This window comes from Nymphalis io, chromosome Z (genome assembly GCF_905147045.1).
Source record: "Nymphalis io chromosome Z, ilAglIoxx1.1, whole genome shotgun sequence".
Lineage (NCBI taxonomy): Eukaryota > Metazoa > Arthropoda > Insecta > Lepidoptera > Nymphalidae > Nymphalis > Nymphalis io.
Window position 1 is genome coordinate 1,254,642 of NC_065918.1, and position 568,929 is coordinate 1,823,570.

At 32.3% G+C, this 568,929-nt stretch overlaps 26 protein-coding genes and 1 long non-coding RNA gene across 61 annotated transcripts; 9 read left to right on the forward strand and 18 right to left on the reverse strand.

Moving 5' to 3' along the window:
- Window positions 1-9,327: 9,327 nt before the first annotated feature.
- LOC126780583 (LIM/homeobox protein Awh) lies at window positions 9,328-28,332 on the forward strand. The gene is made up of 6 exons (XM_050505180.1): window positions 9,328-9,363; window positions 12,535-12,716; window positions 27,195-27,412; window positions 27,559-27,801; window positions 27,997-28,092; window positions 28,196-28,332. The coding sequence occupies exons 1-6, from the start codon at window positions 9,328-9,330 to the stop codon at window positions 28,273-28,275; spliced, it is 855 nt and encodes a 284-aa protein (XP_050361137.1). The 3' UTR covers window positions 28,276-28,332.
- Window positions 28,333-30,648: 2,316 nt separating this feature from the next.
- LOC126780615 (protein henna) lies at window positions 30,649-37,130 on the reverse strand. Its single transcript, XM_050505231.1, has 6 exons — window positions 36,973-37,130; window positions 33,772-34,075; window positions 33,242-33,601; window positions 32,409-32,671; window positions 31,921-32,150; window positions 30,649-31,760 (listed from the first exon to the last, which is right to left on the reverse strand). Exons 1-6 carry the CDS (start codon window positions 37,024-37,026, stop codon window positions 31,604-31,606), a joined length of 1,368 nt encoding a protein of 455 aa, XP_050361188.1. The 5' UTR covers window positions 37,027-37,130; the 3' UTR covers window positions 30,649-31,603.
- Window positions 37,131-40,428: 3,298 nt separating this feature from the next.
- On the forward strand, window positions 40,429-46,702 carry LOC126780586 (ATP synthase subunit gamma, mitochondrial-like). Of its 3 annotated transcripts, none has more exons than XM_050505186.1 (5): window positions 40,429-40,529; window positions 41,826-42,037; window positions 45,014-45,177; window positions 45,716-45,880; window positions 46,402-46,702. In XM_050505186.1, the coding sequence occupies exons 1-5, from the start codon at window positions 40,438-40,440 to the stop codon at window positions 46,663-46,665; spliced, it is 897 nt and encodes a 298-aa protein (XP_050361143.1). In that variant the 5' UTR covers window positions 40,429-40,437; the 3' UTR covers window positions 46,666-46,702. The 3 variants fall into 3 exon arrangements, with proteins under 3 accessions (XP_050361143.1, XP_050361145.1, XP_050361144.1); XM_050505187.1 differs by lacking the exon at window positions 40,429-40,529 and adding an exon at window positions 41,463-41,524; XM_050505188.1 differs by lacking the exon at window positions 45,716-45,880.
- An 803-nt stretch (window positions 46,703-47,505) lies between these two features.
- LOC126780580 (glycine cleavage system H protein-like) lies at window positions 47,506-52,786 on the reverse strand. The gene is made up of 5 exons (XM_050505177.1): window positions 52,726-52,786; window positions 51,262-51,375; window positions 49,769-49,848; window positions 48,571-48,699; window positions 47,506-47,892 (listed from the first exon to the last, which is right to left on the reverse strand). Exons 2-5 carry the CDS (start codon window positions 51,356-51,358, stop codon window positions 47,731-47,733), a joined length of 468 nt encoding a protein of 155 aa, XP_050361134.1. The 5' UTR covers window positions 51,359-51,375; window positions 52,726-52,786; the 3' UTR covers window positions 47,506-47,730.
- A 3,241-nt stretch (window positions 52,787-56,027) lies between these two features.
- LOC126780356 (uncharacterized) lies at window positions 56,028-256,212 on the reverse strand. 9 transcript variants are annotated; one of them, XM_050504787.1, is made up of 9 exons: window positions 256,197-256,212; window positions 77,723-77,807; window positions 73,909-74,050; window positions 59,929-60,097; window positions 58,734-58,922; window positions 58,303-58,544; window positions 57,872-58,078; window positions 57,473-57,668; window positions 56,028-56,863 (listed from the first exon to the last, which is right to left on the reverse strand). In XM_050504787.1, exons 2-9 carry the CDS (start codon window positions 77,801-77,803, stop codon window positions 56,728-56,730), a joined length of 1,362 nt encoding a protein of 453 aa, XP_050360744.1. In that variant the 5' UTR covers window positions 77,804-77,807; window positions 256,197-256,212; the 3' UTR covers window positions 56,028-56,727. The 9 variants fall into 9 exon arrangements, with proteins under 9 accessions (XP_050360744.1, XP_050360736.1, XP_050360742.1 ...); XM_050504779.1 differs by lacking the exon at window positions 256,197-256,212 and adding an exon at window positions 78,058-78,169 and having other exon boundaries at window positions 56,033-56,863; window positions 77,723-77,809; XM_050504785.1 differs by lacking the exons at window positions 59,929-60,097; window positions 256,197-256,212 and adding exons at window positions 69,293-69,461; window positions 78,058-78,168 and having other exon boundaries at window positions 56,036-56,863; window positions 77,723-77,809.
- On the forward strand, window positions 83,350-215,390 carry LOC126780349 (protein furry). Of its 6 annotated transcripts, none has more exons than XM_050504753.1 (58): window positions 83,350-83,549; window positions 85,766-85,810; window positions 86,205-86,335; window positions 86,651-86,875; window positions 87,282-87,433; window positions 87,684-87,883; window positions 88,153-88,368; window positions 88,943-89,066; window positions 90,387-90,608; window positions 90,872-91,106; window positions 91,309-91,930; window positions 92,181-92,364; window positions 92,922-93,121; window positions 93,335-93,534; window positions 94,464-94,537; window positions 94,759-94,880; window positions 96,063-96,242; window positions 97,789-97,911; window positions 100,374-100,541; window positions 101,138-101,287; window positions 101,585-101,748; window positions 101,979-102,136; window positions 102,997-103,107; window positions 103,480-103,634; window positions 114,492-114,652; window positions 163,243-163,365; window positions 167,189-167,322; window positions 168,450-168,551; window positions 171,564-171,698; window positions 175,515-175,706; window positions 176,142-176,233; window positions 180,905-181,019; window positions 184,180-184,352; window positions 184,503-184,619; window positions 185,542-185,711; window positions 188,514-188,609; window positions 189,096-189,284; window positions 189,443-189,609; window positions 190,576-190,834; window positions 191,484-191,606; window positions 192,583-192,686; window positions 192,882-193,094; window positions 193,368-193,565; window positions 193,690-193,869; window positions 194,720-194,848; window positions 195,891-196,022; window positions 196,376-196,520; window positions 196,908-197,065; window positions 197,732-197,806; window positions 200,893-201,066; window positions 201,271-201,417; window positions 201,695-201,842; window positions 202,043-202,236; window positions 208,979-209,233; window positions 210,347-210,478; window positions 211,873-212,003; window positions 212,133-212,263; window positions 212,371-215,390. In XM_050504753.1, the coding sequence occupies exons 3-58, from the start codon at window positions 86,266-86,268 to the stop codon at window positions 212,478-212,480; spliced, it is 9,159 nt and encodes a 3,052-aa protein (XP_050360710.1). In that variant the 5' UTR covers window positions 83,350-83,549; window positions 85,766-85,810; window positions 86,205-86,265; the 3' UTR covers window positions 212,481-215,390. The 6 variants fall into 6 exon arrangements, with proteins under 6 accessions (XP_050360710.1, XP_050360711.1, XP_050360714.1 ...); XM_050504754.1 differs by having other exon boundaries at window positions 180,908-181,019; XM_050504757.1 differs by lacking the exon at window positions 191,484-191,606.
- On the reverse strand, window positions 134,577-161,922 carry LOC126780357 (neuromedin-U receptor 1-like). Of its 2 annotated transcripts, none has more exons than XM_050504789.1 (3): window positions 161,039-161,922; window positions 149,161-149,380; window positions 134,577-135,018 (listed from the first exon to the last, which is right to left on the reverse strand). In XM_050504789.1, exons 1-3 carry the CDS (start codon window positions 161,909-161,911, stop codon window positions 134,780-134,782), a joined length of 1,332 nt encoding a protein of 443 aa, XP_050360746.1. In that variant the 5' UTR covers window positions 161,912-161,922; the 3' UTR covers window positions 134,577-134,779. The 2 variants fall into 2 exon arrangements, with proteins under 2 accessions (XP_050360746.1, XP_050360745.1); XM_050504788.1 differs by having other exon boundaries at window positions 134,577-135,030.
- Window positions 218,107-248,475, reverse strand: LOC126780352 (H(+)/Cl(-) exchange transporter 5). Of its 4 annotated transcripts, XM_050504768.1 has the most exons (18): window positions 248,301-248,475; window positions 247,550-247,624; window positions 233,178-233,346; window positions 232,712-232,744; window positions 231,236-231,265; window positions 228,935-229,074; window positions 228,454-228,657; window positions 228,016-228,166; window positions 227,174-227,332; window positions 226,924-227,063; window positions 226,398-226,580; window positions 225,933-226,147; window positions 224,729-224,937; window positions 224,328-224,468; window positions 223,887-224,097; window positions 222,296-222,459; window positions 221,729-221,939; window positions 218,107-221,504 (listed from the first exon to the last, which is right to left on the reverse strand). In XM_050504768.1, exons 2-18 carry the CDS (start codon window positions 247,616-247,618, stop codon window positions 221,414-221,416), a joined length of 2,520 nt encoding a protein of 839 aa, XP_050360725.1. In that variant the 5' UTR covers window positions 247,619-247,624; window positions 248,301-248,475; the 3' UTR covers window positions 218,107-221,413. The 4 variants fall into 4 exon arrangements, with proteins under 4 accessions (XP_050360725.1, XP_050360726.1, XP_050360727.1 ...); XM_050504769.1 differs by lacking the exon at window positions 232,712-232,744; XM_050504770.1 differs by lacking the exons at window positions 247,550-247,624; window positions 248,301-248,475 and adding an exon at window positions 236,205-236,371.
- LOC126780351 (transcription initiation factor TFIID subunit 4) lies at window positions 251,350-269,266 on the forward strand. 4 transcript variants are annotated; one of them, XM_050504763.1, is made up of 11 exons: window positions 251,350-252,186; window positions 255,798-255,962; window positions 258,366-258,560; window positions 262,163-262,372; window positions 262,549-262,692; window positions 263,358-263,480; window positions 265,802-266,148; window positions 266,490-266,685; window positions 267,461-267,637; window positions 267,814-267,975; window positions 268,436-269,266. In XM_050504763.1, the coding sequence occupies exons 1-11, from the start codon at window positions 251,350-251,352 to the stop codon at window positions 268,562-268,564; spliced, it is 2,685 nt and encodes an 894-aa protein (XP_050360720.1). In that variant the 3' UTR covers window positions 268,565-269,266. The 4 variants fall into 4 exon arrangements, with proteins under 4 accessions (XP_050360720.1, XP_050360721.1, XP_050360723.1 ...); XM_050504764.1 differs by lacking the exon at window positions 263,358-263,480; XM_050504766.1 differs by lacking the exon at window positions 263,358-263,480 and having other exon boundaries at window positions 265,883-266,148.
- Window positions 269,267-274,144: 4,878 nt separating this feature from the next.
- Window positions 274,145-290,332, forward strand: LOC126780350 (coatomer subunit beta'). Of its 3 annotated transcripts, XM_050504762.1 has the most exons (18): window positions 274,145-274,265; window positions 274,477-274,635; window positions 274,891-275,083; window positions 275,609-275,757; window positions 275,878-276,052; window positions 276,206-276,392; window positions 276,546-276,679; window positions 276,888-277,187; window positions 277,512-277,602; window positions 278,933-279,098; window positions 283,347-283,516; window positions 284,469-284,637; window positions 284,899-285,172; window positions 285,521-285,677; window positions 286,225-286,354; window positions 287,127-287,296; window positions 287,893-288,025; window positions 288,884-290,332. In XM_050504762.1, exons 1-18 carry the CDS (start codon window positions 274,263-274,265, stop codon window positions 288,914-288,916), a joined length of 2,793 nt encoding a protein of 930 aa, XP_050360719.1. In that variant the 5' UTR covers window positions 274,145-274,262; the 3' UTR covers window positions 288,917-290,332. The 3 variants fall into 3 exon arrangements, with proteins under 3 accessions (XP_050360719.1, XP_050360717.1, XP_050360718.1); XM_050504760.1 differs by lacking the exon at window positions 274,145-274,265 and having other exon boundaries at window positions 274,465-274,635; XM_050504761.1 differs by lacking the exon at window positions 274,145-274,265 and having other exon boundaries at window positions 274,465-274,635; window positions 287,896-288,025.
- Window positions 290,333-300,758: 10,426 nt separating this feature from the next.
- On the forward strand, window positions 300,759-336,997 carry LOC126780353 (proton-coupled amino acid transporter-like protein CG1139). Of its 3 annotated transcripts, none has more exons than XM_050504773.1 (9): window positions 300,759-300,859; window positions 321,685-321,753; window positions 329,924-330,046; window positions 330,262-330,412; window positions 330,542-330,751; window positions 331,282-331,554; window positions 331,844-332,022; window positions 333,005-333,174; window positions 334,251-336,997. In XM_050504773.1, the coding sequence occupies exons 2-9, from the start codon at window positions 321,689-321,691 to the stop codon at window positions 334,487-334,489; spliced, it is 1,410 nt and encodes a 469-aa protein (XP_050360730.1). In that variant the 5' UTR covers window positions 300,759-300,859; window positions 321,685-321,688; the 3' UTR covers window positions 334,490-336,997. The 3 variants fall into 3 exon arrangements, with proteins under 3 accessions (XP_050360730.1, XP_050360731.1, XP_050360729.1); XM_050504772.1 differs by lacking the exon at window positions 300,759-300,859 and adding an exon at window positions 306,371-306,413; XM_050504774.1 differs by lacking the exon at window positions 321,685-321,753 and having other exon boundaries at window positions 300,836-300,859.
- Window positions 336,998-337,162: 165 nt separating this feature from the next.
- LOC126780354 (GATOR complex protein NPRL2-like) lies at window positions 337,163-351,128 on the reverse strand. 3 transcript variants are annotated; one of them, XM_050504775.1, is made up of 11 exons: window positions 351,058-351,128; window positions 349,399-349,593; window positions 348,900-348,991; window positions 347,578-347,734; window positions 347,239-347,350; window positions 346,442-346,680; window positions 346,001-346,111; window positions 345,046-345,180; window positions 343,919-344,079; window positions 342,441-342,629; window positions 337,163-339,665 (listed from the first exon to the last, which is right to left on the reverse strand). In XM_050504775.1, the coding sequence occupies exons 2-11, from the start codon at window positions 349,582-349,584 to the stop codon at window positions 339,641-339,643; spliced, it is 1,407 nt and encodes a 468-aa protein (XP_050360732.1). In that variant the 5' UTR covers window positions 349,585-349,593; window positions 351,058-351,128; the 3' UTR covers window positions 337,163-339,640. The 3 variants fall into 3 exon arrangements, with proteins under 3 accessions (XP_050360732.1, XP_050360733.1, XP_050360734.1); XM_050504776.1 differs by lacking the exon at window positions 351,058-351,128 and adding an exon at window positions 350,359-350,376; XM_050504777.1 differs by lacking the exons at window positions 337,163-339,665; window positions 351,058-351,128 and having other exon boundaries at window positions 341,178-342,629; window positions 349,399-349,703.
- A 1,473-nt stretch (window positions 351,129-352,601) lies between these two features.
- Window positions 352,602-363,127, reverse strand: LOC126780699 (protein diaphanous homolog 1-like). Of its 2 annotated transcripts, none has more exons than XM_050505330.1 (11): window positions 362,905-363,127; window positions 362,216-362,834; window positions 362,039-362,102; window positions 361,730-361,794; window positions 359,061-359,139; window positions 356,893-357,052; window positions 356,257-356,319; window positions 355,814-355,888; window positions 355,611-355,731; window positions 355,030-355,281; window positions 352,602-354,950 (listed from the first exon to the last, which is right to left on the reverse strand). In XM_050505330.1, the coding sequence occupies exons 2-11, from the start codon at window positions 362,829-362,831 to the stop codon at window positions 354,802-354,804; spliced, it is 1,644 nt and encodes a 547-aa protein (XP_050361287.1). In that variant the 5' UTR covers window positions 362,832-362,834; window positions 362,905-363,127; the 3' UTR covers window positions 352,602-354,801. The 2 variants fall into 2 exon arrangements, with proteins under 2 accessions (XP_050361287.1, XP_050361288.1); XM_050505331.1 differs by having other exon boundaries at window positions 362,899-363,127.
- Window positions 363,128-366,118: 2,991 nt separating this feature from the next.
- LOC126780764 (angiopoietin-related protein 2) lies at window positions 366,119-422,183 on the reverse strand. The gene is made up of 8 exons (XM_050505436.1): window positions 421,978-422,183; window positions 377,991-379,109; window positions 377,573-377,780; window positions 374,031-374,162; window positions 373,452-373,639; window positions 372,827-372,970; window positions 369,133-369,257; window positions 366,119-367,476 (listed from the first exon to the last, which is right to left on the reverse strand). The coding sequence occupies exons 1-8, from the start codon at window positions 422,139-422,141 to the stop codon at window positions 367,385-367,387; spliced, it is 2,172 nt and encodes a 723-aa protein (XP_050361393.1). The 5' UTR covers window positions 422,142-422,183; the 3' UTR covers window positions 366,119-367,384.
- Window positions 422,184-422,695: 512 nt separating this feature from the next.
- Window positions 422,696-429,234, reverse strand: LOC126780457 (peroxiredoxin-6). Its single transcript, XM_050504955.1, has 5 exons — window positions 428,953-429,234; window positions 428,485-428,660; window positions 428,010-428,211; window positions 427,542-427,614; window positions 422,696-422,963 (listed from the first exon to the last, which is right to left on the reverse strand). The coding sequence occupies exons 1-5, from the start codon at window positions 429,036-429,038 to the stop codon at window positions 422,826-422,828; spliced, it is 675 nt and encodes a 224-aa protein (XP_050360912.1). The 5' UTR covers window positions 429,039-429,234; the 3' UTR covers window positions 422,696-422,825.
- Window positions 429,235-430,482: 1,248 nt separating this feature from the next.
- On the forward strand, window positions 430,483-434,674 carry LOC126780638 (cdc42 homolog). Its single transcript, XM_050505260.1, has 5 exons — window positions 430,483-430,608; window positions 431,893-432,191; window positions 432,316-432,425; window positions 432,538-432,735; window positions 432,877-434,674. The coding sequence occupies exons 2-5, from the start codon at window positions 432,014-432,016 to the stop codon at window positions 432,964-432,966; spliced, it is 576 nt and encodes a 191-aa protein (XP_050361217.1). The 5' UTR covers window positions 430,483-430,608; window positions 431,893-432,013; the 3' UTR covers window positions 432,967-434,674.
- A 631-nt stretch (window positions 434,675-435,305) lies between these two features.
- LOC126780571 (uncharacterized) lies at window positions 435,306-450,914 on the forward strand. Of its 3 annotated transcripts, none has more exons than XM_050505167.1 (16): window positions 435,306-435,452; window positions 436,223-436,300; window positions 437,752-437,869; window positions 438,308-438,384; window positions 438,845-439,005; window positions 439,635-439,710; window positions 440,321-440,411; window positions 441,132-441,220; window positions 442,220-442,336; window positions 443,627-443,706; window positions 444,467-444,640; window positions 444,968-445,034; window positions 445,627-445,670; window positions 446,288-446,472; window positions 449,526-449,742; window positions 450,472-450,914. In XM_050505167.1, the coding sequence occupies exons 1-16, from the start codon at window positions 435,425-435,427 to the stop codon at window positions 450,580-450,582; spliced, it is 1,713 nt and encodes a 570-aa protein (XP_050361124.1). In that variant the 5' UTR covers window positions 435,306-435,424; the 3' UTR covers window positions 450,583-450,914. The 3 variants fall into 3 exon arrangements, with proteins under 3 accessions (XP_050361124.1, XP_050361125.1, XP_050361126.1); XM_050505168.1 differs by having other exon boundaries at window positions 449,529-449,742; XM_050505169.1 differs by lacking the exons at window positions 449,526-449,742; window positions 450,472-450,914 and adding an exon at window positions 447,572-447,720.
- A 1,488-nt stretch (window positions 450,915-452,402) lies between these two features.
- LOC126780606 (protein Teyrha-meyrha) lies at window positions 452,403-465,573 on the reverse strand. 3 transcript variants are annotated; one of them, XM_050505215.1, is made up of 8 exons: window positions 465,496-465,516; window positions 465,070-465,131; window positions 455,286-455,480; window positions 454,817-454,982; window positions 454,558-454,733; window positions 454,109-454,322; window positions 453,761-453,863; window positions 452,403-452,982 (listed from the first exon to the last, which is right to left on the reverse strand). In XM_050505215.1, the coding sequence occupies exons 2-8, from the start codon at window positions 465,070-465,072 to the stop codon at window positions 452,796-452,798; spliced, it is 1,044 nt and encodes a 347-aa protein (XP_050361172.1). In that variant the 5' UTR covers window positions 465,073-465,131; window positions 465,496-465,516; the 3' UTR covers window positions 452,403-452,795. The 3 variants fall into 3 exon arrangements, with proteins under 3 accessions (XP_050361172.1, XP_050361173.1, XP_050361174.1); XM_050505217.1 differs by having other exon boundaries at window positions 452,965-452,982; window positions 453,766-453,863; XM_050505216.1 differs by lacking the exon at window positions 465,070-465,131 and having other exon boundaries at window positions 465,496-465,573.
- An 8,107-nt stretch (window positions 465,574-473,680) lies between these two features.
- LOC126780588 (uncharacterized) lies at window positions 473,681-477,000 on the reverse strand. Its single transcript, XM_050505190.1, has 5 exons — window positions 476,916-477,000; window positions 476,493-476,657; window positions 475,901-476,107; window positions 474,326-474,502; window positions 473,681-473,898 (listed from the first exon to the last, which is right to left on the reverse strand). Exons 1-5 carry the CDS (start codon window positions 476,998-477,000, stop codon window positions 473,681-473,683), a joined length of 852 nt encoding a protein of 283 aa, XP_050361147.1.
- Window positions 477,001-503,418: 26,418 nt separating this feature from the next.
- LOC126780653 (sterol regulatory element-binding protein cleavage-activating protein) lies at window positions 503,419-536,238 on the forward strand. Of its 2 annotated transcripts, XM_050505277.1 has the most exons (22): window positions 503,419-503,785; window positions 503,928-504,037; window positions 504,524-504,631; window positions 505,410-505,518; window positions 507,268-507,454; window positions 508,826-508,971; window positions 510,145-511,326; window positions 514,382-514,590; window positions 514,687-514,843; window positions 518,162-518,255; window positions 519,609-519,769; window positions 519,873-519,952; window positions 520,431-520,471; window positions 521,052-521,179; window positions 523,014-523,380; window positions 524,474-524,660; window positions 528,938-529,048; window positions 529,172-529,281; window positions 533,225-533,372; window positions 533,574-533,719; window positions 534,734-534,854; window positions 535,649-536,238. In XM_050505277.1, exons 1-22 carry the CDS (start codon window positions 503,667-503,669, stop codon window positions 535,777-535,779), a joined length of 4,152 nt encoding a protein of 1,383 aa, XP_050361234.1. In that variant the 5' UTR covers window positions 503,419-503,666; the 3' UTR covers window positions 535,780-536,238. The 2 variants fall into 2 exon arrangements, with proteins under 2 accessions (XP_050361234.1, XP_050361235.1); XM_050505278.1 differs by lacking the exons at window positions 534,734-534,854; window positions 535,649-536,238 and having other exon boundaries at window positions 529,172-529,294; window positions 533,574-533,715.
- Window positions 536,239-540,214: 3,976 nt separating this feature from the next.
- On the reverse strand, window positions 540,215-542,820 carry LOC126780558 (uncharacterized). The gene is made up of 2 exons (XM_050505143.1): window positions 542,436-542,820; window positions 540,215-541,827 (listed from the first exon to the last, which is right to left on the reverse strand). Exon 2 carries the CDS (start codon window positions 541,819-541,821, stop codon window positions 540,592-540,594), a length of 1,230 nt encoding a protein of 409 aa, XP_050361100.1. The 5' UTR covers window positions 541,822-541,827; window positions 542,436-542,820; the 3' UTR covers window positions 540,215-540,591.
- A 213-nt stretch (window positions 542,821-543,033) lies between these two features.
- Window positions 543,034-545,405, reverse strand: LOC126780575 (uncharacterized). The gene is made up of 3 exons (XR_007670529.1): window positions 545,156-545,405; window positions 543,807-544,797; window positions 543,034-543,668 (listed from the first exon to the last, which is right to left on the reverse strand). It is a non-coding gene; the product is annotated as an uncharacterized LOC126780575 (long non-coding RNA).
- Window positions 545,406-546,067: 662 nt separating this feature from the next.
- LOC126780691 (uncharacterized) lies at window positions 546,068-547,916 on the reverse strand. The gene is made up of 2 exons (XM_050505322.1): window positions 547,855-547,916; window positions 546,068-547,285 (listed from the first exon to the last, which is right to left on the reverse strand). Exon 2 carries the CDS (start codon window positions 547,277-547,279, stop codon window positions 546,074-546,076), a length of 1,206 nt encoding a protein of 401 aa, XP_050361279.1. The 5' UTR covers window positions 547,280-547,285; window positions 547,855-547,916; the 3' UTR covers window positions 546,068-546,073.
- Window positions 547,917-550,389: 2,473 nt separating this feature from the next.
- Window positions 550,390-552,432, reverse strand: LOC126780589 (uncharacterized). Its single transcript, XM_050505191.1, has 2 exons — window positions 552,165-552,432; window positions 550,390-551,589 (listed from the first exon to the last, which is right to left on the reverse strand). Exon 2 carries the CDS (start codon window positions 551,581-551,583, stop codon window positions 550,390-550,392), a length of 1,194 nt encoding a protein of 397 aa, XP_050361148.1. The 5' UTR covers window positions 551,584-551,589; window positions 552,165-552,432.
- Window positions 552,433-555,646: 3,214 nt separating this feature from the next.
- On the reverse strand, window positions 555,647-557,889 carry LOC126780693 (uncharacterized). The gene is made up of 2 exons (XM_050505324.1): window positions 557,617-557,889; window positions 555,647-557,040 (listed from the first exon to the last, which is right to left on the reverse strand). The coding sequence occupies exon 2, from the start codon at window positions 557,032-557,034 to the stop codon at window positions 555,841-555,843; it is 1,194 nt and encodes a 397-aa protein (XP_050361281.1). The 5' UTR covers window positions 557,035-557,040; window positions 557,617-557,889; the 3' UTR covers window positions 555,647-555,840.
- A 3,354-nt stretch (window positions 557,890-561,243) lies between these two features.
- LOC126780692 (uncharacterized) lies at window positions 561,244-563,249 on the reverse strand. The gene is made up of 2 exons (XM_050505323.1): window positions 563,094-563,249; window positions 561,244-562,517 (listed from the first exon to the last, which is right to left on the reverse strand). The coding sequence occupies exon 2, from the start codon at window positions 562,509-562,511 to the stop codon at window positions 561,318-561,320; it is 1,194 nt and encodes a 397-aa protein (XP_050361280.1). The 5' UTR covers window positions 562,512-562,517; window positions 563,094-563,249; the 3' UTR covers window positions 561,244-561,317.
- A 2,754-nt stretch (window positions 563,250-566,003) lies between these two features.
- LOC126780573 (maternal protein tudor) lies at window positions 566,004-568,115 on the reverse strand. The gene is made up of 2 exons (XM_050505170.1): window positions 567,926-568,115; window positions 566,004-567,189 (listed from the first exon to the last, which is right to left on the reverse strand). Exon 2 carries the CDS (start codon window positions 567,180-567,182, stop codon window positions 566,004-566,006), a length of 1,179 nt encoding a protein of 392 aa, XP_050361127.1. The 5' UTR covers window positions 567,183-567,189; window positions 567,926-568,115.
- Window positions 568,116-568,929: the final 814 nt, after the last annotated feature.

Sequence of the window (568,929 nt, forward strand, 5' to 3'; positions counted from 1 at the left end):
TCTTCCTATTCTCTAAAAAAAAAAATCAGACAAATGGATCATTGGTTAGAGTACGTCAATCATTCTCACCCGGGCAAGCAATACTGCAATTTTCATATGCTTATTTGTTTTTATCTTGTAACTGATGATCGTGAGGAAACGTTCATATCTCGAATGAAAACCTGCCACAACCCGAATTCGAGTAGCGTGATGGAAAAAGCTTCAAATCTTCTCCTTAAAAAGGGATAGCAGTTAGACAGAAATATAATTTGGGAGTTTCATTTGTATATACTTGTATTAATAATAAATAAAAAAGATCATCTTTGGCATGTTCCACAAGTATTACAAAAAGTTTTCATTTATTAAATTTTAGTTTACAAATAAAGCTATGTGGATATAAGTATTATTACCATACCAAGATATACAGCTTTCTGTAAATATCTTTAACTAAGTAAAAAAACAGCTTTATTCCGCGATTAACTGACTCTGCTCTTATCTTAGGAAGTATTATTATATTATATCACCGACAATTGTTAAAGTTCTATTAAAGATTGGCGGCCTTACTTTTAAGCGTCATTAAGTAGCGAGTGATTGGTTAAAAATGCCGTTGTCTTATTTCGCATATCATATCAATAATAACAAAAGGAAAGAAATCTGTGTTTAACTAAACAGCCGCTAAGCATTATTGAATAAGTCGGATTTAAGTTGACACGCCTGATATTTCCATAAATATCTCGTAATGATATCCAAACATACTTCTCTGTGAAATGTTACCATATCGAAGTAGTGACGTAGACGCAGCAACAACATCGATAAAAATCTAAAATTTACACTTCATCTTATTCATCATAATCAACAATAACGTTACTGATAGCTTGATCTGTAAGATCATCAATTTTATAGCGTTGACCATCGACCACCGACCACCGGGCCGGGATTCCCTTGTTCTCAGAACCAGCAGGGTGTTGTATCGTCGATTGTGTGTGTTTGTGTAGACAATGGGAGGTATTTACGCACAAATAGCCGTCCCGAGGCGCGAGCAGGTGGGGCGGGCACGAGCGGCACCCTGGGGCCTGACACCACGAGAGACGCCAGCTGAATATCGATATGTCGATATATAGCAGATATGCCGTGTTTGTTTTGGATTACTGTTTTATTGGATGTATTTGGCTAAGATTAAACTAGGATTTGAGAATTCGAATGTATCTTTGTGCGCTGTTTTTGTTAAGAAATAATAAAATATGATAGTGCCGGAATTGATAATATATAATCTTAATGTTTAATAACCATATATTAAAAGAATTTTTTTTTTTTGATGAAATAATATTTATATATTTTATTAAATAATAGCCACGCCATTTTAAATACAAACTATTAAAGAGAATAAATTAAATAAAAACGCGCTTGTGGTATCGATAACGAGCAACCTCATCCCTAATTATCTTTTTGGTACAAGCAATTCACACCTGCCGTCAACTCATGCGCATCGTTTTTATAAAGTCAAACTCGAAATTAGCAATAATCTTAAATAAAGAGAATATCATATGATACAAACATGTTTATAAATAAGTTAATATTTTTATAATGGTAATAATTATTATCTTATAACATCTATACTGTTTGGGAAGTTTTGTTTAAACAAATGGCTCTATTTAAGCTTCTAAACGTTTTATTTGAATTTATACCTTAAAGCAAAGATAATAAGAATTAATTGTTTTTTTTAGAAATTAAACGTATTTAGTTGCATTTTATTAATTACTTTCGTACTTAAGAGTCGCACCGCTGTTGTTCGAATAAAATAATGCATAAAGTGACCACCAATATTTCGGATCTTGCTTTATTTTAGATCGGTACATTTTCTTTTACACACTTATAAAAATATTATTTAACTAATTTAGAAATACATTACATGTACTCGCAACATTTAAAAACGTATCACGTACAAATAGAAAAAGTGAACGGGAGAGTACCTAACAAAATAAATATGAATATAGTCTAGTAGATCCAATCTCCGCTATGACAGAACCATCTGTGGCATCGACAAATGCAAATAATCAGGACGGCGAGCCTCTGCCCGCAGACTTGAACAAGTTTTAATTAGTTTAGAATTTTGTTTGAAAACGCTATGAATATTAAAAGGCCAGCCGACCGTTTAATTTACTACACTCGAGAACGAGACCGGCCGAGGCAATTAAAGCCGAAAAACAGAACTAGCATCGCATTATTAATACTGGCGCCTTCGGCTGTTAAGAAAAAAGAAATTTGGAATTTATACGTCAATAAGATTTTGTCGGGCATTATCGTAAAAAGTGTATAGTATTTAATAGTTGGCACAAGGCCCGCCGCTCCTATTAGAATATAAGTTATATGACAGTTGGAACGATCGACCGCGCCCCGCGGACGCTCTGTTCTACTAGGCCTGCTGCACCTCTAGAAGGATCCTATTTATTTAAGAAACATATTGGCGGCACTTTAACATATGGCCCACATTAAGTAAATAACTAGAACTGTAAGGGTCAATTCGTTTGTCTATTTACCACAATTAGTGTTTAGTGGTAAGAACTGAGATCATATCTCAAAACCTTACTTTAGACTTTGGAGAGAAGTTAGACAAAGTATAAATATGATAATTTGTTATTTAAAATCTAAAATCATTTGGCTTGTTATAACGATTGCACTGAAGAATAACAATTTTCGTCTTTATATTTCACATCGTACTATTAGACTTCAACGATATCCAATCCAATGTCTATTTTATAGAAGTATTATGATTTATCGTTATATAGAGATGTGTTATGCAAACTTTTATGAATACAGTTTACAACATTTTTATTATCATGTAATTGTAAAAAAAGTTAAAACAATCAATTATTGCCGGTAAAATGTTTTAGATAGACCATACAACGTCAGTCACGTGAAATATTTTTGCATTTGATGACTATATAAAAAAATTCTGGAACCATTAAAAATTCGTCGCGTCTTTCTTTTTGTTTCCAATATGCAATAAATAGGATAATAACGACGCGGCGCGCCGGGGGGCGGCATCTAGCGTCTAATTGTCAGTAATTAGTCGACCTCTTCACCGGCCGCTGCGTGTTTATTGACTGTTTATTACTTAATACCTTTTCTCGATGTTTTCGAATCTATTCCGAAGAAATATAATGATCGAAGTCGAAGCCGACAGAGAAATTTGGACGATTTAATGCATGCTTGTCATTTTATGTCGATAGCTCGGTCTTGGCTTGGCGCCCTGACGAGCTTTATTTTAATATCATCGTAGTCATCTTGTAATCGTGTTATGGATGAAATGTAATTGGTTTTGTTTATTGGTAACGTATAAAAACACGGTTTTTATGTTCGGTTATGGTTTTAACGGAATTGACTCGATTCATTATTTGTGTTCTAGGCAGGTTTACTAGTTACACCGAAATATCTAAAAACATTTCGTGAGAAAAACTATTAGACCTTATTCCACCACGTTGCTGAGCTGCTGGTTGACAGTTAGTAGGTACAGGTGATGGAATAATATCCGACTTGAGCAATTTTTCTCACGATCTTTTCCTCCGACGCTGGGCACGACGTGTGCGCACAAAAAAGGCTTATGAAAACTAAGAATGATCGGCTTTAATCAGACAGTTCTCATATACCTAACTAATTTTGTCATAGTAAGGTGCTGCATATGCTTTTAATGGAATAAACTACAACTACTATAAATATTAATATTGCTTAAACGATAAAATAACATTTTGAAACCGAACCTACGTAGGTACTTAAAATTAAATTTTTGATAATATTTAGAGTCAAATGCTTGCATTGCGCAATTATTGCCATCAATTATTGTATATATTTCTTTGTCATTACTAAATACATCGTATTAAAGGTTATTTTTTATTGGCAACTTTGTGAATTATTCGATAATTTATAGAAAAATCATCTATGGGATTAGGTCACATACATTTTTGTTCAACCTAGCGAATATGAACATTTTTATTAAACGTTTAGTAAAAGTGAATCATTTTAGTTTAGCATCGCAACAATAATTAGAGATGTAGAGGGTGAATACTGCGAAAGGTTTTGAGTCTAAAAACTTAAACTATCGCCCTTACTAATAAACGTTGTTTAACGGATGATAAGTTCAACAGTGTCAAGTCTTATTTCTAATGTCAAACCAATAATGACAGAGAAGGCGAAATTTTTGTAGGTGGGCAGCTAGGCAACCTTTAAAAGTAACGGCGTGATTTTTTGGTATCTACATACATCATACATACTTACAATTTGTATCTACCCAATGTATATGAACACTTAATATTTATATATCCGTCAGAATCGTTTTACCCGGACGTTATATACAACGTTGCACTCAACGACATTGAAAGTTTTAATTCCATTATGCCCAACGATCAATTTCAATATTAGAAAGCATTTGATAATCCATTGTACACAGTCAGATTTTGTGATTTTACTCTTTTATTTACCTGAACAAATATTATAAAGCGTTTTATTTATTTAATTATTTTATAGTTGTTCAAGTGAGAATTTAAAATGTTTTCATAATCTGTATCGATAAACATTTTTACTGGTATGTTTTGGACGTAAGTAGGTAGAAATTTATAATTTCTTTTTGTGTTTTTTTGAAAATGTTTTACTTAGAAATGAGAATTTACATTAAATATATGTATATACGTATAAAAGGTAAACATTAATATCCGCTCTTGAACTGTGTATTCTTATTTTTATTTATCAAATATAAAAACAAATAGAACATTGTTTTCATAGTAAGGACCTATTACCTATTATATAAAAAAAAGGTTTAATTCAAAATGAAAAGAATAATGTTGCCGAACTAATATTAATAATTATTTTCTTCTAAAATAAAGTTATTTTTTTTCTATAGAAACATTGTTACAGATGGCTTATGTCGTAAGTTTCTCGAACTCCATACACACAGTTTGATCGCCCAACGCTCTTACATGACGTGTGCAAACACTGACGTCAGCACGACACGCCCAGCCCCGCCCGCTGTACGCTCCAATACATGACACGCAAAAATACACCTTATTGTAATAATATAAAGCTTCGTTTCTAACGCTAATCATATTTTTACTTAGATTTGCTATTCTTGCTTTGGCTTCAGAAACAAAAAATGCACTTTATTGAAATGGAGTAAGATTCGGTTTGTATGTTACTTTAGTTATTCGGATCTAGTCGACATGGCATACGATTATGCGCTCTTTTTCAATTGACTATAGTTTGTTATATTTATAGTGCAGTCGTCTATTTAGTTTGCGAACTTTTTGCGAAGTAACGTTTAAGTTAAACTACGAATGATGCTATATATTTAGAATAAAAATCATAATGATTTAGCAGTTTGAAAGCAAACGCAAATAATAATTTTTAATCCAATTAAAATATTCATCTCTTCTGAACCGCCGATCAAAGTCAGATTAAGTACTTTTAGTTGAATTCGAATCGTCATTGACCGATAGCAGCCAATGATGCAATAGTCGACCAATGATCATTCAGTGTTTAGTAAACCTGACTTTGATCATCGTTTCAGATATCGGACTACTGACTTTTTTTTAATAAAATATGTTCTCACTTTTATCCTGAATAAAATACAATTCGCTCGTCACAAACAATACAGGCATTAATTCATTGGTTATATGACTTAACTATCGTCTAGACATGTATTAATTTACATAACTCGTCATTCAAACGTCGAGAACAATTATTTACGCGGCGAGAAAAAAGATTTTTTTGTATAATTTGATAATAAAAACTTGAATTGATTATGTATATTTATTTATTTTATTTTATTGTGGTCTAAATCTAATAAACAAAATACAAAAACTTTACCTAAGCAGTGACTTTGACATGACATAAAATATTAAAATATCGCTTATTCTGTTTTATGTGGGGAATAAATAAAGATGGCGATTTTTTAAGTCCTGTTTCATTAGTATAGCTTAGAGATTTTATACAACAAAATTAGTACTCTCAATTTGAGATGATAATTTATTAGAAGTACCTGCGTTGTGTAGGTATCTCGTTAGACTGGTTTGTAAGTCTGTAACTCCGCTGTAAAACTTAAGGTTCAAATCTCGGGTTGGGTTAGTAAATTGGTATGTTTGGATGTTAATGCTTATATTCCTGTGCTTATTGGCCTATTTGCTTGTTGGCCCTATTATTATGAGTAAGAGTAAAGATAGTGTCCTTGTTTTTGTGCTCTATAATATCTTGGCGTATTTGGCTCTTCAAATTGACTCCACACATTATATCAATCACGAGGACATCATCAATTTTAATTACTAACTACGCTGTGTCTATTATTTATTTTTTAATATATAATTATTATTGCCTAAATTAATCGTCTGAAAACACTATCGTATGCTACTAGGCCCACCAGCATTGTATTTCTCTTTATTTGTATGTTATATTGTTAGAAAAAATAACATTTTACAAAAAGTCGAAATGGACGAAGTTTTCAAGTGCTTAATTTATTTTTATAACTCATTTCGCAGCAGAGACCATCGTGAGGAAATCTTCATGAGTTGCCTTAAAAAGAAGAGGAGGCGTTAGCCCATTAGTGGGACATTTACAGGCTGTTTCATTTTTACAAATGGTGTATTATTCATACAGACTTTAATAAAATGTTATAAATTATGGCGCACGGGTCCATGAATCTTTATGATTAAACCGCCGATATTGCCCAGTTGATAGAACACGTAAATTTTAATCGAAGATTGCGGGTTCAAGTCTGATTTAATACAAGTGAATTTTCATTTGGTTATTTTTTCCCCTAATTCAATTCAATAAAATAAGCTCCACACCCTCAACCTTTGCAAGAAGTCATAGTCCAGTCTTGTGGGATACTTATAGACTGGTATTTCTAAGATGTTTGGTTCCTGCAATCATACAACGACCAGCAGTATTATTCGAAGACAAGTAACGCGATTGAATATCACATCCGTTTCCAGTCGCCTTTCTTGGTATTATTTTTACATGACCATCTCTAGTCGCCTCAACCTTGTGATACACACTTTATATAAAGATTATTATATCGTACGACAATAAATCACCTTGTAATTGTATATTATATTATTGTTTTAATATATTCCACCAACCCGCATTGGAGCAGCGTGGTGGAATAAGCTCCAGTACCTTCTCCTCGAAAAGAGGAGAGGAGGCCTTTAGCCCAGCAGTGGGACATTCTAAGGCTGTTACGGTTACGGTATATAAATTTAAAAAAATTGGTTATCAATAATTATATACCTAATAACAATCTCATAAAAACATGATATTAAATATATATAGTTTAAAACATAACTTCCTATAAATGGACTATATATACATAGCCTATGTAATTCTGTGCCCTTAAACTATAAACATAACTTAAACGTCGTACGTTTAAAAACAATCGATGAACTTATTTTAGAGATTGAATGGTAGCCCCTCGAGGTTGGGCGTCAAAAAATAAATCAAAGTACATATATACAGTTTTATCATTTCATTGAATAAAAATATATCAAATAGTTTTTATAAATTGATTATATCTATAACAACTTGTAATGTATTAAAATATGTTTTATACGTCCCAATGGCAGAGAACGCGAGATGGTAGCCCTACGGTGACGGATGGTCGCTATGACCCCGTCACCGAGAAAAAACTCCAAAGCGATGCGTGAATGGTGTGAACCTCTCTCTATTATCCTGCGCGAACCCCGCTGCGCCACTTCGCAGCGCTTTGTGCCCGCCGTGCTCTCCTCGCTGACACACACATAATTCATTTCCGATCCTTTGTTGCCCACTTGGTTTTTACACTTTGATAAACGAAAAACACAAACCCAAATCGACTGCGAACGCGCGAAAACAAAGTTTCTTATTCGTAAATGTTTTTCAATCATCTGTCCCGATCCCGGGCGCCTCTCTGAATACAAAACGCTCTCGAGCACGAATTTCCGAGATTGACTACTGTTATGGAAATTCTTGGAGAAAACCGTTTCTCGTTTGGGTTGTATTGTTTGCGTAATATATTCCGTGGTACGTGCGTTGAGATAAAAAACCACCTTATAAAATATTTTTTCAATGTTCTTGAAATTAAAACTCACTTGAATCGTTTATGTTAATAGTAAATCAGAATTTAAAACAGAATTCCTTGAACGCATTGAATGCGACCGCGCACCCACTACGTTTAATCTTCGAAATACATTTATCATGTTGAACCGATAAAAATGCCATTGAGATCAGGCTCACACAATGAGATACAAGCTCTTCGTACCTGATATGAGACGGAAAGTCAATTATATTCAAATATAAATCGGATTTGCAAACGTAAGTCCGTGACAATAGCGTAGGGCTAGCGGCGCCGTGCCACCTTTGCGTCGATGCGTTGTAATGGCACGCTGACAATGCTCCTCGGCCACAACCTACCGTCACGCCCGACAACACCCGCGTTATGTGCCGATTTGCGGATTATAAAGTCACCTTTGTTGTCGACTATCATAATTTACTGACCGATACTTCCAATTTAAACTAAATCACATCAAACGAATTTATTGTGGCAGCTGACGAAATCAGAACTAGTTTCCTTGATAGTGTCAGCTTATGAATAGATTTAGAAACATAAATTTTAAATCTAGAATTAATTTGCATACTCTATATATTTTTTTTCGTTTCGGTCTCATTTAGTTGTCACATTCTTATACGGAGAGACAGATTGCTGAATAATACTGATTTAAATAATTCATAAATATAAAACACGAGTTGTAGAGATATACTGTTATCTATATATTAAAAACTATTTAATCAAAAATCATTTAACTCGACTATCTTAAATATCTATTTTAGAAGATCGATTGATATTTTGTACTTCGTAATAAAATTTGTTTTCCGTCAGTACTGGGATTAATTTTCTTCACGTGTGTGGATTTGTAATAGTTCATAATTGAGCTTCGGATCGAGTGTTCACGTCACGCCCGCCAAATCATCCAACAAAGGGTCTTTCGTGACGCTACTCGTCCCGAGCGCGACCGTTACCTTGCCCATTGTAAACCGTCATTAAATATCAATGACGGCACAGAAGTGACGCTGTGACTGAGCAATCATTTCATACACCATTGCAAACGGCAAACGATCCGTGTGAGTCACTTTAAAAAAAAATGAGATTAGCGAATTCTACAGATTTTTGTACCAATCATTATTTCTTCCATATAATATATTCACATATCAGATACTATTCTACTCAAATAGAATATGCATTCATCTTAAAGCTTCTCAAGTAAAAATACAGGAATTATTTAAACAAAGACGATAGGTTCACAATCCTACGACGAACACCTTTTTAGAGACATGAAATCGTTCGAATCTCACAGTTGTGGAAAAAAGGTAACATTTGCATAATTTAAAACCAGAAAACAGAACAAACAAACCCTTCTAAATGACGCGTTAAATACATTCAAACAACATCATTATAATATGCGAGTAGCTGGCTCGCTTCGGGTGCGCTAGAAAAACTGTCATAAAAAGCATATCAGTCAGCTGTAGAGGACAATACGGCCACCGGGGCGCCATTCCCAATGAATGGGCTCTTAAGAAATTTGTTACGAAGATTTTGATGGGTGACAAGTCGCTTTGTCCCATTCGCGTCACGATACATATGTGCGGTGTATATTGTGGTTCCACTGGCGTTTACTGCGATGAATTTGCTCTGGGGTGACGGGGGATACTAAGCGGTAGTACTGCGTTTATTGTTTGTCATTATTCGATAGGCCGGGTGCTCCGGTGTCGCTGTTATGCGTGTAACTCAGAATTGAGTGGAAATTTATTGAGTCGAGGGCTGTTGACTCTTATGAAGTGATACCCCTGTCTTCTATTTAAAGTTATGTGCGTATTTTGGCAGTCAACCACCAACAATAAACGCTTTGGTTACATATTATTATGTAAGTTATTGAAACAGATTTTAACGTTTTATTTTTTTTATAAATATCTTGCTGTACTATGACATGTGTACTTTTTAAACGATTAGAGTTCCAACTGTGACAATTTTCATTCTTATATATAAATTGGAGTGAACGACCTCACAAGCGGCGCTGCAGGAGTTCTGAAATACTCACGATAAGGCTGTAAACATTATTATCTCAGGTTATGTCAACGGTAAAGGATTTAATTGAATAATATTGTTTATTTATCTCTTTCGCCGCTGTTTACCGCGGAAGTAAACTTGGGTTTTATTTAAATTTATGATATTATTATTGCTCATTTTGAAATAAGATACAATATTAAAAGACATATTTTTATATTTATTATGTATCACGACTCGCTTGAACTTTGGCCTTAGATACAGTTTTTCAACTTCTCACTGGTTTTCTTTAAAGTTTATTCGAATAAAAACGTTATGTTATCATTCCGAACATTCATTTTGGTTTCCGTAGCATGCTTTGACTGCCCTTAAGCAATGATATTCTTTAAAGTGATAATGATATGATCGTCTGGCTAGAATCATCCCGGCTAATCGGTGATAGAGTCCATTCTCAAGGGACTAGCCATCTGCACAGACTTAATGCACAAGCGTGTGTCCAAATATAACTCCCCTCTCATAATACAATGGGTTCCGTCGGGAAAGGCTTTTCGAGGATTGTTTACCAGTTTCCAGCCTTCGGGTTGCTACTGAGAATATCAAAACAGAACACAAATATCATATACACACATAATATTTTTACAGTTTTTTATATATAATGAACTCGCTTATGGCCTCCATGGCAAATTAGGTAACGGTTTCATGTTAGTCAATAAAATGCTTAATGGAAGCTGGTCTGAGCAGATAACACCCACTCATCATGCGAAAGTGTTACTACACGTGTAATACTTTATATTAGTGCGTTTCGACTTGAAGCGCGACTGTACCAGTATACTTGGAACAAGAAATATATTCCTTTACTATAGTATATGCCTCAGGAATTACGTTAACATAGCTATATTTGCTTGTCTGCCTTCAAATCTCTCATACAAAGTTATAGTTTAGTACAAAACAATATAACAGAAAAACAATAACTGTTCAGGGCGTACATGCCCCGACACTACAAACAAAAATAATATGAAAGTTATTTATCAATAGAAATAGTAACTTTCTCGTGTATCCAGAAAAAACAAACAAAACATAATATACCTCCTTGTATCACTAAATCCGCCCCAGGGAAGTTACCCATTAAACTTGAAATTTCCATATTTCCTTCCCTAGCGCCAGCTTATGAAATAAGCCGATGTAACTAAAACCTTATAAAATGATCCGTATTTCAGCTTTCTAGACAGTACTTTTGGCTATGCGTCAGGACAAATGAACTTATAAGTACAGATATCATATTAGTAATAAGTATGAAAAATCTTTTTTATATTATTTGTCTTTAGTATTATTTGTATTTGTATTTACCTTATTTATTCCAAGTGTAAAATATAATATATAGAAACAAAATAATCCAAAGTCATTCAAGCAATAAATCACATTGTCCCTCGAATGTTTTATTTGAGTCACGTTGCAAATATTTGACTAAATCAATTTGACCAACGTTTGATTATCCCCAAGCGGAGTAGGGTATAGTATTTATGCAACGCTTCTATTAGATTACGATCGCAACACCCCCTATAATCGAATAAACACCGCGCGCCTTCGTACACATGTCGTATTTACAATATTATTGTACTCGTATTATAAATGTTTTGTATTGTTAGACTAACAACTCACTGTAGCTTCGATCATAGCTACCATTTATAAAAATTGCACTTTTATATAACACGTACACTAGAATTCCGATCTCGTCTCTTTGTAATAATTTGAAATAATAATGTTCTCCAGAGCGATATCGGCCACGGCGGCCAATGTCAAGAGAGATTAGTCAACTGCGCTAGATATTATAGTGCACAAGTGTGTGCGCAAACACAGGAGCACTCTCTATTCTAGTTAGGCTCTCATAATGCGGTGGGATGACAATCCGACACGACCGGAAAGAGTTCAGGCGCAGGACCATCGGCTTTACGTGCTTTTCGAGGCATGGGAGTGTACACACTTCCAACTTCCAGACCCGGGTCTGCTACTGAGAATTTTCTGACAGAAAACCCCATTAACTTTTTATTGGCCCGACCTGGGAATTGAACCCAGGACCTCCGGGTCAGCGGCCTTACACCTAGCCACTAGACCAACGAGCCAGTCAAATACAACTACCTAATAACTATCTTTTGAAATAGTATAACTAACTTTTTATGTAACCTTAAAAGGTTATACGATAAACTAAGGGACTGCTTAGATAGATTATTTAATGGGATATTGTCGCTTCATATTGTAGTTCTCTACTGTTAACTTTCATGACTGACTAGAAGTTCTATACTAAATACTTCTTCCGAAGTTAGATGCCGCTTAAGATTCCTGAACAAATAAAACAAAAGACGATTCGACGACTATTACATTCGGAAACACTTCAGCTAAAATGAATCTTATTAAAAACACGTAATTATAAATGAAGATCATAGTTCGTCGTTTGATATTCAGAGTCATATAATTTTCAGACGGAGCACCGCACTTGTTGCGCGTGCGGCGAGCCTATAGCGGACCGCTTCCTTCTAGAAGTGGGCGGCGGTGCGTGGCACACGGGCTGTCTGCGCTGCTGCGTGTGCGCAGTACAGCTCGACAGACATCCCTCCTGCTTCCTGCGGGACAGACAGGTCTACTGCAAACAGGACTATGCCAAGTGAGTATAATTATATAAAGAGGTTGCTGAGCTTATTCTATTCTACAAAATGTATCAATATGAGAGTTTAAAGTCATATAATTATTGAAATAAGTATAGATGAGAACATCAATATTACTTACTCAACATACGACAAACAAATTGGCTAAATATACGTTGTAGGCTAAACAAAGATTCGATTTACATTCAATTATTATTTAGAAATACTTCAAACGAATTTATTTAATCCGACATTCTACTAATTCCTCCTATTAAAATCTTATATAAAAATCTTATAGTACTTGAGAATTTTTAGTACTTTATTTTGTTAATTATCTTTTAACTGTATTTATTTTACGATTTTAAAATTGGCTATTTTAGATTTAGCAACAACTTGTTTATCTAAAAATATATAGTTACTCAAACGAATTAATACTATATCGTAATAAACCTGTCTCACATAAATATCAAATAGATAGATTTACCCAAGAAGCTATTAACAAAAATTGCAGTAAAGATAATGGTAAATAAAAATCGAATCGTCTTAATAACTCAATCGTGTTCGCGTGAAGGCCACCACGACACGCGAAACCGATATGCGTGAACTCTCATAGCCAGAAATAGTTTCACCACATCGATTCCTTCACAATACTCTGCCTGCGTCCAATTAACCTTCGCCGTATTAGAAGTATTCAGTCAGCAAATTCCCGAGTCATCCACGCTCACGGTGTCATGTCGAGATGGTCATTGTTGCGACGTGGTTTGTTTTGTGTTGGCCGGGTTGTTCATGGTATGTGGTGGACCGCGGGGTGGGATGACCCCTGACCCTCACTGTGTGGCCATGATGATGCACTATGAGCCTTCAGCGATCGTGTATTATCGGTATTTATCTGTACGATACGAATAAAAATATACCCATTCGTATACTATGGTAGTTGTGTCTATTACAAGCAACGATGTTATCTTATAATGATGATCATTGTGATTGGATTAAGAGTCAAAATATTTAAATAAAATCGATTGATTTTAATTTTAAAGTTTCAATTTAACGAAAACTTTATTTCCCGCATTTATGATAAAGATCCCTTAGGAACGCTTGACTCAAAAAAAATATATCAGAATATGGATTAGAGAAATATATGTAAAGCAACAGGTGCGTGAGAATTCACTATCATGTTAAAAAAAACAAGGCCGATGTCCTGAGAGTGGTTTTATTGAAAATCTCCGCTCGAGTGTGGCACAACAAAGCGACGACGGGGAATGTTGCCAGCGTAAAAAAATACCCTGAGTGCGTCGTGACTTGCAACACTGAAGTTTTCATTTGTCATTTATTTTGATTGTGATAAGTCGATGCGACGTCGGACGATATATTTTAATCGGAACGGGGTCGGATATGCGAGGTTCCAACATCGGTGCTTGGTAGGTGACTCGACCACCCCGCATGCAATGTTTTAGAAAGAATGTCTTTGCCTTATAGTAAAAAGCCCTATAGATTTCATATAAAGAAATGAATCGTTTATTTTTTAGATTGGTAAGTTGATAGGTTTGTATTTCTAGAAAATAAATAACTTAATAATGTAAGAAAGGATTGTCCCCGTCATCTCCATAAATATTTTCAAACAGTGGAATTGTTTATTAGATCAAACATTGTTTTTAACAATTATATTTTATGACTATTCATTCTATGCGCATATCAAATCTATTGAATTTCTCTCATAAACGATAGCATGACTCGTTGTAGGTATCACAATCACAATGATAGGTCACCGCATGTCAAACTGTACTTCTTCACAACCCGGTATTCCGAGTATCACCGTGCAACCTTGACATTAAGTACGATGATGCCACGCTTGAGTAACTATTTATATTTTATTTACCATACTGTAATTATGGTCTTTGTTGATTCGAAGGCTTACTCGACCAATTTAAATGTTTCACGTCATTTTTCTCGAACGTCTCAACTAGCTTGAAATATTATTAACTTTTTTCGCCTTCAAAATCATATTCTCGCCGTCAACGTACAAAGCGCTCCCTGTCAAACAACAAAGAGTTATTTATGACAAAGTTTATTAGCGGTATACACCTATTTTAACCGAATTAATAAAACGGCAGAAGCCGGTCGCTTGTATATAATGAATGTTTATTCATTAGTAACTAGAGAGTGTAAGGTTCTGTTAATTTTGACAAATGTGTTTCTCAATAATAATCATGGGAACATAAATATTTGAGCAAATAAGCATAATAAATAAGAGGTCCACTTTATTGATGGTAATACGGACCTGTTGAAAGTTTGTTTGATTGGGCCAATATTTTATATTTTACTCGAGTATAATTTGGTTCGTTATATCTCCTATAGGAACGGAAATTGTTTCTAATCATCGCCATAGATTTTAAATCTTAACTAATAGGATAATTCAAAAGGACTTATATTGATGGCTTTGTAAAAACTTCAAAATGACTACGACGAATAATACTAAAATTCTCTGTTAACAATATGATTTTGATGAGTTCATTTAGTCGAAACGATTGTAGGTAAAAACAACATCAAAATTACTTACATTTATATTTCGTGTATCTCAGAAACGGCTCTCGACGATTTGGTTCAAATTTTGTATTTAGATAAGGTTTTGCTTTTTAACTTTATTAACGCAAGAAAAAAAAACACAATTTTTCACAAAAATGTATAAGATTTTGGAAATAAGAGTCAAAACACAGGTTTGAAACATGAAAATTCATGTTTATTTATTTATTTATTTGACAGTACAAAAATGCAAATACCAATTAAATTGACTACAAAAACAAAATATAATACATATTTTGCTTTCATGACATTTCCTTAAATTTTCAATAATGATTATGGTTGAATTGTAAAAAAACATTTTTAAACGCTGCTTTTAAACGTTAACTTTGTTAACGCACTTATAGCGATATGGTAGATACAGTTCATATACGAGAGCCATGTAAGTCTGAGATGGAAACGCGCCTCATGTCTTAGCATTCGTTTTTTGCTCCCACATAGAACATGTCCGTGTTTACACACGGGCAATCTGCCTCAACTCCAACTGTAAGAAACATATTCAACCAAGAAATCCTATGATTTTAAAAATTTATCTTTCAATACGTGTCACCTAGAAGTTATCCTACTAACTTAAAATTGAATCTCATTTTTAAAATCGTTAAAATCACATCGACACAGCGATCGTTAGTCGCTCAGAGCCGACGTATAAATAACGCCGCGTCCAGAGCTCGCATAACGAGTGGTGTTGGCTGTAAATCCGACGTCGCCGGCGGCTACTGCTGTAATTGCTTTCTGATATATCATATGTTTATTGTTTATTTAGCGCGCCTTTTTGTCAGGTAGCGCTCGCGCCTTTGTCTCTACATCCTGTCCGCCCAAAATGTGTACAAGTGTGTAATTGTCTTTATAATGACGTCACTTCTCTATTTCAATAGTAAACATAGCTTTGTGTTTTACAATGTAGTTCAACTGTACCTTTATAATTTCCAACAATACAAAAACAAAACACGCCTAGAACAATTTTTATTTACATTCGTTTCTTAATTACAGTACATTTGCACGTTAGGATCGATATTGAGAAAAACAGAGTATTCCAATAAGGCTAAGGTTCTATTATAAAAGAGGCTATGAAAGCAAGAGGCTCACGCGATGTTGCGCCCACACCGCACTCGGACCAAATGCAAGCACCATGTCTTATGTAAATGGGCCATGTCGCCCCTGAGTTTAATTAATCTCTAGTCGCATAAATAAACCCGCGTAATCGACTCCCCCTGAATATTAAACAATGCGCGGCGCCGGCGCAGTCATATTGGAAGTACGCGAATGTCCTTCGGAAGATTGGATCTTGTTCGAATTGTGTTCTTAAATGTTTTTCTTTTATTGTGCTATAATAACTATTCATATTTTAATATGAATAGTTTTTATTAAATATAATTTGATTAATATTATTTTCATTACAAATAATTATAGTTTTAAAATTGTACCGCGCACCAATAGTACGTTACATAAGATAAAAATTTAATTTTCGTTTTGTACTAAATACATTTATTTACCCAATTGTTAGTTTTGTTTTTGTTATTTAAAAACAAAAACGAATCGGACAAGTATCTTGAACCCATCTGATACTGGGATATTTGTATGTAAATATTAAATATATTATATATATATATATATATATATATATATATATACGATATATATATCAATTGACCGAAAGTCTAAACTAATGTAAAAAAAGAATGATTGATCCTATGACCGTTTGACAGCCTCTTTTTGTAAATCAATGATCAATTTTAAAAATTATTTGCAAAGCATTATTACAGCTTGAGTTAAGTAACTACAAAGCCCGCCCTTAAGTTTATCATAATGCCACCAATATAGAAAGAAACAAATAATGTAAAAGCTATTGTTCTTTGTAGTCGTTAATTAAAATTCTTGGACTATTACGCCCGAACTCGCCAGAACCGTTGACAAAATCCGGGGCAGCGGAGCCTCGGGCACGTTGTAAATCCTCACTCGTTGATTGCTTAACCCTCCCCGCTCGTCAGCCATCCCCACCCTACGTTTAAAAAGCCAGTGCGACCTTTGCTGGACGACATGATTTAAGTTATTTGTTTTAGAAACACCAACAAAAGATTCATTGGAATATTATGCATGTTGTTTTAACAGTTCCGTAGGCACTTTATGTTGATCGTCCACTGGCTTAATGCGTACAGCGCGATAATATACCAATGCACTCATTCTTCGAGCTTAATTTATATTGTACGTGGAAGCGAGCAAGCCACGTTCGACTGTTAAATTGGTCAGTGATGTTTATTACGTATCTATTGACTTGCTTCAAGGCAATATATATCAAGAAATCAAGTGGACAGTTGGACTTACCATAGGCACTGTTATATGCCGCGGGCTACGAACAGACGCACAAAGCACGCTAACAACTCGCTATGTGACTGATAGCTTTATATACGTAGCTTAATTGCTTTTCTGTTATTGAGTTATTACAGGCGAGCTTGCGTTTTTATTAATTGTTTTCTTATCACATAACGTTATCTTTATTTATTTAAATGTCAGTTGATAAAGCGCTCAAAGAACGAATAGGTCCAGGGTCTTGTCGCCATCTTCAGCCAAATTTTAAATTATTTATTTCAGGTGCTACTAAAAAGTCTCTGTAATTTAAATATGCATGTTTCAAAAAATACACATTAACATATAAAATATGCCTATACTTATTTTTATTTTATCTGATTAAGAGTAAAAAACTAGAAGTCCTCTTTGATCTGTGTTCAGATTTTATGTATGTTTTCAACATAGATGTTTTTGAATTAGGAACGCGTATAAAAAATTTGAGGACAAAAAATAAGATCCTGTGTTCGGGATAGTAAAATAATTTCTATATACAATCATTGACATAATATAATGATTTCGCGAATACGCAGCTAATTTAAAGCTTTTAATTATACACGACTATTTTTAGGAACCTGCAGTCCAATAAGAAACGCTTGAATTACATTTATTTTCAAATTTTCAAGTATTTAATTCGAGTCGTTTTGTACCGTTGTTTATTAAAATATCAATACCATTATTTTTTGTCTCCTCTGTTAGAATAATCGATTTCTTCGAGTATCTGATAGTGAGTATTAGCACAAAAAGGCTTTTTACATATTCGTTTTTCTTGTAACATAAAATATCATTTATTTATTTTTGTTTATAATTACAAAATAAATAAAAAGGTCATACTTCGTCTTATTATTTAAAGAGATCGAAATTATAATGTATATGGCAGCTTAAATACAAAACTGCTTGAGCGACGGAACTTCTAATATTAGGCAAAAAATGTACATGTTTTTGCAAAAAATTGCATTTTTTCAGGAAAGACTAGAAAAGAAGCTAAAATAAAAAGCAAAATTTTGTCAAAGTACAAATGTTTAGCCATATCGTTGAGAGTCGGTTCCGAGATGAGAATTGTTCATTTAATATAAGTACTAAAGTATAAAATTTATATCAAAATGGATTTTATTCAATGGATTCCGTTGTTTTTATTGTTTCAATGGTATTTAATAAAATTAGGAGCTCTGCGCGGCTTCATTCGCTCTAATCGATACTTCCGAGATGGCCTAGTGGTAAGAACGCGTGAATCTTAACCGATGATCGTGGGTTCAAACCCGGGCAAGCACCACTGAATTTTCATGTGCTTAATTTGTGTTTATAATTCATCTCGTGCTTAACGGTGAAGGAAAACATCGTGAGGAAACCTGCATGTGTCTAATTTCATTGGCATTCTGCCACATGTGTATTCTACCAACCCGCATTGGAGCAGCGTGGTGGAATAAGCTCCAAACCTTCTCCTCAAAAGGGAGAGGAGGCCTTAGCCCAGCAGTGGGACATTAACAGGCTGTTACTGTGTACTGATACTTCTCCGTCCCAGTAGGTCGTGCTAATATGTTCTATAAATTCTAATTCTAAATAAATGATCTATCAAATGTAAAAAGGTTAGTGCATACAAACAAGCTCTTTTGCTGTATAATATTAGTACATATACCTACATGTGAGTATATATAAGCATTAATTTATTTAATACTATTAGATTATATGAAAGAATTATCTTTGCTTCGTCTCTTAGTGGTCGTGTAACTAAAGACGGACTTGATCGTTTGAGGTCATACCATAAATTTGTTTTGTTGATATGAATGGTCCTAGGTATGTCCGGATCCGATAGATGGCGACGTAGTCATTTTTATCAAATGACTAAAACAGCCAATACTTTGCCAATCAATCAATACGTTGGCTCAGTGATGAAGAACAAAAACATAAACCCAATAGACGCTCTGATCCAGTTATTATTATTATTATTTTATTAAAATATTACGAATTATATACTTTGGTTTAAGTTCTACGATTATTTTTAACATCATAAAATAATATACAGAAATCATTTTATTCATACAAGCTTTAAGATCTCTAAAATTTATAAATCTCATCACATTTTTTATCCGCAAGTTACGGAACAAGTTGCAAAAAACATTAGAATATAATTAGGTAAGGTATTCATGTCACAATGTTAAAAAATGTTAACTAATCTAATAAAATTCTGTACTTTTTTATTACATATATTCATGACAAGCTTCTTGCCTGGTATTCTAAGCTTAATTAAATAAGAACGCTAAACTTGAATTTATAATGATGTTATGTGTGATGTTAAATATAATCAACAATATAATTTGTTTAGATAGATTAGTATCAAATTTACAAAGCCTCTAGACCAGTACTTACGTCGCAATGAAGACGAACTAAATTCTACAGCACTCGCTCTCGAGCATTCCCTATCTATAGATTAAACAGCGCCTGGACCACCCTAGGCATGCATGCATAGTCAACGTCCACTGTTTATCGGCTCGCTACGAGACATCTTCATTACCGGCGAGTGTTAAAACTTGTTAATCTGTCACTTCGTTAATTACTATGCGAGGGCCGCCTTTAATTGATTCAGCCGGCGACAAAATGTTAATAAGATGTGATAACGGTAGCGAGGAAATGCTCTCTGTCCGCCAACAGCGTTTTGAAATGCAAATCGCCTTTGAAACATTGCAGCGGATAAGTGATACGTATGGGAGCAATTAATATGTTACACGCGATTTTGCACTCTATAGAAACGTTTGTGTCCCGTAATAAGATTGCACTGTTCGCACGTTGCGTTCTGTTGTGGTAATGGAGTGTGTTATCGTGGTGTCTTCTATTGTCCGTTTACCCATCTAGGACTAGAACGATATTTCACTATCACGTTCAGTTCAAATTTCGAGGTGGAGACCGAAATAATATAATGACTAAAGGGATACGGCGTCCTACGTTATACGTCATTCAATGTCAATTTACGTGATATTACTTTTTAAAGAAAAATAATGAAGTCGTAGACATATAATAATGCGTGTAAGATAATTTTATACAATAAATTTTAATCAAACAAAATCATTCGATCTTATCAAAACGTGTGATGTGACTTTTAAATAAACATCTCTCAGTTGCTCCACCATAAATCCTTCAATTGGAAAGCTGTAATAAAACTATAAAAAGATTGTTAAGGCTGCTCCGCGTCTTACATTCATTTAGAGATTGTGCAAAACGTTATTTATCAACATTAAGTGTTTATATAATAAACTTTTTTATTTATGTTTTTCTTACAATTATACTTCTCACATACACTACAAGTATTTTTTATATATATAATATAATATATATAATAAAATAGATACTGAATAGCACTAATATTAATATTAATGAAGTATTAATTTTGAACAATGTTTAATTGGTTCATTAAAATTTTTAACTTGAATATCTTTAGTATAAAATATACATCTTTTTCTCTCTGAATCTTTTAAACCATTAAATGGATTTGAATACGGCTTTTATTATAATGCAGAGAATTAACAAAAATAATAAACCACTGTTTCGAAATTTAGATCCAGTAGTTTCTATTTCCCCCTATTACTCATAACTATACATATTGTAATAATCATATTTTTATATGAATTTTAGCATGTTTTAATACATTTACAGTATAATAATATATACTATATATAATAGATACCAGTAGGAATGTTTTGTCACTTATTCTGTTTGTGCTGTCTAATAAACAATACACATTGTTCAAGGAGCAATTCATATGTTTTTAAACATTTTAAATATAAATGACGTCACTTTGAAGCTGGGTCAGATCGCTTGTGAGGCTCCTCTAATATAATGTCCTCGGGACCGATTTCAGTCGCGGCGGCCAGTCTCAAGAGAGATTAGCCAACTGCACAAGACATATGAGATGACCTAGTGGTTAGAACGCGTGAATCTTAATCAATGATCATTGGTTTAAACCCTGGTGAGGAAACCTGCATGTGTCTAATTTCATTGAAATTATGCCACATGTGTATTCTACCAACCCGCATTGGAGCAGCGTGGTGGAATAAGCTCCGAATCTTCTTCTCAAAAGAGAGTGGAGGCCTTAGCTCAGCTGTGAGACTCTCTATTCCCTAACTTTCATAATCCGATGGGACGGCAATCCGTCACGACCCGAAAGAGTTCAGGCGCAGGAGCAACGGCTTTACGTGCCTTCCAGTTTCCAGAGTGTACACACTTCCAACTTCCAGACTCGGGGCTGTTACTGAGAATTTTCGACAGACAAACAATTACTTTTTATTGGTCCGATATGGGATTTTAACTCAGGACCTCCGGGTCTACGGCCCCGCCACAGACCAACGAGGTATATATATTATCCATATTGTAAGTTTAATTTCGTATTTTCAGCATTTGATGACTAATTCAATTTTTACTAAGTATAAATGCGAATACGCTTTCACAGCTATACTACTAAGCCGACTTTCATAAAATTTGCTGAAGCAAACTTGAACCCCAAAGAAGGGCTAGGCTACGTTTTATACTTAACACCTGCCCCTACTGCGTAACACGCTCGATGTTAGTAATATACAAATAAAATGTTTCATAATTGTATATTCATCATTAGATGAAAATATACAAATAGAGGCAACCAACGTAATATAGTTCACACGTACATATTTAATATTAATTCTTAAGCTACCTACTCGATCTTTTCGATAAAACATTAAACAGTAGCCCAACCTTACTGTGTTTATAAAGTAAAAAAATACATTTACGACATCGTACACCAAAAATGCACATTAAAAAAGAAAAAAAAAAGTAGAACAAACTTTTTAATTCACTCCGCTTTTATTTATTAGAATCGGTAAAATTATCTTCGTTCCGAATACTAAGCATTGATCGAAGGCAGGCAGATAACATTGATTCATAACCAATGATCCCGCAAAGTGACTTCTGGATACAAGAACGGACCAAGTGAAAAAAGAGTGACAAAAAGTAAAAAAAACAAAAGTGTTTTAATGTTCCGAATCGAGTGATATGATAGCGTGTTAATGTGTTTCACGTATACTTAATTAATTAAATATTAAGGCTCTGCGAAATGGTAATCAGCTGCCGTCGATAAGCGGCCGAGGGACAATCACAGGGGCCGCAAGATATATGACGCACCGAGCGGCGTTTGAGAGCCACAACTTTATCGTCATTTCGCTTTTGAGTCGATTTCATAATTAAAAATCTTAATAAAAATACGAATTATTTATTGTTTAGTTATAATATTTTATCAGTTACGTCGAGAGAATAAGGGATCGGATTCGGAAACCTTCGAAACCGTTGTGGAATTTGCGAAGCTATTGTAAGAAAAGACTTATAAAAAAAACTAATTTAAGATTCGATTTCTATTTGCATAGCTGAAATTAAGAAAAAGGTAATTGAATAAAAAGGTTTGTTAAACACATGTTCATTGTACCAGGATTGAGAATTAAAGACAGTCGAAGTTATTACGACGGATATGTAGATCGAAATTGATTATACTTCAATTAAGTCACGCAATGAGACCCATGATAATAAAGATACACGCATTTAATTCAAATTTTGTAACATTTAAATAACTCTCCGATAATTTTTACGATTAGTAAGCCACTATTTTACTTTTATCAAAGAACGATTTACTGCGATACCTGGAAGTACGCATCTCATTTCGATATATCTATTAGAGATAGATCTGTTTAAATTGCTTTCACCCTGCATATTTATGGAGACCGACAGTAAAAAGTGTAACTAAAATATTAAGTAGTGTATACAACCGTTACGAGACAGAGAATTATATAAGTGGTTAGAAGGCGAGAATTAATCGATGGATGTGCCGAATTTGTGTTTATAATTCATCTCGTGCTCGACAGTGAGACTAAAAATCTGCACGTAGTGGATGGAAACTGCCATGGGTATCCACAGACCCACAATGGAACAGCATGGTGATGTAAGCTTCAAACTTGTCCTCAAAAAGAAGATGCCACCAACACGTGATGGGACCTTTCCATACTGTTACTCTATGCCGTTTACAAATTGATTTTTAAACTCTTACATTAAAGGATTGAATATGTAATGCCGTGCAGGTGTGTTAGTGCTACTTTTTACTTGTTGCTGGTTTACCAATTACAAAGCCTTATAAACCAGTAATTTTATATCCTACTCGGATAAATGTTTGAAATTGGAAAACAGTTGGGGATATGTTTTTTTTTCTGTAATATAGTAAAGTGGATGGGCAAATATGTCATCTAATGATAAGTATTCACCACTGTCCATAGACATTATCGATGTAAGAATATCAACCATCCTTACATCGCTAATTAGCCATCAACCTTTTGGTACTAAGATGTTAGGGCCCTTGTGACTATAGTTACTGTGGCTTACTCACCCTTCACACCAGATTATAACATGTTTAACGCTGGTTGGCGGTTGAATATCTAATGATTTGGTACTACCTACCCAGACGGGCCTGTACAAGGCCCTACCACAAACTAAAATATTTAGTTTAGGTGTCACTTAAACTAATAATTTATTGCCTTTAAGGGTATTTTTGCAATTTGATTGGGTTTCATGGTATATGTATTTATTTTAAAAAAATTATATTACCTATTTGTTTCATCACACGAGTCTGGTTTCCAAAGTAACCTTAATAATAAAATTATAATAAAACAAACCAACCGAAATAGTTTTCTTTCAAAAGTAGCAAATGCATTATGCATAAAAAGTCATTTAATTGGATTTTTAATGAGAAGTCTTTAATTAAATTAACTGATTACCTGAAGTCGGTATCATAAAAGAAGTGACAGATTAATAAAATTGAAATGTACAGCTTTTATATTTAAACATCGATATTTTTAACGTGTATATTACTCGTACAATCAAAGTGCAGTTTTATTGTAGATAGTGCACAGTTGATTGAAAACATTAACCGAATTTGCAATTTGTTATTTAGAACCAAGTAACTTTTAGAAATCAATCATAATAATCTTATACCCATTACCTACTTTACTAATTCCTTATCCCTTATATGTTTGTTAAAGAATATATAGTAAGATAGGCTAAAACAATCAAGCGGGGCTACAGTAATCATCGTGTTTTTTTTAATATATGATAACGTAACATGTGATGTACTCATGACCGAATTCGGCCACGGAAGCCAATCTCAAGACAGATTAGATAACTACACAGGACATATTATAGTGCGTCAGTGTGTGCGCAAGCACAGATGCGCTTTCTATTCCCTCTCTCATGGGCGGCAATCCTACACGATCAGAAAGAGTTCGGGCGCAGGACCTTCGGCTTTATCTGCTTTTTTTTTTATAGAATAGGAAGGTGGACGAGCATATGGGCCCTTCAAACCGGAACACAACAATATCAAGTATTGCTGTTTTGCGGTAGAATACCTGATGAGTGGGTGGTACCTACCCAGACGAGCTTGCACAAAGCCCTACCACCAGCTTTCCGAGACACGAGAGTAGACACTTCCAACTTCTAGACTCTGGGCTGCTACTAAAATTCTTCGAATGAAAAAATCAATTACTTTTTACTGGCCCGACGGGGTTTTGAACCATTAGACCAACGAGCCAGTGTACTGCCGTATTATGTATAAGCTAAACACTAATTGCAGCTGCATTACTATATAACTAAGAAACTATTTATTATTTTCTTTCATAGGAAACTTAATAAAAAATAATATAAATAACGCTTTTTAACTGCCACACTATATTAAGAGTTTTTTAATAAATACATTTCATTTTTAAATATTTTTATTATATCATCTATATCATATCAACATTTAAAGATTATAAACTATCTAATAAGACGGTAAGTCTTTGTCCATCTTAACAAAACTAATTTATGCGGACGTTTATTATCATCATATTAGTATTTTATCCGTTAGCAGTCTAGGAGGCTAGGGTACATGTATGCCAATCTTAATGTTGTTCAGCCTTTGTTAAATATACGCAGATTCACGTGATGGGTTTATAGGCAATAGTACTAACGGGAATATAATGCTCTGAATACGCTTAGTGTTCATTAAATTTTTGACAATGTGTTTGACTCTGTTTACCGAGAAGTTAGAGTGTGGGCTTGTAACACGATAGTGCTTCATAAATCTTTTACTTATTTAGTTATATCTAACGGATTAAAAAAAATTAAATGTTGCTAGCATTATTGCCACCGTTCACGCGGTCACGATTTGTATAGTAACTATTTTTAATATTTATTTGTATTTATTTAAGGCTTTAATGTAAATAATTATGTTCTTCACTACACGTATATATTTAAAATCTTAATGTAAATTTAGTAATCGAATGAATTATTATTTTTGATTATTATTTATTACTCCTCATACAACTTATCACTTATTTATAACTAAGAGCTTTTCCAGACATTTTATTTTTAATGACTCAAGTAAATGACTCTTGCATTATTATTGATCATGCCTCTCTTTCGGGCTGTCTACGTCGGGTAGTTTTATATTATACACTTTAGTATTTCATTATACCCTAGATTTAATACTATACCTCACAGATTTTATTATTCTTCTTATTTTATGAGTCGCAGGTTAATATTGTTTTCTATGTTATATTTTATTACTTATTATATTTTTATTAAATATTTAAATATAAATTGGTATAGTCACAAAAAAGAGCCGAATGCGACTCTTTTTTGTTACTATACCAATTTATATTAATATTAATTTAAGAAGAATAATGAATTCTTCTTAATAAATCAAAATTTTCGATTCAACGGGGAAATGCTTTTAGCATTCTTGCTACCACTCCACGCGGTCACGGTTTTTTCAATAGTTATATTTAAAAAATATTAGATATTCATATGCTTTAAAAATAATGCGTTAATAAGTAGAAATGACTCAAACTAAATCATAAGTTAAGTGTTCGTCAGTAGTTTCATGGGCGAGTTATTCAATTCTCTGTGTGCGTCGGCAGAGACCGTCACATTACACTCATTTTCTTCATTTGTGTATGATTTTTTATTTGTTAAATTTAATTTAATTTTTGTTCTTCAATTTAAATTGCTTTAGGCCTTAGATTCAGAAGCAAATTAATTCAATGTATCTCTTATAGTTTATTCAGCATAACCCATGTTAGGAGCACTTTCCAAGAACTTCATTACAAAACAACCAATTAAATAAATGTATCAAAATCCTAAAACAAAACTGGAAACAATGCCTAAATAATATAGAAACTATTACAAAATATATTGTGTAGTTTAGAATAAGTTACCAAACAAAGATACGACAACGACGAAAACACTTCGTTTTGTAATAGTTAATTAAATATAATTGCTGTTCATATTTATTTTCTTCTCATGTAGAATACTGCAAAATGTATTATTGCCCAGCGAAAGTTCTTAATGTATCGTTGCAATTGCCACTGCGAATGTAAAATTATCTTATCTCAAGAGAACATCTATATTGTTGCGTAAATATAAAATTTTTATTCAACGTCCATCTTGTATGCTGTAAATGTTATTTTGTGTTTCGTTTTACTCTTTTAATTACGTCTACTTTTTAATGTGTCCATCAAGCAAAAATTACAATTGTGCAGGAGTTTCGGCGCCAAGTGCTCCAAATGCTGCCGTGGAATATCCTCATCTGACTGGGTGCGCAAGGCCCGGGAGCAAGTGTACCATTTGGCTTGCTTCGCCTGTGATGCTTGTGGTCGGCAGCTCTCCACTGGAGAACAGTTTGCCCTTCATGAGGACCGAGTGCTGTGCAAACCGCATTATTTAGAGACACTCGACGGAGGATCTATATCGTCAGATGGTAAACAAATTTTAAAATTTATTATATTCTCAATATTTGTGAAAAGCTAATAAGTAATAAGCCATTTTAGTCGTAAATTTCATCATTACTCGTATATGGAGTATATAAAAGTTCATAACTTGATCAAGTTCTAATCTCAACTTCAGATGGTTGTGACTCAGAAGGTTATCACAAGAGTAAGGCGAAACGAGTCAGAACCACATTTACAGAAGAGCAGCTGCAAGTATTACAAGCAAACTTTCAGCTGGACTCCAACCCAGATGGCCAAGACCTGGAGAGGATAGCACAAGTCACTGGATTAAGTAAAAGAGTCACGCAAGTGTGGTTCCAGAACAGTCGTGCTCGTCAGAAGAAGCACCAACACACGGGAAAAGGCAAACAAACTCAAGGTAAGGAATTTTTCAAACTTTACATCGAAGAAACCCTTGGTTTACATTTTGTAATTAGGTATTTCTTGCAAGCAATGCGCAGTGCGAAGATTTTTTGCGAATTTTACATGATCATGTGTAATGTATATATAAGTATGTAATGTAATATATTTTAAAAGTGTATCACCTAACTTTATATGTCCCTGTTGTTCACAGCGATGTCAAGAGATACAGATCCGGTGGGGTTTGGCCGGCCTATCAATCTCCACCTTACTTATTCCTTTCAGAACAAACCACCTTTTGTTCCAATAGGTATGGAGTCACATTATTATCTTTATAACAAATAATAAGACGCGGTGTTTAATGTAACGATATGATAGAAAGATATTAAAGTGTTCCTCTTTATCGATTTCAGATGGAACTTCTTTCACGGACTCTTCAATGGATGAACTATCAGAAGATTCATCGATCCATTGCATGCAGAGTGAAGTCTAGGGTACATGTAATGCCCCTACATCTTCTTGCCTATAGCTCTATCTTGTATACCTCTTGTAGATATTATTTAAATTACTTTTAATTTAAGTGTAGATTTTGTTCATATTAAAGATTATTTTAACTATTTTTTTATCAGTTTATATAGATTACAATTTTAAATATTGCATTTATAACTTATAAAACATATGGTTTCTTTTTCCAAGCCTGCAATTAACTGAAATTGATAAGTGTTTTTTTTATAAAAGGTTAAATCATAAATATATATACGTTTATAGTCTACACGTAACATAAAATTGATGTCTATTCAAGCTTAAGGGGATAAAAAGTGCAATTAGTTTTGAATATAAATTTCAAGCATTTATTATACAAATATCAATTGCCCTTTTCATACTTTGTGATTAGAAGTAGCCAATATATTTTATCACGACTTCAAGACATATTTACGATAATACTTTTTAAACGATGTCGATTACGACATAATACCTACCTTATTTATATTCTTTTTATTTATTATATTTTAATTAACTTATTAAATGTACCATACTCACGTAACATTGCAGTCCAGTTTATTTTATTGTAATATAATATTCTCTAAAATATATTCCAATTTGTAAAATAAATTTGTAATCATAATTAACATGTTAAATTTATTTAAGGTATAAATTAATATGTAATATTGTAAAAAGTTATATTTATTTATTTATTTATTTTAAAACTGTGATACGTTCGTTCAAATAAATGATTTGTCTAAGGTCGAGCGGCATTGCCCCGAACTGGCAACACTGAACTCTGACGTCACTATAGAAATATATTATTGTAGTGCCAAAATATTATACTTCACTAAATAACATTTAATGTTTAATGTCAATACTTATAAATGTAAAATACATTTAAATTCGATATAATCAATATATTATGTAGAGATTTCCATATGATAATGATTTCGTTATTACTTTAAGAATGTTTTCATTTTAAGATAATATAAGTTTGTTTTTTTATCTTTTTATTTAATTATATCAAAATGAATAATAAGGAGTAAATTTAAAGCACTATTTTAACTAAATAGTTACATTAAAGATTTTCCAATAAAAATAACTTGCAATTTAACAAACATTGTAGTACATAAATAACACATAGTGCGAATGTACTCGGTCAACGTTAATGGAAAATTGTAATGCAGTCAGTAGATAATATATTGTCTTAAAATTATAATTGATGTTCGGCCGCCAAGAGCATTCGTTCCTGTTAGGTCCGTTATCAAATGGACGATATAACTTTAAATGGCGAAGAGTAAGATAAAAATATTAATATCGTATATTTGACCTACTAACGAAGAGGGGCAGCTAGTTATAATTTATTTTTGCTAAACTTTATTGATCAATAAAATTATATGGGTAGCTATATAAAAACGAAAAATATCATTAAAAACGACTTAACTAAGTCAACTAACTAAATATACTTTTTAAAACCGATACTGCGCTGTTACAAGTTTATTCAACTGATTTTTTTAACTTTTTTAACTTTTCACTTGTCACGACTAACTGACATCTGGTCAGGAACGCAATCTCCGGGCGGGTCTTTATAATTTTATTACGAAAAATCATACGAATTTAATAATATATTAATGTGTAAAATTTAGCTAGAAAAAAACGAATTGTGCGTTTGTATATTCGGTATTTTTAACGAGTCTTATATCATATTATTAACGCTATCCCACGGGTTTCAAAAATACATCGACTTAAATTTTTTCCAATGTAAATAGCAAATTAATTCTTCTATAGTACATTATATTGTTATATAATTTTCACTGAGAATTATATTTTAATTGCATTCAAGTATAATCCAGTCTTTATATCATTAATATTTGTATGTATTTCCTACTCACAGAGCTTGTCATTTGTATTGTATAATGTGTGCTTATTAATAAACTTGCCATCGTCGTATTATCAAGTATTAGAATTTTTTTGTCAATTAATTACATAACGCGTTAGTTCTGTAATCGTAGTAAAAAGAATTTTGACTCGATTTTTGTAAATAAATCTCATTTTAGTGTAAGGATACGTACACACTTGCGCGACCCAGCGAAGCGAGTATGATGTGAAGTCATCCATAAAGTATACAAGGCAACATACAAACACAGGTATGACTAAGCTTTAAAGGTTTCGCGATTCCTTTTAATTCGCTCGATCACGCAATTGTATTTTACGTATCGCTAATACTATTAATAATTGAAATTTAAAATCTCGTATGTGTATGGTCATACATACGACCGTTCTCTTCTCATCTTGTCATTTAATAGAAATAATTATGTTTAAGACAAGTACTAGGTACTTTATTATGTACAAACTATTATATTATGTTGGTTATATAGTTGTTTTATTTAAACAAAAATAATTACTTATTATTTAATATATAATTACAATTAACCTTTATTACATAATAATATTTTATACGCGCTTTCAATTTATATATCTTAAAATACATTTAAGTTATAAATAGTCTATATTATTATTTACATTAATAAAGCTATTAAAATTCACCATAATAATAGTTAAACAGTTCAACACAATATAAGTTTATATGAGTAGAAATTAATGTATAAAAAAACTTTTAAACTACTTTCTTAAGTCGTAAGAATTCACGATCTCAAGAAACATTATAAAAGTGGAACTAATATTCTGTCGACAATTAGAACCGAACGAATTCCTTATTATATTTCATATTTAAATAAGCGTTACTTAGGCATATAATCTGTTTAACTTAAAAAAATGTAAATATTTATATGGTACTCATTAAACTAAATAATTTTTTTTATTAAATAAGTAGGCGGACGAGCATATGGGTCACCTGATGGTAAGTGATCAGAAACGCCCATAGCCATTGACATTGTAAGAAATGTTAACCATCGCTTACATCGCCAATGCGCCACCCACCTTGGAAACTAAAATGTGTCAATTAATTACATCCCTTGTGCCTGTAATTACACTGGCAATCACTCATCCTTCAAATCGGAACACAACAATACCAAGTACTGCTGTTTTGTGGTAGAATATCTGATGAGTGGGTAGTACATACCCAGACAAGCTTGCACAAAGCCCTACCACCAGTGAAACAAGTGTAAATTAAAAATAACTATCATATAAAAGTTACGATATAAAAAAAACTTAAAAGAATTGATTAATAAAATAGGTAGATAATTATTTTCTTAAAATGATTCATTAATATGCGTCGTCAATATCGCATTGAATTTTTATAAATTTTAAATATATAGTCATATTAATTTCACAGTAGTTTTGTTTAGTCTTACACTATAATCTCTATAAATGTTCTAAAATTTATCCATTGTACCAACTAGCAGCTCCATTTCCTGGTGTATATGCTTGAAGAGGTCCCTCATTTGCCTGGGCGAGTCGAGTATGTCAATACTCTGAGTGTATGGATTGTATCTGACACCGAAGTCACGAGGAATAGTCTGAGCGAATTTTCTAATAAAATGAAAAAAATCAAATAAATAAATATATTCTGAAGTTACTCATACTTAAAATACTTTAGTGTTCACAATGGTTTTAACTAATAAACTATTAGTGTTCCGGACGTAATAAAAATAATTCTATTCTCCTATCAATCTAAAAAAATTGTACTTACATCATTTTCTCTTTAGCATTTTCGAAGCTGGTGGCCACAAAGTATACAGGTTGATATTCGGTAATTGGATACTTTTGCGTGCCGGTGATTTGAGGCTCAAATTCCCTTAGCTCGGGCTTATCAGAAAGGCAGTACTGTAGCTCACCAAATGAAGACAAAAGTCCGGCACCATAAGCTTTAAGTTGCCCTTCTTGACGACATAAGCCGAATTCCACAGTAAACCAAAAGCACTGCGAAAAAAGTTTTTTTTTTAACATTGGGAATCATAGTCTTACAAATCACTAGTTTGTCTTTCTATCATCTTTGATTTGTTATTCGGAAGAAGAAGACACAGCATTGTTAAATAATTACTGAACTGATACGGAAAATATTTAGGTAACAAAAATAAATAATAAAACAAACGAAATTAGAAACCCCTCTTTTTTAAAGTTGTTTTAAAACAAGAATTTAATTACGACGTATATGACTATGAAATAAATGCTTCTTACTGTAGCAAGTTTTTCAATGTAATCGTCTGGGGCTCCCAGAGAGGCGAGACCAATTTCCTGAGAAAACTGTGCAAATGCAGGATCGGCAAATAGTGGAGCATGGCCCAGCAACTCGTGGCATACGTCTGGCTCCGGAGTGTAGAGGGGACGTGAATGGTGCCTAATGTACTGAGTGCTATGGAACACTCGGAACGCCAGACCAGCAAGAAAATCTCTCGATGACAGTAGGCCTGCTACTGGACGTAGAGTAAATCCTGTGCAATCTGTAATTAATTCATTAAATTATTTTTAAGCGTAAGTAAGACCGCACACCAAAACAGTAAATACTACTCCATAAGATTCAACCCGAACTTATCACATAAATCTGTCAGCGAAATGTCAGAAAATGATATGTTACAATTACCATAGCATTTATAACATTTCAAGAATACAAAACGGTATATGATTATGAGTCGATTGTCAACATTTAACGGGTGAGTAATGAAGTGAGTTCTTACAGATTAGCACTTATCGTAAGCATAAAGTTAATAATGTGCACTTTGTTCTCGCCCGCATTTAATACTTAAACGATGTTGGCGTGAATACACTCATCTACATTACATTTATTAAAAAGTCGTTCTCTGAGAAAGATGACTTTTTTATTAATTTGTTATGTTACGATGATAAAAGTGAAAGTCGTATAAGAAAAAGCAAATAATGAACGTTTTACATATCATACTGCACTGAATATCTAATGTATAAATAAAAATATAATAAAATATAAAAAAATATAATAATAAAATACAATAAAAATATTCTACTTTATTTCCGGTAAAAAACCAAGAGACAAATACCTTTAAGGAAATTAGAAACATCTTCAAGTTGAGGGATATTGTCCTCTCTGTATCCACAATTTTCGATCAATAATGGAAAAACGTGATTATGCTCCTTGCAAGCGTGAGTTGGATACAATTCTGTAAGTTTTCTGAACACAACGCCCCAAGTTGCGGTTTCATCTTTAGTGTAATTCACATGTGGTAGGGGCTGACCGTGCTTATAGTTAAATGCAATATCAGCGAAGTATTTTCTTCTGGCCCTGTATTCGGGGTCAGTAAAGCCAGGATGATCTGAGTCGAGCTCAGCACCGTAGGAAAGGATCTGATTCGCAAATCTGTCTAAATCACGAATACGTCTCGGAAACCAGGGTACCGCAGCTGTAACACATTTGCATAGTTTTTATTAACAAAATAAGTTAAATTTAAAATTGATGATGGCTTAAATTTCAATTTTTTTACAAGTTATTTCTTACTATCATCTCATATTATAATTATTTTTGTGTCGTATGTATACATTCAACTGATCAAACATTTGTGATAGAACTCACTTTTATTGTCCTTGTAGTTTCTAGAAATTATATTCAAATATCCTGTATTTTCCTTCAACTCCGCCAGAACAGCGCCAAAGTCGCCAGAGCCATGTTCACATTCAACCATGAACTCATATCCGGGCCTTCTTGCTGACGAGCGGGACTCGATGTGGCTAAGGTTCACACCATGGGTAGAAAAAATGCTGAGAAACTTCGCCAAGGAACCAGCTGTGTCAGGTGTTTCAGGAGAGAATAGGAGCCAGGTCGACTTATTTGAATCACGTCCTTCAGCAATGTAATTGCCTCCATGCATTAGTTTTGGCTGCAATGAGAGAAGTAAGCTAGTCAGATATTTTTAAATAACACAAATGTATAAGCAAGTGCGAATTTTCAATTCGTATATTTTTTTCAATTTCTACTTGATATTCGATTGTTTTAAATTTAGAATCATATTTATTATTAAGTATTGTATTATTAGTATATCTTAAATTCACTTAACACATAAATTATAAAATTAATTCAATATTTAATTTTTACGCTCCTATTATTAATATGATACTACAATAATTACTATTAATATACACCATTCCAATTAAAATATATAATATTATAAATTAATTTTATTTAATTTAATTATAATTCCTTTGTGACCTTATTAATCTTTTCTTCTATCTTACCTACTCATATAATACCTACCGAGTATGCGCGATTTACGAATTAAGTAATATGGGTTCAATTTGAATGAATATATACGATAAAATAGTTTATTAACAATTTTAAGTGTCTATAATAGAGCATATACAGATTATAAAGTAAAATGATAACCTTAGACCGGTCATGTCGTTGGCCGATGAATAAATGAACGAAAACAATGACGAAACAGCGAGATGATAAATTCAATTATATTTTGAACTGGTTACGAATTAATATTAATTAAGTTAAAATCGAAATTATCAGGTCATTTCATTGATTTTTTTATCAAGCTGGATTTCTTACTGGTGGTAGAGCTTTGTGCTAGCTCGTCTGGGTGGATACCACCCACTCATCAGATATTCTACCGCAAAACAGCAGTACTTGGTTTTGTTATGTTCCGGTTTGAAGGGTGAGTGAACCAGTTTAATTACAGGCACAAAGGACATGACAACTTAATTCCTAATGTTGTTGGCGCATTGGTGATGTAAGCGATGGTTAACATTTCTTACAATGCCAATGTCTATGGGCGTTTCTGACCACCTACCATCAGGTGACCCATATGCTCGTCCGCCATCATATTCTATTTAAAAAAAAACCCGCGCTTAAGCTCGCTTTTGTTACGATTTAAACATAGATTTTCTATATTGAATAACATTTACGTTTACAGCTCGATTAACGGGTCGTGTGAGTTATATAGTCTATACTTTTTCGATAAAGAGACTAACAAACGCAAGGAGATTTTTCAAATCGGCCTTCGTTATTTTCGAGATTAGCGCTTCTGTGATAACAATAGCCTGAATCACTAAGTCTCACTAGGTCTGGAACCATTCAAAATTCTTATATAAAACATTAAAAGCTGAATGGTAACAAATTGTTTTGGCTATTGGTAATTTATCAGTTAATCTATTTTTAACAACAAATAAAAAAAAGCTAATCAGTTTTTTTAATTTAGCGTAGCAATGGCTGTCGCTTACACGCTCGGATAAGTCATCAACTCCTTACTATATATTATATATAAGTACATATATATATATATATATATATATATATAATACTTTATAAAAAACCATAAAAATACAAATGTTTATTCAATATATAAACAATACATTTGCGTATTCAGTAACAAAAATCTACCAACGGTTCTCTCTGACCGAAGATAAGGTCGATACTCAGGCGAATGATGGAAGATTTTTTTTATATTTTTCAATAAATGTTGTTGTTTACAATAAATATTTGTATATCTAAAGCATGCAAAACAAAAGCAATTGCAATGCAATGGGATTTAAGAGGAGACTCTTAAAGATACCTCTAGTCTCTCAATAGAGGTTGATGGGGAGTATGAGGTCACTAGATTAGACTTTGTCTAATAATATTATATAATTTAATTATCAAGCCGCAATAGATAAAATAACGTGTGATTGTACAGGACCGAAAGTCAAATGTGTTATGGCAACTATCAAAATAATAATAATTAAGATTCATGTTGCGTCATCGTGAAACGACGATAGATAAAATAAGCATGAAATCATAACATGAAGAAGCCTACAAAACATAAAATGAATTCGCAATTTTTAAATATGTTGAATTATCGACAACTTTATCAATATTTAGATTTTTTTTTTTATTTAATATAAATGTCGAAATAACTTCTATTAACTATATTTTTTTCGTAATAGTTATCTTGTCAATTATTTTTATTGATAACAGTAAAACTCGTCAATAGCTACCAAAATAAAAAAAAAGGTAATCTGTTGACAAAGAGATGAGGAAAAGTAACTGAACTGTTTTGTTTAAGCCTTTTTATATATAAATATAATATAATGGTCTAATGAAAACAAATATTGTATTAATGTTAAATGATTAAAAAATATATATACAGTTTAGAAAATAAAAACCACAAGTATCAGCTAGCGACATAAACCTGCTTTTATCCTATTTAAATGTTGCACGTTGTTATTTATTCACTATGGTAATGATAACGGAAATTATACTCTTATGACTGCAGTTTTTTTTCTTAACCTTTTTCTTAACTGCCCTAGGAATAGCACTGTCGTTAATTCTCGCAATTAAACAATTTATATGCCTAGCGATCATTCGATCCACATTCTTTTTATGAATGGTCTACGGACAAATATAAGTGTTTTTATACTATTTTATAAAAACAGTATGAATTAAACAGATGTAAAAAGTTTTATAAAAAATGAAATATTTTTATGTCAGATATAAAATATAAAATTTTACTTTTACTCTTATTAAGAACTAATATCATACATAAAACAAAATTAAATAGAACGATTTAATATATTTAAAATTAAGAAAAACAACTAATAATATTAAGATTTACTAATTTAATTATAAAAAGAAATTGTCACAGAAGCATAAACATAACTAAAAACATATCTACCACGCAAAATATGTAATATCTAACATAAACATCGCATAAGTTACTCCACAAAAGTTCCTAATATAAAATTAATATAATAATATACAAAACAATCGCAAGGGTCAACAAATACAAAAATATACCGTATCCGCCGGCGAAGTGGACAAGACCTCCTGGCTCTGAGACAGCACTTCCATAGTATATAATGTTTTCGTATATCAGGCTGTATATTCCAAAAGCAGTGAAATTCCTACAAATTAGTGACCACGTTAACAAGGAGCGGTGCGACTGATCGGAGGCGTACGGTGTATAGAAACAAAAGTCGGCAGTAGACAGTACTTTTATAATCGGAGTGTGACGCAGCTATGAACCGAGAGAGACCTCGCATCGGATGAGGTTTATACATATACGATTATTGTATTTTACATTATATGTATGTAGTATTTTGAAATTATTGAAAGGGATTTTTTCTTTTTTCATTATGAAAATTTCAAATTGAATACGGTCATTATAAATTGAAATAATTCTAGTAAATACGAACCGTTTCATTAATAAGCTTCTTGTTTTGACGACATACTCAAATAACCCAGAGTAATAACATCGTTAATAAAGTCAGATTCAGCCAGAAAGTCAGAGTTTCGTGTATATTATGTACTAGCTGTTCCGCGGTTTCACCCGCATATAACTTAAAGAAATCACTAACAGCAGACTTATAATATTTCAATATATACAACATTTTAGTTTTATTTTCGAGGGATATTAGTATTACAACAAACAATTGGTCATGAGAAAAACAGCATTCCCTTAAATCTATTCCGACATACTACACTATTCTGACTATTTATTGTATGTTGTATTAAAACTGAAAGATAAATCGATTTATTTAAAAACTAAGTACTTATTGTCAACTAACCGACTAAGTATAAATTTAACAAAACAATGGAAAAAAAATTTTGTGGCGTTATATACCTATTAACTTTAAATTCAAAGTTATTTACAAACCAACTACAAATGCTTTCAAATAACCTATCAACCCTTGTTGAGATATGTCAAACTAAAAATGTACTAAAAACTATCTATGATCTTATCTCGATATCTTTCATAAGAATTAATACCATGTTTATAAAAACGACTTCGCAAATAATGCATTATTTCGGAACAAATTCGATTACCATACAAAAGGTTACAGACATATGCTATCGCGAACTTTATCAGAGGAATAATTCCGTCATACATGATTGTTGCGTATCCTAAACCTTTTACGCAACGTACGTAACTGAAGCTGTCAGAAGGTATCAGTTTTCTCGATTTTGCAACTTTTTTCATTGATGCTCCGCTCTTATTGGGCTATCCAACACAAAAATATTTTTTCAACCCGACCCAGTAGTTCCTGAGACTAACGGGATCAAACAAACAAACTCTTCACCTTTATATATTAACATAGATATAGATAGATGTATAAAGACAATTGAAACATTATTATTAAGAACATGGAATTCGAGTTAGTCCCGTCAATAGTCTACTTAAATAATGATATTTTATACTAAAACCTTCTCCGAAACGCGCTGCATCTTCTGATATTAGTTTTATTTATATTGGCTTAGTAGTTTTTTCAGTTAGTTAGTTAGTTAAAAAAAATACATTTTCTCATTCATTAGTGTAGAAAAATTAATAATATTGTGTATTAGTAAAAAACAGATAGGCAATGTTTTTTGGCTGGGTGCGACAGACTCACTAATTATTCTACTACCAAACATGAATAATTTCTAATATCACATTCCAGTATGATGGGTGAGTGAGAATGAATATTTACAAGATTCCATCGATCCCGTGGACGTAGACGGTGTGAGAAGCGGTAAAAGATACATACCTACATATTTCAATACGAGTTTATTGGCAAATGTGACATCTTTGTTGCTTAAAATACCAAATTTTAAAATACCACATCCATCAGAGTTTGCTTAATGTTTTAGATAAAAGTTGTCGATGCAATACAAGTATAAAATTGCGTTTATATTTCTCGTATTTATTTCAAGGTTACGACAATATATGTACACAAACGGCAATTACAAAGCAGATATGTATCTAAGCATTCACAAAAAAAAACTAAATATTTTTATGTTACTTTAAAATAAAATAATATCTATTATATTTTATTGTTGTTACCAGATTACTTTTTATAATTTGTGTATAAATTCGTAAAAGACGTAAATACTTAGTTACGAGTGTAATAATTATGCATTGTTATTATTTACATTCGAATCAAATAGCAACATCAACTGAACATTCTACTATACTAGCGATGTAAATAAGCAAACTTTGATTTATTTATTAAAATAGCTTGGTTTTAAATTATTCAGTTAAGGGTACTATTTAAACTTTTTAAAAATGGCATGCATATTATATAGTCTAAATCCTGTGTAATATAAACTTAAATGTATATATATAATATTCTTTTAAAATATTAATTTCTTATTTTTCACACGTTGTTTATTATTGTTTATCTAGCCTAGTCTTGTTCATATATCATATAGCTGCATTTATGTCATCACCTTTTAACAGTGATTCCTATTATTTTCGAATAGACCGATCGGGGCACCTGTATCTCAGATTCACCGCTCTTCCTACTTGTAAAAAGAAATTTACACTATATTTATCAGAACAGAAGAAAAACAAAGAAACAAATATAAATATTCATTGTGTCCCCTTTTGATTTGTCTGTCCATCCATTCGGTTTCCAATTTAGTTCATTTATTTCTTCTGCGTGACCACCTACCAGCAGATAACCCATTTGTAAATTGTCTACCTATTTTACATAAAAAATCCTAATACAATTGAAAATATTTTTACAGGCTTCAAAACGTAATACTACTATTTAGAGGTTAAAACTTAAAAGTACATTCCACCGTATTGCTAAAACACGGCTTGGTGGGTAAACATACCTATCTCAGAATTTCGTCCAACGAATTCAGGATTTCTTTCACCGTCAAGCACGAAATGAATTATAATTAAGCACGTAAAGCACTCAGCTGTGCTTGCCTAGTTTCATAACCTATGCTCTTTGTTCAGAATTCAGAAGAATTTTCAGGTTCAAATTTTGTCTTTACCAAGAACCCGCAACTAAATTATTAAACGAGTAAGTATTTTTTTTTGTAACAATTGATAAAGCTGTTTAATATTATCTTATTAAACAGCTTTATATAGTATATTATCTTAGTCCACTTATGAGGTGATTATTGTTTTGTGAATATATATAAAAACAAACGTCACACAATATGTATGAGCTACCACAATATCTATGTTATTATTAGATTACGCAAATTTATTACGCAATTTTTAATCAAGATAATTTTTTTTAATTTGCGAGAGCAATTTACGAACATTAAATTCGGATGAGGAAGAAAAACATTGAACATTAAATTCGTGGAAATTTTACCAAAATGACTAGAAAGCTGGCTAAACCATTGTTTTTTTTGTTTACGTAACGTCAATGTCAATCAATTCAATTAAAAAAAAATTAAAATGTCAAACCAAGATTATGAATGCAACATCGACAAAATTGATACATAATATATTGCATAGAGCCAGAATACAAAAACGATTTTAATATGGTACAGTTAAAACAAGTGTCGCTTCGTCTGAAATCAGTGAAAAATATCCAAAAGATTACGAAGACTATGAAGATGGTTTCAGCTAGCAAGTAAAAAGCTTTTATTATCCTACTACAAATTATAAATATACATTTTCTGTATTCATATTGTTTGTCCTCAATGCGTTCCTACAACATTCATTCGATTGTAATGAAACTTTGGTTTGGTGTTCTAAGCTTTTCCTGGCCAAAAAAAGTATAATTTTGCTTTGTATGTTTTCCTTAAGTTTTACCTGTAGATTGTTCTACCTATACGGATATGACGTCATATACCTACATTTACACTATTACTGGACAGCTATTTATAAATATAAAAATGGAAATGTAAATGCAACAACAAATATTTTCAAATTCAACTTATTTATGATAACATCAATGGGTTGTTTTCTAAGTCACGTGTCTATTTAGCACCGATACGTCGTAAGATAATATAAATATTATTAATAGTTAAATTTTATTTATATTAGAATCTTTTATCAATTCTTACTTATAAAATAATTTACTTTTTTATTGCATTTTAAAATTAATCTAACATCAAATTATTATTTAGCTGCGGACAATCTACTATGAGTTGATTTAACTTAGGTTTATTAGGCTGCTCCCATAATCCAAAAAAAAAAAACAACTTCGTTGGTATATTTTCGAAATTAATTTTTTTGCTGCGATTTTAATTTTTATTTATTTAAGAACGTGTAAATAATAAATTAACAGCCAGTAAATATCATCATATTACAATATTTTCCTTCATCGCTGAGTACGAAATTAATTATAAGCACAAATTAAGCGCATGAAAATATGTACTATATTATTAAATATGAGATCGCTGTCTTAGCCATAAGGCTACTTGTTGTACATACACTTGTACATAGACAGTGTACATACACTTTCTTGTAAGTGTGAGTTTAAGTTAAGTTTCATAAGTGTGAGTGTTTACGCATATGCTTATTAAATAAGCTGCGATATCGTTTATCCCATAGGCGGCACGGTTATAAATATGCCGTTTGTGCCTTTTTGCAATCTTATATACAAACTCTAATGATCTTTGTGTGAGTTGCATTATTATATTCTTATTATAATTGGTAATGTTAAAGTTGCAGGTTTGACCCATTTACCCTATTATACCAATCACAAACTTTAAGTTTAAATAAAATCATACCAGAAATACTTGCAATAATAATTAATTGACTACGAAAACCTTAGTAGTAGTATAGTGTGGTATTGAACATAACTATGAAGAAGATTAAGAAAGAAGAACTATGAAGATTGATGACATGCAAATCACGCTCAACACATTCGCGTTTGATGGCTGCAATATAATTTATTCATTTCTTCTCAAACTCCAAAAAGGTTCACGAAAGCAGAACGAGAGCTTGTTTCAGCGCGACCATTTGGTTACGGTCCCCAGAAGTTTTACGAGTCAAGTCATTTAGTTGGGAAGGTTGCCAAGAAAGATGACAAGTCGAAAGCGGAGACTCCACCCGAAATACCCGCTGAAAACGTTGAAGCCAAGGATGATAAGAAAATCAACAGGATATACGTAGCTGTTACATCTGATAGAGGTTATTTTGCTATTATTTTTAAATCATAAATCACTTTTCAATTAAAATAACATTTTTCTCACTTATATCTTAAAAATTGAAATAAATATATATCATTATTTTTATTGTTATTTTAGTATAGGAAGTAAAAAATGAAATTATACATTTAACGAAAGTATAACGCTTTTAAATATTCTATTAAATCAATTATAATTTTATCTTAATTAAATAAATATTTAAACATAAACTTGTGCTCAGATATTCAGATATCAGTTGTGTTAAAGTAATAAAATATTGTCGAATCGATAACGCTGGTATCTTGGTTGTTATTGACCTCAGGGTTAGGCGTGCGTCTACAGGAGCATACGCAGTTGGCGTGCGATTATTACTAAGTCCGTATAAAATAACTACAGTCCTTACTCAAGGATAACGAGCTCATAATATTGATGACTCCATATAAATTAAATCTTAAACGATAATATACTCTGAATTTACCGTAACGAGTAAAACAAACTGGGGTACTGCTGATAATAAAAATATTAATTCTAGTTACAGAAACTCAATTACAAAACGCATATTAGAAATGAAAAAAAAATAAAAGACAAATTCAAGAACACTATTTAGTAGCCGAGACCTGTGACTTATCACACTGAACACGTAACACATTACCAAACATAATGTTCCGCCAGACCAGTGCGAAGCCACCATAATAACCCCTACGCACTACTCCTATACGCTGTTGTTTCTAATACCACAATAAGCCATTTCACTTATATTAAAAAATGATCTATCATCACAGCAATTCATTCAACCTATATCGTTTATTTAAAAAAATATTTGCACAAATCCATAAATAGCATATGCTCCGTAGTTGTCTCATCCATCAATGCTTTGTATATGTATCCTGGTTAAGCAGTTCATTTTAAATATACCTAACGATAAAGAAAAGCACAAGAGCAAAAGTATTAATTATTTTTTTATTAAAATATTGGTAGCTGTGCTAGTAATAGGACCATTTTAATTTATTGAATAAAAATACCCTAATATGTAACCAAGAATCTGAAGCAGATCATGGTCACATAAGAGCAAATATTCGCACAATAATCTTATTATCATTTAAACATTTATACTACTTATTTCCGTCGAAGGTTTAATTAAAATACACGAACTTCGTTGTTTTAAAAATGTGTGGTACCTGGATATCGACTCTGATTCTCGTTTTATAATAAAAATGTATTTAAATTAACCATTAATTAATTTCAACGAATAGTAATAATAACAGATTATGTCACAAGAATAATCAAGTACTATATAATATATATATATAAGTATTCATAATTATTTAAAACAAAGCCATTTTATTTTTGACGAGGGTATCATGGACGGATAATTCACAGACATTTGTGGACAGGCGATTAAAAAAGGGTTTTGGATGGGCAGGCATGCAGGTTGAAGACATACGATTCCTAGCGGCAGGTGGAGAGTATCTGGGGTTCTCTTTCGCTGCCCTGTTTATGGTAGTGATGATTCATCCTCTCTTCTATCGATGGATCAATCGCATTCTTATTTAGACCGACGCTGGTACTTGCTGGACTTGCCTATGCGCTATGCCCTGGCGGATGGACATGCCAATTTTTAGTAGTCTGACCCTCGGTTCAATTAAATTAATTGGAAACCGAGGTAACGGCTTGTTTCCTAGATCCCGGTGAAAAAAGTGACAATGCAACACTAAAACACCTAACATTTCATATTGTTTCAAAAATAGTAGGAGTATTAGATTTCTACTATTTTTATACAATTATAATGCATGTATAATTTATTAGATTTATTCAAACAATCACATTAACATTATCACATATTTTCCTTAAGGTTGGAATTTCCTTTATACATATAATGCAATTTTATTCTGAATTTACATCAGTATATATACAAATAACAGTTCAAGTAGGTGAAGGGGCCAATCCGACACGTAGTTGTATGACATATTAATGTGAATATAATAAAACTATAGCCATTTCCATCTTTACTCGTCCTCGTGCTATTGGATTAAAGTATAGACTAACATAGGTATTCGTCAATATAGGGACTCTTGAACGTAAAGCTTCCAGCTGAAATGTAAATTTAATTAATGTTTTAATTTAATTTTCAACTCGCATTTGTTCTAAGGCTTATTTCTGTAAACTATACATATTAACTTTTAGCAACCCCGAAAAATACTTTTTCCTATTAAGTTTACTTTTCTCCATAGTGTTGCCATATCAATAACTAATTTATAAATTTATAATATTTCCGTAGCGACGAAATAAAACCTTTGACGTAATCGAAAATATAGCAATATTTTTTATACCGGAAATATTAATATTAATTAAATACGAGCGAATCTTGTACGAAATATTCATTGTAATTTTTTTAACACGTTTTAAAAGTTTTAGTAATTGACAATATTGTTATAAGTCAGGGGAGAGTAAGAATGTACAAACAGTTTTTTACCATTCTTCCTTAAAAGGGAAAGAATGTTTAAGTGCCCGTAAATACACAAAAGCTATAATAATTAATAAATGCATGGAATGTGTAAATCTAAAGTTTGTTTATCATTACACCGACTTCGATTGAAATAGGTATACACATGTGATTTTTTGCAAAATAGTATAGATGGATGGTGGTCTTCTGCGTTGTATGTGATAATAAAATGATGATATGTACAATTTTTGTAATATGTAGAGGTGCCGTTTTATCCATATATGTACCATATTTTATATTTCTCTCTTATCGCATACATTATTACAAAATTTGTTCTATTTTTTAATCTTAAATGATTGAATAGTTCTTTGATTTATAATTATGATTAGCTTTATAATATATATTTAGTTTTATATTATTATGAACATCAACAATTCTTTAGGCTTATAGAAAGATACGAGTATTTTATTACAATATAAGTATTTTTGAGTGGTTTTTGTTGGTAATAATACTAAAAATGTCTTAATTTCATAACAGGTTTATGCGGCGGTGTACACACGGGCGTGTCGCGTAGAATTCGACGCAGTATGACGACACGCAGCGCAGATGCTGCGACGCACAAGCTCGTTTGTGTTGGAGATAAGTCACGAGCAATGCTCAGAAGACAATACAGCGAAAATATGCTCATTAATGTCAAAGACGTGATTATAATTTTTTTTATTATACTTAAAAAGAATGATGTGTGATGTTCCTTTCCTGGGCGTTTATTTAGATTCCTAATAAAACTGAAACAATATTATGCAGTAAAATAAGACCGTGTTCTTCGACTCCATTTTCGATCACCGGCTCTTGCCAGTGTTGCAAACTGTGACGCCATTTTGAACACCAGAGATTATAATTAACTCCCTGGTCATATTATACGATATTTATTAACTGATTAAGTTACGGAGGTATCGGGGCAGTTCCCAATATATTTTTTGTTTCATAAAACAGCGTCCTAAAACATTTTAATAACCGAACGCTTGAGGTTTGTACTACAACTAACTTTGTAACTAAAGGCTCACAGTACAAAGGATCTTAGCTACTAATCTACATCATCACTTACATCACTTACAATCAGGTGATCTATTAACCAGTCTGCCTATTTTAAATAAAAAAATATATATATAGTGTTTTAAGTGGTAAATTAAATAACAGTTTTAATTTTGTTTCCGTAACGTATATTTTTATTTTAAGCAGATAGGTCGCATAGCTCCCGTGTTCAAAGATGCTTCAACTATAGCAGCAGCCATTGTGCAGTCGGGATACATATACGATATTGGCGAGATATACTACAACAAGTACTTCAGTGCTGTCAAATACGAGTTGACGATTGTACCCTTCTTCACTAAGAGTAAAATAGAGGCAAATTTATTTAAATCGCTTATAAGTAACAAATTGCTCTGATAATAATAAGCTAGATGAGATGGACGGTCTATCTAGTAGAACTCAAACCTTACTTGTGATATGATTGATTGCTGATCTACCTTGTGATCTAATAGCAAGCCTGTGCGGTTGCAGATCATGTGCCCGATGTTATAGGGCGTGTCGGATTAGCATCTCATCTGTATGCAATGTAGAATTTCTCTTCTTCATTGGTGCAATCAAAAAATTAATCTCATAACAGGCGGTAAAGAAAAAAATCGTGGAAGAACCTGCGTTTGTCAGTTGAAATTTTTACTCTATATATATATATATATATATATCGAGTATATATATATATATATATATATAAGAATACACATATAAGTATAATCACATATCGGCAATGGAAAACCAGTATTGTGGAAAACGCTCCAAATTGTATATCAATTATCATAAGTTTTGCACAACAGTGAGATATTGCTTTGTTCTTGCTTTATTAAAGCTTTCCTTTATTGGTACAGACCGCTCCTAACATGACTGCATTTGACGACGTAGAAGACGACCAGCTCGAGTCCTACTCGGAGTGGACCTTTGCTGCCTTACTTTTCTACGCATTAAAAGAATCGGCGGCTTCTGAACAGTCTGCGCGAATGGCGGCTATGGACAATGCGACCAAAAATGCTGATGACATGATCAGGAAATTGACTCTACTATTTAATAGGACGCGCCAAGCTGTCATAACGAGAGAACTCATTGAGATTATATCTGGGGCTGCAGCTTTGTAGTTTGTTTTATTTAATAAATATATTATTAATTAGATAATGACATACCGTTTTCTTTAAACGTATAATATGCGATTTAATCACTTCCAAGTAAATTACTATATAAAAACTAATTACATTTTTTTTCTGTATATGCTATCGAATTAAAATCTGCATTTGATACCATTGAGTTGATCTGATGATGGTGCCAGGAGGTCGATCTAAGAACTGTTTGATGCCAATGAGCCCCTCGAGTTATGGCTAATTTAGTTTGTTTGAATGATGATGACTGGTGAAACCTACTGACAAACAGTTACAGATGAAACATTGTTGTAATATAATTTATTCTGACCCATTACGTCATTAACTGGTGGTAGAGCTTTGTGCAAGCTCGTCTGGGTAGGTACCACCCTTCTTATCAGATATTCTACCGCAAAACAGCACTACTTGGTATTGTTGTGTTCCGGTTTGAAGGGTGAGTGAGCCAGTGTAATTACAGGCACAAGGGACATAACTTCTTAGTTCCCAAGGTTGGTGGCGCATTGGTGATGTAAGCGATGGTTAACATTTCTTACAATGCCAATGTCTATGGGCGTTGATTACCACTTAGCATCAGGTGGCCCATATGCTCGTCCGCCTTCCTATTCTATAATAAAAAAAGTCTCATATTACAATTGTATTAAAAAAATTATCAAGTAAGACTTTTTTAAAAAATGAATAAGAATTAGTTTTTATATAAAACGGACGGCTTAAATGGCACTGGTTTAAAATTCAGTTGCAATATAAACCCACACTAACTTAAGCTGGTACAGGTTAAGTTAAAGAAAAGCTTGTAAAAATTAGTTTAATTTTATAATAGGTATAATTATTATTGCTTTTTCCAAATTATATTTTACAAAACTTATAATTCTTAACTATTCAATTGATGTTACACTTGACATAAATATTTTTACAGAATATATTTAAACAAATTTTATATCATTAGGATGTTTACAGTTTGCATTTAATTATTCAAAATATAATTTTACATGAGATTCAGTGATTGACGTCGTTACTATCTAACTTACAAGAAAATGTCAAAATGCAATGTCAGTGCGATTCTTCGAGGTATTTTTCATATTCCGTCTGATTCATTAGCTGCTGGAGCTCATCTGGCGTGGACAGCTTCACCCTGAACAGCCAGCCTTCCTCATAGCAAGACTTGTTGATAAGAGACGGCGTTGATTCGACTGCGTCGTTCTTCTCGGTTATCTAAAATTTATACTCTTAATTAGTTATAGTTTTGTGCTAATATTTCTTTCGTTTATTGCTTATTTATTCCTTATTGCTCTGCGTGGTTTTACCTATGTTAAACTCTTCCGACCGTTCGGGGTCAAAGCGGAACTCTCAAAAACCTTTCCTAATTATTATTTTTTCCAACTGGACGGGATTTAAATGTTCAAACAAACAAACACACTGTTCAAAATACGGCTAAGTATTGCTAGGTTTTTATGTTAATATTTTTATATCTAATCCATCTCGTGCTTGTGAATGAAAAAACATCGAGAGGAACCAGCAATTTTCTAATAAAATTCGATTACATGTATATCCACGAACCTGAATTGGAGTATAACGGCAGAATAAGCCCTAAATCTTCTTCTTGAAGACCATTCTACCTCAATGTATACCACGCCTTAGTATGGTTCCGATGCTAAATTTAAGGGGTACAATTATCATCATCGTTATTTCATCCGAATGATGACCTATGCTGGATAGAGACAGCCTACCCGCGTCCAGCGGCTTCACACAATCCTCACGGGATACGCGTGTGTAGACTGTAAGGGACTACCCACGCTGCGTTTTCTGGTTTATGTTTGCCACCCACTCGAGACTCTCCGCCCCAGAGGCCGTTAACTCTACGGTCGACATGGTATAAATAGATGTACTAACAGATCCGGAGACTGGCGTGTAAACCTCGCTGGCCGCTTTGACGCTCTCAAGGGCTCCACACTCATCGCCTGCCGCCACCGTCCGACCTACATCGGGTAACTGTACGAATACAACTTCTCCTAACGAGTCCTGGAAATATAATAACACAAATATTATTATGTATTGCAAATGATCATGTATTTTTACTTGACTACGGCGAAACTAAAAGGTCGACATTCCAGCTGCTTTGTATGTTGTATGTATGTATGTTCACGCATATCTTGTAAACTTCGAATTCTAATTTGAAAAATGAGGCATTGTTAGCAGTTTTGTTACGCAGAAATTGATAATGTGATTGATGATATGATTCCGTAAAATATTGTATTTTTGTAAAACATTTAATGTATTATATTATGCTGTATGTTTTCCCAAATAAATAAATAAATAAATTCAATAACTAATTAGAAGTTTTTAAATAATGGTGTCATGCGAAAAGATAAAAAATTACTAGAATATGTGAGATACATATAAAGTAGTAATAATGCTATTGACCTCAATAATCAGAAACTAAGACGCCGCGCGCCGGGTCGGTCTCAGACCCCGATGTTTGACTAGATAATTGCCCTTTATTTAGATAAAACATAACGCTATCACGATCATGAACCAATAAAAATAAATAGCGAACCAATCAAATTTAATTTATATAAATACTACGTTTTTCGTATATTTGGACACAAAATAATTTAGATATATATAACTTATATAAATATTAAAATTGTTTACTCATTTAACATTACTTAGTACCATAATTACGTTCTTTGCTGGCTACGCAAAATTATAAATTAAATTAATTGAAATTACCCAAAATAAAATTATTGTAGAATAGATGAAACAAGACATCTTCCTTAACAAACTTTCCATAGACTCGATAGTTTTTGACGTTATCTGTCACCTATATCGTCAAAAAATGAAAATAACTCCAAAACCTCTAAATTGTACAAAATTTGTTTTAAAATTCAATCTCACATATGAAACTGGGTCGAATATAGTTTCGAGAATTAGCCCACACATACTAAAGTTTAACAAAAATTAATGTAAGATTTAAAAAAGTACCGCGACACAATTAACAGTGCTCGATATTTCACAATCAATAAGCAAGCTTAATAATTATTTTATTAAATAGTCGTAGATACATGCCAGAAAAAAAATTAATACGCACCTGGGCATAGCTTGATACGCCAATGGTTCCTATCCCTGAATCTACTGACACCCACTCGTGCTTCTTTGTGTAGTAGCGTCCTGGAATAATAAATAAATAAATCATTTATAATGATAAACATAGAAGTGAACGGAAAACGCACTATGGCCTACAACGTGTGTGAATTGTTGGGAATATAAATACACATAAAAATTGTTATTCATGAAATAGATCATAAAACATGTAAGCTGTATGTTAAAAATTATATAAAATCCTCAATAAACGTTGTGAAGCTGTTGCTTCGTTATACAATACTTTTATCTTCTTTTTTCGAATGTCAAATAGTGATAGCAGAAGAGAGAAATCACTCGCTATAAATCATGTTATTTAATAAAGGAAAATATAATCTTCGCAGTGCCTTTCAGATTAGGTGTTTTTCAATATATTATAAATAAAAATCGCTTGCAAATTACTTCGCTTATAGTTCTAAATTAAAACTGCTTAAACGAAAATTTTAATAATACATTATAAGTATGTATATAGCTATCAAATAACTTTAAATATTATTTAATACATTTGTTTGAAAATTACTATCTAAGGCGCTAATTATTTATGAAGATAGACAGTTAATGCTCGTCTTTTTCGTATTATCTATAAAAATATATAAAATGAACATGATAACGTTATGTTTAAACATTAAAAATTAAATACCTAATGTGATAAAATATTACAGTATAATTACATACATTTCACACCATATAACTTACTAACTATTGGTGGCAACACCCACTTATAGAAATATTCTACGAGTGAGCTGTCATATTTTGTATTGATGTGTTTTGGTTGTAAAAGTGAGTTCTAGCCAGCGTTATCAATGACGTAACATTATAAACTTAGATTCATCAGAATCATATTTGCGTGCCTGCATGAGGTTAAAATGAAAATATAGAAGTAATTATGTCGCTGTTGCGTATGGCATGTTTGTTAAGCCCTCTCCGAAAACATGTAACATTCTTGAAAATATAAGCTATTATTATGTAATTTCTTATTGTTAAAATACTACATCACTAATAACATGAAAACATGTTTATGTATAATTATATTATATTATCTGTATCCAAGAAATTATACCCGTGGAGATTTAGCTTCTTCAAATAATTTAAGTATAGGATACGTCGGCAGCTTATTACCTGTATTTAATAACATTAATGGAGTAATTAATTCGGTTTGTGTGACCCTTCCTATCACCTAACTTTTTAATTATGCGACCAAAATAAATAGACGACCCATTAAAAGTAATGAAATTTTAAAGCTATCTTTGTAATTGGTCAGGTAATTTAAAAAATCACTGCAAAGCAAATAAACCGTAATAAACGCTAAAGTTAAGCATTCGTAAAAAACTAGTCGACTTAGTAAGTACAGAAGCAATCCTTGTTAACCGGATCGCGCCCATTTCATTTTTTACTTCTAATACTAATATTATAATTGAGCGTGAATTGTTATTGCTTTTTTACCTTTGTTGTCTGTGCTGTAAAAGGCTCTTCGGCAGCAATGTGTAACGCCGGAACGGCTGAACCTCGTCGCCGAACGCATTAAACTCCCTAGTACCATTTTAATATTGTTTTTTTCTGAAAAATTACACACAAAACACAGATAATTTATCTATTCTTCACATACTAAGTGGTAAGATTACTTGAACCGATTAAATATTTTTAGCTTATAATAAAAATTTATAGTTAATGTAGGTTGTCAAGAATTAAATAATATTTGAGGGTATTGCGTGCGACCGCATTTAGCGCACCTTTCGCTGTGCATATAAATGGCACGATGCATTTTAAATGATAATATGATTTCATTTTCTTCATTATATAATAAATATTATAAAAAAATAATGTACATATTTTAGATCTTTAGGTATTCATATATTTGAAGATGAGTTGTGTAGATAAACTATGTAATTTGGATGATCGATGTCCGGCTGGTAGATTTCAATGACGGCTTCGAATCCCGAGCCTAGCCTTCGCAAATGGAAGGAAATTTTATCGTGAACGGCAGATCACACTCTATTGTCTCACTCTCATATTTTAATGGGACACGACCGAAGACAACAGGAATATCAGCTTTACCTGTCTTTAAGCCCCGGAATGTTACATATTAGAATTATGATTCGAGCCCGATAAAGATCTGCATCATTATATACTGGCCACTAGATCGACGAGTCAATTGAGTGCCATGATAATTGAAAAGTTGATATTATTAAAATTAAATTATACACACAAATGAAAAAATCGCGAACAGTATGAGACTCATTTAAAATAAGATTTTATACGAAAATACTTACATTAAATCAAATAAATATAATGAGAAGCCATTCAGTAATTAGATATCTGTATTATAAGTAGCGTGAACATCTCAAATTGAGATTAACGACCTTGAACCCTTAAATATGTCAACACAATAAAGTGTGATAATAATTTATCTACATAAAATATAAGAGAATAGTCACTGATATCACTAGATTTTCAGTCGCGAAATTTTGTATACGTTTAAAAAGCAAAAGGTAAATCTTTTTATTTGCAACAACTAAAAGGGTTAATTTAGGTTTCAATGTCAGTATGATAAAAAGTCACAGGAGTGAATCTGCAGTTGAATCAGCATGTATTTTAATCATATTTAAATAAAAGTGAAAACTATGATCGAGTAACATAAGATATTCAGGTAAAGAATGGTAAATTAAAATTATTAAAATATACAATATTTAGGTAAAATAATAATACAAAATAAAAAACATCTACCCGTGAGCTTTTGTTACAAAATTTTCGAACTGTAAATAACATTTAAAACGTATCGCATTGAATATATAAATACGAATATTACGTTTGGTCATGTTATAAAAAGACAATGATTATTATTAAGGTGTAATTATTATTTGCGAGATAATTATAAAATAAAAATTTAAGGATAGAAACGTAACTTACTTATCTAAGAAAGCGTCCGGGCCGAGGCGGGTGCGAGCGAACAGTGACGGGTTGGAGCCGGAGTCTGTCTCTTATCGCTAGTGCACTATCCAATGTCACTATTGGAATTTCGAAACATCTTAGCTAAATATTCATGTTCACCACTATAATTATTTCATAAATTTTAGGACACCATTTAAAAAATATATAAACATATGTTGAGTTCATATTGAATTTCGACTAAGTCCACGCACTTTTAAATTTAACTGAAAATTCATAGTTTAGGATCCACCAAACTGCATTGGAGCAGCGTACTAGAATAACCCACAAACCTTCTCGTATGGAGATGAGGCCTTAGCTTTAGCCTTAGAGGCTGTTACTATACTTGGTTTACTTAATTCACGTTTCAGAAAAAATCAATAATCATCAAAAATAAATAATAATTATTTATATCTACGTATTTTAGAATATAATTATATTTTAAGTCTAAAGGAATTTAAAGTAATACGTTTTCTTCGTAATATTAATTAACAAATGACTGTTTAAACATCATTAAAGCGCTTTACCAATATGAGGCTTCAGTAAATTTATTTCGTATTTTTTACAATCAATTAATTTTTTTACAAGTCCAAATTAAAAAATAACTGTTTATGAAATAGATATAAAACAAAATATTTAGGTTGGTTAGGGTTCTTGTAATATAATATCCATCATTACGCCAACCAGTAAACTTGTCTATGTCAAGACATAAGCTCGGCTAATCGGCGCCACTGCGACCAGAGTCTTCTGTCTGTATATTCATTTCCTGTTTCCAGCGGTTTCCCGTCGTATTCATAATTTTGTCAGTCCAGCTGCTATCGTGAGGCTGTGTCTATCATTTGGCGATTCAGACTTAATCACCAATCTATGGTCATGTGTATATTTTTACATAATTTGTTGTACTAGATATATATGTTTTTTTTATTTACATTGAGTACTAAAGATATACGTAGATCAAAATAAAATATTAGCTAATAAATATAAAACATACCACCGTATACATCTTTTATACGTTAAATCTCAATTCTGTTTTTATGGGCCATAAGTTAACCGGCACTCCTGTCACCAATTAAAGCAATAGTGTTAAATGTACTGTTAACTATATTTTAAAGATATATTGGCAATAATAGCAGGGCTAATCTTTCAACGCATATAGCGTTCCACAATAGACCCCGTTTCCATGGAATCAGGGTCAGTCATCTTGTCATTTGCCGTAATCATGACTAGTCAAGTAGCAAGAGCTCGTTTTGTTACAACATATTATTTACTGGTGATAGGGCTTTGTGCACGCTCGTCTGGGTAGGTACCACCCACTCATCAGATATTCTTCCGCAAAACAACAGTACTTGGTAATGTTGTATTCCGGTTTGAAGGGTAAGTGAGCCAGTGTAATTACAGGCACAAGGGACATAACATCTTAATTCCCAATGCTCATATGCTCGCCTATTCTATAAAAAAATAGATGTATAAAAAAACAACATTATGCGTAATTTATTCGGTTCACCATAAACAATCAACATTAATTACGATTTTACGAAGAATCATTACGAATAAATAAATCTTTATCGTAGCTAGAATTGTTTAAACTTTGTTATTGATTAATATTTGACTATTATTGCGACAACTGCCCCTGAGAGACCCAGAGCGTCTTGCACTATCAGTCGTATCATAGTCAAACATTAACAGACCTTGTGTCTGTGCATCCAATTTTTTTTATTCGATTTTCTTTGATTATACGAATATGAGTTCGAATTTGAATGCAACGTAAAATATGTAACGTTTGCGTGAAATATATATTTTTGATGCATCTTTTTGTAATAATTTTTAATTAAGGTTTTATTTTTTTATCAGAGACTATATATATGATATATATCAATATATCAGTCAGCCAGGGATTTAATTAGGCTGCGTATGACGCATCCGAGTAACCAATTCTTTCATTATATCCGCATGATGCTACAGATATCCATGATAGAAAAACTGTCCCACAGGCTGCGACGTCAGGTTGTTACAGTCGAAATATATATTTTTTAAATCTTGAATAATTTTATCAAGATAAATTTACTAAGCTAAGTCTATAAAATATTCAAAATCAACGCGAACAAAGTTGTAGACGCTGCTTGTTAAAATATAAATGCGTCAACCGTAGTGATGTAATATTTTTAATTGGACTATACCAAAAGATATCGATTTACGTTCGGACATGTCCTTATGCTCGACTTATATTAATTAAAATAGCTATGAATAGCGGTGCCTAATTACAGTTGTGTCCGGTAATAATTGATTTATCAGCAGCTCATTAGATAAGTGACAATGTACACGAGTGGACTATAAAGGTGCTCTTGACTAAGAAAGTATTTTGTAATTATGTCTCACAAATAAGATTTAGTCACTATCGATGTCGATATTAAATACACTACAATAAAAATTATTATTAATAAATCTCATTCCTACTAGCCTCGATAAGAACGCCAGCGTTATTTGTATTATCGTAACAAATAAGTCCGTAGGGGGGGGGGCATTAATAGTTTTAATTAACAACCGGGCACTCGCTCTTGACCGTCACTAATGTAATTAGGCACGCGACATCTAGCTATGTACTTATTATCCAATGGGAATATATTTTTAAAATAATATTGAAGAAACTAAATTTTAACCCATTACTTGCCTTACGTACTCTCATATTAAGAACCGAAAGGTAAACAACACGTGGATCTTAACCTAAGATTACAGGTTAAAATCTGGACTAGCACTAAGGTATCACGTGCTTAATTGCTCATCTCTTACTCGTCGGTAAAGAAAAACGTTGTGAGTGCAAGTTTCTTGCATGTGTTCTATGAAATTCTACCACATTAGTATCAACCAATCCACATTCAAACTGCCTGGTGGAGTAAGCTTTTTCCTTATGTGGAGAGGAGTCCTCTCGCTCTCTATCTCTCCGTAATGCGTTTAATTGTTATTGTTATTAAATGTTATACATTAAATATTTTAATATTTTGATTAGTGTAGTGTATAACAGTTGCAGCCTATAAATGCATACATAATATGTAGGTAAGTCATATAGACGTTTAAAAATATTTTCACGCCTCTAATTTGTATTGAATATCTTGACAGCGCACACGCAAAACATTTTTTCATCTTTAGACATGTTAAGTCTATTCAAATTATAAATATGTTGGTCTATAAATAAAACACATTATTACATATTTTATTTATTCATAATTATTGTCTTATAACAAGTATAGAACAAATATTGCGAACGAATAGTTAAAATGTATTTATCGATACATTTTCAACATCGTTGAAAATTAATATGATTATAACGTGTATAAACAATTGATTGTATAATTTGTTAATAATAATCAAAGATGTAAATCAACAGAACATTATCTCCCTGCAATCAAATGTTTTTAGAACTTAATAAAAAATATACCTACGAAATAGTAATGAAGTCAATAAAAAAACTATAAGTAAATTTTTAATTATAGCAAATTATTCTTCGGCTAATAAAAAAGAAAATATATCTTATCTGTACATATGATTTAAAAATAATTAGCTGTAGAAGATGTCACTGTAATTATATCGAAACACACGCACTGCTTACTTATAGTTAAAAAGGCACTAATTTTATAATTTTTATTAAATCTTGAATCGGCGATAATCAGCAATGCTATTCTGTAAGAATTCACTCCATTACTCATTTGTGAAATGTTGACAACCGACTTATCACCATGAATCGGTTGTCAACATTATAATCTATTATGATGCGATCATTGGTATTCATAAAATGTTATCATATCACTTTCTGACATTTCACGAGCGTTTTCTGCGTCGAGTATCGAGTTTGTTCTTACAGAAGAGCCCTTAGGTATTTAATTTAGGACATCCACATATTGATAAAAAATAATGAAAAGTGGTGCTCTCTGCAGTTGAAAAAAAGTATCGCCATAGGCCCCATCGTTAGTGTTTCCGCTAGATGGCGCTCTACCGCAAGTAGCATGGCGTTGCTTGCGATGTGCTGAAGATGGCGCTAGTAGCGCTGTAAGTGGCTGCGATTCCACCAACCACGCCGATTACTATCACCTCCCAGCAGACCAGCTTGACCCAGCCAGCAACCTCACTGGAATAAAATACTTCTTGTAGAACTCAAACAAAAAACAATAAGAAATTAGCGAGGTACAGGCGTAGCGTCGAAAACTTGATTTATCCGATTAATTGGTTATCATAAATAACGTTTCCAATAATGTAGGCTATTCAAAGGGAAAAAAATCTTATTCTGTAGTCTGTGTTACCCGTTTCAATTCGTTTTACAAAAATTACACTTTTCGACCTCGATTGTTAGCCTATTTTTTTTCTATATTATTAAACTTTTATAAAAGACAATTTTTTTAGGTACTTAACATTTTTCCATCTTATTCGTACAAAATGAGTTAGTGAAATTAGTTTTGTAAGATTGAGCTTACATAATAGCTCTTCTTGTAATAGAGTTATAAATAAAAAGAAAATACCAAACCGTTTTAAAGTGTTACATGTGTGTTTATCACTGATAGCATTCAACGAGTTTTTCATAATATGATTGTATCAATTTTAACATAATAATGATACCTTACCAGGTATTATTATTATGTTAAAAAATGATACATAAAATGACCTGATATAAGTCAATTATTATTTAATACTTAAGCTAAGCCGAGTTTATTTCATTGAGTGTATTGAAACTGTAACTTACACAGGAGCTTGTCCCTCCCTCGGAGTTTGGTTAACGAGACTCAAGTAGCAGTAAGACGGTAAAACAAACGTGAGCAAGGCGATCGTGGTTCCACCGACAAGAGCCAAGATTGTATAGAAACGGGGAATGCTCTCTCCGATGAAGAGTATACCCGCCATGATAGATAAGCGAACCAGTGTACGGTATCCAATTGAATCTGTAACAATGGGATCAAATTTGAGATTTGTCTTCGTGATTTGGATGAAATTCATTTAAATAAATGCCTCTTTGGAAGGTCTTAAAAGTCTTGCAGAATCTAGAGAGTTCTCGGCCATAAATTAACCTTCTTTTGTTCTTTTGCCGCTGGTACTTTGTGACGTATCAATTGTATATCACTGTTAATAAAATAAAAAAATTAACCTCTAGGAATGTTGTAAAGCTCCTCCATTTCTTGGCAGACCGGATTGATGAGAATGATGAAAGCTGATACAAGATGGACCGCCATAAGCACGTTGCCGACGAGAGTCAATGGGGTAGCTGATAGTGACGTAATAAAGTTGGGGCCGACAGATTCACCATACACAGCGTACCCAGCTACTGATATTGGGATATATAAGGCCAGGATCGCTGAAATAAAAGCGAGAAATTAAAATGTTGAAAAATATTCACTAAATCTGTTTTAGGCAAACTTCGTTTCATGGCAAATTAATGTAATTTTCAAAAAGTGATAAGGGCCTCTTCTGAGTTGAGATAATTTGCTTTTTATAACAAATATAACTATTGAAAAATCTTATCTGTATTCGTTACTAATTGTTAAATAAAAAAAATATCTGCACATTATGTTAACTTACCAAGGAAGCTGTACTGCAAGCTCTTATTAAACTTTGACTTATCAGCCATATCATTTTGAATAGTTGGGAAGGTGGAAGCACCTCCGAAGGCGAACATTATTGTACCGAAGGCAAGGAAGAAATCCATAAAGCCATGAATACCCCAACGGAAAACGCCAAACGGTCTAATATCGTTCATCATCTGAATGAAATAGAGAATGCAAGCCACGAAAGTTGAGAAGAACGCGATGACACCCATGAACCTGTAAGTTAAAAAAAATGTATTCAATTAAGGGTACTAATTGCAAAAAATATTTTCTTAACGACGTACATGAACCTCCATAAGAAAATTTAGAATATACTAATGAAATCCATTGAAGTTCAAAATCAATATTTAAAACTTTATACAGTTTGCTATTATTTTCTGGGGCAAAAGTCTTAATGTTACTTACGAAAAGTCTTTAGGGCTGCCGAAAAGCATAAGTGGTGTCATCGCGCCGACCACAACCAGATACCAAATGCAAATGGTGACAGTCGGCATCAAGGACAAGAATAATTGCTCAACAATCTGCGCAGCCAGCAGCAAATACACCACCGCCACGCCAAATTGGGTGATTATTATCGCTAGGGATACAGCAACACTGAAAGAAATTACAAAGTATATACTAATTAATTGTTTGTCAGGTTTCGTAGTTTGGTCATATTTGAATTGACTCTTCATCGAATTTTGGCCACGGCTGCCAATCTCAAAGCTAGTAAACTGTGCAAATACGAATAAACTTTCCTTTTCCTCATTTTTATAATTCGACGAGACGACAAACCACCACTGGGACTGGGAGTAATAATGCGCAGAACCTTGTTTTGTCAAGTGGTTTCCACGGAAGTTGAACTATCAACGTCCTAACCGCGTGATGCTTATGAATTTTTTTTACCGATTTAGGACAGCAAATGTATGTATAAAAAGGTTGCAAACTTAACTTAGACTTAGCAAAATATTAGGTTAGGTTAGGTGTGCCGCGAATTTCTTTATATCAAATTTCGTTAGTTCGATTTTATTGCATGTATGTATGCAATACAACTACTTCGTAACTATGCTAGAATGTAAATCTTACTTATATCATACGTTGTTTACGACGAATTTCATTAAAATCCATTTAAATTGAATTTTTAAATCAATAAATCACTAATACAATATGTACACAATATTTGAGAAATCGTGCCAGGACCGACGATATTTTAAGCAGTTTCTACCAAATCACCAAAAACAACGTCAATTCCACAGAATTATTTCATCATTATTAACTATTTGGTAATATTGGATATAAATATATATATATACATATATATATAGATATATATGTTAAAATAATGTTTAGTACGAGATAGATTTTGAAAAAGTCTAAGTCTTGTGCATGTTACATTTACGCATTTTAAAACTATTTCCATATCAAAACTATGAACACAAACTGACCTTTTCAATATTCTGCCTCGTAATTTAATGATTTGGAACATTTAAATGCTAATCTATAATCACTAATCTGACGCGAAAGGACGTGAGAGATAATATAATATATGCTTTAAGATCTATTCTGGAACATTCATAACTCAGAACGTGTTTTATATTTATATGTAACTCGTATGAAATACCTCCACATTTTTCCCAGTGACTGTTCAGCAATGATGGCGTAGGGGTTCCTCTTCCTGGTTCTCATTTCTGGGTCACGACCCTCGATGATGGTCCAACAGTCACCAAGACGTTTTCCGCTGAATGCTGCGATAACGCACATCAAAACTATGATAGGCACGCCGACCCATCCTAGAATTAACAAAAGTATACTTGAATACACACAATTGAATACTTACAATAATTACAATATTTCTAAAAAAGAGTATGAAAAAGACAGATGTTTTCAATTTTTTTTTGTTTTTAATTCAATTGAATAAAATACAATGACTTTACTAGTCAGAATTATCGCTAAGCATAGACATTTTTGGCTTTATACAATTACCCTGTAGCTTTATCATCAAAACTATTATATACTATAATAAAAGTATCATGTTTAGTTATGAAGTTATTTAGGCTGATAAATATTTCGGTACAAAATCATTTATCAATCAATACAAGTTTCTATCGATCGCTCATCGAAGACATTAATTGCGACTTACAGGGGTGAAAAATTTTGGGTATAAAGTATAATAAAAATAACAAGTATATCAATAAAAGTATTTCAAAAATATTTATTATAACAATAATATAATCAATTATTTTATTTTTAATATTATAAAATCGCATATACTTCGGCACTTTATTACTAGTATCCCTAGAGAAACGACGCCATGACCGAAATCGGCCAAGAAAACATCACCATCTTATATATACATATATATGAGTATATTTAATTGAACGTATATAGAGTTACAAAGTATAAATATAAAATGATATCCTTTATTATCAACTTTAGAACATAAACTAATATAAACACCAGGTTGTTGTCAAGATGTGAAAATCTTAACTATTGTGAATGACAGTTATTGCAAGTACTCATTGATTAATTTATTATAAAAGTAAAAATTGTATTGGATAAAAGTAATATGTCGCATTTTAGTAACGTAAATTAAGCAGTAGCGTATTTTAAGATTTGGCACCTCGGACACAAAAAATGTCATAACCTTCAATTTAAGAAAAAATATGTTTTATAATGTTAATTATTTAATTATTAGACCAGCCGGCCTGGCACGTGCCCCCTTGGCCATAAGGTAATGCCAATAGAATTAAGTAGACACTAAAAAATTTACCTAGCATTCCTTGTAAGTTTTGATATACCAATATTTGAAAGCTCACTCGCTTTCTATACTTAATAATACATGACCATAATAATGGAATGTTTACTTAAAAATGTAACAGCTAAAATCCTCTAATCTTGAGGATCTTAGAGCTTATTTAGATCATTGTCAGTGCTTCAACCAATGCATACCGACTCCTTGGCGATGCTTACCTTCACTGCCAAGCATAATAAATTATAAACATAAATCGAGTGAAGCAAAAAATATAAACTCAGTACTGCTTTCCCGAATTTTCTGGACCAGAATAAATGATCCGAGATCAACAACGAGATGGAATGCTTTAAATAAATATAAAAATAGTCACATCTAATGAAACGTTAATTCAACGTTAAGGCAATGAAACGTTATTCATTCGTTACTACATTATCACATACATATGTTATTTTTACTGGTGGTAGAGCTTTGTGCAAGCTCGTCTGGGTAGGTACCACCCACTCATCAGATATTCTACCGCAAAACAGCAGTACTTGGTATTGTTGTATTCCGGTTTGAAGGGTGAGTGAGACAGTGTAATTACAGGCACAAGGGACATAAAATCTTAGTTCCCAAGGTTGGTGGCGCATTGGCTATGTAAGCAATGGTTGACATTTTTTACAATGCCAATGTCTAAGGCATCAGGTGGCCCATATGCTCGTCCGCCTTCCTATTCTATAAAAAAAAAAGTTAAATCGAAACCATTAATTTATTAGAATTGCGAATATATGCAAGTCTGTTCGCAGGAAGTGGTGTCTCGCAAAGCTATAAATAACACAACCCGCTTGTAATTGATTCGCAGATAATCCTAGTTATTAAAATTTATATATTGTATTTTTTATTATAAATTATAATAATAATTAATTATCATTTTATTATTATTATAGAATATTATGTTTAAAAATGCATGATTATTTTTCGTGTATTCTATGCGTCATAATTATGGACACATCGTTAATCCGATTGAGTGGAAAACTTCATAGTTTCGGTATTGTTATTATAAAATGATAAAATGACACTTAAATAAAACGACGCGCGCATGTGGGTAGGTGTCTTTTAAAATTTAAAAAGGTTTTGGAACGCGTGTTTGGAATGAACAAGTATTATATAAATGATAAATCGAGCTTCGCTTGAATTTTGGGTAATAATGTGTTTTTTTCAGAAAATACACCTAATCTATAGGTATAAGAAATTTCTAGAAGGTATTATTTTGTGTTCTAGAAGCCCCGATATCTAGTATCTTATCATTTATGGGAATAACTTTCACTTAGTAAACTATTTATAAAAATATATAGTTTTCTATAGATCGGAACGACCTCACAACAAAATATTTTTATAAAGCCTTTATTGTTATCACTATGCTTAAAATATCTTATCACGCTCTGTTGCTTATTTATCGCTATATGAAATCGCTACCTGTTTACAAAGAAAAAAAATGATGTAATTGTCAATATCATAGGGTATGTTTTATTTTAACTTTTTTTAAGTTATATTTAAGTTAAATACATAAACGTTGGAACAAGTTTTAATTACAAGAAAGTAACTTAACTTATTAAGTTTAATCACAATTATTAAATTATTATAATCAAATAACTTTATTGTATCAACTACGAAGATATCTGAAAACTCTGTGAAGTTGATAGTCGGGCTCATTAACATAACTACATGTCAAACTGGTTCTTATAAGTTCTCGTCTCGCTCGAAACCCAGGGATAGGAAAGAGACAAAACTCGATTCGATAAAAATAACAGATTCGTGGTCAATTTTGTAACGGTTCGAATTTTAATTTTAAGTAAGCGAGTTAATGTTTAATCAAATTATGAAAATACAAATAAACATTTAAAAACCTTGTGCAACATGAGTATGACGGCGGTTGTTAGTTTTAATATTTAATTTATGAATATTGTTGTACTAGATATATATGTTTTTTTTATTTACATTGAGTACTAAAGATATACGTAGATCAAAATAAAATATTAGCTAATAAATATAAAACATACCACCGTATACATCTTTTATACGTTAAATCTCAATTCTGTTTTTATGGGCCATAAGTTAACCGGCACTCCTGTCACCAATTAAAGCAATAGTGTTAAATGTACTGTTAACTATATTTTAAAGATATATTGGCAATAATAGCAGGGCTAATCTTTCAACGCATATAGCGTTCCACAATAGACCCCGTTTCCATGGAATCAGGGTCAGTCATCTTGTCATTTGCCGTAATCATGACTAGTCAAGTAGCAAGAGCTCGTTTTGTTACAACATATTATTTACTGGTGATAGGGCTTTGTGCACGCTCGTCTGGGTAGGTACCACCCACTCATCAGATATTCTTCCGCAAAACAACAGTACTTGGTAATGTTGTATTCCGGTTTGAAGGGTAAGTGAGCCAGTGTAATTACAGGCACAAGGGACATAACATCTTAATTCCCAATGCTCATATGCTCGCCTATTCTATAAAAAAATAGATGTATAAAAAAACAACATTATGCGTAATTTATTCGGTTCACCATAAACAATCAACATTAATTACGATTTTACGAAGAATCATTACGAATAAATAAATCTTTATCGTAGCTAGAATTGTTTAAACTTTGTTATTGATTAATATTTGACTATTATTGCGACAACTGCCCCTGAGAGACCCAGAGCGTCTTGCACTATCAGTCGTATCATAGTCAAACATTAACAGACCTTGTGTCTGTGCATCCAATTTTTTTTATTCGATTTTCTTTGATTATACGAATATGAGTTCGAATTTGAATGCAACGTAAAATATGTAACGTTTGCGTGAAATATATATTTTTGATGCATCTTTTTGTAATAATTTTTAATTAAGGTTTTATTTTTTTATCAGAGACTATATATATGATATATATCAATATATCAGTCAGCCAGGGATTTAATTAGGCTGCGTATGACGCATCCGAGTAACCAATTCTTTCATTATATCCGCATGATGCTACAGATATCCATGATAGAAAAACTGTCCCACAGGCTGCGACGTCAGGTTGTTACAGTCGAAATATATATTTTTTAAATCTTGAATAATTTTATCAAGATAAATTTACTAAGCTAAGTCTATAAAATATTCAAAATCAACGCGAACAAAGTTGTAGACGCTGCTTGTTAAAATATAAATGCGTCAACCGTAGTGATGTAATATTTTTAATTGGACTATACCAAAAGATATCGATTTACGTTCGGACATGTCCTTATGCTCGACTTATATTAATTAAAATAGCTATGAATAGCGGTGCCTAATTACAGTTGTGTCCGGTAATAATTGATTTATCAGCAGCTCATTAGATAAGTGACAATGTACACGAGTGGACTATAAAGGTGCTCTTGACTAAGAAAGTATTTTGTAATTATGTCTCACAAATAAGATTTAGTCACTATCGATGTCGATATTAAATACACTACAATAAAAATTATTATTAATAAATCTCATTCCTACTAGCCTCGATAAGAACGCCAGCGTTATTTGTATTATCGTAACAAATAAGTCCGTAGGGGGGGGGGCATTAATAGTTTTAATTAACAACCGGGCACTCGCTCTTGACCGTCACTAATGTAATTAGGCACGCGACATCTAGCTATGTACTTATTATCCAATGGGAATATATTTTTAAAATAATATTGAAGAAACTAAATTTTAACCCATTACTTGCCTTACGTACTCTCATATTAAGAACCGAAAGGTAAACAACACGTGGATCTTAACCTAAGATTACAGGTTAAAATCTGGACTAGCACTAAGGTATCACGTGCTTAATTGCTCATCTCTTACTCGTCGGTAAAGAAAAACGTTGTGAGTGCAAGTTTCTTGCATGTGTTCTATGAAATTCTACCACATTAGTATCAACCAATCCACATTCAAACTGCCTGGTGGAGTAAGCTTTTTCCTTATGTGGAGAGGAGTCCTCTCGCTCTCTATCTCTCCGTAATGCGTTTAATTGTTATTGTTATTAAATGTTATACATTAAATATTTTAATATTTTGATTAGTGTAGTGTATAACAGTTGCAGCCTATAAATGCATACATAATATGTAGGTAAGTCATATAGACGTTTAAAAATATTTTCACGCCTCTAATTTGTATTGAATATCTTGACAGCGCACACGCAAAACATTTTTTCATCTTTAGACATGTTAAGTCTATTCAAATTATAAATATGTTGGTCTATAAATAAAACACATTATTACATATTTTATTTATTCATAATTATTGTCTTATAACAAGTATAGAACAAATATTGCGAACGAATAGTTAAAATGTATTTATCGATACATTTTCAACATCGTTGAAAATTAATATGATTATAACGTGTATAAACAATTGATTGTATAATTTGTTAATAATAATCAAAGATGTAAATCAACAGAACATTATCTCCCTGCAATCAAATGTTTTTAGAACTTAATAAAAAATATACCTACGAAATAGTAATGAAGTCAATAAAAAAACTATAAGTAAATTTTTAATTATAGCAAATTATTCTTCGGCTAATAAAAAAGAAAATATATCTTATCTGTACATATGATTTAAAAATAATTAGCTGTAGAAGATGTCACTGTAATTATATCGAAACACACGCACTGCTTACTTATAGTTAAAAAGGCACTAATTTTATAATTTTTATTAAATCTTGAATCGGCGATAATCAGCAATGCTATTCTGTAAGAATTCACTCCATTACTCATTTGTGAAATGTTGACAACCGACTTATCACCATGAATCGGTTGTCAACATTATAATCTATTATGATGCGATCATTGGTATTCATAAAATGTTATCATATCACTTTCTGACATTTCACGAGCGTTTTCTGCGTCGAGTATCGAGTTTGTTCTTACAGAAGAGCCCTTAGGTATTTAATTTAGGACATCCACATATTGATAAAAAATAATGAAAAGTGGTGCTCTCTGCAGTTGAAAAAAAGTATCGCCATAGGCCCCATCGTTAGTGTTTCCGCTAGATGGCGCTCTACCGCAAGTAGCATGGCGTTGCTTGCGATGTGCTGAAGATGGCGCTAGTAGCGCTGTAAGTGGCTGCGATTCCACCAACCACGCCGATTACTATCACCTCCCAGCAGACCAGCTTGACCCAGCCAGCAACCTCACTGGAATAAAATACTTCTTGTAGAACTCAAACAAAAAACAATAAGAAATTAGCGAGGTACAGGCGTAGCGTCGAAAACTTGATTTATCCGATTAATTGGTTATCATAAATAACGTTTCCAATAATGTAGGCTATTCAAAGGGAAAAAAATCTTATTCTGTAGTCTGTGTTACCCGTTTCAATTCGTTTTACAAAAATTACACTTTTCGACCTCGATTGTTAGCCTATTTTTTTTCTATATTATTAAACTTTTATAAAAGACAATTTTTTTAGGTACTTAACATTTTTCCATCTTATTCGTACAAAATGAGTTAGTGAAATTAGTTTTGTAAGATTGAGCTTACATAATAGCTCTTCTTGTAATAGAGTTATAAATAAAAAGAAAATACCAAACCGTTTTAAAGTGTTACATGTGTGTTTATCACTGATAGCATTCAACGAGTTTTTCATAATATGATTGTATCAATTTTAACATAATAATGATACCTTACCAGGTATTATTATTATGTTAAAAAATGATACATAAAATGACCTGATATAAGTCAATTATTATTTAATACTTAAGCTAAGCCGAGTTTATTTCATTGAGTGTATTGAAACTGTAACTTACACAGGAGCTTGTCCCTCCCTCGGAGTTTGGTTAACGAGACTCAAGTAGCAGTAAGACGGTAAAACAAACGTGAGCAAGGCGATCGTGGTTCCACCGACAAGAGCCAAGATTGTATAGAAACGGGGAATGCTCTCTCCGATGAAGAGTATACCCGCCATGATAGATAAGCGAACCAGTGTACGGTATCCAATTGAATCTGTAACAATGGGATCAAATTTGAGATTTGTCTTCGTGATTTGGATGAAATTCATTTAAATAAATGCCTCTTTGGAAGGTCTTAAAAGTCTTGCAGAATCTAGAGAGTTCTCGGCCATAAATTAACCTTCTTTTGTTCTTTTGCCGCTGGTACTTTGTGACGTATCAATTGTATATCACTGTTAATAAAATAAAAAAATTAACCTCTAGGAATGTTGTAAAGCTCCTCCATTTCTTGGCAGACCGGATTGATGAGAATGATGAAAGCTGATACAAGATGGACCGCCATAAGCACGTTGCCGACGAGAGTCAATGGGGTAGCTGATAGTGACGTAATAAAGTTGGGGCCGACAGATTCACCATACACAGCGTACCCAGCTACTGATATTGGGATATATAAGGCCAGGATCGCTGAAATAAAAGCGAGAAATTAAAATGTTGAAAAATATTCACTAAATCTGTTTTAGGCAAACTTCGTTTCATGGCAAATTAATGTAATTTTCAAAAAGTGATAAGGGCCTCTTCTGAGTTGAGATAATTTGCTTTTTATAACAAATATAACTATTGAAAAATCTTATCTGTATTCGTTACTAATTGTTAAATAAAAAAAATATCTGCACATTATGTTAACTTACCAAGGAAGCTGTACTGCAAGCTCTTATTAAACTTTGACTTATCAGCCATATCATTTTGAATAGTTGGGAAGGTGGAAGCACCTCCGAAGGCGAACATTATTGTACCGAAGGCAAGGAAGAAATCCATAAAGCCATGAATACCCCAACGGAAAACGCCAAACGGTCTAATATCGTTCATCATCTGAATGAAATAGAGAATGCAAGCCACGAAAGTTGAGAAGAACGCGATGACACCCATGAACCTGTAAGTTAAAAAAAATGTATTCAATTAAGGGTACTAATTGCAAAAAATATTTTCTTAACGACGTACATGAACCTCCATAAGAAAATTTAGAATATACTAATGAAATCCATTGAAGTTCAAAATCAATATTTAAAACTTTATACAGTTTGCTATTATTTTCTGGGGCAAAAGTCTTAATGTTACTTACGAAAAGTCTTTAGGGCTGCCGAAAAGCATAAGTGGTGTCATCGCGCCGACCACAACCAGATACCAAATGCAAATGGTGACAGTCGGCATCAAGGACAAGAATAATTGCTCAACAATCTGCGCAGCCAGCAGCAAATACACCACCGCCACGCCAAATTGGGTGATTATTATCGCTAGGGATACAGCAACACTGAAAGAAATTACAAAGTATATACTAATTAATTGTTTGTCAGGTTTCGTAGTTTGGTCATATTTGAATTGACTCTTCATCGAATTTTGGCCACGGCTGCCAATCTCAAAGCTAGTAAACTGTGCAAATACGAATAAACTTTCCTTTTCCTCATTTTTATAATTCGACGAGACGACAAACCACCACTGGGACTGGGAGTAATAATGCGCAGAACCTTGTTTTGTCAAGTGGTTTCCACGGAAGTTGAACTATCAACGTCCTAACCGCGTGATGCTTATGAATTTTTTTTACCGATTTAGGACAGCAAATGTATGTATAAAAAGGTTGCAAACTTAACTTAGACTTAGCAAAATATTAGGTTAGGTTAGGTGTGCCGCGAATTTCTTTATATCAAATTTCGTTAGTTCGATTTTATTGCATGTATGTATGCAATACAACTACTTCGTAACTATGCTAGAATGTAAATCTTACTTATATCATACGTTGTTTACGACGAATTTCATTAAAATCCATTTAAATTGAATTTTTAAATCAATAAATCACTAATACAATATGTACACAATATTTGAGAAATCGTGCCAGGACCGACGATATTTTAAGCAGTTTCTACCAAATCACCAAAAACAACGTCAATTCCACAGAATTATTTCATCATTATTAACTATTTGGTAATATTGGATATAAATATATATATATACATATATATATAGATATATATGTTAAAATAATGTTTAGTACGAGATAGATTTTGAAAAAGTCTAAGTCTTGTGCATGTTACATTTACGCATTTTAAAACTATTTCCATATCAAAACTATGAACACAAACTGACCTTTTCAATATTCTGCCTCGTAATTTAATGATTTGGAACATTTAAATGCTAATCTATAATCACTAATCTGACGCGAAAGGACGTGAGAGATAATATAATATATGCTTTAAGATCTATTCTGGAACATTCATAACTCAGAACGTGTTTTATATTTATATGTAACTCGTATGAAATACCTCCACATTTTTCCCAGTGACTGTTCAGCAATGATGGCGTAGGGGTTCCTCTTCCTGGTTCTCATTTCTGGGTCACGACCCTCGATGATGGTCCAACAGTCACCAAGACGTTTTCCGCTGAATGCTGCGATAACGCACATCAAAACTATGATAGGCACGCCGACCCATCCTAGAATTAACAAAAGTATACTTGAATACACACAATTGAATACTTACAATAATTACAATATTTCTAAAAAAGAGTATGAAAAAGACAGATGTTTTCAATTTTTTTTTGTTTTTAATTCAATTGAATAAAATACAATGACTTTACTAGTCAGAATTATCGCTAAGCATAGACATTTTTGGCTTTATACAATTACCCTGTAGCTTTATCATCAAAACTATTATATACTATAATAAAAGTATCATGTTTAGTTATGAAGTTATTTAGGCTGATAAATATTTCGGTACAAAATCATTTATCAATCAATACAAGTTTCTATCGATCGCTCATCGAAGACATTAATTGCGACTTACAGGGGTGAAAAATTTTGGGTATAAAGTATAATAAAAATAACAAGTATATCAATAAAAGTATTTCAAAAATATTTATTATAACAATAATATAATCAATTATTTTATTTTTAATATTATAAAATCGCATATACTTCGGCACTTTATTACTAGTATCCCTAGAGAAACGACGCCATGACCGAAATCGGCCAAGAAAACATCACCATCTTATATATACATATATATGAGTATATTTAATTGAACGTATATAGAGTTACAAAGTATAAATATAAAATGATATCCTTTATTATCAACTTTAGAACATAAACTAATATAAACACCAGGTTGTTGTCAAGATGTGAAAATCTTAACTATTGTGAATGACAGTTATTGCAAGTACTCATTGATTAATTTATTATAAAAGTAAAAATTGTATTGGATAAAAGTAATATGTCGCATTTTAGTAACGTAAATTAAGCAGTAGCGTATTTTAAGATTTGGCACCTCGGACACAAAAAATGTCATAACCTTCAATTTAAGAAAAAATATGTTTTATAATGTTAATTATTTAATTATTAGACCAGCCGGCCTGGCACGTGCCCCCTTGGCCATAAGGTAATGCCAATAGAATTAAGTAGACACTAAAAAATTTACCTAGCATTCCTTGTAAGTTTTGATATACCAATATTTGAAAGCTCACTCGCTTTCTATACTTAATAATACATGACCATAATAATGGAATGTTTACTTAAAAATGTAACAGCTAAAATCCTCTAATCTTGAGGATCTTAGAGCTTATTTAGATCATTGTCAGTGCTTCAACCAATGCATACCGACTCCTTGGCGATGCTTACCTTCACTGCCAAGCATAATAAATTATAAACATAAATCGAGTGAAGCAAAAAATATAAACTCAGTACTGCTTTCCCGAATTTTCTGGACCAGAATAAATGATCCGAGATCAACAACGAGATGGAATGCTTTAAATAAATATAAAAATAGTCACATCTAATGAAACGTTAATTCAACGTTAAGGCAATGAAACGTTATTCATTCGTTACTACATTATCACATACATATGTTATTTTTACTGGTGGTAGAGCTTTGTGCAAGCTCGTCTGGGTAGGTACCACCCACTCATCAGATATTCTACCGCAAAACAGCAGTACTTGGTATTGTTGTATTCCGGTTTGAAGGGTGAGTGAGACAGTGTAATTACAGGCACAAGGGACATAAAATCTTAGTTCCCAAGGTTGGTGGCGCATTGGCTATGTAAGCAATGGTTGACATTTTTTACAATGCCAATGTCTAAGGCATCAGGTGGCCCATATGCTCGTCCGCCTTCCTATTCTATAAAAAAAAAAGTTAAATCGAAACCATTAATTTATTAGAATTGCGAATATATGCAAGTCTGTTCGCAGGAAGTGGTGTCTCGCAAAGCTATAAATAACACAACCCGCTTGTAATTGATTCGCAGATAATCCTAGTTATTAAAATTTATATATTGTATTTTTTATTATAAATTATAATAATAATTAATTATCATTTTATTATTATTATAGAATATTATGTTTAAAAATGCATGATTATTTTTCGTGTATTCTATGCGTCATAATTATGGACACATCGTTAATCCGATTGAGTGGAAAACTTCATAGTTTCGGTATTGTTATTATAAAATGATAAAATGACACTTAAATAAAACGACGCGCGCATGTGGGTAGGTGTCTTTTAAAATTTAAAAAGGTTTTGGAACGCGTGTTTGGAATGAACAAGTATTATATAAATGATAAATCGAGCTTCGCTTGAATTTTGGGTAATAATGTGTTTTTTTCAGAAAATACACCTAATCTATAGGTATAAGAAATTTCTAGAAGGTATTATTTTGTGTTCTAGAAGCCCCGATATCTAGTATCTTATCATTTATGGGAATAACTTTCACTTAGTAAACTATTTATAAAAATATATAGTTTTCTATAGATCGGAACGACCTCACAACAAAATATTTTTATAAAGCCTTTATTGTTATCACTATGCTTAAAATATCTTATCACGCTCTGTTGCTTATTTATCGCTATATGAAATCGCTACCTGTTTACAAAGAAAAAAAATGATGTAATTGTCAATATCATAGGGTATGTTTTATTTTAACTTTTTTTAAGTTATATTTAAGTTAAATACATAAACGTTGGAACAAGTTTTAATTACAAGAAAGTAACTTAACTTATTAAGTTTAATCACAATTATTAAATTATTATAATCAAATAACTTTATTGTATCAACTACGAAGATATCTGAAAACTCTGTGAAGTTGATAGTCGGGCTCATTAACATAACTACATGTCAAACTGGTTCTTATAAGTTCTCGTCTCGCTCGAAACCCAGGGATAGGAAAGAGACAAAACTCGATTCGATAAAAATAACAGATTCGTGGTCAATTTTGTAACGGTTCGAATTTTAATTTTAAGTAAGCGAGTTAATGTTTAATCAAATTATGAAAATACAAATAAACATTTAAAAACCTTGTGCAACATGAGTATGACGGCGGTTGTTAGTTTTAATATTTAATTTATGAATAGGAGGAACTTATTTACTTATTACTCTATTTGCTACTTTAATATTTTTTTTCATCGCCTAATACAATCATAAGTTTTGCTTAAAATGCTTAGTTATATTATTTTATAATATCTCCTTTTAATTCTAATATGATATTGGGCCACCCGAACGTTAGTGTTCACCACCGACCATAAACACAGTAAGTATAACAGACACTGTAAGTATAATTATTATTATTAACCATCTCATATACTCGTATAGCCAATGCGCCACCAACCTTGGAAACTAAGAAGTTATATCCTTCTTACGGCTGTGGCTGTAATTACACCGGCTCACTCACCCTTTAAACCAGAACCAACACTATTAAGTAGTGTTGTTTATCGACATATTATATTATATGTGAAAGCGTTCATGACAATATTTGGTGTACTGGCTTGGTGTATTTTTATTTAATAGGCTTGGTACATTGGGTACAAGAGGATCATGAAAGTTTTCGTATTTTTCGATTAACGCTAAAATATCAAACTAGAGAAGTTCTCTCGATATTTATCCGACAACGTCAACCGATTTCAGAGGTTTGGTATATGAACAGGAGAATGCAGAATGCACAGGTTTGCGCGCAAACACAATTGCACTTTCTTTTCCACCACAGTATTAGTTACTATAACACTGTCATCTAACGACTGCTATATTTTTTTCTAAACAAAAAAATCTTTCATTTTGCTTATATTTTTACTATGAATTTATAGTCAATACAAGCCAGCTACGAAACCCGCGAGTCAATAGGCATGACAATAAGAACTTCGCCTGATTGTGTGAAAAATATCACACTGATTTAATATTCGCCTGCAAAACTTCACATTGTTATTCGCATAATAAGCAAGCATGACAAGACAATCCACAAGCCTTATAAATAATTTTGAAATTAATTTCGTTCACAACAAAATATATCGGACCGTAAGACCAAAATTTCTTGCATTTTAAATCTCATAAAAATATTTGAACCGATTTCAAATAATAATTCATTAAAGTCACATTCATATTGATTTATCTTATAGTTTCGTTGTCAATATATTTAAATATATTATATATAATGTTCATCAACTCAATGTAATGTACTCACAGCGCTATATGTCATGGTCATTTTATGTGAGTTTATATACATTTATGCATTGTAAATAAAAAAGAAAAACAGAAATGATTATACAATTGCATAATATAATTAAACATTATTATAACAGATTTATATAATGACATAATAACTATCTCTCTTTAGGGTATTTAATAAATCATTTTGTTTAATGACAAAAATGTCTAATGAAAAATAGTTTTATAAAACACAAGTCATTCAATTTCATTATAAATATATAACATTAATAAAAGGTATTAAATTATTTATTCAATTTTTTAAGCAAATTCGCATCGCTAATTGTAATAATTTAAATAACTACCTTCTCCTCAAAAAGAGGAGAGGAGGCCTTTAGCCCAGCAGTGGGACATTCACAGGCTGTTACAAATAACTACGATAAAACAGGAGACAGATCCGTACTCCGACTAAGTCGTACCAGTTTTAACGAGAACACGTGGGAGGGCAAGTACACCGCTGCCTGCCATTTCTCCGGCGATCAGGAAAGCTGTCTGTTGTATTGAGAGACCTCCGCTGTTCGTTTCCTTAATTGGATCATCTCCATTGCCGCCACTTTCAACCTAAAACAGATAACTCAATTAGCTTCATGTCGAGGCGTTTGTGGAATGTGAACGAACATTAATGGTTCTCGAAAGAACTTTTAAAAGTACAATAAGATGGTTTAGTATCAGTAGTCTTAAGCAGACGTATTCCTTTTATTTAATTTATTTTAATATACATAATATTATGTTCAAGGTCTAATAACACCCATTCCACCGTTTACTTAATGCGTATCGTATTCTAAATTTAATATAGTATCTCAATGGATACAGTGTTAGAAGACAACCCACAACAACAGTGTTGCTACACTTAGATAATATGCCGTGTCATTATTGAATTTATGACTTTTTTATACGAACGGGAATAATAACTTTTATAGTAATTAATTTTAGCATTTAGAATTCTATCTGCGTGTGCCTGTGAGTTTCGAGTTTGTTCTTACAGAATAGCCCTACTGGTACCTCGGAACGGTACGTTACTGTAACAGTAGCGGTAACTTGTGCACAGTCTGGCTAACATTGAACATTACAAACAGGAAAAATGTAGGGCGTAGCAAAATTTACACCCGTCATGTGAACTAAAAATGTATTAATAAGTCGCGGGTTTTGCTACTGGAATATAACATTATAATATAAAATCTCGCTTTGACCCACGGGGCCGGAGCAGGAACGATTGACGAGGGTAAACCGCGGAGCAGCTAGTCATATTAAAAACGAGTTTTCTGATGTAAATATTTTGTGAAGATTTCATATCACTGGACTTATCATTTGCTTAAACAATGTTCCATTGTGAGTGTACTTTTCAATGAAATACTTGTTTAGTGATAAGAAATAACTATTTATGTTAAAAGACAACCGTAGTGTGAATTTAAAACACTGCTATGTGTAAAAATGTTACCCCGTAATAATTGCTTCCGAAGTTATAATTTATTAAATTTTTAAATATTTTTAAGTTTTCTTAATTACCAATAAGACAGAGAACCTGATTTTTAATTTACCGTCATTTTAAGATAACAAAAAGCAAAAACACGAATCAATTCTTTTTAAATGTAAGTAATTTTAATGTTTGGAGTCTTTTTTCTGCCTCTATTTTGAATTTTCTACCATTATTTATTTCATATATAGTTTATTTTTATTAATCATATATAGATATTATATATCGTTAATAATCTGCGCCAACATTTACGATAATAATTTATTGCAATATTCGTAACAGCCTGAATGTCCCACTCTGGGCTAAGACCTCTCCCTTTTTTGAGGAGAAGGTTTGGAGCTTATTCCACCACGCTGCTCCAATGCGGGTTGGTAGAATACACATGTGGCAGAATTTCAGTGACACATGCAGGTTTTTTCACGATGTTTTCCTTCACCCTACAGCACGAGATGAATTATAATTCCAAATTAAGCACATGAAAATTCAGTGGTGCTTGCCCGGGTTTAAACCCGCGATCATCGTTTAAGATTCACGCGTTCTTACGACTATAATATATGCATAATATATATAATAATTGCATTCCAGTCCAAGCTACAATTTTTGATACATACTACGTGTACGTGTAAAACAATTATCATTCGAAATGTAACAATTCGATTCCCATTCGAAATAAATGACTTCGAAATCGAATAACATAAAATGGGAGCAATTTGTCTTTTAAACAAAACCGTACTTAGCGTTAAGACTTGTTTGCTTGCTTGTGAAATAAATATATCATTGAACCCTGTTATTATTTTAATCTACCATAACTTGTGTACTTAAAAATAACTTGCTTACGACACGCTAGTAAGGAATGTTCAAGTGTAAGTATTTAATTTCTATGCAAAAGATTTTTTAAACGACGTCGTTAGTCGTTTGGGGACATTTACATTTTTAGCTTATTGTCTACCTAATTAATATAAATAATGTATACAAGTAATGTAATATACATTTATAATTGAGTATATATAGGCCGTTTTAACACTATGCAAGAACTCTTATTAACTTATAATAACAATAAGTTTTATTCTGTTGTCATAAACCTACTAATCTGATTTATTACTTTATATGCGTTTCATATTATAATAAGTTAGCTTATTACGTTGAAGTAGTCATCAAGAAAATTATACGTGAAAGCGTTGTCCAGGTGAATGCTACAAACACGGCAACAACTATTTAATATGAGTACACTCGAAGGTAGGAAATATTAATTTAAATCTTCAACGTCAAACAGACCAACAATATTAACAGACGAATAACATTTCTCTTATAATATTTAAAAAAAATCAATCCTTATTCTTATACGTTTTATTGGTAAATAAATATTACCGGTTATACATCGAAATGGAAGGGTATTTGAAAGATATTTGTACCCTAAAATACGCTAACACCACAGTAACTAGCACGCAATATATTTGACTATATTCAAATCGCAAATACGATTCGACTTACTTAGAAACAAAAAAAAAATCCAAAAATAACTTGCGAAAAATTCCGACCCCAATTGAAATTCAAATTTATTTAAACGTCTATCTCTATTTAAAAAAAAAAAACGATTCAGTATTCATCGCGATGAAATAAAAAACACGGGTAGTGTCTGGATTGCAATTCATATTGTATCTACCTCGTGATATAAAAACAAAAAGCGAAGGTAATTTAAATTTTGGCCAGATTAATATTAACTTATATGGAAGTAACTTCAAGTTAAATGAGAACACATTCGAAATGAAAGTATTGATTTTTTTCAAAACCTTGTTTTAAAAAATACATGTAAAGAGAAACAAATACCTAAAAAAAAAAGGAACCTATATTAATTATAAGTGTGCTTTCATTAAATTTATATTACTGAAAGGTGGAAAGTGGTAAGTATATTCAAACGATTAAGCCATAAATATGTGAAATGTTCTTTTTTTTCTTAACTATGCTATCTATATAGCTTAAAATTCCTTTCCATTCTGTACCTACTTAAAAGGAATTTCAAGAAAATATAAAATAACTAGCAAATCTATTTTAAACTAGTATTACCAATATAAAAGTCATTTAATCTAACCGCAGAGTGATTGATACGTATGTAATTTAGTATAAATTACATTTGTGTAACTTATATATAAAAGTATACAACATTTCAAATGATCTCAGTATTTCCGTTAAATTGTATGCTTGCTGTTAAAAGTTCTATCGACACTTCCCTTCTTTAACATACGATAATGCAGTAACCTGACACCAGAAGAACTTGTATGGTTTTTTGCCGTCATTAAATATGTTGCGCAACAATATAATATATTAAAGCCTGAGAACGATCATCCTAAGACATTTAAATTACCAAACCGGTTTTAAGCTTTAATATGTTAAATATATATTATAATCCAAGCTTCAGACAAAATCTCATGCCCTTGGTATATCAATTAAATTAGAATCATAAATAAATTCAAAGTTATAAATAGCAACGAAAATATACTGATAATATTATTCTATGTAGAAACATAAGAAATATAAAATGTCGATATGACTGAAATAAGGTACCGATCAAATTGACAGTTATATTTTACTGTGAGTTGTGTATCGTAACAACCTTTAATCAAAATCGATTCATGTAATTTAAAGACGATCAATTTGTCGTGACATCCGTTTTAACGATCTGACCTAACATGTGGAAGTACCGACAACACAACAATTGTATCTATTACACTTTACGTTTGAACATAGTAAAGGACACTTACTTTGGCCACTAGTGGAGTCGTTTCTGTGGGTTCCGACTTGCCACTGCTCGACGACGCTTCCAAACCGTTCTTCTTAACCATGTTTTACTAAAACAAAATAATCAATCGTTGCAGATTTTTTTGGGGTTTCGAATAAAATCTTCATCAAAGTACAATTAACAGCATGGCCATTTACAAAGTATTTGGATGACAATAATTTCGTTCAGACCAGTCGCCCACTCAAACAGGTTTGACGGGCCATGGGACGATTCTCTTATCAAAATTAGAAAATGTCGCCGTGCCTCGGCCCGTTTATTACACTATCAATAAGTTAATTTATTTAATACTTAACTTACCGAATATCAGGCGACTGACACACATCCACACTCAACAAGGCTTCTCAACAAACTGGATATATTCCTCAGGTCGCCGCGTGATCGTTTGAAATAATTCAAAGTAGCTTTAAGATGTAGAACACTGTAGAACGATTATAATATCGGTAGGAACTTGTTATGAAAAATATTTGGGCAACGAACTTATTATAATTTGAGTACATAATTAAATCTTTAATTCAATCATGTCACATTTATTGTTAATTGTAAACCAAACAATAATTTAATCATACCAAGTTAACAAAAATAGGCTTAATTAACTAATACACACACGATAGTATTATATTATAAAACACATAATCAAGATAAGCCAACGAATAGAATATACCTGATATAATCAAGAAATTGAATGTTGGAGAATGACTCCAATGTGTACTTAAATTCGTGCAAAAGTATTCTTGAAGTAATTAATTAATTACTTCAAAAGACATTAAATATCATTAGATGATTAATACATGCTTTTCTAAAGCTATTTTAATTAATAAATGGTTTATTAGTTTTCTATATATTTTATGCTTATCTACGACTATTTTTACTACTTTTATTTTGTTACACAATTTCGAAATAAAAGCCGTAGAAAAATAGGGCGGGATAAACTTAAAATTTCTACTATATCGAAGCTCAGAAAAATTATACTCAGATATCATCGATTGACTAAAAAATTACTAAACCAATATACCTAAAACTTATAACAGAAGATGCAACGCGTTTCAGAGAAAACTTCATTTTATTATATTTGATCATATTATAAGTAGCTGCGTTGCCAAATTTCATTCCACATTTTTCTTGTATAATATAATTAACATCTTTTAGCCTTTATCGAAAGATAAGCTTATTTCAAACAAATTTAAAAATAACATTTATTAAATGAAAAAATATTAATATATTACATGTATGTATTAGCTTTTTTGTGGTCGTATTGCAGCTTTACATGACTCTCAGTGCGGTGGCATTCACCTCGTTTTACCTTGTGTAACTTCAACAGACATCCGACACCTTATACCACAAAATATCCATATCTTTATGTTTATATCATAAATCTATACTAATAAATGAGGAGACGTTTTTAAATCTACTGCCTAATTGGAAAATCTATTAAACCAATAGGTACACATAAAACTTATACCAGAAAAAGTAGTGGGTTTCGGAGGAGGTTGTATATAATAAAACTTACTATAACAGTGTAGTATATAATATAAATAGCTGTTCGTCCCGACTTCGTACGGATAAAATAAGCATTTTATTCTGTGCTTTATTTATTCAATATAATATAAAAATTCGCCAATCGATCTATTCGCCCGTACAGTTAAGTGCTAAGGGCATATAATAATATATATACATACATCACGCCTTGCGTGTTTTAATGCGTTTATTTACTATTATATTCTTAGGTTTAGTCCATGTCTTTTATTATTTTATTAACCTAATTCAAGAGTTCTATCTCATAATATAGGACATATTATGAGATAGAACTCTTGAATTAGGTTACCCCTTATTTTTATTTCTTTCTTATAGAATGTCACCACAACCTATATACATTAGGTACTATAAAATATTAATAATCTCTTACATCGTAAACACGCCACCAACCTTGGGAACTAAATTATCATGTCCTTGGTGCCTATAGTTGACTAATTCGCCCCTCAAACCGGAACACAACAGTACTAAATATTGCTTTATAAGCGGTAAAATATGCAAAAAACAAGGTACATATGAATTGAACATACGAAATGCTACGTCGCCATCGCACTATTGGCCACTACTATTAGTAATATTTTTCCTTGCGAGAGAATTTTAATTTTGTCGTAACACCTAAGATAATTATTTAAATGAAACAGGTATTCATTTTAAAATTTCGAAGGGCACCACGGGCGCTCAATTTTTAATACAAAGTTTTAACAGAAAAAAATGCTATTTAACTGTTTCTAGTTTACAAATAAAAGGTGGATGTAAATAATAGATTAAAACGTAGTAATGTTCGCTACCGATATCCATGGTTCGCTCACACGGTTAAACGGTGGCATTTTTCTTAATTTTTGCATTATTATACCAGTTCTCACTTATAAACGAAACGTCCGATTCGAACAAGAATAGAATTTACATGAATAAAAGAGGAATTTACATGAATATAAACAAACTTTAGGATTAATATCATGATACGAATGTCTTCTAAAATCTTTCGATTCTACCCGTGGTTTTATTGATTAATTTAACAGCAGTTATTGTGATTTAACAATAGAATTAGATATATTGCCTCGCGGCCTTTTTTGTGTAGTGGTTATGAGTAGGCATTATAAACATGTAATACGTTATTTTAGGTATCATCAAAAGTTTTCACAGCGCAGCGAAGAAAATGATATCTTGAGTTACATTATTGCAAATTTCGTAGGGATATGTAATTTTTTTTTAATAATGTATAGCCTATGTTACTCGCTGATAATGTTCCCCTAGGTGAATGAATTTTTGAAATCCGCACATTAGTAGATCATAATTTATATACTAGTAAGCTATATCGCTGCTATACTTATGGAAGTTTGGATTAGATTTCCTTTATAAAGGAATACCTACACTTATCCGTGCAGTGTCGGAGAAAGAATACATTTCACTGCCTCTCTCTTTCCCGTGGATGTCGTAAGAGGCGACTAAGGGATATCTGAGCGACCATCTGCTCATCTGGTAGTAGGATGCTAAACCTCCTGGCTTGTTACCACCATACGCATGGAGGAAAACTCTTGCAGCCGCGTTTCGAGGTCAGTCAGCGTACAGCCAGTGCCCGAGCGAGCATTGCCACGATAGGTGTTGGTCTAGTGGAGACGGCTGTTGAACCAATGCCGGGGTAAACTATATTGACCTGCTGGACAGGGAGACCCGAAGGAATGGCTGTTCCGCTGGCCGCCCGTGGCAGAGTACAGGGGTCCGAGCGTGCCTAACCAGCTCCCGAGGCTGCCCCACCAGGCCACGCATAATCTCGGGGTGGAACATCGTGCCGATATCGTTGGTGACCGGAAAGTGGAGGGGACTGTATCATGGCGAGTGCTCGGAGGAATTATTCTCTCTAATTTCTGCTTTCCCCTTCCTTCATAAGTCTACGCGTGCTGGCTCTCGATGTCACCGCCTAACTGTGACAGCAATTCCATTGCGCACAAAGAAATTTGGCAACTCCTTTCTTTGTCGTACTTCCAAAAAATAGAATTCCTTACCAGCTCACGTGTTCCCCTCCTCTTACAACCCGGGTTCCTTCAAACGAGGCGTGAAGAGGCATCTTGCGGGCAGGCAAGGCGGGGGCGGCTAGTGCAGAACATTCTTCCCGACTGTACTGGCCGTCTTCGCGTTTGGACTCTACTACCACTTACTATCGAGTAGTCATTTGCCCTATTTCCGGGAGGAAAAAAAACTTTTGTAAAGCACTCCAATATTCTATACCATTAATAATGAGATGATATATCATCATTATTTTACAAGAAACTACAATATCGTTTTGAAATCACTCTATCATCAATCACTGGAACATTCCTCATATCTGGACTTTTAATTTTGACCTACTAACCAAAAATTTATATTTATTATTACAAATGTGAGTTTTCATAAATTAACGGAATAACGGATCGATGCAAAAGATATTATAGTACGTCCCTGTCCCTAAATTAAATAAAGAAAAAAAAATATTATAGTTAACAAGTGTACTTATGTACATATATACACAGGCGAACTGTCTCTTCCACTCATAAACTGATGAGAAATAGTTTGGAAACTTGAACTATGATTCTACGTACTTTCCGAGGCACGGGAATGTAAATACAGGCAACCCATGTTGCCCATTTGAACCCATTGAAACCCATTTTGTTGGCCCGACTCGCGATTTTAATCCTGAAACCCTTAAACGAGGCACTTTATGGATAATAATTTTTCGAATAAATATGCATCTATCTATTATAATATTAATATATGTCATATCAGCAATAACTCCCTCCCTTTTTGAGAAGAAGATAAATCTGAATGTTCTGTTTATTATAGGAACCAAGATTTACTATTAGCGGTACATTTTTTTATATCTAAAATTTTGGTTCGATCGATTTTATAACTGATACATAGAATATAATATTTTTACAATATTGTAAATATATCGACGTCCACTAAAATAATATATAAATTCCAATAATATAAAAATTTCGATAGCGCCAAATTTATTTTTATCGGTTATCGGAAAACACATTAAACAAAAATTGGTTGGAACTCATCATTGACCTGACAAGACGATCAGCAAAACATAATTTTAATTTCAATAAGATTCTTCGTATCGAAAAAAAGACTGGATTTTTTTATCACTATCTTAAATACAAATTGATTAGTTATAGTACTTAATTAAACATGGAAAAGCCAATTGGCCAAAACCTGAAATTGTCTTTAGTTCAGATTCACGTACCTATTAATATTTTTTATGAGACATATAAAAATTCAAGAGTTTGTGTTGTTGATTATAATTAAGTTTTATATTAATATAACATAATAGAATGTAAACTAAGTAAAAATTTCAGAATTAGTTATAGGTACAAAAAGAATGTTGCTCCATCCCAGCCATTGACATCGATGTCAATGTCAATTTCGCGTTTTTTTATCCTTTCCGATCCGATTCCATCAAAACGATGGAAACCTTCTAAAGCTTATAAGATAAGGCTATAACAATGAAAATAATTATTGGACCTACGGAATTGCAGCATATAACATTCTAACATTGATTATTCTTCATCGGTCAAACTAGTGTTGCTAGATTTCATAGTTATTTTTAGATGAAAATATATAGTTAACAATGATTTTTAATAAATTTTACTTAGAATGTCATTAAATATTAATTGACCGACGTTGTTCATTTCAATTTACAATGACGTAGGAATATCTTAACATTGCCGTTCGGAAGTTAAGCTTGTCAACAGCTGTACGATTTTACCAACTCACTAAATTTTTAATTTTTACTACGCCTGTATAGAGTATAATGAAATTAATATTATTATAAATGTTTATTAAAGGAAATAGGTTTCTAAGAACATTAAAAGGGTATTTATTTCGGTTTTACACTAGTAGCCCTTATTCATGTTTAATAATAAAATATTGAAAAGAACGAAAAGTGTTAAGCAAATTTAATTTTCTGCGAGACTGCTTGAATTGGAGCGTATAAATTTATCGTCATAGACAATATAAATCGATTTAATTTCATAGTATAGTGACCTTAAAAAGTTCTTAAAGTAATGCGTATACGTAACTTGGTCGTATAAACCTATGTGTCAAATAAATGCTAAAATCTCTATCAAAAACTTAATAAAACTGTTAATTTGCCAATGACGGGGTGATTGTGGAAAATTCGATAAAATTTAATATTCTTGTACCTGATTGTTTTATTTGTTCGATCAAGATGTTAATATTTCGAGTTATAGTAGGACTAATGCCGAGCTAAACCCGAGGTATTTTAAACGCATTTTGTTTTTCATTTATTATAGTGTGTATTGATTTTATTCTTCATTAATCGTTAAGTATGCTTATTATTATTGTTTCTCATTACTTTTTCTCTTGTATTTGTGACATTAACATCACATCTGTTTGTGTTTTAATTAATTTATAAAATACTTGTATTAAAATATAACAAAAGAATAGCATAATTTATCAAAACAAATCTTCTGTTATCAACAACAACTTTACATATTCCGTTATGTACGTTAAACATCAGTACATAATAATGGGATGGATAATATTTGTATTGTAAATAATTCATATTGAGTTTATTTCAGAATATTCTATGTAATTGACAAAGATATACATCAATTAGTGCTTGAGAACTAAAAATAGTATTGAAATAAATATGCTCTATTGAGACACAATTGAGCTACTGTGAAGTCATATATATTAACTGATAATATAACCATAACTTGTACAGTGTAATCATTTAAAGTGACAATAATTTGTTTCAATGAATCATGTATGAATTTGTCTATCAACTGCATCTGTTTTCATTTCCATTTTTACATATGTATGGCTGGTTATTTAAAATTATAATTTGTGTATTTTGCTTGTGCTAATTGCATAGCGATTTTAATATAATTTGTGTACTTTGAAAACACACTTATTTTATTTAACAATAATTTCATTCTGCATATTCAACATAGTTGTGTAAAGTTCTTATAAATATGGCAAAAATATTTTATATAAATTTGTTAGTGCATCAACTAGATAGATTAATTTATTAAAGACGGATTCCAATACTGATGCTCTAAAAGCGGCTTTATACCTGATCAAGTTAGTGTTCTGAATATATAAAATATTTTCACACTCCCCATAGAGTCGCACTAATGTTGAGACATCCTTTTAATAAATAGCACATAAGCTATTCAACTTTTCTATTGGAACATAATCCCTATTACCTAATTTCAAAATGGAGGTTCTAATTTAAAAATTTTTTTTTCTAATTGTCTGGCCAAGACACAATATTGCGCTAATGTCACATGTATTATATACACATTGTGTTGCTACATTATTTTAAATAATACTTCTGTTTCACACTTTGGGAAATCTAAGTGAAGTAGTTAAATTTTTAGAAATTAGCTAATGAGTGGTAGCATTAATTATGGTTGATTCATAGTAAATACTATATTTTATTTTAATTTATTTAATACAGCATAGCGAAATTTTTTTAAGTTCAATATCTTTTTTATATATCCTTACATAACTATAAATATGTTTATGTCTTGCTTATAATATAAATGCAAAATTATTAAGTAAAAATTAAATTGATATGGCATATTTATAAAATTGTCAATAATAATATGATATTTAATCGCAAAGCATACATAAATTAATTGGTCTATGTGCATGTCCATCTGGATAGAGATCATTCGGTTACAATTTATTTTGCCTACAAAAAGCAAATCTTATTTCTGTATTTTGATTGAAAGGTTGATTGGGTCGATGGTAATACTTACTTAATTGTAATAATAATAAAATACTTGCTTAGAAAACCAAAATACACTTTATTCAAGTAGGCTCTTACAAGCACTTTTGATTCATCAACCGCCAACCACAGATTCAGACTGTAGATTCTACCGAGATAAAGAGAGATAAATGTTTTTATCAATAGCTTTTCTATCATTTAAAAAAAAAAATAGTAGAAACTCCGTGTTTATCAACTACATATCACTCTGGCTTGATAAAATTAATACAAAAAACAAGGATTTATAAAAAAAAAATATAATCATCTTAAAAGAATTATTTGTTTACTCCTTTGGAGCACTAAAAGTGATATATTATTATACAAAAACAAAACTAGACTATAATATTTTACAATGACTGCATAGACAGTTTAAGTAGACAATAATAGAGGGTTATTTAGGTGTTTATAATTAAAAAGTAATTCAAAGAACCGAAAATTAAAATATATTCATAAGTATTAACTAAGAAATTACTTCAATGTCCTTTTAAAACCCATACAATGTAGGTATAAAAATGTCTAAAGGTGGATTGGATATCAGCAACCATGTTATTATAGTTTCATTTTAAGCAAGCTATGTATTATTCGTTGCACATAATATATATAAAATATATATTAATATAATGTATATAAAATAATATATATTAATATAAAAGTTTATGTGTCTCATGTTTTATAAACTTTATTAAATTATTCTAGGAACAATGCTGCAGATGGGAGTTCTATTTAATGATGTTAAAAAAGGTAAAACGGGAAGCAGATCCAATACTATCAATATCACTGTTATGCTTCCTAGAATATCATGAATCACTTAATAGTTGACACTAGTTCATTCAACAAAGGCTTGTCGCTCAGGTTGATAACAGTCTAAACATATGTCGCTTTTGATATGCAAAGGTCTTATCAGATTTTTCAACATTGTCCTGTTCTTTACATATGCGACTCGAAAAACCTGACTTCAATGCTTTAGTACTAAGAAATACCATTTTTTCATTTCATAATTCATACATATTAAAGGCTATTTTTAGCTGGCTTCTTTTTTCTTTCTATACTTGTACATTTCATTGAATTTCATATCCATTCAATCACTTTTTTAGTATTATTATTTCTGTGTTTTGTATTTTTTTTTCTATTTTAGTGACATAATCACAAATCAACCATATTCCCATCTTAGCTGATTAATAATTTCCATATTCAATATGATGACCTCGGAGGAATCCGACTCTTTGAGTACAATACCTTCAGACGGCCACCCAGAAGATGCATCAGGTTTGTACATAGGTTTTTTGTTATTATTACTATTTAGCTAAACATTATTTCATTTTATGAATATGATTTGCAATGAGCATTAAGCACAAAATCCTTGTAATATACTTGTTATAAAAAATGTTTTAATCTGTACTTTTATCTTGTTTAATAAAATTTTATAATAATCAGAATATCTTAAGGGATATCTAACAGGTAGAATTACAAATAAATTAACTTTACACAATATTTTGGTATAATTCCGAAAAAAATGTCTTAAGTAAAACATTTATTTGTTTTTATTATTATAATTAAATTAAATTTCCGTTACCCTCTTAGCATCAGGCACTGAAGAAGCTCCTTCTTCTATGGTATCAAGCGAGGCGGAATCGGACGGAAGTGTGCTCTCCGAGCCCCCACGTCACGATACAATAGACAATATGTTGAACCACACTGAAACTGGCTCAATGGATCAGTCGCAAAACTCACTCGATAAGACCCTCGAGCCCACAGCTGATGTACGAGCGGTTGGCAGTACTTTAGCATCTTTAGTTTCGACAAGAGGTATGTGCTGTTATTTATTTGGTAAATTAAAGTGGCTGATTTATTTTAGCGCGCTAGATAAGTATTTTGCCAAATTATTCTCCAAAGAAATTAATAAACATCAAATTTACAATGAAATTACAATGTATGTTAATAATACCTACAGTTAAATGAGATATTAATAATATATATTTGAAAATACTAACAGGAAAAAGGACAAATACTAATAATATGTACCTTGTCCAAGTTGTTGATAAAACATGCCTTTGGAGTTTAATGATTAATAATTTTACACTCTGTTGTTGTATTAAATTAGGAAAATAAAACAGCATAAATTTTTTTTACGTTTTTTATCTTTATGGAACATATTCAAAATTCACAATGACATACAAATCTATTACAATTAAGAAAAAAATAATTTTTCTAGGCTCAATGCTGCCATGGGGTCCCAACAAGGGTGTCTTCGTTCCTACATCAGATACAGATCTAAGACCAGGGGAGTATGTGATGCGTCTCCTCTTCACAGAGTTCACCGTGCAAGCTGAGAGGAAGATGGAGGCGGTTATGGCTGAACCTTTGGTATGTATATATAACGTTTTTTTTTTAATTTAATTATATAATCATGAATATGATAATGAATATAAAATTATTACTATTAAATACTTTTATTTTCTTGAAATTATTGGTTTTTATTTAACAAATTTTGTTCTGAATTAATGTTTACAACTGAAAGCAAATCATGAATAACTAAAACATGTTATTTATATAATGAATAATATAATCTATTGCCCAGTGTGTTTGGCAATATATAATTAATTATTTTTTCCAGGAAAAACCACTTAACAAGACGCTGCAGAGAGGTGAAGACCCGCAGCTAGATCAAATCCTCTCTGCCTTTGGTACAGTAGCCGAACATTGCCTTCCGTCTCTACTGCGAGCCCTGTTCGGGTGGTTGGAGAGGCAGATGGCGGAGTCACCGCAACTGAATGAACAAGCCAAGAAACCTCATCAAGATTTGAGAAATAAAAGGTGAGTAAATTATTATTTACCGTTAAAGTTTGCAGCAAGAGTTTTAATAGGCCTAAAGCACAGGAAGCAAACATGATTTTTATACTTAAATGTAAATATTTAAAACCTTAAATAAATTAAAGCGAATAATATGTCAATATAAATAATCTATTTAATTCTGACTGATGAACAGCCATTAAGAGTACACAAGTATATTATTTAAAAATACCACATAAAACAAACCGATACAATATAAACTGGTGAAGTTGAGTATTTGTTTTTTATTTCAGCATAATCTACATAGTATCGGGCAGTGGAGCAGGAACTGAACAAGTTGAACGTAGTTGTGAGGAGCTGCAGGCTGAGCGGCGAGATTTAGCCGTGGAGTTTCTTTTCTGTCTTGCTTTGATAGAAGTGCTGCGGCAGCTGCCCTTCCACCCAGGCCATGAGGATCTTGTACAGTACATCGAGAATGTGGCCTTCAAACGATTCAACTATAAAGATGGGTATGAAATTAATAAATATTACTTCACTGCCTGTTCCTTGTGGTTCCACTTGCGTCAAACATGATTGCTCCGCCCGCCGTCGTAGTGTGATAATATTTCCGGTACATCCTGAGAAAATTAACTTTTCAGCTTTATGCATTAGTACAAATTATACAGTATTACTAAAAAATATCGAAGTCAAATTAGGTGTAATTCATACGCTCACTTCATCATTAGTAAATTTATTAGCAAAAGCATAGTGGTAAGAACGCGTGAATCTTAACCGACGAACGTGGGTTCAAACCCGGGCAAGCACCTCTGAATTTTCATGTGCTTAATTTGTTATTTTAATTCATCTCGTGCTTGACGGTGAAGGAAAACATCGTGCATCTGTCGAATTTCACTGAAATTCTGCCACGTGTATTTCACCAACCCGCATTGGAGCAGCGTGGTGGAATAAGCTCCAAACCTTCCCCTCAAAAGGGAAAGGAGGCCTTAGCCCAGCAGTGGGACATACACAGGCTGTTACATTACATTACATTATTTTGATTTCTGATTTCTCGGTTCAATAGAGATGAGATGTTTATTATTGCAGTTTACAATCAAACCCGAATGCAGCCAACGTGCACATCATTGCCGATTTATACGCAGAAGTTATTGGCGTTCTTGCTCAGTCGCGTTTTGCCTCCGTGCGTAAACGTTTCACTGCAGAGTTGAAGGTGTGCATATTGTATTGAATAATAATAATTAATATTGATTGAACGTGTGTTACCGTGTCGTAGGTGTCGATCAGTTCAAGTAATTCACGTTAAGTGCCCGTTAAGCCTTTCCGGATTTGTCGTCCCATCGGATTATTAACGCACACGTTGTTGTGTTTGCGCCCACACTTGTGCTCATTTGGTTAGTCTCCCTTGAAAATTGTCGCTACGGCTGAAAACGATGATGGATCAGCGAGCCTAGACAAGTCACGTGAACATAGATTGACGAAGAAAGGCTACATGTAGAGTAACATCCCAGGACCCCAGACCTTAATTTTTTTCTGATTGACAAAATATGTACAATAGAGTAGTTTTAGTGTGTACAGTGACAGTGACAGTACCCGCTATATTGGGCTGACGACCAATTCTCAGGTACCAAGTGCTCCAGGTACGTAAAGATTGCAGAGTGCTGAACAGACTCGACCATACACTTCATTGAAATAAATAATACGCACGTTATACGTATACATATAGCTATTTCGCTCACACATGCGTATTATGGTCTTTCGAATCTTCGATTTTCAGAAAGTAATCAAGGTCTGCGTGCCTTGAGATCTTGGAGTAATAGCTTCGACTCAAATTAAATGCACTTGTCTATAGCTTATAGTATTTGATCGGCTCTCTTGTTTTATTGACTACCTAATGATCTCATTTCGAACTCAAAATAGAGTTTATTTGAATGAAATGTGACTCTGTCTCATTTAAGGAAAACTTTTTATAAGTTAATAAAAACAATATTCGCCTGGGATAGTATCGAACATATAAAGAAATAATATATACAAGTAATTGCAAATAATTCTATGTGTTTTTAATAATAATAATAATAATATCCTGGGACATTTTTCACACACGGCCATCTGATCCCAAATTAAGCTTGTACAGAGCTTGTACTATAGAAACCAGACAACTGATATACTACACATACTACTTTTCTTTTGTAAATACATACTTAAATAGATAATTACACCCATACTCAGGACAAACAGACATGTTCATGCACACAAATGTCTGTCCTGGGTGGGAATCGAACCCACAACCTTCGGCGTGAAAGGCAAGTGTTCTACCAACCACGTCAACCGGTTCGGTTTTAAAAGAATAATATATGAATGTTTCATAATTTCATCAGCAATGACAAAATTCCTTAATAGTGTTACTTTTAAATATTATAACTTAAAATCTAGGTATAATTTAATCCAAAGCTTTAGTAGGATAGGTTTAATATAATATTAATAATTTTAGCTCCCAACGACATAATCGCAATCGTATGTTTTTCTGATATAGGAGCTAAAAAGCCGCGAACCATCGCCTCACACAACACAAAGTATAATATCCCTGTTAATGGGTATGAAGTTCTTTCGAGTCAAGATGGTACCGATAGAGGAATTCGAGGCGTCCTTCCAATTCTTGCAAGAATGCGCTCAGTACTTCCTCGAAGTAAAGGACAAAGATATCCGGCATGCGCTGGCTGGGCTATTCGTTGAGATACTTGTACCAGTGGCAGCGGTAAGTAGAAACAACGCTTCAATACTCGCATATATGTGAATACAGTATTTTAATATAGGACCAGGTTAATTAAACTTAATTATAATTAAAGTTCGTTATGTTTTTGATAGTATTTGGAAACTTATGTTATTTTAATAAATGGTGTGAAAATAAGGATTGTTATCATTTATGAAAATCGACATTCTGAGGTTATCGTGAACGTACATGCAGAGGGAGGCAGTGGGACTGTTTCAATTTATAATATATTATTTTATTATTCTTAGACCGTGAAAAATGAAGTGAACGTACCATGTCTCAAAAATTTCGTTGAGATGCTCTACAGTCATACACTGGATACGAGCACCAAGTCCAAACATCGCCTGGCGCTGTTCCCGCTGGTCACTTGTCTACTCTGCGTATCCCAGAAGCAGTTCTTCCTAGCGAACCTGCATTGCTTTCTGGCCATGTGCCTGTCACATCTGAAAAATAGGGACCCTAAAATGTGCAGAGTGGCACTCGGTAAGTGTATAATATTTTATTTTCTTTTATAAATTTAATATAGGAAGGCAAATGGCCTATCTGATGGTAAGCGGTCAGTACACAAACCGCCACTAAAAATATTCATTCAACGAATATTATTTATGTTTAAGTAAATATATATTTTATATTTGTGTCTATTTGTTTAATAGTGGTCGTTTGACTAAATTAAATAATTTTATAGAGTCGCTGTATCGCCTGCTTTGGGTGTATATGATCAGGATCAAGTGCGAAAGCAACTCAGCCACACAGTCTAGACTTTCGAGTATTGTGAATTCACTATTCCCGAAAGGATCCAAGGGTGTTGTACCACGTGACACACCATTAAACATCTTCGTGAAAATTATACAATTCGTTGCCCAAGAGAGGCTCGATTTTGCGATGCGAGAAATAGTGTTCGATTTACTAATGGTGGGTAGACCCATAAAAATAATTTTAACACCGGAGAGGATGTCGATTGGCCTCCGAGCGTTCCTGGTCGTAGCTGACAGTCTTCAGCAGAAAGAAGGGGAGCCGCCTATGCCCAGAACATCTGGCACACTTCCCTCAGGGAACACTTTGCGTGTCAAGAAAACTTTCCTAAACAAAATGTTGACGGATGAGACAGCTCGATCAATTGGTATGAGCGCCTATTTTCCATACGTAAGGCGGGTGCTGGTGGAAATCCTCAGGGCTCTAGATGCTCATTACGGTCGACCGTTGATGCTCACGAACACACAAAACGTGACAAAGGAACAGGAGATTAATACAGGAGAAAGGAAGCCGAGAATCGATCTATTTAGGACATGTGTTGCCGCAATACCAAGGCATGTATTGTTTTATATACTTTATATAAATTTAAAAGTACACTATCCTCTTCATTGTTTTTATAGTTATCTTTTAGGTGCATTAATCATTATGATTTTTGCTTTTTTTTTTGGTTAAATATTAAACTTATAAATATTTAAATATTAATATTTGAGTTTTGTTGTGATTTCATTAATCAAAATGGAGGTTTATAATATAATAAACTAGTACGTAATATAGGTACAAAGAGAAATGTAATACATTTTACAGGTTGATACCAGAAGGCATGAGTCCAAACGAGCTGGTAGATCTTCTGTGTCGGCTTACAGTACATATGGATGAAGAACTGCGAGGACTTTCATTCCAAAGTCTACAAACACTGATTGTGGACTTCCCCGAGTGGCGGCAAGATGTTCTCGCTGGATTTACGCAGTTCTTAGCCAAGGAGGTTCAGGTAATAATAGGATAATGTTATTTTTTTTTAGTATAGGTAGGCGGGCAAGTTTATGGGACACCTGATGGTAAGTGGTCACCAACGCCCATAGACATTGGCATTGACATTGATAAGAAATCGCTTACATTGACCATCGCTTACATTGCTAATGTGCCACAAATCTTGGGAACTAAAATTTAATGTCTCTTGTACCTTTAATTACACTAGCTCACTCACCCTTCAAACCGGAACACAACAATACAAAGTGCAGCTGTTTTGCAGTAGAGTATCTGATGAGTGGGTGGTACCCAGACAAGCTTGCAGAAAGCCTACCACCATTAAATAATGTTATACCGCTATTATGTCATAATTTATTTTAAACATACATATACATGCCAATTATAGCAGCCAATTGTAATAAGATAATATGCAACTCAGTCCTTTTGCGTCTCTTGACTTAACTCTTATTGATTCTAATGAAGTTTGAATTTAATAATTATAAATACATTAAATTTAAACTTAATTCAGCTATAATTACTCAACAGTTGTAAAATAATAATAAAAAAAATAATTAATAGGATACGTCACCGCAACTTGTGGAGAACGGATTAAGAATGCTATTACAACTGGTAACGAGCTGGAAAAATGGTGAACCTAGCGTTTCGCCACCCAAGCCTGAACCTCTAGCTTCTATCATCAGGGGGGCCGAGGCCTTGGGATTGGTTATGCTGTGTCAGGGTAAGGCGTACCCTCGGCGTCTCGCTGTCCATATACTAAGGTATTAGTTGTTTTTTGTATTTATTTACTTATGATTCACACTTTACCACATTTTTAACGACTGTCCGTTAATTTCCATATTGCAAAAAAATATTCTAAATTTAAATAAAACAAATCTATTTATTAATGGTCGTTATACACACTAACAGCTTGAAAATTATGCTGTAAAGATTTTCCCAATTCAACGGCAACTTAACATAACCAATGCTTTCAGAGAAACTAAGTACTTGCTTGAGAGGCTACAACTGACAAGAGATGAACCTGCGCTGATAGACGCAGCAGATATACACGTACCGCACTTCACTGAGAAGTGCCTGCCTATCCTGCCACCGACTGAGAAGCAAGCCTTACTGGCGGCAGCTCAACCTGACTTAGTGTGGGTGGCGGAACGAAGCCATGCTGTTTGGACAGCTGGTAAGTGATGCGAATTGGCCATTTTTGACTGTAGATTGATTTATTACAAATTTTTTGCATAGTCATTCTGTCTGCCATAGAAGCCAAGTTATGGGCTTAAGTTTTGGGTCTGATCTCCCCCGGAAGTGACTTATCGATAGTGAAGTAATAGAACGTCAGTGTTTGCACAAACACGCCACTTCGTCTGGCTTGACTGTATAATAGGCCTCCTTATTCTTTTATCAGGAGGGTAAATTAACAGTAACAGTAACAGCCTGTTAATGGCCCACTGTTGTGCTAAGGCCTCCTCTCCCTTTTGAGGAGAAGGTTTGGAGATTATTCCACCTCGCTGCTCCAATGCGGGTTGGTAGAATACACATGTGGCAAAATTTCAATGAAATCAGACACATGTAGGTTTCCTCACGATGTTTTCCTTAACCGTCAAGCACGAGATGAATTATAAACACAAATTAAGCACATGAAAATTCAGTGGTGCTTGCCCGGGTTTGACCGGGTTTTAGGGTAAATTATTAAGTAATAATTGCTAATGAACAGATAGGAGAAAAGTGTTTGTAATTGAATTAAATAATTTTATTTGTTTGTATTATAATAGTTAGGAGAAGATATCATCATGTGTACTCAATATATATGTATGATGAAAGATTAACATATACACATTACGTATTTATTTTTATAAATACTAAAATTTATTCAATGTTCATTACTGCCACACATAGCTACCCTCGCATGACAGGGTGGATTGTCATGAATAAGATGCAGCATACCTATTTAAAATAATTTTATTAAAAGATCCTTTCATATAATAAAGAATATTTTCTTTTATACAACGATGAAGCTAGTGCACACGTGTATGTATATAAATGAGTTTCGATGATAACAATAACTTTCGAATATAATGTAAAATCGTTTTTGTAATGATTTTGGAACAGGTCTGCAACATGACGACACATCCTCTAAGAATAGCTGGAGTGGGAGCTCTACCAATGGTGCTGACCCTTGGGAGGTAATTTCGTATTGACTAAAATTATTCGTTCTTAGTTCATATTAAAAGTGAGTTTAATCTAAATTAATATGTCTTTGCTATTCCTATTTCCTATTTAACATACTTAGTTTACACATTTTATACTATTTTATTTAATGGCATGCGTTGCAAGTACAAAGTTGAAAGTATAAAACTTGATTTTGAATATGAAAGTTTGTTAAACTATACATCTTTATTTCTAGGTGGTGTTATTCGGGCTACTCGAGAAAAGTCGCGTGCCGGCACAGTGTCCCGCGACCGTGTTACAAGCGTGGCCGATACTGCACGCACGCATACACGCACTTTATACAATTATCGAACCAGCGTACGTAATAACATCATTATTATTTTGCATGGATAACGGGTTTATTGTGTTTAGTTCCTTACTGTAGAACTGTTTGTCTGCGAACAAAGCTTTGTGAGAGCCGTTAATAATTTCCATAACACTACCAGCAATTAAGGCTGATTTTATGATACTTTTAATGCACTTTCATAATTGATTGGAGATCAATTAAATGATGATAGATTAGTTAAATAATTAAAATTGATCTTCCATTGTTCTGGTTTGAAATGTAAGTAAGAAATGAATTGAATTTACTTCTTTTATTTGGTGGAGTCGATGGTAGGTTTACAGGAACCCGTGCTGAGTGGCGCATTGGAGATGTATGAATGGCTTGTATTTCTTGCAGTGCTTATATCGAGGAGTGTTTGTGACCATTTTACATCAGATAGTCCATCTGCCTGCCTCGTTTCCTAATACAAACAAATAATAAATGGAAAATTTAAAATTGTAAACTTCTATAATAATTATTGTTATAGTAAAATAAATAAGGATAGACAAAGAGAGGTAGTTGAAAGAAAGTTTACTGGTGGTAGAGCTTTGTGCAAGCTCGTTTGGGTAGGTACCACCCACTCATCGGATGGTCTATTGCAAAACAGCAGTACTTTGTATTGTTGTGTTCCGGTTTGAAGGGTGAGTGAGCCAGTGTAATTACAGGTACAAGGGACATAACATCTTAACCAACCTTGGGAGTTGATGGCGCATTGGTGATGTAATTGATGGTTAACATTTCTTACAATGCCAATGTGTATGGGCGTTGATGACCACTTACCATCAGGTGGTCCATATGCTCGACCGCCTTCCTATTTTAAAAAAAAAGAGAAAATGTATTATTAAAAAAACATTTGGTTTAACATCGATTTCTATATTGATTAAATTTTATCTTTTCAAACATACAAATACGACAACTTGAAGGATATTTGGGCTTATATAATAATTTAAATAATATTTAAAATATGAATATATGTATATATATTTAAAAACATACTATAAACCCTAAGTATATATATTTTAAAACATACTAACTATTATTTTAATGTGATATATATTAAAATGGTTTGCAGAGAAATTTAAACTTAGTGAAATAATCTAAAGCTATAAGGAGTCTCTTAACAAGTGGTGATGAGACATGCAAAGAACTACTTTCTCAAAAAGTCATTATTTCAGACCGGTAAACGACAATCGTGCGTCTCTCCTCTCTCGAGGTCCCGCGTTACCACGTAAGCCCGAGAAAGAAAGAGACGGCTATATGCAAGTATGGAGGTACTACATGACAATGGCATACCTGGTTGTGCCGGCTGTACCGAGTCCAGTGATCAGATGCGCAAGTCCCGACTTAAGCTTAAGGTAAATTAGTACACTATGACATTAATTAACACACTCACACACTTATTAGAACAAATAATACGTACTTATATATTTTGTTAAATTAATTAGAAATTAATCAATTTTAATATTAAATTGTATCATTATATTTTATTTTTTATGAAAAATACCAAATGACATTTTTGAAGCAATAAATTAGAATTGTCGCTCTCTCTCTTTCTCTTGTATGAATTTTAAAAGGGTAGTAAGTCTACATTTTAGACAGCTTATTTCACTGTTTTTTTATTTATAGTAGCAACATATGAAGACATCACCGATACTCTTTGCTGTGTTTATAAAGGATAATTATCAACAAGCATCTTTGTCACAAGTTTTGTTGTTGACATTCTGATGATTTACAAAAGTTGCAAACACGTAAATTATGTTTAATTCCTTTTTTTTTTTTGGGTAGTCAGCATAATAAGTAAGTGCCTGTTTGTCGGTTCAATAGAAGGTCGACGCTTTGGCGAATCGTGTGTAAGATGTTTTTATTACAGTAAAATAAATTACAGACCAATAAATCTGCTTTTGAAAAGTCGAACATAAATAGTATTTCATATTTAAGTATTGCCATTGAAAACAAACCTCATTGAAAAATCTATTGTAACCAATCACTTTGATCTTTTTGAAATGTCATTTGGTATTAAATATGAATGAAAACCATTTTTATAAAATCATTCGTTCAATATGTATCACAGACAAAACAAAACTACACGTCACATAGGCAAACAGATATAGCAAATCATATATTTATATACAGGCTTTTTAACGAAGTAATATAATGTGTATGTTTTAATATATTTAAATTAAAATATTAGGTTACGTAGTACTTATTTTGCAGTGAAAGTTACATTCGCGTTGATTCCATGATTTAATAAATTTTTTTAGTCTTTATTATATGCAGAGATCACAGGATCACGTCAATATTTAACGCATGAGTCGGTTAACGATTTTAAACATATTTAAATACACTTAAATATAATATTAGTTTGCACATATTTTATATAGAGGAATGGTTCCTTAGTATTACCGATATAATTACTATGGATCGATCGTGACATCGTGTTGTATATTTTGTAATTGATAAAAATGTGCAAAACGATAATAAATCGAAATATGCAAGAGTTAATTAATATTTCCAAAGGTTACTCACGTGTTAGATATCGGAGTGTTCAGTTGAGACGTTGGTGGATACGGTACCTGCGGGCCTAGACAAGGTTACATTCTGACTGGTTCCTTTGTAGAAACACCGAAATTTATTGTGAATTACTTTAATATTCGATACGTGACTTGATCAACGATCACCGTGATGACGTAAATAAGTGTTTAATTTTAAGCGATCGAGATTATTTACATTGTTAGTCAAACGTCCAAACAGATAGCCAGACAAAATACCTTGAAAACATACTTTGATATAAATTATTATTTTATATGTGTGTTTGTCGAGATTACTAAGAAATGAAGTAAGGAATTGTTTCGACAATCATCGTATACATTGTCTAAGCCCGCTGGCACTCTGTCCCTTTAGCGTGGAGGGCTGGGTCGCGCCGGCTCCGCTGAGCTCGTCCAGCGAGAGCCTCAACACACCTGGTGGTTTCTTCACGCTGCCCTTGAGCTATGCGCGCTCTCACAAGCATCACAAGCGGACGAGGTGGCTCCTACTCGCTATCTGCACGACCCATCCGATACATCGCCTCTATCACTTGTCGCTTCCCTCTCGCTGGAACTTTCAGAATATAATATCCATTATCGTCGTCAATAATTAATCGGTTCCGTTTTCCTTCCGTTTTAGGGATCGATTAACGTTGAATATTGTCGATCTGAGAGTCGAAAGGAGATGGAATCGACAACACATTACATGTTTCGTGGATGACTTTCATGGCTTCATGGACCTTGTCCATACATCTGATGAAGGTCTATTCGTCCATTATATCACTCACAGGTTTTGTGCACAGCTATTGCATACCATTGGAACTTAACAATAGACTCGATATGTTCACTCTGACTTCGCAATAATAATAGGTTTATCAGCATTTTGTGTTGCGTCGTGATCATTCATATCTACTTCTCATACGAATATAGTACCTCTTGCAGCTTTCTTCCAATCTCTCTCATTGTACATATAGATGTTTGTTAATATATGTGACTTTGAAAGATGTTTCGAATTCCGGTCGGTCATCTTTCAAATTCAAATCCGTATCGCTCAGTGGTAATAAATAGCTAGATATACCTAGGCTACGTTTAATTATCGTGAAACATGCCTACCTTACCACGAGTAGAATCAGATATCTGCCTAGTTTCTCCTCTGTAAGCATGAAGTAATAATTTTTTTATTTTTTATATTGTGCAGTAAAAATACTTTCCTGTAGATAATATTATATAACATATATACACTAAAACTGTTACACCTCTACGGCTAATATAAAATAAACACATAAAATATATACCAAATATTACAACACACTCAAGCACCCACACAAAGATTATCGAACCAAAATATAAGTCGAATTAGTTGAATAAATCAAAGTCATGCAAATACTCCGTTGATTTAAAGACTTTAATTATTGCTTTTATTTATTCAGCTAAATTTTATTTTATTATTTATCATAATTCAAATTTGTACCTTATTGTTATACGTATACCGTTTTATTCTGCCTGGATAGCGCCCTCTTCCTATCTGCGTGCCCGGAGACGCTGTGGGGGTAAAAATATTACTAGAAAACATCCACCGTTACATGACCGATTGTTCATTTATTTGTATCGGTTTTGTTTACGCCTTAATTAGTTGAATTGCGGAATGAAGTAATGTTGGATGCTTTCAAATATTGACGTATATTTCAAATTCGTCGTTCGTTCTGAATGTCCCCTTCACGTAGGCTTCCCATTGTAAGCCTTTCACGCGCAATTTCTACAAAAAAACCATGTCGTACTTAAATCAACGGATTAAGTTTGCGAGTAACTATTGATTTTTGTGTAATTGGTTTCGTTAAAAGAAAACGATGGTTTTCGATGGAGACGAGATATGCGAGTGAAAGCGATAATGTAGCTAGATGTCCTTAATTTATGACATTATCTACCAACAGTAATTATACTTTGTTGAATATAAAGTTACCAGCATGGCATGTAACTATGGCATATTCCTCACTGATACACTCGTAGGAACTACACGTAGATATATAGTTCAAGCGTTCGTTATATCTTCATACAATTTACAATTATACAAACTATATTTACAATTATACGTGGTTCATAAGCGCGCTCCCATTCATTATTAGGATTTTTTTAATGATTATAATGAATAAATGTTCGTTTTTTAAACAAGATAATGTATCTATATTTATCACAATTTATTAAACCATTCTAAAAATGACAAAGACTTCAGCTAGAATATTTCCATCCATAAAATAGATATTTCTAACATAAGATTAATACGTCGTGAAGTAAATTTTCGATTTGAATATTGTGTCCGTAGACTTTTATTTATTTATCGAATTTGACATCTACATCAAAACAGTGAAGACTAGACTGTATTCGCTTATCCATTTCGTGTGATATATGTTTTATATCGTTTATTATTTAGTGAATAAATTCGTGTCATTATTATGATTTTTATTTCGCCACTCGTTAATTGAATCACGCTTATATATTTACATTTAGTTTTGTGTTTATGTTGCCATCGCTGCTCTAATCTACGCCTAGTTGTAGTATCATTCAAATCACACAGATCAATATATTTTTTTATGTGTATTACTATTTATATTTGTGTTATTTGTTTCATAACATATGGCGTATATTTAATTGAAACAAGTATCTATGTAAAAATACAGCGTTATATAATTATAAACACAATATATACCTCATCTCTTCTGGTTTTTTTTTTGATGAAATTCCATTTGATTTTAGATACAATTTCTTTTTTTTTAATTCTTGTCAATATATAACTTTGTATGTTTCTATTTACACTACTATCCATAAGCGTCAAGGGCTTGTTATAAAACAAATACACAAGTAGTATTTTTTTATCCTAAAATCGATTTTCAATAACTATAAACAATGATGCTATAGTGAAGTGTACACAAACGACACGATCCCTGAATGTAACGTATCGTATAGCTCGTCACCTGACTCGCTGAGCGAGCGCAGTGGGGGTGAAGCGCGTGGGGCTCACGCGGCGCCCGCTTCGCTACATAAGCTCGCTGTGCCCCTGGCGCGCTGCGAGGTGCCTGAAGTGAGGGATGCGGCCGTGGCGGCGTGTGGACATATCAATCCAGATGCGCTCAAGTAACTTCATCCCTATATTTGATAACGATGCCCATTCTCCTTCCAGACAGATTTCGGTCACGGCAACCGACTGAGGGGTAGTTATTATAGTGCGGAAATACAGGTGAACTATATATCTCCTAACACATAATCCGGTGGGAACGATGAGGAGGAAGAAAATTACACAGGAGGAGATAAATAATTCCATCGCAGAACCAACAGCCTTAAATGCTGAGGCACCGCAATGTAACTTTGTAGAATTTTATGACACAGTAACTCAGTAACTTTTCATTGGCTCACCTGGTATTTTGTGTTTCTTTTCATTGGAACCCTCGGTATTCGTTGCTATAGGCTACCTAAAAGCTTACTTAGCTTATTATGATATCAAGCGGATAGTTTATGCGTTAACGTTATTACTTACATTTAAATAAAACAACTTTTTTGAGATTAAATCAATAAGCAGCTACATATGGTGTGTTTTACACAAATATTGATTTCCGATTATGACACTAGACTTAGCGTGTCTATAAGGCAGGAATTATTCTTCAGATGGTGATTTGAGAGGAGTCCAAAATAATCATGATTACAGTATTATTTATTACTATATCAAAATACAGGGATTTATTCGAAGAACTAATACCGTTACTCCGAGAGGCGGTCGATCGCAAACAAGAAAACATGCGAAGGCGACGAAGGCGTGACGCTCTACGATTGCATTTGAACAAAATGTTGCTCATCATTGCACAAAGAAAAACATTCGCTACAAGGTAAGATATTATATACAGATCAACTTCCACTAATGAAAGTAAAGCTATGAAATGTGTGTCTGACAAAATCGTATGGAATCAACGGTTTCTGGATTTCGTGTAGGAATTAAGCATCTGAATTAAAAAATTGTAGCTGAAGAGTCTTGCGAGTTCATCGCAGGCAAATCTGCATACCGAACTGGTGGTCGTACTTAAAGAATAAAAGTACTGGTACCCATCTCGTCTGAATTATTATAATGTAAACTAGTAGAGTACCTTAGTTTAAAAAAGATATCGTAATGTAAATTGTTTGTTCAGCACATACGCATTAGAGAATGGAGGCCTGCACTCCAGCATTACGGAGTACCTCGAGGGAGTGCGCCAGTGTCTCGAGGTGGAAGCGGAAAAAGATGCCCCCGCTGCCAGAGAACAGCGGCTCACGTTCGCTGACTTCGTCACAGAGCTCATTAAGAGTTTCCCACGTAAGATAATTTTTGTCCTGACTTATTTCAAACCTTTGTCAATTCAAATCCAAGCGCAAACTAAGTTAATCGGACCGAAGTTGACTCTCCGAGAATTTCGCGCATATATCTGTACCAATTCATTCTTCATTATCAATAAAAGAAAAATAAAAAAAATGTATTCAAAAATATAATTATAGAAAAATATTGAATAATGACATTATCATTGAGCTGATTTTTCTCGGTGGCAGTTGAAATGTACGGATCGCTGCTAAAACGCGAGCTATGCAAGAGTCTGTTCAGCCTGTTCGCGGGCTGGTGTGGACCGCTGGCTAAGCACCTCGGCACCCTCGAGCCGCAACCGCAGGCACCAGAGATAGACGACAGGCTCAATCTCGCCGCACTCAAAGTAAGCCAGTACATTTTCGTACAGTACTGTTTATCATGTCTAATTATATAACTAGTAATGGTCTCAATATCATTTAAGGTCCATATTACAAATTAGTACGAACTTATGTCTTCTTAAAATTGTTTGGCTATTGATAAACAATAAAAATGTTTTTAGATCGTATTTTAAAATACTGCGGAACATTTAAAAATGTGCCAAGTATATATATCGACAGCTATCCTCTACAACAAATATAATAATAATAATTTGTAATTTTAATTACATATGTTCATAATATTTCGCTGCGTGATTAAGGCTAAGCTCTTGTAGAGATGGCCAGTAATCAACATAGTTATTAAATTTTTAATCTACAGAAGCAAATAGGAATGTTCCGTCCGTTTAAAGAGAAGTTTTGGAGCTTTTTCCGCTACGCTGCTCCAATGTATGACGGTGACGGTGATTTAAGTATGTGACGGATTTTCTTCCGACATGCGGGTTTCCCGACGATGTTTACCTTCACCGCCGAGCACAAGATGAATAATAATTAATTAAGCACAAAATAAAGTGGCACTTGCCCAGAAACCCGCGATCTTCTATAGAGATTCGCATATTCTAACCACAGGGTCATTTCGGTTCACCGATCTGTTAACCCGAATTGGTGATCGTCATTTTTTAATCGATTTTCTGTTAGAAACTGAGAGGAGCAGGTACTTTATTTTCAACCTATTTAGTAACTGCCTCCTTGATTTAGTCCGAGTGACTATCTTATAAGATTGCAGATCCCGAGGTCCTAGGTTCGAATCCCGGGACGTGTCGTAACAGAACCTTGAATGAAATTGAGTTCATGATATTTATAAAAATATATAATCTCATTTCGAAAGGCAATGAGTGCTTTGGTCTGCTGTGGGCCGTGCTTCGCCCCCGCCGCGCTTGCCGAAGATGGTTCTCTTTATCCTTGGCTCAGCGAGATGCTATCTTCCACCAACGACAAGGTACATCTATATTAAGTTATCTCATCATACGTTTAAATCTATGTTAATTTCGACTTGTTATCTTATACAGCTTAAATAAATAAAAATAAAAAAAAAAAACAAAGAAATATTGAACCTGTTAGAAAAAATGTTATACGTAAGCTTGCGATATACTCATTAAGAGGAAAATGGATACCTTTTAAACACTCTTAAACTTTCAATGTTTAATTTGAGTTTTTAACTTTTCATTATAAAAGTTTGATTGAAAATCTTGTGACGCAATAAGGTTTCAATTCTGTCACGTGTACTAAGCGTACGTCAGCGATTTATGTATTCTGTGAAATGCTACCGCGTCGTAAATTTTTTTTACTATATTTTAAATTTTATTTGTAGATATACGAACTGGCCCGTGAAACGATAGTGTTGTTACTCGACTGCAACCCTGATATCGGGCCGCTGCTGGACTGGACCGTGGACAAATGCTTCACCGGCCCGCCGAGAGTGGCTGATGGATGCTTCATGGCTCTTGCGACCATCTTCAGTGCTAGGTTAGTGCATAATACTCTATAAGTTAAAACCTTTCGTGCGCCATCTTTGATTACCGACTACATCAGTTAATGTAAGTATATTACTGTTAACGTTTATGTGGACGGTTCTTTTTTAGTTAACACACAGGCCGTTACTAAGGTAGGCAACTTAATGCCTATTCTATAGTTAACAACTGAATGATATGTCTCAGTAACAGCCTGTTAATGCCCCACTGCTGGGCTAAGGCCTCCTCTCCCTTTTGAGGAGCTTATTCCACCACGCTGCTCCAATGCGGGTTGGTAGAATGCACATGTGGCAGGATTTCAATGAAATTAGACGCATGCAGGTTTCCTCACGATGTTTTCCTTCACCGTCAAGCACAAGATGAATTATAAACACAAATTAAGCACATGAAAATTCAGTGGTGCTTGCCCGGGTTTGAACCCACGATCATCGGTTAAGATTAACGCGTTCGAACCACTAGGCCATCTCGGCTTGATATGTCTACATGTATAATTTGAAATAAACGCGTAAATACATAATTATATATCTTGTCATCATATTCAGCCCACATTAATCCACTGCTGGACATAGGCCTCCTCACAGGCGCCCCAATTCTCCCGGTCCTGTGCTAGTCGCATCCATTGAGCACCCGCCATTTTTCTTAAATCGTTTGACCATCGGGCGGATGGTCTGCCCACTGGCTTTTTTGCTTCTCTAGGCTATATATTCATAGTACGGGTTTGTTATGTATTTACTCTGGACGAGAATCGAACCCGCAACCACGCACTGCATTCTACGCCAACGTACCTGTCAGACACGTTGGTCTGGTTGTATATTTTGGACCACAGTCATAATCTTTTAAGAATTTTGCTTTATAGAAGTGAAATTCGTACAAAAAAATAACATGTATAAAATATATGTATTAAATTATTTATTTATTTATTAAAAATCACGATTTCCATATACGTAAACTGCAGTTTTTATGTGCGATTGTATACAACAGCAGGTTTAAAAAAACTTTACGGTATTGTGTTAAATATTATAAAGGCGGAGACGTGACACGGCCTGGGGTTCCAGAAAATACTTACATTTGGATATCATATCAAAATAAAAACCTTTATTTAATATTTTTTTTACATCTAGGATTTAAAATAGTAAAGGTTTTTTTATTCTTTATTTTCGCGTATCGTTCGTCATCCGATTAAGGTATAACTTTGCACATTTATAGTTGGCACTTCCGGTCACGCTTCAGGCATAGTACCATCAACGTACAATGGGTGGCGCATCGGCTATTATATTAATACATTTTAATTTATAATTGTACAATAATCTGACTTCACAGAAATTTATATACACATTAGTGACGCCATTAAATATTTTGTTAATTAATTTAAAGCCAACCCTGCAGATATTTGTTCGTCGTCTAATTAATGTAGCTAAGATGTGTTGAGAATAAAATATGTAGAGCTATTTTATAGCTGTTACCCATATTCAATAATAATGTCCTCCAGACCGATTTGGGTCTTATCGGATTATCGATTAACGGATATCGGATTAACTCTCATAATCCGATGGAACAGCTATCCGACACGACCGGAAAGAGTTCAGGCGCAGGACCAACGGCTTTACGTGCTTTCCGAAGCACGGAAGTATACACACTTCCAAATTCCAGCCTTCGGGCTGCTACTGAGAATTTTCTGACAGAAAAACCCAATAACTTTTTACTGGTCCGACCTGGGAATTGAACTCAGGACCTCCGGGTCTGCGGCCTTACATCAAGCCACTAGACCAACGAGGCAGTCTAAACCATATAAACTTTTACTTAAAAGAGCCAAGTGTTACAGTTCAATATATCACTGAACCGGATGCAGGAAACTCAACCGGTCAACTCGTTTGGCAAACAATCTGTAATTTAGAGGAGAATTGCTTATTTGTTTTATTACGTACTGTGGATACACGTTGGCTAATAAAGGCGTTTAATGCTTCAATTAACTGAATCTCGTCTGAGCATGAAATACAATATAAGGCGAGCTCAGTTTAGTTCAGTTTGGTATCGACTTTTTCTAATAAGGGCCAACGGCTGTCAGGGCATCGTGGTTAATGAAAGGCAGCGTATTGCTTAAAGGAATAAACACCCTTTTGTCGCGTAACACTTATCTAACCATGGAGTCGTTTTCGCCCCGCTGAAAAAAGCCACTTTCTGCTATTGCAGACGAAGTTAAAATTATAAATAACATAAACAATAAAATTTATGCCAAAACTGTTTGTCCTTTATAGGTTAAAGTTGTTTCTTGTAACGTTCCCACGTTTTGGACCGAAACAAGTCCAATATCATCCACGTCGAATGCAATCGTTTTTCAAAATCCTTAGCAAAAATAACAAAAGCTTATCTGATCTTGTCTCCTCGAACGAAACGGTCACAATTTACACGCCAAATAGCTTCGGTTTGGTTTGGCTCGCTCCTTTAATTATTAATAATTAATGTACAGCCGCCGCAATTTTGTCGTCTCCATCCACTCTGTATTTTTTTGTGACTTTGTATGCACTCGCTGGTGTTATATAATAATTTATGTTAATTGCAACGTATCACCGTACCTCATGAAAGCGATGCAAATAAGCGGCTCAAAGGAGCTCGTATCTAGTCTCATTACAAACTGTCGAAAGTTTGCTTTTTGAATGAAGGTTTCTTTTTTTTAAATTTGTAAGTTCAATATCAGACATTATTTACGTTCAAGTTCGTTATGACAATAATATGAAATTATTTAGTGCACAATATTGTGATAATATCTTGTGGGGAAAATCTAGTGATTATCTCCGAATCGTTTCCAGTGATCGAATCGGCATTAGGAGCGAACGGATAAAAGCTTAAGCTCGGGTTTGTTTATATTCCGTATCATTAGAAAGTGCGGCGGCTGTATTGATTTACTTATGATTTACATTACTGTATACATTTTACAACGGTTTTAAAACGACGAGATGTCTCAGTAAATAGAACGCTGGAGAGTATCGAGGTCGTCGATGGGAATTGTATTTCATTTTGTTTACTTATTTAATAAGCACACTACCAATATACATATTACACAATTACTGATATGTATATCAATTAAAAGTGTACATAACATCGTGTAAAATTTATAATACAATGCATTTACATTAAACGTATAGATTTTTGAAGTATTATATTGAGTAGTTCTATTTTAAACATTATGACCCACAATTTTGATGATGAACTCACCGACATAAAATGTTCGATGAGTTTTTTTTTAAAGTATTGGAACTTATGATTAATTTCAATGTCATGCATAATTTTAGACTAATCGTCATATTTAGCACATATACGCACTATCGGAGCTGGCTTTCCAAGAGCTTTCTAGCTTTTTTCTCGGCGGTAAAAGAAAACATCGTAAGGAAATTGCAGAAGTCTCTACTGTACTGTACTGTTATGTAACGTAAGAACTAAAAAAAAAATACTATAAAATCATTTTTATAGTATAAAAGATAAATGTTAACGAGAGGTATGTCCGTAATGCTGTAACGAATGGTAATGAAACAGCTTATGAACGTATTGGAAACAACGATTTATTATATAACTGACATTTGTGGAAAGTCACAGTGTATTCGATTCTTCGAACAAATAAAAGATAAAATTCAATAAATACCAAATTGAAATTATGCTCGAAGACTTTTATGAGCTTTATTTCATAACGCTGCTCCGCTACCTAGTACTGCAGGTTGTTTTGATCTTCAATTTAAGAGCGCGAGATGAATTATTGTATAAACACAAACATTAAAGGTCAAGTGCTCGTTCGGATTTTCTCTTCCTAGAATATCAATAAATTGTGTATTTTTTTACATTTGTTAAACAATTACATATTGACTACAATAAATATTTGTGTGAAAATGTTAATCTGTCACAATAGGATATCTACGACTTGGCCATTTATAGCTGGATTAATTTATTATATCCTTCTATTATTTATTTATAATAGGCTGATTAACTTGCAAATAATATGTACGTTTGCGCTGTAACAAATCGTAAATGTACCAAGTACGTGTACGTGTAATCGCCAATGTACCAAGAACCTTGGGAATTAAGAACTTATGTCCCTTCTTCAATTACATTGCCTTTCTCACCAGATGAGACCCTTAAAGATATCAATAGTAAATAGAAAACCTTACATCATCACGAGTATATTCTTCTATATATACTACTTTTATAATGTAATTATAAAAAATATATTATATAAAGCATATTTTTTTTATTATTACTTACAAAATAAATAACGGTTATTCATACCTTATTACAAGGCTCCGTGCGAATCATTATGCGGGTCTTATTTCTAAGCTGCTGGATTATTTAACTTTTTAATGTGAATTTACACTTACAAGTACAAGGTTGCTTTAATAATATAACGATAAGAGTTTATTTACCTCGACCAGAGGTTGGAAGCTGCTTAGGACAAAAGTCTACTGCCGTCCTAGCTGCTTAGGACAAATTCTACTGCCTACCTTCGTTCATTTAGATAAAAACATTTTTAATAATATACTACGTAATGTGGTACCTTAGCGATGGCTACGTGGGCCTACTCTTACTGTAAGAAATATTTGCCATTACTTAATCACTCGACGAACCGTTCACCATGTCAATTAAGACATTGTCTCTGTACTGAACCATGTACCATTGTACAACGACGGTACAATGTATTGCTGTTTGTTAGTAAAATAACAGACGTGTGACTACCTACTCAGGCGTGCTTGCATAATACCCTGCGCGTAGAATGTATTAATCGAACTATTATACCAAAACGTAGCGACGTAGCGAGTGCCACGCTTCGTGTATTTTGTAACGGCCTTTTATGTAAAAATTTATGTGGCCGTCATTTATGTAGGCCTTTTTCGATTAGTTGAATAATTGATCGATAAAACTGTCACCTCATGCAAAATATTTTCTTTGTTTGAAGTTATTTTAAACACATTCAACGGTCGTATCTCGTGTGTTTTGTTGTGTAGTTTTTGATGTAAAACATTCATCGGTTAGCCTTGTGGTTAAGACCGAGAACAGACTCGTATGCCGTGACGGCAAACTGCATCACGCAGTCTTATGCAGGTTTTAAGAAATATATGTCGTCATGCAGGTATGCAGGATTTTAAGAATCTATAATGATTTTATTCCATATTTATTTATTGGGTTTCCTTAATTAAAAATTATTTCAACAATTTCGATGTTTACCTTTGGCAAGCGCCCCGGGAAGGCCTCATTTTTTTTAATTTAAAACTCAAAATTATTCTAGAATTGCCTCACGGGTAATGGGTTTATAGGAAACAAAAAATAAACTCAGTTTATTATTTGTGTACATGCTACATGTTTACTGGTGGTAGGGCTTTGTGCAAGCTCGTCTGGGTAGGTACCATCCACTCATCAGATATTCTACCGCAAAATAGGAATACTTGATATTGTTGTGTTCCGGTTTGAAGAGTGAGTGAGCCAGTGTAATTACAGGCACAAGGGACATAAAATCTTAGTTCCCAAGGTTGGTGGCGCATTGGCTATAAGCGATGGTTGACATTTCTTACAATGCCAATGTTTAAGGGCGTTTGGTGACCACTTACCATCAGGTGGCCCATATGCTCGTCCACCTTCCTATTCTAAAAAAAAAAATTGCGTATTCCACTTTAATATAAGACAAATACATATTATACAAATTTAATTTTTAAGATTCCGTTTTTTCCCGTCTGTAATTTTATCGTATAAAATCATAAATATTTTTTGCTTTGTACGGTGAACCATATATTACATGCAAACTAACGCTAACTACGTAGCTTAGGGGTAAGGCTTTGTGCAGGCCCGTCTAAGTCGGTACCACCCACTCATCAGATATTCTGCCGCTAAGGAGTATTGTTGCGTTCCGGCTTGAAGGGTGATGGCATTGTAACTACAGTCACAAGGGACATAACATCTAAGTTTCCACGGTTGATGGCGTATTGGCGATGTAAGGAATGATTATTATTTCTTACATCGCCCATGTCTATGGGCGGTGGTGACCACTTACCATCTGCTGTTCTAATTGCTCGTGCATCTGTCTATAACTTAAATCTGTAATTATAGATGTTACAATCACACTGTGTTCTAGTGATTTAAATCATAAAAAATTGAAATGCCGTCTCGTACATTAATATAAACAAAATCATTTAATTGAGGATGTCTCAATATGTCTGCTTTATAACTTTCACACTTATTAGCTTATTTTTTAGAATTATATACGAGGAACATCTTGTTCCTCGCGACGCCGTGCTCAACGATTTTTTTACCCGTAGAAGTCTATCGCTGTTTAAAGTAACAAACGCGCACAAATTATAATATAAAAATTTATAATATAAGTGTAGATAAATGTTGAAAAGTTTAATTCGAATAAAATAAGATGTAAAATCATATAACGTGCCTTTTTTTGCCATAACAATGAAGATGACCTTAGAAACGACATGTCCAACAACATGTAGAATGATTCGCTAGAATCTACATTGCTAGCCTAGTGCCAGCTTTACATTTCATTTAAAATTACTATTCAAAGGTGCCTGTAATAAGTAAAAAGCTAACTTGAACAAACTGTATCGTCAGTGTCGTCTTAGTTTCCATGGCAACGCGTAGAATGTGTAAAGCATTGTATATATTTCTTATAGTGCCTTTATCTAAACCGAAGATGACCGCTCACCATTAGATACCCCACGTGTCCGTCTGCCCGTCAGTTATAAATAGAAATAAATAAAAGAGAAGCGTAAAAGGAGAAGGGTGTTATTAGTGTCTTTGTTAAACCGACGGTGCTTTGAACAAATAATGTCAACTGAATGTCGATAAGATTATTGATGATTTTATGAACAAGTGTTCAGTGTCGCTATGTGTGAGCTATTTATTAACTAAATTAATATATTTCGTGTTCATTCGTTTTAAAATCTTGTTAACTGGTCTACTTAATTTTGCTCCCCATTTACTTTACAATATCACATACGGAGAGGAATACTCGAGATGGTAACAAAGCTTAAATCCGACTACATATTGTGATTATTATCACAATCACTGTTGTGAACAGAGCTGTGTATTCAATAACAAACTTTATGTGTGTAACGTGAAAAGTCATATTACTTTGTTTCTGGTCGATATCCCCCAGACGGACACGTGCAACAGGGTGGCGATGGAGACAAAGCTTCGGGAAAAAATTGATTTTTTAATGTACTGGACTTGTCGCACAGTTTTACTTGAGTAGTTGAAATGCGTAAAGATGATGTACGAGTCGAAACAAATGCAAAAAAACTACTACAACTCAACACATACTATACTACAACGTTTAAAATATTATTAGCTAGCGAATTGCTCGCGGCTTCGGCCGCATCATAATTGTAAATCCAGTTAAACGGGACAAAAGGGTTAAATATAAATAACAGTTATGATTGACAAGACGAAAATAAAAATTTTGGTAATTCGCAAATAGCCATATTTACTTTAAAGGAGGCAGTTATTTTGACATCACAGTCAGACACTTCAATTTTATTTATTTGTATAGATTTGAATAAATATCAATAAGTAAGTGTCAAAAGCTAAATAGTACTTTGATAAATGTCGCTTCCGGTAATGAGTCGCGTTGGCTCAGCTTTTATAACATACTGGGAAGTATAAATTATCCATGTCTAATGACCTCGACTATACTACATACGTAATATATATATGTGCAACATCCTCGCAAACAAACTCGCAGTACTCTAACTTTTTTCAGAATAGAATATTCTTGATACGGAACACAAAGGGTATTTTTTTAAATAAATTAAATTTTATACACTCGTGGTTTTTCTCCTCGCCTTTCATGAGCGTGCTAGATAAGTGCCATATTTAAAATAATAACCTACTAACATATTACATATAACATTATAAAACATAATATTATATTACTATAAGAAATGCTATAATTAAGTTCTTTTATTTATTTGCATAACCTGCATTAACGACGTTAACACAAGTCTTAATTAAACTCATTGCATAATTAATAAAATGTAACTTATTAATTCTACGTTATGGAAGATAGTTCAATTAGAAATATTTACTCTCCAAAATTATACGTATTTATATAAATATTTTCTTATCTTTATTGTCACGGAAAAGTTTCACCTGTTTCATACGATTTGGTTTATGGTTACAGCTTTGCTCCTGAGGGTCGTAGTGTGAAGTTACATAATGTAGTGGCGGGAAATTAATTGACCGACATAAGCATGCCCAATTAGTGTTGACGCATAATGTCAGCCAAACGGTTGGTTTTTTCACCGTACACAAATAATATTATATCAAGCGCAAGATCTACTTTTGTGTTTTATTAGTATTGCTAGCACTCGGATAATGCTTTTCAACTTTGTGAATATCATTATTATATACGGTTACAGTATATAGTAAGATCAACTCTAGAATCATATCGATTGGGATTATTGCTCATATCGATACATATTATCGACTTGCGTCAGCCAATTTAGGCCCTATATGTGATATCCTTTTGCGTTATATCGTTTGAATTAATATAAACAGCTTCATTTTTATTTAATCAATTTTGCTAATTCCGTCTGCGTGCTGAACTGATGGCCAAAATCGACTTAAGAACAAAAATAATCTTTGGACAATCCCTTATCACCACGAGACATAGGTGAAACCGAGTCATTGTAACTCCTGTATATAAAACAAAAACAAAAATGTTGTTTAATGTTTTAATCTGCGGGAAAAGCAGATAAAGGGCGCGGATGACGTTCCGATTCGATTGCGATAAAATATCAATTTGTTTGTAGAAATAATCCGTAAGTTGTACTACTTGCAGGGCCACTTATGGTGACCCAATTATTGCTTCCTAAAATTGTTAAAAATAAAACCCTTTATCTCTTTAAAATTTTGAAGCATTGTCAATGGCAGATCTAATGAGGTAGTAAGAGCCGCCGCCTGATATTGAACAAAGCATTATTTTACTCCACCATCTTATGCCGATTTGACGAGCAAGTCGACGTAAGTTGATAAAGTTGAATTATCCGAATAGTGCTTATAATTATCCATTATTAAAATTGACTTCTTTTCGTAGTTTATTCGATGTTTCTCATATAAAAATTGAACGTAATAATATCAGATAGCGAGATATTCAATTACTTAAATAAACAAAAATTCAGATATTTGCAAATAATCACAACAAAGGCTATTATTGGTATTATTTCAATAGCATTATCGAGAAATGACCTGAACATTTTGAATCCCCACATAGCATTGTATATATGTATTTATATATTTAGTTTCACTAAGTATTGAGAGTTGTGAGGTTATTTCCTGATTTAAACGCAATTGCATCCGGTGAATCAGCTTTGCAATCACAATATAATTTATAATAGCTATTTACAATAGTATATTTTATACTATTTGTTGCGGCTTCTCCTGCTTGAATGGAAGAGAAGCCGTGGGCTTACTAATTTTCAATTTCAATAACAGTTCGTGTTTAGTCGTGAAACATTACTATAGAATAACTGACTTCAAATCGTATTTATTGGTTGACCGCCAACACGATACATTCCTCTTAAGAGATTTAAAAATGTAGTAATTTAGTTATACTCGTACTATGTTTGAACTTAGTATTTTCGTAGTTATTGTAAATTTAATCAGTTTAATTAAAATCCCCATTTTTCGTGATCCATACGTTGAGCCGAGATGGCCCGTTGTTAAGAACGCGTGAATCTTAACCGATAATCGTGAGTTCAAACCCGGGCACGCACCACTGAATTTTCATTTTATTTGTACGTTATTTGTGATTATAATTCATCTCGTGCTAAAGCACGTTAGTGAAGGAAAACATAATGAGCAAACCTGCATGTGCCTAATTTCACTGAAATTCTGCCACATGTGTAATCCACTAACCCGCATTGGAGCAGCGTGGTGGAATAAGCTCCATATCTTCTCCTCAAAGATCTCCTCAAAAAAGGGAGAGAACGCTTTAGCCCAGCAGTGGAACATTCACAGGCTGTTACTGTACTACAGAATTTGGATTGTTGTTTGATTGTCTTCTGTTAGGCAACCAACTGGAGGGTAATCCAACACTATCTAAAAACACCGCTATTTTTAAGTTAAGGCTGAAAAATCAAGTTTTTCTTTTTTAATAAGAGTACGCGTTTTAGATAAATAAAAATAGATTTTCCCAAATAAATGTTACAAATGACTGAACTCCTCTCTACTGAGGAATTAAAAAGGAACACTACCGATGCGAAAAAAAAGTTGATCGATTTTTTAAATCGCTTCAAAATTTCAACAGATTAGTGATAAATAAATTAAGTCAAGTAAATCGCACACGTGCACGCTGAGAACGCCAAGATAATGTAGAGCATTGCTTTTTAACAGGGTTGCAAGGCTTGACGAAGTAAAAGATATTGATTTTTTTATTTTTAAATAATTTAATTGCTATTGTACATTGTAAGTTTCCTTAGAAGTCGATTATTTTTTTATTTGGGGTTTTAATTATTTTATTCATTTCACGTGACATTTGTCGAAATCAATTTTATTCATACTTGAATAGCTTGTGCTAATTATTCGAATAAATTGTATTACTCGTGATGCGATGTTCAATTTCTTAATTTTCTATGTTATACATAATTTGTAGAAAACTATATACATATCATACGTGTGTTTGAATGAGTGAACAGCTTTTCTGCAAAATAATTTATTTTTCTTTTGTAAACCTAATGTATTGTTAGCAAGTATATAATTTAGGTCACAGATATGAACATATCTCAATAGTTTACCTTAAAAATTCTGACAATAATGTTGTTTCTGCTTTAAAACTAAAATATTGTACTTAATTTGACTTTTTGATTAGGGAATACCCGTGTGACCATTACACGGCGATCATCAATGTCACACTGATGTGCACTGGCTGCCCAAGGGCGCCGGTTCACGAGAGCGCATTACAGCTCTTGCAGCTGTTGGATAAACGATTCTTTGGCACCGTCGGACCACTTCCAGCTGATGACGAGAACGGTAAGATTATTTTACATTTATAATAAATCTTTTGGATCGAAGAATTAATTAATTAAAATTGCTATGTACATTTGCGAACAATATTAATTGTTATAAATAAAAGGAACAGAGAATTGGTATTTTGAATATTCTCCGATCTAAAAGGTATGTGGCTAAGATTTGATCAAATGAAACAAGCAGCAAGTAGCTAACGATCAAGCGGCTACCCGATGCAAAAATTTATTTGACATTATATTCAAGCTCCATACATTATATGGGGATTTCATTAAATTCTCCTTTGACCGCTGCGTCACGCTCAGATTAGCTCCTCTTTTTAAATCCCTTTTTAAAAGCATTCAATTGTGAGACTTCATTTTTCGAAATTACTTTTTAGCCTTTTAAAGCTTATGAAATTTCATAAAGTAAAACGCTACAATATTTAGATTGAGTATTACTAGATTGTACTATTTGATTAAGTCTTATGTCACGTTCATGATGTGTAGTGTGTATCTGATTGTCTGCACGTTTGTGAGATGAGTATATTATTCGTCATTATTGCTGTCTCCCTGTAGTTCTAGATGACTCTTCTGTCTTCTACGTTTGCAAATGATTTTATATTTTCGACTTTAAAACATAGTTATGAAATGAGAAAAGGTTAGAAATATTTATATAATTAACTGTAAAGTTGCCGACTGTTTCCATGATATAAATATGTTAAAGTATATTCGAATAATCTATCTACTACAAATATCAAAGAATGACCGAATGAATAAGTGACATATCAACGCTTAGCCCAAACTACTGGGTCTAGCACCGTACAAATTTGCATACGGGTTCCTTTTCACAGTAGGCTAGCACTAAGGAAGTATTTTTGAAAATCAAACCCCTGAGGCAGTGATAAAGGAGATGACAGTTTGTATTAGAAAACTTAATTTTTGAAGAAAAAGCTATGGAAATTTAATTTAGCAATTTTGGAATATGAAGCGAAGCCGCGGGCCAAGGGTTAGTTTATATCTAAATACGTGTAAATCGATAATAAAACTTTCCAAAGTACTTTATGTAATAGGATAGTGAGAAACCTTTATCACTCTATCGGTGCCAAGGTGGTGTACAAAAGCAATGCTCGATTTTTGTCTCTACTTTATATTGATGGGAAATTTCGACCACACCTGGTGATAGCTATCATTATCCGACAGTTTCTTGCATGATGTATCAAGATTATTAAAATATATATATATAACCTAGATCCATATAGAACCGTGTCTCTGAACAGGTTTCATACAAACTCATCGAATGCTGCCTAGAGGGTTGCAAGTACCATTAAAGCTGTCAGACAGTCCTTACATTGATAACAAAAAAATATTTATCATGTCGAAACACGGCACCGTTGCAGTTTTATAAACAAATGAAATAAATAATAGCTTTATAAAAATCACGAATAGATTATGAAAACGTATAATTTGATAAACGCGATTGCGAAGCGAACGGTTGCAAATCAAGCGTATAACGTCATTATACATCCTGCATGTAGCATCCTATATGTGACCACTAATGACCTTTACTTTTATCGAAATACGATGTTATACCAGTAGTTTGTGTGTAAAGATGTCGTGTACATTATAAGGTCCTTATATATTCTATATATATATATATATATATATATATATATATATATATATATATATGTATATATATATATATATAATATGTGTATACCTATACAGTGAATATCTGAGAATATTTGCCTACAATATGGGAAACAGACAGACGAAATGAATTCGAAACTGAGTCGTTTCGATGAATTTACAATATATGTTTTGGTTTTATCTAAGATCCCTGTTTAATTTTTATATATAAATATAATCCTATAACATTTACATTGCGGGCGTATGCGACAAGCAAGAAACGTGAACAGCATGCGGGCGTCGTACGTTGTAAAGTCGGTACAAATATAAGGTAGCGAAAAATTACGAAAAGCACCTTTGACATTCAACGTCATTGCAACGCTCATAGAATGTCTTGTCATTTCGCACTTTACAACGTATATTCAACGTCTATCCTTTGTATGAGTAAACCATTTCCTGTGCATTTAAAAGAAAGCATGATAAGTAATATTATCGTCTTATAATAAACATTGAATAAAGTATTTAAAAATAATTCATGATTTGTCTATACCTCGTTTCATAAATTCACGTGTGCTAGAAAGCGAGGCAAATCGTGGTAAAGCTTTGCATTTGTTGCAACGTTTATATTAAAAGTGCAGTTGATGTTTGCCTTAAGCGAGCAGCGTTAGTTTGTGGGCTGATCGATGGATGTCACTACATATACTGTATACTAGGTTGCTTTTATTTGTTCCCGCTGCTTAATATGTCTTTGGTAAATATCCTCTGGGAGTGTGTTCTCCGTGTATACATATGTGCGCACTATACGTTTACTTTGCTCTTGCAGATTTATTTTAAACCATCATTGTTCAAATTTTTATAATGTTCTATTTAAAATTATGAACTATGATGTAATTTATTTACCAGTGATTGTTTAATTCTATATTTAGGTTTTATCGATAACTTATATATGTGGACCTTGCATACCTTTTATAAAACAATTTTATTAATAAATAAAAAAAAAATTGTCAGTGATTTTATTTCAAACGAACAATCCTAAACGAAATTACGGCTCTAAAATAGTAATAACACAATTTATAAACTTTGTACATAAAACAGGTGTTTTAGTAATGATGTAATAGTAATGATGTAGCATTCAACTCGATTATCTGATTAATAAAAGATCTTAAATCACAACAAATAAGTAAAGAATGAAACGAATACACTTTATCCTTTCGTGTATTCATTAATTAAATTGCTCACGGCCGTACCGATATCCGCTTTGTATCGGCTCGTAATACATATTACAATAACTGAAGAGTCTTTTTTAACGTAAGTATACAAAAATTGTCGAAACATATATGATATCTGTCTGTATGAAGTCGTAATCATTTATTTTAGATTTTAATAAATATATTTAAAATATGCTATGTAAATTTACATTGTACATTAGTTCTTATTTACTTAACTATATACTCATAATTATTGATTTAATATATATGAAGACTACATAACATTTTAGTCGAATTGCCGATTTATAAGCTTAAAAAAATTATAAACTTAACAGCCTGTTAATATCCCACTTCTGGGCTAAGGCCTCCTCTCCCTTTTGAGGAGAAGGTTTGGAACTTATTCCACCACGCTACTCCAATGCGGGTCGGTGGAATACACATGTGGCATAATTCTATAATGAAATTAGACACATTTCCTCACGATGTTTTTCTTCGCCGTTAAGCACGAGATTAATTATAAACACAAATTAAGCACATGAAAATTGCCCGGGTTTTAACCCACGATCATCGGTTAAGATTCACGCGTTTTAACCACTAGGCCATCTCGGCTTTTTTTGCGACTAATAATCATTTAATATAATAATAATTTATCATAGTTTCTACTTTGACTTTTACGAAGATGATGTCCTAAAAATAGTTATAAGAATATCGTATTATATATAATATTCCTAATATAAAATGACAACAATAAACTCTATAAAATAAATTGGCATTTGTTTGTGTATTATGTAACTCAATTAATGTTTCGTTTGCATTCAGTCTGCAGATGATATTGCCGTAATAGCCGACACTTAATATGCATGTTACATATTCAGTTATTTTAGGAATGTTTATTTATCGCCTTTCAATCAAATAATTAATCATTTAATTTGAAATATGTCTGAAACAAACATTGACGTGCAATAGGTTAATTTATTTTACATTCTAATGGGAAATATTTTTACATATAAATAATAAATTGCTCATATTTACGTAAAAGTAGATAAATTGAAATAAAAATAAAAACAAAGTATAATAGATATGACAAAGCTTCGTATTTTATAATTTTGAACAAATGTTTCGACTTTGATCAATTTATCTTTGGCTATGTAGACTATGACTGAGTTGGACAGTCCAAAAAAACAAAAAATAATTTAAAAAAAATGTACAAGTTACAGTTCGCCAGACCATTGTTTAATTATTTATATATTATGCAAAAGGTAATAGAGTAAATTTTTGTACTTATATTGGATGACCACTCTTTTACGCGGTCGCCGCTTAGACTATAAGATACAAAAATCTTTATCATAACCATAAGAAATCTAAGCACAAATTTCAACTTTCGTAGCGTTTCGCTACGCGTAGCCGCTAGGTTACGAGTTATCGCTTCAAGTAGTAGCAGGTTACGGATATTTATATAATAATTGGAAGTTTATCAGCTCGTTCTTAACACTTGTATTTAAAACTAAGGTTTACCTTTTAATTAAATATTTTCTACTTCGTCATTAACCTTTTTTCCAGAAGCTATTATTAATTTTTGGAAACATTTTTAAAACATTCGCTTATTCACAACACAATTCGAAATGAAAATTTAATGCAAATATCCTACGCCATTAATTTGGCTTTTGTGTCTTTTTGTGAACAAAGCATATTTTTTTTTAATAATACTTTAATTATTATTACAAAGCTCACTACCATTAGTAACGGACACGACCTTATGATTGAAGCTTGATATAAAAATAATTGTATTTAAAAATAAATAATATTAACTGAGTAGTTGATGTAGGGTTGATCTAAATCCTCCGTGAAGAATACCTTTGGGCATTGAAAAAGGGGGAATTCACTGCCTGAAAAGTATAGCCCTTAGGATGAAAGCATGCCAATCCCAACAAGCATGTAGTAAAATAGGAGTTTTCGACAATGAAGGGTTCTTCAATTGAACAACCGCTGGCGGAGTCGCGGAAGAATACGCAAGTGTGTCCGTAACTTCGCCTCCTGCGGAGCGAAAACTAACCGTGGTGGTTTTAGTCGGTAAGAGTCCGACATAACCCTCTATCATCATTCTGTGGTAGAAGGTATCCATGAGGATATCCCCACGTATAAAAAAAAGGTTGATCTAAATAAAAATAAAAAAAATTACATTACAGTACATACTTTATTTCTACAAATCAGCTATACGATTATACATTTTGAGAAGTTTAGAATATAATTACATGATTATACGATTACATTTTGATTATAAACAACATATATTAATCATCTTAGTCTAAAAGTCTTAACGTCAACTATTGTGTAAAGCGCACTGGATTATCTCTGTCTGATGACGAATTATAAAATTAAATAAAAATGCCAATTAGCTATAAAATTTCATATTTTAGTTTGTCACGTTTGACCAATATGTATCTAATATGCGTGAACTAAGTTGGCCGATCAGCTTATAATCTCGTGTGGCGACGGTGAATGTGAAAGGTGAATTAAGTTTAACATTCGAATACCTTTATTGCCCGGTTACAATTGTATAAACAGGAAATTACAATTTTTATTCAACGTTTTATATGATCGAGTTCATCGGTGAGCGCGAATGCAGGCCGGTCAACATCATGATAGCACGACTTTGACATAACTACAACATTTATAAATGTGATTCTCAGTCACATATATGTCTTAGAATTATGAATATACATTACTATAATCTAAATAAACAAAAATACATAATTGGGTATAGGTATAACTTTATAAATATTACAATTTTGGTTCCACATCGGATCCATAGAGACAAATAACAACAACAAATGTCAATTGATTTATTGTCTATTTTTTTTAGAAGTAGGTCTATATTAGGCAAATTTATTATACAGTTTGGTTCGAATTTTTTTTTTTTTTATAGAATAGGACGGCGGACGAGCATATGGGCCACCTGATGGTAAGTGGTCACCAACGCTCTTAGACATTGGCATTGTAAGAAATGTCAACCATCGCTTACATATCCAATGCGCCACCAACCTTGGGAACTAAGATTTTATGTCCCTTGTGCCTGTAATTACACTGGCTCACTCACCCTTCAAACCGGAACACAACAATATCAAGTATTGCTGTTTTGCGGTAGAATATCTGATGAGTGGGTGGTACCTACCCAGACGAGCTTGCACAAAGCTCTACCACCAGTAATATAGACCAATAATACATATAAACATTGAGACCTGATCGAAACTAGTGCTCTATATAAGTTTATTGTTGTTTTAGTACTAAGAAACAGTTTCTTATTTTAAAAGAAAGGATTCCAAATAGTTTAAAAATATTTTTTAACACAAAATTACGAATACCTTAGGTTATAAATATAAAATAAAAATTTGTAAAGGATCAGAACTCTAATTATCTTATTATTTTATACAAAGAGGTCCGTTCATAAATTTTCTTCAATTATATCTTATTTATGTTACAAAACACGATATTTAACATAACCTGCGTGCTAAAATTGATGCGTTTTATATAAATATGACAAATTGTATATTATATAAAATATCTATATTCGTATGCGTTTAGACTGAGTAATCAAGATTGAATTATATTTAAAAACACATAAAGATAAGTGCAAAAATATAAATTACAATTATGTTTTTTTCGATGTCTGAAACCACTGTTTGGCTATTGGTACAAATTAACCTAAAATGTTATTTAATGTTTAGATACTTAAATGTACTATACAATATATATTATTATTTAAATTTCTAGTGTTTTGGTTGCAGTAAAATAAAATTATTAATAGTTATGTTGCTGGTATCAATTTTGTGTAGACAAATTACTCACTTATTATATCTTATACATATATAGTCGAATACTATACTTATACGACATTTTGCCTCTCACGCCCAATATACTAGCTTAAATATTACTAATTTATGTATAGAAAAGTATGTCTATAATTAAAAAAGCTACATTAAGCCTACACACCAAACCCTCCGGCCCGACGGCTTTACCCCGCGGGTTTATGTCGCCGGGTTAGCTGGCAATTACAATTATAACAAACCAGCCCGGCGGCCTAGCCCGCCGGGTATAGCCGGTTACTTTGGTGTGTAGAGCGATTTCTTCGAATTTTTCGAAATGCTACTCGATTCATGACTATAAAACACTCATCCTAAATGTAGTATAAATAAAATATTACTACGTCTAATAGTTGTGACTTGGAGAAAGGCTTTAATAAAATGATAAGGTTTTATGAAACATCATTTGGTTGTGTATGGTGTTAAAATGTAAAACTGATCTTAAAACCAGTTCCATTCCATTTATTGAATTGAAATTTTGCACACGATCTATCTAGTTTACGAAATTTTAATCGTTAATAAATGCAGGAAATAAAGCGTGTTTTAAAAAGGTTTGGTTTAATTAAATTGCTTAACCAAATATTTCACGGTCAAACTTCGAAATGTTATAATTATAAAAATAATTCTGAAGCAAAGTAGTGATATGGACAAATCGATAGTTTTAGTTAAAAGCAGACAGAACCGATTTATTCTAAATAACTATTCAAATGGGTAATTACGTTCGACTCGCAGTGAGGCATTGCCAAACTGATCACGACCGTCGTCGCGATGCTTTAAAATGTAGAATGCATGAGTAGCATTATCTGTTTATAAGTAATTTCGATTCCCCCACTCCTCCAGTTAAGCGTAAAATTTAACCTTAGGAGCGGGGACGACAATAGCCTCAGCGATTTAGGATCTTCCAAGGCGTCGAGCTATTGATGCTTCGAATTAACCAAAAAATAAAACCTCACGACATCGTATTTCATGTTCAACGAACGACAGCATGATAAGGTTTCCCTAACATAAAGATTTTTCCGTGAAATTAAATTTTTTGAGCCAAATTATTTGTGATATATTTCCTAGTACGAATAACAAATTTGAATGTAGTATATGCGTTTCATAGTACAATCATTATATTATTAATTTTGAATGATGATATGCATCACTGAGTACATTGATTTCCGATATGCTTGGTAAATGCATTTTTGCTAGATTTGAAATTTGTATACATGTGTGATTTTAACAAGTAATATTAAATTAATCTATAGATTTTTTGAAATCACTTTTTTTTGAAATCTTTAGATATTTTCATATGTAAATCTTTTATGTTGTAATTCATATATTAACATGTAAATATATTCATTTAACTTTTTAATGAACTTGTTGATGTAAAAATGTGAATTAGAAAATATTAACGATCTAACAGAAACGATAAAGTAAGTTTATAAATAATATTTTTCTATAAAAAAAATGGAAATACGCACACGATCTAAGTTGACCGGACAGTATTTAGTCACGAGTGGCTTTAGTTAGTATAGTTTTTATAAACAAAATCAAGAAGTTCGAATTCGAAAAAATTGCGCGAACACACTTTCACACTTTCAATCATGCAAATAGCCGTCTTTTTAATTTACTTCATATAGACATACTGGCGAATGGGTAACTAACATCGTTGATGCGTTACCAATCTTGGGTACCGAGATGTTATGTCCCTTGTTACCCTTCAAATCTGAACACAACAATACTAACTATTGCTGCTTGGCGGTAAAATAAAACCCTGATCACGGGTTTTTTCAACAAGGAAGAACATTACGGAAAATCTAATTTCAGGCCGTTCAACTTAGATAGTGCGTATCTTAGAAAAGATGAACTATTCCTAAATAACTAAAAATATTTTTTTACAAACGAGATCATTGGTCTGATTTAACGAAAAATACTTCCTATAAATAAAACATTTTTTTTTCTGCGTTTCACGGGGCATTAGTTTAAATTAATTAATCGAGGAACCCTTTAGTTGGGAACTCTTGACTAAGGTTTTTCGTAATCATTAATTATCTTGAGTATTTAACTAATTCCATCCGTTACAAACAGCAGCTAATATCTATAGTAAATAATATTATTAATATATCGATTAGCTACAAAAAATACAATTTATTAACTCAATGTGTTCTTATTACTAAAAGACCTAAAGTAATAATAATTTTACAATTGATTAATCCGGATCCAGTGACATCATTTATTTAGGATTACTATAGCCTATTCCAATCACAAGAGGAGTAAACCCAAATAAACAACTTTGACACCGATACCATTGGTCACTGATACCATTGGTCACCGATATCATTGGTCGAGATCTTGAATAATCTATGATATTCACTATGGATTCGCGAGAAAATGTCGTTTTCAATGTCCGCGAAGTTCTAATCGGAACTTCGAAAGTTAAATAATTGTGGTTATAACAAGTTAAGCGGAAGTGTTGTATTATAAATAAATGTAAATTAATCAAGAACTGTTTATAGCGCTAAATACAGCAGAACAATTAGAAAATCGCATGCAATTTGTAAAACTGTGGTTTGTTTACCGTTACTCGTACTCCGATAGGAATAGGGTGTAAACGTGTTTTGGTACGATTCCTAACCTATATATAACCTACGAGTATATATATAACCTACGAGTTGCTATTGCAAAAATAAACTTTTCTATTTCATACTGTGTCTAATTAAATGATATTTAAAGTTTTAAGATCAATAATTCCGTGTGTTTTATATATAATTATGATAATGACAGAGCGAGTATAGAACTAGACAAATCTAGTTAAGTCATTTACATACTATGGAAACGGGAACAAAGTCTCTCCCATGGCTTATACATAATAATTTATCAAATGATAGGAATTTATATAAGTAAACAATTTTTAGAATCTCTATCTCGTAAAAGACTCGTTTTGCAAATTTAAACGCTACCTTATAAATATAACGTATATTTCTTGGATACAAGCGTAGCGAGCGTTGAAAATTATAATGCTATTGTAAATGTACAAGCTATTGCTGAAATGATCGAAAAACTACTTATTTGACTAACTATTTACAGTTTTTATATTTGTATGAATTTTAACCGTTAAGTAAATACTTCTTGTATTTAACGTGCGTTTTTATAAAAAAAAAATCTAAACTGATGCGAAAGATCATTTGATAAATTCAAGTTTAATTTTATTCATTTGCTTATTTGTAAAACTTTCATTTGAACAACATTTTTAATAAATATCATTTTTTAAAATCTTATTTTAACAAAAATATATCAAATCTGTAAAACGAATTGTTAAAATTTCGTTTTAATTCTTGACTCTAATAGTTTTAAAGAGATACACTACTTTTTAAATAAGAACCAACTTACTATGACATCTATTTGTATTGTAACCGTCAATCACGGGATCTAAAATGTTGCGTCCCTTGTGATGCGATGAATTTAAATCGGAATACACTAATGCATAAATATTACTGTTGGGTCGTATCCACCAAGCCATACCACCAGTTAACACAGGTGATTATTTTATTTGGTTGGTGTGAGATAATCAGTATAAAACAGTATAAATTTAGTTTGTTAGCCAACATAAGATCTTCCGAAAAGACTGTGATTGTTTTCAAGCAATAATAATGCTATTTACATTGTTGCCATGCTATTTAATCTACATAAGCGTATAAAAAATCCGACGAAGCGTAAACGATACATAAAAAGCTTTGCCGTTGGGTCAGGGATCTACTGTTTGGAAGCCCTATCGATTTTGTTTTATGTCTGTTGACATGTTTTTTATATTTATTTTTACAACTAGATATAAATTATATTGATTACATGAGAGACACTGATTATATATTACCTATTTCTATGTTTCTCTATTAATCTTACTAATAGATAGAAATAGGGCGTGAGAGACAATTACAATATAATAAAACACATCTCAGAATTAATCAACGATTAAGATAAATTGATAAATCATATAAACAGGTTTACGCAATTTTATATGCGTAAATGAGGAGTGCAAAAATAGATATCTAAGATTGAACTCTTTTGAACAATTGTAAATCAATCGTTAGAGTTTTACATTCTAAATATAAATAAATATATAATATTAATTGATATTTTAATAAGTAATTATTTCAATTTATTTTCGCTTTAATCAGTAGTATTTTTAATAGATTGGTCCAAAACAGTGCAAAAATAATTTGAATTCTTCAAACTTTACGGCCGGCCGCCTGCCTGACGCCTACCCCCTCATTGGGATTTCCTTTGCTGGTGAATTTATTTCCCCCACCGTATGGCTTGTTGAGACGCTAACTACTAACGGTATTGTATTGACGGATGCGCTCAACAGCAAAATTCCCTTAGTCGCCTTCTACGACACCCGCGGGTTGTGATGGGTTGGCCCTATTCTACTCTGCCGGAAACCAAACGGCTACAGGTGAATTATGAGATTAAATTACTTTCGAATATTTATGACAGTGAGTATCGTAATGAAAAATGAAACATAAAAATTGCCACCACATGTAAAATCACCACCGCCCATTACCATAGACATTGGCAATGTAAGAAACATTAACTACTACTGACATCGCCAATGTCCCACCAACCTTGGGTACGAAGATGTTATGTCCGTTGTTCCTGTTGTTACACAATACACAGTGATAAATAAGTATTGCTGTTTAACGGTAGAATATCTGATGAGTGGGTGGTACCCACCCACGCGCTTTCGCAAAGCTCCACCACCTAGTAAAAAGTGTTTAAAGTATATAAGTAAGAGCGAATAGATATTCCGTGCCAGCGGAGGATTGGTATATGTGACGTTTGTACAAGTAGTCAAGACGACCTCTCAAAATGCGCTCATGAGCCGGCCGAACGACATCGAAAAATACCTGTACGGAATGTGTTAGTTAAAATAAAAAAAAAAATAACCTCTTTTAGACTTTTCATATATGTTTTAAGCATTTTTTCTGCATTCAGTTTTATATGGAATAAATATAATCTTGATTAATACGGATCGTCCGATATTATATCACAATATTAAGATGTTAATCATGTAACCTCTCCGTAACACGTTGTCATATGGAGGATTGTGAAAGGTCGGAGCGCAGTTTATCACTGAAGTGATATTGGAGCGACGACTCTATATAAGACAGACGTACAATTATTTACATTGCATTTCTATATCATCATGTCATTACTGCTTAAACTTTTATTACTATACTAATACTTAAAAGTTTCTTATAATAATCATATGCGTGACGCGGCTCTTAAATAAATTATACATATTCACAACTATATAACTATCGCCTATAAATATTTCTTGTTTCTAAAAACATCTAATATGTTCATATAATATGTGTATATTTATATATATATAACTAATTATATACAATTTTATATAATCACTTTGCCTAATAATAGCGCTATACGCCATCTTTATTTCTATATATAACAATTAAAGTAAAATATATTTTTTTAATATTAATATAGTCACAGAATGGTCTCAGTTTTTATCCAAAATATCTAATTTGTACACGATTTAGCGAATATTACTGAAGTCGGATTGTCAAAGACTATTTTCACATAGATAAACGTCTCGAAGGTTTTTGAAAACTTTCGTCACAAAACAAATCCAGGCACAATTATCTTTAATAATTATATTAAATACTTAGTATTTAACATTTCCGTGTCGTTTACTTTTTACTCTATTTCGCTGAGAACAACAGGCACACGTTAAGCTTAACCGCTATGATCGCCTTAGTGGCTTCGTACTGCCCAGACACTTGAAAAATAAATAAATTTTTTATGTTTAACGATTAGAACTATTCATATTGTATTTATCGTTCATATTTAATGTGAGAATAAAAAGAAATACTGATCAAGTTCTATTTGATAGGAACACACACATGTATAACCATTTGTGTTTTTGTTAAATTTGATATATCGTAACGATAACGCTCGAAGGTAAGACTGCGGACTTGAAGGTAAGAATGCCGTGACAGCGAACGTCTTGACGTTCTCTTATGCCATGAAGGCGCGCATTCCATTATTTTGTTACTGTATAATAATAATAATAAATACATTTATTTTGTTACCGAAATCAATGTGTTAATTTATTTTATTCTATATTATTTTTTGTATTAATGTTAGTTATCCTAAACTTTTATATATGTATATGTATATTAAATTTATAACATAAAGAAGTAGTATTAATTGATAACTATGAAATAGAATACAAATGTTGCCAACCATTCAATTAAATAGTCTCATCGTAGCTGATTTAGTTAATATACATGAATGATTGCTTTCACATATACGTCTTATATGACTTTCGGATATTCTCAAGATAAATGAAAAATATATATTTCTCACGTTTAAGCTTATGTCCCTAAGTATACTATATATTTCAAACGTGCAGAGCTTTAACTTCTTAGGTTCTTTACACGACTTATAAAATGTTCATTGAAACGAAGTGCCAAGTGATTCTTGAACGTTTATACGAACAGTTTTCGTTATGTAGTCCGTATCGACATGAAAAAAACCGCTACAACAATAATTAAATAAGGTTTTTTTAATTATTATTCCTTACGTAACATTATTCCGTTTCAATTCAATCAATAAAACTCATTAATCGTGAAAAATATTTTCCACTGCATACATTTTTCTACTCAGGCTTCAATCAAATTAGTTGATTGATTTTGCGAAAGAATAATCCCGCACAGCGGCCCTCGTGGGAACACGCCTCGTTTCTATCGAAGAGTAGTCTCCAAGCAGCAACACAACGTCAGTTTATTCAACTGTTTTCTTCGTTTATCTTAAATTATTTAAAGTGTTTGCATTTGTTTGGCTTTACATTTCTCATTGAGGCAATCAACATGACTGTTTGAGTTTCGACACACTGCAATCTTGATTTGAATATCTTGCGGGAAGACAAAATCCTCAATGTCAAAGTAATGTTTTTGGCCGAAGAAAAATAGAAAGATACACGCAAGACATCAGAGATGATGTAAAAAAATCCTTATTTGAACATTACGTATTTATTGAATTCACTTCCCCTTAAAATGTTCTCTTTTCTTTTAAATTTTACTCGAACACTTCGCAACTGTAGAAGACAGGGTCTTTTTACCTCTGCATAAATATTTTTATTATTTTTCCTTGTCTTGTAAATAATTTAATCACGGCGCTGCGCTCGGTTTGACGATGTAATGTCAATCTCAGTATAATTCATCAACATTATCGAATTAAATAGTATTTCCATTTTTTTTAGATGAAAAGTAGTTAACGTAGCCAATTTTTTTCTTGGCAATTAATTATAACTTTCAAAGTAATAAAAGCAAGTTTCAAATAATAGCAGTTATATATAGACATAATAGCCAGTTTCAGTTCGAACGCAACATTTTGATTTACCTAATCGTTGAACTATCTCGCAATCGATCCAGTTTGAGAGAGATGATTAACAATCATTACTTTTATAAGAATTATGACAATTTTTTTTTCTTTTTCTCAAAAATTATATATAAGCTTATATAATTACTCAATCGTAAATTAAATAAAAAAATCACAATATTTTTAATAATTTTAACGATGATTGTAATGTTTAATGATTAACCTTATTTAATGACTATTTATGTGATGCTGAAAAAAAATTAAACTGTTTAATTGTCTATCTAATGTATACACTGTTGGTTGTCCTAAATAATTAATAATTCACATTGCCCTGAATTATTACACTTATTATTCACTACAAATGATACTCAACATACATTTTTTTTTGGCAATAATAGGATTTTATATTACAAATCCTTCCTCAGGAAAAACAAATTGACTTCGTGGACTTGAATTCTTGTTTTTTTATTATTATTGTTAGTAGGAAGGCCAATAAGACGCATTATTGTAAATGATTACTTCTAGCAAGGACCCATGCAACTAACCATGTGCAGGTGTAATGTCCGTTGTCCCTTTAATTGCACTGGCACACTTATCCTTCTAACTGCAACGTTTGGCAGTAGAATAACTGACGAGTGGCTGGTAGCTACCCAGTAGTGGTGGCACTAGGCCTTCCTACCACTTGATATACTGAGTTATTTACTTAATAACATATACGTCATACATTTATTGATATTTGCTTGCTTAATTGATAAATATAACATTTAGCTAATAGTAGATGTAATATCGAAGCGACCTTTAATAACTTATTTATGTTTTAACCAAATAGAAAAAAAGCGCAAGTCATACAACACTATCAATATGGAAAATATAAAAGTAAGTACGAATTCGCCCGGAGGGGCTACTACGAATAAGTAGCCGCTTTGACACTTCTCGCTGTACGGGTGGGGGATTAACATCTGACAAAATTTCATTCGACACCTGCTATATTACTTAGCGACATTCTCTGTCACTGCCTAGCGCGAAACAACATATAGACACAATTTAAGTAAAAACTTAAAACCAACCATTTGGTGCTCTTAACAAACATGTATGTGCAATCACTAAACATATCTCTACTGTTATTGACTGCTTAAATACAAACGGAAGGCGGCTGACACAAATATTTATAAAGATAATTTAAAATATCGTTTGTGTTATTCAGCGAGAGACTGAAATGAAGATTAAGTAGAATTTAACTAATGCTAATAGAATTTAAATACATTGTGGTCATGGTTTCTCGAACCTAACAGTTGAGGCGCTGACATGCTCGTTTTTTTGATGCGCCAAATAAACCCTTAGTCGTCTCTTACGACACCCACAGGTTGAGATGGGGTGGTTCTATTCTACTCAGCCGGAACCACACGGCAACTCGGAATCGCGTAAATATTATAACATGTCGATTGGCACGCATACAAAGTCAATTGTTAGACAAAAGTTAGCAATACACTTATTATTGATTCAATCAGCAACGGTTTGGAAAAAAATATCCCAGGCCAAAGAACGGCCGCCAAAAGAAAATCAGTGGTTACAAAATATTTTACGTAAAACAGTTCGTAAACAACAATTAATTATTTAAGTAAAATTAAATTGATGCTGGCATCGCCTGACTTTTAACACAACTATTTGTGACTCGAAAATAGCGGACTTAGTTATAAACGAAGTTAAACATTGTTGTGACTTCTTCTTCAGATTGTTAAATAACAACGGAAAATGTGGAATCAATTTTTTATCTAAGCATTCGCTAAGCAACCTTTATAAGTAATGCCGTAGAATTTTTATATTTAAGATCTAATCTGAATTATGATCGTAAGCCTTCAAACAATCTTCACGTAAATCGCTATTATTATCGCTAAATTTTATAAGTACAGCATATGGGGTGGCCAAACGTTTGGCTTTTTAAGATCGCCTCCATGTTTATACTTATTTCAGGTTATTCAAAAGTAAGTCTCACTTACACGAAATATTTACGAGTGCGACAGCGCTGTTTTACGTCTTCTATAACATTAACTAGTACATTACAACTACTCACGCTGTCCCATCCCGCCCGCTGTCTGACCATACCATACATCGCCAATGCGATATCTATATGAACATGCGACATATACTTGGGAACTAAGTATGTATCTCCGTGGTTGCTGTTATACTGGCTCACTCACCACTCATTTTATTTTGTTTTTTTTTTTAAGATTTTTTTAAATTACATATACTTAGTCTTAACACTAACTAAAGGCATATAAATGTTAAAATTTAATAATAATTAATGTCTTTACAATATTTATGTAAAACTGCAATATTTTCTGGCTAAATTTAGATTATATATCAAATTAAAATGCTTACTTGTTTTTCACGTAAAATTAATGGAATGCAGCTAATAACACAATAATCAGCGTTCAGAAAATAATATAGTCTGCAAAATAATATCAATATATAAATCGAACTAATAATATCAAAATATTACGAACAGAACCGTACTACCTACATTGCATATATTTTTAAATTTTTAACTATTTAATATAAAGAAGGCTTAAATAAATATTCCGTTTTTTTTAGGAAAAACATATGTGAGACTGTCTTTTTGTCGAATATTTGCATTAAGTTTTATTGAAACTCGCTAACATGATCGCTCATCATGATATGGTGATTTATAGATAGTTATGTCAGAAAATGAAAGGTTAGAACCTCGCAAATTACTGCCAGCCGTTTTTTTTTTTGTTTTATATTAACATTAATTTTAAAATTGTTATCATAACAATAACATAGATGGTATTCTAAACGATTTTATAATTCAGAACGAAATACGCCGTTAATAAACACGTACAGTAAATTTTAAAGGTTTTCAATGGATATGCCAATATTTATTTCAGAAATATAAATCTAAGGTATCTAACCTTAGATTTATATTTCTGAAATATTGGTTGCACATAAATAAATGCATTTAGCCAGTTGTTCCCTACGATATGACGCCTCGAAGACTAAAAATAACGTGTTCGAATAACTCCCAAAATATTTAATTAATCGTTTAATCGAGTTTCCACATGAAGTCTTTGAACAGTCTTCTATGATAGAATAGTTAAATTGAAAAAATAAGTAACGTGTTCAAGACTAAAGTCGTATTCTTATATTTAGCTAGTTTATTTTTTATACTTTTTTAAATTTAAGTAGTTTAATGTTTTTACATATATTTTATTTTTATTTTTGGTTGATCTTCGACTAGATTCATGTAAATATAGGTAAATATTTCTCAATATAGTTTAATTTTATAGCTACTTAGTATGAATTATATTTGTAAAATTGTATACAACCGAAAAAGTAAATATGATCTTTTACTTTTACTTCTTAATATAAGAAATCTCCAATTACACGTATGTGTATATATTTTCCATTTTATGAAATAAAAGTTCTTATTTTATATAATACGTTTAGTTCAAAAGCTCCGGTTTTTCTTTGATTGTGACGTAACTACTGCTGACGTAGTTGCGCGTTCGTTGAATATATATTTGGACCTTTAAACCTTCACAGGTACCAAATGTCATTCCCGAACCCGTCACATCATTACAAACCCATCTCGTTTAAGGTTGAATACATTGCATACCTTAGATTTAACTTCATTCTAATATATAATGTATTATATTCTTCATATAAACCTTTAGTTTAGTTCGAGTACTTACGTACGTGACGTAGCACTTAGTAATCGAACTGAACGAAGTAGTCGTTAAGGCTTTAAATTCGTATACGATCAATTAATATTTATCAAGATTGATAAACATTGAGTTTCGCGGAATCTCACCGACCTCCTCTATCATTAGAATTCCTTCGAGAAGATTGAATGTAGAGAGGAATCTTATCAAACAATATTTAATAATAAAAGTAAAATGTCTCGTGTGATGTTCATATTTATTCGTTCGCTTGCAAAGGTTAGTCAAAAGTTGAATCAAAACGCGTGTAAACCGTTAGTCAAAAGTTGCATATCTTGAGTAAATATGAATAGAAAAGTCTCTTGTTTCACCACAGCTACAGTTGTACTTCTTTCCTACTTAAATTTGTTAGAGTCGAGTTTTAAAATGAAAGGTTTCAGCTTCAACTCTCGCATAAAAGTTGATCGTGCGTACTATTGGAAAAATGTTTTTAAATCCATCTTAAACATTTCAAGGAAACGTTTATAATCTTATTTAAAATGTACATGATTTTACGCACGTATCGACAATGCAAATTTCTCACGTATAGACCAATCATCTAACGATAAGCCGATTAACGCGTATTAAGTGAAATAAAAGAAAAACAATTTAAAATAATACTTGGTTTACTTTTTTATATCAATCTATATGAATCTAATTGGTAAAGTATTGTTTATAAAGTTTTCAATATTTTGTACGACAGGGTTATTCGAAGTTGCGGCATAATTGAGTTGAATATTTTCTATAACATTTCAATGTTATAACACGAGTCTGCACTGTCAATACGTTACATGTCTATATGTGTATACAAGATATTATCATTGAACAAGTGTGATTTGAGGAGTGCACCAGCTTCGAGTAACAACGACTTCCTATGTAATGAGCCTGTTACAATATGCATTTACAATTGCTATGAATGACTGTAGTTGAAATACCTCTGTCTTCATTTTAGGTATGATATAACATAAAAAAAGTTACCCAAAATGTTTAAATAAATGAATACAAAGTTGTTACAATAGACCACAGTCGTACACGAAGCTGAATTGTTTATATATAATTTAACAATATAAACACTCCTCCATCACACACCCGTTTCAAAATTCCGTTATACGATATAAAGGACCAATAGTGGTCCTATATCTCCGAGGTCATATACCACCCATAGTTCTCATTTCGACCGCCTCATTCCCCGAAGGGTTGTCGATCGTCGTGTTCTGGTTGTTGAGTCCTCGACGTTGTCTGGTGTTGTCGAAAGTCCAACGTGTGATGAAGTGATCGGCCCGGTTGCAGTTGCCCCGGTTGTTGTGGACGGTATAGAGGTAGTACTCTATCATTAGAATTCCTTCGAGAAGATTGAATGTAGAGAGGAATCTTATCAAACAATATTTAATAATAAAAGTAAAATGTCTCGTGTGATGTTCATATTTATTCGTTCGCTTGCAAAGGTTAGTCAAAAGTTGAATCAAAACGCGTGTAAACCGTTAGTCAAAAGTTGCATATCTTGAGTAAATATGAATAGAAAAGTCTCTTGTTTCACCACAGCTACAGTTGTACTTCTTTCCTACTTAAATTTGTTAGAGTCGAGTTTTAAAATGAAAGGTTTCAGCTTCAACTCTCGCATAAAAGTTGATCGTGCGTACTATTGGAAAAATGTTTTTAAATCCATCTTAAACATTTCAAGGAAACGTTTATAATCTTATTTAAAATGTACATGATTTTACGCACGTATCGACAATGCAAATTTCTCACGTATAGACCAATCATCTAACGATAAGCCGATTAACGCGTATTAAGTGAAATAAAAGAAAAACAATTTAAAATAATACTTGGTTTACTTTTTTATATCAATCTATATGAATCTAATTGGTAAAGTATTGTTTATAAAGTTTTCAATATTTTGTACGACAGGGTTATTCGAAGTTGCGGCATAATTGAGTTGAATATTTTCTATAACATTTCAATGTTATAACACGAGTCTGCACTGTCAATACGTTACATGTCTATATGTGTATACAAGATATTATCATTGAACAAGTGTGATTTGAGGAGTGCACCAGCTTCGAGTAACAACGACTTCCTATGTAATGAGCCTGTTACAATATGCATTTACAATTGCTATGAATGACTGTAGTTGAAATACCTCTGTCTTCATTTTAGGTATGATATAACATAAAAAAAGTTACCCAAAATGTTTAAATAAATGAATACAAAGTTGTTACAATAGACCACAGTCGTACACGAAGCTGAATTGTTTATATATAATTTAACAATATAAACACTCCTCCATCACACACCCGTTTCAAAATTCCGTTATACGATATAAAGGACCAATAGTGGTCCTATATCTCCGAGGTCATATACCACCCATAGTTCTCATTTCGACCGCCTCATTCCCCGAAGGGTTGTCGATCGTCGTGTTCTGGTTGTTGAGTCCTCGACGTTGTCTGGTGTTGTCGAAAGTCCAACGTGTGATGAAGTGATCGGCCCGGTTGCAGTTGCCCCGGTTGTTGTGGACGGTATTGAGGTTAGTAGTGGTCACCGACGAAACGACAAAGTTGCTCGTCGCCTCGGTGTTATTACTCGCGTAGGATGCTGTGGACAAACCTGATGGTCAGTCGTTGTTAAATGCTGTCCTTCGATTAGAACTTTCGATCGTGATAAAGACAACAGCAATTTAAATTATATATACATTATAAGTAATTTACATACGGATGTAACATTTTTTTTTATTTTTATTAATAACTTATATTCCCTGAGCATGCTTTAAATGTAAAGAGTTGAATGAATTCTTTTATAATCGAATAATGTTAGTGTACACTGTACCAAACCGATATGGTCCAGTAGATAAAACACGCGGTACGTAACCGAGGTATCGGTTCATTCTGTGCTTGGCGGCATACGTATACATCGTGAAAATTCGTATAAACTACAAATGTGATGCTTAAATGAAGCGAATGCCTTTGGCCAGTCCTGGAACGCCAGGCTGTTGCTGTTTAACTTTATATATTAGTAGTAAATAATTACTACTACTATAGAAAGTTTGATTAATTTTAAAACAAAAAAATGTACATCTTTAATTGTTTATTCTTATGTCTGAATATGTTAAACAATGACTTATAACAAAGCATTTAATGATTGAACAGATTATTAAAATCAAAAACTAAATTAAATTCAGAAGTGTATGATGACATGATGACAAATAATAGCAAGCCTGCAACAATGTGGAGCACATTGTAAGTATTAATTTAATGTATCAATTTGCGTTGTTAATATGAAAATTTTCCACTCGATCCGGGAACTAATAGTGTCATGTATCCTGTTCGCATGTTGACGCTGTCACACAAGCTGAGGTCTCGTTGCAAGCCATTTTAATAAATTGACCGCGCCTCTTATGTAATGGCTCGCTGAGAATCGTTGAAGTACTTTTTTAGATATGTGTCATTTACACAGTTAAAACGTTTAAGCCGATATCACTTTACTGAACGAATGCAACTACAATCATGAAATTATTTTATCGTCGGACGAATGTATATTTGAGTATTATATTGTGAGTTATCATTTAAATTGTCCTTATAGATCGATGTCGATATCGCTTTTGAAATTTTATCTCTTATGAACTTTACTTATAGACCCTAACTTATAACTGCTAAGAAAATCTAAGATCGTGTTGCCTCTAGTATCAATTATCAGTGTTATCAGATGTCCTGAACCTTAAGACTCGGTTACATCATCAATCAATTCAAGATTTAGGACGCCTTTGTAAACGTTATCATTTTTATTTTCATATTAACGAAGTGATAATTAAAATTTATATTGTGAAGCGATGAAAATTTAATGTATGATTATAAGTTGTGTTTACAATCTACGTAAACAAAAGCATGTAAAGCAGCATAAGCAAATGATGATGGTTAATGTTTCAAAATAAGCATGTAAAACAATTGTAATTTATAAACTGAAAATTCTCTCCATAAACTACTTGGACATTCAAAGACATATCACAATTCCTTACACAATAACGAGCCGCGAGTCAGTGAAACAAACGTATTATGTCTTAAGCCTTTAGTTTCACAGGTTTGAAAATATTCTACCGACGTTCAATAGCGATAGAGGAGTGGGTGGTAATCGGCCGGGTGGGCCTGCAATATGTCCTATCATAGGGTAAAGATATAAAAATATATTTAAACTACATGCACGTAACCTAATCTTTTAGAATTTATACCTTGTAGTTCGTATCTGATAAATTGTTAATTATTTATAAAACTTCAATATTACATTACTGGATATACTCGGTTGTGGGGCTGTAAGCCGAGTTGGCCCTGTGGTAAGAACGCGTGAATCTTAACCGATGATCGTGGGTTCAAACCCGGGCAAGCACCACTGAATTTTCATGTGCTTAATTTGTGATTATAATTCATCTCGTGCTTTACGGTGAAGGAAAACATCGTGAGGAAACCTGCGTGTGTCTAATTTCACTGAAATTCTGCCACATGTGAATTCTACCAACCCGCATTGGAGCAGCGTGGTGGAATAAGCTCCAAACCTTCTCCTCAAAAAGAGGAGAGGAGGCCTTTAGCCCAGCAGTGGGACATTCACAGGCTGTTACGGGGCTGTAAGCATGTCTGGATAGGTAGCACCTACTCATTACATAATCTACCGTTAAAAAGCTGTACTTAATACTTAATATTTGTTGCATTGACAATCTAAGTGTCGGTTAATATTCCTTGCAGCACAAGTCCGTGGCCGGTGATGAACACTTACCATCATTAATAAAAATCAATATGTCTATGTATCCAATAGTAAATTACAATATCGAAATGTGATATTCACGGTCAATATAAACTAATATATTTTTATAGAAAGTGAAATGTCTTGACTGACTATTAATGCACAGCTTAAACTGTAAGGCAGATATATTATATTTGGAGGAGAGCTTCGTTTTGTAATGAGCACACCAAGTAAGGTTTTTGCTTTTGTTTTATTTTTAATGTATTAAAATCGCTTTTTAACTGATATATTACTTTTACATAAATTACTGGCACAAGGGGTTTCATACTGGCACATCTTAGTTCCCAAGGTTGGTGGCGCGTTGGTGATGTAAGCGATAGTTAACATTTCTTACAATGCCAATGTCTATGGGCGTTGGTGACCACTTACCATCAGGCCTGTATGCTCGTCAGCCTTCCTATTCTATAAAAAAAAAGAAATCTAACCTGTAAAAGTGTAATTTTTAATAGAAGCAGATAAATTAATATAGTCAACTACGTGTCTGGAAATAGGTAACGTATCTCTGATTAAAGTTATAGTCGTAACGAGTCCATAATTATGTATGAAATTCGAAAATCGTGTTCATTAAAGAGCTTTAATCAAAATACAATTTTCAGTTATAATGTTTATAATGAAACGTTAAATATATAACAAGTTGATTATTTCCTTTTATTATGTTTGTCTTTATTTTTAAAGCAGTAGTATAAACCCTCTCATATCTGAACAATAAAATGAAACAACTACTAAATTGGATAGATTTATAAAAATACGACATTTTTTATTGAAAGTAAATAATTCCCACATTCTATTGAGAGCGTGTAGATTTGTTTTGACTAGCACCGTCCGTCCCTTTTTTTTACACTGGAAAAACGCTTTACGGTTTCCCCCACGGGAACAGTGGGGGAGGGGGGATATGTGGGACTCGCCGGTGTCGAAGGCGACGAGTGCGACCCGAAATACCCACTAAAAAACCAGCGGTACCCTTCCGCCTTAGCGTGGAGCGCCACGGGATCGCTTTCGCATGCTACCGTGACGCTCATCTCCGTCCGTCCCGATATAACCTCTTTTTTATAAAATTGACACTGCATCCAATGGTCAATAACTTTTCGTTCACATTTGAAATAAGTTTCGCTTCCAGTTATAATTTAAAATTGTAATTATACAATGTTCCTGATTGATTGACGTACGTCACAGACTCGTAAGTACGTTTTAATCTTTTTAAATCTATTTTATTAATTGACATATTTCCTAGGACTTTCCACACGTATTGATGATTTAAAAAAGTTGACAATTTGATAAAATTATCTAATTCATTAGAATGTCACAAGAATGACAATTACAATGAAAACAATTCAATGGTACATGTTCGAAATCTTCTCATCCGCCCCCGTGAATGCTTTGACCAGACACTGATACTGACTGAGATACATCGTTTGGCGTGATATATTTAATTGTACGAATTCTGTGATTGTTTATTGTTTCGTCTGAATTTACCTCGACAGTAATGCTAGATGCGTCGTATTGGAAAACTGGCACTCCATGTTGCATGTCGTCGTACTCATCGATTCATTTTGTGTGCATTTCACCATGAATATGCATACACGGCCACGTTATGTCAAACCGGTACAATGAGACACACGCCGTTGATTTGTACGTTTAAATATATATATATATATATATATACATAGTTCATCGATTCGTGTCGGCTATTTCGTATACTCTTATTAGTTAACGAAAAACACCGTGTATTTTTTAGAATAAATAGCAATAAGTTTATTTAAAAACTAAAATATGTCTTTGAATATAATTAAACAAAAAAAAGGGTACTAAACATTAACGATTTTTCTGGCCACTACTAGACTTTGACTTAAAGAAGAAAGAGAAAAAATTAAAGCCTGTTAATGTCCCATTGTTGGGCAAAGGTTCCCACTATTGTTAGGGGGGAGACCTGGAGAGATTAGTAAACAAACATCCGGCAAAATTTCAGCGGAAGTAACCGCTGAGTACGAGACGAAATGTGATTTTACATTTAAACACATGATAAATCAGTGTTAGTCGCTGAGAGTCCTAAAGTTGGCAAAAGTTTAGATTTCACCCGCGCGTCCCTTATAAGCGCCTTTCAACATACGATCTAATTTCTATGCTTTTTTATCGAAAACGACCGACAGTAAGGAAAGAAAAGATTTTATAAAAAATACCGAAAGGCGGACGGACGCGCGGCTTTTCTATTGTTATTAGAACATATGATTTATCATTTAGCCTTTGTCTCAATAATTTATATCACAAGTATAAACCAAAGAAATGTAAAAATATGCTCTATACGAATACGTAACCTTCGGTTTAAATCTATATACTCTGGTTTCATCAACTTGTTCGTCGTTGCATATTCCCAACTTTTATCTAACCACGTTGGCTGTCAATAAAAAAATATAAAGCAATATTAAAAAATATCAAAACATTCAGATAACCGATATTGCGTTTTCCAGCTCAAAAGACTCCTAACTAAACTGTTTACCGTAGTTGCTCACCGCTTGGCTCACCGCTCGTCCGGTCTATTTAATTCTATTTCATGGCGATGTTGTCAACCAAAAGCCATGTTTTCAGAAAAATATTTTTGCCTTATTTTTCCTATAAAATATAAAAGTATTTTTTATTTCTTATTATCACAATATGTCACACTTTCGTATAACCTTGTCAAACAGTATTTGCTCATGAATGTATGTATTATACATTTATAAGTAATATTAAAAAAAAACGTCAGCGTGACAGTTGTTTCTTAAAAATGGATGGTAAATTCGAGTTACTCGTCTCAAGGTAAAAAGTTGATGGAGCCAAGGATCTTGTACGTATAAATTTTCAGATTCCGTTTATTTATTTATAAAGATTACTTTCAAGAATCAAAATAATAAATGAATATATTAAACTAGGTCTTGTATGCCTATAATAGAAAATCATTATTACCTTCGTTTTTTTTTATAAAAACGCATTTTTGGTATGCGTTTTTATAAAAAAAGGCTTAAGGCTTTGTATTTAAGTTCTTCTTTAAAACACCAATCATCAATGTCATCCAAACCCGCTCAATGAATTTTGTTATTCGTATTAGAATTTTCTAGGCTTTATATATTTTAGGAATTTTTATTCATTATTATAAATTTATCTAAAACCTTTTTAAAAACTTAAAATTACAAAATACGATTTCAAGATTTTTTTTTTTATAGATTAGGAAGGCGGACGGGCATATGGGCCACCTGATGGTAAGTGGTCACCAACGCCCATAGACAATGGCGTTGTAAGAAATGTTAACCATCACTTACATCACCAATGCGCCATCAACCTTGCGAACTAAGATGTTATGTCCCTTGTGCCTGTAATTACACGGGCTCACTCACCCTTCAAACCGGAACACAACAATACCAAGTACTGCTGTTTAGCAGCAGAACATCTGTTGAGTGGGTGGTACCTACCCAGACGAGCTTGCACAAAGCTCTACCACCAGATAAAAGATCCTTTTTAATAGACGTCTCTTTTAAATGTCTACTTTATTAGTCGATGATAATGAAACTTTCTTTGAATCTAAAGTTTGTTATATATATATGTTAAAAATTATAAACATGAAACATAAATAATTGGAAATCCGCTGATTTTCTTTTTCCAATTCTTTTCAGATCTTTTTTACGAACCGTTAGTAGTATTACCTTTCATATCAATATGTAATACTAGCAAACGTAGCATAGAAATTTGATTAAAAAAGTATACATGTCATATTGCATCCATATCAATTTCAGTAGAATCGTGATTGAACATTTATAATATTCGTAAAAATTTTGCGTATAGTAAACTATTTTGAATGCCTTGTATTGTTATAAAAAAAGCAGAGACGCTCCTGTGGTTGGAACGCGTGATTCTTAACCGATGATCGTGGGTTCAAGTCCGGGCAAGCACCTTTGTATTTACATCTCGTGCTTGACGGTGAAAAAAAAATCTTGAGGAAATCTGCTTATGTCTAATTTCACTGAAATTGTGCCACACGTATATTCCACCAACCAGCATTGGAGCAGCGTGGTGATATAAGCTCCAAATCTTCTCCTAAAGACGATAGAAGGCCTTAGCCAAGTTGTGGGACATTCAGACTGTTCCTGTAATGTATTATTATTAAACTCTGCGAGATGGCGAGAGAGCATTGTCGATTTATTATTATAAGAGTATTTTCTTGAATATTTTATAAGAATACAAAACAGTCCCTTGCTTTTTCGAATAAATGAATTGTATTTTAAATAATTATTTGATAACGCAACGCTCTCATCTGTCTTGGTCACATTTGCAGTTCCAATCTGTTTATTACAAGGTAACCGGCGGATTATTTTGATTAAGCACCCTATCGCATACGATGAAAGCAATCACGCCCAATTGTCATTCATGTACATCGCATGGCTGCTTTTTTTAATTTCGAACGAAATCTGATCATTTTTTATATTAACTTGACTAGCGCTTCCCTGCGGCTTAGCCTGCGTCATAATCGAATATTCAGTTAAACGGGATAAAAAGGACAAAGTATGTTATACTTTAGCTGTGATAAAGCATAAAGAAGTAACAAATATTCACAATACACAGTCCCTGGTATTTATGATATTGGTGCGCTTAGTATTATTCATGTAATTAAAGAAAAGAATATGTACTGATAATTGTAATGCCTTATATATCGCTGTACAGGTGTAGTATTACCATTTCCTAGGACAATCTCCGATCTCTTTGGCATGACTTATACGTGAACATGCTACATACAGTTGACCACGGGTAAAGCAGCAGCAAGTAATAAAAAATAATGACAACCTTTCTGATCTCATTAAAAAGATGTACTTAAAAAATTATACTCTCATTAACTCTTCGAATCTAATTAAATAATAAATAAAGATAAAACTAAACAAGTAAATGCAAACTTTATTAAACCCTACAACTAAGGAATAGTTTGGACTTAAAAGTGAAAAGTAATAAACTATAAAATTCGTATTTTTACAACGTATTTAGCACACCAGCATCTATGAGCGAATGACCGCAACATATTATATTAAAACAACAAAAATACGTACGTGAACTTTAATTTTTTGTAACTATTGATAGACTCAACCAATTTTGAGAAAATAAAGACTAAACTTTGTCTTGTAATAGTTCTTATAATAATTTATTTTAGTTTTAGTATTCCTATTTGTAATTTTTAGCCGTTTTAAAGATTATTCCAGACAAACAGACAGACAGAAAAAAATAAAAAATAAGAGTTTTGACAACTCGTAAATAGCCGTATAAACTTTAAAAGAGACAGTTATTTTAAAATTACTGCCACTTATTTTATTTATACATATAATATATGTATTTGTATAGATCTTGTATTTCTTATTTTTTTTTCAGTCCAAGTCAAAAATCTTTATTCAATATAGAAGCGTTACACTTATTTATTAATCGTCATATTATTATCTTTATTGTTCTTATTACCACAATCACAAGCTATTTTTATGATTATACTTGTAGATTCATATGATAATAAATTAATAGAAATCATTGCCTTCACAGGGGAACATACAAATAAACAACATAACATATTGTCACGACTGTTAATAAACAAGAAAATGCAAAAAAAACTTCAGTCGAAACTGAACCTTTTTTTTTAACGCTGGAAAAACGCGTTACGCGTATCTCCCACGGGAACAGTGGGGGGGTATTTGGGGCTCGCCGGTGTCCAAGGCGCCGAGTGCGCCCCGAACATCGGAATACCAATAAAAAACCAGCGGTACCCTTTCCGTCTTAACGTGGAGCGCCACGGGATCGCTTTCGCATGCTACCGTGATGCTCTGAAGTCGAAACTGACCAAACCTAAATGTCCGATTGTCGCGTATAAAGGCCGAACGTAAACATTTATGTCATAAAATTATTCAACTTAAGTTCTATGCAAATAAAACTAACCTAACTGACTTAACTTCGGTCGATGTGGGTAAACATAATGTGAGTCTAAATGCCGGAATATCTCGCAGCGAAAACATCCTCTGACGGAACTTAATTACTGGAAATTCTTCATTTACAGACGTGTACCATGGCTTGGTTTAATCTCGAAGAGTTTCTTAATTGAGTTGTGTCTTTAGTAAAACCAAAACATAGAAGTTTTCAAACGTTTATGTTTTGCAATGATAACTTTACTTCACTTGAATGTGCAATTCTCTTTATGATTACATGCCTTAAAGTGTTTTGAGTTTGTGCTAGTTTATATTGATTTTGCTTATCTTGACAGGTACCCTCTCGTTACTTATTCTACCGCAAAACAGCATTAGTTTGTATTGCTGTGTTCCAATTCAAAAAGGTCGAATGGGCCATTCCAATTACAAACACAAATGACATAACATCTTAGATTCTATGATAGACTGTAAAAACTGTGGTGTGTAACACGGGCGGTTACCACTTACCGATTAGTATAAAGTGGCCCATTTGTTTATCTGCCCTACTATTTTAATAAAAAAATATTTTTATTATGTACTAGCTGACCCATGCCCACTTTGTTGGGCGGTAAACATTTTTACTTGTGATGAAATTATGATTGTGGTTCGTTTAGTGCAAAGTGAATACATTGACGTGTTCTATATGAAAAAAAGACATCTAATAGAAATATCATTCAATAGATTACGACACAGTCGCGGTTCCATACCTATGTCATATTATCTCTTTAACTATTTGTCCAAATTATATGCAGTAAAAGGGAAAAGTCTTTTGTTTTAAACACTTGAGACGATAAGTTTACGTATTTTGATAAGAATTCATAATTCTTGATAATATGACCGATAAACATGACCAAACTTCAAATTATTTTTTTAATATAAAAAACTACTTTTGTGACTTAAATATAAAAGTTAGACATATTCTGGTGCTAACTTTTTTGTAGACATTATCAATTTCTACAAATTTTCTCTAAAATTCAATAATATATCTTTCATCGTTAAAGCAGCGTTCGTAAGAAACGTTTTCGTTCGACCGTTTTTTCTTACGAAAAAGTATTCATTTTTCAAGTCAAAATATATATCCTATGACACTCACAAATAGTGTGGCTTTTTATTGGTAAAATTTTAAAAATAGTTTCTGTAGATCCAGAGATTATCCGCCTACAACCTCACAAACTTTACCTCTTTATAATATTAGTATATATTTATGTTAGTCTATAATCTACTAGACGCTATTCCCGATATCGTACAGGTCAAATACGGACTTTATCCTGTGAATTTTTTCAAGCGAATATTTCAACATCTCGTATTATACTAAAACCACTGGTTCGAATTGCATTGTTTTAACACTAACGCAACGGAGTATATCTTTCTTATTTTTTTTTATTATTTAAAATATGAACCGCCTGATACTTAGTGGTGGTAGGGCTTTGTGCAAGCTCGTCTGGGTAGGTACCTACCACTCATCAGATATTCTACCGCAAAACAGCAATACTTGATATTGTTGTGTTCTGGTTTGAAGGGTGAGTGAGCCAGTGTAATTACAGGCACAAGGGACATAAAATCTTAGTTTCCAAGGTTGGTGGCGCATTGGCTATAAGCGATGGTTGACATTTCTTAGAATGCCAATGTCTAAGGGCGTTCGGTGATCACTTACCATCAGGTGGCCCATATGCTCGTCCACCTTCCTATTCTATAAAAAAGTCGTAACCAGTTATAATAAGTAATAAAAGACGTTGGCACTGTAAGAAATATTAATGATTTCTTACATTGCCAATAGAACAACAACCTTAGGAACTAAGAACGTTTGTCCATTTTAGTTTCACCGTCTCACTGACCCTTTAAACGAGAATACAAAAATATTAAATATAACTTTTTGGCTTTTGAATATGTGATCTGGGATTGTAATTACCCAGATGGACTTGTACTAAACTGTACTACTAAGCGATCCGCTAATTAGCATTTACTACAGTAAAATCTATCTAATATGCATTAAATGTTTAACGTTAATATAATATTTATTTAATAAGGAATAATTATTTTGACAACTAAACGAAACTACTGACTCCGTTACCATTTCCCCTTTAAAAAAAAAATAAAATGTTCACTGTAAGTTAACCGAAAAAATAGAAAAATAACGTTTTTAACTTTTCACATAAAGGTCACTTTTAGACATTAAGGAGACCTAAGTCTCTGAAACAAAGCCTGTGTAATATATAATAAGAAAATAAATAAAATTGAAGTGTTATATCCGTGATTTCAAAATAACTGCCTCTTTTAAAGTTTATAGAGCTATTTGCGGTTTACCAAAACCAAAACAATCATTTTTAAATTTTTAATATATATGTATAAATAAAAATTTTTTTAAAGAAATATATAAAAGTTTCAGAATACAGTTTCCGGTTCTTGTTACGTAATTTCGATCAAAGTAAATTTTGATCAAGAAAACTCCATTGATACAAGTTACACGACTTTGGTTTGCGTCTTTAATTCATCCGCCGAAGCGCAAGCATCATTGATGGAATTCACGGTTGTGTTACAAAGATGCAAATGTATATTTTAAAGATAACCATTAAATAGTATTAGTGCCATACAGTTATCTATACAACACATACAGTACAGTATCAGCCTGTAAATGTCCCACTGCTGGGCTAAGGTCTCCTCTCCTCTATTTGAGAAGGTTTAGGATCTTATTCCACCACGCTGCTCCAATGCGGGTCGGTGGAATACACATGTGATAGAATTTCAGCGAAATTAGACACATGCAGGTTTCGTAACGATGTTTTCCTTCACCATCAAGCACGAGAAGAATTATAACACAAATTGAACATATGAAAATTCAGTGGTGTTTGCCCGGGTTTGAACCCACGGTCATCGGTTAAGATTCACGCGTTCTTAACACTGGGTCATCTCGGCTATACAACACATTTCATGAATGAAATAAGAAAGGAACGGAGCAAATGATAAATACGTATTATACAAAAAGAAAAGTCAGAGACATAGACGCCAAAGTTTATGGAGATATAAATAAATACATAATAAAAGTAGTATGAATTTTATAATAATATACACACTTGTTACACATCTCGTATAAAACCGAATAAATACTTTATATTCGATTTGACACGACTAATAATTAAAGTTATAATATATAGGTGAAGGCTCAAATGATACTGTGACCCCACTTCATGATTTCATTAACATTGCATGAGAGAAGTTGATTATGAATTAAATTATTTATGTCAGCGACATATATACGGATAACAACTACACACACAACTATGAATTAATAAATAAATATATACCTATTATATCTATTTTTGTAAAAACTGCTTATATATAAAATGCATAATATTAGATTATGCATTTTATGTTTAATCGCGTATTATAAATACAAGTAAAAAATAATTCTACCTCATTAGAATAATATTTACTAATAGGATGAACAAATAACGAACTCAATTAACTTCAACTCAACTAAATCAACTCTTTAATTTGCGAACCATTGTTCTACATAATTTAAAATATTAATAATATTGTATTGTATGTATAAATATTCATTATAATTACATTTTTTTATTATAGCTTACTAACATATGGCGTGTGGTCGAAATTCGTTTGTTTCAATGATGTAATCGGATTCCTATTTACCTGTGTCCCGCCCAGTTATCTACGTACTCCATTTCTTCAGCCAGCCGTCACCTCCAAGCAAACCTATATTCTTCTTTCTTTCTTCTTCAGAATAGGAAGGCGGACGAGCATATGGGCCACCTGATGGTAAGTGGTCACCAACGCTCTTAGACATTGGCATTGTAAGAAATGTCAACCATCGCTTATAGCCAATGCGCCACCAACCTTGGGAACTAAGATTTTATGTCCCTTGTGCCTGTAATTACACTGGCTCACTCACCCTTCAAACCGGAACACAACAATATCAAGTATTGCTGTTTTGCGGTAGAATATCTGATGAGTGGGTGGTACCTACCCAGACGAGCTTGCACAAAGCCCTACCACCAGTAATATACTACATTGCGTGGCCGAATCGTGTTAAACAATTTCCTTCTAACTTGTCTATGATCGACGCCACTAGCAGACCTCCTATCATGTACTTATTCCTTATCCTGTTATAATATTTTATTATATCCTATTATTATACTATATTATATTATCATCTCAGCTGCACATGGTCCAGCATTTCAATTAACATTCACCTGACTCCTTTTGTAATACAGTACTAAAAAAATACCCAAAATAATTGTACGACAATTTGTAATGTTCGCGGTCACTGTATGTACAACGGAAAGCTAGATAGATTTGTGGAAATCATGAAGTTTTAACAAATAATATAAACTTTTTTCGACACGTAAAGACTATCGTATCGTATCGTATCGAGTATGGGCTATCGTCACTTTTTATATTCAAACGAAAAAGTCTTCGATTTCCGGAATTAACTGTTTGGTAAAAATACTTCGAATTCTTTGTAATATGCAGTTTTGATAAGGCGAAGTTATTAGATTAAGGTTTTTTTTTAATTTCTGCCGTCGTAATCAAATGTTGACTAACGTTATTTGGCGACTGGTCATTTGGTAAGCTTTTCAGATATTGGCAGTTGTTATCGAATAAAGAGTTTTATCATGTAAAGACGTTTTTTGCCTTTTCACAACCAACACAAAATACATGACTCGTTAGCAAAGCACCTTACTAGAATTACTTATTATTGATATTTGAGATTATTATTATTAATGTAAAAGGCCTATACGTTGTTCGCCTATTTTACTTTTAAAAAATTTAAAGGATCGACCCGACCTTCTTGATTTATTTATTAGCACTTATTAAGTATTAAAATTTAATTAACTTATTAATGTAATTTTTACCTTAGCAATTGTAGTTTCATATACTTACAATAGTATATTTAAAGCCTTAGTAAAAATATTCTTTAGGAAAGGAAATGAGGAAGTCTCTTAGAATTTATTTCACTTGAATCCCGTCCATATACTTATACATAATACTTACAGTTCCACTCATTGAACTCTAACGTGTGATTTATTTGTTCGGAAAATTAAAAGAATTATTAATAATGCTTGCGAAGTATTTGAAATTATTTTCAATTAATATAATAAAAATACCACGGATTTTTTATTAACTTAAGATTTTAAAACAATACCAGCGCAAGTATTCACTGAGAGACTTGTTGATATGCGCTTATAAGCTGCTTATTGTTGATAAGCCCTTCAAGTAGGCTACACCATCAATAATACCTGATATTTGTACTCGTGTGATTGCGAAAAGGTTGGTAAGAATAGATGGTGCCATATCAAACTTTAACGAATTAATTTTTAAAAGTGTAGAATCTTACGTATGGTAAATATTCATAAAGTAGTTTTATCATTTTTGTTCAAATCGATTTTAAGCCAGGAGGTATTCTTTATCTTTCCTTGCGAACTGTGCCTACCTATAGAATATAAAATCTAAGCGAAATTGTTTAGATTTATTGCCTACTTGAATCAAAACGCGAAATAAGAAATAATCGCAACATATTGGACGACGGATTTAAGACACGCGATCGTGAAAACGAAGGTATATGAAGGTGTGTACGTTCCGTAACGTTTGATAAAAATGGTGTGAGGAGGAAATGGTGACGGTCACAAGAAGCTGAGTAAAATGATAAATTGTTGCAAGCGAAATTAAGCCGTGTGTGATGTTCTCGACATATTGTAATATTTTGGTTTTGTAGATATCTATTTGTTAGCAGGACAGTGAAAATGATTTTATACATGTAAAAAGAAGCCAGTGAACGATATTTAAAAAATGTGTTGTAGACTTCTGTGATATTTATGATCTTATTCTTTTGAGGCAATTAAAATGGTCGGTTTGTTTACGAGTATGATCGTGAAACTAAAAAATACTGCCCAAATTAGTTTTTTAAGTGTATATTTTCTTTTATAGCGCTTAGGAATATATAACAATAATTAAATATTCTGAAATCACTTACTTGAAAGACTGCCAGTTCTTGGCGGTAAAGCAGCATCATCCATCAACGCGTTCGCCAAACAAGGACGCCTCCTCAGCCAGGGTATGGATTGTACGAGAGCACGTCGGAAATTCTGTCCAGTGAGACAGTACAGCATGAAGTTGATAGCGAAATTCGTGTGGAAGAACATCACCGACAACTGTTGCAGCGCTGTCCAACGCCCTCCTATTTCGTCCGTGTTCTGTCGACAATTAAATATTTTCGTTTATTTTTACATAATTTTACAAATTTTGGATAAAAATATTATATTAGCAGTACGGCATACCAAATTAGTTCTCTAGTTATATATATATTAGAATCAAAACCCAGTGAAACAGTGGATGCCTGAAAACACCCCGAATTGCTGTCGTCAAAACTACTTAGAACAGACAATCGTAAATATGTCTTTATAAGTACTTAGTATTGACATTTTTTTTTAAACATTTGGTAATATTTGCTCAACCACGTGTATGGAAAATGAAACTAATATTCAATAAAAACAAATACATTAATGAAAAGTGAAGGATTTCAGTTAGGCTACGACGGTAAAAAGAAAACAATACCACCCAAGTTCGCAAAACTATGAATAAATCAGTTATATTCAATGTTTGAATATTTGAATATCTATTGATTTGAATCTCACTAACTATTTAAAACTAAAACCGTCGCGAGATAGCGATATAAAAATATTATACACTAATTCTTTAATAACAGTCAAAGTTGAAGTCTAGAATAGAGACAAACTATTTGCTTCGCAGCGCGCACTTTCATAGGTTGTGAAATATGCTGTACCAAAAGGCAGATCCAACATACTATGAACACGAAAACTTCTAGTTGAAGTTAAAACATTTCAATAATTAACAAAATACGTCAACAGTATTTATCTATAGTACTTTGAAAAGACCGACGTTAAAGATATTTACCCTAATTACATTTGGCAAATAAATATACTTTATTTATAATGTGAATTTTGATTAAAAGCAATAGGTAAGCAATAAATAAATTATAGTAATAGCAATAAAACGAAAATTTAACAAAAAAATCTTCCCATAAGGAGCGCTTATCAAGTCTATAATTTATTTTTCTGTTTTTGTGAGTGACTTTAAAGTATGAGTGTACTTTCGCGAAAGTGTAACCCTCAGATTTAGGAGCACCTAGACAACAATCAATCTGCTTTGGCCTACTGCGGGTTTTTGGTACAGTTTTCCATTTAAATCCTTTTTTTAACGCTGGAAAAATGCATTACGCGTTTCTCCTACGGGAACAGTGGGGGGGGGGAGTATGTGGGGCTCGCCGATGTCCAAGGCGCCGAGTGCGCCCCGAACATCGGAATACCCACTAAAAAACCAGCGGGTACCCTTTCCGTCTTAACGAGGAGCGCCACGGGATCGCTTTCGCATGCTTCCGTGACGCTTCCATTTAGATTCTGGCTCGGCCTTACACTTACACTTTTATAATAAAATTAATCGTTTTTATAATTATTAATTATTTTTATAAGACATTATATGTATATATATATATATATATATATATATATATATTAAGAGAATTTTGAAAATGATAACAAAAACCTTACTCTATTTTATATATGTCACCGATGTTTATATTTATCTATTCAAAACAAATACAACATATTATTGCCTGGTTGTCTTTAAAATTTAAATTGTAATTTTGAAATTAAAAATATTTCCTTTTATGAATAAAGGCTTAATTATTCTCACAACAATCTTGTCCGATCAATGTAAAAATATATATAATTTTACATTGCTCAGAACGAATCCGTCAACCGCTAATATTTATAATTGCATTAATAACAGTTACCAGGAAGACAGTGCAAACAGAAAAGTGATTGAAGTGAGAACGAACGTAGCCGTATATCCGTCTTACTACATTTATTCTATCTTTTCTGTGAGATTGAATTTGTAACAGCTGTACCAGTAACCAAAAAATGATCGGACACAGCAATTTCAATTTAAAACCTTTTATTTGACGGTTTCGACAAGAATCATAGATCAAGGTTTTAATATTATGTATGATATATTCTAGACTAGCGATGGTTAGGATAAATTTATTTTATTAATAATTTATTTTAAATACAACCAAAAATAAAGACGAGTTTTGATCGTCGATCGTTGAAATTTATACTTGTTTCTGAATATATATTTTTTTCTATTCTGCTATTAAATTATATCGCAGTTATCAATAATAATTGTCGTAAAACCCAAAAACCTAATGCTCTTTTTCGCGCGGGCAGGTTTGAGTTACTGAAATGTTTATTTATATTATTAATTATCTTAAGGCTGTATTATTTTTATTTTTCTCTTTACATGAAGATTTTTGCTTTAGATGCAGTCAGTAGGCTCATGATATAAAAGTTGTACAATAGCTAGGGAGCTGGTGAGCATATCCGTATATACTTTGCTTAGAGATTGTATAAACTTTTTAATGGAATAGAATACATCGGACTTTTTCTTTTATAATAATCTACTAGCACCCGGTCCGGGCTTTGCGCGGTTAGAAAGTTACTTTAGACGCGATTTTGTTGTTTCAATAAGTTCATATAGTACCCACTTTCCGACCTTTTTTATGTTTCCAAATTGACGTAAATTAATCAGTACCAGCTTATCACTTCTGTTAAAGGCTGCGTATAATTCCGCCGTGGTTTGGTATAGATCTGCTTTTGCTATGACTTTAACTTCATAATTTTTATTTTATATAATAATTAGGTGAACGGGCAAATGGGCCATCTGATGATAAATGGTCCCAATCACCATTCGACATTGGTGCTGTTATATTTACCTTTCCTTACATTTACAATGCGCCAACTTTGGAAACTAAGATATTATGTCCCTTGTGCTTGTAGTTATACTGTAGAATTATTGAGTTTTAGCTTTTTGTTTTTCCTTTGTGTCTTTTAAGGTCATCATCATCAGTTTCTACTCCACCGTTGGACACAGCCCTTCCAATGGCACGCCAATGAGCTCGATCTTCAGTTCTCAATATACCGCCACTGAGTATATCGTCAATCCACGTAGTCTTATGCTACGCTTGTCATGACTTGGTCTCAAGAACACAAAGCACTTCGTTCGTTATACCAGAAGTGGCCCTCGAAAAATTTGAAAGTTTTTTGCAAGGCGACGACAAGGAACCGTCGTTTTTTGCAAGGCTCCAATCCTTGCGTTATCATCTTAAAATAGCAAGCATTCTTATGGTGAGCTCGCTCTATCCATGAATTTCTTTGTCGGGAAAGTCTAAAGTTAGGGCATTAACTTGTATGATATTAGAGAGTATATATTTTATTTAGGCAATAAATTCGTGTTCTTGTCACACCTGTCTTTCTACCTTCTGAATAGCTTAGTTAGTGAGTATTCGTGGTCTCTTTGGTAAAACAGATGTCCACAGGACAAGCATAAAAGACGTCCTTGCCCCCTTCCCTTAGCCAACCCTATTACGTTCCACATTTAATATGTACTGTTCTTAGTTAAGTACCGCGATGTATATTTTTTAAATAAAACACAACACTTGGTTTATTACTTGAGTAGAACGTTCATATCAATTATATACACGATTATATTTTATAATCAACGATTAATAAATGTTTAAAAATATATATTTTCTTAACACGACCGTCCGACTTAACAGATTGAACTGTTTAAAAAAAACTGTTAAACTCCGGGTAAGCAAACATTACACCCGACGTAAGGTCCATTTGTTCGCCTAAAGCTTTTATTGTTTATTATAAAGATAGTCTAGTACTATTCAAATTAGAAAAATTATATCGTATTTTAAACAAATTCGATAAGGATGATCAATTACTTAATTTACAAGAACAATTACATATATAACATTTCTTTACAAAAGAGCTCTTATAGGATTACGTTTGCACTAAAATTGTTTACAATTTATTTACAGGAGCTTAAGTTGCCAACGTGCATTGATAACTAAATTGTGTAAATTTCTGTTTTATATTAAAATTAGTACTATTTAAAATATTATTTGTCGAAAATATAAAATTAATTATTATAATAATAAATATAAATTTAACTTCAGATTTTATCTAGTTTAAGTGTCATTAAATTTATATATTACGAACTTACTACCGAACTCAGAAAGATTCTGAAGAGCATTAATCATTTAATGAATATTAAATCTTATATTTTAAGTATTCATTAGCGATTACTTGTAAAAATACTGTCTTGATAAAGCATTGTGCATAGCAGCCTACATAAAATTGTTGATATTTCATGAAAAAGAGTTCTTATTTAAATAAGTTTAATATTATTATTATTTCTTAAAATAACAATCACTTTTTAATTTTGCTTACATTTTTACATAAGGAAAAAGTTAACGGCTATTTTTTCTATGACACGTCTATGCCATTAAACGTAAATGTTAAATAAGTTAAAAAATGACGTTATTTGCTGTACTTTTTTATGGTATTGATAGGCGGACCGGCAAATGGGCCTGGGCCTTATTTGAAGTGGTGCCTCCGCCCATAGACATGTAGGCGATGTAAGAAATATTCAGCAACCTTGGGAACGAAGTTGTTTTATGCCTATAGTTGCTCTCATCCTTCAAACCGGAACGCAACTATGCTATGTAATTCTGTTTAGCGGTATAATATCTGATGAGTGGGTGGTACGTACCCAGACGGTCTTGCACAAAGCCCTACAACCGACTAAACATATATACAAACTAAACTTTAATAGTTATAAAAGGACTCTAATGAACCTTATACTGACTCTGATCGACAACTTGTTGAAATCTATAGTAAGGAGCAATATAAGTAGCTCACATACGTCTCTGAGTGCGGCTGTTAATTATTTTAAAATTCATTATATAATACTTTGATTGTTATAAAATAAGATATTTCAATCACAAAAACATAATAATGGTAAAAGGTTATTTTTGAGTATTCTAAGAAATATAAGTTATATTCACATACAACTGTTTGATTTGTGTGAGATCAGTGTATTTATATGTTTCACGTATAAATACACTGATCTCATTCATGCATTTACAATGGTGCCCTAAATTTATCCGATCATGATTGCCAGAATAGCGAGACAATCGTGTTTTGACACCGAACATCGTTTTCAACTTACAGATACATTTTGAATACGAGTACATTCATATTAGAAAATATTCTATTTTACAAGTCGTCGTTTTGAATTAGGCTGTGTGAGGGGCTTGCATTGTACCGGCGATGATATAGCCTGCGAAACAACTTTTCCCTCATTTTTCCAAATGTTTCATCTGTTGTTTGATCAGTTCAGTTAATTTACACAAGCTGAACGCCATACCTAAACACTATTAAAATACTCCATACATACAAAGAAAAAAATATTTACATTTGTATATTAACCGACCCCAAACAAAGGTTCTGTTCTCTTTGCGAGTTGCAAAAGTTTTTTGTTGTTTTATATAATTATATATATAATTTTATATAAAATTATATACATGAATTATATATAATAATATGATTATATATAATTTTTCTATACAATTATGAAAATTTGCATTTGAAATTACCGTTTTATGTACATATTTATTGATATAATCATTTTTATTGCTTATTGCTTATAGACTCGCTGAGTTTTTTTTTCATACTTATTTTTTAAATACGAAAGCAGACAGAGTTACTGCTCGCTTGCTTGTGTCACAGGTGTAAAACATTAAAAGGGGGGAATTTAAATATTATATTATTAGGTCACATGTAAAATATCAATTAAAAACACCTAATTAATCACAAGATTACGAAATTGAAGACATTTTATCAAGACACGAACGGAACAATCCAAATTAGCAAATTATGCGATAAAGAACCTTTACAGTCATATGACTGTAAAGGTTTGATATCGATATCGATATCTCACACTGACAGATACTCGCTCATCACTACCCGCGTAAATAGTCCTTGACAGTTACGACATGTTGTTTCGAGAGCTATTTTCCACAGATAATCGCTAACAATATTATTACATGTAAATCTACAAAAAAATAAAACTTAAATTAAAAATTTAAAAACCCCCGACTCAAAAAACAAAATCAAAGTCTGAATAGATGAAAAGTAAAAAATCGTAAAATAAAACTTTAAAGGGAATTAAATAATACGAATATGATAAATATATTAACAATCAAAAATTAATAGTAAGTTTTATTTAAAAAACCTCGACCGAATACATTATATTAGAATTTATAATACAAGATAATATGATTATTTAAATTAAAACTTTGTCGTGTCGGAGGACCGCTCAATACCAAACTACATATTTTTGTACCTAATCGGATTACCCACGTACCTAACGTACCTAATGTTCTTAATGTTAATTTTTGGTAGGTGGTTAGGTCCATAGCTAATGTAATTGATTGATTATTGTTTATTATGATTAATGTTTTAAGTATTTATTTTATTTCAGTAGTTTAATACAGAGAGGTTACTGAGCGGGGTTGGCTTAAATTTTTAATTTAAGTTTTATTTTACGCTTTTTAAACTTAGATTTAGATAGGGGGTATTCTCTTGTTTGAAAATGAAATTTAGGTACAAATCAAATATATTAAAAAACCCCTCAAATCAGTAAATTAGTCCTTCCCCATTACTAGAATTTCCCCTCCCCTTTCAAACATTCAATTTTGTAATACACAAATCAAAACCTGTCATTTGATACCCCACTCGGATATATTCGCTTACTATCGTTTATTCATCCGATCTTCTACCCCCCATAATAATTAAAGGGCTGAATCAATGTTCTTCAAACATAGCCTAAAACAGTTTCGACTAAGAAATCTTTCAAACAAAAGCAACTAAATGAAAATCGGCTTATCCGTTCGAGAGCTACGATCTCATGTAGACAGACAAACAGAGATACTGACCCACACTTATAACACCCCTCGTTTTGCGTCGGGAGTTAATAACATATTATTATCTGCCTGGTGTGACATATTGCATGGATTTTCTATTCTCTTTCCACAATTCCCTTTTTCCACCGTCAAACCATTTCCGACACGGCCTGCTGCGATGTCGTTGGCCACTTCGAGATGGCCTGCTTGGCGTTTGGTTGTAAATTTGGCCCCAAGATCTAACATTCAACAAGTGTGCCCAGTTTATTTCAGCGAAGCAGCTTTCCGACTGACATCGATGGTTTCGATTTTTTATTCTTAACCTTACTCATAATTTAATACCCGGAGCACTACGCTCCATCGACCAAACAACAATCAACAAAGTTCGATGATCTCTACTCAAGTGTCAGAGATCATGTCTGGGTGGTGGATATGTTTAAATAACAACAATGAAATCCAAGAAATTCCATAGCGGGAGATAACCTTCATAAGTTCTTTCATTGCCCAATAGCAAGGTTCAAGGTTTTTTCAGTGCGTCTAGCAATTTCTCTGTTTTGTTTCGCTTGGAGATAGACTACTTGGGCAAGGTATTAATTGACGGATTTTGATTATTTCTCGTTGGTCCAACTATTATTTTATGAAGAACATATTTGTTATTTAATATATTATTACTAAATATTAACTTAGTCTTAGACATGTTCATGAATCTGACCTTGGTGCTTGCCTTGCTACGGTTTTTTAGCTTTGATGTAAAGTCGAAGGCAGAAGAATAAAAAAAGGACTATGTCGTCTGCGAAATAAGGACTAGTTATTCTCTTATCACCAAGGACAATGTTCCTGTCTGCCTAGTCAGTTGTTAGCTTTCTGAAAACATCTTTTGTTGATGACTGTTACTGTTTTTGGTCGGAGATTATAAACTTTAGTCCTACTTTTCTGTCTGGATACGCTCGGAATTTCAAAATAATTCTGTTCCAAAACATTTTTTTTAAAACCTAAATTAAAAAATTGTTTGGAATTGAAATTCAACTCCGTATCGAGTCGCAGTTCCGGTTCAGTTGTAAGTGTCCCCGCAGTTCGCTATAACAAATGTGATAGATCAGCTTTTTAACATATCTTCTCCGTTCCTTATAGACAAACCTATCCCAATTTAGATTTTCTATGGCAGTTTCTAATTCTAGAAGTCGTTAATCCGTCCTTAGTGTTCTGCAGTTAAAACTTAAAACGTGAAGCAAATCAAGGTCCTTTAAGACTGATTAGTTTATCTGGTGGTAGAGCTTTTTGCAAGCTCTCTGGGTAGGTACCACCCTCACCTCATCAGATATTCTACCGCAAAACAGCAGTACATGGTATTGTTGTGTTACGGTTTGAAGGGTGAGTGAGCCAGTGTAATTACAGGCACAAGGGACATAACATCTTAGGTCCCAAGATTGGTGGCGCATTGGTGATGTAAGCGATGGTTAACATTTCTTACAATGCCAATGTCTATAGGCGTTGGTGACCACTTACTATTAGGTGGCCTAAATGCTCGTCCGCCTTCCTATTCTATAAAAAAAAACTGGCGGTGATATCCAATTCAAGTGTTTAGAAGAAAAGAGAGTGCATCTGTGCTTGCACTGAAACTTGTACGTAATAATAAGTCCTGCACAGTTAGCTAATCTCTCTTGAGATTGGCTGCCGTGGCGGAAATCTGCCAGGAGAACATCATCGACTACTAAATGAATGTTATTTTGTTAATGTTATGTTATTGTTGAAGTATAACAATAAAAAGAAAAAACAAGAGTTTCGTCAATTAAATAAATATATTCCTGTTACTATATTTATAACAAATAGCAACGAAGTATACAACGGAGTAGCAAGCAAAAGCGGAGAGCGGGCATTACATGTGAGAGCGTGAGAGTCATGGCATACGACGAGACCACAGATATTTTACACCGTAGATTAATAAATTATTGTTGTACTTTGTCGTGAGTTATGATGGGTTATATAATAATATTTCCACCAACCCGCATTGGAGCAGCATGGTGGAATAATCTCCAAAACCTTCTCCTCAAAAAGGGAGAGGAGGCCTTAGCCCAGCAGTGGGACATTCACAGGTTGTTACTGATATAATAATAATAGATACCATTGAATTCGTTAAAGCCGAGATGGCCCAGTGGTTAGAACGCGTGAATCTTATCCGATGATCGATGATCGTGGGTTCAAACCCGAGCAAGCACCACTGTATTTTCATGTGCTTAATTTGTGATTATAATTCATCTCGTGCTTAACGGTAAAGGAAAACATCGTGAGGAAACCTGCATGTATCTAATTTCATTGAAATTCTGCCACATGTGTATTCTACCAACCCGCATTGGAGCAGCGTGGTGGAATAAGCTCCACAACCTTCTCCTCAAAAGGGAGAGGAGGCCTTAGCCCAGCAGTAGGACATTAACAGGCTGTTACTGTACTGAATTCGTTAGATCGGGTACAACCAATCCTACTATCTAGTAGAATGTGTGATTACGTAGATGGGTTAATAGATTAAAGAAAAATGTGATGGTAAGGTAAGTTGGTGGACAGGTAAATAAGTAGGTAGGAACTTCGCATTAAAAATATTTAAATATATAAAACCAATCAAAGAACTTGTGAACTTGTTGAAGTATTTTTTCCTTCGATAAAAGTCTTTAACTAATTTAACTGAAAGTCTTTAAAAAAATGCTGAAGATAATATATCGCGCTTCCAAACCAAAGTATTGTCGTCGAAGTCGTGTTCAGTTGTTATATTAATAGCCTTAAAGTTAGCTTCAAACGTACGCTATGACGACATTCGACAGTGAGGTTTCCGAGGAAGCCTCTAACAAAGCACCCAATCAGCTCTTAATATCGTGTCATTATTTGAAGTTGATTGATATTAATGTTATCTTCTCGTTAAATAAAAATTAACGTTTGTATGTTTGTCGTCGAGAGATGTTCTACGTCCATCAGAGAAGGCTCTGGTCCAAAAAGTAAAATAAGATGTCCTTTAATATAAACTTTTTATACAAATACCTATTCTACCCGTACCCGAAGCTATGACGTGTAGCTAGATTTGAACAATTAATAACTTTCTAATTTTTCAAAGAAATAACAATATTTGGTTATGTTGTGGATGAAATATTAATCCGAAGGCTCCGAGTGTAGTGCGTCCATTTTTTTCCTTTTTTGTTTTAATGTGTAAGAAAAAAATGAATTCTTAATTTTTAAATCTTTTTACGCAAAAAGTACCTTCGATTTGTCACATTCGCTTGAAGCTCCATAAATTTTAATATTTAGCATTCAAAATGCATTTATCCGATATTCGCGTCAAGTGCGTCACCTATTTGCAAGAAACTGACGAATATGAGAACAACCACTGTACGAAGTTTCAACTCCATCGAATGAACAATTAACGCATATACTGTTATGTAGTACTTTTATATATAAGATGTATACAAATATTCAAATATGTATATATTTTTTATAAATTAATATTATAAATATACTTTAATACCGCAACAACGGTAGCTCAATTACTTACAGTTGTTAATTAAACGGTAGGTGAGTGCATGTTAAAATAATTTTAAAACGCCATCAATTGAGCATTAAAACACACTGAGCGTTACGTTAATGAACTGTCTCTACTTTGTTTTATTTGAAACAAGCATCCCGTCCCGACTTCGCTTTCGCAAATACAATAAAATATATATAAAACCAAATAATACTACTACTAGGTAAGTGTAGTAAAAACAATGTATGAGTGGAAATGATAGAAAATGTTTTGTTTTTGAACTACCCGTTAAATCTAATAATCCTGTCGTCGCATTATATCTGATTCGTTTTTATCGGATATATTATTATGTATATATATGAATGTATTATGTATGGATCTAAAAAAGAGTTATATATAATGTTTATAATAAAGAATTTTCAGTGTTTATACATCTTACCGTACTGTTACAGCAATTCATTTACAAAAGAGAAATATATGCTGTCACGGACTTTATATAGATAGCCGCCACTGACTCATAGTGCTCGAATATTGTATAAGATGAAAAACCATAAGTTATCATTGACCCGACTCGGGATCTAAAATAGAGCTACGCAACAGGTATAAAATATGTAAATATATAAACGTAAGATACATAGCGTTTGTTCGTCTTGACTGTAGTTAATATTTAATGTTAGAGTTAAACAATCCGATGAACAGTTTTTTCAACCATGATTCGTTTTTTAATCCTCCTGCGACGCTTAAATCACTAAGATAGCTAAGTGATTGAATTTCTACAATTTATATCTACTGATGCTATCAAGCAAGCCTTTAGCGACTTCAATGAAATTTTGTGATTCTCCTGAATGATAAAAAATACACAGCTTAAGGACGATTCATAATAAATATATGAAGCAGTAAAGCGCCAGCAGCAACATAAAATATTCGCATTACAAAATTATGTCATTTATATTAAAATAAGCGATGAGAAGTTTTTATCATTAACTAGTATCCGCCCGAGGCTTTGCCCACCCTCTGTTCTTTTCTGACAACGTGTATTTAATTTTTCATTAGGATCGGTTGAATAGTTAAGACGTGATATAAAAACAAACTCACTTTCGCATTTATAATAACAAGGATTACGCTATTATAAGGACTTTTGCAAATATTATCTATATTGTTGAATTATCATAAATTTAAACACTTCGATTTCGTTTTAATTATTTATACGCCAGAATATAGTTAGAAAACTCGCAGAGAGACATTACTACTGTTGTTTGATTGTAACACGAGCTTTGAACTAACTAAGTTATTGGATTAGATTTCAGTGATTAGTAAGTTGGAACGCAGTTAAATAAACAATGTAGACTATGTTTATTTGTATTAGACCATAGCCCAGCTACAGCGCAGAAGGTACTCCTAATATCTGTAGACTTATATAATAAGAGTGTATAAATGTTAGGAAAACCGGAATTAAACTAAGGTAAAAAAATATTGAAAACACGAAACATACAGTTTTTCGCAAAGCATACTCACCAAATCGTAGGCGTACGCCAGCACACGAAACGTATAAGCAGGGAGGTTGAGAATTACAAAAACGGAAGAAACTATCAGAAGCATTCGCGTGACCCTCTGTTGTGCGCGCTGGCATGCTAGGAGACGGGTGCATCTAGCGCGGCGTCTGCCTCGCGGCCGCTCTGCTTTCATAAGCCGCCGGCGCGTTCTCTCCAATCGCCATACACCAAACATGATCCATGAGTTCAAAATGACTATGCCAGCTAGAGGTATCGTGAAAGATACTATCGTGTCCACCAAATTGAATCGTGCTGCGTGATCCAAGTACTCTCTGTCTATATTGCAATCGTTATGGCTTGGCACAGCGAATCGTAACACCGGTATGTTCAAAATTAAGGATGCTAGTACAATGGTGACTATTACATATCGAGCTCTTGCTACCGTGCACACTGCATTACGCCTGAGCGGATAGATGACGGCAACAAAACGCTCAAGAGTAAAAGACACCTCTAACCATGCACTTAGGCAGCAAGATACGTATGATATATACACGAAAACTTGGCAGAAGCCTCCTCGGTGAAATATACCAGTGATCTGAGCTGCGCTAAGCCATGGCGGGGTCAATTGTAGAAGAAACACGGTGTCCGATAATGCCAAAGCCGAAAGGTACTGACTTGTCGATTGCAGTCGTAACTTACTGATGTAAAAAACGTAAATTGATACCAAATTACCAATCACACCAAGGAACACTAGCAATGGAGTATAATATAGATAAATCGAGCTGACCATTTGAACTGCCCAAAGATCGAACTCAGTTTGGTTGGCGCCATTATTTGGACTCTCCGTAGTAGTTGTAAAGTTAGTTATAATCTCGAGGGACATATTCGAATCCATGGCGCGGCGTGCGCCCGCCGCGCCTCTCCGTTAACAACTGCCGCTACGCGGGCACGGAGCTGCTTTTAAAGGGAGTAGATTAAGTGCGCGTCTCTCACCGGCAAAGGACCCCTTGCAGCGCAGGCTCGATGCATCCTGATACTTGGACACTGTCGACCGCAATTTTTTTACTAATATAGTGCGTTCATATTTTAATGACAAAATTGTAATTTTGACTTTTTGTCTGTGGGTCGAGGCATTTGATTGTACTAGAATAAGAGTTGTGTACGTACGTACGTACGCAACTATTATTACATCTACAAATACAATTAAATTACCTTTATCTACCATTCAAAAGCAGAGAGTTTTTTTATCATTAGCTTCAATCTAAATAAATTCGAATAGAAATTTTAAAATAATAATTTAATCTCACATACTACACTACATTTAATTTGAGTAATTGGCTTATTTTAATTCTACTATATATATGTAATGCCCTATATTAAGAATTTGAATTATAAGCGGACCTCCACGTGATGAATTAGAATCAGAATGGGTTTCCTTATCGCTTCGAACCATTAGATTGAAATTAAATGAAACGCTGGTAACGCACACAGCAGTAAAATTGGGATTTCACACATTTTATATTTCAATATATATATATATATATATATATATATATATATATATATATATATATATAACTATAAAAAAAGGAGCCGCTTAGGACTTAACAGTTAGATAATATTAATAATCTACTCTTAAAACAAACTTATTTTTTAAGTGTTCCTTTAAATTAAATAAAAAAACACATTTTTAACACTTTCAGGACTACAGTACACTAGAGACAGTAGCTATAGTCATTTTTATGACGTCTATACGCGTAAACTGTCTCAGAAAGTGGTTAGTTCAATTACAGCGTGAAAAGTATAAATTACCCTATTATATAGATAATTTCACATAAAATATTTCCGTTTCTTTTTTTTTCACTTCTTGTAGAGTTTTCTGAAAAACGTCGGAGCTTATGGCTATCTATTACTATTTCGACTTGCCAAAAATGTTTCTTTTAAATGTAATTGTTGTGTTCATTTAATATAAATGTTATAAACCGATAAGGATTTTTTTTAAATATATGTTTATTGTAAAACATAAAAAAGTTGCAAAATAGTATAAATGCATAATTTTTACTTTTTTATTATGATTTTTATTGTCTTTAAAATCCATTCATCTTATTTAATCTGTCTTTCAGATAATGAGTAGTATAGTAACGCCCTCGCGGTCCGCTGTCACATGTTTAACTATAGTTTTGTAAATACCGTCGAATGTTACTAATTACCTATTCTATCCCCTAGCGTCGGAGAAAGGGCGAGGAACGCTGGACGTACTGTTATGCACGACTTACTGTCGCTCGCAGCTGTACCTGTCACGACAGCTCTCTCAGTTGCACCCGGAATTAACAATGCCGATGTTTTCAGGTAATACGTTATTTATTTACATATATATAACATTATTTTATCGTGTAACATAACTTTGATCATTTTTAACTTGTTCATTCTTCAATCTCAAAAGGAGATGCAAATCAGCGAAAGGAAATCCACTGTATTTATATGTAATTTAAGTTAAGATTTAATCTCAGGCTCAACTGTAAAAGGTTTGTCTACTGATGACATACCGCTCCATATATATTCACCAAACCACACAGACGACGCATGATGGTATAAGTTTTACCAGTCCTAGTAGTCCTACCAGTAAATACATTTGATGTTATAATATTTTTTTATTTGCTTATACCAATTAAAAATAAAACAAGCGCGGAATATTAACAACATGAATACTTACAATTTTGAACTTATTCTTTATTTAAAATAGGTAGGCAGACTGACTAAGGGGTCACCTTAAGGGGGGGTAAGTAGTCATCACTGCCCATAGACATCAACACTGTAATAAATATTATCCATCCCTTATATTGTAAACACGCCACCAACCTTTGGAACTAAGATATTACATAATACTTTCAATTTAATACATTCCGCAGTCTTTTATCGTTCGTTTCTTTGTAATAAATATTTGAATTACTATTTTTGTGAAATTACACAAACCAAAAACCATATCATCCATTGAATATTTTGGGATCTAAAACGATCAGTATAATTGAAACCGATGTGACGTAACATACGAAGTTTTTTTAAGATTTTTTTCACATTTTAATTAGAAATGTTTTTTCAAATTTTAAAGTAGTTCGGTAAATAAATCGTCTGATGGTCATTGATTTCTCTACCCATTGACATTGGCTAAGAAAGATAAATCCTCAAATCGACAAGGAGATGATGAACGTGAGGTACAAAATATCATGTCGCTTGTACTTGTTACACTGGCTCACTCACCCTTACATCCGGAACACATCAACACTTTTTAAAGTGTTGGTAGAGTTGATAAGACTAGATGTAACTGTAAATAGATTACAGCAATACGTAATATCCTTGTTGGATTGGTGAATGAGCAGGCGTAAACTAAAGACACAAGGGACATAACATCTTTGTTGCCAAGAACGGCGCCACTTGACATCGGTTTACGGATGACCACTTACCATCATGCTTTTGCGTAAGAATTGTCCTAGTGTCAAGAACTAGATTAGTTCTTGATGAATTAGTTCTTGAAACTAAACCTTGAATAAGTGCTGGAATTTCTTGTTAGTTTCAAGTTCTTCGATTACGTGAGATTAACGTTAACAAATATACAAAATTACCGTTAAGAATTGCGTATTGTTTTAGAAAAAGTCAATTTTTGACTGCCCAAACAATATTTTATTTTAGTCAAACTTTTAGTAAATAAAAACATCGAAACGTGATTTTTTTTAAACTAAAAATATTAAGAATTCATAAACTCAACGCGACCTCTCGACCAGATTAGAATCCGCAATCCTCTCTGCTATTTATTACGTTGGTTCATAGTTAAAATAGACAGTACGTTCAGATAAATTTTGCCAGTCCATTAAGTTCCTCAAACGTCTCGTATAACATTCATAATGAAGTGAGTGCCCGATATAGAGCTCGTTTTGAGGACAGAACCGAATTTTAATTCCGGATGCTTTGTTTGGAGGATTCGTTTTGGTCCATCTGCTTGTTTGTGTTTTATTTGCGTATAAAACTTTTAATTGACAGCTTCTACGAGTAAAACTACAATGTACTAACGTTATGACGGAAATAAAACCAAATATTTGAAGATAAATACGCAATGAGAACATAAAATCACAATAAACTTAATTTCCCTAAAAAATTAAAAGTCGATGAGTGTATAGTGCAGATAGTGAACGTAAGGCATAATCAATATAAATGGTATTACTTGGAATGTACTAGATTCTTGAGAAACGTAACTAACAACGTTTTTTTTTTCAAAATCTTACTCTTTCTGAGGATAAGATAGAATTATTTATTATGTATTTTATTTGTACTCATAAATATATAAGATATATACAAAAAATGAAAAAAAAACATACTAACTAAAATACCATACCAATTTGTATAAATGTTAATTTTTTTTTTGTTACTAGTTTACTACTACAATTATTACTAGCAATCGAAGATGAATAAAAATTATACGATTGGTGCCTTATCACTACAATTATTTACAATAGGTTATATTTTTGTTGTATTCTATTATGGCATGTAACTAATTGAGTCAATATTAATTCGATACATAAAATGAGGCTGAATGCCACTGGGTACACTCAATTGGCTCTTCGATCAGTTCGTCTTGAAATCTATCAACACTTCGGCCACTTCGAATAGCTACAGTATAAGCATAGGTAATGTTTTCACTATAATCAAATCAGTTTTCAAAGCTTTCTCCGAAAGACTTGACCGACACAGAACGCCCGGCAGCGGTGAAACATCGAAATTTAAATAAATTTAAATAAAGATCATATCGAGTAAATAAATAAAAAGACAGAGTTTCGTTACTAAAAGAAATATATGTCTTATTATTAAAGTAATAAGAAAAATATATTTTATAATATATAGCAACGAAGTATATAGGACCACGAACACACAAGAATGAGCTGCGGCGGCGAGGGGGCATCACGGCACCAGAGAGAGTCATGTCGTTTGCCGGCATGGCATACGAGTCGTCGGTCTTACTCGCGGCCTCAAGGCGCGGTGATAGATATTTGTAATGTGATATAATGGGGATAATTGATCACAAAGAACTGTATCAAACATATAAATATACCAAAATCAAAATAGAATAGCTAGCACCACTCTTCAATGTGAGCTGATGGATATATATGGATGATTTTCACCCACACATGCGTTTTGTCAAAAATAAATACTAATTCAGCACATGAAACATCAGAGTTACTTGCTCGAATTCATACCTGCTGTCTCCGTTAAAAAGTTCACGTTTAACCACTCAACTCTTACATATTTATATAAAACAATTCATACTTATCAAGACAATTCTAGAGTATTCATGTATTATTGTTTTTTCAATACAACAATAAGTGAAATAAATTTTCCAAAACCAGTTCATATATTGAAACGTGCTCGTGTTAACTACCTTAAACTTACTCTGAGGGTTCGTACATTTTGATAAATGGAGGGATTAGGACTCGCTGAATCAGAGGCCACGTTAATCTGTAGCGGGCGACTGTATTCTGTTGTTTCAATATGAAATAATAAATCTTTCGAAAATATCTACAATATTATATCCTCATGACAAATTAAATTACAAAAAAAAAACATAATAATTTCATATTTCAAGTTAATGAAATTGAAAATGTTAACACTGAAATATTAAATAAATTAAATACGTCAAATATATTGAAGTATTTTCTTTTGAATTTATAATTTGAAAACATTTCAAGAGGCGATAAAGCTTTATTGCCAGAGCAACGTTATCTGGTGTCTTAAGAAAATCACATTACGAAAAAACCTTAATAAAACTTTCTGTAAGTAATTTCGTAAAGATTGTTTCTAACCAATCATTGACTTCTATATGCGGCTCATCTATTAAAATGGTTTTTATAAGTCTATAGCCCTTCATGATTAGCACCCAGAATATTCCATCGTTCGATGTATGGCTATTGTTGGTCAGCTTCCACTTTTAGTTTTTTTTTTGTTTATGATCGAAACCGACTCGTGATCCAACTTCAGCAAATAATTATATCGACGATTTAGATGAAGGGAATTATTATTGATGATTATTTTGTATTTTTTGTATCACATTATATTAACAATGAAAAAACTATATTGTGTATTGAAATATAACGATTTCTTGCTAAAAAAGTATATATTTTTGCAGAAATAACAGCGCGTTTCCAAACTGCTCGTACAGAAGTACGACAGCTGCTGCTTCAATACTTGTTACCCTGGCTTGTGAACATCGAGCTCGTTGACCCCAACGTGCCGCCCGCCAACCCCTTGTCCTACATACAGGTAACATAGCCTTAAACCTTAAAAGAATAAATAAAAAAACCTTAAGACGCAAACCCTTAATATGTAAATAATAATAAAGTAAACATGCGCTCCACGATCCCTACTAGTATATTATTTCCCTTAGTATGTATTACCACAGTGTTAAGAAATACATCAATATATAATCAACATATAAATACACATAGCATTGAACTAATATTTATTATATAATCGATCTAAAGATGTTTGTTTGTTTGTCTGCATCTACTCTCGAACAGCAATTAGTTGAATTCAACATAAATACTTTTGCACACCTCCAAGCGAAACTGCATGTATTTTTATTTATTTTTAATAAATGATGTAAAAAAATACATTTTAAATTTTATCTATTGAAAAAAAAATCAAGCGACATACAGTAAATATTATATTGATAACATTATAGGTACATGAAGACCACAATATCTAATTAAATAAAATGATAAAAAATGAAATGATCGAACTCTATTTCACTGTGATGCATTTGTATTGCCTCTTTCAGATACTTTTTTACGATAGCCGATCGCTTCCATATTATACCGTATTTTGTTTTATGAACAACTTGTTTTTATAGAATCGAATGACGTTCGAAGCAAGAAAACTGCAGAAGTGGTTGCTCCGAATGTTATATTATATTGTGAAAGTTTGAAGAATTCTATTTCGAAGCTAAAAGTTATAAAACATATGAATAATAAACAATATAAACAAAATTGTATATCTAAATATCAGTTTCAAACAAAATAAAAACTATTTTTAATTAAAAATGATTAACATACAAACTACGTCTTTAAAATTTAAGTGAATTATTTTGAGTATTGACCCGTCAAATATGTAGCAGTTTTTAACTATGTTAAGCTTTCGCGATCATTATAAACAAGAAATGCGTTTACTTATAATCCGTTACCGTTGGTAGCCATCAATATTACACAATTAAATTAAAAAAAAAAAAACAGTGCAATTAAAGTACTTTCAACCGACAAACTAAGTAAAACATTAGTAGTTTTGAATATTATTCCATTGAAACAAATGTATACTACGTAGGTTATGTTTGGCGTGAGTAGACAAGTAAGTTTATTTAAAAACGTGAAGTTAATACTAATTATTACGTTCAGTACTACGTAGCGGAGGCAGGACGCACTGGGCGGCGCGAAGGGCTCGGCTCCGTAGAGGCTACGGAGATGGTTCTTAACAATCTCTTCTACATCACAGTCAAGGTAAGTCCATACCATCACATCTACGCCACATGATATGACCACTTATCTTATTAATGTTGTAATTTCATAAGAAAATTGTACATAATTGCATGTATTAAACAATAATGCAAAATAATCTTGGAAATACATAGGTCGGTTTACGCGACCATACGGGATGTAGAGGCGCGTTAACACAAAAAAATCTGTTAGTCTGCTTTTACGCACCCAACAGTTTTAATAGAATGACTATTCTACTTAATCGATTGACACACGGCATGCGAAATATTACTGGTTAAAACCCTTCGGATTGTCAAACATTAAGTCTCTCTATTGAAAATTAAACGAATCAAGATGATTCTCTTTTGTGACGATTTTTAAGAAAATTACATGTTTTTATTTGTATTTACGATAATAATATAATTATCAAATAGTGGGCGTGGTTTAAGCAAAAAATCATCAATTTATGAATTCAAATGATATTATTGCACCGCTATATCGTTCTTAGCGCGATAAGAAATATATTGAGTTGTTGATGAGCGTGTTTTTGAAAATCTAAAAACAAAACAGTTAAAATCTGCAGTCTAGTCCAGACCGCACGATGAAACGTTATTTCTTAGTAAAATTATGTAATTTTCTATAATATTAAGTTATACTAAACTTACCTATCTATTCACCGAAAAATATAGATTTTAATCAGCATACACCATACATATTGGAGGTTTCAAATAACGTTAGGGTGTGTGTGTCCCTTACCATTTGATCGTATTACGTATTATATAAAACCTAATAACAAATTAAAGTAATATAATTTAATACAAACTGAAATACTCATACATCAATTTCAACTTAATTGATGACATCATATACAGAATAAATAATATGATATCGCGTTTGTGTTTTTTTGTAATTAATTAAATCATAGCTATTCATCGAAAGTCAAACCTGAAAATTTCTATAAAGAGAAAATTCTCGTCAAAAAGTAATTTTCAGGTGCTTTCAATATATCGTTCTATTTTGTCATTGCTAGCCCCTGGTCTAATTTAATATAAATACGATTTAAATATTTATATATATATCAGCATTTCAATATTCAAATAAATAATAACTGTCCAAACGAGTCAAACAAACGGAAATAAGAAACGATCTGCTTACTTAAACCGGTTAACGTTAACTGACATATACTGTTTTTTTGTCGCCAATAATTCGGTATACGGCTTCAGACGTGCCTTAATCATATTGTGAATGCACACAAACATTCATGTATAGCTTATTTCAAACGACTGCGCCCCATGCCCGTGTACACAGAGCAAGAAATTCCATTGATGAAATTGTGTAAGCGTCTGCTTTGTGTACACGCCTTTCTATTAAGGCAATTACTAGACTCGAACTATTAGACATACAAACGAAAATTTTGTTTATCTGATTCCGTTTAATTATCAACCTTTTTATAGAATCATTTCAATCAATCAAGATACATATGTAGGTATCATGTGAGCATACACTTTGACTGACATGTGATGTAATACAAATCCATGCGTATTTAGTGTGCGGCTTTTGTTAGGATAATTAATTGAAGATTTACATCAATCACTCTATTAATGTTACTGGATGTAAAAAAATATTCGCCTGCGTATTATTTACTCTTGACAATTAGTATGGAAAATTTCATGATGGACGGTTGAGTGGTAAAAACTTGAAAGCGTATCAAACCAAGAAAATAAACAAAGTCACTTTCGGATATTCGATTTTGTGTGCAAAATTGAATGTTGTCCATACTTGTGGTTACCATTAACAAATTGTACTTATTTATTTTAAATTATTTATTCAGTTCAAAATATTCGCGTCCTCATTATTTTAACGTATCGGTAATGCTGTACCTGCAGACAGTCGTGTTTGATATAACGTATTTTGTAATAACCCATAGATCAATGACATTCATTAGTTCATATCACAATATCACATTCAATTTAGTACCGAAATATTTGCAGGCATAAAGGGGTTGGGTGGACGTATGGCTTCATCAAACGCGCCGCCTATGTTTGTGCAATCGCTCACCCAAGACTTACGCAAACTAGCTCGCACTTGTCTTAATAGTGTCCGGATTTATATAGTATACAACATCAAATTATATTGAAGATCCAAGTCATTCAAGATTTAAATTTTATTTAGAGAACAACTTCTCAACATTTTCATTATCTTTCAGTATTTACATACTAAAACACGTGAACCAGCTGGAAAAGATGTAGGATGCTCTATATTCAAGTTCCAAATTTTAAACCTTCATTTTATATTCTAGTAAAAATGAAATGAAGCATAAAAAATCTTATTTTAAAATAAATAATAAGAAAACTCTTGAAATGTTATATTTGATAACGATATTAAATGTTACATATTACCGAGTGATATATATGACTGACTTAATCAATAATAATATTTAATATACCGAACTGGCTGAAATCTCGTCACTTGCAGCAAGCGGAACATAGCTTATACCGCGATAGAGTAGCCGTCTGATGTTTGCCAGTTACCGACCTGGGTCAACATTGTGTATCTGACAGATATCATTACGTGCCAACTGCGTCACGGTGTGCCTTTGTGCGTTCACTAAAACAGGATACTTCATTACAACCCTTCGACGAATAAGCCCTTTAAATAAACACGACAAATACACGACAGTTAGGTACATAATATTTTAATCTATATGAGTGCGTCTACAGTTTATTGTTACAATATTATTCATTGAAATTGAGTGTTTTGATCGCTAGTTTTTTTTAAGTAAGCAAAAAATTGTTTAGAGTTAATAAAAAATTTTTGTTGATTTTTTTACGAAATATAAACTAAGCTTCAGGTTTTCAGCTGGCGTTCTTAGTACGAGCTATGAGATTTAAACAAGAAAAATATAAATATATACCTAAATACGAATATCGCTAGTTGAACACGTGAATTCAACAAGTATTAATGAAATAATGTGCTAATAATAGATGGTAACTACTCTAATTATAAATTAAAATTCTATTTCATGTTTATCATCAGTTCTCGGACAATCACCCGAAGGAAATCGAAGAGTTGTGGTCGACGCTTTGCGCTTGCTGGTCAAACAACCTCAAAGTTATCATCAGATACCTCATCATCGTCTCGGGGATGGCACCGAACGAGCTGCTACCATACGTAAGTACAAAATTATTCAATAATCTATACAAATAAATAAAATCAACTGGATTTCCGATTATGACGCGAGCGAAGCCGCGGGTAAAGCACGTTTAAATAAAAAAATATAATATATTTATTGAAACAGGTATCGTAAAGTCTAGCCTCTATACATGTTTAATTATGCTATAATTTGCTCACGGGCAACTAAAGTTCAAACTTCGGCAGCTGATGTATGCATAGTTCAATGTTAACCGCGATTGGATTACCTAAAGCCGCTGTCTCACTCTATTTCCCGGGCATGGAGCGCATTTAATGTTTGGCTTTAATTTGTACTAAAGTACAATCTTTTATTTTACATCACAAAAAAAAAACTTTTTGTAAAGCAGATAACTATAAGTATACATCCTCTTTTCTGAGTTACTACTAGTCCCATTTGAAAAATACTCTTTTTGCTACATAGCACATCTATTGAGAAAAGTTCTTAAGTATATAACTGCCCGCCATGGCAATAAGAAGTGGAATGATAGCCATAAACCAATCGAGCAATTTTTAAAGCAAATAAACGATTTGTTTTACTTACGGATACGCGCATTGATTAAGACGAGATTGTGAAAAGTATCCCTATAACAGAAGTTTCGTAACTCGAAGCTACCGTTGCCTTGTTGTTTACGGATGGGACGATTTTTGTTAAGAAATTTCGACTTCGAAACAACGGATTTTAGTGTTTATAATCTAATTAATTACCGCCCTTAACCGGTCGCTTTCCCGAGACGTGTCTCTATTCGAGGGCTTTTCAAATATATCATGTATCAAAATGTTCATTTTAAACAATAATTTCAACTAATATTTTTTTCTTTCTTTTCACTTTTTACAATAATTATAACTTGCAATTTCTTAGATAACTACCTTCACCCTATCTGCTATTGACGTAATGACTTTACGCGTTAGAGACAACGCCATAACTGAATTTAATGGGTTTCAAAAGCATCGACTAAGAATCAAATATTCAATAAGAATCAAACTATTTAAAAAATAAGTATAAGTACTACTCAAATTAAAACATCAATAATACTCATAATAAAAATCTTCATGATGTATACATTATAATGAAATAAAGAATAAACATGTTTACATAAACAAATAAAGAATTGAGTGAATGTCGTGCTGATGAACTAACTACACTTAGTTTTCTGAAATAAGTATGTGCTCTTTTGTAAAATAGGCTTAAGTTATCTTTTAACATTACCTTAAAAGTTTAAATATGTACATTTGTTATAATGACAGACAAACCTGTAGTTGTCGATTCAAAATTAGGATACAAACGATTAAATAACGACAGCCTGCTCCCACCACAGGAGGACTACAGAGAAATAAATAACTTTGACACTGAATTAACGCGATATCATTGGTCGAGATCTTGAATTATCTATAATATGATATTGATTATAGGTTCGGGGAAAAATGCAGTTTGAATCTAGGTAAAGTTGTTATCGGAACTTTTAAAATATAGTTAAATTGGAAATAGATAGTAAATTGAAAAGTATTAAATGAAAAGCTTGAAAAGCTATTATTTGTCCATTTCCAAGTAAGGTATGTATGTATGTATGTATGAAATAGTATGTGGTTTATAATTTATCTATATATAATTTTATACTCTATAATTATATATAATATGTATATGCTATATAATAATTATATATATATTTGTATGTATGTATGTATTATTATATGTGGTTAGTGGGATGTAGATATGTGTAGTTTATTAAATATTTAGTATCACCTTTTTATATGTAAATGTACTTACCTGTTCTCTTACAAAATTCTTTCACCAAAGGTTGTCTGTTAGAGATTGCTATAAGCGATAAGACCGCCTTTGCGCACCATTTTTTTTTATTTTCTTTTTCTTTGATTGTTTCCTAATTCTCTCATTTTATGTATATGTTGTGCAAAAAGTGTTAAATAAATAAATAAATAAATTTATGGACTTGATCAAGAATTGATATTGGCGCATAGCAGAGATATGTATTAGCTAATAGCATGGAATATGTAAATCTAAAGTTTGTTTATTCTTCCTACTTCGATCGGAATAAGGTTTAGGTGTTTTGTTTTTAAAATTGATTATGTGACTATGTTATAAGACCTTATTATATAAACAAAATATGCAACAGAAACATACAAGAAAAAAATGGAGGTCGCGAGATGGTAGACGTGAAACTTCAAAATTTATAGTTGTAAAAACCATTATTATTTTTAATATTAATTCTATTTTTCTTATTATCATAAATATATAACAACGAAGTATATATAGTATACGCGCTACGCATAATCACTCAAGTGAGTGGAGGGTGGTCGCGAAGAGAGCGAACGACGGAATCAGAGAGCGTTATGCCGTTTGCCGTCGCGGCAGGCGAATTGGTCTTACTTATTTAACGCTTCAGCGGAAATTAAAATTTACGAACATTCTGTAACAAAAAGGACGTGTATGATATGTACATATGTATATCACTTATACTATGTTCAAATCTACATGCTAGAAATCTAAAGACATATTATTTTATTGTACACATACTGTTTCGTTATATTAAATTAATTTAGGTTATATTTGAAACAATCAATTTACCTACTTTTGTCACATAAACTTACTTATACCTATTATAAAATAAATTAGTTGCCAAGTATGTCATTAATAAATAAAAAATATTACGTCAAAAATACAGGCTCGGCCTAATGTCTTTACGTAGAAAATGGCTAAAATAGCAACGGCTAATGTAATAACCAACTATTAGTAGATTCCACATCTCCAAGTTGTCGCGGTTCGCGTTTCGGAAGACTTGTCTTGTCTTGTTTTAATTGACATTCTGAAAATAACCATTGCGGATTTAACATTCTAAGTTTGAATTTTAGTTTGTGAAGAATTACATAATTAAAAAAACACAAATCACCTCTTTATAAATCTACGTGCTACTTTTGTAAGTGTTCTTCTAGTAGCTATTTTTTTCTACTACAGATCATAAGGTCCTCCGAGGACGAGGGTTCGAATACAATATCGAGCTAGCCGAAACTGGTAAAGCCTTTGGCTCTACAGCTGATCTCTAGACACGATTATCTTCCCTTTGGACTATGGGAGTGAGAGTTTAGAGAGTGCATCGAATTTTTCGTACGCCAGGCGAAAATATTCACCAATGTTCGGTCACTTGTAATTAATCTGAGGATACCATCGAGTATATACAATAATATTTTGAGGATTTGGACAGAATATTGTAATAATATATAAGCATATAATGTCCACATCGAAAAGACACAAATGTAAATATTTTCGGTTAAATATATTATTGTCATTGTTGATTGTATAATTGTAGTTTTGTGTACTATACAAAAATAAATTAAAAAAATGTGAAGAAAATTAGTCAATTTGACTTCGATGTCTTCGATGACGAAGCTGAAGGTTATTACGCTACTTTAATGGGCATGTAAGATATGTGATGATATTCACACATAAACATTAGCACTACAAGATAAAAAGTCCTTACACCGCTAATGTATCGGCAGTCAAGTCGATAAGATATTGTATCGCTTGTGCGTGTAAATTATACAGAATTTTTCACCCCTCGAACCGTTTTCCGGTTCATATACAACAAAGTATTGATGATTGGTTGAATCAGTTGTGAAGTGGGTTGTGCCCTCGAGACGGATAAGCGCGAGGTCCTACCATTTAAATTGATTAATATTGGGTTTGTTTGGTTTGATTGGCTCTCACAATACTTCTCGTTTCATCTTAAAATATGTTTCCTACTATTTCTAACTTAACTATAATAAATCACATTTTGATATTAGGCAAAACGCGTCGTACTATACTTGGCGCGATCGAGGCCGGAACGTCTTCTGGACGAGATGATGACGGAACTCCAGACCGTGGAGACACTTAACTGCCTCATCGAGAGAACTGAGACGCCACCTTTCTACCGGCTAACTTCGATGCGGAAAGCCACGTCTGGTCACAGCGATGGACCAGGGACTGGGTCGCAGGTATGTCATCTGATAATGGCTTAAGTTACATAGTTTTGCTGAGAATTATAATAATAGACCAGGGGTTAAGTGTCCTTTACTCAGGCAGCATAATTACTTTTTATATATTTGTATTACATATTAAAGTAAAGTAAATGCTTAAGAATATAATAATCTTTTGAATATAAAGTATAGTTTCATACCGTTTATTGCATTTGTTTTTTTTTCTAAATTATTTTATTATTGTATTTAAGTTTAATTTAATCGTTATTAATGTTACTGTTTTATTTAATTTTATTATTTATATAATTTAAAGTTTTTTATTTACATTACCTTGGTATATGACACGTAGTTACATAACGTGTTCGGTACAATAACAAACATAGCTTTTATTTAATATTAACTACACGCTACGCAGAGATGCTGCAATTTTCATATTAAGCAATTGATACATAGGATGCGACGGGCCGCACAGGAGAACTGGCTCCGGTTGAAAAAGGCACCATTCACACTAAGCGCCACAGCGGCGAGGACCCGGCGAAGGCATCGTAAGTGTTCCATCTTCTGATTCGTAGAAACTCTGGTTGTAACTGAATTAAAAAAATACATAACATATTTAAAAAACTCAATGAACAATTATGTCCTCCGACCGATTGCAGCCACAGCGGCATTGACGCTCCATTCAGAATTTATTTATATTCCTTAATCCTTCACTATTTTTATCGACATATATCTCGGTATCAAATTCTACGTTTAAAAAAGTTTAATTTCTTTTTAAAAAAATGAATTATTGAGATTTTGTTACACTGTTCATTAACCATGTAAAAATAGTAGTTTATACATTTAACTTATTAGTTAATCAATATACTAACTATTAAATTATAATCTGCCAATATGAGAATAAAAAATATATTTAATTGAATCATTTCGCGTTATGTCAGTGGTTTGCGAGTTATACGTTAACTTCTTATAAACATTGTTTAGTAGATGTTTAGTAAATATTGATTTCTGTCATCATCATGATTTCACATTCGGAAGACACAGTAGTTGAAATTCACGAATCACCGACGACCACATTTATAACTAGTAAAAAACAATATACAGATGTTCTTAATTTCAAAGAGCGCCATTACTAAATTTCGGTCTAATTAAAATATATCGTTGTATAATAATATCTGTTCAGTCTCGATTGCTGAAGCTTTAGAAATAAAATGGTCCTCTCCGGCTTTTGTAAGGAAATAACTAAGCCAGAAATTAATAAATCGATAGAGTCACTTTTCATTGGCCGCTACTTCTTAGACCTGAGATGTTCTCATTTCGAAACCGATATTATTTTTACTTTAACTATCAATAAGTTAGAGTAATGCTTGAATAAATATATTAGATGTTACAGACGTATTGAATACTTGACTTCGTGTTGACAAAATCTACGAGTGCGAACGTTGCGATCACTTTGTTTTATAAAATATCCGTTTTACAAAAGTTACTGTAGAATACAAATTGGACGTAATGAAAATAAGAAATTTCCGCAACAATATATTTATATATATATCTTTTACACATAACTTACATAAAATAGTTTTGCTACGGTACAGTAAGGTCGAACTGACAGTTTGACGAATGTTTACATATCATATATATTTTTGAACCAAATATATATCATTTTATGCGTACGTAGAAGAAGTTCATTTAAAAACAAAGTTTTCAATACTAACCTTCGTAGTCTTATCGATTCCCCTAAAAACGGAATTCCTGAAGGTATAAGAATAGGAAAAGTTGGTTTTAATCGGGGCAGTGATGACATTATTAGCAATTATTCTTATTTATATTAAAACAATACATCGTTAATGTTCTGAAACGGAATTTGATAGTTGTATTATTCTAATGAATATTGATTATCTACAAATGTGCGGCGACCCTTCATTGTCTAGCCGATCGCTGCTCCCTTATCTCGCGGCTCACGTGCAGTTGCACTAATGGGTAATTTTTATGCACGTGAGCCGACACCGCCGGCACTCATCGGCGCGCTCTTATTGATAATAGCCGGGAACGACAGGATGCTGACAAGGAGCTCACGCTTACACTGCGACAGGCATCATTATTGCCAATAAAGTTGTTTATCACGAATAGCTTGCAACGATCTCTGACACGAATCGAGACTTCTTCGAAAATTAAATATTATTTACAAATTATATTACGAATTCCTTTATTTGTACATTTGCGTTGTATTTTTCCATAATATGATCCGTATAATTGAAAAGCAATTAATAAAACTCGATAGATTGCATATTTTAACAACCTTAAAAATGAAATATCCTTTGCAGCCTTTAGTATTTCTATGTAATACCATTCGTAACGTCATGTTTTGAAGTTGAAGCTTTAATCAATAATTAGGCTGTCTAACGCATTTCCATTTCCCGCGTTCGAGATTAAAATGTTTTGATGGGGTGCCCATACTAATCATAACATACAAATCTTTTAATTTTACATTTTATCGAAATTGAAAATTGTAATGTCAATTAAATATAGAAAACTATAGATCGTGCCCGAAAAAAAATATATTAAATTTAAATAACTTTACATGAATATAATATTAGTAATGAAACACATTTTAATAATCATATGAAAATTACACAAAATAATAATAATTATGTTTACATTAAAAAAAAATACAGAAAATGTACTTCAATAGTTGACATTTACAAGGACATTCATGCGGCCAAACATACATAATATGAAGATGTCCTCTTGACAGACACGGCGGCGGTTCTCAACTAAAAGTAGCCAATTGCACTCGAGATATTATATCGGACAAACACAAGTACACCGTTCCCTCAATTTAATAGTCCGATGGGACGAATGCAAAACGACCGGAAAGAGTTCACGCTTAGGACTAACGGCCTCGCGTGCTTTCCGACGCATGGCAGTGTCTGCCTGCATTTTCCTGAAGGAAAACGCTTTCAGTTCTTAATGTATCAGCCGTATAAGCTAAACGATTAAGTCCACTTTGCAATAAGTAATTAATTAAATCATCCTATGGAAAGACACTGGCCCCTTAGATGTGGGTCGACCTGGTAGAGCGATAAACGGCTTTGAAATATGCAATGAACTATCACCATTATAAAATTTGAAGAAAACACACTAAAGCTCGTGAATAGCTACCAAACAAAAAATAAAGAAAATCGCTTGACAAAACGAAAAGAAAAAGCTACTGAACTGTAATTAAAAAATATATTGACATTTCGTTCAAATAATACTCATCGCGCCTATCGAATCATTAATATAATAATATAAATAATTATTTTAATTAAACTTATTAAATTATAGAAATAATACTCAACATCATTTAATACTGTGATGTTTTGACTGTAAAAGTTTTTTAATACGGTCATAGCATTTGTGATGAAACGCGTATCAGAATTATATTCAAAGCGCATTTAGTTTTGTTGTCTGTAGATAAACTGTATTTCTAAATCTACGAGTTCTTTCCTCGTTCGTTCGTCTCGCCATTTTATTTAATTGGCAGAGCACTTAGGTCGCCGATACTCTAGGGGTGCAAATTTTATATGGATCTGTTACAATTATATTCTTAGTTAATATAAAAAAAAACAGCCTATAAAGGCCAAATTACTGTGCAATAGTTATTTCGCCACGTACCTCAACACGACTGTTGGATATATACATGAATGTAGCATAAAATTATTCATAACTCAATGTTTGTTTGTGTCCATACGTTCGTCAACCACAGAGTTGAAACTATCTACAGTTGTTTGTTGATACTTGAGCGACGGTAGAGTTATAGCATGTTACGATACACATAATATTATATTAATCGCCATCGCAATGTTTCGAAATATGAGTAAATTATTTATTAATAATTAAATTGACCTCATGATGTTTAAAATCAAAGTTGAAATAATTACCGTACAAATAATAACCGCAAATAATAATAAATAGCATTTCGCTATTGCAATTTAAATGATTGCAGTTTCATTTCCCTAGTCAAAAAATTTACCAACCCTGTAACCGGGAGAGGAAATAAGAAGGATAAAATCTTTTTGTTTTTTTTTTTGCACTATTACTTAAAGGTCTAAGTGTTTCAACTTATATATGACTCAATAATTTGGAAATGAATGTATCTACTATGTCAAAGGTCTAGAAAGCACTAAACATCCTAACGAGCTCGTTGGCCGATGAGACGAAGACATATTACACCTAAGAATATGAAAAATTATTTGATAATTTGTCGTAATAAAAGTTCATTGAGCGAATTATTCTTATCGATTTTTGCAACGTTTTAGTCAAACGCTTTTGACGCCATAATATACAGTATATATTATAATTGCTTCGGAATAGAAATTTTATAATTATAGCCTGAGAGTTCTTCCCAAAAAAACAAACGTAAAAAGATAAAAAGCAACGAATATTTCCCCGTACACAATATAACATACCGAAATTTCATCACAATTATTTTAATTCATATAAATAGTAAACATTAATACGTAAATAAAGTCCGCTGTGTAAATTAAATCACAAGCTGTGTAATAAAGCTTAAAAGTTCACGGATGCAACAAGTTTTTAGATAAAGGTCAGCTTACAATACGTAACCAGAATACGAAAGAAATATTAAAACACAGTATAAATAATTTTAAACCATTTCGTTCTATGAATTAATAAATTGTATAGTTGTTAGAAAAAATGAACTCGAATAACATAGGATGTGCTAGTACAATTTGTTTCAACAGTTTGACTTAATTACGTCTTTGTTAGTTAAACAAATTATATATGTATTAATATAATGTGTTAGTACAAATATAATTGTACCTACCGATTTATCCGTGTAGTGTAGTATGCTTCATAACACGGTCAGGGATAAACCATTCCAAGGTGTGTCCTAAGTGAGTGAAGGAGTGCCCTCGAGTCTACCGCGAAACTTGCGACGCCAAATTACTTTATTTTATTATGTTAGTTTTGGTGGAAATATTGACGAATCCTATAAGTCCGCAAACTGTCTTACAGATTTTTCTAACTCTGAGTGCAAGAAAATATTTATGTTATACTAATGGAGTGTGATAGATCATTTAATACTAAATTTATATCATACTATATGCTTACTGTCTTTAAAGTTTATTTAATAGTGTTTTAATCGTTATAATAAATTAACTTATAATATAGAGTTAAAATAATTTCCACATAAACAATAAGAATATATCTACCAGCAGCGCTAAAACGGAAATGCCCCGTATTCAAGACAAGCGCCCGTCTGCACCGCCGTGCCCCACGCCGCCCGCCGACGACGACCCCACACCTCCCTCCGACGGAGACGCTACGCCGGCAAGTACCTCTCCTCTTACAGCACTACTAGAGCAACGTCACCCTTAAGCAAGACGGTTGCTCAGCTTGTAGACGACGACGACGACGACGACGAGAAGGCTCTACGGCATCTTCGATAGTTATAATAACAGTTATACCTATATATTTTTTAAATATCATTCAATTCAAATTTTTTTCTAATTCTTATATTTTGTCAATAGTTAAAAAAAGAAAATCGGTTGACGAACAGGAAAAATTAAAGTAAGGAAAGAACTGAATTTGCCTATTTGTAAATTGATTTATAGTCAAGCTGAAAATATACTAGAAACGTTATCACAAACAAAGGGTCTTATCTGTGAATCAAAACAATAAAACCGAGTAACAATATATTCGTTAAAGTGTCTATGTACATACATATTCGTCGCGCGCACCCGCGTGGCGGGCTTTGTTGTGGCGCTACATCGATGCGATACGCGAAAACTTTTGACGCGTAGTGCATTTTAATAAGCGTCCTTTGACATTCTACACTTTCCAGTTTCAAATACTCTGTCACGATGTAACGTGTCATTCTCGTTTGTTTTCGTATGTTCATGTATGAATTTTTAAACTTAACTTTGCTATTAATTTATGTTTATATTCAATGTAATAACTCTTAGACATATACTCGTACATATGACAATGAGAAAACAAAAATACAAACCTTGTCGAACGTACATGATCCTATATAAATATAATTGGATCGATGGTAGTCGTGACAAAGTCAGGTAAAAATAAAAATAGACTGAAAGATATCGAATACAGATACATACGTGTAAAATGTTGAAACCACTGTGCCGGTACAAATAGGCAATTTGCGGACAAACTACAGTAAAACTAAGAAAAGTCCTGAAGGTGACGTTATTGTTGGTTATAAAAATAAATTATCGTCGAACGGGACTAGTTTTCTTCATATTTTTTTAATGTGAACATATTTTATATACATATATATTTATTTATTTTTTAAATTGATTTTTGATCGTTGATATACATACTATACTATTCAAATAATAATTAAGACAAAAAAGTTCAAACCCACTGTTGGGCTCCACTTCTCTCAAGAAATCTTCGGAGCTTATTTTACCATATTCAGTGGACGTTGGTGAATATATATATATACAAAATTATATTCGACATATGCAGATTTTCTTAAGACGCTGTACTTATAACGGTATATAGGTATGAGATGTATGCATTGTAAATACAAATTAAACACACATGTGCCCGATTGAACTCGAACACGTAATCCACGTACTCTACTCCCTGGGTCACCTAGGCTTTACAAAACTTTGCATATACAACAAATTCGCATAATAAGCATATTTTTTTTAACTAAAAGTGTTCAAGATTTATTAAAATGATCCTTACTATTAATTATTCATAATGAAACGTGGTACAGCGAGTGATAAAGCTATGTTCTAAATGTACGTTTTGCAAAAACGTATAACAAAAATTCAAGTTTTGTATGAGACGCGTACGAGATGTAAATATAATCTTGAGACGAAATTTAAAATACTTAAAAAAGTAAATTATAAAATTCTTTTTTATCTCATATTATTTGGTACTCTCTTCATATTATACTCGACATGATAGCTTTTCGTAGACCGAATTGATGATTTCTCTAGTCCACTGTTTAAATCTAAAAATTTATATCATATGAATTTTTAAAATTTTAAATTTTAATAATAATTTTTTTTCTTTAGTTAGTGCAGAAATTATTATTTATGGACTAGAGGTCCACTGTTTAAATCTAAAAATTTATATCATATGAATTTTTAAAATTTTAAATTTTAATAATAATATTTTTCTTTAGTTAGTGCAGAAATTATTATTTCATATAATCCTTGTCATCATTTTAAAATCGGCATTGGTCGTTTAAATAATTATAATGTTCGGAAAGTTCGCGCCTATTTTCAAACAGTACATATGAAATTGTCTGCCGAAGCGTTTTTCAGAATGTGAGTATACCGATTGCTTTAATGCATCTGACATATTCCGACCTGAAATTACGCAGCCTACCGAAAACCGAGGCGAACTTTCCAGACGACCTTTTATATAATGTTCATATTTACTACATGTTCGGTGTGAAATATGAGTAATGCTTAATGAATATTTAAATAAATACTTAATTGATTTTGATTATAATAATAATTATAATATCCTGGGACATTTTTCACACACGGCCATCTGATCCCAAATTAAGCTTGTACAAAGCTTGTGCTATGGAAACCAGACAATTGATATACTACATATACTACTTTTTTTTTTGTAAATACATACTTATATAGATAATTACACCCAGACTCAGGACAAACATACATGTTCATGCACACAAATGTCTGTCCTGGGTGGGAATCGAACCCATAACCTTCGGCGTGAAAGGCAAGTGTTCTACCAACCACGCCAACCGGCTCGTCAAATTATGAATTTTATTAAAATCTTTCATTTCGAATTTGTTGTATATTATTGAGCCGAGATGGCTCAGTGGTTAGAACGCGTGAATCTTAACTGATGATCGTGGGTTCAAACCCGGGCAAGCGCCACTGAATATTCATGTGCTTAATTTGTGTTTATAATTCATCTCGTGCTTGACGATGAAGGAAAACATAAAAAGGAAATTCTGCCACATGTGTATTCTACCAACCTGCATTGGAGCAGCGTGGTGGAATAAGCTCCAAACCTTTTCCTCAAAATGGAAAGGAGGCCTTAGCCCAGCAGTGGAAAATTAACAGGCTGTCACTGTATTGATAATTAATTAAGCAAGTCTAATGCTTCTATATCAAATCATGATTTTGATATTAATTCTACTATCATGAAAACGTTGTATTTCGAATTATGATAACATGTGACCCCGAGGGTGTAAATTCTGTTCAAGTATACGGGAAATTATGGTACAAAATACATTATATTTAGTTCAAAACTAGAACTCGTATTCGTAGAATATACACTGTTTTTTAAATAATAACTATCAATCAAGTAATTTTTATATGAATGATAAAATTTAATTCCCCTAATAATACCAAAACAATGTACGTGGTAATCACGTAGACTGCCTACCTACTATTTACGTCCGTGATTTTGTATTGATAATATAATTCAGTCGATTTACTTTCGATAAAAAATAAATATTATAATTCGATCACAGACGGGTATGTGCGGTGATTCTGGAGGCCCTGTTAGCGCTCCCAGTACCCCGCAGGAAGCCCGCGTTGACTCCTTGCAGCCGCGGCCTCTACCCATGCCGGAGTACGGAGGCTTCTTTGCCCTCCTCACTGAATACCTACCCGACACAAACCAACCAGTATCTGGGTTTCACAGGTACATAATTATAATTCTATCGTAGACGACTTCATTATTGTAACAAAATCAAGGTAGCTTAGCTGTTCTTATACAATTATAATTCTCAATAATTGCTATAAAAATATTAAAACTAAGGAATAAAAATGACACTACAATTTACTAAAAAAGGTGCAACGTGGCGGTTATGCTTCTCTGCGATGTGGTATTGGACGGCGTGGAGCTGGACTGGTCCATACATGTGCCGCTCATGCTGCACATAGTGTTCCTCGGCATGGACCATACCAGGCAAGTTACACGTTTTATAGAATTAACTTAGCTTAGAACTTTATATATTATATATACATATATATGATTACGTTACTTGACTTACTAGATAAAAACTGTACAACTAAGAAACAAATAATATTATCGCTACCGACCCTGTAATAATATTTTTAAATGTAAATTGTATATCCAAGTTTTACAAATTCATCTACAGCCCTTAACTGTAGACTGTACAAATAAATTCCGCATCGAGTGACCGTACAGGCGAGAGTTTGCAGTGTTGATTCACGTGAAAGTAGATCAACCAGAAAGGCTATTTATGTTTATTGAAATGTGCTTTATATATTTGTAAATAATGAAACGTCGAATGTCATCTGTATTTACAATACAATTATACATACAATTTCACTGTATTGTAAATACAGATGATAGTGAAAATGTGGCTTCGACGACTAGACATATTCACAACATATTCACTTTATTTCTTTTATTTGATATGAAAACGTATCGAATATTATAATTATCTAAATATAATTTTTATGATATTTTCTTGTATACTTTTTACGTAATTACGACGTATATAATACCGGATTATGTTAATGTTATTGGTGTCGAATTTTATGTTTGAATGATATTTCTAAGTAAACCATTTTTTTTTATTTGACATTCTATACAAATTGAAATATTACGTTTAGAAATTATTGGTTTTATGTTCTTTAATTCGATCTTTTATAATGGAAGTAAATTGTAAAGAGCCTATATAGAGATATAAAGATCAAAGTATAACATTAATTAGCAATACATATTTTTGTAATGAAATATATAATCATGAAATACGAAATATTCACTTAACATCAAGAGGCCCACGTGCTTATTAAAAGATAAAATATTATAAAAATGCTTTCACTGTATACCAAAAGATTAATAGTTAAGTCTGTCGTAGGTGGATAGTCCATCAGCACTGCCGGCAGCTGCTACTGAATCTGTTGGTAGCCGTGGCAGCTCACCACGATCACCTGACCATCGCGCGAGTGCTGCTGGCTGCTCGATCAGCCCAGCTGGGTCTCGGTCTACCACCACCACCCTTACCACTCGTACCGCATAATTTCACTGGTAAGTCATTAAGTAATATATTTACTAATCATTATATAGGCGTATATATTTTTATACAATATATTAATATATATTTTTTTATTTTGTTTCAAATATTTTTAGCCATAATGATTTAGTGATAAATAAATAACTGTTAATATGAATATGTTAATATTCATTTATCTATATACAACAATAACCGAAATCATAATTAACATGCAGATATAACACACAAAGTCACATAATGTAATGCATTAAACCGAGGCTGGTGCGCGATCCGTGCCATTAACGATACGCCGGACCTAATCAAACTAGGTGACCCAGCTTTGCAATAACTAAGTAAAAGTTAACCCTGTTATCAGCGCCGACCTAAATCCCATACGTTCACGGAACAGGTTCAAATTGATTGATAATGTTTTGCGGCTGGATACGTGCTAATATGCTCTTGGGCGACTTGCGTATTTGTATGAAGCCATTTTGGTCATAATTTAAAAGAGTAGGCTAGATGCCGCAACGTGGAAAACGGACGTGACATTTTCGCTATCTACGAGGACGTCATACGGGCCGTTTAATGGCGAACACGGCGAAACGAAATCCTTTTAAAATATTTGCAGTCTTATATGGAATCGAATAATATAATAACAGTAAGTGAAAAGGTGTGTTAATGAATTTTATTTAACATTATTATTTTTTCATTATTCAAAAAAAAAAAACTCCCCAAAAAAATATATGAAATAATTTATTTTTTAATCGATGTCATTGAAGTATAATATATGTATAATAAACGTAGTCGCTTCGGCACAAAGCACATACCGAGAATAACCTATTACGTAATGTGTACGAATGGGTGTTGAGATATCTCTTTGAGATAAATAGACTTCGATACCGTTTGACCAATGGAGCCGAAACTTAGCACAGTTTTTGATATGATGATGATTGCACCGTCAATGTACAATAGGGGCAAGTCGAATCGAATCATTTATTACAAGTAATATACAAAAAGACATTGTAACGCGTTTGCATTTGCAAATGATTTATAAGGAAAAATATAGTTGTTAAAAAAGTTAATATAATATTCAAATAATAATAAAACTATTATAATATTTCCATTTATAATTTTTTTTAAATCTTAATACCTACCTACTTAGTAAGAGAAGCCTACCTTCTCATACTACCTAAGTATTAATTATTTGTATCAAAGGTCTGGTATCAATTTATGAAATCTATTGAATTGAAAATATTATTACCATGAAAATCTTTACCCGCATAAATCGACCCGTACCGTGAAATTTCCAACATTTCAGTAATTTTTCTCTCGTCTGAATTTCATTGCGGATAGACAAAGCGACTGACCATTGAAGTTAAAGCAGCGATGTAAAATAAAATATACTTGGTCACGCTTTCGTTGTATTAATATACGTATGTACTAATATTACGTATATTGTATCTGAATAATCATGTCAACGTCACAATAAATTATTTAAAATAAAACGTTTCAACGACAAAATAATTAAACAGTAAAGTAACACAAATATTTATTTACAGAGTCTGTTCAACTTGTAATGGTATTATTTTGCATTATTTTGTTTTAACATCTCACTAATTATTTCACTTGGGAGATTGAACTTAAAAAACGTGGATCTTTTTATAATCACGTTACGTACATTTTAATTAATTTAATAATATACCATGAGTCGGGATGGCTCAGAACGCTTGAATCTTAACCGAAGAGTTGCAAGTCCGGGCAATCACGCCCGTTTAATAATTTAGGTATATTATGTAAACAAACAAATTCAAAAGAACGTTATCTTATTATTGATAATATAGTCGATTCGAACGAAGGTAACTTGAAATGACCGGATTTCCGAGAGCTCGAGCTTCGAGCGCGAAGTGAAGGGAGGGAATAATATTTGAAGACTATAAATTATATTTGCATGGAATCTAACAAATATGATATTTACAAAGGACTGAAAATGTATAAGCAACGCGATAAATATATATTTTTTGTATGTAAAAATAGTGTTATGCTAACCAATAATATTAAGTCCTTACATATGAAACTGGCGTTTTGTACGGGAGGAATATAAAGTCAATTTTTTTTTTGTAAAATATATTTAATTAATCAAAAATGCACCGTTATTGTCTATGCACTTTTGCTATCTCATAGGTAGTTCATTGATACCTTTACTACAAAAACCATGGGGACGAGAATCAATAACCTCTTTGAAGGCGGCTTAGACTGCCGCATCGGAATTAAATTTTTTTCCTTGTAAGAAGTTGTCCAAATTCCGGAAAAAATGGTAATCTGTTGGAGCGAGGAATTCTTGACCAAAGGAGATATTTCAGATTAAAGTGGTCAGTACGACAAAACGCTAATTTCATATGTAAGGACCTAAAATTACGTTTCTTAATAATGTCACGACGGGCATTTACATAGTTAATTATGTTTATGTTTTGACAAATTTGCGAGAAATAGCTTACTGTATTAACTTAGTCGGAGGGGAAATGTTCGGTCCGGAAGCTTTACAATCAAACTGCAGAAATACGAGGGGACGTTCAAAAGTCCGCGGAATGGAGGGGTTGAGAATAAAATAAAATTACAAAACGTCTCTTTCTTTTTTAATATACTATACTACCTCCCTCAAATTCATTACATTTGAGAGAAAGGGATGATAACTTTTCTAAGCATATATTAAAAAAATGCTATGCCATCAAAATAGTTCTTAAGAGCTTCATTGTCGTCTTAACATGTTCTTCGCGTTAAAGTCTTTTTCGTTATTCACGTAACTTTTAACGTGGTATCATTTACATACGTTGTAACAGAACCAGATGCAGTGTTCGACAACTTCCCTCAGTGCGCCCACTCGCCGCGCTCGCACGTGCGCTCGCTGTCCTCCGACCCGCAAGTCACCCCCGAAGGTAAAGTATTATTAGCCTTTGATGATAATTGTCAACGATCAGCGATACTAAATTTGTCACTATACATTAAATTATATAAAATGAATGATTATGTTGATATAACTACGTGATCACTTTGTATTTATAATGCACCTCGGTGATGTGCGGTGAAGGAAAATATCCATAGGAAACCGGCATGTATCGGATGATATTCTGCCTCACGTACGTCTACCATCCCTAACTGGAACAACATGCTAAAAGAATCTCCGAAACTTCTCTTTAAGAGATTAAATCTTTACCCAGCACTTGGTCATTTGAATGCAATTACTTTATTAGTATCATTGAAAGGCACTAATGACATATTTTAAAGATCGACGATGTCTGAAACAACCAATCACTCAAACAAAACAAAGAGACCTCTACGCGTCACGTAGCTTTTTGCGTTTGGTGCACGTGTCTTAAATAATGAAAAGTAAAATTGTACAATTGTTTTTTTAACTCACACAGGTGAAATAGACAATTATCCATCGCTACCTGTAATAGTGACAGGCGAAGCGGAACAGGAACCCGAAGCTGAGCCGGAAGCACCGCCAGCAGAGCTACCAATAGCTGACGTCATCAAGTCAATGGTCCATTACTTGGCGAGTAGACCGACACACATGCCGCTGTGGCAATATGAAGACATTACTGCTAAAGGTGAAAAAATATGGCCCGTTACTTCCGTTGTACCTTCAGTTCACCCGCATTTTACCATCTTGGTGATTGATTTCCATAAGAAGCTTTATTTACCATTTCAGAGCACCACTGATAGATCAACTCTACGTGTTTCTTTAATGTATATGTTTATCGTTTAGTGTGGAGTCTCCGCAGTTGCCAACAGATGTCGACGCTCCTTCGTCACGCACTTCGGATTTTCCGCGAGTCTCTGCCCCACGCGCTCATATCGGAGCGCTGGGCTCAGACTGCATTGCAGTTAGGTCTATCGTGCCCTTCCCGACACTACGCGGGAAGATCTTTACAGGTACAGAGGATTTCGTTATTTATCATTAAGAACGCATTGTATAAAATAAGTTAATAAATTCGTAGATAGTACTGATTAATCAATGTCAATTAGTTTCATTTCGTGCAATATGCGTATACAGCTCGAAATACGTTCAATTTATCTACGTTATTAACACATTTAAAGATTATTTATAATTAATGAGTATGCCGTTAATGTATTTAATTTTATGCATGCGTTTTATAAATTGTGTTTTAAAATAGTTATATTTCTCGTATATGTTTGTTTTTAAGTGCGAAGTGAAATAGAGTTGAAACTATCAAGAAGTATGCCTCGTTGATCTATTTTCTACCATAACGGTTGCAAACCTTAAAGTCCTGGACTCGAATCCTTTTCGTCAAATAAAAAGTGATTGAGTTTTTCTGTCGGTATATTCTCAGTGGCATCGCATGGTTGGAAAGTTGACTGTGATTTTGCTAATGCCTTGCAAAACACGTTAATCCGCTGATCTCGCTTCTGAAATCCGATCGTGTTGGATTGCCGTATCCAAGAATAGAGATTGTACTTGTATTTGCGCATATTCGGGTCTAGTCTAGTCTAGGTCTAGGTCTAGTCTCCGTTGAGATTGGCCGAAGTCGTTTGGGAGGACACAGTGTTATTATATAGTCGCGCGCTAATGTTGGTACAAAGCTCTCTAAAAGTTATTATTTGAAATGGAAATTGGTACTTATACAGAAACTTATGGATTTTTTTGGCTTATATCTACGGGCGCGAAAATAATCTGTCTACAATTCAGTTATTAAAAAAGATTCATGGACGATGTCAGAAAGTTGAGTTTAGTTGGTTGAGGACCCTAAGAGTTGGTACAAAGTTCATTTTTTTTAAATTTTTTATTGGGTTATGTCTTTTCACAACATTTTACTATTAATACTATTGCGAGAATTTTATATAATTAGGGACGAAATTACAAAGATAATACTTTTACAGGTATTTCGTTTCATCGGCGTGGCCATGACTGGCCGGATGGTATCCGACATTCTATCCCGTTTGGTGGAAACTGTCGCTGAACAGGGAGAGGACATGCAGGGCTATGTGACTGAACTTCTCCTCACATTAGAGGCGGCCGTCGACTCGCTGGAGTCGAACTTCAGGCCTCTAGACTACATGCGTGACATATTCAAGAGCACGCCCAACTTGAACAACAAAGATGGCGGACCACAGCCAAATGGAAACGTATACACGGCGGGTAAGTTAATACAAAATACTTAACTAAAAATGATATATTACACTACAAAATATAGTACATATGCTTCAACATTTAAAGAAGTTACATATTTACATCATCATATAAAATAAATAAATACATCAAATAAAAGTAAAACTTTTAAATGAGGATTACGAAATAATTTATTCGTTAACGTGACATAAAAGAATGAAAGATATGAATGAAATGAAAAAAATGAACTAGGAGCAATAGTCAGCTACTTGGAAACGAGTAAAGCGACACAAAGATAGATCTTAAACTCAAAAGCCGTATCTCTCGTTCTGCAAGCATCAAAATTACTCACGCGACAAACAGATTTTCACGTGCTTCTCACCATCAAAGAACGTGACGTGATGATTTCAGTGTCAAATTTCAACCACGTGTTTAAGATAAGTAAAGGTACCTTTATTTATCTGTAATTAACAAACAATATTGTATACATTTATTGTTCTTAAATTATAGATACATTACGTACTTATTCACTGAGTACAAGCGCCTGAACTAGGCCAAGTCTATGCTCTTCCGACGACGTATATCCTGGTCTACTGTCGGTTTTAGTGCGTCTATGATAACATACTAGGTTCATCATGGTTAGAATAATCGTATATTTAACAAGGCTGTCGTGTTGTAGGTAAGAGATCGCCGGGCGTGTGTGTCGGATGCGTAAGCAACCACACGCGCAGTACGAGCTACTCAGTATCGTACTGCGTTCGCAAGAGCAACGCTCCTCCCACCGCGGAGAAGCAACCGCACGGTAAAAGCACTATATCAATAAACATGCGCGTATTAACTGCTTTGACTGGCTCGTTGGTCTAGTGGCTAGATATAAGGCTGCAGATCCTGAGGTCCTGGGTTCCCGAGGGGCTGGATAGCAGCCCGGAATCTGGGAATTGGAAGTGTGTAGTATACACACTCGTGCCTCGGAAAGCACGTAAAGCCGTTGGTCCTGCGCCCGAACTCTTTCCGGTCGTGTTGGATTGCCTTCCCATCGGATTATAAGAGTGAAGGAATGGAGAGTACACCTGTGTTTGCGCACACACTTGTGCAGTATAATATGCCCTGCGCAGCTGGCTAATGTTTTGAAATTAGCCGCCGTCGGCGAAATCAGTCAGGAGGACATCATCATTAACTGCTTCGTTGTTCTAGTTCGTTATTTCACTTGAAAGTGAAGCAAGGCAGATTGCACCTGTTATTGGAAAAACACGCACACATCAATACGCGCACGCACATACTCATATAAACTCACAACAATACTCTAGCACGCAATTAATTTATTTTACAGATTTCTAGTCAAAATGGGCGCCGGGTCTGAAATTTGCTTAGGTCTGCTTGTTGTACACTCAGTATAATTATTCGCTAAACAAAGTATACTTTCCAGTTGAACTTCTTATTTTAACTGATCAATTTTAACACGATTTCGATATCTGGTTGTCAAAAAATCAAAATAAATGGCCATGAATAGAATTTATAATTCAAGAAAACCAATTAATTGTAATAACATATAGCGACATAGTATATTGTATACGCGCTACGCATGCAAGAGAGTCTACTCCTCCCCGCTATCTGAGTGACGATGGAGAGGGAACATAAGATAGCGATATGCTGTTTGCCGTCATGGCATAAGAGTAGGTCTTATCCATGCCCATCAAAATCTTAATACCTACTACTAAAAGTGAATAAACTTACAGTTCTGGAAGTTACGATATAATTTATTTTGTACCACACCACAGAACCACGAACCCGACCCTGCGAATCGACAAAGGGCGTATGCTCGAATTTATGTCGCTCGCGTTCTGCACAATCTCTTAAATTGTTGGGTGACACCGCGACACAGGTTTGTTGATTGCTTTTTTTTTTTTACATTTTACGCAAGGTATTTTTTTAAGCAGTTTGGGCAGCATTTTAATGTCAGACAAATGTAATTTGACAAAATTCGATAATATCAAGAAAGGAACTTATTTTATGTTATAATTTTAATTATATATTTTATATTTATTTTGTACAAATACGAATAAAAAAATTTTGTTAGGACGATAAGTTGACGATCCTAGCGACATTATTTTGGGTCGGAGCTTCACTTCTTGAATCTGACTACGAGCATGAATTTCTACTTGGAGTGAGACTTCTATCAAGAGTTATGGCTCGTCTACCCCTGGACCGACCAGATGCTAGGGAGCGCCTGGATCGAACGCAGGCCCACGGAACGCATGGACCATCATCGCTACACTCGCTGCTGCTAAAGGTTAGTTTTTTGTTTATTTAGTGTTTTTTAGCAAATATGAGGTTGATAGTTTTCAGATTAACTTTTAAACGAAGCTGCATGTTAATAGGTATAATTTATTAACTACATACAGCTTGTGAAAAAAGTTTTTTTTTTTTTGAGTAATATTCTTAAAGTACTTGGTAATTTCTTGGAAATATTAAATTATACACTTGTCGGTTTTGTTAAATAAACTGCTTTCAATTGACCTTGGTCCATAGCGACTGCTATCTGACTTCTGTCTTACCTCGCCAGGGTTGCACCCACCCGAATACGTACGAGCCGGTGGTTGGCGTCTTGGTGGATATGATCCCACTCCTGGAACTGCCGGTCATCGACCCCACGCAATCACTTGCCTTCCCCATGACCGTAGTGGCATTGTTGCCTTACATGTTATTACACTATGAGGAAGCAAATGAACTCTGCGTACGCGCAGCTTGTCACATTGCACAGGTATATGGAATCATAGAAATAAATAATTTCTATATAAAGAATTGATTAAAATTAAAAGCTTAATACTATTCCAAGTTATTAATTAAATTAATATAGTTTTTTTTATAATATTCATTTCTTACAGTTTACAGCCGAAAAGAGTAAAAAGTTAGAGAACCTCGGCACGGTGATGACGCTGTACTCCCGGAGGACCTTCAGCAAGGAGAGCTTCCAGTGGACCAAGTGCGTGGTCAAATACCTGTGGGATACGTACTCGCACCTCTCGCTCCAGATGCTGGCGTTCCTTGTTGAAGTCCTGGAGAAAGTAAGCTTTGATATATCAACAAATGAGTTTCGAACTAAGCTATCTCCTCCGCCCGCCGCTCGCGCTCGCGGTCGCGCCGTGACTTTTATTTTATTTATATTCAGTCTTCGTGTATCCGCTATAGCTATAGTCTTCGTAGTGTTCGCTCGAAAAGCACTCCGACCGACAATATTCTTTTCCCCTGCATAGATTTTGTGAGCTAATTCTCAAAGAATATGCTACGTATACTACTAAATACCTATCTACATCCATCGTGAAAGTCTAAACTAAAATAATATGAAAGTTTATATCAATCGAATTATTAGTTTTTGTTTGTATGAAAATAAAAAACAAACACATAAATAAGATTTACTTCATAATGTGCTGTAAAGATACGATACGACAGATTATATGTTGTAAGATTTTTTTTATACATTAATAACGCAGACCCCGAGGTCCTCAGTTGAAATCCCAGGGTCGGCCAATCGGGCCAATTATTAAAAAATAGTTATTAGGTTGTTTTGTCGAAACAATTTCAGTAGCAGCCCAGTCTGGAATTGTGTACACTCCTGTGTCCTGCGTCTGAACTCTTTCCGATTATGTCGGATTGCCGTCCCATCGGATTATGGAGTTAGGGAATAGAGAGGGAGAGAGTAGGCTAACCTCTCTTGAGATTGGTTGCCGTGGCCGAAATCGGTCTGGAGGACATATACATATATATGAATAAGATTTTTTTTGATATCCCATAAATTAAAAACGTCTAGAACATTTCTCGTCTTAAAGTATTTTTATACAAATGGTAAGAACAACTGCCAGATGATATTAATGTTTATAATTAACATTAACCAATCGAAAACGTGTAATTTCCCAGGGTTCCGTGACCCTACAGCTTCACGTGCTTTCGATCCTGCACTGCATGCTCTACTACGTGGAATTGAACGCGCCAGCCGCTCAGCCGGTCAATGCGGACCTGTTGCGTGCTGTTGCGAAGTTTATCGACGTGAGTACAACACTTCTACTACCAGATACAATAAATAAATAACATAAGCGCTCAACATATACTCGATATCTAGTCGAGTTCGCGAAGATGGTACAGCATCTTAATTTTTAATCAATATTTTGAAATTTCATTGTCAAAATCAGTAATAAAATATTTTGGGAATATTTATAAAAACTGACATATTTGCAAAGAAAGTTGAAATAAAAGTTAGATATAAAAATAAATATCGTAAATGTTTAAAGTTTTCTCGAATTTGATTTCGATCATAATTTTACTGACGCAAAAGTTATACATTATACATATATAAAGTATCTATACGAAGTTAATTTTAAATGTACGCTCGATTTTGTACCTTTAATCTTTTAATGTATGTGCCTGAAAAGTTACTGCCTCTTTTGTGTGTTTTATATTCTGATTAACTTTCAAGTGACACGTTGCTGATGCAAAACCGTGTTCAGTAATTAACTAAACACGCTTTATATTCATAATTTAGAAAACAAAATAAGAAATTGTCGTTTATAATTTTTATGTCGCAATTCGTCTTTGCACCAAAGCACGTATAAAATTTACATTTCATTGCAATATCTATTATTGTATTGAAAAAATTGAAAAAATAATCTTGCAATTTAGTCATAATTTAAATTTTTCCTTAATGTTTAATGTCACGTCGTTAGTTCATAACCTGAGTATTCCTATAATATAATTTCTCGCTGATACGAATAATAATCTGTAAATAAAACATGATCGAAACTATAAATTTTTTTAAGTTATACTTTATTATCATAATACTTTCGACTGACTTACAAACCATGTATTTTATTATAAATAATACCCATTGGATAGACAAAATGAGGTATCCACTGTAAATTACGCGGAATTGGCGAATCTTTCTAAAAAATAATGTTCGGACGAAATTCTTTTTAAGTGCATATACAGCCTATTCGAATCCATTCGGACAGTTATTATAATTACAAATAATTACCGATATGTAAATCTAATGATTAATCATGTTTCATCTTCATTACATAATCCTGGCGTGCAGCAAGACGGTAACAATTATAAAGAAGCTATGAAGATCTTGAAACTGGTGGTGACCCGTTGTTCTACGCTCGTTGTACCACCACACTGGGACCACGCGTCCTCTGTACTGGATGCCGACTTACACGGGAAAAAGGTACTAATGAATAATTATTTATGATGTCGTATTGAATAATATATCACGCTAATAAAATAACATTTGCCAAAAACAGTTGTTATCATACAAACAAATATTATCATTGTCGTTTTATATCTGCTTGGTTATTAATTATAAATTTTAAGATGATTCTACTGAATACAAGTATTTATATCACGTTACAAATTTAATATAATTTAAAAAAATAAGAAGTTAAAATAAGTGCGCCATTCAGGCAAATTTTCCTACAAAATAAAAAGAACTGAACTTTGTGATATTTGATTTGCGTTAATAACATTATCTTATTAAATCATTGTGTCATTCTTGTAAAAAATAAATTAATTCGTTCACAGGAACTTCCGGGTCGTACAATGGATTTTACTTTCGACCTCTCCCAAACGCCAGTGATTGGTCGCAAATACTTACCGAAGAGTGGCAGTCATCCTGCCACAGGACCCAGCTCGCTCTCTAACGCCTCTAGCGTTACTCCTGACAAAGGTTATTTTATAGGACACTTTCCATCGACATTGTCTTTACATAAAATATTTCTTTTAAAAAAGTTTTAATAATGATGTTCGTTATGTTGTTTATATATATTTGTCTTGCTTACACGGTTTGAATAATGCTTACCAACAAATTTATTAAAAAAATATAAATCAGTATATAGTAAAATATTATAATATAAATTAATAAGAAATAAATAAATTCCCAAATTAATTAATTATTAATTAAATATAGCGATGCATCAGTCTTCTTTGTTCACTTTGACAGAATATCCAGTACAAACAGTGTTAGTTACTAGCACTCGTATATTAGAAATTTCAAGTCAGTATTATGCTATGATAATTTGTTTTCAAATTGAATTTATAATATATTTTATGTTAGGTTCATCAATGACAGGCTCTGCGTCCACCGTCGTGGGAGCTGAGATGAGTTGTGCAAACGCTACTCAACCTCATAGCGCGGCCTCACCGCGTCGTTCTCTCTCGCTCTCTCCCGCAGACGCGCTCGCTTCCGGCTGGAAACGACCTTGGATGTCGCAGGTGAACTTCTCTTTTTACATCTCACCCTTACCTCGTTAAGGAGTTGTAAGAAATTTTTATACAAGAATATCTTATGATTATGCGTTTATATGATTGCGTGAAATGTATTTTGGCAAACTTTTTTTTTGCTTTGAGGGTTTTCGCTCGTGAATCGGGTCCGTGATGTTCCATGGTATCAAGACACCCACAGACTGAGATAAACGGGCTTTATGTATAGTTATATAAATTAAACAAATGGGTCCTAGAAAGAACAATACTAAAATTATTATATGAAAGTTGCAATTGATTGAGAATAATGAAAGATAGTTTACAATAATAGTTCAACTATATATTATCGAAATGATTCTCACTATTGAAGCATCTTAAACTACTAAGCAGTTACATAGATTTTCGTTAGACATAAGCCATTAGACATTGGCATTGTAAGAAATGTCAACCATCGCTTACATAGCCAATGCGCCACCAACCTTGGGAACTAAGATTGTATGTCCCTCGTGCCTGTAATTACATTGGCTCACTCACCCTTCAAACCGTAACAAAATAATATCAAGTACTGCTGTTTTGCGGTAGAATATCTGATGAGTGGGTGATACCTACCCAGTCGAGCTTGCACGAAGCCCTACCACCAGTAAAAGTTTACAATAATGATTACTATTTGTCCCACAGAGTCGCGTCCGCGAATGCCTCGTGAATCTCCTGACCACGTGCGGCCAGCGGGTTGGACTGCCGAAGAGTCCATCTGTAAGCAAATAGCACACTTTATAATTATAATGTATAATATAATTTAATTATAATTAAGAAACTTGTACAAAGCATGATGTGTACTTAGTTCTCGTGCGCCCAGCGATAATGTGCTCGAGATGACGTTATTCAAAATATAATAAAATTGATATTTCTATCCATGGCTGCGTATAGGACGATTTAATTACCACTTTATGTTCAAAGGTAACGCCGATACATACTGTTTTAAACATACGCTTACCGCACGACACCACGCTGTGTTATAGATAACGGTGACGTCATTCTTATGTCGCCCCGAACGACCCATGACTTGAACGTTGGGAGACGATTGTCATTCAGCTTAACGCTTCTCATCTCAAAACGTACTGCCTCTCGTCATAGCATTTCACGTACTGGGTGTTTACTGACCGCGTCCTGGAAACAATTATTGTCTTCATCTTCATCTTTATAAATGTATGCTAGTTACCGTCTAGTTGGTTAAGTTTGTGTTATTTTTTTTTAAGTAAATAGGTTTAGCCTTAATCAATGCTTATCTAGATAAGGATTAGTTTGTTACACTATTTCGACTGTTTAAATAAAATAAAGTTCTGATTACCAGTATGGCAATGTTAGCAGTAAGTTGAAAATGCATATATATATAATTGTAGTATTAACAAGGCTTATTGTTGAGTTAATAAATCTATTATACATATATATAATAAAAATTTAACTGATCGCTGTCTTTACATGGAAGATTTATGAGGAAGATATTATCGAGAGATTTTTAATTATTAATTTTAACGCAATAGTTTGTTCTTGGAGATTTAGATTCGTCCAATGTAAGTTGAGCTTAGATCTATATGATCTGCCTCATTAAATATGGTTCTGCTTGCGCTGGTCATACGTCGGTTAAACGCACCCACGCGGATATGTAAATTGTACCGATTGCCGCTCTGTTTCCTTTGGATTGAGCATTGAGTTATTTGCAGCGAACGCACGTACGTCGGAGATGCATGGCGCTCCCTGGTAACAGGGACCTGGTAAACTTCTGGCCTATTGTCATGTGTACTCTACTCGTTTGTAATATATTTTGTAAGATTAGGGAAGTAGCTTATTAAAAAAACTATGCATATGACATAATAAAAAAAAAAGTGACAATATATGCAATACACATTCAATTTATTTTATAGATTGTATAATTATATATATTGTAATATATAATATATTGTATAATTTAACTAGCTATTGCTCGCCGCTTCGATCGCCCGTAAGTTATAGGTAAAGGATAAATGGTTGTATGGAAGTGATTTTAAAGTATTAAGCGTCATTCTGGTTTGAAAAAAGTATATTACGGCGTTTTTTTTATCAGTGAACTTACAGCGATGCCTGTTGCTTGATTTAATATATTTTATAGTGACCTAAACGGGTTGAACCAAAATTTATTTTATAAATGTCTTCCCATCTACGATGCTGTAGCTCTGTTGCCCCCGTCATCCACGTCGTTCTTAATTGTAAATGACCAAACACATTTTTCTTATTCCAAAATATTAAGAATAAGCAAAATTATTTAACTCACTAAAAACCCTTTTTTATCTATACTAATATTATAAAGCTGATGAGTTTGTTTGGTTGAACGCGCTAATTTCAGGAAGCGCTGGTTCAATTCGATTGAATTTTTTTTTTTAATGTTGGAGCCTTATTGAGGAAAACTATAGGCTATCTAACATCCCGCTACGACCAATAGGAGCGGGGCATCAATGAAAAATGTTGCAAAAACGAGAAAAAAATATTCCTTTTGCGAACTTAAGTTGCGTAACAATCATATGTGACGGATTTTTTCACCTTGAAAAGTTCTAAAAAAAGTCCACGATAGCATATATCTATCTCTTAAGGTTGACTTACTTACTTATAACCTTTTGTATGGTAATCAAATTTGTTGAAAATGAATTGAAAATATTGTGAAGTCGTTTTTATAATCATTAATTCTTATTGAATATATCGAGATAAGATCATAGACAGTTTTTAGTATTTTTTATAGTTTTGACATATTTAAACAGGTATTGAGTGGTTTGTTTGAAAATACTCATACTTACTTAAATATTTGTTTTCGGTTTGTAAATAACTTTGTAAGTTAAAAGTTTATAGGTTAAGTAGGTACTTCGTTTCGTCGCCGCATATATTTATTTTCTCATTGTTTTGTTAAATTTATAATTTAATTAGTTGACAATAATTACTTATTTTGTAAATATATCTATACATTATCGCCTTTATATGTTTGCGGTGGTAGTAGAAAATTAGGAAATATTAAGTTATGTTGTGGATATATTTGGTCAGACACCCAGTATGCTACCCGTGCCCGCTACATATACAGATGTGTGTTTGTGAAACGTTTGCCATAAAATATTGTTTGCTATAGTTGCTTCAGTGTGATCTACCCACGGCATAGCTATAACCAGGTATAATATAAATCCAAATATTATATTTATCCCCTTTTCCCGATATAACTTATAATGTCATGTTATTATATAATATATTTAACTTATCAATGAATTAATATCAACAAGTCACAATGCACTCAAATATACACGTTTTTATAAGTTTCAAGTAGAACACATTAAAAAAGCATCCATTTAAACAAAGATTAAAAAAGTAATTAATACTACAGAATAAATTATTGCTTTACTTTAAAAGGATTAATTGATTGATACCAACTTATTAATTGGCGCTAATTGTTTTGTTTTTTTTAATTTGAGCGTTGTTTGTTATGACAATTGTAATGACCAATATGTTCAAGAAGAGATTTATCTGTACGCAAAGTACATTAATTATAATATAACGCGATGTGTCATCAGAATTAAAAGTGACGGATTCGACTAAATAAACCATGAATATGTTTGTGTGTGTGTTTTTATAACTTCGTCATACGTCAAATATATTTTCTCCAATAATATGGTTTACAACGATAACGCAATTGTTAATAAGTTGGGTTAATTTTTTTTAATCTCACGTTTTCATTTTTTGGTTCACAGCATTACGTTACATTTCATGTGTTTTCTTTAAATTTTAATCGGCTTATTTTTCTAGTTTATCTTAATAATGTTTGCCAGGTTATCTTCAGTCAGAGTTCGGAGTTGTTGGAGCGAGAGTCCTCCATGGCATCTTCCCTGGAGGAGGTGTCAGGAACGCCTGGAAACGAGCCGTCTGGCGGCGCTCCGCCCACGGACCATTTTGGAGTCTTCAAAGACTTTGATTTTTTGGAGTACGAGAGTGAGAGTATCGAGGTATTTATACCTAATAAAACAATTTCTAATTATTCAAATTTAATTCTTACTTATTTAGCTTTTATAAAAAAGTAATAATAGCAAAGTCTAGACAAAATATTTATGAGTAAATAACTAAATATTTTATAATTATAAAATTAGTGTTTACGAGTAAATATTTATGCCGAGCGGCCTGAAGTAACTATTGGTGTTGTCGTCAATCAGGGCGAGAGCTCTGACAACTTCAATTGGGGCGTCCGTCGTCGTCTGCTTAGCGAAGAACGCGAAGAGGGCGTAGCTCCCGAGCGCAGTCCACCGCCGCAACGCAGCAAGCAGCAGGAGCACAATGATCACCAGCATCACACGAAAACTGTGAGTAACATATTCACTACGATCACATACAATTTCAATGTTTCCTTCCGTGACGTTTGCTTCAGGAGTGCAATACCAATAATGTCATAACGTCATTTCTTTTGCAAACCTCTTATACTGCCTCGTATCAACTAAATACTTTATTAAGTGACTATATTGAATAAACCATAATGCCAAAATTATAATTAATGTCAATTAATGTTTTAAACAAAATTAACAAATTAAAATGCGGTATTCTAAATATATAAACAGTAAAGAAATTATATGTTGAATGCAGGGTCAAGAGGACTCTTCTGATGAGGAAGGTGGATGGGAAGAAGGAGGACGAGTTGAAGGCGGAGACGGTGACGCTGGGTCTGCGCACGAGCTTGCTTTACGTGCGCGTGCGCATTCGCTCTCCAGCGCCTCCAGCGGCGAACCTGATGGTGAGATCACTCTCTATTATACTTTAAAACAAGTTTTGAATAACATTAAAAGCATGAATTTTATAAAAAAGTATTTTCTTTATTTTCAACTGATAATTTGTCCGAGGTGCTGGTGTAAAGCTGACGATTAAAAAATAAATAACGATACGATTAAATTAAAATTGTACAACATTAATGATCGGAATCATTTTGTACCACAGGAGAACGTGGCGACGTGACACCAGTGCCGACCGCGGTGGTTAGCGCGGTGGTAACGACGTCTGTCGGGCTGGTGGCGACGGGTGCCAGTACGGTGGTACGCGACGCATGGCGCAGCTCGGTGGCGGCGCTGCTACGGCACGCGGCACACCTGCCACCGATGTCTCTCGTGCACCGACTGCATACAGTACTCAAGGTAATTTAATATTACAAATTTAGTGGAAACTGTTTTAATATTCGAATGAATAATGAAAAGTGACGGTAAAGTCAACATGAACACCATATTGTAATGTTTGTTCGACACAAGCGACGATGTTAATTTATATCGTATCGTTTTAAACGTCATCACCTTAAAATTTCAGTTAAACATTAATATTGACTATGCTTCAAACATTTTTAATCTTCGAATAAAATATCACATTACACTTTCGTTTAAAATTCATCTCGTGCTCGACGGCGAAGGAAAATATCGTAAGGAAACCTGCACGTGTTGCCTAAAAATCCTTGATCTATACGTATTCAACAACCCGCATTAGAGCTACATGGTGGAATAAACTCTAAACCTTCTCAAGAAGAGAGAAAACCCAACAGTGTTACATTTACATGATGGTACTCTAAATATCGTAATACGTTAAATCTAAATAACTGGTGGTAGGGCTTTGTGCAAGCTCGTCTGGGTAGGTGCCACCCGCTCATCAGATATACTACCGTAAAACAGCAGTACTTGATATTGTTGTGTTCCGGTTTGAAGGGTGAGTGAGCCAGTGTAATTACAGGCACAAGGGACATAAAATCTTAGTTCCCAAGGTTGGTGGCGCATTGGCTATGTAAGCGATGGTTGACATTTCTTACAATGCCAATGTCTAAGGGCGTTTGGTGACCACTTACCATCAGGTGGCCCATATGCTTGTCCGTCTTCCTATTCTATATAAAAAAAATCACAAAATCGATGATAAAATCGAATCCCCAATCAAATTCCTTATTCATAACCAATACAGAAGTGTAATTTATTCTTGCTTTTCAAAACACCGTTTATAAGCAATTGTAACTTGAAATTATTCACGGTTTGGTTAACTAATTAATGTCACGTGCTATCATGAGTCAGATCCTAATAAAACATATAAAATAAAAAGGCTTTCGAACTAATTCTCTATACGCTCGGATAAACGATAAATCGAGAGGGGCCAATTATCCCTTAATGGTTTGAATTCTATTTCAATCTGTAAAACAAATTCCACCGTCCTTCCAGTTTGTTTTCTAAAACGTTTTAGTTAGAATGAAAATTCACATCGCAAACAATAATATTTTTCCGTTTTTTTTGTAACGTATCATGTGAGAATGAAATAAATAGAGGAGGCGTTGAGCTTTATAGCTCCTTAAGAGCTAAGAGCCTTAAGGCCTGACGAGCCGGTTGGCGTGGTTGGTAGATACTTGCCTTTCACGCCGAAGATTGTGGGTTTGATTCCCACCCAGGACAGACATTTGTGTGCATGACCATGTCTGTTTGTCCTGAGTCTGGGTGTAATTATCTATATAAGTATGTATTTACAAAAGAAAAGTAGTATGTGTAGTATATCAGTTGTCTGGTTTCCATAGCACAAGCTTCATACAAGCTTAATTTGGGATCAGATGACCGTGTGTGAAAAATGTCCGAAAAAGGATATTATTATTATTATTATTATATTATTAAGGAGGAGTTTTGTCAGCTGTGGGACATTTACTGGCTATTGCGTGTTTATTTGATTTGATTTAAGTTGGTACAAAAAGGACTTTGTGGTGTTTGTTTGCTTTTCGTAATCTTTATAAATATTAAAATTTATACTACTGTAGTTTTCGAATGAGACAAAATAAAATTATATAATCTGTGTATGGAAAATGTGCAGTCGGTTTTACGGTCTCTCTTTAATCCGATCTCCTTATAATCTAATTTTAACAAAACAAAAGTCAAGTATTGTGAACATGTTGAAACTTGTTACGTGACGTCGACTCGTGTGCAGTTTGTTTGTTGGTATGAAATACGTAGGCGGGCTAGGAAATGAACCACCTGATGGTAAGTGGTCACTACCCAATACTTATGGTGGTATGGTTGTATGGTAAACATAAAAAATGACAGACCCGGGTTTTATGATATTTTTTTCGTGCATAAAAAGCGTACAGTTCGTCTATAAAAAAAAACTCCAATGTAGTGTTTTTGTTAGAGCTGTATTTACAAATTCAGGATTAACTCATTCTGTGGCTTTGAACACGGCGAAACTAGTTTTATATACGATATAAAATGTAATGGGGATGATAGGTTGGGTAAACCGCGCGCGATCAGAATAGGATACGACTTTTCGGAACTGAGAAACGCGCATTCGCGTCGCGTCGATGCTTGCGAGACGTTGTTACTTGTTTGTTACTGTATATTTTTTACGCTTGTTTAGTTACTGCATTATTTTAGAGATTTATGGTTGTACAATTATTTTAGTACAGTACAGTACAGTAACAGCCTGTGAATATCCCACTGCTAGGCTAAGGCCACCTCTCCCTTTTTGAGGAGAAGGTTTAGAGCTTATTCCATCACGCTGCTACAATGCGGATTGGTGGAATACACATGTGGCATAATTTCAATGAAATTAGACACATGCAGGTTTCCTCACGATGTTTTCCTTCACTGTCAAGCTCGAGATGAATTATATATATATAATCACAAATTAAGCACATGAAAATTCAGTGGTTTTCCGGGTTTGAACCCACGATCATCGGTTAAGATTCACGCGTTCTTACCACTGGGTCATCTCATCTCTCATCTGGCTCATCTCGGTTTATTTTAGTTAATTATTTTAGTGATATTTAATATTAGATTAGAATAACAAGTAGAAATGGAGGTAAAATTTTGGAAAGCAATTCACGCGAACTAATTTCCGCAGTTGAACATTCATACATACAAATTACACTTATAACAATGTCTGCTTAAATATAATATGCTAAAATCTTATTACGATATACTTTGAGAAAGTTTAGCCCCGTATATAACATTACAAAATTAAAACGGTTGGTCTTTGTGTCAAAGGATATCGGATTAACCTCTCGATTAAACATAATTATATAAGTAACGGATATTATTCGCGCAAATTAGAATACACCATCCCACCTCAACCCGTGGGCGGCGTATGTACCGTCAAAGGGAAACTTAGTTGTACGCATCAATCAATACCGTGCGTTTACGGCGACCAATCCACTGCCGGCCGCAAGAGCCCGGGTATTCCTATTCTATGAATTGCGTCGACAACAATAAAATGAACAAAGGCAAAACGAGTAATAGTTATATAATAATAATATTAATCTTTATTCACATAAAAAGTAGCAAATTATAATGAAGTCCCTGATTTCTGAGCTAGACTCAAAGACCTGTTTTACAGAAATCAGTGTCCTTTCTCTTATTTTAGTGACATATCGTTCTAAGTAAATAAAAAATAAATGATAAATAATTATTTCTTGCTGTATACTAGAGTGGAGTGTCATGTGGATGTGTGTGTTTTCATGTGTGTATTGGTGTGTGTGTGTTTGTGTGCGTGTGTATGTGTGTAATTTGTTTCACAAAATATTATAGCAACAACGGTTCAGTTTGTTCATAATCTAGTCCTAGTAGCCAATTTTTAATAATTACTTTAGCTTCACAATAATAATAATATGTACTGAATTATAATAAAAAAAAACGTAAAAACCTTAAGATCCGCACATTGCACACTAGTTGTGGTTTACGGTAGAAAATAGTAGTTATAAGTTTTTTTATACTTTGCTAATTAAACAATGTTTGTAATAACACGTTTTGTCACTTAAACACAAAAAAAAAAAATTTATTGATTATGAAATCTATTTTAGTTTACAATATATATTAGTACCTACTTATATATCTAAGTATGTGCACGTGTAAGCATGTGCTTTACGTTCAAGGAACTTGACGAAGTTGATTATTACTCTCCTTTGTTTAACTCTAATAGTAGCAGTTAACGTTTTCGCATGACGTCACAAATTAAATAGGCACACAAACCTAAATTAAAATTATTGTTTCCGTAATTAATTAATTCAATGCGTTGAATTAATATTTTATAATAATTAAATTTATTAATTCATTTTCATGTTGAATTCTATGACAGTAAAATGAAACGGTAGTTTTTAGTTACGTATCACCATTACTTTGAGTTAGTTTCCCATCAAATACAAACAGGAACTGTCTGTATGCAAATTAAATTAAATCCCCAATTTCGAGGGTTACACATGAGGTATTGTCTAATAGAGGTGTGTATGTGAGTAAAGACACATACACTATTCCCCCCTCGCATTGTCCAAATAGACGACAATGGAACACACCTGAGAGATCGGACCTGCGTTTGAATGGCATTGTAAGCAATGCTAAGCTTTATGAATTATTAAGATTTTTATTAAGACTATTATTAAGAGTTTCAATCGCTATATAACTAAATTATAATAATAATGATTTATTTAATAAAATAACTGAGACAAAATTACAGAAAAAAAAACGGTTTTATGTTAAGAAAAATATAAACAAAGAGGTAAACATTATTATATTATATATTTATATAACATATTCATAATGATAATAAAATCACGTCATTAATACATTATACTGCTCCAGCCGAAACTTTTATTTTTATGTACATACAATGTTTATATAAGGGAATATATAAGTTTATTGAAATTCTGAACTATATCGTGGACTCAATCTTTTGTTTTATAAAATTCATATAAACTGCATTTGCATGTTACGTGTAAATATGAAATGATAATATTTAAGGTAAAGTAAAATTTAGTCTTTTTATTCAATCCAAGCAGAATATTATCGCAGGATTTTAAGTAAGAACATTAATTGTACTGTGTTCCGAAATCCAGATTGATCAGGAGAATGATAAATAAAAAAAAATAGTATTGCTAATACCAAAATGCCAATATGTGATAGTTACAGATCTATAAACATACCTAATACAATATTTTTGATCCATATTTTCTTAAATGTTTGTGTCTAAATCAACTACAGCTGACAGCTGATGCCTTATGTATACGAGTTACTTTGGCGATCTTTAAGCTGTCCTATATGATACCATCTTCCATACACTTATTAATGCAGATTTTCACGTACCAATAAATTAATGGACTTTATGACCTTTGCTGACATTTCATCAATTCCTTAACTACAGTTTACCGTTGAGATTACAAATTATATTCTTAATTTCTTCCGTAGTACCTACATAGGTTAAAATTATCTAGTTTATCTGAAATAGAAATGTTTTTTGTGTGTGTTGAAGAAAATATGTGGATTTTATTTGTATTTTAAGTTTGTGTTGTGATAATTTTGTGGCATATTGTTAGTTTTTTTTTATATAGAATAAGAAGGCGGAAGAACATATGGGCCACCTGATGGTAAGTGGTCACCAACGCCCATAGATATTGGCACTGTAAGAAATGTTAACCGTCGCTTACATCGCCAATGCGCCACCAACCTTGAGAATTAAGATGTTATGTCCCTTGTGCCTGTAATTAGATTGTCTCACTCACCCTTCAAACCGGAACACAACAATATCAAGTACTGCTGTTTTGCGGTAGAATATCTGATGAGTGGGTGGTGTCTACCCAGACAAAATTGCACCAGTAAATTTGATTTGAAAAATGTTTGCATATTTAATAATAATTTATGTTTCTTATATAAATATTATGCGTATATTAAAAAATATATATTCGGTATTGCAGTGAAACCTTAAAAGGTACTATATATTAAATTCCATAATTTTTATCCTGAATTTCTCGCAGTAGTTTCCATGTAAAATGAAAATAGAATTAATCTCCCGGCTCGCCACCCACCTCCCTCTCCAACTCGACCCTTCACTTCATCTGCATATCAGATATAGTTACAATCGAGATGAAATATTGCATAACGCAGTTAATATTATTATGCAATATTAAAACATGATTTTTTTGAACTATCGTTTGCGTGTCTTTGTACTTACTTCTATATTAATAGTAGAACTTCTAATTAATTTGTGTTTAGATTTCGAGACCAAATAGGCCGAATAGTAAAGTCGATCAATTAGTAATGAAATAATTACAGGCACAAGGAACATAACATCTTAGTTCCCAAGGTTAGATCAGATATGAGCGATGGTTAACATTTCTTACAATGGGCGTTGGTGACCACTTATCATCAGGTGGCCCATATGCTCGTCCGCCTATCTAATCTATAAAAAATAAATAAAATTAGTGCAGTAGAATTAAAGTGACATTACATAAATTTAAAACAATACTTGGTTAAATTTAAAATATAATTTCCATGATATTGTTTAAAAAAAAACAAACGACGCCTAGGATGTACACTTGATGATGATTCGATATATAGAAATATAATTACTCTTTCGAGTAATAGCTGTTTTAGACTTGAATTTAATTACTACACTATTACGAGATACTTATTAGCCACTATACAGTAACGGACTAACGTTTGCATTATCAAGTTTCAAGGGCCGGTTGGCGTGGTTGGTAGATATTTGCCTTTTACGCCTAAGGTTGTGGGTTCGATTCCCACCTTGGACAGACATTTGTGTGCATAAACATGTCTGTTTCTCCTGAGTCTGGGTGTAATTAGCTATATAAGTATGTATTTACAAAAGATATCAGTTGTCTGGTTTCCATAGTACAAGCTCTGCTTAGTTTGGGATAAGATGGCCATGTGTGAATAATGTTCCAGAAAAAAAAACAATAAAGTACTCATTCTCATTATTAGTGCCCCTACAAAATATGTATGTAATAATTATGCCTTGGGTTCGCAATTTCTAATTTGTGGTAGAATGTATGAAGGCCACGAACCCCGTTTGATTTCCTACTCTTTCTGCGAAACGATTACACAAAAAATCTTATTTAATATATTTTACTATTTTTTTTTCTAGGAAGTAACATCGAAGACCATTTCGGTTTGCGGTGAGGGGGCTCTACTTTCCGGTACGGGTGGATCCGGGAGCTCAGGAGGCTCAGGCGACCTTGCCGCAGTTCTGGAACGACTCAGCTCGGAAGAGCCCCCTTTACTGTGGGTGGGGCCCCTAGCTGCGGACTGCGCCCGAGTGCGCGACGCGGTGCGATACGCGGCTCTTGAGATTAATGAACATCTTGAAACCTACTTCGACAGGCGTGAACATGCTTTGGAGGTATGTCCAATATACACAACAATCCATGGCAAACTTTTACGGCATTGTATAACGTTTTATTTTTCAAATTACCGATACAAATATACTTGTTTCTTTTTAATCATATTTAAATCATAAGGTATTAACGCTGATGCACAGCAGCGGCGTAAGGCGTGGGCTGTGTGAGCCGTGGGCGGCTCGTGCCACCGCCTACGCTACTTCTCATGCAATTCATAAAGTCATGAATAATATATGACTACAAATTGTATTTCCTATAAAATGATAAATCCCACCGACTAGCGAGTTTAGATTTAAAAATAAAACGTTATACATTAAAATGGTCTATTTTCGTAATATCAGAGGATGTCTGCCTCGTTGGCCTTCTTCGTATTTGTAATGAAATCGATCCGAACTTTAATCATTGTCGATATGAAATATGAGCAAATTATATATCAAAATACTTGTAACACTGAATTATATATATCTTTTTCATTTTGGACGAAAATTTGAAAGTTTCAAAAAAGTATCTACTTATATCTACTAGCAAAACGTACCTTATTATTTTAAGATTTAATAAGTGGGTGTCTTATCAGTAACCTGTATCCGTAAATATTTTGTTTTAAGCGTGTATAACAGGCGAGCGTTACATTTTCGAGAAAAACATCATATATATTATAAACTCCAATAATTACAAATGAGAACCTTTTTTTTCTTATTAACGACTTTAAATGTTCGAAAAAATCGAACGAAAAGGTCTTTTCGGAAAAAAAATATATTTTATATACTATGCGTATTTATGTTTGTGCGAACGTATTTAGCTCATCGTAATTCTTATAAGTTTAATCATATTGCCCCTGAACTATTTACATCCATCTCTTGATTGTATACTAAGTAAGCAACTCAAGTACTCGTTCAATTCGATTAATACGCATATTTACATGACTGTCCAAAAAAGGAGTGTAATGTTTTTAGGGTTCATATATGTATGTATGTGGTTTTTTTCCACTATAACTTAAATGTCTGAACAGATTTCGATTTATGGGAATTTTAGAATCCTTACATCATCACATTAAAAATATCTAAAAACATACTCAAATCTTAATACAGTTTCACAAAAAGAGACCTCTCCCCCAGACTCTCGAGTTGTCTCGAAATGCAGAAGAAACAGGAAGATGCTTGTATAAGCTGATCTTCCAACTGCTGCTACTTCTGGAGACCAACAACAAGATGGTTGTAGCTGTTTACCACGCGGCCCTCGACAACCGGGTGAGAACAACTTTCAATTTAATCTAATCTTTTATTTCAAATTTACGAATTCCCATATAAGTGAAATTAGTATTAGGTTATCTTATATTAAAAATAACAGGAAATCAATATTTTAAATGTTAAATCTTTAGCCTAAGAAATCTTAGCACCGAATTTGCTTATTAGTATATACTAAAAAAATACTTCATATGATGTACGAAAAATTTAATATTGTATATTACGTAAAAATCAGCTTTGCATAAAGGTGCATTTTTTATTCGCTATTAATATATATAATGAACTAAAACGACGCAACATCAATCTACATGACAAAGGTTGCATGAACGCTTATTAAAATATTAAAAGTTCTCATGAAGTGCACATAGGACCGCCTCGTGTAAAAATTATTCCGTACGAGTTGGAACCGACCCGACCTTGTGAATGTCAGAAGTTCACGTTTTATATGATGCAATGTTTGACCTCCGCGTGCAACGCCAGCGGGCGAGGTATCGATTGCGAGCTTGCACAAGCGCGTTGCAACCGCGAGAGCATTACAGGATCCACGTGTAACCCCATTCTCCCTCCCCATACCCTCGACTCGACCGAGGTCGTCTCCGTATCCTGTAATATAATACTCCAACTGCGAGTTAAATTATTCAACATTCGTAATATGCGTTTTACTCGGAGTATTGTTAGCAATTGGATTCATCTTTTATGTAACATTTTATAAGCTGTTTTTTTTCAATTTTATAAATATAATTTTTGTATTCAAAAGTCATGTATTTGAGAGTTATAACTAAACATGAGTCGATGTGGCTCCTTCTCGATATACCAGATATCGAAAACAGGCACTAGGGTACTGTCGTTATTCAAATTGTCTTATTAATACAAATGATTATGAAATTGATTATATTATTATTAATGAAAATGAAATATAAAAAACAGAAGCGTAATTCAATCCAAACGCAATTAGCAGGGCGGAAATATTTATTTCCTAGTTATTTTATGATTTAACGAGATCGAACTAAATTTTGTGCAACTTCACGAGGGCGTATTACGTATAGTCCTTTGTTGTGTGTCTTTCCTTTGTTTTGTTGTTTATAAAAATAACTTAAAAACATTAAAATTGATATAACAATTAACGAAAAAAGTCTTAACATTAATGAGTGTGCCTTTACAACATAACAGTGCCGTGAGGTTGGTATTACTATTATAGAAGATGGTAAACAGTTTCGTAAAGATGACACAACTATTCTAGAGTGTGGTTAATAGTTCCCTAAAAATAGCGCAACTATTCTAGAGGTTAGTAAACAGTACAGAGGTAGTAATGAACACTTTTTCAAAGGTACTACCACTTTCGTGTTCGACCAATTTCTACCGAGAAAAGGTCATTTAAAGAAAAAATATTTTCACAGGGAGTAGAAATGAGCGCGGCCGTAATGTCGGTACGAGTGGCGCTGACTGCACACGTAGTCGACTCTTGGGGTGAACATTCACCTGCGCCCCACGACGAGGCGCGTCTGCTCCACCTACTACAACGGCAGAGGTGATTAAAAAAAATTCTACGTAATATACTACTACTAACAATAATGGAACATAGATTATATATTTATGAAATAGTTATGTTTTTATGCAAATAGTTATGTATATCCTATATACTGTGTAACATGTGAAGGTGGGGAGCTGCACTAGCATTAGTGCGCGAACGCAACGCTGAGCGGATTTTGGAACGCGGAGAACTTCCCGAAGATGACGTAACGAGCTTGCTACATGTTTACTGCAAAGGACTTTCGCAAGCACATCCTGGTACGTACGAAATAAAAACTTAATTATGCAACGAATAGCATTTTGAATCCGTGCAACAATAAAAATAACAAAATATTTCATTATTATACTGTTTTTTTTTTATGTAGACATGGTCGCGATCACCCGGCCAGTGAACGAGTTGTCCCAGAACCTGTCTTTCATGATGGAGAGCCTGTACAAAGTGTCAGTGTCCCTGCAGCGACAAGAGTTTGGCTGATGTCGCGCCCCCCGCCCGCGGCCTACGCGCTCGCGCCACCCAGCTCTCTTTAGCTGCTTTAATATCGACATATAAACGATGGCGCACATGTGCGCGACCTACGCGTGCACTAGACTGTAATTACCATAATAGTACTTCATACATACTCATCCAAATATACTCAGATCCAAATAACGCGCACTAAACCTCTATTAGCATCCTAAAATTGATATGAATTATAAACTATCATTCCCGTTTTTACATTTAAACTATTTTATTAATTAAGTTACTCATTAACAAACATCACATCACGTTCGTCGAATTGGAGAATAATATATGTCGCAGTGTGTTCTAGTTATAACCAAATCCACGCTTCAGTTGAAACATCGATACATAATTCTCGGTAGTTCTACCCACGTCGTGTATTTCAACAGCATTGTATTCAGTCACCCATAAACACCCAACATTTGAATAGTATATCCTCAAAGGCTTATTATCGTATTATCGTCTAATTTCAAAGTTTTCCTTCTTTCGTTACTGACGCATATATTTTATGTATACGTTTTTAAATCGATTCTTTTGATTAAGGTGTGCATGTAAACGATGTTCAGAAACAAAGTACATTTACAGCGAATGTACCAAAATCAAACAGACCGGACCGGACATTCTTCGAGATTTTCAAGCAAGCGATATTATAAATGATATACACTGACCCGAACGCTTAACGTTACATTACATCACTATATAAGTTATATTATTGACTCCATAATGTGACGTCATACTTTTGTGACAAAACGAGATTTGAAATTTCGAAACTTCAAATCTAATAAACCAAAAATATCAATCTCAAGTATTATGTAATTCATCTTGTCGTTAGTCTTTAATATATATCAAAAAAATATAAAAAAATTGCCTTAAATGTGTTTTCAATATTTCGTCTTTAGGGTACATGAAGATATATTTTTGTGGAGTTCGTTTTACGCTTATATAAGTGTCTGAAAATTATATTTTAAGATAAAAATCGGTGTCTATATACATTCAGTGTTTTATTCGTATATTAAATGTTAAATATCTGTACGCCTCCGGTCGCTCGGACGCCTTCTGCTTTCTGCGCTCCGTTAGTGATGAACATTTCAATGTCGTGTTTATAAACGTTGTAAATTAAGATATGTAATAAAAAGAATACATGACAAAGCCGCGGGGAGGGGGGAGCTCTCCCTCGAGTTCGATTATTACGTTTCAAGTAGTTAATATTAAATTATACAAGTATATTCAGCTCTCAATCACGATATTATAATACATAAGAGTTTATGAATCGATTTAATATTGCTTCCTCATTTGTATGAAGTGTGTACCACGACCTTATGTATATTATATCAACCGACACTTTGTCGATAGAATTACATATTTGTTATTAAATGGATATATTCAAAGTTAACGAGTGTTTTAGAGTAAGAGTGTCGACTTCTCGATCTCGACATAATTCTAAAGTTTCTGAACGTGATTTGAAAAACTCAATTTGACAGTAATTCTTATCTTCTTTGAAAATATTATGATGATGTTTTATTTTAATCGTTTTATCGTCAGTATTGTTTCCTTTTACTTGTTACCATTTTGTTTGTATTTTTACTAATACTTTACGAAAAAGTGTCTATTATATTATTTTTTTTAGCTTTCTAAAAGAAGTTAAATATTCTTCATATCATATGAATTTAACGTTTTTTGATAGCCGTGCTCGCTGCGGCGCACGGGGTAGCGAATTTAGTAAATAAATAATTATTAGGTGAATTAGTGTACTAACGGTACATATTATTGTGATTAAAACTCATTTAGTTTTCATATTACTGATCTCAGCTAGGATATTGTAATAACACGCGATGTCGCACAACAAACATTTCGACAAGTGAAATCAACAAAATATATAAAACTAGCGAAGCGAATTCTATAAGTATTAACTATCTTTGGTGTCTGACGTTAGTGTCCGTCTGTGTGCTTCCGACTACTTGTTCTACGGGCGAACAGCGAACGCTTGATGTGAACTGCAGAAGGGTCAAAAAAACGCGCCCATAGTTTTCACGATCACAATACATTCGTTATTTAATAATCTTGTTAGAAATCTTTCAAACGTAACAGATTAATATGTTACGTTAAAAAATTCGAGATATCGCGTGTACGCAACCAAATACTTGATTTTTTTTTCTAGTGCCTATTTTGTTGTCTATATTCGCACATATCAATATCACCCAATTTTTATATCTTCGAAACTCGCACGAACGAACATACAAACACGACAAATTACTATCGCAGTAATACAAAGACACCTCTAATGTTACATTACATTGTCATTATCGCGACGATTCAATACATGTTACGAGTTCTTCGTGTTCTTTTCATGAAACCTGTCTCTATTAACGAAGCAATTAGTTATCAACATTTTTAATTAAGACTGCCATTGTAACTGAGTCACAGGTTCGATTTTCCGGCGATTTTAAAAAAAATATGTCATCTCTATCGTCGTTTCAACTTATATTTAAATCATATTGTTCGCGTGAAAATCGAATCTATCTCAGCTTTATTCGCGGTGGAGATATCCGAGGTACGAGGAGACGTTACGATCCGATTGCGTGATCATTTCACTTCAACTAAACTCGTCTCCCATGCCAGTCGGTTATCTTCAGCGCGCTTCTTTGCCTTCGAGCAAAATGTACCAAATGATGCATAATTTCGTTTTAATTGCTATATTTACTCAACGCTTTTTTGTGATAAACTTGTTCATTTTAGTTTATTGTGTAACTAATTAGGTTATTTATTATTAGCTTAATTTTATTCTCCCTTCCCGTTCGCGCCACACGCGTATTAGTAACGATGTGAAATAATAAAGTTTATAACCAGTTGTACATGTATTTTAAATTAATAAATGAATTAATATCTTGTCCGTTTTTTTTTTACTATATGTATTCACAAGTAATAAGCATCACGCCGAATATAGAATTTAAGGCATGACCACATAACTCTTTTTCGAATATTCTGATCGACTCAAATATCCATCATTTAACCCTCGTAACATGTCATAGTCCATAACAAATAATTATAATAATTTCATTAAACATGATTGTAGGATATTCAAATGACTAATCATTTATTTTTGTTAATTTAGATTATTAAAGAACTTAAAGATATAACGAAAATTCGTCGATTTAATGCGATACGTCTAAATATTTTACTTGATCCGTGCAAACCATTATATAAATCGCCATTTTGTTGAAGCTATACATCTATTGCTTGTGACGTAAGAGAAAAGACTGAAAATATTATAAATAAAAGATCAATGTCGTAAGCTATCCAATTATTGAGTACAAGCTGCGGCCCACGGTGTACGTTGATAACTTTAAAAAATAAAGAGATTATCTGTAAGGAATATCATATTTGATATAATTCTAATTAAAATTATATTGAATGCCCCGGGTAATAAATCACAGTAATCACAAAATTCACATTTTATACGAGAAACAATTTACCGTCTCTGTGGTGTAAGCCTGCAACAATAAAATCGAACTATTGAGTGCCCAATGAGTACATTCAAGCGGTGACGCCCTCATACAAAAATATATTATGTGTAAAGGCAAATGATAGATAATGTAAGCATTTATTTTGTAAATGCAAATAAAAAATTTAGTTAAGCCTCAGTTTAAGATGTGGCCTATAATAGTTTTGTGTTCACGCGTCTGAATTTTACAAAAAAAACTTAGTCATATTTCCGCTGGTCGAAAATTAGCCAGACCTAACAATCGATTAGAATGGCAACATTGCAACGCAAACACCACAGACTACGATCTACGATTGCAGCACAGAGATTTACTACAACGGTTTCATAGATGACCAGATACTCGTATTAATGTTTCTAAGTCGACGATAAGCAATTGAAGTAAGAAAATAAAATAATAAATAAGTAATAAGCAAAACGCCCATAAGATTACTTCGCGATTATATAACTCGAACTATAATACACGAAATATAATGTAATACTTCGAAAGAAATAAATAACCCGTTATAATACTTGGTTCATATAAAATATGTGTATTACCGAAAATATTTTATAACGCTCAACATTTTAAGAGAAAGCAAAGAAAATTGTTGTTATCGTTGTTTTAAAAAGAAATGAAAATAAAATTATGGCAATAAATAACAATTACAGAAAGAGAAGATAATTCTGCTGGCAATCTAATTTAATTATTTGATAAACATAAACTACCGCAAGCAATGGAATAGTTCGCCATAATTTATTCATGTTTAAATATATCTGTTATAAAAAATTAGTTCGGAGTTGCACTTTGCACTTTACGTTTGCACTGTACTGCAAGACTAAGCAAGACCACATTTAAAAGCAAAGCAAATATTACAAATTAAATAAGCGAATTCATATAAAACTTAAATCTATTGTAAAAATATTCTTTTAATTTCTGTATATTTTTATTATTATTATTTTGTAATGTAATTTATATACATACGTTTAATTAATTTATTTATGACAATCAAATCAACACATGTTTGTTCTACTTTTTTAATGTTGCCTTAAAGAAAATCTTACTAATCTGTGTATTATGCAACTGGACCAGTGCGCTCGCTACGTCATCAGCCTTTTTGACATTTATTATTTTTTTTAAATAATAATGTATACTTCACTACCTCGAAGTGTGAATTATTCTTTTTTTTCTATTTATTTTACCAGAATTTTCAAATACTGTCAAAAATATTATTATCATCATTTACTTATGGATAATAATTTCAATAAAATGCTTGAAAATAAATTCGCATTGCATTAGTGGTTCTGTTCGATATTGCTCATTTCGCCACCGAATTAAAAATACTTGATTTTATAAAATAGACAATACCACGGTAAGTATAAGTCGCTGGCTGTATGTGTAAATAATGCTGAAAAGCGCCCTTTCGATTTCTAAGGGACTAGGCGATTAGATCCTTCGATCTTTCTACGAAGTTTATTTTATATATTGTATCAGTTGTATATGTAATATCTAAGCAATGTCGTCCAGGTATATTTAACTAACCGCGTAGCTATGCACACATATCGCATATCCCTTGGAACACGTTCAATTATTGCTTCAAAACATTCAATTCGCAAAGTAACTGTGAAAGCAAAGCCCAGCTCAATCTAAATAGACTACAAACATTAATTTTGCCAGAAACCTTAATTAGCTAAAATTTAGTGCATTCATGTCTTACCTCTATTATAAAAACTCAACCACGTCTAAAATTATAAGGATCTAAAAGTTTTAGCCAACACTCTATATAAAAATACTCTTATGTCAGAACCGCGTCCTTGTTCTGGTCTTAGTGGCAGATTCCGATTTCCTGGGGTTTCCTGTTAAAAAATCCTCAGCAGCATAGCAATGTTTAAAGTAGTCGGTCCTGCGCCTGATCTCTCTCTCGACGTGTATGATTATAAAAGTGAAGGAATAAATAGTGCTCCTGCGTTTTCACAGACGACTGTGCCCAGAATCGCTCAGAAGAACGTCATGTTAATTAAAATAACAAAATGATATTATATTAAACCGTACAAAAAAGTATCTTACAAAACTATCTTCAAATAAAAAGAAGCACACTCGAAACCGAAATGAAATAATTTCAAAACACTTTATTTGCCTTTATTCTGCACGAACAGTAAGATCTTAACATATTAACACACACTTGAGAGGGAAGTAGCGCGTCTTAAATCGCATTACAATGTTAGTCATAAGAGCTGTTACCTCAGTCGTCATGTACATATATATTCTCTACAAAAGTGTCGCGTAAGGTAGAACGCGTTACGTGTATATGATAATAGTGTATATTTACAAACATCTAAATTGTTTCATCAGTCCTTTTATACAGCGGTGAATACGATACAGATCGGCCTTCGACATTGGATGGACGCCGTAGAGAAACACAATTGTTTTACGGTTTCACTGGAAATATATATATATATTGCACCAACCCGCATCGCAGCAGCGTGGTGGAATAAGCTCCAAAGCTTCTCCTTAAAAAGAGGAGAGGAGGCCTTTAGCCCAGCAGTGGGACATACACAGACTGCTACGGTATATATACATATATTCATATAAGAATAACAATGGAAACGGTGAGAATAGCGGCTACCATCGGTCCACTTGTAAGAGATGAAAATATTTATTAATTTTAAAGGCTTTGCTCGGTACTCACCAACTGTATCCATCTTACAAAAATATGTTATGAATGAAAGATATTGATTATATGACAAACTATTGCCCGCAGCGATTTACACTTAGTTTTCATTACATTAGTGTATATTAATATTTTATATATTTACATTAAAAATTATTATTTGTAATACGTTAAATATTGTGAATTTAAATAGTGAGCTGCAATGAAAATCACATATTAATTGCACTGTGTTGTGTAATCACAAACGTTTATATAAAAAGCCTTATTAAAAAAACAATAAAAAAAAGCCTATTATGCAATTACAAATAGAGTTAAACTGAGATGTTTAATACTACACCTGACAACTGACAAATTATTTAGTACAGTAGTACGTTTAAAGTAAATATTTTTAAAAATACAATTAAATTATATAAATAAAAACAAAAACACAGTAATATATCATAGAAATGTGCAAAGCTGTATACACCACTACACCTACGAAATTATACTAATACTACGACTGATATTATTATGTACAATTTTTTTGTTCAGTACATATTATTAAAAAAACTCGAAATGTATATAACATCTAATATAATCCACTAAAAATGTTCATCGATAAAAAAAAAAAAAAAATCGAAATAAATCTATTTACTTTAACGATTTCTAAATAAATGTCACTATTATTTTCAACTACAAGCAATGTTATTGCGCCTACGATATTCGTTTATTCGATCCTACGTCACAACGGATATGATCTCAGGCCGACTACGGAATAACTCGGGCACTCTAAGCCGTTTATATTTAAATTTACCACATAGATTCCGTAATTCAATACGTCTCATTAATGAACTGGGGTTATTAGATATGTTTTACATTTCTAGTATTTATTATATGAGGGGATATCGTATCATTCGAAAGATATTCCCCTGTACTGTGGCAAAACAACTAAAATGTCGATAGCGAGCGATGCTTGTATTAATTACAACACGTTCATTAATAAAACGTCGATTGAATAACGTTAACATCAATAGTCTAAAACCTGAAGCGGTGTAAGGCACCTCGTCGAATGCTCTTACGCTGTTATTTAACATTTATACATATTATCATTTACATCTCATAAATATTTGATTACAATAAACGACAATTATTACAAAATGTACATTTAGATAAAAATTTACATAAAATATAGAATAAAGAATCGATTTTCTAATACATACGTTTACACCGATAACATAAGGTGACTGTTACTTCATTGAGAATCCATTCGATAGCATAATTACACCATACATTAAACACGTATTTAGTTCATAGTATTTATCATGTAAAACAAAAACAATTCATTGCTTAATATATACACGAAATCTATTCGAATGTTATCCAAGCGAGCTGCCAATAGTAACAGTACATTGCACTGATTAAAAGTAAACGAATATGAAAATAATAACTGTCAGCGTTGTTAAACGAATTAGCTGGAGGTAGCCTTAATGAATACTATTCACTTACAAATTAAATTAAATTCATATTTAAATAATATTTCTTATATATTTACGCCTCAGTTATAAACGTTGCGTAGCGGCTCTATAGTCAAACGATGCCGTCTCCTTTCGAATTTCAATCATCGATGAAAAAAGAAAGAGAGAGAGAGAGAGAGAGAGAGAGGTGAGTGTATCTCACTCACTCGCTATGCAACGAATATCGGCAGGGCCGTTAATGATTATGTCTATGTATTGCTTTAAATTATTTTATGTCGCAGCTAGTTCTAAATTCCACGAAATAAATATTCATAACGATGATATTATATTATGACGAATATTGCAACGGAGGTCACAGCGAACACTGGAACGGAAGTTTCAAATTAAATTAACGTTTATAAAATACCTTTATATATATCTCGTACAAATACTCCGTTAAATTATATTTATCGTTTCAAGAAATATATAACATAGCTACGGTTAATGAATAATCATCTGTATTCAAATGTCTGAGCCTATTTAGGACAAAAGGTCTATAAGCGATAATCTCATTAGGAATGTATACGTTACATCGCGTATCTTACAAGCGCGTTATATTATTTTCTAGGCTCATAATGGACTTGTGTTTATTCAGAAACATTTTAACGGAGATTTATAGTTTGACGTTACGTTAATTTATTGATTACATGTGGTAAACGTATTCATAACTAATTACCTCTATAATATTTGTTAACACTGATTACTTTCAATTATGGTTACATTACTTACATCATTCATTATTAAAACGATTATAAAAACGCTAAAACTTAAAAATATTAAAATATATATTTGATTACATCCTTAAAATCATGATAATAATTACTATGTAAAGTCGAATAATAAATGAATAGCTACACTAAAATCCGTTCAGCTCAAACGGCCCTCATTATACACATACAAATTAAAATAAACATTTAAAAATGTAAATAGCGGAAATTTAAAAGACTAACGCACCGGCTGTAATATTAACTGTTTCTCATACACGTTTTGTCTACTTTTGGCATATACTTATAATAATCAACTATTCATATAAAATATACATAGGTTACGCTAAAATGATGACATCGAGTAACATTAATAGTGATTTTTTTTTATATTTGTCCATCACGTACGTTCATTAAAACATCTGATAAAATCTTTTTAGTAACTCTATGGTGCCTAGTCTTTTTGAATCGCCACTAAATAGCATGCGTATATCTAGATAAGATTATAATCATATATAGATCATATTATCTTTGTATACTTGATTACATGGCCCGGTATTGTCTAGTTGAACAAGACCGAGTTCGGGTCCTCGTTGTCCATCTGTTTCACATGCCTCAGGACATCCTTCTTCGTTATCACGCCCAGTAAACGACTGTGAGAAAAAAATAAGAATTATTAAAACTTTGTAATACATTCATAGCTCTACACCTCGATTGTACTACGTCCTAACTATAACCTGGGAACAAATTGCTTGTTACTATAATGGAAAACGCCTGAAATATCATTATAGTCAATCGGCTATAGTAGACGCCAAGAAAGCTACTTAATTCTCAGTTATATTTTACATATATTGTGTAAATTATTATATTTTCATACCCATTATGAGTGACCAGGGTCTGCCTCAATCCCAGCTTGCGGAACATATCCACGACGGTTTCCATGGGAGTCTGGTCAGTCACGGTGATGGGAGCCATGTCGAGTATGCGGTTGAGAGGGAGGCTGGGAGGTCCAGACTGAGGTTGGACTGGGCCGGCAAATATCACCACCGATTGACCAATTATCCCTTCCATTGTGCGGCGAGCATTAGCTGCAATATATTATATTATGATATTAAATAACTACAGAGTACTGTGTTAACAGTAGATATTTGCATAATTGTGTTCATTGATTCTAGATATTTCTACTATAAAACCATTGCTTATATAAAATAGCAATAAATTGTAAGTCGTAATAATCGTAAGTAATCAAAATACGAACATTTGTTTTGAACATGAAGACCAATTTCTTTCGTGCTGTGTCATACAGTATATTTGTATAAATACTATAATAATATACATTATCCCGTGTTCACATATTATTTTATTATTTAGAACAACGATTTTGATTATCAAAGAAGTTAACCAAATTTTACAAATTATTTACCGTATCGACTATGATATTTACCAATAGCGAGGTTGAGGTCCCTGCGCAGAACGAATCCGACGAGGTACTGCGACTCCTTAGAGACAACCACTGGGTAACCGTTATGCTCAGTCTCCTTCAGCAAAGTTTCAACATCGTCCACGGTCATCGAATCTTGGGTGATCACGGCCAAGGTTTCGTTGCGTCTGGATATATTAACAAGATTATAAGTTTTATAAATTATAATTGTGCAATATATATACATTAGCGTGTACAATTGATACGTAAATGTGAACGTGTGCATGACATATATTATTTTTCTTCAATTGTGTAACAAAATTGCCTGCCAAGAATATTTTATATATATTTGTATTTACTTAGTTAATATTAAATTATAGAACTAAACACGCTTTAGTACATATATAAAATTCGCAATTTAATATTGCAATCGCATCCTAATTAAGCCAATATAATAGTGATCCTTTAAAAAGGCTATTTCTGTACACAATAATGCTGATATTAATTAATATGAGCAAAACTTAACCGCTGAATTTTCAGGTGCTTAATTTGTGTTTATAATTCATCTCGTGCTTGACGGTGAAGGAAAACATCGTGAGGAAACCTGCATGTGTCTAATTTCATTGAAATTATGCCACATGTGTATTCCGCATTGGAGCAGCGTGGTGGAATGAGCTCCAAACGTTCTCCTCAAAAGGGAGAGGAGGCCTTAGCCCAGCAGTGGAACATTAACAGGCTGTTACTTTACTTTAGCATGTATATCTTGTTTTGAGTGTTCGAATAACTAAAAGATAATATACATAACCTATTTCAAAGGCAGGAAGATTAAAGATATATATAAACGACTCTGACCTCTAATTGCCATGACGTTATTGGCAGAGGTCTAAGACATTCGCTTTCGCGTTTACTGATTGTAGTACATAATATAGCGAAGCTGTTACCAAATCGCATGGAACGAATCTAAATTAGAACATAAAATGTAAATCACATATAACAGTCGCCTTCGCAGTCATCAGCGAGGGCATAATTGATATCGCAATAACTATTTTATATTTTAGTATGCACACCAGCTACAAAATTTTATTTTCAAATCACATAAATAATTCTTTCGCTTTTGCACAAAATGAGAACAAGCTTAAAACGTATTCATAATATTACATTAATAGAGACAATATGAAATGAAAAAAATCCTTGTTCAGATATTTTTTTGCCTTGATGGATCGAAGTCATTATAAATTATTGGGAAGTAATGACATTCTGGCTTTGAGCCCGTTTGGATACACCGCAAAAATACAGTCCCAAGGCACGCTCTTCTGGCTTTTCGAAGTTATTATTTGGATGTAGCTTCAGCCAGCACCTTTTTTCGCGTGGAAATGGCAAATTATTTGGGATTTGAGGGATCTAAATTCCTAATAATGATTGAACCATATTATGTACCGAGATATAAAGTATTCTATTTGTCGATCCAGGCCATAAAATATCTGCGGGTTAAATTTCATCGAAATCCTTTCAACCGTTTTTGGGTGATTGCGTAACAAACATCCAAACACACAAACTTTCATGATTATAAAATTATTATGATAAAACATTCCATTATTGTAAAATATGCACTCACTTTGGCTGCATGACATCCGCAGCTAGGGACGTGTGCTGGAACTCGTCCTTGCTGTCCAGGAATGGGTATCCGTTGAGAGCGATGTGAGCGTCGTATATGCCCTGCCTTCCCAATGCGTCGCCTACCCATTTAGATGCCATAGCGGCAGCCATCAGAGGTACTATGTATCGAACGCCACCAGTCAACTCGAACATTATTACCACGAGTGATACTGGAAAAAATATTACAAAAGTTTGTTTATAAATGCATATTAATTAGTAATAGTACACAAAATAATTCAACTTTTAAATTAATTAAATAAAAATATTATATAGAATTTCTCTTAACTATAGTTAAGAGAAATTTTACTTAGAAGAACTATATTCTACAATGTTATATTAACGTTTTAAACTTTAATTTAAAGTAGCTATCAATTTTTAGCAAAAGGTATCAGTAACACACCAGTCATCCTAGTGACTCCACCCAGTACCGCCGCCGCGCCCACCATGGCATAGAGTCCGGGTGTAATACAATCGTCACCGGTCGAACACTCTCCGGAGAACAGCCATATCTTCGGATAGTTATAAGCAAGCTGCTCCACTCCTAAGTGAAAGGATAATAAAATATAATCTAAAAGGTTGTCGGTTATAAATTGTAACAATAGTCAAATACATAAGTTTTTTAATACAAAGTGAGTTTTTAAACCATATCTCTTGAAACTCTTAGAATATCTAAGAGGATTTCAATACTAATACGAAATATTTGTGATATTATCAAAGTTATGATTACTAAAATGCACTTTACAGAGACATACAGAGAAAACAAAACAATACTTTATATATTTGAAATGTATTACAACTCACCAATTCCCACAATCCTTCCAGCGATGGCACCCAAAGCAAGACTAGGAATGAAAAGTCCGCAAGGGACCTTGATACCGAAAGTGAAGACCGTCATCACTAGCTTGAGGATGAGAGCGAGGAGGAGCAGCCAAATTGCCTGGTAAACTCCCGGTCCTGCAGCTGCCTTCTCTATTGCAGAGTTTACATCGGTGAAGTTGCGGTTGTAATCGCTGCAACAAAGTTATGTCACATGAATATATATTAGAACAACTGATAAGATATTATGATAAGTAAAATTATTTTTTAAACATATTTTTTCATTTGTTCCTTTCATTATTCTCTCACTGCACTTTAGATATTATACATAAATATGAAATGTGTCAGAACACATGTGTACACCATGCCTTGAAATGTATGAAGGAACTCCACACCTTCTCCTTAAAGAAGAGGAGGCCAGGGAACAAGAGAAAAGTGAGAGCATCTGTACTTGTGCACTCTTGAGCACAATAACACCAGGGTGAATCAAAAGTTCTTCTAATCAAAGTATAAAAAAGAAATCACGACTAATGCCAGTTTCCTATGACGTTTTTCTTTAAATACATAAAGCACATGGGAAATTAAAATTGTATAGTAGCGATCAATAATCTTCCCTACTTTTGACTTGCAATCAATAAAACAGTCCCAGTGTTCCATACCACAGAGCACTGCGACCGTAACGTTGGCAGCGGCAGCAGAAACTTGAATCTTCAGAGTAAAAAACGAGAACATATATCATCAAATACACAAATAGAACGATACAACCAGTGCACCGAAGACACGCCTGTGGAGATTGTACAAAAAATAATCCTACAGTGTCATTTTATCCGGGCCTTCACTCCAAATCCAAATCCAATCCACAGCCAAAACTCGCTTGTCTCCATAATTTTATGTTTTTAACAACTCTTTGCATGTAACTATTTTTATTATTAGAAACGCGACATGATGAAATAAAACATCTGCACAAAATATGAACTTCTAAAACTATTTTTGATTCACCCTCGTGTCTCCTGCGCTGCGAATGGCCGCCATGATCGCTCAAAAGGACATATCTTAACTTTGTTAGAGAGAAATACTAAATCTTGTGTCATTGTTGCTGGCTACTGGTATATTTTAGAGGCTGTTAATAAATTTTCATAGTAATAGTATAGCACGTATTTTAAAAACTGTTTAATAAAATGATATTTACCACAGCGGGTCCGAGTTCGAAATTCCGCACTGATTGAACAGCAAATAAATCAGTTGGCTCGTATTCATCCGTGTGTACGGGTTGGGATAAGCGATGATAGCGGTGACCAATGTCACCACTAGTACTTCGGTAACCGGGTACTGGCCGAGCTTCGAGTATTTGCGGTAGCGGCACCAATAAATGTTTGCCTTTATAAATATGGTAGCGATGCAACCCTGGAAACAAGATGTCGATTTGAATTTGGAAGGGACTTTTTGGACTAACTTAAATTATATTCAGTGACAAATATTAAATTGATAAGATAATTTTGTCTGAACTAGTGTCACAAAGAATATTCTACTCAGCTATATTTGTATTTTTATTCTTTTTAATAATCATTGTCGAAATTATACAATATATAATATTTCCTAATGTGCTATATTTTTTCTACCTAAGTCTTAGAAATGTATTTAAAACGTCACTCACGCCTATGATACCGAGGCCGACAAACGGTATGAGCTCGAAGAATATCCAGGGCTTGTTGTACTCCACGAAGAATAACACAGAGTGCTCGTTGCCGAAGGGATTGATCGAGCGCAGGATGAAGGCCGCGATCAGCGCGCAGAAGAACGAACGCCATAACGTTTTCAGCGGAAAGTAGTATGAGACCTAGAAATACGACAATAAATTGTTTATAAAATATTATTGTACCTTAAAGCGAACAATGGACAGTTACATGTAATTAACAAAACTTTATGTTAAATTCCTCATGCACATGTATATTAAGCGATGCAGGGGATAGGTTCTAGGAGAAATTTGACTTATATTGTTTTTAATTTACAATGCGAATGCGTTGACAAACTTGAACAAAGCCTAGTTCATGTATAGCTAGCCAATACGCATAAGCAGTAAATGTTATATAATGTATTATAATCATCATCGCCCAAGCACATATACATATGTCCAATCGTTGGGTATTGATGTGTGTCGCTAGCACAAAATATAGTAGTACCTCTTCAAGGCTGAAGAGCACCCCTCCGATAGGAGCTCCGAAGGCGACCGACACTCCCGCAGCCGCAGCAGCGGACAGTATCTCGCGTTTTTTCGCTTCATTCCGACCGTACTTCGGGAACAAGTAGGATAGGATATTACCTGGACAATGAACATCGTTATAATTTCAATGGAAGCGAATGCTTTTTTATTAATAAAAATTGTTAAAATTTTAGATTGATAGAATAATATTAATTTGGCAATAACGTTACCTAAGCAACTCGCTATGTGTACCATGGGCCCCTCCTTTCCAAGCGACAAACCGGATGATACTGACAGAATCAGGCCGACTACTTTGATGATGAGCGTCCACTTGCCGAGGTAGCCCCTTATGATGAAACCACTCAGGATGGTCTTTATCTCGGGTATACCTGAAAATATTTGAAACGAATATATAAATGTTTCTTTTTTAGTCGAGGGACGTAGTAATTGTACTCCATAAGCTCTAAAGAATTGCTTGAAGCACAAATTGTCGCAAGCGTTGCCCTTACAAAGACATAGAACAATCAACGTGCATTAGGTGGCATTGTAGAGCATAACCCTATCCTTTAATCCAAAAAAAATAAAATAGTCTTAGCATGAAGTGACATACGCAACGAGCGTGACACGGTGCGCGGAGTCTCGGAGTTACGTAACGTGCTTATTGCTGAGTCGAGCTCATATCACACCCGTGGTAAATATCAGACAATAATTACATATGAAACATAAATAAAAAAAACGTAACGCGCATGTGACATTGATCGTGTAAATAACCGTCCAGTAACATGAAATTACTGTTAACGACACACTCAACGTGATTAAGTGAAATACTGACAGTGGGAGGAGCAGTGGCGCTCGCTGCACCCATTAAAGGTACATGACAATGTGTTTACTTTACGTTCAAATAATACAGTTGCAACTTAAAAGTATTTTTTATGACCGATTTAAAATTTTCTTCTAAAAATAAAAAAACTATTCGATGTTTCTAGTAATGATTTCACAAATACATGCGACAAGCTATATCATGTATCAATGAATGCTTTACATTATATAACATTAATGATATAGACAGTACCAGATCCACAGGCGTAGGGCGCGAACATCCGTACGAGCGAGGCTGACAGAGCGGCGAAGAGCAGCGCCCAAACGATATAGAACAAGTAGCTGATGATGTAAGCCCCGGGACCTTCGCGAGACTCGCCGAACAGCTGAGGCCAGGTCATCCACTGTCCATGCAATTGGATGGTTATATAAGCTCTCTACCAAATTTACGACAAGTTTGTTCAATTCAAACTTTGATAATATTTTAATTGCTGCTACGATATAAAAGACGAGACGTTTAACAAATTTCTTTATACATTTGAGCCTGCGAGGATTCTAGCTATATATTTTATTTATACTATTTCTATAAAACTTACATTATTTTATATATCTGACACACGACACATCAGACATGCACGAGAAACGCCTCTATCGTGGGTTTTAAGACTACAAATGTATCTGATCTACTAACCTCAGAACAATTCCCATGATCGAAGGTAATTTCATCGTTTGACCAGCAGCACTGCTCCCTGTTGAACCAGAACGCCTGCGGGCATATGCCGAACTTAAGGTCCGTCATCCATGAAGCCCCAATGTCTATAACACCGGCCACGACTCCCGTGCAGACACCAACGAGGAGCACGCACACCCATCCTGACCACGCGTCGTGGGCACCCTGGATATTAAACAATTTTTTTTTAATTTTACCGAAAAAAGCCGTCGCAAGTGCATATATTAATTATTTATATTAGACATACTAGGAACACAATACTAAATTACTATTAAAGTCAAAAAGTAAAAGGAAAAATAATAACAATATACAAAAACAAACAACTATGCCGCATAATATTCACGTTTTGTTTCATGACGATATGACTTACGTGACTTATGTATTCTATAATAATTGGCAATAAGCACATCACTATTTTCACTAAGCAATCAATATTATTTACTTTTATGAGATCCCATAGAGAATCTTGACGTTTCTTCACAATGTATCTGTGCCGCATCCGGTCACGCGCGATGTCCCGCTGCCAATCGATAGTGTGGAAATCATCGTACTGGCCAATTCCCGGAATTTCATCCGTGTCGCCTGCAACATCAATACAATAAAGTACAAATATCCGAAAACGTATCGAATTTTTTTAATTTGTATATCATTAAATTAAATAATATTAAAATTGTAACGGAATTAAATATATTATTTTTATTTTGCCAATTGAATACGAAAAAACAATCAGCTTTTTATCGATTAAGACTTTTCGCTTTCTAATTAGGGCAATAAATTATTATGTCGTCATAGCGATCTTGTCGACAATAAACGACTTGTTGCCGCGTTTTTTTTTTTTTGTTTGTTTATTATTAAATATTATCATTACGGTTTTCGATCGCGCGCGATTTATGGTTGTTATCTCTCCATCTCCACTAATTCATATTCAAGTTCGACTAATGTTAAGAAAATATTTTTTCTTTAAACAAGGACAACATTGTCACCAATGTTTTATCTCTGTGAACATCACTTTCAAATTCTATCGAATTTTTGCGTCGATGAAAAAACTTACTTTTAATTATGGTTAGTAATTATAATTACAATGAAAAAATAATAATTAATTATATATCTAAACTATCTAAAAAAATGATTTATGGAACTGTAGTAACAGAAACGAAAACGCAAGTGACGTGACGTGACGCCGACGCGACGTGACATTTCCTTATATATCCGCGCAATGTCAATATATGTCAATTTTAATGATAATTGATTTCACTAATAAAATTTATCTAGTGTGAGAGAAGATTTTAGAAAAAGAAATGAAGTCAGTGCCTGCGTTTTGCGAGTCGGTTTGAAGGTTAGATATACTTATTTTGTTCTTCTGTCATCTTTCTTGAACTGGCTCTATTTTATTTCATAATATTAAACCTTAAAATTTTAAATGTGTATTTGTGAATCGTATTTTTATAATAAGACTGTATTGTATTGATTGTGATGTTATTGAATAATTTTGTACATCATTCACTAAAGGAAAACAAATATATATTTAATATTGTTTTTTAATAGAGATCTTATATTTTTGTTTAACAAGAAATAACTGAATAATCGTTTTGTAAAATCATATCCATTTTATTAATTGTATGTGTTACAACTGTCTGTATAATGAAATATTCTTAATTCAAATTTTACAATGACAAAACATATATGTTTATATATATATTTCATATACCTGCCTGTCTGTCTAGTTGAAACATAATGATCGTGATGTTCATGTATGTGTATCAACAAAAATTAATTCAAACCAAAAGTATGATAACGAAACCAGTTTTTTAAAAATGTGTGACAGATATAATATGTAAATATTAAATAAAAATGTATTTACTCAAATAATAACATAATAATAAAAAAGAAATATTATTTTCTTTAAATATTCCATTTCAAAAATGTTACATCAATTAATATATTTATTTATAATTTGATTTATTTTATATTAATTGAAAATATAAATAACATTTTGTATTAATAGTTTTTTCTAAGTTTATATTTTGATAAATTATTACTATACACTTTATTTAAAACTTTTTATATAACTTTTATTGTTCAAAGTATAAAAAATGACAAATGAATCGGTAATAACAGCCATCATATATTTTTTTATTGTTATACTATTCATGCCAATATAAGATATTTTTTGTTTTTAAGTGTATTTATTTAACTATGTTTTCCAGTTATAATTTTTGTTTTACTTAAATCATAAATAATAAAAGCCACATATGAGTAAAAGCCATATTTGATAGTTATAATAAAAAGAAAAAATATTTATCTTTTGTTAAGTGTAGCTGAAGTTAATGATTTTTTATTGGTAATGTCAATTTTTGACATAAATAGTTTTTCAAAGAACTTTAAAAAGATGTTTCGAAATTATAAATAGAAATACCCATTGATAAAAACATTATCTTCGTACATCTATCTATATTTTAGTCGACAGTAAACGAAAGAGAAAGAAAACATTTGAATGTCGAGTCACGTGATCCCCAATAGACTTCTTAACAAGTTTGAAACATATTTTTACCTAACAAACTCGACTTTATATTGCAGTTCCCAATATTTTCATCAATAGTTCGTTCTAGTTTTAGTTCGGTTTAAGGATGTTAAAAAGTTTACTATGCTTTTTATAAAAATGACGGAAGTTAAAAAACTATTGGTCTTTACGTTTTATTAAAACTTATATTGTTTAAGTTATGTATAAAAATTCAACACATACCTTGCATTCCGGATAATATAACTGCGTCCCCTGTAAACATGTTTTAACAATTTAATTAATGTTCCACCGTAAGGCACTAAATGTTTTATTTACTTTATATGGCATGTTATTGCTTTGCGTCTTTATATTTATACATATTGCTTTTAGTTTCAAACATAACATAAAACATTTATTAAAATTGATAAGGCGATAGATAAGGCTTTGTTAAGAGGTAGTTTAGATAAAATGAACAACAAGAACTATCGTGTCTTGTTCGATGAATGACGAAAGTACAAGCAATCAGCGAAATGTCAAACTGCCAAAAACATTCCGGGGTTACCATGCTTAAAAAAATAAAAACTCCCATTCCGATTGTTGAGATTTTTGATATACGTGCAAATATAATATTATATGAAGCGTATTTGAGATTAACAAATGTAGAATATTTTCTATTGCATTTACGACTGTAAAAAATATTTTCTGAAAACTTTAACGCTTTCAATTTTTGTATTAAATCTTGTTAAGATAAAAATGTTATCTTTAATTTAAATTATAATTCATCATTATTCTTTTTTTCAAAATGAATATATAATTATTGTTAAAGCATTAAATTAATTAGTCACTACATTGTAATATTAATTTTACCTACATCACCGACAAGGGGTTCAGTATCATCTGCGTCCGTATTTACTATTAACGAAGTCCATGTTTTTAATTTACACACAAGAACTTATTAATTATCGTCACCGGGCGGGCCATATCCTATATTTTAGCTTGCTGATATGAAATTTAAAGTTTATAACACTTTATCAATAACATTTCAACATTTGTGCTCTGTACTTTCATTATAAAAAAAAAATCAATTTTATTACCTATCTTTTCATTAATCAAGTCATTTTAAACATTTTTTATTAAACAATTTATTGAAATACAAATTTTATAAACTAATGTATTATAGGTACATTGAAAAAACTACAAAGGTGTGATCTCAGTCTATTAATAAGTCAAATGTACATAATTATAATTAAGAAATACAATAAAGCAAATATGAAATACATTGAAACCAAAATTAATATAATACTTATAGTTTGGCCAGGAAATATCTATTTAGCTTTTGCTTGATACTGTTGCTCGTTACTGTACCCGACAAATTCGGAGGTAAGGAATTACTCAGACTGAATTTTAATTTTTATCAATTCGATATCTCGTGCGATCATATTATTTGAAATGATTTTTAGTGAAGTAACAATAAGTACTGAGTGCTGATATAAATTAATTGAATGTTTATTGTAACCTTTTCAATGTTATTCTGCATTAAGGTCCATAAACACAATATATAGATTTTAGATTTGCTTTAAAGAATATTCGATAAAAAAATGAAGTATAAATCACGTAATTAACAAAAGCAATCAGAACTAATAAGCTAGATATGAGATGACTACATATACTCGTTTGCAGTGAGTTATGGAACTAACTGATATCCGACTGGTCTCTTACCGGTTGACGAACTGAAGTACTGAGCGATGAATGCTTAAAAATAAGAAACAAAACATTTAATTTGCTTCCGTGTCAGATATAAGTGGTCTTTTAGCGAATCGACTTTTAATGTATAATGAATTCATAACATAGCGGCTATTTTTGAATATGTATGTATACCTATTATATTTCCATTGTATATTAGTGTTTAATTTATTTAACTATATCTGCTAATTCTATTGTACATAATTTCTAAACTAAGCAATGAGAAAAATAAAACACTTCTATCATTTTAAACACAACATGAGAACGGCATAAACTTATAACATTAGTCCTATCGAATTAGTTTAGCTTAAATACTTTATGCAACAGAGTCGGGACCACTCTCTTAAATTTATAAGAAAGATAAATAATTAATAGTGCTCGTCCTAACCTACTTACAAACATATCTATTCTTTATTTATCAATAAATTCTGTTAATACTTACAACTTGCACTAGCGTTGCTGTTCCTACCGCTGTGCTCGTATAGCTGGAAAGTCCCGTGGTTGGTGGGTGTAGAGCTAGAATCCGCCGCTCGTTGCGGCCCAGGTGTTATATCTACCATGTCATCATCTGTTGATGTATGAGCTCCACGCCCGTTGCTTGTGTTTGTACCCTGAACAGATATTATTTTTTTACGACAAGTCTCGTTTATTTTATTTTATCCGGTATAATCTACTAAAATAGTAGTTTTTTATTATTTGTGTTTATATACGAAATTAACATCAAATTATTTAAAGATCATTAAAACATGATCTTAATGTTTTAGAAATATATGTAGGCAATGAAATTACTTACAAACAAAATATAAAATTACAATTTACGAAAGCCAAGTTGTGACCCACAACTTATGTTGTTCAGTATATTTTCAATGAAATGTTAACAAGATACATAGGTAAGAACTTTCCCTTCTTTAGTTACTCACTCATATGAAAACGATATTATATTGTACTTTTAACTTTCTTGGACAATATTTTGCTCTTATTTTACTTTATTTAAAGTGATTTATACTCGTGACTACGTTTACTAAATTAATAATAATTATTTATTTATTCAAGTAACAAGACTCATATACAAAATTACAAAAAAACAACTACTATCTTATAATAAATTTTATTATTAATAAATTTTGCATTGTTGAAATCTTAATATTTCATTTCAATTTAATTCGACTTATTTCATATAGATTGGCAAAATAGCAAATAGCCCAACTATTTGCCACCACCGCCCAGCCTTGGCACTGTGAGAAATAACCACCCATCCATCACATCGTCAATGCGCCACTAACCTTGGGAATTATGATGTTATATATTTTGTGGTTGTGCCTGTGATTACACTAGCTCACTCACCTTTAAAATCAGACCAAATCAATATTAAGTACTGCTGTTTGGCGATAGAATAAATGATGAGTACCTACCCCCAAGCCACCAAGTAATTTATCTAATAACTCTTTAGACGCCTTCTTAAAAAGACTTAATAAAGTTTATAGTTTTATTAATTTATTATTTTACTAATAAAACGTTTCGGCGTAAAACAAATTAAAAGTAATCAATGAAAATTACAAATAAAAAGAAGTCCAGTAATTTCCGTGAAAAAATACCCTAGTACCCATTAACAGCTTACAGAACGGAACAATAAGTAAACAAATCTTTATTTTCCTTTAGAACCATTCAATATTGTGCATTCATTAAGTGGAAATGAGAAATTTTAAAAATGACTCAAATCTCGTCTTATTGCTATTAAAATTATTGCGCATTTCCCGTAATTTCCTCGACGATTCGCTGTTATTCAATTAATCCATTGAGTGCCACTTTGATTAGAACTTCAATAAATATAAATACTCTTTGAGCTTCTTATTTACCTGTTCGTACTTTAAATAACTTTCAAGGGCTTAGTATGTTTTCCAAATAAATATTCGATACACTTTTAAAGATTATTGTGTTATTAGATGGAAATGAAAATGTTATTTTAACATACAACATCAAACGATACGATGTTATTCATTGAACGCCAAACACTTTTTGACTTTTTTTGAACGCCAAACAATTCATATGACTAAAACGAAAACGTAAGCTTACAAAATAATTTCAAAAACAAAAAGAAGCAATATTTTTTATATTATATTTTATAAATATTGCTTATAAATTTGAATGAATTAAATTTAATTTGATATGTATTTCAATTCAACAAAGTATGTGTTATTTGGAATCAACATAATAACAAATGCAAGAGGTACAAATATTGTTGAACAAAGGCCAAATGAACAAATTATAACTCACTTTAAAATACACACAAATGTATTTATATATTTCGATTCACAAATTGTTTTCATATGTTAATTGGCATGCATGAAATCCACCAAGTAGTTATGAACCATAATGAATAAAATACTGATTAACTGAAATATGATTGATTTCAGCAATTAACGACGATTTTCCCTGAGAACGAAATTGTCCACACGGACACGGATTGTAAAATAATTTATATTCATTTCTTTTCAAAAGCTTTCTGGTCTCTTTTGCGTACAGGCATAATCATTAAACAATTTTTCGTTAACTAGGTACAAATAGTTTTACGAATTGAATTAATTATCCCTGCTTAATGATACAATGTGTTTTTTTTTACAATTTATTCTTATAGAATATTTTAGAAAGAGTAACTTCCGGTTCTCTTGCCCTTATGTAACGATTTGTTGAATTTATTTTCGAACCCGGTAGCTTTGGTTTTGAATATAAAAAAAAATACTTTAATTTTTTTTTTAATTTAGAAAATTGAGAATATATTATTGGAAAAATAATCATTTATTATTATTTAAAACATGTTAACATATGATTCGATAATTTATCAAATATAATTTTTTTTACATACAATATTTCAGGTTTATTTCAGTATCTTCAGGTTTTCCTTTCCGTTTTTCTATTATATAATATTGAGAAACAAATTTAAATTCTAATTATATATTTAAAAATGAATAACACTTATTTATTTTATTTAATAAATAATAACTGTTAAACTGATCTGTATTGAATACTGTAAAGAGATGCCTCGAAATTGAGTCGATTTATTAAAAATATATTGAAATTTAAACAATGAAACTTTAAAATAAATTCAATCAATGTTTCGCTTTTTATATATATTTTAATCAAATATAAAAAATATTAAATTAATAATAAAATGTGGTGTTCTGAGCTACAAAGTTATTATTAAGTCGTACCCGTTCAATTACCATACAAATAAATTCCTTTCGTCTCAATAACTTCTTAAACAACCTCGTGTTATTTAACATTCTTGTTAATATATTATTAAATTTTATTTTTAATAATGATAAATTTTATTTATTTATTGATTAAATTATAAAAGTTTATTTATATTCATTAATATGATAATCAATAAAACCACACATAAATCTTTATCGGCGACTTACGTAAATGCACTTCTATAATGCTATGGTTCCAACGGCGTCACGATACTCACATCTGAACGCGCATTTCCAGAATTTTCGCCGCCTTATTCACAGAAATCACATAACTGCATCCTATTATAAATAACGGGAGTATCGTTTGGATTTTGTTAGTTATTTATTTTTTCAAATCGTTTAGCACCGGTGAGTCCGTTAACCGAGCACAATGTTCACCCGACTGAATGTTATACCGAAAGCGGAAAATCGATAAAACAACGTTTCATCTTTCGCCACACCGACTAGTGATGTTGAGTGTACGATATAAGATATCGATTATCAATATCGATGTTCGCGGATAATGATTATAAAAAAAAAACATCGGTTAGTCTTGAAATATTATTTTACATAATTTTTCATGATTATAAAAATCTAATTTGTTCTGTTAAATGGGATGAACTATTTCATGAAATACGACTCGCGTGCATAAGAACTTGGATAAAGTTAAAGAAAATTAGTTAATAGGTAAAAGTGTGAAAAAGTAAAAATATATATTACGCAGGAAAACAACGTCACGACAGCATTATGTAGGTGATTTTTTTTAATTGTATACGATCAATCATAAATACCCTACATAGAGGTCACTTATTCGAAGTGAGTAACATTATTTTAATATGCTAATAAATGTAATAAAACTTACTACACCTTCAATTCAATAACTGATACGCAACTATTGAATTGAAAGCGAAGTAAATTGAATAATAATTTTTTCCCTAAAAAAACACATATATATATATATATATATATATATATATATATATATACTGAAAATTATACATAGCTCGTCAGCTGACTTAGGAAGATATCCTGTCTATATACGTGGGGCGTGCCCGCGTGCGTTTCATAAGGTTGTAAGTCTTACGACTCGAGTTCCGTGCCATCAAACATGACTTGTCATTTCACGAGCTACAGATAAGGGTTAGGCATTATGCATCCGGCGTAAGCTGTGAGAACTCTATGACGCATCCGTCGTATTCACACAATACAATATTACACAATACTGTATTATTAAGTTATTATTGTTTTCTAGGGTTTATTTGTAGTAAAAATAAACTTCGTTATCAGAGCAACATACTGTAATTTCCCTATTATTTTATGTTTATTACATATAAAGTTTTTTTTTCTATATGTTTACAAATCTAAAGAAAATGTCGAACGAATGGTTCGTTAACAATTAACGAGGTATTTCATTTAGAAATTCAAGCAAGATATATTTTAAATCATAACATTAACCTTTTCCATATAATACATTAATTTAATTATCGAAATTTATTTGCACTGTACTAATAACTTAGCATTGTAAACTGGACATACATACGTCACTAGTTTTTTGAAAACAAGTCGGCGTTAATTACATTTTGGATAAAACAAAACAATCCGATAGAATGTCCCACACATTCATTTCACGGTATTAATGAATATGCACTTAGGGGGACGCGAAATCCAAAATACCATTTCAATAATTGCAATTTGGAACGCAAAGTGTAATTAAGCAAGCCACATTCACATATTTGGAATCCGATGTTGATACAATCAATCAAATGTATATACGCATCACACTCATTGAAATTACTATCAAATAATAAAATACCTCGAATCGAACGCTTTTTTTTTTATAGAATAGGAAGGCGGACGAGCATATGGGCCACCTGATGGTAAGTGGTCACCAACGCTCTTAGACATTGGCATTATAAGAAATGTCAAACATCGCTTACATATCCAATGCGCCACCAACCTTGGGAACTAAGATTTTATGTCCCTTGTGCCTGTAATTACACTGGCTCACTCACCCTTCAAACCGGAACACAACAATAAGTAATAATAATAAACGCTTATGTAGTTCATAGGATGATAAAATAAAACACGGCTTTCGGTTATAAAAACGTAAAGATAATAGTGGCCAGTTCAACAACGGGCTTAATTACAGTAAATTACAACACCCAATTTATTTATTATTACACATTTGACGTCATATTGGCACCCTCCTGAGCGTCAAAGCCTTATATAAATGTTTCGAATATCACGTGGCTCTTTGGCTTGGTTGCTTTGCATCTAACGATAATAAAAGAAAAAAAAACTGATTAATTAATATTTAACAAAGTAATTTTCGAAATCCAATGTACAGCGTAATTATGACCGTTGGACCGTGGGAAACCAGACCAGTTCAGATGGATATTTAATTATGATTCAGTAATTATTATAGATATACGGAAATTCAAATATTGTTATTTTAATGTATTTTCATTAAACTCTCCAAATATATCATTACACGAAATATCGTTACGAATTGTCTCACTTTGAATATTCGTTATTACGGATACTTATTAACTGTTTCATGTGTGCGAAGGGCTGAAATAAAATTATATGTGCAAATCTATATTATGTATCAATCGGGGGAATTAGACAAAGATTTACATAGCAAACGATAAGCCAACGTGTACTCCGTGCAAACAGTTACTAGGAGCTAAATAATTGCAGAATTGTTGGCAACACAACGAAACCAGGCCGCAATATCCGTCTCGTATCAACACTTGAAATCATATCAGTGTATAATACAACCGTAAGCATATAGTAGTAGCTTTGTATACAATTTGCTTTTATCGTCATCATGTTACTCCCGCATCAACCCAGTCTTGGCCACAGCCTCCTCTATGTTGTGCATCTTTTTAAATATTTACAAAAATATTACGTGCAAATAACAGCCATATTCATATATATCCAATAGATAGGACACGTGGCTTCAAAGCGAAGGTCGCGGATTTAAACTCAAACGAGTTACAATGCTGTTTTTTCAAGTGCTACTTTTGTATTGGTAGAATTGCTGTGGTAAATAAAAACATCGAAGTGAATCCTCCATACCTTGGAAAATAAATGATATAACCCGCAGTGAGGGTTACCTGTTTGAACTTTGAAAAGTCCTAACAAAAAGCCGGACATTATAATAGACGAAAAAGAAATAATAAATCGCATCGCACGTTTTGCCGGCGAGGGGACGCGTGCTGAATACAAGTTAAACAATACTCGCGTTAAAAATAAATCTATACTGAAGGATGATTATTTTTTATAATGCATAACTGAAAGAATGTACCAATACCAGAAGGTTTTTGGTATATAATATTATCATTTAAGTAGCTGCGTTTCGCACTGTTTCACCAGTTTCCAGTTTGGACTATACGTTTTAAAATTATATATTATTATTACGTAATAAATAATATTATCATGTTCATACAACATACATACCACTTAAAGCAAAGTTACTCTGCCCTCAATGGAGTGGTAGTTAGTAAAACTTAATTAATGATTGAACCTTTATTCTACACAGGAAAGCTTTTGCTAATTATTAAGAATCATGATGTTTGTATTAAAATTAAGTAACTAAATCCAACTCAAAAATTAAATAATTAAATGTAAAAATCCACTACCGGTTCAGAAAAGAAAATACTTTCATATGAGAAGAAAGGCGTGAGAAACTCAGCGTGGTTTTTTATTCGTTTTTTTTTTTTAATTATCTTACAATTTTCAATATAACAAAGACGGCTAACGTTTCATTTCAGAGGTATGCTAGCCTTTCTCTTACTTTTTTTTTTTAATTTAGCGATTCATACTCTATGCGGTCGAGAAACAGAAGTAATGAATTTGTAAACTAAAAATAAAATAACAATATTGACATGAAAATATATTAAAAATATCAAAATGATATGCCACTATCGTGTTTATTAGGTACAATATTTTCAAATCGTACAAGCAGAAATAAATTAAATTGAGGACAACTATTCGGTTAACGGTCATACTTCGATAATCTTTGATAAGCTTTAATATTGAAATTGTATCAGTCAAATATCTAAACAAATATGATTTAATCAAGAGACGGAGCGAGTATCTCGGAAACTGGGATCAAAATGAGAAATTTATTGCATGCAATAGTGTGAATTAATTTCATATCCCCATTCGGTTTATAACAGGCGACTCACGATCAGATAAGCGAGACGTGGGGTTCCGGAGATCATACAAATAACATACAGTTAATTATGTTACAATTGTTTTTTAGATGAACTGATGTGAATGTTATCTATCTAAGCTCAAGTTTTCTTGGACATTTTTTTTCATTCGCATACCTTCGGAACCTTAAACTTTAAAATGTAGCAATTCCGTTCTATAAATGTTTATAAATAAATTTACAAATCGAGTCGATTTTTTCATGCGTTGATTGGAATGAAAGTTATATTGTGTCGTTTAAAAAAAAACCCGTGAAATTGTTTTGATTTTAAATTCTTTTATAAGTATTTTAATAGACTAATATATTAATTTCAAGTGTTCAGAAATTGATGTTGCCAGCCATTTACTATTTAATATTCCTTAGGCAATGGTTTAAAATATCTTTAAAAATAAAAATTACATTATAAAAAAAAAAACCTAATGATATACCTGAAGAATAGACGAAAAGTGCTTTATAAAGTTGTATGCAATAATTAAATATAAGTGAAGCTATATTTATTTTAATTATTGGTAATAACTGCATAGACGGTTAACATTCGAGCGGATTAATAAATTTTAAGTAAAACCGCTGTACTCAAAAAAAATATTAAAAGATTAAGTATACTGGTGTATATATAGTCACCAGCACAGACACACATAACAAATGGAAACAGCACAGACAAACGTGTAAATTGAAATAAAAAAAAAATGTATATACATACTAAAGTATATGATAATTGGTATTGAAATAAACGTTTAAAAATTAAAATTAAACAGCCTTAAATATAACTAGAGCTCGTAATGTGGTTTAAATTATATAATAATCATAATGAAAATGTTAAAGAAAACATATGAGTTTGCATCTTACGAATCTTATTTACTCCTATTTCCATTTCTCTATTGATAACTTCTTAATAATAAAAAGATAATGAATTGGAAAACAGAGGAGAAAAATAACGAGGTACAAACCTGTTATGTCTTTGCCTATACATATATACATAGACTCTTCTTTAGGAGTTGATTAATTAAACAGTGCTGTGTATTTTTATTTAATTATGTGTATTTTTGTTTCGAATGCCAAACCAATTTATTCCTTATAAAAGAAACCAGTGTTTCACTAAACACCAATAAGTAACGTTTATAAGTGGTCGTAAATAAATATAAAATTCTATCTTTTTTTTTTTCATTCCCTATATTGATATCAGTAACCCTCGATAATAACAGAAATTAGGTGTATTTTACGCGACTAGGTAATAACTTTATGCGGTGTAACCATGTCGACGACGACAGTAAACGTCTATATACCACAGATGTGAACTTAATCGCTTTAATATGTAACACGATCGCTCAAAGCTAATACTGACCTGTCAATACAGAATTGATGCTTCGTGATATAGCATAGAGCCTATTTTGCTGTGCTAGATAAAATGTTACATTTAAGATTAAATTATATAGAACACGAAAAAGACAAGAACATTTTTTGTAACGCAAATTATTTATTACCGCTCCTTACTAGTTCATTTGTTTGTTATACTTTCACGTCTTAATTATAGTTAATTATCTTACATACACTTTGTCAATATGTCTAAAAGGGTATATCCTTTTCTATTTCCCTGACAGGAGGTATTAGGTATCCCATATAAATAGAGTATATAAATAGGTATAATATATATATAGGTAGATCTTACACGCGGGCTAGAACTAATCGTTTATATTTAAACAAATCAATTAGTGCGACAATCCATTTAAGTCGATGTTTTTTTTTACTAGTTTCCGCCCGCACCTTCCCCCCCCCCTTGTGCGTGACGGTAGCTGTTAATGAGCTGACGCGTAAGCGATAGTAGTTAAAATGTAAACAACCAAAAAACTTTTCGCCTATTTTTAAGGTAGTGAATAATTTTTTTTTTAATGTAAATTTAATTATTTTTTTATTAAAACTTTTTCATAGTTTTTCTTTTTAGCGATATTTTAAAACGTCGCTAACGGAATATTAAATAATACATAGCTGGCAACATAAATTTCTAAAAACTTGAAATGAATCTCTCGTAGTGATAGTCTATTATTTACTTAGAAAATAATTTAAGATCAAAACGATTTGACGGACTTTTTTCTAAACGACACACCATTTAACTAAAATTTAAACATATAATATTCTATAGTCGATCATTTCATGAAAAAACACTGCTAATAAACAAACAATCACTCTCACATTTATATTATTAAGGATGTTTTGAATGTTGAAATGTTTAAGGCTTTATTTTAGGTTTTCGTATCGATCGTAATATTTTGTAATTACGTAAAAGATATAAAAAATGTAAGGTAATCCCTTGATAAAATTGTATAAAATATTATAATTTATTTTTAAGGTACTATATAAATGTACTGAGAGCAAAAATATAATTAAGCCACAGAAATCTAATTAAATAAAAAGAGGTTTTTTTATAATAGTAGGGGAGCTCAATAAGGGATTTTTGGAATTACTCGAGCGCAGAAGTTTAACATAGGAGGGAATATCTTACAACGTGTTTATTACCACCACTATACATAAGCCCTTTATATAGTGCCCAGCGTCTAGGGCAGCCGATTGGAATAGTAAAAAAAAACGATGGTCAGAAATACTCGAGCGTATCAGCTCAACATAAGGTTAACTACGGGGAGGGGGGGTCGAGATTACTCTTGCGCTCTGAGGAGAGGTGCTGTGCAGCACGGTCCGGTCCCGTTACACCTCTCCGATCCGAGCTGAGGACGGCCATTGCAGTAGTTTTGTGGATAAAATTCCCACATAACCCGGTTCCTGACCAAGGGGGCCGAGTACCTTTACCTGAAGGTTTCTACTGAGTGAAAAAAAACGTAGCTAATCTATGACTATATATAGAGCTAGAAAATCGGATTGACCAAAAAAATTTTGCTTTTAAGAAATTCTTAAGTATTACTACGTAGTCGTAGGTGACTTCCGTGTCCTCGTAGCTACGAGTATCGAAAGTGTTGGGGTACCGTGACTCAGAGAGTTCGTAATTCCATTGATTGTTATGACCTCTCTCTCCATTTCGGATTGCTTTCTTATCGGACTATGAGAATGACGGAATTGAGAGTGCAGCTGTGTGTGTCACTGCACACATGTGTGAACTATATGTATCTTGCGCAGACGGCTACTCGTAGTGCAGAATGAGGATCGTCTCCAAAATCGGTTAAGAATACATCACCAATATACACCTGCAAGATTTCCTTTTTTATATGAATTCATAATTTATTACTTAAAAATTACTTTTAGATAGTACTCCTACGTGAAGCGTGATCCTCAGCTGCATCCGGTAATTATGTGATTAATAGTTTTGATATTATTTTAGTACAATTAAAATTAAAAATTCGATATTTATATTATATACCGTGGTTATATGTGGTTATACCCCAAATGAGGTATTCGTGTGACCTTTAAAAGTATTATTTCGCACTTGGAATCAGCTATGCAATTGCAGATTGATGCAATAATCAACTTAACAACGGATGTAGCTGAATGCGTCCAATTGACTGTTATTCACTTGAATCTTTGATTGACATTATTTAACAATAGGATTTGTACAGCGCATTGACAATGTAACCTGTAACTGATAACTGCAGTCCTGCAACTAACAACAACACATAAATATATATATACATTCTAGGGAATCGCATCGCCCTGTCGGATGTTGTTCCTATTAGGTATTAAAAACATTTGTGCTTTAAACACGCAACAGAAGTTAGTCACAAGGGGTTGTTTATAATAAGTGCGGTAACATGGACTGCAGTTGCGACTACGCATATTATAACCGATTAAAATAACCTTCAATTTTATTTAATGGTAAACTTTTTTTTAATTGTTGGTGGATTGCGTTTAGAAAAGAAGAAGAATTGCAAACACTTGCAAACACTGTAATTACCAAGTATTTCATTTTAAATGTGATATAAGAAAATACACATTAATTTATTAATTGAATTAATTTCATTTAATTCTCGACAACTAACACTCAAATTTATTGTTATATCTACAATCTGAGATTTATAAGCCGATCACATTTAAGTGCCAATCTGCGCTCCAATAATGAAATAAAAGTTCCAATAATGAAGTAAAGTAGTATTAAATTGATAAATTGTAATTTTAACAAAACCTTTACATACTATAGACTGAACTAAGGCACTACTTGAAATTCACAGTAGTAAATTAATCTATTTATTACTATATATACTATATATATATATATATATATATATATATATATATATATATATATATATATATATATATATATATATATATAATATACTTGAAATTCGTCACAGTTACTCCTCCGACGCAGACGCTCACTAAGAACGGTTTTTTTAAGCAAATCCTATGCAAAATACATTTATCTTCTTATCTGCCTGTGCGAAGCTTGGACGACTAGCTAGTTATAAATATTATAAAGAGAGGTGTGTATATACTTCTTTTAGTGTTGTCATATTTAAAATTGATTTTATAAAATGCAACAAGTACAAGTTTAACACTACACAATAGACATGTCGGGTTTGTATCTATTATAAATGAGATAACATTTTGATAATTTTATGTACTATGTCAATTTAACTAATAACCGCACGGTAAAATTGCTAGAACGATAGTTGTATAAAGTAAAATTGAAAACCGCTCATATGATGAAAATAAACGGCGTTATTGAACAAAAACATCTCCTTTAATCCGGTTATTACATCGCGGTTGCGGTGGAATTTAGTCACCACTTTGTATAAATAAATTCGTATTCGGAGGCAAAATATTAAAAATCATTTTTATGAACTTGAGTAGGATGTAGGAACTTGAGTAGAATTTTTAATAAACGCTCTTAATTACTTTAATTAAGAAGTTATGAAAGGCAACTATAAAAATTAAAGGAATACAACAGTACAATGTATTGTTATTTGGCGGTAGAAATTGCGGTGGTGAACGTATGGTACCTATTCAGACAGGCTTGCACAATGCCACCATTGGACCAAGATTAAGCAAATTTTATTAAAATTATAAAAATAATGAATCTTAACTCGAAATCTAAGCTTATGCGTTACAGTAATTTCTGATTTTAAATATGAGCATGAAATTTTTTACTTTTAACCGTATATGTAACGAATTACTTTAACTCCAACTCTTAAGAGGAATAAAAATACGTAGAATATTGCAATAAAAATATATTTACAATATCGTGGAGCGACGATATTAAAAGACATGTTGAAAAATATATCTGCGATGCTCTAACTAGAAACTTAGAAATAGAAATTTTACTTAAGCCATACAGGTTTCCATTTGAAGAAGACGCAAATAGTGAAAAATACTCTTTATAAGACTCGTTTTCAATACCTATTCATGGAACTTTTACTTCGTACTAGATTTTTATTTTTATTGTTAACTTTCCCTTACAGCATTTGAAGTTTTTTTTTCTCTGTGACAATATTAAATACCATTTATATTAGTCACACGCTCTACCATTTTTTCACTTTAATTATTGATGTTTTATCGAACGTTGAAATAGATTTAACGTTTAATGAAACGTGAATTTGTATCGATACACTTAGCTATTATGAGAATGATATATCATCTGTTACTTTATCTCATTTTCAACTTTTACTTTTGAATGTTAATATATTTTTATAGATTTAAAATTTATTTCTCAAGTCCGTCTGGATGGGTACCACACAATTAACATTTATCCTACCGCCACAGTAATACTTTGTATTGCTGTCTTCCGGTTCGAAAATTGAGGAGGTACAATAAGTAATTACGAGCACAAGTGAGATCCCGTGCTTGATGGCGCATTGACAACAAGCAGTGTAACTGAAAACTTCTTACAAAGCCTGTGTATTTCTGTCTATGTATATGCAATTCCATTTACTCGTATCTTACTAAAATATATTTAAATAATAATAAAAAATCGTATTTATTAAATTATTCGTTCTATTTATTACTACGACAGCAATTCTAACGTTATATTTGAAAATAAAATAATAACCTTACTAACAGTGTACAAAACATGACATAACATAACATGACCGCATATGAAATTTGAAAAAATACGGTAAATTGCAAACCCAAATACCTTCCGACCCTTTTCATAAATGTCAAATTCGAAACTATTGACAAAATTCCATGCAAATAAACTTTGAAATTATAATATCACAGTCTTCTTAATAATGCTCGAAGTTCGAAAAATATTATAATGCACAAAGGAGGTACAATAAGGAATTTATGAAATGCTTTTTACGTATATGTAATGACTTATCGTTTATAATTTGCTTTGATTTTTTTTTCATGACAACAAATTTCCACTAGAGAAATATTCATATTTGGAGACGTATTTACTGTTTTAATTTTTTTCTGTCTGTGTATATGCAGTTTTTATAACATAAAGTATCGTTGGTCTAGTGGCTTAATGTAAGGCCACAGACCCGGAGGTCCTATGTTCAAGTCCCAGGTCGGGCCAGTAAAAAGTTATTGGGTTTTTCTGTCAGAAAATTCTCAGTAGCAGCCCGGAGTCTGGAAGTTGGAAGTGTATACACCCGTGCCTCGGAAAGCACGTAAAGCCTTTGGTCCTGCGCCTGAATTCTTTCCGGTCGTGTCGTGGATTGCCTTCCCATCGGATTATGAGAGTTAGGGAATAGAGAGTGGACCTGTGTTTGCGCGCACACTTGTGCACTATAATATCTCGTTGCGCAGTTGGCTAATCTCTCTTGAGATTGACCGCCTTGGCCGAAATTGGTCTGGAGGACATTATTAAAGTATCATATACAGTCAGTGTTAGTATGATATATGATAGTTTTTAAGTGCTATTTTTTTACTTTTTGAAACTATTACAAATAAATCAAAATAGTCCCGTCGTTTGTACGTTTAATGAGGTTCGTTCATAATTATCTATGAAGCTGCTCGCTATCTACGATTCTTCTTGCATATGTCCATTAAATATTTATATAATTTTTTTTAAAGAATTTACCAAACGAAATTCCCATGAAAAAAAATTGTATAAATCCCAGGTCAAATCATTTAAAAAATATTTTGTCTGTTTGTTTTATCATTTTTCATTTCATTTTACACATTTCATGCTTTTGGTCCTTTAATTGATCATCTTCATAGCATTATTGTTTTAATTTAAATTTAAGATTCAATAACAATACTGAATATCAGTGGAACTCTATATGATATATATATAATGTATATTATGAAATGCTATATATTATATTATTGTTACAGTTAATGGACTGAGATTAAGAAGTATTTTACTGCTTAATTAGATAATTCATTAATACAAATGACATTCTAATTTTATAATATTATATTTTATATACTTTAACATTTATATATTATTCATTGAATTAAAATCTTTTTTTTTACCTTTTTGAAGACAGATTGATATGTTGTGCCCATTTTTGAAACAGAAGATTTGAGAGGGAACCGCTCCATATTTTTCTGAAAGAATATTACATAAAAATTATTATATTTATGTAACGTTATTACATAAATATTTAATAATAATGATGTAGTGACTTTTTATACATATCATATTAACTTTGCAGATGTATAAATATATAGTTCTAATATAGAAATCATTACATTTTTCTATACTACATTACTACATACAAATTAACAAATGGGAGTAATTTAGATTATAAAATAAAGCTTAATATTACTTTAACTACCCGCTATTTGTTCAAGCAATTACTAATGCATTTTAAGAGATTAATTTATAATATAATTAAATAATATCAGAGATTTATAATTACGTAAATTTACCATTACATGTTATTAATACTTACAATTTTTTTTGTACAAAATAATTTGTGAGATATAATTTTAAAATAAATTAAAATAATAATTTGTAATTTAAGCTGTAATAAAAAGCATGTTTTTTTTCTGTCACTTTGAAAGACCTTACACCGATTCGTTGTAAGTTTTGAATTCGCAACGCCCCCATTTAATCGATTTGAAAATATGATAAAAAATCTGTTTTAATTAATTTATTTACATATATACACTAAATATGTATTATTTTAACCTAAGAACGAAATCCTAATCGACGAAAATTATAACTACATATGTCTAAAAATAACCCACTTCGTCAAGTTAAATTTAAATAAACACTAACCTAGATAGTCGTGAACATTTTGAAAGATTATTTAATTTCACAGACTTGTAATCAGAGCAATAATCAACAAGAAAACTTTTTAACGGCACAACAGGAATATTGCGACGCAGATTACTATTTACGGCAAAAATCAAACAAGTTTTGATTCGTGGTAGAAAGCAACGATGAATGCATTTGTCAGTTTGTAGTTTGTCTTTGTCATAACATCGACATGACACCTCAACTTTTCGCTTTTGACACTTGAGTTGGATTTTTTAATTAAGCTTAGTCTACACGTAGATAATCACCATTTGACTATTATTAATCAAATATAAAAAAAAAAAAAACAAAATACTTTATTCAACATTAAACTGACTTATTGATAGTCAAACCAAGAACTAACACCGGTTTGCAAAATCAATACCCGGCCCTGAGAAGAACCAGTAAAAAGAAATCAGCGAGATTTATTGTATCATGTTTCGTTTACAATTTGTAAAAAAAAAAGAAATAGCCTGGAGGCGATCGTATCATTCACGCACATATTGTGAATATCATCCAAAAAAATTATTAATTGGATATACCTTTAACTCACAAGCGTTCCTTTACATTACATTTTTTTTAATTTAGCTGCTGAAGCATTTTGGACGCTTTCGGCATCCTGTTGTATAATCGTATATATTGCTCCACAAAAGAGTTACTAATTCTATGTACTCAATGCAGTCGAGCAACAGGAGTAATTAGTGTATGTATGAACATACAAGGAATGATCCTTGTACCAATGTTATGAGTATCACATTTTAACACTAAATAATTAATATAAATGATTGATACAATAAAAAGCAGCATATGAAAAATATATTTATAAAAAACTTCACTTACGACTTCGAATTAATTCAACTATAGAAACTTTTAAATTAAGAATTGGTTACAGTATGCGGTAAGAGAAACTTTATGAGAAAATATTTTGTTTTTCTTAACGCTTTGGTCCCTTAGCAATGCCTATTGATGCAATTGCTAAGAAATACTGCTATAAAATACTGTTATAACCTATCTATAAACTCACAAATATGTAAAATATAACATAATATCACGTAGGAGCAGAACAACTTAAGTGTAACGAGAATGCAAAATACAAGTCATAAACGTCAAAATTCTAATTAATGTAAAACCTTAATGTAACCAACGTAATCAATAAAAAATAGTAAAAGTAATATGTATTATTTTCATGTTGTCATTATTTATTTTGCTTACCAATGCTAGTCACTGTGGTGTCTTCCAAATAATTCTGTATTTAAGATTGTCGTTAAATACTTTCGTTATACTGGAATTGTGATTAATGATTACATATTGTAATCGTAATCGTCAATCATTTCAATTCAATCAACTAGCTTTGTATGATGATGTATGAAGTATGAAGTAGCAATCCCGTAAAACAGGACTCTGAAACCGTTATTATACTATACGGTGGTAATAGTAATTATAAGTAATATATCCAACCCACAGGCTGCACATGTAAAATGTTTGGTTTTACATACTTTTCCTTTAAAAGCGTAAATTTTATTTCATTAATGTACAGCTCAAACTTGCAGGACAACATATTATAATGAACCACCAAAATACCATAATAAAATAATATAATAATGAATTTTACCTTAGACTAATTGTCAGTTACTAAAAGTTCAAGATATTTAAAATTCCGCTACCCTTTTAACTCCTCCATGTACTCAATTAACGAATACTGAGGACGAATCACACATTTCTTTCCGTTGGCCTTAGAGTAGTTCGCTCTATTCGAAGGTATATATTAGCCCACGTGACTCACTTTAAAATAACTTTCTAAACGCACTAATAGAAGGACAAAGTAAGACCATTTCATCTCCAAAACTGAGTTTGCTTATTATTTTGCTATCTGTAAAGCAATTTATTTTTAATCACAGTAAGTTCGTCAATCATACGATTTATATAATAAGTAGTTTTCACCCACGGTTTCTTCCGCGCGTGATGCGGCAGATGTAATGTATCCTATGCGCTATTTTGTATCTAAGAACATTTATACAAAATTTCATGATTCTCAGTCGAGTAGTTAAGACATAAAACCTTTACAAATAAACAAACAATCTCACTTTTGCATCTATAATATTATTAAGTAAAGACGGATTTTACCTCTGGAAGTGTTCCATATACTTGAAAAGTTGATAGGAAAAACACTACCTAATGATGACGATGTAAAATATAAGTTTTCGCTGAGTTGGCTGACAACGAATAATTTGGCTTCAAACACCAACGAAAACTTTACCTTGTTCAAACAATTTTCAATGCCAGTTTATTCTTGAATATTTATTATATTCTTTAAAAATTAATAAGTAATAGTAATCAATCAAAAAAAAGGTGTGTAAATTTTATTGTAAGTATTAGAATCGAAAATGCATTAATTTAATTTCTATGCCATACCGCCACCGTAACTCAAAAATATAAGATCTTATAATATAGTCATGCGCAATGCGAACATTCCTGTTAGCGCATACAACGAACCCAATAAGATGGTCGTTTTCATTTGGTCGGCTAGTACCATCAAGGACTAAAACATGCAAATGACTAGTACACATTTGTCTGGGTATTGGGTCGGCATAATTGTCCTGTATATTCTCGGCTTTAGTATGTAATGTATGTATAATTGTTCTGTATATTCTCGGCTTTAGTATGTAATTTGGTTGTGAATTTTTGATTTATAAACATCATTTAAAAACTGAATACGAATGAAAATGAGCATCCCATTTTCCACTGCCACTTGCAGAAATATAACCAAGGTTTTACAATACATATAGTGTAGGTGGTACACATGTAAAACATAAAATACATGCCTAATGTCCTAAAGTCTGAATTAATGAGCAAGCAATTTCGACATTATAATTGCGAAAAGATTAAAACTTCGATTGGTTTTTTTTTAATTAACTTTAATATAATGTCATTGTTTTTATTTTGATAGAAGAAATGAAAACCGCTAAAAATTAACTTTACCGGTTTGCTTCATATTAGTGCAACACTAGCTATATCCGCCGATTAATATAAAATGGCGTCAGCCGAGTTTTTAGAGCAAGCTTTGTCTATAGACGTTGATGAGAATGCAGTAAACGCGATCGTGGGTTCGCTTGAAAATCATTTAGTGACGTCCGTTTCGTCAATATCATCACAGAACAATTTAGTAAATGTTATTCCTAATCATCTTAATATTACTTCAAGTGCAAATACCATTAATGGACAAAAATATAGTCAGGACCAAAGTGATAATGAAATAGGTTGTGTAAACTTTCAACCATCACTCGTTTCATGTGCATCATTTAGTGTCCCAACATCATTTGTGTCACAAGCAAACTTATCTCAAAGTGTTTCAAATAACGGTGAACCTTTAAAAGTTAGTACGCAAGTACAAAGTTTGTCTGTGTCAGATAGTAATACACCGTATACAGTTCGGTCTATCTCGAACAGTTGTGTTAATTTGTCTTCGTCCCAGGCGCAGATAGTACATTCAATACAGGGAAGTAGTGTAGTATCTCAATCTGGGAACAAAACGATTAGTATGCAACCTCCTTTGGTTTTAAAACAGGGTACAACGTCTGGTCAAGTTGGCATGCAACCTAATATAGTTACAGTGCCTATGTCAGTGAATTCTAGCATTCCTGGTTCTATACCGAATGTTATGACTATAAATAAGCCAGGAGGGCAAAACGTGGTAGTTACAACGCAGAATTTGGGTACGGCACAACCTGCTATTTTGCCCAATGTGCAGATATTGAATATGCGACCGGGTGCTCCAGCAGTTGCGGCACAGAAGTCTGTAGCTACGGTATCTCCGCGAGTCGTTATTGGGACTCCACAGGTGGTGGGAACAAGAGCAGCTGCCCCTGGAGTAAGTTTTCATTCATTTTGATGTTGTACGATGAGCACTTCATGCCTTGGTTATTCATTATTCAATGTAAATGCTTCAGGAGACTCATAATTAAAACTCCATTATGCGAAATATATAAATCACAATATGAAATACAAAATAACCTTATAAATATATTAAACCTTGCTTGTGCGCATTTATATTTCTCATTTTCTCAAATCAAAACTCAATTTGTTTTCAGTTGGTTCAGTTTATTTTTGCATAAAAATGCTCAACTCGCAACAACATACTATATGATATTTACGTCAGATCTAAATTTAGCCTATTCCATATTGTAGAATGTAACTTTGCGGAAAGTAAACACGATTAAAGCTATGAAAAAGTAAAATTATTAAGGGTAGTAACTTTATTGTAAATAATATCATTGTTTTTATTGCAACACAATCAAATTAATGTTTTTTCTTAATAAACAATCATTTTGTAATTAAATATTGCGATTAAGACATTCTTAAGAGTGTAGTTTTTGCCTTTGTGAAATGTTTAATTTAAAATTTACTTTAAAAGCTATTTGTAATAACTACACTTAAATAAAACTACCTTCTTAAGTTTAGTATATATATGTATTATAAGAGGTTTCATTTTTCATGTTATAAAAATCATTAATTTAACTTGTATGCATCAAATTCATTTATATATATATGTATATATATATATTTTTTATTAAATATAACAAACATTCCATGGAGAATATTTAATAAAATGGTCAAATAAAATAATTTTCTTCGAAAACATTGTAAATTAAAACCAAAATAGTTTTAATTCTTTTATTTCATAATGTAAATTTGCTATCCAATTTTTTACACTGTAATAACACAGTACCCTTTGAGTGCTATGAGTGTCATTTCTCTCCATTTAAAAATTTATACTAATAAAATAAACATTTTAATAAATAGATGGTTACCACTTTTTCTCTTCATTGCAAGAAATTAATTATGGGTCTCACAGATTCTATTGCACAAAACATGTTTGCTTGATTGTGGAGCATAAACCTCTTAAAACTATTCCACAGCATTTATTTTAAGTTTCGTAACATATAGGATTATGTTATACATAAATTGTGCAATAATTATACCTGTATTGCTTTTGTGTACTGCCTTCTTCATGTTGACCCATGCTTTCTAATGCAGTGTTAGACTTAATTGTTACATTCCAAATAAACACTGGTGTGTGTATCTATACTTGTACCGTTTAAAATTTAATTATTATGCATGTGTGGTTCATTTGTATCCGTGTAAATATTTCATATGTCAAAATAATAAATCATTTATCCGAAACGCTACAAATAATATGGACTACATACTAATATTTGATTATAGGCCATTGAAAACCTCGAGAGAAAATTGCAACTGAATATGTTATATACGTACTATTAATAGTATTCATTTTGAATAGTAGATCTATGAAAAGCTTCTTGTGATTCATACGTCTTAAATTTTTGAATTTATATGTTATATGTCTATGTTTTCAACAAACTGTTTCCTTCTATAAGTGCAAACACCCCATTGACGGGATTAATTGCATTTTTGCATTATTTTAGTGTTATACAAATTGACCCCTATGTGCAGATGAATATGAACAAATTGCCATGATTACTTGCTTACATCCTTCCTGTATATTATATTTGTATAGAAGAATTTTTTTTCCTATAAAAGTCGAAATATTTATCTTTTAAATAAAAGCTGTGTACCCATTTTTCACCTTTTTGTGATGTTTATCGATCAAAATTTTCACGACGCGTTATTTGGTTCTAAATAATAGAAAATGATAAGGAATTATTGCACGCGATCACAATTTGGTATGCTAATTACAAATAAATAAAATATTTGTATGTAACTTGTGTATAGACAAGGAGTACAGCGATCCATAGAGTGAAAATGTAAATCTAACAAAGTGATAAGGATACAATCAATACCGCTTTGAATGGCGGAAGTTTAGCCCTTACGATTTATGTCAAAGCTAAATGCATAAGTTTTCGTTTCGAAACTTGGCGACTTAATTTACGAAAAGCGATTTTTTGAACAAGTTTTGTTTTATTGTTTTCACATGATGTCCGTCATAAATATCGGATGTGTCGTACAGATAAATCGAACTATTAAAATGGCGCCATAAATTCCGATTGCTATCGAATGAAAACACGATATTTACGAAATATATCAGCGGATCGAATGATCGACGAGTAATAATTTAAATATTTTGTAAATTTAAACATAATTATTAAATATTGACGTGATTTTACTATTTCGAGTATTTGATTATTGTCCGAAAGGTGCCGATAGCCTGTTGATTCTTCTCCCGCGATGTGGACAATTTATTAGTTGTTGTTTTTTTTTTTTGTATTCGATATAGCTGATACCTTACACATCTATTTTATACATCGATATAGGATCAAAATAATTGCATCATTGCAACATTGTATACTTTTGACTGATGTCTATTTTCGTATTAAAATATCGATTTCTGTTACACAGTTCGGACATTTGATATCGTAAACGTTAGCTTTGTCTGAAATCAGTATAACAGGGCAATATTTAATGTAAATATAATTTATATAAACTGTTGAGATACAAAAACCGATTGGAAGTGTTTTGATGGTATAAAGTTTTTTTTTTTAAATATACTTGTTATATTTCAATGTAAAGATAAGACGGGTGTTAAACTGAATATTAAATCGAGAAAAGATTGATTGTTGATAATCTTCAATAGTGATTTCTATAATTAAGACACTTTTTTATTTATAGTGATTTATTATTATAATTAGTGCAAAATGTAAAGATGTGAATGACTTGATATAATCATGTTTATAGAACGTTATAGAGGATTACTGTGTTTTATTATTCAAAACATGCTAAACGACTTCTTAGTACTTTCGTTAGTACTTCTCAGTAGTAAAAATTGCTATGAAATGGAATATATGTAGAGTGAAATAAGTGTTCTGGACTCAATTAATATGTCACCTTAATTGAAATCCTATAATGATTTTTGATTTACAAAAAGATCATTGGATGATAAATATTATATTTCGTATGTCAGAGTGATGTAAAGAAAACATTAATTAATATATAATACATTGAGTGTAATAATTTAGCAATTAACATAAATTTCATTATGTTATTGTATTTCTCATCATATGTCTATGTCAAAGTATTCAACACATGCTATTTATATTTTGATGTCATTCTTATCAATGTTAAAAACGTTATAGTTTTAATTAAGATAAGTATTTTTATTTACTTCTTGGAGTCATATATATATATACGTAATGTATTTGTTATGATGCGAAATGTAATCATATGAAATTTATATCATTTTGTATTATATAGTAGGTTTTACAATGGTGCTTGTTGTTATAAGATAAACCAACTAATTGTATTATATTCAACATGCTTCAACACATCTAACAAACCCACATTACAGGTAACCTATTCACTATCATCGCCTGCACTTCTTGTATGTTTATTGTGTTATGTAATAATTAATTTGCTTAGATTCATATACGGACGTTGAGACCAGCAACGGTAACGAGACTCGTTCATGACATATAGTAAAAATTGAAACGACGCGTTCATTTTTAGATAACGCTGCAAACACTTCAAAGTCTACAACAGGGGCAACAGGGTCATTTGTTGTTAAAGACTGAGAATGGTCAATACCAGCTGTTGAGGGTCGGCCCCGCGCCCGCGGCCAGCACTCTCACGGCGCCTCAGCCGCAGACGCTCCGGCTGTCGACTGTGCCGGCAGTAAGTAGGCAAAGAAACTTCGCCACCCCATTCATCGGCCTATGAGATTGGACAACGCGATACCCTTTGACGTTACATTTATTTGTCCAATTTCAAACGAATCGTGCATGTACAGTTACGGTGGCGGTGCATGTCATAAGGTAATTAACAAGGTAAGACGCAACCGGAACTCGTTCCAGTCATTGGTTATATTAAAAATACTAATTATTATTAACTTATACTTTTAAATAAATGCACGAATATCAGGCGAAGTTTCATGAGCGAGGTCATTCACGAGTCATTATGATGATATGTCTTCTGAATTTTATTCGTTCGTTATTTGCTCGTTAAATGATCCCGATATTCGCGTATCTCGTTTTACGCAATAATCATAGATTAACAAACACCCTGGACGACGTTTTAAATAAAACCAGTACATAACATCATCCCGGAATCACGGCTTCGCATAGAACGCTTAGCAATTTTTAGGGTGAGGGAATCAACTCACACGCATGCGAGAAAGCACAATATGCAAAAAAATTAAAACGAAAGATAATTATATCTCTATACTTAATATGTTATATTTTATATAAATTATTGTAAAAATGAAAATGCGTGAAGCTAGAGGACGATGTAATTCGAGCATAACACTTAGTAAGCGCTCGTGGTCCATGCAAAAGAGTGAGTCTTGCACGCAGTGCCTTATTAAGATAAAATTATAACGAAGCTTAATGATGTACTGCTTTTATACAATGTGCTTGTGTCCGTTTGTTTTAATACCGTATCACTTTATTGTATTAATATTATAAATGCTACGTTTGTGAACTACATGCGATTAGGGGCCACTACAGTTATTAATATATGCGTAATTTTATGTATATACTACGTTATTATATTTAATATATAGAAGCTTTGTATATCTCGACATTAAGACAGGTAAATTGTTAGCAGATAAACATGAGTTTTATTTATAACGAACATATTTTTATATTTAAAACCCACGATGTATCGCGCACATTGTTTAAGTTTTTAAACGTTATGTGTGTACTTACTTTATTGTTTTCAATATTAGTTTTCTTTTCCTCGACTGTTTGCTGTCGCTTGCGATTGTGCACGTGTTTGCTCGTATTGCATGAATTATTTGTTCAAGTTTCTGTCACAGGTTTCTAGTTCACACACCAAGATCACGCGGGATCGTTCAAAAATTATTTTGAAGTGATTAATTTTACAACTAGCTACATCAAAGAGTTTTATTCACAACAATTATAATGTAGGATACACGAGTACGAGTTGTTATTTAAATTTTGGTTTAATAAAGTTTTTTTTATATAATATAGGTGTACGCCTACCTATGTGCATATGGGCTACCTGATGGTAACTGGTCAATAACGCCCATAGACATTGGCATTGTAAGAAATGTTAACCGTCGCTTACATCGCCAATGCGCCACCAACCTGGGAACTAAGATGTTATGTTCCTTGTGCCTGTAATTATACTGGCTCACTCACCCTTCAAACCGGAACACAACAATACAAAGTGCTGCTGTTTTGCGGTAGAATATCTGATGAATGGGTGGTACCTACCCAGACGAGTTTGCACAAAGCCCTACCACCTACCAAAGTGATAGAAATTAGGCGGATGAAATCTCATAACTTTATAAATGCTACTCATTTTTAGAATTCATTATTTGTATAACGTTTTAACTTAAAAGCGACTTACGTATATATATTTCGTATATATATAAATAAAGTAACCATGCAATTTATATTAATGCTCTAAAACTTACGTATGGTGGTGAAATGTGGTGGATGTCATTGTAAGGTAAAGTCAGGAGTTGTGTGTGTTCAGGGAGAGGGCCATACATACATAGCTATGTGTATGTATGTGTATTAAAAAACATTGCGATGAACGCGAATAAAATGGTTCGAATCATGAAAGTAATAGTACCGTACTAAGTGTGGTGTATAGAAAGCTTGTTGTTGAAACTAAAATTAAGGACAAGCACGAATAAATGTGTTAATAGTGCCGAAAAATATATAGTTTTGATAAATAAAATGAAAAAAGTCCTATTTTATGAAACATTTCGCAGATTTCGTATATTTTAGCGGTATCTACTTTATTTAATAAATTTAAATTATTAAACAAAGGTTTCTACTACGCTTCCTTATCCGACTTTAATCAGTCGAAAAAAGTGCATGCAGCCTTGAATTAGTCTGGAAACGCTAAATAAAAAGCCATATCAAATTCTATTTTAAAATTTATGGAATACGCGCGAACAGTACGCGTTCGCATCGACAGATATTTTTTTTTTTTTGTAAATAAAAAGTTGTTTATGGCTTAATAGGTTTTTCTGCACGGATTTTGATTAGTTATAAAACAACGCAAGGATGCGAGATTTTAAATATCCTCGTTTTTTCTGTCTAGCACCCAGGCGTAGCAACGGTGTCGACTAGCATCGCTTCCCCCAGCCAGATGGCAAATCAAATGGCAGGTCAGATGGCAAATCAGATGCCAGGGCAGATGCCGCCTGGGCCTGTCGCCACGCCGGTACCGCTCCCCACAGTGACGACCATCCCAACCCCTTCACCCCAGCCCCTACAGCCCACTGTGACAACACAGGTAACTGGTACACGATAATGTTTGATAATTAAATCATCGCTTTTAGTAGAAGCTGATATTGGTCATTATGTAGTTCAAAATAATTGCTTATTAGGAATAGAAGTTATCATATAGTTTGTTTTTTCGTAACTATTGCCGTGTTTCGCTTTCTTATATACTTTTATATATTTAAGTCCATATAAAGTTCCCTTACTGATTGACTTCTCGTCTCTCAGCTCATAGATCAAAGTACTGTGCCAAGGATCTTGAAATTTTGCTCAAGAGTTTCTCATAAGTAAGAGTTAAATGACTCCGTTATGTTTGTATTTTCAATGGACTTACCCTAGTAGGATAAATAATGTATGGCGAAAAAAGTGTCTCTGGAAATTAGGGTCTTTTTTAAAATAGAATATGTTTCGGAACGTCGGAAGTTCTTAGTTTTTTTTCCAGTAAATATATATTTTGTGCATATACTACTTATACTAGTACTTCTTTGTATGTATCGAAAAATCTAATACATATATATTCCAACACTAAATAAATTTCGTATAAATAGTTTGTATCAATTTCAGTTTTTAAAAACAGTTAAATAGGAACAAGGTAATGAATGAAGTCCCATTACGGTAGGTCGCGTTTTATTGCAAGTATTTCAACAGCAATTATAGGTATATTGATTGAAAAATGATGTAATTGTCATTAGGTTAGTTGTGAACAACATCGACGTTATTGGTTATAGGGCCTTACTTAAGCCTATCTGGGTAGGTGGTACATACTGATTACACTAACAGTATATATTATATATTAACGTAGTAACAATAACAAGTGTACATAACTCACACAATTAAATGCTAGTTGCATTTAATTAAAATAAAATAAAAAGAAATGCAAAATTCAGAAAGCACATTATCCAATAAACTTAATCTAATCAGTTTAACATTTTTTAAATGAACTTAGAGAATCGCATATTTTATCAAGGCCCGGAATATTTTTTGCGACGGTGTTATATTTCAAACATATTCTAATAGATGCCTGATTTGCTATGTCAGTTTTTGTACACGGTGTGTGGAAAATATCATTTATCGTATTCCTCGGACATTTATCGGGGGACTGAAAGTGACACCCGCTCTACGACGTTGCAGCACCCTAGATCAAAGTACTCTCAAAACGTAAGTGAACGATACAGAAGATTCCAAATGACACTGGCATATTACAAACAGCTGCGTGCTAAGTATTTAATACTAAGTAAAAACTAAATTTTGTGCTGCTGTAGTAACGATTGTATTTATGTGAGATGCATACTATAATGACTATTATATATATTAAGTCTGATTTCCGATACTTCTTGTTATAATGTATTACTTATTAAGTATCTAAAGATTGTGGTCTTTTGTTATGTGCCCGTGATAGCGCGAATGAGCCCAGTGTAAGGGACATAACGTATAAATTGTTTATAATTCTCACAATGCCGATCACCCATATACAGAGATGACGATAGATGACCTATATTGTAATTTAATCATGTCTTTCGGGTATAAATGAAAAAAAAAGTGCGTCCTAAAAAATAACTAATCAATATAAAAGTTTTGTTATTATTATATTTTCATTATTCATCATTTTCATCACGAAAATTGTCGTGACTCAGAATTTGTTTTAAATTATATGGTTTCTTCGACGTTAAGTTGAACATTGCGTAAAGGATACTTTCAAGAACAAATTGTGAAACTTAGGCCAGCTGTTTCTGAACGTGGAGAGGGGTAACTTGATCGCCGACTTGCTTAAATTAAAAAGAATTAACAACTGATTGTTAATCATTTTCCCATATGAAAATTGACGATATTAATTCCTGTTCACTTCATATATCATTTTACCCTTTACTGTCATATTCCGGACCCAATATTTGTCGGTGACAACTTGAATTGCATTGGGCATTGACGCAATAAAAATGACCGAATTCTGTGTAAATCTCGCCTTAAATACAACTCCATAATTGATTTTGAGCGCGTGCGTAGCAATCGTGGGACTATGGCTATTGAAGATAAATGGGCATGATACGTATGCACTAATACAGAATAATTATAGTACTATACATTTTATTGTAGTACATGGACGAACGGGTCTAATAAATAATTAATACAAAAAAAAGTACACCTATATCGATAAACTTTAAAAGAAAAACTTTATCTAAATATAAAATTTGAGCCAAACCGTTAGCCTCTTTCGAGATATATACGAAATATATATCAAATAATTATTATTTATTATAAAAGGGTTTGTTTCAACTAAATACTACTGAATTCATATCATTTCTGAATATTTATTTTGCGTAAATAAAATAATAATAACGTCAATAGTACAAATTGAGATATATGAGCGGATATATCGTATAGCAAATGACTGATGATATAATTCACCATTTATTATGCGATCGCGATGCCAATTATTGCCAATCATGAGCTATTGCGTTGACCCTTCACAGTCACTATCATTAAGTGACATAAATTACTTTGAATTGCGTCCAGATGCGACGAGTAGCGTGAGCCAGTGTCAGTGTACAGGTGGAGGAGGTAACATCGTGGATACAAGAATCGACTCTTTGAATAAATCTTACATCAAAATATAAAGGAGAGTGAATCGGACCTTTTCAATTTATTACGTATGAGGTAGTTTTCATTTTGATTAAACTGGATGTAATCAAGATTTTAGGAGTAACCGAAAATCGTAAGATGTTTTTGAATAAGAAAGTTACAAGTTTTTAAAGTAATATTTTAATTTTTTCGACATTAACTTGATTCCAGGTGGCAAATCAGGAGTGTTGCGCGAATTGCACGCGTAATGACTCTGTGATGACTATCGCGGTACGAAAGCGAGGAGTCTTTTGCGATGTGATTTGTTTAGTTCGCATATGGAATGATTGCATCCTTTCTGTTAGAACGTTTTTATATAGAAGACGCACTGCTACATACTGTTTAGAAAACCATTATAAAATATCGTACGATAGCCCGATGACACCGGCGTAACGACTTCGATTTTAGCAATGTATATCAGCAACGTGAACATGGTAAAATATATTAGCATAAGTAAATCATTTCCAACGAAAAATGAAGGTTTGCTCATAATGTATTTAAAATAAGACCGAGAGTATTTTAATATAAAAAAATAATTTTGACACATTTAGTATTTAAATACAAAATTCGAATAAAACTTCTTTTGCTATGACTTACTTCCGAATTTCGTACAATTTTTAAAATGAACTATACCTGATGCTACTGTAACTATCGGCATTTCACTGTTGAAACGTATGATGACAATGTCTGTTATTTGGACTGGATTTTCTTATCGATTTACCGTCATTATTTTTGATTTTGCGAAAGACAATCGTCTTGCTCCCAGAAGTTGACGCCAGTGTACATTAACGACAAATATACATTGTTATAGCGATGGTTTGTACTATACTATACCAATTACATACAAACATTGTAATTACTGAACGACGTGCACTACCGACACACGCGTACAAGAAAGTAGTTGCAACATTGGAAAATAGGATTCATATTTCGACGTTCTTTAAATTCTTTTTTGTGTGAAATCTGAAAATTTCGTCATCCATAAATATATCTTCTCAGAAACCTCTAGACAACACGAAGGAGAAATGCAGGAATTTTCTTGCCAATCTGCTAGATCTGTCCAGCAAAGAGCCAAAGTCGGTCGAGCGGAATGTGAGGAACCTTATCCAAGAACTGATAGACGCCCAGGTGGAGCCTGAAGAGTTTTGTGATAGGCTCGAACGTTTGCTCAATGCGAGCCCCCAGCCATGTTTAATAGGATTCCTTAAGGTAAGTCTCATTAGCAGTCCTATGTTTTTTTTATTTATAAATAAATGTATAATTATTTATACATATATTTATGAAAAACTTAATAAACATAAGGATATTGGAAAGTTAATGTTTAACTTTGGTCTTTGTTTGTTGATTATGTACGTTTTATATTCGATATACATTTTTTTCCACAGAAAAGCTTACCGCTACTAAGGCAATCCTTGGTTATAAAAGAACTGGTGATCGAAGGCATAAACCCTCCCTTACCCCATGTCGCTTTCTCAACTCTTACCGGACCTACGCCGCAGCCGGTACTCGCCTCCTCTAGCATTTCAATGGTAAGATGCTTAGCTGATTATGAAATAATATTACAAACTTTTTTTTATGTTTAACAATAATTATAAATGCAAATGTGAATGAAAAAAAAAAACAAATTAATTTCGATAACATTTTGAAATTACAGTTTTATTATGTGTATAGATTAACCGACAGTTTTGTCTGACAAATTGACTTGCTTTCCAATTATTTTCAAAATATAATTAAACATCACACAACATGTAAAACCGGTAGGCAGCGTAGTGAAACGCTTGCATTGCTTTAATGGCATTATTACAATCAGGTCACATAATACTATTAATGCTACGCTAATGACATAATGCTAACAGTTACCACGACCTCAGCATAAGTATACTGAGCACGATATTAATACTTTTATAATAAATAATATCAGAATTGTTTAATTTTTTTAATGAACGATACGATAATAACATTTAAAAGATAAAAGGCTGTTAGTGTTCATAACAAAAATAACATAAATCGAAATGTCGATCATGCCGATGGTGGTTCGAGCTATACCGAAATATCAGAAAGCGTACATACTGGCTCGTGGAATATGAAAAGCATCACGCAGTGCATTATTACTGACATGTGTCAAAGGTTGTATATAAAGAAATTTTAATGAACTAGTGGAACGTGACATAGTTATAAGTCGTGGTTGTGGCAGCTAGATGACGAGGGGAGTTCGAGCCCCATTCTCACGCCCCTCCTGCCCCCCGTGATGCCAATGATCCCGCCCCAACCGCCTTCACCGATACCGGTTAACATAGCCGTGCAGAGTGTCGCGCAGGTTTGTCTGTGCCCTCGTATGCATTGTCCAGGGACGTATTTTTGAATTTTTTTGCTCTTAGCAAAAATAATCGGCCGCCCCATTACTCGATAATGAAAACAAAAAAGCTATGAGACGAATAAATACTACGATGTGTCCCTTCGGACGAACGTCCCCTAGAACCTTAGGAAAATACGTCACTGGCATTATCTTGTGTACTATAGGGTTGCTGTCCAAACCTTTATAATGAAACCCAAGACGGAGGTAAGACAAAACGGTTTGGAAATAGAAGTCTGGGCTACAATGAAAAGTAATTTATTAAGCTATTTATTTTAATGTACTTACTAATAATATTTGTGTAAAATAATATTCAAGTTACGTTCGATGTTCATTATACCGATATATCTCGATTTTTATATATAAGGGGATGGCAGCCCTATTCTGACACATAGACGCCAATTATCTTTTTAATACGAGGGTTAATTGAGTTTTCGGAATCATTCAGGAAAATCAAAAATTTATCGTAACTATGTCGATTTTTAAATATTTGTCAAAACATAATATAAGGTTTATGCAACAAAGAAATATTAATATTATAAATATTTTTGTAAAATATGTAAACTAGAAAACAAACAGCGAAAAAAACGGTGTAAATTGTTTCGCTAAAGTTTTCTCCGAACGACGCTCCTTTCAAATTGTTCATGAAGCATGTTGTTCAGCGTCATAAGTTTATAACTAGAGGATTTAATAGTTCATATATATTATGTCTTATTGACGGCGACTTGTCACTTCAGAACAATGATTATATATATTTGTTGATGATTATATAATATATTTTGTTTCTGAATATAATTGTCAAGTGTGGCCATTTTATACACGTTTTTATGTATTTAGCAAAATTTGTAAAATTGCAGTTCACTGCGAATGATTCCGGACAGCTCTACGAATTTATATTTTTTGTAGATGTGTCGTTTTTTTTTTATTGTTAAAGTGGCTTTCTAGTTTATAATGAGCAAAACATTGGGTTTTATACTAAATACGACCAGGAAATATGAGATATTCTATTTTCCAGATGAATATTTAAGTCCAGGAAATAGAGGCCTATTACATTTATACATATATATGTACTCCAACGGAGCGCACTCCGATCACCTATCTACCAAAAAATATGATCAGTACAAACGTGGGTGATGAAATGATTAATCCCTTTATAAAAATTGAATAACACATTAAAAATGAGATGTAGGTATTGTATTAACAGGTTACAAACGTAATTAATCACGTAAAATATTTTCAAAATAATAATATTTTAAATGTTATGAATAAAGAGTGAAAAAAATATATAACATTATATCGTATTGATTAGCGAATCATAATCATTTTACATACTATTGTATTATCGCATAAATATAATTGTATGCTCATTATTTCCTAGTTTATGGCTCGACGTTGCAGTAGAAGTAATCGGTGTTAGTTGTACATGTCATGTAGAATTAAGTTAATGTTACTTTAACTATCGCTAATCATTTAGTTTTTTTTTTTTTTTTTTGTTATCAACGCTTGTCTTTATTATTTATGATAACATATTTTTAAGTTTAAACGAAAATTATGATGATTTTGTATTGTTTATAATGAATTATTTTACAGTTAAATTAGAACGTGCACCAATATATTTTTTTTTTCTAGATTTTTATTGTCTATTTGTTCATTTTTTTTTTATAGTTATAAGAAATTGTTTGGTTATGTATAAATAAAAATTACAGATGATATATATTAGAAATACAAATTAAAAAAAAATTATGTTTCTCTTTTCGTAACGGTATTTCAGTTCTTTAAATGTCGAATATAGTCGCTGTCGAATGTCGTATATAAATAAGTAATCTGTAAATTTTGTTTATAGATGTTTATAATAATGTAATAATAAGCTATTGCATGCCGTAGTGAATTTCAAGAGATTTTTTTTTTATATTAACCTTAATATAATTTATACGCACAATGTGTAGAAATATTTAATATTATGGCATCGGTAATTGTTATCATTGATGCGGTCGTAGTTTGTTAATTTTTTTTTCTTTTGTAAAATATATTTTGCAGGTACAGTATAATATTCATAAATAAATATTGACTTTTCTGCTGCATGTTTAATAAAATATAAATTAAACTATTTGCGTCAAAATTTATTCAAAGTATAGAAAACTTTTTTTACTAAAATTAAATAGAATAAATGTTTTTTTTTTAATTAATTAAAGTAATACTGAAAATAACTTTGTATAAATTTGAATATCACTTTTGTGAATACATATCTACGGTATTGTATAATCAGAATCTTAATAATATTCCAGCAAAAGCCGCCACCCAAAGCGGGCGGTACGATAGCAGTTCTGCAGAACATACCTGTTCATACGAAACTGAATGTATCTAAGGTCGGTAAGACGATGCCCGTGAACAAGTCCAGCTTCACGAGATCGACATCGTCCTCATCGGCCCTGTCCACGGTGTTAACGGCGGGGAAATCCCTCCTCAAAGACAAGGAGAAGAAATCAACAATGCAATTCACTCAGCCGTTCGTTGACGATAAGATGGCGGGTGATGACGACATCAACGACGTGGCCGCTATGGGTGGCGTCAACTTGGCTGAAGAAACGCAAAGGATCCTCGGCTCTACCGAAATGATCGGTACACAAATCAGGTACTTTAATAAAATATCCAGTGAAAACAATATATATATATATATATATATATATATATATATATATATATATATATATATATATTTAAAGCAAGCATTTATTTAATCGATGTACTTAAACTAATGAAGCAACACCATGCTATGTGTCCTAAATTTCTCCTCAATTAGTGTGATGGGTTTGATTTAAATTCTGTTGCAAGGTTTGACGCTCGCATACTAAAAGTTGAAATTAAAGAAATATCCATATTTATAGTATTTCTAATGTTGTTAAGTTGAAATACTTCAGTTTATTTTTTTTTTAAATAAATTTCGTGAATATTAATATGCTTTGTTTCATTCAGGTCATGCAAGGACGAGTACCTGGTACCGCTGTCTCTGATGCAGTCGCGACTGAAGGCGGTCGCAGCAAAGCATGGTCTCGACGAGCCTTCGCCAGAAGTGGCAGGCATCTTCAGCCATGCAGTCCACGAACGACTGAAGAACCTCGTGGAGAAGTTGGCCGTTATCGCTCAGCATAGGATCGACTTATTGATCAAGGTTAGAGACAAAATGAATTGTACTTTAGGAATTATATAAATACTGAGTATTCATGATAGAATAATGCAAATATATCGTTGTGTGTTTTTGTTTGCTAAACATTAACTGCAACCCAAATCATATGTTCACCCTAGAAATAAACATATTCTTCAATACACAATATGTATGAAAATATAAAAGTCGAGTCACACGATCCTAACTTGAATCTGCAACTGTGAGGTTATTGTTTCTAAGATGCTTTGCAAGTAAAATGTTAGATGCATTTTCTAGTATATATTGTTTACAAGCTTTGCGACCGCGGAGCACGGGCGATGTATCTCTCAGGACGAGTTTTTATTGCTATTAGTCTCTAATACTACTAACACAATTTATATTGTGAAGTCCGTATTGATAAAAGCCTGTGACTAATTTCAAACTATGAAAAGACCATGATCCGTTTTCATTAAATCTTCTGGCTATTTCACACGATCTTGCTTACATATGGAGACGTATATTTATACAAGTAAAAATGAAATATCTATGTGAATGTATTTTAAAGTTCGTTAACATAATTATGTTTCACTCTAAACATTAAAAATGCATCTCTTGGCCTTCATCTATTTTTATATAAATAATATATGTACTATTTCGCCAACTACGGTTTGGCGAAATATAGTTAATTTAGAATTATACTTACCATATAATGAAATCAATTTATCGTTAGTATCGACTTTGTGTGATAAGCGTATCGCTAGTAATGATTTAACTGTAATTCGCTGTTTACTTTATTTATCAGCAGTCGGATTTGAGGTATGAAACAACCCAAGACGTTAAGGGACAGCTCAAGTTCCTTGAAGAGCTAGACAGAGTGGACAAGAAGCGCAGAGAAGATTCTGAAAGGGAGATGCTGCTCAGGGCTGCCAAGTCCCGCTCTAAAAATGAGGACCCTGAGCAGGCGAAGCTAAAAGCTAAGGTAAGATTTTTATGCCAGTCAAAAGTCGCACTCATGCGGTTGTTAACAATTAAAATTATAGTCTAGACGAAATTGCTAATGTTTTGTAAATTGTTTTGCAAAACTACTCTCAAATGATATTGTTATAATTATCATATGTAAATAGAAGCCATAACGGTTCTATAATTGTTTTACAGGCTAAAGAGATGCAGCGAGCTGAGCTAGAAGAGTTACGACAGCGTGAGGCCAACTTGACGGCCTTACAAGCCATCGGGCCTCGCAAGAAGCCACGTCTCGACGGACCAGGTGGCTCTGGAGATAGTGCTCTTGGCTCTAGTAGCCACGGATCCGGTGGAATTGTGAGTGTAAAACAATGATGTTACATCACCTTTTTCACAATGGTCGAAAATAAATCGTATTCCTATTCTATTTCAACCTTAAAAGGAGTAAAGATAAATAAACAAACATTGACAATTAATTATTCATTACAGATTCAAAAAATATCGCGTTTTAATATTCGGCGAAGTTTTTGTCGAAATATTAAAAGTAAAATATAAGTCGATATAAGAAGTTAATTGAAATAGTGTATTGTAGAATATAGTATAATAATAATATGGCAGACCTATTAGCAAATCGCTTGAAATATGAAAATTTATGATTTGTTTACATCTACTCCTTCTTCGGAAGGAAGAATAGGCTATACGGATGATAATAATTTAACAAAAAAAAAAACTATTTATACATTACTAAAATTCTTGTATCGACATTTAATTAATTATATGCAACATTCGGTAACATTAATTTGTAAATTGTTTACAGTCCGGACGGAGTCAGCTGGCCCTGCGAACACGTCTCAAGCGCATTAATCACAGAGATATGATATTCCTTCTCGAGCAAGAGAAGGAGACATCCCACTCGCCAATGCTGTTCCGCAGCTATTTAAAATAGTATCAGGTACGACGATACGATCGTCGTGGACGAAAATCGGGAACGAGTACTCAATTTTAACTCAGTGTCAGTGATGCGGCCTGAAATAAGCGAACGTGGTTGACGTTCATATTTCAATATGACAAACTGATTTGAACTTACAAAATAACATAGTAGGTTTTGGTGTATTGTTTTTGTAAATTCTGAAAATTATTAGCATTTTTGTTTCTAACCTTAAACATTTAAAAGGACTATGATGGAATAAAATATATAAGCACTTTTTTTGTATAGTAAAAATAATCAGTCGTCTACACTATCTAGCGAAAGATTAAGAATATGTAAATATAATAGAAATGTACTTTCATAGTAAGTACATATAGCTAACTAATTACATATTTGTATACCTAAATCCTACCTACACTAAAGGCGAAACCGATTATATGGCAAATGAAACTAGAGAATGTTTATAAATATAACAGCAAAAGCAGTGTTGTGAGATATCTTTTGCGCGCTGCGTCTATAGATTAAACCTCTGGTCCGGTCATGGCGATTAGTTCCGAGGATAACTATATTTCTACACTACATGGTAGTAGGATACTATACTATTATGCTGAAGTAAAATAATTTCAGAATTAGATTTGACAAAAGTCAGATCAACCTAACATAAAGCAAAAAAAAAAAAAATACAACATAGAAAATAAACCGTTACTCTTAATTCTTAAATAGTTAAAACAACTTTTGACATCGAACACCTAGTTTAGCAGATTCAATTTGAGGACTTTCTTTTATTTTTTGTCAAAGATATACTTTTTTATAAAATGCAGTTTTCATAAAATGTATAAGAAAAAAAAAAACGTCAAATTTTAGATTCCATGAAGTTTTTATAATCACTTTATAATATGTTTATCTTAATAATCAAGTCACATTAGGTACTTATTAAAAATAATGTATAAAAGAAAGTGTCCAGTGACCCTGGCTGACATGTCTATGACTTTAAAATGAGATCTACCATTTGTTTTCTCGCGGTTTTAATATTATTATTTTTCTAATTGATATAAAAATAAATATGTCACCAGTTCGAGAAATTCAATTAAATAAGGTCTCCTTAAGAAATAAACAGCTACTGTGTAACCATAGTTCTACTTCTTGCTCAAACTTTTAAATTGTATATCTTACCTAAGTCGGTTCACCCATAAGGTTCGATATTAAGTAATTGTAAATATTAGAATAACATTTTAAGTTTTTGTTATTGTTTTGTTAATTTATATCAAAACTGAATGTATTTAAAGTTTTTTTTTTTTGCAGCACATATAAATAATTTTGTGCTTATAATAACCAAAGCTTTTTCAATAGAAAATACATTCCAATAATATTGCTGCGTCTGATTTGATCAAGTTCTTATTACTTAAATATTAATTGGATATTTGTGGTATGGAAATTAATATTCCGTGTATTTGTAATTGAATATTGCTTTTCATATTCAGATAAGTCACTAATTGTTATATATAGTTTGAGTGTTTAAAGTAATCTTGTACTTTGCTATTTAATATGTAGGTTTCAATTACATCCCAGAGATTAATGTTGAGAGCAGTGTGTGATGTGAAGGGCTGCTCCTAAGCCAAACAGACATCCTGTCGATCTAGATATATTGTAGCTAGGACGTGACTCATATATTAGATTATTGTTATTTCTTGGTGTCTTGTTGTCGAATTTCGCATTTTGTACATAAGTAATATGAAATGCTTGTTTCGATTGATTAAGAATAAATTTTCGCTTAATCTCGAAGAACTAATTTAACAAAATTCAGAAAACCTATCAAATAATATATAGTTTTTTGATTACCAATTGTAAAAAATTGTATATTGATTTTTCAAAGCCAGATTGTTCACTCATTTGCTTCTTGTACTCACATATATATGTATGAATAATAAAAAAAAGTCTTTTTAAATATCATTTTTCTTATTCTTTATATCTTTCAATAAGTAGCAACTATAAGAGATGTTAATATTAACCTGTTTTCGAAAATTATAGTGATCAATATAAATTCAATAAAGCGTATAACAGAATATTGAAAATATCAAAAAATAATTGCTTGTTATTTAGTTCTTTAATTATTATTGATTGGTAGTAATATTGATCTCTACGATAATGTTATCTGTTTAATGTTATTATAGACTAATTCCATCTTAACGGTGAAATATTGATCATTTTCATTCTAGAAGTTATTAAATATTGGCTTTGTGGTAAAATTATCTGTTTCTTCCATGCATTTGTGGATCTAGATTAAAGTTTTAATAACGTAGTTATGTGTGATTTGCATAATTACTAGAAGCGGAGACACCTAAGTGATATTTCAAATAATACTTCCTTTATTCACAAATTCTCGTTATCTTTATTCTTTTTATGATGACTGATGTTTTGCAAGTTACTTTATACATATGTTTCAATAGATTAGGATAATTGTTACTTACTACCCTTTACCAATAAATTTGGTCCTGGTATCTTACATTTCAACCTATATACGAAGTTGTCTAACTATTTCTATATATACATATATAACAAGAATACATAAGAAGATTTTTTCTTGGTTCTATTATACAAGTTCTGTCTTTACTTCTATCATATAATGTAATATATAAAACTTAACAAAGTTGTATGATTTTAATCTGATGTGTCTCCGGAATATTTTTGACAAAATATTTGATTAAGATCAATTTTGCATAAACTTAAAATTATATTTATAGTTGTTTATAATTTTATGATTACGCTCATACGTAATGGGAATTTATTAATAAAACAACTGAAAATATAAATTTTCTCTTTTATTTTATCACACTTCATCAACTAATTAAAATACCCTGATAAACATATCTAAGTCATGCATTAAATGTTTCCCCAATATTATGGTGTATATATGTAAAATTTTTACATAAATAAATAAATATAGTGATTCTAATCTCCTTAGAAAAGTAACAGTCATGTTCACTTGTTTGGTAATTATATAAATACAGGATGGTGAAACGATGAAAGATTCATCGTTCATGACGAGCCGGTTGGCGTGGTTGGTGGATGCTTGCCTTTCACGCCGAAAGTTGTGGGTTAGATTCCCACCCAAGACAGATATTTGTGTGCATGAACATGTCTGTTTGTCCTGATTTACGACAGCTGTTGACCTGCTCCACCAAAGAAGATCGTGGAGAAGGCGCTGTGCGCAACTCCTCTCCCCGCTGTAAGCGTCGCTCGGTCTGGAGACTTTATTTGTGTCTCGTGAACTTTGTTGCATCCGCAAGCGATCCCGTGGCAAGCCTATTAGTGGATATTCCGTTGCACTCGGTGTTGGGAAGACTCACATAACCTTCGCAACACGAAATGGGTATTTACCACGAGATAAAAAAATGTCATGGCCAAAACCATATCATGTGTTTTTTCAAATTTATTTTCTGGGTGTATCTATATAAGTATGTATTTACAAAAGAAAAATAGTATATGTAGTATATCAGTTGTCTGGTTTCCATAGTACAAGCTCTGTACAAGCTTAATTTGGGATCAGATGTCCGTATTCGATTGTAGATTTGACCATATTTGTTAAATAAATACTTATTTACTTTTAGTATGTTATATAAATATATAAAATGAAAAATTGTATTTTATGAATAGCGCCCATAGCGTTTTATATGCCTATACATTACCATTACAGACATATGCGATGTTGTATGTTTGCATTATGCCATAACGAATAAAACTAGCGCAGCGATGTGCGCAGAAGTGTCGCCTTGAGTCTACTTGTAGCCACCGTCGGTGCAGATCTTGGCGGTAGTAACAAATACTTCAGCGAGGTACTGGTGGATTGACGTAGAAAAGGGTTCCGCTTGTATGGTAGTTGCTCGCGAGTCAGTCGATCCGAAGGTCAAGGAGAGACCTTATTTCGATGCGGCGTATTGTTTAAAACATTTATATTGTAAAATAATTAACGGGCGAAACGAAATCTGATTCTTATTCTGGAACCTTGCAACAAAACCGTGACGGGTTACCCAAAGTGGCCCGAAGACGCCGCCGGTGGGGCCCGGGAAATGTTTTATTTTTTGTCTGAGCGTTCAAGATCTATGGCATTCTATAAATTCTATAACGAGGAGATATGTCTGCGAAGACCGCGCTTACGGCGCCATCGGAAAGCTCTGTTAAAAATTAAGGTGAGGGTGTACCCATATCCACATCAGGTCTTCAAGGTTAATAGCCTCTAGTCAATACTATAATGCATGCAAGGTAAGTCGGCAAATTGGATCCGATATCTATCTATCATGTACATATTGATAATATTGCAAAAAAAACTTCTTAAATGATAGGATTTTTTTTTGGATTCAATGGGAGTAATTACACCAACATAACATAGGTAAGTATATTTTTATAATATAGAACAAGATGCTTTACAACATTTACGGATTTTTGTTTCGGTTTTACGAAATTGCAATAGAATATGGTACGCTCCAGTATTTATATTGCAGTACGGTTTGGTCTCATTTTTACGATACATATGAAAATGTTCGAACGTATACAAAAACAGTTTTGCTACTTAACGTTTTAGAATAACAATAGAGTCGACTTAAAAAGATCTTCTTGCTTTCTTCGTATCGAGAAGCTTGCGGGACCATATACTAAAGGTAGTTATTAGATCACATGTTTCCTTGCAAATTAGTTAACGGGAAGCTCGATTGTCCCTTTTTGCTAGAAGCACTTCTCTATCTCGACCTCGAGCATCATATATGTCCCTCTTTCACCAAGTTATCGTATTCATTGTTTATCTTATTTCTATGATTACCCTGTTTAATATGTTAATTTGATTATATTTTGTAGTTTAAGACAGTATTATTTAAGTCCTTCCGTTTCAGTTTTACTTTTTTACTGTACCTTTCGTTGTCGTAAACAAATTTATAAATAATAATATTTATTTAAAGGTATATTGCGTTTTATGATAAACGTGTTTCTAAATCAGCTCTAGCATTTGACTGACTTTTTGACTTAGATAAAACATTGAATTAGCATATGTTTACATATAAATAAAAATATATAATAAATCACTACTTACTCTCATATACAACACGCACTAGAATCATTAGAATCTTTTCTAAAGTTATCAGCAGTTTCAATATTCAAACTTGGCGCCCTAACGAAAAGATACTCGCAGTAATAGTTTCCGAAAGCAAATTGGGATTTTGAAAGTTTACTATTCACAAACAAAACTCGTACCTACCTAAAAACATGTTTATAATATATTTGTTACTGTTGGTATCCAGTAGTCATTTTCATTTTCATATCTTTAAAAAAATTACTCTAATTTCTAAAATATATTAAGTTTAAATATTATTAGTTTTATTGAAAACATTAATTGTTAAAATTAAATTTAACGATATATTTTTATAAATACGGTCGACATAATAGTTACATGCAATCAAAGGATCTTAATACGCTATCATGTATAATATTAAAAAACATAATTTAAATAAAGTTAAAATAAACTATATATCACACGTGGAAGCAATTGTTTATCTGTAATCATTATACTTAAAACAATACAAATATTCATATGTTTGTTGTAAGTCGTACGTGTATCCGAATTGTTTGGCATTAGAAAAAAATTAAGGTGACACGTCCACCCACCCTGTCAATGATCCACGGTTTCACGAATTCTGCATGACAAATTTTCATGTTTTAACTATTAAAAATGGTAAGATTCGACTGTTTTCCATGTTAAAGGTGTAAAGAAGTGTAAATTATAGTATATTAGTACAGGCGAAATTTTCGGCCACGTAGGGAGTGATTTGTTGGTAGTATGTCATCATTCGCATGTCGGCTTCCCATGAATGTTTTAATATATTTGAGAAAAAATCGTGAGCTTTATCGTAACTTTAACACGGTTTGTTGTAATGTTTCCGAAGCCGTTGCGACTGGATATCAAGAGGAAGCTGACGGCCAGGTCGGACCGCGTCAAATGCGTGGATCAGCATCCTACAGAACCCTGGGTGCTTTGCTCATTATACAACGGCGACGTCAATATATGGAATTATGAAACTCATACACAGATCAAGAGATTTGAGGTAATCAATATTTTTATGTTATGCTCATAATTTGTATATATTTATGATTTATTCTAGATCATCACGATCAATCCAGCCAGCTGTATAAGTGGTGTTGTGTTATGCACAATTTTCCTAATTATGTACCATTTTACTGCACACTTTTTTATAACACAAAATGCTATATAATTATATTTTCAAATTCAATATTTCACAAAGTATTAAGTTCTTTAAGAACTAATTCAGAAAAAAATATTTATCTACTATTCGATACAGGTGTGTGATCTGCCTGTGCGTGCGGCAAAATTTGTGCCGAGGAAGAATTGGGTGGTCACAGGTTCAGATGATATGCAGATAAGAATATTTAACTACAATACATTGGAAAGAATTCACAATTTCGAAGCTCACTCAGACTATGTGAGGTGTATTGTCATTCATCCCACACAGCCTTACATATTGACCAGTAGTGGTAAGTTACTGCTTAGCTTAGTTACATATACAATAAGATAAATATATCTCAATCTTAATTAAATGAAATTTAAATAAACAAAGAAAATAAATATAAAGTAAATCTCTTAAATAATTGTTACATTATTTAACAATTGTATTTGTTGAGTGAAAAAATATTATTAACACAATCTTCTTGCTCATGGTCCTCTAATTGAGTTTTCGAAAAGTATATATGAGAGTAGACTAAATGAGAATTACATCTCATGTACACATTTCACATTGTAAAAATTATATATAATAATCAGATTACTTTAAAAGTAATTTTAAGATTAACACACTATTCATTAAAAAAAGTATAAATTCAATTGTTTTAAATTTTTATTTGTTTGTCATTTAAAATATACATATTTTGGTAAAATAATGAAATACACAAATAAAAGTTTCTGTAAATACAAGTTAAATTAATAGTCTCTTGTTTGTAAAGGTTTAGTTTGATAAGACAGTTATTTACCAAAGAAATATTAGATGAAATTATTATTTTCAGACGATCTTCTTATAAAGCTTTGGAATTGGGATCGCAACTGGGCATGTCAGCAAGTATTTGAGGGACACACCCATTATGTAATGCAAATTGCAATTAACCCCAAGGATAACAATACATTTGCAAGTGCTAGTCTTGACACAACTGTTAAGGTATGATAGTCACGTGATTTTAAAGTAATTATGTGTGTCGTAACATTAAATTAAAAAAAAAAAACCATTATTATAATCCCATTTATATAAAATGGGATATTTATCCATATTATTTTTAAGGTGTGGCAGTTAGGTTCTTCAATCTCAAATTTCACCTTAGAAGGACATGACAAAGGTGTGAACTGTGTTGATTATTATCATGGTGGTGACAAACCATACCTCATTAGTGGTGCTGATGACCGTCTCGTCAAAATCTGGGACTATCAGAACAAGACTTGTGTACAGACACTTGAAAGTAATTACACTTTTTTTAATTAGTTATGTAGATAGTGGTTAATAAAATTCAATAATTTTCCTTAAAATATTAAATTGTATATATATATATATTTTCTATGCTCAAGAATATTGTATATTTAAGGATTATTTACTATGAAATATTTCTCTGCAGGTCATGTTCAGAATGTCTCTGCTGTTTCATTCCATCCCGAGCTACCAATACTTCTAACAGGTTCCGAAGATGGAACAGTTAGGTTATGGCATGCAGGTACTTACAGACTAGAGTCATCTCTCAACTATGGATTTGAACGCGTATGGACTATATCTGCATTGCATGGTTCAAACAATGTCGCTATTGGGTAAGGATATAATTAAAATATTTAAACGAAAATACATTTTTTATTAAAGTACCAGTGCACAACATAAATAAAATTAAAAAAATACTATTAAATGGAGAATGGATAATCTAATATGCATAAAAACTTTATTAATTGAATATGTTTTTCCACCAGTTATGATGAAGGCACCATCATGATAAAGGTGGGTAGGGAAGAACCAGCTATATCTATGGATGTGAACGGAGGCAAAATCATATGGGCTAAGCACTCTGAAATGCAGCAGGTTAACTTAAAGGCATTACCCGAAGGTGTGTATTATCAACATCAAAACAAAGTGTTTTAATTTCACTTACATATTTGGTTCTTTAAACATATAAACCGAATGGAAAGCTTGTAAATGTCCCACTGCTGGGTTATGACATCCTCTTCAGTTGACGAGAAGTTTTAATTTTCTCATTAATGTTATAACACTAATAATAATATCAAACTATACGATCATTAATATTATTCATACAGGTACAGAGATCAAGGATGGTGAACGTGTACCAGTGGTTGCAAAGGACATGGGATCCTGTGAGATATACCCTCAGACCATCGCACACAACCCCAATGGCCGTTTTGTTGTTGTATGTGGTGATGGGGAGTACATTATATACACAGCTATGGCACTTAGAAATAAGGCATTTGGGACTGCCCAGGAATTTGTATGGGCTTTGGATAGCTCTGAATATGCTACACTTGAGAACTCGAATACTGTGAAAGTATTTAAGAACTTCAAGGAGAGGAAGAGTTTTAAGCCGGAATACGGTGCCGAAGGTGAGACGTTTGTTATATAAAATTACACCAAATTATGGCGTATATTTACTGTATTCGGTCAATGGTAAAATTATTACCTAATAAAGAAATGTGAAATAAATAAAACAATAACCCTATGACAATTCCTATATTACAATATCCATAAAAATGCCAAGTACCTTTATATAAATAACTTAAAATGTACTTGTAATAAATTTAAAAACGTAAATTTATTGTTATAAATTTTATGTTAATAAATTTCTAAAACATAACTATAAAAATGTATACATAAACATTATTTATTTTATTGTATAACTAAGCAAAAGTTGTATTTATATGTCACAGGTATCTTCGGTGGGTTCATGTTGGGCGTGAAGTCAATTAGTGGCATGGCGTTTTCATTCTACGACTGGGAACAATTGGAACTTATAAGAAGGTGAGCTATAGTCTACTCCGTTTATAATGATACCTCTACGGTATATTTATTACAAAATTATATGAAACAGTTTTTGAATATAGTGACTTCGCTTATAATGATATATATGCCGGCTGTAGTGAGTAGTGACCTAAATCAAGTATTTATTTGTTTATTGGTCCTTCGGTCGATGTTGACCTCATTCGCTTGCGATGAGCTATGCGATCTTATTTTTGTTTTATTTATCACATGTTATACAAATACATTACTGGTGGTAGGGCTTTGTGCAAGCTCGTCTGGGTAGGTAGCACCATTTAACTTTGGGCGACAGTGACCACTTATAATAAAAAATAAAAAACTATGATAGCTTTCCTAGTTTGAATCGAATCATGTCAACTGAAGGAAACCACTTCTTGATTCATTAAAATATATACAATGGTTGCTATGTGTCATAAAAAAAAATTATATGTTTAATTTCATGTTACCTCATCGTATCAATATTAGAATAATTCCATATAAAAAACTTATGATGGTTTACATGTATGTGAATCTTCTACAGCTATGTGCTAAGTATACAGATTTCCTCTACACTACAAAGTGTTATGCTATGCCGCTTTTGCTTCATTCAGAATATATGTTTTTATGTAAATAATTTTATATTTTTCTTTAAACATTTACCTTAGTTGTATTTTATATACATTGCGAAATTTTATATAGTAAGATAATTTTTTATGCGAACGTTCAAACATATGTATATGTATTTATATATATTTTAAAATATGATTATTAATTGTCAAATAATAATTATGTATATACAAATGTTATTGTAAATTATAATTATGCTCGTGACAAAATATATTTAACATCAATAAAAATAACAGACAAATCGTTTTCAACGTCGTTTTTCATGTGTATTGCATGTTTATATGGCTTTTGCTCTTTGTTCATTTGTTTGAAAATTCTACTTGTCGTACGAATAATTGAAATGTCTGCTGGCGAAAACTTATAGATATGCATTCATTCATTTATTCTTTTTGTTGCTAACAACGAGCTTATATGTTTTAATATGTAATAGCATATTATTATATATATATATATATATATATATATATATATGTGTACTTAATATTATATATGCGAAAGTAACTTTGTATGTCTGTTATGCTTTCAAGGATTTTGATAAAATTTTGTATGACGCTAGCTCGAATCCCAACATCGGCTCTATTGCATAATACCCGCCCCTGTCCCCCTAACACGCGGGCGAAGTCTTATACTTTTTCCAAGCGATTGCATAAATAAAAAATGATAAAATTGAAAAAAAATCCGTGTGTACAAGTAAATTTTATTTCAGGATCGAGATCCAACCACGTCACGTTTTCTGGTCGGAGAGTGGAAACCTGGTCTGCCTTGCAAGTGACGAATCTTATTTTGTACTCAAATACAACCCTGCTGTGGTCACTAGAGCGAGAGAGACGAACACAAACATCGCTGAGGACGGTATCGAAAACGCTTTTGAGGTGAGCATGGCACATTGGCGTAATATGAAGCCATCTCTGTTCTTGTGTCCAGCTTACATGGCTGACGATCCGGGATCCGTGATTCGCGGATCGGGCAAGTGGAAATTATTAGATTTGTCTGAACTAAAATCAACAATCAATTTATCATATCAATCAATCAGTAACAGGCGGAAGATACGAAGCTCTCGTGATAGACTCCCGTAACTTACGTAAATCTATTAGACCTGGTCCTGATCTCTGGTTACCACCGCAAATGCTTTTTGAAAACTCGTCCGCCGATGGCTAATCGCTTATGCTCGGTTTATATATTTAATGAATAACATAAGTTGTTACTATATATCACATACAATCGACTTCGAAAAATACGTAACGTGTTTATAGTAACGCGTTCGAATGACGCCTCTTTGACAATTCATAAAACGACATGTAACATGCAACATTACATATGTTAAATTTAGCTTGAGATGTTTTTGAATTGATCAAAGATACGAGAGGTCGGAGGCGAGTGTATGTAAATGTAAAATTGAGATGTAACCGATTACGATTGCGATCGATTTAGAATGGGATTCGTATTGAAATACCGAAACGAGGTTAGGAATTAGGAATTTAAATTTAAGATCAAAACGATAGACTTGAAGACGTTATCTCTAAGTTCATATGTCACTCAGTGTACACGCTTTTATAAGCTTATATTTAACTTTACTTGTTATTGTAATGTTCGCGTGGGTTAAATCTTGCAATTGAATTATCGAGTTGTACTCGAACTAGTGAACTTGATAAATTTGCTAGACCATATAAATAAAGCCGGAGAGTACAACGGTATGGTGCTTAGCTTTGTGTTAGTAAGTTCCTGAATCAATCAATATACCCAAAATATATATTATAAATATATAAATATATACAAAAAAAAAAACTTTAATAGTATAGTTTGAAAAAAGTACAGTAATATTAATAGCTAAGCGCTTCCTGGCCAGGGGACCAGGACAAAGCTCATTCGACAGTAATACTATTGAAACCGCCAATTGTTTATTGGTCACGTGATAATACGAATGCATATGTAATTTAATGTAACGCATATTATGCATATGCATAGATAAAAGCCGAGATGGCCCTGTGGTAAGAACGCGTGAATCTTAACCGATGATCGTGGGTTCAAACCCGGGCAAGCACCACTGAATTTTCATGTGCTTAATTTGTGATTATAATTCATCTCGTGCTTTACGGTGAAGGAAAACATCGTGAGGAAACATGCATGTGTCTAATTTCACTGAAATTCTGCCACATGTGAATTCTACCAACCCGCATTGGAGCAGCGTGGCGGAATAAGCTCCAAACCTTCTCCTCAAAAAAAAAGAGGAGAGGAGGCCTTTAGCCCAGCAGTGGGACATTCACAGGCTGTTACGGATTTTTTTTACGGATGTAATTTCCATACATTTTGGCGTTTCCTGCAACCGGTATTTATGCCCCATAAGTCCCAACCACTTATTAGTTATTCTACTCTTAAACAATAATGCATTTTCGATCGAAGGGCGAGTTGTAATGATAAGTACAAGGGACATAACATAGATAACGACGCATTCAATGTTGCATAGATAGATATATAGAGCGATATTGACTAATTGCCAACAGCTTGCCATGGATCGACTTTGTAATTTAAATAAAAAATGCTGAAAATAAAAGGTAATATCTGTGATAAAACTTTATAATCGATTGGTCTGCAGTTCAAACAATAACAAACGACGATTCTAAATTTAAATTAGAACAAACTTTACGCTCGTTATAAAGTCGTTAACGGAGTTGTTTGTACAAATACTGAATGTTAAAAAAAAATAATTGATACCCCAAGTCGACTATTGACGTCAGCGACCATTTCTCCATTAAAAAAAAACAACCGATAACTTCGAATGAAAAATTTTACAAAAATTTCCATGAAATATTTATTTACATGACACAAACAGCTTAACTTCGAATTATATTTTTTATGTCACATTAAATTAAATGTCATTAATCACCATACTAGATAATATTATTGAATTTGAAACGATAATTTTTTTTGTAATAATTAGAAACGGACACTTCAAAGTGATTCCCGATAGGAGAGAGATAAGGAATACACGTTTTTACAATTACATAAAGTATTTTACAATTATATATATAACTATTTGTTGTTGTAAATGTATTGTTTATGTATTGTTATTGTATATGATCATATAAGCAACTTAAATATAATAAAACGTGCAAAGGCGGCTGATCCCCATATTAAATATTTCGTATTTCTATAAAAACACTACTCGTTAATTAAACAAAACAATAATTGTTATTTAAATCAATTATCACTTTACATTTGTAGTTTCAAAGTCATAATTCTTAATTCGACATTGAAGCATTACATTCATTGATTTTAAAATTAGAAACTAAAAACGGTTCGGAAAATAAAATAATTTCTCTGAATTTTCATGTGCTTAATTTCTGTTTATAATTCATCTCGTGCTTTTCGGTGAAGGAAAACGTCGTGAGGAAACCTGCATGTGTCTAATTTCATCGAAATTCTGCCACATGTGTATTCCACCAATCCGCATTGGAGCAGCGTGGTGGAATAAGCTCCAAACCTTCTCATCAAAAAGGGAGAGGAGGCCTTAGCCCAGCAGTGGGACATTTACAGGCTGTTACTTACTTACTAAAATAAAATAATCTGATCTGAGAGGAACCGGCGAAAAAAACCGGCGAGGTTTTCGTCATGTCTTGTGGATGTGTACAAACTAAGTTTGTTTAATACGTAGGACTCATTATATACATTCTAATCATTATTGCGATACTTTTTTTATATACGCTAAGCGTAAAGATCATTGAGTCTATGGATAATAATAGATTTGCGGGCCGGCAAGGCGAAGGCGGCTAGTGCAGAACGTTTTTCCCGTCTGTACTGGCCGTCGTGTGTGGTAGTAGATTAGTGGTAGTAGAGTCCAAACGCGAGTTTGGACTCTACTACCACTTACCATCAGGTGGAGTAGAGTCATTTGCCCTCCCGGCGATATAAAAAAAAAAAAAAAAGATTCAATGCAAGATGTCACGTATAATAAATTCCTTTGATTTAAAGATGCTGGATTGTCAAAATCAAAGCCTTTTTTAATGTAAAAACATTACACTTGCTTATTGACTATCGCTATATAAATATAATATTATAAGTTGCCGTTAGAAATATTAACCAGTTCTTACATTACCAATTCGCCACCAACCTTGGAATATAAGGTGTTATGTCACTCGTGTTATGTCACTATATATAATAATCAAAGTATATATAAAATTGTCAAACTATCGATAACATTACGAATTTGTATTGAGACAATTATTATGAACTATTGTTTTTGAACTATATAAAGTTTAATACAAATAACCATAGTTATGCGAATGGTGCTCGGTCGTTGTTTCTCTAATAACTTAATTAACTTTGTCGAAATCCAAGTTAAACTCGTTTGTAATTAATTTGATATTTCAACTATTTTTGTAATGTAATCTTATTAATAAAATAAAGTATTTTGTTTTACTTACAAATGATAGAATTGTCTATATTGATAATTCAAAAGCGTCTTAGTAAAAATGTTTCATAAATACCGAAGCATTTTAACGGCTGATACTCGTAACAAAAATTGTATACTTTTTATATGATTAATAATTTATATTTTAATTATATGACAGTAATCATTTTATTATGCTTTAATGTTGTGTTGTTTTTAAGACGTTTATCTTGCGTCATATAAACATACAATATAGCCTATGTCCTTCCGTCAAATATTTTACCTGTCCGGTAGTTTTGCATGAATAAACAAACTTTTTAGAATATTAGTTTTAATATATGTATATATATATATATAAATATATTTTTTTGTGTTTTGATCTATAGATTCATAATTTATATCAGTTTATTATATACTTTGTAACATTATTATTATAAACGTAATAAGAAATTGTATTTCTTAGTATATAACGTTTGCTTCCTATTAAGTTATTCAAAATAACGCCAAAATCTGCCTGGTAAAACAATTGGCAGTTCTTCCCTTTCGACTCGTTGGTCTCATCACTACTGCTCATATGATATGTCTGCCGGTTTCGAGTTGCCGAACTCAAAATTTTATAAATGTTATCGGGTTATTATATCTTTTGAGATCTAATTATCAAACACAATAGTAAATATAAATATATATAATAATAAAAAAATACAGGTAAATAAATCGCCTTCTGTGCATCCAGGTCGTTGGCGAGGTGAACGAGACCGTGAAGACGGGTCTATGGGTAGGCGACTGCTTCATCTACACGAATTCCTTGAACAGGATAAATTACTACGTCGGTGGAGAAATCGTGACCGTGTCCCATCTCGACCGCACCATGTACATCCTTGGATATGTTCCTAAAGAAAACAGGTATATAATCATAATCAAAATAATCTTTATTCAAGGTCAAGCATTTGAATCATGCATCGTCATATCATTAAATATAAAGCAACCAACGAAACCTTCTTCATGATGATAATATAACTGCCTCGTTGGTCTAGTGGCTTGATATAAGGCCGCAGACCCGGAGGTCCTGGGTTCAATTCCCAGGTCGGGCCAATAAAAAGTTATTGGGTTTTTCTGGCAGAAAAATTCTCAGTAGCAGCCCGGAGTCTGGAAGTTGAAAGTGTGTGTACACTCCCGTGCCTCGGAAAGCACGTAAAGCCGTTGGTCCTGCGCCTGAACTCTTTCTGGTCATGTCGGATTGCCGTCCCATCGGATTATGAGAGTTAGGGAATAGAGAGTGCACCTGTGTTTGCGCACACGCCTGTGCACTATAATATCTCCTGCGTAGTTGGCTAATCTCTCTTGAGATTGGCCGCCGTGGCCGAAATCGGTCTGGAGGACATTATTATTATTATAATACTGTAATAAAAAGCAAAAGTTGCAAATCGATTATGACAACCAGGCTTAATTATCCTTTTACATTCGGGTGATAGGATGATAAAGTGTAAAAGGATAATCACGTGACCCGATCGTCTGGTCGTGTTGAGATAACTTAGCAGATAGGAAAGGTCGTAGGTTCACATCTGGAATATGTATTACCATTCATGAAGCAATTCATGAGCACAGACATCGCGATGAAACTTGCATAATATTGTGCTGAATTTTGAGACGCGCGTCGCGTAACGACACGTTGGGACATTATTTATAAAAGTAGAGGGGAATGATTCATCTAATCAGTTTCACCTTTTCACCCTTAAAAATATAATTAATAGTTAATACCTACAGCATAATAAAACTTTTTATGATTCTAACAACTAATTATGATTGTTTACGAAACGTAATATTCCTTAGATGTTATGAATATGATATTTTTCAGGTTGTACCTAAACGATAAGGAGTTGAACATAGTTTCGTACTCGCTGCTGCTCCCCGTGCTGGAGTACCAAACGGCGGTGATGCGAGGCGACTTCGAGACGGCGGACCGAGTGCTGCCCACTGTGCCTCACGAACATCGCACCAGGGTCGCGCATTTCCTTGAAAAGCAGGTGAATTAGACCATCATGTTTTATCATAATTCGCTATATGCTTTTTATTTGCGGTCGTCGTGTTAACTCCATCTCGAAAGGAACACTTGGAACACTTAGGTCCGTCTGTCTGGATGCTTGCCTGACAAAAATTTTCCTTGAGAACGTTTATGCTGATACTCTGGGTTGATTTGACGTCACTATTTCTAGCATAGATAGTTGCGGAGATTAGTACTGGACTAAAAAAAAAATAACCGTTGTTTTTATGAAATCATTCATCAGGGCTTCAAGCAACAAGCTCTTGCAGTATCTACGGAACCGGAACACCAGTTCGAACTGGCCCTGGCACTGGGAGAGTTAAATCAGTGCAAGCAGCTGGCTGAGGAGGCAGCGCGCATTGAGGGAGGGGAAGGAGACGGTCCCTCTCGGTCTTCAGCAGCAAGGTGGTCGAGACTCGGAGCAGCAGCAGCCGCTGCAGCGGATACGGATCTCACGAAGACATGTTATCAAAACGCACACGATTACAGTGCTTTGTTGCTGTTTGCTGTCAGCACCGGTGAGCCTTGGATAATTATTACAAATATATTAATCAATTCGCGTCCATTGCATAAATTTCAAGTGTAAACATACGTTTTGCGGAGACAACTATCATGCAATCACGTGCTCTTTATGTAGTTCTCATTCTGAGAGAGAAAAGAGAGGTTTACGGTATTTAAGACACAAAAGAGCAGCATTGTTCTATGATAAATGTATAGTTACCAACTGCTAATTAGTTAATCTCAATTGTTTTATTATACAATTTAACAGAACAAATGACAACAATTATATTAGTTAAACTTTAATATAAAATGACGTTCATTAAATTAGAGTAGGGATAGATTTGCATAAAACTTTTTTTATGCAGGCGATAAAGCGTTGCTGGAAGACGTAGCGCGAATGTCAGCGGCGGAAGGAGACGACAACATCGCCTTCGCGTCGTACTTCACTCTGAATGACCTGGATTCCTGCCTGCAGCTGCTCATCAAGAGGAACAAGTTGCCAGAAGCCGCATTCTTTGCCAGGTATCATCCGTCCATATCCACAAGCTTTTATTTATTAACTTGCAATATTTTCGATAAAATCTTGAAAGCTTTAATAGAACTACTTCCTATTATTCTATGGAGGCGATAACGTGGCGATACAATTCCGATGACAATACGAAATTTTGTTTGTTTTAAAATAATAAATTATTTTGTTCTTTTTTGTTATTTTTAGTCTGTTACTAAACTACATTCCAATAGCAGAACGAGTAAAGATAAACAAATTGCTAATATATATCCTATACGATGTACAATTATACAGTTCTTGATTATTATTTATAATACAAAACTATTCCACTTAACTATTTATTTCCGCCTCACATTCAAAGCTTCTATTCAAACTTCGCCGATTTTAAGAAACGCCGTTTTGTTCCCAAATTCATTATTATTTATTATGATGACGTCATATATATATTTACTCGTTCGGCCATTGACATGGGCTATGTACTTTTACTATGGTTCTTGCTTGGAATTGAGTTATCATTTAAACTGTAATGGTATTATATTTACTCGATATATTGTCCGTCAGATCGTACATTCCATCGAAGATGAGCGAGGTGGTGAAGATGTGGCGAGAGGTTGTATGCGCTACTAATAAGAAGTCTGGCCAGTCTCTCGCCGACCCCGAGCAATATGACAATCTATTCCCTGAGTTTGAAGTAAGAAGTATTGAAATTGTATATTTATATTTTATCTGTGGCTTGTTGCTCTGCATGGTTTCATTTGCGCTAAACGTGACAGCTCCGCCTCTGTGGGTTGTAGCGTGGTGTTGTATACTTTCGATAAATCGACTATTTGGAGAAATTTTTCTAAATCGAACTGATGGATCCTGAGATTAGCGCGTTGAAACAAACAAACAAAATCGTAATATTTACACAATTAGTGTAAAGTATCGTGAAATTATATAGTTAAAACGTTTCGTTCAAAAGCGTTTTTCAAATAAACTATAAATTGGTATATTTAATAAATTTGATTAACATGTTCAAATATGCCGAATTTAAACACATTCTAGACAGTTGTGATTTTCTGTATACTGTAAATCTTTTTTAACCTGTGTGCTGTCCGTGCCTTTGGAGTATCTTTTCTGTGATTTGAGTACATGTTACTTTAATTTGTTTACTCGCTAGACAGCATCACGGTCTATATATTTTTTTCATATTTTTGTTTTATAATTTTTTTTTCATAATTCTCGATTATAATACTTTATTCATATGCAAATATAAATTTAAGTTATATTCGTCTATGGACAGTCGACTGTTCGAAAACTTTAGTACCATAGATAAATAAAAAAAGCACTTTATTTGAATAATAAAAAGTCAATTTATTAGTATGACCAGTTTTATGTAATATAGTATTACAAGTTAAAGTTACTGTTACTTTTAATTCTATCTGCTTTAAAATATTATATAATAACAATAATTTGGTTGACAGGAATCATTAGCGATAGAAAAGTTCCAGCGCGAGTTTGCCTCCGAATATCACACACAGATGTCCAATCTGACAGACAATTCCAAGATATGCAACATAGAAAGGGACCTGGCGCAAGAGAAGGCGGACATGGAGAGCCGAGGGCTCTGGAAACCAGGCCCGAATGATGAAAGGTGAATTTTAGTGTATTATTTTGTATACAACATACTCCATTATATACAAACAATTCGTTGTCATTTTAATATTTGTCACACAAAAGATAAACAATTTGATTTTAAGCATTTTATTCGAGAGAAATAATTAAGTAAGATTTAAATTGAAGGACAAGGAATAGTGTATTTCTATGGCGTGTAACCAAATAGTGATATTTAGCACGGTTTGACTAAGTATTGATCTTCGCTTGGTGGTGCATTGGCGATGTAAGGATTGGTTTCATTTCTTTCAGCGCCAATGTCTATGGTCGGTGGTGACCACATACTATAAGGTTTTCCAGTAGAATTTTCAATCCAAACCGGCTGTAGCTTCAAATTCTAATTAACAATTATGAGGTTATATGAATAAATAACAAACATTTTGATTTGTTTTTTTTTTTTTATTTAATACCAGTAGCTTTTAAGCCAACGATAAAATATCACGTTAAAACATGACAAGCGTAATGACCACTGTTGGTGATGCATTGGCGGTGTAAGGAATAGTTAATGTTCCTTACGCGACCGACGCTACCGTAATTGTATAAAGTTTTAATTAAAATTAGTACTGTTCCTATCAGAAGTACTGCGAAAAGGATATCGGATAGTTTAGAAGAGACAGCCGCTGATAGGAAGCGTAAAGACTCGCTGGACATGGAGGAGATAGAACGAGAGATTGATGACATCGTGTTGGATGACACCATCAACGACCTGGTAAGAAAATTTCATCACCTAACCTTAGAATACCAGTGGTCTGAACTTGCTCGTTGGTGTTTACTGGTGGTAGAGCTTTGTGCAAGGTCGTCTGGATAGGTACCACCCACTCATCAGATATTCTACCGCAAAACAGCAGTACTTGGTATTGTTGTGTTCCGGTTTGAAGGGTGAGTGAGACAGTGTAATTACAGGCACAAGGGACATAAAATCTTAGTTCCCAAGGTTGGTGGCGCATTGGCTATGTAAGCAATGGTTGACATTTTTTACAATGCCAATGTCTTAGGGCGTTTGGTGACCACTTACCATCAGGTGGCCCATATGCTCGTCCGCCTTCCTATTCTATAAAAAAAAAAAAATCTGGTCTGGTCTGTACGGCTGCTAATAGTCATTTAGTATTCTATATATTCGCTGGCTGTAGTTACCATTGGTCCTCATATCGTACTCTCTCATATAACGTCGCACTGTGAGAGTGAGACAATAGAGTATGTCGCACTCGTGCCCGCACTATAATATGTCCGTAGCAATAAGTTCTTGAATATTGTATCTACACGATGCTAGCGACCGCTTGTAACTTTTTAAAGAATGCTTTGTATAAGTAAAATAAAATAGATTCCGTATAACGGCCTTATTTATTAACGTCTAGCGGTTTATTAGTTCTATAATTATGACCTTTTTCTTGCTAATGTTAAATCAATAATGACAAAGTGAGAAATCAGTGTTTTATTATGTAAGTTTATTAATATTACTGCAACAATGCCTTATGAATCTATTAGAAAAGACTTATTTAAAAGTTCGCTTTAAGAGTATTTTGTTTATAAAATAGTTTATAAAATAAATTTCAATTTTTTTTTTCAGGATTTGTCGGACGACGCCGATTTAATTGATTAATGAATAGTTATATTTTTTATTTTATATTAATATTACGATCATCATAAAAGTGTGTATTTCCTAAAGTGCTAATACGTTTAAGATTATTCTAGTATTATACACATTTTTTTTTTAAAAAAACTTCTTTACTTCGTTCACCGTTCTCATCTTCGTCTTAATTGTCATTTATTTGCATTAATACAATAAATTAGTAATACGTAGTTAAGCCATGTTAGTAGTCAATTAGCTTATTCGCGTTTTAAATGGTAGTCAAATGCTTTGAATTACAAGCTCAGCGTTGGCGTTGCCGGATATGTTTTAAAAGATTTGAAAAATATATATATATTTTCTTACTCAGTGTTGGACATATTGTAGTTAGAATCCCGTTGGCGGCTTGTTAAATTGGACGGTATGTAATTAATTCCAAATATTTCAACTCTTAGTTCTCAGTTCTCAGTTCATAGATCAAAATTAATGTCGTAATTAAATTTAAAAAAAAAAATGATCATTTGAATTTTAGGTACAATATGATTCGGTCCGTTCTTATTTGTTACTTCTGACTCTACCGTACTTGTGTGATTTTCGCTTGTTGGCGCCCGTGCCTCAGAGCGGCCTCGTGACGCCGAACCAGCCTACCGTTACGTATTGACTGCCGACCTCTGGCAAAATACAACTGATGAAAAGTCTGTGCCTTTGATGATAATTTAAATACAAATTTACTATGGTACATAATATAATAACTACAGCCCTGTACTTAAACATTTAAAAAAATAATAGTGAACTCTTTATTTATCTGCATTTTATCGCACAATATTATTAATAATATAATATTATAAAATTGATATTGAAAATATTTATTATATAATGTTAAAGATTGTTTACGATTACCATTAGGACTATAAGTGAAATATTCTTGTTTTGACAATGCTGTATATTTGAATATGATATCGTATAATAAATTAAATAGGCTATAACACATATGTAACAATTTGTGTTACTTAAATATAATAATTGGAAATACCGTTCATCGTTAAAGTTGCATTAATTATATTATAAATAAAATGAATCGTCTGTTCACTTCCTAATATTAGTCTTGTATTATATAATAAATAATTTATGAGAAAATGTAAAATATTGTTTTCTTAATTAAAGGAAATACTTAGTAAACGCGTTGTTTGTTTTAACATCCATATTATAACAGTTCATATAGTTGAATGTTACTCAAGTATTATTGGTCCGTCGACTGACAATTAGGACGAAGGAGCACTGTACAAAAGCTATTCGTAATGTACTTTATATAGATGATATGACGTCACGCTAGTATAAATGTTTGTATGCCACAATTATTTACAAAATGTATTGTATATTCCATGTGAATTGTTATATAGAAAGTGTTCTCGCAATACGTTTTAATTATCAATAAAGTTTTGAACTATACATTATCTTTTATTTATGCTTTTTTATTTAAACAGAATCGAACAATCGGAGCGAATGTCTCTTTTAGAAATTATATATTCTTTTTAAACACACGGCCTTACTTATAAACTGGTTAGTTAAACGCTGATATCGCTCTTTCTGTTATTATTGTTGCCATTCGTAAGAGGAGGGCACCGCATTGTTTTACTAATCACGCGCTTAGCAAAGTTTATGAGTAAGATCGACAGACCAAGAAATTTAAAATATATGCCTATGCAGCCGTCACGCGGTAATTCGCAATATAGATATAATTATATAGGTGTAATATACCTGACTAAATTCTTAATAAACCTGAGCATTCTCGAAAGGATTATATTTTTAGATAAGATAGATTTGATCGTGGCAACGAGGAAAATGCTATGAAAATGTATGAATGAAATGCTAATGGTTGGTGCAATGTAACCCTACCCTACGTATTGTAGGGATGTTTAACATGCAATGCAAGATACCATAGAACTCGAAAATCCGGAGAATTCCTGAAAGTATACGACACTTTCACCACCTTCATCGGTCACCGTTTGGTGTAATATTTCAATGTTTGCTGTCCGAACCGCGCCACCGTAACAATCCGGCTTGGCCTTCCAACGAGGTTTTTGTATCACTTGCGCAGACGCTTAGTTGAACGTACTACGTATAATATTCGCGTTTCCTATTGAAAAAATAAAATCAAAGAATTGTGGATAAGATAGTTTTGTTTATTGATAAAATAAACTTAGATAAATTATCGTGCCTGCCATATGTGGTTATTCAAGATGGTGCAAGCGAGATGGTAACCATTGTGCGGTTACGAGTCGAGACAAAATTTCAATTTGAGCTGGGTTTTATGGACTGTTGAGCTAAATCTGTAGTCCTGTTACATATCAGTTGAATAATTTGTTTAAAAAACGCCTAAATATATAGAAATAAATATAAAATAACTGTGTATGTAACTCTGTTTGTATGCTTGTTACGCTTTCAAGCTTTAATCATTAAAAAGATTTTGATGAAATTTGCTATTATAATACCTGCCCCCTCCCGACGCGTTAGCGAAAACTAGTTTATATCATTTTGGGAGGACCTTGAGAGAAGACAATATCCAGTAGTGGACGGTTGGCTGATGATGATGGTTTGATTTGTCACTTGATCAATGATTGGCGTAAGAAAGACGATAGAAATCACTACGACTCAAATCAAAAGCATCTGTCTGAACATAAAATTATAGAAATACAAGTCAAAATTAAACAAAAGTTAATGAATATACTATTATGTTAATTTGTAATACACATTAAAAATTTATAGCAAAAACACGCCATCTAAAAGATTGTCCTGTGGCATTGTACCCAAGACGTGCCAGTATAGCGCTCTGCACCGCTAGACTCAGCCTTTGGGCTAAATAAGCGCCAGCTTCAGTTTCTTAGATCTTATCTTAACATGTTGATATGTTACGATTTTTGAGAATACCTGTATATTAATGTTTAAATAATATTATTGTCAGGTTAATTCACATTGAGATCGAAAATGAAATTTAGAATTGATACATACTATTACTACTATTGCTTTGTAATATAAGAACAATATCGAACAGTTATCTAGGGCACGTTGTATGAGAACTTTTATTGTTTGTCAATTGAATTGAGTAACACTTAAAAACTAATGTTTGATAAGATCTCGATCTACAGTATCGAATCTCAAGCTAGTAAGTGGAATTATCATTTCACCTCGATGTTTTTTTGTATAAATGGATTACGCAAACACTATAATCATCAAGATAGCACTGTCGATATAATTCATATATTTATGTATCTTATGAATATTGTCGTTTCTGGCTTACAAAATTTTACATAACATAATAATTAAATTGGAATAAATCATAAGTGTATTTAATAATTTCTGAATATAGTTAATTAATATTTTACGATAACTTTTTTAAAAAATAAATTAATATACTTATTAGGTATGTATTGCTGTGCTCCGGTGTGAAGGTCGAGTGAGCCAGTGTAACACAGGGACAAGAAACAACATCATAGATTCCAATTTTGTTGCCAAGCATATTGGCAATGTTAGGGATGGTTATATTTCTTATAGTGTGTTATCAATTAATACTTCCGGTCCTGCATATACGGCTAGTTCGGGTACATCTTGATGATTATTTATAAGTATAGATTAAAACTTCTGTTTAACAATTTAATTAGTAATTTCTTAATCAAATAAATAGTTGATTCATATTTGTTTATACTTGGAACATTTTATTATATATTATTCTATTTATTAATGGCGCCTTCTGCTTGTCAGCTTCCGGCGCAATTAATAAATAGTGCTTATTGTTTATTTATATTTTCTCAAATTATGTCGATTAATCAATGCTATAATAATTTTGTTTTATTATGTATAATGTAAGGATTAAGCTACTAGAATCTTATTTTACTGATCTGGCTAGGTTATCTGCTGCTTATCAACTTCCGGTGTAATATATTAATCTTTAATATTTAATGTTACATAATCCTGTATTATTAAATAATAGTTGTCCGTAAATAATCATTAGAATAATTAAGATAAGCAATGTTTAATATTATCTTTTAAGTTTGTAAATTTAGTATTAAATTAGGTCAAGATGTTTTTGTATACATACAATACCGCCAGTTTAAATATATCGGGCATTGGTATTGTAACCGTTGTAACGAGCATTACAAGTGTTTTGTTATATAACGTATCGTCATTTTCGCCGCCACCCTGGTAATCCACCTTCTATACTTCAGAAGTGGGATAATGTCTGGCCCATATATCGACGGACTTGGTACGAAGAAAAGGAGACGCTGCGAGAACGCTGTACTCGACAGCGACGAATCATCAAGTTTTTTTTTCTTCATCCGATGACGAAGAGATCTTGGAGAAACACAGGCGATATAAGAAGCGGCGTGTCACCCAAACCGATGCGGAGGTTATTCCAACGTTCCGACCGGATGAAAAATCTAGCAACGTCAAGGGATGGTTGCATAAGATCGACCAATTGGGCGACGTGTACGGATGGGACAACAAAGATCGACAGTTCATCATGCAGATACGTCTTCGAGGGTCGGCTAGAGACTGGTATGACGATCTGGATGACTATGACCTCACATGGATGGAGTGGAAGGACGCTTTAGGGACCGCGTTCCCACGTTCTACTGACTTTGTGGATCTACTTGAATCTATGCTTGTTAGAAAGAAAACGAATACGGAAACTATGACAAAATATTTACACGAGAAGGTTTCCTTATTAAAAAAAAATGCAATATCATTGGCGAGTCTGCAATTTCGTGCATAATTCGCGGTCTACCCATGGAAATAAGAGCCAACGCGAAAGCTTTCCAATGCAGTACACCACAGCAACTATACTACGGGTATTTGTCGTCATTGGAAAACTACAGACAAATTGAAGCCAGCCATCCGCGACCGACTACCACGTGGCGAAGAGCAGGCGCCGTTGCTACAATTGCAAGAGGGAGTGACTTTCAACCGAAGAAATGTTACGCCTGTCGAAGAGAAGGTCATGAAGCAAAGGATTGCAAGGTGCCACGCTGCGAGGTGTGCCATCGCCCGGGTCACACGTCTGCCAGCTGCTGGCATGCGGCCAGCTCTTCACACCAAAAAGTAAGTGATGTTTTATTTACAACATACAACATATACATAGATTTGTATAAAAAGGTAGTAGCAATTAATGGTTGTAGTCTCATCGCATACATAGATACGGGCAGCAAATTAAATATTCTCACTATGGCATATGCTGATAAGCTAAAATTAAAAATTCAGCCGTCCGTTGTTACAATGAGAGGTTTTGGAGGTACACATTCGACCTCTTTGGGAACATCCCACGTGGATGTTCACATAGACAATGTTGTTCTAAGTGGATTCGTAGAATTAACCAATTATGATATAGCTGATATAGATTTAATAATCGGACAATCAATGATAAATCAACCTAATATCAGTTTAATTATATCACAAAATTCTGTTAAATTTATTGGTAGTAGTGATACTTTTAATAGTACTCTTAGCGATATAAAACTATGTGATACAGACTTTGTAACAAAATTTCCAGTGTATTTGAGACACAGTTGTATAATACCACAACAAAGTGCTGCTTTGGTGCAAGTTTATCTCGATACTAATAGTAATGAAACATATCTTGTGAGTTCTGTATATGTTGAGTTAGGCTGTATGTCCTATGTAATTTTAGGGGGACTTGTAAGGTCGAAAGATTGCTTTTTAAAAATAATTAATATCGGAAACGAAGTTATTGAATGGGAACCGAATAGACTAATAGCACGCGCGGAAATTGTTACTGATAAACATGACAGTTTACAAAGTTATGAGATTTATAGAACAAAACTTGTGCAGAACAAATATTGTATTGAGAAAAATAAACTGTTATACAAAATATTTATCCATTCTTTCTATCAATTATCCGATAAAAAAAAATCGAACTACTTTAGGATAGAGGTTGTATAAATTACATTAAATAAAAGCCGGGTGCTGTGTAATAAAAAAAAAAAAAAGAGATATAGGATAAATTGAAGCTGTGTGATGTAGAACAAATAAAAGCTGTGTGATGTAGAACAAATAAAAGCTGTGTGATGTAGAACAAATAAAAGCTGTGTGATGTAGGATAAATAAAAGCTGTGTGATGTAGGACAAATAAAAGCTGTGTGATGTAGGACAAATAAAAGCTGTGTGATGTAGGACAAATAAAAGCTGTGTGATGTAGGACAAATAAAAGCTGTCTGATGTAGGATAAATTGAAGCTGTGTGATGTAGATCAAATAAAAGCTGTGTGATATAGGATAAATAAAAACTGTGTGAAGGAGGACCAATAAAAGTTGTGTTATCTAGGATAAATAAAAGTTGTATACTTAAATCAGATAATACAAGATTTAATTACGGCTTAGACATGTCAACTTCAGGTGCCGTACAGCAGCGACAAACCAGGCACCAATAGCAGCGCTGATCGCCGTGGGACACGGCATACACAGGATGGCCGAATGTTATCAATTAATACTTCCGGTCCTGCATATACGGCTAGTTCGGGTACATCTTGATGATTATTTATAAGTATAGATTAAAACTTCTGTTTAACAATTTAATTAGTAATTTCTTAATCAAATAAATAGTTGATTCATATTTGTTTATACTTGGAACATTTTATTATATATTATTCTATTTATTAATGGCGCCTTCTGCTTGTCAGCTTCCGGCGCAATTAATAAATAGTGCTTATTGTTTATTTATATTTTCTCAAATTATGTCGATTAATCAATGCTATAATAATTTTGTTTTATTATGTATAATGTAAGGATTAAGCTACTAGAATCTTATTTTACTGATCTGGCTAGGTTATCTGCTGCTTATCAACTTCCGGTGTAATATATTAATCTTTAATATTTAATGTTACATAATCCTGTATTATTAAATAATAGTTGTCCGTAAATAATCATTAGAATAATTAAGATAAGCAATGTTTAATATTATCTTTTAAGTTTGTAAATTTAGTATTAAATTAGGTCAAAATGTTTTTGTATAAATACCGCCAGTTTAAATATATCGGGCATTGGTATTGTAACCGTTGTAACGAGCATTACAAGTGTTTTGTTATATAACGTATCGTCATTTTCGCCGCCACCCTGGTAATCCACCTTCTATAAGTGCTATGTCTATGGGCGGTAGTGATAACATCAGGTGACCCATTCGCCAGACTGCCTACCCATTGTAATTAAAAATATATAAACATTAATTTAATTCGAATTCGAAATTATAAGTATAATTAATAACCGTATACGTTTACTAAATAAATGTTTTTACAGTCGTTTTTTGTTTTTGTAAGACAAAATATCCCTTTTTTCATGATGGCGGAGAAAGCTTATATGAAGTCTTAGTCGACAATTTCAAGTTAAGCTTTTCTATGCCGAAATAACTTAAAATCAGTCTTCTCGGTTCGCATGCATATGAAAATCATCATAAGTCTTATAAATTGTATATTGTGTTTTACAAAAATCGCTATATGTTACACACCTATGTCTATCTTCTAACTCTCACTCATAATAACTATTTTTACCTATCTATTACAAATTAGTAAACAATTATAGGTAATCTGTAGTCATTTTCTCGAAGTTATTACAGATAAATATGTTAGTTACCAAGTTTAGTTGCAACCGAAAAAAATCTCGCGGTCGGCTGCAGCCGTTACCGCGCGACGGCGTTTCTTTTAGATATTTCATTTTGTTACATATTGTTTACATTATTTTGATTTTTCAAGAATAAAGCTTCATTTCTTTTAATTTTAAGAACAAATTTAATAGTTATTGTGTTATATTTAAATATTTTAAATAGTATTATTTTTTACTTTAGTTGAGTTTAGATCTTCTTTTATTTATTTAACATGATTGCATACATATTCTCTATATTTATACTAATATCAAATTGAGTGAGCGCAATTCGAACCAGTAATTGTACAAATATTAGGATATTTTTAAATAAACGCATGAAAAAATACGCCGGTCGTGTTGTACTATGCTTTATACGTACCTTTATATTATTTTATGCCCTTAACAATATACTGTAGGGGCAAATAAATCGATTAGCAAATATTTATATCTCGATGATTAAAAAATGCACAAGATAAAAAACCTTTACGTAGTCGGGACGGGCAGCTAGTATAGTATAAACTAAACCGGATATTACCGGATATTATTATCTATTTTTATAATACATGTCGCGCTTTGCTTTAAGGGGAAACATTGTAGCAACCTGCATGTGTCGTAATAAATTCTACCATATGTTTATTCGCCAACTCGCATATAAGTAGCTTAGTGGTACGCTGCAAACCTTCTTAATAGAAAACGCCATTTATCAGCAGCCAGTCATTGGACGTTGCTACCGACTTATCTGTCATTATTGATTTGACGTTTGCAAGAAGAAGATACAGCATTGCTTAATTAATCACAAGTTATACATTAGGCCGTTACTTTTTGAATACTATACTACAATCAGTATCAGGACAAGCGATCTCGCCGGCCGTTCTCAATCCTAATAAGCCTTATCGCATGTCCTACTTCTATTATTCTTATGAGTATTTCAAACATATGTTATCATATCTGAAAGTACTGCCTTGCTATTCTCTAACAACTCGTGAAATGTTAAACTGACTTACGCTGATATGCTATGCTATCGTTCTCATATTATAATTAATATTTGCAGCAAATGTCTCATATTACTTTCTGACATTTTACGAACGTGTTTTGTGGTACTTAGAGAATAGTTCTAATGATCCGAATTACAAAGTGTACGACAACTTTTAGTAACGGATAATACTTAAAATTATGTCATTAATGTTTATATAAATAATCATCATCGCACCGTTAATGTCGTGATTTATCTATGAAAGATAAGAACATGCTGTCTTGGAATTTTCCATAGGCAGCTTGAACAATTTACAGATTTTCTATACAATGTATTTTTAGTGTAGTAGTAGTATTATTAAGCAGCTATGCTTTCAGTTGTGTAGCGTGTAGTTATAGATCGAAATTTAAAATGATTTTTACTATAATTATTATATATACATACATATGTGAATATATTATGTATATTTAAGGTACTCGAGTTGATCGTGATCGGGCAGTTATCTCTACTACGTATTTAAAAGAAAAAATACCAAACAGATTAAACACTGCCTATTTTCAGAATACATATTTACTGTTATATAAAGCCGTAGAATTATTTTGTACGTTTGATTGTGAACTACGAGTATCTGTTCGATTCGAGAACATATTTTTGTGTTAGGTAGCCTGTTAAATAAAAGGCAGATATATAACTTTACTACACAATCCATGGGCCGGGCAAGATTAACGTGGGTGAAATCGATAGTTAATTATTTTCAGTCATTTTGACCACATTTTACGTATCGTCATAACTTTCCTCTGATTTAAATTTTATCAATTTTCTGAAAGCCTATGAGTGAGCGAGCTTTTTTCGTCTGTCACCATGGCGCCGCGACATTATATACATACATTTAATACAAATTGTAATCATAATAAATGATTGATATTGGTCGCTTTGAAAATTTTCCGCAATTAAAGACATATCTTTACACAAATTAAAGGAAAGCAAAGAAACTTCGAAATCGATATGTAGATTATACATATATGCTTCTTTTAAAGTATTCGTTTATTGACAAACTAACAAATAAGGAAATTCTGTAAGAACACTCGAAAAAGAAGAAAAAAGGTTATACGATATTTACCACATTAACTATAAAATTTCAAGAATACACACACTTCATGGTACACGCATCAAAATTGTATATAACCATATACCACCATGTAGGTTGTCAACATTTCACGGGAGTGTAATAAGGTGAGTTCTTACAGAATAGCACTGCAAGTCGAATGACATAATTCAATACGCGATTAGTGTAGTGACGTCCTACGTTTAATATTCGTTGTGAATTTAGTGTATTAATATAACTGACGTGTAAAATTTAAAAGAACAGCTGCGACTAGATTACCTAAATTAAACGTTTATTATAAAGTAAATAAGATAATTAGGTACGATGTTGTTATAAAGTTATTATTTCCTTGTATACATATAAAATTATGTTTTAAATCTGTGTACATAATGTAAATAACATGTAATATAAATTGAATAGTAAAAAGTAATAATTTTAAAAAGCATCTAAGTTGATTTGTTTTGAGAAAAGAAGGTAATATGTCAATAAAGGTAGTGTATTAAAGTGAAGATAAAAAGTGTATCTGCTCCAGGTAATTCTCCTCAACTGCTGCCTGGCAACATAATAAGCGTCTTATTCACTTGAATATCCTCGGAAGTTTATAATTTTGATATCTAATTATATTTATAAAAAATAATTGATAAATAAACGTATCAATCTTTAGTATCCAAGTAAAGTCAGGTCAGTCAAGTCAGGTCAACAAAGTAAGAAAACTGTATAAACGTATAAAAAAGAATCCAGCAAGGGATCCAAGCCACATTGAAATTTAAGGCCACCCATTCTGAAGCGGTTGGTGGGTGGCTGGGTCTTGTAGGCCTAGGCATACATCCAGACTGATTCTGCTCGACGAATACGACGTTGGCGTCGTCTTGGCTCATCCACAATGGGGTTTAAAAGATAATGCGTAACCCGGGGCTGTGGATGAAGTGAGAGCCTCACGTGTCCTATTTCAGACGGCCCTCAGAAGGAAGGCCCTAGCGAGGAGTGTGGGGGCGAGCTTACCTTTACTTTACAAAAACTTTCCACCAAAGTAAGCAAGTGGAAAATTATTGAGTTGTCAAAAAGGTTTTTTTTTTTTAATTTAAATATTTATTACTATAGATATTAAATTACATGTCGGAACGACAAAAGTACAAGAAGAAATGTAACGCAGAAATAAGAGCAATGATTAATTTAAAATAAAACTAAATATAATAAACCCTTCCTACGCAGATGATATTAATAGAGTGAAGACTCTTGAGTTGACTTTTGAGTTGAGATACATCTTATTACTAAGTAACAGTAACAGTAACAGCCTGTTAATGTCCCACTGCTGGGCTAAGGCCTCCTCTCCCTTTTGAGGAGAAGGTTTGGAGCTTATTCCACCACGCTGCTCCAATGCGGGTTGGTAGAATACACATGTCGCATAATTTCAATGAAATTAGACACATGCAGGTTTCCTCACGATGTTTTCCTTCACCGTCAAGCACGAGATGAATTATAAACACAAATTAAGCACATGAAAATTTAGTGGTGCTTGCCCGGGTTTGAACCCACGATCATCGGTTAAGATTCACGCGTTCTAACCACTAGGCCATCTCGGCTTATACTAAGTACCAAGCACAATATGAAATCTAAATACAAAATATATGTTTGAAAATTCAATCGTGCTTACCTACATGATATGAACCTACAATCTTCGCCTACTGCGCCACCTTCGCCTACTAAGCGCGTGGATGACTCGTGTGAATTTTTTATTATGGTTATGTAAACTCAGCATCACATATCATTGTTTAATGAATTATTAGTCTATTAATATGCAGAAAAACCTCGTTTGATTATTGATAAAATCCAAAATTATAACTTTGTGTATAAATTATTATTATTTAAAAAAAAACACAAACTATATATACTTTGTGGATGTATATATAATTGAAGTCAGTAAATCGGAGTCGTAATCGCATAGTAATATATTAATTCGTCGTCGTTTAAAATATTTATAAATGAAAAGGTGTTTGTGTCAATGATATGAATAACACTTTAAAAACAATCAACTAAAATTTTCCTCTTAAATTTACGTGAACTTCGAGCGACAATAGGATGGAATTGTCATCGTTAAGATCATCTTTGGTTTTAGTTTTATAAAAATACTGCAATCGTAAATACATATAGGCGATATTCGCACAGAATCAAGTGAACATTTAGATCTGCGTGAACCGCAGTCGTAACTCGGCGCGCTTGTGACGCGCTCGTGACAGTGTTTCATAATAAAGGTAAATGTTTTCAATATTTATTTGAATATAATGCTCTGCGAAACTCTTTTAATCTGTTCATGAAAGCAATTTTTTTTAAATAAAATTAAAAAAAAAGAATTTTTTTTTTTTAAAGTATTGGCTGTTGAAATTGTTACTTTTTTCAAGTTTCTTGTAAAGAAATTTCTTGAAAAGGTTATTTGCCTATTTATCTGCCTACATATTGATAAAACGGTAATTTTTCAGAATACCGGATACTATCCGAAATAACACATAATTTCAATTTAATTCATTCGTCATTATTGTTTATAAATTAAAAAAATGAAGCATACAAAAGCGAAGTGTTTTTAAATATTTTTACGAGCGAATTAATTGATTCTACAGCTGTTAGACAAAATAAGGGATAAAAATATATGTAAGAAAAGAATATGCTTGTTATATATTTTATGTTTTGACTGATGTATGACAATGATCGATAACTATTGAAATATATATTGAAACAGGGGTAGTATAAATATATCAAGAAATATATCAAATATATATCAAAAAATTTATGTATATTTTAAACTACTATAATAATTATGAAAATTTAATTTTGATATTATTAGCTCGCCTATACGTTTACAACCTCTCATAAGACGTCCTGGAAAAAGAAACATCATTTTACGCTTGTAGAAACGTGCGTTGTTTTTATTATAAATAATTTGGTGAAACTAATTTCACTTAAACTTAATCAGTTCTGTATTAAGCAATTACTTATCGGAGATTATATTTGGCTTAATTATTATGATTTACAATCAACGTATGAGATAGAAAATAATATATCGCTAATCCAACACAAAACGCAACACAAACGACAATTGTCGATATTTTCGATTTGTCGATATATAATATATAAATATGCGACCAGTTTCCGCACGCATTTCGCCTGCGTGTAAGGGAGGTGGAGGTGTTGGGTATGATGTGTTGTTTTCTGTACCTCTGACGTGTATACAAAATTTCATGGTGACTGATTAAGTAATGAAACGTGAAAGCGTAACTAACAAATAAACAACGACAATTTCACATTTATGACACTAGTTAGGATGTATGTGACAATAAAATGTCGAAATTAGGATTATGATATTAAGACTTTACTAAATGTTCGAACGATAAGTCTTAAATGTGGTTTATTTCTTATCCAATTTCCAGGCTGCCTTTATGTTAAAATTCATTAGTGTTCAGTGTAGTTTATCATTTATCTGATTTAGTCTGATGTGCATTATTCTTTATAAATAATTTGACTTGACTTTTTATAAAATGTCTTCTGTAAAATCTATTTAGGTTAAACTATACCACGGCATTAACTTAGTATTCTTTTCCTTAATACGGGAAGAGCGTCCTTTATGGATCAGTGGGTTTTCCGGCGAAATTAATCAAATTTCAACATGGTGTCGATACAAACAGGTGACCTGTTATTAATATAATATAAACAGTCATGTATTTATAGCTATTGCGTAAAGCTTATTTTAAATTTATATTGAACATTGAAAATTCTTTGTAAAAGCAAAACGTATAATTTAGCTGTTCAAATATGAAATTCTCGTTAATGACTGCAGCTTTTCACGATGCTTCCTTTGAGTGAATATTGCATTGAGTTTTAATACAGTTAATATTATTCTAATTTATTTATTCAGTAAAAATAAATAGAATTTAATTATTTTCCTCTGTTATTAATGTAATTATTATCACTATAAATCTTTACTCTTATTTATATAACTTAATCACAAAGGTATTCATTATGACAGAGGTATCCGGCCAATACCAACTAATCAAAGGCCTAAATAACCTAAACCTAATACCTTAAAAAATCTACTTATTTTTATTTATATGACACATTCCTAACAATTAACATTACAGCAAGAAGTATTTTTTGTCTAACAATAATAATTGTTAAACGATGTAAAGTGTTTTGATGATGTTGGGTTGAATTACGCTTACTTATAAGTTTACTTTTATTTCATTTATTTGGTTATATTCTCGTTAACAATAAATATATTCAAATGACCCATAAATAGCTCACTGATGGGTCAAGAATCTCCTCTCCCCTGGAGAAGATTTAGGGATTATTCCACCATAGTGCTCAATGCGGGTTGTTGAATACACATGTGGCAGAATTTCTTCTCATACATCATGCAGTTTCGTCATGATTTTTTCCTTCAGCGCCGAGCTCAAGGTGAATTATAGCACAGAGACTATAACAAACATATTTTAACATACATTCATAATAATTATTCAAAAAAGAATCGTATTTAATATTATTATATAAGTTTATATATTTAGCCGAGATAGCCTAGTGGTAAGAACGCGTGAATCTTAACCGATGATCGTGGGTTCAAACCCGGGCAAGCACCACTGAATTTTCATGTTAAGCACATGTGTAGCATAAGCATTTGTGTTTATAATTCATCTCGTGCTTAACGGTGAAGGAAAACATCGTGAGGAAACCTGCATGTGTCTAATTTCATTGAAATTCTGCCACATGTGTATTCTACCAACCCGCATTGGAGCAGCGTGGTGGAGTAAGCTCCAAACCTTCTCCTCAAAAGGAAGAGGAGGCCTTAGCCCAGCAGTGGGACATTAACAGGCTGTTACTGTAAGTTTATATATTAAAATATTAAAAATTATTTAAAGTATTTGGCGTATGTTCAGTTATATTTTTAAATGATTGGTTAATTTAACGAATTTTAATTCGCTCAATTTATGCAATTCTGTACGATTATTTCATAGAAATCGTAATATTATGCTTGAATAGTCTTAGTGCCATTGATTAAACAAATCAATATATCAACACTAAAGACTCTACAAGGACAAATCACGAGGCAACGGAATTATTTTCGTTTGCTTGAGGTGATACAGCTTATTATTGTATTATTTTAGCAATCATTTTAATCAAAACATTTAAGTGTATTATTTCGTATATATCACTTTGTATTATATTATTCGTACATATTATTAAGAGAAACAAATATTTTATATAGTACGAAATGATAAACGTAATAATTGGTGAACGACTAAAATGTGGTGTGTCGATTAAAATGTGGTTCTGACATGATGTCAGAACAAAAAGTAGGAGTTTTCTATTCGTCTTTCTTGTTTGGTTGTAATTTTCATTGATTGTGATTTTGATGATTCTTATGCCTTGAGTAGTATGGCTCCAAGGTGATATTGTTAAATTTTTATTTGTAGCGTGCATTTAGTCAAATTATTTATTAATATCGGTTTTTATTTATTTTTTAATTAATTAAGTTTTATTTTTTATCAGCTCCAGAATAAGTACAAACGTGTTTTTATTCTATTTAATGATAAACTACGTACCTGACGGAATGCACAGTTGAGTAAGTGTAAAGAACAAATGTCTGTTGGACGAGGCTGGCAAGCTTTTGGAGTTAATTGTCGCTTCTCGTCTGTTTAGGCATCTATCGCGGTTCGGCTCTGACCTGGCTGAGTGCCAGTTCGGCTTCCGGCAGGGCCGTTTGCCTGTCGATGCCATCTTGCGCGTCCGGTCTCTGTCGGTGACTCGAAGTGGAGTGGAGTTGGCAATAAGTCTCGATATCTACAACGCATTCAACACCTCTGTTAACACGTTGGAGCTGGCGTCGGGGGAGAATTTTGAGAAAACCACAGAACTCGCCAAGCTCGGGGTGAATATCGTTGTCGATAAGAGCATGGAACCGTCCGACTTGCACCTCCGCGTTGGTGACTTAAATGTCCAGGCGGTCAGGTACATGAAATACTTGGGTCTTACCCTGGATGGTCACCGGGGCTTCGAAGAGCACTTCGAACGCCTAGACCCCCCCCCCCCCCCCAATTCGAAAAGGTAGCGGGTGCCATGCACAGATTGCTGCTTAATCTCGGGGGACCGAGGGAAGAAGTTCGCCATCTGTATGGTGTCGTGCTATCAATAGTCCACTATGGGGTGCTCGTTTGGTATAGTTAAGTGCCCTAATCTACGAATGACTTTAACTTGCAAGCTTGAAATCTTATTGCTTATGTAAATTAGGAATACCGTATAAATACGAGTACGTACAGAGAGTCCTATACTCAAAAACTTTACCAGTCTACAATTTGACAAATTTGTACAATTTTGTAGTTTTGTGGTAAGTGTTTGAGTCAGGTTAGTTTTCATTAATTATTAAGATCGGTAAATGTATTTATGTGGAAATGTATTTTGAATATACTGAAATACGAATTACAAAATACTTTAGGGTCGGGTATTTAAAAGACTAACTATAAATGTCATTTTTAGAAAGTATTCGAAATACAAATACATGTATGTATAAAATAAGTAAATATAAGTAAATACGTACATTTCAATTAAAAGTAATCCAAATACTGCCCAGCCCTTACTTAGAGTATCTTTAAGCTTATCTTTTTGTAAATCAACCTTACGCATAACAGCGGTCAAAGCTGTTGATACCTCAGTCCGTATGCTGTAGATATTGTTGTGATGTCAGTTAGTCCGTCAATCCATTATTCAATTGGATTCCACTTTCTGACGTCTTCAATCATTTTTTTATACGATGGATTTTTTATCCAATTCGTTCCAAACATTATTGTATTTTTTTAAATATTTTCAATCAATTTAATTTGTTTAGTAAGTCATTTTTTTATATTTAATTTTATTTATTTATTTATTTACATTTCTCTGGCAAAGCCATATTTTTTGTTATTTAATACCCGTATACTAGACCCGTATACCCGTATACTAGACACTACTTTGTTTGGATGTTATACATTCCTCTTAGGTAATTACAATAGTTATTTTAGTAGTAAACTGTCACATTAGTTAGAAAAAACAAGTAGTAATAAATATCCCAAAATACAATAAACATTTATATTCTCAGATATTCTACTGCAAAACAGCAGTACTCGGTATTGTCGTGTTTAAAGGGTGAGTGAGCCAGTGTAATTACAGGCACAAGGGACATAACATCTTAGTTTCCAAGAATGGTGGCGCCGCATTGGCTGTGTCGCTTACACATGGTTAACATTTCTTACAACGCCAATGTCTTTGGGCGTTATGACTTACCATCAGGTGGTCCATATGCTCGTCCGCCTACCTATTCTTAAAAAAAAGTGCGTTAATCTGTGTTTATAACTCATCTCGTGCTTGACGGTAAATGAAAACATGCATACGTGAGGAAACCTGCATATATCTAATTTCACTGAAATTCTGCCACATGTTTATTCCACCAACCCGCATTGGAGCAGCGTGGAATAAGCTCCAAATCTTCTCCTCAAAAAAAAGGAGATTAGCTCTTAGCCCAGCAGTGGGACATTCACAGGCTGTTATTTTACTTTTTAAACATCTTCACTTCACCTTAAATTATTTCGTTTATATATTATTTAACAAATAATAAAATAAATCGTACGACAAGTTTCGATGCCCACGTAAAGACTGCATTTTATTTATCATCAATAATTCGTTTTGATTGATTCGAGTTGAGTTTCATTCAATCATGCATCAAATTATCGCTGTTTAAGGCCACTGCCGCTCGAGAAACATTCGTATGCGGCGCTTGAGCCACTGGAGGTAAACCACTTTACCTTTACTTCACTAACGAATATTGCACAATAAAACCCCACTGGCATGTATCCTATGTACACAATGAGCACTATATAATTATTATAATGACTACACGTGTATTTCGTATGTAGTTTTGACGTTAAAACGTAACATATTTTTTTTTTGTCAACAAGCCTAATACTAACGTGACGTGGTCAGTGTTTTCACTCCCGTGCCTAGAAAAGCTCGTCAATCCAGGTGCTGTAACTGAACTCTTTCCGGTCAAACAACAAGCTTAATGTATATTTGAAAGGAGGATAGAAATATTAACAATACCTTAAAACATAAACTAACCTATTTTCGTATACGTTGTAAGAAATTCTTGTTGAAAGCCGACTTGTATCACTGACTCCCGAAATTGCTTGACTAATAAAGGTAAAGGTAAAAATATTTAAGAATACCTTCATAATATAATCATGATATATTTATTATATTTTAGTATTTAAATTGTGTGTAATTATGTTCACAGTTTTGCCCAATGTAACACACAGTGGCACAGTGTGAGTCATGACAATAATTGCTCTCTGCGAAATATGTGTGACGCGTCTGTGCAAAGTCAACTTCAAATTGATAAATTAACTTAATGCACGCATTTTGTATGGATGATTAAGTTATTCTTATATTTTGTAACAGCAATTTTAATTATCACACGAGCATATCGGAAATGTTTTAAATCTTGATTTTGTCGATGACCTTTTAAAAAAAATTTACTTAATTCATTTCATTTCAAATCTGTTTTGAAACTACACTATAAATATAGTATATTATTTTTTAGTCAATTATCTACGACTAGCATAACATCATGTCAAAATCAATCAAATTCAAATAATATCTATTCAAGTAAGCTTTGAACTTTGAATCTCCAAGTTACATTATTAAATAAAGTGTAAACGGTGATACCGTTTCTAACGATAAAAACCAACAAGAAACTCAGTAGCTTAGCGTTTTGTCTTTAACTTACATAGGTTAATTATATACAATTAATTTATTATGAGCTTTATAATAAACTTCAAAAGCTCCTTTATCCCACCATCTATGTATAACATAATGTGGCAATGCGCTGCAAACACATGACACTGACATGAACATACAAAGCAGATCTAATCTAGCAAACTCAATATACCAAAGCTATAAACTATGTATATTCATCATATTGTTTCTGGTAACTGTCTAATAATTGGAAAAAATATATTCATACCTTTTTAGAAATGAAGAATCTTAACGTACGTTAAGGTGCTTCACAAAAAGAAAAAAGGATTGTATCGTAGCGTCTATAAAAATAAAATATTATACGAAATATGAAACTGAAACTTTGTACAGCTGTTGTTGCCATTTGCTTGTGCGGGCTCTAACTGACTGCCCGTAGCCGATCAGGGTACAGGACTCAAGGCTTGATTCTTTTACTTATACATCTTACTGGTAGTGTCGTCTACCAGGCTATGGCTTCTTGATCTGAAACGTCCTTTGTGTCGAAATGTATTATTTGAATGTCTCTGGCAGAGTAATACTCATCGACATGAGGTGGCGCAAGAGTCGTATCAAATATTGTTTAAAAAAAAGTTCAGCGCATGGAAACTCATCCAGTAATATCTATTTGTATTTGTCTTTCAAGATTTTATCCTGTTAATATAAATAGCTAGTAGATTATATGTGATTGTTAACTTATTGACGTATTCCATAAATGTACGAGTTTTTAATGTAAATTTTTTATTCTAGTTATACTTGGAATATCAGTAATATCAATTCCACATCTATGTAAAGGCTAACAAACTAAATCCTGGTAATATTTATATGTAAACTTATACATATATAAATACAACAGGGATTTAGTTCGTTATATGCAGGGTTGCGTCTTTTTTTCTTGAACATTTTGTATCAATATAAAATCAGGGTCGTCATGTACGACTTTTATAAACACGGAAAAATATAGATTTTATATAATTAATTTGATTCCTTAAGCAATTTATATGCAAATGAAACCAAGGCTTAGTGTGCACTAAGATGCTAGCACAAACAGCTATAGGTTTCCTATTTTGTGTGGGTTTTATATTTACTTTTAGTTTTCGTATATATTTTGATTACTATTAAATGAAATTAATTTAATTAAATCATATTTATAAAATCGCTTGAGCTAGCATTCAACGCATAGCTACGACAGTAAGTACGAAGTTTAGAAAAATGAAATTCTGAAGCATCTGCTGAGAAAGGATTTACGGAAATATTCAACTTTACTGAAATAGGAGTGGTAGCTCTATTTGAATTTTACCCGTGCGAAATCTGATCATGCAGCTAGTTATGTCATATACATTTTAAAGTATTTAGGATATATGAGTAGAGTTGGTTTTCGAGTGGATTATTGGGTAAAGTACAAATATGTTAAACAGTAATTTACGTTATAACGTTCTCTCGAATGATCGATGGGACCGATTTTGCCCACGGTGACTTATCTCAAAAGAGATTAGCCAACTGCGCAGGGCATATTGTAGTGCATAAGTGTGTGCGCAAATACAGCTGCACTTTCTATTCCCCAACTCTCATAATCCGACATGACCGTAAATAGTTCAGGCGCAGGACCAACGGCTTTACGTGCATTCCGATGCACGGGAGTCTACACACTTCCAACTTCCAGACATCGGGTTGTTACTGAGAATTTTGGACAGAAAAACCCAATAACTTTTTATTGAACCGACCTGCGATTTTAACCTAGGACATCCGGGTTTGCGGCCTTACAGACCAGACTTAGTGTTTGAGCCACTAGATCAACGAGGCAGCTTAGGCAATTGAGGCAGTCTTAACCGATAATCAGAACATGCACATGTAGTGACCTCATTAATAAGTTTTTCTTGATATAAGCCATTAAACGTGACGCTGTGTTGTTTGTTTCGACCGTCGCCATGTCAATATTATTTCTGAGTGAAGATTAATATACTATTTGTTTTTTGAATCATTAAAAATTTATTTAATTAAGTTTTTTTTATTGATCTGTTTGTATATATATATATGTATTTACTCGTTCGTATATATTGTCTTAACTAAGTACTCGACAAATTCATTTGAAACTGTTTTCTGTTACAAAACAATGTCTATTCTTTATGTTTACTTCATCGCGCTAATCTCAAGATCACTATCGGTCCGATTAGAAAAAAATATTTGCGTTAGATAACCCATTTATTGAGAAAGGTTATCTTTACTAATACTACAAATGCGAAAATAACTCGGTCTGTCTGTCTTTCTGACTCGTTTTCACGGCTAAACCATTAAAGTGATTTTCATAAATTTTGGTATGAAAAATATAACCTGACCAAAGTAACACGTGGGCGATAATTATTAGAATTCATAACACCACGACCCACAGCAGGCGTAGCAGTAACATTTAAGAGCGATTTATATAAAGAATGACTAAACAGTATTCTGAGGCTTATAATATACATATATATATTATGAAATTTTTGATTAGATGATGTTTACAATAAGTTTCATTGTCTTTCTGGAAATGCCAAAAAAATTTTGACATTTCCAGAAAGGCGTGGGTAAAAATTAATACTTAACGAATTACACTTTTTCCTCTAAAATGCGAATAAAATTCATATAAAATATTGCTTCTTATTGACTTTCGAATGCCGTCATCTTTTTTCCATCGTTACTCGATGATAATTTATAAACACAATGATTTTTCGAGTTATTTATTTTGATGAATCAGCTAGTTCGCGTTTCATAACAATCCTAAGAGTTAATAGTGCTGTTAGGTATAGAGTTCTCTCAAATAATTATCTTTAAACTAAAACATCTTCATACGCAGCTTTATTGTCAAAGCCGTGATATTAAAATTTCACTTGTGATATAATTAAGCGGTAGATTGTCAATCGACTTAATTTCTTGCAATTTAACGGCCTGGTTTTATTGTCATTGTAATAGAAGATGTATAAGTAATGAAAATAATGCATACAGCTTTTATGTATAAAATTACATTTACAAATCAAATACATACATTATAGTATAAAACTTAAATATAAGTACCGTCATAATACAAACTTTGCGAAATAAAACAAAAAACCGTCATTGCGAATCCAATTACAGTTGGCTTAAAAATTAATGGAGTAGTATTGAGCCAATAATGCACAGCGCTGCAACAAACAAATACTGCACACAATGTTATTGTATAAAAACAATATATTATCTGTATAAGTACTATAATATTATCTAGTATCTATATCTAGTTCGAACAATGATCAATAACGTTCAAAATCGGCATGCTCGGACTGTAAAACAGGACAGGATTAAGAGGAAACATTATCAGTCTAATGGCCTTGCGGATAAAAAGGTAGATACTATATAAGGATTGAAATCCGGACGTGTCCCTGAAATTTGAACTTCATATACCGTGTATACGATATGAATTTAATGTGTTAGCGGTGTCGGAAGATGCTATAAGGAAACCTGTATAAGTAATGCTGATACTTCGTACTTGTAGCGGAACCGGTGTGGGTTATATTCAAAGATAATTCAATCACGTTTTATTTATATTTATTTCACAAGTTAATGATTGTAACAGATAATTCATGTTATATATTTTCTTAATTTTAGAATATAAATAATAAACGTAAAAATAATCATTTTTATTAAGAAACTTCTGTCGACGCTACTTAAGGGTAAGGCCGAGTCGAATGCCGTGACGGCAAACGGCATGGGGCTCTCATATGCCCGTCATATCTTCTTAAGAGCGGCAGCTCTACGCCCTTGTTTGTTTGTTTTATGTATACTAAGCTTCGTTTCTGTATATTATTAAAATAATGAAAAATATATTTATTTTCTATATTATTATTTAACTTCAATTATTTGAATGACCATCAATTCAATATTTAACATCTGACGGGCGTCTTAAAAAAAGGCGGCTGTCACCACCTTTGACCAAGATTTGAAAAAGATTCAACTCTATATTTATATTTCCATACGAATGTTTTATACAATTTTATTTAAAAAACGACAGAAAACTGACTGCCTCGTTGGTCTAATGGCTAGATATAAGTTATTGGGTTTTTCTGTCGAAAAATACTCAGTAAGAGCCCGGAGTCTGGAATTGAAAGTCTGTACATTCCCGTGCCTCAGAAAGTACGCAAAGCCGTTAGTTCTGCGCCTGAACTCTTTCCGGTAGTGTTGGGTTGCCGTCCCGTCGGATTATAAGAGTTAAGGAATATAGTGTGCACCTGTGTTTGCGCACATACTTGTGCATTATGATATGTCCTACGCAGTTGGTTAAACTATTGAGATTGACCGCCGTGGCCGCAATCGGTCCGGAGGACATTTTTTTATTATTTATAAACTACACAGAACGAAATAAATAGGTTGTCATATATATGTTGTTACATAACTTTTCCTTGATCTTTTGTTAAGATTATGCACAAAGTTTTTACAGTGATTAGCTAGTGACGAGCTAATTCGTAATAATCATGTAATGTACATACTCGTATTATTTATAGTAATACCTTGAATACTAGACACGAAAAATGAAATGTCCAATACATATATGAAAAATACGCTCTCACTTCGCTCTGATGTTCGAAATATAAAAGTTTGGATAGTATTTTAACTCTGGAGAAAAATTTTCAACAAATACATCTACAGTTGTTATTTTTCGTGCGCAGATAGAAATATAAAATATTCGAAAACAGTATTTTTAAATGTTGTGTCGAAAACGGCATCTCAAGTTAATCGTACGAAAATTTATTGACACTGTGTACATTATATTACAATGCATACACGCATTCAGACGTGTCGAATTGATCTCAACAAAAAACTTGAATAAACTAAAGTTGATCGATGACTCAAATCGACTCGGGTGAACGCTGTATGTCTGTCTACTTTCTTGAGTACGAGGCGGTTGCATTCGCTACAAAGGAAACGATTTTGCCAATTGAATCGAAGTGGCAATAAGTAAGCTCGACCTTGGCACCGACCTTGCTTTAAATAAATAATAGGAGCGTTGATTCAGTCTTAAGATCGAGTTACGTGTTGTATAATCCATTACTTCCCTTGTATTTAAACTTTTTTGGTCGATTCGGTGACATGCGATTAATAATTTGCGATACATTGTGAATAGAACACATTGTTATTTATTTTGAAGTTTGATATCGCGTAAGCATATACACGCTTCTATTTATATATATGCTGGCCACTTGAAAGCTTATCAAATATCCGATCCTCCTATATGTCATGCTAGAAATGTTTTTTATCCATTTTACGAAAAATGTTATATTTAATAGCAAAGCTTAGCAAATTTTGCTGCTATTGAAAATAGATTTCACAAATTTATTTTGGTCTAACTTAGTCCAATATCATTTTTCCGCTGAGAGTATTTTAAAGTATAACTTTTATTAGTCCGCCTTGAGTAGTACTCGCCCTACCGCTCGGTGACACCACAAGGGTGCCGATTGCCGGTGCCCGATATGGCCAACAGTATATGATAGGTACACACAGTTTGAGAAATTAAGCAAAATCAATATTTGTAGTATGGTATACAATGATATCATACAAAACAATGTTTTGTATCGTATTTCCGGTATGAAGGTAAATAGCCCGTGTCATTGCAGATTATAATAATGTAGGTCTCACGGTTGGTTGGTCAGCGTAGATATTATATTTTTATGGAAAAGTAAATATTTGTACTATTACGTTAGACTGAGAGAAAAAGTCGACGGCTTTGTGTTTTAGCTCGTTTCAACAACAACAACTTTTAAAATACAATACGTCCTCTTTTTCAACGAGCGAAAATTTAGATGTACCTACAATTATTATATGGTCATTACTTGTTTTTTTGGACTGCTTGTCTATTATTGTTACGGCTACTTAACTTTAACTATTGACAATGTTTTTATTGCACTGTAAAATACGGAGTTCCACGACAATATAAGGTAATAATATATTATTTAACTATACATTCTATTAGGAATTCAACGGGGAAATACCAACCTATTGCTAACATTCTTGACGCTGCAGCGTAGCGGAACAGTATGTAGCAAGATGTAATTAATAATTCATGTAATAAATAGATTAACATTGAAACTTATTTATAGTGGACTAAAAAAAATCATGACATATTAATGAATTTTCAAATAATAACTTTTGTCGACACCGACTTCAAAATGATTTAAACTCTTTTTTAATGTATTTAAAAATTATGTAAAATTTATCATCCGAATTGGTTCACAATTGGCGAAATTAACGACAAATAAACTGACAAAAATAAAATAAAGCTACATTGATAACTTCCTTTTCTGAAGTTAGCTATAAAAAATATATACCTAAGTAAGTATCACGCGAGGTCAAATATTCACATTAACTGAACACTAATTGCGAAGGGACATCAATAAAATTTATAAGTGATTATTAAATATAATCGCAACGATTTATTGTAAGTGAGGCTTTTCAAGGATTTTTACAAGACGGCATAAGTTTTAAAGAAAATCTTACTATAAAATACATATAACTTATTTACCTACTTCGTATTCTTGATTCGTTATCTAAGACAGCTGTAAGTAAGACAATGAAAATTAAATGAAAAACAAAGTAAAGTGAATACATTATTATTTATGTATGACGAAGTTATTTAATTATTTGCGATTTTGCTGTTTTCATCGGTCATTAAACATCATTCGAAATTGTGACCTTCCATTTTCATGACAAATCTTTTTTTTAAATAATATAAATTGGAGGCACAAGTTCAAACGATTGTCACAGTCAACGGAGTGTGTAATGTCTATGGCGCTACTACGATACACTACCAACTATGGGATCTAAGAATTGACGTTTGACTATCTGTGCCTGTAATTACACCCAAGTTCGTAGGTCCTTCACGCTTAAGCCGGAACAATATTTATGACAGAAAGTATTATGAATTAATAACAATAAATAACTTGAAAAAAGAATCCTAATATTAAGTATAAATCCTACTTTACATAAGTAAGATGTATTTATTAAAAGTAGTAATATTAAAAAGGCATCAAACTATAAATTTATATTATATTTATACTATTTTATCGTCACCGATGCAAATGGATTATTTGTTAATAAATACATTGTTATGTAGAATACAAATAGATTCGTTTTATAAGCTATTGCTATTGTTTTCCGACGGTCATAAATAAGTTATTATTTGTTTTCATACTTTCTTTTATATTCATTTACGTTTAGATGAAATATAGCGAATGTGTTATATATTATGATGCAAGCAATGTAAAAATATGTACTCACTTCAAGTCACGTAAAAGAAAATCTTCTTAAATGTCCCACAGCTGGGACTAGTAATAGGAGAATTATTCTCCGAGAGTTTTTCGTTCGACGAACACGAGATGTACCATTAATTAATTAATTTCGTATCGTTCGGCCGGATTTCAACACGCGATCTTTTGTCGAGATTTATATATGAATTGGGTGATCGCGGCATACTTGTGCCCTGTCAGTATTATCTGTCTGTGATTTTTTATAATTATATAAAAAGCCTTTGATTCTTTTTTTATGATAAAATTAATAAATGAAATGGTTTGATGAATTGCCTTGAAGGATGATTATTATTACTCATCATGAACTCGCCAACCACCTCGCCAATGCACCGAGAGATTATTATGTTCTATGAACTCGATTGTGGTTTAACAATATAGTATACAACACAAGCAACTCGCCTAAGTTGTCAAGGCTAGTAGCAGAGAGAGAACTTTTGCAATATAACTACAATACTAACGAGTAGATCTGACAATCTTACTAGGACTAGTAGTACACTCGGTTAGATAATTAAACTAATTTCAAATAGACGAAGCCACGGACAAAAGCTAGTGTTAGTATAAATAAATATATGTATTATACATAAGTTAATAAGTAGACACTGTTAACTGGGAAATTAATTAACGTTTGAAATTACACTTGTAGAATGTTTGTGGTTAACGATGTTTTGATAAATTAATGTTTTATCAGGAATTTTCCGTACATTGTTATAAGCGTATGCCTTTTTCAAATGGTATCGAAAATATATATTTGTAATCCAATATATATTTAACAGAACAAGCACTACTATGGTTTCATATCCTTCAGACGGCTATCCAACACGACCGGAAAGAGTTCAGGCGCAGGACCAACGGCTTACGTGCTTACAGGACATATACTGGGGTCGTAAACAACTTAATTAAATTGTACCAAATAAATGATATAAAGGAATTTCAAGGAATAAGACACATTAAATAGATCAAAGTCTGTTCAAGTGTACCCTATTTCGATACCTACCATTTTAATATCTATAAAGTAACTGTGATATATATTAATAACGCATTGCGATACCGTGAAAACAATTAAGAAACAAATAATAATAAGTTGATAAAAATTAAGTATATTAATTAATATATTTGTAAATGGTAAGCTTAAGCTATGTCTATTTTTAAAGTTCATATTAATGCCTATTGTATGTAATTCATTGTTATAATTCTATAAAATATATTAAATTACAGCGTCTCATGAGAAATGGACCAGTCGAGACGGCCCAGTGGTAAGAACGCGTGAATCTTAACCGATGAACGTTCAAACCCGGGCAAGCACCTCTGAATTTTCATGTGCTTAATTTCTGTTTATAATTCATCTCGTGCTTTTCAGTGAAGGAAAACATCGTGAGGAAACCTTCATGTGTCTATTTTAATCGAAATTCTGCCACATGTGTATTCCACCAACCCGCATTGGAGCAGCGCGGTGGAATAAGCTCCAAAACTTCTCAAAAAGGGAGAGGAGGCTTTAGCCCAGCAGTGGGACATTAACAGGCTGTTACTGTTATTAGAAAAACATTTGTATATAAGGTCCAACAGTCCTAGACCAATAAATAACAAGGAATGTGCTAAAAAAAGGACAATGTGACTCGACATGTGCGTCATATATCCGAGTATATCTTTAAATCGCATGGTGAAGACGCGCACTAGGATTATGTAAAATGTTTTAAATCTGTAAGTTCATCGAATAGATTCGTAAAAAGTGATATATATTCATTTTAGCACGTCAAGACAAATAAATATGGTCATATACGTATCTCTGATCAGACTATCGTGAGGAGCTTAAACGCTAATCTATATTTATATTATAAATGCGAAAGTAACTTTGTTCGTCTGTTACGCTTTTACGCCTGTTTTTTTAAACGATTTTGACTAAATTTAATATAAAGCAAGTATGAACCCTAAGGAAGGACAAAGGCTACTTCTATATACCTACCACCTATAAGTTCCTGTAATACGCGGGTGAAGTCTCGGGCGAAAGCTAGTTATTAGTCTAAATATAATACGATAATGTATTTATTTTAAATTTCGGTTGACGAAAATGCGACGCGTAGTTCTAGTAACATAAATACGTAGGAATCTACGAAATTTAACAGATATAAATATGTTAATTTAATTTATACTTGTGTGTAAATATATTTTTTACATAATCTATTTAATTTACAAAGCGTTATGTAAAAATGATATAGTAGACGAAATATTTACGTTCAATGGTCTCAGTCGAAGCATTTTATTATTGCAATCGATGAAATTGAATTTTCACTCATCAAGGCGGGCATGGAATGCAATTCTGATGAACTATAGCGTGATCGTTCATTATTGACATACATTTTTCGACGATAATGATTATTACCAACAAAATCCTTGCTGATAAATGAAACGTTGGCACAGCTAGCTAGCTAGTCTAGCGTGTTAATATTTATTTTGAGTAAGAAGTTCTTTGTAACCCGTTTGGTTGGCGCGTTTAGATATGTTTGTGTTCATATTGCTCCTCCAAAGTGATGCGGCGTGATGGTACTGTAGAACAATAATCGCTATTTACTAAGCTTTATTTTCCGAAATCTTACAACTAAAGTTTTAAAAAGCGCCTTCAAAATAGTTAATATTTTAAAGTTTTCAGTGATTTTATGTTATATTGGAGTTAGGTTATACGTAACATTTTATTTTTATCCATTATGACTTAAGTCGATTTTGATTTTTCAATTTAAGTAGCACGAGAATGGTGCGGTGTGATGGTATAGAGAATATGCCAAGCAAATATATGGAATTCCTTCATCATGACGTTGTTGTACTTGTCATCTTATTTGGGTTGCTTACAGTACAGTACGGCAAGTGTTGAATTAGGCAACGTATGTATATAGATAGTAAAATATGCTCAAAACCAAATTACAAGTATAAAACGTCTACAATTATTCATTAAGTTCTAAACAACTAAGCAAATTAAATGTGTTTTTTATTCTCATTCTCATCTTGTAAGACTGCAAATATCATTTCTTTTAATTAAAAAAGTGATTGTGATCGATAATTTAGATAGTTAATAAAATATTCTTATCCAACACTTAGCACTCATGACTAACTTTAATACTAAAATGCGATTATGACCTATATATTACCAAGCTAATAGCAGGAAGCAAACTTGTTGGATTAGAACATTGACCGTAACTAGATTTAACGATTTATTACAGGCGACGCATAAAAATGTATAATTTACAATTACAGCTAAAACTTGGCGAATGTTGTGATACTGTCGCGAATTAAACGAAGGAAACATCCACTTATGACGGTCAACGGCATGGAGTCTAATAAACATAATGTACCTCTGTCATTGACATTGACAACAATCAAATTACTCTGTCTCGCTCCGATTTAACCTTTAAATGTCTTGATTTATGAGAAAATATTCAATGAAGAGCAATTACTTTGCCAGTACATACTATGTTTTTGATTCTTTCGTTAAAAACATTTTACTATGCGTTACGTAAAGCAACAACACAGAAAACCTTTTTTAAGATTACCAAAACAAAGAAAAATAGTTTTAAGCCGGGTATTCTTCTTGATAAAATGACGTACATGCTTTTTAGCAATGGTAAACAAATGTTCCGATGGTTTCTTGAAGAATCTTACCGCTTCGTTACAATGACATTTTTTTCGCTCCTTGGAATTTGTACAATTCTGCTGCACTATCACTTGTCGCTTCAGATGACCTCAGACTTTGCCTTGACGTGGAATGGAATGCTTTGAGCTTGACAATTTAAATTTTCACATCTCGCACCACAAGCAATTAAGACATAAATATAAATTAGGTTATGGGCATTAGGTTGGGTTGCTTGTTCTACTCTCACTTCGTCGTGATTTCAATGCATGATTAACAGTCGTAGATTCGTATGCTATTAATAATTCTCTCTTATTAATGGAATACGAATCATTTTTTAATGTCACCGCCTAGTTAATTTGGTGCAAGTCTGTCTGGGTAAGTCTATCAAATAGTCTGGTATTGTTGTTTTCCGATTTGAAGTGTGGGTGAGCCAGTAACTACCAGTGCACAAGGGAGAAAATATCTTAGTTCCTAAGGTTGTCGCGTTTAATATTTCATACGGCGCTAATGTCAATGGGCTGTGGAGGCCACTTACCATCAGGTGGCTAAAGTTTCAAAGAAGTAACATTTAGACACATTAATGTGTTAAATAAAACCTTTGTCAAGTAGATAGAAAATGGAACAAGTCGAGGATCTTGCTCATCGGACGAAACACTCAGAACAATAGTAGCATAGATGTACTGGAAGTTGCGAAAGTGCTAGTAAAGTAGTAAAGTATTTACAGTCAAGAGACTTAGAAAAGTAATTACTTACGAGTAGTTAAGTGGCTCTGTAAATACTTGACTAGTTACAAACAACAACTTCGGTGACTATAGCCGATGAGCTAAGGTACATTGTCTCAAAACCATCCAGAACCTGTGTCTCTTTAATTCAACCACCAATCTCTGTTCACAAAAATCTCTGATCAGCAGGACTGGAAGTCCTGGGAAGACTGGGAGTATCTTCGAGCTCTTACGATTACGCTCTTAAGACCCGGCTCGCTCTGCTTTCATACTCTCATTTCATGCTTTTTTTGTACATACATACTGTAAAATACGATGTAGTAGGCGGGTTTGTACTGATTCAGTTGGTGGAAATTGCAGGTTGGAAAAAAAAACCTCGATGAGATGATCCTTTGATTTATACGACCCTTTCATATAATATTACAATGACTAATGGCGTAAATATAAAATATAATTATTAAAAATAGTATCAATCAGATGTAATATATATATATATATTATTCAATCGGATCGGCTTCAATTTATCAATATTCTTTTGAATTTAATTTATTTCAGTGTCATTAATTTTTTTCTGTGTCATCTTAATTTTTTTTAGTGTCATTTTAAAATCAGTTATTATATTTACCTATATACATCTTCTTATTTTTTATCAATTCACTATATACGTATTAATTATGACAGAGGTATCCATCTGGCTTAGACCCTATTCATATATACCCTTCTAGTGTACTGTCAAGTGTCAAATGTAACAGACACTAATCAAAAATATTAAGTTGAAACCATAGACAATTTACTACTTTTTAATGATTTGATCTCTTCCTAACAAATTAATTAACTCTTTCATGGATTGCAGTGTAACTCATAAAAGACACCTTGTGTCGCATCACTGAGCTGGAACACATATGTGAATGAATCAAAATCAAATCAAACATTATTAAGTTTTTTTTTATATTTATGTAAAAGTTCCTATGTAAGGAAACAATTCTGGTTGTGCATGATTGTATTACGATATAAAATATGTCAAATTTCAATTCTGAAGGGTAAGAGGAAGTCAAAGGCAGTTCTAATTCAGCTTGCAAATTTCGACTTGAACAAATAAAAAAGCAAATTAAATAATAACTTGTAAAAAAGTTAATAAGTAAAGTTTATGTTTTAGCTTCTTCCTAGTACGAATTAAGATTAGAAATTTATTAAATCTAATGCATATTTATAATATGGATATCATAAATAAGCAAAGAATAAAGAGTTTAGCCAAACTTGTCAAAGCTTTAATTTTATCAATAAAAAATGCAATACAAAAATAAAAAGAATGTTCGAAACATGGTAACTCTTATATATAAGCTTGATACAAAGTTTCGATAATTATTATGGTCGATTCTCATGATGATTTTGATGAGAACTTTAGGTACATATTTATTAGGAATGTATATACATATCAAGCATTGTCTAACTAACTGATATTATTAAAATGCTAAAGAAAACCTCCTTTTGTAATGTAAAGTGCCATAAGAAAGGGTTTTCGGATATTTTCAATTTCATCTGATCGCCTCATTTAAAGTGCTCTATTACAATATAAAATTACATTTAACACATAAAAAAAGGTTAAAATGTTTACTCAGGGCAAAAAGAATCTGCTCTGGGAAAATACAGTTTCTAGCATTTCAACTCACTGGTCGTGTTATGTTTTCTTTGTTATGAATTGTTTGAAATTCAGTTAGTGACGAAAATCTGCCATTTTAACGTATATAATGCCTATTTCAAATATAGCTATTTAAATTATCGGGTAACAGTGTTAAACTACACTTAAAAATATAGTGGTTTTGGTTTTGATAATTCGCAAATATAATAATAAGCCATATGAATTAAAAAAGAGCCAGTTATTTTAAAATCACAGACAGATACTTCAATTTTGTTATTGTATGGATAATGTTTGCAAACGATGTAAATGTTTTCTCCAAGAATATAATAGTATTTCGAGCAACACGAAATCGCATTAACCTTGTTCGAATAAACAAAGTATTTATTGTCACATAAATGTAAAATTATTTAATTACATAATAGTTAAGTAATGGTAACTGGGCACGTGGTATTCAAATGGTATTTATGTGTATTATATCACACGATAATATGTTATTTGTGCAGGTCATTTGATGAGATATTAGAGCTAATGTATATCCGGCTTGTAAATAAATAATTGATTTATACAATTTTAAACATGGAAACAAGTTATATCGTTATTTGCAACGTACAATATTACTAAATCATTCGCTTGGAAAAGACCACCAGAAACATACATAGACAGCTTTGGTTTTTGTATGCTATTTGATACTAGTTTTGCAAAATATCATTTATGTTGAGTAGTTAAGACTTGAAAACGTAACGTGAATCTTAACCGAGATTACGGGTTTGGGGTACGTTTTATTTTGTGTTGCAAAAATAACTTGATATTAGGATTATGCTGATGTTTGTATGAAAGTATAAAAGTGTCTAATATTCGCTTGTGTATACACCTAATATACTACTAATGTGACTTATTTTTAATGTATTTTATTATTAGACAAGTTCTTCTTCTTTAGACAAGTTGTATGTTTTCTATATATTTGCTTGTATTTTCTTTTTAGCACAATGAATGAAAAATCCAGCGTCGGCAACATCAGTGGGAGTGCGGTATCCATCAACCATGACGTTAGGTAAGTCAATACAGTACTAAATACAATTATCAACTAGCTTTAGCTCACTTTGCTAGGAAAATTTCCGATCGCCATTTTTTGTGATTAGACATATTGATAAGAAAATAATTAATTAATTAACTTATTAAAATTTTTTAAACGAACTTGAAGTATCTTCTTATAGCTTGAATACCTTACGTGTGATGTACGTGTACGCACTACATGTGATCGTAACAGCCGCCAGCGGCGTTCTGAGCGTGAGACGGGCGACGGCTTCGGCCGTCAGCCTTCGATAAATGGCAGATGGGAGGACCTAAGTCCCCCATCAGTATAGGCCTGGCAGTGAAAAGCGGCAAAAAAAATGTCCTTCAGTGTCCCTTAAATGTCTTGAGGTCGACATAACATTCGTTTTGCATTTAAACGTTCTATAAGCACTTCCTCGATGGTGTCATACGACACCATATCATTATGAATTACTTTCAGCGAACCATAAATACATCAATGATCGCAGAACGAGTGTCCGTGTACTCACATTATATTGTACGACTGTACCACTAACGATCGTTATCCGATAAATGTTTCAGGTAAAATTTCAATAACAAATACATAGCTTTTGTTTGTTTATTAGAAAAAAAGGAGAGCTCTCAGTCACTAATTAATGCATCTTTTTATTATTTATGCGTCTGATATGAAATAATTAACGCCTTAATTTCAATACAAGTTATATCCTAATTTGTAATTGAAACATTAAACTCTCTACATAGTTTTTGCAGGATCTTTTAATTAACAAGACTATAATATTTGACCCGAACACGTAAAAGGCACGTAACAGGAATTTCCCACGAAGCTCCAATATTCAACTAATAAACATAAAATTTTCAGCGCGTTCACGGCATTTAAGTAGTGCATAAAATAATCCTCGTGGGCACAGGCCCCCCGGACCGAGGCCATAGGCGGTGGCTCACGTCACTCACGCCTTAAACCCGAGGTACAGGGTACAAACCGTTTGAACCCTAGACCTCAGGATATGCCCCTTATATTTAGCCACTAGCGCCTAACCTAAAGAACTAGAAGTATGTACTCGAACTTATGTATATGTACCGGGTTTGGATCAACTAACAAAACTGCTGAAAAAACATAATTTAATTGCGTCAGATATTTATTTCTGTCAGCCGAAACTGTACTTTTTGTTGAAGATATCAAACGATATAAAATTGAATATATAAAAATAAAATCTGTTATAATATGTTTGATCCGAAATCCGAAATCTTCAATCAATTGGCTGTAATCTTCAGTCGTAGCATCTTTATAAGCTTCTGCGAATATCGAGGTATCTAGAGAATCTTTTTGCGTCAAAAGACACGAGTGGTTTCTATATCTTGGTTTATTTGAGTTACATGAATTCAGGGGAATTAATACCTCTCCAATTAAGCGTAAAGGTTGTGTTAGGTGTGGGGATAACAATAACCCGGTTTAGGGCCGGCGACTTTTACATCACTAAGCGCCAGTAAAACTTTGTGCTATTGATGCTTAATATATAGATAGATAAATTTTATTTATATATCAAAAAAATTATTAAAATTTTCAATGTTGAATATCTTTGCTTTTATAATAATTTTAAGAAATAAAGAAATTAAATTATTTTTTTGAATAATGAAAATATTAACATTATAAATAGAATGATGCAAATAAATGTGAATGTTTCAGTGTGTGTATATGGTTTGCTCATGTGTCGTATCGATACAGGTTAAATCAGGTCAATACGGATCAGCTTAATCCAGAAAATAAAGGTCCTACGTCATTGCGTGTTAGCGTTAGTAAAACGTAGTGCATAAAACTTTGAACAAAAATAGTGAATAATTTTCTCATGTCCACCTCTGGGTCTGATAGTTAAAATTATTCATCATATATTTATTTTGATATTATATAAAGCTAGATTTTTTATTATGCATTAATTTTCAATAATAAAATATAAGTGTTTATTAGGGCCGCTCTCAGAATATTTGTACTTTTTGATGGTTTTTAATTTTTTGAATGTTTGTTTGATCATCTGCCTCACAGACTTCAACAGATGTATCTACATTTAATTAATAAAAAAGCAAAAGCGCCATACACGAGTTTTAGATTGTCTTCGTATTCAAAATCTGAACTAACTATATTCTATGTAACTATAATTATACCATTGTTTACATAAATTATTTTCTTAACGTCTTTGTCACGACATTACCTTATTACATAGTAATTACAATGAAATCTTCGAAGGAATGTATTTTATTAGATAATTTAAGACAATATATATTTAACAACTGAAGTGAAACTTATTTTTAAATGTACTCGAAATGGTCTTTTTAAAAATAGAACATCAAATCATACAAAATAATTTAAACCACTTACTCAATCACTTAAAATCCAAATAATTCAACAAATCACAATCGCGCTTGTAAATTACTTTACCATAAAGTTGTGCAAAACGACTAAGCTAGTAGAAGCAGACATCAGCTCTAAGCCCACAAAGTAAATATATGTTCCATGTCGCAACGTATAAACCTTACGAAACGATGGGTTTTTCTTCAACGTCAGATTTTGTTACCTATGTACTGTACATAACATTGAGATTTTTAGGGTTGTGACATTAAGATATAATTTATACAGATATAATATATATTAAGTGTTTCTAGTAATGTAATTAGTCTATTACCTACTTTAATAAATAGGTAGGTTATATATTTAAAATAATATATTTTTAGGGGACTGGTCGATCCTGAGATACGCACAAATACAATACAATTTCCATAGATATAGGTATAGATAGATATAGATATAAAGATACATACAAATTTAAATTTTATTATATTTGTATATAGCTTACGATTAATACGGATGAAATATGATTGTAATCCTATACCTACATATATGTATACGATTTCATTCCTATTATCATTTGAATTCATGTATTGGAAATGTAATGCTTTAACGGCAAAATTGATCAAAATAATTAATTTATATTAGAATAAGAGATGGCCCAGTGGTTAAAACGCGTGAAATTAGGCAATATATTTAATTAAATATACTCATCTTGTTCGTCAGTAAACGAAAACAACGTAAGAAAACATCCATGTATCGATGCAGTGTTACTCGACTTATTTGAGTTGCGTGCAAATATATAGCTGCATTAGATGACGTTGATTGCTGCTCCGCTCCCTAGGGACGTGTTGGATGTTAGATGGCTATAAACCTTTTTCAATATACAAAACTAGTTTACGGCCGCGGCTTCGCCCGCTTTAGAGGAGAGGTGCCATTACAGTATGTCCTTATCTGCATCCCTGACAACTTGCATTCAAAATTTTCATGATGAACTGTTGAGTAGTTAAAACATGAAAGCGTAAGAAACGAAAAAATATATTTTTAAGGTACTTCTTTGTGTACAATAAGAGTCAAATTTCAACTTCGAATTATAAATGCAACGTTTTGTGTAAAGTTTGTGTTATTCTAATGCTAAAGTTTTTTTTTTTTTATAAGGGACAATAGTAATTTGGTTGTAGTAAGTTATAACTTTATAGATATTGCATAATTTCCATACCACCGTGTAGACACTCGCTGACGCCGTTAAGAGTTGCGATATTAATACTGTAACGTGATGCGGAATAAAGCTTTCACTTTCGACATCGGTATCTCCCAAATTTGTAATAACGGAGTTAGTTGATTTGAAGACGGCAACCGAAACAGCTGATTAACATAAACGCTGGAATAAAATGGTAAGTTCCTTGCTGTTTGTCTTTTAATTTTAGGAATTTTCGATGATAACAGTTTTAATAAAAATGTTATAATTTAATGATTAAATTAAATGTTATATCACTAGAGATTATTGTGAACGAAAAGTATTTTTTTATAAAAACACACAATTGCCTTATGACATAATTTTATTCATGAGATTATTATTATATATATAATATAATTAATTTTACTCATGAGAAAATCAAAAAAAATCTATTTTCAATGTAATGGAAACATTGTAATGTTGGCTCTTACAAAGCCCTTTTAAATCGTCTATTGAAAAGATTACAATAATGTAGATCAAAATATGTGATATATGATAGAAATATAATTAATTACTTTTTATTGAATTATTTAAAAAAAACTCTTCGCAACTGCTATAAACCCTCCCTTGAAATTTCATAGTAAATAAATCAAAACTATACATCGATAAAATCTAAACGAATCATTGCCCTATTTTTTTAAAATCCTTTGTTTATTTCAGAATGTCAAAATTATCATCTTACTCCTACAAAGCTCTGTGCTCCTGGTCACATCCGAGGATGCGCTTGAAACTAAAGATCTCGGTGTTAACGACTATGATGACGATATCGGACGTAAGCATCGAAAGAAGAAAAAGCACCAGAATAACCCTTGTTATGGAGGGTATGGGAGGACATTCGGGGAAAAGTTCGGACCCCACGACTACACATACATAAACGCGCCTGTTACAAATTACTTCTTCGGTTGTGGTGGCGGGCCAGCACTTGCTCCGATTCAACAATATCCCGTTCAAGGCGGCCACGGCCACGGGGGACACGGCCATGGAGGACACGGTCACGGTCATGGGGGTCACGGACACGGAAGTCACGGTCAAGGCGGTTATGGTGGTCAAGGATTCCAGGGTGCATTTGGAGGACCAGTGAACTATGGCTATAATCAGCCTTACCAACACAATCAGTACCAGAATTTCAACCCATTACAGGGTGCGGTATCGGCTGCTGCATCGGGTTTCGGTAATGCGGTAGCAGGTTACTTCAGCCGACCAAGAAAAGTTAACAAACAAGTGAATCAGTTCTTAAGACCGTTATACAAGCTGTTTTAAATTGCAGTGATAATTGCGAAACTGACTCTTATTGTGTTTGAATTTAGAGACTATTATAGATTATGAAGAAAGTTCGATCATGTTTCATTGTTGTCCTAAAAACACTGCTAAATAGAAGTATCTTGTAATAACTGGTCGTTAGAAGCATGAAATTTTACCTCGATTAAATAACATACTAAATTAATCTGTTATGGACAATGCAATTTTAGAAACTGGAATGATTACTTATGTTTGATAAAGATAAATCAAATAAAATTAAGCGCTAGGATTGATAAACGTTGAATAAATTGTGTTTTTACAAATGAAATTAAATAATTTGAATAAACAATTGAAGGTTCTTTATTAGAATTATACGATCTACGTTCACCGTGTGTTACCGCTGTTTATTTTGTGATTGATTTTCTTAGGTTGATTAAAAGTAATTAAACACATTGGTTTATTTATATTTAATTTAACTAAATAATGAACACGATAATAATTATATTCAATACAATTTGCATATAATTCGACCATATAATTTATGCGTGTATTTCGTCAATTTATTTATAGGCATATTATATTACCTTTTATAGTAACTGTTATGAAAGACAACGCCCTCAATGTTTTGATTGTTACGACATTTGCAAAGCGAATTTTAACATGGTACCAACGTCTGATCATTAATTATAAGTTAAATCTGTGTCCGTTTGACCGGGCTTATCTTCGAAACGACTTAAAATTTCAAATTAAAATAAATGAATTATTATAAGAAGTATTACAAGGTTCCGTTTAGTCTTTATTTCATAAAAATCGATTGAGTCTACCAAAAGTTATAAAAATGTACGTATTTTTGTTGTATATGTTGCGTTCATTAGCCCATAGATGGCGGTGTGTTAATTACATCAATTTCAGAATTACATACATTGCGTTATTGCTGTTCTGTTGTCTCTTCGTCTGATTGTTTTTTTTCCATTAATTTCATTATTACAATTTACATTAATATTTTAAAAACGTTGTGGCTTTAGGTTGCAATTATTAACTAGACCAAATAGCAAATTGTTATATAAGTAAGCATTACAATAATTTAGTAAATCCATTTTTCTTTAATTACTAGAATAATAATAATTACACTCATATCATAAATACGGAAGGTTATGTGTTGTGAATACTTTTTACATCTTCACACTTTATCACAGCTAAAATATGACATACTTAACATAATTTAGCCTTTTTGTCACATTTAACTGAAATTTTAACAAAATTATCTGTATATCTATGAGGTTGCGCACTATGCGAGATAGAATGATATTATGTTTCCAATAAAATAATACTCTGTCTCAAAGTCTAAGCAAACCGCATTAATAGATACAACTTGAATATGGTTTATTTTGCGGATTACAATATATTTGGGCAAATCAATAGATTTTGCTTCAAACATAGCCTAATACTTAAATTCCAGCTGAATGTCGTATATACCTCTTGCAGGAAATTTTGAAAAAAAAATGTGGATAGAACACGTGGACCATAAACCAAGCTCACTTTTACGTATTCGGGCAAGCATCACTGAGCATCCAAGTGCTAAATTGTGTTTATATTTCACCTCGTGCTCGACGGTGAATAAAAACATCGCGAGGAAACCTGTACATGTCAGATCAATTATTCTGTCAAATGTGTATCTATTTTTTTATTATAAAAGGCATATAGACTGACACCTTGTGGTAAGTGGTGACCACGACCCATAAACATTGGTACTATAATTAATTTTAACAATCTGCCATATATACAACGCTAATATGCCACTTAGGGAATTAAGAATATGAGTGGTAGGTACCTACCCAGAAGGGCCTGCATAAAGCCTATCAGCAAGAATTGATTAACGTGAAGCGGAGCATATGTAGTTGTGGAATAAAGTCTGAACCTGCACCTTATACAAGAGAGAAGTCTACCACCACCATTAGAACAATTAGTAGTGTGTTAAAGAATGCACTCATCAACACAAGTTACTTATAAAACCATCATAATTTTATATCTGCCTGTACTTACCGGATGTACCTATATATTACCGCTGGTTAGGGGCAAGGTGTTTCTTCTTATATTTATATTAAAATATCTTGCCATTAAACATACTGACCGCTAACCCTATAAAGGGTATATATATAGCCTATAATATATGTTTATAGGCTATTCTAATCGAAGAAGGAGTAAAGACAATCAAACCTTAGATTTGCATATTCCATGCGATTTGCTAATAGCTTTTTTATAATACAACCTCTTAATTACATATAAGTACTTTAATTTTACTTCCCAAGTTCCGATTACAACTTCGCGTGCATACAAAACGACATTTTTTCTGGAATTCATAATGAATATCATATATTATGATCAATCATATTAAATTGGGATGAGCTTATGTTGGAAACACGTCGGTTAAACGTGCCCACGCGTATATGTAAAGCACACCGATTGCCGCGCTGTTTGTGCCGCGGCTAATGTACTGACGATGAGTTATTTGCAGCGATCGCACATATATCGGAGACTTACGGCGCTCCCTGGTAACAGGGGCATGGTAAACCTCTGTCTGTATTCGCTTGTAATATATTCTGTTAGGTTAGGGTTTAGCTTATTAAAAAAAAACTGGACATCTACGAATTAAAAAAAAATAACAATATATGTAATACACATTGCATTTTTAGATACTATATATTTAACTAGCTATTGCCCGTGACGTCGCTCGTGCGTAAGTATAGGTAAATGATAAATGGTTCTATGGAAGTCTGTGATTTTAAAGTAAGAAGCATGAATTGTCATTCAGGTTTCATATTTTAGTAGGATTGTTCATTTCTCAAGGAAAGTTATAGGCTATATAACATCACGCTACGACCAATAGGAGCGGAGCATCAATCAAAAACGGGAAAAATGTATTCCTTTTGAGAGCTTCAGTTGCGTGCGCTGCGTCAACAGTTAAAGTTATAAAACAATCATGTATGACTAAATTGTTAATCTTGAAAAGTTCTAAATTAAGTCTGCGAGTATTTGTTTTCGATTCGTAAATAAAGTAAGTTAAAGTTTATAGGTTACATAGGTATTTCGTTTCGTCGCCGCATAAATTTTTTCTCATTGTTTTGTTAAAATTGTACTCAGTCGGTTAGTTGATAATAAGTACTTATTTTTAAATACTCTGATTTTTACGTACATATTTTAGGTATACTGAAATATTATAAGTGTGCTCTTAGTGATTTCTTTAAGTTATACGCCGGTGAAACCGCAGTATATAATAAATGTGATAAATAATTATGTTTTTTGTATTGTATATAGCAATAATTCTGAATATTATATAATTATGATTATTTTCAGTAACATATCCGATGGATATAGCGCGTTCCAATCTCGTGAGCAGATAATAAATTTGGAAAGCAAGAACAAGTTGAACATCGACAGTGGGGACGATGGTCACCATCACGTCAGCCATCCTACCTCGTAAGTTGTTGTGAAATGCTTAAAATAAACTTGTATGCTTTTTAAACTATATATATTTTAGAGTTTTTTGTTAATTATTTCCAACGTCTCTTATTCGTAAGTTTTGGTATATTGTCGCTAGAATAAAATTTTAATGAAATAAAAGCAAGGTATATGATTAACATCATTTTTACAAATAACGTACGTACTTATAAGCGTTTTTATATTATAAACAGGTATACAGATACATTGCTTCACTTATTCCGAGGGAACATTGGATCGGGGCTGCTCGCGATGGGGGACGCTTTCAAAAACGGAGGGATCATATTTGCTCCGATTATGACGGCTGTGCTTGGAGTCATCTGCGTACACGCCCAACATCTGTTGGTAATATATTCATATATAAACAAAAGTATTGTCAATATGAACTAGAAAGGTTAAATATTAATCCTATCCTTTATATATTAAATAAAATTGGAGTATGAGATTGATGTGAATATTTATTTTCTATGACAGCTAGACTGTTCCGAAGACATCTACAGGAAGATGAAGCGAGAGAAACCTCCAGGCTTCGCGGACACAGTGGCGCTGGTGTTTGAATACGGACCCGTGAAGTTTCGACCTTTGGCTCCTATAATGAAAATTCTCGTCAACACTTTCCTTTGCATCACTCAACTTGGATTCTGCTGTGTTTACATTGTGTTTATTGCAAATAATGTTAAAACGGTAAGTTTAAATGAGCAGTGCTACTCGTTATTTTGCGTATGAGAAGGAAAAGATACCTCATCAAATTCAGTATAAAAGCTCGAAGCTTAAACATAGTAGTAGGTGGATAGCAGGAATGCTAACCGAAGTAAAATTGACAATTTTTTCAGTGATGGAATAGGCGACCAATGAGAGTTCAGTTGCTCATAACTTCAAAAACATTGATACTGTATTTCTTTATAAGAAGTAGACGTAATATTAATAAAAGAATTTAATTTAATGACGCTTTAACAGTAAGCAAATATATTCCTCTTAACATTTAAATTATTTCAAAAAAGCAATTTCACGCGAGTTTGAATAATGTCTCAATTTCATTTACATATAAGTATATATATACTATATATGTATATATATATTATTTATTTATTTTGGCGTCTTGTACGTGTCTGTACAAAGCCCTTCCGTCTAAAACTTAATAAAAACATCCTGACGCTATATACATGCATACTTTTCAATCTTGACTTACATTTGCACTTATTCATGTTTTTCAGATATGTGATGAGTACGGCATCCACATTGAACTATCTATCCATATGATTTTTGTGGTCATCCCGGTTCTTCTTCTCTGTATGGTTCGAAACTTGAAGTATCTGACTCCATTTTCAACTGTCGCCAACGTTTTGATGGCAATCGGGGTTGGTGCGGTATTGTATGAGGCTATGCAAGACCTACCACCCGTGGAGTCGAGAGTATACTTGGCGTCTTGGCAGCAACTGCCTTTGTATTTTGGTACCGCGGTTTATGCTTTTGAGGGTATAGGATTGGTGAGTAAAAATTTCAAATAATAATTATATTACAGAAGTAGTAAGTGTGCGTAATCAAATAATATCAAATCTATAAAACTGTTTTATTGATCGTTAAATAAGACATTTAATTAATTTAATGTTTGATTAATGAACTATGTCGACATCACTCGCCCTTCGCTATAACGGTGGTTGAGACTTTAGTATTTATGTATTATATAGGTTTGTATAATCAAAATACAATACAATATAAATCTAAATTCAAATGATTGTTTGTTGCGTAGAAATTACAATGTAACTGTTGTTATAGGTATTGCCTTTGAAGAACGAAATGAAAAATCGTGAACAGTTCCAGAAGCCCCTAGGAGTCTTGAACGTAGGGATGGTGGTCGTGGCCAGTATCTTTGTCCTTGTTGGTTTTCTCGGCTATCTCAAGTGGGGTGACGATGTCGCTGGAAGTCTAACCCTCAACTTGCGGCCGGGACACGTGTAAGACTGATAACATTACTATTTACTGAATTAGTTTAAGAACGTATTCGAGTATACATTAAGGAAAGATTCTTAACATACATTATCCGATTTAAAAAAAATTATAGTCAGCAAAAGCATAAAAACTGTTTTTTCAACAGTATTTTATAATGCTTATCCCACTATATCATATCAACTTAAAAATTTAAATATTCATTTATTTTATACTTTCAAACACAAAATGGTAATGGTGACGGTATGGCCTTACGGTATACACAAAAATACGAGGAAATCGTTATTTTCGTTATCATTAACTACTACTAATTTTTTGACATTTTCTATTTTTGAAAATTAGTTCGACAGAAATCTATTGAGGAAAATGTTATTTATTTCACTATAATACACTTTTTCATTCGCAAACATAAACTAGGAATGCCTAAAATTATATTTTAAAATGTGCCACAGTGAGTAGAACTAATTGTAATGTACATAATAGGAACAGCGAACGTGACTTTGTTTTGAAACAAACCTCACGTTTCTGAAAGTATGAAGCATCGAAACCGATCGATCAGTCAATGTTTCCATCATGTGGTGTTGTCTTCTTGAGCGTAATTAGTATTTTTGAGAATGTTTCATTTAATCTAAATATTAATTACCTGTATAGTAAATTGACTAATTTTAATTCTAATTTCACTCATATTTACAGAAAAAATACGCATTATTTTAGTTTGGAAAATAGTTATAAGTTATCTTATTTTTTATGTCATAAAAAATCATTATTATGAATATAATTGGCGATTACTCTCCGACCGGTTCTATCTTAATTTTTATCAATCTGGTAAAAATACGTTAAAAAGTTCATGTATGCTCCCTCTCTTCTTTACTTTACTCTTCTACTGCTTTATTTATTTTAATAGGTATATATTGATTCTAATTGCCTTTTTAAGAATATCCGAATTAAAAGCATATATACATTCTATTTGCAACCTTTTTTTTTATTTAGTCTCAGCACCACAGTCCAAGTCCTGATCACCGTGGCGATGTTACTGACGTATCCGTTGCAGTTCTACGTTCCCATAGCGATCACTTGGCCTCTTCTACGCAAGAAATTTGGTCGGAGGTTGTCAGTAGCTAAGGAGCTGGGATATCGAGCGCTGATGGTTATGCTTACTTGTAAGTGAATTGGTGTTAATAAGAATACATAATGGAAAATAGAAGATCAGATATTCTACCGCTTAATAGCAATACCTAGTATTGTTGTGTTCTGGTTTGAACGATGAGTGAGCCCGTGTAACTTCAGGCACAAGGGACTTAAACATCTTAGTTCGATGTCAGGTCGCCCGTTCACACGTCCACCTACCTATTTTATTTAAAAAAAATATCCTACTCGCAATTGAATATTGCGTCCGATAATTTAGAGAACATCTTCTGGGTTGTAGGTCTCGTAGATAATTTTTCATCCAATCTGTAAGTACTTCGAAAGACATTGAATAAGATTTGATTTGATATTTAGACTCTCAATTTGATGTAGACGATACACTCATATCGTTACACTGTAAATTTAATCTTGAAAACCTCTTATAAAATAACTGTGTCATAATTCTAATAGTTGATCAAATCTTGGAGATATCAATATATCTTAGAATGATTGACATTGAGAGTTTATAATAAACTTACCAATAGTGTTTTGTTTCCAATAATCTTCAAAGGTGTTATTGGATTATATAGTTTAATATATGGTTTACTGTTCGTTACTTTAATCATATTTTTATCTCTGCAAGCAGAAGCCCACCCTCTGTAGGATATATTACTTAATGTTGTTCCCGTAATCTACAATAATATATGAATCTGAAGAGGTTGTTTTTTTGAACGTGCTCATATCTACTCAATAGTTTACTCAATAGTCATAGTTACTCAATAGTTGGGTTATATATCTCAATCTTTGAGATTTATAACCCAATTATTGAGAAGTATTATTTACTATATAACAGTAAATTTTAATGCTGCTGCGTGCGGAGCGGCGTGAATTTATATTATTTACAAGAAAAATAACATCTCATAGTTAGTCAAACGCGTTGAGATTGTATTAAATGGATATAACTTTGTGCCTATATCTATGGGTGACGGTAATCACTTACCATCATGTGGCCAATAAACTCATCTTCTTTAAAAATAATTATACTGTGTAAAAATAAAATATTATATTTCCATTTAACATGTTTGTACTAAATTTTATTTTATCTTTTTAGTTATCTTGGCGGAATCAATACCACAACTCGGACTCTTTATTTCACTGGTGGGCGCGATTAGCAGCACAGCCTTGGCGCTCATGTTCCCCCCTATCATCCAGCTCGTGGCAACTTACCAGAATAACAATAACATACCTCTTTACATGACCTTGAAGAATGGTTTTATTATCATGCTCGGCATTTTCATTTTCGTCACGGGAACATATCAAAGTGTCGCGTCCATTGTACGCGCTTTCTAATCATTTTCATGTTTGATGTAGGTATTTGCTTTTGAAATAGACAAAAAAAAGCTATTTATCTCTTGAAATGTTTAATATAATTAATTTATTTTACGTGACAAACACAATGAAATGGGTAGTATAAAATCCTTAGTCTACATTTGTGAAGCGAACGATTGTTATTCGAATATATAGGTCTTAATTGTAACGGGTTTTAGAGGAATAAATGAAACGAACGGTAGGGTGAACAGTCGGCTTAGGTAAATACATTCAGTTCTACACTCGAAGCTTTTTACACGGGACATTTTAAAGACTACGTGTACTTCTTTACATTTTGATAGCTCTCGATGGGGGCTAGGAGCTGGAAAACTAAATTCCAATTCGATTTGCTCATTTGGCAGACATTAGGAATTAATAGTGACAATAGTAATTAAATATCCGTAAGAAACATTAAGGACAGCGTCTGCCACCATTGTAGCGCAGCATTGTCAACAACTTCAAATTTGTAAAAAAATGGCAATTTATCAATATTTAAAAAAAATAATTATTAAATAGATTATTTCAAGTCTGATATCTGAGTCTGTGTACCATATCTTTGACTTATATATTACTTGTATTAATGTAGGGAGTGGTATTTAAATTTATCCCATATTTTTAACATACCCAACTCATATATTTACATATATATCTGCAAAACTTTGGTGCGTACCCACAGCCCCAGTAGTGGACACCCTAGCTCTCAAAGTTGCATGCTCGTTGTTAGCTCTTCATATAGTATTTTGTGCGAACACGTAGCGGAGCGCAGTGTGTTCTTCATAGTGCTACGAGCATTAGTGCTTTCCATCCCACCGACCACGCCCTAATCAGAGCTGTGTTCTCATTAGAAAAACAATCAGGATGAACGTCATTCCTCGCCCAAGATAACGCAAATTATAAAGCGAAGCCTATTACTCGCTCCCTCGCCTGGTCGCACTGTACGGGTCAGTAGGCCTAATAGAAATTACACAATAAAAATATCTCTTTTCGTACCACAACAGCACACTGCGTACGGTACCTTTGATGCATCAACATTGTTAATACGCTACAACACAATTTAAAGCTTAACATCATATAGATACTATTTTAAGAGACATTTTCGAAAAGCGCTATAATCTTTTATTTATATAATAAGAGATTGTTGCGTCCGGAATCAGGGTTATAAAATTCTTAATAAAATTTCACCTACATTATAGAATAACGGATACACTTTTCATTATTTTTTATAACTTAAATATATTTCGATTGTATTACCTTAAAGAACTTGAAATATGCCTTCTGACTATTAAAAAATATACTTATTTATATTTAAGAAATATATATATTCACCTATTTAATTACATGAAGTTATAATAACTCAGCATAATTACAATTTAATTGTATATAATGAAATTATGTAACAGTTATTGTTTTAATATATAAGGCATAGTAAAATTGGTATGAATATTACATTAGATTTAATATTTATTCATATTAATTATAGACAATAAGATATTTAAATTATATGTGTGACGATATTAAAAGTCTAGATTAGGCTTTAGCTAGATCGACCATCGTATACGCAGCGAACTGAAACGAAACGGCAGCATATTTATAAGACGAAATTAATCAAATTATTAAAAACTTATTAATATTTAATTGAATTCATTAGACTTTATGTTAATCATGTTAAAATGAGTAAACAACAACTTATTTTTAATAACAAAATATAAATAAAATTTACGAATTTATTGATTTTTATTGTATTTAAATTATTTTATTTTTGTGTTTGTAGTAGTACTTACTAAGACAGTAATTTGTTTATGATAAAGACCATTGAATTTAATATTACCAAAAAAAACCGAATTTATACAATGAATGATTATTAATATAACATACATATATATGTATATGCTATGGTTGACGCCGCGTTGGTTGACGTGTGGGTAGGTATAATTTTTACAGTACATATTCTTATTATATTGATAATATATTCAAATATTTGTGTCAATATCGGGCGATGGTGAACACTAACCGCCGACTTCCTAAAAATACATACGAAATAATCTCAAGAATACAATAATAGCTTAGTAAAATTAGTGTTATATAATTCATTAGTTTAAGAAATACAAATAAAGCGAATTAAATGATTTATTAAAGTATACCAATATTGTTACCGTTAAAATCTGTGTAGTAGGATAAAATTATTATATACTTAGGATTAAGCAAGTTACTATCCAAATTACATAAACATCAATACGCCGGTCACAGACTTCGTAATGAAAAATCTTACTGTAACTCATATGTCGTTTAAAAAACGTAAAGTTTCTTTTAATTTGGAAATAAATCGCTAACGATTTGCTAATTTTAAATGCTGTATATACGATTGTAATTGTATTAAAATCGCTACGTGCTGAACCTTGCTTAGATGTTATATTTGTGCCAGTTTCTTGCTTATAAACTGTGATAAATATGTATTACGTTATTTTGAGAAAATAAAGATTAAAAACATGATTTAGTGTTTTATTCACATCCGTTAAATACTACATAAAAAAATCTTAGTTTTTTTTTAACACTAGAGAATCGTGAAATATTATTATCAACATAAAAATTGGTATTAAATAAAAAACATAAAGATAATTTTCGAGAATTTTACTAAATGAATATTACCCATGGAGAGGAACCACTATTTAAATGAATTTACAAAATAGCTTCAAAGATCCAAAACTGATATTTCTATATTAAAGTATTACAATTCAATCTAAAAACTATAATAAATAATACAAAAGTTTAAATATACACCCATTTCCTAAATTTGTACAAATAATAAATACTTAAAGAAACGAATATAAGTACATACATACAAAACAGTCAGCGTGACGAATGACACGCAGCGTGCCAAGGAAACCTTTTACGCAAAAGGCCAATCGTTGTTATTGTTACCAACAAAAAAAAAAATCGTAAACTAGTTGACATTGTTTTATAAAGTGCAATTCAAACATAATACTTTGCCGCTTGAAGATCGTTAGTTTCAAATAACAATGTAAGTACGTACAATAACAGTGACGTCTTACTAATAATTATAACTATGTATTCACCTTTTTTCAATCATTTTTAAGACGTTACTTAATTAGTTAACAATTAGATATTTGAATAAAAACAACATTATTCGTGTAGTAATTATAATTTAATCGCCTCTCACTAGATATCTCAACCAACATTGTCATGTCTTTTGGTTTTTGTAACGGGTCCTGTGCCGTCCCCTGACAACGTCAGACATTCTCTTCAGACAGCTCTATTCTATTATGGAACATATATGGATATAACAAAGCAGGTGACTGAATAACTTATCAGTTAGTAAGCTTTAATATTTTTATTGTGTTGACTTTTGTGAGACATGTTTGTATACATTAAATTTGTTCGAAGTAATTCGAATTGTAAAACGTAAATGTCACGGTGCGTTGTCACGTGACTTAATTTAAAATGCATTGATTTGTAGCCGTAAATCTTCGTGGTATGAGTGAAATAACACTAACTAGCTAAGACACGAAATCTCCGAAAGATTAGGTCCGATAGATTTGAAATATAGCATAGTTACTACTTTTGTGATGTAGACGATCGCTAAGAAAAGATTTTATGCGAATCTAAATATAAAAAACTAAATAAAAATATTAAAGCGGTTACTTTGCACGATTTATGCAAACTCGTCCGAAGTTGGGACGGGCAGCTGGTCAACTATATTGTACTTATGAATTATGTAATTATTTACTAATTACTTTCTTAGCTCTTTGATAACATAACGCTTGGAGCAATCTATCAAATATTCAAAGTGAGCAAACTTGACTGCGTGTAAATCATAAGCGTGGTCTAGACATACATATTTGCTGTTTTTTCCGTAAATATATTTTGTTATAAGATAAACACATTTAACGGAACTTCAAGGCGGCAGAACAATGTCAACTTTACACATGTAAATTCAACTAATTAAAAAAAAATAAACAAAATTATTTCATTAAACTCTATTTAAAGGTTAAATTATTATTCGATACGATTAAATTAGTGTAGTAAAATGACACGGCTGCGTATTAAATTTTTAGTTAACTCGTTACAAAAATCTAACTTACTCGATAATACTGTCAACATGAACGACACGTAACCTCCTCCAAATTTTTCGAGCAATGAAATATTACGAACGAAGTATGTGCTGAGAGAACAACGCGAAAATAAAATAAATATCTCATCAATAGTAATTAATTATAAACATTAATACAAGGGATGCGTTCAAGCGGTTCACTCACAAACCCACATATTTCTTAAGTAATTGTTCTGCGAACAGTATAGGTCAGGCACGGACTACGCATTTTGGAATATAATATTCTCTTTCGATGTTTGTTTGATATAAGTACGGCAGAGTACATGCCTGTTGCCCATTTGCTTTTATAAATACCATGTCGCTCACAAATATCCATAAAAAATACCAAATAACATTCACAGCTCCAGGATCGCGCCACGGTAGTAGCGTTACATACGAGTACATCAATGATGGATACGTACACTTTCAGAATTTCAAAAGTCAAAAACCTTTGCTCTTAATAAAAAGGCACATTTTAATTGTACTATAATTAACAAAATTATTTGTCATCCTCGTGATACCTGCATTCCATAAAAGCAATACAATACAACTAAACACGAATAAAAACAATGACATCTATATGATTAGGCAGTGAATATAAAGCTAATAATATAATTACATATTGATAACGGCACACTAAATGCCCTAATCTCAAGATATAAGCAAATATAATTTAAAACTACGATCACACACACACACGCCTCATACAGTGGCAGTGTAAATAGTAAAATAGATACACATATTGAATGGACTCATAGTGTTAAGGAAAATTAAAAAAAAAAATTGTGATACAGTATGATTTAAATAATCCATCCACCTGCAGATGACGCCTAAGTAGCTTATTACTAGACCCGTTATCTTGTCGCATTGTTCAAGTATCGGTAAGGTTAAGGCATACATTGAAATTTGTGGTATTTTGAAGTGACGGTTCTCCTGACCATTTGTTACCACGGAAGCATAAACATTTCCCAATTTCGAACTTCTGCTGATAATGTTTTGAAAAAAACGCTAATTTTTATCACGTCCTATGACATACATGTTCGTCTCCGTCTGAAAATTGGTATACAAAAAGACTTATCAACGCGACCGTATGTAACCGTAAATATTAAAAATAGCGACAAAAATTCTTTCTTTCTTATTTATTGTTTTACTTTGTATGGTTAAGAAGGCAGTCTTAAATCCCAATTTAATTTATATTATCATCACTTCGTTGTCAAACAAACAAATGCGAAAATTAAGAAAATATAAATATATATAAAAATAAGGAAATCGATTCAAAAAAAAAAATCATTATTTTAATTTTCAATTATACGCGCATTTTACGAGCTAATCCTATACACAAATGTTAAAAGAGAACTAGAGAAACTATTTCCATAAATACTAGAATAATGTAAATCCCCTTAAAATGCGGTACGTATTTAATAAATTAAATACATGCCTTAATAAGTATTTATTATTATTGTGATACTGATTATTATGCTTTGTTTTCGAGATAATATCGAAATTTAAGTATAAAAAAATATATAAATAAATAAATATAAAAAATAAATCATCTACACACTACGACCACCTAATATGAGCTAAAATATATTGGCAATAATATAATCGTTGGTAACACAATGATACATTGACATTAATGGTGTAAAACACCCATTGGGGTCACGCCCCCACTCTCTACTCCCTTGCGTGTGCGTGGCGCGTATACATACACATCGTTGCTATTATAACAATAAGAAAATTATCTTTGTATCATCATTTTCATATTATATATATATATAAAATCCAGACATTTTTTTAATTTATTTAACTGAATATATATTTATCTTCTTTAATTATTATAAATTCTTTCAATAAGCAGTATTCACATGTCTCACGCCCAGTGGGCGTACTACAACGGCAACTTTTTTTAAGTATAAATATTTCATAAAAAATTAAAGTAAGTTATCTTTCGTAACTTCGTTTTCATAATTTTAAACATGACTGGAATTGTAATGAGATGTAATGTTTGCTTTATGAGTATAATATTGAAGCATAGACGAAACTGAAAAAATGTAAATTATTAATACTCATACGACATAATTAAAAAAATAAAGCGACATCAGTAATTATATATACGAAAGAAGAAAAACGATAAAAATGATTAGTCTTTTCTATACCAGTATCTATTAACAGCGAAATCAGACGGAACAAATATATATTTTAGTTTTAAGGCATACCGTTTTTTTTTTTAAACTTAAACTAAAATTAAATACCCTCAGTTCGTTTTGATCCTAATAAAAATAAATATCTGTATTCTAATATTTTAATAAATAATTATATATAAAAAAGTTAAATTTAAGTAAAGAAAATATTTAAAAAAAAAGTATAAATTGCAAAATTATTTTAAAGTATCCTCGGCCAATTGTTATTATTAACGGATATTATTATAAATTAAGCCTAGAAATGTAAAATTATTTTCTAATTTTCTAATTAAGGTTATTTTTGAATGAAATTTTTTCTTATTCATCACATTTTTTTTATAATTAAGCGTATATATTTTTTATTAAGATTTCGACTGAAAAAGGTTATATGTATTATTTTCGCATAATATTTAAAGTTCGAGGAAACCTTTAGTGGCTTTATTTATAAATGTTTTTCAGCGTGTAAATAATGCTCTGTCTTCTTCTTTCGAATGTCAAATCAAAATTGTCAGAAAGAGATAAATCAGTGTTTATCTACACAGTCGTTAAGCAACGTTCATAAGTCCGTATATAATTAGTTAAGACTAGTTTAAGAAATTGTTTCTTTAAAAAATTTAAAAAGCACCTCTGGATGTGATGTTGTCATTGAATTATTATGAATCATAGAGAACATTAAAGAAATAGAAGAAAAATTTAATATTAATTTGTAATCTGCTAATTTTAAATACACTTATAGGCTTTGTATTAATCAATATGTATTAGTCAATAGTCGAATAATTCAAATTGAAGGTGTTTTTTTTTTAAAAGGCAACATTTAGTAAAGACTCGCTGCCCACAATACTATTTGTTATACAAATGCGGATAGCGAGAGCAACGAGAACGAAGCAAGGCAATGTCTTTTATTAATAAGGTACATTATTAACATTTAATCAAACCTTTGTAGCTTTTCAATATATTTATATGTGTATGTGTATATAAACTAATGATTTTATTTACCGGTAACATTTTCATTGATCGTAAAATTCAATGAAATTATTATTAAATATATATATTTTTTAATATTACAAATAGAAAACTATTCCTTCTAATTTATCGTGTAAGATAAATCATCGATATGAGCGTGGAGCTTCACTATGGCTTCGATAAGACTCGTAATTGCGACGTCACATGCATCGCTGACCTCATACGTTTTATCACTCATGAGGTTCTGAGCGAGTATTTAATACAACTAAAGTCACACCGCTTGCGGGGTTATTCCCCTTGACGTGTCTTAGTAATAGTTCTGCACCTGCAGATCTTAAGTCAAGCCCTGCTCCCTAAATTCGTTACCTATCGGCCAATGTAAACGAGTCCTAAGACATATTAATATTTGATCATATGTTAATATTCTTCATTATTGCGTTCCTTAATATTAACTTCACGACGGATATTATTTTAAGTTAATAAGTATAATTTTAGTCTACATAATTTCGAATACACTACGCAGTGTCGACTATAACAGTTAATTAATGGAAGTTCGAGAACTTTCGTTTCTTTGGCGGAAGAACTGAGGATTTTTTTCAAACTTGGCTGAATACAATTTTCATTTGATTCGAATTTAAAAAGTTAAGTTTTTGTGTCGTGATTATGTGGATAATTAATCTACCTCCATATTATAGCGACGTTAGAATCGTCTTCTATGATCTGATCGAGTGTAGCCAGGTCGATTCGAGCGAGACAGCAGATTTCATCAACACTGTGCTTGCCGGTGAAGAGTCGCCGGATGCCCAGCATTGAGTCCAATCGTGGGGTGAACCCGTTGGGCCGAACCGGGCTGCGGACGTACACGGGATACCTACAAATGTAATAAAACAAAATTATTTATAAATTAACTTGCCGTTAAACTATTCCGTTGTCTAACAAGGTAATGAAGAGTTTAATTATTCATATTCTGGAAAAAGCTGTGTACAGTAACAGCCTGTTAATGTCCCACTGCTGGGCTAAGGCCTCCTCTCCATTTTAAGGAGAAAGTTTGGAGCTTAATCCACCACGCTGCTCCAATGCGGGTTGGTAGAATACACATGTAGCAGAATTTTAATGAAATTAGACACATGCAGGTTTCCTCACGATGTTAATGATTTAATTTAAAAAAACTGTGTCGCTCTTTTTAATTTAATCCTTTAATTAAGAACGCTCGTCTCTTACACGCCGCTCTCGAGTTAAAACTACGACTAGATACGACTTACGTATTGTAATATTTTTTCCTGTTGCACATATTTTATAAATTATTTTGATATTTCTATTAAGATAATTAACACAATGTGATGACAATTTTTTTCCTTAGTCTTCGTCGTATATATATATATATATATAGTATAGGTGACGTGTGACATGGGAAGTAGGTTGTTGAAAAAAAAAATTAGAGTCAAAAAACCCTTAATGATAGTCCTAGGTTATTTGTGAATATAATATAATAAGTAAAGTTTTAGAGGGCAAGAGATTGAGTCTAAGAACGCCCTACTACCACATGGCAGAGTGGCGAGTGGCACACTACGGGCTAGCAGTAAGAAAACCCGTAGTGAGCATGTGTAGTAGTAATTCAGTTGGTATGATTCAATTTGAGCGATGAGACTTGTCTGATGTGAAGTATTACATTTTCTTTTATGATATTTTTTTTATAGAATAGGAAGGCGGACGAGCATATGGGCCACCTGATGGTAAGTGGTCACCAATGCCCAGAGACATTGGCATTGTAAGAAATGTTAACCATCGCTTACATCACCAATGCGCCACCAAACCTTGGGAACTAAGATGTTATGTCCCTTGTGCCTGTAATTACACTGGCTCACTCACCCTTCAAACCGGAACACAACAATACCAAGTACTGCTGTTTTGCGGTAGAATGATGAATGGGTGGTACCTACCCAGATCAGATAGCGGTGTGTGAAAAATGTCCCAGGATATTATTATATTATTACATATTATCAATTATACAGATATCCTGGGGCGAGGTATTCATTTCTATAAGATTAGTTATAATACAAGTTATAAACATTCGAGAAAAATAATACCTGCAGAGTAACCGATGGCAGCGTTATGAGGATTCAGTAACGCTAACAAGAGATTGAATAGAATTTATTTTACCTCTTCAGACACTTAATGAGGCCGTGGATCTGCGCGAACACAACCAAGCGACGAATATCGAAAGGCACTCCTGGCGATGGAAAGAATCGTTCGCAAACAGTTCTAAGAGTGGTCCCTTGCTGTAGCGCGCAGAGTATTCCAAGTACATCCGAAAGAATTGGCTGGAAATTATATTTATATTAATAGGATTTAATTATGAACAAGATTGCGACTTTCATTTGACTAAATGAGCTGATTAAATCATCACATACTTGCGACCAATCCCATAAATAAAAAAACTAAAAAAACTATTATATTATATAATAATTAATATAAATTGACTGCCTCGTTGGTCTAGTGGCTTGATATAAGGCCGCAGACCCGGAGGTCCTGGGTTCAATTCCCAGGTCGGACCAATAAAAAGTTATTGGGTTTTTCTGTCAGAAAATTCTCAGTAGCAGCCCGGAGTCTGGAAATTGGAAGTGTGTACACTCCCGTGCCTCGGAAAGCACGTAAAGCCGTTGATCATGCGCCAGAACTCTTACCGGTCGTGTCGGATTGCCGTCCCATCGGATTATGAGAGTTAGGGAATAGAGAGTGCACCTGTGTTTGCGCACACGCCTGTGCACTATAATATCTCCTGCGTAGTTGGCTAATCTCTCTTGAGATTGGCCGCCGTGGCCGAAATCGGTCTGTAGGAAATTATTATTATTAATATAAATATTTTATAGGGAACGAATTATGTAATTATATTCTCTTAGTGTCATCAGTATTTGTCAATCAAGATAAAAACTATATTCCAATAGCAAGAAGGACACAGACAAATAAACAACTTTGACTTTCTTTGAATAGAGATATCATATAATCTGTGGTATTCGTTATTATGAATTCGTGAAAAATGGCTTTTGAGTGTCAGCGAAGTTGTTATTGGATGTTTGGGCATAAAATTTATGTATTATACGTATTAGTAGTAGAATAGTTGTACTATAAATAGAGATGCATTTATTAAGAAATGTTTGTAGAGCATAACATAGCCGATCTATTAGGAAATCGCATGGTATGTAAATGTAAGGTTTATTTATCTTTCTGCCATTGGATCTAATCCATTAAACAAACGTGGAAACTATACTAGGAAGTAATATACTTACTTTTTCTTTATTTTCGCAAGCGTTGCTCAGGAAAGAAATACAAGATTTTTGCATTTCTTGGTCACTGAACAGTCTGCTGAGACTCGGCGTGGCTCGGTACATGTTACTGAACTTCAACACAGGTATCAGAACCACCTGAAAATAAATAAAAAGCGTAATGTTGTATCATATGTGTACTAAAACGAGAATTAATAATGTCCTCCAGACCGATTTCGGCCACGGCGGCCAATCTCAAAGAGAGATTAGCCAACTGCGCAGGAGATATTATAGTGCACAAGTGTATGCGCAAACACAGGTGCACTCTCTATTCCCTAACTCTCATAATCCGATGGGACGGCAATCCGACACGACCGGAAAGAGTTCAGGCGCAGGACCAACGGCTTTACGTGCTTTCCGAGGCACGGGAGTGTACACACTTCCAACTTCCAGGCTCCGGCCTGCTACTGAGAAATTTCTAACAGAAAAACCCAATAACTTTTTTATTGGCCCGACCTGGGAATTAAACCCAGGACCTCCGGGTCTGCGGCCTTATATCAAGCCACTAGACCAACGAGGCAGTTAAAACGAGAATTACAATTGTTTATTATATATGTATCTATTTTTCTTTATTCTTTATATTTTTCTGTAAATATCAGATTCTGATCAATTGCAGGTTGGGAAACACACATCTAGCAGATTTTCACTGCCGAGCACATTATGTATTTTAAGCACAAATTATGCACGTGAAAATTCAGTGGCGCATGACTATTGCTCCTTGTTTGAGCATTCAATGTTTAAGGTAAAAACCAGGCCACCTCATATTACATGAGGTGAATAAGGTGTAGAAAAGATTCAAGTAAATGTTACACATACTTTACACGCTTGGCTCTTGGCTCTGAAATTTCGCTTACATAGTCTAAAGACAATTCACAGCAAAAGCATTAATTTTATCAAATAATCATCGTAGTAGACTCACCACCCCATAATATACCAAATTTTGTATACACGATTTGACGAGAGTTTTCTCCACGTTTGTATCGGACGCTATCTTCGACACGTGGTTGTAACCATTTATATGCGGTAGAAGCTGAATAAATAGAAATATTATTAAACAAAGCTTAATAAGTATAACCCTTTCTCAATAGCCGGATATACCTTATCCTTAGCCAGGTCTCACGAGACCTTAATGTCGTATACCATTAATAATTACGGCTTAGTCGTTCTCTCTGGTTCAGTAGCACTCTCATAATCTAATGAAAGAAAACCCTACCTTTGTTGATCACAAGCCAAATGGACTCAATATCGGAAAATTTGTGAATTTGGATGATTTCTTTGCAATTTTATGAAAAGTTCGCCAAATATTTATGTAAAAAGAATGCTTGAATTGCATTAAAAGGGTGATTATTTTCTCTTTTACCTGTCGGGTTGTTAGGTCCCAATCAGCGTCCATATCAACTTCAAAGGGCTCTTCATCTTCCACGTCCAAATGTTCCTGGCTCGGTATTTGTTCAGATCCTTCTTGTGGAACTATACGAGGCGGTCTCCCGGGGCGAGGAAGCCCCACCGAGGCGACCAATACAGGTACGTCGAAATCGTGTACCGGCGTAGGATCTTTACGCACTTCGAGCACTTTCAAGTGCATTACTGTGTCGCCTTCTGATTGAACAAATTAGGTTATCATTTAGAGTGCATAATTTTTTTTATTATATCTATCAATAATCATCAGCAGATTTTGTATGAAAAATTTATGTATTACTTGATTTTAAGCAGCACTTACTCTTAAGGATTAAGTCAATATTTATGTATTTATATATACTAAAATGAAGTTGTTTATATCTTTTATTAAATTTGCTTCCTTAAATAGATATTGTCATAATTAATAATAATGTCCTCCAGACCGATTTCGGTCACGGCAACCAATCTCAAGAGTTTGAGATTAGTCGGGACGGCAATCCGACATGACCGGAAAGAGTTCAGGCGCAAGACCAACGGCTTTACGAGGCACAGGAGTGTACAGACTCCGGGCTGTCAGTGAGAATTTTCGACAAAAAAAGTCAATAACTCTTTATTGGCCTGACGGATTTGAACTCAGTGCCTCTACATGTAGCCACTAGACCAACGTGGCATAATTATTAAATTAACAAAGAATGTTTAATATTTATATTTCTTATTCTGTTAAAAAAAAATTAATTCTAAGAAAGAAAAATAACGCACCAACTAATGTAGCTTTCCTATAAGTGTTTAGGTCATGTAATAAGTGAGCAAGAAGTGTCGGCAGTTTTGTCGAACCATTCGACACAAATCTAGTTTCTTCTTCCATAATTGTCTGTGTAAAAAAAATGAATGAGTTAAATTTTTGTGCTGCACAATACGGGTAATTCGATTACCAAAAAACATTGTGAAAAATTAAGATAAAATTAATAATAAGTTTAGTGACAATCAGAAGTAGTATTCATTAGATTTTGTTGCTATAAATATAATTAAATTTTTTTGAGTAGATTTGTGTCACAATAGCTAGAACAGAATCAGTGTATCTGTAAGTGTCTAACTTACCAAGTGTTCACCGAGTTTCTTAACAACGGGTTCATATTGCACAGTTTTCGACCAGCTATCACAGACAAAGCAGAGATTGAACAGGTACATATTACGTTCATATCGTGAGTTCTCTATCCTTATAGGATAACCGACTATTTTATGACCAAGTGCATTTCTGTAAAAGCATTATTATATCAGCTTTATTAATTATTAATAATTTAAAACTTTTCATCTTTATCTAAAACTGGATTTAAATTCTATACCAGCTTAACTACAGCTAGAATAGAAATTGAATCTATATAATAAATTGATTTGAGATCGGCAAACATGTTCTTTTTTTATTAATATCTAACTTTAGTCTTACCCTCAGTTACTTCTTAACACATATATAACTTTCTTGTACCATGACACATGTCAGGTTAACATTTTTTATCTGTACTACAATAATCTCATTTTTCAACTTTTCCAACATAAGTTCTTCATGCAATTCAATACTTTAGATTATGAATGGAATCAATAACCACTACTAAATGTCCAAATAGAAAATCAATTAAATGTTTTGCTTTCTCTCTTTTATAGGTGAGACAGAAAATATGTGTCAAGTCTAATTCTATTTAGCTGAATTGAATATACATATTGTATTAAATCACATTATTTTAGTTAACCAAGTATTTAATGATTCTATAAGAAGAGAGCTATGACAGCAGTGTTTTTTTTATCTACCATACCTTAACATTACTTTTATGTTCATTTTTTATAGTTCATTATTAAATGCCGTCAGATTATATAGACTATGCATAACACTCATAATCATTATAAAAAATACAATCATTCATAGGCAAGTGTAATAATTTTAATCAGTAATAGAGTAAAAATAATTATTTACTCTATTACTAATCTAATAAGGGATTACTAATAAATCAAAGACAACAAAGCTTCACAGAAACACACATGTATTTATCTGTCAATATAATTGTTTTTCTTGTTTTAATAAACCAATTATGGAATGAAAAAAATATAGTAAACATAACAAAGAAACAATAACGACCTGCTGAGAACTAATCGCAAATGATTCTTATATATATCAATGCGAAAAGAAATTCAAGTTCACACTTAAACTACATTCTCTAACCCTCCAAATTGACATGATTAAAGCATCTTGATCATTTCTTAGCGATATCTTTCAGCAAGTAAATTTTACAGCTATTTTAATTACAGATGCCACAAAGAACTAGAACTATTTAGTTTTTCTTGTGTGCAGCCCAAACTTAAATACTTAATCATGGTAAATAATGGGAACATTATTACAGTTTTTAATTAAATGGTGTCATAATACTTACATAGTCATTGTACATTTTTGAATCTGAGGCTTTGGAATGATATAACCACTTATTGAATCAAAGAGCTCTTTTGATACGTAATCATCAGGAAACTGAAATTAATGATATATTGTAACTAAAAAAGTAGATTTTGTTTTCATATTATCATCATCATTTATTGAAAAGTGTACCAATTTGATGTCAGTAGTATATTATTTCTAACCTTTATGATAAATTATTTTGTTATATAATTAATTTACCTTTAATTCAACAAAACATATACAAGTTGAGAATGAACTAAAGCTGTTTAAAAATAATATATTTAAATAAAATGAGACTAAAATTATTTCCAAAATATTTGTTACGAATCAAACTATAAGAAAACTTTAAGGAATTTGTATTATTACAAAGACAATTTTTCACAATTTATCAAATAATTTAATAACCAGTTACGAAATGTTTATAAACAATTGAGTTCATAGATAGTCTGATAACAGGCGATAAAGGTTTATTTTGTTACCTGACATGCTATTTTAGGTCCTGCAACTGGATGGAATTCGCCTAGAAATATGCATCGGATGGGTCCTTCTCGCCCACATCCTTCGTAATAACGTGTTTCCATGATTTTTGAGGACATTAAGGAGATATTTGAATCAACATCGTTGTCATGCTCAACATCTGATGCGGAATCCAGATAGACTTGCATTGGACAAAACTAGCAGAACATAATTATAAATTTAAATAAAAATACCCTTTACTATTACGACTACCACTTTATAAAAACTAATAAGGATCGCCGATCGCATGACATTGTAGACTGTAGTGTGCATTTCCACGAATTGAAAAAAAAATCGTAATCGTCATAAACTTTAACTGTCAATTGACAATTGCCATAGAAATACCACAGACTTTTCCTCTTTTCATTTACTTACTAGCTCTGGATACAAGTGTTTTACAGTTTGGCTGTAAGGTTTTTTAAAGTTAGCTAAAATGAACTGTTTAATAAAAAGTAAAGTAAAATATCCGAAGAAATAACTGTAAGGTCTGTTAAATGGGAAATTGATAGTAGACTGCAATCGCTCACTCATTTTGTGTAGCAAATTTTGTAGGTAATTGTTTTTTCATGCGTTTCTGGGAGTGTTTTTTTTGTTGACTTCTTAGGATACTTCAGACAAATATAAGTAATAAATTCCCCCTATTCAATTTTCTATAGGTACTAAAATATGCTTAATATGAGAATATTACATAAAATAGACTCCAAAATATATTGATGGAACATTGAGACTCAACAAGGATATTGGAAGTCAAAAGTATTACTTGCTTTTAAATACTGCTTCTGGAATCAATTAATTAATTATGACTATATAGTCTATATAGGTAATATTATATAGGTAAACTTTCTTTACAACGGGTAGGTAATTGCATTCTTTAGAACTGCAATGCGTAATCTGATGGCACAAGTGATAAAAAATAAATTTACAGTAGTATCACACTTCAGGCCAAGTCTCCTCCCCTCTTATAGAGACGTTCTGTAGCTCATCCATCTACCACGCTGCTTCAATGGGAGTTGGTGTATAAGTAGATTTTATGCATGGTATAAATACTGAAAAACCTGTAAAATTGTCCGTGTAGATCATTGCCAAAAGCTTTATTTTAATGTCACCCCTGGTAACGCTTTTGGTTTGTATGAATAGTGAGTCAGAATAGTTCCCGTGGTTCGTCGCGCATTGTAAGAATTTGCTTATATACACTTTCAATTGTCAACAGTTTCATTGGCAGTAAACAGTTTCGTTGTCTATATGCAAGGGCGACCATTAACCATCAGGTAGATAACATTATCTACCTATTATATGCTCGACATATCATCTGGGACCTTTGAATAATTTCCTATTTTTTATGATGCCGTACGCCGAATGTTGAGTTTCGGAGCCAATCGAGACATATTATTGCACCGTTAACAAGGGTTAAGAATATACAATGCGCCTTATACTTATTCCTAATTTCAAAAAAGGTCATCTTCAAGCAAAGAAAGCAAGCTGAACAAAATATTATGTGGGTATAATATGTCATTGTTAACAAGACAGTTCAACGTTAATTCGCATAAACTCGAAGATTAACTCTCAAAACCTTGCCTTAACACAATTTTATAATGTGTACAGAAGGGATAAACTGTACTTACTTTTTTAGCACCTTTTATTTGAAAATAAAATAACACGAAAATGTTATTCTTAACTTTGAGTTTCAAGTCACACAGCCACTACCAGATATGTATATACAGACACAGAGTTATAGGATTAATTTTATGGATTTTTTACAACTACCTTCTACTTGCAACAAAATTGCGAAGTTACCAATTTCGACTATACAATATTATGCATATGAGAATATTGACATTAAATCAATTCCCATTTTTATCATTTAATTAAAGAGTCATTACAGTAATTATTACAATTAACAAATTACCAATACATCAAAAACAAAGTACGTAATGTAATTTTAAAGTTTAATTTCATCATATTTTTCAAATAAAGTACCTATTCAGTTCATCATAGTTTTCTAATTAAAAATTAGTGTCTTAAAACGATTGCAAATATATATATATATAATTATGTTTAATAATATATTTATTTTCTTTGATAAATAGGTATTTTAATTAACATAGATATACCTATGTTAATTAAAATACCTATTTATCAATTATTATTGTTCAATTGTGTGAAGTGAATTAGTTTTAAAAACATTATCAATCATATTAATTTTAATTAAATTAATATTTATGTAAAATTATAAAATAAAATATATCATAAAAGCGAAAGATGTTTGTTTGTGCTTTCACGTCTTAATTACTTAACCGAAAACCATTAAATTATTTAAGTACACATTGTCTAGGGTACAAAATACACATGCTATGTAACACCTGCCCTTTCTCATAGGGCGGTAACTAGTGTTAAAATAAAGTTGTTACTTATTTCTTATCTGGTGTGATATTTCAATTCTTGCTTGTTTTGCTCTAAGAAATATGCATTAAGGGGAAGTCCCCACGTCTCGTAACATTGCGTTTCCATGATTATCAACTGTTTTGCAAATATGATAATTTCGGATTTTTGACGTAAATTAAAGTAGCTCTATTCGTCTTCGTCGAAACTTAAAACTCTTTTTTTATATAGAATAGTAAGGCGGAAGAGCATATGGGCCACCTGATGGTAAGTGGTCACCAACGCCCTCAGACATTGGCATTGTAAGAAATGTCAACCATCGCTTACATAGCCAATGCGCCACCAACCTTGGGAACTAAGATTTTATGTCCCTTGTGCCTGTAATTACACTGGCTCAGTCACCCTTCAAACCGGAACACAACAATATCAAGTACTGCTGTTTTGCGGTAGAATATCAGAAGAGTGGGTGGTACCTACCCAGACGAGCTTGCACAAAGCCCTACCCTACCACTCATACTAATTTATTAATATTTTAAAGAATCATTTGGTTTTACCACCCACTCATCACATATTTTATCGCCAAACAGCAACACTTAGCAGTGACGTATTCCGTTTTGAAGGATGAGTGAGCCAGCCATAGGCACAAGAGACTTAACATCTTAGTGTCTAAGGTTAATGGCGCATTGAAGATAAAAGCCAACGTGCTACCGTTAATGGGCGGTGGTGGACAATTTCCGGTTTATCGCTAAATAAAGACAAAGATTCCATGAGAAAATAAAACAAAGTGTTGCTGAGAATAGAAATAATGATATAATGGTATCATCACATGATAAATAATTATCAGATACATAATATTACATTATTTAAAACAGGAGCAAAGGGTTGCAAATTACAAAATATATTTTTGCCGCTTGATTATTATTTCAAGTTATTCCTTTCGGGTAATGCCTTTGAAGATCTTAAGCAGCACCACTAATGAAGCAGGTTTCAATTTCACTTAAATATATTGATAACCACTTATAATTTCAATATTACAATTACAACTTCACCATTATACATGTACCATGCGTTTACCAATAATCTAAAATCAATGACAATTCAAGTGTCAAATTTCGACACTTATATAGAAAGGGTTTTTTTAACTATAACTTTCGTAGCTTCTATAGTTTTGCTTTTAAAAGTATAAAAACATAGTAGTTACATTAATTATTTTATCACCATTAAACATAATAATTCATTCCATTCATTCATACTGTATAAAATATTTTAATAGTTTTATTTACAATGGGGAAGTGATTTGGTTTAAGGTTAATTAAATTATATTTTCAAAATTAAAAAAAAATAATTAAATAATAAACATTCAAAAGTAAAAGATAATAAAATCTATCTTCAAAGATAGATATCTTTTATAAAGTAACTTCTAGAAGAAGTTGTTATTATACAAGTCATTTCTTTCCTTTACAAGTTCAAGTGTAATGTCATGTCAAATGAAGGTTGAAATTGTTAATTTACTTTTTATCCCTCTTTCTCGTGAACGAGTGTGTGAGTACTGTACACAAAACACGAATGTTCTATTACAGGCGTGAAATATGAGTAACAAGTATTACATGAAGTGACCGTTTCAATCGTCAGTATTGAAACAATTCAGTACCTTCGCAAATGATAAACTGTACATATTCGTACAGCTTAACATTTGCGTCTTCTCAGGCGGACCAACGGATTGTTATTCATTTAGTTTTTAAATATACACATAAGACTATTTTTCATATCCCAGTCATTTTAATTATAATCCTAGTATAAAACAATTTAAAGTCAATTAGTTATCTGGCTTGTATTTCTGAGTCCAGTTAAGTAAATGTCTTTGTATTATTATCATCAATACAATATAATACATAATAATTATTATCAATGTCTTCATTTAAAATTGTAAAAAAAAAAATATTTTTTATTTATCATTTATATAAGCTGTGTAAATTATTACGCTATGTCAGACAAATATTACAAATGAAATATTACGAAATGTGTACATAACTATACAATATAAAATAAAATAATAATTGTTTCGATTTCGAGGACACTGCCAATAGAATTTGTATCTACTACACATCTTTGTGTTGATATGAACCTCAGCAAAGCCAAAAATAAATCGTTTCATAAAGATAAAAAAAATATTATTACAAATGTTCAAAATTTTATCAAAAAAACATTTTTATCGTGCATTTCGATCTCGATTTGACTAACCGTGGGATAAATTACGAAAAATTAAGCAAAATATATTTTTTATTCAAATATAATATGTAAAAAAAAAAAATCGAAATTAATTAAAAAAGATAATATTATCTTTAATAGTCTTTTCTTAAGTACTTACGAAATTTTCATGGGCTTTTTTTAAGAATTAGGGCATACGTCACGGTTGTTCAAATCGCCGACCTAATATTTTGTTACTTAAACATGGCATATTAAAAATATAGAGGAAATGTCCGAAACAGATAAGAATTATATAAAAAATGTATTTCAATCAGATACACGTTTTTTTTTGCCTGCCCATCACGTGAAATGCCCCTGATGTAAGTCGGATGAAAATTGCGGCTTATATCCGCGTTCAATAATTTAAGGCAATGCGGCTTGTGAGCTAGTGGTTGGCTATTTTTAGCAGAACGTAAATGTAGCCTTCTCTCCCATATAAATTACGAAATATACTCATAAAAACGTATAACCTAAGACGATTAATCAGGTACCCGGCTCAAGAATCCACGATCGAGATATAAAATAGCCAACCTGTTTAGTGCGATGGCAGTGGTAGCGGAATTTCTTTTTAAAACATTGTCAATTATAATTAAAACTTAAACTAACACATTTGAGCTTATTCTAGTTTTGGCCCTTACGACTACTTCATCAATCTGACAACACGGATCTAATGTAGCAACACATTTTGTAAATCTAAAGTGAGTTCATGTGCACTTTCTGTTCTAGTCTAAGCTGCTTTACTACTGGTGACGCTGGTAGAACGGCGGCGGGTACCTCGTTGCCGTGTAGGGATGGCAAGAGGGCGCGGTGGGCGGTGCAGGCGCTGGTGGTTGCGCCGGCGCTGGTGGAGGCGGCACTCGCGTCAGCTGACTTGTGGCAACCGCGCCACCTGCGAGCATTGCTCTCCTTGAGGCACAGTGCTAGCCGACAGAACGGTGAAATGATTTATTATTATTATTTACACTTACTCGTAGGTGGTACCGGAAACGGCGGAGGATAATAAAGCCTCGCAGGCGGGGCCGGATAGTGGTGGTAAGGCGGAGGCGGAGGAGGTACTTGTGGTGTGGGTGGCGCCATTCTGTTCACGTGTTGCTCCGACCGACTTTGTCCGTTCGAGTAACGTTGTGAGCTGTTCGTACTGCTAGTACTGCTCGTCAGCGTAGTGCATCTTGGGATAGTTCCAGGTAAATCGGTCGCTTGAACACGTTCAGGGGCGTTCGCTAAAGGTACAAAGGTAAAAGCAGCGTTTGAGATATCGGGCAATTACGAACGAAAAGAAATAACATACAAAATATTAACATTTTATGTAAATAAATATTGCCATTTTGAAATTCGATCCAGATGTACGATTAAAACGCGGGCAAGCCGCTAGCTCTATAATAAAGTTCTATTGTCTAAAATAAGATCGATTAATGTTTGGCACATTTCCGTTTGCTATTAATACTTGATGCGACATATAATTTTACATATTTTTAATGGCAACATTATATACTTTATTTTATAATATATACCTCGTTTGTCACGGTTGTAAAAGTCAATAAATACTTACATTGCCTAAGAATTTCCATAAAGGTCTGTAGGACATCTGGAGATGAGAGACCGACGGAATTGGTTCTCCTGGACAAACTTTGCAGTAAAGATTCATCTAAGCGCAGAGTCGATGAAGGAACCTGAAATAGATAAAAACATTTATTTTAATTATATATCTCACAAATATACACAAACGATTTTTATTTGCATAAATTTACTTACTGCGTCAACTCTTGAGTTTTCTAAAACGTACTCCATTAATTGCAGTAAAAACTGTTTTGGTACACTAGATGTCCCCTAGAAAAATCAACGTATTTTTTTATTATAGAAAAAATCGATTAAGTTTAAGACACTGATTTGGTTTCTGTGATAGAGGAGCGGTGCGCGTGGGTTTTTTCATTAAATCAATTGACGCTAGGCATTGTAGTCGATATGTCTACCGTCAATCGTCATGATATTTGAACGAGATTTAGAAAAATGAAAGTATATCATCCCGATTTAAAACCAATCGAATTAATATGAGGAAATATCATTGGTGAGCTGGCACCGAAATATATTCTAACTGGCTTTAGTTTCTGTTATGAATTACTAACTTTTGGTTTAACTTGCCAAATAAAGAAGGAAGAAGAAGTAGTTAAATAAGATTTAAAGAGAAGTAAGCTTACAGAAACAAACGGTGTTTGGTTGAGCTGTGTTAGAACGTCATTTACTTGAATTTGTGGTATACCCTGGAAAAGAAATTGTCGTTCTAAATTTATTTCCTTGTATACTTATAATATTATTTCATTATTATTTTTATTTTTAATAGTATAGGTAGGCGGACGAGCATATGGGCCACCTGATGGTAAGTGGTCACCAACGCCCATAGACATTCGCATTGTAAGAAATTATAACCATTGCTTACATCGCCAATGCGCCACCAACCATGGGATATAAGATGTTATGGCCCTTGTGCCTGTAATTATACTGGCTCGCTCACCCTTCAAACCGGAACACAACAATACCCAGTACTGCTGTTTTGCGGTAGAATATCTGATGAGTGGGTGGTATCAAGACGAGTTTGGCGAGACAAAGCCCTACCACCAGTAAAATTGATGTTATATTTTTGTCCAACTACTTAACAAACATAAATAATGCTGTCAGTGTGATCAATATTACCGAAATTGTAACAAAATTAGAAACATTTATAATAATATAAATCCATTATACATTTATCTTTGTTTAAAATTTTAAAAGAGATTATTTATGTGTGTAATTACAAATTAGTAAAGTGTTATTTTAAATATTACTACACTACATACTTCCACATATTCTTCAATGAGTCGGTAAAGATCATTACTGACTAACGATCGCAATAATTCTTTACGATTCTGATATTCCTCCAATTTTTTTTTGTATATCAAGGTATTATATTCCTCTTCGCCACATAACTTCTCCATTTCTTGTTTACAAGATTCCACTCTGAAATTACGATAGCTGTGTTTATATATTCAAAATCAAGCAATGTACTTAGATTGATTTATATACAGGGTTATTTGTAAAGCACTAAAAATCTCGCGGGACTATGTGCCTATTCAAATTTTTGTATGAATCTTTTCAAAACTTAATAGTACCAAAAATAGATGTCAACTTTTGGTTGTCTTCTCCGATAATGTATACGTCTGTATTTCGTAGTCAGTAATCACGTAATTCTCCTGTGCGTTGTGATTAACAATAATAATTCGGAACCTACCTCAATATGTCGACCGGAATCATATTATATTTATCAACGATTAGTACGATATCACCTGGATCTTTTATAGTACCGAGTGCCGTGAAATGAAAACGAACTAAATATTTTGTTTCGCAATTATTATTTTTTAAATTAGTGGTTGTTTTGCTAATTAAAAGAAATAAATTTTAATATTTAAAATTTGTTAAATTATTTAAAGTGATAGGACAAAAGTAGTCGTTCGTGATATTTTTTTTTACAAATAGCCCTGTATAATTTTAGTGTTTATATATATATCCAAATATTCGGAACCTTAGAGGATTAATAAATTGAAATCGCCGCGCAACTCCACCCAATTAAAGTAACTGGCTTAGGTTCTGTTCTTTTAAAGCTCTTTTTCTTTTACGTTTTCTTTTTCTAGTAACAGCCTGTTAATGTCCCACTGCTAGGCTAAGGCCTCCTCTCCCTTTTGAGGAGAAGGTTTGGAGCTTATTCCACCACGCTGCTCCAATGCGGGTTGGTAGAATACACATGTGGCATAATTTCAATGAAATTAGACACATGCAGGTTTCCTCACGATGTTTTTCTTCACCGTCAAGCACGAGATGAATTATAATCACAAATTAAGCACATGAAAATTCAATGGTGCTTGCCCGGGTTTGAACCCACGATCGTCGGTTAAGATTCACGTGCTCTAACCACTAGGCCATCTCGGTTTTCTTTTTAAGATACACTTATATAGACAGATTTATCAAAATTACTATATTATGACGTATAATACCTTATTTTGTTAAAAACTTTCTGATGTTTTAGTTTGTTTTAGATTGAACGATTTATTCGCGGATTATTAGAACACTTGGATCTTAACAATATATCTTAGTGGCGAGCACAACTGAAGTTTCTTAATATATATTTATAACTCATTTCATACTCGGCGGTGAAAGTAACGTAATGAAAACTTGAAACGCTGCATGAATTACCACCGAGCGTTCTAAACGGGGGCGATCAACGCTCACTACTGTACAGTATATTAGGTCTGTTAATGACTATGTATTCTCATAATAATATTAATTTATATTCATCTCACGTTTTAGTTAACATTTCATAGTCAGTAATCAAAATGTGAGTTACTTGAAACCGATTTCTTTCAGACATGTAGTGCGTTTGATCAGTATACTTCTGAATTTTGTCTTCAATGCGAAAATACTAAGTAACTAAAGTGTTTGATATATTTATGACTGATTATAAGACAATACTATATACTTTTTTATGTGAAGTGCTTCTGATTAATTTGTAAAAAATAGTTTTAATGTACTTCTGATAGAATAATAAAAAAGGTAACAGTTGTTAGTTATGTCTATATAGTAAAATAATTTTAGTATTATTTATGTTTTTTTTTTTTAATTTAATTAGAATATATTTATGTATGTATAACGTATGATCTCTTTCGCACAGCCTTCAAAATATTTAAAAACCCCTGCAAAGTGCGCGAGTGTAACGTAGATTGTATTAGATACTTCATCGTCGAGTGCGGATAAGTTACATCGATAGCTAAAGCAGATTAAGATGAAATTTCGAAAATGTTTATTTCTAAAAATTCGCTTATTACGTAACGCGCATTGCATATAAATAAATAATCCCGCAAATAAATTCACAACAAATTAATAAAATACATTTAGATTATAGACAAAGCTACAGAACTCGAAGTGGACTGAAATTCATTACAGACAATATTTAAATATTTCCATGTTTCCAAACCTGATATCGCGCTGCACACACTGATCGCAGTGACCATCCGCGACTTTCACCTCATCCACCTTCCTTTTCTTCGGTTGGACTGAGAACAAATCAATGATCGCCAAGCCATAGACAACAGTCAACATATATTGTAATTGATGACAAAATAATCACACACTTAATAATAATTCTAACCATAGGGAATACGCTCTACTACACTTGATATTTCTAATACTTTAATTTGAAATTGACATAAGTCTCTACAATCCGAAATTTATATTTGCGGTTCTCTTAAATGTCACGTTTGAATTACTTTATCGGATTGAAAGAGTCTTAGTCGTCATTGTTATCGTTTAAGGAGTTCAAGATCCCAAAATAATAAAATCACTGTTTACATAGAAAAAACTTAAGTAATTCTATTAAACGTACTTATGAATTCATAATTTTTATAAAATGAAAATACAGCGCGTCAACGGAATTTTGAAACTGCGTAAAATACTTAATCAATTTCAAGGATATATTTAATTTCGTTAAACAATTATTTTTCACTAGAAAATATAATATGACACGAATTGCAGTCTAATAGAGTCTACCATCAATGACACTAGGTTAAAAATATAGAAACGAACTATTACTTAAGGCCGTCGTAATTATGACAATAAAAGGAACAGCTTAAAGTTTACACAGCGACAGGTAAAGAAAATATAATACAATATCGATAAATATTGGCAACATCAAATCAGACCATCACACGGAAACAAAAACCTTCTTTGTGATTGAAATTTTCTTATTTATCTGCAAATAAAATAATAGAATATAAATAGAATTAAAATGTCGTTAAAATGTTATTTTCTAATATTTTTTAAATAACAATGGTCAGGCAGCCTACTCTACCAGTGCCAAATTGCACACTTCAGTTCTGTTGGTAAGCAGTTGTCTGTAAAATATCACAATTAACCAGCGCGTGTGACGTTAAAGTGTGTATAAAATATAAATATTTCTTTTAAATCTAAGAAGGCAAAATAAAAAATGTTGAAGTTAAATTTCAGCAAAAGAAAGTCAGATTAACTTAACTTTGAATTATTTTCAGCAAAAATATATATACACAGTTTGAATTATTTAATTTTTAAATGCCAAATGTTTTAACATATTCTAAATATAATAAAAATCTAATTAAATCCTTCGCGGTTCCATATAAGTGGAGAAAATAATTATGTAAAACAACATACTAAAATACTGTTTTTTTAGTAAAAATATAGATGTTACTTTCTTTTCAAAATGTTCAAAACAACCATGAATACAAACAAATCTTAAAAATAATATCCAAAGGAGCGTAGTTATAAAAACTTCGATATAAATTTAAGTTACATGAAAAAAAATCGAAAATGTGAAGTCTTGTTGTAAAGAGCCATGAAGACAAATATCAAAGAACCTCAGACAATAAATTACTATTAGTTCAAGAAGGCATAAAGCAAAAAAATTGCATTATAATCAAATGTCAAAATTAGCGGTAAATTTTAAGCCTTTTATATTAGATGTACTTGTCAAAGTCAAATGACGTCTTCTATAAATCATGGTGTAACGAAAAATTAATTTAACAAAGACAAAATAAACAAATGATCATTTCCAAAAATAAATAACACAAGTTTCGAAACATGTCAGGTCATATGTATCATCATCTTTAAAGATATGACTTATACTATTAAAAATAAACAAAGCAAGGCAAACTGTTCTAATATCTAATAATCTTAGAAAATAACAACAATAAAAACAAAAACTGCATTTCTGGAAGCAAATACAAAGACTAATAGATACCTCAATTGAAGATTTTAAAATGAATATATGCTTAATAATAAGCCTGTTTGTTTGGACAAGCCCACATAAGTAAAATACTTTTGATGTGAAAAGTAACTGCTATTGAAGTTGATTTTAGTAAATATTAATTATATATGTTGAAATAGCCCAGTGATAAGTACGTGTGAATCTTAACCGATGAAAGTGGGTTCAAGCCCGGGCAAGCACCTCTGAATTTTCATATGCTTAATTTCTGTTTATAATTCGTCTCGTGCTTTTCGGTGAAGAAAAACATCGTAAGGAAACCTGCATGTGTCTAATTTCATCGAAATTCTGCCTTAGCCCAGCAGTGGGACCTTTACAGGTTGTTACTTACTTACTTTACTGAAATATTAAATTATGAATTCATAAGTAAAACAATTACAATTAACTACTGTAAGATACACGAATAATATGGCCACTCGAAATAGTAAATAACTTTAAAGTAATAGGGGCAAGCTTATAGACCCAACTTCAATTTTGAAAATATATACATAGTATGTAAACAGTACCGTCTGTATTCATAATGAAATATTGAAACTTATGAAGGTAGTCAAAAAGCAAATACAGAAAAATTTTGTAACAATTTTCACAGTCAATTGATTTTTGAATATGGGTTACGCAATTCATTGAAATTTGTTTTTGCAAACTATATTAATTCAATTTCTTAGAGGAAGTGATAGTTTATGTTCGCTTAGGCTTGAGTTTCTAAACAGCTTGTTTCTTAATTTATATTTTTTCTATATCGCTAAGCATATCGGTGAGATTATGCAGATATAATCAAATTGAGTCCTTATGACTATGTTTTAAAAATTTATTACCAACAATAAAGTATAAATTCAATCAAAATGTCTTACCATCAAAATTAGTAGGAGACGGTCGTTTTGTGGGTATCGGAGGTGGTGGTCTACTTGCATCAAACCTAAAAACAGTTTTTCAAAATTCATTAATGTTGACATGGTAAGATTCAAGTCAAGATAACACTATATTATTTTTTAAACTTATACTTCAAGTAAATTTTGTTGATAAATAATTTGGAAAAAAACCCATACCATACCATACCATACCATACCACATATTTAAAAGTAAATCAATAATTATGGGCTACAGAGACTTCATGTTCAAAGATATTTGTTAACAACATATTAAATAAATTATTAACTTACAAAACATGAACAGGGGGTGGAGGCGTATTCAGTGTATATGCTGGATTAACCTGCACTGCTGGTGCTGGAAATAATGGTTATATTTATAATTCTCCATTAAGCAGGCATTTAAATTTGTTTATTAAGTTTATCTATTTACAAAAATTACTATGGTTTAAGTGAAACAAAATATAGTACCTGGGAAAACAGATGCATGTTGCTGAATGGGCATTGCAGATGAAACAGGTGGTGGAGGAGGTGGCGGTGGAGGCAACTGCTGCATAGGCATCATAGGAACTGCAGATTTAGTCGCTAGAGAGGATGGCGCTATAGGTGGTGGAACAGCTACCGGAGCGGGAGCAGAAGCGGGAGCAGGAGGAGGTGGGGGCGGTGGAGGAGGCCCCACAAAAGATTCCTGTATGAATAGAGCTATTTGTGGTATAGTTTCTGCCGCTGTAGCAGACATATTAGCATGTCTTTCTGCAAGAACACGAGGTAGTTGCCCCGTGGCAAAAAATAAACTTTCCTCTTCTTTGGTTGTGTGTAAATATGTGCAATGTTCTCTCGTACAACCAGGCGGGTTCTGATAATCGTGACAAAACTTTAAGATTTTCTTCATTTCTTCAAAGTCAAGTTCATGACGAAATTTACACTGAGTATTTTTATTGCAACTGCCCCATACAAAGTTGCGGCATATTTCCATTTTATCACTTGAAGTGGACCCATTTTCGTGGTTAGCTTCATTCTCTAGCGAAGGCGGTGGCTGTCCTGGAAGAGGTGGCTGGCGGCCATTTTGTTCATTTTTATTGCTCATCAACTGCAATAAAATCATAATTAATTAAAACTTAAAACGGTTAAATAATTATAACATAAATATATACACTCACAGGCGTAGTATATAGTCGATTGCCTATAAAATCTTCTATTAAAAGTATATATAAATAATACCACTAGGAAGCTAAGAAGTTTTAAATAATACTAGGTCAACTATTTTTAAGGATGCAATATTTAATTACAATATATTGACTATATATATAAATATGTCACAAAAGGACACCAGCCATGTTGTTATACTTATAGGGAAACTCAAAAGTACAAGCTGTACAAGATTGACAGCAAGTAGCAACTTCAGTCTTCTTACCCTTCAACACAACAATCGATCAACTCTACTGTCTCTGGCCTCTGGTTAAAAGCTTACGCGTAATTAGTGCCATCACTTTAATTTTACCCTGAAAATTGATCTAATTAATATAATATAAAATAATCTCAATTCATTTAACCGTAAAACCAAAATATTTTTGAGATTGTCATTTAAAAATTAACAGTCAATATGTATGTATGTATGACTATATGTGTATATATGTAATATTTCAATAAATAAGTTTATTTCATTTTTATTATTTTTGAATGATTTAAACATTTGTTTCTTATCTCAAAACTACTCATTATAGAGGTAGTTGACCACAAGTGATGATGTCATACAAAAAATTCAGTGTCTACCTAAAAAGTGTTACCTCTAAATATTATAATTAGTGAGTTCAGAAGACCTTTAGAATGAAATAATTGCATCCTGAGTATTTATTTTTGAAATTGTTAAGTGTACACTCTTATAAAATTTGACGAAATATATCCCAAAGTAACTAATATCATTTTCATTAAAGAGATTGAGGGTAAAAATTGCATTGATTAGCTCCTAGTTGGCAACATTAACTCTCTATACTCTATAATAAAACAAAATAATTTATAGTGGTTGGTATTTTTTTTAATTATCAAAAGCCTCTGGTTTTCCATTATTTACAGTTTTTTTTTAAATTCACCTTTTAAAATAAAGTGACATATAAATAAAGTGACCTTACACAAATTTTATTATTAGCACCAATGAAATATTGCTTTTATATTTCTTAAGTTACTACATTTAATTTATCCAAATAGTTAAATGGTTGTGACATTTATATGACTTCCTCGGTCCCTCCATAGAGTATTATTATAATGATAGGAACGTTCAGTTGTAGCGATCAATAATCTAAGCGAAATATAATTACAATTTCTTTAAAATTTCTTAGCAACGGTGGAGTATTTCTAAAACGATTAAGGGCAAAAATTATGGTTCAATTCAAACTGATATTCCACTCACTCTATGGTTCAGTCGCTATCGCGAAGCGGATAGTAAAATCTCTATTATATGTCGGCTTCTGTTAGGTCATGCCTGTAGCCCTGTACATTTAGCTAAAATAAAAATCAAAGACATATCTATTTATGAATGTGGCTTAGATGAAGTTTCATTGAACACATATTTTTAATTCTCATAAGCTCCAAGATTATCTATATGTATATCTTCCTTCTCTCATCTAACGTCTTGTGAACATGAAATTTCTTTTGACATTAGTTTATTCACCATTTATTAAATATTTAATTAAATTTATTGTATGAAATACATAAGTTATAGGTAAGCGGACGGCCAAATGGGTCACCTGATGTTAAGTGGTCACCACCATACCATTGGCAATGTAACAAGTATTAACCATTCCTTACATCGCCAATGCGCCACTGACGTTGGGAGCGAAGACGTTATGTGCGCGGTAGTGCAACACTGGCTAACTCATCCTTCAAACCGGAACGCAATAATACTAAGTATTACGGCTTAGCGGTAGAATATCTGATGAGTAGGTTATACCTACCCAGAGGGACTTGCACCCTACCACTTAGAAAAATATCATATGTGTCATCTCTTTAATACGTGACACTTTCTGTTAGTACACCTTTTTCTGCAAGCATCCGCTATATTGTATGGTACAAGTTCACGCGCGTCTCTACGTGTAGTACGTCTATATTAAACAGCTGTGTTAATATTTTGTTAGAAGCACGGGAAATTAATTTTGGCTATAGAATAGTGCCGCTGTTCTATTTATTAAAAATATTTTCCAACGGAATTATTATTGAACTACAAAACTATATTACGACTGATATTTAGGAATAATAGAATGCAAAATAAAAATAAAGAGTATTAATGTCAAAAGTATTTTATGCTATTAACTTAATTAAGATTAGGTATATGAAACAAAAAAACAAAAATCGATCACAGGGCGCTGAGAGACAATCTCGCTCTACCCGGATCAGGACTGGCGCTTATAAGTAGCCACTAGGCTTTAGTCAGCTTTGGCAGCAACTACAGTTTCCAGACTCCATGCTCAAGTATCCTGAATGACGGTATCACCAAATGCTTAATAAAATACAATGAGGCGAATATTTGGTTATAATGAATTTTTATATTTATTTGGCCTGTCTGTGATTTAAAAATAACTGCTTAAAGTTTATTAACTTGAGAGTGGCTATTTGCGAGTTACCAAAAGCAACACTTTTTGTCTGTTTGTCCGGGCTAATCTTTGAAAGGGCTAAAAATTACAAATTGAAATAATTAATAAAATTATCATATAAGTATTTCAAGGTTCCGTTTAGTCTTAATTTCATCAAAATCGGTTGAGTCTCTATTTTGGACGTTCTATCTTGTCTGCAAGCAATCAAGGTGCGCCTGCCACGCTAGCGACATAATTTCGTAGCAGGACTAATTCGTAGCGCTATTTGTGTAAAACATTTGCTGGTTATAAAAAACCGAAAAGAATATTTATATGGCTAAGTAAAAATCGAGATTTTTGAATTGATCAAATAATATCATCTACAAATAACATAAATTATTTACCTTCTATAATATGTTTTATTCTATAGAAAAATTCTTTACGTTGGTAAAAATTCCTGGCTTCCTGAATTCAACAGTCATTAACTACTAATTTTGCCTTTATGTTCTCAGTCGGTTTATTGAAAGTTTTTGATTTGTTTAGTTGGATTTCTAATATTAACTAAGTATTTAATTGATTTCGGTTCGTATAATTTTGTATTTCATTTATGTTAAAATAAATTCGAAGTTATAGACACTTTTGGTTGGTTGGTAAATTTATATTTATTTTTAATGGAATTGACGACATTAAAACGACTTATTATAATATCAAATATATTATAACTAATAATATTAGGTACATGTTTACAGAAAATATCAAATCTTTACAAAGCAATGGAACGAAAATGTTTTTAACTTAATAAAATAAACATATTATACAAAATTAAGAAACTTTTATTTTGTATGTAGAATATGAAATGTGTTTCTTTCAGTAGATCCTGTAATGACAGACAATTTTAATCAGATGAGAATTTATACTAAATTAAAAATTGTCACAAAATTATGTATGTTTCTTATTAAGTAGATACCCGATTGAAAAGAATGACTACTTATGTTTCTAAATTTTGCAAGAGAAATCCATGTTGTATCAACAGCATAATGTCAGAAGAATTTGTAATCTAACGATAATCACATTACATTTCCAAATTATCAAGAAAATAAAATATATTAGTAGGTATAGGGGTAAGTACCGGTAACCTAAACCTTTATGAAATTTATATTGAACTCTGAAGTAATGTATGAGCACAAACGTACATATTTGATCTTACATAAAGAATATTTAATCGGACTTTTTATCAGATATCCACTTAGAAGATATTATTTTAATGTGTTTCGATATAAAGTTGTATCAGTTATTTTACAAAATTGTAAATATGGTTTAGAATATGTACTATAAATTTCTCATATAAATTTAGGTTAAATCGGAACGAAGTGATAAATATAATATAACACCAGTTCAACTGTCTTGTTTACATCTTATTTTTCAATTCATAGTTATAGTATACATATTTATTTACAACTTAATTTTATTCTATAATCTAAAATTATAAAGCTAATTAACGAAAGTTTAATGTATCAAGTTATGAATAATAAATTAATGAATTTGGGCTGCGTGGCACGACGTTTAAGATATTATGAATACAATCTGTTATATACAAAAAGACGATATAATCGATAATGACGAAGACAATGCGGTGACAGGACGATTTATTTTAAGGGAATTATTTACACGAATAACAACAAGAGAACGGAATCGTAAATCGAATTGAGCGATGAGTCGTCTTCTGTTTTTTTGGGTCATTACGTGGATTCCGTACTCACCTTTGTAACGCGAGGCTCACAACCGTAATAATTGAAATGTAATAGTTTCTCAGCATAGAAAAATAATAATTAATACACAACAAACCTTTATACAACTCAATTTTTTTTTTTTTACGTTTGAATCTTCGATTTGTTTCTACTAGTAAAATTAATTGTTGCGATACATTTTGCAACGGACAATTGAAACTTTTACAAACAATTATAATGTTGTTATTGTTGATTTTAAACAAATAGTCGGTTAGACAGGTCCAGAATCCACGTAATAATTGAACAGAGACATAATAAAATAAAATCGCGGAAATATATTGAGAGCTTCATGTGTTGGGTTGTAAGCCTTTAGGTTTGATCATCATAGACGCTCGCTTAAGGGTGTAGTCCCAACCTCGCCAGCGGAACCACACAATACCTGTAAAGAAGATAATTAACAGTCATTGATTAAGACTAGCTTGTCTTGTCCAAAACCATTGCCATAAATTTACCTGATAATACTCATTTATATAATAATATTATAAAAATACATAAATAATATATTAAGATAATATACAGAGTGCATAAAATAAGTATAGAATTTCGTTGAACCTATTATTTCACTAACGGTGTTTATGGTTTTAGTTATTAGAGTTTTGTTATTAGACTATTTTTTAATCTATACAAATTAAAAAACTGAAGTGTCTGTCTGTAATTTTAACTTAACTGCCTCTTTTAAAGTTAATATGGCTATTTGCGATTTACCAAAACCAGAACAATTTTTTTTGTATGTCTGTCTGTTTGTCCGAGCTAATCTTTGAAATGGCTAAAAATTTCTAACTGATATAATATTAAGTACAAAAAGGTTCTGTTCCATTTAGTCTTTAATTTATCAAAATCGGTTGAGTCTGTCTGAATGTTATTAAAACGTATCTATTTTTGTTGGTATTATTTATATGTTGTGACCATATTAGCCCATATATGGTGGTGTGCTATATACGTCAATTGTTTAAACGGTGTTGTCCGGATTTTCCAGCGTAAAATGATCTTCTGCAATACATATTAGCATTCGCGTATTATTTAAATATACGCCCGCTTCTGGAATTCGCAGAAGCGGGCCTCCAATTCCTAAGGGGAATCACGTATGCTGTCAACTCAATATTGTAAATATCATAATAAGAAATTGAAGGATTCTTTATTCAAGTATGATCTTTATTTTCATGATTAAATTCACTTTCATTAAATTTTAACATTTTTTTTTCATTAAAAATTGTTGACCATTTTAAACGTGAAAATGATAATCTTTAATCTTCTGTAAAAGATCTTAAGTCTAGATTACATACTGTTGAAGTGCATATGAGGGACAACAATATCAAGGTAAATGGTATTTCTGAGAATAGAAATGAAAATTTAGCAAATTTAATTGTTACTAGAGTTGCACAATATAATAGGAATACCGAAAAACCGCGATCTGTCTTTTGTCGAGCTGCGAAGTACATGACATCGTGACTTGATTTTCGGGGCTTTTGCTCAATTCAATAAAAAAAAAAAATATGTCAAGAAAAACTAAAATCACATCATCTGAACTCCACGAATGAAATGGAATGGAAATAACTTCGAATAATACCAGTTTATGAAAAAGGTGATCGTTCGGGATTATGAATCTGAAAGTACTACTGAAAGTACTGTAGTTGTTATTGACATGCATGTTAGATATATTAATTATTATTGTTTTATGATTGCTTTTGTACATGCTATGTATATATGTGGTGTGTTTTTACAAATAAAAATACAAAGCTTCTAAAAGTTCAACAAATAGATTCTACCAAGAAGAACTGGCAAGAAATACAGTAGTTATTATTTTTCATCAATTATAGATATAAAAAATATATACAGTTACATATATCTATCATGTATAGAAGCAACGAAAAGTAGCGTTACTTCTTGACCATAATATATATTATGGTCAAGAAGTAACACTACGAAGTATTACTTGTGGTAAATAGTAATAACTGTTTCTGGTCGGTTTTCCATGGTAGCTTTACGTTTAAAATATAAAATTTTCGATGAATGTACAAAACGGTAAAAATAATACCTTGCCGTGCAGTTAGATCCTGAGGGTCATGAAGGTAAAGACCGTTGAGACCACGGCCGCAGGATTTCCACCACCAGCCACCTTTTAGCATAGAAGCACAATTCAACGAAGACCTGTCATTGTCCCTGTAATCAAAAACATACAATTATTATGTTTAATACTTCTTTATTTTTTAGTCCCATATTCAGGCTAACATACGATTTTAAGGATATAATTAATAATATTACAGACAATTCAACCGGTGATTTAAATAAATTATACATTTCAATTCGTTATCTGATGTTGTATTGGGCAACTTTAAAGTGGTTTAAGACCTACGGGGAATTGCATAAACGTCTGGTGCCTTGCCTATTATAGTAGCAAGAAAAACGTGCCTGGGGATAATATTATAAACAATAGCAAGTGAAATCGGTTCACTTTCGTGAATATTATAATATTATATTTCGAAAGATTTTGAAGTAAATAACGAAGATTAAATTTAAGAATAACTTAAGAGAAACTTAAATCAGTATCGATATTACTGAAACTGCAATATTATAAATGCGATAGTGAATTTGTTTGTTTGTTAAGCTTTCACGTCATAACCACTAAATCGATTTTTATAAAATTTTGCAGGAATACACGATGTCAGGGCTACAGAAAAAGACACGTGGTACCTAACACCTCTCCTCGATTACACGCGGGTGAAACCGCGGGCGGAAACTAGTTAAAAATAATCTCAAAATTGCACCTTCATGTTAAAAAAAGGAGGAAAGATAATGTTAGCTATCAGAAAGAGACGAAGCTAAAATATTTTATAGATACACAAAAATTTAATGTCGAATTAATTATCGAATATATTATTTTCAATAGTGTTCGGATAAAATGCGAAGCAGTTAAAAATTTGTCAATATATATAGGTATTATTTAAGTTTCTCTGTATTAAATGCTTTAATAGAACAAAAGGGTTTTACCTCAATTTTTGAAAAATGTCTCAATTAGATTCTATACTTCTAATAAACCATTAAAAACGAACACATTTTTTATTTAATCGATAAGTGCCATCAATGTGTATTTAAATTTTACATTTTCAAATTTCGCGCGTAATTTTATGGAAACGCTGGAATAATAAACTTAATTTTAGATTTTTTTTTCTCATATAGAGTACAGTATAGCCAACCTGAATGCCCACTGTCGGGCTAAGGCTTACTCTCCTTTTTTAAGAGAAGGTTTGAGGCCATCACTCTACTCTAATGCGAGTTGGTGGAATACACATGTGGCAGATTTTCAGTGAAATTAGACACATGAAGATTTCCTCACGATATTTTCCTTTACCGTCAAAATCACGAAATAAATTATAAACACAAATTAAGCTCATGAAAATTCAGTGGTGCTCACGCGGGGTTAAGCCCACGATCATCGGTTAAGATTTACGTGCTTAGAGCACGTAAATCTACTGGGCCATCTCGGTTTATCATATAGACACACATTGGCGTGGTGGATGCTTTGGACTAAATTATTTTCAAAAAGGATAATTTTGAACCAACTCAATATTATGATAAAATGTTTTAAGAATTATTTTTAAACGTTATATACATTCTTAATATATTTAGTGTAATATAATATAAAGTGTGAAAAGAATTGAGAATAGCCAAGAGCAATGATGACCTCACGCGGCAACTGTAATGTAAAAAGGTATATAACAAGTAACATTCAGCAGGCAAAGTTCTTTCATTTACATATGATGACATGTGTGCAAGCTCTTCTGGGTAGGTACCACCCACTCATCAGATATTCTACCGCAAAACAGCAGTACTTGATATTGTTGTGTTCCGGTTTGAAGGGTGAGCGAGTCAGTGTAACTACAGGCACAAGAGACATAAAGTCTTAATTCCCAAGGTTGGTGGTGCATTTGCGATGTAAGCGATGGTTGACATTTCTTACAATGCCAATGTCTAAGGGCGTTGGTGACCACTTACCATCAGGTGGCCCATAAGCTCGTCCGCCTTCCTATTCTATAAAAAAAAAACAATGTTTCTTTGAGCCATATCTGACACGGCTGCTCAGGTGCAGAGGAGCCAAATTGCCCAGGAGTTACTTCGATCAAATGTGACCTTTTAATAGCCAAATTACGCGCTAGTAGATCAAAAAGGCCGACAATTCACTGGTGTAACCTATAACTGTCACACTTTGTAGATGCTGAGAACAAATACTGGAATTCTAACTTTAAGAGCAATTTTAATTGTTCTAAGTAAAACTAAGATACTTGCAACATTGATCGTGTGATACTTGGTAACATTGGCATTAAATACGGACACCACAACCCGACAGAACGATAATCTTGCTCGAGCTGGCGGAACGGTTATTTTAAATAAATTTTACCTTAATCCATAATCCATAGAACCTTAATAAACCGTCAACTAAATAAATCTCAGCTAATATACGCATTATCTATGTTTGTTATATCATTAACATGAATTCTGTATAATTCATTCCTATTCCTGTACGGGTAGTCTAAGCGATTTGCTATGATTGTATGGATGCTGTTTGTTATGACGCGCACATTGTGTACAAAAGAGGCGCAGCGCTTACCCAACGATGCGTACGCAGGTGGACACTCGACACGCATGTGTTATATACGCATGTTTTGGGTATATTTATCCAGTATTTAGTAGTATAATTTACATAAACATATAACACTCCGTATAAATGTCACATTAATGACATAAAGACTGGCATATGACTATCATTCTTGTCATCATTCAACATGGTCATGACGGTCACGGTTGGTAAGTCATCAATTTTAATAATTCTTATATAAATACATTTTTTTTTTCATTTCTTTAATATTATAATATGTGTAACTTATATGATATTATCATACAATTCGCCACCCTGATCTTAATTTTAAACTCAAACCGGAAGTACTTCATGAGATCGCTAATAAGTGATAAGGTCGTGTTTTGTACAGCACATATTACTGTTTATCTTTTTTTATTATTTGTTTATCGCAAGTAATTCAACTGTATATAAATATAAATAAATGAATTGCATAATTTTTAGGTCTTCAAATTTTAGTTCTGTGCTAGCACAACATAAATGTGATTTTAATTCAAAGTAACTGTTTTGTAACATACCATTGTATATTGGGAATCGAAAAATACGTTCTTGAAATGAGACATATTCTAAAAATATACATCCTAAAGAGTCTTGTGTCGAGATGTATTGAAATATATCTTGCTGTAATATACATTTTTATATGTCCTCTTGACCGATTCCGGCCATGGCGGCCAATCTCAAGAGAGATTAGACAACTGCGCAGGACATTTTATAGTGCACAAGTTTGTACGCTGTACGTGCTTACTGTTATAATCCGATGAGACGGTAATCCGACACGACCGGAAAGATTTTAGGACCAGGACCAACGGCTTTACGTTATTTCCAAGGCACGGTAGTATACTTTGGGCTGTTACTAAGAATCTTCGACAGAAAAACTTAATAACCAGGTCCCAGTCCAGTACCCAGGTCGGGCCAATAAAATATTGGCTCGACCTGGGGTTTTGAACCCGGACCTCAGATATCTATCTATCTATCTACTAGACCAACGAGGTAATAGTCAGTTTTTATATAACAGCTGTGTGTAACGTATTTAACGCGTTTAAGCTTCACGCTTTAGCCTGCTCTTTAAAAGTAATTTTATATTAAATGTATTTACCTGTTATAAGTAGAGAAGGGGCTGTTATTGGACCCATACCACGGATCATTTAGAGAATCGCCAGCGCTTCCCTCATAGCCGTCTATTTCAAGCTTATAGTATTCCGCTTCAGAATATATCTTGAAGTGCGAATACTGCGCGTACCTGGAAAAAATACAGATTTTTGGTTAGAGCTATGCATTATAACATACCGACTGAGGGACCTTAGGGAATTATTTTAAAAACATGAATGTATATTATTCCGACAAAATACTATAATAAGTATTTATTAAAGTTTTCGTACAGAACAAAATTATGTATTTATTAATCGTTACCGTTGAAATGAAAATTTTTCTTTAATTATTTAATTAATTATTTTCTCTATATTTATAAGAAAACTATTTTGTGTTTTTTTTAAATAAAAACATGACAAAAGCATGTTCATAAATATAAATACTAAATATAATAAATATTTAAACACAAATATTTCGAAACAATATTTATGATTTAGATAGTTTTCATCGTAAGAATTTTATACTAGTATTATATAGAGGGAAGAATTGTTTGTTAATACCGGTTTTACGCAAAACGCATTAATCCAATATGAAGGCACAACATACATTATAGAAAACAAAAATGTACGTACCGTTTATTACCATCAAAGTCCTCAAGTTCGACTCTGAGCATGTAGTCATCGTTGTTGGTTAGCATATATATGTTTTCGTTTCCAAGCCAAAACTCCTTGCTGGGGTCGCCGAACCCGTTCTTATAGTCGCTCCAATCGCGGTTGAAATTTTCGGCTGGAACACCAAAGTCATCCCGCCGATGAATTACCTGAAATTCATTTTTTAAAATATTTACATTAAATTATTAAAAAAAACAACGATTTAAAAAAATGTCCTAGCGTAGGCTTCCAATAAAAACTGAACCAATATATATAAAATGGAGACGAGACAACAATCAATATGATATGATAAAACAATCATCATCGCCATCATTCACAAGTCGTCACCGCCGAGTACGAGATGTATTTATAAGAATTAATATATATTATAATAAGGTAAAGACTAAATGCCTTACTTATAAATATTGTTTACGATGATTAGTTAAATAATGGTGTGTCTTTCTTTCGAAGGTCCAATCAATAATGATGACGGAATGAGCGAAATCAATGTTTAACTAAATAGCCGCAAAAAAGTTATAAATACTATTGCTTTGATCTTACCGTCCACCCGCCATCAGCGACATTTTGTTCGCAAAACACTTTCAAAAACCAGTATGTGGTGCCTCTTATCTGCAGGTAGTAAACGCCCGATTCTCGCATCCCGGCGTTTAAGAGGTCGACACACGAGAAGCCCTAAAAAAAATTATGAGGCATTGTAGATCATCTCAAACATATAATCCGCTTTAAAGCGCTTTAGATATTCATAGATTATATAATACATTCACGCAATGTAAATAATATTTACGAATAAATATAAAATATCGCAATGCATCGGTATGAGCTAATTTAAATATTTATTATTAAATTTATAGATTGTAACGGAAATCGACACACCTTCGACATTAAAGCATAGTAAGCGATAATCAATTTAAATTACGCTTTAAAAATTTTGTAATAGCTTTCTTTTCCGTTACTGAAGGATACACAGTCCGATATAAAGTAGTATTAATTGCGTACAATTATTTAGGTTAATTTATAATAAATTTAATAGAATAATTACATCAAATCCAACTTGATGTGTTATGAGATATAAATGACTTGATACTTTGCTTACTAATTAATTATACCAAATTAACTTACATAATAAGGTACATAATATATATAAGTTATACATTTTATTAATATTAACTATATGATTATAAACAAACATTAGACAGCAAGATAGAGTGTAGTATTCAACAATCGGTATAAGAGAACCCCGAGTAACAGTTACAAGCTTATAAATTCAACTCATATTAAGATATTGTTTAGGAAACATATTTTTTTGCTTTAAATATGCAATGTATTAACTTTTTAAATTAATATGTTTATATTTTTGTAACTTGTTCAACATTTTATCGCAGATTGCATTATTTCCTAAATTTAAGCCAATAATATTATATGAAATAATTCGTTATAAAAACAAATTTCCAGATAGGTATGTTAAATACGAAAGCGTTTCGACATACATTATGTTTTACTGAATTTGTCTTAACGTAATCCGACATAACCGAGTGTTTCGCGTAAGTTAGAACAATAATAATGCTATAAGCATTGGTAATAGTCGCTCGGTGGGAACGGCTTGTTTTTGCACGCCATAGTCGCGAAAAGCACTGCCTACTAACTATATTGTACATGAACCAGATTTACGTAACGATATCAACTTTCCATGCGCGCAACTCTTGGCGCACAACTTGGAGTCCCATTTTCAATACCAGTATTGAAATCGCTCTGGTATAGCCCGTATCCACACATGATATAACATCAGTAATATTAAACGATTCATATTAAGTGTATCACAAAATCATGACAAAATTTCAAAATAATTCAAATAGACTAAATACGATTTGTAGAGCTTACCAAAGTTTGTTATCCATTGTTAGTAACGGATTCATGATTCAAAGTTTATTTAGATATATGAAGATTAAATACTTTTAAATAGCCCTTGAGTAATGGCTTTTCGCTGTTCGTTTCGTACTAAGAACAAAAGTAGGTATAATAAAATTACATGAAAACCAGTTATTACTGTAATATTATCAGTGCGCGGTACTTGCCTCTCGATTGTATTATAATTATGATCAGATTTCTTACTCTCTGATGATAATATTACGTGAAATATATTTTGAAATAATTTACAATAATACTAAATATATAAAATGTATATAAGATTGAAGGTCTATTAATGTTAGACGATAATATAATACATGAAAAAGGTTAGTAGGCATGTTTTGGATTGCTAATACAAAATATATACTCGTGACAGTTCAATATTGCTTTGAAAAATAATTGTTTAAAAAGTTCCAACATTCTTCAGTTGGCTAAAACCTATGACGTCATACATGACTTTTCTTTACGCCACTTGATGTGACCGAATGTTTAAATCCAGATCACCAATGAAATGATGTGTGATGTATTTAAATAAGGTGTACATTTACTATTATATTTTATTAAATGTAAAATGTTTGTATTTAGTTATCAATTGTATTACTAATCCAATTACTTATAAATCTTTCTTATTCATATAATTAACGTTTAAAAGGCTCGTTTTGGGGATATGAGCGACTCGTATGCCTTGACTGCAAATGGCATGACGCTCTTCGCCGATGCTCTCTACTCTCTGCTTTGTGCGTAACGCGTAAAATAAAAAGAAAAAAATTTATTGGTTCTCTTTAATTATAATAAAATTATTTCAAGAACCATCAACTTTAACGTTACATCTTCCCAGCGTCTTGTAAAGGCATTTTTTATTAGGTATTTCGAAAATTATTAATTATGATGTAAAGAACAACGTAGTGGGCAATAAACTAGAGAATTAGATTAATTGCCAAGTGTATCAATGTAACCGTATACTACGGTTTTAATTATACCTTTCATAGTGGTCGCAGGATGTGGTTTAGTGAATGGATATCTTGGTACCAAATATTGCGTAGTGTTCCTTATTGCTAAACTAGGAGACTTAAATGGTAGTCACTATAGCGTAGTAAATAAAATAGTATGTACGTATCGCAAACTGGAAACGGTATTGATTAAAATTCCTTTAAAATAACTTGGTTGAATACAAAACTCCCTGTTCTGTAAGTAACGTGAATTACCTATTATTTTTGTACTAGATTTACTCGTTGTTACATAACTGAAATAGAAATTATTGTTATGCTTCTTGAAAAAATAAATGTCTTATTGTCATTACTTAGGTTGACATTATTTTTTTAATCGACGGCCGCGTTGGTGTAGTGGTCAGTTTATAGGGTCTATGAGGCTTCTGGTTCAAACCCCAGTAAATCCAATATAAAGTTATAAGGTTTTTCGAACAAAAATTCAGTAGCCGACCGGAATTTCGGAAGGTGTTTACACTCTCATACCTCGAAAACCACATCCTGTGCCTAAACTCTCTCCGGTCGTGTCGATCAGATTGTCGTCCTATCGGAATATGAGGTTGCGGGAATAGACAATTGTGCACATTTATAATAATTAATATATCCTGCGGAGTTGGCTAGTTTTTATCGGTCACTGTTTTTATCTGTAGGACAATATCATCAGTTATGTATTTATATAAAATACTTATAATAATATAATAATATCCTGGGTCATTTTTCACACACGGCCATCTGATCCCAAATTAAGCTTGTACAGAGCTTGTACTATGGAAACCAGACAACTGATATACTACATATACTATTTTTCTTTTTGTAAATACATACTTATATAGATAATTACACCCAGACTCAGGACAAATAGACATGTTCATGCACACAAATATCTGTCCTGGGTGGGAATCGAACCCACAACCTTTGGCGTGAATGGCAAGCATCCACCAACCACGCCAACCGGCTCGTCATCTAAATATATAATAATCTAAATATAATAATCTAAATATAATAATCTAAAGAAATATGACATTATATAAGTATAGTTAACAGCACAAGTTGATTTTATTCCTTGATAAAATACTTCGCACAGCAAATCTTTACAAATGTATTTAATAAGTATAAGTTCAATTAAAAATCATGGCATTGCTACAGTCCGATCAACAATTACTTAGTAATCCGGTATAATATATAACTCACTTTAACGTCTTTGTAGTTGGCGACAATTTCGGAAGCAAATGTGTTATTTCCGATGATGGGTTTGTTCTTCACACTCGGAAAGATGATTCCGCCCTTGCGGCTCGTGGGTCTAGGGCTGGTGGGGCCTGCGCTACTGCCAGTGCTTGTCGGTGTTACTGTTACAGTGGCGCTCGTAGGACTTGCGCTCGAATTGCTGGGACTGCTCGGGCTGTATGCGACATCACTATTAGACTAAACACTCAAGATTTTCCTATGCCTATTGATATATTCTATACACAACTTTATTACATTAATGATAATTGCACTACATTGCATTATTGATAACGTTCGCTGAATAGCACAACGCAAAGCAAAATCAACACTCGCAAAATAAACTTTCGCAAATTAAACGAAAATTAAATATTTAGATTGATTTCACCTGTTGTTTCCGGTGATGGTTGTAGGGGTAGTGTATGCAACCGTAGTGATCGGATCTGTTGAAGGCTCCTCCACTCTGTATCTGTTTGGTGCATATTCTACTAGTCTGTCTATTGTTGGATCCAACAGCAACTCAGCTGGCACTGGCCGTTGAGCTAAAGTTGCTACGTCGTCCTCCTGTTTCTTAAGACGTTTTTCTACCATGTCCAGATTTTCAATGATGAGATTTGTTTTAAGGCGTAAGTCATTATGAATCTGCCCAATAGCTCGTTCCTGTCTCTGTGTTTGTGTCAGAAGTTCGTCTGATTTGGGTACCAAATCGTCTACTGAACTCTTTGTGCCGACGACAACATCCCATACTTCGTCCATTTTTTCAGAAACGCTCATCATAGGAATGATTTTGTTAACGAGGGTATCGATTTTACTAGATTTCATTATTGGAGAGGAGGTACTTGTAACTGTGCGATTTTTAAATATATTATTCACATTTATTGAAGCAGCTTCAGGTTCCACTATCGCCGCGTGCACATCTGCCATCATGTATAGAACTTTTCCTAAATTTTCAGACACAAGATTGATATGAAATTGTAATTTACGATCTACTGTGGACATTGAGGATCTTAATTGATCGACTTCTTTAGTAATTTCATTGATTACTTCTGTGTTCAAGCTTTTTGCTATTTCTATAACGTTAAGATTGATTGGCTTCTTTTCGCTCGCTTCAGCATTGATGTCGTCAACGGGTAAGAAATTATTGTCTATTTGGGTTTTTAACCCTACTAATTTCGTATCAATATTAGAAACTTTTTGATCTAACGATTCTAGCTTCTTATCGAGCAATTGTGCATTGCTAAGCTTATTCTCATGAGCTTTTCTGTTGTTATTTTCAGTAGCAGTTTCTTCTCCACTTTGAGCTATTTGGCTAAATAGTTTTAGATCTAAATTACCTAATTTAGATATAATGGCATCAGTTTTATGAATATTATCGTTAACTCGTGAATCCAGTGCTTCAACTCTTCTCATTAGGTGTTCCACTGCTTTGTCCAAATTTTCAATTCTTTGAAGTTTCGTTTCTAAGGTACTAACGATGACCTCGAACACGTTAAAAATGTATTGTTCCCTGAAACAAAAGAGATAATATATTATAATTAAATTGTTATGTAGGTATAGTCTTAAACAGATAAAAATCTTTACGTAAATTTATATTTAAAGTTTAATTTGAATTAAGTAATAGCGAAAAAACAGTCAAGTTATTATTAATTCTATAATTATCTAAACATTACCTAGAAAGGAATAGATTAGAATTACTGTGAATTCTTATTAAATATTTTGTTGCGTTATAAATATTAAAAATGATTTATTATTAAACTGAGAGTAATTTTTATCGAAGAACTTACACAATTTATAAAAAAAATTATGATGATTAAATCACGACCTAGTTTATTTATATCTAAACATGGACATACTTTAATACATGTTTTAATAAAGTAGCTATTTAAATGTTTATATGGAGTGAAACACGATTATTTTGATTCGTATTTTAATTAGTGCTTACATTATTCAGAATTATAATATATATATATTACTTAGCTATAGAATATTAAAGAACAGCGCTTAAATGTCGCACCGTTTGGCAAGTCTCATTTACTCTTAAGTAGAGTGGGTAAGAGCGGGTTTGGAGTTTATTGCGACAATGCGGATTGTTGGATAAATATTTGGCGTAATTTTTTTCATCACATGCTTTTTTCCTTAAGTTTTCCTTTACCGCCGAGCTCGAGACTAACAACAAATATGAAAATTCAACGATGCTTGCAGTTGTGCCGATTAGAATTCACATGAGTCTATCATCTAGGTTTTTCGTCAAATTTAATAAATTAATCTTCACTATCAACTATGAAATGAGTAAGCATTTGGAAACTGAGTGATAATATCCTCCCAGATAGGCCTGCACAAAGCCTTACCACCGTCTTATAACAAAACCCTTAATCCGGAAAGGCTTGAGTGAGTACAGTGAAAAAAGTATAATAAAATTGCGACATAGATCCCAGTGCGTTGCAAATTAAAAATAAAATAAATTTTAATAAACTTGCAATAAATATATAATAATAAAATCATTTGTTACACCTGTTTGTTACCTGCTTCGGTGCGAGTTCGTTAACAGGTACCTTTAGAAGGTTCACATCGTTGGACATTACGCAAATGTCTAAAATTATGGGCGCTGTCGGTAAAGTAGAGTGGCTTGAAATATTTAATCGGCCGCTGCTTGCAACTGGCTCTTAGCAATTATTTACTATAGAATATTTAAATATTTTCTTATTGGCATCAAAATATTATGTGTATAACATTTATATTTATTTGGCAATCCTAAAGTACAACCATACAATATCCACGTTGCATTAATTTGCATTTAAACATTAATGGAATAAAAATAATTTAATTTAATACTTATAAATAAAATACATTTATGTTATATCAACAAATATTGCATGTGGACGTTCTGATCGTACATATAAGATCGTAAATAAAAATAAAAAAAATTTTTTTTTTTCATAAAATTCGATCAATATTCTGTGCATATAATCTATGTTTCCGTGCTCCTACTTTTGTAAGTATAAATATTTTAACAAAATCTGTGCTAAATTTTTATTTATCGTGTATTTCGATATCATCTGAAGCAAGTCTTGGGCGTCAAAAACAAATGAAAAATATTTAAATAGTATTACAGGAACCGAATTTATTGCAATATATTTACGTAATTAAATTATATATTTATAACAACAACAGGTAAGTATGTATACTGTGTTTAACGTCGCAAAATGTTTACTAAAATTTTGATTTACAGACCACTTGAATTAGCTATGTTTTAAAATTTATGTTAAAATATTCTTAGGTAATAGTATCGGAATTAAAATGTATTTGAAATGGTCTTATTAATAGTATTTGTAGTAATCTTAGTTGGGAGGCTGCAAGTCGCGGCGAGAGCGTACAATGCAGGAGCGCTGTTCGTGCGTTAATGTCGGATCGAATGTGGCTCAGGGTCTCCGCATTGTATCGCCATCACTTCGATTGCGACCGCGCAATCCATGCCAATCTTTGTTATCCAGCGTTCCATGATGATATTACACTCATTGTCGATCTAATTACCTGTTTATATTCTGTCAAATAAATTTATTACGAATTAGACAGTTAAAAGTCGACTCGATTCAAGTATCCACAAAGTCGTTAATTATTATAGATATTTTATTTAGATAGTATATGTAGGTATTTGATAAAATGCATTCAGATTAAGTATAAATTATAATACACCTACATAACGTGGTTTAAAAACCTTGCACTTTATATGTAAGTGTTTCATACAAAATGGGTTATCGCGTATAAATTACATACTTAGGTTCGTACTATGTTTTATGTAGCAAAACCAAAGTTACACGATGAAAACTTTACGATTGCGAAAATACTTTAACATATTTAGCGTTTATGTATAATAGTTCCATTATTTTATTGAAAGGCGTACCTACGGGTGTCCATGCAAATAGAACTAAGCTGTTCTTACGCAAGGAGATTGCCTAATGAAAACTAGAACACAGAAATTATCCTGCCAGCAAATAAATTAAGTCATTTTAATTATTTTGTAAATATATAATATTAATGTGAATTTAATAAACCGGATATTGTATGTCAATTCTAAAACATGACAAATAGTCGTGAGAATTCGTGCATACATATGTATTTATTTCAGAATGTAATTATTGTAATATTAAATTATTATAAGTGAAGGTAATACGTTACAAATTATATTAACTTTATGAAATGCTCTCGAGCTGATGCACAATAGTTTATGTAAAAATTTCTTGAATATATTTGTTAAGTTATTGCTCAAGTATATTGTGTATGCGGTATAACTTTTCTTATTACAAAAGAATTAACCACGGCGTTGTTTCGACAATACCTTATCTCATAATAATACGCATCAAATACATATTCCATTAATTGTAATATTAGACAGCGTTAATTGAGAATTCATATTTTATGAAAAAGTTGTTTCGTTTTGTAACACCACGTTATACATAAGACCAAAATAAACCTAAAGTTATTTCAACCATTTTATTATATTACTATAATATTTTTAATTAATTGAACCATAATTTACAAACGAACCTCGCATATTACTAGACACGAAGGTAATAATAAATAAGAAGTGAACCATTTTCAAAGATCAAACGGTTCAAATATAAATGCAATTGTTTTCCAAGCCTTTGATGTTTTGATGGAACGCCAATTTCAAACGACTACAAATTACGGTTTATAATAAATGAATGTGTTATAAATGAAACTATTATTTAACGACTTTAACAGTTACATGTTAAGATTTCTCTTGACAGCTGACTCACTTGGATAAATATAAAATGTCTCAAAATTCAAATAGTGACCAAAGTGTACTTACGTATCAACGAATATATATCAAGATATATATTTATATCAATGCATCGAAATTCTCTTGTTGATAAATAACAATTTCCAAAATACAAAATGTGTGCAATTTTTTATGAATACCAGACACATCAATGACTTGGGAGTAGGAATAATTGCAAACACTGCGAATAATTACTATTAATCGTAGTAGGTATCGAAGAAAAAAAAATTCCATTTCGTCCATGTTGAAGAAATACACGAAGTAGAATGTAATTTGCATACGAAAAATAATTGTTTTGTTTCAATATTAAAAGTTTTTAGAGCATTGTTGAATAATTACAACTAATTTATAATCTGTTCCTCATACATGAAATAAAAACTACCTTTGTAAAAAAAAATTAGTTTGACATTACCTAATATTGACGAAGTTACGAGTATGAGGTGATGTAAGTATGTGTGGAGATTTGTTTGGAACCTTCATCGTTCGATATTTAAACATTTTTTGAACATAGAACACTTTGTATGAAATAAATCTAATTTAATTTTTATACTTTTTACTACATCTAGATTATGCAATAGAAACGATTAGAGTATTTTCATGACACAATATATTTAATTTGATTAAATGCCAATAGCGCAATGGTTTACAGGCTATGTAAAAGTCATTGGTTGGATCCTAGCCCCTATTGTCCTGTTGTCGTTCCCTACCCTAACACAAGCTGTACGCTTATTTGGAGGGATTAGAAATATCAGTAATTCCTTAAAAAAGGGCATTAGCAGCATTATTTAATTAATATTAAAAAAATGTTTTCATTAAAACCACGTAAGGTAAGTAAGGAAAATCGAATGCGATAGTTAGGATTGAAAGTCTTTGAGCGATTATACTAATAAAACACGTAATGCTTTAATAAATAAAAATAATGATTGTTAAACGATATTTAAAAAAAATCAAGAAATCCAATTGACAACAGATTTTTTTGTATACTTAGTATAATCGCGAACTTGCAAACATCAATGACAAATATTAATATAGCAAAGTGACTGATAAAAACACACATTTCCCAATGGCAGCTTTATTTTTGTTAACGTTTTTGATAACGTTCACAGTATTTATTCATTTTAAGAAAAATAAAGATATTTATATTAAAACTTTAAACATGTATTTTACAACTATTATGTATCTATCGTTTAAAATTTGATTTATAGGATTAGTTTTTTTACTTTGTTTTATATACTAGCGATGATACGTAAAAAATTGCACGAATTATCAGCTTAAGAGACCATGAAATTGAAACGAAATAGAATGCTACGGTGAATAATTTGATACTTGACTATTACTAGCAATAGTAAAGAAAGTTATGCATAATTTCATGCTTTTTAATAATGTTATTCATGTAAGTAACGTCAATGTAATCAAAATCGTTAATTTTGAACCAAAGGTTAATTTATTACAAACAGTTAAAAAAAGGTTATAGTCGAAATAGTTTCGACTTTTAGAACTCCTCTCACTGATAAATTTGAGTCCTCAATAGTACTACAGTAATATAGGTGAGTACTTAATATTATTAATTATTTAGAGTAATATTTATATCAGTGTTTTAGTTCTTAATAATTAAAATACTATCAATCCCAAAAGTAAAATATAATATATGTTCACACCACAAACAGAATGTTGTCGTTTCTTTAGTAAACTGAGATTAGATTAATAATACCAGTTTTCATCTCTTTCGCTGCGTTAATAACAAATGTCATAATATTTTGAAGATAAATATTTTAATTTGAAGAAATGTTATTGACTAGGAATATAACTTTAATTTGTAAAATGAATGAGATATCGTTGTCCGGGTGGGCTCGTGCGATGGTATCATGTTTGACTGACATCAGGTGGCTTGCGCCGACGCCACTGCGGGCGTCCGCTACTGAGCCCGGGGAAAGGCGTTTGCGTAACGTGTCATTAAATACATGCGGCTTAAACATCAAGCTACAATCAATATCGTTAATATAGGACAAACTTTACGCTCTAGAGTCGATTCTATTGCTACCTGAGTTAATTGACGTAGCAAATAAGAAAAATGCAAGGGATACACTTGATTAAGTCGTAATATTATTTTATTATTTTTGTCAAAATGTTGCAATGTTTTTTTTAAGCGAAATTTCGGCAATAAAATGTCGATGTAATTACATTTATTTTATATTTTGTAACGTAAAGAGACATGTTCAACAGCCGTTACGGTCGCAACGTGTTCTATTAATTTTATATTAAAGCTGACAATTTCATAATGACAACGACCTTAGAAGAGGCCTCTTTGAAATCAGTAGCTGCGTTATCCGGCGAGTGTTTGCGGATCGAGAGACCGCCACAATGGAGAGCTGAGTGTATCATCCGCATCACTATTATCACTCACTTAATGCTTATTATTCGCTACCGACCTTACCGTCATATCTTTGCAAGAGGCGACTCATAGTCGACCAAAGAGCAAATACAAACGTCGTCGGTATTAATTATTTCATCGTAACCTATAACAGGTTAGTATTAAAGATTTCTTATTTACTACTTGTAATTTAATTTTAGTAATATTCAGTGTGACAATGAACGGATATTTTAATTAAAAAACTATCTACTGAATAATTAGTTTTAGATGTTTATATATGTATATAAGATATTATACTTATTATATTTTTCATTATTTGTGAACTAGTTTTAATCGATTCATTATTTAAAATTACTAGTTATAAGTGACATCGTAATTAATACAAATGCGAGATGTTTTATTTAATTGTTTTATATTATGAATTAAATGGATTTATTGAGTTGCTTGATTTTTAATATAATTACTTAAATATGGAATGTAAATGTAATTAACCGTGTTACAATAATCTTATCTCCTATTCAACATTTTCACGTCACAAATGTCGCTTGACTGCCATGCCACTAATGTGCAATTATATTTCGTAAAATATTTTTAGTTTCTCATTTATATATATTATATAAACATAAACAAAAAAATATATATATTTAAATCTTTTACAATAGACAATTTGCACACGTTTAGGAGAAGTCGCGTGAACACGTTTTTAATTAATAACTTTCTATTTTTTAAAGAAGATTTGAACATTTATTGAATATGAATGTAATTATATACTAAAGCCGGTTTATCGTATATTTTTTATCCAAGAATACTCCATATGTTTTGGAATATCTTTTTGTCGACACCGAACACGTCAAATTCGTTAAATAAAGATAATAATCATAAAAGAAGCACCTACAGTTAATTTAGTGATAATAATAAAGGTAATTATTTTTATTTTCATCGATAATTTAACTAAAAAATATGTCTTACTTATGATTTCATAGGCATAATAGTACTCATATATTAGACTTAAACGCGTTCACGTATGTGAGTGTATCGCCTTGCGGTCTTTTAAAGTATAGATAACTTCAAACAGAATAATGTTAACCATTAGATATAATTTATACCCGTGCCTTGCAGTGGGTCTGGCGAATGGATTCTATTAGTTCAGTTTGCCGGAATGTAGATTACACGAAGTAGATAACAAGTAGTGTAATACTTTGAATGTATTGGCAATGCAATTTAAAGCAAATCGTATAAATAATATTTCGTAACACTTGAGTCTATATTTCTCAGAAATATTACTATTTACGAGCAATACCCGCGACCTCGTTTAACAGTTCTTGAGTATCACCTGGGCTCATACAGCAAAATAACATCATAACACAAACTATCTTTCCTGTATCGACACATTTAGTTATTTAATAAAATCTCGTAAGCACGAACAAACACACACAATACGCAAATATTTAAAATACAACACAAAAAATGGTTCAATTTTAATAATTCTAATTATTTTAATGTTACTAAAGCGATATATTTTTTACTTTTTGTTAAAAATAATCTTAAGATTATCTACATAAGAGAGGCTACGAGATTATCTATCTAAATAATGAATAGACACAAATTCCAATCTTATTTATAATCTATTTACAAACGCTGACCTGTCAAGTATGTAATTGAAGCAGAAATTATAAAGATGCGCATGATCATTTAAATATCAAGCTGGTAAGTAGGACAAGAATATATGTACATTACAGTAAGGTGACCGCTGGGCGCTGACCACAACAGTGCTTGGTTAAAGATAATTATTGCCTAGAATATTTTATAGCTATAAAATAATGCTACTATCGCAATTAATCGCATATATATATATATAAATTTATATATTAAACATCTCTTGTTATAGGCTTTTTTTAAAAAAAAGTGTGGCTGTTTCTTTCTAAGTTAGTCTTAGTAATTACTAATTTCATTTCCGAGGTCGTATCAAATCAATAAAAATATATTTTATTCAAATAGACTTTTACAAGTACTTATGAATCGTTCTCGCTCTACCACCGGTACGGTTCAGTACAATTTTGCATAAAATTATATTAATATAAAAAAATGATGACATTTTCATGAAAAAAGGAAAACATCGCAAAGTAACATTAGTGTGTCGGACGGAATTCTGCCACATGTATGTATACCACCCCGCAGTGGAGCAGCGTGGTGGAAAAGGCTCCAAATTATCTAGATAATAAATATTTTGTGTTAATTTGTCTCAAAATAAGATTGTTGCATTGAAGAATGCTCTTTTTGTAATGTAATTAACGCATCATAACGTATATTAAGTAAAAAATGTTATATTAAGTAACGTGAGAACATTTTCGTGTGAATCAGTCCTAATGTATAAGGCTTATTATGTCGCATCACGTAACAATATCATACTGCTATCGTAAAGAGGTTTTGGTTACTTATTTGCTTTTTCCGTATTCACACGAAAATTACTTATTCGATTGATATGGAACTTTGATATTACGATAGATTATAGTTCAAGGACGGACAAGGCCATATAATATTCTGTTTGCATAGTTTGGACTTATTTTATAGCATGTATGTAAGTGAGTACTTTTATATATAAAAAATGGTAAATAAATGATAATATACTCAAATTTACCGTACCGTAACCGTAACAGCCTGTGAATGTCCCACTGCTGGGTTAAAGGCCTCCTCCTTTTGAGGAGAAGGTTTGGAGCTTATTCCACCACGCTGCTCCAATGCGGGTTGGTGGAAAACACATGTGGTAGAATTTCAGTGAAATTAGACACATGCAGGTTTCCTCACGGTGTTTTCCTTCACCGTATAGCACGAGATGAATTATAATCACAAATTAAGCACATGAAAATTCAGAGGTGCTTGCCCGGGTTTGAACGTTCATCGGTTAAGATTCACGCGTTCTTACCACTGGACCATCTCGGCTTATATATACTCAAATTTATTTTAATTTATTTGTTTAACACGTGTAGTGATCTCGATGGAGCGTTAACTCATCACGCCAACTATCCGCTTATTGTCCAAGGATTAATTAAAGATAAAAATATATATATATACTTGTCATTAAGCGTTTTCTGTTAATAAAAAATGGCATTAAACATTTGAATTCGGTACAAGGAGTTTTATGGGTAATACAAGATTTGATTTAACGTGTTAATAAAACATATGGCGTGCTCTAAGATGTATAACAGTGTGCGCGGATAACTTAGCTTCATACTTTTTTTTTATTTGTTAAAAATATCCCTAAATGTAACACTGTTTCGATTGGTCTTTAATATTCATTGTTTGCCATTGATGTGCCATTTTCTTAAATAATTTTTTAGCTATAACTATAACCAGAATAAAACAAAAACTGCTACTACAAACCGTTTTGCATTGAATATGTAAGTATACATATTATATTTGATATATTTTGTTATTTTAATATTGACCTTCGTAGATCTATATGTATTGATCAAGTACGTCGTTAATATTGTTTAAAGTGATTGTTTTTATATTGCGACAAGTCACAGGTATAGACAGTTTATTCAACGAAAACTGGCAAATGAACTGGAAATATAAAAAAACTTGCAAAGAAACCTGATTTCGATTTAATTGTTGTATTTTATATAATTAATATATTTTTTACACCCAGACAATGAAATATCGATATTTTAAATGATACATTACATTGGAAGTAAAACTTTATAATAAATAACAAAGCTCGTGACGCATTTACTTACGAATTTAATTGAAACTGGTGATAAATCAAATATTTCTACGTCTTTTCCTTTCGAATGTCAAATCAAAGATGACAGACAGAGAAAAATCACTGTTCAACTGAACACCTAAACAACGTATAAGGCTGATAGTGTTTAATACTAAAACCGTATAACCTAAATGATTGTCATTGGTGATATCGAATTACAAAATCGAAAACACAATGCTGTATCAGAAACATTTCTCAATTTAATACTCTTGCAGTTTTGCTAGAACTTAATTGGCTCGTTCGATCAATTGTATTCTCATTTTGATCGATTAACGCGTTCAAACGGCAATTGTACAGAGGTACCAATGAATTTCATATGTTATTATGAAGCAATAAGGACTATAATCACTATTGTGTTTATTGCATATAACTATATTTAAGTATATCTATAAAATTATAATCATATCTGATGTCTTTAAAATTATCCCTTCCATGCGAATTAACTGCCTACGGAACTCTAGTGGAGGTCAAAGGTGCTTGGTTATCCGTTTATCTGCATCTGTGCAAGGTCTTTCTAAATAATACGTTTATACTTAATGTTACGAAGTATTCATTCAGTCATAAATTATGTAATTTTAATTTTTTATTTTATTAAGGACTCGTTCGAAAAGTCTTTTAAGACCTGTATTGCGAATATAGTTAATACTATGAAATTTGAAATACGTGGGATTTATTCGTGGTAACTGTAATGAAATATGTTGATGAATGAGAATCCTATTAATTTTGAAGTCAAAAACATGATAATATTTAAGTGTGTAGTGTTTCGTGTAAGTTACATACATATACGACACACTACTTCGTGTAAGTTACATAATAATTTTAAATTCCATGGGCAACACTCGAATTTACTCTGCTCCCACCATTGCCAATGTTCACTGTCAGAGCTGAATCCATTTTTATCTATAACTATAAGGTGAACACGTGTAACAGTAATGAGGTTTTTTTATATAATTGTAATATTTAAATTTTAAGTATTGTTTTTTTTTCAACATTCTTAGAAAACGATTATGTTTTTTTCTTAAATATGTTAAGAATAAAAACACAAGAGTTTTCACAGTGGCACCTTACCTTACCTTAATCTCATAAAATACCGAGTACGATAGTTATCGCTTTTTTGCGTATTTACTAAAATAAATTATTGAAGTGATTGATTGTTTGTTATCATGACAACCAAAAATTTAATTTTATTATGACATATAAAACGTAGTTTATTTATAGCAAAATGTTCAAGGTTTTTGAATGAAAAAAATTAACATTAATCATGTTTTGAACAAAATATTATGAATCGTGTTTGAATGTTCTAAATCTAATCTGTTTAATTAATTTGTTATAATGATAAATCATTATGTAACGAGTGATACGTCAATTATTAATCTTTATAAGGTATTTCTTTTCAAACCGACCGTAAGTTTTTGACAATTGATAAGTGTAATGCTGTGGAATAAACACTTGATTTATAGATTCATAATTACATTATGATACTATTTACAAGTTTATTTTAAAGACAAAATTCAGTTATTTTGTTATTAAGTTTAAGATGTTCTTTTTCTAAATATATTACGTTGGCTTTCTAATTAACAAAATGAAAAATAATTATATAAAATTAAATTATTAATAATTAAATTAATGGTGAAATTATTTATTGGAATAATTATACGCATTTAGCGTACTTTAAATAATAATCATTGTTATTTTTTTTTAATTATAGCGTTATATACGTAACAAGTATTATGGTATGCTTACAATAATGATTTCTATAAACGGAAATATCATTATCTAGTTAGGGGCATGAATTCAAAGATTTTTCATTTTTAATCAGTTTATGTTCATATCTTTAAATTCTTGGGGCATTTATGGAGTCGCGGAAAGTAAATATGGAGTGCACGAAGGCATCGTAACCTTATTTAAAAAAAAACGCTTTGTTCTTTTTATATATAACACTTAAGATTTTGCATCGAATCGATATGGGAAATGCGGAACATCTCTAAGGACGTTCGAAGTTATTCAGTATAATATTTGCTATTCAATGCGATTAATTTTATTAATATATTTTTGTACTTCAAATATTCAGATTTAAGGTTTTATGCGCAAAACACATCCGTTATTTGTATAGTGAACATTAATAACATTTATATTTTGTAACTTTATTACGTTCTAAAAATTTGGCTTAATTAATTTAGCTTAAAGAAATGACACTTGATTGTTTGTATAATACAATTATTGTAGCAAATTACATATTTTTTAAATGATCTTTTAATCTTTATTATGAGCACTGTGGAATCGTCAAGTTTGATTCATGACTAAATTAGGTGTATCAAAGGCAAAAATATCGGTGTTCTACTGTTGCTAATAACACTAAACTACATTTACTCGATTGCATTTAATATAAAAACCATAACCATTATTACAAAAAAAAATATATTTTTTTATAAAAATTAAACATTGACTACATCTTGTATACTTAAAGTTTTTGCCTTGATTTGCTTAGTCTAAATATTATAGATATATATACATATACAATAAAGGCTGTATAATAATCTCACGATACGACCCTAAACGATAAGTAGCCACAAACGACAACCAACAGGGCAAGGTTTATGTAATGTCATGCGGGTAAAACTGCGGTGTACAAATTGTATGAAATATAATTATAATCATTATCGTACCCCGCGATTTTTCCTCTCTCATTTACCGTTAATACATAAGTACCCTTTGAGAGCCTCATTTTGTTATATGTGTATTTTTATATCATGTTTGTGTATTGTTTTACTTACTACAATTTTTTTATTACATAATATAGGAAAACAATCAGGCCACATGGGCAATTTTGAGGAAAATGGTCACCAACTGTCCATACACCTTGGCAGTGTAGGAAATATTCAGTGTAATAATAGTGTAGTAGGACGATATACAGCCAGACGTGCAAACACCACCATACATTTTTCGAATATGTACTTTTGGAACTTTAGAAATTGTAGTCGCAATTGTTGTTTAAAATAATTTGTTTAGTTTTAAATTACTAGGTTATTCATTGCCACGCCTGGGTAAGTACCACCCACTCATCAGATATTCTACCGCAAAACAGCAGTACTTGGTATTGTTGTGTTCCGGTTTGAAGAGTGAGTGAGACAGTGTAATTACAGGCACAAGGGATATAAAGTCTTAGTTCCCAAGGTTGGTGGCGCATTGGCTATGTAATCGATGGTTGACATTTCTTACAATGCCAATGTCTAAGGGCGTTTGGTGACCACTTACCATCAGGTGACTCATATGCTCGTCCGCCTTCCTATTCTATAAAAAAAAAAAGACTCGTATACAAATTCGTTAAAAGTGTTCGTTCGGGATAACGTTTTTCTTTAAGAATACGGTAAAATATATACCGTTTTTACACTCATGTGTACTGTGTTTTTTATTATATTATTCAAAATAGTATATATTACCATTAGGGCACATTAGGTTCTACTAATTGAACTAAGATACATTCTCGAACCGACAACCTGTCATAATGTGAATGTTTTATATCAATTGGATTAGTATTTTTACTCCATAGTATTAAAGCAAATACATTCTTGTATTATAAAAATTTGCATTTATTTCTATTATTAATATTAAGAATGCGACCCAATGACGGAGTGAAAACAAATTATGTAGCGAATTACATAACACTTTTGGGCAAAAAGTTCAACGTCCTATTTAATAAGAAAACCACTTTTTAAAACCAGTTCTTTAACTTGATCTTTGGGCAAGCATAATATAAAATTAATTTTTATATGATAGTATTTATTTTCTTATAAAATAACCGTTGAAACTTATTTAATTCTAACATTGTGCTGTAGATTGGAGAACATGTCGCGCGACTTTGTTCAACTTTCTTCAATTCCTAACTATAATTGTTCGTATTGTAAGTTATATTAACCAAGCTACTGAAATAAATATTAACTGTTAACCACAAGATATAGAGATATTACGAATTATACTAAGTAACAATATATTACAACTACCATTTTTACTAATATTTAGTAATGACTTTGACTTGTTTTTTTTTTAAATTCTAATAATGCAATGGTATAGACATAACGTCTTTAAATTCTTTTGTAACTAATTAGTTAACTGAATATTTATTGCAGGTTCGTTCCATTACTCATTTAAATAACTAAAGTGTAAGTGAAATGTATTGCGTAACAAATGAACCAAGCGGCGGTCTGTAGGCTCAAAAACCTCTTGACAATCTTAGCATGAATGCGGTCCACGTATGTAATGAATAAGTTTGATTAATTATGGGTGTTACTGGTCTTGCTTATGATGAATGGTAGTTTGAGTATTATACATTAGCGTAGTTCATTAAGAGTGGGTCGGACTGCGACTGATTAGCGGTAAATGAGGACAGTTGCTGTGACTCGCCACGCCCGTTCGACTCGCTACTGATTGGCGACACGAACTCTTTATATGTGAAATTAAACTTAACAGTTAAATATAAAATTGAATTACAATATATTGAAAATATACTCTTTACTTTGCACATTAAGATAAAACATTTAAAAAATACAAAATAACAGATTTTACAAAATCGGCCTTAACGATAACCCTACCACTTTCAGACAAACTTAAGGCACATGAAATGACAAATCAAGTGAGAGCATAAGTTTTATGGAAACAATTAATTTTAACATACGACCAAAATTTATAAAATATAATATATATTACAAACGCATTTAGAGACCAACTATATACATTCATGTATGCAATTATACATAAGTATGTGTACATAAAAATGTACATACATACATATAATATTCTATAATAGAATAGTGCTCGATCATTTTGAATCGTACGTTATTTAAATAAATTAATTGAAGCCATACATGTCGATAATATTATAAATACCATTATAATGAACCTTATCTTATTTACAATTACAATATAGGTTTACACAACGAAATGATTTTGGCACAGCTTTAACGACAGTTTTGACCTCATAGAATGCTTTTACTGCATGGTTTTCGTTGTCATCATTATCATGCATCTTTATTGTTATAGGCAGGCGAACGGGCAAATGGACCACCTGATGTTAAGTGGTCACCACCGCCCATAGACATTGGCGATGTAAGAAATAATAATCATTCCTTACATCGCCAATGCGCCACCAACCTAGGGAACGAAGATGTTATATCCCTTGTGCCGGTAATTACACTGGCTCACTCATCCTTCAAACCAGAACGCAACAATACTAAGAATTGCTGTTTAGCGGTATAAATTTCTGATGAGTGGGTGGTACCTACCCAGACGGGTCGGAATTCCTATTCCACCAAAGAATTGATTTAACACAACATTTTCCTTTAATCGACTGTTACGATCCTTACAAATGAATTCCGTATACACACGGGTTAATACTGATGTTAAAAAAAATGTAAGTAATGCTTAAGAAATAATAAGGTCATACTTAAATACTTTTCCATTTTCAACTAAAACTAAATTAAACTTAAAAAAATATAAATACAAGTTGATATAAAATAAAAAAAAATACATGATTAAAATACATAGAAAAAATAAATTAAGATGACGTAACGATTTGTTTCCACGTGGTGAAAGTGTTAACATTACTCAAGAAAACGAACAGTATTGTACAATATAGCGCATTACTCTCCCTTTCATCATAAAATACTTCATACGAAATCCAATTTAATAAAAAAAAAACTTTAAAAAAAATTGACTCGCCTCGTAGAATATTTCTTTCAACAACAGACTAAGTATGTTCTTTTTTGTAATATATTTTTTCTTATAGATGCATTTTAAAACAAGCTAAACCTCAGTATCTATTTTTAAAGCAAACACAACGGAAATAACCAATAACAACAAATATCACTGCCATGACATATATTATTCATTGACATAAGTAGAATTAGAGTTATTATTTTTTCTTTTTTGTTAATTGACTTTATGCATGAGATATGGAGTATTTTTAATATAGTTAGTACTGGTATCGAATGCTTGAGAGTTATGATTGACAAGACGTCTAGGGAGGGTTAGGTTAGGTTAGGTTAGTAGTGACAATTATAAGTAACGGGATTCACCTCGTTTGTATCTATAAATATGAAATATTGCTCGTTTAAAATTTTATATTAAGTAGTTTGCGAGTAATTTAAAGTGTCATAAATCAATTAGTTAGCGACCTGGTCAAAGCTTCGAGTATTACATTCGTGTGAAATGATAGAAAGTGACATGCGTTATTGACCATAATAACTATAACATTTCAAGAATGCATCAAAATTATTATTAATATTAAATGTTGACAACCGAAAATAGTTCGGTTGTCAACATTTCACGGATGAGTAATGAAGTGAGTTCTTGCAACTACTCGTGACTAACCTCTGACCGGCCAACTCAGGACGCGTGTATTGTAAACGCGTTTTAAAAGCCTATGGTTATTATTAACAATGTATTTTTACAATACATACTAATAATACTTTAAAAAATCGTTAAGTTACCAATTGGTAAAGATGGTTTTTCTTCACCTACATGATCTACGCGAAATAATCTGTTTATCACTTTAAGAACAACCTCGAAACTTGTCGCAGAACGCGGTCGTGAAATGTCAGAAAATGATATCCGATATTGACTTTAATAATTATAACGTATAAAGGATACACGCATCTAAATAAAACATCACCGTAAGTTAGTTTTTAAATTTTCACAAGTGCGATACGAAGCGAATTTTTACTGAATAAAAATCTGACGTCGACATTTTAAATAAAGAATCAAATTTTTACACCATTTTTTTAAGTGCTGAACAATGATGATACGTTACTGTCATTCTTTTTTACTTTAAGGCTCGTAAGTAACGTGTGTTTTAATTCAAATCGTTTAGTTTACGTAGTGTTGCAAGCTGTACGTGTCATTTATAACGTAAAATGAACATAAATATGATGTGACATTTTCATGTTTTGCGAATCACAAGAAACTTGGTACTATTATGACAGTCGGTTTCTGCATCGTCTTCCTTGACCGCATAAACAACGCGACCCTGCACACCGCGAAGGCGTTATCTCGGATAAGATTAACAATAACTACCTCTGCTATTGTTCACATTTTTCACAGAACAAGGGCGGAAGGAATCTGTAATTAAAAGCAAGTTAGCGAACGATTACAGAACCGTTAATTACATTGTTGTAATGTTTACTGCCAAGGCCGGTTATGTCTATAGATAACATGAATAGTAAACATTTTTTCTCACCGAATTTTAGATAAACAAATATTTTTAAATTGAAGGAGAATATTTCATTTCATTGTAATGGTATTTCGAATAAAGATATGTCATTACTCGACGACAACATTACTAATGACTTCGTACATTACTGATGTTCTACTATTCATCAAATCGTTTCGGCATAAACACGACTGGAAATGGTCGATAATGTTTGTACGTTTAGCTTTTTTATCAAAGTAATTAATTAAGAATAATTTAAAATAGATAGCAGTGTGGAGTTGTTTAGTTACACAATACTTTGTCTTCTTCATTTGAATGTCAAATTACTGATCAGAGAGAAATCTATTTGTAACTATTAAACCGTTTTATAATGTTTATAGTGAGGCCGTAAGCATTTAAATAACATATGTGATTATTAAGGCACCGAGGCACATATTGATACATGTACGTAATTGAACCAGTTGCTATAATAATAAATAAACAAATGCCCGCATTAAGCACAACAAGCGCATGATTGACATCAAAATACAGATTATATGAGTACATACAGCGACACATTCATGATTATTTATTCGGTTGTTCTGATTTAATGATCTGTGCGCGACGGTACGTTCCGAAAATAGAAAGATTAGAGAGACGGCCGACCACCTTGTTACAGTTAAAGCTACAGCCTCGAGCGTCGTTGACGATTGACACTGTTTTCAAGTACATTAATTATTCCATAAAATAGCACTCCTCTAAATCAAAGTGGAACACGCAAACATTAAATGATATAAACATATTATGTTTTGTACAACGATGTTATATTATTTTGTGATGATATTTATTGCAAAGTAATAATGAACCGATCAATCATAACATTTTAAATAAAGTCAAACATTTTCACCCGCGTTCACCTAGAATTATACAATACACACATAATGAGTTGCTTACAGAGAGACACACGAAACAAAACTACAATGTGAACGTTTTCCCTTCATTCAATCCAGACATTTAGATATAACAGTATAACTACAGGATACACCAACTATTATACGTATAAAGATAAGATTAGTAGGATTTTTATTTCTTATAGAATGACTTAATTATAAATCATGTTTTAAATAACGTAAGTTTTCTGAAAATGTAAAAATCAACATGAGAGCAATGAGATATGATGAAATAATACGATATGCTAAGATGAGATTAACTGTTTATATTATATCAATTTCGTGTTTATGGAAGGAAAAGATCGTTTAAATTTGCTAAAGTTAAATAAAATTTTGTCCGCAGTGAAGAGTTCATTGCAGAATAATATCTCGTTTAGCGTAGAGGTGATTATTGATCAGCAATGGGACGTTTAAGGGACTTTCACGTTGCTTTAACCTTCATAAGACTATAGAATAACTTTATATAACTACATTTTTATCCCCACACCTTATAGCCCTCATGGCAATGACCAAAGAGCGAAAGTTCATTTGAATCGCACAATAATGGGAACTCATTACCTACTCATATAGAGAAATCGTTGCCACTTTATATAAACCCATATTTTTTAAAACAAACTACCTCTTAAATTCCTTAACTTTCTAATGGTATAATTACTTTAACTATTTAATTATTAGATACTTATTTATAAAATGATATTATGCTTGTTTATTAACGAACATTATACATTTGACAAAATGTTTTTGCGTGTAATAAGTCATAATTAAAGGTTGTCGAAGCTAATATAATAAATCTTTGGTTAATATATCGATCGAGGACTCCACTTCAAAATTACTCCAAATTTGTTTTTATGGAATAACTAAGTGGTGGTGGTAAGCTTATGAGTTTGAATTTAGAACTCATTAAAGAAAGAGGAAACTTCCAATAAAAAAATCTCCGTATTATGTTTATGAAACTGTTTGAAGTTTATTCTCTACGAACGTTTACTACACGAGTCCAGGAGGAATTGCAGACAAAAGGCACAACAGAAATCTGAATTTGAGCCCGTGATCTATGTTTTAAGTCCATGTTTTCTATTCGCTGGGTCATCTCGGCTTTACGTCTATTAGGAGGATACTCGAGAAATTAAGAAGTCACGACATACATACTCTTCTCATACTTACATTTCTCAAGGTACCCATTATGTTTACTGGTGGTAGGGCTTTGTGCAAGCTCGTCTGGGTAGGTACCACCCACTCATCAGATATTCTACCGCAAAACAGCAATACTTAATATTGTTGTGTTCCGGTTTGAAGGGTGAGTGAGCCAGTGTAATTACAGGCACAAGGGACATAAAATCTTAGTTCCCAAGGTTGGTGGCGCATTGTCTGTAAGCGATGGTTGACATTTCTTACAAGGCCAATGTCTAAGGGCGTTTGGTGACCACTGACCATCAGGTGGCCCATATGCTCGTCCACCTTCCTATTCTATAAAAAAAAAAATGTAATATAATTTTTAAAATTAAATTCTTAACAAATGGTGCGTCCAACCATCATAAAGAGATATACCAGTGACAAATGGAAAAATATATAAATAAATGCAAAGGGATGTGTATGAAGGGTTATCATAAAATTAGTGAGTTCCTGGAGCACCCCTTAGAAGAGAAACGGTCGAAATCAAATCAGTCAAATAAAAACCCTTAATTTCTTAATTATAAAAATAATTTCTATTTTTTATTATTTCTCTTTTAAAAAAACCGGTGATAGTTTTTAATTTGACAATCATGCTTTAATGTTTAATAAACGACTGGAATTTATTTTTTCTTATAACAACAATTCCTTTTAGTTATATAGTTTTAAAATAAAATGGGTTTAACAAATTATATCAATGCTATGCAAATTATTAACAAAATATAATAAAGGTTATGGATCGACGCCGAGCGTACCAAGTAACTTATTATAATTCTATAGACGAAAGTGTGTCACTTTCCTTTTCACTTGAATGGTTATAAAAGCTATTATGAATAGTCCTGCAAGTCATTTGGAAGGCAATGGGTTGAACATTACATAGTTATTATTAGTAAACATATATATTTATGTCATTTTTTTAATATTTTTTGTATAAATTTGTATTCATCACACTGTATTCAAATTTATCTTTTTTGCATATAATATGTAGTAATAAATTTTATTTTAGAACCTAATGTTATTATAATTCTAATGACATCAACATTCTTTCTATTATTGTATTAATTGAACAAAGAAGATTTATGTATTAACACAAATTTAAGTGACAATGTAAGTAACGATTGACATGATTAACAATATATTATGTTGTAAGAAAAAGATATTCTAGATTGCATAAAAGATAATTTGATTTCTGATTTTGTAAACATTTTTTTATGACAATCTCGATACTTTTTTTATCAAAAGTCACAATATGATTAAGGTAACGAGCGTCGAGTATTATTAATAAGGTTGATTTACATCAATTGATGCTATAATCGTAATCGTTACAGATTTTTTTTTATTTAAAACGATGCAATAATCTACTTAACACAAACCCAAGACATATTTTATTCAAATTGATTCTTACAATCACTTTTGATTCGTATTTTTTCAACTTTCAAAGTTAATTAAATATATTCTACGGTATGTTAATATAAATTAAATGAGCAATTCTATATAAATTTATCGTGTATTCGTGTATTTCGGAAACGGGTCGAAAGTTTTGGTTCAAGTTTTGCTGTTATGTTTATCTATATAAACAGAGAACACTTTTTTATCTGTTTAAGTACAGTACAGTACTGTAAATGTCCCACTGCTGGGCTAAGGCCTCCTCTCCCTTTTTTTTTGAGGAGAAGGTTTGGAACTTATTCCACCACGCTGCTCCAGTGCGGGTTGGTGGAATACACATGAGGCAGAATTTCGATGAAATTAGACACATGCAGGTTTCCTCACGATGTTTTCCTTCACCGAAAAGTACGAGATGAATTATAAACAGAAATTAAGCACATGTAAATTCAGAGGTGCTTGCCCGGGTTTGAACCCACGTTCATCGTTTAAGATTCACACGTTCTTACCACTGGGCCATCTCGGTTTAAGTAATCATTATTATTTTATTACCCAGGTACATTTAGTTTTGGAAATTTTGAAACTTATTCCACCATGCTATTCCAATTTGGATTGATGGATAAACATGCGGGAGACTTTCTTCAACGCGTTTCCTTACATTTTAAAAATATTTTTACAATTCCATTTTTACTTGGATTTCAAGATGGCTACTCTTTTTTATATGAAATTGCAGTAAATTGATATTGAAGAAAAACATTTTACATAACTCATAGGGCGATTATGAAAAATATTGAATATTGAAGTTGTTAAGTTTTATACGTGCAAATTCTTTTTTCGAGTATATCTGTTTTTAATTAACTTAAAAAACTTTATGGTTTATATATAGTTTTTTAAGCTGCTTAACCGGATATATATGAGATATGGTAATAATAATATTAATGAAGGAAAACCATTTTTAATAGCCCATAATTAAATAAAACTAGTAAATGCATTTTTATATAATATAATAAATATAATAATGTTGATAATTTTGCTATAAAAATATATTTTTTATTAAAATTATCCTGTCGGTATATGTAGGTTCCGTTTTATTGGTGGTTTAAACCCATCCATTCACCTAATTAGTTCTCAAAGCAATAACGATTTGATTAAATTAAGAATTAAATACTAATCAATTTCCACAAGACTTCCATAAAATTATTTAAATGATTCATAAACTTTGATTAAATACCAAAACATTTAGTATTGACGATAAATATAAGTACCTTCTCGAATAGAAAAAAAAATTCGCCGTTAACATCCGTAAAGTAACTGGTGAGGTCTAGCGAATAGCATTGCATCAGATAAGTCAAATCGTGAGGATGTACTATGCGAGCATTACGTGATGCCGAGGGCTTGAGCATCGCACAAACGACGAGAATGGGCTCTCGTTAGCTAGAATAAGATGGCATTGGACTTCAAAACTAATAACATTTTACTTCTTTTAAATAATTAATTGCGCAATCTCTTGTCAATAATATTATTGACTTCACTTGTTAATCATTTCAGTTATATACAAATATTACATGTGTGCATCGTTCAACCGATACATTTGATACTTTGTACAGATGCGCCCGAGTCGTATCGGATATTTATTTATGAAGGGTTGTATTGAAATGCGGGCATTAGTTTATGTATTATAAGAATAAAATTAAAAGCTTTAAAACCTAAAAAGGCAATTTTATAGTAAAGGTTTTTAAGTAGCAATTACTTGTAGTTGGATAAGTTCTGCGTTTTGATTGTTTTATATTTTCACAATGATTAATAACGGCTTGCGGATTTTTAAATTTGTCAGTCAAATGATATGAAAAGTTAACCAACATCTATAGTAATGAAAAGGCACATACACGACAGGAAAAAAAAAGAAATTGTATAACTTATCAAAAAATTTGAATACGATAATATTTATTTTCTCATTGTTTGACAAGATCTCACGTATGTGAGTTCAACCTTTTCAATTCTCGTTCAAAATTATTGTTTGAGGTTTACAGGTAATTTATTGAGACATTTCTATAATTAAAATTCAATGGAATAAGAATACATCTTGTGTAACTCGATCGTCTTTGAAAAGGAATTGGTTTTGTTATCATTTACGAATAGACGCCGACAGCCGCGCAAGCTTGTTCACACAGGGTTACGAGTTACGACTATGATTATGTAACCAAGCATGCATTATCAAAACAGTTGTCAATGTCGTTATGAAATGACCCACTGAACGAACGAGTCAGCTTTATGACGGCGAATGTACGTCGAGCGTGTTAATTTTTTGTTAAATAAATATATAAAATATAATACAAAAAAAATCTACCATTCTCAATTCTATGGAAACTAAATAATAAATTACAGTTGCTCTAATTGTATAGATCATATTGTCGTTCTGAAACGTTGTTAAGTTATTTGCACTTAATCTAATCGCTCATTGTTCGATCTTTGGCGTCGTCGGCTGCCATCCACCGTGATCATTCGGATAAAAGCCAAATAAGTCAAACTTAGCTTTAATTTAATCAGCGTTTCAAAAAATCCAGACACAACTACGCTTTCATTTAAACATTATGCGTAATTTAAGCTAACCGGTGAGAAAAGTCGCCGTTAAGCGTAAAATCTTGGCGAGAATACATTTGTTTAATGATTAATATGTGTATGAGTATCTAATTAATGAAATAAATAATTTAAAAAAAAACTTAATGTCAACATTACAATTAGAATATAGTCTAACAATATTTCGGAGAGCCTAATTTCAGACTGGCCAACTTAGTTTGCGCATATTGTATTAATGTGATTAGAACATGTACATATGTTGGTGTTAGTATCAAGCGCGCTTGAATGGTAAGACGAATTCTGTTACATGTATCATATAAGTCGATTGTTTGATTGGAATATATAACCCGTGCATAAATAATGCAAAGACAAAACAATACTTTTGTGAAAAGCGATTTTCTTTTTTTTTCTTTTTCAACTACTTACGAGCTGTAAGTACGTAATGTAAATAAGAGTCGAAAAAAAATTTACAAATTATTATATGTTTTTTCTCAAATTTTCAATAATGATTATTTATTTAATTTGACCACAAGTCAACACTTGAACGTTTTAATAAAATAAAATAAAAATAAACATAAAAAGAACAACACTAACATATAAATTACTTTTACTTTAAGCTAATTAAATTTACTTATAAAAAGTATTTTATTATTGATATAATTAAATGGCATTTTAAAACAATGTATAAAAGTAATTACAATGTCCTAAAATATTGGGTAAGCTCTCTTGTCCAATTGCCAATTGCAATTAATTTTACATTTATAATTATATAAGTCGAATGCAATTAGATTATTGAGGCAAGATATGGAGCCCACATCGGCGATTCAACAGTTCAAATGCGCTTTTAATGGCAATTACAATCAATTGCAACAATTATTGCAGATAATAAAATGTACAAGGTCCCATTCAGTGAATTCTTTATAGCGGTTATAAAACTGTATCATACTTAAAGAGACCTCGACTTAAAAGTTACTGTCAGATGTTATACAATTAATTTTATATAGGAATTCTTGATTAAGGGTAGAAGAAAGTTCAAAATCGAACTTGGATATCCAAATCATTTCCTAGAGCGACTTCATAGGAATATACTGGACACAACAACACAAATTTACGTTTTTTTTAAGAATAAATTTATTTCATCTAAATAAAGACACAAGATTTCGATTATATGAATGAACGGTAACACGAATCGAATTGTATTAGCAGCGCGGTTCGCGCGGCACTAGCACTCTTATGTGATGGAAAATCGTTGTTGTCAAACGGGTGACGCAACGATCTGCCATGAGAACGCCGTTATAACTCACGTATCGCACAAATATCATTATTACATCATGAATATATTTAAATGAATAAAAAAAAAACACGACGATAAGGTTTGGTTTGGTTTAACTCGTTTACGTAGTCGTATTTATTTTTTATCATTTGGCAAACAACAAAACGATTAATTAAAAATCACAAATATATATATTTTTAAATAAAACGTAGCATGAGTGACAGTCGTTTATTTATCATAATTAGACGACACGACATCGAAAACGAATTATGTCGCATATAGAAGATATTGACACTTAAAAACAGTTATGTATGCGAGATAGTTTATATTATAAAAAGGTCATTATAAAAAAAATGACCTACATAAGCACATAAAAAATAAACTAAAATAAAACCTACATTCAGGAAATAACTTGATTTCATGTCGTTACATGTTTTTATTATTTACTTTTTGTCGTAAGTTTAAAAAAAAGAGGTGGTAGTGTACCAAACCATAACATCAACATAAAATAGCATAATCACGATCGACCACATTCGAAGTAGACCTTGCCGTGGAACCTAACATAAAGGTACTCAGACACGTAATACATTTTTCATTAAGGCACCTGTTCTTGCATCAGCACGCAGGCATTAATCTGTAACATTGCAAGTTACGTTTTCTTCGACCGTAACTGAAGCTTATTTATTAATTTATTATCAGGCCGAGTCACCGATACTCTATTTGGAGTCAACAAAGTATAATTCTAAGCTTTAGTTGCAAATCATAATTTATAAATAAATTATAATTGAATTTAAAACATATTTTGTCTTATTTAGGTATCTTGTTAGGACCAAAAGTGTTGTAGCTCATAATCATAAGAGCAAGTAGGTAAGTATTTAACACAAGTAATGTATGGACATTTTAAAAATGAGAGCGTCAATTGATTGTAACTAGGGCCATCTATAAAAAGAAGTAGTTGAGATTTAAAGAGAATCAAGAAAGATTTTATGTTGTTGGTATACGTAGTTTATATAAACTTATATAAACAAGGTTCGTAATTAGCTATTGCAAAACGATCTCGGCTCACAAGCCAATATTATCTGCTATATTTGAAAAGTAAGATAAATCGGCCGTAAAAGTAGTTCTGTCGAGAATTATTATCAATCTATATTTTAACTCTGCGTTACAAAAACGATTATATGAATGATAAATAATTACAATGTGAGTCATACAGGTGTGTCATTGAGAAAGTGTAAAAATGTCTTCAAATCGTAAGCCCCTTTATTTTTGTATTTATTCTTTTTACCGATAACCTTTCCGAAATAAATATCTGCAAAAACAAAGTTTTAATTTATGTAAATCTTCTATATCCGATTTGCATACGCTCTTTCTGTTAATATTTACAATTTAATTCTTATATAAACCAAGGAATACACAATACAACCATTTCAAACTCAAACATACTAAAATTAACAGCCTGTGAATGTCCCACTGCTGGTTTAAGGCCTGCTCTCCTTTTTTGAGAAGAAGGTTTGGAGCTTATTCCACTTACTAAAATATAACTATAAATAAAGAAAAATATAAATTTAGATATACAAATTTATATCTTAAAATTTATAATGCAAGATAATATAATTATTTAAATTAATAATTCGTAGTATCGGAGGACCGCTACATATTAAACTAATTTAATGAAATAAATACTTAATCAATAAAATTGATTATGAACCTAACCACCTATCAAAAATTAACATTAAGTAAATTAGGCATACGTAGGTAATCTGATTAGGTACAAAGATATATGTACGTAGGTATGTAGTTTGGTATTGAGCGGTCCCCCGACAAAGTTTTAATTTAAATAATCATATTATCTTGTATTATAAATTCTAATATAATGTGTTCGGTCGAGATTTTTATATAAACCTTACTATTAATTTTTGATTGTTAATGCATTTATCATTCATAGCATTTATTACTTTTTAAAGTTTTATTTTATAATTTTTTACTTTTTACCTATTCACTTTTTTTTTTGTTGGATTTTTTTTTATTTTTTATTTAACAACTAAATGAACCGTATTTGTTTATAATATTGTTATTACTTACTAGGTGTTTCGGTTTGGTTGACGATATTTTTTGGAGATTTAAAAGCGCCCGTTCATCATAATGAGATCCAATATCTTTACAACATATGCCGATAATTCTATAAGTATCATAAATAAACATTCAGCCTTTAAATGTCCCAAGAGCTGGGCGAAGAACTCTCGCCATTTTGAGAAGACTGTATGAAGCTTCGTTCAACACGTTACTCCAATACATCATTTCGTCCTATACGTGCAGGTTTCGAACTAAATTATAAACACAAACTAAGCACATAAAAATTCAAAGGCACTTGAATAAGTCTGATCACGCTATCCTCTACTACGACTTATGTGTTCTAACCACTAAGCCATCTTGGCTCATAATTAAAACTAAAATCATTAAACAAATACCATATTAAATGTTGATAAAAAATAACATGTGACTAACATTCACTTAATATACCCTTGGCTGGACAAATTATTGAATTATGCACATATCTGCACTTAACACGTTACTGTACAATCGATATACAATTTTTTGCGCCCTAAAAACCAATCTCGTTATATACAAAAACTCTACCAATGACGTGTGCTTAAGTTACGCATGACAGCTTAAAGAAATAATAATTTAAATTTTTTAAGACTTCCTTTGATAGAAACAAATTCTATAAAAAAAGACCGTTCAAACACGACTGTTCGTTACTTAAAAGAATATATTATGTGGAAACATTAATAAATTGGAACACATATTTGGCAGAGCATTAGCAATGTTAAGCAGCTTAGCATGTGCATTTAGAAGTTTTTGTTGTAGTAAATACATTTAGGAAATAAGCAATTGTCGTTCGTCATTAAAAACGAAACCTTGTTTTTAATAATTTTATAGCCATAGCAACTTCGGCGAATACGACTTTGTGTAACATTTGTAATCGATCAAAAAAATACTATTATATTTTTTAAAGGCACGTAGGCAATGAAATCGACAAGTTCTTTCAAATCTTATTTTTTTATAGATCTATATTTTATTGATATACTTACATAATTTTTCTGACGGTCGAGACGATTTCTTAGGGTGACTGTAATATTATTGCAACTATTTATGTTTACACATATATAAGTTAATAAATAGTAATATTTTAGAAGCTTATCACTAGACTTTTATTCAGTATTCGGCATATAATCCTCATAAAAAAAATTAATAAAACTTTATATTAACAAGAGATTGAGTTTTTTTTGTAGTATAAGTAGGCGGACGAGCATATGGACCACATGGTAAGTGGTCATCAACACCCATAGACATTGTAAGACATGTTAACCATCACCACCAACCTTGGGAACTAAGATGTTTTGTCTCTTGTGCCTCTAATTAAACTGCCTCACTCACCCTTCAAACCGGAATACAACAATATTAAGTGCTGCCGTTTTGCGGTAGATCTGATTTGCAGGTGGTACCTACCTAGACGAGCTTGCACAAAGCCCTACCACCAGTAATAAGTACAATTGACTAGACATTGGTTTAATTACAATCACAAATACAAATTTGCCCAACAACGAGATCGAATAGCCTTTCATGCAGAAACGCACGCCGATTTGCTCAATCCATGATTATTATGACATTAGCGATTATGGTAACTAACTCGACGTTCATAAACGTCACAGTTGAGCTGACCCCAACAATTCAAGTTGCGAACGAACAATATGATTCAGAAATATACACGAATGTGGCCTGGTGCTAACTTGGCGTAAGCACGTCCGAAGGTACCGCTCACTTATCAGATAATAATCTACCGCTCATTCATAGTTCTTCATAGTTTGATGGCTGGGTGGGCAGACTAAATACACGTGTAACATCTTAGCTACCATGGTTGGTTATAGAAATAATACTAATACTTCTTACAATCCAAAATGTGTAACCGATGGTTACTTATTACAATTAAGACCAAAATTTCCTCGTCATTTTACCGAAAAATAAATAAATAGTAAAGTTAAATATAAGTTCTATAATAAGAAAAAAAAAACAATTGCAATTAACTACATATATATGTATATATACTATATAATACTAGTTTTTAATATATATTAAATTAAAAACATTGGAAAATTTGAACTACGAACTTAGGTCTGATTATTGTATTTCGAAATTTGGTCAAACGGACTATAGTATGTCATCAGTTTTATTTATACGGACGTTAGTGTATGTTACTTTTGTTTAGTTTAATCATATGGTTTTACGACAATCCACCTCAATTGTTAAACATGAAACCACCGCCGCACCCGACCGTGTCGCGCATCCTTATTGTCGCTACGCGCATTTCACTTTGACAGATTACCTGATGTTTATGATGAGTTGTAAGAGCATAGCTACAATTTCTATTGTAGCCCTTAACTGTCTACACCAGCAAAGCAAGGTACCTAAAGCACGATTTTTGTTTTCAAATCGCCAATTGCCAAAATTCCCTTTATTACCAGCCACTCGCATCTTTTTTTCACTGGTAAAAAAGTAGGTTACCCTAAGTTTTTTGTAAAATAATGGAATTTATAAACAAATTGAAATTTATTACATTGGACCAAGCTGTAAGCTCCGCCAGAGCGTCACGGTAGCATGCGCAAACGATCCCGTAGCGCTCTTCGTTAAGACGGAAAGGGTATCGCTGGTTTTTTAGTGGGTTTTCCGATTTTCGGAGCGCACTCAGCGCCTTGGACACCGACGAATTCCACATACCTCCCATTGTTCCCGTGGGGGAAAGGCGTAATGCGTTTTTCCAGCGTTAAAAAAAAAGCTGTAAACTCGCGACCATACACACGTACAGAGCGAAAACAACAATCTTACTAAGCAAGCTTGTTTTATTCGTATGTTAAAATATATTGTAATGAGAGGAAACGTTAATTTGTATTTACAGATTTTCGAACAATTAATTGTAGTATATAATTTTTATTTTTAAATAAATAAGGATAAAAAAACGTGTGTTATTTATTTTCCATCTTTAAAAAGTTTTATGAAAGATATATCTTTGGATATATGTATTTTTGTATACATGTTGCAGACATATAAATGTTAAATGCAAAATTTTAGTTTATCCATAGTATAAAAGCAATAACAGAAAGCGCCCGGCCAGGTCAATTGTCATGATCTCAATTTATACATAAATACATATACTTATGTAGGCTGTGCCTTCAGAAACTATAATTTATACGTATAGTATATTCATTATTATTAGTATTATTTTATAGTATAAGTAGGCGGAAGAGCATATGGGCCACCTGATGGCAAGTGGTCACCAACGCCCATAGCCACTGGCATTGTAAGAAATGTTAACCATCGCTTACTTCGCCAATGCGACATCAACCTCGGGAACTAAGATGTTATGTCCCTTGTGCCTGTAATTACACTGGCTAACTCACCCTTCAAATAGGAACACAACAATACCGAGTACTGCTTTTTTGAGGTAGAATAACTGATGAATGGGTGGTACCTACCCAGACGAGCTTGCAGAAAGCCCTACCACCAGTAAGTAGTACAATTAGTAGTGTTTGCTTGTATTCGAGAAAAAAAAAACAATTTTTCATCTTTATAATATATACATAAATGTATATATATATACATATATATATATATATATACTTACAACTAAGACTTAAATACTTACTAACATAACATCAAATAATAAATAATCATCTCATCTGTGAACAGCCATTTAAGCCTTCTATGGCAATAGTAATACTAAGCTGCTTTTAATATGTTGCGGCGAAATACTCAATAGTAAATTTAACATCATTTTACTTGTTTGTCCGATCCAAGGTCAGACGCCTATAAAGAGTCATGACTTCGTCCCATTTAAGGAATCTTGTATCTAATGATGCATACTTCGATTCACTTCGATAAATGAACATCTTCGTTTGGTAAATGAATATGATACATGGTGAAAAAATTTCTAAGGCTACCGAAATGTGCAGATATTATAGTGTATATTATAATATCATGCTCTGATGGGACGTCAATCCAGCATTCAAGCAAGGCGGATCTACGACTTTAGGTGATTTCCGATGCACGAGGTTGTTACACAGCCAACTTCTTATCTCTAATATTAATTATTTCATAGAAACATCTCGTAAATTGTATCTAGTTTTCGATACTACACTATACCTATCATCGTCGTTGGCTTTATACTTTACAGACGATTTAAGCAGAATCTACGAATTATCAGATACTTTTTCTTTGGTGGCTATGTCCAAAACGTTCGTAATGGCAAGTTCTTACACACTTTGTGGAGTTACATACGTTTCGGCGGATCCATAGAAAACTGTACCTTTATACGTGCTGAATGACCACTCGTTGTTTTTATTTACATGACTCGAATTATCTTAAATATTAATTATTAAGTTTCCGCGACATTGCAACAGGCAAAATAAATATACTCAGCTAATAAAACTATACGTTCCCGATTCTATTCCGAGCCAACATCGACCGAACCGCATCCGGATTTTTGTGTTAGTAGAATATAAAAAAAAAGTTAAAAGGCAATGACTACGTTTCGATTCGATTGCGATAAAGAGACAATTTGCATTTTATTTCACTTTTCATAGTTTACAATTTCGCTGTACTTATTATAATTTAACAGTACCTAGAATTATTCGATGACATTCATTGATTTAGCACATTTGTCCATAAATAAAAAGAATAAAGTGAGCAAAATTTTACAAATTAACGTTAGAACAGAACAATTCAAGTTCGTTTCTGTTTTACGTATTAAATAAATCGAAAGGAATAATGTAAATATAAATCGCGCTAAATTCGTTATATTTTGAAACATCTGGCCAAATGGTATTCGAAGAAATCAAATCGTATATAATATAAGCGAACAAGTTATAAATATACACTAAATAGATATATAATGTTCTGACCTTCTACGGAAAATTTAAATGTATGAATTAGAGTCATAAGTCTCCAATAGTTACATTGTTATCGCGGCTTGTCTTGACAGTCGCAAGGTTAGCTAAGATTTACGAATGTTTTCAATAACTTAGTAAACGAATTTAATAAAATATATAACCAAATAAAAATTTTTATTCTACAAAACTGATTGAGTTACATAAATTATATATATATATATATATATATATATATATATATAAATTAAATACTTATTTAAATAGAGTATTCTATTGGCAGGGCCAAATTTAACCTTTAGGAGGCCCTGGGCACATAACAATCCAGGGGTGTAGAAAAGGGTCTAAGAAATATCTCATTTTTATATTACAAATACGAAACATTAGTATTTATTTTATGAAGAAATTTTTCGTCTTAATTAGTATGGTATCAAGAATCATCATACTAATATTTCATTTCAAACTTATTGTAAATCGTACTGGAATTCAATGATTTTGTTATTGAATCGGGTACTAATAATGCGTAAAATGAAACGGGGGCAGCAAATAATGATTATATTGATGGCAGACCGGGGTCCCCTTCGATCGTGGCATCTGGACACTTACCCAAAGTGCCCAAAGGATAAGACGTGCCTGTCTATTAGCTGGTCTTGTGTATTCTATCTGTTTGTTTTAGATATAATCTACTTCGATAGCTTTACATTTTTCATGTAATATTGTATAATGATTCTATTTGAATAAAGTAAATATTTATTTTTAATCTGTGAAAAAATATTCTTTTAAATATTATTATTATTATTATTTGATAAAAAATAATAACAAATATTGATAACATTTTTGCTTTGTCATATTAGCAGTCGGCTTTTATCTAGCGAGGAAAAATATAACTACAATTAATTAAAGCCCACTATTATTCTTGTTTTCGTATTCATATACGAACCAACTTCGATATTAACGATTATTTCATTAATAATAAATAAGAATAGTTACTTCCTACTCCACGAACTAATATACTTCTCCTAAATCGATAAGAGCCTGTCTTGAAATTGTTTACTATCATTGAAATACGTAATATTTAAATAAATGAGAAATATTATATTATATATGGACTTATTATATAATACTCATAAGTATATGAGCTTGCTTGTATGAAAGTATTTATAGTTTTTACATAAGTCAGTTACAATAAGATTTAATTTGACATGCACTGCCTGAACCGGACATTGTAATTGTTTAACGTGTAATGAGTATTATAATTTGTGAATGTTGTCTACCAGCAGGGGCAACCTTGCCAAGGGCAAGTGTTATACTGATAAAAGATAATATATTAGTCTTAAATATATACAATTCCAATGCAACGCAGTGGCGGATTTAGCAGCAGAATAAGAGAGCTCAGCGAGACATTTTTAATGGTAAAAAAAATGCCGCGAAGCCTTGATATTTTGCAGAAAAATTAATTTTACCTCGCTGTTCGATATTTCTAGATCGCTGTTCTGTTGCACTTGGAGAATGATTTCCATAACTCCATCACAGTTTTAGTCTTTCGCTATTTAGTAATTTTTCAATAATTTTTATACTAAGCGAAATTTTACAATGTAGCTTATTATTATGCTGTTTTCTTAGCAATTTACGGCCTTACTCGTACATCGTATAGCGTATAGCGGGTGATTATTTAAACAATGCAGTGTCTTCTTCTTTAGAATGTCAAATCATGTGTAACAAAAAGGGAGAAATTAGTATTTAACTAATCATGCGCTATGCAACGTTTATAAGTAACGCATTTAAACTCAATATTACTCTTAACCTGCAATTAGATTAAGAATAAGGGCCAAAATTAAACAGCTTTCGTATACTTAGGAAATGTTAATGTGCCATCGATAAAAATATTACGAAATAAGTAAATTTATTGTTATTCATAAATCAGCATCCGATTTAATTGAACTTAATAACTGTTCATGACCTAATTCATATATTATTGAGTAACAAGGTTGATATTCATAAGCGTGTTAAGTATCTAATTACAAGAGTGTTGAAGAGATAAAATTCTATGTTACTTCTCATTAACGGAATCTCACTAGAACTACATGAGTATTGACTGTTCATTGTTGTGTGTTTATCAAAGTCAAAACATCATTCAATATAGAAGCATTACACTTACTAATTGATTGTAAAAAAACAGATATCTGTTTTTCTATCAATTCGAAAAAAATTAACATTTTAATTTTCCAGTTATTCTACCCTCGAACGGTTTTACGGTTTTCGAATTTCCGATTTGATTTGTGAGTGAGCCATTGAACCAGTAGTAATAACTGCTACTTCAGATATACTAATATAATAACAACGAAATGAAGCGATGTAGGTAAATTATTATTATTTAAAAATTTGTTAATTGCTGTACCTTTACTGTGTATATTACATATGTTATATATTTAGAGGCTAAAGTTTTTTTTTTATAAAATAGGTAGGCAGACTAACAAATGGACCTACTGATGGTAAGTGGTCACCAATGCCCATAGACTTTTGCGTTTTAAGAAATATTAACCATCCCTTACATCACTACGTGCCACCGACATTGGAAACTAAGATCTTATGTCCCTTGTTCCTATAGTTACACTGGCTAACTCACCCTTCAACCAGAACGGCGGTAGAATATTTGATGAATGCCAACAAAGCCGTTCTATCGATTAAATAAAAAGTCCTTGCCATAACGCATTATTCAATGCATTTCAATGTGAAGAACATAAATTAGTCTTGAACGGAAACGTAATTGGAAACGATACATGCATGCGATATGTTTTTTTAGGAGCCGTTATGTGCGTTATCATTTATACATAAAATTATAAATATCATACAATAGTGTCGCTAATTCTAATTATTCCTATTATTACAAATAACATTTAAAGGCAATCAGTATCTATCGCTTTTTAGGTACTGGTGTAGAACTGTATAGCCCGCGTATCTGCACTTGCAGCGCTCTTTATTTGATTCAAAAACTAATTTCGTGTGACGTAGGGTCAAGTAAGGTATCCTTTCTGAACCCCTGATAACGTTTATTCAAAATTTCATGATCATCCGTTACTAGTTAAGACTTAACAGCGTAACAAACAAATAAACAAACTCACTTTCACAATTATAATAATTGTTAGAATATTGATTTTCTAATAAAAATATATATTAATTAAAAATAATAAATAAAGTAATTGAAATTAATAAATAATGTAAATTATTTAATTTGTCTTAATTTAGGTTTACCAAAAAAAGTTAATCACCCGCAACGAGTGTCACATCTAAAATGCGCTAACAACCGTCTGTTAATACTGAGTATAAATCATAGTGCTTAATACTGATTTTATCAACCTATTTGTTGCGGTCGATGGACTTTAAATATAATCACTAACAACAAGCTTATCGTTGAAAATTGTGATAAAATCTAGACAGACTAGACACTGAATATTTCTTACTCTTATAATCGTTCAGTAATCTTCAAAATAAGCGATGCGAAATTATTAATAAATCAATTGTGTTATCTTTTATTCAACATATTAAGACATTAGATAAGCCACTACTTACTGAACTAATTTTCAGCCCCTATTTTCGCGATCTATTTCAATTATCCGACTTAACTACCGACTCATCCGACTAAGAGGAACAGTTTGAAAAATTGATCATGTTTTTTCCAAAGCACTAAATTTTATAAAAATTGGTCAAACGGTGTAGCGTGACAACGCAACAAAGTTACTTTCCATTTATATATTAATATGGATTAATATACTCTCGTTTAGTGTTTTAATTTAGCAATTAATTATATATAACGAATAACTCCTCAAATTTAACACAAAAAAACTCAAATAAGAATATAACATTTTCAAATTTGTAATGTTTAGAATATTTTTTATGCCAAATAAAATGCGTTTGATGAATGGATTAATTAATTATTATATAGTTAACGGTGATATTTTTATGTTATTATTGAAGATGCGATCATTGATCTTTTGAATTAAAAGAAAATTACCAATCCTGTCAAACTTGTTAGCCACACAATGTCAACTTAATTTACTTAAGCTGCCGCCATTCAGCCTGACACAGTCCGCGTGCCTCTACTCGTATTGTAAAAGTTCAGATAATCTGATGTTTGAAGGTCGAACATTTTGAAACTAGCTTTTGTGACTCGTCTATCGAAGAAACTGAATGGCCGATACATTATAAATAATAAACATAACATTACGACCAATCACAAACACTTTTAAGAATTTAATTTAAACGTTTCTCTAGTATAATTAATTTATCAACGTAATATGTATTTATGGCTATTTCTCATTAGCATAATGTAAAAAACAAGATCTTCTTTAAGCATGAAGAACTTTCTAAGAAGCATTGAAATCCGGTTATTCGTTTATAAGAAATTGCAAACGTATAAAGACACTTACATAAATATTTACTCGTACATGCAAATTCATACTGGTGAAATAGAGAATTTCAGTTCTTTTCAACCGTTTAGAATAAATAATAAAAATGAATACATTTCACGGTGCGTGAAATAATGAATGAAAACAACCGTTCGTTCGTTTACTAAAAATCCACTTGGTTACGAACAATATTATTTGTATTAAAACGTTGAATATAATTTTCAGTCTTTATTTTATTTAGGGTATTATATACAATGGTTCAAACAAATAAAATAATAATATATGTAATGAAAAGAATTTAAGTAATAAAAGATCACAAGATGCAGTTAAATCTTTACTCTGAGAGCTGTTGGTGTTGAAATCGCCTTTCATCGGACGCTATTTAAAATTATATTCGATGTGGTTTCGACAGTAGAATATGGACACTTATTAATAACATTAACGCTTATGAAATACTTTTGTCTTAACTTTTGAATAATCTCTATAGGTATAGTAAATGAAGCACTATAAATGGGTCACGCCTTCGGCCATGAAAAATAAAAAATATATATATTGGAGCGTTTTCAACTAAACTTTCAATGACAGGATTTTCTATTTTAATCTAAGCTCAAAAACGAGAAGGACATTTAACGGAACGATTGGATCAAAATATACTGGTTCAACGCCTACTTCAAAATCCAAATTTCGCAAAGCCCTCCGAACGCCTAATTTATGAACCGATAATACTCAATATGTAAGTCAGGACATGTAATGTAATTTTCATTAAAAGTGACTTGATTTACTACATAATATGAGGTTAACTGGCCGTGTCTTATATCAAATTCCTGTGTCATTAATTATTAACTAAAATCTCATTATTTAAAGTAAATGCCAATGTAAATTAATTCGTTAAATCTTCACTACACATGGATAAGATTACTTGCGGTTTTTGTACGGTTCGGTCAGTTTACAAAGCCACACACTAATTATTTTACTAAACAATATTTATAATATAATATTGTTAAGGAGGAGTTAGCATATTGTTAAGATTATACATAAAATTGAATGACACGAATGGATCGGTGCTGCATTTATCATTTGCAAGACCTACAAACATTGTCTACATCATGTCAAGAAACCATTACCTTTAGATATTAATAAATGTTAATTTAGACATCCTAGAATAAATAAAGCCCGAATAATTATGATAGTATAAATAAATGTTAATTCTGAAAACCTGTATTATACAAATCACTGCTCACAAGTGATCATGACATATAATGAACTTATAAGAAACTTTGAACAAAATATTATTATTTACCTACACTTTAAATAAATACATAATAGACTTTTATAATATAATAATCATATGCGACAGTTTTGATGGAATCTAGACTAAAAAAAAACTCGGTTGGATTTCCACATACGTACCTTTACTAAATTTCGACGTTTTAATGGTCTTAAAATATTAATTAACTGCACCCAAACACAGTTGTAGTACAATTCAAACTATGCTAAAAATAAGAAAAATTGGTGCAGACGTCATTAGAAAGTTACTTCGTGGGAATTGTAAGAAATAAAACAATGTGATTCATTATAAGAACTTCTCCACGTTATATTGTAAAAATAATGCGTTCTTTATTTTATACAAATAAATAGTTTCACAGTCAGTTTGAGTAACGTTTTTGTCCAATATAAAATAATAACTTCATCTATACTAATGTTAAAAAGCTGACGAGTTATATCGTTGAAATCGCTTAACTCCGGATCAATTTTTGCGTTAAATAATCTGTCTATCGAATGTCTCTCTAACTTCACACTACGATCCTATCGGATAGAAAAGGAACCACGAACGCAAACCGATCGCCCAAGCTGAATTTGTATTTAGGCAATATGCATTTGGTTAACCAATATTAATTATGAAACAGCCAAATAAGCCATATTTAACGCAGTTGAAACTGCGGAAAGAACATTTTTTTTAAATAAGTTGATATATTAATTTATTAATAAATATTTTAATAAATTTCCCCCATAGGTCAATATTTTATTAGTTTAATAGAATGTGAAACTGAGCTATTTTTTTTGTTTAGGACTAAAATAATTACTAAAATATATCCAAGTACAATTAAAATTGAAAAATATTAAAGCTTTTGAAAAGTAACAACCTTGTTTATTCGTTGTACCTGTAAAGGTAAAATTATAACAAATATATTTTTGCTTTCACCGTCTACTATTTGTGTCGCAAGCGGTCCCACTCCTAGTCCACCCGCCGACTGCACCCAGCAGGTTACATTCAATGGAAAATAACACCAGTCAGCTATATATTACCATAAGTATGCTTCCGCCCTACAATCGGGTTAAATTGCGTAAACCGAGCATTGCTTGTATCAAATTAAGTCGGGCAGTCATGACATGGTCCGCCTTAGAGCTGTAACTAGCGCTATAGATATATTCGAAGATAATATATCTCTAGCATTATTAAGTAACTATGGAGAATTGTCGTGGTGGAATAGAAAAAGAAAATTGTTCAAAATGTCGTAAAAAAACTTATTCATAACTTAGTTTCATACTTACTTTTTAATATAAATATTCGCCAACAAATCTTTATTTCAAGTACTATAATAACAATATGTTTATTTGTTATGAAATAACTTAGAAACTTCGGATTATTTTTCTTTAACAATTTTTTTTTACTATAGACCAGTATCTCGTTATCTTGCTGCAATATTTTATAATTAAGGCATTTGAAAAAAAATGTCTGCGCTGTTATTGCACTAGCCAATAGATTTTAAAATAAGTAATGCAGATTGGACAATGCGGTGAATTTCTGGTTTAGCTTATACGAAGGAGAAAATCAAATCAGAAGTCACATTCGGCACCGATATCTTAACTGCGTCAGTTTGTTTGAACAAGAAGTTACTAAAGTATTGTCGTTAGTATGTCGTATACCAGCTTAGACAAATATTAACTTTCTCGTAAACTAAAGATTCGCCTACGTTCTGCTTAAGTGCAACAAATACAAATTATTTATTTCCTTTCTTAGATAGAAAATGTTTATATAATTATGTCAATATAAAATTACAATCAATTAAGAGTACTGCTAAGAAAAATGCATGTGTACTAGGAAAATATTGTAAAAAAAATTTTTTTGATTGGGTTTGAGATGAAGATGGTTTGTAAGAAGGCACTGATTTTACCCACGCGCCTAGAAAAACATGTAAGCGTTCTGTGTTTGCGCATGCATGCATCATAATGTCCTACGCATATAGAGAATAGCTGCTCATCGTCAGACAGTAGAAGAAATTTAAAAAAATCTTGGATTGTTTTCACCGAAATAACTTACATTTCCTAAAAAAATACGTTTTATACCTTAACACAAAAAAAGTGTTTTTTTATTGTTATTAGTTTTTAAATATTAACTTGGTATTTAATACGAATAACATTGAAAGGTTAACAAGATTAATTAGAGACATTAGCCGTGGCAATTTGATGTTAATGTATTTTGGTATAGTCGTACCTACGTTCAATTACCTATATCCACGTCTTAAGTAGGTGTCCTTGTTACACAAACACATGTTAAAGAAAAATGATCAGAGCGAGCAGCACTGTAATACGCCCAAAGTCTCTTCCTGTACCGACGTTGATCGACATTGACATTTAGGCGAAACAGAGTACGGACGACAAGAAAAGCTTATTATTGAAAGTGTGTGAAGGGGATGCCACTATTCGAAAAGGCCGCTTGCACTGAAATGTATCGTTCTTTATTAACCCAAGATGCCGAGACATACATTCGCCTACGTGCTTAGTGTCCTTGGCCGACCAAGCTAAGTTTCCCTTCGAAATATATATGTATTTTATTATATGTCCTTTATAATGAACTCTATATGCGACATGTAATAATAACATGGGTACTTGGGTACTTGGGTACTTAAGGTGCTCGTTTTTATTACTTTATTGATACTTATCGTTAGTCTTCGTTAGAAGCAACATTGACCAGTGCTGACTCGGTCGTTACTCGTTATTGACACGCGCCGTCAGCATTATGTAGTGCAGTAACAATAATCACATTTAGCCTTGATCTCATTTCAAACAACGCTTGTAATAAACACATCTGTTGAGTTTTCAACACTTCGGAAAAATTCCGAATCTAAAATATGATACGAAAAATAATATAAAAGTGCAGGCTGCAGTAAACTTTAAAATGGTACATTTTATAATGATCATACTTATATTTTAATATTTCAAATGTGAAAGTGTTTGTTAAACACGAAAAAAACGGCTGGACGGATTTAGATTACACACTAACTCAACAAAAAGACTACCTAAAAACCTGCACACCCCTTTCACGCAGAGCTAGTGCAATACAAATCATATATTTAAATAGCCGGACGGATCGTGTGCCTCATAACTGAAGGTCACGTGTTCAAATCCGGACAAAAACAACATTTTTCTTTATTTATATACCTAATGATTGCTTAAAGTGAAATACTTCAAATACGTAAAACGTAAAACGAACCCCGAAAACTTTAATTTAAAACAATAGTTGATTCATCATTCATCTAAACTACAATAATAAATAATGCTAATATATACACGTGGAATGTAGAAGAAAGTTTTAACAAGTCGGTTTGAATTGAAAAGAAACGTAAAATTTCACAAAATGATCTTAAACTCGTCTAGCGAACAAAATTCGGTGTACTGTCTGCGAACACAAGCCGGTATCGAGGAAGTGAATGCGACCATGAATATGTTTCCCTATCATGTTCGAAGTTAATATTTCATACAAAGATATCGGCCCAGTCAGTACAATGGTTGTATTATAACAAAAGCAAAATCATTTACGTTGTGTTCGTAAAATGGAAAGCGAGGAGATGCGCGTGGTATGCGGCTAGGAAATCTGCTCTTGATTACACATAACACGCAATTTTAATCACGACATCAAAACAATTTAATAACATTGAATTTAAAAATTCAATAAAATGTATTTTGCACCAGAGCCAAACGGTATGCTTTATATTTTATAAAATTCACACGGCCCCAAAATATATATTTTTGCATCTACATCAATACTATTAGAATAAATAGCTGAAAAGTTTGTCTGTTTGTTTAAAGGCAGGTAACACAATGATACAATTGCAGCCCGCTATGTTCCACGAGCGCGAAGCTGAAACGCATACAAAATAACTGGAATCGACTTGTAGAAGTATGTAATTACATTATGCCATGTATTTAAAAGCCGAGATGGCCTAGTGGTTAGAACGCGTGAATCTTAACCGATGATCGTGGGTTCAAACCCGGGTAAGCACCACTGAATTTTCATGTGCTTAATTTGTGATTATAATTCATCTCGTGCTTGACGGTGAAGGAAAACATCGTGAGGAAACCTGCATGTGTCTAATTTCATTGAAATTATGTCACATGTGTATTCTACCAACCCGCATTAGAGCAGCGTGGTGGAATAAGCTCTAAACCTTCTCCTCAAAAAGGGAGAGGAGGCCTTAGCCCAGCAGTGGGACATTAACAGGCTGTTACTGTATGTATTTAGAAACATTATTTAGTATTATTATTTATTAAAAAAAAAGTGATTACGTGGAAATAGTTAATAAAAAATAAAATTGTAGAAATAAACTTTTAGATTTTAAAATATTACATACAAGTCACATCTTAGTGTATAGTTTTTTATCTAAAGTCTGTTGCAACAATGGGAGTGCAACAGAGAACGGGCTTTTCAAAAATATTTACGTTCAGTATTGATGTAATATTGAGTTAAATTTAATGGTACGTTACCACTGAAATATTTAAATATCACAACACTGTATAATTTTTGATAAGTACAGAGAGGCAGCTTTTTAAACATTTACTCGGACTCTTATAAAATAGGCTCCGCGACTTTGTGTATCGTCAACTCATATAAACTCCATGATGTATTTATATAATGAGTTATATTTCAATATAACCATTCCGGATTTAGATATTAAAAGCTTTTTTTTTAAGTCAATTAGACGAATACCTTCTGAAGTGCAATAATATCAACTATTACTTTCTTATGAATTATTGAGATTTCGTACAACTATGAATATTAAACACAGGAAATTAACTTTCGCTTTATATTAAATCGATTTTGAATACTCACGAATATAAACAAAATTTTCACGTTGACGAGTGTTTTAATAGTTTTGAACAACAACTTTCTGTGTTAAAAACATAACTCCTAATTCAATTTTGCCATAAAAATTCACATCAGGCTTGTCTTATACATACAATTGGTATTTCTCGTTGCTAATAATTTAGCTATTATTAATATTAGGCAATGATAAGCTGCTGTACCCATCATCTTAATAACTATTTTTCCCTTCCCAGGTAATGGGATCGTTTAAAAGTCAACGGGGGTGAACTATTTAATGATATATTTAGTCTGCAATAACCAGATTTTCTTGAGCCGGCGATTGTTCTTGAAAGGAAACAAAAAATATAAATCAAATTACAAATAAAATTTAATACCTACGCTCAAAGTGAATGGTCTACATCCACACGCCGCAGTTCACCTTTATTACTTATGTTTTATAATTAGCACGACTGAGTTTATATTATATCATACTGTCCCAACATCGCACGGGACACATGATATATAAGCATATATAGACAGTTGTGAGCAAGGTGATGAATCTTCCTGTAAAATTATTTGTTCAAATTTAAAGCAAAAAAAATACTTTATGCTATATCGATATTAAGCCTATTTAACATAGGTATAAAGTTATTTGGGACCGGAATTTTTCGCCAGACTATGTTGATATAAAAGTTAATAAACTCAAAAAATATACAACCTATAAACCATCTGTATAATCATGATCGTCCTGAAACTATACCTTACCATATTTGTAAAGTTAAATATTAATCTGATTAGTACTTTTTCCGTGAATCCGGAACCAGCAAAACTCACCAATTACATAATATCAGTATGATTTTACATTACTTATAAATATGTATAAATAAATACAACATAAGTAGTTGTAGATGAATGGAAACATTTTTAAGTCTTCTGGCTATTGATACGGACTGGTGCAGTAAAGGCTTATGGCTGTCTATTTTACGATTATACACAGTAATATAATAGATCAACCTATTCGATCATACAAATCGATCGTGCATAGACGCGATAAATTTGCCATAAGCCATTAAAATAAGGCCTAAAATTTGATTTTCAAATTTCCTTTCGAACATAAGTTTATAAATGATATACAAGGCTGCGATAAAGTGTGTCAATAACAATTAAAATGCGAATATACAAACACATCACATTTTGAAATAATGCTTTGCAATGTTTTTTTAAAAACTATATTATAAATCGTTTAATCATTAAAAAAATAAATTGAAAGAAGACCGTCTGGCTACGTTAAAATAAGTGCGGTTACGGAATAAATGTCAGTTACATTAATCTACGATGAACTTTACGTCTTGCAGTAATAAATTTAACTCATATACACAAAGTAAACTCCAAACGATATACATGTATGAAAGATTATCACGTTATTTTTGTAAATGGATAACTTAATGTTCAGGGATGCTGGAAGTTTAACTGACCTGTTTCTAACCGAAGAACGGGAAGAAATAGTAAAGTTCCTCTGGGGCAAACGAGTTGCGGGAGAGGGCACGGGTGCAGGCGCGGGCGGCGAAGTCCGCGGCAGACGGGTTCCCGCCGCCGCTGCGCCCGCAGCCAGCACCACCACCAACCACCACCTGTACATCACGGGACCGGGCACGAACGCGACACAACCTACAGTCACGCTAGCGAGTTACCGACTCACCGTGAGCTACTCGCTTCCAACCACCTTCACTTTTGTTGTGCCTCGCTCTACAACGCCACCGGCGGCCGCACGCCCCACTACGATGAAAGCGAAGGCTTTCACTACTATTTGCTTGCACTCAGTCCACGGGCCACTATGCCAATCCTTAAACTAGATGACGTCCTTTCATAATAATTCTCTCACTGGGGTATTCTATATACTTATTGGCACACTGTGCAATCACGAGATCCAATTGCGACGATTACAAACACAGCAATAAGTGTGATTGCTTCGAGTTTTAAATTCAGACTCCGAAAATAAACGAGATATTTGGTCGAGCTCAATTGCCTTGACGCAAAAATGTTATGAGATCGGACAAAATTTACTTAAGTTCTTTATACCGTAGGTATCATTTGGTTAGTTGGTATTTTTTATTTGTATTTAGTATGTATTAAATTAAAGAGTTAGTAAAAGAGTATTAAAATATTAAACAAGATCAAAGAACTAAAAAATGGTTGAGTTTTATTTATTTATTTATTTTTTAAATAACAGAAGCGCGGACTTGGCCATATATAGAGCAATTTATCACATTAACAGTTAGTAACTTAAAATTTTTAACAATTCAATTACGGAATGATTACATTTTTATTCCACTTTAGGACACGGAGTCTTCCTAAGATAATTCTTGCCGGAAGGTAAACGAACCACTGTGATACCCTGCGGGAACATCTCGGCTACTTGATCTTCGGGAACAGTAGGTAGAACCATGCAATCATCACCCATCTAAAACCGATAAAAAGTGCGTATTTAACTTGTCATGTCGTGTCTTTTTACGCAATGAGAACGTTAGAACCAAGTCTGTATGCAAGACACATTCTTTTTTATATGTCATGGCGAATAGAATTAATTACTATTTATTTCCTTTAACATTGATTATAAAAAGGAAACTTAGTAATGTTCAATTAAAAGTAAGAAATATATTTAATTTGACGGGAAGTACTTTTATACGAACCCGGTCCGAATGAATTGACAGCTTAAGAACTATAGTTCAGCTATTACGAGACGCGGGAAACTGAATTACTAAATAATAACGAATAAAACCAAATCTTTATTTTATTTTTATTATAAGCTCCCATAATTAAACTGATATGTGATTATGATGACTATGTCCTTCTGATAGATTAGGGCCACGGTGGCCAATCTCAAGAGAGATTAGCCAACTACGCAGGACATATTTTAGTTCAGTGCGCAAAAAAAATGCACTCTCTATTCCCGTATTTTGATATTCGATAGGAAGCCGAATCCAACACGATCAAGAAAGACTACACAAGAGTTCAGACGCAGCACCAACTGACTGCTTTACGTGATTTCTGAGGCACGGTAGTGCACACACTTCCAACTTTCACACTCAAATTTATTGAAAAAATGATCCTATACATCTCACACAACACACCACCGTATATTTTGTGACGTTGATAGTATTATTAGTCTGATTGGAAAATTGATAGTCCATTTATTGAAAAAAAAGGTTAAATACTATTTAACACCATGCTACAGACCTACAGCCCATCAAAGTTAAACATGATACTTGTAATACGGACTGTATTAGGGCCTGAGTTATAACAATGGAAATAACATATATAAATTTCAGATTTGCTGAAATAACGCATTTAAAAAAAAAAACAAACTTTTAAAATTATATAAAACACACTAGGAACCTATAATATAATAATATATAAGTGTCTAACTTTGTATTTAATAATTCTGTAAATGTGTGAGTGATTGTAAGAAAACCTAATAAATAAATATTACGAGAAAGTACCACTGTTTTTCGTAGATAAAAAGAAAATAGATCGAAGGTGTTTTGTCTACCAACGGCAACTCTTTTTAACTAAATAAAATAATTCAAAAAAAAGCAAAATGTCTGAAGGATTACAAACACATTTAAACATAGAAATTAATAATTTCATCGTTAACATATCATTATATTGTATTCGTATGTGATGTGTAAGCTGTTATTAATTTATAAAATATCGACGTCGGTTTAAGTTAAAAATACATCTTTATACGTAATTTATTGATATTGTGAATTTATAACATGATGTTTCGTGTGTTTACTGATTTAATACAATATTTATTTATTTTTATAAAAGGAACTGGAAAAATCAATAATTTATCGTTCTCGGTGCATATTACGGAAATATATTGTTAGAAGAGCGGACGTTACTATTATACTGATAAGCTTTATAATTATATTAAAATTTAATTATAAACGTATATGGATAATATTATATATACGTAATAATGTCCTCCAGACCGATTTCGGCCACGGCGGCCAATCTCAAAGAGATTAGCCAAGTGCGCAAGTGTGTGCGCAAACACAGTTGCACTCTCTATTCCCTAACTCTTATTATCCGATGGGACGGCTATCCGACACGACCGGAAAGAGTTCAGGCGCAGGACCAACGGCTTACGTGCTTTCCGAGGCACGGGAGTGTACACACTTCCAAATTCCAGACTCTGGGCTGCTACTGAGAATTTTGTGACAGAAAAACCCAATAACATTTTATTGGCCCAACCTGGGAATTGAACCCAGGACCTCCGGGTATGCAGCCTTACATCAAGCCACTAGACCAACGAGGCAGTCGTAAATGTAATATTTATTATGTGTATCTCAACTAATTAAAAGTAAAAAATTATCACAATATTTTTTTTTTAAATATTTTTACGTTTTTTTATTTAAAAGTCCAATATTATTACGTATTGTTTCTCTTGCTTGACCTTACAAAATTCGTCGCTCATAAATTACAATGAGTCTTCAAACTATATATATAGATCTCTCTATATAAACATAAATAAATAATAATTTACTGTACACTACAAAAAAATAAAAAATGCATAACACATGGATACAACCCAATTAGCATACAACTTTGGCGGCCTTATCGCTACATAGCGATCCCTTCCAGGCGACCAACTCGACCCATATGTCAATTTGTTTAATCCTTACTAATATTATAAGTACTACAGGGAGTTTATTTTTTTAGGATTTGTGAGTTTGTGTTTTTAGAACAAATATTTTGAACGAAATCGTAGTATACTAAAATATATATTACGCCGTAAGCAAATTCGGATTCAAAAAGCTTGCAAATATTTATTCTGTTATTCCACATAAAGTTACGTAACTACTAAATTGTTTTTTTTTTTAATGTTTACCGTTTAAATATGTATGTATGTATGTTAAATCGAGGTTCCGATGTTATCTAAAATAATATATACTTAATGTATGAAATGTATTTGCAATATCACAGTAATATTTTCGTCGCCAGCAATTTAAAAAGATTATATTTAATATGAAAATGGTTTATTCGCGAACAAAACTAGAGCGAACTTTCAGTTCAATCGGTTGATGAAAAGTATTCTAAAGTTCAATTGTAAGCTTCATCCACACATACGGTGTACTATCAGGAGTAAATAGAAACAGGCTGTATGTGTCCCACTACTGGGTCTACTTTACTTTTTGAGAAAAAGGATCATAGCTTATTCCGGTTTTATACAAGTGTAAATACCAAAATAATATTACAATTTATTTTTAAACCATTTATAATATTAAGATGCTGATGGCACCTGATGATAACCTTCAAAGTTCAGATATTTTAACCACAACCAACTATTATTTACAATTATTTCATACGAATTTAGTTAGCGAGTCTAACAAATTTGAATAAAGTAAATAATTGTGTGAATTTTAATTCGTGTTGTCGTTCATTTATTCATTCATTCATTATTTTAACATTTTTTTTAATAGGAATAGGGGAAAAAGGAGATAGAGGCTCACTTGATGGATAGTGACTACCATACATGGACATGCCATTAACTATTGCGGAAGCAACAAAAAGAAGCAACTCAGGGTGAATATAAGTAGCTTATCTATTCAATAATAATAAATAATCAAATGTTGAGCCGAGCCGAGATGGCCCAGTGGTTAGAACGCGTGAATCTTAACCGAGGATTGTGGGTTCAAACCCGGGCAAGCACCGCTGAATTTTCATGTGCTTAATTTGTGGTTAAAATTCATCTCGTGCTTGACGGTGACGGAAAACATCGTGAGGAAACCTGCATGTGTCTAATTTCATTGAAATTCTGCCACATGTGTATTCTACCAACCTGCATTGGAGCAGCGTGGTGAAATAAGCTATAAACTTTCTCCTCAAAAGGAGGAGGAGGCCTTAGCCCAGCAGTGGGACTTTAACAGGCTGTTATTGTTGTAAATAACCAAAAAATATTTTGGTCATCAAACTGGGCCAATGATGGTACTTCATTGTCGTCGCTTCTTTAAAAAGCTACAACCATTGTATAATTTTCCTCTTCTTTTTTTCTTGATGACTCGTACATTATTATTATATAGAAGCGATTCATCAGTGATTGTTGTACTCTTTTATTTATAATCAATTAGTAAAATTGCTTTATTTTCCCCAAAAACTGTACCACCTTACCTATACTATAACATCATACCGTTTTTGTGGCATTGCATGGACTCTACTTAGCCTCAAAGTAATTAATCGTTGTTAAACATCTGGCCACAATCTGCTTCGATGTTTCGATATGGCCTGACCATTCGTCTTGGTGTCACACAGCTCGATAGTTGAACGATTACTCGAAAACAAATGACGTAACAGATAAAATGGCCCAAACGTGATATATATAATTTTAATTCCCCAATCACGCTGACACAGAGGAAGTTTAAGAGAACTCAAAGACAGGTGGTCAAAGGGAGGATAAGTTTGCTTTTGGAATAATGTAGAAGTTTAGTTCCAAAAAGCTAGGCACGGACTCTTCATTCAAATACGGAGCATAAACAGTAAAAACAAGCAAGGCAGAGTTTCAAGAACAAAATTATGTGGACATTTGGTATATAGCCTTTATTTTGGCCTTGTTCTTTAAAGATGATGAGTGTGTTTATATTAGAGCTAAAATATTATATAATAATTCAAAAACTACGAAAATAACGTTCCTATTGCATGGCCTGATTAGACTCTTGTAAATACAACCAAATATTCATTAGTTAATATTTCTTTAACAAGATATGAGATATTAATTTAAAATTAAAAAAAGGATCTTTTCGTCAAATATGAATTGAATAAAGAACTTGACTGAATACAGAAAAGCTGTCAACAATTACAGGAATTAACTGACATAATGGATAAACGAATATTTATCTGCTTTTACAAAACAAGACAAATAGTAAACTGAGGGTGACATCATGGGTGGTCATAATAATAGATGCCTCAATGATCTCAACCTAAATTGCAAATCCAGCAGACAGATGAATGAAACAAACACCATTTAAAAATAACTAACCTTCCAATCTGCAGGAGTAGCTACTTTCGCCTTGTCGGTTAGCTGCAAGGAATCTATCACTCGCAAGATCTCACTGTAACAACACTTATAAAAGTTTAGATATCGTAAAGAATTTTGAAAATAATTATTAGTTTTATAGATGTATACTATTTTTAGATAAGGTGTGACTCACTCTGGAAAGCTTGCACAAGGCCCTATCAGCAGATAACGGCTGACTCATTTACAATAATGTTATTTATGTAAAACATATAAAAAACACAAACACAACATGACAATACAAGACAAGAAGATATATAAATTATTCTTATAGTAGTTTCGTGTTTTAAAATTTTCTAAATTTAATTACATTCCTTGAAGTACCTCGAACTCTACATTGCATGCTACATATTAAAATCAAAGTAGAAATTAAAAAAGAAGTCAAAACGAAAAAAGTACAAATTAAAATATTTATTATATGGAAACACTTACTCAAAATTTCTGCCAGTTGTAGCAGGATATAATAAAGACAGTCGAAATTTCTTGTTCGAGTCCACAATAAATACAGCCCTCGCAGTGAGGGGCATGCCAGATGTATCCAGTTCATCTTTATCCAGCATACCCAACTTCATAGCGATATTTCTATCTTTGTCATCAATTATAGGATAAGGGAATTTTTCATCTTCATCGCATCCTGAAATAAATTATTGTTCTTAAGTTAGTAATTTTGAACATGGCAATAATGAAAAATTTAAATACCTGCACAATTACAATTACAAAATTTTTCATGTCTGATAATATCATATAACAGTCATAACAACTGCATTGTATTATTTTATGACTAACTTTTCATTAGTTATAATATAGCCCTTGTTTGTTTTAAGCATAATTAAATGTAATCATTTTTACGTTTATTTTACATTATAATAATGTTTAAATTACATCAAAAATATTGAAAAATACATACCGGCATAACATTTTATGTCTTTGCACCAATCTATGTGGGAAGTCACAGAATCACAGGATAAGCCAATAGTTTTAACATTGCGTTTTTTAAATTCAGGCAGCAATCTTATAACTTTGGAGAGCTCCGTTGTACACACAGGTGTAAAGTCAGATGGATGCGAAAACAAAATACCCCACCTGGAATTGATAATATCAACATTTCAAAATGTATTTATGAAAGGAGACTGTTAATATTTTATTACTTATTAATCTTATATTTTAGTACTACCATTTGGCAACCCTATTTTATAAAATCCTTTTGATTTTTATAAAATAGGGAAAGGATTTTCGTGGAGACCATGCGATATTAAAAAATATAATATAAATCGGATGCTATACCATTATACCTTATTGTTTACATATCATGATCACTGCTATTTTACTTTGAACTAAAAAATATCGTAAAATACAAAAATAAGAAAATGCTTACGATTCACCAAGCCAATCGTGGAAATTTATTTCGCCTTCTGTAGTGTTTGCGGTAAAATTAGGAAAAACATCACCGAGAAGCACCATAGTTAAGGTTACTTTAAAATTTAAGGAACACAGAAAAAAAATGCGTGCAAGATAATTGTCAAAACAAGATTGAAGCTTATTTGAATTTTAGAAACCACAAGTGAGTAAAAATATAATACTAAAATTCTGAATTTAAAAAATCTAAAAGAAACAATTTAAAATCAAGAACGTAATTTCAAAAAATACTAGTTATATTCATAAGAGCTACAGATATAAAATAAAATAGATTGATAATAAAAATAATTAATCTGTCGCAGTAACAGTGTTGCTCTTGAGTGTAATGACAATACTATTAAGCATAGTTTAAGGCTTTGTTCACACAGAACTACATCGCAAGCTTTTTTCTTTATTCGATTTTCAAGCAGAAACAATGGCAAGTTTAATATTCCTACGGCTAATTTTGGAAATTTAATAAAGGACTATTCATCTTTTACGCAGTTTTCGTACAATAAGTTTCCTATTTTAGATAAATTTTAATTGCGAAACAAACATATAAACTTTCATATAATAATTAATGTTGTAAAGGTGATTTGATTAGTCATACTAAAAACTTGAGCTATCTTTAAGAGGTAAAAAACCTATACTATTTTAAAAGAATATACGGCCTTACTTATAAACATTGTTTAGCAGCAGATTAGTTAAGCAATGTTGTATTTTCTTCTTTCGAATGACAAATCAATAGTGACAGAAAGAGCGAAATTAATGTTAACGTTTAACTAAACAGACTCTTAAGAACGTTTATAAGTAACGCCGATAATAAATATATAATCAATGATATTATATGTAAAAGAGATGTTTATTATCAACTGTAATTACAAGACTTTTTTTTATTTTCGTAGAAAGTAATCTTGTACTTATCGAAAATAAAAGAATAAAACGTACTACTTTCAAACATGCGGGAATTAAACGTAGGAAAGACCTTTTAACTAATTTAATGCATGTCTGAAACGTTATATTACAGAGTTATTTTGCAAAAAAATAATTTCTATCAACTTAAAAACGGATTTATATACACATAACAGCTATTAGTATTGATGCGTAACTAAATAAAAACTAATGTGTATGTGTATTTTAACGATATATATTAGAGAACAAATCAAAGCAATCAAAGTGATGGTAAAAACAATTATGATTTTTATTGTTGTAATTACATTGCAATATCTCAATCTCCATTTGGCCCTATCGTTAATTATTATGGTTCGATTCTCCTGCTAATAATTAATTACACCTGTTAAGGTTTAGATCATATAAGAACTCACGTAACTTTTAAGTCTGATCATAAACCAGCTTAATATTTATTCATATTTTAATTTTGTTTTTCATCAATTTACTCACATTTTTTAATAATTTTGCATCATCACAAACAGGTCATTGTACATATAAATTGATTTTTAGATTATAATGTTTAATTATTGCAGTGTCTATAGCTTTTTCTTATCTGTGGCTAAAATCTAAATCAATGGCGTCACCGTCAAGGACCCAACCCGCTGCTTGCAATTTGTAGTTTCCTTGTGTATTTCGGGTACTGGAGTTCATTATAAAGATTTATTTAGTCATAGTGTTATAAAACGTAAGTAATTTCTAATGTGACATAGTAAAATATAGATATTTTTTCGATTTCCATACATGGGTGTCCTGACCCGACACAAAATGGACGTCAAATTGTATTGTGACGTGATTATGTAAAATAACACTTTAATCTAACATATACTTAACAATAATTAGGTTTGAAGTGAAGCTTTTAGTTTACCTTTATTACAAAACATTTTTGCGGTTGTAATACCAAAAAATCTTTTCAAATATTCCTCTAGAACCCATCGGAAATTTGCATAGCTAATGTCCTGAAGAAGGAAGAGAGCATGGCGATCTCTGAATCAACAATCGATATCTTAGATAAGAATTTCGTAAAAGATTTTTATACAAATCCAAAACGTATTAAGAAAAACATATCTTTCTATTTACCTGACATATAATAAGGTCATTGTCCTCTTTTACTCAGTACTTAATCTATGTAGCAAATGCACTTAAATGTCAAGTCTGGTATTATCATATGTGTTTAAAATGCAATGCGAGATCATTTTTTGTATTCCGTTTTTAAATTTGCTTTAAAATATTTAATGTAGATGTAAAATTTAAAGAAAATAATTTATCAGTTATAATATACACAGTACTTTCTGAGTAAATATGTTCGAATAAGTTTAAACACTTGCTTTAATTATATGGCTTAGTCCAATTCATATGTGTAAGTACAATTATTCTATTGCTAATTAACAATATATCACATAGCTGTGCAAAGGTTTGAAGTGGAAGCCTGTATAGTTTCAGGCACAAAGTGCAGAAGTTCATTTTTCATTCAGTATCAGATTCTGGTTACCACATACATGGTGGCATGATTGCTTGTGTGTTTTTCTATAATAATTCAAACTAAATCTTAATAACTCCAGTTATGACAGAGGTAGTATGGAATGTTTGTTGTTTTAGTTTTTATTGAAGTAAACAAACAATCACAATATTATCAAATGCGAATTTATAAGTTGAAATAATTTACTTTTGCTTTGAATTTCAATGTAAGTCTAATGAAAGAATGTAATTAAAAACTTTGATATTATTGATATCAAATAAAATTATTTATATGTGAAAAATAAAAATGCTATTTAATGACTAATCTTTTGTCAATAATTATGTGATTATTTTCTTGTATTTAACAAATACAAGAATAATATATTATGCAATAAATATTATTTATGTTGAATTTTTAATTTGCTATATTTTGTTGATCTTATATACACATGCTTAGCGTTTTATTTCTGTTAATTAGTTTCCTATTTTTGTAAATTGAATCATATAATTTCAGGTAATTGAAAGTTCAGTGAAAGGTGCTATGAAATACAAATTACATGATAAATTTTAAATTAAACAAATAAAACAATTGAAAAAGGAAATCTTTTAAAAATATATCGTACACAACCAACAAGATGCAAACAATAAAATGTGTTGTGGTGGGTGATGGTGCTGTGGGTAAAACCTGTTTGCTAATCAGTTATACTACGAACAAGTTTCCTTCTGAATATGTACCAACTGTTTTTGACAACTACGCTGTGACTGTTATGATAGGAGGTGAACCATACACCTTGGGGCTCTTTGATACTGCAGGTATATATGTGATTAGAAATTTTTTGTATATTTTTTATACTGATTGTTTTCATGCCAATACTTGAAATGACTTTTTAAAAATAAAATTGTAACTACATACTTAATACCAACTTCATATCATCAGGTCAAGAAGATTATGATAGACTGAGACCTCTAAGTTATCCACAGACGGATGTTTTCCTTGTTTGCTTCAGTGTGGTCAGTCCAAGTTCGTTTGAAAATGTTAAGGAAAAGGTAATTTCAAAAGTATAAATATACAATAACATAATGGGAAAAAAGTCTTAAATGTTTACCTATTACATATATAATTATATCCTTATTTATTTTAACATTTGTATGTTCCCAGTGGGTACCAGAAATAACTCATCATCAGCAGAAAACACCTTTTCTTTTGGTGGGAACTCAAATAGATTTACGAGATGATCCAGCTACCATGGAAAAGCTAGCTAAAATAAAACAAAAGCCTGTTTCACTTGAACAGGGGGAGAAGCTTGCAAAGGAGTTGAAAGCTGTTAAATATGTTGAATGCTCAGCTCTTACTCAGGTATGATGAACAGTGTTCTATATTGTTGACATTATAACAAATAATTTATTTTTAATTTGTTATTGTTTGTAAAAGTATCCTTATGATGTTGTAGTGTGAAACAGCAATCATGATTATAAACAAAATAAATAATTGTTTCAGAAAGGGCTAAAGAACGTGTTTGACGAAGCAATTCTAGCTGCTCTGGAGCCTCCGGAGCCTGTGAAGAGGAGGAAATGTGTTCTGTTGTAATGTGTCAACAGTCACTTTTTCTGTGTCTACTATCAAAATGATTACTGCGATTATGCGACCAGCATAAGATAACACTACGTTCATCTTATTTTTATTATCATTACTATTGAATATGCCATAACTAAAAAATAGCAATATCGAAATAAGTCTTGTGCTACAGTATCCTATTTGGGCTTTTAATATTTTCAATATACTTGATTAATGTTGTAAGACAAGTTTATATGACGTCATTTGTCGGCTATTAATTATTAACATTTGTAAGTCATTTGTACCTATTAATAGTATTATATAAAACAATTTTGATACTTTATAACCTATATCGAGTTAATCAGTTTTATTAACCTTAACAATGTTATGAAATGGTTATATGCTTTCAATCACAAGACTTATAAATTTACATTATTTATTGTTCTTATGTGTTGTTTTGCATATTTGTAATTTAAGATTTCTATAGAGGTGGAGATTTTCAACAAGACTATACATTTTCATTGCTCACTGATACACTATAAGTTCCGATAAATTAAGAAATTTAAATAAATATAATATGATAATGTCTACAGTACATTGTCTTCCTTACATTTGGATTAACACAATTTTTCAATTACATTAGTGGATGTACTTCATACAATAGAAAGACTAATTATTTTAAATACAAAATGTCACATGCTAACATAAATCAACTGAAAAAAAAACAACTATATATATAAACAGTCAAAATATTAATTAAAAAAGTATGAAAAAAATTGTAAAACAAATTGTTAATTCATAGATGTGAAAACGTTATTATAATTAATCATTAAATCAAAAAAGGCTGTAAGTACTTCATGGGTTCTCTGAATGTTCCACCTCTTAAATAATTATTTAATCGGTATATTGAATAAATATAATTGCGATGGACTATTAGGTTTAACCATATTAATTTCTCTAAACATTCATTAACAATTAATTTTATGAAGTCGATGAGATTATTGTTACGTGGTTCTGTCCGCGTACCACTAATATCATCGTGGGGTTAACTATACAGAGTATATTATGGTGTGAATATCAATTATTAGAATTTATCTTTAGTAAAAGTAGCATTTTTATCACAATGTATTGCTTTGTGAATTTTGACTGAAATGAAAGTATTCATTCCGTAGAATGTTTTTGCATTTTTCATATACGCACTGCAATATTTATAAGGATAATACAATGTAACCGCTTGCGCTATTATTATGCAGCAGATGCCATTGTCCCGGTTTTATACTCTGTATATGCTGTTGCCTCGACACAAAGAAACGCACAGGGACGTACCACCAAGTATCACTACAGTATTGTTTCCTCTCGCCTTCCTCGATAATTATGCTCAGGTAATATGTATGTACTCATAATAAGAAAGACTTTTATACAAAGAAAAATGCAGTGCATTTCACTCATTAATTTAATATTACTCTTGTTTGTATGAATATTTGCATTCATTATTATAATTATAATTGCGTTTTGAATATACCATACTTTATGTAAATATGAATGATTATCACGATTTTATATGAAATTAAATATGTACTGAGTTTAAAGGTATTATATTATTGACATTCGGGGTATTAAGAATATATAACATGTGCGAATAATTATAAACGACTTTCATTTAATATTTGGGTTATAAAATTTTTCTTTGTGTCAGTAATTAGATTTAGGTGTATATTAAATTAATAAATGTAAGATTAAATGGTGCGTTTTATTAAAAAACATGAGTTAATTTTTATTTGCAAGCGATTTATTAGTGCGTTTTTATGTACCTAATATTTGCTTAAATCGTGTCTACAACTAGGGCACTTTACAAACTATATAAGATCACCTTGAGATACTTCTTATAATTATTTAGTTATTTTAATTTGTAATTATTGCAGTTTCAAAGATTAGCCCAGACCAACACAGACAAACAGACAAAAATTAAAAAATGATTGTTTTGGTTTTGGTAACTCGCAAATAGCCATTTTAACTTTAAGAGGCAGTTATTTTGAAATCACAAACAGAGATACTTCAATTTTATTTATTTGTATAGATAATAGGAACCACCTTGAAACCACAATGAAAATTATCTTTAAATTATTTTCCCAAAAGGCTTTTATCTTAGCTTGTATAGTTGTAGTCCGCTGATCCGCATTATAAAGCTTTTTTTAAATGATTTATTTAAAATATTATTAATCAAAAAGGAGTTACACTCCTTGACGTGTCAACGTTAAAGGAAATGACGGTTCAAAAAAACCACACCGGTCTATACATATCTACCTACTACGTTCATAGATTTTAATGCAGCGATTTTATTTTGTTTTTAGATGGCATAGTTTTGACAACTTTGACGTAATGATTTTTTAGTGGATTTTATATTAAAACACCTTTTTTATAAGTATTTAGCAATTTTCAGGTTTCTTAATTCTTACGAAGCTTTTATGTGATATGAAAATTTTAAGTTGAAATGGGCGACGGTATTAGGATACCTCAAGGTGAGTAAATTAAAAATTGCTTATTATTATTAAAATCTTATTACATAACAAAAAAACATACAGTTCTATTGTTGTAATCAAACAAAATAAAAAAAAAATCGAAAATTTTGATAGTTCTATAAAAATACCGATACAATCAATATGGCGGACTGTTAGGTACAAATATGTCTATGTTTTATCAATGACGTTCTGTCTATGTAATACACATTACGCATACAAAAATATATAAAAGAGATTTCTGGCTTTGTTACTTCCAATAATACTTGAACTTACATACTACTAAAATAATAAGCAACTCCTACAATTACTCTTGCTTGAAGTCATGAAAAATAATAATTAGGTACAAACTAGTCTGAGAAATATGGCGCTTTAAACAAGTAAAAAATGTGCATACCATGTACACATATTGTTGACGTTATTTTACTGATGACATGTCTACATATTGAATACCTCGCTTAGATTATTCAGAAAACCTCTCTTGATCGAGTTGGAAATAGCAGCCCACAGCATGATTTGCTGAGCATGTAGCATGAGCCGATTTTGATGAAACTTGGTATAAAGCAAAGTTGAACTCTAAGAAACGACATTGTTACCTTTTTTTATGGCTATAGATGGCTACTGTTTTATAACTAATCCAATGCTTACTTAGCACGCGGGCAAAGCCGCGACCGAAACTAGTTAAGAATAAACTTAAGTGAATAGTAGTTCATATATATCGATGTGATAAAAATATAATATTCACATATAAAATATAATAATCGAATTTCCAGACAAGCGTCACAGGAGCTCCAGTAGCCTTGCTGGAGTTCTGGAAGGCGTTCGTTCTGAAAAAAAATTAGATGTTCGGGGTATGTATATTTTGAATTGCGGCCTTAATAAACGTTGCATAACATCTTGACTTCGCGTTACACGATTTTCTTGAGGTAATTGATATAAGGTCAAAACAAAGATTCATACAAATTTATAGCTTAAGCACTATCACCTACGTTACATTTTGGTACAACCAAGCGTATCTTATTTATTTAATATCACCTGGAATTTATCTGCATAAAAGTAAAGTAAGAAAAGTCATTTTTAATTTTTTTTTGTGCTGTATCTTTTGCCACTTTGATATTAGAGAGCTATATTGCATTTTTGATCGTTGATCTTCGTGGTTGATTTTTCTGCTTGTTCCTGGTTACACCTGCCATAGCTTATATAGTATATAATAAACCTATTTTATAGAGTTTCTTAGTTAGAACTGAGAAGGGTTGGATAGAATACGTGAATCTTATCTGAAAGACAGGTAAACGGATTGTTTACCCAAGACAAGCACATCTGAATTTTCATTTTTTTAATTTAAAGTATTTTTTTTTTATTGAAAATCCCGTAAGGAAACCGCAATGTACCATTGAAATTAGCTTAAAAAACGACTCCCCAAAAGAGGATGAGGCCCAGCAATGTGATAGTTACAGTTACTTTTAATATCGATTGAAATTTTTCCTAATCGAATTTGTACTTGTTGCTTGTCGAAGTTATAAACACTTCAGCAATAGCCTATTCCAATAGCAGGAGTAGTAACGATAAATAAGTTGCTTTGACCTTGAATCGACATTACATCATTGATTGACCTAAAATAATCGATGGTATTTGTAAAATAATTCAAATAATTTATATAAGTTTTGAAAATCGGTGTAGTTGTTATCGAAACTTTGGTAAAAAGACAATTGTAAGCAAAAATATATTAATCAACTTTATGTAGTGCATAACAGTAACAGCCTGTAAATGTCCCACTGCTGGGCTAAGGGCCTCCTCTCCCTTTTTGAGGAGAAAGTTTGGAGCTTATTCCACCACGCTGCTCCAGTGCGGGTTGGTGGAATATACATGTGGCAGGATTTCGATGAAATTAGACACATGCAGGTTTCCTCACGATGTTTTCCTTCACCGAAAAGCACGAGATGAATTATAAACAGAAATTAAGCACATGTAAATTCAGAGGTGCTTGCCAGGGTTTGAACCCACGTTCATCGGTTAAGATTCACGCGTTCTAGCCACTGGGCCATCTCGACTTTTTTCGAGATATGTTATATATATTATGTAGTGCATATGTCAAAGATATTATGAAATCGCATGGAATATAAGGTTTGTTTGTCTCTCCTTTCGAAACAAGAATCGTGTATTTAATATTGTATACATTACATTACATTAGGGATCCCTTTTATCATCTTATTTAATTGCACGAATATCCAGCAGGTGCATACTAATGATAAGCAGACATTAATTATTGGTGGTGTAAATAACGTTTGCTTCTTTTTTCAAGCTTCGATTCCAGAAGTCGATGATCAATTCGCTTTAGCGGAAGCACGATGTGATAGTTTGCAAGAGAAAATTGATTTAGTAAAAGTTCTAAAACGGAAAAGGAAATTGAAAAAGAGAAGGTATGCGTATCATTACATGTAATTAAGGTGGTGAAAAAGAGTGGCTATTGAATTTCGTGGCCGTTCTTCTAGATTTTACATACCAAACTATTGGTGCTATAATTTAACCGGACGGACGATTCAAATTTGCTTATAAGAGCTTATTTGAATAAAGAATATTTTCATTATTGTTATGATCTTTATGTATTAAACATCACTATTCACATAAAAGACATTCTGTGTTCAAAACTCAATTAGTACTTACACAATAATTATTATTACAAAAGATAACTATGTCAATTTTTTTTTTAAATCAAATTTAAAATAGTCCCGACCAATTCCCACCCGACACAAAGCTACCCATAATGCAGGCCGGATTTCCACGCTGTATTTTAGTTAACATACATTATATTTTTAACATTGTTAATATAATTAAGAAGAAAAAATTATTAATTTTAGTATGACCACAATAACGGAACCAGTTTCGACAATGGCGAACGTACCGCTGATTACATTTCGAAGTCGGCCAAAAAAAAGTGAGTTTTAAATTTAATTTTGTATATTTTCATGACAACTGGCGCGTAAATCAATAGTAATATAATGTATTACGACATAAAAGCTTTATTTAGACCCTTATTCCACCCGTGCGAAGCTGAGAAAGGGTAGCTAGTTACAAAATAAAGGACGCGCTAAGGAGTAAGCAATTCACCAAAAATCCGCAAACTGCCTACATCGGGCTGTGTGTGTATATAAAAATAAACAACCCCAAATATAAAGCAAAACAACGATTACACTGTACCATGCCAATACATTATCGATTTTAACTTGCATATAACATTAAAAGCTCATTCTGTAGTTTTATGAAACAGTTCAGAGCGGAAGTCTGAACTCGTACCCGTTGATCATGATGATCTCAGAATAACAACCAAAGATACATAGACATAGTTATGTGATAATAAAAAGCTATTAAGAATATAACGCTGTCGTTGATTACAGAAGTATCTCAGCAGCCGGAGACTCTCCGACGGCTTGAGACAAATGCCAGGGCAAAACCTACACGCGGGTATGTCGATCCTGATGTGATTGAACAGCAACAGATGTTGAACAGAGTTCACGGGAGCAGGCAGACGAATCAACAGCAGCATAGACCGTCAAAGGCGAGTTAAAATATAACTTTCAACGATTTTATGAGCTAATAATAAAAGTATCAATAAACAAATTATCAGTGTCACCTTTCGTGCGTGTTCAACAGTTGGGCAAAGGTCTCCCGAAAGTACTGGGTAACCTAGTGGAACCTACAACATTCTAGCTGTTTCCTATACCAGTTATAGTATGTAATTGCATAGTTTATAATAAAGTATTGGATCGTAAATAACTTTCAATTTGAATATAAAAAAATCCTATGAAGTTACCTATAGTTTTACTTATGTATATGTATGTGCTTAGCGGGTGATTAGTTAAATAATGCTCTGTTTTCTTTAGAATGTCAAATCAAAAATGAGAGAGAATCATAAGTAAATAACTGCTAAGCAACGTTTATAAGGCTGTCATTCTTTAGTCTCGTATATATCTGAATATTTTATACTTTAAGGGTATATTATATATTTGCAATTACTTTTATAATTAATTAGATTAATAAAAAGTGCATAATGCATGCGGAATATAAACATACCAAGCACTGGGCCAACTTAACTTACACTCAAAGCAATATATAAATAGTTTCCTGGTTAATTTATTGTAGGTATATATACGTAAATTAAAACAATTGTTTTTTTTTATTGCACAGGTAAAGTCGAATCGGGACGTAGAAAATGTGGCCCAAACACGGATGCTTTTACGTCGACCTCCGGCTGATGGTGACAGTTAGTACTAATCGTTCATACACTCATGTCTTTATAACACACGAAATAAGTTGGCCGTGGTTCTGCAGTCATATAAAGTAGGGTCGTTACTTGATAGTATATGTGTGTCAATTCGTATTGGATTCAAAGATTGATCAGGGATGAAGTCAGTTTTGTTTCAAAAAGCAATATTTTATAATAACGTGATATATTATAATAGCGAGTGTGAAAATATGTGTTTGGACGTTTACTTGGTGGTAGGGCTTTGTGAAAGCTTTGTAAGTAGGTACCATCCACTCATCAGATATTCTACCGCAAAGCAGTAATACTTAGTATTTTTGTCTTCCGGTTTGAAGGGCGAGTGATCTTAGTTCTCAAGGTATTGGTGGCGCATTGGTGGGATGGTTAATATTTGTTAGAGTCGATAATTATGGGTGTGGTAGTGAGAATTTATCACGAGGTGGCCTATTTGCAAGGCCGCTTACCAAATTATAAAAAAACAAACGTCATTTAATTGGTGGAAACATTTAAGTGCTCTATACCGGACTAGTAATATCTTTTCATTTTTTTAAATACTAAACTAACTAAAACTTGATAATTGAATAGTGCTTATAAGAGTATATTTGACAAGGTGAGCAAGAAAGTGTGCCCCCAGAGTTATGCGGCGAAGATGAGTCATCCGACGATAAATCATTCAACGAAGCAAATACATATTATTCGCAGTAAGTAAATTTGCACTATTTACGTTAAATATTTTTAAATTTTTGGTAATAGAATAGGACTCCTGTTGGATTATCGACAGCGTGATATTGATGAGTGGAGGATCATCTGTATGAGTAGAGTTCACTCGTTCACTTGCTATTAAAAATATATAATAAGATTAAGAATAAATACTGAATTGTTATTGTCACCAGCACCAAATATGTGCGCGAAATTTGTTTGGAATTCAATTGCAAAATTTAACCCAAAGTAAGGATACTGATAGAAGAAGTTAAATATAACATTTTAAAATATATAGACGACGACAGTGACGGGCTTGGCGTAATTAATAACCAAAATAAGTCCATTGCAAAAAAAAGTTCTATCTACCGAGTCCTATTATTAAAACCACACACCACAGTATTTCATATAACTTGGTCAAATTTTAAAGCATATATCAATTGGCAACGACGCCAGTCTGCCATATTTTTTACTCAGTTAAAAAATAGAATTTCGTATTACCGGAAATTGAATGATCATCTCATGAAAGTATTATCAGGGTTTTTAATTATTCGAATAAAATAGAACGTTTATAATATGTACTTTTTCACGGAGGAGATTTTTACGTTGTTTTAACTCGCAGCTACAGCACACCGACTTTTATTAATCGTTATGAGAAATTGCAAAGATACCTAACGAGGCTTTACTCGTATAATATAATAATACTTTTTATTTATTATCAGAAAAAGAGATTACCAGAGTCGACCACAATCCAAGCAATTGAAGGGAAAACGAAATATTAATGTACCAAAAGCGTCTGGATCACAAACAGGTAGGTAACTGTGGCCTGGTGCTATAACGGCCAATATGAATAACTCTTACCCTTGGGTCTTGGTAATCAGAATGGAAACAACGAACATATTATATTGGTTGATATATATAATAAATTCATTTTCGCGTATTATTGTTGGTATTAGTATTTTTATTATTTTGTAAACGATTTTTCAAAATGGATAAATTTGGCTTACAATTTGTTTAAAAATTAAATTTGACCCTTTTAGCGACAGTTATGTATTGTATTACTGTGGACAAAAAGTATTATGTGTTCTAACGTTCAGATACTAAAATGTCATTTAAAAAGTAAGTCTCAACTCTACCAACAGTGTCTCAGTGTAACTCGAGACGCCGTTTTCGTTATAATTTCGCTACACAAACGTCAATTTTTAAAGTCACTTAAATTTAAGAGTGACTCAAAAGAAGTAGTCTACGTCATCCTATTGTACACCTTGAACGCAATGCGGCGTGGAAGGGCTCTGTTATCGCGATAAATTAAAAATAGCGATTATGTCATCTTTAATTGCTTCTAACAATTTTACATAACACACTTTTGATAAAAAATACATTAATGACAAGAGGGCATTCCAATGAATAATTCTGACAAATAACCAGCACTTATTGGCATTGCTGTGTTCCTGTCCAACAAACTCACCACCATAGTGCGGAGTAATATAATGAAAATTCCAAATATATTTAATTCAAGATCCGAGATGACCCAATGGATAGAACATGGAAACTTAACCGAAGATAACGGGTTCAAATACAAGCAAGGACCCATTAGGTGTTGATGTGTTTAAGTTGTGTTTATAATATCTCGTGCTATAATAAAACATCTTGAAAACACCTACATCGATAAGATGAAATTCTATTACATTTATATTACCCAATAGGCACCTAATTTGCTCCCTAAGAGGAAAGAGCCTTTTACGGGACATTTACGGGTTTAGCTTTTAAAGTCATTATAAAAATAATAGCATAATATTAAAATATATAGGTACAAGGATAAGTGAAACAGAGCGGAGGCAAGTCGTGGAGTTGTTTAAAAATAACGAAGCGCGCAGTCCGCGACAACTGAACATAAATATTGCAAAGGAGATGAACAAAGTAAAAGGTAACTACGTGCTGCTAAACATCCCAAACATTATATATATCGCATCGTATCACTAATCTTTGTCTAATATCTGCATTGCCCACTTGAACTAGTAACTATTGCACAGATTTAAAGTAGTCTAAAAGCCTCGTACCCGCCATCAAAGCGCGTCTAAAGTCGTTGTCACACACTCATTCGCCGCACATCAGTTTCAATGTCAATCGCACATGTTTAGTCATTACATTATCAAATTATTATCGTTTAAACTATTTAATGAATATGACCATATATGTATGTATCTGATTTTTAATCGGTGACTTATTGTTAACTTGTTTTATTTATTTCAACGCTAATTTGAAATAATAATTTATAATAAATATGAGCGATGATAAACAAATTATATTTTTTTTGTAGTTTATCCTTGATCTTATGAGATAATTACTTGGCTATGTTACTTTACTATAGTGACCTGAATATAAGTTTGTCCTTATTTATCCTTCAGTCCTTCAACTGCTCTCCCTCATGACGTGTGAGGAATACATCGTCAACTCTCCCTGTATGATATTTCTTGTCTTTATATACATACACACTTATGGAGGGTTTCTAGGTGGTAGGGTCCCGTTTGGGTAGGTACCACCGAATCTCAGATATGCTACAAATAGCAATAACGATTCTTATTGTTGTGTTCCGGCTGGAACTAGTGTTAAAGCACAAGGGACATAAAATATTAGTTTCTAAGGTTTGGCGATGCAAGGGATGATCAATATTTCTTAAAGCGTGAATGATTATGGACGGCGAGTGGTGACCACTTTTTATTAAGTTGCCCATTTGCCAGTCTGGTATCATTTTTTAAATAAAAAGGCTGAAATGATATGACGTCATGTTCGTATTATTATGTTAGCGACTGCCTCGTTGGTCTAGTGGCTGCATGTAAGTCCGCTGACACGGAGGTCCTGGGTTCAATTCCTAGGTCGGGCCAATAAGAAGTTATTGGGTTTTTCTGTCAGAAAATTCTCAGTAGCAGCCCGGAGTCTGGAAGTTGGAAGTGTGTATGCTCCCGTGCCTCGGAAAGCACGTAAAGTCGTTGGTCCTGCGCCTGAACTCTTTCCGGTTGTGTCGGATTGCCATCCCATCGAATTATGAGAGTCAGGAAATGTTTGCGCACACACTGCTGCTCTATAATATCTCCTGCGCAGGTGGCTAATCTCTCTTGAGATTGGCCGCCGCGGTCGAAATCGGTCTGGAGGACATTATTATTATTGTGTTAGGATTAATCGAAATCTGAATGTCAATTATATTCATTAATTTTAGACAACGACGCTCTATATAATCACGAAGCGGAGAATAGACCAATGGAAAACGTGCCAATAACAAATGTCAAGAAACCAAAGGTATAAAATTGCATATGGTATATTTTTAGAAAAATTAAAAAAAAAAAAAACTGATCGAAGCAAAATAATACAGAGTTTGCTTGCTTTCTGTTCGCGCGTTAGGAGTTATCTCCCAGGATATTTTTGTCTTGTGTCTATGTAGCAAATTGTCCAACTACGAAAAGTGTCTGTTACGATAGGTCTTATTACTTAGCAGAAAGTTAAACTAAAAAGGTCTAATTAGCAATCTATAACTCCTAAATATAAATAACCATATGAAAATAATTTTATTGTTTAGTGACACTCACATACAGAAATATTTAATGAAGAACATACATGTATGTGCATACAGTGTTTTTTTACGATGTTTCACTTTATTGTGCTCTGCTTGTCCGGATTTGCATCCGCTATTAAATGTAAGATCCACGTGTTCAATCCGCCACTGGTTCCTCCCTCTGTAACCGTAACAGTCTATGAATGTCCCACCGCTGGGTTGAAGGCCTCCTCTCCCTTTTTGAGAAGGTTTGGAGCTTATTTCACCACGCTGCTCCAGTGCGGTAGGTGGAATACACTTGTGGCAGAATTTCAGTGAAGTTAGGCACATGCAGGTTTCCTCACGATGTTTTCCTTCACCGCATAAGATGAATTATAATCACAAATTAAGCACATGAAAATTCAGTGGTGCTTGCCCGGGTTTGAACCCACAATTATCGGTTTCACGCGTTTGATAAAAAGTGTTCAATAAAAGGGCTGCGTAAAAAATGAAGTCATTACACAAAAGGTTAATAAAAACGTAAAGTACCGCAACCGACACTACGAGTTACCGACGGTGTCATCAAAAATGAAGCGAGTAGTTATTCACTCCTACAACGACAACTTGGCCCATGCTGCCATACCTTTCGTCGTCAGCAAGAGTTCCGCACCTTCTCACAACGTTGGCGTTAATCTTCAGCAGGTAACTTAAAAAGCTTTATGCAATAACGCATTAAATTTTCCTCAACCGATTTTCATGAAATTTTGCATACACGTTGTCAGCGATACAGACAAAGGACATAGGGTACTAACACCTACCCCTACCCTAGAAACGCAGGCGAAGCCGCGGGCGTAAACTGATTAATTTTATAAATGTAGGTTTTTATGAAAACTACGCGTGATATTTATTGATCATATGTAATAATCAATAAACAAAAAATATTGTTATTAAACTGGTTTTTATGGTGAGAAATATATAAAATATTATGTTAATGTAAATATAACAAACAGAGGTATTTTTCGCGAGCAGATTTTAAACGGGCTCAGAGTACAACAGCCGATATCGAAAATACCCCTTACCATCGCTCACCACATGGGTTAGTTTTTATATTTATTTATATATTATAGTTTCATTTTTACTCCTGGAATCCGATCGCAGCACTACCTACTGGGTCAAATCTGAACCATCCAAGGACTTACTCCTAACACACAAATTTCATCAAAAACGAACTTCTCATCGGAATCAGACTTCGGTGGCATACACACGTACAGAATAATTATATGCAATAAGATTATTAAAAATTATAGTTTCAACCAAATGTTACTTCGATCGAGAATCGAGAAATGCTCGACTCGACCAATTTCGATAAATCAGGCAGTAACTTGAATTCGACGTATTATAAGGACTATTATAGGGACCACAGTCTTTTGAAACATGTCGAGCATTATTTGATAAGTAATTTTAGTGAGACCGGAACATTTAAAAGTGATAGTATTATGAAGAGTCAGGTCTCATTTAGTTATAATAAATAGTTTGGTAATTAATTACTTTACAATTTTATTATATGTATTTCCGTTATATAAAATAATAAGTATTGACGAAATCTTATTATATATTTTTTATACTACTCACAAACTTTGTAAAGGTTTATATTGTAAAATTAGAACAAAAACTGTTCTCATTGACAGGCCTACGTCACGTTCCCATGGGCGGATCTAAAAGCGCCATCACGGTGAGTAAAATAAAAGATAAATATGTCACTTATTCTAGCTATGATTTTGATATTAATAATATATATTGCTGTATACTGTATACTGGTTCGAAGTGTGCGTCGGTGTATTAAGACAAAGCGCATTCACGTGTACTATAACGGTTCAGAGACTATCATTATATCAATGAATACGTCAAGGCAGTGTGCACTACTTCTAACACGATATAGTCAATTGTTTTGTTCGACGTTGCCTAATGATAACCAATCAATCTGATAAGCACATGAACGTTTGCCAATATAGCAAATGTTTGATGTATTAGATGTATGTGTAATAACCTCATATCAGTATATTGCTATTATACTCTATTGACCATCGGATTTCTATTACTTATCTAAATAGGTAAATACATTGCATATATACTGCCGCATAAGGTAACTTGGTTAATCATAGTATCTCAGGCAGACATATCCTCTTACAGTAACACTATAACAAGCTTTAAATGTTTACAGTTGGGCAGTCTCCGTTGTTTTATATTTGGACAATGCTTGGAGCCAATTCGATCACACTGCTTCTGTGTGTTGGATTTTCATGCATATATTATATGAAAGCGCTAATTATTGATTCCCCCATTTCTCAGTCCCCGACGTTACAGAGCAGTGAAATGAATGTTATCAAGCTCGGACAGAGGTTACTTCATCTACCATCGTTCAAGACCATGTCCTACAGCCGGTTACTGTCGCTCTACCGTGCAGGGAACAGCCTCGTGTCCAGGTTCCTGTGTGCCAACGGACGGCCACATTACTTCTACACGTCTATGTGCGAGTAAGTTGTGTATTATGTTACAGTACTAACGATAAATCTCCTCATAATAAACAGCTTCTCAATGTTTTATTAGGTGCTGGATGTATTGGTATAGCACACTTATTAGTTAATCAACCGTCAAACAGTACTATTTAGTATTATCGTGTTCCGGTTTGAAGGGTGAGTGAGCCAGTGTAACTACAGACACAAGGGGCATAGCATCTTAGTTCCCTAGATTGGTGGAGCACTGACAGTGCAATGGATGGTACAATGAGAGGTTTATACTTCCCATCGGAAGCCCTTTTGCGCGCGTATACGAGACGGAAATGAATACGAGATGGAAAATTGACAATTACTGAACCGATTATGTAGCAGTTGTTTTATTAGAATAGTTATTTTTAAAAACTTTACTTTACTTTAAAATTGTGCTGTCTTTTTTACATATATAATAATTTGTCTTTATTTTTCATCTTATTCGTTAATCACATGAATAAAGTAGAGATTGATAAATCTATTCAGGAATTTTTGAATTCATATTATACATATATTTTTTATCACACGGATACGATGATGTTTCATCATCATCAAGAATAATTTTAATTACCGATATTGACGATAATAATGAAATGTAAATTTTACATTATTGATTACTTATGTGTGTTTACTCACGTGAATTATAGTTGATAATATTATTATAATTTAGCATCACATACACTAAAACTACATTGATCACTTATTAGTTTCATTGTTAGGACGTCTAACGATTTTTAAAATAATTTCATTACGTCTGGTACTTAATAAATTAAAACAATATAAAATAGCCTAAAATTCGTAACAGATGTCACCTTTATAATATTTTACGATAGCTATTGGTTTAGTTAAATTATATTTTTTTACTTATATTATTATTATTATTTATTTCTTGAATTATTCGACGCAAAATATAATGTGATTGGATTTGATGAGTTCTGTATTTATTTAATTCTCCTCTTAATTTTTTGTTTCTTTCCTCTTGAAAAAGCCAACGGTGTTGCGGCATACAGCCATTTTTTTCTTAAATTATCATTTTATGTTAAAATGATTGCAAAATTTAAAATGTAAAAAATCGTTTTCGTTACAGATAATATCGTGAACTGAGAAAAAATAACAAGACGAAGGAATCAATCATAATTGTTTTTGTGTTTTCATTTTCTTTTGTTTCTAATATTTCAATCGATACTGCTAGGAATGTTATTTTTTTAAATAAAATGTCTACACATTTGAACGATATAATACGTGTTTTACTTGTTCTTGGTTGATTAAAATAAAGAAACTAATATTTTTGTTCACTTTAATAGTACTAAAGTTAACTAAGTTTTCTCAATAGTAGTCGATTATAATATGCATTATTATTTTTTTATTTTTTTTTTTCGTGGAGGAATGGCCTTTACGCCTCCCGCCTGGACACGACCGGGACGGGTATGTGGGACTCACGGGGCAGAAGGCCACCGTCTTACCCACTAAAACCTCCTCGTTTCCGCCTCACCGCATGGTGGCGGGGTTACGGGAACGCGTTAGTACACCACCGCGACCCCGCGGCCGTCGCTTTGGGTGAGCGACCCACCGGTTGTTTTTTATTGAGGTTTCCTCCTCTTGGCCCGGCCGGTGAAGGCAAGTCCCTCGGTCCCACCACAGGCTGGCGGCTGGATGGGGAATAATATGCATTACTTACGATATTTAGTATATCAATGTTGTAAAAAGTCTTATACAGATAAATCATATTTTTTGCGTTTGTAGTAGTGCACCGTCTGTAGATAATTAAATAAACAAATACTAAAATAAAAATAATAAAAACAAAAAAAAAGTAACTTAGATTTTAAGTATGAAATTTTTCAACTCCGGACCTTTCGTAGTAATCCTTATTCTCCATTTCGTCCTATAAATCATTTGTGTTAAAGATAATTTAAACTTAACGTTTTGATATTGTATCTAAAGCTTATCATCTACATTAATTATTTTCCTCTTCAATAGCTCGTAGTTATTTTATTATGAACTAATTAGTGAAAGAAGAATTATAAAACCAAATTACACTTCTAACGCTACTTATGCGAGAGTTTATGTTCAGGCACGTGGTGTCTAGCGTAAACTGGTTTTTTCCGGTTGTAGGCCTTGCGTGTATTACTCTAATACAAACTATTTGTCTGTACTATGTTATATTTACATCCAAAGATGAATAAAAAAAATTAACAATTAAAACCCTAGGGTAAGGTTAGTAAATAGTTTTTTTTTCGTTTTAGAATATTTAGTATAATACAGAATAATCTACAGAATAAAAAGTATCATTCTTACTGTAGGCGTCTTTGCTACTGCTTTTCCCTTTATGTATTTATATTTTGACCGCTTCGTAGGTCAAGCAGTTAGCGTATAAGGTGTGTGGCGCCGTTGCCAAATTTGATAAGGAGAATATTATTATAGAATTATCAATGTTTTTCCAATAACAATAAAATAATTTTTGAAAACTTTTTTACTAATACTTACGGCTAAGGTTATGAATTGATTTATTGTCGCAAGACAATAAGCTAAACAATTGATGTTGTGCTGATAGCACCTAGAAAATCCTAAATATAGGGAAAAAAATTATTATTAATAATAGATTTTATTAGCACAATGTATATTTTGGCATAGTTGGCTCTTCAACTAATCGCTACGATAATTTGTACGCATATGAGCAAGGAGAATATTTTATTAAGTCGGAAATCGTGCTGGAAAATAATTTACAAAGACATTTAGGAATACCTACTTGAATTAATACTTAGCTCTAAAGATATTATTCTCTCACGAAATGAATTTGCGTACCATATATACACATTTGTATAGTACAAATGTAACATCTTCATAAATCGTAACTAAATGGAAGCTCATTCTATTAGGCACTACGGCATCCATTGTTGCTACGTATAATGTATTTTATATTGGTTTTTTTAATGATTTTTAAGACGAATATTCACTAACCATTTCGATTATTCGTGTTTTACTTTATTTAAATTGTGTATTGTCATCGGGTCACGTATTATACTTATTATTTCTGGATTAAGCAGCCTTACGACAAATCAAGAAGAAGTCGTCGCAGCAAAGTCGAAAAGGCGAAGCAGGAGTCAAGGGGAGAAACAGAATCTAATTGAATACGTGGCCCTGTTCAGGGAGTATGAGCAGGTCGAGAAACGTCTTAATGAGAACTATAATCCTGACCTTGAAAAACATAAGGAGACCTTGGAAAAGCAACTTACTAAACGCGAAAAGTATATTCGAGAGGTAAAATCTCTTATCTTATATATATCTTTCATGTACGTTTTTAAAAGACTATCTCACGATATGTCACGTTCTTCTGCAGTTAAAACCTTGTGTACGTTTGACTAAGAAATTTTGCCTTTTATTAGAATGAACATATGTGAGATTTTTTGTTTGTTTCGCATTCCTTCGACCACAGGACATATCAAATAATAATGTCAATGTAATTTCAATACAATTTGGTTTCGCGTTAATAACGCATTAATAACGCACGGTTTACTTATTAATAATTCATAATTGTGTTCACGCTAATGAATTTTCCCGAGGTCCTGGGTTCATACCCTGGATCGCTGTTGGCTAATCACATTGATATTACATCAAAATCATGCAACTCAGAGGTTACATCACTACAGAACGATATTTTATTGTACAATAAAGGAGACTGTAATCACTGAGACGTGTAAAACTGGTTTAAGAATTGTTGTTGGATTACAATAATATCAGATCTTTCCACTCAAATTCAGCTGAAATATGTTTTTTTGCTTGTGAAGAGAAACAACGAACATATTTTTTTATTTATAAGTCATAAATTGTGCTCGAATAAAGAAGAAAATATATTGAAGAAATCTTTCATGTTTCCGATGAAATTCTTTCACTTTTCACTGTCCACCAAACTGTTTTAAAGCGGTGTGGTGGACTGTTTTTGCTAGTACTATTGGATATTTTTTTAATATATATGTAAATCATATCTAGATAGTTCGAGATACGGGGGAAGATCTAAATGTTGAAGAATTCAGGGCTACTATTGCGAAGGAGGATTATCAACATTTAAAGTACGATTTACTATCAACACAAACACAATAACAAATTATTTATTATGAATATGAGAAATTGTATGTTATATAAATTATTAATTTTGAATATTATTCATTGAAAAATATATTAATTACTTTAATATCTGACTTGTAATAAATGGGACAACTTGTTTTACATTAGTGATATACAATATTTCGTTGATTAAAACATAGCAGTGAGCTATATATACTTACAAGTTGTTTCTAGTCTTATGATATATTTTAATTATTTATTATATAAATTGCAATGAAATGAAAAAAAAAAAAACAAACGATATCTTATTTAGATTTTTTTATATAGGCGTTTTTGCAATATGTAACAATAAAAAATAGTACTATTAGTTGTGTGCACCTTTCGGATGATATTAGTTTGATTCGTTGCCTTTTATAATAAATAATTAAAAAATTAATGAACGACAATTTCCAATTTTCATGTATTATTATTATAAATAGATGTGTATGTATGTATGTAGATAGATCTTAGTTATGACTCGCTGCTCGTGATATTTTTTTGAGTTTTGATGTACTAATTTATTGTGTTAATTGATGACAAAGAACATAACTATATTTACGTTATACATAAAAATTTAAAAGCTTATGATATATACTCTGCTAAATCGAATGTATTTTTGTGTGGCTAGCCTAAGTTTAGTAAGGAAACGTAATCTATATTTTTTTAATGTGAACCGTTTTCTTAAAAATTATTAACAGACACCATGCTATGACTTAATTGCAATATATCGAAATTGTCAATAAAAATATATTTTAAATACATTAACGTTTTATTTGTCATCAAAATAATAACACCACAGATGATTAAATATATTTGACAATCACCTATGTACATGATGTCACAGTGAAGCATGCATATTTTTAGACTAGTAACCTTTTAACACTAGACACTGGTTAGATATTCTAAGAATACGATTAACATCAATTAAACAGACATATTTACACAAATATTTTAAATTCAACAATTAAGTTTTACCAATTTTCCGATTTATATTAAATCTGAAGAATTATAGTATAATTTAAAGTGGACACAATATTTACAAAGAGTTAAATCTGATAAGTAGGTACATTTTTTAATCGAGGAAGACAAAGCATCTACTTTAAACAATTTTGTATGATTAAATATCACTAAATAAATAAACTATATTTTAAACTAATAACACGAAGCAAATTATATATAAGCATAAACGTGAGTCTGCGCTGTAAAAAAACCGTTTAGTTTTATTTTGCATTTCTGAAACACTTGAATCATATGTATATGCACTCTATTTAAACTACGCGTAGAAAAAAAAATGCAACTTTGACGCATGCTGCGGAAAAACCAGGCGATGTGTTTGCGGTATTTTGAAGTGCAGCCTTAACCTTAAATTACTCACCAATAGCAAGTCATCTCCAAAATATTATTTTGTTATTAACGGTTAAATTACCTAATTTTTATAACAATTACAAAGTAAAATGCGATCAGACATGATGTCCAAATATATTTTAAACATTTTGACTAAAAGTTAATATAATAGTAATACTAAAATTACATTACATTGTCAACTTCTGTTTAGCCTTAGTATAATTATGATACCTTTTTTTTAGATATTTTTTGTTATCGTACGTAGTTACATAATATGTACATTAATCTTATATCAGTATTATTTAGATATAGTACTAATTCTTTGGAAACTTTAGTAAAATTAAACAGAATGTTAGGTTTAAAACAATAGTATAAGTTTTATTTGAAAATAAATTTATTTATGCTATACATACAAAGATAAATCGGACTATATATTCAAAAGTATTTTATGTTTAAATTGATGTGAGTTTTCAAGAAAACTTAGTACTTTTGTTTTATTAGGACGAAGAAGCCGCGAAGAAAGCCAATATTGTGACGTCAAAGTCATTCGCCTATTCACATATAAACTTCCTTCCTTGGCGTCAGGACAGAGGCGTGACGTTGATTTATTTAATAAATGAATAAAACCTCACGATCCACGGCCCTCACACCGTAGTGAGGATACTTAGGGGACATTGTGTCTATGGTCCTATTAGACGCAGCACACAGATATGGCGACACTCGTGATCTATAGGTATACAAATAATTGTCATGTGAGGGGATCAAACTCGTGACCGTTGGTGCAGAAGCCACAGTTACAGTTACAGTGATTACTACACCAGCAAGTCACAACAAGTCGTAGCATATGATTATGGTATAATGTACGCTTAGTTGCGCGAGTCTGTCGAGGAAGGCATTTCGCCGTCGATCTTGTGGCGAGCGTGAGCGTAAGCGTCAGCGAGCGCAGGCCACGTATCCGTGCCGGCGGCCCACTCCGACGTGCTCACCTCGGCTGGCCTCTCCACACTCTCCGTCTTGGCGCACTCGAGTGACAGAGGCTTGGGAGTCTCAATCCTGTGTAGTTCACGATAAAAAATAACGCTCGAATTTATTTATCACAACCTACTTAATGTACATATCTATTTACATTTAAGCTCGATATGAAGAAATGTTTTTATAACTGTTTCCTGAAAGAATAATATGCTGCAATAAATAGTATATTAAGTTTTAAGCATATTGGCATGGCATTAGAATTCATGAAGCAAGTAGCGTTCATACATTAATTATTCTACTACCAATCATTAATTATTTTGTGATTTAGTTAGAAGAGTGAGTTAGCCAGTGTAATAATAGACTAAAGAAATTACTTAAAACAATTAAACATTAGAAACAGTTTTTAGATCGTAAGATATCAACTTAAGGAATGGTTACGTCTTTCCAGTGCCAATGTCTATGGATGAAGCTAACTGAACGGGCTTAGTGCTAAAATTGCGTCCTTATCTTTTTATCTAATTATTCATCTATAAATAATTTTCGAAAAAATCCTGCACTGAAACATTGGGATACATTAGATAAGCTACTTACATTTGTATTTATAATAACTCAATATTTAAATATTATAAAAAGATAAATACATCTAAATCAAAACATAATAAAAATGTTTAAAGAAACTTTATCAACCAAACACTGAAGTGAAGGAAGCTAAGGTACTAGATTCGTCCAGGACCAGGTCGCTGGTGGTGCGAATGTTTTGCTAAAAATGTACTGAATGATTTTATTTTAACTGATATTAATTAAATGTGTTCGTGCGATTAAAAAGCAATTGTTGGCGTGTGATGTACTTAGAAAATACCTCACGCGTTCAGGCGACTGCATCGTATCGTTGGTGCTCGATATTTCAAGATCTTCAGCGTAACTCAGGTGTATTTTTTCTCCATCGTTGCGTGAATCTTTATCTAAAATACAAAAATTTAAAATAATGGCAAAATATAATATTTCAAATAGACATTTTTCTTCAAGATAAGATAATAATGTCCTCCTAATTAATTTACCCAATGGAGACTCCGTTAGTGGAGGAGTTATATTGTAGGCATGATAATGTGTAATCACAGCTCTTTTTATTCCCTGACTCACAATTCCTTGGGTTGACAATATGGTGCATGACAAACGGCTCTTCGTGCTTATGTTGTAAACAACGTACCGTCGACGTTTATGGCAGCTTCCGGCCAACCGAGCGAATCGCCCTCTACGTCGACAGGTTCGTCTTCAGCATCGTACGAACGGGACTCGCGAGGACGTTCTTCGCGCCTTTCGTCTTCTAAATCGTAACCGAGCATGCTCTCCACGGTATGATGACGCTTGCGGGTACGCAGTTTTAGTCTCCTCTGTCGGTTTGCGCGAATGCGTTGGTATGTCTGTTTATAAGATATACACTTATTTACAAATGACAAATTATTTTACCGTTACATTATAAATATTTAGAGAAATAGCCTTTGCGAACGGAAATGATTAACATCGTTAATGTATAACAATTTGACATTTAGAATTAGGATTTCTAATCTTAGTAGATTGCTAGTAAATTACTTATTTCCATCCGTGTGAATAATAAAGAGCAATACACCAAATTTTCAAAGAATAATATTTTTTTACCTCCCAACGAGCATCCTCATCTTGATGATGAAGTGAATGTGAAGGAGCGGCTGCGTCGCGAGGTATTGCTGTTAGGCTATACAAATGCTGGAGTTCTTGTAAGAAATGCGCCTGAGCAACGCCTGGTCCGAGTCTTGCTCCACATACTCCACAAGCAGACTTACGTTCACCGTCCGCTATAAATATATTAAGGTAGTCATTTTATGTCAATTGTTAAAAAAATCTAGGTTTTGAAACGTTTTTATTTATTTTGACTTACGTGAAAACAACTCATGAGAATCAGAACAAGTAGCGGTGGCTGTCTGGTCCTCGTCTTTGCAGGGTCGGGGCGAGGCCGAGGCAGCAGAACCGGGCGAGCTCGTGTCGTCGCGCACCGTATATGCATGCCGATAGAGCGGCGGAGTGCTATTGTCGTCGCGGACACCCTAAGTAAAATTGTACTCTAGATTATTTCAGCCATAATAGCCAATCATTCCGATAAGACCCAACACTTTTCAACTTTTCACTTGGTGGTAGGGCTTTATGCCAACCCTCTGGTCTGGGTAGGTAAGACCTAATCATTTATTCTACCGCTAAGTAATACTACTTAGAAGGTATTAAGCGTTCAAATGTTTCTTATTTATAATTTCATACTTCAACGTACAATTATTCACGTAGATTAATAGGTGGTTATTCTATTACGACTTAATTAAACCTTATTTTATAAATTGAAAATATTGAAAACATACTCTCAATGCTTGGCCGACGCTTTGTCCAAGAGCATATTGCTCCCCCAAATGTCTAGCAAATGCTTTTCCGGGATAAAGCGGATGAAATGCGCCTCCTATCGGCCGAAACGCGCCACAACCAAAACTCTGCAGCGCTGGGTGCAGAAACTGCGGTGCCATGTGATGAAGGAAGCCCTCCATGATAACCGCAGCCGTCTAAAAACAAACTCCTAATTAATGTTTGTATTAAAAAATAAATAAATCGCAAAGCGCTGTCTAATATAAATATTATACCAAAAAATAACAATACAACACATCGATATAACATTATCTAAATACAAATATGTAATAGAAACATGTTTTATATTATCCTAAGCATATTATTTTTGAAACATAATATTAGTAATCTGTGCTATCCCGATGTAATTTGTAAACCAGTAATTTTAAATTCAATTGAAGGTATTTTTTTAATTCTAAACCGTTATTAAGAATAAAAAGAAATCGCATTAAAATCGTTTCTATAAATGTGGTCGTTTTAAATGGCCTAAAAGAAATAAACAAAAAAGATTAACAACCGTTAAAGAATAAAACCCACAAGAATAGTTATAAGTGTTTATTTTGTAAACAATCGTATTACATGTTTGACGGGAGCGTTCTGGCCGATAGTTCGGGAGGGCTTCCTCCTTGAAACAATAAACGTCCTCTGAAATACGTATGTCCATGATGCTGACCACCGGTTCTCGGAATTGCGTAACATTTAATACACATAATTTTGGTTATACGAATAGATTCCTTATTATTTAAGCGGTAAGGTATTATACAAATAGGTATTACAATAAAATTTAAGTGATATTATTTATACAAATAAAAGTTTTCTTATCATAAGAAAGGTTTGTATGTAATGATTATAGACAGTTACACAACCTTATTTAGTAATTAGCGTTTAGCAATTCAAAACGGCATCAAAGTATTTCTTAATAAATTATTATTATTTTTGAATTTCGATTATAAATTTTCTTCCGAGGTAATTATCTAAGTTTAAAAATTATCTTAAAAAATTGTTTCCCAATACATAATGTTTTTTTTTTTTAAGTTTTATTATTTAATTTTAATTTTGTAGCTATTTTTATATAATACTTAACTCATATTTGCACAATTTAATCTTAATTTAACCATTGCTTACCTTTTTTTATAGTTCCTATGTTTTTTATTGAGTACCACTATGTAACATTAATTTTATATATTTTTTTAATTTCTGTTCAGTCATTATTTATGTGCTTGCTATGGTCTCCTTTAATTGAAGGAGCACATATATTTTAATGTATTATTCCACGATGTAATGTACTCGTAAGTGTGTATCCTTTGTTGAAGATCCTTAATAAATAAATAAATAAAATATTTGTTTACCTTAAATGTTTATGACGTTACAAAATCTTAGCACAGTCGCGGTAAAGAGAATAATTTTTATAATCGTTTAAAATTTTATTAAGTTTTATATTTATATATAATATCTGTGTATCAATGTTGAAAAGGGTATATTATTAATAATAATTATAAAATAATGATTAACCATATATATATATATATATATATATGTATATGAACATTTACAATTGAATAGACTTTAAGCAGCGACGCGTATGTGGTCGTCGATGACAGCCCTTATTGTGTTGGTCTCCAATTAGGCCTCAGGTATTAGGTGGAATGGCTGCGTCGTAATCAATCGGGTAGTAAACAATGATCTCCTTTGAGTCAGGTGCGAGTTCTGTTGGCCTTAGCTTTAACAAACACGGAGTCACGTGTGTGATGCATTTATTTGTTTTCTTCGTAAACAAGAGACATCGTGTAGGCTGCAGTGTGTGAAATAGCACGTATATACAGCGTAATGTATTGCAGATATATATTTATAACGTGTACCTTCATATTTATATAACGTCTGAAGGTTTATAATGAAAATGTACGTGTTTAACTTTGTACGATAGATGATTGCAAGGTAAAAAATTGATTCTAATAATAAGCGCATAGCATAAAATGTCCGTGAACGGGCCGGATCCGAACCGATGACTACAGGATTGTAGCAAGCATCGCCAATCACCATGTTTTCATGTCCTTAATTAATATTTGTTATACTTGCGCTACTCGATTAAAACATCGTTAAGAAACATGCGTGTATCGGATGAAAATGTGACACATGCGTACCCACCAACTCGCATTAGAGCGGCGTGGTGGACAATCTCCAAAATCTATTTTACATTAGACATTTAACCGTAAAACATTTATGGATTGTTGTGGTAAAGTTTCTTTCTTTTTAAGACCTGTAATGATAGTACTTAAAAAAACGTTATCGTATTGGTCGCACTTATAACATATAAATATATTTTTTTGTATAATATTTTGCTTGTGTTATTTTTATAATAGCCTGTTTTCTATTAAAAGAGTCATTGCACTTAGCCAATCTAAGCTTTCTGATATTATCTTTACATTTTACTCGCTTTACCATGCGACTACCATCCTGAATTTGCATCGAAGTTCGCACGAATGAATACATTCAGGTCGGAGCCAGCCGATCTATCCGCCTATATTTATTTAATACACAAATCATTTCTTTTCTTTTGCGTTTATTAAAATATCTTGTGCCTCTACAACTACTGGTCAGGATGGCAAAGTTCAAACAGTATTATTTCATTTACAGACTCTTCAATTCCTATCTTATAAATTTTGATGAGAATCAATGCATGACAACTGTAGTTATCGATCATTTATTACCATTTCTTTATGTTTTTTATTAAAGATAGATATAACAACCATTTTTACTGTCTCTACGGTAAATTTATAAGCTTTATCTTTTAAAAACATGCTACATATAAACACTCTACTCTCTCTCATAATTACGTCCATAAAAAATATTATACACTATTAAAATTTCAAAGTGTTATATCAACCTGGATTTTTATCCAGGTTGATATAAGACTTTGAAATTTAACGTTCGATTGTTTTCAATCGAACGACGATTCTATTTAAGAGTTCAATTAGATGTTCAGGAAACAGAAACATTTTTAACGTCCGGATGCTTTCGAGCCGTATGATGGTTAAACAAATATTAAAAATAATATGTTATGACAAAGGACATTGCAAACGAATTAAACATTTTTGAACCTTAAAAGAAATATGTTATTATTTACTTTATAATTTTGCCCAGTAGTTTAATAAATGTCAAATGCTGTTATGTCTGTTATTGCAAGACAAATATCGGAATTCTTCGGGTAAAGCTTGTACATAAGTTTTATTCTATAATATATAAACCGATTGCGAAGGAGACTAAGATCTGTGGTATTTGCGATTAAAAATAAGATTATTTACCGATGTCGATACGGCCCGCTTAGTATATTATAAAGAACATCAAATTCACGTTATTTCACTTCAATGCAATGGCCTAAATTTAAAGTGGGTGAAATTGCGAAGCGCAGCTGCTTATATAATAATAATATAAAATAAAACTTTCTTCGAAATGCATCTTCTGATATGAGTTTCCTGTGTATCGGCTCAGTAGTTTTTGCAGTTATACATTATAAAAATGTCTACTCGTTTATTAGTATAGATTTTACTTGCTTTCATAGTATAATGTCTTATTGCCTCGTACTTTGGGGTAACTCAGCCGCTACACAGACTATACTCGCGCAAGTACAAGTACTATAAAATTAAAACTTAATTCAAACCGTTTAAATATTATTCAAAAATAAGGAGAGGTTATGAACTACCAAGTTTTTATTCATTAATATCGAAATTTTCAAAGATTCCCGCAATAATGATGAATTTGTCTTAATATAAATTTAACTCAGTGCTTCAGAATAATTGCTAATATAAAAACGAGGCGATATGATGTTTTTTTTTGTTTTATCCGAATTCCTGCAAAACTACTAATCCGATTTATGAAAGTTATGATAAGTTACATACAGTTCACGACGGACACAGGCTGTGTTGTATGTTTATATGTTTTTTATTTATGTAAGAGGACCCCCTCGAATAAACGATTATACACCTAAACCTTCACGAATCACTCCGTCCATCGGTGAAAACCGTTTGAAAACCCGGGCAAGCACCTCTGAATTTTCATGTGCTTAATTTCTGTTTATAATTCATCTCCTGCTTTTCGGTGAAGGAAAACATCGTGGGGAAACCTGCATGTGTCTAATTTCATCGAAATTCTGCCACATGTGTATTCCACCAACCCGCATTGGAGCCGCGTGGTGGAATAAGCTCCAAACCTTCTCCTCAAAAAGGGAGAGGAGGCCTTAGCCCAGCAGTGGGACATTTACAGGCTGTTACTTACTTTACTTACTATTAAATATCTTGTAATATCAAATATTACCAGATATTTAAAAAATCATCGGAGTAAGACGTGATCCGTGCGCTGTGTGCGGTAAAATATAATACAATAAAAAATTTGAAACATTAGGCTGTAGTGGTCGTTGTCGTATGATACTAAAAAAAAGATCTTTCAATCTGTATGTATTTCTTCTTTATGTTTATATTGTTTACGAAGAGCAAAAAAAAAGGATATTTTGTACTGTTTTTTTTTTAAATGTTATTATTTTTTAATCTGTCTGGGCATGTGGATTTTAGCGTTAACAAGTTGTTACGTTGTTTAAAAAATCATAAAAATATATAATAGATATATGAAATAGCATAAAACTAAATAAATAAAATAAAAATCTTTTTATGTTAAATATCACGGGGTTAAAATTTAATGTGAACCGTGAGAAATCGGGTCATTTTTCAATTATATTCAAATTTCTTTATTTACATACCTATATGTCTAATAGTTAAGAAAGAAAGACTTGCTCAGTGAGAAACACTGAAAGAAACACTTCTTTGGTCAGTTTTTTTATCTTTTTAGTATTTTGATCTTTAATATCGTTGTTTGAATTAATATTCACTATAACATATACATTCACTATACATTCATATATAATAATGAAACAAATATTCGATGTTTATGTATTTATATATATAAAATAACTTCTATATACCTGCGCTTGTATCGATCTAGAATCACGCCATAATATTTGAATTGTTTTAGAATAATCGAAATTGTAATGCAAACTATAGTAGAAGCTGTAGGCGAGGTAGTTTTGCTATCAACGCTACAATCTCACCTTAATAGGACCCTGTAACGTTTGCCGCACATCAGATTGATAGGTGTTATGCAAATGACCTCTTACGTGTTCCGTTGATCCAAATACAAAACGATCTTAATTCACTTTGCATTTATATAATTGCTTGTGACATGTTAAGGACTAAATAGCTTTCGTATCGTTCCAATAGTACTTTCAATTTATTAAATAATTGAAACGACTTAGCAGCGAAATTGTGTTCACATTTATAGATGATTGTATCTTGAATCTTCGGAATTGGCCACTTCGGATTTTATTGGTACGGCTCAGTGCGGTTTTCATTGCTCATGTTAATACTACGGGCTTTAAACATACCTATATATACACATTTTAATGAAACGAACAGTTATTGAAGACATTATTAGAAAATAAAAAATAAGTAAGAGCCTGTAAATGTCACTGCTGGCCTAAGACATATTGTCCCTTTTAAGAAGCAGGTGGGTGGATGCACAGATTTTCATCTGACACATGCAGATTCTCTCAAGATGGTTTCCTTAACCGCCGAGCATAAGATGAACAAATTTATTTGAAAATTCAGTGGTGCTCGCCCGGGCTTCAATCCACAATCTTCGATTAAGATTCATGTGTTCTAAACATCATTTCAACGTATACCTCTTATTAATGTTAGCAGTTCGTCACGACTCTGATCCCTTCAAATATTTTTTCTCGAAGCCCGTAATCACTTATTCTTTTCCAAGTCCAACGCTACCACTTGGTCTAATTTTATAATGACGAACTGTTTAGCGTGGTTGGTAGATACCTGCCTTACACGCCGAAGGTTGTGGGTACGATTACCGTGATAAGTTCGATCGTCGTGATAAATTAAGCATAATTATTGTCATAAGTTGAGAAATGATGATTGTTTACTAATGAAAAATTATAAATAATTTGAATATTGCTTAAAAATACTTGGTATTGTCTTAAATATAGCTAGATCAATGCAATATCTCATAATATTTTAGTATCCATAATAGAAAATAAATATTATTATAGTTATATTCCTTTGAGTACCGTTGCTCATCGCTACTTATAACAAGAGTATAGAATAGAACAGTTGGGACGCGTTATACGCCACAATCATTTCTACCGTCATCGTTACGTGTAAACCTAAACAATTTAGAAAAGAATATGGCCGCCGAGCAATAAATACACGTACTAACGTAAACTTTATGAAATAATACATTTGGTGCACTCGCCTTCGTACATTTCCGTTTGTCTATTTTTAAACGAAACTGAGTCCTAGTTGAGGCTACGCACCTAACTGCTTCAAATATTGAACCTAGATATATCAAAGATTGTTAAATTATCTCGATGTTATTATTTAGTGTTGCTTTTGATGTTTAATAACTAAGTATATATATTTTAATTAATTTAATATAATGGAGCTCTACTATCTACGAACTACGTATATAATTAAAATCATGACAACCAGCGGGCTTTTTAAAAAGATGTGCGAGAATTAATTTTATATTTAATACTTAAGTTTTGATTATTTTGGTTTACATTGGTTCGTCTATTGTTGCCGATGTTTTATATATATATATATATATATATATATATATATATATATATATATATATATATATATATTTAATCGTCTATTGTTGCCGATGTTTTATATATATATATATATATTTAATTATATATAAATAAATAAAATATATATATTTATTTAATTATATATAAATATATATATTTATATATATATATATATATATATATATATATATATAACATCGGCAACAATAGACGAACCAATGTAAACCAAAATAATCAAAACTTAAGTATTAAATATAAAATTAATTCTCGCACATCTTTTTAAAAAGCCCGCTGGTTATATATATATATATATATATATATATATATATATATATATTACGATTAATGTTTTGTAAATATCATTTGTACCATAATGATAATTGTATTCTCTATTTATATTTTCATATCAGTATTTTATTATAAGTATACTTTTTATTTATCATAATAAAGTGAATAGTTAAAAATAAGAGAAAAGTATTTTAGACGTTTTAAAAAAGGAAAAATAATCTACACGAGGTGTATTTACGGTTCTAACTTAACATCGACAATGAAAGATGGGATTAAATAAAATTAATTCATAATGTCTATGGTATGAGGTAAGGTAACGTTGAAAAAGAAGAGTTAGATTAATCCTTACTTTTCATAATTTATAGATATAAAATATTGTGCAGCTATTGTTTGCAGTTCCGTAAAGATTTCGTGCATAGTACTATCAAAGTGCAATAGATGGCGAGTGGTCCCGAATAACAGTTAACAAAAACATTGCAAGGAATGCGAGACATTAGCTAGGTAAAATTTGAATATGGCTAAGTATAATAATGTTAGTACATATAAACACAAATACAAAACACGCAAATTAAAGAGTGCCGTAGCCATGGTTTAGAAAAAAAGTTATTTTTTTGGTTACTTTGTTATATTGACTAAGTTCTTGCTTGAGTTTGTACCTTACATTCTATATAGGCATGAAAACTAAGCATACGTGCTTTAGTTACGTTAGTTATGAAAACTAACCAAACTTACCATATATCTCAATATATTTCTACATATTTTTAGGTGTTGAGTTAATAAATAATTAAATTTTACTCAATTAAAATAAAATTCCATTACATTATATTTTTGAATTTTTACGAATACTACTTCTAAATTAAAACATATTACGTTTCAATTTGAATTTACTTATTTCTTTTATATGACAAGTTAAACATTTTATATAAATTTAGTATTTGAAGTGAATTCTTTAAAAAATACATACGTATGTATTTCATAAGTATTAACATTCTACAAATTATTACGAGTTTTATTGTGAAGATTACAAGACTATGCTTATGACTGTAATCCTGTAACGAGTGTTAATGCGCAATTTTTCATTGATTTCCGTAATAATTGGCCAATAAGTGGGCAATAAAATCCAGCGTATAGTGGTTGAAAGAAATACTGTTGGGCCTGATTTATGCGTGATAGGAATGCGCCCCTTTTTCAATAAGCCACGCGATAAGAATCATTGCCTAGAGCCGCGGAATGGCGGCCCGAGTATGCAATTAAATTTTTTTCCCAAAAACGAAAATCTTCTAAATCTTCGTTACGTCTTTTATTTGCCAAAAAATAATATTGTATTTATAAAATAAATAATAATACGTACGTAAAGTACATTTTTTGGAAAATTTAAACATAAAAATTATAAAATAATAAGTAAATATCAACAGATATTTTATGATTTATTACTCCATCTCATTAGAAAAAAACACACAAAAGAACCGCTCGTAAATGTCCTACTGCTATGCAAAAGCATCCTATCTCGTTAAGGAGAAGGGTTGGCGCTAATTCCTCCACGCTGCTCCTTTGTAGGTTTGTGCGTATAAATGTGGCGGAATTTAATCCGACAAATGCAGATTTCGTCACGATATTCCTTTTTATATCTGAGCACGCGATTGAACCTAATTTACACACGTGAAAGCTTGAAGATATTTGAACCCTCGATTGTAAGTTAACACCTACGTGATCTATCTATTCAGAGAGTTTGTTAAATCGCTTGACAATGTTGTTAGCGTCCTTGTCACTATCCCTTGCAGTCATGGTTAGTTACATAGCTTAGCTTTTGACATTTCGGTATATTGATAAGCTATTTTTAATGTATATGATATCTTTCAATACGTATTCCAAGGATTATTGTATAAAATATAATCATTCATAGATTGATTGAAATTGATTGATTGAAAATGAACAATATTTAACTTTTATGGTGAAAAGTTTTGTATTATTAAAATAAATTGGTGTTTCGTATAAGTATGCATTGCAGTCATTATAAATTTATTATTATTCACAGATAACCGATGATTTTTAAATAGTCTGAGGTGGACTAAATTCCGTAACCGTAACAGCCTGTGAATGTCCCACTGCTGGGTTAAAGGCCTCCTCTCTCTTTTTGAGGAGAAGGTTTGCACCACGCTGCTCCAGTGCGGGTTGGTGGAATACACACGTGGCAGAATGGTGGAATACTCACGATGTTTTCCTTCATCGTAAAGCACGAAATGCATTATAATTAAAAATTAAGCACATGAAAATTCAGAGGTGCTTGCCCGGGTTTGAACCCAATCATCGGATGAGATTCAGATTTATTTAGAAGATTAACATAAGAAGATTTTATAATATTAAATTATTTATTTATAAATAGCTAAAAACAAATCAGTTCAGGACCTTTTTTCCTCCATTTGTATGATCGACCGATTTTCTTGTTTTTTGTTTGTTTAACTATTAAAGAGTTTATATTATAATATTATTTTAAAAATAATTGTAGATAAGTGTTCGAAAAATACAAATTCATATTATAAGTTCGTAAAAATTTGCAATAATTATCACACAAATTTCATGTATTTTCGATTCGAACGTTAAAATTAAACGTTAAAAAAATAAAAAAATCAATCGAGTAAGACAATTTCCTAGATATTAATTAAATTTATAAATCCCATCATAAGATCGCAGAATTATCTTAATTAGTTTTGATTGAGTTTTCAAACAATTTTCGAGCGCTTATAAATTATCAATTTCGAAGAAATAAAAGTCGCAATGCGTTATTGTATATCGAAAACTCATACCATTTATTCATATTAAAATTTCGACAACGTCTCCGACACTAGCTCTCGACGCTGAGGGTCTTCTGAAAATAACGGTCCCGAAGCAATCACTAATGACGATCATTTAATGAAACTAAACTTGTCACTCGTACATCACTAGCACCGTATAAAAATAAAATAATATTTTAATGTTGGCAGCTAAAGTTATATAAGTTTTATACAATTATAATTGTATATATTTATATATTACAGCTGTCACAAATAAATACTAAGATATTTTTTAAAATACCTGTTGATTTAATTTTTAAAGCATTTATTCCGATACTTTTAGCAAATTTAAAAGAACTTATTATTAATATTCGAGAAATTCCTATTTATAAGTAAAATTAAAACCGTTACTGATAAGACTAACATTTTCACTATTTATTTTATTTTTTTAACACTTACCTAGTTTCAACGACTCCCACACAAAATACGCGGTTTGAGTTTTGTGACGCGCGTTACGTGCTTTCAACGTGAAAAGCTAGCGATGACTGCCGGGCGGCAGTCGCTGGGCGGGCCCGCTCGCGACACGCCCCATCACACATCGAAAAAAATAACAACACTCAAAACTTATTGGATTTCCACGAAACACCTCTGTTCTACTCTTCTAGTAACAATTTATATAGCATTTACTGGCGATTTGATTAACGTCATAATTCTGTAGAATTATCGTCATTTGAAAATTGATCTTTTTATATCAAGCTTTGTAAGTGGTCAGCATAGAACTTCGTAATATTACGATTTAACATTTTAAATGCTTTAATTGTAGCTAAAAACAAATATAAGAATCAAAACAGGGTGGAACGAGGAGATCTCTCCCTGGCACAGATGTATGTACGAGAGAAAACAAATTTATCCGACAAGGATTTGCATTTTTATAACGATATGATCCGCAAAAAACTCAAAGCTTTGAGATGATTACGTTTACAATATATTATAATATGCATACGTATAAATATATATCAATATCATTAGGCTTGTGATAGAAATTGTATCTCATTTAAATCCAGTAATAAAACAGTGATATGGTAAATTAAGCTGAATATTATGTCAGTATAAAATGTTCAATTCGACGTTTACGATAGCTAACGCTAACGAATGTGCTACGAGCGTGCTACGTGCCGATGTAATTCATTGTCCGACGAATTAATTTTCTTAACAACTAGATATATGAAACTTAATTTTTTTTTTATATTTAAATTATATTTATGATGACTTATTTTTTTTTTAATTTAAACAGATATCAAATAAAGTTAATAAATAAACAAGAGTTTATTTTAAATGCTAAATTTAGTGACTGGTTAACTTGACATAGAAGTTCGACTATAATAACGTAATTATTTATTACAACCACTCAAGCCACGATGGGCAATAAAAATGAGAAATTATTTTTAATAATATTATCGGAGCAGCGCGCGGGGCCGGTGACACCACAATATTTTGGTAAAGCTAATACCGACCCTTATTACCGGGGAATTCCTCGCTGGCAAGTAGTGGGTAATAATAATAATCCCTCGACTTACTTTATGACCTCTTCGCAATTTTATGTGAGAATAAACCTTAACCTTATGAGTTTTATACAGAACGTGATCTCGACGTGTTGAAAGCAATGTATATAATGTATTAAAGCTTTAAAATGTTCATACCGACGCAGAACAAGTACAATAACTGCACTAATTAGATGGAGCAACCAGATTAATTGGATTAGTCTCGCTTTGGATTAGATCTTAATACAGCAGATATACATTCGTCGGATGGCTGACCAACAATAATTACACGACATGCAAACTATCACTAGACAGATAATGTAAACCGCATACTGAACCTGCCAGATGCATTAATTGAAAGCTAATACAAACATAAGCAGCCAATAACAATTGCTTTTGATATGATACCTGGTGATCTGTGTGACTTGAGTAAGTGTGGCATGCGGCGTTGCGGTCACGACAAAGGTTCATTTCTAACGAGTCGTGATAGGACGTCACCACACAATGTAATTTCGGGATAGCGAACGTATTTTCCGAGGGTAGGACAAAAAGGTAAGCCGGTGACGAGACTCGGTATGCGACGCGATTATGAAACGCCATTTGTCAAGTTTTTATTGGGCACCCTCAAGCTAAGTCCATTGTTGTGTGCCCGCCGCGTCCGCGCCCGCGCCCGCGCACCCTCCAACCCTCGTCTAGATGACATTAATTCATAATTTTTATAACTTGTCACAATTTTGATGGTATTCATGTTTACTTCAAAAGATTTATATAATTAAATTCCATTAGTCTATTTATGACTTGGCTGAGATTCCCCAGCAGATATAACGCGTAGATTTTAACTGAAGATCGCGGGTTTAAATTCGGACAAGCACCTCTGAGTTTTCACGTACTTAATTTGTATTTAAAATTCATTTCATACTGGATGGTCAAAACATCATTTACCTTAATTTTGGTTGTGAATTAAAACGTCTTAAGGAATTCTATACGTGTCTGCTAAAATTCTGCCAAATATATATCAACCGTCGCGTAATGTAGCAGCATGCTAGAATAAGCTACAAACCTTATACATTATAAGAATAACTGCTCTGCAAGGAGACGTTAACAACCTGTTACTATATTTTGAGTAAGGAAACCTGCATGTGGAAAAAAATTCACTCATCTGTATTCTTATCCACCAATCCTCATATGAACAGCGTGGTGGAATAAGCTCTAAACCTTCTTTTCAAAAGGAGAGAAAGCCTTAGCCCAACTGCGGATCATATACATTCTGTTACTTAATTACTTTTTATAAGTAGAGATATGTTGAGTATTCATTTTTATACTTTTATTACTATTAATTTCCGAACATAAAATCTGGCATGAAGCGATGACTATATGATTCATAGTTACGCAATATTAAACCGAATTAAGGCCAATATTAAAACCGAACGCATCGCGGGGTAGCGGGTTTAGGTTCCGTCGGTGCAACCATATTTCACGCTTCGCTAGTCAAAGCGTTGCTCGGGATGGGAAGTCGAATCACTTTAATATCTCTAGCACCCCAACATTAAAGGTTAGCTATAGTCTTTATGAGAGTAAATTCTCTAATAACCCTTGTCTTTTCACAAGTGGTGCTTTACACTGAGCTTGTAACGATTTATAATAAAATGTAAATAAATGTTTCGTCATTTTCAGTTGGAAAAAAAATATTCTTTTTGTGTTTTTTTTTTATATTTCATAGTCAGTTAATACAATTTCTAGTACGAGTATACCATATGAGTGCATGTTTTAGAATTGATAAGTATTGTGCCTTTGCAGTTTTATTATTATGCTATTAGGCATTATCTGGCTTTAACTAAGCAGTTTGTGTTAGCGATGATATATTTAGCATCCAGAATATAATCGATTATATAAAAAGGTCAAATTGGTCTTTATAAAAATAGAAAACTAAATCATACAAATTGATGTAATTTACTCTCTCAATTACTCTTAAAAATCCAAATAACACAATTGAACACATTCAACAAATTACAAGTTGTGAGAATGACACCTTTTTGTCCAGTAACAAAACGGCGGTTTAAAATTAGCGCGCGTCTTTTTTTTTAGGGTAAAGGATTCTCCTAAGTATATATTAAATATGATTTATTGAATGTGGGTTTTCAGTATTATTCCTCAGCTAGCTGTTGCCCGCGGCTTCGTTCACGCTTAAGTAAAAGTAAAAGTTAAATGATTGTTTGGAAGTCTGTGATTTTAATGTAAGAAGCATGGAAAGTGATTCTGGTTAGAAAAAAGTAAATTAAGCGTTTTTTTTTTAATTTTAGATTGATGATTATTCTTTTAATAGTCATCAGTGAACTTGTCGAGAATCTCAGATTAAACAAAACTATTCAACTTACTGAAATCTTTATTTATAATTAATTAAGGAAGCACCTCTTTGTAAACGGTAGTAGTGCTTTGAGCAAGCCCGTCTGGGTATGTACCACCCACTCATCAGACATTCTACCGCTAAACATCTATACCGGTTCCGGTTTGAAGGACAAGTGAGCCAGTGTAGCTATAGGCACGTGGGACACAACATTTTCGTTCCCACGGTTGGTGGCGCATTGGCATTTGCAATGTCTATAGGCGGTAGTGATCATTTAACTTCAGGTGGCCCATTTGCCCGTCCGCCTACCTATAACATAAAACGACATTTGCGATGTTTCCTTTTGGGGCTAAAATTACTTAAGTTACTCGCAGAGCTCACTGCGGCGCATGCAACATAAAAACAGTTCCGGTCGGCCATGTTCAATGCCTTAGGTGTTCGATTGTCATGGGGAAGCAAACTTTAAGAAAGAATTATATATACATAACTATATATACTTTATTATTAATTAAATTCGAATGAGGAGATGTTAATATTAAGATATTGTGTATTTTGCATTTCGTTATTTGCACCCAGAAAAATGTACATGAAGTTTTTTAGCGACTATGTACATACAAACAGAAAATCAAAAATAAAAAAATGCTACCCGTTTGGGTGAAATTTTTAAAAACTTAAATACAACATGTTACATGTAGTAAAGTTCAAGCAGTACAAATTATTAATTTTTTTCATTTTTATGCTAAAGTTTTCACTCTATATCTCCCGTTTGAGGTTGAATTTCTTAAAACAACGGAATTTGTGTGCATGCATGCAAAATTGGCGTTTTGTACGGGAGGAATATAAAGTATTTTTTTTTTTGTAAAACATATTTAATTAATCAAAGTATCTATGCACTTTTGCCATCTCATAGGTAGTTCATTGATCCCTTTACTAAAAAAACCATGGGGGCGAGAATCAATACGCTCTTTGAAGGCGGTTTGGACTGCCGCATCGGAGTTGAATTTTTCTCCTTGTAAGAAGTTGTCTGAATTCCGGAAAAAATAGTAATCTGTTGGAGCAAGGTCCGGGGTGTACGGTGGATGTCGCAGACATTCCAATTGTAGCTCATCTAACTTAGTGGTTGTATGTTGTGCAGTGTGTGGTCTTGCGTTATCGTGAAGCAGCAGTAGCCTAGAACGATTGACCAATCTCGGTTGTTTAGCAGCTAGTTCTTTCATCATGATTTGTAGTTGCTGACAATAGATATCTGCCGTAATCGTTTGGCCAGATTTTAGAAAGCTGTAGTGAACGACACCGGCTATAGTCCACCAAACACTCACAAGTAACTTTTTCTGAGTCAATTTTCGTTTAGGACAGGATTTGGCTGGGACTCCAGGGTCAGCCATTGCGACGAGCACTTCCGATTATCGTACAGTATTCACTTTTCATCACAAGTAATGATTCGATTTAAAATCCCTTCATTATTGTGTCGATTGACCAAGTAACACAGCAGTCGACGCGTGTTTGCAAGTTCGATGCACTCAATTCATGAGGTACAAGTTTTTTTACTTTCCCGATTTGCTTCAAGTGGATTAATACAGTTTTATCACTTACCCCGAAGCTTGCAGCTATCTCTGAAGTGCTTTGTGATGGATCCGCTTCCACAATAGCCTTAAATTCTTCATTCCACTTTGATCTCCGGCCGTCCACGGAGATGGTTCTGAAGGTCGAAATTTCCAGAATGAAAACATTGAAACCAAAAACGTACCGTGCTTTCTTTTGCTACACCAGCGCCTTACACATCATTAATCCTTCGAGCTGTTTCTGCAGCACTGGTGCCACGGTAGAATTCGTACTCGTAAATATACCGATATTACATGTTTTCCATTGTGCGGTAATAAGTGACGCCAAAGAAAAAAATAATGAGGAAAAAACAATTGAATGACTGTTTTCAAAACTCAAATGTACCAGCTCATTAATTTATAAATTTGAATTTGGAATTCTTAACCAAAGAGGAGATATTTCAGATCAAAGTGGTCAGTACGACAAAACGCTAATTTTATATGTAAGGACCTAATAATAAATATAATTCTTCTTATATCAAAAATCATGTAGTCCCATGCAAACTTTCAGCCCCTTTTTTATCCTCTTACCGGGTAGATTTTCAGAAACGCTAAAATACATATATATTCATTTTTAACCAGAAGCCTGTATATGAAATTTCATGCCTCTAACTTTGAAAATAACGGTTTTCCGTACAACCGTTCATTCTTTATTTTAACCCTTTAGGGGTGAAATTTCTAGAAATCCTAATAATAACTTTATAAAATGTATCAACTGCCGAAGTTACAAGTTTCTACCCCTGTTTGTGGTCTGCGTTGATGAATGATTGATTATATTAATCATATTGGGTATACATATAACAACAAAAATACGTATGTTTTTATAAGTTTTAATAGATTCAATCGATTTTGATGAGATAAAGACTAAACGGAACCTTGAAATAATTGTTATAATAATTCAGTTAATTCAATTTGTATCTTTTGGCCGTTTCAAAGATTAGCTTGGACAAAAAAACGGAGAGGCAGAATTTAAAAAGATGATTTTTTAAATCACAAATAGCCATATTAGGCTTTTTTTTTAAATCACAGACAGACACTTCAATTTTATTTTTTATTTTTATAGATTAATTAAAATTAAATCTTATACATCTGACTGCAATTTAAAATGAAATAAATCATTGATATAAAAAATACATGACTACAACATGTGAAAATTTACAAAACAGCAAATATCGGCGTCAAACCCTCTAAGACCGAGCCTTTAATAAAATTTGCAAGTGTGTTTTGTTTCTACTTTTAATAAAAAAAAACTAAGTAGAATTACGTGTGACTCTGGCCATATTGAAATTAATCAATCTCGTATTGGTTTTTATTATATATTCTTAGTTAACGATTTTAAGTCAAAAAATTAATGTACCTAACGAATAATTAGAAAAGAAGTTAAAACAAAAAAATAAATACAAGTCTATGACAATAAAGCCTCGTTAGTTTGATTAGCTTTGCTTTGTTAATATTTGTCATTCAGTCATTTAGGCTTAACACATTGCATGAAGCTAAGACAGAAACAGATACGTCGTCAATATCCGGAATAGGAATTAAACCTACGATCACTGATCCGCGCAATTATTTGCTGAACACTGTCCACCATAGTTCGCTGCGAAGTAAATTGGCAGCTTTGATATTTAAACTATTTTATAAATAGATAATATAATCTCTCAGAGATCGATCAAAAATCGTTCACATACAAAAATAAAGCGAAACAGGAAACCTTTTAATTAACTCTATAAAAATGTTAATTTGTCCAATCGATTTTGGTAAATAAAAATATAGTTGATGATAATTAATTATACAATAATTGTACTGAAAATTGATTGCGACTTTCATTTCAATCTTATTACAAATAATTGGACATACAAGAGTCCAGCCCTGTCCAAGTGTTTCAAGAGTCAGCGTACAAAGTGTTCTAAGTATAATCTGACTAATAAGTAAATATGGAAATTTGTACTTCAAATGTATGTATAAAAGATCGATGAACCGATGATCGTGGGTCATCATCATCGGGCAAGCACTACTGAATTTTCATGTGCTTAATTTGTGTTTATAATTCATCTTGTGCTTCACGGTGAAGGAAAACATCGTGAGGAAACCAGCATGTGTCTAATTTCACTGAAATTACAATGGTGGAATAAGCTCCAAAACTTTCTCCCCAAAAAGGGAGAGGAGGCCTTAGCTCAGCAGTGGGACATTTACAGGCTGTTACTGGATTGAGATTGGAATACTTATAATATTTAAAGGATATACACATCAAAATACCATAACGCCGTAGGGTTTTTTTTTTTGCGGATTTCAACTTTTAACAATTGAGAATTGTAGTGAGTTCTTACAGATAAGCATGCGAGCGATTTTAAAACAAATATCACTTTTGTGTATATTGGTTTATCGAGTAATTTGTTGTAAGCGTAGATGGTAACCGAAATAAAAACGTATTAAATAATTATAAAATATATATTTATTCTCTTATCTCTGAGGGTTACTCGTATATACAATTACTTAAAGTATATTTATATCTAATTCTACGAATATAAACCCAAAACATTTCGATCGATCGTTTCAATAACATTCACGAATTAACTTATGCGTACGATAATTGAAATTATATATATTGAAGTAATATTATGTTTATTTATTATTTATCGTCTTTATATATTTATTTTAATCGAATATCGGTGCGATCAATTAGATTGATTTTAATTAACTATATTGAACATTTTTTTATTTAATACGAAACAATTGCATTATTTTTCGTTCCAAATTAATTTATAACAATTCTGAAAATGAAATATAATATAAACTTAAGGTTAAGATTAAATTTCTTACTAGAAAGATATAAGTACATTGAAATAATAAGAATAATATAGTTCGAAAGCTACTAAATTGGTCTCGTTTTATTTTCTTCAATGTTAGTTCTTCGATATTTTTAAAGATGAAATTTCTATACTGCATTATTCGATAAGCTTTAGAGACGCATAATGACTTAACCTATGATCTGGTTTAAATAATTGCAATACAACCAAGAGTACATTTATGACATGTCTAAATTTTTGAAATCTACTTGTAGATATAATTATATTTGTATAATTATCTAATTATATTGCATAATATGTATTACTGCAGTTTAAATGTACCCCATTCACGTACTATAGAGATTTATAGATAGCTTAACTCGAGGCTGACTTTTTCCTTTTCAATATCGTCGGCGTAGTGCGGTGGCTGGTCATTTGTTTTAAAATGACGTCACGGAGGCACTCGACGTAGGCTTGCGGTATTCGTAGCAAGCGAGCAAGGGCGGGTGCGACGTCCGGGCGGAGCGGGGAGAGGCGCACGGCCGCGGCCACCGAGCCCGCAGAGAGGTGCAGCGACCGAATACTAGTTATATCTAAAAGATACCGAAAATTCCTATCAGAGTGATCGCTGAGAGGGACGGTGGCGGGCAAAATTTAGGTCGGTAGTAATGAAGTTCATCCTAAGGGCTAAGGCAAATTATACATTTATATTGCTTACGTAGAAAATTACGATTTTAAAAACACCAGTGTCCTCTCTGTAACCGAAATACGACCGTAATCATTCATCAGGAAAACATATATGAATTAAATATTTTGAAACATTTCGTTTTACTTTTATTTTCTTATTTTTTAATGATAAAACTTAAGCTCATCAATAGCTACAAAAATTACTTTACAAATTAATTGCAAAAAAATTTTATCAGCTTCTCATCCATCCCAAATTATACATACATTAGAAAATAATGTTTTAATATCAACATATGGCGATGTCATGAAACAAAGCCTAATAAAAATATTTACTTTGATAGGTAGACGACAAGTTAGCGGCCCAGACGACTTTTTTTTCAATGTCTTCTCGGTAATACTCAGATAAATCCACAATCCGAGCTACGGCCTTGATTATGTGTGACGGGAGTTTTAGTTCCGTCGCCAATAACTCACCCATATCTACACTTGTCCATAGTGGTATACGGAAATCTGTAAAAAAGAAAACTTTAATTTTCAAGTCTTCGGTAAAACCCGTCGGTACCGTCGGTGTGCCACTGCTGGACAAAGATCTCATTTGTTAAGAAGGAGATTTGTGATTCCATACATATTATATATACCGCTAAACAATAGTACTTATTATTGTTGTGTTCCGGTTTGAAAGATTACCAAACCAATTCAGACAAGAATGATGTAACATCTTAGTTTCCAAAAGGGGCATTGGCGACGTAAGGGGGGGTTAAAATTTCTTACAATGTCCATGTCAATAGGTGAGACCAATTACCATCCATCATGGGCCATTTACAAAACTTCTATTAAAAACCTCTTAAATGCGATTAGGTGGATACAAAAGGACCACACAGATTAATTATAAACACATTATTACAATCACGTGAATGTGACGCTTCTCTGGACAATTAGTTAGGCTTATACATATGCATAATAATAAGTATGTAACCTTCTTCTAGAAGTGAAGACAAATAAATACAAGATAAAAAAACTTAGATATTAAATTGACGTGATATCATTGGTCGCGGTCTATAATAATCTATGTTATTCATTAAATTTTCGCGAAAAAAAAATACGTTTTTGATTATCAACAAGTTATTATTGGATGTAAAATCAATAAAATTGGCAAAACTATGGAAAAAAAAACTAAATAAATTTCATTTATAACACTTTGCAAGTAATGGCAATGGTTTTCTCTTGTTTGCGGTTTAAATGTATTTGAAGGAATCAATTCTGAGGAAACCTGTATGTAGGTTGATTTTTTTGAACGTGCATCAATTCGAACTACAGCGTAGTGTAACACGTTCTAAAAATCTTCTCCTTAAGAGGGATGTTGCTCTGCAGTGGGATATTATCAGTTCGTTACTATACTACAGTTACACTACACTACCATAAGCTTACTTTAAAAGCATAATTAGATTAAATTTGTGTGTCTTATTTGGATGTTACTGTTATCTATTTTTAGTAATTTAAATTTCACTAAGACTTTTAAGATCATGAGTTCATTTTTTTGTATTCGTTTATGAATTTTAGTATATGTACAATTGGCAAACGCGTGCTGTGCAGATATAGTTTTAGGAACAAAAATAAAAAATGCAACCGGTAACTACACTGTTACTAGCCTATGCTTGTAGTGATAATACGTGATAGTGTGTGTGTGTGTGGGTGTGTGTGTGTGTGTGAGTGTGTGTGTTTGTGTGTGTGTGTGTTTGTGTGTGTGTGAGTATGTGTATGTGTGTGAGTGTGTGTGTGTGTGTGACTAAATAATAAGCGCACAATGGTCGCGTGGTGCGGCTGCCAATTATTTATTATCATTCAGAATAAACTCTATTACCAAAGTCAAATAAGTTAATATAACTATATAATTAAAATATAACCAACCTAGCATTTTGAAGATTTCTTCTTCAGTTGCAATTATTTCTTCAGTTGAATATAATACACCCTTAGCCAACAAAGCCATCTTTAATAACGAAGCGTGGTTGTGTGTGTCTGCGGAGCTCATCTTAGCAGAGAGCTGCACGCAGCAAGTTATCATAAGAAGAAACCGTGGCATAATGTTCTCTATTATTGCTACTCGTGACTGAGGATCTACAATTTTCATTACATGGCGTGTGCATTAAATTACTTCGATTAATTTTAAGTATGGACAAATATGGTGCAATAAATTAAATGATATATGTAAAATTACAGTACATATATCTTTTATTTAAGAATTCTATCCTATTGGAGGATTGTATCCGATTTTAAACGAAAAAAAAATCGCAATCGTTTTGATTGAATTCCCGGTATACTTACCGTGAAACAATCATTTGATTTTTAGAAGAGGAATAAAACATATTCCTTGTATTTTTCACTTTAACTCTGTATTAAAATTAATCATGAAGTGGATACGTCAATATTTCAAGGAGTAATAAATATCCTCTGAGATGAGGATGATCTTTTTTATATATTTAAATAAAGAAATTAACAATACCGCTAAGGTTTCCTTGGTTATTTAGGAGCCTATACAAATAACGCTCGAAAAGATGACATGCTTGACCCGGCACTCCGTGCGACAGGCAGTCAAGCATCATGCACACATTCCATATGGCGGAGCGGCCTTCTAGCTTTAGGAGCTTCACGTTTTGATAATCTATGGCTAATGAGTTAGAAAAGAAAATCTTCGATTAAAATTACGGCTTCTTTAAGTTAATGTGTCCATAAAAAATACAACTACCCATCATAGAACACCCTTCATAGAGTATTTTAAAATATATTTTGTCTAATTTTTACATTAGCTAATATTTTCTCTTTTATTAATTATATTCAGAGTATACGATGAAGTACATTGCATTTAAGTTTTTATTAAAAAGTAATTCTACATCATTATTATTATCTACAAGAAATAATAGCATACCTTCGCGTTCACAATCTTCTAAAAGACATTCAAGCCAATCGGGCTGAAAAAACATCGAAACGGCCAAATTTTGACAGTCATTCATTTCCGAAACCGTTGATCTACAATGAAACAGTTGAAATAATTTTCGATAAAATAATAATAAAAGTTATAGTTACGATTACATTGACACAAATAGTATATTTATTAATATTAAGCTCGACAACGTTTGGCGCCACTGACGTTTTTCTGAAAAAAAATTGAAATGTCATTGGCCGCAAAATATTCTGCCGCAATATTAATTATTACAATATTTTTGGTGAATAATTGTTATTTGGATATTTAAAAATATTTTTAACTATTTTTTAATCTTATAACAATATAAGATGGAACACATTTTATTTTTAATTATGTTAAACATCATTATTTCTGGTTTGTTTTAAGATCTAATTCCATTGATCAATGAAGTACTAAAATAAAAAAAATAAAAAATGTCAGGCGACTGCCTGACATTTTTTATTTTTTAACAAGGACTGCCGATAAAAGTGAAAACTTGAAACTGTTTAATATATTTCCAAAACTTTGAAATACACGTTTATCAATTCATTTAAGAAACACAAACAGTAAATTTCAATCGGATCTGACCATTTTTTCATACTAATGTTTCCACCCTATTTCTCCCGTTTTGGGTTTTATTACCAAACTACGAAAGCTTCAATATTAAATTACATTATTCTTACTTAAAAACTAACTTCCCATACAAACTTTCAACCCCTATTTCACTCTCTTGAGGGGGGGGGAGGTTTTCAAAAACCTTGAAATATGTTTTTAATTGTCTTAACCAGAAGCTTCTTTTTAAAAATCATGCTTTTAAATTTGAAAATGACGGGTTTTCTTACAAATGTTAATCCCTTATTTTATACTTTTAGGGGTGTTTACATCATCAAATGCATCTACTATCTAATTTCAAGTTCAATATTCAATTTCAAATTTCCCTGAGGTTTAGGCTCTGCGTTGATGATTCAGTCAGGACAAGTCATTATAATTATATGTCATTATATATTGACATTAGCATGTCGGTGACGCGAAGTCACGAATCTATCCCCTACGATAAACCAGCGCAACGCGCCTAAAGAAGTTTTCACTTCAAAAATTCACATAATTACAGGGAACAACTAAACAGCATCGAATGTAGGTTTACTTAATTTTTTTTTTGCGGGTACTTCATAATCGTATTTTTGTTATCTTAAAGGTGGTGTAATAAAATTTCAATATATAGCCAAATTTTCGCGAAGTAGAAATTTTTATGCAAAGCTATGCTCTTAATTCGATAATCCGCAGACATACGTAATAAAGGCAGAACAGTAAAATGGTTGAAGAGGAAAAGCGAGACGATGTGGGCGTGGCGTCGACAAGGCGTTGATTTTTCTCTTTCGCTCCGCCCAGTGGAAAATATCCAGGTCCCGCCCTCGCGCCATTTATACACATCATTTGAAAATAAAAAAAGCCATATATTGAAGCTACAGATATATTTTACAAGATATATCGCGCGCTCTGTCAGACATATGCACAGAGAGAGAAAGGAATGTTCATTGAATATAAAAATAATAATTGCTTTATTGTATTCAATTGATTTATTTTCGTTGATTGTGATATATTTATAAATAAAAATAACCTTTCAACTTATAAATTTCTTCGTAGTTTAGGTACAGATGTTAAATGGATTTAATTTTAAAAAGTATGTTTTACACACAGCTTTGTTTTTATTAGTTTTTTTTTTGAAAAACAAACTACGTGACATTATTATATCATACAAAACTTTTATTATTTATTTATTTATTTATTCTCTTAATGTTGTCCTTCTACATAGAAATCGGAATTATGGTTATATTGTCATATTCATGTTCAGGTTATGCATTATGTCGTTTCGAAGTCTTTCAGGAAACGATTTAATGCAAAACCTGAACCCGTATATATGAACCTGTATAGGTTACATAGTTTATAGATAGATTTAATCGTTATTTTAATGTCTGTAAGTTTCGTCTATCAACTAATAATTATCATAATATATTCTGCCATTTGTAAGTTTAAATATATTACTTTACTTACTTTTACGGAAAACCGCATAGAAGTGATAGGAGTACCCACGGTTAGTTTTAATAGCTCTGGGTAAGAAAGGGGACGTTGTTTGGTTACTCACCTACTGTTGGTATGATATTTTTAAATATCTCGCTATATAAATTATCATCTTGATTTTAAACAGTTTAGCATTTGTTTTAAACTAACGACTAAGGGTGAGAGTTACATTAGTCTCACTTTTGACTTTTATTCAATAGCTATTATTTGTATTAATTATTATTTTAATATTTTGTTCCTGAAGCTCTGGGTTCAAATCCTTAGCCGGATCAAGAAAACCACATGGTTTTTTGTCAAGAAATTCTTACTAGACATGTAGAAATATTTTTACAAACTGACACACCATTTCTGAAAGTTGTATACTTATTTCAAAAAAGTATTTAATATTATTGTTATTATTATTATTACATTTTAAAATAATAATTAGACTAAATGCGAAAAAAATCAGTAGAGTAATTTTTGTTTAATTAATTTTTGATTTTAAGATTTTTCTTTCGGAATTAGTTTATGTTTGTAAATGTAAATAAGAATGGCAAATATATATTTTTTATCATTACTTTTTATATTCCTCAAAATATAGATGGAAACTGACAACGATACTTCTTATCTTCTAGACGAAACTAAAAAGAATGCAAATGTCCCACTGTTTGGGCTAAGGCCTCTCCAATGCCAATTGGTGAATTCACACGTTGCAGATTTTTATCCAATACATTCAGGATTTCTGTTTGGATAAATGTAGATTAAACTTAAATTCATTGGTGCTTCCCAGGATATAATCGGGCCCGCAATTTTCACGTTAAGATTCGCGAGTTATTACCAATTGGTCATCTGGGCTCTCTGTCAAAGCTAATAAATTAACCAAATTATTACAAGAGACGTCTACTTGAAGTGAGGGTACAAATGACCCTGGACATCCATCACACAATCGAACACCGATCAACCGGCGGCTTTGCCGGCTTGCGGCTAGACAGCTCAATTTCACCCGACGGCTACGTCCCACATACGTTGCTATACTCCACATGGTTTGTAACCTATAATATAAATGTATTGTTCAAAAGTTACCATGACACTTCAAATTATTAAAAAGCAATTGAGCGATAAATAAAAAATATAGATATATTACTTAATCAAATAAATAATGTGGTTTAATATTTGAGTCACTAGATGGTGTTTAAATAATTATCTGTCAATTTACACCATAACTGTTTTTTTTTTTTAAATTGCTATGATGATTGAATATCGTAACTAACCTTACCCAATCTTTTTTTGCATCAAGAACGGAATCTATTTGTTTCCTATTGCAGTAACAGCCTGTTAATGTCCCACTGCTGGGCTAAGGCCTCCTCTCCCTTTTTGAGGAGAAGGTTTTTAGAGCTTATTCCACCACGCTGCTCCAATGCGGGTTGGTAGAATACACATGTGACATAATTTCAATGAAATTAGACACATGCAGGTTTCCTCACGATGTTTTCCTTCACCGTCAAGCACGAGATGAATTTTAATCACAAATTAAGCACATGAAAATTCAGTGGTGCTTACCCGGGTTTGAACCCACGATCATCGAGTTAAGATTCACGCGTTCTAACCACTAGGCCATCTCCGCTTTCCTATTGCACAAAATAGCAAATATCAAAGAAAAAACTATTATAAGAAATATAAGTTTTCAGGTCTGTTATCAAAGAAGAAAGGAAAGTTACTTTTTTATGAGTAAGCCTAATGGTATATTTTTAACGTTATAATTACCGTATTTCATGCCTTGTGGTGGTTCCGTTACAGGCGAATAGAGCCACCCCATCTCAACGCGCGGATGTCGTAGAACCGACTTAAAGAATTGTTTTTAGGCGGATCTATCGAGAGCATTGAATATTGAAGCGGCTCCATCAGTACGCCCGTAAAAGCATACCAAAATCGGGTTGAAGTCAGCCAACTATTCGGCGGTAGTTCTACCAAATCCTATCCAAATAAATGAAATAATTTCAAGCTATCATTATGAGGATGATAATTAATGAGTGTATTTACAACTGTAAAATAATAAAAAAGTTATTGTGACTTGCAATATAAAATGTTTGAGAAAACATCAGGCAAAGACGAAACAAGCAGCTAGTTTTTATACGTTACTTTTCCCAAATTGATATTTTCACCCCTAAACTAGTATAACCGTCTGAGGGATTTTACTGTCAACAACTGATATGTAAATTCTACAGGAGCTAAAGGTTCGGAAAACGCTCATATTTATATTATCGTTGTTATTTATTTTCTCTGACGAAGGATAAAATATAGCCGTATGGAAATGTGAGGATTTGCTCGGTTCGGTTCAGTTTGACAAGATGACAGTTATAGGAGCGTGCGGAGCCAGAGGGTTATGAAAACGTAGGGACGAGGTGAATATGTCCTGTTAACTTGTTTATTGCGATTTCCCTTTTTTACGTCTTGATGTTTTTCGATCTCTTGAATATCATAACTGATGTATATTTATGATAGAGAGGAGATTGGACTGCTCTATTTTATTGCGATTTCATATATCTGAGTTATAGAAAAACAAAATACAAGTTTAAAACTTTACGCTAAGCTGCAGGAGAAAATATGAATATTAGTAACTCTATGAAAACGGATATGAATATATTTCGTATATACGTGAGCATCGAAAATTGACAAAATGACATTAATTTTTAAAATAAATGTAGTGAATTCCATTCTCTACATCTCCATTGACACGCGATACTAGTAATCATAATTCTACAAAAATCATTATAAATGCCAAAGAAAAATATGAAGTTCAATTTATGTGTATTAAAAATTCTTTTTTTACTTGTCTCTTGAAGAAAATTTGTATTTCGAAAAAGGAATTGATTATTTTTATCACATAGAATGTATTAACAATACCTTCAATTTTCAACAAGTTAGGAATTCCTTTCGTTGAATGCAATATCGGAGAAAGAATGCGGCGTGCATTGAAATAGTTTTCTTTGTTCAGTCGACCGTGTAATCGTATGCAAACTTATCAAGCATATTAAGTACGCTAAAATACCTACCTAGATATTTTAATAATGAAAATAACAAAATAAACAATCCGCAATTGTACCACTGCTGGGCGTATGGCTATCACAGTTGGAATTTATTCCACCAAGGTTTTCACCCATGCAATCTGCATGGGTGAAATTCCTTACAATATTTTCCTACACCGTTGAACACAATATGAGTTATTACCGCAAGTTAAGCACACGATATTAATGGTGATTGCTAAATTCAACACATAACCTTCTGTTAACCTTCTGTTTACATACAACATGTTAACGTTTTATAACCTCTGGATCGCTTAGAATCGAAACGAATACCTACATTATTCAAATTCTATACAAAAAAAACAGTATAACCATGACGGAAACATTTTAAAATACATTTCGTTTTCAGAAGTCACTAACGACGTCAATTTCTTGCATGTTGTCCAACCTCATCTGCTAAGATTTAATATCGACAATGATATATGCTTTAATGTGAGAAACAAACGAAAATCAGCCGTAGTCGCTAAATAACAAAGTGCATTGTCCTACTCCTTTTTCATATTTACACACGTATGAATTGCACATTTACTTGCGAGGGTGCGAAAACTTGTTGTTATCGCGACGGGGCCAATTTCGGCAAATGGATACTAAGTCCTAACTCTCCTATCTCTTTTATGTCGTGTGAAGCTCGCTTTCCTTTAAAATATCGACACACGGCTAAGGCAACGTGTGAGTGTCAAAGAGGCAATTTAGAAAGGATTTGCTTTACTGCCGCAGGGTTAAGTCGATTGTACAAGGTTGGATCAGATGGTAACTTTAAACATTATCTACACTAACCGATAATAATGTGGCTTCAACGATATTTTGAACTTTAATATGTTATAAATAATATATCAAGGCTGACTTTATTAATGTATATTCAAATTATATATAAGCAAGTAAAAAGCATGTTTTTTTTAATCTGTTCCAGTCAGAAAAGCACAAATAGCCCGGCAATTAGGAGTAGGAGCGATATTCAATATTGTTTAACAAGCTTTATTGAATGTCGTGACCGTTTGGCTGTCGATCGGCGGGTGTCGAGAGGGCGAGTTCGCGCCTCAGTGACCGCCCTTTGAGGGCAAACCATGCGAGAAGTCATCCACTTATCGTCAGCGCGATCTCATGCCGACGTTTTTCTCGTTTTTCCCCATCTTTTCGCCTCAACGACTATAGTCCAAATGTTTCATAATTGAATTAGTCAACTCAGTTTCCCAGATGGGTATAAATTAATCCTGACATATGTTGAGAAACGTCAGGCAATACACATTACTTAAGATGAAATTGATGATCTGTACAAAATAACAAAGCTTAAGTATGTATATTTATTTTATATTATAACAAGACAATGTTAAGAATGCGTTGTAATCTCTGCTTAAAGTTTGTAAAGTACATATTATCCGATACGACTTGCCTTATAACATTTTCCGAGGTCAAAAATACTACTAGATATATCAAGTGTAACAATCAAATAGAAGTTGTGCGGTGACGTCACTAATGGTGAGCTACAACAAAGTGGATTCTATAGAAACCTTCTCCATGCAAAAAACATATATTCGCTAACTTGCATTGTGATCATTTAAACAGCATTTAAAACTAATAAAACGATTAATTGATTTTATTATAAAATATTTGTACAGTTACCTTTATTAAAATGTCAACTTTTAAAGCTCATACGACATATAAGCGATCATAACTACCGATTTACTGCTGCAAAATAAAAAGTCCACTGGCTTGTGGCAAAGGAAAACAATTGAAGCGCTCGTTTCACACTACCTTAAATACAATCCGTGGTTTAATCAAACTGGGTTCTGTAGCTTGAACGGTTTTGAATTCAATAGGAGCGAGTGAAAATGAAAACATACATTTTTATTCGATTGGAAATTAACTACTCTTTCAAATAATAAACTGTTGTTGTTTATTATTAAATATAAATCGGTCTCGAGAGAAATATTTAATGGTTACAAGCATCATGAACGTATAGGTGTAGTGTAGTGGAATGCTTGTAACAGCCAACAAACTTAAACCTGATGAACTTAAATGCATTTTCGATATTTGATTTGAGTTTACATCGAATAGGCAATTTAAACTGCAATAAATGATTTTACATCTGTAACGACAGTTTAAAGAACTAAAATTTATAGCTGCAGTAAAAACACAAATGTACACTGTTCCAACTGTGTCAGCTATCAACCACAGACAATCCGAAAAACATGCCCTGAAAATATGATACGTGAATATATTTTTGTCTATCTGCCGCAACTAATTGCGTAGTGGGTGCGATAGCGTCGGGTGCAGTTTGCGGTCAGCTAGTGCAGCGGAGACCTGACCAACGTCACCCAACGTTTTGTCGGTGTTTTTGCAGCAGCGACCATATCAGCGGAATGCGGACACCCGTCGCCAACCACGCTGCCCATTCAATGCGGAAACCGACGCTATGTAAATATATTGTATTACTAAATGTACAAACATTTTATGTGATTTAGTTATGTTATTTCAATTACTTATGAAAACATAGTTTTTAAAGAATAAGTACCAATATTGTTCATACATTACAACAATTTTTAGTTACTGTTTTTGATAGAGTTTTTAGGTAAAGGTAAGTATATTTTGTGCTCTTCGAATATGTGGTTAGATATTTATATAACGACGATGGAGTCTCAATTATAAATTAAATAAAAAACCATTTAAATATTTATTTGCTTTGCATTTTATTATTTGAGTTTATATTATTATTTATCATTTTTATTCATAAATTTTCTGTTAATTTTAAAAGTACATATTTCACAGCAGCTCTGTTTAAAAATATATATATAAAGCTTTTAGAAATCTGTGGCATCATTTATCGTTTTCGACTTAGCAAAACATTAAACTATTTAAAATTAATTAGCATATCGACAAAGTTTGACCAATGTCAGATCGTGCCTGGTCCAGTGGTGACGACGTGTTTTGCGCCGGTGACACGTGACGGCGTAATTAGTGCGTGACCGCCGCCCGCCGCTGCCCGCCGCCGCCCGCCGCCCACCGTCATGTCGACACATCGCGCGACATGTTTACAACTCGGCCCTCGTAATGTCAGTTGTATATATTCCACCGTTTCAAATGAAAATTAAAATGATTATTACACGAAGAGTTAAAATGAAAAATTAAGTTTTTTTTAGTTATAAAATTAATATTAATATAGTATTTCACCTTTATAGTTCCATAAAAATGTTTACAATGTAATCATTTCTAATATTTTACCGAAAGCGTAAAGGTATCAGATGCGTTTCGCACAATCAATCCGCGGTAAATTATATAAAAAATACATTTCAAGCTTGAGCAGGCAACGAGATGGTTTCTTTATTAGTTTTCCCGAAGGCAGCCGCGTTCGCGGGGGACGTGTGAAAAAATCTTGGGATTAAGCCCCGTTTATCGGGCTCGGAGGCGGACTTATTGCCGTAATACAATCTCTGTTATGTCGCGCTTGGATTATCCGTATCAGCGTGTTTTACACGAAAATATTCCTGGCGTATCCCATTTGAAGCCTTAATATGGTAAGTGTGATTTATCCGCTTCTTATGTGCTTTACGTAAACAAATACTAAAATACTAACACTATTCTTATAATAAAATATAATGAAACATTACAATATCTATAGATTTAATAAGATTAAATGAAGATATTGCTGCTGTTATTTGTTTACAAGAACGTAAAAGATATTCTAAAATATTACACTTCAAATCTATGCCTACACTCTGTCTAAATCGCGTTGCAAATCCTTGCAAATTGAAAAGGCCATTATCGAGTGTAAGCAATTTGCCCGCAGCTGGTGCGGTTTAGAGCTACCGTTGCGATGGAGCTGGCCAGGGAATTCGACAAGAACTTGTCTGTTTCAAAATTAAGATTTTTATTGATTTATTTCCACAACTTATTATGAAATTGTCTGAAAGTTCGGTACAGATATAATTGCTTGCGAAAAATAGGTGCTTAAGTGCTTTCAACCATTTTCATTTTTCATTAAACTGTCAACTTAGGGGTTCGTATTCTCAGACTAAGACTTTTAAATTTTTAACTTATTATTTTATCTTATAAAAATTAAGAACAGTTGTTAGTATAGATCATAAGGGCCTCTATTTTCTAAATTTGGGCTTAGCTATTTATAAAAAAATATATAATACTATAGTTTAAATAGTTTAGTCCATAGTGATAGCGATGAAAACTTTGATATTTGTATGAATTAACTATAAAATTTCTCCTTAATAAATTATTATTATTAAGAAAAAAATATACCCAAAATTAACTTTACTTCAAAAGGAATAAAAAAATATATAATTAAAAAAAAAATTAATTAAAAGTCTTAAAAAAACATATTAACAACTTTTAAAATGCTACAAAATGCGATGTGATGGACATTCGAAAGTACTGTGCTAGCGCTTCTGGGTGTAGGACAGGACCACGTCACGCCACGTCAAACTATAGAGCATGAACTGCGTAGCACTATGCAGTTCATGCTCCTACTACCTAGCCTACCTATTCTCCAATAGGTATGTATATAATAGGTTATGTATAATAGATCTATATATATTTTTAATTAATTCAAATAAATAAATATAAGCAAACTCAATGAAAAGAGTTAAAAAAAATGTTATTTTTAAATTACTAATACTAATGTTCTTAAAAATACAAAAAGCAAACATATAAAACTAATACAGGACAAATAGCGCTACGGTTTACAAACCACACACAAGACCCAGGTTCGAACCTTGGTCTATTGTCACCATTCCCAGCATAATTTTTATGTTTCATGTAGGGGTAAATTACTAAAATATTATTCTAAAAAAATACTATAATAATGTACACGTGGGAAGCCGCGGGTGGATAGCTAGTGGCAGCAACTCGAATGCACACAAACTCAATCACTGAACACACTCAAATGAAACTGTGAAAAAGATATTCATAGACTGAAACGTCACAAAAATAAAAACAAATTCGATTGTGAGGTATCTGCCGGCCTTCTCTAATTATTAAATTGCTTATTTTAATATACAATATTTTTAGAAAAAGTAAATCAATACATGAAATAATAGAAACACTATCAAGATTGCTGAGTCACAGCGACAACGCTCTGTTCTAAACTCAAGAGCCCGATCGAGTCGTTGGCGCCGTCGTGCGTAAATACCTAATTAAAAAAAAAGTAATTCTGTGACAGACCTCTTTAACTGTGTCTAGAAAATTGGAATTTATTTTTTACAAAATACGATAATGTTCAAAATAAAAGATACGAATAGTTGATTTGTATTTAAAAAAAAATCAGATGTTTTTTTTTTGAAGTACACAATATATACTTATTATCGGTATCTAAAATAAAGAATATATATTATATAATATTTCAATAAAATTATGGCTTGGAACCAGCTGAAGTCGTTAGGGTGCAAATCTCGTAAATAAGTGAGATGTTGACGAGCAAATCGCGGGAAGAATTGAAAGTAGGGGCTGACACAACTTACAGCGGTCCAAATTTTCACTTACCACGAAATGTAAAACTATAAAAGACTATAAAACATGTGGGCGAATATCATTCAGCACATTTTAATTTGATCGCGAGGTTTTCACCGCCGAGTATTAGATGAATTAAAATCCCTTATTAGCGGTGGCTGCTCGGAATTAAACCCGCGATCTTCGGCTAAACTCCACGTTTCATTCATTGGAGCCGAGATGTTTTCATATAAGTTTTATGAATATAATATTGTTGTAATAGTTAGTATAGATTAATTAGAATTAATTATTTATCGGGCACAGTCTTATTTTGAAATAGTCCCTCAGAGTTTTCAAGAAGAGAGAGAATATTCGTATAATCTGTGTAAAACGGCCACATTGACTTAATGGCGTTTGGAAAGTTTTGCGTAGACGAGAGAAAATTTTAGTTCTCCGCGACCCACCGAGCCGGGAACCGGGAACTGAAGCCGGAACGATTAGCAACATCTGTCATACCTCACGAATGCGATATTTGTTGGTTAAACGATGGCAGCTTTGATTCTTAATATATAATTTTGATTCGAAGTACTACAATTTTCATTTATTTATTTCCATGATCTATTATGGAAATTCCTTACTCATATTAAGGCATTTGATTCAGAACTTATATATTTTATATAAAGAATATTTATTCAACATTATAGGTATATTTGTAAATAATAATATCTAAGTATATTAAAAACAATGCATTTAAGAACTGCCTTTACTGCACTTAATTTATTTAGCTATTTAGTATTTTAAAATCAAGTCTTTTAATGAAAATAAAAATTTTATTTTTTAGTTTCAAATTTAGTAAGTATTAGTTATTTCAGTTTACATTTAGATAGTTTAGCTTCTCATTTTATAATGTAACAGTCATCCTAAACCAATTTTATTAATATTTGTTCGTCAAAGTACGCTCCGTAACATTTGCAGCAGCCGTGACGGGTAAAGCAAAATGGGCGGTGACGCTCGCGGCTGCACCTGTCAGAATATTAGATCGACGACATTAATCTGTGGCTGCTACCGAGCGGCAGCCAGCCTCCGCTAGACAAACAATCAAAAAGCCCATTCTAGGGCAAAGTCGCGGTTTACCATCGTTTTCATATCCGATCTCCGGCCGTAGACTAACATCCGGCGTCATCATACGTGGATAAAGCAAGTTTCATTCATAATATCCTAGAAAATAGTCAGCCGGGTACATCCCAATTACAGAATTACGAATTATCTTAATAGACACCTAATTATTTTTTAAATGAAGTTATATATCATATGCAAGAAATTTTACTTACAAAACGTTTCGTGTGACCTCTAAATTTTTGATTTTACAACATATAGCGTGAATACAAGAATTTCGCAAACAGCCTATAAAACTTCTAACGCGCAATATAAGATCTCTTTGTTATTTTGTGGGGTCGAAACTTATTCATCCCGCAAATCCGCTCATGTATGAACCAAATCCCGCCCGGTCACCGCTGATTGCATTGTCATGTCTAGTGGACGCCAACAGACCGATCGATTTGAATCTTTCTGTTAATATAAATAAGTGCTATAATATAAAGTCGAAATCATAAAGTCACCGGAACCCACGTCGTATCGGTTTGTAAAACAAGCGAGCCAACGTGATTGGAATGTTTTATTTGACCCTTGGAACATATGAGGCCGGTATGATGTATGTTTTCTTTTTGACGTGAATGTTATCGAATTATAGATTTGATTATATGATAATTGCGTTATATATATATATAACGCAATTATCATATAATCAAATATTTTATAGATAATTGCGTTATATATTTATATATATATATCGGTCTACTTTTTAACATTAAGGGTTTAATTTATAATGTTTTTTTATATATATATATGAGTGTTCCGAATTACAATCTCATCTCAATCAATTTAATTTTAACACGTGTAATTTTTTATCGATTTATGTCCTTTATGGTTTTTCCATTTTATTGAACACTTTTGTTTTTCCTGAAGCGTAAGTGTAACGCGTCACGTCGTCAAACTTGTACAATAATGAAACTCTTCCCGTCACGCCTCGCGACATCTGCTACCTGTTACAAAGTAATATATCATACAATGTTTATCGGCTTGTTCGAAAAGATATATTTATATGTCTAATTAATTATTTATTTAGCATGTTACGATTTAAATCGAATTCATTTAAAACAGAACAGTTACTTTTGCAAAGTGATGACCCAGCGGATAGTAAGTACAACTGAAGTGGAAATTACGGGGTCGATTCCGGCTAAGTATCACTGAGTTTTCACGTGTTGAAGTTATTTGGAATTGAAGTTGTGTTCATTTAAAAATGATGACAACGTGAGGAAATACGCGTGTGTCGGATGAGATCCCGGCACTTGTATGTCTTCTAACACGCAATGGAGACGGTAGGTGGAATATGGTCCAAACCTTGTAGCTAGAATCAAACAGATTCTGATGTTATACTGGTGGTATGGCTTTGTGCAAGCTCGTCTGGGTAGGTACCACCCACTCATCAGATATTCTACCGCAAAACAGTAGTACTTGGTATAGTTGTGTTACGGTTTTAAGGGTGAGTGAGTCATTGTAATTACAAGCACAAGGGACAAAACACCTTAGTTCCCAAGGTTCGTGGCGCATTGACGATGTAAGCGATGGTTAAAATTTCTTACAATGCCAATGTCTATGGGCGTCGGTGACCACTTAAAATCAGTTGGCCCGTATGCTCATCCGCCTACCTATACTATACAAAAAAAAAACAAATGACTCCATCATACAGGCAGAAGAACCTAAAAATAAAGTAATGTATTTCTGAGGATTTTAAGAAAAAAATACAAAATAAGATAAACAATACCGATCTTTTGTATCTACCAGAGCCTTTATTGTGCGTAAACTAATCAATTGATCAGCTTGTAGTGACCATAGTAACGATATGATTCGTTTATGAGACGGTGTGTTTGTTGGGACTTATCTAATAGTATTTAAAAAGAATTAATACAACTGGAATATTCTGTAACTGAAAAAGTTTGATTGTTATTTTATATAATGTATTCCTATTACTCTTGCAGTCAAAGTAAGTTAATTTTTTTTTATCTATACCAAAAAACAATTTGAATGACTTTAACCTATATTATTGAGATTGTTCTCGACATTTTAAATGTGGAGTAAAGTAAAATAAAAATATACTTTATTCAGTTAAGCCCTTGTAAGCACTGTTGTACATTTCACAGGATTATATAGACTCCAACGAGAAGAACCGGTAATACATTCAATTTCAATTTTCCATTAATCATATTTTGTTAATTAAATATTAAATTTATATATTTAATTTGCTTAAAAAAATTGTTATATTTATTATGATGTATTTTTTTAAATGATGAATTGGCAAAGATAAAAAAAGCGTTTATAGAAGCTCTATTTTATATGAATTATCACAACAGCGAACACGTGTCAACCGGAAGTGGTTTTTTGGGTAGTGAATGTACATGAGAAAAGAACAATTTGTCGGTGATTCGGATAATTCATTTATTATTCGACCACCGTTAACAAAACTGTTGGAACAGAATATGCACGATAGACACAAAAATTTAATTATTTAAATTTTTTATGATAGATAATTTAACCAGCCACATAAGTCTAGTTAGGTACTTGTTAACATGTTAAACAGAACGGATAATTAAAATTTGATTAGCTTCGAGTACATAAAGTAAAAAAAAAAAAAAGTAACAACGTGTAAAATTCCCACTGCTGGATTCGGGCCTCTCCTCTGTTTGAAGAAAGTTTGGGAACTAATTTTGCTACGTTGCTTCAATACGGATTGGATACACATGCGGCATTTTCATCCAACACATGCACGTTTCATCACTATGTTTTCTTTCATCACTGTACAAGAGATGATTCATAAACAAAAATTTCATGTACTTAACATAAATTCAGTGGTTCTTTCCCACGCGTAAACCCACAATCTTCAGGTAACATTTAGGCGTTCTAATTCAATGAGCCATTTTTGTTCTGAATCAAGTAATTTGTGTAAAATTATGAATACTATTTTTTTTTTAATGAAATTATATAAAATAGTTTATAATAAATTAACTTAAGCCTTCTAGTACATATTAATTATAATTTTATTATTCGTATTATTTATGTAAAATAAAAATTAAAATCGACTTATTATTTGACTTTAATTTTTTTTATTTAGTAGATGCGTAATGAGTTACTATTACAAATATAGCCGTACAAATTAAAGTCTTACAGAAGGCTATTAACAAAGTGTGGTCTTGTTTTAAGAGGAGTGGACGTGTTAAACCTATTATCAGCGGTCGGCTTAGCGCTTAGCACGTACTAAGCCCCGACGCGGGCTCGATTTATGTGCCGTCGTAATTTGCTATTGCCTATTCCTACCCGATGCCCGATCACTTATTGACCGCCGGCTTTTCCGTCTAATTATTGGATAAGGTGAAGGTGCTTATACACAAATTTATCTTTTAAAAGGTTTTTTAACCATTAGTGTAAATCAAAATATTTAGGACTAAATAATAATTAGTTTATTACAATAATATTAGATATTTTAAACAGCAGACAAACATAATTTAACACTATGTGTATTATTCGTTTTATTGTTTTCATTTAATAAAAATATTGATTTTTCTATTTATTTGCGTGTATAATTATACCTGAATGTTTTAGCATAAGATATGGGTTGAAATCACCGTAGCAAGCTACCCGCTACGCGCTACGAACCGCTACGCTAATCCATGCGAAAGCCGTGCATTTCACGCCTCTTTATTACATTAATTTAAATGTTTGCCCGGCGGATTGCCGCTGATCCTCTCCCTCCAACGACATAAATAAATCCCGATATTGTAAATGTGTAGCTACAGGAAAGCGCGAGTGTCAATATATCTGCCGCAAATGTTTAGTCGAACTGTGATCGGCTATTAATTGCCTTGTTATCTCTAGACATTAATTACATTTGAAACATATATGCGTCATTTGTCAATATTATCAAAAGTGTTAAGAAAATATAACAATACTTGTGTCCTAAAGTTAAAATAAATAAGTAAAGTTTTAATAAAAATATTATATATTTTTGGAAAGTAATATAAAAATTATGATTTAACCAAATTATACAGTAAAGTAAACTCCACTAAGTCTACTCACTCCACAAGACCTTATAAGTATAATTAAAATTTACTAGCTACCGGCCCGGACCCGGTTTAATACGGATAGAATAAGGGTCTATATAAAACGTTAATATTGAAGGACAAACATACGAAGTCAGTTTTTGGGCTCTCGCTGGCATACTTTGAACATTTCACGAAGGTTTCATCACAATCAGACGAATAATTTAGGAACGCGTATGTTTGTAACATATAAACATTTATTTTCCATCATATAATGAATATCATGAATAATTTTTGCTAAGTTTAATAATATAAAATTAAAATAAAATGTTATAAATAACAAATACAGAATACATAAGCCGTGCGTATTTTAAAGTATTAATTTCATGATAGTGTCAAAATAGAGCAAATTGTGGTGTAGCTGCCGCGGATGGCTCTTGGGCGGATTACGTCTGTCAACGCACCTGTATTCGCAACAAACGGCTCTAATTAGTCAAGCTAAGCCATTCGGATGCAGGCGAAAATATTTACTAGAGTCGCAAGCGCTAAGTTATTGTTCTATAATCCGATAAACCGAGATCACTCGCTCGAAAATTGTGTTATTGTCGCTCTAAAGCGTTCACAAGTCGCCGCTTTACGAGGGCAGACGGCGGGGGCATGCAAACATAAAAATTCTCTATCGGGACTAATAGGAGCGAAACAAATAAAAGGATACGTAAATAGAAGCGTCGGATAAATTCCGGTGGGGCTCGAGTGCGCGTAAATCCGCGCGATTTGTATCTGTGACAGGGGGAGTGCGGGCCCTACCGCCCGCCGTCCCGCCGCCCACGCCGCTGCCCCTACTTTAACAATTAATTTGACAGATAATATTTCTACCGCAAATACAATAAGTGGACCCACCACTTTAATATCTTTCATGTTTTTTGCAGAAAGTCTCTCACAGTAAGGATATAGTTACAATTTTAATTAATAATTTTAATTAAAATGCTTATTTATATTAATTTCATTTCAAACAATAAACGTAATCTTCAACAAACATAATTATTTAGAGCAGATAAATTAAAAAAAACTGTCATGTCGATATAAAATATACCGGTTTACTTCATTTTACTTCACCCATTTTTTAACATAATCGGCTAATATCGAAAATAGTTGCAAAGTTAAAAAATTAAATATCAGTTTTAACCGCTCACCACAGCGGGTCACGTGTAGTATGCAAATGATATTAAATTAGAAACGCTTAATAACAACTGTGCCTGCTCGGTTCCTGTAAAGAGGTGCAATTACACCAATCAAATTGAAATTTTGCCGCACTAATTGCGCTCGACGTGTTTTATGACTACGATTCCTAATCCCGAGACAGGCTGACATTTGTGAGGGCAAACATCCATTTTACCCCATCATTGAAATAGCAAACACTATTTAATGCAATGCCTCTAATAAAATAATATATGTATCATGCAGATCGGAACGTTTCCTAAATAATTTAGTAGAAATTAATTACTTTTTCTCGTATACATACAAACATATCTAATATTTATTGCATAAAAATACTTCAATTTCTTTTACACAGTAATAATATTTCTAAACTTTTTTATAACACTGTTCCTATCAGCTAAAACTAGTTTTAAAAACATTTACGCAAACATGCCAAATGTAATCGGTAACGTAAATCCTGCTAAAGATTGATATCAATAGCAGGACTAAGTCGGGCAGCGCACCTGCGACCGCACTCCCGCTACCCGCACGCCTTAGCTCAGCACCCCTCACTACTTACTACAACACTTTCGAACATGACAGTATGGAAAAAAACATTAGATGATTATGTTTATTTACAATATATCATACGGTGTTAAGTATTTAAATTATCTCTTCACAATAAAACGATGTATGTATGTAATTTTTGTCTTAGTATATTAATGCCGTGACAAAAACAAAATTTAAATTATAAAAATAACTAAAGTGGTATGGACCATGAACCATGGCCATTTTTTATAAAAAATAATTTGTAGTTCACAGGGGTAATATTTTAAGCTATTGCTTATAGGTGCACTTTCATTTTGGTTTTATAATAGTAACAAACACTAACAACCATCCCTACCCAAGAAAATATCCGAGAGTGCTATCGAAACCAAACAATTTAAAGCAGAAAAGAATTGTATCATAGCGTTTTTCTTAAAGGAGTCGCGAGCAAACTGCGTTAAAATGATTTAACTTCCCCTAGATAGCGTTACCGTCGGATCCTATTGAGCCCGCTGGCCTGGGGCCGCGAGCTAATAAACGCTTATCAACGCCCTCATTATCACACCCTTAACATCGCTTTAATGTCTTGCTCTTGAACAAAACATATTTAATCACATTTTTTCCCGGGGAACAAGAACTTTTTAAATTTCATAATTTCCTCGCGGGGGAAAGTGGCGAGCCATTGTCGTAGAAGTGCGCGGATAACAACTCGATTATGATCATGCACAATTTATAAAGGCTATTCGAAATTTAAACAATGTTTTATCATGGCTTTCATTCCTATTTTACGATCCCATCAAAGAATATACGCTTGTTAACCATATGAATAAAAATAATCAATTACAAGAAAGTTCAAAAAACAGTTTCTATTACAGTGATTCTATACATTATCATTTGCAGATGCGAAAAAACTACTATACTACAATATTTGCCAAGAATTTCGATATATTGAGGTATAAAGTAGATCACCTCTATTTATGAACTTGTACTATAAACAACGTGGGCAGCTCGTCCCTCATTCCGATGCCATTCTCTTGTAGGTGCTATCCCTTGCCGTCCTGATCTTTTAAGCCAGGATTCATAGCTTGCAATACTAAATTATAATATAACAAGTCGTAAATTTCACAAACTATCCGTAATGACGTGCGCTACTTAAAAGACTTTCGACTGTTTCATAAATAACGCAACTTAAATTCAAGTTAGGTAATATTTCAATTTAATTTTAAAATTAAGTTTTTAATAATAAGAGAAATAAAATACTACTAAATAAAAAGCGTGGATCTTAACCGATAATTTTGGAATTAAGAATAATTAATTTTCATGTGCTTAGTTGATAGTTACTAATATTAATCTAACGCCCGGCGAAAAAGAAAGTCATGGATACGTATCGTAAAGAAACCTTGAAATTCTGCCAAACGATAATTACCTAACGTGCAAATTGAAATTGAACAGCGTAGTGGTAGTAAGGCTACAAACTTTCTCGTAAAAATATATAATTTAACAGTTAATGTGAACATACCTTGCATACCTGTAACATTATCTGTATACCAGGGTTTTGTGTGTGTTGATACTAGGATTTGTAAAGTATTCTTTTGAGCATACCTCTCCCCTATGTTTAAACACAAAATTAAGAGGCTGCCAGCAAACAGTATCGTTGCTACAGGGAAAAAAATAAAAGGGTGTCGTCGTTAAAGTATCTACTTGTTACCCGTAATATTTGAAGCAAAGGCGAAAGAACGGAATTGAATATTAAATGAAATAATTTATGCCATATTTATCATTTTGCAAATGAACAGGCTCACCTTAATGAAAACGATTCATCAAATATATTTTTAGCTAAAAACTTAAAAGTAAAAACTCACATAACTTTAACCTGATGATGAACTCTGACCTGATCTGGGGGCTCGTAATAAATTTATGTATGATTAGTAAATTATCAACATATAAATTGCTCGTTGGCCTAGTGACTCGATAGCCAGCCTTTTATGATTATATGGCTGCAGATTCCAAACTATTCAGTTTACTATAAATCTAGGATCAGACCAATAAAAAGTAAGCCTACGTTAAGTCTTAGTTCTACATTCTCTCATCAATCGAAATAATTAGTTATGCATATTTTGACGAAATTGCACACGTGTAATAAAAAATCGCGAAAATAGAGAAGCTTATTTTTGTAGTAGTTAACAATAATTCATCGTAGCTACGGACCGAAATAAGAATTTATGAATGCTTTACACCACACATACGCTAAAGGACAACAAAACAGTGACGCACGCCTTTACTGTACTCAATGTGCAATGTGTAGCTATGCCGTGTTCACATTAACGCATGAGCGCCGTAAATCACACAGGATCAGACGTAAGCTATCAGTGACGCGAACCCACGTCAACACCGGCAATGAAACTTCGCACGGACACAGATAATTAATAAGTGTATACAGGTTCAAATTTCCACTTTTTTAAATAGAGATCATGACCTAAAATTAATAAAAACAATATATTTTTTATATTTAGGAGACCAAGAAGACATTTTTACAGAAAGTAGGTGAACCATGTTTTTGTTTTGTCCGTTTTTCTGCATAAATATAAAGATCAGATGGTATGCTGACATTAGAGCATGTGACGTATTAGTGACCATGAGGAAAAGCATTCATTTTATAAATTCAAATCACATTTTATGAGAAGGTGATTCTACCATTATGGTACCATTTCCAATTGTGTCCACAATTTGCCGCACATCGCTCGAGATCAATGGAGATTAACCTTTCGTTGTACATTTGTTCTGTAAAATATCAATATTATATTATTTGCATTCATTGAGGAATCATTTACTGTAATCTTTACGTCTTTCTTTCATTTGGTTTCTTTTTGTTAAACCTTCAAACATTACAATATCTACGTTTTTTGACGTATTTACGAATTGTAGTATTTTATGGCTTTCAAAGAATTTTAGTAATTAATTTTTACTGTATATATTAATTAATACTGTAACGCGCTGGGCGACCAATCAGCGTCAGTGGGTTCGCTCGATTGGCGTTGAAAGTTTTCAAGGTAAAAAAAAATAAAATATTTGAGTATATTTAAAAAACGAATAGCCGAAAACTGCGTATGCTGGATATCTGTCATTATACCATGATTATTAAGTAGTAATTCACTATACTTTTTTTCAAAAACAGTTGGCCATTTAGTTTTCATTTGTAGGTGGGCAAAGCTAGTAAGAGTAAAGCGGATATACCTAATTGAAGAAAGAAGCCACGTTGGACGTACTGTTTCTCAATAAGGTGGCAAGATTATTTCGAGAGGCCTATTTAAAAGCGGCTAGTTCGCATAATGCTGTGAATGGGTTTTCATCAGAGATATACCCACAATAGTACCCACAAATAGAAACTTTTTTAACGATTTCAATTTCCTTCCACTTACCAGACCGACCAGAACCTATAAATAGTGGCAATGCTGTTGAAGCCAATTAGTTTGCGTCTTATAACATACCTAAGACTCTCGCTACTGATCTCATCAGCGATTCAGCGAAACAGCCAGTCTAATCTAAGCACCCGTGATTTGATAGTTCCTGATCGTACTGCCTTTTTCAAATACAGGAAGATCGGGACAAGAATTTAAAAAAGTTAACTAAAAATTGTTCTGGAAATAGAACAGTAACCTTAATTTCTCATGTCACTCCTAAGAAGAGCGAGATTTGGTTATTTGTAGACAAAGTTGGTTTAGTTTTTGAACATAATAAAATGTTAATTTATGTGTAACGAAAATTGTTTATTAAGATATTGTATAAATACGCACGCATGCATTAAGAATGTAAACATACGTGTAAGGAATGAAGCTATGTAACTAGTAAGAAACGGACAGCACAGCAGATGGATAATTTTGTATCAAACATTAATATTAGATGATAGATTGAATATAAAAATTTTATGCCTAATATCAAATGGCAACTAATTGGCTTATATTGCATTAATATTCGACTCATGATCTTTTAAAAGGCATTCATGAGTATTCATTATTATTAGAGTTTTTAATTGTAACTTTCTTGAAAAAATCTTTTTAAGGTGCCATCTTGTATCGAAGTTCGGCGATCATAAAGGCAACTTGAATTTTTGATGCTGCGGCTCAGAATAAGTATAGGATACTTTCACCAAACCATTGGATTTTTAAGCCAAGATATTATTCACCGGTTCACACTCCTCCTTGTATTTTTGCCCTGATTATGAGTTGCATCAATTCATCAGAAGTATTCTAGCTTTCTTTCTTTCAACATGTATAAAACTATTGCTTCTTTATTAAGGTACTACACATTATTACTCTTTTTACGTTGTATCTGTAGGATATCCTTAACATTATCCTGTATACCCAACATCGAAGGACTCAACTTGCTTGCACATCAATTCTGCACGAGTCTACATCGATACTGTTTTTAACGCCTTACAGAAGAATGGAGAAAAAATAACAATGTGCTAGTCATGTTCGTAGCTCGATGCTAAACTTTTTATTGCACAGAAGAGCAAAGTGTTTTTGTATGCGAAACCTTAATTCAAGACATTGATTCCATCTATAAATATTTAAATATTTGGGATATTGGGTTAATGAGTAACCCAATATCCCAAATATTTGTAACGGTTGTCCATCATAACGTAGACCAGTTCCAGTTTAAGCAGGTGGTTTTCTACAAACGGTCATATATTAGTTTTTTATGTTAATGTCATTACTACTGGTCTTTACCAGACATGGTACTAATATACTAGGTACTATACAGATCCTCTTGATCTGAAGTTCTTCTATTCTGCAAGCAGTACTGTGTCATCGGCGTAACTGATATTGTTGTTAACCTTACCATTCGTTATAATACCTGTATTTAATTGGTCTAGTGCTTCCTAAAGATCATATCTGATTGGCTCTTTTATCTTGATACCTCTTTTAAAGCCCCATTTATCCAAGTAATCGTTTTACATTTGCACGAAGTCAAGAAAGTATATTGTAATAATTACTAACTCGCACATTTGCTGTAAAATGCGGTATGCAGTTCGATTTTGGTCAATTTAACGCATAGGTGCCGTAAATCATGCGGGATCAGGAGCGGGCTATCAGTGACGCAGACCGACGTCAACACCGCCCCGTGGTACGTCGCAGCATAATGAATCACTGTTTAACTATAGTACTTGTATAGTATTATATGATCTGTGCTATAGGTGCCTAATTTCTGTAATAAATATCTTTAGATTTAATGATACGAAACCCGAAATGAAATTGTTTCGAAATATGTATTTTAAGCAATGTTTGCAAAAATAGTAGACAATATTGTACTTTAAACTATTAATGTGATGTAGATTTATCTAGGTAAAAGCCATTGATGACAGTTTCATGAAGTAATCATTAAAAAAAGAGAAATATGTGCTTACTTGTGTTTGTAATTGTATAAGTATTATTATTTGTATTTATATTTATTTTTATAAAGGGTAACAATAATAATGCGTACCAACCAACTGATGGTTAAAACCGCACTTAAATAAAGATTATGTACATAAAACAGCACAATTTTATTTTGACATGAATTAATGTACTAAAACTATTTAGAATAAATAAATAAGTTTCGATAAAATCAATATTAAAAATTCAAAAATATTTACATAACGCATTAATAATAAATGTGTTATACTTTTTGCTAATTTTATATTTAGATTTGAAACCAACTTTTCAGTGATAATAAATATGAAGGACGTTTAAACATTCTTCGTTAAAAAAATTAAATAAAACATCAGGCAGGTAAAAGTGCGGGGAGGGGGATCTTCGTTAAGGTTTAATTAAATCGTCCTCAACGGCCTCTCGCGTTTTAATTCCACCGTTATTAACGCTGTTAAAAAGTGAGCAAGCGGAACATAAAAATGCATAGAGACGTAAATGAATAGAAAATATTTCGGAAAAAAAACATCGCAATTATTTGAGACTTTTATTAGGGAATTTTTTAAATTAATGTTAAGTACTTCAATAATTACTCATAAACATGTAATGTTAAGGACATTAGTTTTTTATTTAAATTAATTTTTAGGGGCACTAAGCAACTTTTTTTTGCTTCGTTTTTTCTTAACGCTGCAAAAACGCGTTACGCGTTTCCAAGCAACAGTGGGGTATGTGGGGCTCGCCGGTGGCCAAGGCGTCGAGTGCGCCCCGAACATCAGAATACCCACTAAAAAACCAGCGGTACCCTTTCCCTCTTAACTAGGAGCGCAGATCGCTTTCGCATGTTACCGTCACGTCTACTACAACAACTAGATTAACTTAAAATTGATACGTTATATTCCTAAACATATAAAATATGGTTAACATGTAAGTCTATTATAGTATCAATTTTATATAAATTTAATCCATTACTTAAATATTTCATAATAAAAATAAAAATTATAATTAAGAAATGAAAATAGCGAGTCCATAGACAATATGCGGTGACAGAGCAGACGAGTGGCCGCGGCGTTTCCGCAGAGGAACACTCGCGATAAGACGGCCTCCTCCCCTCGCTCGCGATCTCCACTGCATCCTAACAGTTTGGATTTTAATATTACACTTAAGTGTTGTTTCTAAAGACGTCCCTGGTTAAGTACTAATTTGTCCAAAGTTGAAACGAAGCCATATCTACGTTTCCGTAACTTCTTTGAGTAAAATGTTTTCATTACCGCTTCTTAGAGGGAATTAGATTATTTGATATCGAGAATATTCAATGAAACTCGTGAAAATTAATACTTAGGTACAATTCATTTAATGTATTTACTATACTTCGGTACTATTATTAATTTTATTATATAATATAATACACTATAGGTAGGTACCTAAAATACGAAGGTAACAGCTGTTTTTATTCTTATGCAAATTCTAAAAATACAAAAACCTACGAGAAAAGCTTTGTTAACTGCTTAAGTTTAAATTAAATGTTCTTTTAAGTTTTGAGGCGATCACAATTTAGGTTATTTTTTCATCTCATGTTCATTCATTCAGAAAGACGCTACAGCTATATAGTGTGAATAGTATTTGTACATATTTGTACATAACCACATATTATTATAAATGTTGCATCAGTTGTCGACCACTATTAAATTTTTTTAAAGATCTATTAAGAATATTATTTTTTAGTTATTTTTTGAGATTCATATGTCACAATACCCTTAAGTTGTATTTAAACTACCCGTCCGGACTGCCTAAGGATAAAATTAAGGTTATCTTCTGAAGAAAGTGCTTAAAATCAATATGTTACCTATTTTGAGTTTGAAAACTTTAGTTTTAGTTTGTTTAATATTTTTACTATATAAAAGTTCACAGCAGCCTCCTGTGCATTTAAATGGAATTGGGGTATTTATTTTAAGCCCAAGACCTAAAAATAAGAATACGAAATTCAATAGTGCAATCATTTTATATTTATTGTATGAATTAATCAGGGAATTAATTCTAATAACTCAAAAAAGTCCCTTTAAGTAACTTAAATCTTATAATAAAAAATTGTATTTGAAAAGTGTTAATTTTTCTACTACAAAAAACAAAGAAAGATCTTCTTCAATTTTTAAATCAATTTAATATTTTTAGCAAATATTAGTTACTGTTTATAGAAATGATAATTAAAAGAATTTGTCCCTGTTTTAGTTAAAAATAATGACTCCTACGAATGATGAATAACAAATAATCTATGCTAACAAAGATATTTTAAATTATACATTTGCTAGATAACAGTAACAAAACAAATAACATTAATAAAACTAACATAAACCATTTAAGATATCGAAAATAGATTTTTATTGAAATTCCAGTTAAAATGTTACATATGTCTTGATTGTAGAAACTGTTTGTAAAAAGTTAAGCTCATTCATCACTACCTACGTATCCTTACAAATTTACAATTAATATCTAGTTTAGACACGGAATTTACAGCTTAATTAATTTAGTTTTACTTATACAAGTGGCTTTTACATAACATAAGCGGTACATAAGTACGGCATACACATACTTGTGTGAACTAAAAATGTTAGAATTCTACATGATTTATTATTTCTTCCTTAAAATATTCCGTAATAACATTCGTCCGTAATAAAAATCCTTTGCCTCTATAATAAGATATCTTGATTTGTATAAAGTAATTGATTTATTGATGATGTTCTCCTGACCGATTGCGCCTACAACGGCCATTTCAAGGAAGACTAGACAAAGAATGCAATAAAGCATATTTCTGTACTTGTGAGTGTGCAATAAAGATATATTTTTTTATAGAATAGGAAGGTGGACGAGCATATGGGCCACCTGATGGTAAGTGGTCACCAAACGCCCTTAGACATTGGCATTGTAAGAAATGTCAACCATCGCTTATAGCCAATGCGCCACCAACCTTGGGACCTAAGATTTTATGTCCCTTGTGCCTGTAATTACACTGGCTCACTCACCCTTCAAACCGAAACACAACAATATCAAGTATTGCTGTTTTGCGGTAGAATATCTGATGAGTGGGTGGTACCTACCCAGACGAGCTTGCACAAAGTCCTACCACCAGTAAATTTATTATTATTAGTATTATTATTATTCCTTCACTCTCAAAATCCGTATTTATTTACGGTTACATACGAGTAATTTATGTGAATCACGAAATATAAATAAAGAATTGAAGTAAACATAATTATTTAAAATTATTATTTACTTAGTAGGACAATAAATATGTACGTCAAAAAATTTTAATGTGAAAATATCATAAGTGTTAAAATATATATAAAACATTACGATGCAATTGTACTCGTAAATGTGTATCCTTTGTTGAAGATCCAAATAAATATTGAAAAAAGTCACAGGAAAAAAACTTAAAAATATTCAAAATATATTTAAGTCGGTATTTATTTCAAATATTTTTTATTATCATTGATGAGTGATGATATTTTGTTTAATTATAATCTGTGTAACTTAGTTATAGGTGCATTTTGCTTGTCTTTTGAAATGTCAACACAAAGCTGTCAAAATTGCGTGGTCGAGGATGACTGATGTAATAGTGCACACTGCACAGTACATGAAGCGGTATGTCCATGCATGATGCACAATATTCAAGTAATCTTTCATATTACGAGTGGACATGCAATCATCCGTGATATCGGCTACTTTTTTAGCCTAATTGTGTTTAACATTGCTTCCACTTTGTTTGTGACGTAAATGACTGTGCAATGGGCTCGTGAATGTTCGAATTGAACCACGCAATTTCTACGAATATTTATATCAACAATGGCTGGAACCACTTTACCCGAAAGGGTTGCACAGATATATTATACATATGGTCTCTTCTGTTCATCATATCCCTTTGTGGCAATAACATTTGCACTCTCAGTTATCCTAGTATGTTGGTAAGTAGCCTAGTAGCAACAATTATAAAAAAACTGGCACATCATAACATGAATGTGCAAACTCTGTTTGATATATTTAAATTTAATTATAATCTTATTTTTTATATATTTTGTACGAAAACATAGTGTTCACTCTTTACAGCTATCCACTATTAAATGTTCCTCTACCAGGAAATATACCAACTGTTGTAAATCTGAATCGAAATGACCATCATGTAGCAACTGACTGCAGTGCCAAGAACTGTCCTACAGGCTAGTACAAATTTAATAAACAATAATAATACTATATACATCTCATTTATTTACATTACATATTATTACTTCATGATTACATACTTACCAGTTTTTTTATACTAGGATAAAAAACATTGTAAACATTATTTACTTTTTTAAGAATCAATAAGAATATTTAGAAGAATAGTTAGAAGTTGTGTTAATAAGTAGATAAGATACTTATAGTAATTATAGAATATATAAAGTAACAAACTTTTCTGAGATTTTTATCAATAGTCAAAAAAATGTTTATATATAATTATATCCATCAATTACAGCCTAGATTAACCTCGAAGTACATTTGGGCAGTTGAGGTTATTGTTTAAATTTTAATACAAAGAGATAAGACGACTATTCAATGTTTCTTTATATTCCGTATTACATTAACTATTGTTGACAATGCAGTATATATAACAGAATAAAAATTTTATCACTAAATACATTTAACATAGATAAATTTTACAGGTTCATCATTCCAATTAGAGTTATTACATAATGAAACACAGAAGCTTCCATATGTGTGGGTAAAGGATAAACCACTGCTATACATTCATCAAATCATAATGAGAATAGGTGAGTAAAGTAATGTTTATACAAGTCCCTTACTTACTCATTATCTGCTTGGTTGGCAATCCAACACCACCAGAGGGTGGCAAAACCTATACCTGGGCTTATAAATTGATGGTGTGCCTTATAAACATTGTTTAGCATTGATTAGTTTAATAACGCTATGACTTCTTTCGAATTTCAAAACAATAATAACAGAAAAGGAGATATCAGTGTTTAACTAAGCAGTTGCTAAGCAGCATTTACTAGTAATTTTTAAGAATGGTTTTTTTTCGATAGAAGTAGAAATATTTCAACTAAGCTTGAATCTATTAATCTATATTCAGGAATGTCCTCCTCTTATTGGTATACTGGTTAATCTATAAGGCATCAGATTCTGAGAGTCAAACCCTGCTTGGGCGATTAATAAAGTATTGGGTTTATCTTTTGATAAATTCTCAGTAGAACTCTGAAGTGTGAAAATTTGTAATGTTTACATTGGTCTGAACTGAACTATAGTATGACACGTGCAGTTGGCCAGTATCTCTTAGGAATTGGCTTAAAACCGCCCCAATTGGTCAGGAGGACATCATTATTTACAAATGACTATGTCACATTATTCATTATATTAAGAATAATTTAAAATGTTGTAAACATAAATATCAAATTTTTATACACATATAAATGGTATTTAATTTTAGTTTACTAAAAGAAAAAAAAAGAAAAATTGTTAGTAAGTAAACATTTATTAATGTGGAGATTATTTAACCAATAATCCATAAAATTTAATTGCATCTCTTGTTAGGAGTGTCACCATGGAACAATAATCTTAAAATGTGGGATGCATTCAGAGCACCGCTGCAAGAAGTATTTCGATTACTGGAAACAGTTCGTAATCATGAAGACCCTGAAACGTAAGTTTCTTTTTTAACATAACACATTTTTACAGATATATTGCCCGTGCCTTTGGTGTATATTTCTATTGTTTTTATTGAGATTTGTTTATTTTCAGTAAACATAAGTTTAAAAGATTATTGTTTTACTATTTTCAAGTATATATTTGGTGAAAGACAATAGTTACATAATCAAAAAAAAAAACTTTTTTTTTACAAATATTACAGCTTTGTGCTTGTGAAAATTTTTCACATTTAGTTAATGCTAAGGCGAAATTTTTAAAGTTAATATTTTTTATGTTTCATTTACAACTTTAATTTTACAATAAAATTTACAATTACAAATATCTGGTACTAATACTATACAAACACAATGTTATCATTGCAGCTGAGGCGCCAGTGTATTTCTATTGCTATGTGGATGTTATTTTTAAATTTGGATTATAAAAGAAATATATATTTACTTTCTTATTTGTTAATTTTAAAATAAAGTTTGTCATGATTATTTTGCCAACTAGATTTTACCGTATGATATAGTTTTAAATTATGTTTACTGCGACTTGTATTGTGCTCTGCAGTATCTATGTTAGAACATACATATATATATAAGCACTCAAATGCTTGCATCAAGTCTCTGGCGAAAGTGCATTATGAGCTGTTGGAATAAATGTTTATAAAATGTGTATTTTGTCAATTCTATCATGAATAGATTTGACTTTATATTCTGACAACTTTCGAAAACAATATTATCTATTGATAAGAACAATAATACACTAATTATTGATAACTGAAACTGAAAATTTATATCTGTTATTTATTTGTGTTTAATTCTGATAATATTTTTAAAAACATTTATTTTAATTTTAATTTGATGTTAAGGGGTAACCAGTGCTCATAGACATTAACACTGTAATAAATATAAACAATCAAACTTTGCTAATGCTGGTGGCGCATTAGCACTTTGATAACTAAGATGTTAAGTCTCTGATGCCCATGGTTACACAGGCCAACTCACCTTTCAAACTAGAACAAAATAGTATTTAATATTGCTGTGTAGAATAAATGATAAATATGTAGCTGCCATCTCGCACCGAGGCACCATGTAAGTTATATAATAACTTTTTAAAAAGATTTAATAACGATACTGTAAAGTATCTAAACACCCGTTAAAATATGTTTCTGTAAGCTCGTGAATAATTGTTTTGATTTACATTTATTAATCACACAAATGCTATGCTATTTTTTTATATATATAAAAAAAATTATTAACTCTTTTCGAATATTTCAATCATCATTATTTTAATCGCTTGTATAGTTCGTAAATTAATTATGGTGTTGTTCTATTCTCAGATATTTAAACCTATCTTAGTTGTTTAATTTGTGAGAGTGACTACTGGCTTGTATGAAATAATTTTACTGGTGGTAGGGCTTTGTGCAAGCTCGTCTGGGTAGGTACCACCCACTCATCAGATATTCTACCGCAAAACAACAGTACTTGTTATTGTTGTGTTCCGGTTTGAAGATTGAGTGAGCCAGTGTAATTACAGGCACAAGGGACATAAAATCTTAGTTCCCAAGGTTGGTGGCGCATTGGCTATAAGCGATGGTTGACATTTCTTACAATGCCAATGTCTAAGGGCGTTTGGTGACCAGAAACCATTAGGTGGCCCATATGCTCGTCCACCTTACTATTCTATAAAAATAAAAAAAATTCATGTATCATTATAGCCTTTAAGATGAGGCGTAACACGTATGACACATTGTTGGCAGAAAGGAAACACTGTTGCAGCACTGTTACCAAATCGAAGGTATTAAGCGCCGGGACAGCAAAGCGAGTATCGAACGCGTCTTGCCGGAATATAGCTGTCTCCTTCTATCTCCGGCAAATCTCTGGCAACAAAGTCTACAATCTTTCTCACTGGACGCTAATATTGTTAATACAATTTATGCATATCAGGTAAATTATAATAATATATATATATAAATATGTAATCATACAAAGGTCCAATCTACTAGTATATATACTGATAGTGTCTCACTCGATCTTCATAAACACATTTGTGGAGAGTATATTGGTAGTTTAATTATTTGGGATGCAGGCGTGCCTCATTAGGCACTGGCTCATCGGTGTCCATAGCTTATTCCGATTGCAGAACGAGAGTAAACGAATCTTAGACTTATCCATGCGATTTACAAATACCTCTGCTATATAACGTACTTAATTTAGTTACTTGTATCTTTAATTATGTTTCCATTGTCCCGATAACAGCATCGGCGACATTCAATTCAGTAAACGTTAATTAATACCGTAGATTATTTTATATCTCGACCATTGAAGTAATTTCAATTCAAGGCCGAAGTTGTTTATGTATCTACTCTTCCTGCCGTTGGCATAGACTATATCTATCTATGTATTTATTTATTTTGAACAAATTATACATAACTTAAACAATAAATACGATAGGAACTACATTAGTATAAAACTGTGTCGTAGCTACTATCACCCTCCAATTCGACAGCACATTTATTTATTATTTGTTCATTATAAACATAACAATCAAATATCATTTAATTTAACAAAATATAATATATAAATATATACATCTAAATATATATACTATAAGGAAGGGATGGGGTAGGAAGGAAGAATAAGTTAGGTCAATGTTATATTGATCGTCTATGTACGAATGTAATTAAAATTTCAAATATACTGCCATCAATAACTGATGTGTTAATAAATAAAATTTACGTACAGATAATTAAAAAAAATACGCCTTAACTAATTAGAAAAGCCGAGATGGCCCAGTGGTTCGAACGCGTGAATCTTAACCGATGATCGTGGGCTCAAACCCGGGCAAGCACCACTAAATTTTCATGTGCTTAATTTGTGTTTATAATTCATCTCGTGCTTGACGGTGAAGGAAAACATCGTGAGGAAACCTGCATGTGTCTAATTTCATTGAAATTATGCGACATGTGTATTCTACCAACCCGCATTGGAGCAGCGTGGTGGAATAAGCTCCAAACCTTCTCCTCAAAAGGGAGAGGAGGCCTTAGCCCAGCAGTGGGACATTAACAGGCTGTTACTGTAATTAAAAAAGGGAATTATTATATTTATACGTAAGTGTAATTACCGTAACGGTATAGTGAGTATACTGCTACCATTGCTTTCTAATTATGACGTCATAGATTAATTATTAACTACAGTAAAGGAAAAAAAAATTAGACAACTGATATCAAGAAACCAACGCATTTTAATTTAGCGAATGTATAGCGAGCGACTATCGGGTAGCATTAAGTAATGTATTTTTAATGATTATGTGAACAGAATCTTCAAAAAGGCAAGGCGTCCATAGCGGAAATGGCTTTTGGTATGCACCTGCGTGACGCGGGCATCAAGCGGTATCCGCTGCGTGTTCGCCCCCGAGTATTACAATACGCCGTCACAATATTCTACCGGCACGTCGACCAACGGTAACTTATAATTATTACACAAAATTATTGCCACTTAACGACATTTTCCGATTTAAATGGCTTCAACATTAAAGACTAAATTTCTCAATTAAATAATTGTGTTAAAAGTTACGAGCCGATGGCATTGTTGATAGAATACGTGGATCTTAAAGGATAAGCGCGGGTTTCAAATCCGGGCAAGCACCATTGACTTTCATGTGTTTCAATTGTATTTTCGACGCTGATGAAAACCTGCTTGAAACAGAATGAAATTCTGTGAACTCGCTGTGGATGCGCGTCGTGGAATAAGCTCCAAACCTTCTTAAGAGGAGAGGCCTTTCCTATTCATTAAAAAAATATTTTAATTGATTTTAAAGAATTTTCTATAAGATCAAATATAAAATAAAATACGATTGAATAAGACGACCTGTTTAGACTTTGTTGTATCTCTAAGTTAAGTTTCCATATACAACTTTTCTAATTCGGGTTTTCCTATTTTATTATTTTTCAATAACAGTATTACTGCTCTCACATGCTTGATCTAAGATCGAATAATATTTTTGTAAATATTACGAATTTCATATCGTAACCTCTAAAAGTTACCGGACTTTACTTCTGTTAACAAAGAATCAAAATGGCAAAGTTACACCAATAACTGCAGAGCAACAAATTTTTTTTTTAATATCACTGCTACTGTTCGTCTATGAACGATTAATTCTTAAAAATGTTCTTTTTTAAATATTATTAAAGCTAAAGATCCTTTGTGTGTTGTTACTTGACTGTTTAAAACTATAAGTTTAAAAATTATGTTAGTCCTGTTTTTTTTCACCGCGGCGCTGATAACAAGTATTGTACCAGCATTTGAGCCTTTACTTGGAAAAATTTAACATTAATTTAAAGCAATATCCGTATCGATACTCAACACGGAGACAAATCGTTAGTTATCTGCTTATACAGCAATATTTTTTCATGTAAAAAACAGATGTAATAACTCTACTCGGACATGCACAAAGCCCTACCTAGTATAGAAACCTTTCTATTTCATTTAGAAATGGATATGTGTCTGTGCAGAAAAAAAAACAATCTTCAATCTTTAGCACGAGCTCGATCCGCCTTTGATCTGTTTTATTTACCTAATCTGGAACAAAATTCATTTTTCTTTTTTTTTAACATAATCATCGTTTTCTTTTACAGGTTTATCGATTCGCTTTCAAAGAAGCTTAAAGAAATGTATCCGTTATACCAAGACACACCTCAAACGCACTCCGAAGAGGTTACCCTCGTGTACTACCCGGGACAGTTTAATTACCACGAACTTGTACCTCTGATGATAACATTTGTGGGCATTTTTCTTTACGTTTACTTCTCGGTACGAAAGATTGAATTTATAAAATCCAAGTTCGGTCTCGCCGCCTGTGCTGTGCTCACGATCGCTGGAAGCCTGTCGATGTCAATGGGAATATGTTTCTATTTTGGATTCTCGCTGAGCTTACAAGGAAAGGAAATATTCCCCTACTTAGTGATAATTGTCGGCCTTGAAAACGTACTTGTACTTACGAAGAGTGTTACATCGACGGATTCAAGACTCGACGTCAAGATTCGACTCGCTCAAGGCTTAAGTAAAGAAGGATGGTCGATCACGAAAAACCTTTTAACGGAGATAACAATACTAACAGTCAGTTTCTTTACGTTTGTACCATTTATTCAGGAGGTTTCAATATTCATGATCGTCAGTCTCATATCGGACTATTTCATTCAAATGGTATTTTTTGCAACAATACTCGGTATAGATGTGAGGCGGATGGAATTCTATCCCGAACAGAATTCAAAGTTACATTTAAAGGAGTATTTCAGTGCAAATAACGCCCTCAATTGGCGATTTAATAAGATTTACACCGATGAAAATCATTTTTCACCGCAAAGAATGACCAAGTCTAAGTCTCACCCCAGACTTAATGGCTTAGCTCAGAACAGTCCAACAGATGTGGTAGCCAAAAGGAACTCTAGTTCGAGCGGTCAAGATAACAGAGTACCAAAAAGAATAAGGCTCGTCAACATGTGGGCCAGGACGAGATTTTTCCAACGAGCCCTCATGGTTTGGATGCTGGTGTGGATATCAATGATAGTGTACAATTCTGGAATCGTTGACTACTTTATAACCACTGTTGAGAAAACAAACGGCAGTGCAGAGTATCACAAACAATTGAACGAGAGAAATGAATCAAATAAGGAATTGTATATGATGTATAATAGCAGCGGCCGTCATCCTTTGGTCTTTTCGCCGTTGTTAGAGCCTACAGAGTCAGAGAAGGGAAATGCGCACGCTAATGATACCATCTTATTAAAGCATTCGTCTCATTACTGGGCTTTGTCCAGGTAAGCATTTACCTTATCCTGTATACTCGAACTAATCTATGGACGTTATGTCTATTACCTTTTATCGGTATGAGTAAATATATTGATAAACAATAGATTAGTTGGAATTATTATGAATAGAATTAATGAAAATAATAATAGCTATTTGTCAATTAATAATACTAAAATTTAATACATATAAATCCAAGATAAACTGAAAATAACCTTTATTGCAAACATAATTACCATGTACACTCATTTAAAGTAAATACAATCGTATATATATGTTATTTAAAAATATATATATTGAATGTTAATTTAAAAACATGAATAAATAAGGAAAATCACTTAATACAATTAATTTCATTAAAAAAAATCGTGGAGTTAATATTCGTTGATTTCCATGCACCCATTCCATACAAATTTAATTGTGCGTGCATGAAAAATATAATAAAATAAGTTTTAACTACTGACTTTCTTGCCGGTTCTTCTCGGTAGAATTTACATCCCCTTGTAGATTCATAATAATAATATCCTGGGACATTTTTCACACACGGCCGTCTAAACCCAAATTAAGCTTGTACAAAGCTTGTGCTATGGAAACTAGTCAACTGATATACTACATATACTACTTTTCTTTTGTTAATATATACTTATATAGATAATTACACCCAGACTCAGGACAAACAGACATGTTCATGCACACAAATGTCTGTCCTGGGTGGGAATCGAACCCACAACCTTCGGCGTGAAAGGCAAGTATATCTACCAACCACGACAAGCGGCTCATCGAATTTATATTTAATTTAAACCTGTAAAATGACAAAATATCTCATAAAATCCTACTCAAATGAAGTATTTTTTATTCGATTATACTCAGCTTCTTAATTATATTTTTTATAATATGTATTATATTATATATAAATTATATATAAAACAAAAAAGTAATAAAAATAACAATTATAAAACCACATGCTTCGCTGGCTATCTTGTAAAGTCTTAAAATATATTTAATGTTGTTATGTAATTTATAATAACGTATATAATAACCTTATCATGTATCACTTGTAATATCATTATTTATTGCGATTATCAATACAAGCGTAAATGGTTTGTGAAGTATATAATAACCTATAATTAGATTATTGAAGGTATTAGATACTGGTAACTATTGCTTTCTATTAATGTGTCGTGATATGGATTGTTATACATATATAAAATAATATATAAGAGAACCATAATTTATATTATACAATTTCAATTTTTTTAATGCACATTTTTTTTTTTTTTTTTTAGTATAGGAAGGTGGACGAGCATATGGGCCACCTGATGGTAAGTGGTCACCAAACGCCCTTAGACATTGGCATTCTAAGAAATGTCAACCATCGCTTATAGCCAATGCGCCACCAACCTTGGGAACTAAGATTTTATGTCCCTTGTGCCTGTAATTACACTGGCTCACTCACCCTTCAAACCGGAACACAACAATATCAAGTATTGCTGTTTTGCGGTAGAATATCTGATGAGTGGGTGGTACCTACCCAGACGAGCTTGCACAAAGCCCTACCACCAGTAAAATGTTGATGTTATGTTCACTACAAAAAAGTATTAATTGCAAAAAAAACAACGATATTCGTTTATTACACATTAATGTGTAATTTTCATTTATTTCTTAAGTAATAATCAATCATTTCAATGAAACTTACATAATTTGAAGTAAAAATGTTTCAAATAATGAATTTTATAAAAAAAAAAGTGAATATCAACTACGCCCGATACTGAATGTAAATTCATCAATTCGTATTTATTTATAATACATAGAGAATAATATACAACATGCTTAACATCAGGCAAGTCATCGGTCAAACGCTGGCCTATTAATTGTAAAAAAAAAAATTGTTTTCAGACGTGCCACTGTCCACTACAATACCCGTATAAATACACGTAAAGTAAATATATTCCACGTGGCTTTTCTGCTTATATATAATTTATAAAAACACGTAATCAGTAATTTATTGATCTGTCGGGTCAGTTATATACGTATCGTGAATGTTTATTATAAGATATCTCATGAAGTAGATTATCTGCAGGAAGTCATACATATATTATGGTTATAATTACTATCTAAATCTATATTCGAGCTAATCTCAGGAACTACTGTGTTTCATGTCATTCCGTTTTCAGTTATCGACAGTTTTATTCACGAGGCTCAGGTACATTATTTAGGAATATATTTTGGGAATTAGGTAACTTTGTTAGGTGCTAACGTGTGCTGTGTAAATCAATAATGTTAGAAGAAGATTGAATTCGTGGTGTAATCGAGGAGTACGACTTAGCTAGCTAGCTACCCTGGGTCGCTATTTTAATATAAATAGCTAAATTTACCGTATGAGCTTATATTATTATTAACTAAGTCGATAATAAATAGTAATTATTATGCCATACCTACATATCGATATTTGCCTTCCATCCGATTTCTTTTTTATTTACACAAACTTTCATTTGTTCTTTTTCAAAACTCCGCAGACGCAGACGTGTTGCCAGTGACTGAAGTGATTCTTCTATTATTTTGATTGAGTACTTATATGTACTTGTATGTTTTTATTTCCATGCACCTTCACATTTGTAATTTCCAGGTTACAAGTTGTTTCACTTTATCCTAAAATTAAAAACCTAATCCTTTTCGATTAAATATTAAAAACAGTGCCACCTAGAGAAATTAACAAATAAACTAACTTCGTTTGGTGTACAAGGACGAAAGTTCTGGCATTCATTTTTTTCATTCATTTCATGGCATAAAGGCATTTCGACTTATTTTTATTTATCAGTAATGAAATATTAATAAAATACTGCATCTGAAATGCTTGTAAATTGATTTTTATGGGGAGATCAGAATTTTATAGGGTTTCTGACAGTGACCTTTGGCAAGAATATCTCATCATAATTCTTTAAAGCATTCTTCGGTAACAAATGAATGTTTCTTGTGTACACTTTCATACCTCATAAAAATAATATTAGTTTATTGTATTAATTATTGTTTCGTAAAGTATTAATAGTTTAAAATTAAACATTTCAGATTATCACCATACCACTGGTCAGCGATTCTATCGCAGTACAATGAGTCAGTGGCGGGGAGGTATGTGGTGGTGCTACCGCCGGTTCTTGTAAGTCACCGCGTGGGACCAGAACTAGCGGCCGGGTTGCGCCACCCGGACGAACGAGACCCGCCGCCGCTCCGTTGGCAGGCATTGGCAGCTGCACTCGACCCCATTGAAATATTACCCGGTGAGATTCTCAAATGGTACAATTGTCAAATATAAAAAAATCCACAAATGATTGATTTTTTCTTCATATGTACATAAAAACTAAATATGTCCGCAGAGTTTGATCTAATCGACGGTAAAAGTCCGGCCCACCAATGGGGAAAAGGAGGTGATCTGCCGATATACCCGACTACTCCCATGGAAATCCTTCTAGTAGCGATCCTTTGTATAATAAGTGTAACAGTTATTGCATATATGATGGTTGGGCTTTACAGGTAAGAGCGCATTACTATATAACATATTATATATGATATTTATTGTAAACTATCTTGCGAAGGAAAACAAATTAAAGTTTTAAAACATATAACTAAAATAGAGATTCTGGTTTTTCTGTGTCAAATAGTAAAGGCACGGACAACACGTCTGTGGAGATAATCATCGACTGCTTACACACTTCGGTTTCTATATAACACATAACAAGAAATTCAGGCTTGTCACGTCAATAGTATAAATTTAAAGCGGTTGAAACTGCAAAGCTCAAATACGTTTATTTGTAATATTATCTATTAAAACCTTCTTGTAAAAGTTTTATGTATACTTAGTACTTTTTTCAGTTAGACATTCCAAAAACAATATCAACACATTTATTAGTAAACATATATTTATATAGAAAATAATAGAAGTTACAAGCGTTAAATGATCATGTACAGTAATAGTCTGTAAATGTCCCACTGCTGGGCTAAGGCCTCCTCTCCTATTAATTATAAAACACAAATTAACCATATGAAAATTCGGTGGAGCTTGCCCGAGTTTGAACCCACCATCATCGGTTAAGATTCACGCGTTCTATCCACTAGGCCATTTCATTATATATATATATTCCGTTTTTTTAGAATTTATACGACTCAATCGTCTCCTAATTCTCCCAGAACGTTATAGGTCGGAAATATTGTTTTTTTATTAGCATGAATATTTTGCTTAAAACTTCTGAAGACAATATTATAAGTGACAATGCATTTGCATTACGCCTACTTTTATACACCAATTTAAATAACTTCCATGCGATTTGCCAATAGTTAGCTTGCTGAAACTTTCGTAATAGTTAATATTTTCATCTTAGTTCCCAAGGTTGGTGGCGCATTGGCGATGTAAGCGATGATTACGTTACCATTTTTCCAATGACAATGTCTATGGGCGTTGGTGATCACTTACCATCAAGCCCATTTGATCGTCCGCCTACCTATTCTATAAAAAAATCTTTCATATCGTATCATCACTGTTTCCGTGGGTTGAAAAATTCCTGCACGAAACGGCCCAAGTGTCAACTACGACTCTTGAAATGCCTTAAATAACATAGCTTTCGACTCCCTACCTTTACGTAAAGCGAAGAACCGGGAGCTTCGGTGCAACTTGGGAGATACTGCTCTAATTTTAAAATAAGAATTCAGAATTTACACCACACATTTAACAAGACAGCGACGAGCATAGATCACTATAGCCGCGAAACTACCAGGACCTAATTATACAGCCAGTTTATACGTCCATAGTATTCTTGGCTCACTTGATTACTGCCAAGTTCACCCCTGCATACATATGATATATGATATTTATTGTGTACATACCATTATATTTACGTGCACTACTTTTTTTTTTAATACCATCTTAAAATATTAGCCAGAACATATAAAAGACAACGATAGAATATGTTTTTGACACAGAATTAATTAAAATCACGAATGCTCTGAATGAATGTCATACGGGATATTATGAGGATGCTATGTAGATCTAAATCTGTTCAAGCTTTTAGGAGTTATGGTGCAATAAAAAAACCCACATACATACAATAACACTGAAAACATTACACGCATTTTTTGGGCAGTCGTGTAATAAAGAACGTTATTCTTATTTTAAAGACTAATTGTCTTGCTTTTTTTATTTAAAAAATGAAACGTTGTATTGTTTTTAAAGTTAGCACATTAAAGTATTTATATAAAGAAACCTGTTGAAAATGGCATAGCATGTGCTTCTAAGCATACTATTTGTATCGTTGAACGTTTTTCATACCACGGTTGTTCAGAAAAGCAAGATCTCGCGTCCCCTATTATTCGGGTTATTAAGGATCTGTTTATAATTATTCTTCTTTTTCATTTTACATCTTGAAGAAAAACGTTGGTCTAATGGCTTGATGTAAGGCCGCAGACCCGGAGGTCCTGGGTTCAATTCCTAGGTCGGCCCAATAAAAGTTATTGGGATTTTCTGTGCCAGAATTCTCCATCGGATTATAAGAGTTAGGGAATAGAGAGTGCACCTGTGTTTACGCACACACTTGTGCATTATAATATTTAATGCGTAGTTGGCTAATCTCTCTTGAGATTGGCCGTCGTGCTCGAAATCGGCCTGGAGGACATTACTTATTTGAAGAAAAAATAATACTAGGCGTTTTTGACTGACAACTTTGCTTTTCATAATATGTTATTTAATATGAAAAGTATATAAATACCGTGAACGTTGACGTTATTTATGTTTGAATTAACTATCTCGGCCTGTAGCGTTTTTAATTATTTTGTTTATATTTCTTAGTGAGAAATGTTTCAGGTTTTTTTTTTATATATATTCCTGTAACCTGTTTTTTCTTCAATAAATGATATTAAATCTCATAGTCATAATGTAACATACTCCATAAATGGTATGCCTAAGGACTCTCCCTGTACCTCTTATATATATATATATATATATATATATATAGAAGATTATATATATATAAGCTACTTACTTCGATAAATTGTCCTACAGTATACAAAAGTGGAACGAATTAATATTGACTCTATCAAGGTTAAGTGGACGACACAATATCCTAAACTTGGACCAAAAATCAATAAGTGCTTTATTCAAATACACTTTTATGCTCATTAGTAGACTAATGAGCAGTACCGACCTGAATATTAAAATAATTTTCTATTATTTTAAATGAGCTTACATCATCAACTATAGACAATCCAAATATATTCCCTATAGAAATCTGTTAATCTACGTTTTTTTATCATCTATATGATCTTTTTTTTGAGTAATTTGCTTTATTTTTATTTCTTAAACAATTATTGAATTTATTGAATACTAAGCTATAAATATCTACGGAATTTATTAGATGCACGTATAGTGAGTACCTTGCACGAAGATGGAGGTATTTATTTAATAAATTCGGCAGTGTGCATATTCTTTTTAATTCGATATGGACCGAGGGATTTGTGAATCATAAGAAGGTCACGTTTTCAAATCAGACAGGCATCATTAAGTCATTTAAGAGCTGTAATTCTCCTTATAAATTCATCACATGAGTGGCAATTCCACCAAAGTGCGAAGTAAAGCAGTGACATGAACATCAAGTAATAATCTTTACACAGAAAGAAAATCTTTACCAAGCTTGTCATACAAGACCAAACTTTACTAAAGCAATATTTATATGTAGGGCTATTTTTATATGTAGATATAAAATGAACTAAAGCAAATTTAAAAAAATCTATTTTAAATATATATGTTTTATAACATTAAATATTTTACCTTGAAAAATAATCGGCTTGTTTAAACCTCGACAGATGTGTGTGCTCGCGGCATTACGCAGAATGGCGTGCTTCATGGAGCGAAGACGACGAATATAAGAAGATTATAGCCAAGCAACCTGCCGTTCAAGTAAGTTTGTTTTTTTTTTATATTCGCCGGGAGGGCAAATGACTCTATTCCACCTGATGGTAAGTGGTAGTAGAGTCCAAATGCGACGACGGCCAGTACAGACGGGAAAAACGTTCTGCACTAGCCGCCTTCGCCTTGCCGGCCCGCAAGATGCTTCTTCACGCCTCGTTTGAAGGAACCCGGGTTGTAAGAGGAGGGGAACACGTGAGCTGGTAAGGAATTCAAAATAATTAATTAAAAAAATAAGGAATTAAAAAATAACTAAGTATCTATTGCCTATTCCAACCACACGAGCACATTTTTTTTATATTTGCCGGTAGGCCAAATGACTACTCCACCTTATGGTAAGTGGTAGTAGAGTCCAAACGTGACGTAAGTAATATATATATATATATATATATATATATATATATATATATATATATATAATATATATATATATATATAACAACTTTTGACACCGATATCGTTGGTCGAGATCTTGAATAATCTATGATATTCGCGAAAAACTGGCGTTTTCAATGTCCGCGAAATTGCAATCGGACCTTCGATAGTTACACTAATGTGGTTTTAACTTGTTAAGTGGAATATAATACTACATACATATAAATAAAGGTAAATTAAACGTCGTCGTAAAAAGCTTCCGACAAAAGTCACCGACAAACTTTCCTATAATTTAGTCTGAACTTCTTAGGTCTCTTGGAGTTCTGCTTACGGGTTCCTCATCGGGTGGCTCATCGTACATTCGTTCCACATTATAAGACATACTGTATTAATACAAATACTATTAATTGAGTATATAACGAGTTAAGGGTTTCGTAACAATCTTTTAATTTTGTTCCTAAAATAAAATCCGTCGAAGAGTTAATGAAGCCTTTGTCCAGCAACTCGCTCCGGTTGCCTGAATGTTAATGATGACGTATATCATTAGTATCATTTGACGAGCCGGTTGGCGTGGTTGGTAGAACACTTGCCTTTCACGCCGAAGGTTGTGGGTTCGATTCCCACCCAGGACAGACATTTGTGTGCATGAACATGAATGTTTGTCCTGAGTCTGGGTGTAATTATCTATATAAGTATGTATTTACAAAAAAAAAAAGTAGTATATGTAGTATATCAGTTGTCTGGTTTCCATAGCACAAGCTTTGTACAAGCTTAATTTGGGATCAGATGGCCGTGTGTGAAAAATGTCCCAGGATATTATTATTATTATTATCATTGTTCATTTTCTGTATTTCCTAATTTTAACATGAGTGTAATAGAATTGAGCAAACTTTTACATGGAATTTAATTCCGTAACAATACGATGTATTGAAACATAATATAATAATGTTATATCCGTGCTCATTTCAGTTGGTAATGGAAGCTGTGCCGCTAGTAGTCGCTGGTCATAGCCAAGAAGTAGAATGCGTTGTGACTGACGGCGAAAAGGTGGTCAGCTCGTGTCTACAGGGCAACATCAAAGTGTGGGATTCGTTGAATGGTGAATTAATATCGAATATAGATCGTTACACGTAAGTACACGCACTAGTACACGCTAAAGAAGCAATATATTAAAAGACCTGACCTGAGAAGTAATTTATACTGTGTTAATCTTACATTCTTACACTATTTCAGTTACTTCAAATATCAAACCGAACTTTTTGATAAAGTTCATTCGAAACGAAACAACTCCAGTGAAGAACTTACAATAGAATGTAAGTTTTTTTTTTTTTTTTTAAATTAATATTACTCGCTGATGCGCGTGTTGAACCGCTTTACACGTTACTGCTGACATAACCTTTCTCAATAAGTAATCTATTTAAATCCAAAGCAATTTTTTTTTTTCACAATTTGACGAGCCGGTTTGCGTTAATATTGGATGCTTGCCCTTCACGCCGAAGGCTGTGGGTTCGATTCCCACCCAGGACAGATATTTGTGTGCATGAACATGTCTGTTTGTCCTGAGTCTGGGTGTAATTATCTATATAAGTATGTATTTACAAAAAATAGTATATGTAGTATATCAGTTGTCCGGTTTCCATAGCACAAGCTCTGTACAAGCTTAATTTGGGATCAGAGCCGTGTGTGAATAATGTCGCAGGATACTATGTTTTCTTAAAATTATATATTGAGTTTTATGTTCGCTGATTAATATCTTACGTTAAAATAATACCGATTTTTTTTCATTTTCAGCGTGTCAGTGCTCTGATGAAGTCACTCTACAAACAAATGAAGTAAGTTAAGTTAATTACCATAAATATTCATCCACGAATATGACTATTTTTAGGGTCCTGTCATTTTTATGGTCGCTGCATTTTAATATTTTTTTTTTCGTACAAACAAGAGCGAGGCGAGTGCAAGGTCAGTGCGAAATGGGCATGTCTGAACAGCGAAGAAGCTATTAATAAATGAAAATATCGTGACCAATATAATATTTGTGTGTACTCGTCAAGACTGGGTAATAGAATAAAACGAAGTAAACTTTTGATCAATAAATAATCAATTGGTTTAATTCAATTGTTTTTTTCGGATAATTTCGAGATATTTTTAATAGGTGTTATCAGTAACAGCTCTAGATAACGAAAATTAAAATATATGATATATATACAAAATAGTATTGTATATAAATGTCATTTATTGACGTATATAATATACGTGTATTTTTTATTAATTGAGATTAATAGTATCTGTCGGGGACTTTCAAGCTTTCAAAGGCTGTCAAACTTCCATTCCAGCACATTAATGCGAATAATGTAACAAGGAGAACTTAATGCATGTCATTATATAATTGAATGAAATTTTCAATGATTCCAGAACGTTCCTCGACTCAGAAGAGGCCTGAGCAGTCACCTGAGTGGCTTAAAATTTCGAGCTAATCACGCGGACAACTCCTACCTTTCTGCAGCCGAGAACACTAAATACGAGTTTGCTAAAGCATACAGGTATACTTTCCACAACTTTAAAACCATTTTCGTACAGTAACAGCCTGTGAATGTCCCACTGCTGGGCTAAAGGCCTCCTCTCCTCTTTTTGAGGAGAAGGTTTGGAGCTTATTCCACCACGCTGCTCCAATGCGGGTTGGTAGAATTCACATGTGGCAGAATTTCAGTGAAATTAGACACATGCAGGTTTCCTCACGATGTTTTCCTTCACCGTAAAGCACGAGATGAATTATAATCACAAATTAAGCACATGAAAATTCAGTGGTGCTTGCCCGGGTTTGAACCCACGATCATCGGTTAAGATTCACGCGTTCTTACCACAGGACCATCTCGGCGACATTTTCGTAAACATTACCAAATTTATACATAACGCACACATAAACAATATATATGATATACACATAATAAGATATGTATATATATATATATATATATATGTATATATATATATATATATATATATATATATATATATATATATAAATGATATTCGAGTAACTGTGACCATATGTGCTATATATGATCCGTCATCCACAGGCGAACTACTACTGTACTAAACTGCAAACGAAAATAACAAAACAAAATGTTTTTCTAAACAAAAAAATACAGATTTATTATAATATCTATATCATTATTACATTAAAAACCAAAGGTTATATGCGCACCGCGTTATGACAATGTCAAGACATCATAAATATTAGGACATCAATAACTTCGAATGGTATATAAGTAATGAAATACACGGATTCTACGAGAAAAACTATATCAGAAAACATAAAGGTTTCTAACAACAATAAAATACACAATTGCTTTATAATTTCACTGATAATATTTGTGAACACCTCAACGCTAAGAATGTAATAGTGGTCTATATAGATTTCAGAACTGCGTTTGATATCTTACAACACGTGATCTTGATCCAGAAATTAGACTATTATTTACTGGTGGTAGGGCTTTGTGCAAGCTCGTCTGGGTAGGTACCACCCACTCATCAGATATTCTACCGCAAAACAGCAATACTTGATATTGTTGTGTTCCGGTTTGAAGGGTGAGTGAGCCAGTGTAATTACAGGCACAAGGGACATAAAATCTTAGTTCCCAAGGTTGGTGGCGCATTGGCTATAAGCGATGGTTGACATTTCTTAGAATGCCAATGTCTAAGGGCGTTTGGTGACCACTTACCATCAGGTGGCCCATATGCTCGTCCACCTTCCTATTCTATAAAAAAAAAAAAAAAAGACCATACGGGAATTACAAGACCTTTGTTAGACTGGTGCCGTAGTTATCTAGGCTATCGAATATACTATGTAAATATTGGTGCGCTATGTGAACAAGTTAAAATAGCCTTTGATTGAAATATTATTAAAAACTGCTCAATTTTTTATATACAAATGATTGGGCGTTTTAATAATTAAGATTAACAGCAGTACTTGGTATTGTTGTGTTCCGGTTTGAAGGGTACTGAGCCAGGGTAATTACAGGCACAAGGGATATAATATCTTAGTCCCCGAGGTTGGTGTCGCATTGGCGACGTAAGCGATGGTTTACATTTCTTACAATGGGCGTTGGTGACAACTTACTATCAGGTGAGCCCATATGCTCGTCCGCCTTCCTATTCTATAAAAAAAAACTATTGCCAGAGGAAGCAGTCCAGCCAATGAAACCTAAGTTAGAATCGTCTAATATAATTGTTTTGGATACATTGGATTCCAAAATACTGCTTTTATTGTTTAGTAAATATTCAAGTGTGCTGGAGATTACTTTCGTATTTATATTATCATAGAAGTTTTTTTAAAAGTCGCGCATTTGTTGATTATATATTTTGTTTTTACAGAGACCTCTATTACACTGAACAAAGTGACATATACGAAGTGAACGAGAAAACGAATTCGGAAGTAAATAATACGTGTATAAACAAACAAGACTTAAATGCGTCTTTTAAGGATAGTGATGTTAGTGATGAAAGTGTTTTTATTTTCGATAGAAGTGATGATTCTATAAATAGTTTAAGAAATAGAGGCGGCAGTAAAATAAATGCTAGAACTTGTAGTGATGTGGAAAATACAGCGAATTCGAATTGGAGGGGTAGGGCGATGCGGGAATCGCCCGTGTGGTGTATGGACTTTTGCAATGACCTCGTTATCTTGGGGTGTGCTGATGGAAGATTGGAGTTTTGGGAAGCTAGTACTAGTAAATTAATGGTAAGTCAAATTAAATATATGTATATATTTTGAAACACAAAGTAAACACTATTATTTCGATAAGCGCAATTTTTTACCGCAAATCAGCAGTACTTGGTATTTTTGTGTTCCGGTTTGAAGGGTGAGTGAGCCAGTGTAATTACAGGCACAAGGGACATAACATCTTAGATCCCAAGGTTAGTGGCGCATTGGTGATGTAAGCGATGGTTAAGATTTTTTACAATGCCAATGTCTATGAGCGTTGGTGACCACATACCATCAGGTGGCCCATATGCTCGTCCGCCTTCCTATTCTATAAAAAAAGTGAAGATATTAAATACATACAGTGCAGTATTTCATTAATGGCTCTCGGCAATCTTGTATATATATATACCTTAATACCCTATAAAACTATAAACAGAGCTATAAACTATTTCTCTTTTTAAAATGCAAATTAAATTTTTAATAATACACAAATTACATTATTAGTTAACAACATAAATAACGTGTTGCTTTTACTAGATATAAAATGAAACTTATTAAAATCTTCATAGGGGTTTTATGGTTGCTAATTTTTTCAATTCAGGTCTGCCTGAGAGAATTTGTATGGTTTTTTTTTTATTTGACATAGCCGTCTCAGTTTTTTCGGTGGCTTTGAAAACATCACTCAGTCGAACACGTGTTTAATATTTAATTTACCGTTTTTTGCTTGATCTTGAGTTTATTGCTTGATCACCTCGACGGCGCACCGGAAGAAAAAAATATTAATTTCTGGCGAAAAACAAAATTGTAGATTTATATCATTTTCATCTGTTTATCCATCCAACAGCTATCTATATCCCTACCTTCTCTCTTACTCTTGATATAAATTTGTTCTCAACGAATATCATGCTTTTCCATTACGACATCTCTATTACAATCTGCTTCCACGTATCAAATATTTAACTTTTTCCATTTTCTTAATGGCATGATTATATAGTAATTAAAAGGTTAATATAATTATATTTTCTTAGATTTCTCTTTGTGCCAAATTATATTAAGTCTTTGTTTCATGGTCATGTTATTTTGTACTTTATAAAGGATTTGTTGAAAATAAATTATTTTGCAATAACAGAATGTGTGGTGGTTCAGCGAGTGGCGCTCAGGCGGGAGAGGAGTGACGCACGTGCGTGCGCTGTCGGGAGCGAGGCGCGTGTGTGCGGCGTCCCTCTCGGGTCACCTCACACTTTTGCGGCTCGACGCGTACAACGCACAGTCCGGTGCGCATGTCGACTGGCGATTCAGCACTGCACATAGAAGAAGTAAATAACACTTATTTTAAACAAGTCCTATTTCTCCGATTTCATCCGAAATATTTGACGGGACGGCATATATGTTGGTCCGACCTAAGCCACATAGAACAAACATGGTTATAAAAATCGCTTTAATCATATTCTATGAGTTCATTATCTATTTCGATAATATCATCGATATTTACGCAAAACCAATTACACAATATGTCATAAATATAGAAGAGCGTAGATAGATTATGGATATTCAGAATTTTTAAGTCTGCCGTCACTGGAAAATGTGATTTCGGTATTCAGTTTCGCATTCCATTTTTATTTTAATTGCTAAATATGGGGGTAGTTCTTCTTACGATATTTTTTCGATAAAGCAATTTGCACCACACAACTAATATGTAGTGATTTTCAAAATGTATAGCATTTTGTTTAAAGTATAACCTAACCACAGCCTAACGTCGGGGAGAGTTCAGATCTTGCATTATCTACGAATTTAATTAGCGAAAAAAGCGCGTCTTGAATGACTGCGTCGTTATTATAGGAACTTTGGAAGTAAAATTATTGTGGATATAAGTAATTAAATTTTTATCAAGAACTTTTTCTATTAAATAATATACCGGAGCCAAGACCAGATCGCATGGAATAAATAAATCGAAAGGTTTTTTTTTTTATCCTTTCTCGTCTTCGACTGAAATATTTTTAAGTTTCGCTTTCTTAATTGTTTTGAATAGTTTCCGATGTATTTACGAAAACATGTTTAATAAATCCGAGGAGTGCACATTCATATCTCTCTGTCATTACTAAAGGTGGTTTCCTTTTTGACTTTTTTAGATTCAAGACTTAATATTTTTAACTTGCTACTAAGGAAATAGCTAGCAAAGTGAAATCTAATATATGCTAATTATTGTTTATGTATGTACAAAAGTTTTATACATAATTCACTTTCCAAATAATGTATAGGAGTGCTCCGTATGAATATCCACTTATGACTTGGCTTCATTTTGAATTCTATCAAGCTTAGTTATTAAAAAGGGCACATACTTATTAAAAATGAGCACAATCTAATCTACTCTTATTCTAAGGGTGTTTCACATATTTAATTCATATGTTATTTCCAATGAAGTCTTTAATCAGAAGTTGTATTTAACCAAAAGCCTAGTAAGCACTCGAAGCATTCTGAATATAGAAATCAGAAATAGTAGTAATACTAACCGAATTAAATTGATGTATTTTAGAAAAAAGCGTTTTTTAGAGTAGTAGAGTAATATTATTTCTAGAAACTATTATGGTAACAGTACAGTAACAGCCTGTTAATGTCCCACTGCTGGGCTAAGGCCTCCTCTCCCTTTTGAGGCGAAGGTTTGGAGCTTATTCCACCACGCTGCTCCAATGCGGATTGGTAGAATACACATGTGACAGAATTTCAATGAAATTAGACACATGCAGGAATCCTCACGATGTTTTCCTTCACCGTCAAGCACGAGATGAATTATAAACACAAATTAAGCACATGAAAATTCAGTGGTGCTTGCCCGGGTTTGAACCCACGATCATCGGTTAAGATTCACGCGTTCTAACCACTAGGCCATCTCGACTTTTTATTATGGTAATATAATTAATATTATATTAATGTGACATATAAATATAATCATCTGCAAGTATAATTACATGTTGTATATTATATATTATAAATTGTTTAAATTATTTTTAGATATTTTTAACCTTGCCGTAGTGAATAACAGAGAAGGTAACGGATCACCACACAATACCATTAAAATATTTGTTGTCTTTCGCTTTAAAATTGTACAGATATAAACATAGTTGGACTTAATGTAACATTAAAACTACATGTTCACTACTCACATTATTTTAAACATTTCCAATGTCTATGAAACATGTCAAACATGTTAGACTGAAAAACCCATTGTATATAAAAAATGAATCTTGATTATGAACACAGGCAGTGCTTTGCGGAAACATGTTATATTATTAGAAAATTTTTTATTTCCTTTTTACAAACTGTCCTTTTATTTTTAATGTCATGTCATGTTTTGAAACATTTTGCATATGCATGACATTAACGAAATTGGACGTAATCGAGCTTTCAGAAAAAACCACTTATTTTAGGAGTAGCGACTACTACTAGAATACTACTACTAGAATACTAGAATACTACTACTAGAATGACTGATTTGAAATATATAAATATATATTTATAGCTAGACCTTGCTCCAGTAAGTTTAATATTAAATAATAAGTTAATTTATCATTCCCAGAAGACGTATCTTTCTTTTTAACAAATAATGTAAAGTGAATTCGTATTATTATATAGAAAAGTATTAATAGAATTACATTTTGAGGTAATTCCTTAACAATTGATTCCCAATTAACCCGTACAATGTGAAGCACCCATTCCCCATTATACCATATTCCAATCGGAGTAGGAGTAAAGGTAACCAAACTTTAGATTTACAAATTACATGCGATTTTCTAATTGTTCTGCTGTATTTTGCATTATAAACAGTTTTTTATTTATTTACCTTTATTTATAATACAACACTATTCCGCTTAACTAGTTATAACCACATTAATTTAACTTTCGAAGTTTCGATTACAACTTCGCGGACATCGAAAACGCAATTATTTCGCGAGTCCATAGTGAATGTCATAGATTATTCAAGATCTCGACCAATGTCATTGATCAATGTCGCGTCAATTGCTATCAGTGGGCTTACTTTTTTTATTTTATTTTTTTTATTTGGTCTTACTCCTCTTGTGTTTGGAATAGGCGATAGATCGGGGTATTTCTGATTCGTACCAATCACCGTGACCCTTATGTTTTAAATATGCACAATTATATAGAAATTGAACATCGTTTCGTGAAATATGTCTTTTAGAAATTATCCTAATTCCTATTCAGTTGTGGAAAATGTCGATGAGAGTATGCATGAAAAACGGCCCGCATTTGTGTACTTATATATTACATTAAACAAGAACAAGAGAGCATGTGTAATATGTACTTTAAGATACATTGAACAACCCATGAGCTTGAATATATAAATATAGTTGTATTATATATATGTATTATATAATCTCTTTTTCATTTTCAACTTTTTTAATTCCAACAAATAGATTTATAGTAGACCTCTAATCCGTTATATTAAATATTTATATAATTTTGCGTTTTCTTAAACATACTGGCGCCTAACGTGGGGCAGTTATTTATTTTTTATCACTTTATCGTTATTTATTCACTTGCTGCTTCCTGTCTAATTAATTAAGGGCCGGTCGGCGTAAAATCACTACCTTAAATGCAACACTACCTCCAATGCAAGACTCCCTCCCGGACCATACCAAAATCGTTTCGAACGCTTCCCTTTTCCTTTAAGATTACAATCCAAATCTATCTTAGGTATGTGTTCGTCGTCTCTTCTTAAGGTTTGGTAGATCTAATGCCATTTGCGGCGCTCGATCCGTTGCTCGATTGATGTTTCGCTGCTGTTTTCTAATAGCTAGTCTTTAGTTATCTTATTGAAATGCAAAAATGAAACGAGCAGTCATCGAAGGCAGCGGTTCACAAAGACTTCATTTGTAACGAAATTTCTGTGGTAACTCTGCCAGTTTTACACTCGTTTAGGAGAAAATTTCACGTCAGATCGCAATATAAATAAATAAGTATTTTCAGTTTTATTTGATGTGTCACTTTTCGTGATTGTCGTACTGAGCTATAAGTATATTCCAATGGGAATTTGAAAGAAGGTGAGTAACCAACTTTGACCTTGAATCGACATGACATTTGAGTTAAACTAGTGACAGAATCGAATCGGCCCATGTTCACTAGTCTCATTATTTAACACTTCGGGATGGAACATGGGTTCTCCTATATATTTATTTCTTCGTATGTAAAATCGAAAGTACACATGGATGAGCCGGTTAGAATCCAACATGAATCGCCCAATATATCAGAAAATGTTTTTAATCATTCATTTATATTGATATTTTTTTTATGATCAACGGTCTTACTTGTATGTGTCTTAGCGGGATAAGTTAAACAATACTTTGTCTTCTTCTTTTCGAATGACAAAGCAATGATGAGAGAAAGAGTAAATCAGTTTTTAATTAAACGACCGCTAAGCAACGTAATTAAGGCTGTATTTGGACACAGACTGTTCCGTATATCAAAGATCTCGGATACGTAAGGAGCATATATTTATGGCTATAATTTAAACTATCGAAAATGTTACGTATGTGTGATATATATATATATATATATTTGTTTTTTATTTCATAATCAGCACACAAGCGGACGGGCTCTGCGGAATCAATAAGGAGTGCACATGGGCTAGATGATGATCATAAAGGGCGCATGAGCTTCTCTTACGACGCAGACCACACTGAGAATGATGGTAAAACTTAAATACATTGAAATCAAATCATTAAAAATTTATATTAATGTATATTTTTTAATTATTAAAAACAATTAAAATAAGTTATTTTTGTAAAATGAACATTCAACTAATTCTTAACAGAGATAGTATGCGTCCAAATCGCACAATGTAGACCACACCAGCAACCAATCACGGAGCTGCATTCAGAGGGCGGTCGTATCCTCACTGGTGGTCAGGACCATGTACTCAAGGTACTGACAAAAGGTATTCTCCTAATCATATCGCTTCGTCATGATATTATCGATTTTACACAAATTTAAGTAATAAATTAAAAAATCTAAATACAATATACAAACTTACATATTTCGTTCTACTTATTTATCTCTTACTGTATGGGATAGTTTTATTAAAAACATTTGAAATTGCGTTACGGAGGAGACGTACAAACTCTGTATTGTTTTCTTGATAAACTATTGGATTAATTTGTTCTACATGTTCTACAAATAAATAATAAAGCCGAGATGGCCCAGTGGTAAGAACGCGTGAATCTTAACCGATGATCGTGGGTTCAAACCCGGGCAAGCACCACTGAATTTTCATGTGCTTAATTTGTGATTATAATTCATCTCGTGCTTTACGGTGAAGGAAAACATCGTGAGGAAACCTGCATGTGTCTAATTTCACTGAAATTCTGCCACATGCGAATTCTACCAACCCGCATTGGAGCAGCGTGGTGGAATAAGCTCCAAACCTTCTCCTCAAAAAGAGGAGAGGAGGCCTTTAGCCCAGCAGTGGGACATTCACAGGCTGTTACGGATTATGGATTACGGACATGTTCTACATACAGCTTTCGGTTGTAATGAAAGCATTTTTTGTATAAATGGGATAACAAAATTACGGACTTAAAATAAATATACATAGCGATGTGTGCACGAAAAAGTAACGCATACATAAACAGAACACGCATAATCAGAAATATTGCGTACATGTTGACGAGCCGGTTGGCGTGGTTGGTAGATACTTGCCTTTCACGCCGAAGGTGTTGGGTTCGATTCCCACCCAGGACAGACGTTTGTGTACATAAACATGTCTGTTGGTCCTGAGTCTGGGTGTTATTATCTATATAAAAAGATAATAAAAAATAATCAAGACTGTTTTCATTTACAAGAGGATTTAAATAAATTAGGACAATATTGCATTGCTAATAATTTGCAGCTTAATGTTGACAAGTGCTGTGTAATTACATTTTCGAGAAAAAAAGAACAAATAATTTTTGACTATTCCATATTTAATACTAAATTAAAAAGGGTAACCGAGGTGAGAGACCTTGGGGTACAACTAGACAACAACCTTATATTCGATAAGCATATTGAGGAAATAGTGATGAAGTCGTATAAAATGCTTGGATTTATCTTTCGGCAAGGGGCAGATTTTAAAAATATTCATACCTTTGTAATTTTGTACAATGCTTTCGTTAGATCACATTTAGAGTATGCGTCAACTGTTTGGAATCCACAATATGCAAAATATGTCAACTTAATTGAAAATATACAAAACAAATTTATCAGGAGGTTGCGATACAAATTTACTTTTCCTGACTCTGTTTTTATGCCACTTGAAGAACGTAGAGAACAAAGAGACCAAATGTTTCTTTACAAAATATTAAATAATTTAATTGATTCTCCATATCTGCTCAGTGAGATTTTATTTAAGTGTCCTCGTTTTAACGCTCGCTCTCAGGATACTTTTTCAATACCCATTTATAAAACTAATTATTTCAAAAATTCTTTTATTCTAAGATCTTGTAATAGTCATAATAGAAAATACAACCACATTGATCTGTTTAAAAATAGTTTAAGTAAATTTTATAATCTTGTGAAAAATACTTATTAGTAATTAACCATAACCATATTTACGTTAAAATTTTACTTTGTCATAAATAGTTATATTTTATGTAACATCAAAATTAGTCCACTTCCCTGTTAAAACAGTAGTGGAAACTTAACTGGCATAAGTGTTAAAATATGATTATTATATTAAGTTGTAATATACGATATGCTGTATGTTTCCCTAATAAATAAATAAAAAAAAAAAAAAAATAAGTATGTATTTACAAAAGAAAAGTAGTATATGTAGTATATCAGTTGTCTGTTTCTATAGTACAAGCTCTGCTTAATTTGGGATCAGATGGCCGTGTGTGAATATGTCCCAGGATATTATTATTATTATATTAATTGTGATCCATGTATTCAAATGGTATCACTATGTCATATAGTTAGATTTACATATGTGTAGTGAAAATTTGCTTTATATATGTTTATTTTATGAGATGTGTCAATCGTCTACATTGTACTCTAAATGATACCAACTGTACTGCCACTCATTGATTGTTTCTTCAATTATTGTAATAAGTACTCGATAATAGAAAATCTTAAATACTTTGTGTATTATTATGTAGTTCAGAAATATATTGTTTAGATATATTTCAGTACAGTAACAGTAACAGCCTGTAAATGTCCCACTGCTGGCCTAAGGCCTCCTCTCCCTTATTGAGGAGAAGGTTTTGGAGCTTATTCCACCACGCTGCTCCAATGCGGGTTGGTGGAATACACATGTGGCAGAATTTCGATGAAATTAGACACATGCAGGTTTCCTCACGATGTTTTCCTTCACCGAAAAGGACGAGATGAATTATAACAGAAATTAAGCACATGAAAATTCAGAGGTGCTTGCCCGGGTTTGAACCCACGTTCATCGGTTAAGATTCACGCGTTCTTACCACTGGGCCATCTCGACTTAGATATATTTATCTGCATCTTATTTGCAATGCTGTAAATTATAAAAGAAGTCAAATAAAATTTAACAAAAAAAAAACAAACTAATATAATTACTTCTGTATAAAACACGCTAGAACATTTGACAAAGGTTCTTCGTTTGCAATCTCAGCTAAAAATTAAAAATTCTTATACGACAAACATAGATAATAAAATTAGTAATAAGGATATTTTCATTTCTTTGTATGATTTCTCATTTCTGCCACGCTGTTTTTACTTTTCCAGTAATATTTTTCTCTCCAAAAAGTTAAAAAAAATTCAAGTCTGTAAGTAACAGTAAATTTTTTTCGGGTCTTTTCTAATTTCATTACACAGTTGTAAGTCTGTCTGTTTACGTGATTTACTCTCAGATTATATATAGCTGCAGTATTCATTTTATTTTTATTTGAATGATAACTTCTCGAATCTTTTAAAAAGTTTTCAGTGGGTGTATCGTATTTATGTGAGGCACACGTATGACCTATTTAATTATAGCTAGTATTTTAATATTTTTACAGGCTTTTACAGTTCTAGGATTAATTTCGTTTAAATCCACTGGTAGTAAACAGTTACTAATATTGTGCTTAGAATTATACAAGGATTATTCTGTAGGCTTTCATCTGTTTCCAAACAATGGCCTCTCTGAACATGAAACAATATGAACAAATTAATTAGTAACTAAATTAATTCTTTGAAAGAAATAAAATTATAATATAATTAATATAATAACTTCATACCACATCAAGTATATAGATGAACGAATTTACTTCGTGCAAATTAACAAATTATCTTAACGTACGTTAAGTGGCAAAAGTGTATATAATAAAATGATTTTTTTCCCGTGTTTTTGAACTTAATGATTTTAAAACTGCATTAGGAAATCGCTTACTTTGCAGTTAACTTTTTCTACTTTGGACCCGTCGATGTTATCGTTTTCATAACAAAGGCACTTGATGAGAACGCTCAAATATAAGCGACCATCTAATTCAACTCTGGTCACGGTAAATATCTCTTTCATTTTGGAAAATAGTTTGTTTTACTGTTAGTTCAGTAAAAAGTTACCATAAATTAATAATATACAAAATAAATAACTACGATATCGTTGTGTTGTGAGTGTCGTTTCTTACTGCACTGGCAAAATGTCTAATATAATCTATATATCATGGAAAGAGTTCGTTATTATTAAAAATCGTTTACCAAAATCGTTTCTGATATTTGATATGAATAGTCGCTTCCGAAATTATAATTGATATCACATTATTAAAAACGGATAAAATCCTTTCTTCGGCCATTAAATAAAAATGAATAAATTTGTATTCATTTCATGAATCAAAATAATTCAAGTGACAAAAATAAATCAGTAGTATTTGTATCCCATCAGGTATTTTCAAGTTCAGATTTGACGCCACTACTGACGCTGCACGGTCACTGCGGGCCTATAACCAGCTGCTTCATCGACCATGCGACGCCCACCATCGCGGGCAGTGGCTCGCAGGACGGACTGCTTTGCGTGTGGGACTTGCACACGGGTAACGTTTGTTATTTTAAAATTCTATAATGTCGTAAGTTCAAAGCGAACATTCTAAACACAATTTCGTAAGAATATTTCTTATTTTAACTCTTACAAAGAAACAAGTTTCCGCCTGTGACTTCGCGCGCGTTTGAGGGCGCAGGTCTTGCTTGTATGACTGTTGAATGTGAATAAATAAATAATGAAACGTTTACAATAGGGGCGTGCGTGTATAGCATGCAGGCGCACGACGGCGCGGTGACGTCACTTGCGTATACTGCTTCGTACGTTGTATCTGCGGGCGCGGACGAGCGTCTCTGCATCTGGGACCGATTCCAAGGACACATGCTAAATTCAATACATATTGTAAGTAGTACTGCTGGGCTAATTATAAACACATATGCTTGCTTGGGTTTGAACACGCAATCTTTGTTTAAGATTGTTGAAGGTTCTTAACGCTGGTCCAACTCGATTCCAATCCGTCTCATCGGATTATGAGAATTAGGGAAAAGAGAGTTCACCTGTGTTTGCGCACACACTTGTGTACTACAATATGTCCTGCGCAGTTGGCTAATCCCGGTTGAGATTGGCCGCCGTGGCATAAATCGGTCCGGAGGACATTATTATTATTATTAATCATATAACCAAGACTAAGGAAGTTGGCAGTGTTGCCCTTTTGCAATAGTGCCTTGTGCATTATAATATCTTCTTTGTCAACTAAACAGCTAGTCTCCGTTAAGATTGGCGGCCAAATCAGTAACGTCAACGAGACATAATCATCATTTTATTAAAAGTAGAAAGCAGATACATACCACCAGGAACGCGCTGCCAGTCATGAGAAATAAAATGGTTAGCCCCTTATGTGTGTAATTATACGGACTAATTTATATTCATATGGTATGGTACATACCACCACCACAGCCAAGTACATATTACAACATTTTAGTATAACGATCTATAAGCTACATAAAGACCGAAATTCAACCCTAAAAGTAACTTAACTGCGAGTGAGTGTGTGTGTCGTAAGTGAATTAACGGCGCCATATAATATAACATTGCATTTATGATTTTTTTTTATAACTCTTGTACTATTTCTTTCGAATCGTTGTCTACGTATAATTCTGACGGGTTAAATATAGTACCTGACAACTTTTCCAAACATATACGTGTACCATAACTGTATAATAAAAGTAAAAGCTATCGTGAACTAATAGTCCCACTGATGAGCTAAATTATTCAGATTTTTATCCGTCATCGCTTAGCACGAGACGACACACACAAATTAGGCAGAAGCAAAAGCGCCCGGATTTAAACTCAGAATCTTGGGTTGAGAGATGTTGTACACTGTACTTTATGTTACGCTGAATATTTTATTTTCAGGGACTTAACTATATGAGTCGAATGCTGCCTCTTACCCACACTCTGCTCGTGATGGGTGACCGCAGCGGCCTCACCGCTTACGACCTGAGCAGCGGTGACGTCATAAGGAGAGTGCTATTCGGTAAGTCGTGTAACAACAACAACAATAACAACAAACCTTAGACTTGCTAATCTCTATTGTTTATTTATTTATTTATTATAATATCAACAACAACAAGAAGTACACTAATAAATACAATTGAGTCTTTAATGACGTTATACAAATCAAGTGTCCCCTAAATCATTGGTGTTGCAAAATATATTTTATATATTTTAATTAATTAATATAACTGAATCTATAATACGATACTATTCCACTTATCTGTTTCACATTGGTGTATTTTTATACTTGATAATGCAGTGTGACACCTTACATGCATTTCCAACGATACGGTTGATAATTACACTAAACTTACATTAAGAAGGTAGAATATACATTTTATTATATATAAGTTAATATTTGTCGAGAACGAATTCTTAAAACCCTTATTTTTTAATATAAAATTTCCATGACATCGAAATTTTCAGCCAATATCTCAATTGCTTTGAGATTATTTTAATGAAACCTCTGTCCTGTTCAGCTATATTAGTTTTACTTTATAAATTAGATTGTGTTTTTGCACGGCATATTAGTGCCATTTTATCGAAATATGTATATTATCTGATATATATACGACTCAATCGATTTTGTTCGTAAATACCCTTTATGTAGATTACCCCGGACAAACATGCAAACAGACAAAAATCAATATGATCTTTGTTTGTTGATCGTAACTCGCAAATAAAAATTATTAACAAAAAAATGTATTCCGAAATTTTATTTATAAGATGATGTTTGTTTTTATACAATACTGTTGTTATTTAAAATGTTTTCAGGTCAGAGTGACGGGTGCATCTTCGTACGACAGATACTGCCGCTTAAGGACGCAATAGTGTGTGACTACGCGAACCAGCTGCGCATAGTCCGGTTCCCGCTCGTTTCCAAACTTGACATGAAAAATGAATAACCCTGGCCATCGTAGGTCGAGTCTCTGTCTTACTAAGTGTCTTAATATATATATATATATATATAGCTTACACCGAGTGTAAAGTGAAGAGTTAAAAGTTATTTTTGTTAGTAAGATGATTTTTATATGTGTGTGTACACACTAGTAATATATTCGTCGTTTTGTGACCATTCGACTTTTAGTCAAATAAAACAAAGTGAAGTTAGGTGTTTAAATTCTATGTAAATACTTAAATATTCCCTGCTTTATATGAACTGTGACTTTATTGTATAGGTTCGGGATATACTTATGTACAAATATTATAACTGTGCCCTTCGGAATTTAGGCGGACAGATTGTTATGATAACATTTTAAAAATTACCAAATTATAAGTTAACAGAAATATTTATATACATTAACTAATGTTACTTAAAATTTAAAGTATAATATATTAAAATTAAAATAGATTTATATATAATTCAAAATTTAGAACCATTTAAAAAATAACTTATAAATACTTTGTTAATATATTGTTAATATTTGTTCATTAATAAGTAATTTCAGAACGGTACAGTTAAAATTTTTGCATTGTAAGTCTGTAGAAATACATAGATAATTTATTTATCTTATAAAATTTTGTGTATTTATTTTCAATATTAACATAGTAATATTCACAATTTTCGAGGTAGCAATATCTTAATAAATTATAAGTAACTTAATGAACCTTTATGTATATACAATATTCAGCTCCTAGATTTATAATTGAATACTATATGTATAATTTATTAGGAAATGAACATAAAAGTAGCAAGTAATTTGTTTAAAATCAAATACTGATCTCACCAATAAATATACTCCGTGGGACGGCTATTTGAAAAAAAAACGCACTCCTCTCTGATCTGATAAAAACACGCGTTCAAAATAACGTCCTGTGTTGTTTAAACGTATGAAAACAACTCAAGAAAATTAAGATTTTTTTTTTTTATAATACCAAAATTTAATTTTTGGTGGTATTGAATTGTAGTTGAATACCAACCAGCCATATTTCGTAATATTTGCTAGAAGCGTAAGGTGAAAAAGATGCTACCTTACGCTCGATCGATGGAAACTCCCTTAAGTTGATAATTGTTGCGTAAACTAAAATATATATTTATTTTCATGATTATATCATACACGTACATAAATCCAAGTTCATACATATTAACACAATACATTTGTTCCGTTAATTTTGTTTTATATACAATTTATTTATTGGGAGGTCAGTGCAATCAAAAATATTTTTTTAGTGTTTTTTATTTTTTATTTTATCGAGTATGTATGACTCCTTAATCTAGAAAAGAAATAAAAACACATTGCGTCTATTAGTTACTTCGAGTGGACATCTTTATCAAGTTAAGATTGTAAGTATTCCTTACTTGTAAGGTTATGTTTAAAAGTTACCTGTCACGCCTAATCAATCTTGTTGTGGTTTTAATGGTGGTCATTAAATACATAATTCACAAAGGGTTAATTTTCAATTTGTTTTCAATAAAAATGAATAGCGTGATCGATTTCCAAATTATTATTTGATTTGCTTATCGTGAGTGTCAAAACAAAAAAAAAATGTTTTATTTTTACATGTAGATTAATTTAATAACAAGTTGTATAGAATTTAGTGTAAATAATATATAAAATAATATCGTAGTAGTATAAGAAAACATTGAAGGAACAAATAATATAATAAAATATTTTCGTACTCTTAAGTAGATATTACTATTATATTTGAAATTCTAAATGTTAGAACTAACATTTAGAACGCCGAACGGCGTACAAGCTATTTTTTTTTTTTAAATAAAAATGTACAAATATAGACAATTAAATTGACATGACATTTATTCCAAAAAAAAAAACCGCCACAAAGAGGTTGTTCTAATTATATACCAAAATGGTGTCATTTTAACTGTGGTATTTTTTTATATTAATGTACGACTGAAAATTTTTACTATATTTTGAATACCGTAAATCACCTTAATATAACACGATTATTACACAGATCTAAAATAAGACTAAATATTATATATAAATTTCGTTAAGCAGAACAGGCTTGCCATACGGTTACATATTAAAAAAAATAAGATTAAAAAAACACAAAATGTCATCTTGCTTTGTAATATAATTTAAATCCGATTTCAGCAGCTTCAGCAGACTATTAAAATTAAAAAATATATATATAAAGTATAACCGTGTAACCTACACAGTAAGCGGCCAGTAGCATGTTTCGCTTACAATTAGACGTCTGTACTTCATTTGGGTCAAATACAATTGTGCTTATGATAAAACGTCCTTTGAAAATCTTTGTAAATATTGTTACCTGTATAAAATAATATGCACTATATTTAATAATATTTTTCTTTACCTTGATGATAATAGTCAAATTTGTTAAGAGAAACAGATTAGTGTTATCAGCTTTTTTTCAATTAGTATATAATGTATAAAATTATTTTATTATAATTCATGAAATACACTAGTATTGATGTTATCCATAATTATCATTTCAATTAATTAATTAAAAATAAGTAAAAAATTATATTCTCAATCTTACCGTTCGGAATTGTGTAATTTCTTATAAACAAATATTTAAAGACTTGGCAACACGGTTTATGAAAACATCGCGTTGAAAGTATGTAAAAATCGATATTTCGTAGGGCTATTCTGTAAGAGCAAATTCGCAACTATCCGCGTGAAACGGTCGTGAAATGGCAAAAAGTGATATGCGCCATTGACCATAATAATTATACACTTTCAAAAATACACACATCTCAATATTATATCACCACAAGTTAGTTGTCAGCAATTCACGGGTGAGTAATGAAGTGTGTTCTTCCAGAATGGCACTACTGATCTAAGCTGTTGCTTGGGTCGAATATAAAAAAAATGTTATGTTATACCCGCATTGGAGCAACGTGGTACAATAATCTCCAAGCATCCCAGCGAGGAGGCATTTGCCCTGCAGTGGAAAATTAACGTTACTACTACTTCTAAAAATGTCCTTATAAATCAATAAATATTATTTGTTAGTACTTGTCATTTTTTTTATTTTTTTTATTTGTATATTATATTTATTGTGGCAAAAATTATCAAGCCGCTCATCCTTGCTGTTCATCTTTTGATTATGATTGTCTGTTATTTAAAAAAAAAAACACTGTGATAGTAAGCAATTTTTTCTGAAATGTGACTTAAAATATAATCCATGCTATACAATCGTAAAACATTGTTGAACAATAAATTAATTTTCACATTAAATTAAGTGACTTTGTGTTTAGTCATTGATGTTTTATTTTGTGTAAAATTCAATAAATCTGATATAGCTCTTCTCACTCGATTTTAATGGACTAATATTTGTTGCTAACACTGCATTCGCACGATTTACTTTAAATTCAAACAAATTTTCATCAAATTAAATTGAAATAAAAAAATACTTATTTACATTTAAATCTAAATTATGTTTAAATATATATACATATATATATATATATATATTATTCAAAACCTTTTTATTTTACGAAACGTGGGATTTCTTATTGTGCACAGAAATTTTAATGAAGATCAAGTATAAAATATAAAACAAAGTCTGAACACAAAGACATTTTAACTTTAATCGCAGCAGTTAGTAATGCTCAATTTGAAAAGGTCTCTCCAATTGTATATCGACTATAACTATTAAAACTTTGTACTTAATGTTTATCCAAACTGTTAGTACGCTTGTTATTTGCACAAATGATCACTTATTTCCACCGTAATGCAGTAACTAAGGGGATAACGGCCCCGATGCGACGGTGCATTGGGAAAAAATCGAAGCGGAACCCACAAAACAGAAATAACATAATCATTGACTTGCAAAAAAAAGTTTATAAAAAAAAATAACAATATATTAACAAAGATATAGTTTTTCTTTATATTTTGCTCCTGGAGTAGCTAGCTAGCTTTAGTACCCTGGTGTACCGCAGCATCTTGCCACATGGAAGCTAAGGATAAACCACAATCATAACGCATACTTAAATCAAATTTGTTGAATTCAAGTCGAAAAGAAACTATAACATTCGCAAACATTCAGACACGTGACAAGGTGACAAGAAGGTTGGAATATGAATGAGAGCGGCCATTTCACTAAATAATTATTTTATGTACAAATTAAGGTTTGCTTTAACGTTAAAATAATTTCGCATTCATTTCATAGTATACTTGTAATAATAGTTATATAATATTTAGCTCTTAATTTTAAATTACTATTTAAATATTTTATTTTTATTCAAATTGGGTTATCATTAATTTACAATACGTGATAGTTTATCCGTTTATTTCAAGAATTTAGTAAGATTGCAGTATACATGTGTATTAATGATACAAACATTGGTTAAAATATACTTAATCTAAAAAATATGAATTACATTTGTTAAACTGTTTACTACTTGTTTACTAAATATTTCCATGACTTCAATTTATTAAGCGCCTCAAAACAGTTACTTAACCTAAAATATATGAATTTATTTGGCGCCTCTAAACATGACAGTAATTTAACCTAAAAATATGAATTAAATTATTTTATTAAACCTTTTACTACTTGGTTACTAAATATTTCCATGATTTGAATTTATTTGGCGCCTCTAAACATGACAGTTATTTAACCTAAAAGATTTGAATTACATTTGTTTAACTGTTTACTACTTGGTTACTGAATATTTACAAGACTTGAATTTATTTGGCGCCTCTAAATATGACAGTTATTTAACCTAAAAATATGGATTACATTTCTTAAACTGTTTAATAATATTTTGAAATTGAATTAAATTATGCTTAATAGTTTTGCTGATTATAATTAATTGGTAAAGCTCTAGCCTCATTACCTTCTTCATCAGATTCTAAAGCAGGGGTAATATCAACTGTGTGAGGACATTCGAACTGATATCCTAGGCTTTTAACCGTAATATTGAATTCAAAGCCAGGGGTCAAAAATCTATCATATCCGTTATTCCATGCTTGGTTCGCATCAGATCTGCAATAAATCGAAAGTACCGGTGTCCTCAAGCATTGTGTGGACATATATTTCATTTTTCCAATATGGAACTCTTCATCTATTCCCCAATCCACGAGCTGAACTATAGCAGTTTCATATGGTATCGTCACTTTCTTTATAAAAGCTCTTTCATATATATTTCTGCTGTCATTTTTTACACACACCAACGTGCCCTCAATCAAGTGCTCAGGCGAAAGCGAGAATTCTCTTCTTGCGTAAAATGTTATGATATCAATTTCTTTGAGGTGATAATTGTAGTCAATTACTCTGGCAACATGAAATTCATTCAGGGAAACACCCGACAGCACCCTTACATGTAATTTTTCACCAATCATGAGCTTTTTGAAATCGAAGTACATGATTTTACGTCCAACAACAGGATTCCAAACGATCGCGTCATAATAGTAGCCTAGTATTGAATATCCGCCTATAGCTAGCAAGGTCGCAATGCTTTCTGGAGTAGAATTTACTAACTCAACCAGAAGCTTATGCTGTTTCTTGACTAAAATTTTCATTCGAAGAGGCTCATTTCCCGAATAATATTTAAAAGCGTGAATCGTGTTTAACGGAAAGCCACGGGTGTGATCCATAGGGTAACAGTTAGCCAACTGACAGTCAAAAGCCAGTGGTGGTGTATGTTTTAATTCATATGGGCATTCCCACACATGTTCTATCGGGATTAATTTTTCAGTAAAACCGTAATCAACTGCAAATACATCGAACGCCAAGTAATACTCAATGTGTGACACACGGGTAATTCGTCCCCTCATATATTTCTGAGCTCCACAAGAATATCCATAATTAAATATTATTAGGTCGTGAATATGGAATACTGTTGTTCTGGCTGTAGGTTCAGTGCACTCCCACGCTTGGATGAGGGGTCTATATTTCATCGGACGAACGTAAAAATCGAATGGATCTAAAATATACGTTACTTCTACCAAATGGACTTTATCCACATCAATAGTATTGATTGATAGTTCCGCTAGTAGTCTTTCGATTTCATCCATTTTAATCTAGAGTAAATAACAACGTATTAAAGATAATGTAGTGTATTAAAATATAAGAAAATAATCTAAATCCAAATCCAATTAGCTACCAAATATTTTTAAACAATAATATCAACATCATTAATTTAGAAGTAATATTTGAAAACAAAGTATTTGATAGCTTTTATTTGGTAGACGACATTTAATAACACCAATAAGCCAGCTAATAGTAAAATATAACTAAATCATATATAATATTTTATTTACCAGGCATTTTACAATATATATTTCAAAAACGTCTAAAGAAAATTTGAGTCTCACATAAGTTATATTTGAAATACAAAAATATAGATAAAAAACCAATACAATTTGAAACAAAACTTTTTATATAGTTAATGCATGCGCACACAACAATGCGTTTCAGCCATAACAACCCAAAATGATAAATAATAAAATCGAAAAATCAGTCAGAAATAATTCGCAGCTTATAGAAAAAAAAGTTTATTTGTTGCATATTACATTAAGATAAATAAATATACATTTTAACACCAATGAAATAAATACACCAACGTACATACATTGTTAATAAACGCCACACAAAAAAATACATTAATAATATTGTTGGAAGCAGTTACCCGTATATTTCGCTGTGCCAAAGGATAAAGTTTGTATTGATTTCCTTGAGAGTAAGCTAAGCCCAAGTACGTATTAAAATTGCTTCACCCAAAAAATATACCTATACTAAAATTATCATAATTACAGCGGTAACTAAATGGTTTTATGAATTTTAAAACTCTTGCTGTTGCTTAAAACCACACCTATCATTCACAAAATATGCAAGTCAAATTAATTAATCTGTAATTGCTTCTATGAGCACACCAGTACCGAGGTAAAAACTTCTGCGCCGCGATCGATATTTGAACGAAGTGTTGCTAGGTTTGTTCAGCAGTTCAGTTTTGCTAAATATTTTAAGAAAGAATATCAATTCAGAAAGTATATCAATTCATGAACAGCATTAAATATATTTTTAAATTTTTCACTATTTTTTTTTCTACCTTTGACTTGTACTTTGTAGTGGTTGCCATAATATGTTTAATTCCCACAATTGTTGTATAGAAATTTTAATAAAATAAGTAAAATTATTCAAATAAAACTGCAATTATGCAATCATTATAAACTTTACCAAATCATTAAAAAATAATTTTATTTTTAAATTGTATGTTTTGATTCCACTTTAATTAAGTTAAGGCTGTCTACACAAAATTCCTTATAAGTTTTTGAAATAATTCTTGCTACTTTATAATTATCAGACTTTATAAAGTTGTCGATGGAATCATAGATTAATAGAGAATATTAGGCCTCGAAAGTATAGTATACATTGGGCCAACATTGGCTTTATGTTCTGGGCCAATTATATACATTGGGCGTATTGCTCCTACACAATAACGCTTATATACTTATCGATCGAAAGTTGCGTTTACATATTGCGCAGTGCTGGCTTCGTTGACCTTGACCACCCACCGTATTCTCCCGGCTTAGCCTCTATTGAATTCACTTGCTCGCAAAATTAAAAGATATTCTTGGAACTAAATTTGACGCGGCTGATTTTTTGTTATTATATCAAGAAAATATTAATTTTTTTGGAAGAATAAGAAAAATAAAATACATCTGTAATTTTTTTTTTGCATATTTTTGATTTATTACAGGAACTTTTCGATTCATTATTGTGTTTAAGTTCAAACATTACTGTTAAAGGTAATACTTCATCTTGGTTAGAAATGTTCTTTCATGACAACATTGATGATGAGAGTTGTCAGAAGTTATTATAATAATAATAAAGCTTTATCTATTCCATACAAAAGTAATAACTGAAAAATAAATAGGTAGGAGCATTTGATTTTCATAATTTCTTATTCAAATGATTAGTATCTTCTATCAATTTTAAATTAATTATTGAATGTTAAAATCAATTATTAAATATGAAAATTAATGAATTATAAATTTACCATGGCCCCCTTCAGGTAAAAGCCATCAAAGAATGCCAAATGCCTCTTTCTTTTGCTGTCTCAATCCAGTTTCTGCCTGCAATTTGCACTGGCATCTTGCCATCTGGTGCATTGTCAGTCTCTGCCTCTTTATTTCCATTTGGTTCCTTCCATGTTGTTATTGTCCATCTTTTGTAAGTGTATCTTGCTAGATAGCCAGCCAGCCTATTTCCATTTTACCATTTGCGCAAAGAGTATGGCATTAGTCACCTTAGTTTTGTTGGTTTCCATTGGGAGCTGAGATTTTAAAATCTCTTTGTGGGCCCAAAATTTCTTCCAGATTGAGCTATTCTTCTGTTTATTTCTTCTAAATTTCTTTTCATGTTGTAAATATATTCTTGTACATATTCAAGAAGCTTATTGTTTATTAAGATAAGTATATGATTTTTGTTTTGCTGAGGTTCATTTCTAAACTAACATGATTGCTTGCAGCCTGTAGATCATTTATTATAATAGTGAGTTTTTTAGTATTTTCTGACAACTAAGCAATATCGCCTACAAACTTAAGATGACTCATGAACCTTCCATCTACATTCAATCCTAGTGTTAACAAAGGTAGATCCTTTATTTTATCCTATAGTAGCCTTAAGAAATGTTAACCATCGCTTATATCGCCAATGCACTTCCAACTTTGGGAACTGAGATGTTATGTCCCTTGTGCCTGTAATTACACTGGCTCACTCACCCTTCAAACCAGAATACAACAATACCAAGTATTGCTGTTTTGCAATACAATATCTGATGAGTTAGTGGTACCTAACTAAGACAAGTTTGCTTAAAGTCCTACCACTTAAGGTAGGTAAAGTATAATGGGTCACCTTGTCTTACGTCTCTGTTGATTTTTATGCATTTGCCTGTCTGTCTGACTTTGCTTGTACTTTTAATGAAAATATCTTTTAAGATATTTATATATTTGGCATCCACTTTTTGATAGGTAGGCGCCTCCTAGATACTGTTGTGAGAAATAGAATCAGAAGCCTTATGTAATCTATGGAGGCTAAATATAGTAACACTCTAGACATTTTTCTATTGTCTGTTCCATTACATGGATGTGATCAATTGAACTAAATCCTTGTTCGTAAGGTTGATGTATGTCAATTGCTAAGGATATTCTGTTAAATCGAATTATCCGGTACTTATTCTTCAGTAATTTCATTAAATAGATGTGTCAGAGCAGTAGTTTATGAGTATGTTTGATATAGTCGTTTCTAGTGCCATCAGGGCCAGGGGATTTCTCTAATTTTAACTTTTATGTTATTAAAAATTTCAAAACTTTCAAACATTTTAACGTTAGATTGTATTGTGATTACCTGACTGTATGTCGCCACCTCTAATGTTGAGTCCTGGTGACTGTACAGGTTTGCATAAAAATCAATTGCTATATAGATCACTTACACACGGTATTTGCTTTTGTTTAGGCCGGATTGCAGTTGTAAGAAGTACTTAATATAAATCAACTATACAAACAATAGCAGCTATTATTAGTTTTCCCAAAAAGAATATTGATTCGTTTAATCAAATTATAATTATCTACAAATATCATAATTTAGTGATAGTTATTGCGATTTAATTATTGATGAGGAATTATTGAATGTAAATTTTGTAAATCGACTTGTCAAAATTCATTCATCTTACCAGAATGTATAACATATGTCATAAACAATATAATTATAAGAATAATTTATATATAATACATATTAAATAATAATATTTACTAGATATAGCTTTTATAGCTTTAAACAAATTAGTTGTAAGTTTATAGACTTCAAATTATTTTTTTTAATTAAATAAATAATATAATGTTATATAAATATCACACAGATTCTTTAAAACATGTGGAAATTCACATATAAATATATATAAATAATACATGTGGAAGTTGGCACTGGAATTGGGAATTGGTATAATAGGTTAAATCAAATAATTATTTGGTAAAATGAAAACACTTTTTGCTTTAATTATTTATTAATTTTTAAATCCTTTTATACAAAACATTTATAATGTTGATAGATACTTGTTGGAATATTATTTTGTTTTGTTTTTTATTAGCTCATAGTTTACAATAATTGAATGTAGATTTAAAAAGAGTTTGATTAAAATTTTATATATTAAGATTATATTCTTAATCTAAAAATTTTGATTGACATTTACACTTTTTAATAATATTATGTATATATAACACTAAATTATGTAATGCAAAAACTTTACTCTTCAAATTTATCTCAAGATTAAGCTGGTAAGGCTCGGGCCTCATCATCATCATTAACTGGTAGTGCCAGAGGCGAGATGTCAACTATGTTCGGATATTCGAATTGATGTCCTAGGCTTTTAATTGTTATATTAAATTCAAAGCCTGGAGTCAAAAAACGGTCTAAGCCGTTATCCCAGGATTGACTCTCATCAGACTTGCAATAAATCGAAACTACTGGTGACCTCAAACATTGTACGGGCATATATTTCATTTTTCTAATATGATACTCTGCGGTTCTTCCCCAATCCACGAGTTGAACAATAGCCTTTTTAAAAGGTCTTGTCACCTTCTTAATGAAAGCCCTTTCGTATATATTATCCTTATCATTTTTCACGCAAACTAAACGTCCTGCAACGAAGTGTAGCGGGGAAAGATAAAAATCCTTCTTTGCGTAAAATGTTATGGCACCAACTTCTTCCAGGTGTTTATTAAAGTCGCTAACTTCTACAACATTAAACCCATTTAGTGAGTCACCAGACTGAACCCTCACATGTAGTGTTTCTCCAACCGAGAGATCTTTAAAATTAAAGTAAATGCTCTTTCCACCTACGATTGGATTCCAGGTAACTGCATCACAAAAGTGACCTAATGTTATATATCCGTGCATAGCTAGCAGTGTGGATATGCTCTCGATAGCAGAATTTACCAACTCAACCATAATCCTGTTGGTTTTCTTGCCCAAAACTTTAATTTGGATGGGTTCATTACCCGCATAATATTTGAAGGCATCAATTGTATCAGACGAAAAACCTTCGAGATCCAGAGGGTAGCAATTAGCTAACTGACAATCACAAGCCAGTGGTGGTATGTTTGCCAATTGTATTGAGCATTCCCACATATATTCAATCGGGATTAATTTTTCCATAAATCCGTAATCAATGGCAAATATATCGCAAGCAAGGAAACTCTCAATTTGGGATATACGGGTTATTCTACCTCTTATGTACTTACGACCTCCACATGAATAGGCCACGTTAAATATAACCAAATCATGTACGTTAAAACTCGTCGAGTTGGTTTTCGGCTCCATATATTCCATCACTTGTATGATGGGTCTATACTTCATCGGACGAACGTAAAAGTTTAATGGATCGATAACATGAGTCACCTCTACCAGATGCATGGAGTCCATCTCAAATGAAGTGATTGATATTTTCGTTAATAGTCTTTCGATTTCTTCCATTTTAGTCTAGAGTAAATAAAGAACATATTATAAACAATGTCGAATGTATATATTATATCTTAATGTACGATATAAATAATAAAAAAAATCGAAACTACCAAATATTTTTTTTAACACAAATATTTACATAATGATTTTAGAAGTTACATCTAGAAACTTATTATTTTTTATTAGAGTATTTGATAGCTTCTATTTTATGTTACACGACATTTAATAACATCAATAAGCCAGCTAATAGAAAAAACTAACGAAATCTTACATAATAAAGTATTATTTTGCCGAAACATACAATACTAATATTAAAAACATACATTATTACAAACACATGAATAAAATAACGTAAATTATAACAAGGGATTTATTAACAAGGGATACATGCGTAAAACAGCCATACATAACAAAGCAAAATTTTAAATATTGAACAAAAATAATTCGCTGCAGAATTAAACGTATATATTTTGTATATTTTCTATTCCAATAAATAAATATATTTTGAAACACCAATAAAAAAATAAAAACATCAATGTACACAGTTAAAAACACCGCAAACACACAAATAATATTATCACAATTACCGATAAATTCGCAGCGTTAAAAAACACACTCCGGATATTATTGCGCTAAGCGTATTCAGTACATATTACACTTGTACGTCTACACAAAAATTTAGTGAAAAGATTTATTTAAGGATATTTTTAAAGTATTACGCCCTTACTGAGGACCGAGCTAATAACTTTAATATCGCCGCGATCGATAAAAAAGACAAGTGTTGCTAGATAAGAGCAGGTTTGCTAAATATTATACTTTTATTTTAAAAAGTGGCAAGTTTATAATTGTCCATACTACTAGTGTATAGTAACGATAACACCTACAGTTTATAGTGTCAAATGTAACTGCAATAATCTAATTAATATAATTAAATAATTTGACAAAATAAACTTAATTTGACAAAATCACAAATAACTAATTTAAATTAATTTTTAATTACATACCTATCTTAAAATTATGATGATACTTTTCATTCAAATCATTTTTATTAAAGTTACGATATATACTCAAAATAAATATATGTTATTACTTTGATTAGGTAATTTTACCACGCTTAGTAAGAATTTAGAGGCAAGGTTTGTGAGGTTGTAGGGAGTAATCTCTGGATCTACTGAACCGATATTGAAAATTCTTTTATCAATAGAAAGCCACATTATTTGTGAGTGTTATAGGCTATATATTAACCCGAAAAAAAAAATCGTGGTAGTCGGATTTGCAAAGTAAGTCAGAGAAAAACGGTCGAAGAAAACATTTCTTACGAACGCTGCCTTAACGAGGAGAGATATATGATTAAGTTCTAGAGAAAAGTTGTATAATGCCTACAAAAAAATCAGCGACAGCATATGTTTAACTTTTATATTTAAGTCACAAAAAGTAGTTTTTTAAATTAAAAAATAATATTTAAATCGTCAGGGCATGTTTATTGGACATATTATCACAATGATGAATTCTTATTAAAATAAGTACACTTATCGTCTCAAGTGCTTAAAAGAAAACTTTCCCTTTTTACTGCATATAATTTGGACGAATGCTTAAAGAGATAATACAACATAGATATGGAACCGCGAACGTGTCGTTATCTCATCAATATTGAGCGATATTTCTATTAGACGGTTTTTTTCTACAACACGTCAATTTAGATAAAATTCGTTTTTTACAGTATGTTTTTTTGGTTGCAAAGTTTAGAGATAATTTAAAATATCAAATACGCAAGACAATTTATTAATGTTCGGCCAACGCGACTTTTGACAGTCAGGAAATAAATCATAGCTCATTCGAAAAAATATACGTAGGTATTATTTATAACATTCCTTGGGTATCGGTGTATATCGCAATGTCATCATATATAATAAAATAATTGCGGTAAATTAAATAAATCTAAGCAAGACAAATAACATTCTGTTATTATAATAATGCAATAAGTTGCAAGCCCATGGCCTCTTTATAATTCTTATGATTAGTACTTTACTTTTGGAAACACAAACGCCATTCTAGGTTTCCTATGCCTTTTATTAGACAAATCACAATCGCTAATAATAAGCATTTATTTATGCCGTTGTGTAAGATTTGTTAACCGGTAAGGTAACCGAAATCCACATCCCTCTTGTCAATGTCATTTAAGAGCCAAAAGACTGCAACATTGTATTTAAATAAAAATAACTTTTTAGGTTTGTTTGTTTGTTAGCTTTGTTAAATAAAAAGTACCAGACCAAAAACTGATTATTATTGAAATTGCTATTAGAGTAAAAATAAATAAAATTTAACCATCCTCTGCCTTACTGACACTTTAATGATTACTTAAGTTATTTTTCAATGTAATGTTTAACAAAATATTGAATAATAGTTAAACCCACAATGGCTTTAGTTTAATGAACCTTTCTGAGTGTACCAGACTTAGAGTTTAGACCCTTACCTAGCGCTTACTTTACGAATAAATTGACAAATTATAAATTGATTTAGATAAGTTTAATCTATGCTAATCAGCTGTCAAATACCTTGGTGTGAAATAATCAATTAATAGACAATAAGTTAAGATTGAAAAAAAAAAATTGTTATTTTTTCAGTCTTCTTTAAAAAAACTCTAAAAAACCTACGTACGTTTCCTCTCTAAATTTAAAGAAAACTTCTTAACATCTCTGGGACTGGAATTGTGAATGAATTAATTTGAATCATTATCGTTTATTATATTCATTCAATTAACACAATTGTACTACTATATATATATAATTATATTATAAATATATATAATTAATATTACTAATTTTACAATTTCGATTCTAAATAAAGTTAATTTTAAAACTACTGAACGGACTAATTTCTTTTACATTGTAGTAATACATTATATAACAATAATATTTGAATGAAGAGTATATATGAGTATTATTGATATTGCAGATACATTATGAAACTTACACTATAAATATAGTTAAATACTTGAAGGTTATATAACCTTAACATTATGATTAAGTACATGTATTAATTTGCGTAACAATATTCTGTATTGGCTTAATTATAACATTGTAAGACTTTATTATAATTTAATAAGATAGTGACAAATAATTTTACTCATCAAGGACGACATCCGGTAAGGCTATGGCCTCGTCATCATCATTAGACAAGACGGAAATATCAACTTTATTAGGATATTTGAAATGTTGTCCTAGACTTTTAATTGTTATATTGAATTCATATCCGGGAGATAAAAAGCGCTCCAGTCCGTTATCCCATGCTTGATTCTCTGCAGATTGGCAAAAAATCGCAAGGACTGGTGCCCTCAAGCAATATGGGTGCATATAATTCATTTTTTCAACATGAAATTCCTCATCTACTCCCCAATCCACGAGGTGAACGATAGCTCTTTCTTTTGGCTTTGTAACTTCTTTGATAAAAGCCCTTTCATATTTATTTTCGCAATCAACTTTCACGCACACTAATTTTCCTTCTACCAAGTGCTGCGGCAAAACAGAAGCTTCTCTTCCTGCGAAAAATGATATGATACCAATTTCTCTAAGGTATTTATCATAGTCGATAACTCGGGCAACATAGAATGCATTCAGTGAATCCCCTGATTGGACCCTCACATGAAGTGTTTCACCAATCGTAAGCTCTTTAAAATCAAAAAAAACTCTTTTGCCAAGTATGACAGGATTCTTAGCCATTTCTTCAATTGAGTGACCTATTGTTGCATATCCGTCGATAGCTAGCAGTATCGCAATGTTCTCTTCAGCAGAATTTATTAAATCAACCAGGATCTTATTTGGTTTCTTGCCCATCACTTTAATTTTAACAGGTTCCGATCCAACCAATTCTTTAAATGCATCGTTTGTCTGTGACGAAAAACCTTCAGATTCCATTGGGTAACAGTTAGCAAGCCGACAATTATATGCCAGAGGTGGTATATTTGCCATTTCTGGTGAGCATTCCCATATATACTCTATCGGAATTGATTTTTCCTTAAACCCATAATCAATCGCAAATACATCAAACGATAGATTATTATCAACCTTTAAAATCCGAGTAATTCGTCCTCTTATGTATTTACAACCCCCACGTGAATAATCCAAATTAAATATAACCAAATCCTGTACATTCAAGGATGTCGCCTTGGTTTTAGTTATCATGGACTCCCACTCTTGGATGATGGATTTATATTTTGTGGGCCGAACGTAAAAATCGTATGGATTTAAATAGTGCGTAATTTCCACTAAATGCACAGACTCCGTATCCAGTTCTACTGCACTTTCGATTTCCTCCATTTTAGTCTGGAGTGAATAAACAACATTTTAAAGATGATATAAAATATATCTTATCTTTTGTATCAAAATATGAAAAACAAATTACAGTTAGCTACCAAATATTTTTTTAGAAAACAAATGTCAATGTAATAAATTTGAAAGTAATATCTGAAATCTGAATCTATTTGATAGCTGTATTTAACAATACTTGTGACACACGACATTTAATAACATCAAGACAAAAAGTCGTAAAATTTAAGTTATTCATACAAAGTGCACTGAATAAATAATAATAGTAATGTAATCTCTAACAAGGGTTTTTTTTAATCTAATTTATACATGCGTAAAACAGCCATAAACAACGCAAAATAATAATTATTGAAATAAAACAATAATATAGAAATGAAGTATAGTATAATTTATATAATCAGAAATAATTCGCCACAATCAGAAATAAAGAAAAATGTTGTGTATTATCAGTTCAGTTGCATAAATATATTTTATTAAACCAACAAAAAAAATACATCAATATGCCCAGTTAATAAACGACACAAAACAAAACACATAGATAGGTGTACACAAATTATACTTGAAAATTTTACCTAGATATTCGCTGAGCAAATGGCGTAATGTAATTTGATTCTTATTTGATTTTCTTGATAATTATTTCGCTAAGCTCTTCAAATAGATTTATTTTATTATTCTTAATTTTTTTTTACAAAAACTTTCATATAAACCAATAAAGACAAAACGGTTAACTTAGATTTTGTTTGTAATGATATTATTCCAAGTCTTGTGGACCTATCTTTCGATTACCACAATATTACAGTTAAATCAATATGCTTATTTCTTAGACTGCAGTAAACTCCAATAGCGTTCTAATAACTAATAAGTAAGGGATCGATAATTGGACGCTGTGTTGCTAGAAAGGAGCTTTTTGTTTCTATTATAAGGTCTAATCACACTATTGCTCTTAAGAAGTGTAATAAAATTTTTAGTAAAACTATTAAATAAAAACAGCATAAAATGAAAACAGCATAAAATAATAAATAATAGTATAGTTAACATAACTTCACCGAAAACTTAAATATTTTAATTTGTTATGTTACATGCTGAATGACAGTTTATCTGATATTAATTTATCTTTCAAAGGAGAATAAACAAAAGTGGTCCAAACATCCACGACTAACGAGATCTATACTGATTAACACAACAAACTAAACAAAGTAACTTTTAGTATGACACAAAATTTTTTGTCAATAATGTAAAAAGTTAATATGAAAAATAATTATAGCTTGAATTTTTTTTTTCGCTACTATTTATATAAATTCGTTTTAATTATGCGCAGGTAGCTATTCTTTATGCGGCGCTAATGATGATTCATCGATAGCCTCGCGCAAATTGAAGATAGCACTATTTTATTCCTTTTGCACTCAGCAAATAATGAGCTAGAGCACTAACGCAATCGGTTTTTGCCTGAGTACCAGGTACCCAAGTATCTGGTACAGAATGCATATTTTTTGTTTCGGTCTGGTTATAATGACTCAGTATTTAGTAGACTGTTTTATTAATTAGGTCTCGTTAGTGGTAGACATTTTGACCAAGGTCCATACGTTTTTGGTCATTCTCCTTTAATTTAAAAAGGTTGACAAGTAAATAAAGCTTCGTCGTATATTATGTAACTTTTTGATGATGATCAGATAATCGTCAAAAGTGGTGATGTTATGCATGATTTAAACTAGTAATATTTTGTGTTGGCTAATATTGTTATTGTATAGTTTTATTCATTATTGCTGTATATAGTATGTATTTATATCATATACTTGTAATTTTGTATGTACTAATAATATAATTTATTTATTGATATATAATATGTGTATTTTATATTTACTTTGTTTATTGGTTTTGTTTTTATTAAACATTTATATTATTTTATTCATACCACCAACTACCTCATATCCAATCTGTAATTACTTACACCGTTGGTTGCCTGGAAGAGATCGCTATGTAGCGACAAGGTCGCCATAATTGTACATTCATTTAGGCAGTATTCATGTTTTGTATTTTTCTCTGAGGTGTGGTGTACAATAAAGTATAAAGTATAGTATACTCTGTATTAGCCACGGCTAACGTCATTATGTGATTTACGTCAGACGTCATTGTTGAGATGACTTAAAAATTAAAAACTCAAATCTTATGTTAGAAATAATATTTTATACATGTATATTTAATAAATTTATGTTATTACTTTGATTAGGTAATTTTCCCACGCTTAGTAAGAATTTAGAGGTAAAGTTTGTGAGGTTGTAGGGAGTAATCTCTGGATCTACTGAACCGATTTTGAAAATTCTTTTATCAATAGAAAGCCACATTATTTGTGAGTGTTATAGGCTATATATTAACCCGAAAATGAAATCGTGGTAGTCGGATTTGCAAAGTAAGTCGGAGAAAAACGGTCGAAGAAAACATTTCTTACGAACGCTGCCTTAACGAGGAGAGATATATGATTAAGTTCTAGAGAAAAGTTGTATAATGCCTACAAAAAAATCAGCGACAGCATATGTTTAACTTTTATATTTAAGTCACAAAAAGTAGTTTTTTATATTAAAAAATAATATTTAAATCGTCAGGGCATGTTTATTGGACATATTACCACAATGATGAATTCTTATTAAAATAAGTACACTTATCGTCTCAAGTGCTTAAAAGAAAACTTTCCCTTTTTACTGCATATAATTTGGACGAATGCTTAAAGAGATAATACAACATAGATATGGAACCGCGAACGTGTCGTTATCTCATCAATATTGAGCGATATTTCTATTAGACGGTTTTTTTCTACAACACGTCAATTTAGATAAAATTCGTTTTTTACAGTATGTTTTTTTGGTTGCAAAGTTTAGAGATAATTTAAAATATCAAATACGCAAGACAATTTATTAATGTTCGGCCAACGCGACTTTTGACAGTCAGGAAATAAATCATAGCTCATTCGAAAAAATATACGTAGGTATTATTTATAACATTCCTTGGGTATCGGTGTATATCGCAATGTCATCATATATAATAAAATAATTGCGGTAAATTAAATAAATCTAAGCAAGACAAATAACATTCTGTTATTATAATAATGCAATAAGTTGCAAGCCCATGGCCTCTTTATAATTCTTATGATTAGTACTTTACTTTTGGAAACACAAACGCCATTCTAGGTTTCCTATGCCTTTTATTAGACAAATCACAATCGCTAATAATAAGCATTTATTTATGCCGTTGTGTAAGATTTGTTAACCGGTAAGGTAACCGAAATCCACATCCCTCTTGTCAATGTCATTTAAGAGCCAAAAGACTGCAACATTGTATTTAAATAAAAATAACTTTTTAGGTTTGTTTGTTTGTTGGCTTTGTTAAATAAAAAGTACCAGACCAAAAACTGATTATTATTGAAATTGCTATTAGAGTAAAAATAAATAAAATTTAACCATCCTCTGCCTTACTGACACTTTAATGATTACTTAAGTTATTTTTCAATGTAATGTTTAACAAAAGATTGAATAATAGTTAAACCCACAATGGCTTTAGTTTAATGAACCTTTCTGAGTGTACCAGACTTAGAGTTTAGACCCTTACCTAGCGCTTACTTTACGAATAAATTGACAAATTATAAATTGATTTAGATAAGTTTAATCTATGCTAATCAGCTGTCAAATACCTTGGTGTGAAATAATCAATTAATAGACAATAAGTTAAGATTGAAAAAAAAAAATTGTTATTTTTTCAGTCTTCTTTAAAAAAACTCTAAAAAACCTACGTACGTTTCCTCTCTAAATTTAAAGAAAACTTCTTAACATCTCTGGGACTGGAATTGTGAATGAATTAATTTGAATCATTATCGTTTATTATATTCATTCAATTAACACAATTGTACTACTATATATATATAATTATATTATAAATATATATAATTAATATTACTAATTTTACAATTTCGATTCTAAATAAAGTTAATTTTAAAACTACTGAACGGACTAATTTCTTTTACATTGTAGAATACATTATGTAACAATAATATTTGAATGAAGAGTATATATGAGTATTATTGATATTGCAGATACATTATGAAACTTACACTATAAATATAGTTAAATACTTGAAGGTTATATAACCTTAACATTATGATTAACTACATGTATTAATTTGCGTAACAATATTCTGTATTGGCTTAATTATAACATTGTAAGACTTTATTATAATTTAATAAGATAGTGACAAATAATTTTACTCATCAAGGACGACATCCGGTAAGGCTATGGCCTCGTCATCATCATTAGACAAGACGGAAATATCAACTTTATTAGGATATTTGAAATGTTGTCCTAGACTTTTAATTGTTATATTGAATTCATATCCGGGAGATAAAAAGCGCTCCAGTCCGTTATCCCATGCTTGATTCTCTGCAGATTGGCAAAAAATCGCAAGGACTGGTGCCCTCAAGCAATATGGGTGCATATAATTCATTTTTTCAACATGAAATTCCTCATCTACTCCCCAATCCACGAGGTGAACGATAGCTCTTTCTTTTGGCTTTGTAACTTCTTTGATAAAAGCCCTTTCATATTTATTTTCGCTATCAACTTTCACGCACACTAATTTTCCTTCTACCAAGTGCTGCGGCAAAACAGAAGCTTCTCTTCCTGCGAAAAATGATATGATATCAATTTCTCTAAGATATTTATCATAGTCGATAACTCGGGCAACATAGAATGCATTCAGTGAATCCCCTGATTGGACCCTCACATGAAGTGTTTCACCAATCGTAAGCTCTTTAAAATCAAAAAAAACTCTTTTGCCAAGTATGACAGGATTCTTAGCCATTTCTTCAATTGAGTGACCTATTGTTGCATATCCGTCGATAGCTAGCAGTATCGCAATGTCCTCTTCAGCAGAATTTATTAAATCAACCAGGATCTTATTTGGTTTCTTGCCCATCACTTTAATTTTAACAGGTTCCGATCCAACCAATTCTTTAAATGCATCGTTTGTCTGTGACGAAAAACCTTCAGATTCCATTGGGTAACAGTTAGCAAGCCGACAATTATATGCCAGAGGTGGTATATTTGCCATTTCTGGTGAGCATTCCCATATATACTCTATCGGAATTGATTTTTCCTTAAACCCATAATCAATCGCAAATACATCAAACGATAGATTATTATCAACCTTTAAAATCCGAGTAATTCGTCCTCTTATGTATTTACAACCCCCACGTGAATAATCCAAATTAAATATAACCAAATCCTGTACATTCAAGGATGTCGCCTTGGTTTTAGTTATCATGGACTCCCACTCTTGGATGATGGATTTATATTTTGTGGGCCGAACGTAAAAATCGTATGGATTTAAATAGTGCGTAATTTCCACTAAATGCACAGACTCCGTATCCAGTTCTACTGCACTTTCGATTTCCTCCATTTTAGTCTGGAGTGAATAAACAACATTTTAAAGATGATATAAAATATATCTTATCTTTTGTATCAAAATATGAAAAACAAATTACAGTTAGCTACCAAATATTTTTTTAGAAAACAAATGTCAATGTAATAAATTTGAAAGTAATATCTGAAATCTGAATCTATTTGATAGCTGTATTTAACAATACTTGTGACACACGACATTTAATAACATCAAGACAAAAAGTCGTAAAATTTAAGTTATTCATACAAAGTGCACTGAATAAATAATAATAGTAATGTAATCTCTAACAAGGGTTTTTTTTAATCTAATTTATACATGCGTAAAACAGCCATAAACAACGCAAAATAATAATTATTGAAATAAAACAATAATATAGAAATGAAGTATAGTATAATTTATATAATCAGAAATAATTCGCCACAATCAGAAATAAAGAAAAATGTTGTGTATTATCAGTTCAGTTGCATAAATATATTTTATTAAACCAACAAAAAAAAATACATCAATATGCCCAGTTAATAAACGACACAAAACAAAACACATAGATAGGTGTACACAAATTATACTTGAAAATTTTACCTAGATATTCGCTGAGCAAATGGCGTAATGTAATTTGATTCTTATTTGATTTTCTTGATAATTATTTCGCTAAGCTCTTCAAATAGATTTATTTTATTATTCTTAATTTTTTTTTACAAAAACTTTCATATAAACCAATAAAGACAAAACGGTTAACTTAGATTTTGTTTGTAATGATATTATTCCAAGTCTTGTGGACCTATCTTTCGATTACCACAATATTACAGTTAAATCAATATGCTTATTTCTTAGACTGCAGTAAACTCCAATAGCGTTCTAATAACTAATAAGTAAGGGATCGATAATTGGACGCTGTGTTGCTAGAAAGGAGCTTTTTGTTTCTATTATAAGGTCTAATCACACTATTGCTCTTAAGAAGTGTAATAAAATTTTTAGTAAAACTATTAAATAAAAACAGCATAAAATGAAAACAGCATAAAATAATAAATAATAGTATAGTTAACATAACTTCACCGAAAACTTAAATATTTTAATTTGTTATGTTACATGCTGAATGACAGTTTATCTGATATTAATTTATCTTTCAAAGGAGAATAAACAAAAGTGGTCCAAACATCCACGACTAACGAGATCTATACTGATTAACACAACAAACTAAACAAAGTAACTTTTAGTATGACACAAAATTTTTTGTCAATAATGTAAAAAGTTAATATGAAAAATAATTATAGCTTGAATTTTTTTTTTCGCTACTATTTATATAAATTCGTTTTAATTATGCGCAGGTAGCTATTCTTTATGCGGCGCTAATGATGATTCATCGATAGCCTCGCGCAAATTGAAGATAGCACTATTTTATTCCTTTTGCACTCAGCAAATAATGAGCTAGAGCACTAACGCAATCGGTTTTTGCCTGAGTACCAGGTACCCAAGTATCTGGTACAGAATGCATATTTTTTGTTTCGGTCTGGTTATAATGACTCAGTATTTAGTAGACTGTTTTATTAATTAGGTCTCGTTAGTGGTAGACATTTTGACCAAGGTCCATACGTTTTTGGTCATTCTCCTTTAATTTAAAAAGGTTGACAAGTAAATAAAGCTTCGTCGTATATTATGTAACTTTTTGATGATGATCAGATAATCGTCAAAAGTGGTGATGTTATGCATGATTTAAACTAGTAATATTTTGTGTTGGCTAATATTGTTATTGTATAGTTTTATTCATTATTGCTGTATATAGTATGTATTTATATCATATACTTGTAATTTTGTATGTACTAATAATATAATTTATTTATTGATATATAATATGTGTATTTTATATTTACTTTGTTTATTGGTTTTGTTTTTATTAAACATTTATATTATTTTATTCATACCACCAACTACCTCATATCCAATCTGTAATTACTTACACCGTTGGTTGCCTGGAAGAGATCGCTATGTAGCGACAAGGTCGCCATAATTGTACATTCATTTAGGCAGTATTCATGTTTTGTATTTTTCTCTGAGGTGTGGTGTACAATAAAGTATAAAGTATAGTATACTCTGTATTAGCCACGGCTAACGTCATTATGTGATTTACGTCAGACGTCATTGTTGAGATGACTTAAAAATTAAAAACTCAAATCTTATGTTAGAAATAATATTTTATACATGTATATTTAATAAATTTATGTTATTACTTTGATTAGGTAATTTTCCCACGCTTAGTAAGAATTTAGAGGTAAAGTTTGTGAGGTTGTAGGGAGTAATCTCTGGATCTACTGAACCGATTTTGAAAATTCTTTTATCAATAGAAAGCCACATTATTTGTGAGTGTTATAGGCTATATATTAACCCGAAAATGAAATCGTGGTAGTCGGATTTGCAAAGTAAGTCGGAGAAAAACGGTCGAAGAAAACATTTCTTACGAACGCTGCCTTAACGAGGAGAGATATATGATTAAGTTCTAGAGAAAAGTTGTATAATGCCTACAAAAAAATCAGCGACAGCATATGTTTAACTTTTATATTTAAGTCACAAAAAGTAGTTTTTTATATTAAAAAATAATATTTAAATCGTCAGGGCATGTTTATTGGACATATTACCACAATGATGAATTCTTATTAAAATAAGTACTTATTTTAATAAGAATTCTTACCGTCTTATCGTCTCAAGTGCTTAAAAGAAAACTTTTCCCTTTTACTGCATATAATTTGGACGAATGCTTAAAGAGATAATACAACATAGATATGGAACCGCGAACGTGTCGTTATCTCATCAATATTGAGCGATATTTCTATTAGACGGTTTTTTTCTACAACACGTCAATTTAGATAAAATTCGTTTTTTACAGTATGTTTTTTTGGTTGCAAAGTTTAGAGATAATTTAAAATATCAAATACGCAAGACAATTTATTAATGTTCGGCCAACGCGACTTTTGACAGTCAGGAAATAAATCATAGCTCATTCGAAAAAATATACGTAGGTATTATTTATAACATTCCTTGGGTATCGGTGTATATCGCAATGTCATCATATATAATAAAATAATTGCGGTAAATTAAATAAATCTAAGCAAGACAAATAACATTCTGTTATTATAATAATGCAATAAGTTGCAAGCCCATGGCCTCTTTATAATTCTTATGATTAGTACTTTACTTTTGGAAACACAAACGTCATTCTAGGTTTCCTATGCCTTTTATTAGACAAATCACAATCGCTAATAATAAGCATTTATTTATGCCGTTGTGTAAGATTTGTTAACCGGTAAGGTAACCGAAATCCACATCCCTCTTGTCAATGTCATTTAAGAGCCAAAAGACTGCAACATTGTATTTAAATAAAAATAACTTTTTAGGTTTGTTTGTTTGTTGGCTTTGTTAAATAAAAAGTACCAGACCAAAAACTGATTATTATTGAAATTGCTATTAGAGTAAAAATAAATAAAATTTAACCATCCTCTGCCTTACTGACACTTTAATGATTACTTAAGTTATTTTTCAATGTAATGTTTAACAAAAGATTGAATAATAGTTAAACCCACAATGGCTTTAGTTTAATGAACCTTTCTGAGTGTACCAGACTTAGAGTTTAGACCCTTACCTAGCGCTTACTTTACGAATAAATTGACAAATTATAAATTGATTTAGATAAGTTTAATCTATGCTAATCAGCTGTCAAATACCTTGGTGTGAAATAATCAATTAATAGACAATAAGTTAAGATTGAAAAAAAAAAAATTGTTATTTTTTCAGTCTTCTTTAAAAAAACTCTAAAAAACCTACGTACGTTTCCTCTCTAAATTTAAAGAAAACTTCTTAACATCTCTGGGACTGGAATTGTGAATGAATTAATTTGAATCATTATCGTTTATTATATTCATTCAATTAACACAATTGTACTACTATATATATATAATTATATTATAAATATATATAATTAATATTACTAATTTTACAATTTCGATTCTAAATAAAGTTAATTTTAAAACTACTGAACGGACTAATTTCTTTTACATTGTAGAATACATTATGTAACAATAATATTTGAATGAAGAGTATATATGAGTATTATTGATATTGCAGATACATTATGAAACTTACACTATAAATATAGTTAAATACTTGAAGGTTATATAACCTTAACATTATGATTAAGTACATGTATTAATTTGCGTAACAATATTCTGTATTGGCTTAATTATAACATTGTAAGACTTTATTATAATTTAATAAGATAGTGACAAATAATTTTACTCATCAAGGACGACATCCGGTAAGGCTATGGCCTCGTCATCATCATTAGACAAGACGGAAATATCAACTTTATTAGGATATTTGAAATGTTGTCCTAGACTTTTAATTGTTATATTGAATTCATATCCGGGAGATAAAAAGCGCTCCAGTCCGTTATCCCATGCTTGATTCTCTGCAGATTGGCAAAAAATCGCAAGGACTGGTGCCCTCAAGCAATATGGGTGCATATAATTCATTTTTTCAACATGAAATTCCTCATCTACTCCCCAATCCACGAGGTGAACGATAGCTCTTTCTTTTGGCTTTGTAACTTCTTTGATAAAAGCCCTTTCATATTTATTTTCGCTATCAACTTTCACGCACACTAATTTTCCTTCTACCAAGTGCTGCGGCAAAACAGAAGCTTCTCTTCCTGCGAAAAATGATATGATATCAATTTCTCTAAGGTATTTATCATAGTCGATAACTCGGGCAACATAGAATGCATTCAGTGAATCCCCTGATTGGACCCTCACATGAAGTGTTTCACCAATCGTAAGCTCTTTAAAATCAAAAAAAACTCTTTTGCCAAGTATGACAGGATTCTTAGCCATTTCTTCAATTGAGTGACCTATTGTTGCATATCCGTCGATAGCTAGCAGTATCGCAATGTCCTCTTCAGCAGAATTTATTAAATCAACCAGGATCTTATTTGGTTTCTTGCCCATCACTTTAATTTTAACAGGTTCCGATCCAACCAATTCTTTAAATGCATCGTTTGTCTGTGACGAAAAACCTTCAGATTCCATTGGGTAACAGTTAGCAAGCCGACAATTATATGCCAGTGGTGGTATATTTGCCATTTCTGGTGAGCATTCCCATATATACTCTATCGGAATTGATTTTTCCTTAAACCCATAATCAATCGCAAATACATCAAACGATAGATTATTATCAACCTTTAAAATCCGAGTAATTCGTCCTCTTATGTATTTACAACCCCCACGTGAATAATCCAAATTAAATATAACCAAATCCTGTACATTCAAGGATGTCGCCTTGGTTTTAGTTATCATGGACTCCCACTCTTGGATGATGGATTTATATTTTGTGGGCCGAACGTAAAAATCGTATGGATTTAAATAGTGCGTAATTTCCACTAAATGCACAGACTCCGTATCCAGTTCTACTGCACTTTCGATTTCCTCCATTTTAGTCTGGAGTGAATAAACAACATTTTAAAGATGATATAAAATATATCTTATCTTTTGTATCAAAATATGAAAAACAAATTACAGTTAGCTACCAAATATTTTTTTAGAAAACAAATGTCAATGTAATAAATTTGAAAGTAATATCTGAAATCTGAATCTATTTGATAGCTGTATTTAACAATACTTGTGACACACGACATTTAATAACATCAAGACAAAAAGTCGTAAAATTTAAGTTATTCATACAAAGTGCACTGAATAAATAATAATAGTAATGTAATCTCTAACAAGGGTTTTTTTTAATCTAATTTATACATGCGTAAAACAGCCATAAACAACGCAAAATAATAATTATTGAAATAAAACAATAATATAGAAATGAAGTATAGTATAATTTATATAATCAGAAATAATTCGCCACAATCAGAAATAAAGAAAAATGTTGTGTATTATCAGTTCAGTTGCATAAATATATTTTATTAAACCAACAAAAAAAAATACATCAATATGCCCAGTTAATAAACGACACAAAACAAAACACATAGATAGGTGTACACAAATTATACTTGAAAATTTTACCTAGATATTCGCTGAGCAAATGGCGTAATGTAATTTGATTCTTATTTGATTTTCTTGATAATTATTTCGCTAAGCTCTTCAAATAGATTTATTTTATTATTCTTAATTTTTTTTTACAAAAACTTTCATATAAACCAATAAAGACAAAACGGTTAACTTAGATTTTCTTTGTAATGATATTATTCCAAGTCTTGTGGACCTATCTTTCGATTACCACAATATTACAGTTAAATCAATATGCTTATTTCTTAGACTGCAGTAAACTCCAATAGCGTTCTAATAACTAATAAGTAAGGGATCGATAATTGGACGCTGTGTTGCTAGAAAGGAGCTTTTTGTTTCGCTAAAGATGCACTTATGTTTTTGTCTTATCAAATAATAGAAAGTGCATTAATTCAAAACAAAAACATGGGTATTTTTATATTTTTAAAATACATTTTCGCCAAGTCACATCTTATATTATAAGGTCTAATCACACTATTGCTCTTAAGAAGTGTAATAAAATTTTTAGTAAAACTATTAAATGAAAAGAGCATAAAATAATAAATAATAGTATAGTTAACATAACTTCACCGAAAACTTAAATATTTTAATTTGTTATGTTACATGCTGAATGACAGTTTATCTGATATTAATTTATCTTTCAAAGGAGAATAAACAAAAGTGGTCCAAACATCCACGACTAACGAGATCTATACTGATTAACGCAACAAACTAAACAAAGTAACTTTTAGTATGACACAAAATTTTTTGTCAATAATGTAAAAAGTTAATATGAAAAATAATTATACCTTAAATTTTTTTTTTCGCTACTATTTATATAAATTCGTTTTAATTATGCGCAGGTAGCTATTCTTTATGCGGCGCTAATGATGATTCATCGATAGCCTCGCGCAAATTGAAGATAGCACTATTTTATTCCTTTTGCACTCAGCAAATAATGCGCTAGAGCACTAACGCAATCGGTTTTTGCCTGAGTACCAGGTACCCAAGTATCTGGTACAGAATGCATATTTTTTGTTTCGGTCTGGTTATAATGACTCAGTACTTAGTAGACTGTTTTATTACTTAGGTCTCGTTAGTGGATGACATTTTGACCAAGGTCCATACGTTTTTGTTCATTCTCCTTTAATTTAAAAAGGTTGACAAGTAAATAAAGCTTCGTCGTATATTATGTAACTTTTTGATGATGATCAGATAATCGTCAAAAGTGGTGATGTTATGCATGATTTAAACTAGCAATATTTTGTGTTGGCTAATATTGTTATTGTATAGTTTTATTCATTGTTGCTGTATATAGTATGTATTTATATCATATACTTGTAATTTTGTATGTACTAATAATATAATTTATTTATTGATATATAATATGTGTATTTTATATTTACTTTGTTTATTGGTTTTGTTTTTATTAAACATTTATATTATTTTATTCATACCACCAACTACCTCATATCCAATCTGTAATTACTTACACCGTTGGTTGCCTGGAAGAGATCGCTATGTAGCGACAAGGTCGCCATAATTGTACATTCATTTAGGCAGTATTCATGTTTTGTATTTTTGTCTGAGGTGTGGTGTACAATAAAGTATAAAGTATAGTATACTCTGTATTAGCCACGGCTAACGTCATTATGTGATTTACGTCAGACGTCATTGTTGAGATGACTTAAAAATTAAAAACTCAAATCTTATGTTAGAAATAATATTTTATACATGTATATTTAATAAATATATGTTATTACTTTGATTAGGTAATTTTCCCACGCTTAGTAAGAATTTAATACAGTCACTGAATAAACTTAAATGTGATATTTTGTGAATCTCATTGATTACTTCAGATTGCAAGGCCTGGTGTTAGTATATTGATTATTAAGATAGGCAGATGGGCTACCTGACTTGATAATACGAGGTGGTTGCCATCACCTATAGACCAGTGTTTACACTGGCTCAATCATCCTTTTAACCGGCACTAGAACAAGTGATGAACGGGTGACACTTATGCTATCTAGCTACATGTAATAACCGTCCGGAACATTTCAACATAATTTCAAATTATTTATAAAGTCAAATATCATTTCTAATAAAATAGTATTTCTGTATCCCGCACAGCCTGCACTTGGAAAGCCCATAGTATTAGAGGTAGGTATTTGAATGATTGAATCACAGTACAGTAACAGTAACAGCCTGTTAATGTCCCACTGCCTTCCCTTTTGAGGAGAAGGTTTTGGAGCTTATTCCACCACACTGCTCCAATGCGGGTTGGTAGAATACACATGTGGCAGGATTTCAATTAAATTAGACACATGCAGGTTTCCTCACTATGTTTTCCTTCACCGTCAAGCACGAGATGAATTTTGAACAGAAATTAAGCACATGAAAATTCAGAGAAATTATTTTAGAGAGATAGTAGAGTACATTTCATGCCTCAAATAAACTTTTTAACAATTATTATTTAAAAAAAAGAATTGTTACAAAGTTTACTTTTGCAAAATTTACGAATATTCTAAATTATCAAATGTTGCAAGGAATAAAACATTATTTACTGAATTAAATCTATTTAATCACTTTCCCTGATACAAATCTACCACAAGATTACCATTGAGAATAAATAAGCTTAATCTCTATTATATTTATTTTCCATTGGTATTAATTCAACGGAAATTATATTTTATAAAGAGTTTAAAAAAAAAAAGGGTAAAAAATAAAAAAGGGTAAAAATAATTAAAACTATTGAGTACATAAACTTATTTATGTGTTTTTTTATCCTTTCTTTTTCTTTCCTTTATCCTTTTGGTTATCCTATTTCATATTATTCATCAAAATTCATCAAAACATATCAAATCATTAAACTTTTAACAAAATAAATAATAAAATTAGAAATACAAAAGTATAACTTATGTGAAACATTTATTCGCTAGCTTTGGAAGAATTACCTTGTAATGGTAATATTTTTACTATATTTGGAGATTCAAACTGCTTACCCAGCTTTTTAATTTGAATAAGAAATTCAAACCCTGGATACAAAAAGCGATGTAGTCCATTGTCCCATAATTGTTTTTCCTCAGATGAACAATAAATAGCTATAACTGGCATTTTTAAGAATCGTTCAGGTATCGGTCTCATATTCATTTTATGTACTTGTTCTTCTTTTCCCCAATCTACAAGTTTAACTATGGCCTTTGTGTCGGGAACTGTAATTTCTTTAATGATTGCTCTTTCATAATCACCTAAATCATTTTTAACACACACAGGTGTATTCAATTTTAATCTACCTTCTTTAAGTTTAGGTTCTTTTTTTGTATAATATGTCATTGTATTATATTCTTGCATATAATTATGGTAATCATTAACTTCAGCCACATAAAATGCATCAAGTGATTTACCACTTTGTACTCTTACATGTAATGTTTCATTAATATTTATATTTTTAAATGTCAAATATATTTTTTGTATTTTAAATGCAGCCATCGTATTAATAGCATTATGAACATAGCCCAAAGTGGAATATCCAGTCAAAGCCATCAAAGTAGCAATGTCATTTGGGTTTGAATTTATCAATTCTACAAAAAGCTTATCAAATGTCCTGTCTAAAATTATCATCTTGGCTCTTTCATTTTTAACATAATCTTTGAATGCATCAATAGTTTCTTTAGACCAATCCTTACTTCTACCTAATGGAGCACAGTTTGATAGTTGACAAAGTAAAGCTAAAGGTGGAATTTTGGACAAATCTTGTTCACATTCCCAAATATGGTCTATTGACACTGATCTATGAAAGTATCCATAGTCAACAGCAAATATATTGTGACCATTTTCATTATCTGCATGGCATATTCTTCCTCTGGCATATTTTGCATCTTTACCTGTCTGTCCTATATTATAAATAACAAAATTCTGTTTACTCACAGAGCATGGTCTAGTTGTTGGTTTTGTTACTTCTAACTTCTCAATAAATGCCCTACATTTAGTCGGACGGACATAAAAATTATGAGGATTTATTACATGAATTATATGTACCCAGTGTTCAGTTAGAACATCAAATTTAGTGACATTAATATCGTGCATTATTAATTCAAGTTCCTCCATTTTATATCTGTAAAATAATAACACCAATTAAAGAGTTGGTTCAAATAATTTGTCTTATTATTAGTCATCAGTCATATTAAATTAAATTAAAAATGATACAATAACTTTTATTAAGAATAAAAAACCCTGATTTTTCCTTTGTTTGTTTAAGAAAAGGAAATTAAATCCATCAATAAATTATGTTCAGATTTGATGCAGACAGCTATCGTTATTTAACTCTCCCATAAAAAAAAACAAGTCTCAAAAGATAGTGTTTGTTCCTTTGAACAGAAATAGTATAAAGAAATTTTAAAGGATATTGGAAGCATTGACTGGAAGAATTCTCTTACCGTCAACTCTTAATATTGATAGAAGCCAATAATTATTAATAATTCCTTTACAAAAGAACTCCATACGATATGTAATATAGAACTCTACAATAAAAGCATATGTAAGTACGCTAAAGTATAATATAAAATAATGGCCACTGGTCATACAAAAAAGGTGCCCTCCAAATATAAATTTAGGACACTTAAAAAAAATGACGAATTTTAACCACTTATGTTTAAGTGTTTGATTTGGAAGCCGCATTTATTATCGGTAATGAATATTGAATGAATATGAATTCTTAAATCAGATTGATGGATATGGATGATCCATATGAACTAAACAATTAAAAGTAACGTCCGATATTAATAAATAATTCACATACTTATAATATTATAATAAGTAATTTAAAATGCTTATTTTAACGAATTACCTACCTTTTAATTATATTTTTATATTCAGAAGATTTTTGTAAATGTATTAAAGTTGCAATAATTATTTTTAAAAACTTATATCTATTTAAACTACGATTAAACAACAAAGTACGGACCAGCAATATTTCAAATAAAAGACAACAGATACTGGACTCTGACAGTGTTCACAATCACAACCTAAAGGCAGGCAGTTATCGTACCAGGGCCGTAAAATTATCGTATATGGATCAAAAATATCGTACAACCGGATAATGATTATAATACATTAATAAAAAAATAATAATGTGTTGCTTTATAGTTTAAATCAGTTGTAAACTAAAAAAATAACCAAACAAACAAAAAATATGTTTATGTATATGAACAATATTTAATGTATATGTTATCATTTTTTAACGTAAAAATTATAAGGTAGGTTTATTTTCTTTTTTAATAAAAATTAAAAATTAAAAATTATCAAAGGATAGATACAAATGAAATCAGGCATATTTTTCGAAATTCTAACAACACAAATATCTATAAACTTAACATTTTATATACTATTTTTAATCTTGTTGTAAAAGACAAACAAAATCATCAAGAAATGATGTATATCAAAAACACAGTAGCTACCAACACTTCGCATAAAACTAAGATATCGATTATCGATATCGATCGCTTATCGAAAGACAGTAGCCATTTTGCATCATAATGGAAATTATCGTACAGACCACGTACGATAGTAGTGTAATATCGTACGTAGTTATGAAATTATCTTACTTGTACGATAATTATCGTACGGTTGCGAACCCATTAATTTTTTAATGACATTCCAATTTTACCAACAGCCAAATTTCTGTGCTACCATTACTGAACTAACAAGGGAACTGTATTAAATAACGTAACAGTAGCTTTGCTTTGATTTGAATGTCATACTATAAACGCTGCAGATATTATAACTACAATTAAATCATTAGACAGTAAGAAAAAGATTGATCTTTGTTAAGGTTGTAAATTCTAGAATATATAAA

Excerpts from the sequence above, each read along its gene's own strand:
- LOC126780764 (XM_050505436.1), bottom strand. The coding sequence starts at position 422,141 with ATGTACAGGTGGTGGTTGGTGGTGGTGCTGGCTGCGGGCGCAGCGGCG. Across the intron at positions 377,781-377,990 it reads ACCATCACCGGAAACAACAG|CCCGAGCAGTCCCAGCAATT; the intron begins GTGAAATCAATC and ends TGTCGCATACAG. Across the intron at positions 373,640-374,030 it reads TCGCTGATGGCGGGTGGACG|GTAATTCATCGGCGGGATGA; the intron begins GTAAGATCAAAG and ends AATGAATTTCAG.
- LOC126780691 (XM_050505322.1), bottom strand. The coding sequence starts at position 547,279 with ATGGAAGAAATCGAAAGACTATTAACGAAAATATCAATCACTTCATTT.
- LOC126780354 (XM_050504775.1), bottom strand. The coding sequence starts at position 349,584 with ATGCAAGTCTATCTGGATTCCGCATCAGATGTTGAGCATGACAACGAT. Across the intron at positions 347,351-347,577 it reads AGAAACTCGGTGAACACTTG|ACAATTATGGAAGAAGAAAC; the intron begins GTAAGTTAGACA and ends TTTTTTACACAG. Across the intron at positions 346,112-346,441 it reads GGGACCTAACAACCCGACAG|CTTCTACCGCATATAAATGG; the intron begins GTAAAAGAGAAA and ends CTATTTATTCAG.
- LOC126780580 (XM_050505177.1), bottom strand. The coding sequence starts at position 51,358 with ATGGTACTAGGGAGTTTAATGCGTTCGGCGACGAGGTTCAGCCGTTCC. Across the intron at positions 49,849-51,261 it reads TTACAGCACAGACAACAAAG|GACGCTACTACACAAAGAAG; the intron begins GTAAAAAAGCAA and ends TTATTATTCCAG. Across the intron at positions 47,893-48,570 it reads ACACGCCAGTCTCCGGATCT|ATAACCGAGAAGAACGACGC; the intron begins GTTAGTACATCT and ends TATAAATTTTAG.
- LOC126780586 (XM_050505186.1), top strand. The coding sequence starts at position 40,438 with ATGGTACAGTTAAAACAAGTGTCGCTTCGTCTGAAATCAGTGAAAAAT. Across the intron at positions 45,178-45,715 it reads TGCTCATTAATGTCAAAGAC|ATAGGTCGCATAGCTCCCGT; the intron begins GTGATTATAATT and ends TATTTTAAGCAG. Across the intron at positions 45,881-46,401 it reads TCACTAAGAGTAAAATAGAG|ACCGCTCCTAACATGACTGC; the intron begins GCAAATTTATTT and ends TTATTGGTACAG.
- LOC126780638 (XM_050505260.1), top strand. The coding sequence starts at position 432,014 with ATGCAAACAATAAAATGTGTTGTGGTGGGTGATGGTGCTGTGGGTAAA. Across the intron at positions 432,192-432,315 it reads GGGGCTCTTTGATACTGCAG|GTCAAGAAGATTATGATAGA; the intron begins GTATATATGTGA and ends TCATATCATCAG. Across the intron at positions 432,736-432,876 it reads AATGCTCAGCTCTTACTCAG|AAAGGGCTAAAGAACGTGTT; the intron begins GTATGATGAACA and ends TAATTGTTTCAG.
- LOC126780615 (XM_050505231.1), bottom strand. The coding sequence starts at position 37,026 with ATGGAAGTGCTGTCTCAGAGCCAGGAGGTCTTGTCCACTTCGCCGGCG. Across the intron at positions 34,076-36,972 it reads CCACTTCGCCGGCGGATACG|CCAAAACTAATGCATGGAGG; the intron begins GTATATTTTTGT and ends CTCTCATTGCAG. Across the intron at positions 32,151-32,408 it reads ACATTGAAAAACTTGCTACA|TGCTTTTGGTTTACTGTGGA; the intron begins GTAAGAAGCATT and ends CTTTTTTCGCAG.
- LOC126780351 (XM_050504763.1), top strand. The coding sequence starts at position 251,350 with ATGGCGTCAGCCGAGTTTTTAGAGCAAGCTTTGTCTATAGACGTTGAT. Across the intron at positions 262,373-262,548 it reads GTTTAATAGGATTCCTTAAG|AAAAGCTTACCGCTACTAAG; the intron begins GTAAGTCTCATT and ends TTTTTTCCACAG. Across the intron at positions 262,693-263,357 it reads CCTCCTCTAGCATTTCAATG|CTAGATGACGAGGGGAGTTC; the intron begins GTAAGATGCTTA and ends TGGTTGTGGCAG.
- LOC126780606 (XM_050505215.1), bottom strand. Across the intron at positions 454,983-455,285 it reads GCGTCGGCCAAGCATTGAGA|GGTGTCCGCGACGACAATAG; the intron begins GTATGTTTTCAA and ends AATTTTACTTAG. Across the intron at positions 453,864-454,108 it reads AGCTGCCATAAACGTCGACG|ATAAAGATTCACGCAACGAT; the intron begins GTACGTTGTTTA and ends TTTGTATTTTAG.
- LOC126780589 (XM_050505191.1), bottom strand. The coding sequence starts at position 551,583 with ATGGAGGAAATCGAAAGTGCAGTAGAACTGGATACGGAGTCTGTGCAT.
- LOC126780457 (XM_050504955.1), bottom strand. The coding sequence starts at position 429,038 with ATGGTGCTTCTCGGTGATGTTTTTCCTAATTTTACCGCAAACACTACA. Across the intron at positions 428,212-428,484 it reads AGACATAAAATGTTATGCCG|GATGCGATGAAGATGAAAAA; the intron begins GTATGTATTTTT and ends AATTTATTTCAG. Across the intron at positions 427,615-428,009 it reads ACAACTGGCAGAAATTTTGA|TGAGATCTTGCGAGTGATAG; the intron begins GTAAGTGTTTCC and ends GTGTTGTTACAG.
- LOC126780653 (XM_050505277.1), top strand. The coding sequence starts at position 503,667 with ATGGCTGGAACCACTTTACCCGAAAGGGTTGCACAGATATATTATACA. Across the intron at positions 503,786-503,927 it reads TCAGTTATCCTAGTATGTTG|CTATCCACTATTAAATGTTC; the intron begins GTAAGTAGCCTA and ends CACTCTTTACAG. Across the intron at positions 533,373-533,573 it reads CGTGTGGGACTTGCACACGG|GGGCGTGCGTGTATAGCATG; the intron begins GTAACGTTTGTT and ends CGTTTACAATAG.
- LOC126780699 (XM_050505330.1), bottom strand. The coding sequence starts at position 362,831 with ATGAGCAATAAAAATGAACAAAATGGCCGCCAGCCACCTCTTCCAGGA. Across the intron at positions 357,053-359,060 it reads TGTGTGCAGCGCGATATCAG|AGTGGAATCTTGTAAACAAG; the intron begins GTTTGGAAACAT and ends TCGTAATTTCAG. Across the intron at positions 355,282-355,610 it reads TATGGAAATTCTTAGGCAAT|CGAACGCCCCTGAACGTGTT; the intron begins GTAAGTATTTAT and ends TTGTACCTTTAG.
- LOC126780349 (XM_050504753.1), top strand. The coding sequence starts at position 86,266 with ATGATGACCTCGGAGGAATCCGACTCTTTGAGTACAATACCTTCAGAC. Across the intron at positions 190,835-191,483 it reads TGGAAACGTATACACGGCGG|GTAAGAGATCGCCGGGCGTG; the intron begins GTAAGTTAATAC and ends GTCGTGTTGTAG. Across the intron at positions 197,066-197,731 it reads AACGACCTTGGATGTCGCAG|AGTCGCGTCCGCGAATGCCT; the intron begins GTGAACTTCTCT and ends TTTGTCCCACAG.
- LOC126780353 (XM_050504772.1), top strand. The coding sequence starts at position 306,391 with ATGCGGCGCTTGAGCCACTGGAG. Across the intron at positions 306,414-321,684 it reads CGGCGCTTGAGCCACTGGAG|CACAATGAATGAAAAATCCA; the intron begins GTAAACCACTTT and ends TTTTCTTTTTAG. Across the intron at positions 332,023-333,004 it reads AACTTGCGGCCGGGACACGT|TCTCAGCACCACAGTCCAAG; the intron begins GTAAGACTGATA and ends TTTTTTATTTAG.
- LOC126780573 (XM_050505170.1), bottom strand. The coding sequence starts at position 567,182 with ATGGAGGAACTTGAATTAATAATGCACGATATTAATGTCACTAAATTT.
- LOC126780693 (XM_050505324.1), bottom strand. The coding sequence starts at position 557,034 with ATGGAGGAAATCGAAAGTGCAGTAGAACTGGATACGGAGTCTGTGCAT.
- LOC126780558 (XM_050505143.1), bottom strand. The coding sequence starts at position 541,821 with ATGGATGAAATCGAAAGACTACTAGCGGAACTATCAATCAATACTATT.
- LOC126780571 (XM_050505167.1), top strand. The coding sequence starts at position 435,425 with ATGGGCGACGGTATTAGGATACCTCAAG. Across the intron at positions 439,711-440,320 it reads ACCTCCGGCTGATGGTGACA|GTGAGCAAGAAAGTGTGCCC; the intron begins GTTAGTACTAAT and ends ATATTTGACAAG. Across the intron at positions 449,743-450,471 it reads GCGAAAAGTATATTCGAGAG|ATAGTTCGAGATACGGGGGA; the intron begins GTAAAATCTCTT and ends AATCATATCTAG.
- LOC126780356 (XM_050504787.1), bottom strand. The coding sequence starts at position 77,803 with ATGGTTAAGAAGAACGGTTTGGAAGCGTCGTCGAGCAGTGGCAAGTCG. Across the intron at positions 74,051-77,722 it reads CGACTCCACTAGTGGCCAAA|GTTGAAAGTGGCGGCAATGG; the intron begins GTAAGTGTCCTT and ends TATCTGTTTTAG. Across the intron at positions 60,098-73,908 it reads ACGTGTTCTCGTTAAAACTG|GATGGGTCGGCGTGCCTATC; the intron begins GTACGACTTAGT and ends TGTTAATTCTAG.
- LOC126780350 (XM_050504760.1), top strand. The coding sequence starts at position 274,465 with ATGTTTCCGAAGCCGTTGCGACTGGATATCAAGAGGAAGCTGACGGCC. Across the intron at positions 277,603-278,932 it reads CAATTGGAACTTATAAGAAG|GATCGAGATCCAACCACGTC; the intron begins GTGAGCTATAGT and ends ATTTTATTTCAG. Across the intron at positions 288,026-288,883 it reads ATGACACCATCAACGACCTG|GATTTGTCGGACGACGCCGA; the intron begins GTAAGAAAATTT and ends TTTTTTTTTCAG.
- LOC126780583 (XM_050505180.1), top strand. The coding sequence starts at position 9,328 with ATGAAATCGTTCGAATCTCACAGTTGTGGAAAAAAG. Across the intron at positions 27,413-27,558 it reads AGGATCTATATCGTCAGATG|ATGGTTGTGACTCAGAAGGT; the intron begins GTAAACAAATTT and ends TCTCAACTTCAG. Across the intron at positions 28,093-28,195 it reads ACCACCTTTTGTTCCAATAG|ATGGAACTTCTTTCACGGAC; the intron begins GTATGGAGTCAC and ends TATCGATTTCAG.
- LOC126780588 (XM_050505190.1), bottom strand. The coding sequence starts at position 477,000 with ATGAATGACTGTCAAAATTTGGCCGTTTCGATGTTTTTTCAGCCCGAT. Across the intron at positions 476,658-476,915 it reads AGAAGATTGTGAACGCGAAG|CCATAGATTATCAAAACGTG; the intron begins GTATGCTATTAT and ends CTAACTCATTAG. Across the intron at positions 473,899-474,325 it reads CTTGTCGTCTACCTATCAAA|ATATAACTAGTATTCGGTCG; the intron begins GTAAATATTTTT and ends GGTATCTTTTAG.
- LOC126780352 (XM_050504768.1), bottom strand. The coding sequence starts at position 247,618 with ATGGAGCGGTTCCCTCTCAAATCTTCTGTTTCAAAAATGGGCACAACA. Across the intron at positions 224,938-225,932 it reads TCGAACTCGGACCCGCTGTG|CGATTACAACCGCAACTTCA; the intron begins GTAAATATCATT and ends ACTTTGTTGCAG. Across the intron at positions 221,505-221,728 it reads ACCCTGGTCACTCATAATGG|TCGTTTACTGGGCGTGATAA; the intron begins GTATGAAAATAT and ends TTTTTCTCACAG.
- LOC126780357 (XM_050504788.1), bottom strand. The coding sequence starts at position 161,911 with ATGGATTCGAATATGTCCCTCGAGATTATAACTAACTTTACAACTACT. Across the intron at positions 149,381-161,038 it reads TGGCGTACGCCTACGATTTG|AACACGGACGAAATAGGAGG; the intron begins GTGAGTATGCTT and ends AATTGTCGACAG. Across the intron at positions 135,031-149,160 it reads AAGAACTGGCAGTCTTTCAA|GTTTGTCCACAGCATCCTAC; the intron begins GTAAGTGATTTC and ends ACTGACCATCAG.
- LOC126780692 (XM_050505323.1), bottom strand. The coding sequence starts at position 562,511 with ATGGAGGAAATCGAAAGTGCAGTAGAACTGGATACGGAGTCTGTGCAT.